This window comes from Antennarius striatus, chromosome 5 (assembly GCF_040054535.1).
Source record: "Antennarius striatus isolate MH-2024 chromosome 5, ASM4005453v1, whole genome shotgun sequence".
Lineage (NCBI taxonomy): Eukaryota > Metazoa > Chordata > Actinopteri > Lophiiformes > Antennariidae > Antennarius > Antennarius striatus.
In genome coordinates, this window is record NC_090780.1 from 10,684,678 (window position 1) to 11,261,393 (window position 576,716).

The 576,716-nt window shown below is 39.8% G+C and overlaps 24 protein-coding genes and 2 pseudogenes across 39 annotated transcripts; 12 read left to right on the forward strand and 14 right to left on the reverse strand.

Moving 5' to 3' along the window:
• Positions 1-483: 483 nt before the first annotated feature.
• Positions 484-3,538, forward strand: LOC137594986 (tumor necrosis factor receptor superfamily member 5-like). The gene is made up of 7 exons (XM_068314722.1): positions 484-610; positions 768-893; positions 1,029-1,157; positions 1,726-1,825; positions 1,902-1,972; positions 2,115-2,240; positions 2,505-3,538. Exons 1-7 carry the CDS (start codon positions 484-486, stop codon positions 2,660-2,662), a joined length of 837 nt encoding a protein of 278 aa, XP_068170823.1. The 3' UTR covers positions 2,663-3,538.
• Positions 3,539-5,204: 1,666 nt separating this feature from the next.
• Positions 5,205-11,796, forward strand: arl8ba (ADP-ribosylation factor-like 8Ba). Its single transcript, XM_068315251.1, has 7 exons — positions 5,205-5,427; positions 9,008-9,088; positions 9,178-9,251; positions 9,366-9,459; positions 9,561-9,628; positions 10,203-10,273; positions 10,910-11,796. Exons 1-7 carry the CDS (start codon positions 5,305-5,307, stop codon positions 10,957-10,959), a joined length of 561 nt encoding a protein of 186 aa, XP_068171352.1. The 5' UTR covers positions 5,205-5,304; the 3' UTR covers positions 10,960-11,796.
• A 327-nt stretch (positions 11,797-12,123) lies between these two features.
• On the forward strand, positions 12,124-21,263 carry edem1 (ER degradation enhancer, mannosidase alpha-like 1). Of its 2 annotated transcripts, XM_068314708.1 has the most exons (12): positions 12,124-12,708; positions 13,264-13,336; positions 14,579-14,682; positions 16,457-16,628; positions 16,736-16,919; positions 17,036-17,210; positions 17,491-17,611; positions 17,702-17,872; positions 17,965-18,038; positions 18,125-18,221; positions 18,933-19,115; positions 19,206-21,263. In XM_068314708.1, the coding sequence occupies exons 1-12, from the start codon at positions 12,233-12,235 to the stop codon at positions 19,293-19,295; spliced, it is 1,920 nt and encodes a 639-aa protein (XP_068170809.1). In that variant the 5' UTR covers positions 12,124-12,232; the 3' UTR covers positions 19,296-21,263. The 2 variants fall into 2 exon arrangements, 1 of the variants encoding a protein (XP_068170809.1); XR_011035368.1 differs by lacking the exon at positions 19,206-21,263 and having other exon boundaries at positions 17,946-18,038; positions 18,933-18,969.
• Positions 21,264-21,465: 202 nt separating this feature from the next.
• gnat1 (guanine nucleotide binding protein (G protein), alpha transducing activity polypeptide 1) lies at positions 21,466-25,147 on the reverse strand. Its single transcript, XM_068314709.1, has 8 exons — positions 24,886-25,147; positions 23,878-23,920; positions 23,649-23,790; positions 23,298-23,455; positions 23,088-23,216; positions 22,861-22,990; positions 22,629-22,782; positions 21,466-22,546 (listed from the first exon to the last, which is right to left on the reverse strand). The coding sequence occupies exons 1-8, from the start codon at positions 24,989-24,991 to the stop codon at positions 22,356-22,358; spliced, it is 1,053 nt and encodes a 350-aa protein (XP_068170810.1). The 5' UTR covers positions 24,992-25,147; the 3' UTR covers positions 21,466-22,355.
• Positions 25,148-26,250: 1,103 nt separating this feature from the next.
• Positions 26,251-73,277, reverse strand: sema3fa (sema domain, immunoglobulin domain (Ig), short basic domain, secreted, (semaphorin) 3Fa). 3 transcript variants are annotated; one of them, XM_068315577.1, is made up of 19 exons: positions 73,070-73,277; positions 71,435-71,585; positions 48,165-48,325; positions 48,010-48,072; positions 45,300-45,419; positions 43,894-43,980; positions 42,783-42,876; positions 41,324-41,443; positions 39,280-39,419; positions 37,767-37,881; positions 32,643-32,712; positions 31,752-31,896; positions 31,016-31,238; positions 30,730-30,818; positions 30,597-30,638; positions 29,949-30,106; positions 29,167-29,234; positions 28,877-29,010; positions 26,251-28,747 (listed from the first exon to the last, which is right to left on the reverse strand). In XM_068315577.1, exons 2-19 carry the CDS (start codon positions 71,544-71,546, stop codon positions 28,319-28,321), a joined length of 2,370 nt encoding a protein of 789 aa, XP_068171678.1. In that variant the 5' UTR covers positions 71,547-71,585; positions 73,070-73,277; the 3' UTR covers positions 26,251-28,318. The 3 variants fall into 3 exon arrangements, with proteins under 3 accessions (XP_068171678.1, XP_068171677.1, XP_068171679.1); XM_068315576.1 differs by having other exon boundaries at positions 72,987-73,277; XM_068315578.1 differs by lacking the exon at positions 43,894-43,980 and having other exon boundaries at positions 72,987-73,277.
• A 25,706-nt stretch (positions 73,278-98,983) lies between these two features.
• On the reverse strand, positions 98,984-288,148 carry gnai2b (guanine nucleotide binding protein (G protein), alpha inhibiting activity polypeptide 2b). Of its 3 annotated transcripts, none has more exons than XM_068315599.1 (9): positions 287,516-288,148; positions 263,923-263,965; positions 261,233-261,374; positions 257,420-257,580; positions 254,119-254,247; positions 251,386-251,515; positions 250,956-251,109; positions 250,654-250,846; positions 98,984-99,035 (listed from the first exon to the last, which is right to left on the reverse strand). In XM_068315599.1, exons 1-8 carry the CDS (start codon positions 287,631-287,633, stop codon positions 250,656-250,658), a joined length of 1,068 nt encoding a protein of 355 aa, XP_068171700.1. In that variant the 5' UTR covers positions 287,634-288,148; the 3' UTR covers positions 98,984-99,035; positions 250,654-250,655. The 3 variants fall into 3 exon arrangements, with proteins under 3 accessions (XP_068171700.1, XP_068171699.1, XP_068171698.1); XM_068315598.1 differs by lacking the exon at positions 98,984-99,035 and adding an exon at positions 244,885-245,346 and having other exon boundaries at positions 287,516-288,147; XM_068315597.1 differs by lacking the exon at positions 98,984-99,035 and adding an exon at positions 244,885-245,349 and having other exon boundaries at positions 287,516-288,147.
• rbm6 (RNA binding motif protein 6) lies at positions 134,809-150,631 on the reverse strand. The gene is made up of 23 exons (XM_068314943.1): positions 150,518-150,631; positions 149,833-149,900; positions 146,153-147,698; positions 145,982-146,071; positions 145,805-145,874; positions 144,851-144,924; positions 141,696-141,770; positions 140,949-141,240; positions 140,661-140,818; positions 140,471-140,571; positions 140,324-140,393; positions 140,162-140,234; positions 140,020-140,078; positions 139,827-139,941; positions 138,084-138,181; positions 136,615-136,959; positions 136,389-136,538; positions 136,212-136,277; positions 135,872-136,099; positions 135,712-135,786; positions 135,531-135,628; positions 135,406-135,457; positions 134,809-135,315 (listed from the first exon to the last, which is right to left on the reverse strand). Exons 2-23 carry the CDS (start codon positions 149,880-149,882, stop codon positions 135,223-135,225), a joined length of 3,978 nt encoding a protein of 1,325 aa, XP_068171044.1. The 5' UTR covers positions 149,883-149,900; positions 150,518-150,631; the 3' UTR covers positions 134,809-135,222.
• LOC137594990 (caM kinase-like vesicle-associated protein) lies at positions 153,751-156,969 on the reverse strand. The gene is made up of 10 exons (XM_068314734.1): positions 156,875-156,969; positions 156,654-156,785; positions 155,801-155,875; positions 155,517-155,655; positions 155,291-155,411; positions 155,111-155,186; positions 154,871-155,007; positions 154,574-154,652; positions 154,384-154,471; positions 153,751-154,077 (listed from the first exon to the last, which is right to left on the reverse strand). The coding sequence occupies exons 1-10, from the start codon at positions 156,967-156,969 to the stop codon at positions 153,751-153,753; spliced, it is 1,269 nt and encodes a 422-aa protein (XP_068170835.1).
• Positions 181,474-193,449, reverse strand: mst1ra (macrophage stimulating 1 receptor a). Its single transcript, XM_068316093.1, has 21 exons — positions 193,324-193,449; positions 191,304-192,572; positions 189,703-189,879; positions 188,944-189,063; positions 188,573-188,743; positions 188,301-188,467; positions 186,456-186,588; positions 186,212-186,348; positions 185,939-186,112; positions 185,725-185,824; positions 185,368-185,598; positions 185,068-185,214; positions 184,822-184,984; positions 184,573-184,662; positions 184,243-184,446; positions 184,083-184,163; positions 183,811-183,992; positions 183,573-183,682; positions 183,195-183,360; positions 182,972-183,108; positions 181,474-182,797 (listed from the first exon to the last, which is right to left on the reverse strand). Exons 2-21 carry the CDS (start codon positions 192,507-192,509, stop codon positions 182,566-182,568), a joined length of 4,128 nt encoding a protein of 1,375 aa, XP_068172194.1. The 5' UTR covers positions 192,510-192,572; positions 193,324-193,449; the 3' UTR covers positions 181,474-182,565.
• uba7 (ubiquitin-like modifier activating enzyme 7) lies at positions 203,547-239,237 on the forward strand. Its single transcript, XM_068315248.1, has 24 exons — positions 203,547-203,722; positions 203,798-203,966; positions 204,514-204,648; positions 204,848-204,954; positions 205,042-205,132; positions 205,370-205,502; positions 205,671-205,768; positions 205,858-206,007; positions 206,159-206,323; positions 206,701-206,805; positions 206,904-206,984; positions 207,433-207,588; positions 208,139-208,304; positions 208,417-208,613; positions 209,209-209,273; positions 210,671-210,881; positions 213,283-213,357; positions 214,031-214,232; positions 214,319-214,410; positions 216,007-216,099; positions 217,834-218,025; positions 235,727-235,828; positions 237,010-237,092; positions 238,277-239,237. The coding sequence occupies exons 1-24, from the start codon at positions 203,676-203,678 to the stop codon at positions 238,413-238,415; spliced, it is 3,054 nt and encodes a 1,017-aa protein (XP_068171349.1). The 5' UTR covers positions 203,547-203,675; the 3' UTR covers positions 238,416-239,237.
• inka1b (inka box actin regulator 1b) lies at positions 239,367-241,848 on the reverse strand. 2 transcript variants are annotated; one of them, XM_068315249.1, is made up of 3 exons: positions 241,752-241,842; positions 241,603-241,655; positions 239,367-240,466 (listed from the first exon to the last, which is right to left on the reverse strand). In XM_068315249.1, the coding sequence occupies exons 2-3, from the start codon at positions 241,603-241,605 to the stop codon at positions 239,549-239,551; spliced, it is 921 nt and encodes a 306-aa protein (XP_068171350.1). In that variant the 5' UTR covers positions 241,606-241,655; positions 241,752-241,842; the 3' UTR covers positions 239,367-239,548. The 2 variants fall into 2 exon arrangements, with proteins under 2 accessions (XP_068171350.1, XP_068171351.1); XM_068315250.1 differs by having other exon boundaries at positions 239,368-240,456; positions 241,752-241,848.
• A 1,760-nt stretch (positions 288,149-289,908) lies between the features above and the next one.
• slc38a3b (solute carrier family 38 member 3b) lies at positions 289,909-319,128 on the reverse strand. Of its 3 annotated transcripts, none has more exons than XM_068314356.1 (17): positions 318,524-319,128; positions 309,244-309,418; positions 308,505-308,525; positions 308,281-308,362; positions 308,082-308,197; positions 304,922-304,995; positions 304,598-304,690; positions 303,361-303,442; positions 296,536-296,618; positions 295,238-295,296; positions 294,786-294,959; positions 294,611-294,690; positions 294,422-294,522; positions 294,077-294,201; positions 293,842-293,986; positions 292,156-292,259; positions 289,909-291,827 (listed from the first exon to the last, which is right to left on the reverse strand). In XM_068314356.1, the coding sequence occupies exons 2-17, from the start codon at positions 309,348-309,350 to the stop codon at positions 291,723-291,725; spliced, it is 1,551 nt and encodes a 516-aa protein (XP_068170457.1). In that variant the 5' UTR covers positions 309,351-309,418; positions 318,524-319,128; the 3' UTR covers positions 289,909-291,722. The 3 variants fall into 3 exon arrangements, with proteins under 3 accessions (XP_068170457.1, XP_068170459.1, XP_068170460.1); XM_068314358.1 differs by having other exon boundaries at positions 318,659-318,704; XM_068314359.1 differs by lacking the exon at positions 308,505-308,525 and having other exon boundaries at positions 318,524-319,127.
• A 6,699-nt stretch (positions 319,129-325,827) lies between these two features.
• On the reverse strand, positions 325,828-335,344 carry rbm5 (RNA binding motif protein 5). Of its 4 annotated transcripts, none has more exons than XM_068314759.1 (25): positions 335,206-335,344; positions 334,950-334,990; positions 333,698-333,872; positions 333,449-333,604; positions 333,069-333,138; positions 332,594-332,667; positions 331,851-331,934; positions 331,539-331,599; positions 331,112-331,177; positions 330,837-330,997; positions 330,545-330,642; positions 330,363-330,450; positions 330,220-330,288; positions 329,598-329,664; positions 328,746-328,846; positions 328,510-328,660; positions 328,290-328,381; positions 328,018-328,191; positions 327,768-327,908; positions 327,239-327,322; positions 326,971-327,153; positions 326,779-326,853; positions 326,586-326,686; positions 326,364-326,493; positions 325,828-326,251 (listed from the first exon to the last, which is right to left on the reverse strand). In XM_068314759.1, exons 2-25 carry the CDS (start codon positions 334,979-334,981, stop codon positions 326,126-326,128), a joined length of 2,559 nt encoding a protein of 852 aa, XP_068170860.1. In that variant the 5' UTR covers positions 334,982-334,990; positions 335,206-335,344; the 3' UTR covers positions 325,828-326,125. The 4 variants fall into 4 exon arrangements, with proteins under 4 accessions (XP_068170860.1, XP_068170858.1, XP_068170859.1 ...); XM_068314757.1 differs by having other exon boundaries at positions 327,239-327,325; XM_068314758.1 differs by having other exon boundaries at positions 331,112-331,180.
• Positions 335,345-336,367: 1,023 nt separating this feature from the next.
• On the reverse strand, positions 336,368-337,756 carry brk1 (BRICK1 subunit of SCAR/WAVE actin nucleating complex). The gene is made up of 3 exons (XM_068314360.1): positions 337,552-337,756; positions 336,914-336,996; positions 336,368-336,823 (listed from the first exon to the last, which is right to left on the reverse strand). Exons 1-3 carry the CDS (start codon positions 337,739-337,741, stop codon positions 336,797-336,799), a joined length of 300 nt encoding a protein of 99 aa, XP_068170461.1. The 5' UTR covers positions 337,742-337,756; the 3' UTR covers positions 336,368-336,796.
• A 95-nt stretch (positions 337,757-337,851) lies between these two features.
• Positions 337,852-339,377, reverse strand: LOC137594816 (glutathione peroxidase 2-like; annotated as a pseudogene).
• A 277-nt stretch (positions 339,378-339,654) lies between these two features.
• Positions 339,655-376,592, forward strand: LOC137594991 (testis-expressed protein 264). Its single transcript, XM_068314736.1, is given in 6 exon segments — positions 339,655-339,667; positions 339,939-340,159; positions 345,709-345,856; positions 345,859-345,929; positions 373,203-373,321; positions 373,323-376,592. Coding segments are annotated over 6 exon segments (621 nt in total). The 3' UTR covers positions 373,372-376,592.
• Positions 376,593-390,257: 13,665 nt separating this feature from the next.
• Positions 390,258-419,402, forward strand: grm2b (glutamate receptor, metabotropic 2b). Of its 2 annotated transcripts, none has more exons than XM_068316382.1 (6): positions 390,258-390,688; positions 394,652-395,270; positions 412,338-413,175; positions 413,655-414,718; positions 417,157-417,349; positions 418,787-419,402. In XM_068316382.1, the coding sequence occupies exons 2-6, from the start codon at positions 394,761-394,763 to the stop codon at positions 418,858-418,860; spliced, it is 2,679 nt and encodes an 892-aa protein (XP_068172483.1). In that variant the 5' UTR covers positions 390,258-390,688; positions 394,652-394,760; the 3' UTR covers positions 418,861-419,402. The 2 variants fall into 2 exon arrangements, with proteins under 2 accessions (XP_068172483.1, XP_068172484.1); XM_068316383.1 differs by having other exon boundaries at positions 390,258-390,679.
• Positions 419,403-419,725: 323 nt separating this feature from the next.
• On the reverse strand, positions 419,726-425,921 carry rrp9 (ribosomal RNA processing 9, U3 small nucleolar RNA binding protein). Of its 2 annotated transcripts, none has more exons than XM_068315475.1 (15): positions 425,748-425,921; positions 425,503-425,597; positions 425,288-425,400; positions 425,134-425,201; positions 424,586-424,627; positions 424,376-424,502; positions 424,148-424,272; positions 423,946-424,038; positions 423,735-423,835; positions 423,506-423,640; positions 422,603-422,665; positions 422,327-422,484; positions 422,015-422,094; positions 421,805-421,878; positions 419,726-420,327 (listed from the first exon to the last, which is right to left on the reverse strand). In XM_068315475.1, the coding sequence occupies exons 1-15, from the start codon at positions 425,820-425,822 to the stop codon at positions 420,225-420,227; spliced, it is 1,452 nt and encodes a 483-aa protein (XP_068171576.1). In that variant the 5' UTR covers positions 425,823-425,921; the 3' UTR covers positions 419,726-420,224. The 2 variants fall into 2 exon arrangements, with proteins under 2 accessions (XP_068171576.1, XP_068171577.1); XM_068315476.1 differs by having other exon boundaries at positions 419,733-420,327; positions 422,339-422,484.
• Positions 425,922-426,089: 168 nt separating this feature from the next.
• On the forward strand, positions 426,090-434,729 carry LOC137595477 (uncharacterized). Its single transcript, XM_068315624.1, has 6 exons — positions 426,090-426,392; positions 426,679-426,847; positions 426,934-427,090; positions 431,987-432,162; positions 433,609-433,837; positions 433,923-434,729. Exons 2-6 carry the CDS (start codon positions 426,695-426,697, stop codon positions 434,123-434,125), a joined length of 918 nt encoding a protein of 305 aa, XP_068171725.1. The 5' UTR covers positions 426,090-426,392; positions 426,679-426,694; the 3' UTR covers positions 434,126-434,729.
• Positions 434,730-438,931: 4,202 nt separating this feature from the next.
• On the forward strand, positions 438,932-440,200 carry si:ch211-213o11.11 (probable G-protein coupled receptor). Its single transcript, XM_068316375.1, has one exon. The coding sequence runs from the start codon at positions 438,932-438,934 to the stop codon at positions 440,198-440,200; it is 1,269 nt and encodes a 422-aa protein (XP_068172476.1).
• Positions 440,201-451,496: 11,296 nt separating this feature from the next.
• cav4a (caveolin 4a) lies at positions 451,497-455,569 on the forward strand. The gene is made up of 3 exons (XM_068315946.1): positions 451,497-451,770; positions 452,166-452,353; positions 453,877-455,569. Exons 1-3 carry the CDS (start codon positions 451,552-451,554, stop codon positions 454,025-454,027), a joined length of 558 nt encoding a protein of 185 aa, XP_068172047.1. The 5' UTR covers positions 451,497-451,551; the 3' UTR covers positions 454,028-455,569.
• Positions 455,570-459,903: 4,334 nt separating this feature from the next.
• On the reverse strand, positions 459,904-464,485 carry oxtrb (oxytocin receptor b). Its single transcript, XM_068315306.1, has 2 exons — positions 463,514-464,485; positions 459,904-460,160 (listed from the first exon to the last, which is right to left on the reverse strand). The coding sequence occupies exons 1-2, from the start codon at positions 464,436-464,438 to the stop codon at positions 459,904-459,906; spliced, it is 1,182 nt and encodes a 393-aa protein (XP_068171407.1). The 5' UTR covers positions 464,439-464,485.
• A 33,397-nt stretch (positions 464,486-497,882) lies between these two features.
• Positions 497,883-532,249, reverse strand: LOC137594812 (SLIT-ROBO Rho GTPase-activating protein 3-like). Of its 2 annotated transcripts, none has more exons than XM_068314353.1 (22): positions 531,833-532,249; positions 524,621-524,816; positions 521,373-521,535; positions 518,120-518,182; positions 512,780-512,971; positions 512,359-512,487; positions 512,057-512,278; positions 511,849-511,950; positions 510,135-510,332; positions 509,965-510,049; positions 508,562-508,589; positions 506,913-506,943; positions 506,527-506,587; positions 505,723-505,800; positions 505,255-505,389; positions 505,062-505,167; positions 504,757-504,984; positions 504,220-504,293; positions 503,926-504,106; positions 501,652-501,804; positions 501,185-501,500; positions 497,883-500,205 (listed from the first exon to the last, which is right to left on the reverse strand). In XM_068314353.1, the coding sequence occupies exons 1-22, from the start codon at positions 531,897-531,899 to the stop codon at positions 499,732-499,734; spliced, it is 3,282 nt and encodes a 1,093-aa protein (XP_068170454.1). In that variant the 5' UTR covers positions 531,900-532,249; the 3' UTR covers positions 497,883-499,731. The 2 variants fall into 2 exon arrangements, with proteins under 2 accessions (XP_068170454.1, XP_068170453.1); XM_068314352.1 differs by lacking the exon at positions 506,913-506,943 and adding an exon at positions 507,642-507,744.
• Positions 532,250-534,327: 2,078 nt separating this feature from the next.
• Positions 534,328-542,426, forward strand: ptgis (prostaglandin I2 (prostacyclin) synthase). Of its 2 annotated transcripts, none has more exons than XM_068314354.1 (10): positions 534,328-535,849; positions 536,744-536,867; positions 537,491-537,660; positions 537,759-537,902; positions 538,011-538,123; positions 538,218-538,399; positions 540,022-540,184; positions 540,502-540,683; positions 540,910-541,061; positions 542,124-542,426. In XM_068314354.1, the coding sequence occupies exons 1-10, from the start codon at positions 535,779-535,781 to the stop codon at positions 542,281-542,283; spliced, it is 1,461 nt and encodes a 486-aa protein (XP_068170455.1). In that variant the 5' UTR covers positions 534,328-535,778; the 3' UTR covers positions 542,284-542,426. The 2 variants fall into 2 exon arrangements, with proteins under 2 accessions (XP_068170455.1, XP_068170456.1); XM_068314355.1 differs by having other exon boundaries at positions 534,332-535,849; positions 537,583-537,660.
• Positions 542,427-543,181: 755 nt separating this feature from the next.
• On the forward strand, positions 543,182-574,837 carry kcnb1 (potassium voltage-gated channel, Shab-related subfamily, member 1). Its single transcript, XM_068315783.1, has 3 exons — positions 543,182-543,478; positions 545,900-546,549; positions 572,910-574,837. Exons 2-3 carry the CDS (start codon positions 545,941-545,943, stop codon positions 574,815-574,817), a joined length of 2,517 nt encoding a protein of 838 aa, XP_068171884.1. The 5' UTR covers positions 543,182-543,478; positions 545,900-545,940; the 3' UTR covers positions 574,818-574,837.
• Positions 557,946-566,489, forward strand: LOC137594921 (HUWE1-associated protein modifying stress responses-like; annotated as a pseudogene).
• Positions 574,838-576,716: the final 1,879 nt, after the last annotated feature.

Consider the following 576,716-nt stretch of genomic DNA (forward strand, 5'->3'; position numbering starts at 1 on the left):
ACACAATATAAAATGTTGAATAAATTTATATGAAAAACTGTGGAAGACAGATCCATCATTCATTGTCATAATCTATACTGTTGCCCTCATTTAGCGCTAAAAAAAATCTGTGCCAACGCCACACATCCAGTATTGTCTGCTTTTGTTGAACAACATTAGGTGTTTGCTCCCATTTTTTACAATTTGAAGCAAAACATGACAGCCTTTGTCTCTTGTGTCCCTAAAAAATCTCATCTTTACTTCATCCTTAAAACAATTATTGGCTATAAAAGAAAAATAATCATGAAGTAAGTATGAAGGTTCACAAAGGCAAAAAAAATATTGTCCTTTCAAATTATTCTAAATGGTTTTTCACTTCCTGAACTATCATTTGCGCTTTGTCTGTCAAACATTGCCCCTAAGTTAACCACAAGCACAACTTATAATGACGTCAGTAAACAGACAAGATAAAAGCCCCGAAGTTCATGCAGAGCAGTGGTCATAATGATTGTTGTCAGCCCTTCTCTGGCAGCTCTATGTGTACTGAGCTTTTGGACTATAGGATATACGGCAGGCTGTCGTGATGGACAAGCTGAAGTAGATGGACGATGCTGTGACCCGTGTCCCCCAGGTAAAACACACAACTAATTTGCAATGAATGACCAATATGATTTATATTCGTCTCTCAGATTGTTTAATCCTTATATGATCTTTATCATAATAGAGGTAGCATATGCAACACTGATGGGCAATACCATTCATTGGAGTGACTGTTTCTCATTTTGAAGGTAAATATATGAAAGAATTTTGCTCAAAGAACCATCAAACGATTTGTGAGCCCTGTGAGGATGGCTACTACTCCAGCAACTATACCATGTTTGACAGATGTGAGAAATGTCATTCATGCCAACAAAGTAAGATTATAAGAGGTCATAATGACAAATGAAAATAATGATTCAAAAGTTTGATTTACATGACAGTGACAGTGGATGGAAGCCAAAATACTGGTTATACAATCCCCTTTGCTTTCAATTTTTACCTTGTTACAGAATATGAAGAAAAGTGTACATTGACCACAAACTCAAAATGTTCTTGCCATTCTGGTTTCTTGTGCTCCAACCACATCTGTTCAAAGTGTGAGGAGAACAAATGTGTCATAGGAGAGAAAGCGAGGACAGGTGAGAGTGGTTACATTATTTTGAAGTTGTAGCAGCTGTTTATTTTATAATTTGTTTCTGCTGGTACAATTTGGTTTGAACATTTTGCCTCACCATATCTGGCTCAGTTGGTTCATGCGCAGTACTTTGGGGTGGTAGTAGCTCAGCCTGGAGTTGGCTGGCTCAAGACCAGAGTGAACTTTAGAAATGTGAGTGTGAACTAGCAGTGGAGATGTGCCAATTCATCTCAGTACTTAATAACTCAATACTTTTAAAATCCCATACGAGCATCACACACAAAATACAGCTTAAGTTGATAAGTTTGTCGTTTTTCAGGAACTGATGATGGTGTGAGAGGAAAAGTGAAATGCTTTCAAAAATACATTTTTAATGTGTGTATTAAAACTCCTATTACTAAAATTGTATTTCTTGACACATTTTACTCAGAACCAAAGATGTGATTATTGGGTAGCCAAGAATCTGTACGTGACACATTTCACAGAAGAAGAGCAACATTTATCTTGCTGTTAATGCTTGTAAACCAACAACAGGCAACCAAAGACTATCTCTCTGTGCTGTATGTATGCAGTTGTATCCTCAGGTGTAGAGTATTCCTATCTGTGTGAGCCCTTATGTCCTGACAGCGAATATTTTGATGTGAAAGAAGAAATCTGCAAGCCACGAGCCCAGTAAGGTTTGAGATTACACTAATAATTTCTCACAGAAGACCACATTACAGTAACACCTACATCTTTTGGTCAACAGGTGCAGTTTACTCGGACTTGTTGAGCAGTTTCCAGGAAACAAAACCCGCAACTCAATTTGTGATGGAGGTGGTATGTGAACAAACACTAATGGGAACTATAGGCTGCTTGAAGGCAGATCATGGATGGGAAATGTTTTATATCTTACATAAAGGCCTCATGATGATGTAGCTGAAATTAATTAATATTTGACTTTGATTTGATGTATCACCAGAGAGACAAAATCATGATGGAGTCATCACACACATGATCCTCGTCATGTGTTTTGTTTTGCTTTGCATCACTCTCCTTGTGTTTCTATCTCGTGCCTGTAGAAAGAATATAAGGAAGCGTCAACCATGTAAGTATGCACCAATACTGATTTTTTTTAAAGTAGATAAGGAATTTTTTTGCCCACTTTGCCCTACTTTGATGTTTATGCAACATAGAAATTTCTCCCTCAGTTTTATTTACAAAACAGCTCAAAATGTGTCAGGAAGCAACGAGTCTGATAGTTAGCCACAAAAGATGCTATTAACCTGTAAAATATATGATAAAACTGCTCTGGGTATTATAATAGTGTTACATAATCACATTTAGTTTGTATGTTTTATCTTTGCTTCAGGTAATAATCCCATCAATGTTGCAGCAGTCTCCTCCAGTGCCCCAAACTTTCACCTGTCTAAGGAGGAGAGCGGGCTCCAGCTCATCATCCAGGTTGAATCCAAGTGCAGTGACAGTTTGGACGAACTGGATCTAGAAAAAGTCAAAACCTTCCAATAAAAATTCTGAAATAACAACAGTCTGTTCATACAAACACACCATAATTAATGGTGCAACAGTACAATTAATGCTGTTCGATATCAGCACACATTTAACAATAGTCAACTATTTGTGAGTAATTGGCCTAATTTTTACCAAAATCTCCAAGATGATGGAGGTTTTGATATGAAGATTTTGTAATTTTATTTTTGAAAGGTGTCCAAGTCGGTGGCATGTTGGTACAGTGGGTAACGCTGTTGCCTCACAGCAAGAAGGTTCCGGGTTTGATTCCTTTCTGTGCTCAGTTTGTATGTTCTCCTGGTGTCTGAGTGGGTTCTCTTTGGGTTTTCCAGCTTCCTCCCACATCCACAAACATGCAGCTTAGGAGAACTGGCACACCAAATTGTCTGTAGGTGTAAGTGTGAGTGTGAATGGTTGTTTGTCTTTTGAGTGGCCCTGTGATGAGCTGACTTCTGGTCATGGATCCCTGATGAAATCGACAAAGCAAAATTCAAAAAGCAAGCAGAGACCAAAAGGCACACAAAGAAAAACTCACAAGGAAAATGGAAAGAAGATCACTGAGAAGACATGGGGCAAGCACGTAGCAAAACCGACGACAAAAAGATTTCAAACCATCTGACAAACCAGATTAACTGACAGTGAGCACAAGGAATCAAAAAGAATGAACACATTGAGACAAACAAAATCCCAGGGTCATGACAGATTGACAGAAAAGAAGATAAATGCTGAAGAGGAGTTGTAACTCAAACAGACTTGGGTGACCACATATTTGTCAATCAAGATGCAGTAGATTAAATCTGATTCAAATGATTTCATTAATCTTCTTGTGACTGTCTCTTTAGCCACTTATCTGACATACGGGTTTCGAGTTATGCCAGTGCATTGCAGGGCCACACACATACCGACAACCACTCACACAGACACTCACATCTACAGACATTGTGGCGTGACCAGTTCACCTAATCGGAATTTTTTTGGTGTTAAGAGGAAGTTGGAGAACATATAGAAAACCCACACACCTACTTGGGGACTTCAACACTCATGTGGGCAATGACAGCGAGACCTGGAAAGGAGTGCTTGGAATGAACGACCTCCCAAAAATGAACAGGAGGGGCGTTCTGTTATTGGACTTCTATGCTAGTCACAGATTGTCCATAATGAACACCTTGTTTGAGCACAGGGATGTCCATAAGTGCACATGGCACCACGACAATGTAGGCCGGAGATCGATGATCAAATTTATTGCTGTATCATCACTGAAGGAACGAGATCCCAGACACAAGTGGTTGAAATGAGTCCTCCGTAGAGTGGGTGGGCACACCTTAAAAGATAGGGTGAGGAGCTCAGTCAGCAGGGAACTCCGAGTAGCCGCAGTCCTCCATATTGAGCGGAGCCAGATGTGGTGGATCGGGCATGTGTATCGGATGCCTCCTGGATGCCTTCCTGGGTCTCCTACCGGTAGGACGGTACCAGAGATGGAAATACTGTATTACATTTATGAATATCATGTCAAAAATTTCCTTCCTCCCCAAAATTGAAAAAAAAACCCCACACAACAACAACAACAACAACAACAACAACAACAACAACAACAACAACAACAACAACAACAACAAACCAGAATAACAAGAGTTAACATCCAGGGATACATTTTCAAATCTCAATCACTTTCCAGAGCTCATAAATTGTTATACCATTGCACTCTGGGGCATGCACACATTGTGATGTCACCATGATGATGTTGCTTGACTGAGATCTTCAAATTCAGTGATTTCCCCTTATTTCTTGAGTTTGAAAAGTTAATCTCAACATTTGGAATCTTTTATTGTTTATTATCACTATATTGAGAGTTGAACAATAAAAACAAGTTTTTCTTTGAGGGCAGATCTGGATCTATATTTGGTCAAGATATAAATTCATTCATTCATCTTCTAACCCCTTCTTCCACCGTAGCAGGTCGGGGTATGAATTCCAAACACAAAATCAAAAGACAGTGAATCTGTATTATCTCAGTTGCATATTGGGGGCAGTGCCATGTTTCTACGCCACACTCGTATTATCAAATATTTTTTTAATCTCTCAGATCTGGATTCAAATCCATTTGACCAAAGAAGTGGAACGTAACGGGTTGCCGATGCCTAAACATTTTCAGTTTGATTGATTCTTTTCTGTGCTGTATTTGCATGTTTATGTAGGTTCTCTCTGGGTTTTCCTCCTACCTCTAGAAAAATGGAGGTGGACACCAAGTTGTCCATAGGTGTGAGTGTGAATGGTAGTCGGTTTTTCATTTGATGAGCTGGCATCTCATTCGGGGTGTACCCCTGGTGTACCACAAGGCAAATAAGCGACTGTAGACAAGACGATTGCTATTGTCTAACAAGAAATTGTATGGATAAACAAACATGGTGCTGAATAGTTTTTTCACTTTCAACAGCTTGGTAACGATCAAGAGGCACCTCTGCTTTCCTTGCTTCAACCTGGGTGTAGTTCCTCCATGTGAGGGTGGGGGCGCTGTCGAGCGTGTTGAGCGCGCACTGATCATATGACAGCTACCGACTTCCCTTCCCCGCTGGAAAACGCCACATCTGACAGGGAGAGGGGGAAAAGCACCACCGCGGGGGAATTAGCACACCGACCTGAAGATGCTGGCGCTAATAAACCGGCTTTTGGACTGGTTCAGGTCTTTGTTTTGGAAAGAGGAGATGGAGCTGACGTTGGTCGGCCTCCAGTACTCTGGAAAAACAACATTTGTTAACGTGATCGCTGTAAGTCTTTAGCCGCTAACCTAGCCACCTCTCTCGGTTTTTGCTAATACTATTAGCCTAATAATGGACAGCAGTTGCCAGGCTTGTGCGGTGCTACACCATAATGTAACCGGGTTGAAAAAACGATGAAATAGCAGTTGTTCCAGTGTCAGCAGGTCACTTATGCTTAGAGTCCCACTGGTGGTCACTATCCGGTCATTATCTGCTCAGAACCACAACACCACGGACTGTCACTGCGGTGATGTGACATTACGTCTCTGGAAGCATGGGCTCATTTCTTGACTCTGAAAGTGTTTAGATTCTAACAATTTTAGCTCAAAATGTTTGACCATCACAACACTGCACGTTCCAACCAAAGCCAGTTGTCTGCAGGCCTACTGCAACAGGTTGAACTGACCTCCACTAGAAAACAAATCACACAGACATGAAACAGGCAGACAGTCGATAAACTTGCTGTTAATTTTTAAGCTGGTGCATCTTTTTTTTTTTTTTTTGTGGAACATATTCAAAGGGGGGATGAATTCACCTGCCATTTCTTCATGTGACTGCATTAACTGGTTAAAAGCATCATAAATTTGTAAATACCTGGATTGACCCCTGAGATAGAGCTTAAACTACACTGTCTGGTCCTAAAGGCTTAGCAGTGGAGCATTGTGTTTTTGCAGGACATTTCTGTTGTGCAATGTTTGCAGTGGTTTCTCAAAACTGTTTCTGTTCAATGTCACACTCAGATTTCCGTCATGACATTTTGCAAACACAGGTTATACTCCAATCATCGCTCCCTGATAACTATTTAAACACCACATTTTATTATATATCCTGTGGTATGCAGTGATGCGTAAACACACCGACACACACACTAGTGTTTTTGGTTTGTGTGATTGTATGGGTATGGTTTTATTGTCTTGACATCATTTTAGGAGGTTTAATTTATTAAAGAGCTAAACTATCAGCTCATTATTTTGTAAATGAACTAATTCAAAACAGGTCCTATCAGTTTCATATGTTTTTTCTGTGTTTATGCAATAGCAATCTGAACACTTTTTTACTGTGAAAATCTCTAATTTGGACATTTAATAGACCAACTGATTAATTAACCAGTGTAATTAATAGGAAGATGAATGATTTACTAAGTTCTGGAAAAGCACTGACGTTTGCGATTAACTTCCAAATAAATCTGTTTCCTGGCAGTATATTATTGCCTTTATTGTAAAGAGTACATTCTGGTCACCAGCCTTGGTATATGACATAACTACAGTATTCTGTCAGGTAGGCGGACTGCGAGGAAGTCGGGGTTTGGGGTTGGAACATAAGTCTTGTTCTTCCTATAACTGAAGATAAAAAAAATGCAGAGTGAACAGATGTAATGGAGTGTGGTATAGTAGTTCCTTCTTAGTCATAAGACTGCTGCTGCTCATATCCACTTAGCTTCATCAGCTGACTCTGTCATGTGTTGAAGTTGGTGCTCACCAGACAGCAGAAGTGTAAATGAAGGATGAAACACTGTAGTGAAAGAACAGCTTTTTGGCTCATTTGATTTTAAAATGATTTATTCTGTGGTTTCTTTTTGTTTTACCTTCACCTACTTTTATACATGACAGATTTTTATTGACATATATATTTTTATGATATAAGGTTTCCTTTTTCAGTCAACAGATTAGATAGAGGCATGCTGTATCCATATCTCCTCAGAAACAGCTGGACAGAGTTTAATGAAATTTTTGTCCATACTTGGTAGGGACCCTGAAAGTGTTCATCGTATTGTTGGTTTGTTAACTTTTGGTTTCATTCATCTTTTTAAAAAAATTAAATTAAGCACATTTGAACTTGAATCACGTTCATTTTTGCTGCTGTAATATTTTCAGCTGTGATAATGGAGATTATAATCTGTCCACAACAGCGCAAATTGAATTTTCATGGCAATCAATGTCTTTGGACACAAATTTTTATTAGGTTAAAAAATTGTTTTATTGATTGTAAAACAATGTTATACAAATATTGTATAAACTAGTGGGAACCCGTGGAAATTCCATGATAAAACAATATCAGACTTCATACCAAACATATGAAAACAAATGTGTTGGTATTATAAACCAAGTGCACCCAACGTAGTCCAAAATCAACGTGGTGACGTAACGACTTTGTATTGGCAAATCATGGATTGTGCTGGGTGGGCATTGCAAAGCTGTTGATGAATGTTAGCAGGTTAACTGGAGAAAGAAAGTTAACTAATCGTGACATTTAGAAAGGAGCTAACGTTAAAGGAAAAGCCACCTGTCAAAAGAGCAGGTGGAAAAGAAATTTTAGAGGAGTGATAGTTCTGTTAGCTGACTACATGAACAGAACTGTATGTAATTAGTTAAAGGGAGACTAAAGTTAATTTTAAGTGACATATGTTGTTCATCATCATGAAAAATAGAAGAAAAAATAAATTTTATGTGTAGCATCATCCCTTTGGTCATAAACACGATAATCTGGTCATGAAAACATTTATACATTATCTTCAGTTGCTCCAGACATTAATTAATTATCCACTAAACCTTTGGAATTCAGAATAAATACTATGGGTTGTCTGAAAACGATCTTACCTTCAAATCTCTTTGGAAATCCTCCGAGGTAAAGTGCCCATGACAGATCCTTGGTCATATTGACCCGGTTTATCCGTACTCTCCATCTCCTTCCTAGCTTCCCCTAGCTGCTGCGGCGAAGGCTTTAAGCATTTCAGACCAAAGGGATGATGCTACACATATAAAATTTATTTTTTCTTCTATTTCTTCATAATGATGAACAACATATATGTCACTTAAAATTAACTTTACTGTCCCTTTAAAGACCATTTTTGTCAGATGCCCGTTTACCATTTTTGGATCCTACTTAGATTGTCCCATCCCAAACTGAAACCATAGCTGGACAGACTGTTGGTGCTAGCCAGCTAGCTTCACTCAGAATTCGTTACTGTTTTCTGTGTTGTTCCTGCTGTTTGGACTCTGCTCAAAAACATGAAAATTGTTGGAACAGTTCTGACACTCTAAAATTATGTTAACTGGGAAGGTGTCAATCAACGTGAGGGAATAGTTTCCTAAGAAGTATAGTTATTCTCCTAACATAGCAGATGCCTTACGCCATATTGTTCATGTGATTCCTTCTGGCAGATGCGCCATGATTGGTTGGGCGCTTGATTGACAGGTAGTGGGTGGAGTTGGTGACAGCATGACAGCGTGAGACTTTTCAAGTGAGCTTATTCAGATATATACGTAGGTGGAGATAGCAGAAAGAGATTTGACTCCAAACTACTGCGGAAACCTTGTTAATACACTATAATTCCACTCAATGCCATTGCTACACTTTGCACTATTTCCTACTGTTGGGCTGTCTGATAAAATTACTTCATGCTACTTTATTTTATTGAAAAGCTGAAAGGAAAAGAAGATTTTAATGTGTATAATCAGTCAATTGTGTACATTTGTGCATGCCTCCATCCCACCCCACATATATTATCTTAAGCAAATTGCAGTGATCATATCAGACAAAATGGAAACAGTTTTATATAACACAACTTACATTTGTACCATTTTCACAGTCTGGGCATTTCAGTGAGGATATGATCCCCACGGTTGGGTTCAATATGAGGAAGGTCACAAAAGGAAATGTCACCATCAAGGTATTTGAAATTTAACAGTCATACAAAAATAAGTACATAGTCATTGCCATGCAGGATACTTATACAATGAATTGCCCTTAATTATGTAGATCTGGGATATAGGAGGGCAGCCAAGATTCAGGAGCATGTGGGAGCGCTACTGTCGAGGAGTTAATGCAATTGTGTGAGTATTGATGTTTTCAAGCATGTCTGTAAAACAAATGAGTCAAATTTTAATATGTACTTGGGTATAATGTAAATCTGACTAAAAAACTGAATTGTTTTTGCGGATATGTAGATACATGGTTGATGCAGCTGATCGAGACAAGGTGGAAGCATCCAGGAATGAACTTCATAATTTGTTAGAAAAACCTCAATTGCAAGGAATTCCTGTAAGTGTTCTTTTGAAAGCAATTTTAACATTTATGTGATTTGCAATTCTGTGAATGATTACTGGCAGAAGTTTAGGATGTTAATTGTAATGTGTTTTCAGGTTTTGGTTCTTGGTAACAAAAGGGACCTCCCTAGTGCTCTAGATGAAAAGCAGCTCATTGAAAAAATGTAAGTAAGACCAAAGATGGAAATGCCTCAGTGTATTTAGCTTAATCACCTCTTTTACTATTTTTTTTTAAATTTAAAACGGTGCGCTGCGTGTTCTTTGTGTTTCAAAAATGACTATTTTAGTTTTACAGGAGGAAATATTCGAGATGTGAAATTTGAAAATTGTCTTAAAATCTGGCTGTACTATATATTTCACATTCTGTTGATGTCACTTATGTTAAAGCAAATTAGAACTATTTTTGGCTTAAATGTGATGAAGCTGGGAAGTTATATTAACATGTCCGGAAAAAAATAAACCAAATAAATAAAATAAATGTTGTTTGAGCATAAATGTAGACATGATCAGTTGTTGTTAACTGTAATGAACTCCCTCTGCTGTCAAGTTAGAGACACATGCTGGAAATTGAATTCTCACTGGCTGCGGATAACTGAACTGATGACTGTGAACACACACACACACACACACACACACACACACACACACACACACACACACACACACACACACACACACACACACACACACACACACACACACACACACTTATTCATTCACCTTCTGTCCATTTTGTAGGAATCTTGCAGCTATTCAGGACAGAGAGATTTGCTGCTACTCAGTTTCCTGTAAAGAGAAAGACAACATTGGTGAGTTGGTGCTGAACAGATGCACTTTTACTATTTCCATAATTTCAGTTCAGTTTCAATAAAAATGAGCCTGTAAATGAGCAATCTAAATTGCATTGTTCTGTTGGTGCAGATTCTCATTCATTTAGGTCATGGTAATCCTTGAAGGTTTAATCTGAAGCAAATGGACTGTCAAATCAGTCCCCTTACTTCAGAGTGCACCTTCAAACTTTATTATGGGCTGGCAAAAGCAAGCTCAACAAACTACTTGAATGAACTACACAGCATTTGCCCATTAAAGTAATTTACTCACCTTTTGAATGCACCTGCAGTGTATGTGTTATAGTTTGGAAAAATCTTTCAAAAGTGACAAAGACAGCCCTGCTGATGTAAGGAAGTATATTTAAGTGTACAATGGGAATTCAAAGATTGGGATGGAGTAAACACGGGAAGGCAGTGAACATAAGTAATGTTTATTTTGTTTGACAGCTGCTTTTCTAAAACTCTGTGATTTTTACCATCCTAGAGGCAGAGTTTAATGTTCTTGTGTTAACTCGCAGTAAAGAAATTCTAAATAATATATATGATCATGTTTGATTTGGAAATGTTGGAATTATAAATCAACTTCCACACTAACTCAACATTTTTTGACTCCAGATATTACACTTCAGTGGCTCATCCAGCATTCGAAATCCAGGAGGAGCTGAAAATGCAGGAAATGTTCTCCTATGTTTTTGCCATATCGCTGTCATGCCACAACCCCATCATTCTGCGCTGATGTACAGTCTGCAACTCTGATGCTTTACTGTTGTGCACTACTGAAAATTGTGATTCTGAAAGCAGAACTAAGAAATGCAATTGGCATAATTTCTTTTTGTGTAAGTTAGAGTAAAAACACATTTTCTGTTTTACTATTCACTCATTAAACAAATGCTCGTACTCAATAGTTTATAACACTATTTTGGGGTATGCAACATCCTAGTTCTAGGACGGTTGATTCCGTTGTACAGGCCTCACAATATGAAAAGATGCTCTTCAAACAGTAGGTAATGATGTCAGTTGATGGATGATGTGAATATGCAGATTTTCAAATTTCTATTGAGATTTGCTCTGTGATTGTCTTTGATGGTTGTCACTTTTCACATGATCATGTCAATTGTTTTAGGAAAAAACGTGCATTGAGCAGGTCAATTAATGCAGATCTGTGCAAATATCAGGCTAGTATGATTTTTACTGAGACGTGTGTATATGAATATACAATTATATTTAAAGTCTGAATGTACTTAAAGCTATGGTGTACAGGATTGTGTGATTCATATTGGCCTCTGTAAGCAGCCTCAGTGAATTGATGTCCTTTGTGTTTCTTTGAGACTGAGATGGCAGATTTCAAAGTGCCTTGTGCAATGTGTCTCACCCCTTAAGAAAAGCAACAAAAAGAGGACGAAAACAAACCCACCACTGCATTAAAAAAATCAAGGAATAAAGAAGGCATGCTTTTTGTTTTGAAAGATTCTCCTGTTATTTGTACTAAAAATGGTTCAGTTGCTTCTTTGTGTTTTTTTCTTCTTAATCTCCATTTGCAAAGTAATTGACTATCCCTGATATTTAGTCAACAGCCGTTCAAACATTTAATCTATTGTAATTCAACCCAAAGCATGTCATGTCTCAGTTTAAAGACCAGTCAGCGCGACGTTTCACTCTCGAGGAGTCGGAGAAAGACACGTCAGATATGCATGGCGAAATTGACAGCTCCGTAGCCAATCACAGGATGAATCACGTCGCTATTCAGTGACGACACCGAGGCAGGTCCAATCAGATCTGAGGGGTTGGGCTAGGATAAATCTATTACAGGAAGTGTGTGACAGAATTAGAGAAACCTTTCTGCTTGCAATTTACCATCAGAAACCGGATTTCGGGTTTATTCATTCCTCACAGGTGTGTGGACTTAAATTATGCGTTTTAGACCGACCTGGATCAAAGATGCAATGGAGGTCAGTAGTTGTTGGTCTGGTCGTTTTGAGAATCTCCCTCGGCTGTGTATTGTGGTTAGCCTTCGGACTCGGACCTAATGTTAGCTGGGGGTTCAACTTCCCTCTCAGTTTCAGTTTGCACAAGCTAGACTTGTTATTCAGAGATGAAAATATATCCAACAAGGGGAGCAACTCGTGGTCTCAACGAATAAAATCAAACGGCCATAAATACGAAGCAATGCCGAGCACCTGTACGAGGGTCGGAGAGGAGTCCCTCAAGAGATCCTACCTGAGCCTCTTCGACGGCAACAAGGACGAGTACGTCCGGAGATACAGCTCATTCCCGGACACACTGAGGTCGAAAATGAAGGACATGGCCAAAGATATGTTTTATTTTGGATATGACAATTACATGAAATATGCCTTTCCCGAGGACGAGCTGAATCCCATTGACTGTCAAGGAAGGGGACCCGACGTGAAGAACCCGTGAGTGACTTTCCTACATCCACACCGTGTTTTCATCACTGGACTGATCAGTACAGTAGGCGCTCGATCCCATTTGATGGGATTGTTGACACATTAGAATTGATTTGTTCCATGACTTTTTTGGAACCATGTGGAATCTGTTGAGGCAGTGAATCACTTGAAGTGTAAGAAAGTTCCTCCTATCGTGACATCTTCACAGTTCTTGTTTGGAATGGCCAGAAGTACAGAATGAAAAAAACAAACAACCGATCTACTGTACATACTGCCTTTGTAATAGGAAGGAAATACAATTAAATATTCAAATTTGTCATGACATTGATATTTTAAAACTTTAAAAGAAGACTTTAAATACTGACTTGAAAAACGATGAAGCAATAACCACAGGTACAATAACAATACACTCATAAAACTAATAGTTATCTGCCTTATCATTCAGTTTCAAGCTCCGAAGACACCGGTCTGAATCAAACACTAAAGGATCACTGCTTTGTTATCTGTTAAGGATTTCTCCTTCTTTGTGTCACTACTGAGTTTATTTCATTGCTTGTATTTCAGGTCAAACATCAACATAAATGACGTCTTAGGAAACTATTCCCTTACGTTGATCGACACCTTAGACACCCTGCTGGTAAGTTCATTTTGGGTTCTCTGATACAGTTTATGATAAATTACGTACAACTATCCTTTCGTGTGTACATACAAATGTGGAAATGCTAAAACAAAATTTGAGAAGGATTTATGAATTTGCCTTTTCATTAGTATTGGCATTTGACAATTAATTGTAAAAATGCATTAAACATCATAATTTATTGCCAGAGGTAGAAAATGTCATTTTAAAAAAATGATCTCATCACTTTTGTCATTCACTTTGAAGCAGTAGTTATCCTTTCTTGTGTTAAATATTGTTTTTATTCCACAACCAATCTCAACACAGAGGTGTAGCCTAGAATCCCTCCAGATTGTTATGGTATTATTTTTAGTATGTGACCCCTAAAATTGATAGTCCTTTCCCCAGCTCAGCTCCAGATCCACAATCCAAAACACGCCCTAGAATAGTAATTTATTGCACAAAACTTATCTATGTTTTATTTAAGTTGAAAGTGTCTCTGAGCCTCTGCCTATTATTGTTATGAATGGGAAAATGCAATAGAAGCCAATTATGGGGCAGCAGTGGCTCGGTGGTAGAGCAGGTGGTAGAGTGGGTTGTCCAATGTTCTAATGTGGGCGGTTCGATTCCTGCTCCCGGCCAAAGATTCAGGTAACAATGATACTTTTGTCATTAATCGAGTCTAGAATTGTGCTGTTTCTTAATGCTGCTAAGCTAGGTTTGGCCCCAGTGACGTATGACGCCCATATGACCACTGAACGCGGAAGCTGCTGCGGCGCAGATTTTAAGCTTTTTTGACCAAAGGGATGATGCTACACACATAAAATTAATTTTATTCTTCTATTTTTCATAATGATGAATAACATGTATGTCACTTAAAATTAACTTTACTGTCCCTTTAAGTTTGAAGCCTGAAATGTGGCAAAATGTCAACGAGGTTTTGGGGGGCCAATACTTTCGCAAGGCACTGTATGTATGTATATATATGTATATATGTATGTATGTATGTATGTGTATATGTGTTTATGTATGTGTGTGTATGTATGTGTATGTATGTATGTATACTGTATATATGTATGTATATATATGTACTGTATGTGTATATATGTATTGTATGTATATGTGTATATATATGCATTGTATGTATACGTATGTATGTATACTGTATATGTGTATATATACTGTATATGTATGTATGTATGTGTATATATATATATATATATATATATAACTTGTTGTTATATAATATTTTCTCTCCTGCAGGTGCTTGGCAATGTCACAGAGTTCCACAAAGCTGTCAGACTGGTTATAGATACTGTTTCTTTTGACAAGGATTCAACAGTGCAAGTTTTTGAGGCAAACATCAGGTAGAGAAGTTGCTATTTTTAATGTTATGCCAATGAATATGTTGCCCGGTGTAGGTACAGCATCTTCTCAGTGTGAAGACAGAAATGTATTCACATGGTTTGAGTAAACTCCATTTCCTTTCTATTATTATTTCCTTTTGGATTTGACAGTGGCGGGCTGTGCATTTCACACCTAGTCCTTCAGTGACGTTCTACTTAGTCAAGCTTGCATAAATACATTCCATAATACCTTAAGCAGCTCCTGACACTGCCACCAATATAGCATTCGAGGACTGACATTGCTCAAATGGGACAAAAACCAAAATCCCTTCTGAAGAGGCGTCAGCCCTACTCCTTTTATTGTCACTCGCACAGAAGGATCCCACGGCCACACTTTTATAGACGTCACACAACTGCATCACAGAACAAACCGGTTGTGCTATTTACGCACATGACCATCATTTATGACACCACAGCTGGGGAAACAGAATACAGAAATACATGAACACACTACTAGATGCTGCATCACCTCAATTGTGAATAACTGCAATGCAATCACACAGCTGTGCAAGTGCACCACATTATTTACACACATTACAGAGGAGCAAGAATTTTTTTCATTTTTAGTATATTTGTCATTTTATGTCATTCTAATTGATGTGACATGAACAAAATAAAATTATTAGAACATTTAATATGAAAAATAAAATGTACTCACAAAAACAGGTGTTCAGGGCTTATTTAAACACAAAAATCCTTTCTGCTCAAGAACACTTAACTAGAACACTCTAGCTAGTTGAGGGATTGGAACCTTGTCTCACAAGAGCTAGCTTCTCTTCAAATATGCGTCTGCATAGTGCCGCCTTCTCAGAAGTGAATATCCAATCACAGGACACATACATGTCAGGTGAACGTGAGGCCAGCTAGAAGGCCTTGAGTCCCCAACTCGTGATCTAATTGGCTATTGCATCTGTCTATTAACTACACACGTGGACAAAATTGTTAATGAAAGAAAAACTCACAATGGTCACCAAACTCACTTGAAACTTACAAAGTAACAATAAATACCCTAAATAAGATAAATAGATCTCAATCTCGATCGCGGATTCCTTAATTGCGTGGGATTCCTGGAACCCATTAATCACAAAGAACGAGAGCACACTGTATATGCATATATATGTAATATACAGTGCGCCCTCGTTACTCACGGTTAATGCGTTCCAGGAACCACACGCGAATAATGAATTTATCTTATTACTTACAGTAATTAAATGTTTATGAACCGTCCCCATACCGATATTAAACCACGTTCTATCTGTATTACCTTTTCCCACACTCTTATCGACTGTTTGAAGCGCTTTTGTGGTTCAAGTAAGCACGAGACTCATGGAACATAGTGCACTTCCGGATGTCATCAGCCAATAGAAAGCGTGTACGCGCAAAATGCATTAAAATATAATTTTATCATAAATATTATCGTGATTTCTGGTTATGGTAGGCCAGCAGAGTAGGCCTTGCTGGCCCGGACTGTCCACGACTGGAATTTGATATACATTTCAGTCAACAAAATGTTCTATTCATTTCACAAAGATGCCAGGGTACACATCTTTTAATACTTATGAATACTCTGGTAATAAGATTCATAGGACTTGTGTTTTAATACAGCCTGAATTCTGTTAGTTCATATTATTAACTTGAAAACAACTCAGAGAATTCATACCCTCATCAATACATGTCATTTTAATGCTGTTTTATCATTGGACTTATGCTTAATGCTCTTTTTTTCTCTCCAAAGGATATTGGGAAGCCTTATATCATCTCACATCCTGCTGACGGACCCAAAACATCCCTTTGGTAAGGTGGACTTTGAAGACTACGATAATGAACTGCTTCACTTGGCTCATGACTTGGCTGTCCGCTTATTGCCGGCCTTTGAGAACACTATCACTGGCATCCCTTATCCGAGGGTGAGTGAAACTGGCCAAAGAATAAAGGAACTATCCAAAATGCTTGTACTGTACTCGAGAGCATGAAATTATACTCGGCATATTTTTGACTTCTATCTTGAATACAGGTGAATCTGAAGACGGGAGTTCCAGCTGATAGCATCAATGAGACTTGTACTGCTGGCGCTGGGTCCCTCCTGGTAGAATTTGGGATTTTGAGTCGCTTGATTGGCGATTCCACCTTTGAGTGGGTTGCAAGACGAGCTGTCAGAGCTCTGTGGAGCCTGAGGAACAATGAAACTGGTCTGTTAGGTAAATACAACTATTCGAATATAGCTTATTTTCAAGTGCAGTTAATTCTACGACATAAAAATGGCAGAGAATTATCATGATATATAAAGCGACTTTCTTTCTGTAATTGTTTTTAGGGAATGTAGTGAATATCCAAACAGGTCAGTGGGTTGGCAAACAGAGTGGTCTGGGAGCTGGTATGGACTCGTTTTATGAGTATTTGCTCAAATCATACATCCTTTTTGGAGAGAAAGAGGATTATGGAATGTTCCAAGCTGCGTATGAGAGCATTCAGAATCACATGAGAAGAGGGTGAGTCCCACACTTAAAACACTCCAGCTAGTTGAAAGTAACTAGTTGTGTTGGAGGCATGAGGGAGTGAGATGGGATTGAACCCGAGGAGTGAGACTATCACCTCCATCTAGATGAGTCTCTGTCGGGGGGGGACGTAATGAAAATGACAGTTTCTCGTGTTCTTTTTTCACATTCGCATTCTGCTACACAGTCACACTGACAATATCAAGGGACATAACCTTCACCATGTGACTGACTGGTGTGTATTGTGACACAAACTCTGCCTCTGTTTTTTCAGGAGAGAGTCGTGCAATGAAGGAGAGGGTGACCCACCTCTGTATGTTAATGTGAATATGTTCAGCGGCGAGGTAATGAACACCTGGATTGATTCCCTTCAGGCCTTCTTTCCAGGGCTGCAGGTGAGATTAGGAACTTTCAGCTTTTGACAGATGGTGTAAAATGTGGGGGGATTTCAGACTAAAGGTACATATTTCATTTTTGTGTACTAGGTGCTGAGCGGTGATATAGATAATGCAATTTGCTTGCACGCCTTCTACTATGCCATCTGGAAGCGATTTGGGGCTTTGCCAGAGAGATACAACTGGCAGCTCCAGGCTCCTGATGTGCTCTTCTACCCTTTAAGACCAGAGCTGGTGGAATCGACCTATCTGCTGTACCAGGTAATGGTTTGACCTGTCACGAGACCTCATGTTTATTCATTGTTTGTAGTATGTGGCATTTGTGGTCTTTCAGTCGTTTAATTGTCCTGCAGGCGACCAAAAATCCTTTTTATTTGCACGTTGGAATGGATATTCTTCAGAGCCTTGAGAAAAATGCCAAAGTCAGGTGTGGATAATTTAATTTGCATGTTTTTTAGGAATTTTTATCATGCTTGATATGCCTACTTTAATGTCCAGCTATGTCATTTACAGATGTGGTTATGCCACTCTCCACCATGTTGTGGACAAATCCAAAGAGGACCGCATGGAGAGCTTCTTCCTCAGTGAGACGTGCAAATACCTTTATCTGGTAAGTTGAACATGTCAGAGAGATAGAACTACACTGTAATGTTACAACAGTAAAGTCTGAGAGCCTATCATAATACTTAATGGGTTGTAGTTTTTCAAAAGTTTAGGATTTGATCATATAATAAGTCGGAACATTATATTTCCACACATTGAAATGTGCTTTTACCAAGATCGGCAAGATTTTTTAAAACAGAGTACAGTAGTGGAGAAAAATATTCACAATAATCTAATTTGATCAAATTCTAATATTTAAACTAGTACTACAATAAATATATTTGTATTTTAATACAAGAAGTCATAGATAATTTGAAAACTGTGTAAGAAATAGCAACATCATGTGTAGCGCTGTTGCCTCCCAGCAAGAACGTCCTTTGGTTTGATCCCACCAGAGGCCTTTCTGCGCGGTGTTTATATGTTCTTCTTGTGTTTCTGTGGATTCTTTCCATCTTCTCAGGCTTCCTCCTACCACTAAACACATGGAGCTTAGGTGAATTTGTCTCTTGAAATTGACTGTAGGTATCACTAAGACCATGAATGGGTGTTTCTCTGTTAATAGACTGGAAACAAGCTCTTTCTGTTTTTTTAAGTACTTGCATATAATTTTTAATTTTGTGGATGTCACCGAGCCATTATCAGAATAAAGCCAGATCCACTTTTAACTAGACTCTCTCCAGCCTGTCAAAAAAACAGAATTGTCTCTCTTGCATCACAGCTGTTTGATGAGGACAACCCGCTACATAAATCCGATAACAAGTACATCTTCACCACGGAAGGACACGTTGTGCCAACAGACAGGCGCTTCAGGGAGAAACAGTGGAAAGACTTGTTTCCATGTGAAGAGATGGTGACTAAAGAAGACCAAAATCACAGGCCACCACCTAACAACATCAGCAATGTGAGTCCCAGCCTAACTGCCTGTTCACCATTTTCCATGTCATGTGTAGCTGTACTATCTACTATGTACTGTTATTTATCATTCCTGCAGTGCAACCGGATCCCAGAGGAGCGACGGTACGCTCTGCCGTTAAAGAGCATGTACATGAGGCAGATCGATCACATGGTGGGTCTTTTCTGAGTAAGAAGGTGATGTAAGACACGGTGGCAACAACACGAAGAAAAGAGGCCTTAAGCTCAACACCCACTCAGGTGTATTTCCACTTTTCTGCTGCTCAGGATTCACCAAGAATCTTAATACTAAAGCAAACCTGAGAAAGTATCTCGATCACTGGCTGTATAGAAATGAAAGGTGAGCGTCATCTCACCTGGAGAACCAGGAATCACACAGATATTGTGTAAGTGACTTAAGAACTCCAGTTGAGCAGAAAGCCTTTGTTATGATGTTTCAGTTCAGGTATGACTGTGTATAAGGTGTGTGTGTGTGTGTATAAGGTGTGTGTGTGTGTGTGTGTGTGTGTGTGTGTGTGTGTGTGTGTGTGTGTGTGTGTGTGTGTGTGTGTGTGTATGAGTATGAGTATGAGTATGAGCATTAGCATCTGCATACCTGAAAGTACAATTGACAAGTGAGTGTGAATCATGGTGTTTATGGGAATAGTGCCATCAAGCTACACATACCTAAAATGCATAGCATATAAAACACTCAGAATATTTCTGTGAACATAATTAGTGCCTCTTTGCAGTTGATCTTCCACATTAGTGCTTTTAAAAAATTAAGGGCTGAACATTAACAGATTATGTGTAAAGTGCCTTCAGCTGTTCTTCGTCTGTCTGGATGCTGCACAGTACACATTCTTAGAACATAATGTTAAGTATTTTTTGAGGCCACTGTTGATTTTGCACAATAGATGTCATTCCATATGTAAATACATTTTTATGTATTATATGTAAAGTTGTTTTTTTTTAAATTGATGAAAGAAGCCATGACATGATTTCTTTTAAAGTGAATGACTGAAAATGTGTTTTGTTTCCATCATTTCCTACACATGAAATGACTGGAAGAGTCACTTGCTCTGTCTTTTAATTGCACATGCTCTCATTTACAAATTTTTATGTTTTGAGAACTCAGGGTTCAGAGGAAACAAAATTAAATCAAGTGATATTTTTAGAGAAAAAAAAACTTTCCTGAATTGTTGTGTTCTTAAAAGTTTTTATCAGTTATGTAAACACTTGCAACTTTTTTAATGTGATTTTTAAGGGTGACTGCACTGAAGTCTGTTACAATTGTGCTGTGAATATTCACAACTGTTCCACACAGACAGACAGGTTCACAATGTCACTTTAACTGTGATGTTTGAGAGGTTTTTTTGGACTGGTCCATGTTTTGGTGATCGTCCTGAACATCTAAATCTCAGCAGAGCCACAGGCAGCGGGGTTTGGTAACAACACAACGTTGGCATATTTGCCCTCATTAGGAGACGACAAAAGTTTTGTCCAAACCTATTTTTCTCACATTACCTTTTAGGTTTCACAGTGTTGAAAATGCAAATAATCATTTTGTGCTGAGGGTTACCTGAACAGTGTGATGTCACTTCATACCAGCCTTAAACCAAATCAACCAAAAGTGATGTGAGAGTGTGAAAAGCCCACAGGTCAAGTAGTCTGTTGCTCAGGAAATGCAGACAAAAGTAGAAATCCTGCAGGACTGTCACATTGTCATGCATAAATTTGACTTATGGTGTTTATTACAATCCAGTAGTAGTTCTAGTAGTAACAGTAAGAGCTGATCAAAACAAGAGTCGGTTGGATGGTATTTTAACGCATGTTATGTTTAGTATAAAGACAGGCAACGGGAAATTGGTTCATCACTATACTCATTAATGTTTATGAAAATAAGATATATTTTTAATTGGCTTTGTGAGTTATTGTAAGTAGATCTTTTATTTGGACAGTGTCAATCCAGCTGTGAAACCCTGCTACCAACGTTTTGCTAAACTACATCTCGAACTGGCTGCTGATGGCAGCTTGATGTTCACCAGACAGCGTGGAAGTGATATGTTTTTATCTAAAATGCAGCACGAAAGCAAAATGCGCATTCGTGGAATCATAGACTCTTCCTTTATATAGACTGAAAGGTCAAAGGTCATGTGTTTGTCCACAGCCAGAAGTTCTCCACCTAATGCCATAGATGAGTATAGAAATGATGAATATTCCTATTTGAAAATTTATCTTAAGTTGGCCATCTTAAGTTAAGACTTAAGTTATTGAAGTCTACTTAAGATATCTGGCTCCACATTTCTAGAGGAGCAACCAGAAATATTCTGTGAAATGAATAAATAACTGAACAATAAGTGCTGTGTCAGTTTTTATTTGTGAAAAATAGAAAGCTACTCACTTTCCTACAGAAGCTTTAATAAGTTACATGAAGGTTTATAATCATAGATTTCTGTTCAGGACTTATAAACCTGTAGATTCACTTTTAGACAAAGATTTCAACTAGACATATATCTAAAACTTTTATTAATCCACATGGTGTCTCCACGCTCCATGAACTATGAAAGATAGAAAACATTTTAAGTATATACACTGGCCCTTTTCTAATGCTTGCCCTTAAATTAAGTTTGTTAAAGGTTTGAATTATGTTTCTGTGCTTAAGCCATTTCTAATGAGAAACTTGTAACGCAAGTTGAGATGCATCTGTAGTTGGTTAGAGACCTATAGCTTTGAATCTTACCTCCATTCTAGCCATTTATCAAAGCATCCAGTTGATGCCTGACGTTCACATTAATGCTTGTCATTAGAAATGGCTTCATGCTGACAGAAACCTTCGGTATCTTAGCTACATATTGCATCTCTTCCAAGGCGGCTTCAATAGTGAGCTCCACTAAAATTCAACTGATTTGACATCTAAACAGGATTTTTTGACTGAAGAGTCTTCTGATTTCAGTTTACTCAAATTCTTTGGTTAAATTTTAAAAGTTTTCTTTTGAACAAAGATATTTTCATTTCTATATTTTTCACATTCGTCAGTTTGAGTACTAGTGTTGGAGGGAACAATTTAATCTTCATTTGGTCGTCAGTTTGAATTTGGGAGATGCTGTGGATTGTGACAGGGCTACATCACCCTGCGGGACAAAAAGTCACACTGATTAATATGTTGGTCCAAAACATTGAATTTTGAATCATGATTTCAACACTCTGTAAATGTCACGCGCCTTCTCTGGGTGTCTCAGCATGACTCTTAGAAGAGTCCACAATCCTTCAAGTTTTCTTTGATGATGATGTCGGTTACAGCATCAAACACAAATTTGACATTCTCTGTGTCTGTAGCACAGGTCATGTGAGAGTAGATTTCTTTGATGTCTCGGCGCATGTTCAGGTCCAAGAACTGGATCTTGATGTAGTTGCCAGCATCTTCGTAAGTATTGGGCCCTTAAAGAGATGAAATCAGGATGAAGGGGGTCATGTAATTTCCTTCATGTCTGCAACTAACAACAATTTGTGATTATCTCACCATCATAGTCGGGGAAACACATGCTGAGATGAGCTTTCTTGATCTTCTCAAGGAACACATCTTTCTTGTTGAGGAAGAGCACAATGGAAGTGGTGGCGAAGTATCGGTGGTTGCAGATACTATTGAACAAGTGCAGACTTTCGTGCATTCGATTCTGAAATGACAGTTTTATTTTTTACTAAGTTTAAGTTGATATTTAAAAAAGAATGTCTATCTTCAAGTGCTATCATACCACTTCATCATCCTCCACCAGCACCATGTCATAGGCGCTCAGAGCAGCAATGAAGATGATGCAGGTTACGCCTTCAAAACAATGGATCCACTTCTTCCTTTCCGACCTCTGGCCACCCACATCAAACATTCTGCATGGAATCATGTTTCCTTAATTATGAAGTAATCCAGAATAGTGGATGCTCTGGTGACGAGTTTGGGATACTATTTTAGAAATGAGCACATTACCTGAAATGAAGATCCTTGAAGGAAAACTGAGTCTCAATGATTCCGGTGGTCTTAACTCGAGATCGAAGCACATCCTGCTCCGTGGGCACGTAGCCTGGTAGGACAAGTCTCTCCAAGTCATTCAGGTAACTTGGGGGGAAAATAAAATGTACTAAATAACAAGATAAAAGTAAGGTATCATACTTAAAAGATTCTGCTTAGGTGTCTTACTATCCAGCAGAATCGTTGAGTTGGTACTCTGAGGCCCTGTCAAAGCATGCCTGAATGCCAGAGTCCTTCCACAGGCGCAAAATGATGTCTGACAGCTCTTTAGGCATGGTGCCTTCCTCAATGGTGTCTGCAAGGTGCATGAGCTTTCTAGCATCATCCTGTGATGGGGGGTGCACAGAGATGCGTGAGTTGCAGTCAGTAGTCTGTAGAAACCTGAACTAGACATCATTCAACTTTTTTTTTGTAGTGCGCTTGATCATGTCAGCAGACATTTCAAACCATTTTTAAAGAAAGAGAAACCCAACAGAAACACACACACACATGAAGCAGCTCTATCTCAGCTATACCTACCTGCTGATCAGCGTGACCGTAGTTGATGTTGAGTGTGTTCATGGCCTTCACAATGGCCATGATGGACTGCAGGGTGTTGCTGTAGATGATGGTGATGAACTCCAAACATTCTTCACGTGAGTAACCATCTTTGTGGATAATTCTGAGGAGCAAATGCAGTATTATTTTGTATTTTACAGCCAAGTAGAGAAGAAATGAGACACTATAGGGCAAAGTCAGATCATCTCACTTCATCTGTTTGACGATAGTGCTTTTTCCTGATTCTCCGGCACCTGAGTGAATAAAGAAAAGTATTTTTTATAGAATTTAGTGGTAATTCATTCTCAATGTCATGAATGACTTTCTTAATGATAGGTTGTGTTTCTATTTGCATTTCTATTTTGTTTCTTTAATGTTGGAGGAGACTGACTGGAATGATTAATCACGGGTGACTCAGAGGCACTCATCAGATGGAGGATCCCAACAGGTCCTAATACGTTTTAATTCAAGCCTAATCTTGTTGAAAGCTGATGTCAGGGGGAACTCTTCCTGCTCTGACCTACATAGTCATTAGGAGATGAAGAAGCTGGATATGATACATATTCTTTAAATGCACTATAACAGAAATGCAGAGAAAATGACTCTTGACTGTACTCTGCTTTTCAATCCAACATAGTTAAATGAGTTAAATACTCATTAAAAAAATGAATGATTTGTTGGTCCACAAAGAACCAAATAAAATGTAAATACCATAACAGATTTTCTTCTCTGATCATCTAACTTTATCATATTTTATTCTACCACCACAAATCCTGTTTGGGATACCCACAGGTGGATTAAGGCCTTTGCATTGCAGGACTTCTTGTTTCAGGATTAACAAGGGATTGGCTTGAGTGATTAATGATTAAGTGTCTGTCAATTCAATGACACAGGTTATCAGCCCTTTACTTGATGGAAACACTGATCATTTTATTAACGAGAAGGTTTTTTTTGTACAAATATTACATTATTTTTCAATCTTAGCAAATGTTGAAAGGTTATAGGACCCTGAGTTAGTCAACGAGAAGTGTTGTGTTGATATGTAATGTACCACAGAGTAAATCTAACTTTTTACCAGCTCCAATAATATCCCAGTGACAAATAGCTTCACTATTTTTCTTGTTGGCTTCAAAAATCGCTTTGCAAACATTGTGAAGCAATTTTTACCCTTGAACATGTACGACCATGATGAGAAGGTTTCCTCTCTCTGCATCTTTACCTAGCAGCAGCAGCTTGACAGTTCTTGCGTCCTTGTCAGCATCCTCCTTCAGCTTCTTCTCCAGCTCTCTGGAGTGTTTTTCCTCAGCGCTCGCTCCAGCCCCCATCCTACTTTTCCTGGCTTAGGGCCCCCTCTGCTTAAAAAGCCACTGGCAGGAAAAATGGAAGTAGGTCCTTTGTGATCGCTTACTTCCCAACCGATGATGGTAACTGTGCAGCTGATGTGTCAACTGCCTGCTGCAAACAGTGGACAATGTTTGAGTAGTTCCTCACTTAGGAGAGGATTTTGGGCAACCTCTGCCCACCTGACCATAGAAGACCAATCAAGTGCAAGGACAGGGATGTTTAAGGGTCGAGGAGAGGGGTGAGGAGGGGCAGACATACTATACATCAGTGTAGGAGTGAACAAACCTTCAGGGGGACTTTGCTGTCCTCAGCGGAAGATGAACATCGGCTCAAGTGCTTATCTCCCTACGCTGTTATTGGTTGCCATCAAAAGAGAGGCATGTGATGTGAAATAACTCCGTTCTGAATATCAATAGCTTGATATGAAGTTTGCCAACCTGTTGTCACATGAGGGCAGAAGTAGAAATGAAACCATGTATTTCAGTAAATATGGTCTCTAGTCTTCCAGTCCTTTTTACAGAGACAACACAACATAAAACCATCACACCAAATATAGCCTGTGAACTAAATAAGCAGACTCCCCCAAATAAATAAAGAAATAAAAATAGAAAGACAAACAACAGCAATATCAAAAACACATGGCAGAAGATATACTGACATTTCTTACAGGATACACGCAAACTAGATGTGCTCTGAAGTGCTTAAAGAGCTTTGTGGTCTCACCTGAGAGATCTTATTGACCTCAATCTGAAGATGGTTGAGGATCTTAATCTACTCACTTTCAATTATTTATACTGCATGCATGTTTACTTCATTATAGTGTTTGGTGTGTTTGTGTATATGTGAGAAAACATTGCACTGCATTTCCCCATAGTAACCTGCTGTTTTCCCTGTGTTGTGAACTTTTATTTTAAAAACGAGCTGAAAATAAAGTTGATTATTACCACTTACTGTCCTCTTTCAATGGAGCTTAAACTCCTGAGTAACTAAAGCCAATGGAAATATTGTAGTGTTGTTATTCTTGTGCCTTTTACTCCACAGCTGTAGTTCCTCATTACTTTACATATATATAGACATAAACTACTAAAATATGCTGAATTAAACATTAAGCAATTAAAAGAAAATTCTCTTGTAACTGAGTATTACACTCTTGTAGCGGTACACATTACTCAAAGAAAAAAAAAAGCTCATTAATGGCAAAGAGAACAGAACCTATATTATTATAAAATATAGAGCTTTATTTAATTAGTCAGCAACATGTATGAGGAAGAAAAAAGATAGTTTTGTCCAAGTCATTACAATAACATCAACTGTGCATTATATCATATATTACCTTAATCACCACCCAGCCAACCAGAGAAAATAAAATAGATGCACATGTTTGAATATATGCAATTTTGTTTTTAGAACAAGAGATAGAAATAATAGATACACACACATACACACACACATACACAAAGAGTGAGTGAGTGAGTGAGAGAGAGAGAGAGAGAGAGAGAGAGAGAGAGAGAGAGAGAGAGAGAGAGAGAGAGAGAGAGAGAGAGAGAGAGAGAGAGAGAGAGATATTTCAAATGACAATCTGATCTTTCTGTACTTTCATTTCCCTGCAGAAACAGTTTGAAGCACATCTTTCTTGCAACGAGAGGATTTCCATATTCCTACAACAAGGAAGACATTCACTGACAGCCACAGTAACATAACATTTGAGACAAATACCATTTACGTACACTGTACATGCCATGCACGATGAAGTCACCTTTTTAAAGATTTTGGTACATTTCTCTCCAGGTTTTGCCGTGATCAGCTTGTTAGTGGTTTCTCAGTTTATCTATTAAGTGGAAGTAGCTCAGTACCAACATTTTTAGCAATGTGTGAAGTCTGTGGCATGTATGATAGCGGGATGGCACTGCACCAGACTGATTAATGAAGCAGCCATCAAAGTCTGTCAAGCAGCTTGTAGATTAGTCGAGCACCACTCAAATGAGTCCTATCCTAATCACTGAAAGTCAGTGCATTTCACACTGTGATTCAAAAGAACTGCAATTTTTGTAAATGACTAATAACCACCTAATGAAACCAAAGTTAGCTGCTAACTGGTAGTTATGTAAATGTTTCCTGGAGCTGATGAAAACATTTGCGCATACGTGATGCACAAATGTTACATATGATGCGTCGTTGCTCTGCTCATAACGAATACTGTAGTGCTGATGCCACAGACAATGAATTATTTTCTGATTAGCACAATAACCATCTTGGCAACAGAAGGTGCTTTGTCTCTAATATTCCTCTAATATATATATATATTTTTTTTCTATCAAAAACTGTTACACATAGAGCACATTTAGCTGCCTGTTGGAATTTCTTCTCAATAGAGAAAAGAGAAGGCAATGTTTTATTTTCAGCTTTTGTGTCATCCAGAAACCCTTTCATTCCGAAAAACAGCTTATCACAAAGGTCACGATTGTTATGATACAACATTAGATGTCATATTCACATATGAACAAAAACAAACCCTCGGCACAGACTGATTTTGGAAGAATTTTCGGCAGGTGATGCAACGATGTTGCTTGAGGCCTGGATAGACCACAGCTTAGGAGGAGAAGTCTGAGCTGCCCGTAAGGGCCTCTTATTAACATGTGACTGCATGGGGATGACATTTAGCCACAGCTGCAGTCTGTGAGCATTTCTTTTTATCCCTGTTGAAAAAAATCCCGTCATCATTCTATCAACAGCTTCCAGTAAAAAAAAAAAAAGTCTGTTATGCATCACAGAGTTCTGGTGGACAAGTTGAGAAATTCACTGAACCAGCGACTTGACTTCCAGCTTAGACACTGAATACTGCCTGCAGTCAATGTGATCCAACGTGGCCGCCTTCAACAGTTTGTGAATAAATGTTCTTCGGCTTCAGTCCATGCATGGATCCTCTCAATGTCCTGGCTTGTTGTTTCTCAAAAACACCAAACATAAAGATATTTTCAACATAATAACACATCGTAATAAACAATAACACTAACAATAATATTATAATAACAACAATATTTGCACAGATTTAGCTATTCACAGAAAACATGTTATCTAGATAGGTACAAAGAATTACTTTTTACAACCTACAATAAATATTGTGTATTTTCCCCAACAGTTACATGGAAACTGTTTGATGCTGTTTCTCTTGCTTGTGGTTTCCCTCTTGTTCGTTATGATAATTTGATTTTTCCCAAAAGTGGAGGGTTGCAGTGTGTATGAGGTGGTGTGAAAAGGCAGACTCGGGAAGAGGGTGTTTGAGTATGACAGGACATAAATCCAGCTTCTCATGTCTGAGCTGGGGTCGTCAGTTCATCATGATGCCGACGATTGCGAGGCTTCTTCTGTTCTTTCAGCTCCTTCAGGCTCTTGGCTTTATTGTCCCCGATGCTGCCTTCTCCAAGCTGCCAGTAGTCCTGGCAGTACTGGTTGATCAGGCCCATCTCTGGTTGGCTCAGAATGGTCAGCAGGTCTTTATACTGGCCAGCGTTTGGTGTCCAGGTGCTGGACTGCAGCGGAGGGAGAGCCGGGCCACCAGTTTCCACCAACACATTGTTCACCGTGCGACTGGAGAGGACCACGAGTTGAAGTTTGACGAGCGTGTGCTTGAAGTTTTTCTCCGTGGATGTGCACTGGTAGATGCCGCCATCTGATGACTGCAAAGAGCGGATCAGAAGTCCATGTTCTGTTTTCAGAATGCGTCCCTCTGACCGAATCTGGAAAGAAGGATGGTGAAAAGTGAACTTTTGTTTCAACTAAAACAAAATTCAGTAGTTTGTCTTGTCTTGCTTCATTCTGAATCACACGTGAAGAAGATGTCGCTGTACAATGAGAGCTTTACTCACCTCTTTTCTCCTGTCGCTGTTCTCCCTCTGTAGGTGCCACTTGAGAGACACATGGGGAGACCTGGCCTGGCACTCCAGGAATGTAGTGCTGCCTTCCACCCCATACTGAACCGACTCCAGAGTGTTCTTATTGGCTATAAACAAAATGCTGGGTTATATTTAAAGGACAGATGAATAGAGCATAATCAAGAACCCTAGAAATGAATGGGAATAAATAAACATAATTTAGATAAACATCATTATTCCATTTTAAAGTGCATTTGTAGACTTAATCTTATCCCTATACTCACTGTTGGAGTTATAGCCTCTACACTGTCGGATTGGATTGCCGTACTTCACATCCTGCCGACGGCTCCGTCTGTAGTGGTGAGATCACCAAATCAAAAACAAAGAGCTTAACTTCAAAAATCGAAAATTTTACTTTCAGTTGTAAAAAGGAAAAAAAGTTCTTATTACACATTCACAGCCAAGTATTGTACATCATGAACATTGCCCCCCCCCCAGCTAACCATCTGCTCCTGACCATCCTGCAAAGACAGTTTACTCTTTGGACTTCTCTTCTTCGCCTGTATACACCAACCATGTATATCACATCAACACGTGTTCACGTGTTACTCATCACACTTCATCGACTCCCAAAGCTCTTTCTTCTCTTCTTCTCCCATGTGCCTATGCTTCCTTCCTTTTATTTTAGGCTATTCTTTTTCCTGTTGTTATAATTATGTAACAGCATGTATATAATGTTACTTATACTTTCTGTCATGTGTGTATTTATTGTATTTATTGTATCTCTTGCGAGCAGATGTCACCTGAATTTCCCTTGGGATCATTAAAGTATATATCTATCTATCTATCTATCTATCTATCTATCTATCTATCTATCTATCTATCTATCTTAATGTAAATTGTAAATACTTTTTTATTCCTTATTCCGTATTACTCCTTATTGCTTCTCTTCCACTTTGTAATGCACCGGCACCGCGTCAAGTTCCTCATATGGTAAACTTTACTGTACTTGGCAATAAAGCCTTTTCTGATTCTGATGACCTGCTCACACTAACTTCATCCCCACCTCTTCTGTGAGGATGAGTATCTGGAGCATGATTTTCCATCCCAAGCGCAGTACGGGTCTCTGGCCAGGCAGCAGTCAGCACAGGCTTCCCCATACACGTCACAGCGATGGAGAGCCAGGTGGGTCACCCCCAAGACTGACCCCACATACAGTTGTTGCTATTACAAAAACAGACATAAAGAAAAGAAATACATATTTTTAAGATAATTTTTTCATTGAAGACAATTTTCTTGTGACATTAAATGATGGAACAGCACAGTTTAAAAATAAAATACAGATATTCTGGTACTTGCATTAAGTTTATAAGCAAGAGGTTCTTTCCTGAAGTATATAAAAACAGCTTCACTTAAAAACATAACATATCTTGAAACATATTTACCTTATTACTGGAGGTTTGTTTTTCACCACTCCAATGTGTAAAATTCATCTCTTGAGTCTGTTAAGCCTGTCATTGTTGTACTGGCTCATTTTTAAAAAGATATTCAAAGACAAGATGTTTTGTATGGCAGTGTTTCTAAATTTCGTATCAAATCATGCAATTGTTTAAAAAAAATTTTTTTTCAAGAGTATACACACAGCTCAGAAGTCAAACTGCTGTGTTGCATTTATTGCTTGTTTATTTGACTATTAGTTCTCAAAGCAACCTACCCGTTTTGAAGAAATCTTCATGGTGGTAATCGGCGTGGGAATCTGCAAAGAGTTTACAGTAACAGAATTACGTGAGAAGACGATGAACAAAACTAGGAAAGATTCAGAAGAAGCACATGAAGGATGTTCAGACCTTAAAAACTTCTACTTCCTCCAAGACCAGCTCCTCTGTCTGCAAGTCATCTCTAGGCAGGACAATCACTTTCTGGACTGAACCCCGATCTGTAAAATATAAAAGAGAGGCAACTTTAATTGTAGTTCTGCAAATGCTTTGAGCTCTGACCTCCTCCTCAGGCTGATCTTCATCTCTTCAAGAGAGTTCCCTTTATTTAACCCATCTACACAGATTGATCAATAGTGTAACTGTCAGATCAGTGGGGAATAATAATGCAATGCACTTCAGGCCTTGGAGCACTGACCTGTACCCAGGAAGAGCACCTCATAGTTCCCGTCAGCAGCTGCCACTTGGTCCACAGCAATTGTTGTGAACTCATAGTCCACGTTGGTTCTGACCACTAGGGGGCGCTTGTGCACTGGGTATACAGTATTGTACATGGCAGGGTGGTTTCTCATGAAGTTGATAACCTCATCTGGGTAATCCTTTGTGGATTTCATGTTGGGGGTGAAAGTGCCCCCGGGACACTGTTAAAACAAACAAAAAAGAATACGAAAATCCCAAATGTGCCAAACCAGCAATTTTTTCATATTCCATTAACAGCACAAATATGATCTTGTATAAAATGAGGACACTTATATACAGCGTGCCCTCATTCTTTGTGGTTACTGCGTTCCAGGAACCACACGCGATTCATGTATTCCACGATAGAGCGACAAACCATTTATCTTATTATTTAATGTCATTTAAACGTTTATGACCCTCCTCATACTGATATTAAACCACCTTCTATCTGTAATACCTTTTCTCATACTGTAATCGACTGTTTAAAGCATTTTTGTGTCTCACAGAAGTCCTAGACTCACAGAACGTAGCGCACTTCCGGATGCCGCCAGCCAATAGAATGTGCGTACTGTATCACATGACTGCCTACCAAAAATCTGCGATGAGGTGAAGTGACGAGCTTTGATGCACGAATGCACAGGGGCACACTGTATATATACCTGTATATATTTTTATTGCTAGTATTTATAACTCACAGTGCCGGGTCGTGGGTAGGGGATCTTCCCAGTGTAAGCCACCCACTGGTAATTTGGCCCCTCCTTGTGTGCAAAAGGCCCATTGAAAACCATACGGATGTCAGCCATGGAGTAGACGCACACTGCTGAGCCTTTAAACACAGCTCTGGAGTATGGAGGGAGAAAGAAAAAGTTAGAACACAGCATGACTTGGTGAACAATGAGGAACTTTCTCCTTGAAATAATTGCTAAGGGTGTTTTCTGCTGCTCATAAAATCCACCTTCCTTCCCACATACTCAGCTGTCCTCTTACAGGAACACATTGAAACATTATGATGTACTAACAGGCCCTCAGAACCAACTCAAGCAGAGTCAAGTAGTCTGACACACTGACATACAAACACCCACATAATGCAGAGAATCGCCAGAGCTCGGGCTCGAGCCGCTGTGTGGTGGGTGGACTGTGTTTGTAAGTCCTGTCTAGAGGCTCTATCATTAGCACCACATATGTTTTTATCAGCTGGGTTTAATTGTGGCTGACGCTGAAGAAGAGGACTGAAACAATAACAGTGTTTGTTTCTCAAATGCATTAATCAAGACATGTTTTATTATGACTCAGTGTGCACTTCACCCTGCTTGTGTGCAGCCTTGTCTAGTTGGTAACTGTGAATTTTAATGCTGTGAAATGAATGACAACCTGAACTAAGGAACTATAGGCTCAGTCAGTCTGTCAGAGGAGTGTGACTCCCTATGGGCTTCAGATTTAAAACATTGTTTCAGTATAAATGTGGCAAGCATTTTAAAATCATAGTGTGCTGAAATCTCCAGGCTGTGTGAAAATGAACCCAAACTGCACAAAGAAACAAAAATACACCTTCCCACCAAACTACACGAAAGATGTCAGTCACTCACCCTGAAACTGAGAAGACTCCATAGATGACAGGATTCTTGGTGTCCTGAGTTGGCTGGATATACACATCTCCTAATAGATAAAGACAGAATTTATATGAATTATTCACAGTAATTAAATGCTGCGACTGAAAAAGCAGTCAGATCCTATGAATCAGCGATGATTTAAAAAGTACAACACTTCTAAATGCAGAATTTCAGTGTTAAAGCATGTTCATCAAACGTGCATTTCTTTAGGTATTTACTAATAGAGCAGAGACATGCATCTCTGGCTCATATAACCATATATGGCTTGTTTTTATTTTTCACACTAATACATCAGTGTTTCTGTGTATCCACTGATTTAAACTATAACTCTTTAGGTTATTACTATTTTGTCTGTTATTGTATGTAGTCTGTGGGCATTCTCATCATCTGGGTCATGATACAGTAGATCTACATGTCAAATAAAGTCAACTGGAATTATAGGAAACAGGATTCTTCAGTTATTGTATGTAAACTATAAATGTGACTCAATCAAGAACAATAACTGGTTTGGTTAAAACGCAGAAAAACGAAGAAAAACATGATGCACTGAGTAAATACTCATATCTGTTTATGAATAAAACCATCCTAAACATTTATAAGTTCCAAGGTTACACCATCAATCCAGAGTAAAAACCTCCATGAGGGTCGGGGGAGGATCTGACTGAGCTGGCTTGTTTGGCCAGCAGTGTTACCTCACAGCAACAAGGTTCTGGATCCAATTTTGTTTTGTGCAAAGTTTCTATGTTCTCCCCGTGTCTCTATGGGAACTCTCAGGGTTCTCATGCTTCCTCCCACCTCCAAAAACATGCACCTTAGGTGAATTGGTTGCACCAAATTGTCCAAAAGTGTGTGTATGAATGGTTGTCTGTCTATGTGTGGCCCCGCGATGTGCCGGCACTCATCCAGGGTGTACCCCGCCTTTCGTCCATAGCCAGTTGGGATTGCTCCAGCAGACTAGTAATACAAAAGGCAGATACACAACTGTAGACTGGATAATTATGATGGTCTCATCTTCAAGAGGATAGATTTATCTGCTATTAAAATAAAATAATTACTAATGGAAAACTTGTAATGTTCCATCATTGGGCATAACTGGATCCAGACTATTGTTACATCCTGCTTCAAAGCGGTGATGTATTGTAATTGTCAGTGTTTGTTTGTCCATCTGTACGTAAGTACGTTAGTTCACCAAATATCTTCGCATCTGTTGCAGATAGAAAGATGAAACAAAAAGCACATTGCTCGTGCGGCAAAGGGGATGAAAATGAGATGATGACCTTGACCTTGAAAAAACTAGGTCAAGGTCGAATTTTAACTTTTGTACACTCAGAAACTGGATAAGACAGAAAGACGAGGGAGAAGGCCAGTGTGAGTAAGACCATAGATCAAAGCGACTGATTTGATCTATGAAAGTAGGTCAGAGCACTCACTTTGATCTTTGACCTGTGCAAGTAGGTCAGGGTAAAATCTTGAATTCAGGGGTGTCGCGGGATGTTGCATTCTCTGAATGTTTCAGAGACAATGGTGTTGGTATGCACTCTACTATTGTTGGAATGTGTAGATCTCCTCTGTAGGAGTTTAAAGACGTGTTCTCATAAACTGTGGTTACTAGAGCCCCAATGAGATCCTGAATCCAAACCATTGCAAATCTAAAACTATACTTCCTTAGCTCTCAGCAGGGAGTATAAGCGAAGTAAAGATCTCTGGTGAAACATGAAACAAGCTTAATAGCAGCCATATGAATCCAGTGACCAACCCCGAGTATCCTCTGATGAGAAAAAGGTGCAAGGAAATATAATGAGGAAACTGAACGTGTAAGGGAATGATAACACACTGAGAACAGAGTGAAAAGGGATGAGGTGTCTTATATTAAATAGCATTAAAAATGCAAGGCCAACAATTGTCTTTTGTTGATAGTTATCTCTGAAGCTAAAAGCAAGCCACATAAATCTGTCTCTGTAATGGACTTGGATCTATCCTCACAGATGAATTTCTCAAATATCACCTTAATGAATGTGAGAAACAGCAGTAAAAGAACAAATGCTGATCCACCATTCTCCTCGTGTAATTGGGGAGACATGTAATGACATGTGATTTGATCATTGTGCCCTTGGATTTTTTTTTTTTTTTGGAGCAGAAGCTCACATTCATATGAATTGTTATGGAAACCATTCCGAATCTACAAAGATGCAAAATCAACTAACTGTCCTTTGATCATGAGTTTGAAATCACTTAAGAGAAAGACCTACTAACAATTCTAAGGTATGGAAATGACACGTAATGACTGCACACTAAAGCAAAAATTAACATTTGGCAAACAAAGGAGAGATTCATAATCCATCTGACGCCAGGTTGACAGGCCTCCTGGCTACAGAATGAACGCAGTGAAAGAAAATAAATGAATCAGCAGAGAACAAGTTGTGTCAGTGCCATGCTTGTTTCTGACGTGTCAGGTGGGTCTTTCAGCTGCTCTAGGCATTATATTAGCAGAGAAACTTCTCTGAATACTGTAAGCACAGAAAGAACAAATTAAGGGGACTTAAATATAAAACACATCAATTTTCTTGGAACAAAGAAAATTGGAAAACAAATAACAACAAACTTATCTTTGTCTTCATATATAATGAGACGTTTTAGGTCCACAGCGGAAAAAATAAGTCAATGAAAAAAACAATGTTGTACTTCATACCGGTAATTACATTTCAGAAAAGGCAATAAAAGTTTATGATCCACACATTTGTTCACATTTTTGTCTTTGAGGCATTTTAATCTCCCTTGTATTTGTACGTATCTCCCATCTCTTGGTATTGCTGCTCTCCCCTGATACAAAAGTTAATTTTTTCTTTCCTGTTCTCCTCTTCCTCACATCTGAATTTACTCCGATGTGCCCCTTGAGTCTTCATAGAACCACTCCGATGCCTCTGCTGAGCTCCACCACGACCAGTATGCCTGAACACAGAATTCATTTCTAACAGACTGTGGTTGTGGGGAGGACAACCACGGAGTTGTGGGATGTTACACTGCAGCTCAGAAGTCATAGTGACCTCACCACAAGTGCCCATCTGCACTAAAATGACAACTGACCCAGTGCGCTACGGATAAAATGCTAAAGACGGCAGCGATGCTGACAGAAAAGTGTTCTCCTGTCACTGACAGAGTGCTCTTACTGCACAACATACATTTGCAACTTGCAAAGCCTCATCACAGCAGGAATAGGAGATGCTGCTATATATTTAGAACACAGCTGAGCTAGATTTTCAGCGACTACGGTAAATTATTTAATTCAGCAACTTTAACACAATTTGGGCGAAAACAGGAATAAATGTGCATGTTAACACAACATAGCATATGTTCATTTATATTTATTTATTTGTTTATTTTAATTTAATTTATTATACTTTAGTAATTCCCAAATGGAAATTAAGAGCACACTCTAGTTTGAACAAACACATGCATACAGTATATATGATAGTATGTGTATATGTATGTATGTATGGTATGTATTTATGTTAGTATGTGTTCACAGAACGATTGCAATAGTTTTTGACAATTTCAATAGAAAATATATCTGCCTTGGGACATTTATCACAACAAACAGCATCAGGTAAATAAACAATTGTTTGTCTTAAATATATGAGAAATAACAGAATTATAGAAATCTCAAGGAAGAGCCATGCATTCTCTTTATTCAAATTTTTTTCCACTGTGTGACATAAATTCTGAAGTACAGCTAGTGATTGTTGCCCTCCATAAAATGTCACCCACGAAAATATGATTCTATTTGTTTAACTGCACCCTTCCTGTTGCCCACTTCCAAATCACACTCTTCACAAATTCACCAGCTTTATGAATTAAATTTACTATGGGATTTATCTTGCTGCCACCCAGGGCAGATGTTCTTCTGCCACAGTCTCCCTGATGTACTAGGATAGACAAAGTCACAAATCATTATTTATTAAATAATTGCGTTTACTAACACCTGTTTCTGTAATTTGAACACGTACTGTCACCTGGTCTCGGGAAAAGTGAGACAGCTCATGGTAAATGAATCGTAAGTGAGTTATTAAAATTTAAACAACAGAAAGTCTTTAAACTATGGAAGAATTTTGTTAGATTAATTTCCCGTTACATAACATCTGCATTCAAATTATGCCTTCAAAAACTGATGGAAAGCAGTGAAAGATTTGTTTCTCATACCATCAGTCATTATAATTTCAAGGATACTACAAATCCCTGCTTAATCCTGTCAGTCATAAGAATGACGGACAGGCCAGGATGATCCACAGGGGGTTGGACAAGCGTCCGCTACTCATTACTTTGATTGCTATGAATGTGTGTGTTTGCTTTTCTAACTCCACACATGTTGATGATGCTAGAAATGTACACACTCTTACTGTTACCTCCAAGGATGTTACCTTCAGCAGTCACACAGATCTTCAGAGGAAAAGACATGTCAAGCTTAACTTGTCATCCATATTTTAATCTAAACCTGCTGCTTCTCTGGGATTTTTCTAGCATTGCTCAACATAAGAGGACACACTGCTGCAAATGCCGTTCCGGTGTGTGTGTGTCCCTCCACCAGTACAGTAAGCTGTTGGCTCTCACACTGCAGCGAAATCTGAGTTAATGCTGAAGGCCTTAAAACTCACAGCATCATGGTGAAAGTATGCAAGGCAAATGGATGTCAACATGTGAGGAGAACATTGCAAATGAGGGAATTGTTGAGACTAAATGTGTCAACAAGGCATCCATTTGGAGAGCTGTGTTTTGAATTGGTTTTGCACGGTCTTGTAGGATTTCCATCTGCGAGCTTTTCTGTCAGGTCGTATATATAAATATATATTCCTTATGTGCTTCACATTGAGCACTCTAAGTAGATGTTTTAATTGAGCTCTAAGTTGTGGAATATGAGCTGTAAAAATGACACATTAAGTATTTTTCAATATTAGTTTTGAAGTTAACTTCTAGAAAACGAACTCAGAGCAGCAGAATGTAAATTATCAACAGGTTGCTGAGGAGAATGCAATATCAACACATAAAGAACTCATCACAGAAATGGAGGAAGAGTCTTTTATACAGGGAAATAATAATTCAACTCACTTAGTTCATCAAAGTGTGTCTCTATGCCGTCGGCCCCGGGTACTGAGCAGATGAGTCGGGCTTTCAGGAACGTGCTCCACTTGTTGACCAGGCAGCAGTGTCCACCATCATCATTCTGTGGGTAGAAGATGGACAGTGGTCATCCTTCCAGCTCTATGGGAGTGGACATTTAGAAATAAGGGTTAACAGTAATTGCATCGGGTCTTCAGGCGTTGGACCTGCATGAATAAAGGTTAGTTGTTTCAACTTGGGCCATCTGCACAGGAACGCTTGGCAGCTGCAACACAAGACTTCTGATGGAAACCAAAAGAGATGGAGTGTTTTTTTGGGTTTTGTTTAAAGGTTGACATTTTCATTCAGCAATGTTAGGGACACGCACATTTCTACAAGTGGTTATTCTGTCTGCTATTCTAGGCTGAACAAGTAAATGAAACAATAAAACAGATATTCATGATTCCCAGAGGATGGACCTGACAATAACGTAATGTTTCTTACACCAACAGGTTTACATGATGTTGTTCAGACCTAAATACGTTGACAGTCATTGAACTGAACACAATTATATCATAAGTTCAAATGTGTTCCTTGGAATATCAGTCTGAATCAGCAAACTGACAAATAATTCTTGATTGTCATACATCCTGTGAGGGATTCACTGATTTCATAAAACAAACTAACAAATATGATGGACTGATACAGAATTTGGTCAAGAGAGTTATAGTTTCCAGGGAATAAATTGTAAAAAAAAAAAATCTTTATTGTGAGCATCATTATGAAGTCACTTTATTTCATCCTTACTTTTTGACTACATAACTAAGTTAAGATAAACTAGTAACATCTGGTCCTCAGTCACCCTTTGTTACACTGAACTATCCTAGACTTTGCTTAATACCAGCAGTCAAAATGCAGCGAACCTGTTAAAATACCAATGCTAGCATTTAGCTCAAAGCACCACTGTACCTCCTTCCACCACACATGGCTGCAGACTCCTTGTCTGGCCTAATGTTTCTCCTACTTTGGGAATGAATCCAGCAAATGCAAGAATGTCTTGAGAGACATTTGTCTGAAGTCCATATGCAGATGGTTTAAAAGTTTTGGACTCTGAGTCATTATTTGTCCATCCTTGCTGAAAAACAACACTCCAGGCCACAGCACATCCCAGAGTAAACACAGCTCTGCGTTTGTGTGGATGTCTATGCATGTATACAGATGTGGCCCAAAGTAAAATCTGTCTCTCAAACATTTCATCTGGAGGAATTAAAATAAAAGAATAGTTTCCAAACTTGGAAACTGAGGCAAACAGCACAGAGTTACTTTTCTGGTAACTGACTGGTAATTCATGTGCATTACAGCTTAGTGCTAAGTAATTACTGACGATCATGGGGATCTTCCTCTCTGGGTCTACAAGACACTAAGAAACAGGCAGCAGACTGTAAGCAACCATTATGGGAACATATAAACCTTTCAGCTGTGATGATCAACATGAGGTTTGTTGACTTGTGTGATAACTCACCAGGCAGATCCGCCCTATCCTGGACTGGGTCATGGGACTCTGGCCCATCTCGGAGGCTTTCTCGCGGAAGAAGAAGTAGAGCTTGTCATCATTCTTTTCAGCGCTGTCTGGGATGAGGTGTGCGTGGACGAATGTGGGATCTGTGAAGGACAAAAAAGAGGTGAAGTCAGCATCAGCGGCTCTTAGGTTCATGTTGTTTGACACATAGGCTGCATAAAAATGTCCAGAATTTACGGCACTTAAAGGGAACACTGAGGCCTATCCAGGCTGACAAATCATTACATTAGCTCTGTGATGACCCCCAGTAATTTTCTTTAATGTCTAATCAGTCTTTGTCCTAATTTATTTAACCTTCGAAGGACCTGTTCATATCGAGCTTTCAAATATGTCTTTGATGAACACAATAAAATGCTCATTTGTACACCGAAACTAATTTTGTTAGCTGTAATCATTTCTTTTTGTCCAGCCCTTATTCAATTTGCTGACGTTAATCTAATGTAACAGTAATATGAGCAGTGGTCAAAGCTACACATGTAAAATGGATGTCTTCAAAAATATTCTACGTGTCTTCACAAGAGATTCATTGAGAATCTGAAGATAAATATTAATTTTCTAATATCCCTGATCGTTCATTTGTTGTGTACAGCTACATCTCAAGATTTTGTCTTATGACCAAGAGAAAATACATTTTGCAAAAAAAATATTGAATAATTGTACATCCTTTATGTATATGTGACTGTTGATTCAAGAGAACATGTATCATTGCAATTTATAACATATACACCAAATATGTTCCTTTGCATTTTATTTCCACAACTGTTTAACTGATTCAGGCAGAATTTGTAGCTGAATGCCTTTAACATTTAACCTTGACTTGATCACTGTGTTTGCTTCATACAATGGGCTCCTGGATGTCCGTTGTGTTATCATATCATATAACATGTCCATGCAAGCAATAAAATCATGCTGATCTTTTTGTCATCTATGGTGAGACCAAATCCATACATTGGAGTTTTCTGTAGAAATACTATTTTTCTTTCAGCTCATCTATTAAAAGTCGCCATCAACATTTCCTCGTTCTTGTTTTTTATTTTATTTATTTTAAATTCTAGATTTTTGGGGGATTTTTTGCCACCACAATATGAACCTTCTTTCTTGTTCTGCCAACTGTCCCTGAAAGCAGAGATCTCTGTGAACAAATACTGAGTTTGGTCTTGGAGAAATCTTAAATCCTGTTTGTGACTGGTGCAAATTCTACAGGTGGAAAGAAAAAGGAAAGTAAAATGTGGCAATTTGGATTCATAGTTGAAGAAAAACCAAACGTATATTGAGTATGATTACCACTGAAACACAATAATAACAGACTGGGACTAAGAAAAACATGTGACCCATTTTACTTGAAAATTCTCAATATGGCAACGCAACACGCTTCCACACGCTAAATACTGGCAAACCAAAACCATGAGGAGGGGTGACCAGGAATCACATAATGGGGAGGGAAAATATACACATGGCTGATTAGCAGGACTCAGGTGTCTCTTTTCAGTCTACCACTACCAGGGGACTGTTGTCAGGGCAACAGGGTCAGACGAAAATCTGGGAACCAGCAACAGTGAAGGGGGCCATGATTGATTTGGCACTGGATACACCCTGGATGCGCCCAACCAGCATTTGTACTGCTGTGACAATCATAGCTAATTAGACAGTAGAGGCTGCGATGAGTTGTTGATGTTAATAATGCTGCACAACTGACCTCACGGTCAGGCTCTGAGGGCAAACAGTCAACAATTGTTATAATGTTAAGCAGCGTGAGCCAAATAATCATATGTTGAAGTAAAGCAGGATGGAAAGACAAAGAATCTCTTTTGTGAATGCCATTGGTTCCAGGAATAGATGACACGTGTGACATAAGCAGCATTTGGGAGGGTAGGTGAAACATCACTGTAACTTCAGGAGCTGAAGAATAAATTAAACACCATCTGGAAGGGGATGAATGAATGAATGAATGCTGGCAATGGATCAAGCGCTGAGCACCGACATTTACCATTTAACCATCTGGAGTTGTACTGATCAGTCCTCATGGCGGTCTGCTTCCCCAGTGTACGGAAGATAGCAGAATCAGTCCCCATGAAGTCAATGTAGACCGCTGCATACAGCTCTCCATCTGTCAATCACGTAGAAAAAAAAAAGGAAGGTGAAGTCGCAGTTGGCAAAATATTTTCTGGCACAAGGCAAGAGCATGTTCCCTCATGCATGTGATTTAAACTTCATTAAAAGGTTGCTTTGTCCCTCCAGGTCTCAAAATCGGAGTGGCGGCATGTAAGCAGCTGTGCTCTTAAGTTTGTACTCTTCTAGAAGATTGTTTTCTTTGAAATATAAAAATTATACACTATTTTGCCAAAATATATCACTCTATAAACATCTGGTGAAGCAAAAGTCACATTTGGGTCAAAACTGTTGACTTCACTATTATATTGCAGTCATACTCGTATCACACTCATTCGGCCAATCGGTATCATTTCATTGGACAGCTGGATTTCTGGGTACATCCAGCCTGATTCTGTTTCCTGACAATACCGCCTTCCCATCAGATCTGTTCGTGCAGTGTTTTGTTTTTTTTAAGTGTTAATACTCCACATCATAACCAATACCAGACGGAAATTTTCCGAACAAAAAAAAAAAAAAAGTGAAACGGACTCTTTCCTGGAGATCTAATATAAAACATTTTAAGGAGGTAAATGAGAGATGACAGGAAGAAGTGAGTGTAAAAAAATAACTGCTGGCACCTAACTCTGGGAAAGTCCAGTTTCTTCTGCTGTCCTCAGTGTGGTACGTTTGTCTCTTGGATATTAGGTAAGACGAACAGGGTCTGATTTTTTTGTTGTTGTTGCACTTTTGTTCAAGCCAGTTGGAATTGAGCTGACATAGTGTGGCTGTCTCTTTCTATTTCTCTTTTTATGTGTCTTCATTTTCTCTCTCTCTGACACACACAAACATATGGATGCACAGCCAAAGAGCATTGGTGATGAAAAGCCTTATTCTGACCACCTGTAAGCTGCTGACAACAAAAGACCACCCACGACACGACAGCTCAGGCATTAGTCTCATCGAACAAGTGAATAGAAAAACAAACAAAAAAACAAACCAAATCTTTACTGTGCTCCAGCAGAAATCATCAACGGATAAATTGTCATGTTCCAGTTTTCATAGAGTGAGGATTTTCTCCTCATTGATGCAAAGACACTGTCTTTGGGTTTTCATACGAATTTCTTGTACAAAATCATTAATCAAGTCAATAAAGATCAAATGAAATGTGAATGAAAATCTATCAGTCAGTATCACGTTGTTTGTAAGACTCATTAAAACACAGGGTTTCACAGATGTGGTCACAAGCGATTCCTGTGATACTTCAAACCCTTAAACTGCAGATTTTGAAAACTGCTGTGATGGCAATATATTTAAAGCTGTCTATGTAAGAAACAGGGCAAGAAACAGGGACTTACTGATCAAAGCAGAGACGCTGTTCAGTTTGGGGTCATAAGGACATTTTCCTTTCCCAGAATCCACTTTACCGGGTTCAAGTCGGAAAACGTATTCCTATAATGGTCAAAAGACAAGAAAAACAGCAGTGATTATTTTCCATTTGGTAACAGATTTATTGTGTTCAAGGATGTGGGTGAAGGTAATTCCTGAAATGTATCAAATAAAAAGCACTTGATATTAAAAACAAGATCATCAGACTAATATCATCATCAGTTTATAGACACAGTAATATTGACAAAGTGCAAGTTTTGACCACAAAGGCACTGAAAGAGACTCTCACAGAATCTGCTGAGGAGAACAAAAAGCACACAAAGCCAGTTATCTGTGAGATGAAGAGGTGGAAGAAAACGCTGAGAGCAATCCAAAACTCATCCGCCATGCTTCTGATGTTAATGGCTCAAGCAGGAATTCATTATTCCACAGTGCAAGAGGACATCTTGAACATCTGTGTCAACACTGGGTACATGTCTACATGGAGTTCGGTCTTCAAACTGGCTGATGTCTGACAGGTAGGAAAGCATGATGATGTTGAATCTGTGTTCCGACCTGTTCTGGGATATTTTTACTGCAACACCATGATGTATGAGTTAAGAGTGGATTGAAAGTCTATCATTTGGAACATCCAATAAAAAGACCTTTTATGGTGAAAGGAACTTTAAGTAAACCCTCTACCTAAGAACCCCCACATCTCTATGTTTTTTATTCATGACCATTTTAATGGAGCTCTACAAGTGTTGCTGTTCTTGGAATGTTGCAGGCATACAGTGTGTGACCTTTTATCGACTAAGCTCCACCCACCTCAAACCAGTGAGAAACAAAAGCATAAATGCAAAAAGATTTAACAGTAAAGAAAAAAAGATTCAATTTAGGGTATGAAATTTGTGTTCATATCGGAGTTCATCACTTATTATGAGAATCTGACAGAAAATTTTCAACATTTGCAATAACATTTGTGTAATATTCTGAGATTTAATGTTTGTCTGCGGTTCCGCAAGCTGTTACTCTTAGATCTGTGAAAAAGCAGTTGAGGTGGGCAAAAAAATGAAGTCTACAAAACCCCCTTAAGCCCACCTTTGCCTCCAAAGGCTCTGATGTCGAGCTGTAGTCTGCTGCCCGACTTGATCTCCCTCCAGACTGAGCTGCCTGTAGGTAGGAACCCTAAAACAGAGACATGGCACAGTGGGCCATTTCATTTAGAATTCGACAGGCCAGAGCAAAGTCAATTTACCTGACGTTGACCATAACATTAACAGAAAGAAAAAAATAAAGACTGGGTTCAAAATAAGGTTCAAAGAAAAAACAAGCCAATTTAATGGACACACAACAATAATAATTTTAAAAAAAAAACAGAAAAGAAAAATGTCAAAGTGAAGGTCACAGTAGAGTGAGGAGAACTCAGCAGGCGACATCATCATTTCGGAACTATGTTGGATTAGACTCATTATCATGCAAGCACAGCTGCAAAATCCATGCACAAACCAAACATTGATAGGAAAAAAAAACAGAAGGAAAAGAAACAAAGTGAGACAGGCAGCAATGAGGAATCCGTTACATGCAGTAGCATCAAATAAAGCTAAGGAAGAACAACAAGAAAATACACAGATTAAATCCCCACCTAATTTTATCAAGCTTAATTTCTTTTAAAATATTTAATTTAGATGTTTTCCAAATATGCACAGAACATGCATAGATGAGAGATCTGAAAGTAGCCGAGGACTAAAAATGTGTGAAACCCTCTTTGTATCAAGCACAACCGATTCTGTTCACATCCGAGGAAAATCTTTACAGTGTAAAGTAACATTGCATCTGGGTCTTGGGGTGGAAGCTGGATGACAGGAGGCAGACTGACCTTTAAAGTGAAATCTGAACCCTCCATTTCAACAATGAAACAAAACAGGCTGGGTGGTGTAAGTGTGTGGACTGCAGCCTGGCCGGCAGCTGCGGTAGCTCTACGTGGCCGGTTGTGCTGGAGCGAGGGAGGGACGTGGAGGTGAGCTATAAGACTCGTGATGGATGAGAGGCAACATCAGTAATGATGACCTTTCAGTGGCTCTCAGCCATGAAGAAGAAGACAGTCCAAAGGCTCTGCTGTGTATCAGGAGGTGAAGGGGTGATGGTACTACAAGTTATATGCTATAGATTTACTGCTATTCCCAGAGCTAAGAGAAGATTGGTGTTTCATCCGTATCTGAGCGCTGGCAGTTAGCTGCTCCACCAACAACAATTTTGCAATAATAACAGCAATGCAGGAGACTGTCCATCAGCGTTTTTTGTATTCTTTGAGCCTCCCAGACCGTGAAATAGCACAAATCGTTGAAAAGGACGAGGCAAAAAAAATTGAAGAGAAACAGGAGATAAGAGGTGGGGAAAACGGAAATTGTCTGACCCTAAATAGATTGGCAGATTTGGTTGTGAAAGGAAGTTGAGAGTGAAGGTCACAATGTCTCCATGGCTGCCCGGCTGGATTCTTTGGTTACCTGTGACCTGCGTCCTCTGTCCACGTAGGTACAGATGGGGTTGTACGCGCCCGTTCCACACACATAAAGGTGAGTCCTGTTCCAGGGCTCAATCAGACGGATGAAGTTTCCACATTCCCCCTGAGAAACAGCAAAACAAAGTCCAAAAGTATTAAGAAAGCTGTCATGGAAAACGCACAATACACAATACCCCAGCGATGGTTACCAACCAAGTCCTGTCTGACTGAGTTAATTGTTTTTTCAGCCTGAAACTAATTGCTCTGGGCTCATTGTCTGAGAAAAACATGTATTTTTTTTACACACTGGGCTCCACTGGGCTTTAGGAGGGTACTGTGGGTCATTTCAATCCAAATGATAACTCTGGTCCTAAAAGATGATGAAAACAAGTAAACTTAAAAAGAAATAAAGAAATTAGCTGTGTACGTTTACTCCTCTGGCCTGAGACTGCTGTCAGTGATAGAAAGTGCTTTATGTTCCAAATGGCCTATTTTTCACCAAAAATAAAGAATTAGAATAAATAAAAAATAAGGGCAGAGCTAGTGGTAAATGTAAATTACTTGAAATTGATGTAGAACCACATCCACTGAGCATTTTTACACTGACTGTTACGGCTACATTGTCTCCATAAGTCTGCGGGTCTGTCAGACCAGAAACATGGCATCAGTAACCAAAACAGGATTAGAACATCTATCATTTCTGTTTGCTGATGGCAGTTCTGTTGCCTGATTCTGTCTGTCAGCCGGCCAGGGCTTCAGATCCGACCACACGAGAGGGAAACATGGTACCAAACACCATCTGTGTGGCAGTGCGCTGCATCGAACCCGTGAGGCGTGTTTGCTGTAGGGGCTGACCAAAACGTTTTCAATGCTTTGAAAACATTTTAGTCACAACACACAGAATTATCCAGTGGAAATTTTAGCTTTTGAGAAAAATTTTAAAATTCTATTAAGGTTTTTCTTTTAAATGAAGACTAACGCCTTTAAATGTGTTTTAAAAATCTCATCATCAATGTAGTTTGTTGGGAAGTGATTAAGTGGTCACAATTTTGAACATTTTTGGTCTCGAGCGCAGACAAAGAGATTCTGCTGGTGAAAACGATGCTTCATGTTTGAGGTCTGCTGCTTTTCAATGGTGATTATTTTCTGACCAGCTGCCACGTCTCAATCCACCCAAATTAAAAAAACAACAACCATAGAACAGAAATGGAAAGGATGATGTGGTCTGTTCAGATTTGTCTGTCAAGACGGCTGCTGGTGACAGCTGGAGGGACAGAAATGATGCAAAACGAGTAAAAAACAAAAAACAAACGGCAGGATGGAGGCTTTTGGCAGATTTTAGTAACATGACAGTTACACAAGTCAGAGGTTTGAGAGGATATGTTTTTGTGCTCATCTGAGTCTTTCTGTGTTACCCTGTGTGTAGTGTGTATTATGCAGTGCACAGTCGTGTTCCCCGTGGCGAGCACAGTGGGGATGATTGCCTTTGACCTCCTGCATGAACCAACATCCCCTCTGAATTGCTTTTGAATTGTCATCATCTGTCATTCCCTAAAGATTGGCCATGATTACATGTGTCCTGGTGGCCAATTTTATTTCTTATCTTAGTGATGAAATTTCGAAGTCACACACGCACGCACGCACGCACACACACACACACACACACACACACACACACACACACACACACACACATGCACCCAGCCAATATGATGTAGCTGGAGGCAGTGAGAGGTGCAGACAAACAAATAAATAGACAGACAGACAGACAGACAGACAGACAGACAGACAGACAGACAGACAGACAGACAGACAGACAGACAGACAGACAGACGGGTGAAACGAGGGAAACCAGAAAGCATGAACAAAATCAAAAGATCTTTATGTTAATTTTAATACCGAGATTCTTTGTGAGAACTCCGCTGGTGGCGGCTGTTTGAACGCTGAATTATCAACACTTCAGACGGCCCTTTACGTTCCAGTTAAAAACTAAATAAATATTGTGTGCGAAAACGAATATTACATTGTGTGAAAAAAAATCAAATAGATATATTTATGTGAGAGATACGCAGGAATAGGGATATGTGTTCCGGTGTGAAGACGGCCTCATGCTCCACGCCAACTTCCTGTTGGAGCCTAATTTGTGGCAGCTGTGTGCAATCAGAAATCAGGAAGACAGACGGTAAATAGGAGCGTCACGGAGTCACACATCGGAAGGAGCTCAAAAATGTCCTTCACTGACCACAGTGCAATCCTCCAAGCACGTGTGTCACCAGACAGACACAGAAAACACATGATTTTGCCACAAGAGTTTCATCAGAAAAAAAGGAGCAGGTCAAGAAGGACAATGGATCACAACTGAGCTCTCATCAGTGACTGATGGAGGTCTTGTTACTGCGGCAGCCTTCAGTGCTGATGGTTAAAGATTTGCTTGAAAGGTGTGCATGAAAATCTACAAAATACTGAAGGACTTTGAATGAAATCAGAACTGCTTATTGCTTTTACCATTGATCAACCTGTATCAAACACAGTCTCCAGCATTCTAGGACCCCATTTATCATCATTTTATTATAAAACAAAACGGTAAATCTTTATGAAGCAAGAAGTCATGAAAGTTGTTACCAATACATTTTCATACATTTTCATTTTCAGTTTAATAAATCAATGTAATTTGCATTCCTTTTAACTCCATATAACATAATTTAAATACTTACGTTGGTGTCTTTTCCTGATAGGACACACTCTGTCTTCCTCTGGGAGGCAACAGGCCAGTGGATCTGACAGGAAAAGGTCAACATGGTTGTTGTTACATCTTAGATGTGATGCATGACCTCTGCCAGGATTATCATCTGTGTGTTAGTTTTCTTACTATGAGTGGCTCCCTGTTGATGTCATGCAGATCCAGAGAGAGGATATAATCTTTGCTGCCCACATACATGCGGTCATGATCCTCATCCATGCGAAGGATCCGATAATCGGTTGAGTTCAGCAAAAAGGAGAAGTGATGAGCCGTGCCAGTAGACTTCAATTCTATTAGGAGGCAGAAAGAGAAGGGAATAAAATGTTTTTCTTCAAGCTGTATCTGTGGTAGAAAAACACTGTAAAATTGAGAAACACAAACCACAGACGTGGTCACAAAAGAGGCCGTACTGGCTGCTTGTTTTTGGCAGACAGATGCCCTTGGGTTTGCCAAAGTTCTTTCATTCTTTCTCTACTAGCGATGATCTCTCTATTTATTTTACAACTCTAAAACACACACACACACACACACACGCGCACGTGCGCGCAAACACGTGATTAATGTGTGTGTCAATAAATTCATTGTAAAACATTTAAGGAAGCTGCTTGTTTAATTTTTTTATAGTTAAGGCTACAATTCCATTCTCCCATTATGGGGTTCTGGAAAGGCTAAATCTGGTTATGACAGGTTTGACAAAAACAAGGAAACACAGATTACATCTCAGGAGTCAGGACGCAACAGCAATGCAGGAGCAGCAGGTCACTCACTGTTTTATAGCGACAGAAAATAAAATCATCAGGAAGGCTCAGAGTTTCTATTAGTTCTGGCCTAAGTTGTTTCCTGCTGAATTACTGCTGGTATCCGGAGCTACAGTCACATAACATGACTTTGACTATAAAACCCAAAAGATAATGTTCAGTATCTGGAGGCCTGACCCTGCTTTTCCTTCATGGATTTTGAATTCTAGTGAGCTGTATCAGAGATGATGGCCTACATACTATAATCTCCTCCCGAGACTTCTTCATCTCAAGTGAAGCAGAGGAGGTGCTGACAACTCCCAGGCTTACTGTCACATCATACCATGCATAAAATGGCCTTTTCTCCACATTGCTTACGCAACTCTTTTACTCTCAAATGGTTTGCATACTGCAGGTGTGTGAGTGCGAGTTTAAGTTACAGTCTGGGCGTGGTGGGAGATAAGTGGATATCTGGTATACAGAAAGCAGCTTTTCCTCCTGGTCCTCTCATTACCTCCCAAGCTGTTAGAGAATCTGGTAGGCGGTCTTTCCTCTTGCTCTCTTTCAAACTAAGCTTGGGAAAGTGGGGCTTGGGAAAGTTGAGCCTGCACTTGCACTGTTCTATTTTCAGGAAGCAGGTAGAGGGGCTATTCACATTCCACTTCAATAGGAGCAGACAAATACCCCTTCTGTTTTCCTCATCTGAGTCTGGGATTTATTGAAGATGAGCGAGAGCGCCCTAAAATGTGATGTTGTTTACAAGGTAGAAAAATGTCTTACTAGAGGTAAAAGACAGCATGATTTTCTCCACCTAGATGGAATATGTTGAAATACCAACGTGAATAGAAATCTGATCAGCTACTAGTTTGTTGAACTGGGAATCACACCGCAGCGGTTCAGAATACACCTGGGCAGAAAATGTAGCATATAAGAGTAGACAATGCTGCCACCCATTTATTTGTTGTAAGACATCTCCAGTCATGACTGTTTTATTATTAGTTTTCACTCTCATTGAGCTGGACACGTAACCCCAGTTTACTTTTATTAACTGGCACCTTTAACAAGAAGTGAGTTTATTTGGCTGCATCAGGAGCTTTTCCATTGTATTGTTGGAAACATACCCGCTGCAGTGTGTCTGTCGGTGGTGGAGAAGATTCCATTCATGAGTAAAGCAAAGTACTGGTAGAGTATGGATGTAGGTGGTGACAACAACACGATGATGAATCACAACCCCACTGGATCTCCTATGTGAAGCATCTTTTCTTGTTCTATAAAGTACACACACTCTCAAACACAAATAGAAAACATCCCAACACTCCACTCTTTCCCTGCACAAACACACCACCTTTTCTGTTTTTGTCTACTTGTCAGCCACACACTCAAACAGCTAGCTGCTCTGTCAGGACTAGCGGCTGAACGACACTTCAGGGACGCCAGACGTCACCAGCTGACATCTCACATTCATCACCCCCGCAACAAGATTCACACTTACGGGCAACTAAATGGTTGCGACTGGCTGTCACGAGTCGACTGTGGTTACAGGTCACCGAACAGTTCAATGAGAGCATACAGACAGAGTTATACTTGGTCGTCTTTCCCTGGCATTTGTTTTGTTATGCACATTTTGATGAAATTTATCTAAATGACAACACGTGAAGAAGAAATAAATGGTCCAAAATCACGTCTTTAAAGCTGGAGCTAGCACAACTTTCCTGGCAGATTATTAAATGGAAAACCCAGGTTGTGAATTAGATTAAAATAAACCGTGTGAAAGAATTTCGAACTAAAATAATGATCTTGTCTTAAATCTAAGGACTGTAAATGATATTCAGCAGTGGTTTGGACAGCTTCATTCAACAACCATATTAAAGCACTGTTCTTTCCCCATTTCTCCAAAGGTAACTGATATTGATATGTTTGGCTGTGTTTCTCTTCTCATGGATGTCAGCCTGATCAATTATTTGTATATTGATGATATAAGAATCAAGATTTGGAAAAAGTATAGAATAGTCAATGCATACAGACATGGTTGATTATGTTTTTGCTATACTTCAACTGAAATAGAACTGATCTTTTATAATTATACTGTCCGTTAACTTTATGCGGCTTGACATGTTAATCTGTGAAAATAAGGAGGAAATCTTGCTCTGAGGAGAGTTATAACGTCTTTTTGAGGTAAGAAATGCTAAAAAGATTTTCGTTGAAATAACATGTGCTGCTTGGTAAGATAAAGGGTTTGATGTAACAGTCCAACATAAAGTGCTCACAAAATGCACTGTCAGCACAACTTAATTTTCCCACAATTACTGTACCTCATTTTTAATTGTCCATTTCATGAAACAGGGCCTTGACGTTGGGTTAAACTGTTGACTTTATGACAAGTGGGCAAATTCAGGAATGAAAGGGTACAAGGATCTGTCTGTGAAGACCTCAGTATCTGGTGTTTATCACCAAGTTTCCGAGAATGGTCTTTGTAATCATTCCCAGACACACTGGCAAACAGAGCAAATTTTTTTTTCTTTTCAGCTTTTACATACTGAGTTTCCTGATATTGTTATGATAGATAATACTTTAGTTGTTTCTAAATCTGCTACAGAACATGAAGGACAGCTTGTAAGTTGAGCATGCCGCCCGTCCACCTGTTGATGAGCTTCCCTACATTGTGGTTAGTTCCAGTTTTGTTCAGAAACCTAAGGTATGTTGCCTTTCAGCGAAGTTTCATACCTTTGTCTGGTTTCCTTGGCCATCCTCACAGGGACATGAATGACCTCTGTTTTGTTAGGAGATGATGAAAGATGCAGCTCCTGGACAAAACTGCTACTTCTCCTGCCACTATCAGACATTCACATCTCCTCTTTTTCCCCAAGTAAGTGTGTGTTTCGGGTGAAGGAGGAGGGGGGTGGAGGAATCAGGCAGCAGAAATTCCCAAATACCTGCCCAAGCATCACTGGTATGTTGTCTGAATTCCCCAATCTACTCATGTTCACATTCTCATTAAGTAGAGGTGTTGCACCACCTTGCTGCAGCTTGTCTGCAGCCATGCATGGATGACTGGGTCCAAATGTAGATTATCTTTACCAATATGTGATCGAGGACTTCCACCTTCATACATAACCATGAGAGGATTATGGATCATGCAATGCATATCCGAAGTATATTCCCCGACAGGGTTGACAAAAAAAAAGAAAAGAAAAGGACAACGGTAAGCTTATATGGGCCATCTTGAAAGATACTGGCTAAGTTTGGATGTTTAGGTCTTTTGGATTCATATGTGTACAATAAAAAAGTCAAGTAAATTTGTGTTGAAGACAAATCCCAAATTCCTACTGCACATCTGAACCCATTTTATTGTTGGACCACATGATGGGCGGTCATTGCAAACATCGGAGGAGCTGAAAAGCAGTGGGAAGCCTTATCAGCCAAACCTGTCGCAGCACTGTGTTTGCTGCTGTTCAACACCTCATAATCAGCCTCTCACCACCCACTGGGGTCAGGACTATTGACTCAGAACACATGTCAGTGGAGCTGATTGCCGCTTACTTGTGCCTGTTAAGGACAAATAATTGGCACCAGATTATTTCTTATCTCGGAGCTACCGGATGCTGTCACTCAGATGCTTTTCACGCTTGTCTGCAGTGATACACTGTGTGTGTGTGTGTGTGTGTGTGTGTGTGTGTGTGTGTGTGTGTGTGTGTGTGTGTGTGTGTGTGTGTGTGTGTGTGTGTGTGTGTGTGTGTGCATATGTGTGCATATGTCTGCCTATAAATAGAAATAAAAGTAGAGCTATTTTATCTTCACATTAAATCAGGGACACCTGTCTCCCAATGCACAAATCAAGAGAAGTGAAAGATCCATTTCAGCAAAGATTCATTTCTCTGTGGAAATAAAATATTAGAACAAATCTGTTTCTACTGCTTCTATGACAGGTAAGATTATTAAATAATGAGAGAGTACCTCTGTCAAGAAAGTCAGTGTTTTTCCCCTAACTCTAGTTAGAGTCTGCAACCCAAACATGTATGTAGTCATGAAAAGATGATGCTGTGGAATGAGGGAAGTGTATGTGCAAGATGTTTGATTTTGTTTTGCTCCAATTCATCTAGTTATTATATAAAACGCTGCGTTTAATTATCATCTTTACTGTCCAGACAAACAGACCAGAACAAAGTGAAGAATTTACATTCTGTAAATATCCACTCCTGTAGTGTCTTGTGAATGTGACCAGTGTTTTTAGCTCAACACACCACCATAGATAGCTGCCCTTAACATTATGGCAGGACAGCAGGTGAAGGGTTAAAGGGCATAAGGGTCTGAGCTGAACACTCCTCCCTGACCTCTTTACACACTTCAGCACAATCAGGATTATCTTTTTGGGGGGAGAAAAAAGGGAGGGGCAGGCTGGTCATTGTGACACCAGGGTGGGATGGTTGAGAGTAAGGGGGGAAATGCACTGACTCTCCCTCTCGCCACAAGATTTTGGAAAACACGATAAACACTGGTTGAGTCCTTCCTTTGTTTATAGATCGCTCCATCCCGTGGTGCTGTGTGGGTCTGCAGCTGACCATCGTATGCCCAAATGTTTGTATGTGTGGGATTGGGGTTGTGCAGATGCTGGAACTGGTGTAATCATGATGAATCTGTGTTTGTTGTTGTAGCTTTGCTGCCGCTTGCAGCCAGCTGGTCAGGATGATGGTGGTGGTCAGTGGTGACAACACAGTTTAGAGGGATAATGAATAGGGCTGAATAATGAGACAGAGCTGGCATGACTGAGTGAAAATCCTCTCGCTGTCTGACCTCTAACCTGGTACTCTGAACAAATACTCTCCCTCTCTCTCAGCTGCACTAAAACACACCCAGATGCACAATGTCTTCTCATGAGGGTCTCTTCATTTTTATTCATGGGTCTCTCTGAATCCTTTATTCCATTTCCAAAGCCAAAATTTTTATAACCCAGTTCTCTTCACACTGATTTTAGCCAGAGCTGAACAAAGCTTTATTTTAAGTGTGCTCTCTTGCTTCTTCGTCTATCAAGGTCACGGCCAATGTGTTTCTAGCTGGGGGCAATAAGTGATGGGTAATTAGGAGGTAAATTTAGAGAGACCATTAGCAGTAAATGTTGACTCTCGGTTCACCGGGGACAGCAGCCACCTCTGCCCTCTTTGGGTGTTCACCTATTGAGTTGAGCACTAAAAATCTACCATATCCCCCACGGTCATTTTTCAGCCACAATGGCAAATGGTGTGGTAGATGAGTGAGAATGGAAGGAGGAGTCCTGTGGGGAGAAAAGCCTGACAGTGAGCCTAAGAACTTCAATTTATCAAAGCAGGCAGGAGGAGCAATGGAAACTCTGAGTCTAAGGCTGGGAGAGCTGCTTCATGCAGCCAACTCATAGAGATTGAGATCCTCTCCACTGCTGCTGGAGGGGTAAAAACCACAGCTCACAAAAGCACAAAGAGGTTCTCCAATGTGTCTTCTAATCATGAGGTGGATGGAGGAAAAAATGTGTGCCCAAATACACAAAAACTCTGCTGCCAGCTTGGATAGAGAGCAGTAGTGGAAATGGAGAAATTAGAAATCAGTCTTTGGTGGAGCTGACGTGGAAAGACGTGTTGAACATACACACCTGGATTCATGAGACTATTTGTACCTGTGTCAATAGATTGGTAATTGGTTGTCAGTTAAATGCTCATTCTGATCTAACTGATGACTCATGGGTGGGTGCAAGGGGTAAAACTTTCCCTCTCGAAGAGAAACATTCATAAATTTAGTCTATTCTTCTGCACCTCCCACAAATTCCAGGCTCTTACAGGGAAACTGGATGTAGTAAAGCATGCTTTTGTTATGACCACCATGAGATACGTCATGAAAAAAGTTTCAAGCAGGTTTCCTTGGTTTTGTCATGTTTAGAAGCACAGCGTGTGATTACTGCTGCTTAAATGTCTCAAAATATTTTCTGTAGGGACATAACTATATGCATGAAAACAATACAAATTTGACATTAATTGAAACACCCGTACATCAGTACGACACCTAACGGGGAATTCGCCAAGACAACTTGCACTGGAATCAGGTGACTAGAGTGGAACATCCATACAGGTCAAAACTAATCCCACTTGACTTTTACCCAGATATGGTTGAACTCCAAATGGTACTAAGATGCAACTGTAGTTAAACCCTAACCTCTCATGCATTACATAAAAACATGTACTTTCTTTTCAACATCTCATTCAAGCATTCATGTGGATTTTCAGTTTGGATGTAAGATGATGGCCAAAGTCAGATCAAATCAAAATGCTGCTTTCCCTTTCACAAACCAACCAGAATCTCTCAGTGATGAGTGACGAAGAAACAAACATCTCCGTATCATTAATCACTTTGCTGGCCTGCATCACCCTCCTTAGATTGCCTGAGCATTTCCGCCAGCTTTGAGATATTTCAGGGTTGTCACGCATACAGCTTCACCCAAAATTTACAGCATTCCCATCTATCTTAGATCTTCATCTCTATGCCTAGTTAGTGCTGTTTTATTTATCACCTAGCTTCCTCTCACACCTTCCCTTTTCATGTCTGATCCTGCATCCATTGCATCCACTAGCCCCTGTCTGCATACCAGCTCTTTGAGGTAACACAAGCGCCTTTCTTCAGCACCCAGCGTGCCGCAGGTGGAAGAGGCAATGTGATGACGGAAATGTGTGCACAATGACTGCAGTGCTGATGTATATAGCTATGACTGTCAGGCTTGTGCATTCATTAATCAAAAGTAACTCTAACATGGAGAGAACAAAGACTGTGACGAGACATGTCTAATGAGATTCAACAGTTTTGGTTCCATCCAAATGCTGTGCAAGTTCAGGGCAATTTGATTAAAATAAATTCCTGTGGGTTTTATACCTTGTCTCCTTGGTGCATAAACACCATGTAGTGTTGTTCATAGTTACCTGGAGACATGAAGGAAAGTAAAAAGGGAAACTCGCTAGACCTGAGCTGGGAATCATTTTTGTGTGTCTTCAACTTCAAAACCACCTGGAGAGTCTGGAAAAAGTTTTGAATCTTAAATCTTGACAATTATTGATGCTCATCATAACAATTAAAAATAGGCATTAATACAGTGGAGAAGACAAGTTCATAATGTAGTTGTTAAATGCACAGCATTGCTCAGAGCATATTCTGTATGTATTTTATCCTAAAATCGGGTATACGTGGAGGTTTCTGAAGTGAAGTAACACGCACTGCCAGCCAGGGGAGGTAGTTGAGGTCTGAGATTATCAACATCTGTAAAGCTGTCACGCTACAAACTAATGGGCAAATCCCAGCTCTGCCTCTGCAGGTCAATATAATACATACTACACCCTGCTGATGCACACACCCACTTGACCCCACATCATAGCTACGCTCTAAAAAGGATTCATGGATGTATTGTTTTGTTATTACCGAAAAGTCTCACAACTTTTTATCAGGTTCAGTTCTTTTTAGTGCCATGGGAGTTGTGTCATACATACTTCTCAGCAACCGTAAATCATTCCACACCCCCTCACTTTATGACAGTTACTCATATCAGTACATCTTCCCCCGTTTGTGTTTGGCTTGTTTCTGTGTTGTGTTGTGTTGTGTTGTGTTGTGTTGTGTTGTGTTGTGTTGTGTTGTGTTGTGTTGTATGGTCCTCAGATGGTGGTCTTCAGTCCAGGTCTGTTGTGCGGCTGTGTTCATTCACACAGGTTTAGGAGTCAATCAATGTCAAGCATCAGGTTTACTTTGCATAACCATTTAATATTAATGTCCAATTCAAGACAAATGAAAATGTCTTTCAAATGTTAAGTCCTTTAGTTTATATTTCCCACATTGTAATATCCCATTTTGAATGAGGGCACATGAAGTCACTTGGCACAAATCAGCATCTAATAAAGTTGTATTACTGCTGTTACAAAGAGCCGGTCGGTGTATTACCACCGTGGTCTGGCAAGATCAGAACTTTACAACCAGGTGCAGGAAAAAACAAGGGAAAAACATTTTAGAACAAAACAAATGAATCTCATTAAATGTGAAACAAGATCTCCAGAGGGTCCGAGACTGACTTGTCTCATTACCTGTGCTGCATCAGATAAAAGACGGATTAATCTGAACAGATTACAACATTCCTATCAGCCTCTACTTTTGGTCATTATTTAGAACATTGCTAACTGTTTCTCAAATGCTCTTCCAGTAATCAGGACCATTAGTGACAGAACATGTTCCAAATGAGCTGCTGACTTCATTTGATGACTCTGAATGTAATTACATATGACCAATAACCCCAGTTTGTTAATCTCTGCAACCACCTTTCTGAGAAGAATCCTAGCGTAGTGATGAATTTTGAGTATTCTCAAAACAACTATCTGATATCCTGTCAAGTCCTCATTTGATATAACTCAGGAGTGGTTGAAGAACAACAGCATGAGCACCATGAACATAAGCTGTTACATTGCTGGTGTTTCATTTTTTAAGTTTTGAACATGTGTGATTTAGTCTTTACCAGAACAAGCAGCACATATACTGTATTTGTAGGGCTTTGAGTTCATCATTTGCCTGCATGAAGTCCAGTTTCCCTGTGATTTTTTGAGCAAAGCAGCAAGTTTCATGGTCAAATGTGTTAAACTGATATTCTGATCAGACCGTAGCAAACAGCATGTCAGCACCTCTCCTTATCACAGACATCTTGTGAATATGTATCTCAACTGTCAGTTACTGTTTTAGCACATTTACACACAACATTTCATATAGCTCACACTCACAAAACGAGACACAGATTTGATCCAATCATTCAATGGGAGGGAAGGATGAACATTTGTTAAAAGCTGTAGAAAGAAAAGGTAATGGGGAGAACAGTCAGTGGGAATACAATGTGAGTGACAAATTATAAATATTAACCTCTCTATTATCCGTCTGCTTGTTTTCTGGGATAATCTGGTGCAGAGGAATAGTTAAAAAAGTAAGTGGAAAATTGTCATCAGTCAATGCCATTCATCACCTCTACATGGAAGGGTGATGATGAGGAGCTGATAGGAATGGAGGAAGTGCAATAATAGAGAGAAGGTGCTTGAAAAGATGGAAATTGATGGCAGAGAGGGACACAAATGAAGAAAATAATTTAAAAATGTTAACAAAATTGTAGTTGGGAACATATGCCATGCAGCTGCTGAAAGAAACAGGGTTTGAGCAGGTGAGATATCGAGGTCTCATCATGATTAGCAGGGGTCAAATCAGACCACCATTCTACCATCAGATTTAGATTTACGTTTCTGCATGAATTCTCCAAATAAAAGCATTAACTAAATAGGAATTTCATATAGATTTCATCTCTCCTAGGATAAAGGAAATTAATTACTCCAACGATGAGGGGACCCTCCTCAGAGATATAATTATACGTTAAAACGACCACTTACATTCCAATAGGTTAAATTTGTGCTTCCGGAGCAAAAAATGTCAGTCAAGATGAAACACGTTGGCAGCCATTATATCTATAATGGATAATGTGAATTGTCTGCTGACGGTGGGCCTCAGTCTCTCATCCCAGCCAGCAATTAAAGCAAATCTGCTCAAGGTCGGACTGAGTGACAGGCTGACAGACCTATAGATTACTGTCTGTCTGTGTAATCCATGGCCTTTTTTACTCCTTCCCTGACTGACGCATTCACCCCTCCCATTTAAAGAAAAACAGTGTCTGTTGATTTGGAGGCTTTCATGTTTGATGGACAGATGGGACATCCTACCCCGCGACCCTGTGACCTTCTTCCCACCCGTGACCATAAGGGTCATTGTGCAGAGTGTGGCTGTGGGGAGAGGATATTTAAATGGATGCACTGTGTGATATATTCATATTAATGAGGATAAGTTTTCCAAATGATCACCAGGTTGAACGGGATGTTTCTTTAAGAGAACAGACGTAGCTGAAGAAGAGTAAAAGGTTCATTACAATAAAAAATGCATTACAAGATGACATGTCTGCCCTGCACTACCCACAACCCCAGCCTCCGGTAATGAAATGTTCATATCAGTACCACACACTGGACATGAAATGGACAAGAAATAAGCTTGCTGCTCAGATTTCATGCAACTAAATATTAACTGCATATCAGAAAATGACTGATTCCCTAAGTTTGTTATTGATGGCTATTCTGTTCACTCAGATTTAGATTTAGATGAACAAAATAGATGGGTGGACGTAAGTACTCACTACGTAATGCATGAAGACCAACAAGAGCATTTCATAATTCTGTTTTATCCGTGACATTTTTTACAGTAGATTCCAGGGATCGGTTGGTATTTAACATGAGGTTCACTCCACTGTGAAAGCAACACATCTACTTAGAGATTGAGGAGGAAGATGCTCAGAAAGATCTGACAAAAGAAAGTATTACCTGGAAGTACCAGTTCTGATTAGAGAATGAGCAAGAGATATGAGGATATGAATACAAATAGAAAAAGAAAAATAGTGAGGAAGGCCAGAGCCTTATCAGTTTGGAAGCAGCATGCGTGACAGTGGGAAATCACAGTTCTCTCATCCATCCTCACATCGGGTGCTGGAGAAGGCTGGTGATTGCACAGACGCATGGAGGCTAAAAACCCTCTTATCTTCCACCGTCATACCTTCTCATAAATCAGTGACTGTCCATCCGCTGTGCACTGATAAGGCAACTAAACACAGACTGATCCACACCTGGAATGGAGAGGGCAAGAGAGAAACTTCTTTTTTTGAGTTGTCTCTCTCTCTTTCTAACTCTCCCTGTTTATTGCTCCCTCTCTTTCTGTCTCACACTCCCTAATCTCCGTTATCTGTTTCCCATTCATCAGATCTGAACAGAAGACAAGTTTTTTTTACTGCTTAAGTCATGTTTGCAGCTTGCCATATTTCTCTCTTGTAACTTTTCCAGAGATCTGGTAATGATCATCTGATGCAGTGGTGAATTATTTGCAACATTCAAACAAGAAAGAGTTGGGAGGGGTGAGAAATTATCTTTGGGTTATTGCAAAAATGTATGCATAATAAATGAAAGAATAAAAGTCCCACCAAGTCTGTTCATAAAGCTAAATGGGTTTTGATTGAAAAAGTGTGTGATGGAAATTGAAATACAACACCAGTTAAAAGTGTAGACACAAATCTGGGAAGCTTGTCCAAACATTTGACTGGTAAAGAAACCTCAAAACTGGATGTTGCATAAAGGATCAAACATGTGGGGAAAAAAATTGATAAATGCATCCTTTTAAAAAACTCTAAACCATTAGTTACACATGTATAGAAATTATAATACCATGACAAAACATTTGGGTTTTTGGAACATTTACGTGTCTGTAAAGTTGGCTAATTGTAGGCATGCCCTGAACATCCTGCTCAGTGATGTGCAGTGTAGTAATATTAATAATACAATAACAATGTGAGACAAATTTGCAAAACTTTGCATTTGAATGCGAACTCAAAACAATAAAGTGTTTGCACAAAAACCTATTGTAAATAGCACAGCATGGAGTGGAGTGTAGTTCCTGCAGTTTCATGGTTCGCTGGGCTCTTAATGCATTGGATTGTGAATAATTAATCATGCAGAGATGGTTTTGTAGGACAGTGTAATCGGGCCACGGTGGTGAAAAGGTAAATTTCACGCTGTGCAACAATCCTTTACGTGACTGACATTAGTATAATCCAGAGCCATAGACTAATGAATTCCAAGCATTTTATCTTTTCCAAATGTGATTAAGCCTGAACAAGGCATCATTTGGGTTGGAAATCTTCCCAGTATCAAAAGAGAGCTTTCTGTTTCCTCTTTGTGACTCTTAACTGATTCGACCACATTAAAACTAGATTTGTCAGCCAAGGAAAAAAGTTTTGTGTCTCTGTGTTTGTGCCAGGAGTTGCTGCTTCTCATAAGCTCCCTGAGGGGCTGTCTGTGGTCTTGCATCATTGTATCGTGGTAAAGCACATGGTCCAAAGGAGCATTTCAATTCATCTAACATGAAATCCTACAGAACATGAAAGCATGGGATCACGGCCAACATTCAACTGATGACTGAGCATCGGTGCCAAGAGGACGGAAAGTGAGAGACAAGAATGATGAGAGAGAATGAGAGAGAGGGATAAAGAGAGAGAAGAAGAGAGAGAAAGAGAGAGATTTTTTAAAATATTTTTAAAATCATGTTTATTCATAAAAGCCAAATTACTAGATAATCATGACAGAGGGAGAGATAAGGAAGGAAAGACAGAGAGAGAAAGAAAGACAAAAGTAAAAGGGCAGACAGAAATGCTTTAAGCAGTGACGCCATGCAACTGTTGTATGTCACTCCCCCTCCGCATCCCTGGGGACGTGAATGAAGTAAATGAATGATGGACCAGCCCACACAAACGCCCCTCTTGTATTGAGACCCAGCAGTCCATTCACTGCGATGAGTGAGGCGTCAACATCAACAACAACAATAACAACAGCAACATAGGAGGCCCTTGCTCCTATTTCTCATTCATATGTATGCAGTCAAACAGCTGCATACGTGTGGTACAGACACTATGGACAACTCTGCCAACATACCATTAGGAACACCTCGAGAAGGTTCCTGAGAACAGGGCTGAGTAACAAAGCATGGAGGCAAAGGGGCGTGACCGGAGCAGGCATGGAAAAAAAATCTTGGCATCACGTCAATGAAACAGCCACAATGATCAGGGATGAGAGGCCATCTCCTCCCCTCCACAATCAGCACATTATCAGGAAACCCATCAGTGCATGAACCCAGAAAACAAGGGCTGGAAACCTCATGCTCCACTACATTTGCTGCTTCCACCTTGGCTCAGTTCTCCTCCGTTCTTCCAGGATGACAGAAGTTCACAGTATTCTCGCCCACATGGATAATCTCACTTAGAGGTCTGACCTTCAAACTCAGGCATTACATGCCTGAAGCCACGGTAGCTAATGGAATGTGGGGAATACAAAGAGGAGATCAATCTGACAAGGAAGGCTGTACTATTTACCAAGCATTTACATGGCAAACCTTTACGGTTGGCTTTGTAATGATATTAGCATCTGACTAAGGCTTGGGTTTCACCAATTTGTGTCCTGCAGAAAGAACATATGCAGAATGTATGAAAGTGGGCGAGGGCTGAGGCTGAAATGCGAAATACAGTTCTGACAGGAGCAGGAAGAGAAGGAGGAATGTTCCACCTTTTATAATCCAATACTCAGACGCTGCTATTGCAAACTCCCACGTGGCCCTGGTCAGGCTCAGCCACAGGCCTAATTTCTCCCATAATCACAATGACAGGTACTTGGGCTTTGTCCAACATATAGTGTATACACGGAGGCTTGATGGACTGTTAGTCTGAATCTCTCACACCTGTATAATTTCACGAGGTTGTGAGTGTTTGATATTGACCAGCTTCTGCTTCAAAGCAACACTGAATCGCATTTTTGAAAGGAAGCACTCCCAAGAATCGTTTGCCAAACTGGCACAGCGCAAGACCCTGATCGCATCAACACTCAGCAAAAAAGAAATATTTGTACAATTTGTCTTCACACCACTTTATTTTGTTAATGAATAGAGTTATGGTTCAGAGTATATATGTTGTTCTCTGGTGTCAAATGACAGGATTACTTGTGCGATGTGTATGACATCATATAAATGTGTGCACTGATATTAAACCTTGCAGCAGTGCAAGGTTATAGCAGGGCCACTGGCACAGAGCTGAACTGACCAAACAGTCACTAGCTGAAGTAAACCATTACACACACACACACACACACACACACACACACACACACACACACACACACACACACACACACACACACACACACACACACACACACACACACACACACACACACACACACACACACACACACACACACACACACATTGGCACTCACAGTCCAGTCTGACTCTGTTCCCCTGATCCCTTCACATCTTCCACCACTCGCCTTATCTTACTGACAGCCCTTGCTTTGACTCCTGCACTCCTTATCTGGCTCACTCTGTCTTTCTGTCTCTTTGTCTCCATCTTTTCCTCCTTTTCTCATGGATGATGTCTGAGTTAGAACGAGACAAGTTCCTAAGGTTCAACGTGTTAGTCTCCATCCGTGGGGAGAGGAATGAGTCTGTCGACTCTCACGTCAAATTCAGATAACATTACTGTGATGAGAAGAGAAAATCCTGATAGACACAATAGAAACAATAGTTCCTCAGCTAACACTTCTACAGTCTGCCAACTATTATGTAATGTCATGTTCATTAGAAATGGCTGTTGTCTCCACTGATCAACCAAAGTCCCTTGGTCTGTGTGTCAGTCTCAAGCTAAAGATTATCATCATAAAATAACCTATTAAAATGTCAAATAAATAAAAGTGTTTTAAAAAGGTTTTAAATGCCTGACCTTTTATCAACAACCACATAGTATTAAACTGACAAAAAGGGTTTAAATAATGATCTAATTTCAAAAATATTGATGCACTAATCAAAATATAAAACATTGCTTTACTACTCGAAAACAAGCAAAAGTGACCTTACTGACTTAGAGTTCATCTCATTTAAACTTCCTTGTCTCATTTCAGAGCCAAACATGTCTTCAAATTTCCATCAAAGACATAAACACAGGATGAATCAGAATTTCTGTGACACGCTGGCGACACGCTCAGGGTGTACCCAGCATTACCCTTGACCCGTATCTTTGGATAAGAGGTTGAAAATGAGAGGATTACATTTGTCCTCAGATGACAGAATGAGTATATTGCATATAATGAACTGTATTTTATTTGTATATTCTTATGCTGTTATTATTTTGTATATTAAGCATAACAATTATTTTTATAATGATTTGTATCTTGCATGTAAATTTGCCCCAAAAGCTGCAACCAAATGTGATAAAACTGAAGAAGCTTCGCTTTATTGAGGGACCCCTGTGTGTTACAGTATAATATGCTTACAAAAAGCACACACACACACACACACGCACACACACACGCACACACACATACACAAACACGCACGCACACACGCACACACACATACACATACAGCACATGTACTGTAGCTGTATGACAGAGTGATTATACTGAGTAGGTTTCCCAACCCAAGAGTTCACAATGGCCACCATAAGAATAAGGTCAATGGCACCGCAGTAATAGGATCTCAACACTGACAGACAAACGATAATGAACGATAGCTGTCTGAGTAAACATGGCGAGGTGCCCTTGACCCCCTGTCTCCTTAATTTCAGTCTGACCCATAAACCCCCTCAGATTCACACATCTCGGCCACATCTGGTGAGCACATCCAGTTGGGTGGAGCCTCCACAACGACAAACCAAACCTCCATTTATTTGCTTACTAAACTCAAAACATTTTCAATAAAACCCCACCGCAGCCTCATCAGAGTCCTTTGTCTCAGTACATGTATTTTTATTAAGCCTTAGATCCTTAACGCCGCTTTGTTTGAGGATTTCCTGAGAACAGACGAGACAGCAGACATCAGGGGAAATAAGCACAACTATGTGATTACATCCCATCTCTCCTCTGCGTAGAGAATCATCTGAACCTGATTCAGTTTCCGAGGAGTGACAGGTAGATGCTGCTATGGCAACTAAACCAAAGAATGTCATATATAGCTCTTTAACGAAGCTCTGATGAGCGCGCGCGCGCGCGCGCGCGCACGCACACACACACACACACACAGTGAGAGAGAGAGAGAGAGAGAGAGAGAGAGAGAGAGAAAATACATAACCACGTGAACTAGACATGAATATTAAAAGACTCCCATTCCTCCCTGTCACTCTGAATCCTGAGAAAAAACACCATTACCATTTCACTCTCTAACTCCGTCTCGAACTGCAACAACTCTCCTCTTCACCTGCATGGCCTCCTGCTCTTCTTCTGCAGGTGGAGATGCTGACTATTTTATCAGGTTAATATTTTATCCTGCTTATTAAAATATTAACCTGATCATTATGTGGATTTTTTTATATGTTGAATTATTTATTTAGCATATTTTTTTAGACATGTCATTACAACATACTTTGCCACTTGCATCACATTTGCAACATCAGCAACTTTTAGATTTAGATTATTTAGAATTTCCAGCTTGTGAACTTTGTAGAGTGCTCAGAAGGCCAATAGAAAACAATCACAAAGATGACATGAAGCAAGAAGGTTCCACGAACCAATCAGGTTCTTCAAACATGAGAAAAAGAAATGACATCAATCTGATGTAACAGCGTGGCTTACACCTATTTTTATCTTGTCTGTCACATTTTGATTTCAAATAAAAAAATGTCTGCAGCTAAGACACAAACACAGCGTGGCTGATTTCCACCCCCTGCTGAGTGTTGCCCCCCTTTACACACCAGACAGAGGGCTGGTACAGAGACTGTGTACTGAACCTATAAATGGTACAGGTATGAGGTGCAACCTTCTTAAAAAGTCACAGACCAGAGTTTGTTTGCATAGACATAGTTTAAGTCATCTGTTCAATACATAAAAGTTGGCATGAAAATATCAGGTTGTTCAGTAAAGAGTCAACTCAGTGGCATGTGAGCAGAGAAGTCGACTGTTTCAGTTACAGGCATGCAATCACTTTGTTAATGATCTGGTGTTTGCACTAATAGAAACGAACAACTCCTATTTTGGTTTTATAGATAAAATATTCAGCGTTTTGTCTCACCTTACCTGAGGGTCTGTATGAATACTAAAATTAAATGGAATGAAATGAAAAACAGTATATTTAATAAATTACAGTACTGTACTTAGGTAGAATGCTAACTTCCAACATTTTATATTTTATATTTAATTCTGGACAGAATTTACTTGATCATGTGAAAGCCTATATTACCAAACATTTATTTGGCATCTGTGCCAACTGAGTGAGTAATACAATATGCACTGTAATATGTCTTATCAGGTCAGTTTAATCGGCAATCTGATAACATGATTTAAATACGATGATATAAATAATATGATTTAAATAACGTGATTTAACTAATCAGGAAAAATGTGGAATCAGGAGTGTGACTAAACCTCTACTGGGCTACGAGTACACCTGCTGTGCCTCTAACAACCAACACAATAGGCTACACAACTTAGCGTTTCACTGCCACTGCTTCCATGTGTCTTGCTGAGGGGCAGTTTAAGGTCATGTTTAAAGAAAGAAATGAGACAGTTATTTTATTTTGACTCGAGGTTTCGGCTCTTGCTTGGAACCAAACTGCTGCACTAATGTCAAACATCCTGCACCATATACCTACGGGTATTATGCTTCCTGTAAGACTGGACCTTCACCGTGTCTCACAACTTTATTCCAAGGTTGGATGATTAGACTAGCTCTTCCCCAGAACAAATAATTACATCTATGATTAAAATGCTTAATAGCTAAAGACTGGAATAATAAATAGCCAAGTGATTACGATTTCATTTAGATGTTGTGCATTTTTAGCACCACAGGGAGATTCCAGCATTAATGAGTATTTAGGCATCAGCTCTGCTCGGAGGAAATATTCAAATCATGGCAAACTGTTTTCAATCTGGAGCTTTTCACTGGGAGCAGTGATTTGCGCGTGCAGATCTCTCTGTGATATCATTAAACGATAGGAAGTGAGCAATTTGGCAAGGCAAAGTGACTACAAATGGTTACACAAAGGGGGCACATTATTTCCTTTCATTGCGATCTAAGCTAGCATTGCACTTATTGTATGTTAAATGTGCTAATGTATCAATCCTGCCTTTGCTCACATTTGTCCATACTTCCTTCACTCCATCATTGTTGTACCTTCACCTCAAGCTATAAGTCCAGTCACTCTGGAGAGCTCTATCTCCTCTATCTAGAGCCTAACAACAGACTGCATTGGGCATACTGGGTGCTCACCTCACAACATCAGTCTCATATCAACAAGCAAATACAGAGTGAGTATGGAGTAAAGGCAGAGGAGAAGGATGACAAGGCAGAGGAGGTGAGGGTGATAAAAACAGAAAGAAACAGATGAGAAGGACACTATATTTAGCGATGGAGCCGTCGCCTTCTGTTTTTCTCAAGTGAATAATCATAGTTTGACAGGATGCATCCTGCAGAGCAGAGGTTGCTGGGATGCACTGTCCCTCCCCCTCCTCAATAGCAACGTCTCCAAGGAGAAAGTAGCGAACTGTTGTAATAATTGCTGCAGGCTTGCGTGTGACAGTCAGCACCCATTACCATGTGGAAACACTTTTCAGCACCCTGACATTCTCTAATGGAGATAATGGAGAAGGAGGGGAGTCCAGGAATACAGACTTTGCCAACAGGTACAATGTGAGTGTGGGATGCATACCAACTGTACAGCATGAATGAATGAGCAGCAACAAGACCACAAAATGTATCCAAAGCAATGTTTCTGTTCATAAATTCTTTCACTTGGAATAAATAAGAGGGTTAGGGTTAGGCAAAAATGTTACCTTAATGTCTGCTGGGAGAGAAGTAAACAAACACAACTGGTAGATAGACGGTAAAGAGGACACAAATGAGATAATGTATCTCTATGTGAGTGGCTCAGCACACAGTGGACTTTAGCTGATGTAAAAAAAATGCTTTGCGGGATAAACAGCAAACCAGTGCTACTGGTGATTTTTGCTAGCTTTTCAAAATGAAACATGTCACTCAATAATAAGCTATAAGCTGCAACACCTATACTTTGCAGTACATTTACTTTGGATCTTTTAAGAAAAGACCTTTAACATCAATCCAAAAACAGTGACAATTCTATTTTTGGCCCTCACTGTTGAATCCAACTGACTGCTTCCATATGTTAAATAAATGTTCAATGAGCAAAGAAATTACATTAGTGCCTCACACCACATGATTTTCATTACTGAGTACCAGTAAAATGATGTATTTCTAAATGACGAATATACTTTGGCTGTCCTCCAAGCATGTTTCATGTAAGAGAATCTCATCATCACCCTAATCAATCTCATTTTTTCTAGCTTCTCTGGTGTCTATAGCATAATGCACGACAATGTGAAATGTGACCTAATGGTATTGTGGTCTAATTATATATTTTCTTCATCTGAAGAGATTAAATTTTTTAGGTTATTAGAGTGGTGAGACCAACGATGTTGTTTGGTCTAGAGACAGTGTCACTGGGGAAAAGACAGGAGACAGAGCTTGAGGTAGCAGACATGAAGATGCTGAGGTTCTCTTTGGGAGTGACCAGGAAGGATTGGATCAGGAAAAAGTCCCTCTGACAGCACATGTTAGAGCTTTTGGAGATAAAGTCAGAGAGGCCAGACTGACATGGTTTGGACATGTCCAGAGGAGAGATAGTGAATATATTGGTAGAAGGATGCTGAGTTTTGAACTGCCAGGCAGGAGGCCTAGAGGAAGACCAAAGAGGAGGTTTATTGATGTAGTGAAAGAGAACATGAAGGTAGTTGATGTGAGAGAAGAGGATGCAGAAGACAGGGTTAGATGGAGGCAACTGATTCGCTGTGGAGACCCCTGAAGGGAAAAGCCGAAAGGAAAAGAAAAATATTAGAGTGGTATTCTCACAGACTGAATGCATTTGTTATCTCCCCGATGATTAGTCAAATCTGTCCACCACATTTTTGATGGAAACAGGTTAAGACAGTTAAAGTGACACCATAAGAAACATATTTCAAAGGCTTGCAGTCACCTTCTTTTTTAATTTTATATTCATGGGACTGTAACAAGAGAGCATGTGTGCTAAAGTTGCTTTGGCTTCCTGACATTAACTTGAAAATAGACAGAAAGATGAAGTAACTCATTGCAAGACAAGAAATACTATAATACTTTAATGATGATAAATCTGTGGAGGATGAGGTCTATTGTTGAAGAGACAGACTGAAGGGATTTAGAGTTCAAACTCAGGAACAGCTCCTACTTATTCAAGGAATAAAGACACAGAAGACATCTCCTCACCTCTGATCTTAACTATGAAAACTCTGGAGAGATGAGCAGATAGAGAAGTCTTTGTTCATCTGTGACTATCATCGACCCATTACGTTGGACAAAAAGACTGTCGAGGAGTGAAGTGGGGGGCAGTGACAGGAGTAACCTTAAGATTGTCCATTAGGAATTAGTTCAATTATAGGACTGCCTGCTTTGTCTGGCTTTCTTCTTAGAGCTAACCTTGTACCCAGGTGTTCCACCGAGAACTAAAAAGGTTGCAGAAAAACAAAGTTAAACACTTTCAAATGTGCCTGAGGATTAGCGTAACAAGCTATTACTTGTTAATATGGTGCCATTCTCCCACAGTTTGAGGGCAGTTAACCTCGGGTGTAACTGGCTTCTGTTTGAAGGGTCACAACCTTATAGAGCCCCACCCACTAAAATAGCATGTGATTACAGACCGTGTTTAAAAGTAAATATAGGAGTTCACAGCAGCTGATCTAAGTTGGCCTTTTCCAGTCTTTTGTGATAACCCTACACAGATGGGATCTTTTGTGTGTCTAATGTCAGCAGTGCATCTATGAATTGATAAATGGGTTACATTTAGGGTTATGAAGTGACAAAAGGTGAGCATTGAAACCTGTGGTTTGTGTGTGTGTGTGTGTGTGTGTGTGTGTGTGTGTGTGTGTGTGTGTGTGTGTGTGTGTGTGTGTGTGTGTGTGTGTGTGTGTGTGTGTGTGTGTGTGCGCACATATGTGATTTTCAACTCTTTTGAAGTCTAGCTTGATGATCTATTCCTGTGAGCATTAAAGTGGACATTCCTTTGGTCTCAGCCTCTGTTTGCTCTCTTGGTGCTTATCACAGTTAATAACTCAGCCTGCACTAACACACTCAGTGGCTACTTTACTAACCCCAAGAGACAAGATTATCAGTTGGGGTTGGTCATGGTTCCTAAAAGTATAAACCTTCAGTTTTGGAAATCTCGTAGTGAAAAAGTGCTTCAGGATATACAGACACAATGCTGAATCAAAATCAACATATTACAAGTGCTTAGCACTTCTAAGTCCATTTCGTTTTTCAAAATAAAGTATTTTGTTGGACTCACTGGTAAAATATAAAATGATAAGTGATGTTACATCCGATCTCAGCATTTCGTGTGACAAGCATTCAGCTTTCAGGGATTTAGGAAAATTGGAACATAGTATAAACAGTGCTACAGGAAGGGTTTTTCAGTAGATTCCAAAAAAAATTCCAAAATAAAATGTAGCACAATTACTAATACCAATATATCATGTTTTCTTTTAAAAAAAAGTCTATTTATATCTTTAAGCTACACTACTTTTCTTTGATAGAGAGTAAATATTTGAAAACCAATGACAAAGGATCTTCTGGAGTCTTGGATTTCAGCCAGAAGAAAATCATATGTTCCAGCTTCCAGAATGAAAATAATCAATAGAAAATGAAAGCTTGTATAGAGAATTTAATGCTCTGGAAACAAAAGTTTATTACCAGCAGCAGCGGCTTGTAGCCTTAATCTGTTTCATCAGCAAAACTGAAAATGTTTATGAACAACTAGCTGCATCATGTCATCAGGAGACACTGATTCAACAGTCTTTATGTCTGTACTTTACAGTTTTCATGAAGCCTATAACAGGTTATGTGATCAAGTGAAGTGGTATGTCGAAAATAATAGTGAAAGTGTACTATAGAGCTATCCTAAGCCTTATAGTGCAATTCAATTCAATTATCGTCTGCACTGGTGAGGTACATGTCTCCAACTATAAGAGGTAGCTCTGAGAGACACAGAGTGACATCAAAAACTAATTAAAAACAAGCAGAAAGTCAGTTAAAAGAAGAAAAAAAAAGTCCAGCGAGTAAATGTGAGACCGCCAGAGTGTGAAATCCAACTCGATTAGAGACAGAGAGGAGGAGATGGAATCTGAGGGATGAAGAGAGAGAAAACAAACAGATAAACAGAGAATCTGAGGAAGAGGGAGAAACCGCAGAACCATCACTGACAAAAACACCACAACCAGGATTAACATCAAGCAAAGTAATTATCTCTGCTATTGTAGGTTTTACAAGATGTGTGGATAGGGTTAGAGTTAGGGTTAGTAAAAATTGTAACAGCCCATGGTTTGTCCAGAAAAACACTACTGTACTTTTCATATGATATGCAGAAAAACTTCCATTTCCCATTAAGTTAAAACTCCTGGTGACACAAATTTGTTGATGCTCAAAGTCAGTCTCAGATAAATTCCCAGGAGCCCAACATTTGACATGAACACTGTCCAATTGGTACAACGACAAACCCAAATTCACTTCACCACTGGGATCTATTTTAACATGACAGTTCAACGCACAGAGGGTCTCATGGGGCCCGAACAAACATTCATAACATGCTGAGTCTGCGCCTTGAGTGTGCAACCAGTCAAGTGTTAAATCTGACTTGATTTCAGAAGGAAGCTGAGGTCACACAAATGTCTCTGTGGGCAATAATGGCAGTCCAGCAATTAAAATAGAACATCTGGCCTTGACCAGTCAGGAAAATCAGCAGCACATCTTTTTTCTCATCCAGCAGTTCTCCCATCAACACACAGTCAAGCTCTCTGTGAGGCACTGAAGGATTAAGGCTTTCCCAGCAATGATTCCAGTCTAGTTTACTCATTCCATTTACTGACCAACAGGTGATCGATGTGATTATAACCGCAGAAATTCTCAGTAAGTACAGAAACACAAAACAAAACCAACTGGGACACAAACACAACAGTATGGTCAGTGCCTTACCTTTGAAGGACAAGAAGATCCTGGGAGCAGAGAGGGGCTCATTGAGGGGGGGTAGCCCCCCAGATGATAGGGCCAGCAGGGCCGATAGCCAACACAGTTTGTCCCACAACATTGTTCCTCTGTTTGTTAACAGAGGAGGAGAGTTGAGGAGCTGAGGGACAGAAGACGCATGAGCATCAGACAGCAAGCCTGCACTTACTCGTTCCAAAAGTGCAGCTGCAGGTTTTTATCACTGGGTTGCAATAACAAACCTACATTATTACAGTCACATTGTGGAGTTTTACAACTTTGTTCTACTGAAAATCATTAAAAAAAAACATCAAGGCCCCATCAGATCAACTTATTGGTGTGTAAGAAACACCCAGTAACTTAAACCATAAGAAACTCTGCTGGTTGAGATTTGATTTGTCACAATTTTAACTAAATCTCCACTTTGTGTCTTTCCATTCTGCCTACAGTTAGTCTTGATTGTCTGCTTCTGTGTAATATGGACCACAGATGGACGGCTTCTCCATAAAGGAGTTTCACCAACATGCTGATCCCTACAAAACATTCAACACGATTAAAAAAACTTGTTTTTCCTGTTGGAAAAAAAATTATCTGCTACCATCTACCACACAGCCAGACCTGGAAGTCCGCGTTAGCGGCTATATTGCGCGTTAAGGCTGGCGCGCTCTGGCATTGGTCAGATTAAATCACAAAGCGCATCAACATGCACTTATCCGTTACAAAGGGAGCTGGAGTTACTAAGATCACTATAAAACCATATGGTGACTTAAGCTCTCAGCACGGGGGTGAGCCTGGTCGTGATGGCGTCATGTATTTGGATACATTAAGTCAATTAAAGCGAGCGCGCTTTTGCGCATGCATAACATCCATCTACTCATAAATGCGCATCTGAGTCTGAGGTCAAGCTGCCAGTCAGGGTTTAGGATCGGGTTCCACGGTGAGCCCTTAAGGCTGAACTCAACGTGGATCTGTAACCAAAATAATACGTGACGGGACTTTTGAGCCACGGAGACATGGACGTGAACAAGGCGTGTTTCCGAAGACAGTACGGGGTTTTAGAATTGTAAAAAGGGGAACTGAGGACAATATAACTATTTCTGTTGGCGGTAATAAAACCTAGAAAACAGTGTCACACAGTAAAAACTTTCTCAGTACACCCCAAAACACACGCACGGACGCGCGCGCACACACACACACACACACACACACACACACACACACACACACACACGACTGTTACCCCTTGAAAGAAATCTGTCAATTTTCCAAACGAGCGACACATTTTTAACAACATCCCACGCGTAAAAGACGCACCAAAACATTTCAGCCACTAGAATCTGTTACCTGAATCTTGCTAATATATTGGACGATCAGTCCAAACTTATATAACAGAACTTTAACAATACCTTTCAGTTATTAGTTATTATCTTACACAAAGCGAAAGCTACACTCCTCCAAATGTGTTTCCTATTTAATTATGAGACACCTCCACACCAGCACTTAATGTGACTTTTATTACAGAGCTATTTCCGTTACGACCTACCTTCTAATTAAGTCCAACGAATGTTCTCAAAAGCCTGTTCAAGATGCAAAACCATTCACCGAAGTCCTTTGGGTTGTTCCTACCGTTCGAGCGCAGGATCGTGAGAATATCCGCCGCAGATCCTGCACGATTATCCCAGAGACAAAGCAAAGCTTGGATTTAAATTAACTTGACGCGGTCGCCTTAACTTCAACTGATCTGTAAATCACATTAACGGACTCTTTGTTCTCCACTAAGAGGGTTACGAGCAAATATTTGTTCCTTTAGATGAGCGACGGAACGGAGCTTCTGCCGTGCGTAACAGCATGGGAGTGTGCAGGACGCGAGCTGTTTCTGCAGGTGGATAGACGGAGGTCTCCCGGCCGTGGACACACCCATGGGGGAGGGAACCTTCCTTAGCATCCCCTGCGCTCCGTCCTGCCCCGAAATTTTCTCAAATCTGTTCTGAATTTTCCTACATTCAAGAAAGGCCACTGATGTAATCCAAAGCGGGAGAAAAAAAAATATTGAAGATTGTCTTTTCGAATAGCCTACAATGACTTTTTAAATCAATAGCGCATGCGTCAGGAGACGCACTTCACATTGACGAGTATATATCATGTCACATATCCCATATTCTCAGACGGGTAACGCGTTGGAAGGGTGCTACGTTTTGGCTTCTTTTGTGCTTGATTTAAAATGTTGAGTTATAGTGTGAAAATGAAATCTAAAGCCAGTGGTGGCTGAGAAGTTTGTGCTTTGTTCTCTTTTTTATTAGCATTCAAATTGTGGTGCCTCAAATTATACATTACATGTGACGAGATCGAGATTAACCTGAATACAACAAGCTGAACTTTACAGAGACAGTTTAGTAAAAACTCATCAAAATGCAAAGACTCTTTGTAATCCAGATCAGATGGGAACCTGTGAGATGTGATCTGTCTCAGAGATGTAAAAGCACAACCTTTTCATGTTTCTAAAGTGCAGTGAGACCTTAAACTCAGAACTCAGATGTTTTCGTTCAGTTTCAGAAGCAGAGCTGAAGCTCACATCATAATTAATCTGTGACTTCCAGCTGATGATTTCTATTTTCTGCCCACATGCAGCCAAGATCAAGTTGTGTTGAAAAACTTTCACATGTCAGTTTCCCAGCATCTACAGATTCCAGAGGACTCCTGGAACACGTTTGCCTTTTGAGCCATGAATCTGTTTTTATATTTTGACATGAAGGTGGAGAAGGAAAAGCTGACATATTAAAGATGAAAGGAACGCCTTCATTTGATGCAGCTGCTTCAGTCCTCTTCAACACTAGTGAAATGCGGTGACACACTCACATAAGACACTGCTGAAAAGTGGCCTGATGCAGATTTCCTCCGACACCTTGGTGACCTGACAGAGGATCAGTCACTCTCGCCTCAGAAATGCATCAGATATTCATGGGCAAATGGAGCCTTAAATCTTTTAATCTCACTCAATCCCTCCCCTAATCAACACTGCCTTGTTTCGCGTTTTATCCTCTCCATTCACAATGCAGCTGACGCACAGTGGGCACGTTTTATTCCATAAATGATAAATACTGTATCTCTCATGTCATTCAGTGTTAATAAGGACATTGCTACCAAAGAAATGCATAAACTCAGAGGAACTCTAGAGGATAGAATGACTTTCTCGTGAAATCAAGTCCGTTGGGTTGAACACTGTTTAAACTGTTTATTACTTCACAAGAAAGATCATATTTCTGTGACAAACCATCAAAACAGATCTTACTGTGTGGTAATTTTATTGAAACTCACGCTCCATTACCAGTAACTATAACGTTGATATGTGACTTTAATGCATGCACATTTTATCATTTTTCTTTGTCATCATCTCCCATCATTTATACTGAGGAGATTAAAAATATTGGCTTAGACTTGAGCCTTTTCTGTCCATTGGGAGATGTTTGTGGTAGGCATGTGCAGCATTATTCCATGAAAAGGAGGTTTTGCAGCATTAGTCAAGGGTCTGATGCTCACAGCAGAACAAGGAAGACAACTCAGCATTAGCATTTACCATTAAAAGTGTTAAATTTCCCTCGGTACCAGCAAAAAGCCGTGGGAAACAATTACCGCCACGCAGAGGAACTCACGCACAGCAGACTGAACATATTGATGTTTCAGTCCATCCAAATCTTGGATGATCTTGAAAAAGGATCAGAATCTTTTTTTTTTCTAAAGTCATGCAGAAACACAAAGAGACACTCATGTTCACATATGCAGGTGGGTGTTTGCTATGTTTGAAGGGTGGTCTGAGAACCAGAACATGCAAAGCAAAATAAATAACTTTCATAAACGCCCAGTCTCTCAGGGTAACTTAGAAAGCGAGCAAACACAACAATAAGATCATAAAAGCTCTATCCCCAAACGTCACATATCTGCAGATCAAACAGCTTCCAATACAAACGTGTTTGTTTGGACTAACCACGTTTAATGGCATCATCACTGATGCTATTTTGTTTCCGAGCTCCATCCATCCCCCGTGTTGTTTCTCTCTCATCTTTTTTTGTCCTCCCTCCTCTGTTTTGTTTCCAACAGCTGCATGTTGTTTCATATACTTGTTTTTAATCAACAATGTTATTCCCATGTTCAGGCCTCTGGTGGCCTCACCATCTGTCACTAGCGTGAGACGAGAGGAGTACAATTACTGAATCCTGGCTTTGAGGAGCGGCTGCCTTCATGAAAGTCCCTCTTGCTATCCAGTTTTAACCTCTAGCGTTGCTTTCTTAGCCGCCATCAGAAGAGTATGAAGAAAGACACTGTTGAAACCAAAGATCACCATCCTGGTCTCGGACCACAGAGGCAGCGAGAGATTCTGTGAGAACAGATATTTGGACTGTTCATTCCGTAGAGACAGTGTCATGTTAATTAAACTATATGAATCTTTATGGATGATTTTTTTTTTTTACATCTACTTTACTTATTGGGCGGCACAGTGGCGCAGTGGTTAGCGCTGCCGCCTCACAACACGGCCGACCCGGGTTCGAGTCCTGCTCTGTGCGGAGTTCGCATTCTCTCCTCGTGTCAGCGTGGGTTCTCTCCGGGTTCTCCAGCTTCCTCCCACCTCCAAAAGCATGCGCTTCAGGTTGATTGGCCGTTCCAAATTGCCCGTAGGAATGAGTGTGTGTGTGCATGGTTGTACGTCTTTGTTTGTGGCTCCACGGTGCACTGGCGTCGTGCCCGCATTGTCCCCCGCCTCACGCCCCATGCCGCCGGGATAGGCTCCGGCTCCCCGTGACCCGCTGCAGCGGATACAGCGGTGGTATTCTGAAGGTGACTGACTGACTTTACTTATTGTCTAATTTTGTTGTATACAGTACAATATATTGCATGATCATCCATTCTAACCTTCCAGGTTTAACAATAAGGATGTGTCCACAGCTTGAATTTATCTGTTGAAAAATGTTGGAATTGTTACCTGAGTTCTGTTATTGCAGAAGATGCCATTTTCACAGAAACAGGTGGCAGTGGGGATACAGATCCAGACATGATAGCAGCAAAGGTGATTTTCTCATATTTATTTCATCGCATTTCCATTTCCTCTAACCTTTCGCCACCAATGACTCCACCAGCCTCAGAACATAACTATGAACAGGCTGCAACAACTTACTTTCTGTCCAATGCCTCCACCACACTATGAGAACGGAATTAACAACTGTTCATTCCTGATGAGGTGGCAAAACCAGCACACCTTCACTCTGCATGTATACACACATCTAAATGACGTGAACAGATGCGAGTACGAAGACATCATCACGCCATTGACCATGAGCAGTACACACACAGAGATGATGATAATGTGGCACGCAGAATGGCCCCCAGCTTTCTCTAAGAGACACATTATTTGTGTGGAAATTAATGAGCAAACATGCACTCATCCCTCAATCTCACTGGGAAGGCTGTTACCTTTTGGTGTGATAACATATTAAAAATTCACACTGTTTCTGCAGTGTTTTGACATGTACCAGCACACTCATTAGCATTTAAATAGGAAAAAGATGGCACTGCACTTCACAGAGGAATACCTTCATCACAAAGCTGCCAGACAGGAAATAAAACTTACACCAGGCCCTGAAAACTTTGACTGTATATAGACACCTGAGATCAGAGGTGCTTTCATATCAATGCTAAGTGTTAAAATTCCACATCAATATTGTGTGAAAGTGACAGATATTTATTAGAAATTAAAGGCTATTAGCTTTGACTCTGACACTCTTCAATTGGAGAAGTTCAAGTACTTTGTCTTGTTACTGACATGTTACCAGTTCCACAAATACAGCAGTATTTGTCTATTATTCTCCAAGTGCACTGATGGCTGTGAAAGAGACATTCACGGAAACTCCCACTGAAAATACAGAATTTTTTTCTATTTTGGTTGGACAGGCATTATGTTGGCAACATCGACTTGAACAATAAAATTGTCAGCTGTGTAGTTCACTATAAAGTTCTTGGTCATGATAAAACATGGATGGAAAATATTATTTCTGGCTAATGAATCTGTAGCCAGCCACGTTCACGCTGTCACATAATATCTGTTTAGTTTCTACTTTTATTCACATGACACGCCTTTTGAGCTACACTTAAACAATCATGTCACGCTCATCTCCATGCAAATTATTCACATCCAGATCTGTCTGTGTTTGGCTGATTGTCATTTTTCTGCCGGTTTTGTTCCTCAGCCTTTTGTCACAGAGGCTGACTATGACTCAGCTGGAGCTTTGCGAAGCTAAAAATGGGACAGCTGCCTTTTTTAAATGACACGAGTTTGTCTCATTGTATGTGGCTCACATGTCTCCTGCCCGGGTACGGAGGGAAGGCGGGCAGCTGTGGTGGGATGATTTGGTATGAATTAAAGCTGTTTCCCAACAGGCTCCACGGGGTCTGATCCCTTTCCTTGCTTGTCTGGTGGATTTTCTCCCCCAGTATCAACCAGTATTACATTACATCAGTTCCTTTCCCCTCTTGTCTTTTTGTTCTTCACAGTATATTTTAGCAAAAACAAGAACAATGGTTTATACTTAGGCTGATTTTGCGGTTGAAGGTGCCTGAACTGTGCTACCTGCGGTTGGTTGAGGGGGTTTGCGTAATAGTGTTCCCATGCAAAGCTGTACAGCATGGGCCTCATGAGGCTCTGGCCTGTAAGCGTCATTCATCGGCATCCAGTTGCAGGTCTCAGGCCAGAGGGAGAGGCTGAAGACAGAAAGAGGAAATGAATATATGCTTTTTCTACACAGCATTCAAAAGTGGTCAGCTTTTTTGTTTGACATGGACATTTTTTTTCTAACATAGAGTAGTTCTTTAATCATTTAAAAAAAGTTAAGACCTACTGATTATGTATATTTTTGTTGTATTTCTTCCTTTTCCTCAGAGATTGTTTATTTTCAGCTGCTTAAAAGCTATGAAACGAAATGGCATAAAAAACATCAGTTTGTTGGTTTAGCAAACACACTGCACACACGCCACTGCAGACACGTTTCTTTCTTTATTTCGCCCATATCTGTTTTTCTTTTTATTTGCATGGCAAGAAATCAAAGTCAGAGCCACGAACAATTAAGAAGATTTGTGTAACAATGCAGATATAACCAGTGTAATCTTATTCCTTATTAGCCCACTGCTGCTTGGGTGATAATGTCTTTACATTAATCCAACCCTGTAGTTCAGACTGAAATATCTCAGAACGTTTCGGATGGATTGGCGAAAAAAATTTCACAAATGGGTTTATGGGTTCCTGAGAATGAATCCTAGAGACTTTGGTGACCTCTGGCTTTCTTCTGGCTTTGCTTGAGGGCCGTAATTCTGGACTGACATGTCTAACTAGCCATGGATTTGTTTAATGTGGACCACAACCCCTCAAAATGAATTTGAATTTCTTTGAGTATTTGCCCCTTCTCATCAGGTGTACTTTGTTGATTGTTACTGAAGAAATATTACACTGACACAAGAAATTGAGATGAATTCTGTAAGGAACAGTCTACATGTGCATCAGCATGTTAGCATTTTATCTTGAAAATTTTAGCATTTAGCTGTAAGCATCTGCTGTCATGAAATTTACCTCCACACATCCATACATGTGACACTAATTTTCGATACACAACCAACAAGGACAGGGATGTCCATAATATATTTGTAGAAGAAGAATTCTAGATTTTACCGTCCATCTGAAAATCTCTAGCTGGACTATGACATGTCCCTTGTCCTTCACCCCACCCCCCTCCCCATCTCCATCTCATCCTCCTGTCATCACTCGCTCTGAAGAGGCTGTGAAACAGGTGGTTTGAGAATTCAAAATGACATAGGAGAGATAGCAACCAAACACTTGTGTGTATGTGAAAGAGAAACAGAGAATATTTAGAGTGTGTGTTCAAGACAGAGGAGCACAGGAAGAGGCTCACCTAAAACAAGAATGGCATACAAATACAAATATTAATACTTTGTGGCTTTGTTTTTAAATCCATCATGCTTTAACGTTAGTCTCAGCTATTTCTATTTTCTGCATTGAGGGTTTCGTGCTGTACAGAGCTCCTTAGGTGACATGGAGGGACCTATTTTTTTTCTTCCATGTCACCTAAGGAGTTCCATAGTGCTGCTATGTGAACCAATTTAATTACTGTAATTTAAAGTAAATGAAATCAATCAGATTTAAACACTCAGCTCAAGTTACGTGTCACAGATTCAAATGTGCAAGCTGTAACAGACTGGATGGGGCTATACATGACTGTGATATTGCAATTTGCATTTGGAATAAATATATAGTTGCAGTGATATGAAGAAACAGCGTCTATGTCACAATGGCTAAAAAAAGAAAAGTTTCCTCATTGGAGAAGAAAATCAGAGAGAAAATGTGCCCTGGCATCTGCTCCATTATTCTACCACAGCAGTGTTGTTTTAAAGATCCTGTAGGAAGTTGTCTGGAGACAGGGCAGCACATTAAGCACATATTCTAAACTGTGACTGTCTCTGTGGCTAAATTTTGAATTTAATTAACTGTGAAAATGTTGGAAGGAAGTCGCAACTGTCAGTGGTTCCTCATTCAGTCCCACAAGAGAGTCCCTCAGTCTTATCACTGTCTGCTTTCCCAGCAACACTCCCCTCGCTGGAGTTGCCAATCAGTCTCACACGTTTCATAAAAGTCCTGTTTGCAGCATTGTTTAACTGTTGCTCAGTGAGGTTTCTAGTTCGGCCTTTGTTGTTATCTTAGCTGTGGTTCTTTTATATATGTCTGAAAGACAGAAAATTAACATTGTAAAAAAAAAATCTGGGGCTTAAAATTGGCCACAAATTGTTGATAAAGTAGTCAATTGTGTCAGTTTATTGTAAAACAGAACGAAACTAAAAACGTAAGAAATCTATGGCCAGTTGGTTTAGTAATATTGCACCCTGGTGTTACCACATGGCCAGTCATTGGGGAGACTGTAATGACTCAAATGGGCAAATCTGTTTCCAAACTCTGCAGAAGTAAAGCAATAAGTCAGAACTTGATTTTTGTTCTTGTTGAAATTAATGTAACATATTTATGATGACAATTTCAGATGCTGTGACTTCATATTAAATACTATTTTTTGCATGGATTCTAGTTTTCCATCTAAATAATGAAGTTTTATATGAATAAAAGCTTCAGAGAATTTCTGTTTTCATTTTTATTCATTGATGTTATGTCGCTGATGAATATTTATTAAAAGCTTGTGTTGTAGTTTGAAGAGGAACTTATGGCTTGAGTTTCAATAACAGTAATTTTGCTGGGCTCTGTGCTTTCTAATTTGTCTGTGCATTTTGCTGATCTGCTGGACGTGTTGTCTTTGATGGAAAAGCCGAGACTGCGATTGTGTGAAAGTTCCTTTGTTTAGTTGCATAAAATTCACACAGGAAGAGTAGGAAGATATTTTATTGTCTTAGACCACATGGATACCAGTTTTCAAGTTATCTACTTATTACTTAAAAATGGGCAATTCATGGAGGAGTCATATCCCATCTGTTTCTCATCTGTTGGCTTGTAAAGAAATGCATTAATTCACTGTTTTTTGCTTTTTTCTCCAAATCTGGGGATGTTTTGCACAACCTACCAATATTTCTTTCTAATAAAAACCAGCAGACCAAGTCATTTCAGCCAAAGCCGATACACTCCAGCAGTGTCCTTTGTGGATTTTGATGAATGTTGGGCAATATACAAAATATCACATTAGCACACACACTTAACAGATTCAGCTATTCAGCGAATACTCTCACAAATACACAGCATGACTTTACATAGTGCAAAATGTCCAGCATTTCTAGTCTGTGAAAATAGGTCTCGGATGTGAAAATATGTCAGACACAAAACTGACAAACTCATTTGTGAAGTGAAACGAGCAGCTACTGGAAACAATATTGAACTCAACCGATAGAAGCGTTTGACAGGCTGGTGTTGAGTTTGACATGTTGATTCAGTTTTTGGTGGAGGTTTCAACACGACTTCCTTAGACAGCTTACCCTCAAGACACACGTTGTACTCACACACACACACACACACGCACGCACGCACGCACGCACGCACACTCACACACACACACACACACACACACACACACACACACACACACACAGACACATATGCAAAGACACAGTCACACTCACTCTGTATGTTAAAGCAGCAACACATGTAGTCAGCAATCTGATTGGAACAGACGAGGCTATTAGACAGACAGCCCAGGGAGAGGTGGCGCCTGTCAGGTGGAATGGATCTCATTAAAAGTGTGCCCCAGGTCACACTTTGATGGACAAGGAGACGTCAGTCATCTGCCAACTAGATTAGCAGAGACCGAAGCCCCCGTCCTTCCTCTCTGCCCCTTGAGAGTCCGTAGCATACCAAGTGGGTCCAGGCAAACACGAATGTGTGCCCCGCAGCCTCCATCAAACCTCTCCCTTCTAGCTTACCAAACCGACTCACCCGCCTCAAATCCTCAGGAAAGCCCACCTGCTGTGTCTGAAGGCAGGTGGTAGCAGACCTTTCCTATCCTACATTCTCCCTTGTGAATGAGGTTGTATTACAGACTCAAAGGCTGAGCCCTATCGGCCCCATTCTGGTGTGTTTGAACGAAAAACAGTCTGAAAAAGTCAAATGCAAATTCTGACATTGCACTTGTGAAATTTAAAGCTGTCTTTCCCACAGGCTCAAAATTAAGCTAATTGTTGATAATCAACTCGCATACATTTTTGTGATGTTTTCTCTTTCAATCATTTTCAGAAAACAGGAAGTTTTGGAGAGAAAGCATTTTTGTAAACAAATCAAAATAGAACAAATAAAGAAATGCTTATCACCTGCAATTATATTGTTTTCACAGACAAGGATGTTAGAGTTAAAAAGGTTTTGTTGGGATTTAGTTGCTCAGCAAAAGTGATGATTCCATTATTTGAATGTGTCACAGTTAGTTTTTTACATTGGCAGGACTGAATGCCAGAATGTTCAAGACAGCGCTGATCTTGGCTAGAGGGTTGATGTGTTTAGCTTTGAAAAAAATTGTGAAAAATGAAAAATCATGCAAATATGTGCACTGCCATGTTTGTCATTTTCACCATTCCTTTTTCATCTTCATCATCCATTTTCTAATTTAGCTCAGGTAACTGCGCTGAATACTGCTTGTAACACATGTAGAATCAATTCCGTGATATTCATATACAATGTACTTCTGCTTTCTTCCCTTCTTTTGGTGTTGTTAGATGGAGAACATACTGTAATCATACGGTGACCTTCCATTTATCTCAACGTTAGCAAGAGTTTATGTCTCCGGCAATAGACCCGTGGCGTGATGCCCTGGAAAGGGGCAATGGATGGCTCAGCTTGGACAGGCATGCTACTTGGGGCAGTTCTAGCTACACTCAAAGCCAATCAGGATTCCCAGCGATCTCTGACACCCTGGCTGACGTAACACTGCATGTATTTGATTTATGTTAAAATCCTTGTATAATGAAACTATGAAATAGTCATGGCAAAAGATGGGAAAGATTCTAGCTAGTCACAGAGCTGAGGGTAGAGGTGTGTCAGCATTAGGAAATGCATCACATTTTATTAACCTTTGTATTTGTATCAAACATGTAGATATAGTGTATGTGATTTTATCAAAATACGGCCAACATCCAGCTCAACATGCTTGAAACATTGGTAGTAATGAGGCCAAAGATCATCGAGACTGATATGAGGCTGTGTTCTGGACAGCATCAATAGAAACCTTCATTTTATGGGTGAAAAAATGAATGAACAAATTTCTCATGGACCTCTGTCAAGTTCTCTCTTGGGTGGGCAGTGATCCATTCTCCTTCCAGCACAAAGCCACAAACTCGCCACAGTCGCACAACAGGACCTTGTGTCTTCAACTCTCCACACTGCTTATTACCAACGGCCAAAGATGAAAAAGGAAGCATTACTTAAACTATTTGGTTTGCGTCTGATACCGGTTCTACTGGCTCACAGTCATTACCTTCTCCCTTCTCCCCAAGCATAAAAACCTTCAGGTTCTCATTTCTTCTTGTCATGCTGCAAAATGCAAATTAGTTGATAGAGCTAGCTGTGTTTTGATGTGATAATAAAGCATTAATTGCTTGTTGTGTGGCCTACAAATACCAATAATAACAACAATATTCTAAAAGGTTACATTTAAATTAGTGCTGTCAGGCGATTAAAAAAAAAAATCGAGTTAATTACAGGATTTGTAATTACTTAATCTAATTAATTGCATTTTAATCTCATACCTGCTAAAGGCCCCCAACTAAAGAATTTGAATTCTAGGACATTACAAAATTGTAGTGCATGACTAATCAATAGAATACACCAAGAGAAGAAAAGATTTTTCACGCCCCGATGCATGTCCTGGCAGGAGCGGGACTCGACCCACCGATGGCTGGGCGATCTGTCAAGACTAGTGCTCTACCGCTGAGCCACTTCCGCCCCAATAGTCCCGTCTTTGTTCTTTTCGTTAATAAACCCTCCGCCCAAAGGTCCGAGTGGGCTCGCCTCGCTCTCCTGTGTCGCGTCCGTCTCTGTTGTCAGTCACCCTGCTTTTGACTAGTGACGCAGGTAGGAAGTGATGTCACTCGTAATTAATTAGTCTAATTAATGCGTTAAACTGACAGCCCTAATTTAAATATGAATTCTTTGCAACATAGCTTACATGACAAAGTGGCCTGACAGCGGACATTGTATTTAATCGTCTTTTCCTGCAGGATTTTGGCTTTTTGACATCTTTGCAATATGAGCTTCCCTTCAACACCGAAGTGGGACTGCCCTCCTGAGATCCCCAGGGTAGAGGGTCAGTGTATTCTGACATGACCTATAACCTCTCCAGTACTTACATACCTAAGTAATGTTATGTAAGATGATATGTATGGGAGATGTTAAAGCACATGAACACTTTGTTGTTTTTCTTTGAAGGATGTTAATATGTATTAAATACGGGAATCAATTAGTAGAGGATATTAGGATAATGTGCATTAAATTCAAATGAGAGTCATCAGGCACAGAGATGCCTGAGGAATGGGAACCTTGGTGCTTTTTGTGCAATGATGAGGAGGGGTTGAGCACAATACAGCAGTAATCACAATACATTTACTAATCCCTTCCTGAAAACAGCAGGGGAGAACCACACAATGCTCTCCCTCAGGCATCAAGCTGAATGTCTTTGGTCTCTTCTGGACTGTCATGCCACTAAATTGCCATTAAATTTTAAGGGGGAGTGGAAACCCCTTTTTATCCAAACAATGACTATTAGACTTGTAAAAAGTCAGGAAAAATCCCTTTGGCTAACTGAAGGAAAGAAAGAGCTTCTTTTTCTTCTTCTTATTTCTTCTTTTCCCTTTTGGCTTCTCATTCTTTCCCAGAGGTCCACATCAGTCCCCTGTTTGGAGAACTGGAGGGTCCTCTCCTCGGAGATGAACGACAGATCAGCCTGCACACGGCCAATAAAAAAATACTGTACAAACAATGTGTAAAAGTGATCAACAAGAAAAACCTGTGTAACAGAGCACCTACTACCTGGGCCAACAAGATGACGGGAAATGGACCTGACCCGCAGTGGAGACTTCTGTACAAACCTCCCCTCAAGAAAAAAACAGCCGACCTCCAGTGGAGGATTTTGCATGGTGCCGTCGGTTCCAATGCTTTTGTCTCTGTTTTTGCCCCTGCGGTGTCCAGCCAGTGTCCCTTCTGTCCTCTTCAGGAGACAGTCTTCCATACTTTCAGTGAGTGTGGGAGACTTGCAGTGCTCTTCACTCTTCTAACGAATGTTTTTAACTTGTTCAATGAAAACTTTAGTATCAGGAAATTCATCTACGGTGCTGGGTACAATAGATCGAATCAGAGAAAGTGGCAGCTTTTAAATTTTATTTCTGGGGAGGCAAAACTTGCAATTCATGTAACCAGGAAGAGGAAAATTGAAAACAATACCGCTCAAGAAGCAGCTACTGTTTTTTGCTGTAACATCAGATGTCGCTTAAAACTAGAATTTGGTTTCTATAAATTGACAAAAGACCTGAATAACTTTAGGAACATCTGGTGTTACAAAAATGTCCTATGCACTTTAGTTGATGACCACCTCACTTTTGCAAACTTCCTGTTATAATGCACTAATTCTTATATTGTATTTCCCTTTGTTTCTTGGTGTTTAATGTTTTTGAGTGTTTAGTGTTTTTGAAATTTCATCTGATGAAAATTTGTAAAATGTTCTAAATGTTCTAAATGTTCTAAATGTTCTAAATGTGATTGAAGTTTGTTTGGAAAAGATGTTCTGAGGCACTTAAATGCTTTCATCTGATGTAAAACTGCAAAATGTTTGAATGAGATTAAAGTGTTTTTGCAAAAATCAAAAAAAAAAAAATCACACACATCTACTCTGTCTTACTGCGGCTAACCTTCATTCCTCTCGTTTCCAGGACAAACCTCCACCTCTCTAGCTTCTCCTCCACCTGTTCCCTGCTCTCATTACAGATCATGATGTCAAACATCATAGTGTAAATGTCTACACAAGATGTAGTCTACCTGTGTGCTCCTACCTCCACACTTATAGTTCATCCTATGTTCATGCCTCTTCTGGAAGAAAGTATTCACTGTAGCCGTTTCCCCCCTTTATGTAAAGTTATTCCTCTCCTGGATACCAAACCTGCCCAACACCTCTGTTCCCTGCACCAACATGTCCATTGAAGTCTGCACCAATGACAACTCTCTCACTTCTAGGTATGCTCTGCATCACTTCATCAAAGTCCAGCCAGAATTTCTCCTTCTCCTCCAGCTCATATCCTACCTGTGGACCAAACCCACTAACAACATTGAACATCACACCTTCGATTTCTAGCTTCAGACTCATCACTCTATCTGACACTCTTTTTACCTCCAGGACATTCCTAACAAACTCCTCCTTCAAGATAACTCCTACTCCATTTCTCCTCCTATCTACACCATGATAGAACAACTTGAACCCTGCTCCTAAACTTCTAGCCTTGCTACCTTTCCACCTGGTCTCCTGGACACACAAGATAGATGGATGGATGTGTGGATGTGTGGATGTGTGGATGGATGGATTGACAGACAGACAGACAGACAGACAGACAGACAGACAGACAGACAGACAGACAGACAGACAGACAGACAGACAGACAGACAGACAGACAGACAGACAGACAGACAGACAGACAGACAGACAGACAGACAGACAGACAGACAGACAGACAGACAGACAGACAGACAGATAGATACTTTAACCCTGACCCGGAGTAAATTACACATATCCACTGCTCGGGCATTACATAATGAATAAATACTGGATAAACACCAGGACAAAAAGAAACACTGACCCCACAGGACATACAACAAGACATACACTACACCAACATCACAACATCTAATATCTATCTAATATCACAATGGTCAAAATATAAGGCGTCACTATCTAATATCACAACATCACAACACCTTGGCCCCACTACACTGCAGCACAGGCTGACGGTATGTCTACCTTCCTCCTCTGCATCATGCCAACCAACTCTCTACCTTTTCCCTGCATAGTTCCAACAATCAACGTCCTTACTCTCAGTGCTATACTCTTGGCGTTCCTCTTCTCTAACAGCACCGATGGCAGTCGTTGTTAACCCGGGCCTCGACTGATCCGGTATGGAAGTCATGGATTTGATTCGCATGTTTGATTTGGCAAAAGTTTTACGTCAGATGCCCTTCCTGACATGACCCTCTTTATTTATACGGGCTTGTGCCCTCTTGCGGCTACATTTGTAAGAAAGAAAAAACATCACAGGAATTTTTTTTAGCAAACCAACAAATTAGCTGTGCTTGATGTGTGTTTGGTTCAGAAGTGTGTGAAGTCACCCCTGCTGTCTGCACGTCTGTATGACACACACAGGAATTCTGGCATACATCTGTCTGAGGCAACTGTACGATTTAGTTGATATAGTTGTGTGCCTAGACCATATATGATGGTTTTATCCACACACCATGTGGAGGTGACACAATGGCATTACTATGTATTTGACTTACTACAGTCTTTAAGCACTGACTAAATGTGGACACAAACATGGTGGCGGAATAACAATTGCCTGATATCTAGAAAAAGCACTTTCTGATTTCACTGAGGTGTTTGATCCCGTTGGCTTTGCTGCATAGATTAAAAACACCATTTACGTGTAACAGTGAATTAACAGCATGATACTGTCAAATTCATTTAATACATTTTTTTCTGGGGCTAAGAGATACACAGCCAGGCAATTTACATCTGCATCTTTTTCTCATTAGGAATTTCCGGGGTGCCTACACGTCTTCACAGTAGCCACAAAGAGGGAGCGATCAAGCAATCAGGCTCCTGCTTTTCTGGGTTGTTGCCTTACTTGCGTTTCCCCCATTTGACTGTCACTCAGCAAGACACCATTTTCTGCCTCTTCCTTTAATCATCCTTCATCTTGGCTAATGCAAAGAGACTTCCAGCAATATGTGGGAAATCAGCCACATCTTTAGTGTCGCTTCTGGTTACCATAGAAAGTCAGGTAGTAGAGGAGGGCACTCGCTTCCTGGATATCCACAGGGATATGACCAGACCTCTGACATTTGACTTCTTTGCTTCAAATAAAGCTGCATTTAAAAGTTATGAGTTATGCATCTGGCATGGCATTATTTTAAATGAGCATGGTAAGATGGTGCCTTTGGCTGTTTTGTAATTGGATCAATTGTACAACACTTCATGAATCCAACACATAGATTGCTCCTTGCCATCCTCCAGCCCTTTTAAGATCTTTTCTTCTGTTCAAAAAGCTGGACAAATCTACACTCCATCCGCTCAGAGTTCTTGGGCACCACTGTCCTCATTTCCTGATGGTGGGTTGAATTTTTAACATTAATAAAGCTGGAGCTGATTCAAGCCTCACACTCACCTGCAGAGCAGTGTACTGCAGGAGACCTTGTTCAGCCCACCATGGAGAGAGCGCTGCTAACATGATGCATTAAGTCTCTCCTTCATGTTTGTCATACCAGCACCTGACAGTGAAGCATGTCAGAGGAACAGAGCTAACGTGGGCTGATGTGTATTCACCTGTGAGAGTACTTGAATCGTTTGTACAAGCCGTCCCTCTGTCCAACACTTATTGGTGACTCTTGAATCTCCAGACACAGAAGGACCACACACAGACTCTTGTTAACTTGTTCTTGTTGTTATATTGATGAAACTACTGCAGACAATAAAGCTAACTAACAGAAACAAGAATGGCTAAATTCTATCTTGGCTCATTGTCAGACTTTGTCATGTAATTTTGTCACATTGTCTTGTCTTGTTGGGAATCTGTGATGGTGCAGAACAGTTGTTAATGATGTATTGTTTTATCTGTTGTGACAAAAACATAGATGTCATCAACAATCCCCATTAGACACAGTCGAGAAGTATTCTTATAGAACTAAAAAAATTTGAAAAAAACATATGTAACCAATCAGCACGATGACATTACTTGTCTGTCCTTGTTGAAATCAGTGCAACTCATTTTTGAGAAATTAAGAGCTTGTGTCAGTTTGATTGTTAAGTTTGCTTATGGTACAAAGACAACTTGGTTTCTATTAGTGACAGAACATGGTTTTGATTTAAATAAATACTTCATTAAGGCAGGGATTTGACAAACATCATGGTTTCTATTAAATTACCATGTCTTAAGGCCTGGGGACGTTTGTCGCCATGGTTGTAATAATATCTCGTGGTCAAGATTAGGGTACAATCATGGTTGTGGGTTAAAGAAAACCACATCAACTGTCAACAGGAGGCAGAAAAGAAGCACCAGTCTGTGTCCTGTGTTGAGACCCTATTTAGTTCACGTATCCTATTAACATGTTCTTACTTCCTCTTTACTCCCACTGAGCAGGAGCCAAGATTCCAGCGGTAATTAGATGGTTTTACCAGGGATATTTTGTTTAGTTTAATTTTACACGATTTGTTGTCAAGTTTATGAGTGAACTGCAATAAATAAATAAATGAATGGATGAACGAACAAAGAAACGAAGGAATGAAGGAACGAACGATTAACAAAGTAAGTAAGTAAGTAAGTAAATAAATAAATAAATCTACTCAGATGGAGCTGTCCACAAGAATTTGTTTTACCCGTATTTCAAATGTAGCTTTTTGTTGTTAAAGTCTTTCTTTTTTCAGTCATTCATTTTTATTCATTTTTAAAAGCATGTTTATTCACCAAAAACAAATTACAAAATAATCACTTTCACGTGGAATTCACGTTCAAAAACATTTTATAGTAGGAAAATAAAATAAAAAAACTAAAGTAAATATAATTATAATCATACAGTGTGGTTTGTTTACTTTTGCTTTTGTGAAGTATGAATCAATTGAAAACTTCACCAGTCACCATCTTCCTCTAAACTTTATTGGAAGTGAGGATTTACCTTAACTAGCATGATGACCTTTAACCCCACACCTCCACATGATAGATGCCAGTGTGTTGTTCCTTTTTATTTCCCAGCCTTGAGCATGACATGAAGGTTGCCATACGTGTTAAACTGGTCATGCTCCAAATAGGGGTAGCCCTTTAGCCCCCTCCACAAGACCACCCTCTGGTTGTTTTTATGTGCAAAAACAACCCCTCCATGTTATGGCAACATGACTATTTACAAAGGAGCTGGCTGATCCACAGTAAACCCGTCCTTGCTGGTATGGCTTAAAGAAGCCTGCTGCCTGCTGTTTAATCAAAGTCAAGCATTTCTTATATCTGAGGATCTTCTTGACTGATTAAACTGCTTGACTTTCACTGGCATTAACTTCTGTCACCAGTCCTTCTCATGGGAGTGTGTGAGCATGCTGTTCATGACATCCTGACAATCCTGTTACAATTTGACCCGTTGACTTTTATTAACTGTAAAAATCATGGTTAACTTGGTTAAAATAGTCAGTTTATAAACAAAACGATTGAAAAATAAAGCAATATCTATATTTGTGTTTTGTTTTCTCATAAAATATGATGGACCTGTGACCCGCAAAAAAAAGAAAAAGTGGCTGAAGACGAGACAATAACAGTCGATTGGCTGGATTGTCATACTAATGCATTTGTTTTAATCTTATTTGCTTTACCTTAAATTGTCTTTCTGTAATAATAATAATAATAATAATAATAATAATAATAATAATAATAATAATAATAATAATAATAATAATAATAATTCAAACTTTATTGATCCCCAGAGGGGAAATTCTCTTTACACTCTCAGTGTTGTGAACAAGGCCCCTGAAACACAGCACACTAGGGGCATGTAATCATGCAGTTAGTCCAGGGGAGGAAGAGTGACGGGTCGTGGTCGGAGGTCGCGCCCCAATGAGCAGCTTGCGGTGGGGACTGCGCCTTGCTCAAGGGCACCTCGGCAGTGACTGGGAGGTGAGCTGACACCTCCCACTGTCAGCTCACACTCCAAGGCATGTCATGGCGGGAGCGGGAATCGATCCACCGATGGCCGATCCGTCTTCAAGACATCTGCTCTACTGCTGAGCCACTGCCGCCCGTAAAGCACTTAAGTTAACATTTTCTAATTAATTCACAATAAGGATTGTGAATGTGTATGTGTACATCATTTTATAAAAGTCATCCTATACTACACATTTGTCAGACTCCAGGCCTGTGTGCAAAATGTGGCCCACCACATCATTTTATGTGGCCCACAAGAGCATAAAAGGTCAGAGTGTTTAAAAATACATAAAGTAATCCCTCGCTTGTTCGCTTGTTGTTGTTGAGACTTCATAAACATTTGAATTACCGTAAGTAATAAAATAAATATAGTTTGTCGCTATATTGCAGAATTTTGTTTTTTACGGGTGGTCCTAGAACGCATTAACCGCGAAAAACGAGGGATTACTGTAGGTCAAAAGCGTGCTTTGACCAAAACTTCATTTCCCGCAATGTAGAAATTAAGCCCATTTTAACACTAACAAAACATTTTTTGAACAAAGCTAATGTCCTAACTTGTGTTTGACGTTATTATTCTTTATTCACTCGGATAGTTTGATCCTTGATTGATGGAGTTCTGTGGGTTTCATAACCTGACAAATTAAAAGGATTTATGTTATAACAGAGAAACAAGCAAACATATTTTTTCTGTGCAACTGTAATGTTTGTAACTTGAATAAGTCATAAATTCAGAGTTATTTAACATTAAGCAGTAGTAAGATTATTTTACATTATATTGAGTTACATTTATAAGTTACATCTGGCCCTTTGAGGACAGCCATTATGCTGATGTGGCCCTTGATGGAAATGAGTTTGACACCCCTCCTATCCTACTTCAAATAAAAATAAGTTCTGTCCATGGAATTACTTGATATACCCCTGGTAACATAAGTACTTTTTGTGTTTTGCATTACAGAAGTGTATTTTGTTAGATACAACTAAGACTGAGCAAATCCTAAATCTACCATTACAGCCAACACACGCACGCACGCACGCACGCACACACACACACACACACACACACACACACACACACACACACACACACACACACACACACACACACACAACACACACAGGATGGTAGCTCGTGAGTTCCCCAAACCTTCCCCCTTTAGAATACTATTACCTGCTTAGTGTTTTGATGGAAACAAGCACACTAATGAGAGTGGGTGTTTGTTTCTTTCTTTCTCTCGCTGTGCATGTGTGTGTGTGTGTGTGTGTGTGTGTGCGTGCATGCGTGCATGCGTGCGTGCGTGCGTGCGTGCGTGCGTGCATGCGTGCGTGTGTGTGTGTATACACAAGGGGGGTTGGGGGTGGGCAAGTGTCACAATAGAGGCAGTAGATGGGATCCAGCAACATTATGAGCTTGGCTTCATCTGCAGCAGAGAAGTTGAGAGTCTTAAAACTATTTTTAAAAAATGACAGTACAGTCCACCAAAATGTTAATGAATGATAATTGTACATATAAGTGAGCTAGCTGGAAAGTAAACTTTAAAGATAGCCTCTCATAAACACAAGAACACATTATATTTCTCACCTCTATTTGTGCCGTCGGACTGAGTGAATCATAATGCCATATGTCCACGGAGGCAGGATAAAGGAAAGTGTGCAAAACATGTCAACCTGCAGCCAATTAACAGCGGAGATGAGACAGATGGCTGGTTGGCTGCTAAAATAGGATTTTCATTGACATGACCTTGAGGACTTGCTGTCAACAAGCAAACGCCTCAAACTTTTGTTTGGTCACAAGGGGCATGTGTAAATTAGAATGCAAATTATTTCAAATGTCAAAACATAAACTGGAGGGATTAGTCAGCAGCAGTTTATTACAAATTATACCAGAATATTAACAGTGACAGAAATTATGCCAAGTGGATACACAATACCATTTTCATTACTTTGTGGTACAAATTTAAATCCCAGTGTCATATTTGAATCTATCCTCTGACAAGTCATGAGTTGGCCACCTATAGTGTGTTGACACAGACATGTGGGAGTGGATTAGTGGAGCGGATCAGAGGAATAAGGCACCATGTCAATCTAGCGTTCCAGAGTTTAAGGTTATGTTGAAATAGAAACATGTCTGAACACGTCACTGTTAATACAATCTGATTTTACAGAAATGCTCTTTGATGATAAAACAGACATTATTTATCAGCAGCCACCGGTCAATCAGTTTCATCTTCAGTGGGGGACATTTTTCAAACCCTTTCTCATTGTAGTCCACATGACAATAACGTGCTTTACGTCAATATAGATCACTCTCTAACTAGATTCAGGTTTGATTGATTTCTTGTTTTTTATACTGGTTGCACGCTGTCAGACCGACTGCTTTCCACATTCCACACTCTCCACAAACACTGAAACCAGGTCATGTAATCAAAAACCCTGCATGAAAAGATCATGGCCCACATCAGCCCTGCCATCTGTGAAATGGTTCAATACAGTGTGAGCGTGTCTGTATGTGTCTGAATGTGTCTGTATGCGTGGAATGAACTTCCCTTTTTTCAGTAAGTCAGACACCCATAGGATTTGTGGTCAATAAACTCTCTGCCCTTTGGACCTTAAAGGAAGTCCATCTGCTGCATCGAGTGTTGTGCAGCCTCCAGGCAGGCTGCTACATGGGTGCATGCTATAAGGTTCACCACTGATGGTTGCATGGAGATTTCCACTTCCTAAGTGGCATGTTTTTCCTTTCCAGATCCACTCAGCCTTTCTGACATGTTTAGTAATGCTGGTAATTAATGTTTGAGCTGCTGCCACAAGAAGCTTCAGGTGAAGGTCATAAGACCTCAAGAGGAATAAGCAAGACCTGAGGTAAATGACTGACCTCATCCACATCTGCAAGACTACTTGAAAGTCTATTTCTGTTTAAAGGTATGATTTTAAAGAAACCATAATTCCTATTTTTGTTTGAAATGTTCATCCATTATAATCGTTTTCTTTTCTACAGTTGAAAGTGTTTTATTATTTTTAACTCTCTCGGGTCTGATAAGGATCAATCAATCACTCATCAATCAACCATCAAACCAAATCATTGTACAACATCAAATTGGTTTGGTTTTTTCCATTTTCTTGCATTAAAATGATGAAATAAGAGGTAAAATCACACGGTTTGCCCTCAGTTATTATTTCAGATCCATATCTTAATCAAACAAATTGTTTCTGGACTATCCTGACATAGTAGAATAGACAGACCTGCTTCACAGCGACTGAGCTAAAAGGATACTTTCACAGGGGAAAGGTGAGGGGCTTAAATGCTCTCCAATCCCCTGCACATGTGTGGTAAAATATATCACTGCTGGGAGAGAACTGTCAACCTGTGTCAGAATTAATCAACCTTAGTGACACAGACCCCAGCGCCCACACACATAAATCTGCACATGCTTGAAATCCAAACAAATACCTTTTCACTCAGTGTTGATCAAGTTCCTTGTGGATGGTACCCATTTTTTTCTGTAATGTAGGACACTGGGGTTTAAACAAGGAAACTGCCCAGACATCAACATGCAGCTAGTGTGTGAAAGCAGCCCCAGCAGAGGGGAAGCTATGTTCACAGTGGTACTGAAGGAGAGGAATAGACTTCGGAAGCGTTTACAGCTTTACGAACTTCTCCTCTGCCTACGCACTGAGGCTCTCTAATTACAGAGTCCTTCGCATACTGTCCATGGTTACTCCTCACGCTTCAAGCATGATGCTCCATTTACAGTGTCTGAGAGCTGAAAGAATAGCAGCCACAGCTGTTGCAGTGTCATCACAGGCTTATCCAGAAACACAAGGTCAAAGGTCAAATTTGATTGAGTTCATGTCGACACGCCAAATATTAATTTCAAAGACAATAAAAAATAAAGTCACTGACAAAAATGTAATTAGGTTTAACGCGGGAACAATTTGTGTCAATTTTGCGCCAAAGATCATTGAAATAACAAATGAAGCTCCGCATACGTTCAGACAGACGTTTTATGTAATTTATTCATTTAATTTCCATATCTATCTCCCTCCCCCTCCCTCTTTCTCATCCTCTTTCTCTTTCTCACACACCCTCCTATCCCACATTTGTCACCTGACAAAGGCAGTTCATTCTATCAACCAGACAGATTGTGGTGTGATCTTTTGTGTCTGGTCATATCGCTGCTGTCAAACGTTAACCTCACTCTGCTGTAGTCGTATGACATTTCAGTGTGAATCTCTCCAACCCTCCTACACACCAGTCACCTCCAGCATCACCACCTTCAGCGCTCAGTTTTGACCTGACCACGATCCTAAACATTCATCTAACTCAATGAAGTATGCAAGGTCAAAAAAAAAATATTTGTTCATTCTAAATGAAGCCGCTTGTGGTTGAAATACTCCTGAACTGGAGTAAAATCTCTGTGACCAGATTCCAAACTATTGTAGAATGACTCTATTTAAGCAACAAGTTATGGTTTTGGAACAAAATATTGAGCAAATCACATGTGGGTTTGGTTATATATTTGTTTCCGTGTCCACATAGTGCAGGCCACAGAGTGTATATCCCATTATCCTTAGAATAACATGATGTCCCTGTGGACAAAATATGGAGCTTAAGCTGATATGCGCAACATGTCTGTGGCTCTCAAACTGATGTCCATGTGTGCCTTCCACAGACGTGAATCATTATTTTTATATTTCATTTTAAAAAGCTAAATAACTCAGACAACAGAAATTAGCACATTTCTAAGAACTATATTCAGTTTCAGATTTTTTATTTTTTTTTGCCAAGGTGCAGAGATGTCTCCCTGTTGTGCTTTTAGCAGTTGTCCAGAGATTCATCGTACTCCATAATTTAGAGGTTTGCTGAAACCAGAAGACATTTTTTGTACGGTACGCTGGTTTGATATGTGATTTAGGTGGAGTCGCAACCTCTTTCTGGGGAATCTCTGTCATGCATTCATGTTTTTCTTTTTCTTTTGTATCAGTTTTCAATCCTGACAGAAATTCAATGTAACAAAGTTTCTGTGAAGACCCAGGAGTATTCTCTCAAAATGAAAAGCATGTCTCTCTTGAACTTTGACTCTGTGTCGTGCTGCGCTGTGATTGTTCTGCCCTCGTTGGAGTATGATTACATAAGACTCTTGATTTTAACAGGCCTCCACTTTTTGTTCTGGAGCACCATTGGGGATGGAGAGATGAGGCGAGGTAATACTAAACCTTAGCAGAAAACCACTCTTGCAGTTCCCTTTTTAACTGTTGCACTTAGGTTTTAATAGGCGTGACATCAAAACAAGACGGTTTGCAAAGTCCACTGCAGTCTGCCCCAGTTTGTAATCTGACGGTGCATTATGACATTAGATTGTTTTTGCAGTGATTTACTAAATGCAAGTGAAGGGAAAATGCCTGTTGGACCTCTGACACACTGTCTCCTTTTAGAAAATAAAGTTAAGAGAATTAGATTAGAACAATCAAACCTATGTAATCACAGTGCACCCTTTTAACTATTCAATTATGCTGTCTTAAGAGGCTGCTTTGGGCCTATCTGCATGAAATTTCAGAGCATCAGGGTGTTGTCTCAGTTAAATAAATGTTCAAACATTTTAGCAAGTTGAAGCAAAGGTGAGGGGCTTCTGGATCATGTGAAAATTTAGCTATGAGAAATTGGTTTTTTCATGAACAAATACACTATTTTGGGAATACTCATCATTAACTTTCAAATAAGGTCAGATGAGAAATTTTGGACATTTGAGATGAAAATTTTATCTTACTAATCAGTGTGAAGATATAGACTAGAGATGTCAAACTCATTTTCACTGAGGGCCACATCAGCATAACGGCTGTCCTCAAAGGCCCAGATGTAACTAATAAATGTAACTAAATGTAACTCAATGTATGTAAAATATGTCGATATCTGTTGACAATATAATGGAATGTATAACTGTGGAAGTGTTTGTGAAAAAAGGTAAAAATATTGTTGTTAGTTGTGTCTACAGAGCACCTGATTCTAAAAAAAGAAGATTTTACTGAATGTGTGGGAAATTTAATCTTGAAAATCAATCACAAACATGTGTTTTTATGTGGTGATATCAACATTGATCTGCTAAACCCCAACAAAAATGCACAAACTAAAAGCTTCATTAAATACCATGCACACATTCGGTTTATAGCCATTAATCACTAGACCAAGTAGAATCACTACTCATAATGCCACTTTGATTATATTTTCACCAATGTTATGCTTAATGAGACTATGAGCGGTCTGCTGATCAATGACATAAGTGATCACCTACCAATATTTACCAACTATGACTGGAAACAAACTATGTGTCGGGAACAGGCCCAAACATTTTACAAGAGAGTCAAGACTGAAGAAAGAATGAATGCACTAAGAAATTATCTATTTGCTCAAAACTGTTCTGCTGTTTACACTGCTGATGATGTTAATACTGCATATGACTATCTCAATGATAAAATAGAAGAATTGTACAATTTGCATTGTCCAGTGAAGAAAATTTATCTACAAAAAAAAAGGAATTAAGAAACCATGGATGACTTAGTCATTGATCAATGCCTGTCGGAAAAAGAATACATTATATAAAAGGTTTATTAAGCATAGAACAGAACAAGCAGAAGCTAAATACAAAAAAATATAGAAATAAATTAAATGTTATAATAAGAACAAGTAAGATTGAATACTAAACTAATCTGCTTGCAGAAAATAAAAATTATACTAGAAAACTATGGGATATAGTTAAAAATGTTATAAAACAAAGCAAGGCTAAATCATCCTATCCAGAATATTTTAATATTAAAAATACAAAACTTGAGGACATGGATGAAGTAGCTAAGAAATTTAATGTGTGTGTCGGGCCTCAGCTGGCAGAAAACATTCCTGTCTCACACTTGCACTGGGATTATTTTGACAACATTGGAGGAAGGAACCTGAAATCAATGTTTCTGGCGCCAGTGAAGGACACAGAGATAAGACACCTGGTCAGCCAATGCATAGCAAAAACTTCTACTAATGTGAATGGATTTGATATGAAGCTTATCAACGACATACTGGATGGAATTCTGCAACCATTTACACACATATGTAATTTGTCCTTTCAAACTGGGGTGTTTCCTGACAAAATGAAGATTGCAAAAGTGGTTCGGATATATAAAAACGGGGATGCTTGTGAATTTACAAATTACAGACCTGTTTCAATACTACCACAGTTATCAAAAATCCTATAGAACCTGTTCAATAACAGACTGGATAAATTCATAACAAAACACAATCTCCTTGACTGTAGTCAGTACGGCTTCAGGAAGGATCATTCGACTGCATTAGCGCTGACAGAAACAATAGAACTCATTACTGATGCCATGGATCAAAAGATGTACTCTGTAGGAATCTTTATTGACCTCAAAAAAGCTTTTGACACAATTGATCATGAAATATTAATTGAAAAACTGGAATGATTGGGATTTAGGGGTACAGTACTAGACTGGATAAAGACTTATTTACATTAGAGGTCTCAATACGTCACTCTGGGCGGGAGGACATCAAAAACATTAGACATTGTGTGTGGGGTACATCAGGGGTCAGTGTTGGGTCCAAAATTATTTATACTTTACATATATGATTTATGTAAGGTTACAATTGTCCTTAAAATTATACTTTTTGCAGATGATACAGCCATCTTCATGTTGCAAACTTCATGTTGTCATGCCTGTGAAATAAATGTCACTGTAACCTTTGTGCAGTAACTGAGATGTTGAGCGATAGCTGCATTAATAGTCAGCACATGCAAGATGTTATGACTGCTACAAAATGTACATTAACAAAATTGGACTCTTCTCAAAACCTGACAAAGACGTGTGCAAAGATGCACGCCTATTGGACCGAATGGACGATTTAAAACAACAATGCACCGAAATAAAATAATTAATATTGAATTGTGACATGCAATGTATGAATTTGGTTGACAATGTGCTGCAATGAGAGAGATGTTGTTGATGATTTAGGGGACGGAAACCTTACAAGCCAATGGCTTCTACCCGTCAACCCTTTTTTTTTTTCCCGGATGTTGTTGCTGATGTTCCAACACTGATGAAAGTGAAATCTGTTGTAATAACATGTCTGGAAAGAAGAAAAATAAAATGAATAAATAAATAAATTAATTAATTAACTTGTTTTTGTCAATGTTAAAATGAGCATAAAACATAACATAAAACCACAATTCCTGTGTTGTTATGAATTTCTTTGGGAGAAGAAAGTCTGAAACAATACATTGCGCCCTTGCGCATTCGCACATCAATGCTCGCAGCTTCACCTCATCGCGGATTTTTGGTAGGCAGCCACGTGATATCGTACACGCATTCTATTGGCTGACATCATCCAGAAGTACGCCACATTCCGTGAGTCTCGGACTTATGCGAGACACAAAAGTTCTTCAAACAGTTGATAAGAGTGTAGGAAAAGGTAATACAGATAGAAGGTGGTTTAATATCAGTGTGGGGAGGGTCGTAAACGTTTAAATTACTGTAAAGGAAATTGTTAATCACCTGTGGTTCCTGGAACACATTAACCGCGAGGAACGAGGGCGCAATGTACTCACCAATGACCTTTATGTTTTATTCACTTGCTCAAATCATGGCGCTATCTCCATCTTCCAGACTAGAAGCTGATTATGTCTGTGTACTATCCTGTTCAAATGTCTGACCTTTGACCGCTGTGGTAAACACACTAATTGGGTTATGTCTGTTCTACCAGCAAGGAAAGTGGTCATGGAGTCTGAGGACGTCGCTGACAAGATGGCAAGGGGTCAGGAAGTAGATGACAGGTCAGTGGGCGGTTCTAACAGCAGGAGAGTGAAGGTTTTTCTTACTGAGAAAAATGCAGCACTGAACACACCAAAAAACTCTATTTTGGAGCTCTTTTAGAAGAGGCGTACCAACCAGTATGACAATTTGGCAGCTTCTCATTTCATTCAGACAGGAGCACATCAATCTACTTTAACACGTCTGCATCCTAAAGCTTTAAACTCAAATTTGTCCAGTGAATCACTAATGTCATACTGTTGGACATTATCATGAGTGTCTGAGTACTTACTCCTCTCATTGAAGAGCTTGTGAAAGGGCTTTGCCGCCCATAGAACTGGCTCATGCAGCTGTCATTAAACAAACAAATTCCACAGCAGAACGAATAAAGAAGCTTTTGTTTGCAGGAACATACTCAAACTTAGTTCATTAGCCTCAGAGAATTAACCAAGTTCATTCTTAGTTTGTATACAGCTGGCACAATTTTTATAATCAAAACAGAGGATTTGATCACATTTTGATTCCAATTACCGTGGTGCACTGGCGCCACGCCCGGAGTGTCCCCCGCCTTACGCCCTCAGTCAGCTGGGATAGGCTCTGTCTCCCAATGACCCACCATAGCAAACAAAGTAGTTAGAAAATGAATGAGTGAATGAATGAATGACTCCAAACATCGGAAGCATGGTGCTGGAGATCATATGCTGTCAATCAGACAGAACAAAGGTTTTATTGGTAGTAGAGTTGTTGAGTTGTGGTACAACATTTTGTCAAAAGGCCTCACAGAGCTACTCGGGTCCTCCCTTGCCATCCCCTTGAGCTTCCCTGCTAGCATCTAAGTTGGCATCCCCAGGGGAGCTTTCAGCCCATGTCTACACTAATTGCTCATTGATACAGATTGTGATTATCTTTGCTTACAGGGTAATTATGTAGTGTCAGAGTCACTAAATCAGGGTTGGAATGAGACTATCACACTGCTGGCTCTCAGGGGATTTGGGGGGGGGGGTTGTCTGGGCCTCTGCGTTATCTTGATTCCTCTCCTGTTCTTATCTCAAGAGCGTGAGCCAAGAGAGAAACAACAGCCGGGCCATAGCCAAAGCAGACAAATAGTTGGAGTGCCAGGCATGCAATGCTAAGACAAAAGGTAAGAGAATGACATGTGGCTCTTTTTGTTGGCTTTGTGTGTGCAAGTATGAACAAATGCCATTTCACACTGAAAGATCTTTCAATTTTATTGTCTGTCTTCTGTATGTCTCACTATGCTTTTGAATAAAACCCAGAATGTACAGTGTCCAACAAAAACTGGCAAAACTGCCACAGCCTATGTGGCTGCATAACAAGCCAAGATGGAGTGCCACAATTGTTTTAGCACCCGTATTTTTATGGGAATGAGAGACCACTGAGTAAAAATATAAAATGACCCATATATTTAAGGTAACCCAAAATGTGTATGCAGAATGAACAATATCTCCATTGCAATGTCTTCTTTCCGCCCCCTTGTCTGTGCATATGTTCCACGACTTCACTGACTGCAGGGATTTGTGTCTGTCAAAGCAAAGGTTAGTCAGCCAGACCACTAGAAGGAAGTCATATGTAATAATTATTTAGAGTGAAACAATATACCTCAAATTGAATGTTGCCTCCAGAAAGGCTTGAGATGGATTTAAAATATCAAAAAATGTTAATAGGACCCCAAGAACTGCAGAGCTTTAATTTAATTTCTTCATTTTATGACTAGAATTCAGTGTGAGCCATTTCTCACTAAATTATGGCAAACTACCACCACATGTTCATAATTTTTGAAGAGGAATTACCTCTGTGTGCGACAACTTATATTCTTGCATTCTTCATCTGAGAATGAAAAAAAAACAAAAACGTAGCACATTATGAGATCTTAATGAATTACAGTTGTAGTTTTCTCCTTCCCATTTCCAGTGGAAATGCATATGTTAAGAGCAATATAGAGTCCATCTGCTTTAAGGACACACAGTAGTACTTTAAGCTGCTCAACATACAATTTATTGGGATCAAGTCGTTTAAATAGACAAGATGCTGAATGCTGTTAGGATATTGTTGGGACCTACGTGTTTTAAAGTGTTTGTAATGAGGCATACTTCACATTCAATGAGCTGCTACAGAAAATGTCATAACATGGTCATATGACATAGGCTAAAAGAAAAAGAAAATACATAGTAATTGGGTTATATAGAAAAGAAAGAATAAAGTCATTATCTGCAGGGGTTCAGAAATTCTGTTGAAGTTTAAAAAAAACAACCCAAACAGGTTATAATGATTTCTCTTTCCACTAAGACCAGGATCTGTAGAGGCAGGGATTGATTTGTTTGGTCTGCAACCACATGGGGAAGATTGCTGTTCTTGTATTTCAGAAATGATTTTTTTTTTAAACTCTGGTTGAGGAAGCACCACATCAACTGTGTGGTGATTTTATACTTTATTTTCTAGATTGTACCGCCTTTGCACTGTTCATATTTTTGTTGGACATATGAGTAAAATACGAGATATCACTGCTAGTTGGTGGGTAGATTCAACATCAGCTGAGATTAAATCTCAGACGTAAGGTGTGTGTGCTCCTGACTTTTGTGTTTCTTTTCATCCTTTATTATTGTTTATGTAACTTCTACATAATTAATTATGTACAAGCAAAGTATGTGTGTTTATTGGTTCATAAAAAACATAGTTTTTACATAGTTTACAGGGGTTGGGGGCTTTTGTACAGGGCTGGAACAGATAAAAATTATTTTAGCTGTTTTAAATGAGGAAACTTTGTTTGAGCTAGGAGTTGTTTGACTTACAGCTCACTGACAGAATGGATTAAACTTGTATCTCAAGGTACTACTGTACATGTTTGTTTGTCCATTGACAAAAATGCAAAAGCAAACACTTTTCATGAAAACCTTTGAATGCCATAAAATGTTTGTTCATCTTCATTCTTTTGCTGGTGAACATGGGCACTGTTGAATTAATGAAAATATGGTATTATACTGTATATATACTGTATATACACACACACACACACACACACACACACACACACACACACACACACACACACACACACACACACACACACACACACACACACACACACACACACACACATATATATATACAGTACAGTACTGTATATATATAAATATCCCCACTTATATATTTGAATAAGCTCACATGAAAACCTCATGCTGCCATGCTTCCGGCGTGTATCTTGAAGTTTGGGCCGCTTTACATTTGTCCATGTCTCTCACTTGCGGAGCCGTTTTGGCTTCATCAAACATAGCGGTGTATATTCTTTGATTGTCATGTTGTTGTGTGGGGAACCCCGATGCTTTATTCACTAGGACCGAACTCACGAAGCCGGCATCTACCCGGATGGCCAGACCGTAACGCACCCCCCACTCCAAGTGTTTTGAGGTTAATTGGCTAGTCCAGACAAGTGTGTGTTTGTGTGTGTATATGTGTGCCGCCAGTCGGCTAGGATAGGCTCCAGCAACCCGCGACCCACGGCAGCAGATGAAGCAGGTTTAGAAGATGAATGATTGAATGAATAGCTGGCATTGGACGGAAAAAATAACAACACTAGCATGGTCTATGTTAGCGTTATCAGCATCACATATGATCGATATACTGTATATGTGTGTGTGTGTGTGTTTGTGTGTGTGTGTGTGTGTATGTGTGTGTGTGCGTGTGTGTGTGTGCGTGTGAGTGTGTGTGTGTGTGTATGTGTGTGTGCGTGTGCGTGTGCGTGTGCGTGTGCGTGTGTGTGTGTGTGTAGTATAAATATACAGAAAATCAATGGTATAAGTCAAGATCATGGTTATGAAAAATAATCTATGGTATAAATGGTGAATAAGCTTATAATTATTACAGTCACACATCCATATGCTTCCACCACCCCGCTGATAAATCTCATGGTCTACATTTTGGATCCATCAGTTCCTGCATGTGTGTTTAAATGTTGCACATATAAAGTAAGGTGTGGAATTGTCTGACCCATGCAATGAAAGCTTGAAACAAAGGGCTTCTCAAACATTTCTAAAACTGGAAGCATGCCAAAAAAGAGGTTAGCTCTATGCATCCCATCATGGCAAAAATTGTATGGACTCCATATGTCAGAAATTCTTTCAAATGAAGTCAGAATGTTTCTCTCATCAAAACACATAAATGGGGATTGTTTCAAGTGCTTGACTCTGAGAATATTTTTCTGTCATCCCTTGAAGATTTGTCTTTCTACATCTGCACAATGTTACATCTCCTGCTTGTCATGACGACTGTCAAGTTTCAAAGTGCCTGCTCTGATGACAGAAATTTCCCACGACCTTACGTATATACTTCAAATACTCAGTTCTTTCCACTGTCTGAGAACCTCCTTCCATTTTAGAGCATGTAAAGTCATTTTTTAAAAATTATTGCCTTTTCTTGTTTTGAAAACATTGCCTTTTCTTGGGAATGCTAAGAATTGGATAACATTGTGGAAACCTATAATGTCACTTGGAACACATCCAGTTGGCTCGGGACAGGGCATGTAAAAATATATCAAATGTTAAGGGGACTGTGCAGGAAGAATCTGTGCTTCAGTGTTGCATTTCTCTGAAACGACAGTCCCTTTACTGACATTTGTGGCATGATGCTGAAATTGTAAACAAGAACATGTCACTGTTGCCATGGTAATAACAAAATGCACAGCAGAAAGGAATCCATGTTTTATGGATTTAAAGCAAAGTTTGCAATGGATCTTTAAGTGACTAGTGCAAAATGTTGATCTTCTTTTCCTTTCGGCTTTTCCCTTCAGGGGTCGCCACAACAAATCAATTGCCTCCATCTAACCCTGTCTTCTGCATCCTCTTCTCTCACACCAACTACCTTCATGTCCTCTTTCACTGCATCCATACACCTTCTCGTTGGTCTTCCCCTAGGCCTCCTGCCTGACAGTTCAAAACTCAGCATCCTTCTACCAATATACTTTATTCAATTTCTCTCCTCTGGACATGTCCAAACCATCTCAGTCTGGCCTCTCTGACTTTATCTCCAAAACCTCTAACATGTGCTGTCCCTCTGATGTACTCATTCCTGATCCTATCCTTCCTGGTCACTCCCAAAGAGAACCTCAGCATCTTCATCTCTGTTACCTCCAGCTCTGTCTCCTGTCTTTATCTCAGTGACACTGTCTCTGGACCAAATAACATCGCTGGTCTCACCACAGTTTTGTACACCTTTCCTTTCATTTTAGCTGAAACTCTTCTATCACACATCACACCTGACACTTTTCTCCACCCGTTCCATCCTGCCTGTACACACTTCTGTACACCTCTTTTCCACACTCTCCATTGCTCTGGACTGTTGAGCCTAAGTACTTAAAATCCTCCACCTTCTTGATCTCTTCCCCCTGTGACTTCACTCTTCCACTTGGGCCCTTTTCATTCACACACGTTTACTCTGTCTTACTGTGGCTAACCTTCATTCCTCTCATTTCCAGGACAAACCTCCACCTCTTTAGCTTCTCCTCCACCTGTTCCCTGCTCTCACTGCAGATCACAATGTCATCTGCAAACATCATAGTCCATGGAGATTTCTGTCTAACCTCGTCTGTCAGCCTGTCCATCACCATAGCGAACAAGAAGGGGCTCAGAGCTGATCCCTGATGCAGTCCCACCTCCACCTTGAACTCCTCTGTCACACCTACAGCACACCTTACCACTTTCTTTCAGTCCTCATACATGTCCTGCACCGCTCTAACTTACTTCTCTGCCACTCCAGACTTCCTCATACAATACAACAGTTCCTCTCTGGGCACCCTGTCATAAGTTTTCTCCAGATCTACAAAAACACAATGCAGCTCCATTTGGCCTTCTCTGTACTTCTCTACCAACATCCTCAAAGCAAATACTGCATCTGTAGTACTCTTTTTTGGCATGAAACCATACTGCTGCTCACAAATGCTCACTTCTGCCCTTAGTCTAGCTTCCACTACTCTTTCCCATAACTTCAATATATGGCTCATCAGCTTTATTCCTCTGTAGTTGCCACAACTCTACACGTCTCCCTTTTTCTTAAAAATGGGCACCAGCACACTTCTCCTCCATTCCTCAGGCATCTTCTCACTATCTAAGATCCTGTTGAACAACCCAGTCAAAAACTCTACTGCCACCTCTCCTAGACACTTCCAAACCTCTACAGGTATATCATCAGAACCGAATGCCTTTCCACTCTTCATCCTCTTCAATGCGCTCCTCACTTCATCCTGACTAATCGTTGCTACTTCCTGGTCCACAGCAGTCACCTCTTCTAGTCTTTGTTCTCTCTCATTTTCCACATTCATCAACTCTTCAAAGTACTCTTTCCGTCTTCCCATCACACTACTGGCACCTGTCAATAGACTTCCATCCCTATCTTTAATCACCCTAACCTGCTGCACATCCTTCCCATCTCTATCTCTCTGTCTTGCCAACCTGTATAGATCAGTCTCTCTCTCCTTACTGTTCAACCTAGCATACAAGTTATCACAAGCCCCTTGTTTGGCCTTTGCTACCTCTACCTTCACCATACGCTGCATCTCCCTGTACTCCTGTCTACTCTCCTCAATCCTCTCAGTGTCCCACTTCTTCTGAGCTAACCTCTTTCTCTGTATACACTCCTGTACCTCCTCATTCCACCACAAAGCCTCCATATCTACTTTCCTTCCAGATGACACACAAAGTACTCTCCTACCTGTCTCCCTGATCACATTAGCTGTAGTTGTCCAGTCATCTGGAAGCACCTCCTAACCAGCCAGAGCCAGTCTTACCTCTGTCCTAAAAGTCATGCAACACTCTTCCTTTTTCAGCTTCCACCATTTCATCTCTGCTCTTCCTTTGCCCTCTTCATCCTCCTCACCACCAGAGTCATCCTACACACCACCATGCTATGCGGTTTGGCTACACTCTCGCCTACCATGTATGCTCTGCATTACTTCGTCAAAGTCCAACCAGAATTTCTCCTTCTCCTCCAGCTCACATCCTACCTGTGGAGCATACTCACTAACAACATTGAGCATCACACCTTCGATTTCTAGCTTTACACTTATCACTCTATCTGACACTCCTTTTACCTCCAGGACATTCCTAACAAACTCCCCCTTCAAGATAACTCCTACTTCATTTCTATTCCTATCTACACCATGATAGAACAACTTGAACCCTGCTCCTAAATTTCTAGCCTTGCTACCTTTCCACCTGGTCTCCTGGACACACAGTATGTCTACCTTCCTCCTCTGCATCATGTCAACCAACTCTACCTTTTCCTGTCATAGTTCCAAAATTCAACGTCCCTACTCTCAGTCCTATACTCTTGGCGCTCCTCTTCTCTCTCTTCCTACGATCACACTTTCCTCTTCTCTTTCTTCGACTAACAGTAGTCCAATTTCCACCGGCACCCTGTAGGTCAAAATGGGGCGGCAGTGGCTCAGTGGTAAAGCGGGCGGTAGAGCGGGTCATCCTATGATTTAAGATCGGCGGTTCGATTCCCGCTACCGCCCCCCCCAAAAAACCCAGCAAGGGTGCAAGGTGCCGTCCCCTTTACAAATTGCTCATTTGAGGCACACCAAGAAGGAGCTGCCAACCACTCTACCTCCCCTGCATGCCTACAGGCACCCTTGTGTGTGTGTGTGATACAGGGGCCTGTACTCACAAATATATATATATATATGTATGCATGCGTTTGAATCATTAGCTAGAGTGTGCGTTCTTAATTTCCCTTTGGGGATCAAACCAGTTTATAAAATAAAATTTTAAAAAATTAAAAACAGCACCGATGGCAGTCGTTAACCCGGGCCTCGACCGATCCGGTATGGAAGTCATAGGTTTGATTCGCATGTTTGATTTGGCAAAAGTTTTACGACGGATGCCCTTCCTGAAGCAACTCTCTGTATTTATCTGGGCTTGGGACCGGCACAATAAGACACTGGCTTGTGTCCTCTTGTGGCTACATGGACTGGTGCAAAATGCTGATATATATGCTTATTTGCTTTAGTGGTAAGAGTTGGCAAGAAGTGCATTGCTCTTACATTACATATGTACGATGCCAGAATCAGAGGAAACAGTCAGCCTGGCTCTGTTCAAATTGATAAACTTCAATCTAAAACTTAAACTCATTCATGAACACATTATATTTCATATATGCAGGGTTCAATTTGTCAAAAAACGGGGGGGGGGGGTGAAATCATGAAAAAAATAAGAAATCGACAAGGCTAATTCTTGTTTAGATTAATAGAAATAAAACAGAGTAATCAAACATAAAGTGGCATGTCATAGCATGATGCACATCATTCACATAAGTGCAGTGGAATACCTCAGTGTACACCTCCTGAGGATAAATTCATTCAGCAGAAGTAGAAATATAAAAACCAGAGGGAAGGATGATCCCCCCAGCAAATCGCACCTTGTGTCCTGGCGTATCGTTCTTATTTGATCATTAACTTGATTCTTAAGGAACTTTTAGATTTTAGTGAGTTTAGGTGAGTACAGGGAGCACTGACTTCTTCCCTACTGTTACAAATAAGATGTAAGGCATTAATTTGTGTCCTTTAGATGTGCTGGTGGATGAAAATGATTGAACTTCACTTAATCTTTCAGATTTACCGGTTTAGCAAGTTCCTCTCACAATCACCATGTTAAACCTTAATAAGAGAGACAGCTACAGAAAAAAAAACCCCTCAATTATTATATTGACAACACTAATAATCTGTCAGGGTTCAATTAGATTTTTTTCAATCTCCCAAATTCTTTCACAGCAATTGTAAACAAAGCATCAAGTATAGTTTTATGTTCCTTTCTGCTCTAAAGATAAATCTTAGATTATAAACACAGGTTTCATTTAATGTCAGCAATCAACCTGCATGCAGTCTGATGGCAGTGACATTGGTGTTTTGCCATTGCTTTGCCTGCTCTCTGCTTGGTGGGCACTGCTGGACTCTCATTCCTTTTCTTTCTGATCTGTCTTACTTATCAGCCACTTCAAACAAAAGTGCCCCCATCCCTACAACACTATCAACAACCACTGAATATGTTGACTCATAGCCCCCCTCCCCCCGTCCCTTTCACTGTCAATGCACGGAATACAGATTATCAGCGGAGCATCCCTTTGTTGTTGCATAGAAAGAATGGGGGTATTTGAGGTAGATCCACTTGATAACATTCGGAGCACCCAGATTTCATTTCACGCGAGGCTCTTTCTTTCTCAAAAAATAGTTGAAACTGGAATGTTATTATGGTTCTTAATGGTTTTAAGAACATTTTAAAGGGATCGTTAAACTTGCCTGCTTCAAATTGGTACTCATAAACAAACGATCACATATTTGGAAATATAGACCATCAGCGTTGATGGAGATTCCCATTCACCCTGGTCATGGTAACTCTTGTAGGCGAATGTTAAGAAAATTGACTTCTGTTCAGAAGTTTCTAATACTAATTCTAGAGTTTCTTCAATTCTGAGAACACAGTGATAGTTGTTAAGGCTACACTTTAATAGTTGAGTCAGCTCCCCACCAATCAGTTAGAACTAAAGAAACCTTTGGATCAATGGTGAAACATCTTCATACCCAAAACAAAAGTTAATTTGCTTCAGATTCAACCTTCAAGGACAAACATCAGTAGTACACGATGGACATGAAAGAAAGAACATTGACAACTCATAGATACTTCATTGCTACTTATCCCAATATGTTGCACTACCGTAAAGTAGCAAAGCAAATGTGCAACTGTAGTTCATGTTCTCTTTCAACAACAGCAGTCCGAATCTCGAGTCAGTTGTTGAGATCCTTGAAGGAGGATCTAGAAGAAACAGAAAACAGACCTGCAGACAGACAGATCAGTGTTGTTGCTTTTTATGGTATGATGGACTGGCCTTATCTGAGACCATTCTGCCAAAGCTGACAAAGTAAAGAGAGCAATCAGATCTGGGTTTTTGTTTTGATTTCCTCAGACATCTTATCTTCAAGTGAGTTGGGTGGAATCCAACTGCAGACGTAAAGTCCAGAGAGACGACACGCTATGGTCGCGGGTTATCATCTCGACTCAGTCATGCATGACCTAACCAGGCACCAACTCTCCTCTCCAGGCAGCCAGGATAGCAAAGCAAATGTGTTTACTACTCATATGCTCACCAAGCTGGAAAAACATACTGTGGAGGACATTTACAAGTATGTGTAATTGTTTCTTCAATCAACAGTAAATCAATCTGTTTGGAATGGAAAGACAAATTTGAGTTTCCTGGTTTCTTCAGTCGAACGACGCAGATGAATTTAAGGCAACCTGTGTCTTCCTCACTTAGTGTAAGCTAAGTCAAGTGGAAAGAGTTCTTTTTTTGAATGTAGTCCTGAATTGGTCACTCAGGTAACACATTTGAACATTAGCAGTGTGAACATAAGGTAAAAACATTGAGGATGTAACTTCAAGCAACAGAAAGAAATGCAGACAGAAGGGTAACACATCACTGGGATGGTGAATGTGAGCGTCTATTATTTCTGTATTCATTTCCAGCCCCTCACTGGACAAACCAATAACTCTCACCTCCATGTGTAAACCACTTTAAAGCAATATTTACATCCTCTGAACTATGTCTTCAAATCAGGATAATTTATTTTTGGATTTGTTTATGAGATTTCCTGTCATACACTTTTGTATGTGAGAGGGTTGTTTTTAAAGGCTAACAAAGCACTTCAGATCTATCCGTGAAAGCATTTTATCTTTTAATTACTATTAATAGTCCTCATTAATATATCATCCATATCATCTCAGTCATATAAGCATCATAGTGAGATGCCTTTGGGTGCCTGGTACAACTGATAACATAATGCACCCCGATAAAACAGGATGGCACTTGAAAGAAATGTTAGACTGCACTAAATCAAGTGTAGTTCAAGGAGCAACCATATCTTCTGTGTTCTCACTTTTGCCTCCAAGTGAATGGAGGTCATTCCTCAAAGTGGAAAAGACTTCATCCTCACACTTAAACCAGAGCTCATACATCTTCTGCTATCAGGAAATGCCTTGTTGAGTAGCAAAAACGAAACACATCAAAGTGTGTTCATATAATATGGAGTTTAGTATAATGGGGTCACTTCAGTCTACACAACACCACCGACTAAAAAGTGTGGCTCAAGTTGAGTGACTTACCAAACTTTAAAAGTTTTTCCCTATTCTTGTCACAAATGAGATTCCAATGAACTGCTTTTGAAATGTATTTACTTAATTTTGAATATACACTGAACTCAGCAAACTCTGTTTTATTTCGTATTCATCTTATTTTTATGCAGCCACAGTGAACATAGCAGTCCTGTTTGTTGACACCAGGTCACTCTTGGAGATGTGACTATTCAGGATACTTCTTTTGCCACAGCCAGATGGCAGCTATTCAGTTGACTTCACTGTGAGTTGTACTGTTCAAGTGAGGTTATCAATCTGGGTCAACATGAGCAACTGTGAGAGGGATCACTAATCAAGTGTGTCCTTTTTCATTCGCCTGCCATTTTCATCCACAATTACCAATATAAAATATTTTGCATTCCTCGCTGATCATTTTTTAGATTACTCTTACAAGTTCTTGCACACATGAAGGGACTGACATTCGTGGTGTCGTCCTCTTAGAAGCGGTGATGTCCTTTCTTTGGAGCATTCCACACACACCATGTCCAGGGAGCGGCTCACGTCAGATGATCCTCTTTCTTCTTCATACGATGCCGACAAGCCTGTCGTCAGAGGGCTTTACCCGCCATGCCTGTGAAACCTGAGAGTTAATGCTGGACAGGATTGCCACTGGTGGGCAAAAGGTGAGGTTGGGATGATGTAGTGAGGAAACAGGGGCTTGGAGCCTGCCTGAGTGTGAGGAAAGCCAACCCGCCACCTCAAAGAGGCTCGAATTTCCTCACAACTTGTTGCCCAATGCTATATAAACTCTGGCATGCGGTGCTGACACCTGATCTGGACTAAAAGTGCCGCTGGAGAGATTCTCTACCCCCACTGTGTCCCCTGCTCTTTCAAGTTCACTGCCCCATCCTCTTGGCCACGCCGACGCAATGGCATGGTCGCCCTCCACGGGGCCCCCAGTGGCCCTCCACCACACAGCTCTCACTCAGGCTCACTCATCACTGCTCTGCTAATGAGGGTCTCATGGGACAGTCTGCCACAACTAACAGGACACCGTGGAGCTACTGTAAGGAGGAGACTTCCCTCCTTGACTTCAGTGTGTACCTATATGTGACAGCTGTCCATCTCCCTGCCAGAATCATTTAAAGGTGATCAGGACAAAATCACAAAAAGAATGTGGCTCCTGCATTTCACCATTTTAAATATTTAATTTGGAATCAGTACAACTCCACCTCTGAATCTGGAGTTTAAAAGCTGACCCCTGCTTGTGTTGGAGGTGGTGTGTGACATGGTTTTGGTTTGTCTTTCTTTACTTGTGCACAAAAAGTTGTCAACATCTTTTCATCTTTTTTTTTTTAATTTATGAAAAAAATTACATTTTGTGTAGGGGAGGGTTTTGGCATCAAAATCCACAAATCATTGAATTTCATTGATTTTTTTAAAATTTCATTGCACTATTGCTATTTGATCTTTTTATTTGAACACTGGATTTTACAATTGACTAAGTGAATTTGAAAAAAGTGTTTTTATCAATAAAATTACACTTAGATACTATTTGTGCCACTGCTTTATCATCAGATTCATCCAATAATGTTTAATCATAAACACAGTGAATGATGGAGGAGCTTTATTTATCACCTTTTAGATGTGCAATATATATGTCATATAATGCAAACAAGAAGCTGGATTAACCCAAGCCATTAACACTGACCACCATTCCAACAATAAACAATTCCATGTTGGCAGTTCCTCTGGTCCTGAACAGAGTAATGAGTGCTGCAAGCATCAATTATTCAACTTTATTGAGTAGGAAATGAGTTTTCAACTCTTCCAACATCAGAAAACCTGATGAGCTGGTAACAGCAGAGAGGGGTTCGTTGTCTGCCATGAATTTATTGTATCACAGAAAATCTAGTGGTCGATACGTCCATGAAGATAAGCTAATGGATGAGTGTTTATGTGTCCATGTGGGAAGATGAATGGTGGACAAGAGGTGGGGGTGAAGTGAAAATAAACGTGTTAATCTGTTAGAAATAGAGATGTGCAACAAACCAATATCAGGTTGTCCACAAATAGAAAGTATTAATGTATGCAAATCACTTCACCTCAATTTAAAAAAAAAATCTAAAGTTTCTGAGGATCTAGGCTGAAATGAACTTGTGTGACGTGACACAACATTTCAAGTCTTACTCCTCCAATTGTGCATGAGCAGCTTTACTCCTGAGCCACATTGCTGCACACTACAAAGTTCTCTGGTTGTTGTGTTTGTGTCAGCCTGAACAATGCTGTGTGTGACCTTCAAGATGCCTTAAGCTCTTTGGAGAGTCACTTCAGATGAGGATTAGAACCGGGTGCAGGAGAAGAATTCAAAAGCAAGAGAATGCTCTTTTTTGTTTCTGCAAGCACAGAAACTGACCGCGGTCGCAAATTTCTGCAAAAGCTGTAAAGAATTGGAGCACGGGGAAAAAAGGGGGAGATTAAAACACCAGTGGGCCCCCCTTTCTTTACTCAGGATGTTGTTTATATTGTTGACAGGCCTTTTAACCTCTCTAAGCTCATTCTGTAAAGTCTCTTTGGGGGCTCACTTTAGGTTTGTAGCTTGTGGACCCTCCATTCAGCCTGTATCCAGTCCAGCACTTGCATTATTTATGAGTGCTTTGGCTGTTACTCTGACTCCCTTATTGAGATTGTTGATACCTCATCATGGAACACAAATAATGAGGAACAATAAATTTAAGTGCTGTCAACAGCCACTTGAGGGAACATGTCAGGTTTCTCTCCCACAGATTCCAGTGACATCAGACTCTTCTCTGAGTGTGATATGTTTCCCTTTTGGACAGGTCCGGTGAATTGGCCTCAAGGCCCATTTCACATTGGATTAGTTTCCATTTCAAGCTCCAACTCAACCCCCACCCCCTATACCAAAGACATGAACTCAGGTTAAATCCTCAGAAAATCTGTTTCATCTTTTGTTATGGTTCTTAAAGCAATGTGACAGAAGTTTGCTTTTAGAGGAATAAATTATGTCGCTTAAGGATAAAAAGACCCTAGTCCAATTGTTTGAAATGGATTAAAATGCTATTGTAGCTCACAGTGTTGAATAAACCACTAGAAGATGCAATCCCATGCTCAGCATTTCTTGTATTAAACTGGTGTCTATACCCATAAGACCACCAACTTGCAGTTCAGTACTTTTATCGTCTCTCCTTCATTGGTGTATTTTCTGCCATAAACAATGTATTGACACAGATAAATAAGCACACTCAAGCACAGATACACAAACGTGACTTAGATTTGAGAATGTAGACACAAGTGCATACCTGCCTACCAGAATAATGGTGTGCAGAGCATGTGTTGCAAGGAAAGATTTAGAATAGAACGCTGCACATGTATAACCTCCTCATCAGCGAGTGCAGCTCCAGATGTGAACATAAATCAGTCACTCAGTGGAGCCTTGTTCTCCATCCCCACGTGCATATACAGAACAAAATGGGTGTTCGTATGAGGGGAAATCATAACAGGGAAAGACGGAACGAAACAAGGATACTATTCCTGCAGAAAGAAAGTTCTCTGTATCTCAGACTCTTGAAAGACACCCCATTACCGTCGGTTCATACAATATCTATACATGACAGAAGATTGTTGCACCAAACCGGTCATCTGACAGCGTAAAAGCAGCAATATTGTTTCAACAATACTAAAAAAATAAATAAATTACAAAATAAATATATATATATATATATTCTAGCCTGTTAAAATGCATCAGAGTTATGGGTTGATTTAATATTAATTCCTTACTCTGTTATCAATAAGCACTTTGTCATGTTGCTGAATATGTATTAACTCTTGTCCTCCAACACCTCATCACAATAAACCTCCACTCACACTACATTAGCCGTAGCTAAATGAGGCCAGTTTTGGGAGTAAAAGCACGCCTGCTCTGACCCTGTGGCTCCAGCTCATGTATCCCTCATGCTCTGTCACTTCACACAATACAACAGACCCCAATGTGGTACAGAACGCTGACGGATGACAGAAGTCTTTTACATGTAAGATGTTGAGTTTAGGTGACAAAAAGATAACAGAAGTAGATTATTTTTTTAGATGGTTTGTATTTAAATTTCCTATGAAACTATAAATGTTTGCCAACATTTATTCATTTGTTTTCTCTGTCCATTTATTCTTCGCGAGGCCATGGAAGAGCTCGAGCCTAATCCCATATGACATAGGGCAAGAGGGGGAGCACACCCTGAACAGGCCGTAATTTCGTCGTTGGGTAGAGAGATAAACACACTAAAGCTCAGTATGGCCAATTTGGAGTCTCCAGTTTACCATATTCTGTCTGTGGACAGTGGGAGGAAGGAAACTATTGATGGTCTGAAACATACACAAGTCAAAACAGAAAGAGAAACTGCTAGTTAAGACATTTATTTGAACCCATTCACCATAAATATAAAAGTCACTATGCAAAACTGTTCTCCTTACGGTTTGATTAGAATCAGTCTCCAGGAAGTAATGACCAAGCAGGCTGATTTTCCATTAATAGAGTTTTTATTTTTTACGGTACTGCCCTTGGTGCTGCCTGCAAACTTGTGGTGACAAGCATGAAGACCCTGTTAGTTGAGCTCTCCTGCAGAGTGGCATGTGGATGACCGTGCCACAAAAACCCAAACAAGAAAGTTGGAACAAGACTTGTATCAAACATGATGTCAACAGGCTAAACAGGAACAGCTTGGACACTGCTAAGTGTCAGAAAAGAGCCCCCCTGGATAGACAGCGTTTCTAAACAGCACAGAGAAGTATCTTTTTGGGAAAAAAACAAAAACAAAAACGAAGCAGAACATTATATTTTATATTTTCTGTGATAATATGATACCAGGGAACTACCAGAATAAAGCATCCAGCTCACCAGTATGAGATGACTGCTATGAAGACATCTTTCTAAGGTAACACACAGCATTTTCTGATCGTGGTTTCATGAAGCAATTTTTGAATTAGTGGTCACTGGATCCGAAGACCATTTGCAATGTGGCATGTGGATGATATCACTACATGAAAGAAGAAAATAGCTGTCCAATATGTATTAGGTACACCCAGTAATCATGATGCCCTTCCTCCATCTTGTACTGGTTTACCTGCTTCTCGAGACCAGACTCTCACTGTGAAATACAGGAAGTATTAAATAACCTAAAACGAAAGTCAAAAAGACTTTGGAATTTGTCGAAATAGATATGTGCTGATGCCAAGTGATAGCGGCTGGTCTAATTCAGTTTTCTGTAGTCTAAGTTCATTAAAGAGGAAGAAAACCAGTGCTGAATTAAAGAAAACCCTATTTCAACACATGATGCTTTAATTTATATGATGATCCCTCAGCTTTTTTCACATGGCTTTCACTCCATGGCTGCCTTTTTCTTTGAGATGAGTCCGTGCTCATCTGGACAAGCTTAAACAGAAAATGAAGTGAAACCTAAGGTGACGCTGGCTCACCCAGGTGTCACACCTTTGTTTCCTTAATTTCCTCTGCAGAGGACCCTCGTGCTCCATGTGAGGCTGTTTCGCGCCTCCCCCCTCTGCTGGCTGGAGGCCTGATGATGTCCAGATGTGGTCCAGATGAGGCTCATGTTCTGACATCCAGCGCTGTAACACTGAGGTTCATGATGCATATTTTAAAAGGGCTTTTGATTGTACAACAGATAAGAATCACCAGTGTGCATTTTTATGATGGATGAAATTGGTTGTAAATGCGGTTGCTGATTGTACACATCAGACATCTTTACTGTTTTTAAACATTCTGTGACAACAGTGTATGATTAAAGCCCTCGACTGCTCCTTCAGGACTAAACCAAACCAATGTGGTTATTATTCAAACCATTTTCAAATATTTGTCAGCTGTCTTGTGACTGATTCAGAGTCGTGCTAATACCACTAAATAATTACTGAATGTAAACTGCTCATATAAATCCCCTTTTCTTCCTAATACGTCATTAATATTAATACTAATTTGGCACTTATCAATCACACTGATATATTTTGAACAAAAAACAGTTTAGATAATGTAAGAGCAGCAAGTATATCTGTGTGCATACTGATATGAAAGAAATATAATATACATGTGTGTGTGCATATGGAGTGTAAATTTACTGGATTTGATGTTAACATGTGTAAACTGTGCTATGGTGCAGTCAGTGCTCATTCCTAGAACAGAGGACTCCCCATAGCAACAGCTGCATGATGTGGACAGATGTGGTGATTTAGAGATTAATCCTGTACTCCTCAGAGGAATATAAAGCAGTACAGTTTAAAATTTTTGTTTCATTTTCTGTGGCTTAACAGGAAGGTAGAAGACACAAAAAGCAATTTAAATAAGCAACAATAAACAGGTGTAAGCTTCACATTATATATATATATTTAAAAGATTTGTTTTAACAGGAATTCCATTACTTGACATGTTTGGCCTTGTGGGAACATTTGTAAAAATTATTTTCAATCAGTAAAATTTTATTTGTTCCTGTTGCCCTTTTGTTTCTTAGGATTTGACACAAATCTGAAGTTTACATGTGTCACTTCTGATTAATGTTACTCTTACATAATGGTCGTGGTTCTCTGCATCGTTGATAAGCTCCACAGATACAAACAATCAAGCAGGATTGAAGAGAGATTGATTTTTAATCATTAATAATTCCAGTGTTGTGATTACACTGTATGGAACTCAGGTTATTGCTTGAGTGAAATTGATGCCATTATAAAAAACACATTTTTGCAGGCCTACTGATTATCCAGCCCAGGAAGAAATGCTGTCCAACTCCTGAATCTAATTGTGTTTCCTGTTTTAAATGTTTGCCTTCCACCTCAGACTGTCTTAGAAGGAGAATGTGTAAAACATGAAAGTCGAATCACAGTTACTTCCAGTAGTATCTATCTTCACACATTCTGTGAGTTTTATTTTGTTCAGGTTTGATATACTGTATCCCAACTTAACACTTCATGGAAAATATTTTCTATACTGAAGAAATAATCCCAGTGGAATTTATGTACTGTATATTCATTTTACTTCTGTCTCTGTCTTAGTGATAGCCAGCTTTTATTGGAGCTAAGCTATAATTAAAAAATAACAGTAAAATACTGGAAGTATGCAAGTAAATAAAAGAAAAATGTCAAGAAAGCATAAATCTAACACCTGTAGCCATGTGATACAGGCTTAGTGATTACAAGAAGAACACATCTAACATTATTAAAAGTGTTATGACTAAAACATCAAAAAGTAAAAGGAGATTATGAACATTGACAAAGATTTGCAAACAATCATTAATTACAAGCAGCCTTTTAAACAAATGACCAAATCCATATGTTTTCTATTGTATGCCATGCAATACAGTTTAACAATGTGTCTATGTGGATAGAGTGTTTTACACATTTTCATGATCTGCATCAACTTTGTCTGTGCGTGTAGGGACACTTTTTGGCCCCACAGTGTTGTGTTTGGCTCCCGATTCAAGTGAAAATTAATACTGTGTTATTCTTTCATTTGGCCTCAAAATTAGCTGTGTCCAATAGGGTTTTAAAGGAGGAAAATTGTGTGTACTGTTATATCAACACCTTGAAATGGCTCAGTTTTAGCTGTATAGCTACTTCTTACCACCACATATATGCGTATTATCCCATCTTTAATGTTTCCATTCTCTGAAAACACCTCACACCTATATGATAATGCATCCTGTCAAGGAGATCTCTCTTCAGTATCAAAGCTAACATTGTTATTGAATACTCAGAGGATTCAGGTAGAGTTCTAAGGCAGAGGAGGAGAGACAAAAAGTACTGATAATTAATGGCTGTCAGAGGATACGAGTGAATGCTGAACGATTACAGATGACATAAAAATTGCAGTGTAATTTCAGATGCCATGGGCATTTTCTGTTGGAGCAGGTCTCCACTTGTCCTGCCTGACAGATGATATTCAAATAGAAGTCAAGGCCAGAAGCACAACATGCCATTGTTGAACCACTTGATATGCTGAGGGCATATAATTGTCTGGACCACATGCAGAACAGAAGATCAAACACCTTCTAGGGTTTCAGGAGAACATTATGAAACACAAAACAAAATTTAAGAAAGGAATACAGGCCTGCAGGCATTAAACTATTGATGTTTCCAGTTAAAAGGGATGTAAATGAAAGAATTTATTTACATTGATGAAAGTAAACAGGGCTGTTGTCTGTTGACAGCATTGTTAACAATCTAGGACACATGGTGGAATCAACACAATCCAGTTTCAGGGCAATCGTGGTCAACGATTAGTCAAATATGACCACATGCTGACTGCACAGGGCCTAATCGAGTTTCCTTGTTTGATTGATGCCTAAACAGCTGCGCACCAGCCGGGCCTGACACAAATGCAAAATAAAGGTGGGTGCATTTTCTGGCTTGGTAATACATCTCTGTAACAATCTCGTGTCTCCGTCAGCCACATCAGAAACAGTCTGATGATTTATGGAGTCTATTAGGTTCATGGAGAAGGGAAGACATGTGAGGCAGTGGGAATCTAAGAGTGTAGGAGATGAGAGCACAAGCAGATGAACAGATTAACTCTGTGTTCCTGTGTCCACAAGCCCCATCAGCTGGCCAACAGCACACCATGACTATCATAACACTTTGATCAGTGGTCAGAGGAGCCCAGTGGTACAGCTGAATAGAGTCAAAAAATCCATGAAAGACGATGCCTCAGAGGGAGATCACATATGATGTGATCGTAATGTAGATCCAAATACAATTTTACAGGTCATGTGTGAAAAATATCAGGTCCCAGAGAGTCCAGATTTTGCAATACATGCAAGTATCTGTAGTCCGTGTTTGATCAAGTGGTAGTTTGCATTGTAACCAGAAAAAGATCAAACATTGTGTTGTACTATCTTCTACATTAGGAAGGAAGTAAACTTTCCAGGGAACTTGACCCCAGTATTATTTCCCACCTGTGTTTATATATTGGACTTTGTTTGGTAGTATACCTGTATTTGTTTTGTATTCTTCTTCTTGTCCTTTTGACTTTTCCCTTAAGGGATCACAACAGCAAATCAGTTGCTTCCATTTAACCCTGTCTTCTGCATCCTCTTCTCTCACACCAACTACCTTCATGTCCTCTTTCACTACATCCATAAACCTCCTCTTTGGTGTTCCTCTAGGCCTCCTGCCTGGCAGTTCAAAACCCAGCATTCTTCTACCAATATATTCACTGTCCTCTGGACATGTCCAAACCATCTCAGTCTGGCCTCTCTGACTGTATCTCCAAAACCTCTAACATGTGCTGTCCCTCTGATGTACTCATTCCTGATCCTATCCTTCCTGGTCACTCCCAGACAGAACCTCAGCATCTTCATCTCTGCTACCTCCAGCTCTGTCTCCTGTCTTTCCCTCAGTGACAATGTCTCTAGACTAAACAACATCGCTGGTCTCACCACAGTTTTTTTACACCTTTCCTTTCATTTTAGCTGAAACTCTTCTATCACACATCACACCTGACATTTTTCTCCACCCGTACCATCCTGCCTGTACACTCTTCTTCACCTCTTTTCCACACTCTCCATTGCTCTGGACTGTTGACCCTAAATACTTAAAATCCTCCACCTTCTTTATCTCTTCCCCCTGTAACGTCACTCTTCCACTTGGGTCCCTCTCATTCACACACATGTACTCTGTTTTACTGCGGCTAACCTTCATTCCTCTCCAATCCAGGACAAACTTCCACCTCTCTAGCTTCTCCTCCACCTGTTCCCTGCTCTCACTGCAGATCACAATGTCATCTGCAAACATCATAGTCCATGGAGATTCCTGCCTAACCTCGTCTGTCAGCCTGTCCATCACCATAGCGAACAAGAAGGGGCTCAGAGCTGATCCCTGATGCAGTCCCACCTCCACCTTGAACTCCTCTGTCACACCTACAGCACACCTCACCACTGTCTTACAGTCCTCATACATGTCCTGCACCGCTCTAACATACTTCTCTGCCACTCCAGACTTATTCATACAATACGACAGTTCCTCTCTGAGCACCCTGTCAGAAGCTTTCTCCACATCTACAAAAACCCAATGCAGCTCCCTCTGGCCTTCTCTATACTTTATCAACATCCTCAAAGCAAATACTGCATCTGTAGTACTCTTTTTTGGCATGAAACCATACTGCTGCTCACAAATGCTCACTTCTGCCCTTAGTCTAGCTTCCACTACTCTTTCCCATAACTCCAAATTAGCAGCTTGTAAGGAAGATGGCGCCTTGCTCAAGGGCGCCTCGCTCAAGGGCGCCTCGGCAGTGGCTGGGGGGTGAGGTGACACCTCCCACTGTCAGCTCACACTCTGAGGATGGCTTGGCGCCGGCGGGAGTGGGAATTGAACCACTGATCTCCAATCATGGGTCGACCACTACTGCTGAGCCACTGCTGCCCCAAGATGACGAGTAATCCCACATCTCAATCTAATCACAATGCATTAATACAGATTTGAATTTCATGCTTGTTATGACGGATGTAGCTTTGCGTTACCTACTGATTTAGATGTGTATTTTTTTCTATGAATTGATTTAAAGATGTTCACATCCAATCAGATAAGGATAAAAATAGACTGTGCCTCTACTCATGTAGATTTACATCTAAAAGTGCAAAAAAATTTATAACCTTGTTGTTATCCACATCCAACTGAGACGCTAGAATGGACATTAGATGTGGACACCTCAATAGCATCCCTCCCCTTCTTTGCAAGAAGGAATACAAGCAGAAATCCAATTTATGAGATATCCGTGAGATAATTCTCACCATCACTGGTTCATTTTCAAAGCTCAGGGTGGGGAGACTTGGCTGGCTGTTCTGTGCCGTAGTTCTTCTAAAATATAGTCTAATTAGCCTCGATTTAGAGAAGGACCTTCCAGTGCTGATGTCGGTCACAGGTACATTTATAAATAACGATAACAACTAATGAGACTTGTTTTATTGGTTTTGGTCTTTCGGTCGTTTTCCGCTCCAGCGGGAGTATCAGTATCTGTACTCTCTACTAGTCAGTCAGAACTGAAGAAACCTTTTGGATGAGAGTTGAAATGTATTCAACAAACCTAGAGCAAGTCCAGCTGATGCTTTTTTTGTACTCTTCTCAACTGTGGTGGAGGCTCTCAGTAAATAAATGCTAACACCTTGTAGAAAATGGGTAAATGATGGCTGTCTTGATCAGATAGGATTCTTGCTGATTCATACATTTAATCGGAGCAAAATTTGTTGTGGGTGCACAAATCCAAAGTCCAAAGTTTGCACCACCTCTTCCATGCCATTAAATCCTGCATACAGTGTTTAGAACTGCATCTAACACTCCACCTTGAGGTGTTCCTCTGCATTTTATATTCACTCAACTCATCTGACCATATTGGACAATTTTTTTAAATGTATATTTCATTGTTGGCTCTATACAATGTGTTACATGATTACAGTCTTAACTGGGATGATCAGTGTAGGTATGTTATGAGAGCAGAAACAGGAAACATGGTGAAATGTTGCCACATGAAGCCATCAATCACATTCTGACACTAATCAGTCACTCTCAGGTCTATCTGGGCTCTCTGGACATGTGAGGTGTTGCAGGGCCTGAAAGGACCACCCAGCGTGGACTCTGACTGACGGTGGCCTGTGTCACCATCACACATAGCTCCTGCTGTTTGCATTCAAGTTGGTGGTTCATTCTTCAACAAAGAATATGCTCTTTATTTTGTGAAATTACAAAATGAGAATTTCCACCAATGTAGCATCTTGAAGCTAGCCCAAGATAAAATGTATAGAGATAAGAAGCAAGAGACATTGTGTTCAAAAATGTCTGGGATTAAATGTAATGAGACATGAGCAACTTAAAAGGTGCTGTCAGCGCACTTTTTATGGAGATGATCTGGACAGTGAAGATCAATATTTACTAATTATCACTATAAACAATATGAACTGATTGTAGTGATTAAATTCCTGTTTTTAGAACCCATTTGAGAAATATAGCTAAGAAAACATCAAACAACTCTGATAAAAGCAGTAAGACAGCTGTCACATCTTTGCATAATGCTATGTATATGCTGTCAGATTACATAACATTATCCCAAACTCATCACTCCATTTGTTTTCCTTTGTCTAGGTTAGATAACAGATTGGCATATGGGAATGATCTAAAGCACACTCAAAGGCCCAGGGACAATACCACAGTCAAACTCAAGGCCCGGGGACCATTGTGGCCCGCCACATCATTTGATGTGGCCCGCGAGAGCATAAAAAGTGAGAGTGTTTATAAATAAATAGGTCAAAAGTGTGCTTTGACCAAAACTACATTTCCCACAATTTCAACACAGACAAAACCATTTTGAACAAAGTTCATGTCATAACTTGTGTTTGATGTTGTTCTTAGTTCACTTGAATAGTTTGATCCTTGATTGTAGTTTTGTGGGTTTAATAACATGACAAATTAGGATTTATGTTATCAGAGAAAACAAGCAAATATTTATTTTGTGTAACTTTAATGTTTGTAACTTGAATATGTAACATATTCAGCGTTATTTATCATTAAGGAGAAGTTACAATTACTTTACATTTTGTCACTTATGTCAGGTTATGGACCCAAATGCAGGACACCAAAGGCAAAACTGTCATCCATGATTTATTAACAAACTCAAAAATTCTCCAGACAGACAAGAAACTCAAAATCAGGAAAGACTACCAGGAACCAAACATGAGCAATGCACCAGCACCTAGCTCTCATTGAGCGAGGCTTAAAAAGCCTCAGGGTCATTAGCCCAAAACAAGTTCAGGAGTGACGATCAGTAACAAGTGTGGAGCTGTGGCTCCACCCACAAGCTTGGCCTCTCCCTGCCACACACCAGCACTGCCACACCCAACTGTGACACATTTATTTTACATTACATTGAGTTACATGTAGCTGACATGCCCAAACGATTTCAGCTGACTCCTTTCGACTACTCTGAGACCCTTGCGAATATCTTACCCTATCTCCAAGGGAGACACCAGCTATCCACCTGAGAAAGCCCATTTCCGCCACTTGTATCTGCGATCTTGTTCCTTCGGTCATGACCCATCGCTCATGACCATAGGTGAGGGTAGGAACGAAGATTGAACGGTGGAGAGCTTTGCCTCTCGGCTTAGCTCCCTCTTTGTGGCAACAGTGCTGTAAAACACTCCAATACCGCTCCTGCAACCCCAATTTTACATCCAATCTCAAGCTCCATTGTGCCCTCACTCATGAAGAGGACCCCAAGATACTTAAACTCTTTCACTTGTGGAAGGATATCATTCCCCACTCGGAGAAGACAGTCCATCGGCATCCCGGCCTCAGATTTGGAGGTGCTGATCGTCATCCCCGCCGCTTCACACTCGGCTGCAAACCAGACCAGTGAGCACTGCAGGTGACAGGGCGATGATGCAAACAGGACCACATCATCTGCAAAAAGCAGCGATGCAATCTTCAGCCCACCAAACTGTAAACCCTCCTCACTACGACTATCCATTGATATCCTGTCCATGAAAATCATGAAGAGAATTGGTGACAAAGCACAGCCATGGCGAAGGCCAACAGCCACTCGGAACAAGTTCCACGTACTGCCGAAAATCCGAATGCAGCTCTCAATTTGGGCGTACAGGGATTGGATGGCCCTGGGGAGAGGCCCCCTCACCCCATACTGCCACAGTACCTCCCAGAGTATACTGTATCCCTGGGGACCCGGTCGTAGGCCTTCTCCAAGTCCACATAACACATTTAGACTGGATGAGCATACTCCCAAGCCCCCTCTAGGATCCCTGCGAGAGTGAAGAGCTGGTCCGTTGTTTCACGACCAGGACGGAACCCACATTGTTCCATTTCAATCTGAGGTTTGACAATCGGCCGGACTCTCCTTTCCAGCACCTTGGTGTAAACTTTCCCAGGAAGGCTGAGGAGTGTGATGCTCCTGTAGTTGGTACACACCCTCTTGTCCCCACCACCACCACCACCCACCTGCCAGTCTTTCGGCACTGTCCCATACTTCCACACAGTGTTAAAGAGGTGTGTCATCCATGAAAGCCTGTCATGGATGACAAGGATGGGACAGCCTGTCCCATCCTTGCCGTGTACAGCTTGGATGGTCACCCGTTTTACTCCCTGCTGCTATTTGGTGCATACGCACAAACAACAGTCAGAGATTTCCCTCCCACAGCCTTAAGTGGTAAGGAGGTGACCCTCTCATCCACCGAGGTAAGCTCCAACACAGCAGCGCTCAGCCGGGGGCTTCTGAGTATCCCCACACCCGCCCTGCGCCTCACGCAACTCCAGAATCAAACAAGGTCCAACCCCTATCCAGGAGTTTGGATCCAGAACCAAGGCTATGTGTGGAGGTAAGCCCCACCAGATCCGACTTGTAACACTCCATCTCCAACACAAGCTCCAGCTCTTTCCCCGCCAGTGAGTTGACATTCCACATCCCCAAAGCCAGTTTCTGCCACCTGGGTCTGGTCCGTCATGACCCCCTGTCATCACTGCCACCAATATGGCAGCACACCCGACCCCATCGATCTGTTCTGGTGGTGGTGGGTCCACAGGGGTGGGAAAAATCCACGTTGCCTTTTCGGGCTGAGCCCGGCCAGACCCTGTGGCAGACCCGGCCACCAAGCGCTCGCTGATGGGCCCTCTGTCCAGGCCTGGCTCCAGACGTGGGCCCCCGGGCTTCATCTGGGCAGGGTCACTTGTTTCTCTTTTCATTCTTTCATGAGGTCTTCTTAACCAATCTTTGTCTGGCCCTTCACTTGAGAGCTGTTTACCTTGGGTGACCCTACCCGGAATACAAGACTCCCGACAACATAGCTCCCAGGATCCTTAGGGCACACAAACCTCTTGGAGAGAGGTTCCTTGCTTTCCACTGTAATACATGCATTACTGTGGAAAGCATTTTTTTGTTGAAAGCTTAAATGCTAAAATTATTTCTCTGCTGAATAAATTTTCCAGAACTTGTGTATTACTAGCTAACATACATGCAGATGCACTTGAGGTTCAATAGAATTCCATTAAACACACACATTATGGCATTCCTCTTTGCTCTTGCATCCATGCAGCATTCTGGGACCGCCTCTCCCCGAATGGCTGTGTTGTCATTAGTGATCTCTCCAGGGAGGTGCAGCTGTCCTGGCTGAAACCAGCTTCTTCAGCTACCAATGCATGTTCAAGATGCTTAGATGTGTCACATGGAGAGAGTGAATCAAAGATTGTTGGGTACATTCAGCCATTTAAAACAGAAAGATGTTACTCAGAAACTGTGCACATGGAGGGATTTAATCTGATGTTACATGGTGTTTTACTTTCTTGAAATAATACAGGTTTAGCATGCATGCTTTTTGCAGGTAGAATCAAAGCAGGAAGCGACAGCGGGAGACGATGTTTTTCTTCTTGAAAAGACATTAGACATGGCATCGCGCCCAGAGTTTGCCCGACCTCAGGCCCTATGACAGGCACCAGCTCCAAGTGACCCGTAAGCAGATGAAGTGGTCAGAAAACGAATGAATGAATAGTTGGCAAAGCGGTTTACATCAAGTAGATAGCCACAAATAGAAACTATCCTATTACAGGGAATCTAGAACAGTGAGTCAGAGTGTGAGCTCACACTGCAAACAACATTTGCATGTTTTACCAACCCCAACCATTGTCATTTGTTTTAGAGTGCAGTCAACATTACAGATTGCTATAATCCCTCAAAGCTGACACTCGTGATATGGCTGTTAATGTTGTCACTGTACTGCTTTGTGCCTCCAGGACAATGAATAATTTGTAGTTATTTTCGCGCCAGGAATTGGATTCGACACAGGTGATTGTCTTACGACAATACTGTCATATAAAAAATGAACTGAATGTTTCAAAGCCAAGAATGGGAATGAAAATATTATGAAGCCAGTTTTGAGCAGATCCAGTAGCGGCGTCGGGAGACAAGACTGTAACATCATGTCTTCATCTGTTTCACAACACCACGCTGATAGCCTTATCAGCTGAATGAAACTAATGTGATGTTCTCTGCTTCCTTCAATAAGAGGGAAGTTGAAGAGAGCTTTTGTTCTGGAGTACAGAACAAAAGCTCCTTTCAACCCCTTCTGATTCAGGATACATTTCTAGGGCCCCGTTACACAGGTATTTTCCTGCAGGAAGGTTAAAGAAAGCACAGCTATAATGCTGTTGTCATTTGACAGTAACAGGAATCTTTGTTCCAGCTGTTAAATTACATAATTCTCACATAAAACTTTTGTGATATTGTGAAAATACAAGCCCTGCAGCAGCAGGAGACGATCATTTTTCCCTGATGATGCCAGAGTATTTCGGGGAGGATATGTTTATGAATTTCATGGCAAGGAGAGATAGTAGAAAGAGGGTGTTGCCAACATGATACTTGGCAGTGACAGTAATGATGTACTGGATCTATCTAGGCTTGGATGAACTCTCCTATGTCTAATTTACAAGGAGTGTCATGAGTGCCAAGTAACTTTCAAATCTCAATACCAGAATAAGTCTGTTTAACTATTTAACATTAGAGGATTGGATCTATCTGGCAATTACATGATATGAATAATATTTTCTCTTATTAGAGGATACCGCAGGCACTGTGGTAGAGCGGGTCGTCCTTAGATCGGCGGTCCGATTCCCACTACCCCCCCAAAAAACAAAAAACAAAACACCCGGAGGTGAGCTGCCAGTGGGAGGTGTCAGCTCACCTCCGGAGCACTGCCGAGGTGCCTTTGAGCATGGCGCTATTCCCCTTCACAAGTCGCTCATTTGGGGTGCTGCATGCCCTCAGGCCCCCTTGTGTGTGTATGTGTGTGTGTGTGTGTGTGTGTGTGTGTGTGTGTGTGTGTGTGTGTGTGTGTGTGTGTGTGTGTGTGTGTGTGTGTGTGTGTGTGCTACAGGGACCTGTACAAACTAACATGTATGCATGCGTTTGAAGAATTACTAACTAGAGAGTGCTCTAAATTTCCCTTCGGAGATCAGACCAGTATATAAAATTTAAAAATTGAAATTAAAAAAATTTAAATAAAATGAAAAATTTCCTTCAGTTTCCTTCATTAGTTTTCCTAATGTGTGAATTTACCCACAACACAGAAAACAAGTTACAGGAAGTGTAATGCTAAAAATATTGAATCATTGCATCCTAATGCGGATGCATATGAAGCAAGAATATAAAGAGACATTTAAAGCTCTGAAAATGGCATCAAAATGGACAATCAGAGGTAACACAGTCATAAGTAACACAGTAATGCATGTACTGTTAATGGCTGATGTTGAGGAGGGCTATTTCCACTTAACTTATAACAAACTGAGATATGGAAATGACTTGAAATGATGCTTCATTCATGTTAACTGTGTTAAATACCACAACAAGAAAAGTACAGATGATAAAGGTTGTTTTTACTTTCCCTCCTGCTAATGTCAACTCAGTAGATGACTGTTTCCTTGGATGTATGGTCCCTTGATCCTCTGCTCACTTAGTCTTATTACATTAAAAATTAAATACACCATCAATCATGTAAAAGAATGAAAATCTAAATGTGAGTGCTGGATCTATGTGGCCACAAGAAGTCAGCAGGATAGAATCAGATTCAAGGAAAGGTTGCACACCACAGTAAATCAGATTGTTTGACAAGTTTAGCTTTGTGGGAAGTTTTCCCTTTACATCAAATGACTAACCGAGATGCTCAAATCTTCAATAAGCCTGTTGATATATGGAGTCCACAAGATCTTAGCGTGTAAAATGTGATTAAAGCATGAACATAGAGTCACTTTGTTAAATATTTGTGGTTGGGGGGGGGTTATGCTGCAGCCTGTGGCCAGATGTAGAGTGTCCTTATCAAGAAATTGGCTGGTCAGAGAAACTTAGTCTAAACCCCAGATTAGTGAACACAACAATGTGCATACAATTCTGAACTAAACAGCCCCCAAACTCCAGATGAACTCATAGATTTCCCCAATGAGTATGTAGCTTTATAATTTTTTTAATCTCACGCTGGAGAATTTTCTATGAGACCTGTAAGAATTGTTGACTTTATAATGAAGTTGGAGGCAAAAACATACTAGATCCTAAATGTAATGGATTATTGGTAGGAAAACTCCAATCCCTCCACATGTAATCCTTGAATGACTTTCCTTTTTATTCCACAGCTGAAGTAGATGGACGATGGACAGCCAGACAGACAGTTCTTGGTGGAGGTAATAAATATCTCACAAGTATATACAAGAACCAAGACAGTCACAGACTGCAACATCCAGCCTGAAAGTAGTACCTGATTAGTGCATAGCTTTGACCTTTCAGGGTAGGTCAAAGCTATGCACTAGCTTTGACCATAGATCAAAGCTAGCGTATAGGTAGATCAAAGCACTAGCTTTGATCTATGGTCTTACACTGGACTTCTCCCTTGTCTTTCTATGTTATCCGTTTCCTGAGTATACAAAAGTTGAAATATGACCTTGACCTAGTTTTCCCAAGGTCAAGGGCATCATCTCATTTTCACCCTCTTTGCCGCCTGAGTAATGTGCTTTTTGTTTCATCTTTCTATCTGCAATGGTTGCAAAGATATTTGGTGGACATACGTAGGAACGAACCGACGAACGAACACAGACAATTACAATACACCACTGCTTTGAAGCGGGATGTAAATATGTTTATGTTCGATGAAGCATAAATATGAGAGCTGCCATCTGGCCTTCTGTTATTAATGCCAGATGGTACACATTCATCACAACACTATTTTATCTTGAATCTATTAGTGAATTGCAGCGACATTTATTTTGATTATTTTCACATTAGTTAGCCTAATGTACAAGATGGAAGGTGAAGGTGTGGGAACACAGGAACACAGCTCTGTGCTGGAGTCAACTCACGGGTCTGAATTTTAAATTGAACCTAAGACTCATCTTTATTTATATGGGAACCTTTAGGCAGGCCTGCAGCCTCCGGTGCTTTGCAGAGCAAGAGCAGAACGGCACAGATGAAACAAATGGTACCAACTGCCATTGTCCAGGGTTACATTTAAATGTTTCCTATTATTTTCCTTGTGCTTTCTGGGTTTTTGTGTGCTTTTTTCTACTTTACTTGCATCATGGAGTTAAACTTTTCCCTCATGCCTCCTGTACCTGAATAGTTTTGTTGAAGTATTTTTGTTATCTTAATCTTTGTCTTGCCCTTGCTTTTGTGATTGGATCCTGTCTTTTTAAAAAAAAAACATTTAATCCTTGACAAACAAACAAAAACTGTAAAATTAAACTTTTTTCTCTGTTAAATTCTCAAATCTATTCAAAGTAAGGGTGCGCTTCATTTATGTGTCTATTCTATAGCACCAGAAAATGATGAAAGAATACTAAATCTAACACAACATTATCTCACATGTGGACACATCTGTCTGATGGGAATAGTAAAAATTCAATAAACACAATCCACATTGTGCCACAATATCTGAATTTTTCCCCCGAAAAATATCCAAACATAAACACTATAGATAAGATAAAATGTATTATAAGTACAGTTTCCAAAGTACCGTATTTTCTGCACTATAAGGCGCACCTAAAAGCCTAAACTTTTCTCATAAAGCCGTAGTGCGCCTTATAATCCGGTGCGTCTTATATATGGATTGATATTCATATTAATATTGGTTAAAAACATGATCGCTGAAAAAAAGCCGGCAGTCTGGCCGCCAGTCATGCCGCACTCCACCACCAGAGGAGCCCCCTCACCAGGCACTCGGGCCCACTCCCCCTAACAACGGTAGTCAAGGGGCGTCACCGAAGTCTCTGCTCTGACTGAGCTGCTCTCAGACGGTAGAGCAGACTGTAGGAGCACCGGTGATTATGTAGCAAAACATAAGGAACTCTCAACAATTCTATTAATAAAGTTTGACTGACTGACTGATCTCAGTATTTCCTAACTATTTGGCGTCAGAAATAACCCCCTTTAAACTTAATTGGTCTTAAAAATGCCATTGTGCTGTCATCTGGATTCTAGTGACGGTCCATTCTATTAGTCTGTGGAAACACACGGAGAAACTGGCATAAAGGTGAATGAAAGACCCTCAAAGCTGAACTTCCAGCCTTTTCTGAAATTTCAAGAGCAGAGTCACTGGTAGACAAAGGTGCCAACGGGTGTGCTGCATTGATTTACAAATGTAGTTGATAGGTCTTCGCGGGTGGCGGAGGGGCGCATTCAGGCTTGTGTATTCTGTCTGCAGCGACGCGCGGTGAGATTCATGGCGGTGAGACACACGGCGGTGAGACACCGACGTTAAAGTCAGTTCTAGGAGTAAAACAGCGTCATATTTGCCAGTAAATTAGCTGCCTGACATTAAAAACTAGTTTAAAAAATCGTTTAGGACACACAGCAGCAAATGGCTGCACCTCACCTCCGATTGTACTACCGATCGATCAAAACAATATTTAATTAATAAACGAAGACGAACGTCGGAGCTTAAATATCTGCTTCGAACTTCAGATCAGGAAATAATCCGCTCTGTTCGCACTGACTGCACTCGTAATGAATTTAACCAGTTTTTAATGTCAGGTTTTTTAATATGTTGACTTCTTTCCAAGATGGCAAAGTGATCAAGTGATCAGGTTTCCTTCATGAGGCTCAGAATGACTTATTGACATAACAACAGGGGCCATTCAAAGGTAGTCAGGAAGTCATGAATGCAGTCATGACTGCCTGAGCATCGCGGCTCTATCTAGTGGATGGAATGCGCAACTACAGTCGCTGCAGTTTATCAAATAAATTTTATTTATTTTTATTGTGTGCGCCTTATAATCCGGTGCGCCTTATATATGAAATAAATTATAAAACAAATTATTGAGGGTGCGCCTATAGTCCAGTGCACCTTATAGTGTGGAAAATACTGTAAATTTGAAGTTTTTCATTCTAAAGAGAGGGCTCCAGCTGTCTGCTCTCCGTACCACGTTACTGTAGTACTGTACTATCATTTCTCTGTCAGTGCTAGAGAGCAGAACCATGACATCATCCTCAATGTTTGAAAGTCCATAATGTTCTCAATGACAGCACCAAAAGGGGAATTGGTTCTGCTGTGAGCATAGGGCCAAATTTTCCCAACATGCAAGGTTTGCTCTGAATTCCATGTCTGCACGACAATCATAGGCACACTTTCAAAACAATTTTATAGATTAGAAATCAATAACAGACATTTTCAGCTTAAACTTGAAAGGGTAAGCCAGATGGTGAAATTGCTCAAAAATAGTCTGTGATGTCTTCTATTTGTATGCAGTGACCACAAACACATGCTATTTCTTAAAGGAGGCCTTGGGTTTTTGATCATTTGTCGTAACAGAGGAAGACTTCTGAGATACCCACACCACCATTCTACATGTGAACCTTATCAATCCTCAATATGTTTCATCTCTATGATGGACTTTATTCCAGATAGCAATCAGCTCTATGTGGGCCTAAAACAAAAGAAAAAAATGTCAAATAGAAAATCTAAATGTCGAATGAGCTGCTTGTCAGTTAGTGCTGATATGAATGGATGTTAAAAAATATAAAACTGTACTGTATAAGTTTTTTTTCTGTATTTGTACCATCTTCATCCCTCTGGGGTCAGACCTCCATTAAATGCAGTCAAACTACATTGAGTCTTCCTCCTCTTGATCGACAGGACCTCTCAGTGTCCAACAGTCCTGCTGACATCGCCCTTCTTCTTTCTCCCACTAACCTGCTGCTAAGAGGAATCCAGCTGGGATAATTGGGCCCCCTGTCCATCTTTTCCTTTTATTCACGTTGTCTGAAAGCTCTCCATCACATATGTAGGAGATGAAAAAAATGGCAGCTCTCTGTGCTATTCATCTCCTTTTTAGCAAACTATCTTTTTCAACAGCACATTCATTTTCATTTTATAGGCCATTAAAACTGGCTAGTGATGACATCTATCACCGGGAACTAGGAGTGTGTTTGGGGTCGGCTGACAGAATGGAGAAAAGAGAAATGAAAATTACTTTGCAAAAAATAAAAAGATGATCAAATACATTAATACAGATAGTAGGCAGAGATTCCCCACATCTGCCACATAAGGACAAGTCAGCTTGTCCCTAACCAAATAATTCTATTGGACATTTAAGATAAATGATTCTAAGAATAATATTGTTGGAACTGTGTTACCCAAGTTTTTTTTTTTTTATAGGATCTGGGCAGCACAGTAACATTTTCATAATCTAATGACAGATTGGACTTTTCCCTAGCAATTTGTCTCCATTTTATTATACATTTTAATCTGCATGATCAAGCAGTTTTTTCAGGTTTATAATCTAGGTCATGAAATACGTCAACAAAATACATAAGTCTTTGTGACTTGCGGCAATGAGTACTCCACTGAAATGCACAGATACAAATGACTTTGAATCTGCTGCTCTGTAAATGTGATATTAATGTCAATATTGACCGATATATACTGTAATAGCGTCAATATTTCAACCGCAGCCACAAGACCAAAGGGAAAAAGCAGAAGAATTCAAAAGATCGTACATCTGAATGTGTGACTTCTTTGGTCCAGCAGTTGTGCAATAAATTACTACAATTAGAGGGACAGCACATGTTAAGAGGTTTTGGAGATAAAGTCAGAGGCCAGATTGAGATGGTTTGGACATGTCCAGAGGAGAGATAGTGAATATATTGGTGGAAGGATGGGTTTTGAACTGCTGGGCAGGAGGCCTAGGAAGACACGGACGAACAAAAACAGTAAATACCAAAAAAGATTTTTTAAGCACAGGTTTTCTTCGTATTAGTTTCATATGATTATTGCTCAAATGAAAGAAGACATATTCAAACATGAAAGATTCAGTTGTAAAGCTTTTTTTTTTTTTTTAATTTCATGTAAACTGCAATCCGAAAAATAATATTTCCCACATTTCATAAAAATAATGTGGTGGAAATCTGGATCATTAAATAAAAAATCAGTTGTAATGGAGATAACATGATAGATGGAAAAAATATAAGTTGAAGAAATATGGAAGCTTATGATTAAAAGAACAAATGAAACAACAGTTTAAAATAACGTAATTCTGCTCCAGTGGATCTTTTTGTAAGCAGTGAAGAGTTGGCTGCTTCTTGCAAGACATATGTGAAACAAAAGAACTTTCTTAAAAAAACCATGGGTATCTAGAAATTTTACAGATCAGTGTTTGGGTTTCGTTGAAAAAAGGTTATAATCGTATGGTTTTAACGTGTGTCCTTAATTTGTTGCCGCATCACAAAACAAGGTTTGAAAATACACTTTTGTTGCTCTCCATCCTCAGACTCTATGTGTTGCTCTGAAAAATAATCACCTCTGTTGCGCTAGCTAAGAGGTAATGGCATGCATGAAAACAAAAATCAGGGTAACAATATGTGCAGGTTTGTTTGTACAGGCCTCAGCTCATTAGACTTCTTTCCGATGGCAAGCACAGCAGTGAGCATGATTCCTCTTGCTCAGATGAAAGGTTCTTGCCTGAGTGTGTCTGCTGTTTGTCATGGGCTGCAGGATCCTGTGTTCCCATAACTGCTCTCAGGAGCCAGTATGTCAGCACATTGACACAATCCCCTACATCCACTGAACCCCAGCAACAGGGAGGCTGAGGGCTGGTTCCTTCATAGAAAGGTCAGGTACATGGATTCTTGTTCAGACTCCCACAGTGCACAACAGGGGAGCATTAGAGCTGCATATCTAACCAAAATCATCAAAAAAAGGTACAGAATACATGGTGCACTGGTAACACCATGTATTTACTGCACATATCCTCTCAAATTTCTCCATTTTACTTTAATTAGGTAGTGATATTAGTGCTGTTGCTCTAAAAGTGTTCTTGATGGAAAGACTCTTGCTGCCCCCTAGTGGACTAAAGTAAGCATCTACAGAACTAAAGTGATCTGTGGCAATACACCTACATGAACAAACACTTCATTCAGAAAAGTCATTTGACAATTGTTTTACTTAAAATGTGCACATATCATTGCAATTTTGAAACATGAAAATGAAAATGTAAAAATTTCTAAAACAAAAAGTTAACCATGGCCCGTGCAACAGGATTTTTACAAATAAAATCTGGACACATTTCACATTTTCTACATGCAGGCCACACATTGTATGTCAAAATCTTAAAAAGCATGATAAACATTTTCTACACAACAGCCATTGTTGACCATGTCAGATTACTTTGACTTAAGCTGTAGCCTTGTGGTGTACTTCATGTCTCGTCATTTCAGTGTGAAAAATACCTTTACAGTTCCTTATGCCCAAGGCAGAGAAATAGACTTGAAGCAACTTTTTGTGCTAGTCAGGCATGTAAGTCATCAACGATTCACATATAAAAAAGGATGTATTGAGATCACTCCAGTTCTTTGAAACGTGCAAACATGGCTTTGCGCACTGCTTGCTTGTAGGTACTATGGTCCCAAACTACAGGCTCCTTCTTTTTCTTCTGTTAAAGACAAAGTGCAATAAAAGCTATAATTAATTATCCAGAACCGTTCAAATCAAGCTCAGCCATGAAATAGAGCAACAAACCTACCGCAACAGGTTCCGATCCCAATCCAGGTCTATCGCTAACTTTACTTGACTCCCTAAAAGTAAAGAGAAAAACAAACAAAAACATGTCCTCTTGAACGCTCTGTGAACAATGTCACCAACACCTACCTGGAGCTCCCAGCCCAGTTATTTTGATGCTGTGCCTGTTGGTGATGGTGTTTTCTTCTTTTCTGTTCAGGTGATCTGGAGGTTTCTTTAGCATTAAGCTGCGAAGAACACATCACATTTAGTAATCAATTAATAACATCATAGCCACCATAGTATTTTTTCAGAGAAGAATATTTCTCACTTCTTTTTCCTGATTCTCTAGGGCCTCCAGCTCTTTCTTTGACCTCCTGATCTTTAGGTGGATCTCCATATTTTGCTGTTAAGAAAACAGAGTATTACTTGCTATATTATCAAGCCAATTTTCTCTATTGCTTAGTCATGCAGAAGTTCAGAGGTAGTACTTTGTGCAGGTCAGAAAGCTGTTGGTGGCGAATCAAAGCGTCCTTGTTGGGGAACTGTCTCCTACAGAGCAGGCAGGCCATCTTTTTCCAGTCGGTCAGCTTGCTGTCCTTATCCTCAGACTGGCTGCTCGGACTGCTTTTAGCAGCCTCTTCCTTATCTTCTTCTACTTCTTCATCACTTCCAGCTCCGTAGTCTGACGCCAGCAGACCCAGAGAGCCCATCGGACGCTGGGGAAGGAAACCAGACATATGACACCTGTTACCATCGTTCAATCATCTAAAATTAAATCAATTTAAAATAGACACTTAGAAGAAAACAAATGATGCAGAGGGCTCCAACCTTTGACTTTTCATCCTTCTTTGGAGGAGCAAGGGGCTTCTTAAAAAGATCATCTGTCCCAGAGATCTAAGGACATAAACAAAGAACAAGGCAAAAACAATTTTTTTTTTGTAGCTTTAGTAATCATAAAAACAAATGCAGAGAACAGAAAACATGTCATTAGCATTGACCCCTAACCTTCCTCTCGAAGATGGCAAACCCAGCATCAGCTGACTTAGATTGCCTCTTATCGTCGTCCAATCCACCCTTCAACACTGGTGATGCAGCACGGACGCTTTCCTTTTGACGATTCTGCATCTTTGCCCAGCGCTCCATGTCTTTCATTATCTGTAACAGCACCACATTTCAACCCTTTTGTCTGTACTTCCCACTTTGTAGTAATTTATTGTTACTGAAGGACTACCTTGACAGCAGCCAGACTTTTTGGCTTGTCATCTTTATCCTTTTTCGTGGGGTCATCCTCGTCTTTCTTCTCAGGGGCCGCTGCAGAAGTCAGGCCAGGCTCCGAGGCGGGACTGGCAGCAGAAATGGGACCTAGTGCTGATGATTCTGTGTTGGGGGGAGCACCTGATTGAGGTTTCTTCATGTCCAGAGGAGCATCTGCTGCTGGGTTGGAAAGTATGGCCTGGTCTAAAGCAGTCATGATACCAGGCTGGGTCTCAGCCGAGGTCCCTCCTGGAACTGGGATGTAGGTCTTTGATGAGGCATCCCAGTAGAGATACTCTTGTGTTTGAGCGTTGTAGAAGTACTAAATTACAAATGAGTGACAAGAAAAAAATAATAATTTTAAGTTACATTTAACATGGTTGAAGCATCAATGCACTGTCATCAATCAGTGGCTACTTGGTCCAAAATTGTTCTTAGCTGTAAATCAGAGAATGCAAATGATTGTGATGCGTCACATTTGAAGGAGGTTGAAAAAGTTTTTTACATCCCACTTCAAAGCAGTGATGTATTGTAATTGTCAGTGTTCATCCATCCGTCCATCAAATATCTAAGCAACCGTTACAGATAGAAAGATGAAGCAAAAAGCAAGTTACTCGGGCAGCAATGGGGATGAAAATAAGATGGTTACCTTGACCTTGATAAAATAGGTCAGGGTCAAATTTTAACTTTTGTACACTCAGGAACAAGATAAAATAGAAAGACGAGGAAGAAGGCCAGTGTAAGGCCGTAGATCAAAACTAGTGCTTTGATCTATGAAAGTAGGTCAGAGCACTAGTTTGATCTTTGACCTATGAAAATAGATCAGGGTAAAATTTTGAATTCAGGGTTGTCGTGGAATGTTGCAGTCTGACTGCATTTGTTCTTGTTTCCTTTGCAGACAAAGGCAAGTTTTTAACAAGGCAATCAGACTGCAACATCCCGCGAGGTCAGGGTCAAAGCTATGCACTAGCTTTGACCATAGATCAAAGCTAGTGCATAGGTAGATCAAAGCACTAGCTTTGATCTATGGTCTTACACTGGCCTTCTACCTCGTCTTTCCATCTTATCCGGTTCCTGAGTGTACAAAAGTTGAAATTGGACCTTGACCTAGTTTTCTCAAGGTCAAGGTCATCATCTCATTTTCATATAACACATACACACAAAGGGCCTGTAGGCATGCAGTGGGGGTGGGGGTGGGGGGTGTAGAGTGGCGGGCAGCTCCTTCATGGTGCGCCCTGATGAGCAGTTTATAAAGGGGCCTCGCCAGTGCTCGGTTCTGAGTGTGAGCTGACACCTCCCACTTCCAGCTCACACTCCAAAGTGACTGGGCGGGAGCAGAAATCGAACCGCCAATCTTGTGATCATTAACCCAACCACCTCTACCGACTGAGTCGCTGCTGCCCCGGACAAAAAGCGCTGAATCACCGTGTTGTCTTTAGTTCTTACCCTTGAGCTGGGGTCATAGTATAATGTCGTCTCAGGATCATAGTAGAATCCTGATGTGGCATCGAACAAGTAGTTGGTCATGTCTGGAATCTCAGAGCCTGGAGGAAATCAGAAACATTTTCATTTATATTTCAGTGTCTGGCAGAACCTATGAAGCACAATCCAAGCCACGTCAGTTAAGGAGCAGTCTTGCTAAATACTAAACCTCCTGTACGTTCTCACCAAGATAAAACCTCTGAGACAAATTAAATACAGTATTTTCCGCACTGTAAGGCCAGGGCTCGAAATTGTGACCATTTTGGTCACATATGCGCCCAAATTTTTATCAGTGCGACTATTAAATATATTTGGAAGCATCGGTGTGACTAGGGAAAAAAAATCTGGTGCACCTTTTTTTTCCTCTCTCTCTCGCTATTTCTCTCTCTCCATAGAGCAGGGGTCACCAAATGGCGGACCGCGGTTCAGATCCGGACCGCTTGATGATTCTGTCCGGACCCGTGAACACTCCATGATAACTCACGAGAGTAGATTTCCTTATCGCATTTTTTTACCGGTAATTGCTCCACTCAGTTCAGCCAATCAGATCGTTTGTCTACCCTGCGCTGTCAGTGCACCAAGAAGTGAGACAGCTCGCTGCCGCTTTGAGGGACCTCTACAGCGGAGCACAGAGGGGAGACAGTGAGGACAGCATAGCTCCAAACGAAGGGAGGTTAACAAGGAGAACCGCTGGTTAACAATGAGTGGACAAATTTATGTTTATTCCTCCATCAGGCAGTTCAAAACCATTTTACCTCATACTGTCCGAATACGTAGCATGAATTAAAAGTGGTAACATGAAGCGCCACTATGAAACAAAGCACACATCTTTTGCACATCGTAAGTCCGAGCTGAGGGCAAAATGACCGAGAAAAATGCAAACGAATGTTCACTAAAGGCATGGTGGAGTTTGGGGCAACAAAAACATCTTTTAGTGATGTTTTAAAATACAAAACAATCCAATAATAACCAAAACGGTTCAGTCCAGGTACCGGGCTGGCATGACAGCCCGCCACAATGAGCTATTTAACTCACACCCAGGTAGTGCCTCGGTTTGGCCCCTGACCCGGAGGCGGACCAACGCAGCATCCTCAGGTGAGCATCTCTCATACCGTTTTGTGTGGATGTTGGGAAAATGCGTAGGCGCTGAGTGTGTACCCTCGAATGCACTACCGCGACAGTTTGTTTGATGTGGACACGTGAGTGTGGAGCAGCCGGAGAATGTGCGCGAAACAGTCTGAGCAGGACCGTGCTCCTGCCAGGAAACAGTGAGAGCGCAGCTGCTGGGCGAGGGAGAGAGGCGCGCGGAACGGAGATGGACGGAGCGTCTCTATCGCTCTGTCACTGCCTTGCTTTTGGGTAGGTGATCCAAAAGTCTTTGCTTGTGCTAGTAACTTCTAAATTTTGGAGCACCAGTGCTGCCAAGAAAAAAAAGTTAATTTCAAGCCCTGAAGGCGCACCCAAAAGACTTTCATTTTCTTAAAAACCGACAGAGCGCCTTATAATCCAGTGACCCTTATATATATGAAAAAGGTTTCAAATGGGCCATTCATTGTCGGTGTGCCTTATAGTGTGAAAAATACTGTACAGGTACATTAATCATGCAGGAAATGGTTGCTCCCAAGTTTCTGTAAAATCACTATGGGATATAGTAAAGTACACAGACAGTTGATAATGAACACTTTCCATTCATTGTTCATATCTTACCACAAATATAAGAACCATCTGCGCTGATGTTTCCCCCAACAGGTTCTGTGGACACTGGAAGTCCACCAGCCTGGTATGACGGATCTACAGGTGGAGCATCACAGTAACCAACTCCCTGCAGAGTGTAACAAATACATTGCTTACCACACAGCTCTGAACCAAGGGATGTACAGGATTTTGTCTGGTAACCTACCTGTCCGATGCTTGGGGTTGTTACCGGAGCAGATGTAGTGTTGCCACCTATTAAATCACCTGGTCAGAGACAAGAAGATACAACTTATTAAAGTCTAGTAACTAGTAGAATTGTGCCACATAATCAAGACACCAGTTCTCACTTGGCATTCCAGGAGACATTCCAGCAGGTGGTGGCAGAGGCAAGAACTGTGGAGGTTGTGGAAACTGCTGTGGCTGAAATGGTAAAAGTCACAATCATCTAAGAACTCTGATCAATCTCCACTTCATACTCAAAAACATTACAAAACAAGAATACAGCTTACTCCCATCATGCTGGCCTCAGGTGGATATCCAAGGACAGAACTGTTGGGTTTATCCAAGTCTCTCCTGAAACTGAAATAAAACCCATCAGTAACTGACAAGTTTAGATTCCTCAACGAGATGCTGCTCATAAATCACTAATGACTTACTTTTGGTTCTTGAGAGGTTTAGCAACCTCAGCATAAACTCTGACTCCATCAATATTTAAGAATCTGGGTTTGGTGAGGAGCTCAACAAGGCGCATTACTTGCTACAAAAGACCCAATGGTTAAATGATGGAAAAATCAAGCAAAATCAGTGACCAAAAGCAGTGAAGACATTCATGCTGAGCTCTGGTACCTCATGGGAGTCCATGTCTACGAAGCAGAAGCACCTGACTCCCGGTGGCTTGGCCTTCACAAGGCGAACGTTTCTTTCATCCAGATATGCAAAAGGATCCAAAGCTTTCAGGATGGTCTCTACTGTAGTCGTGGGCTTCACATTTTTTATTATCATTGCTGTACAGGAAAACAAAGGAAAGCACTGTTTGATTTGATTCCGAGTAAACGATACATTAAAAGATATGTTAATGAAATCACAGTGATTACAGATATAAACTGAAACTCTCCAGAACTGATGTCAACATACTTTTGCTATCTTTAAACACCGACTCAGGATTGTGTGCACCAGGATGAGGACGGTTGCGGTTGCCCCTGGACTCTGCCTGCTGCTCAGCATCTTGCTGTTGGAGCTGTTGGTCCACCTGCTGCTGCCAGGCCTCTGGAGTCAGGTCAGAGCTGCGCTGCCAGTGGCTTTGGGACGATGACTCCAGAGGGTCTTTGGGTTCAGTTGCATTCAGGTCGGTCTTCAGCTGCTCTAAAGGTTCATCTGGTTTAGGCAACCTGGGTTCCTTGAAATGAGGCATTTTGTGATCCGTTTCCTACATAAGAGACATCGAGACAATTTGGAATACTTTAACAAAAGTAAAAAATATGACAGGATGATAATCTCCATTGTCCCACTATCTTGGTAGTTTTCCATTGACGAAACGATTACTTCAATAAACTTATTGTCAAAATAAAGTCTCAGGAGGTAATTCAGTTGTTCTTTTAAGACACATGGACTATAGACCAAAGACCTATACAGATATATTATGGGACAATTATTGTGAAAGCAAAAAGCTTGACAGCTTTGATATCTGAATATAGTGAAACGCATCACTCCTGATGAGTGGATAGTGCAGTGGCGTGGCTACTGCCCGATCCAGAGACCAGAGTCCTCCTGAGGACAGCTGGGTAATTTAGATTTTTGTAAAGTAGTCTTGTTAAAGTAATGGCCTTTGTTTTGTTTGAGAATTTGCAGTTTATAATGAAAATTTTCAGTCACCGAACTCACCTGAACACCTCTTTCACATTTCTCTGGGTCGATATACTTCAAGGATGCTGTTCTAGAGCCAACCGTCAGGGACGCCTGAAAGAAGAACAGAAATGATTCATCAGGATTACATTACAAGGGTGAGTTGTATCACACTTAAGCACCAATGACATCCAACATGCACTGTGGCAAGTTTAACCTTCCTCTTCACTGCTGAGGATAAATGGAACAAACACTGATGGAGGCATGCCAAGACCTGGTCGTGGACTATGCTCCACACAGGCCACTCCCCTCCATACTACGCTGCATCAATGAAAGGGAACTACAACTTTAGGCTATGACTAACAACAATTGTCGCTATCAACTAATCCGCAGATTAAGCTGGGAAATTTCAAGATTAAAAGAAAAGAGCTCCTTATCATTTCATTGTCATATTTTCACGTTGCTTGTGAAGCAACTCGGAAGCTCGAAATCCAAAACATACGCTGTTTATCACTATGCTAAAAAGGACATGGCGAATCCCGACAACTAAAACACTGCAATGAGAGAATGTTGGGTACATAGACAGGAATCAAATCAATTCTTTACCGAAACAGCCACTGACATCCATGAGCAGCTCTATCCGAGGAGTAGCAGCTGGGTAGTATCAATTCATAACACCAATCTCAGTATAGGTGTGCAAACCCAGCTATGACATCATCAGTGACCTATTTCAAAGACTGAGTCATTCAAATAAGAAATAAGCTGAAATGAAATCTTGCAGGACATCTAGATATGCAACTAGTCCTCAAGATACCAACATCTGACTTACGAACATTCGTAGACACGAACAACCGCATGCTGCCATATCTGACTACTGTAGTTTTCATTTTGCTGCAACTCACGCCGAGCAACTTAACATTAATTCTCCATAGATTAAGATTTCACATTATGTCAAAATAACTCAGGAAATATACTGTAGTTAACTGAGGATCTCAATGGAAATAAACAAAGTTCCTGTCAGACTTTTGATTCCAAGGAAGTGCATCAGAAAATTAATCACCTGTGTAGTTGAATACTGTTCTTCAACGATTGAAATTTAATACATTTAATAAGTACCAACTTATGAACAACTCGGCTTAAAAACAGCCTCTTGGAACCAATTGTGCTCACAGGTTGTGAGTCACCTGTGTGGCTCAAATTCCATTGTTGTAAAGAGAGTTGAGCATTTTAAAGTGATTCAAGTCAAAAAGATCATTTAAACAAACTACTTTTTAGAAATGAACCAATAAAAGACTTCAGAGTTTGATCAAAGAACCAACACATACTCTTCCACACAAATTGTCAAAGTGACTGAATCCTGATGTCAAATCTGCTGAGCACCATATACATCTATCATTTCTCAATTCTACAAATGAAAAGTCATGAAAATAAAGCTGTATGCAACCCAATCCTTTCAAAAGTGGAAATTACAGAGGCAGACTATGAACTGCAACACACAAATCCACCAAGCCATAAGAACAGTAGAACAAGGTCTACTGAGTAGTTTCTCAGATATGAAGTAAATCTGTCAAAGTCCGTTTTGCCATTTCAAGATGTGAACAAACTGTTCAGAAAAAGTCCTAGGGAGCAGACACCAAGACGACAATTTCAAGACAATATCAGGAAGAAGAATACTGTTTGAGAAATTCAACAATGATGGAAGAGGGTTTTAAATGGTGGAAAAACAAAAAACTCCCAGGAGGATTGCCAAAGAACAGTAAAATAAATTCTACAATACTTAACTAGATAACTGGAGTTAAATTAATAAACAAAACTATTAAATACGTTATTCAGATCATTCAGCTGAGGTATTTAACAGTGAATCTCTGGATTGTTAATATTTTAATCTGCTCATGGCTCTAATCAATAGCAAAACAAAAACCAAAGTCATAAGTAGTATTTCCTGACCACTGTAGATACCTGTACCACAGTTCATGAGAAGTTGTATGATCATTGTTGAAGCAATGCACGAAGAAATAAAAAATGCAGACTTCCTCATAGTGCCAGAGGAAATGATGCTGAATTACCAAAACAATGAAAATCCATTCTCCAGATGATGAGAACTAGCCATATAATATTTTGAGGGAATATAACAGTCGAGGAGCCCTATCACCAATGCACCAAAGTGGCAGAATTATCAACCGATAGACCAACAGACGTCACCTGTCAGGTCACAGCAATGACACAGGCAAAAACACCCAGAAACAACATAGACCTATAACATTTTACAATGATCACCGCTGTGTGTCAACAGTTAAAATAAAACTGTGGTTCTCAGTAAAAAGGTCACATTCAGATTCTCTTTAACTGTGTGAGTTAATCTGGATTAGGCCACTTTAGCACAGACCAGTAAAAACATAGATCAAAACAAAATAAAGACATGATTCTCATTCAGCTGTTTCCAGGCCATTCAAATTACACCAGCAAGGTGCTGCAGTTACCAATCAAATGCCCACACATTCCTGGTAGATTTGTTTGCAATAATATTTCTACCTTTGAGCATCATGACCATTGTGAGTCAATGTGAGGGGTCACTACAATTTTCCAGGGTTGTACAATCTCTTGTGTGCTGAGCATTTTGGTGTCTCTTATGTCTTCAACCTGAATCCCTTATTTCTTTGTTCTTCTGACTAGAGTTCCATATCACCTGTACCTAAAACATGACTGCTACTTATATAGTTAAAATGTGAAGGCATAAGGAAGGCGAGTGTTCAAACTGCAGTTGCTTGACAACAAAAAAAGTCTCCACGAGTCATTGCAAGTACGGAAGAGGTCGAAAAATTGTCACGTATGAAGCAATCAAACTAACAAACTACAGCAAGTTAACAATCGGAGGCAACCTGAGGCAACATGACTGCACACACAGTGCTGAAACGTAATAAATAAGTTTCCAAAATATTGGAATTGTTGAACACCTAACTAATAACACTACCACTGTTTGCGTACTATAAAGATCAAACACTTCATAAATTTGTTGGTTTAAAATATTACCATGTGAGAGTGTCAACAAGTGAACTCTTCATTTCCTAAATCAAAATAAATGAATATAGAGCAACCCCTTGTCAGGTTGTTCCTCCCCCAGCTACTAATTGCCCTCTCAACCCCTCGTAATCCTCATAGCAGACGGCCTTCTTAGAGTGACGAGGATGGGCCACCTTGTTGGACTCCATGAAGTGGACTGCATCCTCGAGGTTTAAAAACTCCACATAGGCCGTATCGTAGCTGTAACCTGGGGACAGCATTTAAAATACAGATGAGTTTTTGTTAGTCATGACAGTCAGCCACTGAAACAAAGACAGCACTTTATGAATACATCGAGAGCAGTGTGAGTAAATTGATACACCTTTATTGACCCACATACCTTTACTGGAAAATGTCTATTGTTTATGCTATTTTTTCTAGTCAACCTTTTGATGACCTTCGTCTTATTGGACTTTGACAGGAAAGGCTTTGATAAAGTCAGGCCGTAACAGACAGATATTCCGGATCAGCGTCAAACCAGTGAATGATTGTATTGTGTGCACCACAGCGACAAAAAAACAAAATGTATTATCCAAGTTTTACCTAAATAATTACAAACGGCATCACATACTTCTTTCCCTGATAGACATTTTTGACCTTTATGCTAAAAGGCCATTGAGACATAACTCTCAAAAAGCCTTGAAATTATCTATAAACATTTCTACGACAATTCACTACAGAAAACTTTCTAAATTTCAGACCAGCAGAATGAACAAAGCAAGACCGTCTCCATTGCAGGTTTGTTGACTTTATTTTTCCATTACACTATATCACTGTAGTATACAATATGTGCCCTGTTGACACAGGTTTTTTGTGAAGGGAACTGAATATCACGCTCCAAAGCCCTCCAAATCCTTTTTTGAGAATGACCGTGCCTCCTCAGACATGAAAGCGAAGGGCCTAACAAGCCCCATCTGCCTCTGTTGATGAGTCCACAGACACCACAAACAAACTTGAGAAAAAAAAAACAATTTAAATGAAAGAAAGCGGAGTTTCGATATTGTAAAGCGAAATGTCGAGGGACATGAGAGCGATCGAGTGCCCCAAACAGTTAAAAAAAAAAAAAGAAGAAGGAAGGTATTGCTTACCTGGCACAACATTTTTGATTTTCATTCGCTGCACCGGCACACCATCGAGGTCAGTTAAGGCACCAAGAATCTGCAACGAACACATTAAATTATGCCAAGTCATTTTTTTCTACATACACTACTACCATAAGTCCAGAGATCATAAAAATCAATATAGTTTATCAGTTCTATAATTACCTGCTCCATTGTGGCAGTCTTAGGAATACCAATTATTGATATTGTATTGGAAACTTTGTCCTCCACTGATGAACTTCTGTAATCTTGATCCTTTGAAAGACATTTTCAATAAAGTTATTATGAATCATTACATTTTTTATAAATACTACTGAAAATAAAACAAACACCAACCTGGGAACCAGACTCGTTAAATCTCGATGGTGTAATGGGTTTAGACTCTTTGATGAGTTTGTCTGGTGTTTGCAATGCTTCATGTTTGTATTCAAAAGCCCTTCCCGATGCCGTTCTGTAATCAATGTCCCTGTAGTCTTGGTCCCTCACTTGTACAGTGCTGCTACTTTGGAAATCACCATCTTCCCCTATCTTACATCCAGCAGTTCCTTGATTGAGTGGGATATCCTTCAACCCCTTAAAACAATCAACTGGCGCCTGTATCTCATGAGCGGGCTGATTCTTCTCCTTATGGTAAGGGAGCATTTCATTATGATTTGATTTTTTCTGACCATGTTTCTGGTCCCTTTCTTGAAGCCAAGGTTTCTCCTTCTCATTTTCTCTTCCACGAGGACTAAGAAGAGGACTTACTTCTGGGAGTGTGTGGTCTTGTAGAGCTTTGCCGCCAATTGTTGGTGGATCCACAGAGGGAAAGTGGTCACTGCATGGAAACCCAACATCTTTTCCTGGGAATTCAACAGAAGGCCGATCCTGTTCCTGATAAGGTGGTGGATTTTTTAGTGTGGCGTCTCTGCCATAACCTATAGCGAAGTTGGCTTCGGACCCACTGCCCATACCTTTAGTTATGTTCATATAAGGGTTCTTGTCCTTTTGACGATTCTTCCATTCCTCTGCAAGAGTAAGCTCCTCACCACTTCGATAATCCATCAGGGGACTGTCACTTGAACCTGGATATTCTCCCTCCCTCAGTCTGGCTTCGGCACCCACAAAATCTGACCTGACCTGTGAGCTCCCAGCATCTGAAGGCATATCTGTCCTTGTCCTGTCCGATGAGATGTTGTTTCCAAATCTTAAGGGAGATCGATCTCTACCTCGAAATTCGGTGGATGGTCCAAGACGATTTCTGAAATCCATATCAGAATCAAATCCACCTCTTGGATTTGAAGGTGGCCCCCCTCTTCTATCAGTGTCCATCATTCTCCTCTCATGTGACGGGAAGTCCATGTTGTAGCGATCAGTGTCACCAAGGCCAATGGGGGGCCTATCAAACATGTTCCTAAATCCATCATTGCGTTCCATTCTATCACTGTGGAATCCTCCTCTTCTTCCATCAATATTGGGATTATTAAACTGTGGCATGTTATAATCAAAGCACCCTCTGTCTCTTGCATCTATAAATCGGTTGTTTTGTTCTCGTGGTGGCATACCCCTCCCTCCCATATCTATGGAGTTCCTGCCTGGTCCTGGGAAACCAGCATTCATCAGTTTCTCTCTAGCCGAATTTTCAAAGTGCTTTCTAAGGCTGAAGTCTGGCTCTTCCCCAGGTCTGAAAAAATCTCTGTTTGGCTCTCTACCTCGCATATCACGTGGGCCCATATCCCGACCTCTCATGGGTGGTCCATCCATCCTCCTCAAGTCCACTGGAGGTAGATCCAGAGGTCTTGGGCCCATATGACCCATGGGACCCATATTCATGCCATCTCTTGGTTTAAAATCAGGCATAGGACGATCTCTGCCACCAAACATTCCTCCATGATGGTCACCACTGGAATAAACATTTATGCATAATATTAATACTGATTTGTATGCAACACTAGTGGTTTTAAAAAACAACAACTTACAACCAAGCCATGCAAAGAGAGTGGCCAATTGGATTAAAGCAAATTTATGTTCTTATATAAATGGATAAGTTAATCGGTAAAGGGGTTATACTTCTGTCTGCCTCCCTCTGCACAAAAGAAACAGTAATGAAGAATATTTAATCACATTTTGTCATTAAACTAATTTTTTGTCCACGTATTTATTAATTTATAATTTCTAAAAGTATAAGTAGTTTCACAAACCACCGGCTACGTTCTGAATTTATATGCACAATTGTCAAATTTTGGATGCATGATGCTAATTCATGATGCCAATTCGTTTCCATCAGTTTGCCCCAAGACAGCTGGGGCTACATATGTAGTTTAAAATGAAGTATGAGGAGAGAATGAATAATGGAACCACTGTGATTTGAGTGTCCAGAAAAACGAGATATAATTCTAATCCATTACTATTATTATTTCAAGCACCAAACAACCATTTTAAAGCAGATTGATGTGTCTATGTTGTTGCAAAGATATTGATTTAATTTGACACTGATTTACACCATGTGCTAAAGTGTTTTTTTTACGTTTGCTGTGCATCCATCCTTGTAAAGAACTAGTTTGACATGGCCAACTTGCCATTATTCAGAGGTTTAAAAAAAAAAAGCAACTTAGTATGGTGGCTCCAGGCTTGAAATAACCATCAGACCTGTGAAACAAAAACTGCAGACCACTACAGAAGCTGAGATTTAACATGAGTGGCAATGAAACCTATTTATTATCTGATAAACAAAACAAAAATGAAAAAAACGTTATGAGTCACAATGGAAACAGTTGCTTAGAAATGGTTCAGATTTGGAATCAGGTTTCAATGCCAAACCCTGATACTGTCCTTATATTTTTCTTTAATATTGTTCAAACATTGTCTGGGAGTCTGTGACCCAAAAATTAATTTCCAGCAACAGCTATATGTGATTGACATGCGCAACAATAAAGTTTTGATTGAGTGAAACATACAACCAAATACCTATCAAATGAAGGCAGAAGACTTCCATAAAACTGAACGCAGGCAGCAACAACAGGTCAGCACGGGGTTGAATATGGATTTAATTTAATTTAATTTAAATTTAATTTTATACTGTTGTGTATATATATATATATAATTTATTTATTTTTTATACTGTTTTATATTTTAATTCAATTTTATACTGTTTAGATTTTATTTTATACTGTTTATATTTTAATACTGTAATATTTTTAAATTTTATACTGTTTATATTTTAGTTATAGTTTAGTATATAAGTCCTGTTAGTGCTGCATGTGTCTGTCTGTTAGTGTAATGTATGTCTTGTGGTATGTCCTGTGATGTCAATGTTTCCTTTTCTCCTGGTGTTTATCCAGTATTATTTGTTATTTAATGCCTGAGCAGTGGCTTTATGCAATTTCCTCCGGGATTAATAAAGTATCTATCTATCTATCTATCTATCTATCATATACGTTTAGAAGGGATGAAGGGGACAAGTCTTACTGTAATATTTGTCCAGAAATGAGCCTCATTTTGAGTTAAACAAAGATGCTAGCCCTACTAGATTACCCTGTATTACTGTCAACATACAGTTTAAATGATTTTAGAGCATTATGACAAAATTAATTCTAACTTATGATTCTATCCTCTCACTGAAAGCCTGCAGTGGACAATTTTCCGAATTTACCAAATTCATGTTAGATAACTTTAGCTTAAGTGTTGGTCTTCTATTTACTGTTGTACTAGTTTCTCTCCTTCTAATAGAGCCATCCGACTAAGTAAACATAACATAGCTAAAGTTGTAGATTTGTTTTTTTACCACAAGTAATTCTACACAGAAAAGGCATCTGTTGGTAGGCAGGTGATGGTAGGAAAAAGTGTTTGAAACTCAAAATCTGGGTAACAGTATACTGTACACATAGTATGTGGTGTGTATATTGGGTATGGTTTCCAAGGATTTTTAACTCCAATGCTTAGCCCTAGCACACAGCAGTATAAAAAACAGAAGTCTTTACATTATGTTTCTGTTACTAAAACGTAAAGTGTGTCATGACTGGATGATGCCCGTTTACCGAAAGGGTGGTGGTCCTCCCCGTGGTCCGTGCCCACGTCCATCCCACATCGTGCGTCTGTAGCTTGACTGCAAGTAAAGTTGAGGGTTAGCTGGTCAATCCTTTCATGGGGGTACATGAATGCACCACCTCTGTGTTGCTAGTGTGTCCAACTGATAAAAATTGAATTTGACAGAACAATCCGAAATCAAAGTGACGATATTTGAGCGCATGGTCCCGTAACAGTGATTACTCATGTCGACCACTCTAACCGAGATGATCTTCAAAGATGGCTGCATACGTCAACGATCGAGCTCGTAACACTAGCTGACATGATTGCTACTGCTGGCTCACTAAAAATAGCCATCACTAGGCCTTCAACATGTACGTCACGATATAAACACACGAGTAGCGTTAACATTTATTTATAACATAACTAACGTGAAGGAAAGAAAGTTAAATTTAAGAGCTGCTGTTATTGAAATAGAGGAGATTAAATTAGCGGGCTGTAACGCAACCATTGTTGGCCAATAGCAAAGGAGCTTTCAGGGTGATGCTATCAATGCTAACCTGGCTAACGCAGACATAAGAGAACCGATTCCATTGCGTTAGAAGCAAAGGAATTACACTCATTGAAATACAACACACTACAGTTCAAATTTAATTACACTATTTTACGTCGAAATATACTCTCTGAGGGACACACCTTGTACGCTTCTGTCTGGATTTCAGTGTCGAGAAGATTATCGCCTCAGTTTACTACGGAAATGTTCTTCTTCTGCAGCAGTAAAGCAGCCTCTGTGCGCCTTCTTTATTTTCTTCTTACTCGTTATTTAACCGACATAAAGTGAAACGACACGCTGCCGAGCGAGGTGCTTCCCCCCAATGGTTATTAAAAGTACTGCTGACACACTCCATCTGATCGGGTTTATGTTTTGCAGTTTTGATACTGATTGTGTATCAATATATTGCTGAAATATTGGAGAAGAATTTGTATCTTCTTCTTTTCCTTGCGGCTTTTCCTGTCAGGGGTCATCACAGCGAATCGATTGCCTCCATCTAACCCTGTCTTCTGCATCCTCTTCTCTCACACCAACTACCTCCTTGTCCTCTTTCACCACATCCATAAACCTCCTCTTTGGTCTTCTAATTAATCTTGGTCCACAACAGCCACCTCTTCTAGTCTTTCTTCTCTCCTCCTGGACTATAGTACAGGGACTGTGCCGGACAGCAAAGATCCTTTCCCTGAGGTCCACATCAGTCCCCTGTTTGGAGAACTAGAGGGTCCTCTCCTCAGAGATGAACGAGAAATCAACCTGCACACGGCCAACAAAAAAATACTGTTCAGAAAATGTGTAAAAGTAATCAACAAGAAAAACCTGTGTAACAGAGCACCCACTACCTGGGCCGACAGGATGACAGGAAATGGACCTGACCCACAGTGGAGACTTCTGTACAAACCTCCCCTCAAGAAAAAAACAGCCGACCTCCAGTGGAGGATTTTGCATGGTGCCGTCGGTTCCAATGCTTTTATCTCAGTTTTTAACCCTGCGGTGTCCAGCCAGTGTCCCTTCTGTCCCCTTTGTGAGACAGTCTTTCATGCTTTCATTGAGTGTGGGAGACTTGCAGTGCTCTTCACTCTTCTAACGAATGTTTTTAACTTGTTCAATGAAAACTTTAGTATCAGGAAATTCATCTACGGTGCTGGGTACAATAGATCGAATCAGAGAAAGTGGCAGCTTTTAAATTTTATCTCTGGAGAGGCAAAACTCGCAATTTATGTGACCAGGAAGAGGAGAATTGAAAACAATACTGTTCAAGAAGCAGCTACTGTTTTTTGCTGTAACATTGCTTAAAACTAGAATTTGGTTTCTATAAAAGGGCAAAAGACCTGAATAACTTTAGGAACATCTGGTGTCACAAAAATGTCCTATGCACTTTAGTTGATGATCAACTCACTTTTGCAAACTTCCTGATATAATGCACTAATTTTTAAATTGTATTTTCCTTTCAGTTATTGGTTTTTAGTGTTTTTGAAGCACTTTAGTTCTTTCATCTAATGAAAAATTGTAAAATGCTCTGAATGTGATTGAAGTTTTTTGGCAAAAAAACTTCTTCTGAAGCACTTTAGTGCTTTCATCTAATGTAAAATTGTAAAATGTTTGAATTTGATTAGTGTTTTGCAAAAATCAAAAAATCTATCTTTCTTTCTTAAAAATGTCCTATGCACTTTTGTTGATGACCACTTGACTTTTGCAAACTTCCTGATATAATGCACTAATTTTTAAATTGTATTTCCTTTTGTTTATTGGTGTTTAGTGTTTTTGAGTGTTTAGTGTTTTTGAAGTTTCATCTAATGAAAAATTGTAAAATGTTCTAAATGTTCTGAATGTGATTGAAGTTTTTTTGCAAAAATCAAAAAATCTTTCTTTCTTTCTTTCTTTCTTTCATTTGTTCATTTTGTTAAAACCACTTATCTTCTTCAAGGTCATGGTGACCTAGAATTTCATCCAACAATGGACGGCAGATGACGTACTTTCTGAACAACCCACCAGTTAATAATGGTCACATGAAAGACATTCTTGTCTGTATTTACCTATATTATGTTTTAGTGGTGGGAGGAAGCTGGAGAACCCACGCTGACACAGGAAAAACAAACAAGCTCTACGCAGAGAAGTCCCAGGTGAATTTGTGAGATAACTGCACTACCAATTGCACCACTGTGATGCCAATGAATATTTTCTTGTTTACTATATAAAAAATAAAATATATTCTAAAATGGTATTCATTGTTTAACCAAAATTACACTAGCTGAAGTGAAATTTTTATGTAAGTAAATGAGACAACAAATTTCAGTGTTTTAGCAATTTAAGTATTGCTCACTTTATTCACACACAAGCATTACAGCAACTCATTAGCTCTGCTAATGTTGCAAAAGACACACATGAATTTAAAAAAAAATCACACGCATACAATGCAAATATATATACGTAATCGTACAGTATAGACTCAGTTAACTAAAACCTTTCAAATACAAGTGACAACTTAACAACAACAGCTTAAACATCACTGCACATACATTGTTCTACATTTAGATTGTTCTGTTTTAATTGAAGTGTGAAGAGGACAGAACAAAAATATCAAAAAGTATTCAGCAGTGTAAAACAAAACAGAATGGCAAAAGAAAACTGCTAAGACAAATTACCCCAAAAATTAATTAGTACTGTAATTGTAATCAAAATGTTTATTCTGATACATTTCAGAAAATTACTGCAACAAATATTAAGGCACTTAAAATTAAAAATATGCTTTCTTGCTGACATAAAATTGTAAGTTGATGTAAATTTTGCTGTACTGAAGATAAAGCGGTAGAAAGTTGTGCAAAAGTTGATTGTAAGAATGCAATTGTTCCCTGATAAGTATTTTAAACAGGTCAGTGTTTCAAAAATATTTCAGCATATTTAAGTTTGAAGTTATCCTTGCACGTTTGTGTACTTTTAAAACTTGATATTATCAATTTAACAAATTGTTCAACTTATAATTTTAAGTCACAAGACATGAACTCAGGGTTTGAATTTTTGAAGCCAAAAACCAGCAAATTGATAAGACAAATATACTTATTTAAAACAAGCTACTGAATTTATTTCAGTTGTTTTTATTAAATTACACTAAATGTTTTTACAGTTTTCAAGAAAATGGAAACAACAGAATAGCTACTTTGATACTAGCTTTAAAGGGACTTGTACACAAACTAACACAGGAAAGTTGGAAACACCATTCAACAGACTAATTAGTACAGGAGGCAAAATTATGTAATGCATGATAGGCAATAATTCTGCAAAATGGTGGATGGTAAAACAGCAAAGACATAGAATCATCATGCCAAATACATTGGCTCTACTGCACATATGCTTGTTGGTTGACGGGCATCCTTCTGTTCTACTTGTTTGATGTCTGGTCTTCCTTTCTTTGTGGCAACATTTGAGGAACATCACCATTGCACCTTGATTGTGGATGCCCTTCCTGGCTAGCTGCAGTTGGTAGGGACAGTGCAGAGATGGTGGCAGTCTGTGTGTCAGGAGCCTTTTCACGAAGCACGGCCTTTATGCTGGCTGCTATATTACTGCTGCCATCAGCTGGAGGAACATCAGTGCTGCAGAGTGTGCTGGGGGCAGGTGCTGCCCCAGGAGCAAGACCCGAGGCCCCAGAATCTCCTTGCTCAGATGCTCGAAGTCTCTTCATGAGAGTGGTCACTCTAACAGCTTTCTGTGAATAATAGAAGGATATAGCTAAATTAAGTGAAACCATTCAAATTGGTCTGGACAGATCCTCTGAGGAAGGAATGATATGTGTGTACAAACACAGACTGAAGGCTCTGATGGTGGGCAATCCACCCACTACTCCAGCAACATCTATCTGTCTGTCTGTCTATCTGTCAGTCTGTCTGTCTGTCTATCTATACACACACACACACACACACACACACATACACACACACACTCGTGGGAACCCGTGTTATTTTATTTTTTTATTAATATTAGCACATATTTTTTTGTATATGAGAAAGAATACCTTCCACTTGGCCTTAGCAAAGTTCTTTTCTATTTGTGCACAAACACCATCTTTGATGTTCTTGTCTGAGGCAGCATTTCCAGAAATCCTGTAAGAAAAACAAGAAAACTATTTCAATTACTTGTTCATATTTTTTGAGGGACCTTTTTGAATACAGTTCATATGTTGTGACTATTTCTTTATCTTTTACCATTCATGGGCAATAGCTTCTTGTGCAGTCAAGCGCTGATCTTGATCCACTTCCATCAAAGATGCCACTAATGTTTTGGCTGTAACACAAACAAACAAACAAACAAACAATTATAATAATAGTAGTAGTAGTAGTAGAAGAAGTAGTAATAGTAGTAGTAGTAGTAGTAGAAGTAGTAGTAGTGGTAGTAGTAGTAATAAAAATAAGAATAATATAATTTATACTTTCAATACAAATTTCATTGCAATGTGCAAAGATTACACTGATATACACTTTCATAAAGTGATTATCACTTACCAGAATCTGAAATGTCATCCCAATATGGTGAATCAAATTCATAGTCCCCTGATAAAATCTTTAGGAATAGGTTCCTATCACGATTGTCAGGATCATCTTCATCAGTGTCATCATAGAAAGGAGGGTTTCCTGACAAACTATTGATAAAGTGTCATTGGGCAAAATTTGTTTTGATAAATTCACTGAAATATACTTCAAAAAACTGGTGTTGAATCTGTAAACAAAATACCGGGCACTTACAGAATATACATGATGACACCAATGGCCCAGCAGTCCACAGGTCGTCCATATCTCTGTCTGGCAACCACCTCAGGAGCTATAAGAACCAAAAAAACGAAAACAAAATTATTCAGAATAACACATTTTCATTTGTATGTGCAGATATAAATTCACATCTACCTTTAGTTTTATGTCACTCACCAAGATATTCTGGAGTTCCAGATGGATCCTTAAGAAGTCCATTTTCCAGTTTTGCCAACTGGAAGTCACTGATAACAATTTTGGAGTGCTTCAACCTATTAAAGTACACCAAGTTCTCCAGCTGTAGGAGTGCACAAATAATGGTTTCAAAATGGGGACCAATCATGTAGTGCAGTTATTCACACAATCCTATTGTTTCTCACAAGATGTCAGCAATGCAATATACCTTAAGATTCCTGTGGACAATTTTCAGAGAGTGCAGGTATGCTACAGCTTCCAAGACCTGCCTCATAACATTGCTGGTGTCCCTCTCAGAGTAGTATCCTTGATCTAAGATCCAGTCAAACACCTCTCTGCCTGTAGCACTGCAGAGATTGAACCTCTGAATTAAATGCATGTCAAAAAATTGCTGCATGTTGAATAAAACATCAGTTTTACACAAGCTGAAGAAGTACGGTACACGTCAGTCCCAGCCAGCATTTTTTCTCAAGTGCCTCCAATGATACTCACAGCTCCAGAAAAAGGAAGTACTCCTTCTTGGTTTCAAAAGCATCAACCAGCTGGAGGATGTTGTGATGTTTCACCCTTTGAAATGCAGGGAAAATAGGGAAGAGTAATAGGTGGGGTAGTGCAGAGAATTAATTAGAATCAAGGTCCAAGCTATAGAGCAATATAGTCTCATGACATTCAGTGCAGTTAAAGGTCAATTCAAAACCAATAATTATACACAGCACCATCCTTGTCTAATACCAATATTGACACTGAACTTCTTTTTCCAAAAAGATTTAAATAATAAGATTAGTAATATTCTAACATTTAAACAAAAAGTGTTAGCCTGTCACCCAATATGTCTTATGACTGTGGCATGCAGCCCCAAAAACCACTTGCAACTGACAGAAAAAGCAAAAAGCAAAAAGAAAATGTAAGCTGCTTTAAATTGAGAACAAATAAGGAACGGTTCATCTGAACAAAAGGGTAACAAATGTTTTTTTTAACAGAAATAAATGCTGTGATTATGAAGATCACCATTATGTATTGCAGTGGGAACATATTAGCCAATGCAATATTGTTGCGCACGGATGAGTTTGTCGTCACTCTGGACAACAATGGAGTTCTGTGACTCAGAGGAAGAGGTTCCTGTTTGTTGGATTTGTTGACAGAAATAAGTATGAAAATTCAACATATTACCAGAATTATCTTTTTTTTTATAGCATTTCTCTTTCATTGCACAGTTCAAAAACTTTGTGTCTTTGGTTATACCAGAAAAATATGCTGATCCTTAGCAATTACATCTCATTTTAGTTGCACAGATGACACCTCAGACATTTCAGCTCTATAATAAGCAGTTTAAACCTTTACTTACATCTTTAAGATCATTATCTCGTTCTTAGCAGCTTTTCTTACTTTTCTTCCATCATTTTTGTGGAACTTTTTACAGGTGTACATTTTCAAGGTGTTCCTATCCTTCGCCCGGAATATCTCACAAAACTCCTCCCTGTTACAAAGATGAAATTATACATTGTATGTTGAACATATGCGATGAAGGACTTTATGTACTTAGTGTTACAGCATAGTTGTACTCACGATTTAACAATTTGACCGAGGTCATACTTGTCGGTCACCTCTGATGGATTGCTGTAATCCTTCTTCTCCCCAAGTGACAGACAACTAAATGGCATGGCAGCTCGTGCTCCAGCCAGGGGATTATCTGCCTCAGTATAACCTGTTAACAACATGTAACAAGTTAGAGTTACCTGATCAGCGCAGACCTGCATGTCAAAAGCACAATATGGATCAAAAAACATACAAATATCTGAATCTGAGTATGCTCATTTTAATTTCACTAAAGAATAACGTAAAACAACATTACCATGGATGTGCTGCTGGAATAGGCTGATTCATTAAATATAATACTAGCAGCGCACGGAATTATTGGAAAGATTAGCTGAATAAATCATACATTTGAGAAAAGGTAAGTGTATGGAGGTCGTAGGAGGAAGTTACTTCAAAAAGCATAATCTTAGGGAATGCTTGTTTTATTCCACTCTGCAGTGAGTCAGCTCTGTATTGCAGCAGCAGCAACCGAAGCATGGTTCTCCTGTCTGCTGTCTACAGACAAAAATATTCAGATGCCTGAACTGAAGCTGTAGCTTCTGTCCTGTTAGCACTGTTGGAATGATTACGATGTTGCTAACCAAAAGGCTCTGGTGAAATAGGAGCAATGTTGTTTAACATTGAATTTCTGTCAAAGCAGAAAGAAGATATGTATTCAGTTACAACATACATGTTGCACTTTGGTATAGCCCTGACATTTTTGAATTGGAATTGAATTCCAAAGAAATAACCTTGATGTAAAAATCATCACAGGGCAGATATGCTCCGTAATTTGGAGCATTACCCACAGAAGACAATTCAAAACATATTGTGTCGGTAGAGACAGAGACCACAATATGAGAAGTAGTGTGTAAATTTTTTTTAAAGGTCTATAAATATATAAGATATTTGTGTAAATATGCTGTCATATTCCTGACAATGCTGATCACCTGCAGATGGAGGTAACACAGTGACCTGCTGCTGTATATCTAGTAACATAATATAAATGACATATCATATTAAATTTAACTGTAGATAAATAAAACTCCATTAAATGAAGTTCGTTCACATAAAGCAAGCAAATATGTCTTTGTATTAATTTCTCAGCTTAAATAAATGAACAATTTATGAAAGAATCTGTCTTTTTATTACCATGAAAACTGGGGAGGTATTGCTGACATGGGTGATTTGCTTTAACAGTCGATGCATCCTCAGCAACGTGCATCCTTGTGGTTCATTTATTTTTATTAAAAAATTTTATTTGACATTTTATAATGAGCTCTTTTCACAAAACACTGAAGAATTGTAACTTTTAGGTAAGATTTTGTTGCATATGTTGCCAATTTGAATCCATGCAACTACACAGTAGTGTGTTACATAGGTTCACCAGCAGGACACTAAACACCAACAAAATAGAATGTTTTCATGGAAAACAAACACCGTTTTTTGGCAGGCATTATACTAAAAAAGGCATCCAGAGGAGTGGGAGTTGAAAACTCTGACTGAAGTGGTGTCTAGAGCCTCAGTCAAGACCCTATCAGAGATTCTACCCAGCTTAAGCCTTCTGTAACATCTGTGGTGTAACAAAGAATGTCATTACTAATATGAAATACAATATAATGACACCTGTAGAGACTACTCTTTTAATGCACTTTAACAGTGTTACATGCCCACGGCAAACAATCTCATGCAGAAAAATTCTTGTTCCTTTTACATTGACCATTTAGTTGAAGACAGAGGGTAGCATTTAAAGTGCACTTATTCCTTATTACTGTGATCCAATCTCCGCTGTGGAGCTAATGAGGAAAGATTTACTTGGGTAAATTGCTTGGTAATGATGACTAGTTTATGAGTGTTTATTATGTTATTAAATTGTTATTCTATACAGGTATATTATATTATTGATTTATTGACTTTCTGATTAAATGGAGCATATGTGTCTTTGACATACAGTTGCAAAACAATTCCTGACATTTGAAGTACTATATGTACACTACAGTATGCAGTTTCAGTGGCTGTCTCTTTAACGTTCAATTAAATGCATTTAAAACTTCATTCCTGGGTTAATTTCTGACCACCAATATTACAGACAATATTACATCAGTACTGTATGTCAGTGCAGTGCATTTGGAGAAGCCAAAGCAACTGAGTCTTCTCTTTCCTGGCATTGCTTTTATTGTTTAAGCTCATCCAGACATTGTAACTCAGGGCTATATTATTTCATGCACAAATAAAGAAAATTTTTACCAGGGCTGGGTAAAAAGGGTCAGAGAAGGCTGCAAACTACTCAGATAAAGAGCCAATCTCTAACTGAGGCACTCCAGACCAAACAAAGATGTATTTCAGTTCAGCTTTTGCCAGGCTAACATACAGCCTAAAGTGGAGGGCTGGCAGAATAAGCATCGATGAACACTGGGAGATATGCACAGAATATGAGTATTACTTTTTTCCATAGTACATGCCTTCGTTCCAATTCAATCCCACATGTCAGGTAAATGAGAATTAACACATTAATTATTTCCATTTTGTTTATATACATGTATATATTCAATCAGCAAAAAATGAACACATTTTAATTTACTATTATTTACAAAACTAATCCTCTCCGTAGGCCCTTGTTTGTTACTCAAATTATCAATGCCACTAAAAGCCACACAAAGACAACCAATACGTATCAAGCAGAGTTAACGGGCAAAGTCAGTGTGAGAACATTTTATGCAATCGTTTAACCTCAAGAAACTCTTATTCACTTGTTCTTAGACATTTGAGTCACAATGCAACAGCACAGCAAACATTAACAGTAAGTAAGACAAGTCATGCAGAATTTTGAATGCACTTGTTTTTCCACCTTTAAAAGACATGAAAGACTTCTCCTTCAGAAGAAGAATTAAACTGTTGTGCTGAATCAGGTCTCTTTATCTTTCTTTTGAAAGACCATCCACCCATCCATCTACTATATACAGTATATACTGTATATATACTGTATATGTATATATATATAATTCAAAAATGTAATTTAGTAATTTATAACTTACTTCATTTATTAATGTATAGTTTACTTGAATTACTTATTGTAATTACAGGATCTGCTCTAATGTGGTTTAAATTCTACCTCAGTGATAGGACCTTCTCAGTTCAAGGGTCAAATATTGTTCCTCCTTTATATGCTGCCACTCAGGTCAAATTTTAGAAAATATAATATTTCCTTTCATTGTTTTACAGATAATGTACGGATCTATCTACTTTTCAAGCATAGCAGTAAAGATTCTGTTCGACCATTGCTACAATCTTGAAGGAGGTCAAGCATCATGAGAAATTTCCTATATCCTAATGAAAACCAAGATAATTTCTTTTTGGAACAGACATCCCCAGTGATGCTGCTGACTTTCTAGGCAACCTATCGCCTAACATTTGCTCCACTGACAAAATTTTTGGTGTAATTTCTGACAGGGTCTTTAAATTCAAAAGACAGGTTAGCTCAGTTGTAAAAAAAGCTTCTTCCAGATGAGGATCTTTGCAAAGGTTAAATACTATCCAGCCCCCTCTGATTTTAAACTAATATTTGATGATTTGATTTAATTTCATCTATGCTATAGCATTTCCTGTTACCTTGTTATTGATAAATTACTGTTAAGTTACCTACAGTTGTTACAAAATGCTGCAGCACGTGTTCTTACAGGTAAGATGTGTGAACATATCACTCCTGTTCTGGCATCACTCCATTGGCTACCTGTGTGTTTTTGAATGATTTATAGATTTTACTTTTGGTTTTTAAATCTCTAAATGGGGTGGTGCCTCAGTGTTTAACAGATCTGCTTCATATCCATGTACCAGTGTGAGCACTGAGGTTAGCCAATCAGCTTCTGATCGCTGTCCAAAGACAGAACCTGTCTAGTAATGATGAATATGATGAAAAAAAAAAGTGTTATTGTCAAATCCAGACAGAGATCTGGAGTGGAGGTTATAGGATTATTCTTCTTGAAAAACATTATATTCATGTTTCTATTTTGCAGAATGGCATTTTGTCTCTGTGTTGGGGCTTGGACCAGTCATACATACAGTACAATGAACTCTCAATAAGAAAACTGAACACTAGTCTGGTAAAATTTATGTTGTAATTAACTAACATCTTGTTCTGAACGTATTTGTGTTACTCTACTTTACTTTTACTAACACACTGAACAATGTTCGGTTTAAAGATTTGAACATTTTCTTGTAAATAATATTTACAGTTGATATTATATTTGATGATTAAAGGCTTTATATATTATTCATTATCCTTTAATTTACTGATTCAATATTATAATGAATGTTGACCTTGAGGGGTGGTGTCAAATGTCACACAGGACATGAATGTCACACCTTGTTGGACGTTCAATAACTATTTGGACTATTTGCTGCTCTTTGACATGAATCTGCCATCAATAAATCAATCTGTACCAACATGACATTTTACATACTGGTATTTGCTGTCCTTGGATCTGATCTGATTGCTGTCCATGCTGGGTGATATTGATCAATCAGATCTGCTATTTGCTGATAGAAATTATGGATACTATACATCAACTTCTATTCTGCAATACTTCGATCATATCTTAATGTGTTTTTAAAGACATTTTTGAGTAGCTGTACAAATTTCTCAAATTTTAAATTCATGTTTAAATTGACATCAACTTTCCAACATAACCCAGTCAGACTGCCTTCACACTTGACTGGGAACTGTTTGCTGCGTTGTGCTGACCAGCTGAGATGAAAACAGGGTGCTACATTCGGGTGGATGCTCCTTTTTATTGATATTGCTGTGTCTAAATGTCTCAAGTATTCTCTGAATACAGTTTGGATGCCCTGGGATGACCAGGAGTTGGATTATTTATATCAATTACAATTTTGTTTTAGGTAACTTAATGAAGAAGAATATTTGTGCATCACAATACTACTTTTTAATACATATAACCACATTTGAGTGATTTGTTGCCTGGTAATTAAATAAGCATTATGTTATGATTATTATTATTATTATGTTAGATTCATGCCAGACAGTGGCAGCAGGCCAGAGAGAGCTGTGGATTTGGCTCCAGCAGAGCTTCTTCAAAGAGAAAGGCTTGGTGACAGAGGCAGATGGTGCTAATGATGTTTGAGCCAAATTTTAGGGCCTGTAATGGCTCATTTATGATATAAATGTTGCTCTTGCTGGCTGTGAGCACAAAGAATGCAGTTATACTTTTAATTTTCTAGGACATTATATCAGCCATTAGCCTCCACTGGGATATATGGTTGTTTTTCTCACAGTCCAAATAGAGGGAGAAAATTCTGACAAATATGAGTCAGGTACTCTTTGTGTTCTGCTCTGAAATGCTTTTAGTCCACCATTCATTTCTTCTTAGGACTTCACTGGCTCATCTGATCAGTTTCCTCTGATGTTTTTTGCCATGGTCACCAAGTGCTATGGTATGTGCTGTGTTACTGTTTGTATAGAACAACTCTGTGTACTCCTCAATGAACTTATCTGCCATTAACATGTCAGACTTTACAGAGGGAAACACTCCAGGATGTCACAACAATAATAATTATCATCTTGCCGTTTGAACTTAATTAACTGTGGCTGAATTCTGAATGATGCAGATCATGGACCAGGTAACACAGTCAATCCACTGTAAAGCCTGTTACGTAAACAGAAGGCCACAGCTCTGTTTAAAAAACAACAAATCTATTCAATGATGACCCTTTTCTCTTACTCAGAACAAACCATCAAGACTATGGCAGGGAAGAAAAAAGACACCGGGGAAAAAAATAACATTGCATTGAAGAATTTCTGAATAGAAACGGTACCTGAGGCAACATGCTGCATGTCATTGGTCCTATCTCATGCAGTTTTTCTTTTATTCTCTTTATAAACTTCAGATTTTGCTTAAACCAGCCCTTCATAAATAATTCATTAAAATTTCCTGACATATCTCATTTCCACAAATACACAAAATATTATTTTCTTATAGTCGCAAGACCCCATCTTATGTTTTCAACATACAAGTCACTTATTTCGTGCTTTAAACCAGCTCTTTGTGAAGTAGTGCCACCACTTAACACCCCCCCCCCCCCATATTTACTGATCAGCAACTAATGTGATGCTCCAGGTGAAATCAAGTAATATTTAAAAACCTATAGGGCCCTTGGATGTTCTCTTGTTTGTCTCTTTTATTTAGGTGAGAGAATATGCAGTTCCACTGTCCTGGCATTTCACAGCACTTGCCTTCTGTGGTGTGGAAATGGGGACTTAACGTTGCCAAAGTAAGCGGACACTGCATTCCAGGCTCTTTGGGTGTGATATGATGACAAATAATGACAGGGTGGCAGGGACACTGAGGCTGTTGAGATGTGAAGATCTGAACTCAAAACGTGCTGCAGCCTCACTCCACAAGGAAAATCCATTTATACATGCATATCGAAAAATTCTGTGAATTCATTTGTGAATTAGGTCGCTGAAATAGCAGAATTAGTATAAAGTTTAAAAGAGAAATTAATTTAATCGATTACAGCAAAGGAATTTACACGCAACCTCTCAGCTTCAGCAGCACTGTAATCTTAAATGAAGTATTTGCGCATCATCCGTGATGCGGATGAACCTGAGAACTATCTTTCTACCAAAAATGTTTGATTACTGCAAAAGTTTTTCGAATGAACGTGTCAAATGAACGTGTCACCAGCGAAAGACGCTGAGGACGGCATCATTCCTCAGATCCTTTCTCAGCATCCTTAATTTATCGCGGTTATGGTTTGAAATCTTATTGTTGTAAAGCAAAGATTACGCAATTCCACTCACTTACCTTCAGTGAAGTAAACTGGTGATGGTCAGTAATCCAATCTTCGGGTCTAATGTTGTAACATTTACTCTGGCGCGGCTTCACTTTTCCCTTCCAATTATTTCACAGTCAATCTGCGATCAGACAGATTAAAGATCTTCGAGCATTTCCAACAAGTCAGCTTGTTCACGGGGTATTACGTGGACGCGTGATGGGAGCGCGTAATGATGCAGGGAGGAGGGGAGGTGGTGCGCGCCTGTGATGCAATGGATCGTTGTTGTAGTTGTGTGTGTGTGTGTTTGTGTGTGTGTCTGTGTGTGCGTGTGTGTGTGTGCGTGTGTGTGTGTGCGTGCACACGCAAGCATGGGTGCACGAACAGGTTTTCAAATGCATTTTAAGACTTTTAACGGTGAAAAAACTTGATGTTTTTCTCGAGGACCACGTCAAGCTGCTGTGGGGTTCAAGGGGTCCACGCAAAACAATGAATTATGGGATCCACGCAAAACAATGAATTAATTTTCACTATTATTCTATTCATATCTAACAAGATGACAGAATTTATTGCCATTTTAGTCCAATGTTTTCATACAAATTGTAGAGCAAATCGACTTAGGGTAAAATTGTAATTCCATGTGGGACCAGTATGGGCCAAGATTTTATCAAATGGCCTTACGCCGAATTAAAGCTACTTAATGGAAAAAAATTAACGGGAACCATAAAAGGACGGCAGAGCTGTAAAGATTTTTTTTCTTCCAAGTACCCAGAAATACTACCGCTTTTCACATTTCTCCTGAAGAACTACTGTATCTCTTTGCAGTTTCACAATCTCCATCTCTGACCTACTCCTATGGCAAACACAGACTCGTGTGGTTGTGGATTTACTTTATCGATGGTACCAAATATCAGTTGCAGTGAGTAATAGAAGTGAAACAATGCAGCAGATCTTCCACATTGATATTACATTTGTTCAAAGCGTATTTACTGAGAAAGATACAATTCCAAAGATTATATCTTGTGAATTTACCAGTTTGAACCTTCATGCAAAGACTCTAAATTCACATTGAGTATTTTGTAATGATAGAAAGGACTCCAGAATAGTTGGGCTGCTGTGTAATGCATTTTGTACAATTATGTACAGGTGTATATGCACTCTGAATACAGGAGGGATGTGGGGATTTCAGTTAGTAGGCAGACTTAAGGCTTATGTAACAAAAGTGTCTCTTGCCTAAAATGAGTAATGGCACTAAAAACTGTTGGGATAGCAGGAAAGAGAGTGATGGAGCATCTTTAACCTGCTCCCCACCTACCCAAAAATACACCTACACTCTTTTTTCTGATTCCCAGTATCACATATCTCTCCAAAGCTCAGGCTGTCTTACCAATAGAAGTTGTGCTGTATCTCAAATCTAAGGCCTGGAATCCCTTACATCACTGTCATGATTTTGGGGCAGGAGGTGTATAATCCTCTTCCAATCCTTCCCTGCATGAGGGAGTCAATCACTATTTCTGTTTCTTTAAAGTTCACATGCGCCTTTGAAATATCGACCCAGAAAATTTGATTCTGAATTTTAATGAGGAAAGATAGGTCTGTTAAAATGTAAAGTACATTTTGGAGTAAGACCATAATCCCAGTGCCACAGTAGCAAGCAACAAAAGCATTTATTTTCCAAAAGCAGTTGGGAGGTGGCTTTTGTAAAAAAAAAAAAGAAAAGAAAAAGTATATAGCTCATGCTTACTCAAGATTTTGATATTTTTCAGATAAAAGATAAAGTAGCACCAATTTAAGAGTAAGCCTTGAGCGCCAGAAATACAAATACATCTAGAAAAAATGTACATGACTCCAATGGGGAAATGATCAAGGTCATGGAGGAGATCTTCCAGAATACCATCCCCTTATTTCATCAGGAGCATGGCCAGATGTTGTTGTTAGTGTGTACAGGCATCAGGTGCCATATAAACATCTGAGTCACATTACACATTGGGTTGATCTATGCTTTCAATTTTATATTTGAATTTATCTAATAATTTTTATTTCCTAGCACCGGTGTTGTGCTTGGTGTTGTGCTTGGAGTGTCTCCCACCCCTCACCCACAATTTTTATGTCTTTTTATTCTCAACAAATTCCACAAAGTACATTAGTATAAATATTTTAACATGAATAATTTCTTCATCAAGATCATGTGGTTTAAATGTTCCCTTAATTTTTTGCTGTTCATTAAATTTCACATCAACAATCACAGAACTGACTTATTTATATGACTTTGGTTTTTGTTGGTTGTGAAACTGAGTCCCCCTGTCAGTCTCTGACCTTTGATTTAGACCAATCACTGTCTTTATTGTTACTTTATCTTGCCTTGATTGCAAGATATTTGGAAAAATTCTAATTATTTCTATCTGTTTTTCTTAAAGCAGTATCAAAAATCTATTTCATTTGTCACTGTCAGCTGATTTGTCGGTGTAATACAATCATTTAGAAACTGTTTACAGATGATGGACTGCAGATGTTTAAGAGAAGCAATGTGCCGGATCCCTGTACAGCAACATTTCTTTTAGGCGTCAGTAATTAAGTTATTTTTGGTTAAAACACCTCATATAAACACAAATCTTTCTCAGTACCTTGCAGAAAAAAACAGTGCCTTCATTATTCAGCGTGTTCCTCTAACATGATTTATGTCATTGGTAAGTATCCACAGGAAAGCTTTTTTTTGGTCTGCCATACAGTGGCATACACAAAGTGGAATCTGCGTCACAAAGCTTGCAGGCAGTACCTCACTGTACTTCTCTGAAAGTACTCAGTGCTCTTCTTGTCCTTATGTTACCATGGCTGCATCTAGTTAATCCAGCAGTTATAAGTCTGTGAATGGACCTGAGTGCTTCGCACTATTTTACCATAGCTGTCTCCTTACTTACCGGAATAATTTACAGTCCTTTATGTTGTCTTTATATCAGCAGAAATCTAAATGAACAGGAATTTATGTTGTGAGAAGCAGTCAGAAAAATGTTATTAACAAACGGGATCTGATGTAGCCTCAAAGCTCTTCCATATATGTTTGCCACATTTTTTTGGAAGTCTGTCATAAAAGATGGATACTTTACATGTGCTGCAAAGGATTGTGTAATATCTGTAAAAAAAGGATTAAAAAAAGGATAAGACATACAGTAAGATTTGAGATGTGAGTAAAAATACAGCAAAATAACCTGCCGTTTCATGTTCTGACACTACGTGAATGGATCATCCTGCAGCTTCCTTTTTTCCAGAATATTCTTTAAATGTGCGACTGTGCGACTGAAACAGTCATATGTTTCTATGTTTCAAGAAAAGATGATTTTTTAAATTTTCCCTTCTCTTATTTGCTCTCTTTGGTTCTCTGTTAATTATCTAGCCCAAATGCTTGTTTTTCTGCAATCCTGTACTCCAGCATGTGAGAGATGAGTCAACTTATAGTTCAACTTAGTTGTCATAGAAACCAAAACCAATAGTCATGGGGTCTGTGATAGAAACCTTTGAAGGGCTGAAGGCATGCTTCTACCAAGCATCAGTGGAGACCTTGACAGCCGCATTTAACAGTTTTTAAAGACATTCAAAATAAAACAGCATCTTTTCTTTAGTGTAATGTGTAAAAATGCATAAAATATTGCACAATACTACCTTTAATATGTGTAATATGTACTTAATAACAGTGACTAGAAATATTTCATATACATATTTCTTTATATGCATGTCAGTTGAATGCTGATTGTTGTTTGATTTTACTCCTTTAATGTAGATACAAAATGATATTCTACATTATGTGCGATGATGACAAAAGAAACACACAACATTGTATTCACAATTAAGAAAATAATTCAGTTACGTACGAAAAGACATTTAAAAGATAAGAAACCATTTTTCATCTGAGACGTCCCTCTGGGTTTTGTAATGACTGAAGTGATTATAAAATCTTTCAAAATGGAGTCAGGTGACTTTCATCAGGATGACAATAGTCATGTAACCTTCAATGTCATGGAAAGAACAAAAAGATGTTACCCATGTATGTTAAGTTATATAACATAGGATAAATTATTTAAGTAACAATATTATGACCATTTCCTAACATGGTATTCATTTCTCTTACAGTCTACTCTCACTAATGTTCATTAATATAAATACATAAGAGCAGGAGACCATTGAATGACGTTTAAAGAAAAATGAATGAGCATAGTCTTGTTACTCATACACCAGTTGGTGAGTTTAGATTTATAGAGGCAGAAAACTTTATAATTTGATATGCTCCATATTTACTCAAGTTTCAGTATCACGCAGCATTTCACACACACACACGTGTGTGTGTGTGTGTGTATGTGTGTGTGTGTGTGTTTGTATTTGCATACACACACAGACACACACAGACACACACACACACACACACACACACACACAACACACACACACACACACACACACACACACACACACACACACACACACACACACACACACACACACACACACACACACACACACACACACACACACAGGCATTCATAGATATAGATATCACAGATGATGCCCTCACACACAAGAACACTGAACATTTGGTGGTCTTTGAAGTTTCCATAGCAACCACAACACAGCCAGACCGGATGTCCAAAAATGTTGCTCAGCTCACTATTTCTTTGTGAAAGCATGCACTGTAAAAAATAAACAAAAAATAATCCATTTTATAGTGGGTATTATTCAAGACCCACTTTGCTAAACGATGCTAAATGCTTTTGAGTCTCCAGCTTTTAAATCTGTTCACACATTGACGAGAGTGCAGTTTCAACCAACGTAGTGTACTTTAAAAATGGTTAATGCTCTTTGGACAAAGCAGCAGCAGTAATAAATAAATTAGCATCCTGTAAAGGTATCATATCCTTGTAATTGCAGCAATTGTAGTCTTTTTGCCTATATGGAAAGGCAATGTATCTTGTGTTGTGCTAATTCAGAGTTTATGATGGCTGCCTTCAGGTCAGCACCGTCACTCAATCACCTTCAGAAACAGTGGCACTTTATTCTAATCGCTGCAGGCTACCCCTGATATAGCACCATTACATTTCATAAACATGTATTTAAAATAGCTTCAGCAAATTACATTTGTTCAAACACAGTAATGGATTTTCAAATATACATTGTTGTTCTCAGTGTTGTTATTTATATATTTGTTTTTGAATTAATATCCTGCTGCTGCAAGAACAAACCTTCTGTCCTGTGATTTTACTGACTCTACTGATGTGATTTAATGGTCACGACTACTATGTGTATATATGTACTTAATGACTCTCAGACTTATTTTTACATTCAGACTTCTCAGAAAATTCTAAATCAATTATTTGCAGAGATTGTGCTGTTTCTAGTTCTCACAAGAGAACTACAACAATTTGATCACTACTTGATCTCCAAGTAGTGATCAAATCTTTTTGAAAGAAAGTATGCACTCTATATATGTTCAGCTGATTCATATACAGATATACAGTGTACAATAATCCCTTACTTAATCATTGGAAGGAAAATGGCCAGTGTTTGATGGATAATATTTTTCTGCAGGGCATGCTTTGCTCTTATGAACTGATTTTATTTATCCCCTGACGAAAGCAGGCATACATGAGAATTATGAATAGATTATAAAACATGCATAAAGCAGTTTACTAATTTTCAACCATGTCTCTCTCCCTTCTTACATACCACTGGTATCCAATGGTGGTTGTCATGGCAACAGGCTCACAAACCACAACAGGGCTTTTGGAAGACATGTACAGATCAGCATAAGAGAAAAATGCTCTTACAAACCTGTCTGAGCCCCATAGCTAAGATTATTGATTTTTTTTTCCTCTTTGTCATTCTCAAGATGCTGTTACAAATATAATTATTAATAGAGATAACTTTTTTAGTACTAGATTACACACAAAAATAGCATGGGAAAATTTAGTTATGGCTTGCGTGGCGGATCATTGGTTGGCGAGACTAAAAGATGAGCCAGTGTTCAATCCCAGTGTGGAAAGGTGGGCTTTAGCCTGTTCTATCAGCATCTGCATGATATACAGGTAAATGATAAAAATCAGAGTATTGCCTTTTGCATTTCGAGGTGAAACCTCAAAAAGCTAATGACTATTGACACTGGTAAACTGTACTTATAGAATGCCTTTGTAGACTGTCTAATGACTCAAAACGCTTTGCAATGCTGGCCAGCATTCACCCTATCCCACAAACGTTCATACGGTGGTCAATTTGTACCATACGAAGCACCACTTGCTTATTGGGAGCAGAAACCGTTCATACCATCACGGTTCTGTTTGGAGTTTGAATGTTCCTGTCAGCCAACCTGCAGTAGAGGTGAACCATAAGCCATAAGCATGAATGTGAGTGTGGCTAATAGTTTATCTTTCTTTGAGTATCCCTGTGATAACATGGTGGCTTGTGTTTGGTGTTCACTGCATCCTGTCCAATGTCAGGTCACAGTTTATATAATTTTCATAATGACTTTATCAAACTTTAAAGAAAACTGATCTTGAGTTCTGTGGTATAGTCAATCCATCTGCAACAAGTGTGAACGTCTGTGTTCAGCGTGTCTGAAGCTAAAGGATTGACAGGAAAGCAGGATTTTCAAGTATGCTAAATAAAACCTACAGAAGACACTAAAGTCCATTCCACTGCTTCCAGGAGTCTCCAAAACTGGCACCCAGTTTGAAACAAAGCCATTAGGTCACATTTTTAATGTGCTTTTTTCATTCTTTGACAGTCAGTAAAATTCAGGAATGTTTGTTCCTACAAGCTTACAAGACACTCTATTTCCGATGATGGTGATCACAGAAAAAGGCTTTCAGGAGGTTACCAATTAAATTTATGTAATCTTGTGACACTATAAGCATAAAAATATGTATATGTTAAATATTTGTACCATTTCCTGTATTTGAATGTCCTGCCTTTTTATTTATTTTCCAAAATATTAAATTGATGTGGCATGTGAGAAAAATTATTTGTTAACTTATATGTATTTCTATTGAGATTTATTCATCCTTTTTATGCTATTATATTGTTACAGAAATACAGACTGGAACACACACATGCCTACAAAGGGCCTGGAGACAGGCAAAGAGAGTTTCTGGTGTTTGTTGTCTGATCAATGGAACCATGGCAGTGTCCAAGAGGTGGCACGAGCCACCACCTATATGAGGCCGCAGTACATACTGTGGTCCCCACTGCTCTTGAACCGACCACCTTCCATAAGCCTGTGGACAGAGCTTCTGCCACCTAACTGTTAAGTACAACGCCTGCTGTAAATATAACACAACATAAAAACTCGGAGACTATATTTTGTTGCAGGAATGGGGGTGAATCACTTGACTGAAGAAATCTGTTTGTCAAATAACACATGTGCACATCTTATGCAAATGCATGTCACTGTAAAAAGCAAAATGCTTAACTATAGGCAAACAGATCATCTCTTACACATTATACAGTTCGTCACATAATTCACATTAATGTCAGACATATGAAGGGATGTTTAGATTTTATGAATAAGAGCCTCTTCTTCACTGGTCTCACCTTCTAATCATGTCCTAAATATAAAAAATGAACCAACTTTAAAACACTGCTTGCTGGTCATGGTAACATGGCTAACCTATGTGCTGTAGTACGTGGCTAAACCAAGGAAGACATTGATAAATCAGAAGATATAAATAGCTTGCAGTTCAGGAAGTAGTCTAATGCCATCAAACAAAACAGAGAAGATCCAGGATGGTGCAAGCTTCAATATTAATGGTCGCTTTATCAAATGCACCTGAGTGTGTGGGTGTACGACCCTGATGAACAACAATAATAATGAATGCATGACAGCGCTGTCCTCCTAGCTTCAGAAATCAAGCTGCATCTGGTTGTTTAAGGGTCTGGATGGCAATCCTGCAGACAGTGAATACCAAATTTCACCTTATTTAACATTACCAACTTGATTTTCTGAAACTTGGCTACAAGGGCGAGCTGTCAATGTGCCTTGAGTATGAGTCACCAGGATTTTATTCTGTCACCCAAAAATAATGTGGCAGCAGGCCAATCCGTAAACAACCAAATGAAAAGGATGAGGAGTCACAGCCAGCACAGCAGTGTGCCAACACATGGTGAATGATGTGAGCAAAAGCATTCATCAGTACAGTTAGACTGCAGACCAACGACTGTGTAACACAAAAACATTGTCAAATTAATTATTATGCTTAAAAACTAGTCATGAAGTAGCAACTTTCTATTCTTGTAGACTTTGAATAATCAGTCTTGTCATTATTCATGTCTTGTCATTTTATATCCTGTCAAAAATAAGTTTGAATGCAAGAATATATTTTTAGACATTTTGGGTTTGTTTTGTGTTTTTCTATTGACATGTCTCAGTGCTTCTGTGGGTGTGTTTTTTCTTTCTTTTTTCAGTCGACTACGGTTGGTAATAAGTTGGTAGCTAAATCTGGTGTGAAGTATTTTTTTTCTCAAACACTAATGTATTTGTGTCTCATCGCTAATTCAAACAAATTTAATTTACTTAAATTTGTAATAATTGTAAACAGTCACATGGAACCCAAACTTTGATGTATGCGGGTTTATGGCAACAGAACCACATTTATCATCCTATTTTTTAAATTCTTCTTCTTAATTGGTAGCGAGTTGGTACAATAGAAAAGATATGTTTTTTAGGCACGTACAGAATATTCCAACAAAACCAAAAGCTTAGCAGATGACTCGTCGACAGACAAAATACTGAATGTATGAGTTCAAATCCATTCAACTCCCTGTCATACTGTTCCAGTCATCCTTGTCTTTTATTTTCACCATCCTCACAATCACATCATTAACACTGGATTCACAGGATAAAGTATATAGAATAAAAAGTAGTTGTAGTAGTAGTAGTAGTAGTAGTAGCAGCACTAATAGTAGTAGTAGTAGCAGTAAAAATAGTAATAGTAGTAATCGTAGTGCTAGTAGTAGTAGTAGTAGTATTGTTGTTGATATAACATTTTCATCATCATCCCAGTAAATATATAATATTAGATTTAAAACTTGTCGTATTTTGACAAGTATTACATTCCCACTGCCCACGGAACCCAAAGTTTCAAATACATATTCATTAACATTAATATCTATTGTCACAACTCAACAGGCGTCCTCTACTGGTGCCAAAATTAAGTACTTCTTCTTTTCCTTTCGGCTTTTCCCTTCAGGGGTCACCACAGCGACCTCCATCTAACCCTGTCCTTTGCATCCTCTTCTCTCACACTAACTACCTTCACGTCCTCCCTCATTACATCCATACACCTCCTCTTTGGTCTTCCTCTAGGGGGGTTTGGTCTAGGGCTCAGTGGCTCAGCGGTAGAGCAATTGTCTTGAAGACAGGAACGACATCTAACCCCCGCCATCGGGGGTTCGAATCCCACTCCTGCCAGAACATCCAACCGGGTGTGAGTCAACGGTTGGAGGGGTCGGCTCACCTCCTAGCCACTGCCGAGGCGCCCTTGAGCAAGGCGCCGTCCCCCCTACAAGCTGCTCAATTTGGGGCGCGTTACAGAAGCCGCTGCCCGTCACTCTGCCTCCTGATGTGTGTAGTTTGATGTGTACCTGTATGTACTAACTGCATGCTTACAGGCCCCCTTGTGTGTTGTGTTCAGGGGGCCTGTATACTATACTAACCTGAGTGACAATGTAATTTCCCTTGCGGGATAAATAAAGTATACTTCTTCTTCTCTAGGCCTCCTGTCTGGCAGTTCAAAACTCAGCATCCTTCTACCAATATATTCACTATCTCTCCTTTGGACATGTCCAAACCATCTCAGTCTGGCCTCTCTGACTGTATCTCCAAAACCTCTAACATGTGCTGTACCTCTGACGTACTCATTCCTGATCCTATCCTTCCTGGTCACTCCCAGAGAGAACCTCAGTATCTTCATCTCTGCTACCTCCAGCTCTAGCTCCTGTCTTTTCCTCAGTGACACTGTCTCTGGACCAAATAACATCGCTGGTCTCACCACAGTTTTGTACACCTTTCCTTCATTTTAGCTGAAACTCTTCTATCACACATCACACCTGACACTTTTCTCCACCCGTTCCATCCTGCCTGTACGCACTTCTTCAACTCTTTTCCACACTCTCCATTGCTCTGGACTGTTGACCCTAAGTACTTAAAATCCTCCACCTTCTTGATCTCTTCTCCCTGTAACCTCACTCTTCCACTTGGGTCCCTCTCATTCACACACATGTACTCTGTCTTACTGCGGCTAACCTTCATTCCTCTCCAAACCAGGACAAACCTCCACCTCTCTAGCTTCTCCTCCACCTCTTCCCTGCTCTCACTGCACATCACAATGTCATCTGCAAACATCATAGTCCATGGAGATTCCTGTCTAACCTTATTTGTCAGCCTGTCCATCACCATGGTGAACAAGAAGGGGCTCAGAGCTGATCCCTGATGCAGTCCCACCTCCACCTTGAACTCCTCTGTCACACCTACAGCACACCTCACCACTGTCTTACAGTCCTCATACACGTCCTGCACCGCTCTAACATACTTCTATGCCACTCCAGACTACAATACCACAGTTCCTCTCTGGGCACCCTGTCATAAGCTTTCTCCAGATCTACAAAAACACAATGCAGCTCCATTTGTCCTTCCCTGTACTTCTCTATCAACATCCTCAAAGCGAATATAATGCATCTGTAGTACTCTTTTTTGGCATGAAACCATACTGCTGCTCACAAATATTCACTTCTGCCCTTAGTCTAGCTTCCACTACTCTTTCCCATAACTTCATTGTATGGCTCATCAGCTTTATTCCTCTGAAGTTGCCACAACTCTGCACATCTCCCTTGTTCTTAAAAATGGGCACCAGCACACTTCTCCTCCATTCCTCAGGCATCTTCTCACTATCTAAGATCCTGTTGAACAACCCAGTCAGAAACTATACTGCCACCTCTCCTAGACACTTCCATACCTCTACAGGTATATCATCAGGACCGACTGCCTTTCCACTCTTCATCCTCTTCAGTGCCCTCCTCACTTAATCCTGACTAATCTTTGCTACATCCTGGTTCACAACAGTCACCTCTTCTCGTCTTTGTTCTCTCTCATTTTCCACGTTCAAAATGAAGTACATTATATGCAAATTAATAAAATGTGATGACGCAATCATTATCTAGGAGGAGTGGCAGATAAGTCTTGTCTTAGGGCCCAACCAAACCCAACATGCTGGAAAACATACACATCAATTTATAGCTAAACACACACACACACACCCACCCACACACACACACACACACACACACACACACACACACACACACACACACACACACACACACACACACACACACACACACACACACACACACACACACACACACACACACACACACACACACACACACACACACACACACACTGTTTTATGTCACCAGTGCTTGTCCTATGCTGTTTGTGAGGAATGTTACTTCTGTAATAGATATCTTCCTGTCATGACAGGCTGCTGTGAAAGAACATTTGTGTAGTCATTGTGGACAATGCATGTTTAGTACTATATATTTGTATGTACAATATACAGAATGTACAGTATACATACTGGTAATACAGAAAGCATTTTTTACAGCATGAGTGAGGAAGTAAAGGTACACGGAATATAGATAAAAATGATAGATGGCAAAAGAAACCCGTTTAACAAATACAGTAAGTTACATGTGCCTGGCATGGCCTTGAGCCTCTAAAGCGCTTTCTTTGCTCTGCAAATTTATGTTCGCCTTTATAAACCCATCTTTGGAGACATTCAATCAGAGAGCAGATACAGGAACAAACATCACATTTCTCACCATCTTTGACCTCCAAGTTCTTCACCCTCCCTCTGAATGCAGCGCAACAATGGAGAAGAGCAAGGCGAGGGAGAAAGATTGCCTTGCTATTCAGGTGTCTACTGATAGTACACAAGCTCAAGGATAGCAGATTTAATTCAGAGAACAAAAGTGTGACAAAGGCTCTCCACATGCAAGATGCTGTACACCTCAAGATAGGAAGGATTCATTTCATTGCTCTTCAAAAAAATTGTGATTAAGAAGAACAATTTAAAAGAAAACAAATTACACAGCATAGCAGGGTTTTTTAAAAATATACTTTTAATATAAACTAGCAATTCTTGATGTGTAATAAATATTCATATGCATTTATGTTTAGACCTTATTCAAAGTAACAGGGAATTTTTGAGCATTGTGGTAAGTACTGATTTTCAAAAACACAACTAGAGACACAAGACATCTGAACAAATGTGTATGTTTGTGACTAAGCAAATATGCATTCTCATATTTTCTTTGCCTGTTTTCATCTGCAGACTTTTTCTTACCAACATGGTGAAAAAACTCAGAGACCTTGAGCAATGTTGAAAAACTTCAGAGGATGAATACCAACACGACTGAGATCCAAACACCTGCAAGATTCACAGCAGTGATTCCTGCGAGTTTTTTCTCACGCCTCAAGTTATCATGGACTAAGTGCTGCAATGCAGAATATCTGATGCCAGATGCTGCCAAAACCACACTGTCCATCAAGAAATATTTCAAGCATCATGGATATTTATTTAGTAAATGTGTCTACAGACGAAGGAAGTTTTATTGGTCAGCCAGTTGAAAGGCTGACCAATATGACACATATTTTTGCTTTAATTCAGCTGCAGACGTACATCCATAATGCTTACACCCACCAAACAGGCACTTCCATCTTGTCAACATTACTAATAGTGCTAATTGGCTATCACAGTTTTTTGTCTTCTCCCATTACTTAACAGGAAGCAGCAACAGTTTCTTTCCCCTTATCCAGTTTGTCATGGATCACACGACAGCTGTTGTGTATCTGCAGTTTTCCAGATTTCAGCTGAACCCTCCTTCAGAATCAGGTCAGTGAAATAAAAGTGTAAATTATTTATAAATACACTCACATGAAGACTACTAAAGGAATATTAGACAAGGCTCTTTACACGGATGTGCTTTCAGCTTTGTCAAAGCAGTAAGTCCCCCCTCCTTGTGTTTCTGGGTTTGAATCTGCTCTTTATCTCTGTCTCTGTCTGTCTCTCTCTGTGTTTGTTTTAGTAATTCATCCTTATTTGTTCAATTATTCCTTAAATTAAATTATCTGTCCCAAAAGGAAGGATTAGACACATGAAGAGGATAAATCAATCAATCAAGTTTTATTTATATAGCAACAGACATTTCAAAGTGTAATTACAGACAGAAAAACCCAACTGAACCCTCCAGAGCAAGCATAAACGACAGCGGCTTGGAGAAACTCCTTCGTTGAGGAAGAAACTCAGTGCAGGACCCAGACTCCTTTGGGCAGCCATTCGCCTTGACCGGTTGGGTTGAAAAGAAATAAAAGGAAGATAAGGACAGAGTAAGAGAAAGAGAGACAGAGAGAGAGTGGCAGATAGAGTCAGTGTCTTTATGGTTATAGTTAGACGATTTGATGAATTGGGGACGAGAAAGTCAGGATGCGTTAACCGACTCCTGGGTTGTTGTCTTCAATACATGTCACCCATCATGTAGTTGGTAAATTCAAGGCAATATTACAGCTGCATGGATGACCATATGGTGGCACGGAGGAATTAAGGCAGAAGGACCCCAGCTGATGGTTAGGTGAGGGGTGATACTGGTGGGATGGGAGGATCAGGTCCACAGCGGATGGGCAAAGCTGAAGGAGCCAGAGAGACAGCCACCAGGGTGGTAGAGTCTCTACAGGAGAAGGACAAGGATGATGATGATATTGTGATAGATGAGAAATTATTAAAGATAGCTCTTTAAGGGAAAAACACTAACACAAGAATGAATAAAGTGAAGAAAATTGCTAAAAAAACCCACCTGAGACACCTCCTGATACAAGCAGCTCTGAGAATGAAAATGGCAACTGTCTGAAAGAGGCCGTAACAGAAAAATGTGATTTACAAAAGATTTTTAAAAAATCCTGCAAGACACAAAAGGTTCGAGGGCAAAAATTAAAATATTTTTTCCTGACCTCAACATGTTTCTGGATAGCGTCAGCTTTTATATGAAAAGTAAAAGAAGAAGTGGTGAACCAGGTTTTACAGATCAAGAGTTTTATAGATTGAAAAAACTAAGGAAAAAAGTAAAAGACATGATTGTACAAGAGATAATTGTGGAGAACGGATCATTCTTTTTTTCTTAATTGTGTCTGTTTTGCTTTAGTTTGATAAATGTTAAAAGGTTATTTGTTTGTTCAGAAAACACACGGTATTATTGAAAATCCTCTTTACGTGAATCTCTTTTGGATTTGTAGCAATGTGATTATTTTGTAATTTGACTTTTATGAATAAACGTGATGTTTAAAAAAAATCAAATCTCTCTCTCTCTTGGTGCATGCTGGGGAAGGATGTGAGAGGAAGTGTGAGGAGTGTGTGATGTGCTGAGTGATGAGTGCGTTTTTCATTCTGTTTTTTTGCTTATTTTTTCATGTTCATTCATATTTTTGATAATGTAGTTTAATCACAGTTACATTTGTGGGTGTTTTGAGGGGATTAGGGGGCAACCTGGCAGCCCACAGGGGCGTCTTCGGTGAGCTCCGGGTTTGAGTGGCTGATGCGTCGCCATGCCATTAAACTGACACCGGCAGTCAGCTGCTCGATGGAAGAGGTGAGTTAAGCCATTCTACCTCATGCATGCCTACAGGCCCCCTTGTGTGTGTGTGTGTGTGTGTGTGTGTGTGCACTACAGGGGCCTGTACTCACTAATACATATACTGTATGTATGCACGTGTTTGAACTAGTAACTAGAGTGTGCTTTCTTAATTTCCCTTTGGGGATCAAACCAGTATATAAAATTTAAAAAAAAGAAGTAAATACTGGAGTTGTTTTTTAATTTTGTCTGCCTTTTTAAACCTGTGTTTTAAGTACTTGTTTGTGTTTAGGTTCATTTTGCACATATGCAGTTTTAATATAGGCACCTTGAACATTATTGAAATGAGGGACAAAGAGAAAAGAGCCTCTGTTTTTAGTTTGATGAATGTAAAAAAAATTAGATGTTTTATTAGTCCAGGAAAAACACAGTACTGTGGAAAATGAAGTTAATTTGAAGTGAGAAGAGAACACGTCTCTCCGATTTTAATATTCCCAGTTTCATTGATGGTTTTAAAATATCTGCATGTGCTGACGATACTGTTGTTTCAATTAATAAATAATTAATAAAATCTGCCAGATGAAACTGGGCGAAGAGTGAAGCTCTTATGGTGGGAGGTGGGCTGGAAGAGATCAGACTCCCAGATACACTCCAATGGAAAAAAAAAAAGATTTTAAATACCTTGGATATAATCTGGGAGAGCAAAACATTGTACACACAAACTGAGAAAATGTTTTATAAAAAAGTGGAAGGGAAGCTAAATAACTGGAATTGGATTTTATCAAAACTGTTTGTTAGAGGTCATGTTTTAATAATAAACAACTCAGCAGAGGACAGAGGACCAGCCGTCCCTTCATGGGAGTCTTTCTATAAGTCACCGTTAACCAAAAAAGTTGGAGATCACCAGGGGAGAATTTACATGGTGCTGTGTCCGTCAAGAGTTTTATTTCGATTTAAAACCCAAATGTGTCCGAAAACTTTTCATTCTGTTCTCGCAGAGAAACTGTTTTCCACTGTTTCCTGGATAGTCAGAGGCTCAAAAACCTGTTCTTGTTTTTAGAGAAAGTCTTTCTTTCATTTGGTTTATTTTTTAACAAACAAGTATACATAATTGGTTTAAAACGCAGGAAAAGTCAAAAAAAGGAATGGCAGATTTTAAACTTCCTTCTGGGCTTAACAAAAATGTCAGTGTATTTAAGCAGGAAAAAAAGATTGAAGGCTCTTCAGACAGATGCAGAAGTAATATTAAAAAGAATGCTTCAAAGGCAGAGCGGCAGCGGCTCAGCCGTAGAAAAGACGTCTTGAAGACAGATCGCCTAGCCATCGGTGGTTCGAGTCCCATCCCCGCCAGGACATCCTCCAGAGTGTTAGCTGACGGTGGGGGTTGTCAGCTCACCTCCCAGCCACCTTGAGCAAGGCAACACCCCCCCCCAACAAGCTGCTCATTTGGGGCGAGATCCCCCATGCGCGATGTCACTCTGCCTCCCCCTACCTTTTGATGTTTGATGTTACTAATTGCATGCCTACAGGCCCCTAGTATGTTGTGTTCAGGGGCCTGTATCCAACTATGTATGTACTGTATGTATGACCTAACCCATATGTAACTGCATGCAACTTTAGTGTAGAGTGAGAATGACAATTTCCCCATTGAGGGATAATAAAGTGGACTTTCTTCTTTTTCTTCTTCAAACAAGAATCATGATTGATTTTAATTATTACAAAACCTGGTGGATCAAAGGTAGGTTTTGTTCTGTGTTCAGAGAGAAGCTTGTGTTTGGTCGTTGTTTGATTTAATTTATGTATATGGTATTCGTTTTGTTTGTTTGTTTATTTATTTATTTTGTATGTGAATTCCTTTTTGTATGAGTGTGATAAATGTCTTAATTTGTTTTCTGTGAATAAATGTGATTTTTAAAAATCTCTCTCTCTCTCTCCCTTTCTCTCTCTCTCTCTCTCTCTCTCTCTTTCTCTCTCTCTCTCTTTGTGTTTAAGTAATTCATCCTCATTTGTTCAGTCATTCCTGAGATTAAATTATCTGTCCCAAAAGGAAGAATTTGACACATGAAGAGGATAAAACATATTAAACCTTTACACAGCATGTAGGCTAACATAAAACTGTTGTAGGATGTGAAATCCATGTGTATAAAAGAAAGTCCTATTTTTATAATATCATTCTCATTTTTGTACCCATATCTTTCCAAGTCATTTTCATGCTTTTTTCCATAGCCAATGTCTTTGTTTCATTACATTAGGCTAACAACTTTATGCAATCCATAAAGATGCAGTAAAGAGGTTTAAAAAAAACAACCCCCAAACATTTACTGTACATTAAGTTGATGTTGAGTAAGAGGGAATGTCTAGTCTGATACTTAAACATTTTATGTCATAGCATCTAGGAGCCTTCAGTATCTACAACAGGCAAATTACAGAATCTGCATTGTTTGGGTTGCTTTTGAGTCTGAGCTACAGCTACAAAATGCTTCTTTTCATGTATAGCTCGGTTATGACGGTTTTTCATCCTCTTTCCCACTCCTCGTATCATCTTCATTACATGCAGCCTAATTTTTAACAGATCCAAGTTACATCAGTGGCTGCTAGATAATTTTTGTTACTTTGAAGTATTGATATTGAAGTTAAACCCCGAAACTATAAGCAATTTTAACACTTTACATTCTGCATTTCTGCCTGCATAATTTAAATTGGATGATTGGTCTCAAAAAATTCTATCAATTTTGTTTCCTGTTCCCTGATTTTCAAAGTTTGTAATGATTAATGCACCATTTTCTGAACCTGATGGGAAACAATTAAGAATTTTAAAAAAAAATCTTTGATGCATAAATTATTCATGGAAAGTTCTGTCAATGCTAGATAGTCAGATTAGGCAGAAACATGGATATTTAACTCTGGCTGACTCTGACTCTGACATAATTGGGACCTCTACTAGTGTGTTTTTTCATCCACCTGGCAGAAGGACTGTTCTACCTCAAATCTGTGTCTCTGGGTTTTGATGAGCCACTTCTATGAACTTCTACACCTCCTCTTGCTGCAGTGAGCTGAAGGATTTACGCCTCAGTATTAAATTAATTCAGAATAAGGATAGGTTCAAAAGAGTAGGGATTGAGACATTTCATTTCAGGAGACAAATATGTACAATCAATCGTTTGTCTGTATAAAAAAAACTCTTTATAGTGCAAACCTACAGCAAAGAAATGTTCAATTCAGTTCAATATCAAATGGAAAAAGAAAAAAATGTAGCATTACTGTAACAACAATCAAGTACACCAGCGCTAATCTATTACCCCTGGTAAAAAGCTTTGGACAATGGATTTTTAAACTGTCAGTCCGATAGTAAATGTGTGTGTGCATATTTCTAACATTCATTGGATTGTCTAATATCCTGTGCTATGTCCTAACTGGAAATCATCATATTGTGTAAATGAACAGAATTCTGTGATTTATTTGATGAAGCTGTTTGTGCAACAGCACCATAGTCTGTAGTGCAGAGTCACTGCTGCAGTGCAAAGCATCACTGCAGCAACAACTGAAGCATCCTTTAGGAGGAGGCATCTGTTGCCCTCTAGTGATGAGAAGTACTAGATGTGTTTCTACGCCTTCACTGAACAGCACAGACAACCCACTGTATAATTCAGTGTGTGAGCAGAGGCTCGACAACTGAGTGCGATGAACTCCTCTGCATCCTCTATAATGATTTAATGTGTGCACGGCCACTCAGATGATGGGACCATCGTCTTAAATCTTAAATTAAATCCCCACAGGGACAGAAACACATCAAAAATGTAAAATGTTGCCCCCCTGAGCAGAAGTCACCTTTTAAAATTTTTAAATTCATTCAATCTAAAGAATTTACTAAAACATCTATTAGTATATCAGCAGATCATCTCATGTAGAACACATCCTATAAACCTGAGAACACATTCGGTTAGGCTCTGTCACATCCGGCAAAACCCCCCCAAATATTTGCTTACATCTGCATGCCATATCAATTTTGCTACAAAAAATGCAGCAATATATAGAGACTCATGATTTGATGTCTGCGACCATAACGCTTTACGATACTGAGAGTCTTTTAACTCAAAAGGTAAATCACACAGGCTACAGTTTGTAGCCATGATCGAAAATTTGTATGACATACAAATGAATCCGGGATAAGTTGTCCCTTTTTTTTATGCTTTCCAGCTTTATTCCCATTACAGAATTTTGGCTTGGCACCCTCAGAATGCAGTATTACTGTCTGTGTCCATGTCTGAGGTCTCAGCTTCATCTGCAGATCCATTCAGGGAGGGGTAAGGTCTTGGCTGGTCCAGGTTGACATAGTTAACCTTCAGACTAATGTAGTGCTCTCCCTCCAAACAGGACAGGATGTGTTGTATTTCTGTAACCAGGTTACTGAAGTTGGGTCTGTACTCAGGCTCTGGGTCCCAACATGCCAGCATGATGGAATAGCTGAGGTATGAACAGTTGAGTAAACAGATTAGTAACCATGTAAATAGATGAAGGAACTACTGAATTGTGATCATTGTGAGTTTAAATATATCATATTAAAACAAGATAAAATTCTATTTTATCATTTCAAAACCATATAGGGTAGTTAAAGCATGTTTATTTTATTATTCTTACAGCCTATCAGGGCAGAATTGTGGCTGGGGAAGCCGGCGTCCCTTCAACAAGAAATGTGTGATGTCATAGGGGTCCACATCTGGATATGGGCTTGCACCTCTGGTTAACAGCTCCCACATTAAGACACCATACGACCACTGGAAACAGATAAGCCGTGTACTGTAGAATCATATGTCATATGTGCCAGGAGGTTATGCCAGCGGGCTGGATAGAGTCAACTCACCACATCAGACTTGATTGTGAACTTCTGTGTTTGAAGGCTTTCGATGGCCATCCACTTCACTGGCAGCTTCACTCGTTTGTGATCTTGAATGCTGTAATACTCTTTATCATAGATATCCCTTGCCATGCCAAAGTCAGCCACCTTTACTGTAAAGGTTTCATCTAGCCTGAAAAGAAATCAGTCAGTCACCCTGAGCTCCTATTCGGATAGCACAATCTCTAGCTTGTGCTATCCGAATAGTAGTGGTTACTTAACCTTAACTTAACTCGAAAGCATTAATACACATTATTCATTTGCATAACCTAAACTGAGATGCGGTATTGGGTTGTAACAAACTGACGTGCCATGGGCTAGTCATCACATGTGATTCACACTCACATGCAGTTACGTGCAGCTAGATCTCTGTGGACAAATTTCATCTGGGATAAATACTCCATCCCCTTGGAAACCTGAAGGCCAAAGCCAATCAAGTCTTTCACTGTTGGGTTCTGTGGAGGACAAAGAAGAGTCGAACAATGCATAAAAATTTGAAGCCGAATGAATTAATAAAATCTGAACTTTAGCAGAGTAAATATTGCAGGTCCTTCTGTTCTAGACAGTTTCACTGTGCATTTACCCTTTTCTCACAGCGTATGAAATGACGGACATCCCCGTGCTTCATATAGGGTAAGACCACCAGGGGGAGCCCTTCTTTAGGTAGCATTATACCCAGCAGAGACAGTATGTTTGGGTGGTGGAAGCCTTTCATGATGAGGCCCTCTCTGAGGAACTGGTCCACCTCTCTCAAATCTGTGATCCCTGTTAAAACACCTCACAGTTATACATGTTATTCCAAAGCCACAAGTTAATTTAATAGTAATTTCAATTATAAAATGGCTGTCTGCTTACTGTTCAATGATTTAACGGCACAGTGTGTCTCTTGCTTGTTGCTGTCTATCAGGTATCCATGATATACTGTCCCAAAGTGACCTAAAGTATATGGATTTGACGTAAATATTTTAGCTTGTAAATATCTTCCCAGTAGAACGGAACCAGACAAGTGATTTACCTTTGCCGATAATCTGGCTATCCTCAATTCGTAGCATCTCAGCTGGGATCAGTACATTTTTCACTTCCTCAAGAAGATCCGGACATAAACTCACTGTATTGTCCTGCGGCACTAAAGGAATGGACAGCTGATCATAGCTGGCAGTGTACAGTAAACCTTGAAAGGCCATTCCTCCTGAACCGGATGTTTGACCAGACAGATGAACTGCAAACACAAACCAAAAGGAACACATCTATTTTATTACCATTATCAAAAAGGTATTACTTTTAATTCAATGTATTTTTGGTTAAACACAAATTATTTATATTATAGCCTTTCAACCTGTCTGACCTCGTCTATAATCACCCGTTGGTGAGAAATCAGCACCGCTGCCCATGCGGTCCCGCGAAAGCATATGTGATAAACGATTCTCAATGCTGGCTGATGGGATCCATAAATAGATGGGATGAAAGTCAGTTTTAAGGTTAGATAAATGGTCACACATTAAGGACTTCTGTTTTACAAATGACTATTACATTTGCAAGTATTCTTATAGTTATAGTTTTAAGAGTGTGTCAACAATTGGCTGGGTGTTCTTACCTCTCTTCTTCTTCCTCAAATGTATCATCACTATTAACGCAAGACCAGCACCCACTGCCAGAGCAGCAATGATGCCCAGCACAATGCCCGCAATCACAGTGCTGTTGTTGCTGTCATCATTCATTACTGTGCCCACATCATAAACCTCCCCATTCACAGACACCTAGGGCCATGGAAGACGTCATTAGCATTAAATAAATTTAATCCAAAGTGATTTAATGATGGCTCACACAAAATTACCCTCACCTTGACAGGCAACCCCTCACTGGGAATGACCAGACCTTTAGGAATCCTGCAGGTTAGTTCATTTAACAGAATCTGGGCGTTGCATTTCACACCCCCAATGGTCATCGTGATTTTCATACATGTGGCCACGTTCTTCAATTCACTATGCTATCATGTGTGTAGAAACAGAGAGCTCGTAGTTTTACAAGTGGCAATCTTTAGGATTCACATTTTTTGATAACGGTGCTGTGCAATTATTATCATTCCGCTTTTAAAGAGCAAATTATTAGATGCAGTGTGTGAAAGAGCATTTAAACTTACATGTAGTGAAACTTCTGTCTCTCCCGGTTTTAGAAGCAACAGATTTTCATCATTTTCAAAGGGAAAGATCGTGACATTGGTGTGGTAGTCAAACCGTACGGTCCAGAGATTACTTTTTCCATCCATGTGAATAGTAATCTCTCCTGTGTCGGACCTTCCTTCTGGGAAGTCCTCCAAAAACCCAGGTGCCCTGCATTCCATATGAGTGGCATTTTTTGTGCCGTTGCATTCCTTAGTGAAAAAGTGTTTTCAACGGTAAAAATGGTTACAGTTTGTCATAATGTGAAAACAATTATCAGTGTAGATCGATAAGTGTCCCTTAATCATGCAGAGTGATAAAATGAAGAGTTTCCTTACATTCTGAAGAGGTCGCAGGCTGGGATTTTTCGATGTATATTGAATCACTGATTTGTGGGCAGAGTCTAGATTCTGGCCTTCAATCACCACCTTGGAGCCGCTGTACGATAGGAGAGAAGACAACATTTCCACATCTTACAGTGAAGCAGAAAAAGGTAATTGTTAGGGATGACTTCAGTACTAAGACGGAGCCAGACACGGGTTAGCATCATACCTTTGAAGACTGCAGTGAGGTTCTATGGCGGTTATTACAGGGTTGTTCTTGTAGAAAAACATCAGGCTGGTTGTCACTTGAAAATCATCGATGACAACTTTCACAGGTGCCTTGCCAACATGTGCTGCAGCTCCGGTGTGGCATACAATTGAAGACATATTTCCATTTCCCTCACTGAAAAGAGCAGAAATGTCAATTAGACTGAATGAATCCGAAAGAATTGAATACACCATAAACTTTTGATAGCAAAACAAGTAGCCACCTCTTGCTCACCTGTTAATATTGCACTTTGAGTCAGCAAAGAAGACATCTCTTTTTCTTCCACAGTTAAGATATCTGCCTGTCAGTGTCACTGATGTTCCACCAAACATGGGTCCAAAGTCAGGTCTGATCTGTGTTATGCTAGGTTCCTGATTAGAGTTATTGTTCATTTTACGTTAAATTATACATACCACTGATTCAAGAGAATTTATATAGAACTCACTTAGAAATGTTCCAATTGTATAAAAGTTCTCACCACAAAAGAGAAGCCTGATATCTGAGCCATGCCCTCAATTGAGTAGCGACCCTCCACGTCCCCCTCATGAACCTCCAGAGTGATGGTTAGGTTCTGGTTTGGTTTGGTATCTTTCTGAATCTTACAGATGAGCCTTTTTTGTGAACACAAGGAATTATGAGTCAGTGAATGGTGAGGATGAAGATATTCCAGAGAGCCAGCAGACAGAGATGTAGAACATCAGATGTTGAATTGTGATGTGTGACTGCGCAGAATATTTACGGCAATCATGAACTGTAACAACTGGACACAAAATTATTGCCTGTCTCATTGGTTCTCATGTCAGAATTTAAGTAAGAGATGCAGAAATTATGAGTCAATGCTCTCTGGCATTTTCCAGAGATGTTTAAGGATGATATCACATTGCGTATACCCGGACAGGGTAACCCAATACGCTACTTCTGCCAGTCCATAACAAATTAAATTGAATAAAATTCTACAGACCTTTCAAGTAAGTGAAAAATGCAACATTATACTGACAAGCTAGCCTCATCCCATGTCAAGCAACATTTTAGTAAATTCAAAAACATTGTTTATATCCACAATACAACAAATTATTCATGCAGATATATCAAAGCATCAGAGGAGTTGAGAGACAAGTAAAGAGAAGGCCAGAGGGAGCTGCATTGGGTTTTTGTACATCTGAAGAAAGCTTATTTACAAGGTCCCCAGAGAGGAACTGTGGTATTGTATGAGGAAGTCTGGAGTGGCAGAGAAGTATGTTAGAGTGGTGCAGGACATGTATGAGGACTGTAAGACAGTGGTGAGGTGTGCTGTAGGTGTGACAGAGGAGTTCAAGGTAGAGGTGGGACTGCATCAGGGATCAGCTCTGAGCCCCTTCTTGTTCGCAACAGTAATGGACAGGCTGACAGACGAGGCTAGACAGGAATCTCCATGGACTATGATGTTTGCAGATGACATTGTGATCGAGTAGTGAGAGCAGGGAACAGGTGGAGGAGAAGCTAGAGAGGTGGAAGTTTGTCCTGGAAAGGAGAGGAATGAAGGTTAGCTGCAGTATGACAGAGTACATGTGTGTGAATGAGAGGGACCCAAGTGGAAGAGTGAGGTTACAGGGAGAAGAGATCAAGAAGGTGGAGGATTTTAAGTACTTAGGGTCAACAGACCAGAGCAATGGAGAGTGTGGAAAAGAGGTGAAGAAGTGTGTACGGGCAGGATGGAACGGGTGGAGAAAAGTGTCAGGTGCGATGTGTGATAGAAGAGTTTCAGCTAAAATGAAAGGAAAGGTGTACAAAACTGTGGTGAGACCAGCGATGTTGTTTGGTCTAGAGACAGTGTCGCTGAGGAAAAGACAGGAGACAGAGCTGGAGGTAGCAGAGATGAAGATGCTGAGGTTCTCTCTGGGAGTGACCAGGAAGGATAGGATCAGGAATGAGTACATCAGAGGGACAGCACATGTTAGAGGTTGTGGAGATAAAGTCAGAGAGGCCAGACTGACATGGTTTGGACATGTCCAGAGGAGAGATAGTGAATATTGGTAGAAGGATGCTGAGTTTTGAACTGCCAGGCAGGAGGCCTAGAGGAAGACCAAAGAGGAGGTTTATGGACGTAATGAAAGAGGACATGAAGGTAGTCGGTGTGAGAGAAGAGGATGCAGAAGACAGGGTTAGATGGAGGCAACTGATTCACTGTGGCGACCCCTGAGGGGAAAAGCCGAAAGGAGAAGAAGAAAAAGAGGAGCCATTTGGACTCATCTTATTAAATTTAAACCACAAATACAACCGATCCTGGTAAAGTGAGCCAGTCGAGCTGAGGAAATGTGGTATTGTGTGCATTTTTCATACTCACACTTCAGAGCTGCTCTTTGCAGGCAGGACAGTACACAAGGTCCCGGAGCCCACTGTGATGATGTGGGTTTTGCCGCTGATGATGGCAGGTCGCAGAGGCGACTGAAACTCCCAACCACACAGTGTCACCACTGCCTCAGCGCCAGCTGGCTCGATTTTGGGGTAAAACTACAGAACAAAGTGTCATCATCGAGACAGACCAACAGCGTCTCATTATCAATCAGAATTACTTATGGTTTTTAAACAATCTGCATTAGCTACTCATTGATCTACCTCTGTGATGATTGGTGCACAGGAGTCTTTGTTCCACTGCGAAGTACACTCATGCTCTTTGGAGCAGATTCCTAAACACCACCCACAGTTCATGAAGCGTGGAGCCGTCAAACACATGGAGCATGTCATAAAATGTGCACACCCTGGTCCAACAGAGGGCACCCTGAACATCTAGTGCAGGGGGAGAGATAAAGAGGGGAGGATGAAAGATGTCCAAAACCAAAAGGGAAATGCTTGCTATTGTTTTATACATATTATGGCTCAAGAACATTGTTCAAGTTCTGCGGAGCAGAAGAAATCCCTGCCTTTTGGATTCCCATATAGTAAAGCCTTTTGGTTCAAATGGTAATCAAAATTTCTTCAAAACGCACCTTATTTCCGACTGTAAAGAGAAGTGAATCTTCTGGGTACACGGCTGCTGTCCTGGAGACTTCAGTGGTGTCCAGAGAATAGTTAGCAAATACTATTGGCCTGTACTGAGACAGAATCACCTAAAACACACACACACACAAAACCCACAGAGGTAATGCCATAAGGATTTTAATGTTTGTAATGACACACATCCTGTTATTCTGACAGTAATAACATTCAAATAGTGCGGTCACTACTTTTAAATAATATTAAATACAGTATGGGAAATGGATTAAAAAAAAACCCAGTGAATTCTACATTATATGATTCGTTCAAACATCAAAGGCAGAGACACTCCCAAGAAATCAGCCCTGCCTCAGTGATTAAATTATCAACTAATTGTACACTCATTAAATAACTTTATTGAATTATCTCTATACATACACGTGATCTCCACCATTTGTACTGGCCCCTGAATGTTCCTGTTGTGTTTACATGCCATTAAGTTATGTGTAGTTTTTCATTATTTACTGTATGTTTTGTTTCACATTCCATTTCCAGTGTTTGAATAGTAATACAATACTAATTCATTACTCTTTAACAGGGATTATTTTATTACAATGCTATAATAATTATCATTATAAATGACATAAAATAATAATTAAATACTTTATCACAACAACTTCTGAGACAGAATACAGCATCATTCCATAGAAGTATTTCCCATAACTGACCGACATGTAAGACTGCAAGATAGGTGTATTGTATTGTGAAGCTACCTGTAGAATCCGCCCGTCTGAGGTACCGAAGTGACCCAGCGTGTGATTCCCAATAATGGTGACCAGGACAGAAGTGAAAAGTACATCTGTCATCCGCCCGTTGAAGAGATCAAGTCTGTAGTGTGGAGTCGACACCAGAGTGGGTTTGGCACTGCATGTGACATTACCCTCGGAGCTCTGCACAAACAGGAAGTTCACATCCAGAACAAAGATCATAGTTTCTAATCAGCAGTGGGAATTCACAGTCAAATCTCAAGTACCTAGTCAGAATCAGTCTCCATCGACACACACAGACACACACATGCAAAAACACACACATATCTGCATTTTTTCATGTATATTTGCGAAGAAGGACAGTGGACAGGAAGAGAGAAACTTGTAATTCATTCATTAGGGGGGCAGACCTGCACTACTGCCTCAAGTCATAGTCAGAAGCTGTGAGAGCAACAGACCATAAAACAGCAGTTACTACGACTTCCTACGTTGACAAGGTGACTGCTCCTCAAATACCGAAACTGAACACATTTAAGACGGTATGTGTGCGAATGGTTAGCAAATCATGAGTCAAGCCGGCTAATCAAAAGTAATTACTAAAAGGAATATGTTACACTTATCTAAACATTCCACTGCGAAGCAGTTTCACAAACCTGTCTCAGCATGCCCCTGTTTACTCTTAACTATGACCAGAAACCATATAATTTGATCTTTTGTGGGGTTTTTTTTAATACTTCCGTTCAATTGAAGCTTGAATGCAGTGTTTTTCTTTTGATTGTTGTAGAAATGTGTGACTTGATCTCAGGACGTATTTAATATCTAATCTTTCAACAATAATTTCTTGCTAATTAAAAAGTCACACACTTCTTCTTTGATATCTTTACAATATCCATTTCTCAAATCACCACAGTAGACATCCGACACATTCCACTGCAGTCTCTCCCCTTAAAATTCCACCTTTTATCAGCTGATTTATGTCTTTGGCACACATTCCTGTAGGAGTACACACGTCTACAAGAGCTCAAAGGACACAGCTTGGATTCCAATAAAGGAAACAAACCACACCTTTATTATTTTCAATCGAAGTGCTGTAAGGGTGAATTTGTTATTGAACCTACCAAACTATCTTAACCTTCCAAAACCTTCCCTCCTTGTGTAGCCAAAGAAATGGTCAAGTCTAAGCATGGATCCTTTTATCACAAACCGCATGGATGTGATGTAAGAGTTTTTATATCAAACCTGTGTACCGTAACAGTTTCCAATCTTTCTCAAATTTAACAGAGCAGAGAATCGGTGTGTTCAAGTGCAGGCCAGGCTGACTCATCCACCCCTCCCAGTTTTCAACCAGCCCACTCTCTCACACACCTCCATTAGAGTTGCCACAGGAAAAACCATACTCCAATAATCAAGCTTTATTCATGCACTAATTGTTGTGTTGTTTACAGTACTCTAACACTTATTGCTCAAGCTAATATAAGTGATCGACATTGTTCCAATCTGTGGGTATTTAATTACACAATATTTATTCTGGATGGATCACTTCCTGCCTGGATGTCAGGAGACCTTTGTACCGTTGCAAACCGTCATTAAAATCAAGAGTTACTCACTTCATGAGGGCAACTCTCAAGAGGTTGGAAGTGAGAGAGGCCTCTGGACAGCTGTTCCGGGCCTGACATGCAACACGCGTCCACACCTTCATCGATAGCCTGGTTTACTTTAGTCAAGAGGAAGGCGCACAGGGCTGAGTTCTTCTGAGGCTCACCCTGCTCATTAAGCTCTGCAAACACCCCATACAGAATATCTTCTCCCTCCTTCACCCTCAGCTCTTCCGCCAGGTCCTTCCCAGCTCGCCCAAAATGTGCAGCCTGTAGCCCGTTATATAAGGTGGCCCTGAAAACATCTCTCCGTCTCCTCCTTCGCTTTGGATTATACCGGCATTCAAGGACCACCTCTCTATACATCCACACCTCTGGAATTAATATTGGTAGTCGTCCCAGACGAGTCTGAAAAGCTGATTTGCTCTTTAAAGGATTTTCTCTCTGCAGGGACAAGAAGTAGACGTACTCCTTCGTGGAAAAGCTGTAGATGTAATTAACTTTGTATGAGTCCCGTAGATTTGGGAGCACTGTTAAACCATTCATCACCATATGAAAGCCATCTTCAGTCGAAAGTGGCCTCATCACAGATATTGATCTCCTTGGATACCTCGCTGTCACCTTGTCATTGATGGATGCTGCTACAAAGAACAGCGATGTGGCACCCTGTTCAACGATGGCCACTTTGGTGCCAAGTGGGCTGGCCAAACAGTCTGGGCAATAGGACGGAGAGTTTTGCTCCTTTTTGTATAAACACTTTGGCTTAGGCTGTGGTGAATCAAGATTAACAAAGTAACATATCCCATGTTGAGTACTTCCACAAATATACAAGTAGGGCAAGAGAAATCCTGCAGGATCCAAAAGCAAAACCTCATTGTCAGTATCCACTGGATCGCTGTTATCTGTGTCTATGTCACACACCTGACAGGTGTCACAGTCAGGGCTGCCAACAGGTCCAGTTTTCACCTCCCATATTTGATCCATTCCAGAGGTGACTGCCTTTACTGCATTCTGGCAGGCAACAAACACCTCCATCTGTGGCGAATCCCAGTTCACAGCTATGTTCTGTATGGGTTTGTCTGTTTGGAAATGGGGGAAGGAGTAATTTACAGTGAAGTCCACCCGCCTGCGTTGTGTAGAAGCACATTTGTGCTGTCCTGAGGCAGTTTGTGCTTGAATCCATATGCATGCCGTCAACAAAGTAACCCAAGTGACCATCTCCTCTCACAGTCCACAGCGGTTGAGTGTTACCTATAAGATACTTGTCTCAAAGACAACATTCTGGCAATTTGAGGGGAAAAAGAGAAATAACGTTAAGATTTACCCAACATAGTGCAATAACACATTATTATTATATTCACCATAAATTCATGGTTTTGAAGTGGAAGTAATATAAACATTTAAGCTTGTTTACGCTAAGAAATACAGCATGTGATACTAAAAATAGAGGGAAAGGCATCAACAGCCTTTCTTTCCGAGCCTCATGATTAAATAGCTGGTGCTTTCACAGAAGCATCAACAATTTGATTTGATATACACATACATGGCTTAGCTCACCCAGTTCTACTGCTAGTGGAAAACCCATAATGTCATTGAGTCAAGGTAAAATCTGAAGTTGAAACGTGACTTGCTGAAACATGTGTATCAACAAATGTTCAAGACTCCAGACTAATATAATATATATTACAGATAGATAAATACTATAGAATAAACGTTGTTAACTAGCTCATTTATTTCTTTCTGACTGTCATAAATAAAAAAATATTATATTTCTAAGTAAGCAAAGTTGTTATTGCCTGTTATTATTAACCCTTTTCTCCAAAAGGTAAACAACATACTAAGTTTATTACTGGATAACATGAAGAACAACAGTAGTATAATTTTGATAATTTATAATAATTATGACACCCATATTAACATGTCACGTATCTGAAAATACAAACCATTATTAGTTACTTAAGTATATTATGCCACTCGGTAACGTAGACAAACACATCGTGCACCACTAAAAAAGATGTTGAAATCATTTTACCTGGCGTTGAAAAGAACAAAGATGAAGTCCACTCGAGACGAAAAGTACTGTTCCACATTGTGACCTCCAGCAGCCCACACCTGACGATGACGATCCCACACGCCCCGAGTGGAGCGGGACCCTCTTCGTCCTCAGCCTGAGCGTCAGTCCGTAGGGGAAACCGGAAGTTGAGCTCTTCTTCAAAATAAAAGCACTCAATGGGCTACGCTGTGACACTGAGCTGACATTGGGTGTACTGTACTGCATTGGAAGGCGCAGTACATTTCCTTTTAAAATAGGCTGTCCTAAACATGTGTGATAAAGACAAATCATACATTTTCCATGTAAACGTAGATAAAAAGAAAAATATGGAACTTACATGCAAAAGCTTTTAAAATTACATCCTTGATAATACAGTACTTGATTTGAGATCGTAATTTCAGCATTGTATGATTACTTATGGCCTGTTCTTTCATGTCCGTCCGTATATCCATGTCTTGGGCAGACATTAACAACCATTTACTCTTATACTGGTCACCAAGTCACCTGTACTGCAAATTTTTTTGTATGTGGCTGCAAACCGCAGGCAAACCCAGCACACAGGCAGTCACTTCATCTGCATCAAGGAAAACCAGAGTTGTGCTGTGTGCACAACATCAGAGGCCCGTTTACACGGGGTCGTACGGTAGTGGGAGTGACGGGCTTCATAGTACTTTTAAAACACATGTATTACCAGGTTGTCCTGTATTAACACACGTGTTGTTGCAAAGACAGGTATTAAATCTTATTTAAAAAATTGTTTTCAGACAACAACATTATTAAAGCTGGTGTCTAGTAACATCCCCTAATCTCTCTCTCTGTTCCCGGTCGGCAATGCCAGTCAGTTAAGTTAAGCCTTCCAGAGACAAGTTACGATGATCCCTATTGGACCAATGAAGAGCTGAATTTCACGCTCACATTTATGATTGATTACTAAAATTAAACTGTTTATTTCTCCAGTGAGGGCATGAAATGTTTCAAGTGTGGATGGGATGTGCATAACTGTCCAAAGGGAGAGGACGAGCGCCGGCCATCGGCTGCTGTAAGACGGGCCATTGCAGCCACGGGGGGGCCAGCAGCGGAGGCCGCTACGTAGCCGGCTGCTGTGGTTGCCGTGGAGCCGGTGGTTGCGTCCCAGGTTCCGAGGCCGGGGCCTTTTGGGTTTCCAGCTCCATTCCCTGCTGAGTCGCCAGCTACTGACCTGGAGCCATAGAATAACACGAAGGGTACAGGTGACAGACCAATCGCAGTACTGGTGGTTTCCAGTACTGCGGCCCTGATTTCACAATTGCAGCCTTGTGAATTTCCAACTCCACCCCCTGCGGAACCGCCGGCCATCAACCCAGAGGTCAAAAGATAAAAAAAATTCCTGCAAGACACAAAAGGTTCGAGGACCAAAGTAGAAAATTTCTTTTCTGACCATAACATGTTTCTGGTTAGCGTCAGCTTCTATTCAAAGAATCCAGAAGGAAGTGTTTTTACAAACCAAGAGGTTTATGGATTGAACAAACTAAAGACTAAAGTAAAAGGGATGATTGTGGAGAACGGATAGTTTTTCTTTTTTAATTTTGTCTTCTTTTTGTTTTTAAAAAAACCTGTATTCATTTTAGTTTGATAAATGTTAATAGGTTAAATGTGTTTGTTCAGGAAACGCACAGTACTATTGAAAATCCTCTGTGTGAATCTCTTCAGGAATCTCTTTATGATTATCTTGTAATCTGGCTATTATGAATAAATGTGGTTTTAAAATCCCAAATCTCTCTCTCTCTCTCTCTCTCTCTCTCTCTCTCTCTCTCTCTCTCTCTCTCTCTCTCTCTCTCTCTCTCTCTCTCCTTTCAATTTGCAGAATTTGGTTAATCGCCTTTTTTTCTACTCTGCCAACTGACCCGGCCATCTCTACCTTTTCTCCACCTCTCATCTATTCATCATGTGCCTGTTCACCGGACTTACCCTTAGTAGTTTGAAATTTTATATCTCTGCTATCTGTCAGTATCGGTCAGCAAATGTGTTTATCATGCCTGCCTGCCCTTTATTTGTTGTTGGTTGTGTCAAAGCTCAGATATTTCTGGTTTTGGGATTACCTTTGGCTTTTCCTTTGATTCTGTGCCAGATTGTTCTGTCATATGTGAGCTGAGGTTAGGACCCATATGCAGAACACCAGAGGAGAAGTTCAAGTTCTCACTCATAGTTTAATCAGACAAACACAATCCAGGATACACAAAAAGTCCACCAAACTTGAAGCATGGTGGACTCCAAGTGTTCTCTATGACAGGTTTTTCTAAACTTTCTATCAGGGCCGGTAAGGAAAAATTATGGAGGCCCAAGTGGAGTCAGGAGCAGAATGATACTTAGGATGTTTAATTCCAATTCAGTAACAAAGGCAGTTCAAACCAGGCACACAACACAGAAAATCTCAAAAAAGAAGATCCAAAAAATTACAGGCAGAGCACAAGCAAGCAAAGCAAAGAAGGCAAAAATTCAGAGTCAAAACATCAGGAAAACGGGTTCAGTTCACAGACAGGAAGAGTTGAGCTCAGCAGAGGTACAGTCAAGGTTGAGGCAAAAAATCCAGGAGTCAAATAACAGACAGAGATCAGTTTATAGGCAGGGAGAGAAAACACAGGGAGTAGCAAAACAGGCTTGGCAAAACTCCCGAGGTACAACAGACCTGGTTGGCAACTAATTTATTTACTCAGTAATACCAAATTGATAAATAACCAGAAGGATGTGATATAATGTCATTTCCATATGTATAAACACAATACAGTGCGCCCTCACACATTTGCGCATCAATGCTTACGTAGGCAGTCACGTGATACCGTACGCACATTCTATTGGCTGACGGCATCTGGAAGTGCACTCCGTTCCGTGAGTCTCGGATTTACATGAGACACAAAAGTGCTTTAAACAGTCACTAAGAGTGTGGGAAACGGTAATACAAATAGAATGTGGTTTAATATCAGTATGGGGAGGGTCATAATATCAGGGGAGGGTCATAAACGTTTAAATTACCATAAATAATAAGATAAATAGTTTGTTGCTCTATTGCAGAATTCGTTAATCGCGTGTGGTTCCTAGAACGCATTAACTGCGAGGAACGACAGCACAGCGTATACTGCATAGGCGTAATATTATGGGTTTATAATAGGGGACCCAATGAGATTTGGACTTATGACAGCCTGACTGCAATAATAACATGAATTACATGAACATAGACCAATTCTTCATTAGAAAGCTTGCCGTACAGATGCAGCAGTCAGGACTTGTGGGCTTCTTGCACTGGGTTTAGTGTCAGTTTTATGTGACAGGGTCAGACCAGAGGTGTTCCGGATTCTAGGGAAAATCTGAACAAAGAATGTACAGTAAGCTGCTGAACATAAAGGCTCCAGTATTTCCATATGAAAACATACAGGTGAAGCCTCAAAGGGCCAGCGTTCATGTGCACTAGAGGTTCATGCAGGACCTCATATGGCAGAGCAATGACGGTGTAGTGTACTTACTGCAGTGCTCCGTCCACCCCAAATGTCCGTCTGTTTCACAGAAAGCTTTGGACACCACTGGAGTCAAACAGTGACCAGCCTTCAAATTGACAATTGGTTTTTTGTTTGTTTGTTGGTTTTTTGCATGTCGTAAAAAAGATTTTGTAGTGCTTGTCGTTTGATTATTGTATTAACTACAGAAAAATTTTTCACTTTGTGTTAAAAATATTTTTTTATTATTTACTTAACATATTTGTCCTTTTACAAGTTGAAGAGAAGCTAAGGAAGTTTATTTACAATAAATTATTCTACAAACAATACATTTTCCTTCTGTTCCAGGCATATTTGGTGATCTTTCTAGTACTGTATTGTAAAAAAGAGAAGAAAATCCATTTCAAACTTGGGTGAACCTTTATTATTTTGTCTTTATTTGTGCAAACTGAGCAGAATAGTTTAATCTTCTGTTGAATTGTTGCAAATTTAGCATAATGAATCCATCCATATGTCAATTATCTTTACTGGCTTCTTCCAAAGTAGCGGGTTGCAGGGTGCTAGAGCCTATCCCAGCTGACTGGGGGTGTGAGGCAGGGTACACTCCGGGGGCGATACCAGCGCACTGCAGAGCCACATGTAGACAGACAACCACTCGCACACACTCACACCTACAGGCAAATAGAAACTGGCCAATTTGGTTGAAAGGCATGTTGATTTGGAGGTGGGAGGAATCCAGAGAACCCGAAGAGAACCCTCGCAGACATAGGGAAAACATGCAAACTGCACAGAATGGATCACGAACCAGGAACCACTGTGCTGTGCAGTGGCACGTGGCGCAGTGGGTAGCATAATGAGTTTGCTTGTTCTCTTCGTATCTGCGTGGGTTCTCTTCAGGTTCTCCAGCTGCCTCCCACCTCCAAAAACATGCGCTTCAGGTTAATTGGTCAGTCCAAATTGCAATGCACTGGCGTCATGCCTGAAGTTTTCCCCGCCTCACACCCCAATACCAGCTGGGATAGGCTCCAGCTCCCCATGACCCGCGCAAGCAAATGAAGCGGGTAAGAAAATTAAAGAATGAATATTTTAAAGAATTCAGCAGTAATTCAAAATAAAATCCATAACTTTAGTCGGGGTTACAGTTAGGGTTAGGGTTAAGTTTAGGGTTTGATTTAGGGTTAGGATAAGGGTTAGGTTTAGGGTTTGGGTTACAGTTAGGGTTAGGTTTAGGGCTACAGTTAGGGTTAGGGTTAGGTTTAGGTTAAAGTTTATGATTATGGTTAGGGTTAGGGTTACGGTTAGGGTAGAGTTGGAATTAGAGTTAGTTTTAGGATTAGGATTAGGATCAGGGCTTTTTTTTAACATTATTTGATAAATGACAATCTGGTAATATATGTTTTAATTGTCCTAGGTGTTGTTGGAGAGGTGGACATTGTCCACATTAAAGGTAATTTTGGGCAATGAGTCACCTGCTGTACAGCACGTTGATGGAGCGTAGGAGTTCAGTCAGTAATGGGATGAAATTTCCTAGATACACTACTGAATGCATTAAGAAATCTTTCCTGCCTGTGGCCATTACTGTACAATCCTCACTCTGACAGTGATGCAACTAAGAGGAGGTGGAATGGAAGTGGACACTAGAAACTGTACATGCCTTTATATATCCTACCTCTATATTACCCTTTTTTTATTCTCTATTCATTACTATTTCTTTTTAACTGTTTATTCCAATTTTTTTATTCCGAAATTTCCTCTGGTTCTTTCTGGAGCAGTACAAGTGCGATAAAAAGCTATTTCCCCCTCGGGGATCAATAAAGAACTGTAATCTGATTCTGATTCTGCAGCATGGTTCTCTCATTACCGTATGACCCAGAATAAAACGACAATCGATTTTTAAGTGCGACTCTGGTTTTATGAAATGCAGATGTTTTGTGTACTGCAGTATAAAAATAAGCCACAAAGCATCAGCATGGGTGAAATCCCTTCGGCAGATGTTTATATTGCTATACAAGATTATTTCATCCTTATAAATGATCAGAACTACTTAGGAAAAAATAACCATCCTGTAAGAATACTCGCTGTCGTGTGACAAGGAGCTCGTCCAGAGGGTTTTGGTTTTATTTTGAAAGTACAAAACCGGAAATGTAGCTGTCACTCTATCTCATTTATGGTGATGTTCCTCCGGAGGTGTTGCCCTTGAATACCGTGCGCTCAACAAGGAAGTATGAGAGAGTTGCGAAATCTGACCACTTCAGATATGTCCTCATCGTTTCCTTGAAGTGAAGTAATTTATCCATTTTTTCCAGTCAGGATTCAGTGTGTCAAATTCAGAAAAAAAAAAAAAAATCCTCTCACATTTGAAAAAGAAAAAGAAAACAAAACTTCTATCCACGCCTGTAGAATTATTGCCAAAAATGCATTCCCTGTGATGAGGAATGGAGCTTCTCAGACAGTCATGCAGTTCCAGCCAGGAAGCTATGAGAGGAATGTGTTCAGTGAAGCTGCAGACTGCCTCTTGTAATGTAAGCAACAAGTCTTAAAGCTCGTAAAATTACCTACTTGTAACAGAATGGATAATTACACTCACAATTCAGCAATAATATTTAAAAGGACACAATCAATCATGATACATTTCCAAATAGAAATTTTTATCATTAACATGAAGAATTATAGATCCAAAAGTTAAACATCTACCACTCAATCCAAAGTTCAGTAATCACACTGTTTGAAAGACCTCATTCCACAAAATTCAATGTGCTTTTGTATACTTTACCTGCTCCAGATATATTTATAAAAATCCACTTCTATTTATTTCAATAGAAGTGGATTTTTATAAAATCCACTTCTATTTAATCTACATCAGTGCCTGCAGCTCTAGGCACTGATGCAGATTAAATGACATGTAATAGTTGTTGTGGTTGGAACTCATCGAGGCCTTCTTCCCACCACTGAGATATCAAGAGCAAATCAAACAAACTGTTAAAACAACAGAGCTAGGACCATTACTGGACCATTTTATTTAGAGAGAATGTTTTTTGACGGTCTGAGAATGACGTGTTACCACACACACACACACAAACACACACACACACACACACACACACACACACACACACACACACACACACACACACACACACACACACACACACACACACACACATCAGACTTCATACCAAACTTAAGAAAACAAATGTATTGATATTATAAATCAAGCGCACCTATCAGAGTTCTCTCACCGGTCGCCTTCATGTCCGTAAAAATTGGTTGGCCATGTCCTTCTGGATTTTTTAAAATAAAAATGGATGCTATCCCGAGACATGTTGATGTAGAATAAGAAATTTTCTAGTTTGGTCGCCACAACTTTTGTGTCTTTTTTTAATCTTTTGCGTATTGTTTTTGTCTGAGAGAGAGAAAGAGAGAGAGAGAGAGAGAGAGAGAGAGAGAGAGATTTTGATTTTTTACATCACGTTTATTCATAAATGTCAAATTACAAAATAATCACATAGACACAAAATCCAAGAGAGGTTCAACGTAAAGAGGGTTTTTCAATAGTACTGTGCGTTTGCTGAACAAAGAAACATCTAACCTTTTAACATTTATCAAACTAAAAAAAAAGAGTTTCTTTAAAAATGATCCACAATCGTCTCTTCTACAATCATGCCTTTTACTTTTTTCCTTAGTTTTTTTAATCTATAAAACCTGGTTCACCACTTCTTGTTTTACTTTCATATAAAGGCTGACGCCATCCAGAAACATGTTGAGGTCAGGAAAAAAAAATTATACTTTTGCTCTTGAACCTCTTGTCTTGCAGGAATTTTTTAAAATCTTTTTTGAATCATATTTTTCTGTTACGGACTCTTTCAGACTGTTGTCATTTTCGTTCTCATAGTTACTTGCATCAGGAGGTGTCTCTTTAGCAATTTTCTTCACTTTATTCATTCTTGTGGTGGTGTTTCTCCTTTTAAGAGCTAACTCTAATAATTCCTCGTCTATCACAATATCCTCCTCCTCCTCAGAGACTTAACCACCCTCACAGCTGTCTCTCTGGCTCCTTCAGCCTCACCCAATCACTCTGTCCGTCCTTTGTGCTGTTATCAGTGTCCTGCGTGTTATTCTGTGGCTCTAGGTTGGCGTGCTGCCACTGTTTAACCTTTGCGTTGCCACCTGTGACCTCTGGGTTGGTGCCTGGTGATTCAGCGGGGGATGGAGTTGGAAACTTACAAGGCTGCCATTATGAAATCAGGACTGCAGTACTGGAAGACACCAGAGGGATTGCAGCCCCCCATTGTTTAACCTTTGCGCTGTCACCTGTATCCTTCGATTTATTCTGCGGTTCCGGGTTGGCAGTCGGCAACCCAGCGGGTAAAGGAGTCAGAAACCTCGGGCTACAGCTCCGGGGGCCGCCACAGCTGCATAAGTAGCTGCAAGTACTGGCTCAGCGGCTCCCGCCGCCGGTCTCCCTGCTGATGCAGCTGCCTTGCCCCACGACAGGCGCTCATCCTCTCCCTTCGCATAGTTACGCATGAGATGTTCCTCCCATCCACAATTGAAACATTTCATGCCCTCACTGGTGACATAAACTGTGTAGTCATAGTGATTAATTTTAAACGTGAGCGTGAAATTCAGCTCTTCATTGAACCGATTAGGGATCATTGTAACTTGTCTACGGAAAGCGTAACATGACTGAGTGGTATTGCTGACCGGGAACATATTGACAGGACTCAGGAGCAGGAGTGTTAACTTTATCCCATGCTGCTTTGTGAGTTTGACCAGTGAGGCTTTCTCCTCCGCAGTGGCCCATCTTGGGGCCACCATAGTGCCTCCTAATTGAGAGAGAGAGAGAGAGAGAGACAGAGAGAGAAAACTTTGTTTGAGTGCATTCTAGGGCCAAACAAACATAAGTGAACTAAAATGTGAAATTTAACAGAAACATGACAGCCTGCTCAGCCTGTTGATGCGGATGTTTACAGCTGCACTGATAAGCCAATCTCTACTGACAAACACAAGTGACCATATTCATTCTCCTACTGAGTAATATGGTAATAAATAAATATGTTGCGCATAAAACAGTGATTTTCAAAGCTGTTCACTATATTATATTAAGTGGTCTTCAGAATTATTGAATGAGATGATGTGTCAACAGTTTTGGTATGTTGTGTGTCAATCTTTCCAGCATTTGACAACCGACATTCATTCTGTCTTGAGTGGACAGCAAGAAAGCCTCCACCACGTAATGAATTGAAATGACACCATTATTTAAACAATGAACCAAGAAACTGTAAACTTTCTGCAGATACAGACAGATTTGATGAACAGCTTGTTGTGATAAACATAACATAGTCTGTTTAGTAGTGCGATACTGAATAATATCCCTGGTTTTTTTTTTTAGATGAATTGAAGTAGGGTTTTTTTGTTGCTCATCCAACCAGAATGAGTTCTCTGTTTGAAATGTAATGATGAGTCCTTTCTGGTTGCTGATAAGCATATTGAACTTTTACAGCACTTGGGTGTATCGTTGTTGTTGTTGCCATGGAGAAATGTCTCGCATCCAGGCATATTTTAATACAAAGTCACTGTGTTGCATAGTACTTTCTCTACAATTTATTTTGTCAGATCAAATAATCAATTTTAAAATGTCCTGAATTTACTTTTAACCTTCTTGTTTGAAAATTCTGGGATTACCTGTGATGTAAATTTTCAATGTTTGGCTTTTGAATTCAAAATCCAAAACCCTATCATTAGGGTGTTATGACTGAACAAGTGCAGCACTTCATTAAAATATCCATTAGAAAGTGATAAATTACAGGAGGGCGGGAGATTAAAGTGTAGTCGCTGATCAAACAAGGCTCTGGAGAAAATTATTGGATATGTAATGAAATTTATCTCACTATGAAAACCCAAAAAAGTTCCTGAAAAAATACCTGTAGAATTTGTCAGGATTAGTTAAAAATATCAAGGATATAATACGTATTTATCCCCAAACTGTAAAACGACATTGAATATGTAAATTAGAATTACTATTGATCCTCCACAAAGGGCCGGATGTAACTTATAAATGTAACTAAATGTAAGTCAATGTAATATACAATAAATGTAACTATCTATTAATATTAAATAACTGAATTTATTACTTATTCAAATTACAAACATTATATTTGCACAGAAAAAAAATGTTTGCTTGTTGCTCTGTTATATTTGTCAGGTTATGAAACCCACACAAATCCATCAATCAAGGATCAAAAGTATCCAAGTAAATAAAGAAAAATAACATCGAACACAAGTTAGGACATTAACTTTGTTCAAAACGTTTTTGTCAGTGTTAAAATGGACTTAGTTACTGCTGAACTTTCATGCTCCTGTGGGCCACATAAAATGATGTGGCAGGCCACATTTGGCCCCAGGGCCTTGAGTTTGACACATGCCCTTGGGGAAATTTATTTTTATTACAGTTGCTCCATCACAGATTATAAGGACGAGGTAAGAGTGAGAATAGATCTTTTAGAATTAAGAAGGAAAAAAAAAACAGAGTCGCCTTGAGAAAGTTCAAGGACTCAACAAGAATATGAGAAACACCCTTCAATCGGATCGGTTTGATTGACAACTAGATTCATCATCGATGCCAAATCCTAGAACAGTCACACATCGCCCCCTAGTGACCACAACAGAAATTAACCATTGCGCCCCCCCCCCCCCCCTTTCCCCTCCAATCCATCCTGAAACGAAAGTGAAATCCATTCTAGGAATTAAACCATTGCTGTGCTCCTGGTTCTTGTGGGTGTCGGTCAGTGTCACCTCAACTCATCGATCCGCTCCAATTGATCTTCTGACGTCACCAGATACTTTTACAGCTGTTGGAGCAACATGTCTCAAAGCGGTGAAATCGATGAGGGATTCTACTCCAGACAGCTGTGAGTGCGACACTTCCTGATCTGAGGTCAGTGTGATGGTGTTTTTGACCCCCCCTGTGCTTTGACCTGATCCAGGTACGTCCTGGGTCATGACGCCATGCGCCGGATGGCCACGTCCGACGTCCTGATCGCGGGCATGCGAGGGCTCGGTGTGGAAGTAGCCAAGAATGTGATCTTGTCCGGGGTGAAGTCCGTTACTGTCCAGGATGAAGGTCAGACAGCGTGGAGTGACCTGTCCTCCCAGGTAACCGAGGCGCTGATCTTTTTAAACGACTACATAAATAAATAAATCATACATTGGGATGAAAGCTCCAACGATTTGGATGAAAACAGCTTCCTGTTAGACCTGAACCTGTCAAACCGGACAAGGTCAGGAATGCATTTTGTCTAGCAGTAAACATGATCATCTACTAAAGTGATTACTGTATTGTTTAACTTTTTAAAAAAAATCTTTTAATGCAATTTTTAAATAAGTAATTCAAACATATAGTACTAGATTACATGCCATGACGTTTCATAGCTTTAATCAATATATGAGAATGCAGAAGTCAGTTTACTTTCACTTTAATTTCATTACATTTCTCCCACCCCATGAAAGAAATTATAAGCATACACTAGTCAAGTCCTTGATAACAATTTCACAAAGTTTTTTCTTTTAATGAACAAAATCATGACACATCTGCCATTTCATGACTACTAAACATATTTTTCTGATAAAGAATGTGCAAGTTAAAAGCTTCAGATGATATTTGAAAATGCTTTTTCAAGCTCTATTTTCATGTTTGCACTAGTTTTTCCTGAAGGAGTCCAATCTTGGACAGAACCGAGCCACATGTTCCCTACAGCAGCTGACCGACTTGAACCCACGCGTGCGAGTATCGGCCCACACTGGGCCACTGGATGACAACCTGCTTCTGCAGTTCCAGGTAGAACCTAATGATGAATGAAGACTTCATTTTCCACTCAGGCTGAGATTACAAATCCAAATTATAAGATTCCTGTCTAATTTTTGTCTGTTTTTTTTTTTTAGAAGAATACTTGATTTGATGAGATTATTTAAAATGAATAAAATAGAAACTCCTTCCTCACTCAACTATCCAAAATCTATGACATCATTTTTTCCAGGTGGTGGTTCTTACCAACTCCTCGCTGGATGATCAACTGCATTTTAGTGAGCTCTGCCACACGAATGGAATCAAATTCATCGTCGCCGACACCAGAGGACTTTGTGGGTGAGTGTGCAACACAAACTCAAAAGTCTGACAGGAGATTCTGAAGACATTGATGAAAGAAGTGAAAATCTTTTGCTTCTTTTGCAGCCAGCTGTTCTGTGACTTTGGGAAGTCCTTTGAGGTTGTGGATCAGAGCGAGAACCCGCCTGTGTCAGCGATGATAGAAAATATCATTAAGGTTACACCTCATATCTTAAAATTTGCTCATCCAGTTCAGCATTGCATTGTGAAATATTCCGACCTGTAGGTGTGAATTAACCTGTATGTTATTATATTGTGACAGCCATTCCATGCCAGACGAATAACTATCAATGCAAATATCGTTTCCACGTTTTCTGAATTTGTACAAAATAATAATATTGGACTATTTATACAATAATATGTAAATTTGGCTGCCAAACTGACTTCATTTTAGGAGAATCCAGGAGTGGTGATTTGTACAAATGACCGTCATCATGGATTTTCAGATGGATGCAAAGTTACCTTCTCAGAAGTTCAAGGCATGACAGAGCTCAACAGTATCCCCCCTGTTGAGATTCAATATCGTGGTTAGTCTTTGACATAATTACTTTGTTACTGAGCAGTAAAGTTCATCATCTGGTGAGACCAGAGACTAGATGGTCATGAGCTTCCTTCTTGCCTCCAGCAAACCACTTAAAATGTTGACCTTTTCATGGAGTATGAGTGGAATTTAATAATGTCACCTTGATCTCCAGGCCCATACTCCTTCAGCATTGGTGACACTTCAAGCTTTTCTGAATATAAAAAGGGTGGAATAGTGACTGAGGTTAAACTGCCCATCAAGCTAAATTTTGTAAGTATCAGAGTTGTTTTACTTAATTTGTCATTTTTTCTTTGCAAAATGTGCAGCCATTATTAATATGACTCTAACACACATTACAGAAACCACTGAATGAGGCTCTACTGGACCATCAACTCATAATAATGAATGATTATGGAAAAATTTCAAGGCACCACACGCTGCATTTGGCTTTTCAAGCCCTTCATGGGTTTGTGAAGGAAAAAAAACGTCTCCCTCTTTCTTGGGATCAGGTCAGTGAAACTACAGGATATTACGCTCAATATTTAATATTTTAGGTTTTAGAACAACATGCCACATATCTACAAGGATGGCTTACGGAAATTAATTAGGCTGTGAGATTTAAATATGATCAAATCACTTGTTGTCATGATTCATCTTCAGGCAGATGCAGATGCCCTGCTTGACAAGGTGAGAGAGCTGAATGCAGTGGTGCAGCTGGAAGAGCTGGATGATGCTGCGGTTCGAACCCTGTCCTACACAACCCGGGGGGACTTGGCTCCTGTCAACGCTTTCATTGGAGGTCTGGCTGCTCAGGAAGTTATTAAGGTATTAGTGACGCCTGCATTAGCGTTATCTGTCAGAGAATACGAGTGCTATTGTTACAATGGTTACAATCATAAACCAAGGATGCTCAGCTTAACTGTGAAAGTTTTCTCTCAGAAGTTTTTAAAAAAAAAATTGTTTCTTATTCATTTTTACAATGTTCCTTGGACCATTCCCCACCTCTCAAAATAAAAAAATAATCTAATGTTCAGTCTTAATATTTTGAGCAAGTTCATTAACAGGCAAACAAAGTAACATCAACAAAAACATAACCTCCATAGTGAAGGTGATTCTTCATTTCCCAGCACAATGTGTGGTGGTGGTGGTGGTGGTGGTGGTGTATGTAGCTGACTGACCTTTAATCTGTCACATTGCTGCAGGCATGTAGTGGGAAATTTAAGCCTCTCAAGCAGTGGCTGTATTTTGATGCCCTGGAGTGTCTCCCAGAAGAGGAGGACAGAGCGACAGAGTTTTCCCATTCAGCAGTATGCTGTGATAACTTGATCCATATAATACACATTTATACTATTTATACAAGAAGACTTTCAATGTGAATTCACCATTTTTTTTTTTTTTCTGGCAGAAAGGCTCCAGATATGATGGACAGATCGCTGTGTTTGGATCAGCATTCCAGGAGAAGCTTGCGAGGCAGAAGTATTTCCTGGTGAGGGCAGGTCTGGTATCTCTCCAGCAGAGAGCACACTCTGCACTGGAATGCAGGAGCTCCATCTGTGTTTTTGTTTGATCTTGTCTGGTGTTAATACAGGAAATGGCTGCGATTCAGGCGGCATTTCCTGCCGGTGTCGACCCCTCGGTGTGCAGGGACTGCACTAGTGCCAAACCCTTTCTCTGTTTCCTTTAAAAGTGTTATTTTTACTGTTGTTTACTGACTGTTCATGTGACTGAGAGTTCATACAAGCTTTTGTTTTAGGTGCGTACAATATGTCATCAATTTAAAGAGTTAACATGCACTGATAGATTAACAATGCAAGTATTCTGCTGTGTGGTGAAAGTGTTTATATGCTTTACTTCTACTTGAATTTTATTGCATTCATTTTAATAACATAAATGATCATGCATTTAGTGTGACACAGACTCCTTTTTCATTCAAGGTTGGAGCTGGTGCTATTGGCTGTGAGCTTCTTAAAAATTTTTCCCTGATTGGGCTCGGGGCTGGAGAAGAAGGACACATAACTGTGACAGACATGGACTTCATAGAGAAATCCAACCTGAATAGACAGTTCCTGTTCAGGTCTCAGGATATTGGGGTGAGAAAATGCACCAGAGGCCTACATTTGTCAACAGGGCGAAGAATCCCGCATGCCGTCGTAGCTCAGTGGTGCTTGTTTGACCTGGTTAAGTGGAAGGGTCAGAGGGCCTGACTAATGGGGCAGGTTGGGGTTGAGGGTGTAACGAGGGATGAAGGTATCCAGTACCAGATTACACATAGATGCCATTTTCATCAGTTGCAACTGATTTGTTTTGCAGTTTACTTGAGGAGTATGTGAGATAGTTGTTTACTCAGGTCTAGATAAACAATACCAGCGTAAACAGCTTACATAACAGAGAGGAGGGCAGATGGTGATCCTTAACTGTTCCAGACATGTGGAGAGAAAAGTGCTGATACCAGTGTTATATAATAAAGGAGCAATGGGATACTAGGAGTATGATGTCTAAACTGTTCAGTAAGCATACATTCAGTTATTAAAGGCAAAGGTGGGTCTTTAGGTGTTATGTTAATTCAGGAGAAATATCTAGATCTGCTTTATTTATGCATAAAATTACAATTCATTAAAATCTCCACTTGATTACTGGTAGAAATCAAAATCGGATGTTGCTGCCAAAGTGGTGCGAGAGATGAACCCACTGATGAACATCACTGCTCACCAGAATCGTCTCGGCCCCGACAGCGAAAGACTGTATGATTACAACTTCTTCACGGGACTCAGTGGAGTGACTGCAGCCCTCGATAATGTGGAATCCAGTGAGGGCTATGCAAACATATATTGTGCTCTCACTACAATTGGTATTAAATCAGAACATTTACTGTACATATTTGTTGACAAACATTTGTGTTCCTTCTCTCTGTTGTCCAGGGGTTTATCTGGATGGATGCTGTGTTCGATACAAGAAACCGATGTTGGAGGGAGGAACTCAAGGAAGCAAGGGTCATACTCTGGTGGTGGTGCCTCACCTCACCGAGCCTTACGGACCCGGGTCTTCAAAATCTGTTCAAGAGTTTCCGATATGCACTCTTAAGAACTTCCCCCACAACATTGAACATACTCTGCAGGTAACAAGTACTTACAATGAAGCCAAATTACATAGACCTGCAATTCTGAGATGATGTTACGAGGCACAGTGCTACTCATCAAGTTACTCTATTTTCTGAGGCTGTATTATTATGGACTGATATTTAGGTAGTTTTGCATGTTAGAATGCTAGACACAAATTATATTTAAATTATTCATACATTATACATTATACATACATATGCAATTAAAGCCAATATTTCCAGTTGTATTGACCAAATTTAAAAATGTGACAAAATATTGGCACCTCATGAAAAGGTCATCTCTCACCAAAATTTGATGAATCAATCCTTGGGCAGATGTGCATGTGGGCACCAAAGATAATCTCAACCCAACCAACAGTTGTTCAAAAAAGGGTAAAACCTCATGACTTAAAGGTCGCCAATACAGTTGGAGTCTTCCTGTAGAAACCATTTGGTAAAACCATCCCATAGTTGCTGAGATGTTTTGTTGCTAATATTATGGTTTTTCTATCTGTTCATTGGTTACTGATTTGTTGATTGTGTTGAATATTTTTAGAAATTTGTATTTTGATTGTGTTTTCCTTATACTTATTTGATTTCACTGTTCTCTTAGTGGGCCAGAGACCAGTTTGAAGGCCTGTTTAAGCAAACACCCGAGAATGTCAGTCTCTTCTTGAAGTAAGATATGCCATTAAATCTTTTCCACAGCAAGTGTTGCTTCCAACAAATGTGAGAATTTACTAACTGTCAATCTCCTCTGCTTGTTGATCTGTAGTTCTTCATTTGACAGGGTTCGCCCGATGTGTAACATAGCATTTCAGAAAAGCGTACAAAGCTTGATAGACTGTTTGAGATCAATACTTTCATTTATAAAAAGGAAAACAAAGTCAGATTTAAAAAGGAAACCCCTGAAATTGACATAAACAGTGTGTCTTTCTAAAGATGTAGTCTGCAGAGTATCATTCCAACAGAGTTAACTGATCACAGGCTTTCTGACTGAGAAACATTTATAAAGAAGAAGTGAATGAATACACAAAAAGAATGAAAAGTAATGAAAAAATATTAAAAAGTTTCAAGGGGACCATACATGTTAACATCTACAATAATGGCATATCTGTATTGGGTTTTTTTTTCTTTATACTGTATATCATCATAAACATTGTTGAGAGATTGATTGAACCTGCAGTGAAGCCCTGACATAATTCCAATGAGACAGCACATGAATGACCAGTGTGAGCCTCCAACCTGAGCGTTGTTTCGAGTTTTATTCCAGCTATGTTTTGATATCTGTCTTTGGGAGATTTAATATAATCTTCAATCATTGTGGAGGATGTTTATAACATTTTCCTGTCTTCAAACAGAAGAGACCATAGTAACTAACATAGAAATAGTACTTTTGCTACATGGGTGTTTAGATTTTTTTTTAGAAATGCCTTAATGATTAAGAATAACCTCTTTGTAGTGCAATCAAGAAAAAAAAATCTGTGTGTACAGTTCTGTTGTCGGGTCACTTACACATCATGGTCAGTGTAAAGGTCTCTGTTTGTGAGGTTATGGAGAAAAGCAGTCATATTTTGCTGTTTTATTCTTCAGCCCGTGCAGCTGTGACTCAAAATATTCCTGTTTGGACATGTTTAGATGTAGCGTCACACAGAGGAGGCAGATCCCTCAAGCTTTTACACTGTAAGGCTGCGGCATGTTGAACTTCACTGATCAGCACACTAGCTTACTAAAGACTTTCTTTGCTTGCTATTCATCAAGAGCAAGTGTTACAAGAATCCCAGTTGAATCACAAAGAGGACCACAGACTTTTTAGTCATGTTTGAGAGAATAAAATATTTTTCCAGGAGGACTTTCCGTGTTTTCATTTTTTCCGGGTCAAATATTCTTCCCACTTTTTAGCATTGAGCAAAAACAAAAATGAAATAAAACTCAAAAAATGTTTTGATATGCTGGGATAAACCTACTGTATATTTACAAAAAGACCTTCAGATAATGCTTTTCTTTTTTCATACAAAGTGATTAGCAGCACCTTCATGCTGCATGTTATTAAATTGATGAACTGTTTCCTGCAGCGATGAAAACTTTGTAGAGCGGACACTGGGTCATGGAGATGCCGAGGCCCTGGAGGTTCTTGGAGAGGTGTGGAGCAGTCTAACGGACATGAAGGATGGAGGACAGCGTCCACAGAGCTGGGAGGACTGTGTGACCTGGGCGCGTTGCAAGTGGGAGACTCTCTACAACAACTCCATCAGCCAACTTCTGCACTGCTTTCCTCTTGGACGGGTAGAGTCACACCATAAAGTCATGCCAGCCAGGGTCATTAAGCCCTGAATTATATTTGTGGACACAGAGGGGCACTGTTGCGTAATACTGTAGGATTTTGCTGTACTAAACACTGCAGTATAGCATCAGCACAACAGGAATATCAATCAGTGTTTCATGCTTTCACGCCTCCTCTTGAAGTAATTCAGTGTGTTTCCCTGGGCTGAGACACCATTATTACCCTTGTCTGAAACCTAAACCACTGAAAGCCATTGCTGATAAATATCTGAACACCTCTGAGGGTTTGTAATCTGGTGAAGCATGCAGACAGAGTGATGTCACATGTTGCTGTCACACCTGGAGGGGCACGGATCAGTATCAACCCAAACAGACTCTCATTAACCCCACGTCCCAGTCCAACAGCCCCCCATCACTATTCTCATGTATCCCTGCATGGTTGTAGAAGCCCCTTTGACAAAGAATCATTTTCTGTTCTCTAAATTTTGTGTACAAAGTAATTGATTCCATGACATAATGTGTACCTTATGCTGGTATAATGAGATGGGTTTCAGTTGTCATATAAATCCAACAACACACCACAGTTGCTCTCTGGCAGTTACAACGATAATTTTCCACTTCTCTTTTTCCTCCATGGCTCTCTTTGTCATGATTACCTTTGACTGTTTAGTTTACACTGTCCTTTTCGACAAGCACTTTTAACCACAAGCCTTCAGAGGAAGTATGATAAGGCAGCTAATGTCAGTGAACAATCACAATCCAAGCTGCCAGGTGCTGCTGCATGTCGTTACAGATAACCTCTCATTTAATTTAACGGCCTTCTTTGCTGCTTGTGGGTCTCTGCGTACAGTAGAAAGTTCAGCATGTCTGTTTTAACGCTGACACCTGGAGTGGTGTATGAATCTGAGTCATTGTTGAAGCATCTTTATCCATCACTCATCAGAGATTCAAAAATACAGCTTAAAATGTGAGGCTGGCTTGTGTATTGTTATGTCTTCATTTAATATTTCTGTTAAGCAGATGGTAATATATTCTTCAATTGAAACTCTACAACACAAGAAAATTCACACACACAATATTGGAAGTTTTAATCTGATCCTGTTATGAAAAACAAGGACCTTTGGAAATGCTTAAAAAAGAGAATCTAAATCCATGCCTTTTTAAACCCCATTTCATTTGCCTCCATTGTAGTGTTTGAACACAAAGATTAGTGTTAACAATAGATGCAACTAATGATAAAATGTTCTGTGTTCTGCTGCTTTTAAATTCAAGTTTTTCTACTACGGTCTCATTAACAAACAACAACTCCATGAGAAGTGAGAAACATGTCACCTGAATCTAACGCCGCATCAGAAGCCACATATAACACATGATAATTGCAAATAGAGAAAGCATCTATATAGAGCCTAGCTAGCCCATTCATTAATTACAGCGAGTGATATAGGACCTGAGGTTACTTCAGTTAAAAATCTGTCAGTTATCTTTAATACCTTGGTAAAAATTTCAGACAACTTTGTGGGGATTTTTATATAATGTATTAAATTATTAATTAAATATCAACTAGTATTCTTGAGAATTCAGGTTATTTATTACTCACTTTGTCAGCCCAAATTCCCAGATTACAAGTTTGCATTAATGGGCCTTATATCTGTGCAATATATTGTATATTTGGGAATAGGCAACAGCTTGTTATTAAGACCACAGTGACTGTATGATTTAATGCTTTTTGTATTTAAATGTTATTTAAATAATGACTAAATCGGTCAATTTGAAAGTACAGGGCATCAAATGTCCACATCCACAGTGTGTGGATCAATTTTCTATAGTCAATTCTCTATACAGTATAAAGAAGATTTTTTTTATACCGTTTTGATTTCACAGTGTGTCCACAAGTAAACCATCTCAGTCCTAATTGTAATAAGCAGACTGTCTGATGCTTTCTGGCTGCCACAGACGACCCCGTAAGGAAAACTGCCACCAGTGGGTCAGAGTGTCTTCAGTCTCAGCACATTGACCATTTGGGAACTTCAAAGCTCTCTACCTCTGTTCCTCAATCAGATGTACAAATTGTGTTGTCAGCACTGCACTGATAACAACATTAGTGTGTCTGAGCTACAGAAATATTGTAGACCCCCTGTTGTGTCAGAAAATTAAGGACAAGGTGATGTTTTATCAACTCTTACTTCTTACTTGTTTCATTTGATCTGAGGTCAATGTGTAACAACCCTTCCTACAATAGTAAAGTTATTGAATAGGGACTATGTTCATATACAGGTACTACATTACTACTTTATTTTGAAGATCTATGGTGATTTAACATAGACAATATGTTAATGATGTTCCTCCTGTGATGTTTACAGCTTCTGAGCAGGATGATAAGGGGCTTTTCTCTGCTTCTGTCTAGATGACTGATAGTGGTCTGCCATTTTGGTCTGGATCCAAGAGATGCCCTCACCCACTGACCTTTGACCCCAACAATGTGAGTGGTATTCCTTTTCCTTCTTCAGTAGTAACTCTACCAGGCACCATAAAACAGTAAACAATAGTGACTGAAAAATGGCAGTATTTGTTGTGATATTCTTTCTTTATCTGCGCTGGTCGAGGCGCTATGATAATTTAGTGCCTGTTTGTCTGATTGGTGAATGGCTCTTAGCATATATGTGGACAATAAATTATAATAATAATTGTACATGCTCACAACTCCCAGAGATGATTCCAACATGCTGTCATGTTAAGTACAGAGCTAATACTCTGATAATAAATGATACTGTGATTTGAAAGCTTGTCATCTTACTTTCCCCCTTTGATGATCAATGCTAAAAATAAAAATGCTGGACTGAGCCATTTTTCACTTCTCTAAGGAGGTAATCTGAAGGATGTAACACTGAGTGACGTAAGAGGTATATTCATTGCAAAATATTTTTTTAAAATATGTCTGCTTTTTTTGGGTGAAGAATTTATTATCTGTGTACTCGACTAATGTTAACATAGATCCCACAGTCTATATTTGTACCTCTTCAATTCCATGTTCTCATATGGGTTCGCTTATCCAGCAGTGTATAAGCGAACCCATATGGATTGTATTGCCCTGTAGACATCAGACATTTGAGTTTGGTTAATATTTTAACATCATATTTTTTTGCATGTTTTAGATGACCCATATCGAGTATGTAATGGCAGCAGCTAATCTGTATGGACAGATCTACGGGGTCAAGGGAACAAGAGACCTTGCCTCTATCAGAACGATTTTAGAGTCAGTCCGTGTCCCATCTTTCACCCCCAAATCTTCTGTAAAGATTCATGTCACTGACAAGGAGATGGAGGAGGATACAGCACAGGGAAGTGATGATGTCGGTGAGTTATTTAAACTGACTTGTTTTATGTAATTACTTCGCTTTCTCTTTTCAAGGTTTCTTGTGTTTACTGTCTCCTTGCACCAGAAAAAGCGCAACTTGAGGAGTTGAAAACAAAGTTGGCTTCATCATCTTTGAAAGACTCAGCCATGCAGATGTTCCCCATCGACTTTGAGAAGGTGGGACAAGAGTGCAGTGAGACGTTTTCCACCCATCCTGCAGATGCCACAGACATACTAACAGTTGTGTGTTAGCAGGGGGCTGTATGCTAATCTATAGGTGCTTTCAAAACGTTTCTTTTTTTCCCCTCTTCTTTGGGTCCTCAGTGACCTGTATCTTTGCTTCTCCACAGGGCAGAGCTTGTGTGTTTCATTTCAATCACTGTCGAAACACCATTGGCCAAGATTGGCATTTTTAGAAGTTTACATTCTATTTGTAAAAAATAGTGAAAAGAAAACGTCAATCAGCAGGTCACAAAGAACAGAATTATTTCCTTATTTAAGCACGTATTTTGTGAAATGTGATAGATCCAGCGTCTCCACACAGAACAGAACAAGATAAGATATAAGATAAGAAAAGATATTCCTTTATTAGTCCCACAGTGGGGTGATTTCCAACAGGATGAATAGGAGGAATGGTCCAGTATTTGTGCATTATACACTTTAGGGAACTGAACTACAACACAATCTTGTGGCAGTTACCTCATTGATCTGCAACCAGAACAGATTATGAAATGTTCCCTCTGAAAGAAACTGTTTAGACAACTAATTCTTCCATACCAATATGGACAAACTTGAGTTGAGCAGGGTCCATCCTATTATTGAACAGACAATTCATCTTTTGTTCAGAACTCCCTGTAGCTTGCAGCTCTGACCAAGTTCAAGGTTGTTTTGGAGCTTTTTGGGCTCCGTCAAGAAAACCATTCGTGAACACACAAGTCCTGTCAGGGCAACCTCAGTGCTGTATGAAAAACTGTCACCAAAGAAAGTGGATTAGAGGGTTTTTCTTCATTTTCAGCACAATATATAAAACATTACAACAACTCAAAAATGAACCCATTCCACCTGAAGATGCTGCACAATGAAAAGAAAAACAAGTATGAAAAAGAAAAGCAACAAAGGAATCACCCTGAATTGAAAACTTGTACAAATTCTGATTATAATAATTCCTCAATTTCCCTATGTATTATGCCCCAATGACATTTCAACAAACTGGACCATACTATAAAATAATTAAGCAAAATAAAGGACTCGGAATTCATTAACCGCGTGTGGTTCTTTGAATGCATTAACGTCAAAGAACAAGTACGTACTGTATATATCAAATGTCATCTTGACTACATTTGAGGTCCTGTGTCCCCCTTTCTGTTGATTTGAATCCAAAGTCTTGCTGTGGAGAAATGGAATGTGTGTAGGAGAGTTTCAGATGCATCAGGTTGCCAGTTTGGAGCTTCCTCACAACCCCTCAAGCCATTACTGAGTGACAATTCCCTGCCAAAGCTTTGAAGAGCCGTGGTAGCAGAGGTATGACCTCAGTGGCCACGACGATCACAACAGAAATCTAATTTATGCCGCATTCTGATGGGGTGACCGAATCATGTATTAGACTGATTAAAGGTGCTCTGCAACAAAAGCCTTCGAAGTTCAAAGCGGGTATTCTATCACTCATGATGTCACGTAGCACAGTTGTATTGATGTATATGAAGATGTTTTTTGTTCTTGTGTGTGAAGCTCTATATTGAATGACTGATTTACTGTACATTCCATTTAAAACAGGATGACGACAGTAACTTCCACATTGACTACATCGTTGCTGCTTCTAATCTGAGGGCAGAGAACTACGACATCCCTGCAGTCGACCGGCACCAGGTCAACATTTACACTAAGTGCATCATTTTCGGTCAAATCTTTGAAAAAATGTTGATGGCAAAACAGAGGAAGGTCAGTGAGATGAAGCTGAGGTGAGAGACGAAGGAGTTTAGAAAACCAAGAAAACACAGCCAGGCGCTCCCCTCCCTTTGGGCCATGTTTTTAGTCAGTGCTGCACACACTTGCCCTAAAGCCACAAAAACAGCCTTCTCACCTATTGTTCCTGGACCAGAACTAATCACAGCACTTTACCTGTCGCCTGGGAGGTGACACTTGAGCCGGGCCTTGTGTCAGCCACTGGTGCAGACAGTCAAGACAGATGGAGGACGGGGGGATGGGTGCTTGAGAGTAAGAGGGGACAAAAGAGGGTTACCCTTGTTCGATGAGGTTTCAACACTAAATTGTGCTGTGATGTTATTCTGTGAAATTATAATTTGGAACTAAAGTAACAAAATTAAGATGTTTTTTGTTTTCTTACAATTTGCAGATAAATAATAGCAGCAAAACAGCTCGATAGAAAAAGTAGAGAATATGTAAGAGAATGACCCAAGACGTGTTATATTATTACTGGATCCCACTAAGAAATTATGTTTGTAGGGTTATTCTCATATTGGGTTGAATCAAAGATCATTTTTTACGACAGTATAGCACAGATTCATTTTTAACAAAGAATAATGTTTTAGAAACATTCATTGTGTTGTACACATATACAATTGTGTAATTATAGCTCTGAAAACTAGCTGAGTAAATGGGTAATGTTAGATTGTGCACTCTAGTTTACAGTAATTCAGAGTGAAGTATTGTTAAAAATATTTCACAAATTAAAATGAATTCAACATAGTATTATTGGGTTGACATTTTATGAGCTCCACCTACAGTAACCACTACTTAATGATGCTAAATATATATATTTATGCATTATAACAATTTATGAATTAATAAAAATGAAATTATATGCAACATACAACTAGCGGGAACCCGTGGAAATTCCACGATAAAACAATAATATCAGACTTTGTTTATTTTCTTTTTTTTCTTCGCCGTCACAAGAAAACAAACCACTGTGCCCGACGAAGCTGTAACGGCTCTGTGTGTTTGGGTCGAACAAACGCGAAGACGAAGGCCGCTTCGGCGTTACAGTCCGGCCATCCGGGTAGATGCAGGCTTTGTGAGTTTGGTCCTGGTGAAAGCGTCGGGGTTCCCCACACGACAATGTGAGGTCCATCACAATCAAAGAGTATATATAAACCGCTATGTTTGACGAAGCCGAAACAGCTCTGTATGTGAGAGACATGAACAAATGTGAAGACCGGAGCTAACACGGCTAGCGGCCCAAACTTCCGGTAGACGCCAGAAGGTGACAGCGTGAGATTTTCAAGTGAGCTTATTCCAATATATAGGTGGGGATGACAGGGATACCTTTTATCTTTTTTCTGCCTAAATAGTACTTCAGTGTTTAGTAGTTTTGAGTGATGCTGGAATTTTACATTTTATATGACTATATGAACAAAATCAAAATACTCGAGTACAGCCCCCTTAAAACTGTACTTAAGTACAGAACAGTACTGAATATACAGATATGTTCTATCATGACTTACTTGGTAGAATCAACAACAAACAACACAATAAGCTCATGTTAATACAACAGACACACATCAATGATGCTGGATTTTTGTCCAGGTCTTCATCACCTACTCTGCATTGTAAACAAGGATTGTTCTCTGTGCTTGGCAGAGTAAGCTCATTTGTGGGAGGATCATCCCAGCCATAGCCACCACCACTGCTGCTGTGGCAGGACTGATGTGCCTGGAGCTTTATAAACTGGTGCAAGGTCACCAGAAGATCGACTCTTACCGGACATCTTATTTCGTCCTGGCTGTTCCATATTTTGTGTGGACCCTGCCTGGCCGGGCCAAGCCCTTCAAAGTGAGTAACAGCTTTATGCACCCACAACGATCAGTCACATCTAAGACCTGAGTAGGACTAGACCAACAGACTCTTACTGTATATAAATATATAGTTTAAACTCAGTGGGAGATAAATCTGTGTGGCCCTTTGTAGGTTTTCATCCTTTTCAATTCATTTGGAGCTTAAAGTCATGAATGAATGTTCTTAGGGTAAGACGCCACTATTAACTATCAATCTCCTGCATATAATCCATATAGTCAGTATAATCCTCAGAGTGTTTTGGTGAAGGTCATGCACAAACTCACCTGTGTCTGCTACAGCAACAATAATTCAAAGTGAAAGAACAGGAGCTTATTCTCTAAAGACAGAGTCCTTTCAGCATCAAATAAACATCAATGTTTTATATTATTATTTCAGATTTGTGAGGTCATTTGAGGCTCTTTATTCAGCTTTAAAACACAAACACAGAGGCTACCTGCCAGATTCAAAAGCCAAGCAGTTTTAGGGTCACTTTGTAGGTCGAATCTGAAAGGGTGTCCAGTTAAATAATATTACATCCCCTTGCAGGCCAAATTAATTTTCTCTCACTGTGTCGCCTTTGGAGAGACTTAGATATTTGACTGGCCCTCACCAGCATTTCAACCAGAGTATTGAACTCTTGAAACACAAGGGTCACAGGAGGTTGCTGAGCGGGTTAATGTGGGACACTGACTGGGAGACCTGAGACAGTGTAGGTTTGGTTTCAACTTTGGTGGCAGCTAAACATGCTACAGCTGCATTAACGGCTGCTGTGATGACAGAGATAGCGATGAAATTCAGCACCGGTTTGAAGTTCCATGCATAATCTTTTTCTTGCATACAAAGACCCAGATGTGCTCACAGTTGTCTGTAAAACTTGGTCAAAGTGTTTGCACATGGTTTTAGTCGGGTTTTTCTTCTGTCTTCTAAAAAATGCTGGCCCAACAACACATTGCTCAAGCAGCATGGAACGTTCTCAGTGAATTATTGCCGTCACACAGACTGTATCTGACATCATCCCTGCCAGAGGTGTAGATTCACATGTTAGATTTTCCAGACTCAAGCTCTCTGAGCAGGTCAAAGCTTGAACTTGGTTCTGTTCAGCAGAGGAGCCAAAGACAGGAGAGAACAAAAGAAAAAAATGCTTCTCAAAAATTTTTAATATCGCACTTTGAAGGTTATGAACAATCCCAGGGACTTAAATATTTGGTTGGCAACTAAGTACAGTAAGAATGGAGTATGCAAGGTTACACAGAGAGGGAAAGAGAGCGGGAGATGGTTGACTGCCAGATCTTCAGCCATCTGAGTGGGAGAGGCTCTAATATCTGCCAAAGAACATGTTAGTTTTCAGCTGTCGTCATTAGTCAACACGTTGTTATGATACTATCTTCAAAAATCAGTTCAGCTCTGTGATATGCGATAGTTCTGTATTTTCTGTTTATTATTGTAAATATCCCTATTATGTCTGTGTTGTGGATTTACTCTAAAAAATACAACTAAAGACTAACCGAGTGATAATATTTTCAAAATTTTCAATGATGACATAAATAACGATAATGATTATAGTAATGATTAGGGATGAGTGAGTACACCACTATCTGTATCTGTTCAGCCATCTAAATTATCTGTATCTGTACTCGGAATGGGCGGGACTTAAAGCGGAAGTGAGTGTGGTTTGACCGGAATGGGTGGGGCTTAAATCACTGAATTATTTTAAGTCTGAAACTGATATGGATTGATCAGAAGTTGCTATAAGGGTGCACCACGACGGAGCTGCCCGTCACTCTACCTCCCCTTCACTGCATGCCTACAGGCCCCTTGTGTGTGTGTGTGGTACAGGGCTTGTACAAACTATATATGCATGTGTGTGATGACTAACCGTGTGCTAGAGTGAGCTTCTAATTACCCTTCGGGGATTATTACAGTATAATAAATAAAAATAAATAACTAAATAAAATATAATTATTGTTTATTTTAAAACTATCTACTACTATCTACTACTATAAACTTCACAACATTTTTTTTTCTTTTGAATTTGTTTTTTAATTTTTGTGATCAAACTTTTTTTTCAATTATTTATTTACTTTACCACCTAATTTTATTTCCATTTTTTCTTCACACAAAGTTAAAGAATGTTGATTACGGTTTGTGTGTGTCTGTTTGAGCATGTGTGTGTGACTGAAATATCTTAAAATATCTACAGAGTACACAAATTATTAATTTGAACTGAAGTGAGAAAGTCAAATTAAGAGCAAGCAGGTAAAAAAAAAAAAAAACGACTGGAGTGGAGGCGGTGACCTATACGACACGAGTAGCTTTCAGCTCTGTCTGGTGAAATGCACCGCATACGTGCAACAAAACAAAACAAGTAACAAGTTCACCAAGTAACCTTAAATAAACCAAAATAGAGGCAAGCTGAAGAAAACCTAAAGATCGCAACATGAGCTACAGCGAAAACACGCCCAGGGAGATCAGTCAATGTCTGTGTGTGTGCGAGAGTGGGACAGCGACAAGCAGCTGTGCTCTGGCTGCAGTCTCTGTAGGGAGGGGCGGGCGCTATGTGTGACAGTTATGAGGATTTTATGAGCGCCAGTTTTGATGAGTTTTACTCATATTGTGCTCATACTCGTCAAAAATGCGTTATCTGTACCGAATACTCTGAAACGATTACCCGGCTCAACCCTGATAATGCTCATCCTCAGTATCCAGTATCCATCTAGTACTAAAGGTACTAGATCGATGTGGGACCATCATTTTTCTGTCTGGTACTAAAATGTGTCAATGTAAATTTATTATGTGAATATAACAGCTTTAAAACAAATCACGGTAATCACTGAAGAAACAAACGAGACGTACCTTATACGCTCTGATCTGCCTGGAGATTATAGAAGGTTTTATTATTCAGCCTTTGAACCAACTGCAGACATGCAGCTGTTAAATATCACTGATCAGACATGCAGTATCAACAGCTCAGTTTACTTTTGCAATGACTTTTGTCTGCTCCCCCTATGAGATCAGTCTTGGTTCATTAATATCAAATTACACTCACATATCACTGGTTAAACTGGTGTCCCACCCAGTGCCCATCCAAAATAGAGCATGCTGTAGCTACCACATCACAACGTTGCCAGATACAGTTGCTATAATACAATTTCCATGACAACTCTGAAAACTAAATTTTTTTCTAGTGATGTGATCTGTGCGATAGGTATCATTTGCAGATGACTATTCTGTGCATTCAGAACAGCATTAATCTGCTTAATAAATAAATAATTGCAAAATAAATGATTGCTCAGTCTCCCTCCCTCTCTTCTCAAGAGATTTTTGCTTTAATGCGGCTGTTTCCCAAAATAGGAAGTTCCCCTTGTCTTTCCCCCGCTTCTGTCCCCAGTATGGAGACAGAAATATGTAAACAAATGGGAGGCTGTACTTGCCTGCTCAACACTGTAATTCTTTACCATCTTTTTCGCCGTTGTGTTTATATTTTTCAGCTAGGGGCCAAGGTGCTGGCCATTGAAGGAGTAAACTCTGGCAGCATTTCTGATGAAAATCTGTAGAATGGTTCATAATGTTCCCACATTATCTGTACATAGAATGACGTGTCCGTGAAAAGCTTGTTTTTACGTAGGCACAGATGTTAATACCACAGAGTTAAGATAAAAAATTCCATCTTTTAAAGGACTTTCTGCTTTTACTGAAATCAGTCATGACCATCCACTGACATTCAATGTGAAAGATTCCACTAATTGGGAAGTTGTTGTTTGTAATGAAGTATTGTGAGAGATTTATGTTCATGCTTAGCAATTGGAAAACATTTTAGTGCCATTCAACTAATTGTTTCGACTTCATAACCCACAATTATATATTTACTCAAACCACTCCTCAACCAACCATAGCGGCCACAGCTGTTTTGGACAGAAAACTCCATCAATCCCTTTTGAAAAGCACCTATATGCCCCAAATATCATATACAGAGTGTTGGCACATAGTGGGTTAACACATTGTTACATTTAACAGCTATAAAGTCAAATAGTTCCCGTCAGGAGTTTCCAGAGATCAGCGCTGCTCCAAAAGTAGAAACCATGTTGGGCTTAGAGCAACTCTATGCATGTTCTGTGTGTGTTGCACACAGATTTTACACCTAGATCATACAAAATATCTCTTAGCTTGTTCCACTGGTTTCATAAACTGAAAAGAGCCATGAATGCAGAATTAACTGTGCCCCTTGTTAGTGCAAAAAGTTGTTGGTAAGTCTAAATTCACTTTAGACAAGGGCAGCCGATGCAACCATTATTTTTTGAGAAAACGAAACATCCTAGATATTAAAGGATATTTCAAGAACAACAAAGATTAATGAGTGCTTGGCTCTTGCAGCTGTAACTGAGCTGCACCCTCAGTAAAACAGAGGGAAACATCACCCAAGGCCAAGACACAGGGGTGCATGTCTCAGTGAGGTAATAAATACATCCATCCTAAGCCCCTCCTGCAGCTTGCCCAACTCTCCGTAGCAGCACACGCTGTTTTTACTTGTCTGCAAGGCTGCTTGCTGATTGTGTGCCAAGGAAATATTTCCTTTTCTATGTCTGCGGACAAATCCTCCACACCTTCGTCTTAACTTGGTGTCCTTTCACACTCCTTTGTTGTCTGTCTTTCCCAGCTTGATCTTTCAGTCTCTAATTGAGTCAGCAGTGTTGGAGGCAAAGGCTCAAGGATGTCACTCGATGTTCACAGTGGTTCTTTGTTAATTGCCTGCAGAAATGACGGAGAATTCCTGCCTTCACAGGAAGTTAACTATTGAAACCAGATTTCTCTGTAAACATTAGTTGATGTCCCAGGAGGAGGCACAGAGTTTGTATTAAGCTGCTCTGGCATCTGTTCCTAATGCAGTCTAATTCACAACTTGCTCAGTAAATAAGTCTACTTAATGTGAAATTAAAAATTGGGAAGACTGCACCCTTACACTAACAGTAGTCATTCACTTTAAGCTGTTGATATTTTACATGTAAAACTCTAAACCTGCAGCTATTTGATATGGGATGTAAGCAATTGCATGTATGTAATTAATGGCCACACATCTGTCTCACAAAAAAAAGCAGGCACCAGCTTAGAAAGAAAGACAGGGCAACAAAGGGGAAGATTTCCCTCACATGTGGTTGAATCTGTGTTGACCTCCTCAGATTGTGCCAGTAAAGAAAGAAGGGTGAACATGATCCACAAGCCTCTGTGCTCTGCTGGCCGCTCCAGCGTGGAACCGCATTGTGCTGTTTGTAACTCAAGCCACAGACATGAATAGCGCTCTTGGGATAATGAGTAATCTCTGATCAACGTATGGATGGCTTGTGCCTTCTGTTGTTTTCCAGGTTTTTTTTGTTGTTGGTTATACTGTGTGGTTGACCTTATGCTTTTAAGTCATTTGCTCATCGTTGTTCCATCAGTGCTGTTATGTAGTTCCCTGTATACATCCACCTTCCCTTCAACAGCAATTTTATGTTCTTATATATAGCAATAATTTGACATTAGGTAGGTTGGAGTAAGTAAGTGTGCAGACTAGTCCAAGGAGATCTTTAAAATAAAATCCCATCTATAGATTGCTATCCAGTTTATTAATATAGCAGAATGTGTAATACACACATAAACCATGCTTTCAATTTTAGCTGATTAAAGTAGGAGGTGTTTGAAGCTTAGAGGCTCAATCAAATGCCTTAAATATGTTTAAACCACTGACAGTGTGGGTTAGTGAGAAATATGAGTTGGAAGGTTTTTGGTCAGTGTCCTTGCAGAAGTACTTCTGTCCCTGACCTGTCATTGGCTTGCAGGAACCCATGTGAGGAATGGATCATAGTCTTTGTGGAAGTCTCTGCATGGTGACACACATGGCAGTGTGTATGTGCTTGTGAATTTTTTGCAGCAATTTGTGTACGTTCACAGACTAAGGCTACAGGAGGGTTATCAATTGATTCTAATGAGTTTGACATGAAATTATGCTAATTATATGTTGAAGAAGTGATTGGATGTTTTTTTCCACACATTTATTTTGAGTGAACAAGAAGGAACTTACATCGAGTCATCAGCAGTCTGATAGTTCGTTACTTGAGCCTCAGTCATCCTGAGGCCAACAGTGAAAAACAGTGTGTTCATTGCATTTCAGTGTTTACCACCCAAATATGTTCCACATTAGGCTTATGTTACTGCAGGTCCCCAGTCAGTGAGGGATCACCAGTCGTTACAGTTCACAGTCCTGAATAGGTTGATAAGTTTTATTACTCCTTCAGTGAGAACAGACTTTAATGAAAGTAATAAGTTGTCTCCTGTCAATTGTTTTATGGATACTGTATTTCATATTGTGCAAATGCGGTGGCGCAGTGGGTAGCACTTTCACCGCACAGCAAGGCATTTCCGGGTTCGACTCTTGCTCTGTGTGGAGTTTACATGATCTCCCCGTGTCTGTGTGGGTTCTCTCCGGGGTCTCCGGCTTCCCCCCACCTTCGAAAACATGTGCTTCAGGTCAACTGGTCATTCCAAATGTGCCTGTAGTGTGTGAGTGTGAGCGTGCATGGTTGTCTGTCTGTGTGGCTCCGCGGTGCACTGCCGTTGCGCCCGGAGTTTGCCCCGTCTCATGCCCTAAGACAGCTGGGATAGGCTCCAGCTCCCTGTGACCCGCTACGGGGGATAAAGTGGTTTGAAGTGGATGAATATTGTGCAAATGAGCCAGTTCCATTTGCATTATTAGTTCGTCACAGCTCACATGTGCTTGTTTGTGTTGTCGTGTCAACATTTTTTCTCCTTCTTTTCACCAAAAAAGAGCTTCATTACAATTTACTTTCACAAGTAGAAATTTAATGTTTGACCTGCTTAGGTTTTATTCGCCTTTATTTTTGTAATCCCAGTTTTATCTTTTAAGGACCGGAATCAGTCTGAAACTGTTTAACTTGTATATGATAATGATTAAAAATATAGAAATTAAAAAATAGAATTTTGTCGAAATTATTAAATGTCATCTGTATAGAGGCAGCTTGAATTTGTCTGATTATGTAATCAATGCCCTGCAGGATGTGTGTGTCTCACTCTAATTTGTTTGAAAAGCTTACAGCTTAATAACTGCTGACAACAATCCGGCACTATATTGACTCACAAATATCAATAAATTGCTCCATTGACCAATACACTCCATACTGCATTACAGAATGTAATTGAAGAGAGGTGAGCTTTGAACACTAAAGCATTTAATCAATGCTACGAGCTACAGCAGAACAGCAGAGGTTGAGAATGTTTCATTACATTAGAGAGTGGTCGTTTACAGGCACCTAAAGTTATTAACTGTCTGACTACATGGGAATGTAGTCAGACATTCAGTGTATTCAATGAATGGCAGAACCTACAGAAAAGGAAGTTTTCTCAGTAGCTTCAGTTTCAAGAGAAAATGACAAATCAGTTTAGTCCCTGGAGTTGTAAGAATATTATTTGTTAAACATCATGTGTGTCTTTGTCAGGGATTAATATCATGTATGAGACACCTGCAGACAATGAGTAAACTCTAGTTGGGTGTGTTTCCTCCTGAGGTTACACATTGCTCCTACAATTATTCTAAACTATGCATCATCTCCAAGGACAATTCCTTGTTAGTTTTTTTGCAAGATAATTTTATTTACGGATTGAGGCATGAGTTGGAAAGCATTAATACTTTCAGTTTTTTTTGTCTTTACTGGACCTTCATCAGGACAATGATTAGAAACAATGAGAAGAATTGTTAAATAGGGAGTGGTTCCTTCACCAATCACATTCCATTTTCCGGTTGGAATAAACTATATGATAAAAAAAACTGCAAGAAAAGTGAATGCACTACAAATATTTGAAAGAGCTTTGTCAATAAAGTAATTTGTAATGAAAGAACCTGCAGATTCATCACGTTTATACGAGTTGAGGCTTTGAAAGTGTTACTCTGTCAGTAAGTCATGCGCAGGCTTCGGCATGTCAGTGGCCCATTTGTAAGAGGAGCATTTTATTGACTCAATCCTTCTGTTCCAGGTCGTTTTCAGTGAGGTGGAGTGCTGTTATCTCCTCATTTGAAAGACAATCACATTGAGATTTTGTTTGCTTTTTTACACGTCAATGGAAACCTTTCAAAAGGAACTGACTGCTTTTATTCCGTGCTAAACTTGCCACTTTTCTGATAAGTACTACTGAGCCGCTCTTTTGGTTCAAGCCATAATCCCTAGAAGCATTTTTCATAACTTCCAGTTCATAGCTGTAAATATGAAACAGATGACGTTAAAGTAGTTTAAAATAGTTTATTTTATATTTTTTATAATTTTTTTATGTGAATTGAATGTTTCAAATGTGCAGTGTGAAAAGCTGCTGTCCTGTCAATTCTCTGGGGTGCAAAATCAGTCAGGGGTCCCTGCCATCTGTTTCTCTATTTCAGTCCAAAGATGGTGGTGATCAATAGTGATCAAGTAGCAGATAACACTCCTGATTAGCCAAAGGCCACATTTCCTATGACAGTCATCCTTCCTTAAAGGAAAGCACACATGGAACAGAGCAGCATTGACATGTAACAGCACAATGGTCTTTATTGCTCTAGTCTGTTAAATAATACTGTACCCCCCTTTTTTAAAAACCCTTTTTAGTACACTCCCAATAACAGTGATGATAAATCACATTGATATGTTAATAGTTTGTCCTTATCCTAAATCCTTACATACAATTCAACACAAGATGTCAGTTGAGTTCATGATGTGGGTCTATTGTGATGGGAAGAACGTGCAGCGGGTTAGGGTGATTAAGGATAGGGATGGAAGTGTATTGACTTGTGCCAATAATGTAATGTGAAGATGGAAAGAGTACTTTGAAGAGTTAATGAATGAGGAAGATGAAAAAGAACAAAGACTAGAAGAGGTGGCTGTTATGGACCAGGAAGTAGCAAAGATTAGTCAGGATGAAATGAAGAGATGATGAGTGATGAAGAGTGGAAAGGCACTCGGTTCTGATGATATACCTGTGGAGGTATGGAAGTGTCTAGGAGAGGTGGCAGTAGAGTTTCTGACTGGGTTGTTGAACAGGATCTTAGATAGTGAGAAGATGCCTGAGGAATGAAGGAGAAGTGTGCTGGTGCCCATTTTTAAGAACAAGGGAGATGTGCAGAGTTGTGGCAACCACAGAGGAATAAAGCTGATGAGCCATACAATGAAGTTATGGGAAAGAGTAGTTGAAGCTACTGTAGACTAAGGGCAGAAGTGAACATCTGTGAGTAGCAGTATGGTTTCATGCCAAAGAAGAGTACTACAGATGCAGTATTTGCTTTGAGGATGTTGATAGAGAAGTACAGAGAAGGCCAGAGGGAGCTGCATTGTGTTTTTGTAGATCTGGAGAAAGCTTATGACAGGGTGCCCAGAGAGGAACTGTGGTATTGTATGAGGAAGTCTGGAGTGGCAGAGAAGTATGATAGAGCGGTGCAGGACATGTATGAGGACTGTAAGACAGTGGTGAGGTGTGCTGTAGGTGTGACAGAGGAGTTCAAGGTGGAGGTGGGACTGCATCGGGGATCAGCTCTGAGCCCCTTCTTGTTCGCTATGGTGATGGACAGGTTGACAGACGAGGTTAGACAGGAATCTCCATAGACTATGATGTTTGCAGATGACATTGTGATCTGAAGTTAGAGCAGGGAACAGGTGGAGGAGAAGCTAGAGAAGTGGAGGTTTGTCCTGGAGAGGAGGGGAATGAAGGTTAGCCGCAGTAAGACAGAGTACATGTGTGTGAATGAGAGGGACCCAAGTGGAAGAGTGAGGTTACAGGGAGAAGAGATCAAGAAGGTGGAGGATTTTAAGTACTTAGAGTTAACAGTCCAGAGCAAAGGACAGTGTGGAATGAGGTGAAGAATCCTGTACCGGCAGGATGGAATGGGTGGAGAAAAGTGTCAGGTGTGATGTGTGATAGAAGAGTTTCAGCTAAAATGAAAGGAAAGGTATACAAAACTGTGGTGAGACCAGCGATGTTGTTTGGTCTAGAGACAGCGTCACTGAAGAAAAGACAGGAGACAGAGCTGGAGGTAGCAGAGATGAAGATGCTGAGGTTCTCTCTGGGAGTGACCAGGAAGGATAGGATCAGGAATGAGTACATCAGAGGGACAGCACATGTTAGAGGTTGTGGAGATAAAGTCAGAGAGGCCAGAGTGAGATGGTTTGGACATGGGGGCAGCAGTGGCTTAGTGGTAGAGCGAGCGGTAGAGCGGGTTGTCCTCTGATTCAAGATCGGCGGTTCGATTTCGACTCCCGTCCAAAAAAACCCGTAGTGTGACCTGACAGTGGGAGGTGTCAGCTCCCCTCCGGAGCACTGCCGAGGCACCCTTGTGCAAGGCCCCCCTTTCACAAATTGCTCATTTCGGGCGAACCATGAAAGAGCTGCCCGCCACTGTACCTCCCCTTGCATGCCTACAAGCCCCCTTGTATGTGTGTTTGTGTGCTACAGGGGCCTGTACTCACTAATATGTATGTATGCATGCATTTGATCCACTAACTAGAGTGTGCTTTCTTAATTTCCCTTCGGGGATCAAATCACTATATAAGAATAAAGTTAAAAAAAATTTAAAAAATGTCCAGAGGAGAGATAGTGAATATATTGGTAGAAGGATGCTGACTTTTGAACTGCCAGGCAGGAGGCCTAGAGGAAGACCAAAGAGGAGGTTTATGGATGTAATGAAAGAGGATTTGAAGGTAGTTGGTGTGAGAGAAGAGGATGCAGAAGACAGGGTTAGATGAAGGGAACTGATTCACTGTGGCGACTCCTGAAGGGAAAAGCCGAAAAGAGTAGAAGGAGAAGATGCAAGCACTAATAAATGTAGCTTCAATTAAAAAATCCCCAGCAGAGCTGACAGCTGTGGCTTGGGGGGAGGTGGAGTGGTCATCCACTTTATAAAGGGTTGGTGGTTCGATCTGCAAGTCCAGCATTCTACCTGTTGCAGTGTTACTGAGCAACACACTGCACAGGAAGAATGTGATATAATGATATAATTGAGGCACTGGATAATAAGAAATTTTGTGTTGCTCTTTTCATCTATCTTTCAAAGGCCTTCGACACTGTTGACCACCTCATCCTAAAGCAACAGCTGCTCAACATTGGGCTGTCCGAGCAGGTTGTTGGCTGGTTTGAAAATGACCTCTCTGAGAGAACTCAGTGTGCTAAATATGATAATATTCTCTCTAGTGAATTACATGTCACATCAGGGGTCCCCCAGGGTTCTGTCCTGGGTCCACTTTTTTACTGTTTATGTTAATAACCTGGGAGAAAACATTCCACATACACAGCTTCATTTTTATGCTGTCATTTACTGCAGTGGTGCTACCCTTGCTCAATCTCTCAAGTATTTGCAGGCTGCTTTTGATACTGTTCAACTACGCCTGCCTGGCTTAAAGCTTGTGTTGAATGCCTCAAAAACTAAAATGATGCTGTTCTCTTACGCCGGGATGAGAGCAGATTATCTTCCTACCATTAAAACCCTGCATAGCAGTCAGATTGACCTAGTGACACAATACAAGTACCTAGGTATTTTAATTGATGAACATTTAACTTTTAGACCACGTTTAGAAACTCTACTAAAGAAGCTTAAGCTTAAACTAGGCTTCTATTTTAGAATAAAATCCTGTTTTTCCTATGCTGCCAGGAAAAAATTGGTTGAGGCTACGTTCCTCCCTTTGCTTGATTATGGTGATCTGCTATATATGCATGCCCCTCCTCAATGCTCACATCGCCTGGACACTGTGTACCATGGCTCATTGAGGTTTGTCACAGGATACAAAGCTCTCACTCACCATCGCACCCTGTATGCCAAAGTTCAATGGCCCTCCCTGACCATGCGCAGACGTACACATTGGTACAATTTTATTTACAAGTCTATCCTTGGTCTGTGCCCCTCTTACCTTTGTGGGTATATTTTATTTAAAACCAGTAACTATTGTCTGCGCTCCAGTGACATCCCTTTATTGACTGTCCCTAAGGTTCGCACTGAACTTGGCTTTTATGTTTTCTGCTCCTGCAGCCTAGAATCATTTGCAGTCGGAACTACAGCTTCAAAAGCTGATCCCAATCAGGGATTTTAAAAATTTGGTGAAGGGTATGGAGGCAGATTCCATTGGGGTCTATAACTGCTTTCCTTCTTAGACTTTGATGATTTTTCCCTGTTATTGTATGTTTTATAATGTATCTGTTTAATTTAATTGCTGTATGTAACTGTAACTGGTGCAGCTGCCGTCTCGGCCAGGGCTCCCTTGCAAAAGAGATTTGTAATCTCAATGGGATTCACCTGGATAAATAAAGGTTAAATAAAAAAAAATAAAAATCCTCCTGTGAGATTAATAGAGCATCTCACTATGAAAAGTGAGAAACTAAAGTTAGGGTTAGGTCTATTTGTCCCAACCCCAGCCAAGACATCATTGTGGGTACTTTGATTCAGAATTCAAATGCTTAACTCTGATGCTTTAATGATATAGTTTTAAAGAACTTTATTTTCATAAACTTCAGGCAGGGATAGGTGTAATCCCTTTAAATGAGCACAAACAGTTACTTTCCAACACTGAAACCAAGTCAAATGATTTCTGATTTTAGTAAGAAAATTTGTGTGATCAGTTTGATTGTGGATAACTTAATGAAATATTAGCATATCCGCTTTGGAAATACATGAACTCAACATTCAGACAGATACACAATAATTTCCCAGTGGCACACTGGTGACCTTTACAGCTGTAACTTCCATTCACTGATGCATCATCATTGACTCTGTACTGTCAGTACATCAATTTATTTTAACACTTGATTGGGTGAGGAGGAAATTGATTGTCCAGAATTGTTTCCAAAAAATGCAAGGGCGTTTGGAATAGTAGTTTTTAAAAAATGGAGTTTCTCTTGTGAAAATTAGACTTTATGTAATGCTTTTGTGATGTTTTTTTTAAAAAAACTGCCTGTCACACATAATGAATAATTGAATGATTTTACATTTTAAGGAAGATAAAGTCATCCTGTAATTATGTGATTCTAGGCAAAGTCATTGAAGCTTTGATTTGTTTCAACCCAGCAGGCATAAAACCATCTGCTTGAAAAACGAACACAAAATATTTTATCCATGATTTTTCCCCAGTCTGACTTAAATAAACATGCTGCATACTTGCTTGAACAGCAACATGAATCACACTGAGTTTTCAACATCATTGCTCCTTTATGTTCAGCTGTACAGTCTCAGTAATAACCTAATCTAGGTCATGAGGTCTTCGTGAAAACTTTCCAGACTGTCAAACTAGGAGACATTAAGATGAAAATCTGATGTAAAAAAAATCCACATAGATCCTCCATTTACCCCCTTCTAAAGCTCACTTTAAAGCCCTTCTAAAGGAAAAACACTGCCTTTGAAGAAACAGACCTGTAGCTACAACGGGCTGTAAAGTTTCCATGGTTGGGTCTGTGGTCAGATAATGAAGCTGAGGCAGGAGTGTGCCTTCGCTGAGCCTGTTTCTTGTGGCAGATTGCAGGGAGGGTGACTTATCAACGTTTGCATACTGAACCCAGTTCCCTATCTCTAAAATCAGTCCTTTGTCTTAAAGAGCAAGACTGTAAATCCACATTAGGCTTATACTACTCATACAGTGGCCCGTGCACAATGACCAACTTGATTGTGTTGGGGGGGGGGGGGGGGATGCAATCAGACTTGGATTCATTCTACCGCCTTATCAGGTTTACTTGGCTGAACTTCCTCTGGCTCCAAAACATTCCCATGCCCTCACATTTGTCTGCAGTCGTCTATTTTTGGGTTCCTTCAGTCAGCAGCCCTCGTTGTCATTACAGACCATACTGATTGTCAGGTCGTGTGTTGATAAACTGCCTTAGATCCAGGCCACGGATGAAGTAATACAAAATTCTAACATTATAATTAGCGAAAAATACTCACTGGAAAAAGCACCAGAAAAAAACAACAACCTGATGAATTGATAAGAAGCTAACTGTAACATACTGTACACTTAATCTACAAAAGAATACTGAAATTATGCATCAATTTAAAAATCAAATACATTCTGTCTCCTTTATTTACATCTGGTCCGGCTTTACAATTTCAGGTAGTGAAGGCATGTTTGCAACATGATACATGTCTTATTCCATCTCGCTTCAAAGCGGTGATGTATTGCGATCGTCAGTGTTCATTCGTTCGTTCGTTCGTTCATTTGTTCGTTTGTTCGTTTGTCCACCAAATGTCTTTTCAGCCAATGCAGATAGAAAAATGAAACAAAAAGCACATTACTCATGTGGCAAAGGGGATGAAAGTGAGATGATGATCTTGACCTTGAGAAAAGCAGGTCACGGTGAAATTTCAATTTTTATACACTCAGGAGCCGGATAAGATAGAAAGACGAGGGAGAAGGCCAATGTGAGTAAGACCCTAGATCAAAGATACTGCTTTGACCTATATATACACTAGCTTTGATCTATGTTATTACTCACACTGGCCTTCTCCATAAGCACTAGTCAATCCACTAGTCAGGTACTACTGTCAGGGTACTCTGACCCCTGGGTCAAAGGTAAGTCCCGGGATGTTGCAGTCTCTGACAGCCTTGGTCCTAGTTTTATCATGTGATAATCTTTTTTTTCTAGGAGCTGTTATTTTCTATATCTGTATCTAGATTTTTCAGGGACCACAGGGGAACCCACCAGACCTACTGTCAGCGAGAGGAAGGAATAGTTTGAGCTGCTTGTTTTCAGATGTTAGAGAACTGCATGTCTAAACAAGCCTCACAGCAAATGAATTTACAGCATCCGTAATTTTTAATGATGCAGAATTCTCAGATGCTGATTGGAAATCTGGAAGAATTAAGTCATATTTAAAAACTACTGTCAAGGACAGTGGAGCAATCTTAATTTCACCTTTTACCTCAGGAGCAAAGGATGAGAAAGAGAAAAAGGAAGACAAAGTTTTTGACGGAAGTGGATGTAAAGATTTTGTTTTATTATTTTTTATTATGCGTTGCGTCAGAGAAACTGGAAATAAAAGTCACACGAGTAGTAATGAAATGAGAAGCTGGGAGAGAGCATGAAATGTCATTGTGGTCTTTTATTGTTGTGGAAAGAACAGCTGTGTCACATTCAGGGGGAAGTTCAAAGCTCCATGTTTAATACAGAATACAAAATGTGGGAAGCAGATGAGAGATCTGGCTGTCTTCCAAGAGCATGCAGCCAGGGTATAAACTTATACGTCCACCACTGTAGTTTTCTTCCACTCTTTTCCATGAAGTGGCAATTTATCTTTTACCGGTTTCTGAAGTAAAACTCAGGGCGTTCCACTCACCCAGAATCCTGACTCCAGCTCTGCTTTATGTCCAAACAGACGTCTTTATCCAGGAGACACACAGGTGCATGTGAACATTGCACACCTCTAGCCTCTATGAATAATCTGGCTTTTCAACTCGTCACTTCGGGGACCTTTTTATATCTCATGATTACTGTGTAACCATTTTTGATATGCATAGATTCACTGTACAGACTTTTACTGCTTTTTTGAGCCCACTACAGACATTTACCTCCTGGCAGAGGTTCAACAACACAATAAAGATGCTGTAGTTGTATTTGTAGGCAAAAAGTTGTAATTGTTTCCAGCAGCCAGTTTGGTACCAGAGTTCTTTCCTTATTTTTTCTTCTCTAATGCTGGGTCCCTGACGTCACACTACACTGAGGTTGATGTGATAGTTGATTAGCTTCAGGTTCAACAAATGAAGAGAGTGGGTGAAGGACAGCACGTGTGAATGCCTGCTTTGTATTGTGTTAAGTCAGCATCTTAACTCAAACATACCCATGAAAAGCCCTGGTGTGGAATAATGTCAATGAAAAATTGTATTTTTAAAATAATGTTCATTTACAGTAATATGTGCCTGTCAGGCATGAGATATTTTCCTCCAGGGTACAGTTTGAGGCTGTGCTGGTATTTCTTCCCACATGAACATTACAACTAGGGTCAGGATATACACCATGCAAATAAATAAAATATCTAAAAATGGTACAAAAGCTGTAGACACTGTTACGGTTGAGAAATAAACCTTGAGTTTGTCGCCACAACCCTAAACCTCATACGTGGTGGTAGTTGTGAGGCCTGGACCAAAAGTTCCCCTTGGCTGCTGGAGCAGAGTTAATTGGAGCCAGGTTTAGTCGGAGTGTTTGGTATTCACTTCTCGAGCCAAGTTTTGATCTTCCCAACCCTTTTCACCAGTCTGCACTCGAGAGCAGTGTCATCTGATGGCATGACAGATATTCTGCATAAAGAAAGCTGTTTCAGATACACTTATCGATGTTTATGTTAAACACAATTGGGATGAAAATTGATCTGTCCACAGTTTGTTTCCAAGGGATTTAATCGGTTTTGATCTATCTTGACTTTGTGTTTCTTTCTAGGCCAAAGACCAGTTAAATAGGGGCAATGACTTTAATTTTATGTTAGATGTTAGTTACTGTCAGGTTATCTGTTTTAAAATCTCCTGAAATATAAAGGGTTTGACAGTAGGACCTTAGGATAGAAATGTAGAAATAGATAGTGATATACATCATATTAAAAAATTAATATCTTTTTTTCTGTTTTAATGCAAAGAAATTCTTAAAGAATCTGATCGTTTTATCCAGAAGCAAAACGAACTTTAGCATTTGTTGGTATATTTTGCTTAAAATCTATATAATAAATATAGATAAATGTATTCCTAAAGATCTGGCTTGCTCTCAAAATGACATAAAACTCCAAAAGGTTTTCATACCAATGTTTATATGTTAGCTCCTAGTTAAGCATGTAAATGACTGCTTTGATCAGTGACAAGTAAACAATAGTAAACAAACATGACCCGCAATCAATGTAGGCTGTCTGGTACATGGATTTGGTTTCTGTAATACAACTACTCCCATTTGTTCAGTTCAGAAACACTGTTGAATTTGATAAAAACAATAAATCATCAAAACATTTTTTAGTTCATTTGCCTAATGATAATTAAATTTACAGATCTGTAAACAGAAGAAGACAGGACAAAGCTGCTGTAATAGACTATCATGCATCACTCTCTGTGCTGTTTAAATAGACATGTGTTTCTCCAACCATGAACAGAAGGCAGGAAATTCAGAATGAAAATGGTCCCTCAATGCTGGAACTACAGCAGCCTGAAGTTTGGCAACTTATCTGGCAACTTGTCTGGAAAAATTCCTATGTTGTTATTTCACTGCCAAAAGCACCACTAGAGTAGCATAAATGTGGATTATATTTGTGACATTCTTCAGCTTTTTCACAGGTAGCACTAATGTCTTCCTCTATCAAAGTGCACTGACATGACTGCATGTATCTTACAGTGAGAAATGACTGTAAAACTAAAATAAGGAAGCATGCCTGAAGATGTAAACCAGAAAAAGCAGTGATTCACCTATTTGTACACGCAGAAGCATTTTCTTGACCTCATCATGACTTGTTGGGGTCTTTGTGCAGCTGTCAGACGGTTGCAGATAGTTCTCAGCTGCTTTATAATAGGGTGATGAAAAATGCTTTCTGTCTGTCTGTGATTGTCCAAGACTCTTGTTGTGGGCCCAAACACTGTCCTCATATCACTCACAGACACCAGTACTCAATCTGTCAAGCTTGTGTGTGTGTGTGTGTGTGTGTGTGTGTGCGCGTGTGTGTTCCTGTGTGTAACTTGTCTATCGGCAGGTCGCAGGAAAGGAATACACCATGTGGGATGACTTCCTTGTTGAAGGCAGATGCGGCGGTCAACAGGAAATGACCTTGGGAAATCTCCTCCAGTATATCAAGGTACAGCCTCCGTATTCCTCTCGGAAAGGAAACATACTTTCTTCACACCCCGTGTTACTGAGTGAATATTTTAATCTTTTTATTCCCTTTAAACCTGTTCACCTTCCTCTTGAGATGAACAGGTTTAGAGCACCAATTGTTTCAAATTCATGGACAAATTGCGCCTACCATTCAGGACTGAAGAACTATATTTTACAGGAAAGGCATAGTGTTTTTTGAACCATCAGCTTGCTTTCAATGATAATATTTGCAAAAGTAACTGAAAAACTCTACTACCCATGCCAGATCAGTGCTTGTGAAGAAACAATGGTGGCATATTAAAAATAAAATTCAAAATACTTGAGTCATATTCATTGTCTAATTTAGCTCTATTGTCAAATAAAAATATCCTTCCTGGCTGCCTTAACATAAGCTTATTCTGGATTCTCTATTTTGTCACTGCAATTGCAAGACAGGAACAAGTAGCACTCAATATATCCCATAGTGTAAAAAGTGTAAAAAGAATTACAAGGAGTGTAAAAAGAATTTCCCCAAGAGGGATGATTAAAGTATAGACTATTATTATTATTATTATTATTATTATTATTATTATTATTATTATTATTATTATTATTATTATTATTATTATTATTATTATTAGTGTGACAGATGTGGATGCCACCAATACGTTAATATATTATTAATATTTGATAATCATCATAATACTTGTTTTTGTTCTCTCTTTCAAGTAGGTTTGCACAAGCATAATTTTTAAGATAATGTCAGATGAGGAACCCGTCTGACTTGTCTTTATGCATTGAGGACATTGTCTTAATAAAATAAACGGTTCAAGAGAGACAACATAAACTTTCTGAAACATCACTCCCTGTTCCCTCTTGACCAACAGAGATATTTGTTGGACTGCGTGCTGAGAATATAGGGTAAATAAATTTGTAAGTGATCTAATGGGCTCCATGTCTTGTTTAACCTTTGACTTACCTGGCTCCCTGTGGTTTGTTTGTGAAGACAATAAAGTGCTTTCTGACCAGCTGAAGTTGGTTCAGGTCACAGGTCATCAGCAGACTGTTGTCTTTTTAAGAATTGCTTCTGTACTAACACATGTAGCCAATATTCTCTCTGTATATCTATTTGTGTTCGTTGTACAGGTTTTGTACATTTAATTTTAATTTATGTCTGTGTAGGAAAAGTATGGTTTGAGCATCTCCTGTCTCTGCTATGGACCAGCTCTAATATATAATGGACAAGAGGAGCGACTGAAACAGAGGTATATTCTCTTAAGATCAAACATTTGTTCAGTGTTCCAGAAAAATACATGAAAAAAAAACAGTTGGCATGAAATCCTCGAAACAAACAATCTTAGTATGCAGACTCTCTCTGTTTGATTAGATGTTAATGGCAGGATGAAGTGTTTCCTTTGAGCCTGTGAGGACAGAGCTGCTGACACACTCAAATGCATCACTGGACACTTGATGATTGAGACAGCTCCTCTAGGTTTCCTTCTCTTAGCTGAGGACAGCACATAAACAGTTAAATTCGTCCACTCTCCTCACTGCATTTGAGAAGGAACATTGTTTAAGCCTGTCCAGCGCTGTAGCACATTAAAGCTGCATTTCTCAACCTCAAACTTGTTTGAAACAAATCATATTCTTTCCGCTATGGACCCTTCTCCTACTTTTAAGAACTGAGTTGCAATTAAATAGCGATCGTCAGGGGTCTTAAATCCAACAGAGAACCAGAATAAATCAGTTTAAACTTGGAAAGCCTTTCATTAATTGTTCCCTTCCTGGGTTAGTTGAAATGATTCATAAGATTTATTCTTTGTTTTAACATTTACTGTGAGGTCTTCACATTCAGCTTGAAATTCTGTGCTTTTCTGTTTTTGCCATTCAGTTATTTGGGGTACTGTCTGGTGTTGGTTTTAGCCACAGGGGCAGAGTGCTGGGCGTGTGGACAGCAGGCTGCACATGATAAATGTCCTGTCCAGTAGTCACTTCCTGTGCTGTCACCCTGCTGCAGGCTTCCTGTGCTGAGCAAGCAGAAGGGGAACGTAGAACATAAAATCTGAGATAACATGATAAGCGTTATTTAAATTACTTTGTCCCAAGTGCTGTCACTTCAGTAAACTATAGAAAAAAATAGTCACACAACTAGCATATTTCACATAAAAATGTAAAATAACTTTGTAGGCTCTGTCAGGCTCATAAATTTGTTTGTATATTTGTTTTTAAGATTATGCAACATTAGGAAACTTTATCAATGATATATGGTTACAATGACAAGCAGGGTGTTAAGTTGAATCTATTGTTTAGGTCTTTTTATGGGAGTAAGGAGTAAAAGCTTATTGTTTTCTAGCAAGACAAACATCACTTTGTCTCTTATTGACTATGAGCTTTCACCTGAATTACTTTTTCAGCTGCACTCTCTCAGAAATAACCTTTTTTTTGACAGTGTGTCTGACGTGGTAAAAATGGTGACTAGGAAAGATATCCCCCCTAACACAAAGCTGCTGGATTTAGTCCCCTCATTCGATGAAGATGAAGACGAAGACTCTGAGTTGGTGCCAACCATCAGATACCTGCTGCTGTGATGCCTTCAACATTAAGACCAGTAATCAGAGAAGCTTCAGCAACGATTCGTTCTTAACATTCCCGTGACATCATATCAGTTAAAAAGTTATGTCAACTGCTGTTAACAATGTTTAATGGGTGATTGTTCGTCTAACGTTTCATTTACCTGTAACACTAAATAACTGTATAATGCACATTTACTTTTTTTGCACTTTTTCTACTGCTAAACAATTATCTTTTTTTTCATTGTTAATCACACTTTGATATAGTAAGTGAATGGATAAGTGATTTTTTTTTGTCCTCTCACTCAGCTATGTGCCAAGAAATGCTAAGTAACCCAAATATCAAGGTACTGCTTACTAAAATTGTCTCTTCACAGTTCTGCCTAATTTTATGTTTACATTTATGTGTCATGTGGGTTAGATGAGCTGGTGCTGTTGGGCCAGATGGGTGCTTGCCTGGTTTCTAGGTTTACAGTTCATGTGATGGAGATGGCGCACAGAGTGAAGGGGTTCACATAGAACAAACTGTTCGCTCAGGAGATTCAGTGATTTGACGATTCATGGAGCTCATGCTATCTGGATGCAGTTATCCTCTGTTCAGGGGGTACATGTGGCAACCCCTTCCAGTAGAATGTCAAAGCTGGATGCTGGATCCATCCGAGAGCCTCATCACTGGTCGCCCTCGTGTTTACATCTTGGCAATGCTCTGCTTTCTCAGGTGTGAACTTAATCTCACGTTGTAGAATCATCTGACATGTCTGTGGGTGTGATGTGTTTATTGTTAAATTGGGGGATTGGCATTTACTGTTTTAATGCAATAAATGAGTCAATGAGGAACCTTTTTCAGTTTTCTTTACCTGCAAAATTCAGTTCTCTTGCTCTTTTTTTTTACATCATTGAAAAACATAGGTTACTATGGCAACCTCACTAAATTAACATTCTATTTAAGCCTGACTTTTACAAGCCATTATAGCAAACTATAATTACTTTCTTGAAAGAAAACAACTGAACGATAATGTCAACGATGGGCACTGAAGACATCAACTTCCAAACACCTTTATTCCAGATGCATCAAACTTTGTCAACAGAAACAGTCAGAAACATCTTATTGCAAGCTGTGAAAAAGGGTCCATCTGTAATTGCAGCCTCACTTAAATGTATCCAATAATGTCATTGCATATTATGGGTTGTCGGCTGCCTGTCTTCATGAGAGCAGTAAACTGATAGAAGTCTGTGTCGAGCTGATGGATACCTGTGTGAGACTGGTGAAAGAAAGGTTTGAGAGCCTGGAGGCCCACAGGACAGGACATCCGTTTGGGAGCCACTGCAGCTCTGTTGGACCTTGTGGGGTCTGCTGGTCTCGGGCAAACCTCGACGCCTTTAGACATCCCTGCAAGTCTGCGGCGCATGTTGACCAAAATGTCTTTGGCCAGGCGCCGGCCTGCAGTGGGCTTCAGTTCCACTGGTTCAGGACACTCTGGGAGGTCCATCCAGTTCTTTATGAGGTCAGCAAAGCTGTTGTCCCCCAGAACCAGGGGCTGTCTGTTTCTGCTGCGGCTCAGTAGCAATGTGGTCCAGTCTTCTGGGTCACTGGTCTCAAATGACGTCCAGTGTTCCAGGCAAGCGTCTGAGGTTGAATTAGGACGGATCCGTCCAGAAGGCCCTCTGTTTGTTCGGACACAGGCAGATGAAGAGACTCGCATGTTTCTGGTCCTTCTCAGAACTACACCTTCATCTTGCCAGGAAGCCTCAGAGTAACCAGAGTCCAAATCCAGACTCTTTTCACTGCTCGGGGAGCCCTGTGCCAATCGTTCCTGTTGATCATCCTCTTCCTCCAGGGGACTCGCTAAGCAGCAGGCAGAGTCATATGTGCTGCCCTCACTTGCATCAGAAATGCGTAGACAAGCAAGTTCTTGCTGTGCCCTCTGTTTGCAGACCCGTGTTACAGCAAAGGACACACATGGTTCACTCAATGGCCTTGGTCTCCTTATCTGTTTCAGGTCCTGCAAGGATTTCATCATGTGCTGCATTTGGTCCCGGAGGCAGTCTGCAGAATCTCCTAAACACAACTAAACAATGAGAAAGATACACACACTTAGTGGTGCAGGCAGAATGCAGAGTCAATGAAATTAAAAAACAAACAAAAAACCTCCTCTAACTAAAAAGTTATGACCAGATATTGTAGAAATGCACAGTTCTCATCCAAAACATCCCATCATTCCCCAGCCGTTCGACCTAAGGCACAGTTCCCCCTTTTCCTTTTAGAAGTGGGCCAATAAGATTTTTACCAGTTGAGATCACTCCACTCTACAACCATATAACAAGTGAAGCATTCCTGACAAACCTCAGAGCAACTTTACCGAGACCATCTCATGCAGTATGATCCCAGAACATGAAATCATTTTGGCTTTTGAAACAGGATGCAGATTTTACATTTGGGAAAACCCTCCCTGCCTCTTGAAGCTAGAAGGGAAGTTTTGAACAAAGTAGAGCTGAATCATGTCGGAGTGCAGAGGGAGATACCCTCCCTTGACCAACTCAGATGATGTTGATTGGTCTACATTATGAAGCAGGAAATGACTGCAACATTTAGGAATCAAACAATGGCCATACATTCATTAGGAATCACACCATCTTATGGAATGGAGAAAAACAGAAATCAGTACAATTTATTAGAAGTGATAGAAAGGTTCCATCTCAAAGCCAACATCTAAACATCAATGTAAGAGACCCGCCCCATACACACGCACACAATTTCTATTTTTAAACAAATCCAAAAATAAAAATAAAGTATTCTACCAAAAAAAAAAAAAAAAAAAAAAGGTCTTTCTTAAAGTTCCTAAAATATTACATTTATTTGAGTCTCCCTGGTTTTGGTGGGAGCGGTAACAACACGATGCCATGATGTTATCACAGCTGTGGGTGCTGAACCATTTGGGCCCTGGGGAAGCCTTATCTGTCATACAGACACCCTCCTGGGACTCCGTGGTCAGTCCACACCTCTAACAACACTTAAAAAGTTCTCCTCCGCTGCTTGAACACAACAGGAGGTGACTCACCCAGAAGCGTGCATGTGGAAAACGTCCAAGTAAACTGAAAGTGTTCCTTATTAAAGGTTTTGTTGAATGCTAGTTTTCCAAAAAATTACATTCCCAAAAACTCTTAAGACGCAAAACTGTTTGTCACGATGGGAAATAAAACTCACCATGGCTTGTGATAAAATCAATGCAGTGAAGTTCGGAAGTTTTTTAATTGCTCCTGCAACAACAACAAAAACAATGCACTGATAAATACTGGGCATTCCATTTGTCATGAATAACACATGCAGTAACAGCAGGTCTAGTCGCAGCTCACCTTCGCATCTGAGTGTAAGACTAATCCAAACACAGCCACCAGCTCCACACACTCCTGACTGCTCCACGGTCACCTCTGTCTTTATGTTCTGTCCTCTGAATCAGATGAAGATCTGTCCGAGGATTTTGGAGATGCTAAAATTTTCACTGCAGCCAATCAGCGCAGGGCTTCATGGAATCCACCAATAGGAAGTGGCCTGAAACAAAACCCCTCCCCGGGTAATTACTGCGGTCTCTGCAGCCGGGTTGGATTGTTCTCTGGTGGTAGGAGAACAACTCTTGGTTTTATTCTACCATATGTCGAGTACAATAAAATATAAAGATTTTATCATTAACAAAATAGCCATTTGGTTTATTAAAATGTCACACATCATTGCTATATGTTATTGCATTGATTACATTATCATTTTATTTTTTGGATCGACACTATTTTGTTTAAATTAATAGAGAGTATAAAATGCGTCTAGTGAAGGAGCCGTGCTCTGGCATGTCCGTGCTGGTTTACTGTAATCCACATGCTGCCACCTTGTGGAACTTGGTGAACAGGACCTTTTCTTCATTGTCTTCGCACATCAGACAGCATTTATTTATTTACAGCCAATTTATTCAATCATTCATTTTCCAAACCGCTTTATCCGCCCTAGCGGGTCACGGGGAGCAGGAGCGTATCCAGGCAGGGGACACTCCAGGTGCGACGCCAGTGCACCTCGGATCCACATAAAGACAGACGACGATGCACGCTCACACTCATTCTTATTGACAATTTGAAACGGCCAATTAACCTGAGAACTCGGAGAGAACCCACGCAGACGCGGGGAGAACATGCAATCTCCGCACAGAGCGGGACTCGAACCCGTAACCGCCTTGCTGTGCGGCGACAGCGACACCCACTGCGCCACTGTGCCGCCACGGCCAATTGAGGGTGTTTGAAATTTTCAAAATGCAAAAATATAATCGGAGTGTCGGTGACTGACTTCCTCGTTTCATTTGTTCATGTGCAAAGTATTCAAAACACAAAAGATAAAATCAATCTTCACCTGATTAATGAGAGTCTGTAAATCAGCAAACAGAAAATGTGATCCTTCTTTTCACTGATGTATTATCAGTGAAAAGAAGGTGTATATAAGGGGCCAAAAGAGCAGATAAATCTTTCCTATTATTATTATTATTATTATTATTATTATTATTATTTTCATCATCATCAGTATTATTATTATTACTTCAAGTAGCAGTAGTAGAAGTAGCAATACTAGCAGTAGTGGTAGTAGTAGTAGTAGTAGTAGTAGTAGTAGTAGTAGTAGTAGTAGTAGTAGTAGTAGTAGTAGTAGTAGTAGTAGCAGCAGCAGTAGTAGTATTAGTAGTGACAGTAGTAGTACTAGTGTAGTAATAGTAGCGGTAGTAGTAATTCTAGTAATAACGGTGGTAATAGTAGCAGTATTAATAGTATAGTAGCAGTAGTAGAAGTTCAGTGACATGCGGTCAGGGGAGGCACGGCCTCACCAGCCATCATAAAAGACAAAAATTGAAGAAATAAATTAAATGGTTATATTTATCCAGTGATGTGAATTATCTAGTTATTTTCCATTTAATGTCACCAATTTAGGGGTTATTTGTACTCAAAATCCCCCTACCATGAGGCACGCAGTTCTTGTGCCTCATGGTAGGGGGCGCTGGTGATCCCAGGGTTTCAGCCGAGGATTTGTCTTCCTCAGCTGTAGAAGAAGTGACAGCAAACTATGATTTATAGTCAGTGAGTCAATTACTGCCATTCATTTATTTTCCGCTCACCTTGCCTTACTATAAAAATGGAGGATTAAATATCTCAACCCAAATTTTTTTGATGCTTTCGTTAGACAAACTGCACATCGACTTCATTTCAAGATAAACATAACATATTAAAAAAAACATGCAGATAACAAGTTTTTTTAAATCAAATGTGCTTGTGTGTGTAAATAATTCTGCTACACTGTAGGTTTATACTCTATGTTCGTAAATATCTTCATCTGATTATGATGAAGTCTGTGTCTCACCAGCCATGAACCTCACCGCACGTCACTGTAGGAGTCGCAGTGGCAGGAGTAGAAATAGGAGCAGTAGTATTAGTATAGTAGCAGTAGTAGGAGTCACAGTAATAGTAGTAATAGTAGTAGTAGTAGTAGTTAATACATCATAGGAATCAGAAGAGGATTGCAGCAATTCTATAACAAAATCAATTTTTAATCTTTAATTTTGTAAATGACGCATTGGATGATTATTGTGTTAGTCAAAAATCTGCTAACACACAATCATAGCTACACAGCATTAGATCACCACTCTAAAGGCTGGGGAACCACTGTGATCTTTAGACAGACTCTCAAACTCACATTTCTACAAAATGTGTATCTGAACAGTAACTGGCTAATAAGAATCAAATACTACAGAGTGAATGCAGTACTTCAGTTAACTATGTGTATTGTTTTTCCACCGATGGTAAAGTACACCAAATGAGATTAACCTCTACTGTATTTTTGTTTAGGTTGCAGTTTTGGTCCAAAGCATATTGCTGTTTGTAAATTTTCCTTTGACAAATCACACTGCAGAAAAACAATGTGACCAAACTTTTATTCACATTTATCAGGTGAATGATTTATACCTTGATTTCAATGGACAGCTATACCCTCCATGTATCTCTGCATCATGGTGCATTCTAAATCATTTTACATGAATTGGAGTAGAAATAGCCCTAATTCACACTATGAAGTTAGCATGTCTCAGAAGAAAAAGTGTAAACAGATATCAAGGCACAAACATATGTAAAACACCTGGAATTAAACAAATAGTACAGAACAATCCATGTTAGGAATGACAAAAACACTTTAAATTGTGAAGATATCTTAAAAGTGACACATAATCATTTCTGTTTTGTTTCTTTAGGGAGTTACTTAAGGAATGTTATTCAGTTTATGTGGGATCAAAGCTAATCTATGGACGGTCATGCAGAACAATGTATAATAATACAACTGTGGACATTGATTCTGTGTAAACATTATACAAAAATCATTTCCCCTTCATCCATTTTCATTCTCCATGCTTGTTTGTTTTCTTCTAAAAATAAACTCTGTGCAGTCAAAAGGCTCATAAAACATAAATTAATGTGATTTTTATAAAAAGTTTTTTATTGTACTGTATTGTCTTATTAAATTTTGGAAACAAAAAGAGAAATTGAAATAAAAGATAAAAAGCACAAAAACAGGTACAAAAATGAGATTCTTTAAATGAGTAAAGGATGTCTCTTTTCTTTTCTTCTCCTTCTCCTCTGATTAATCATTCTTTATACAAATCTTTGTTAAACTGAACCTGTCTGATGAAGCATACTTTAATATTAAATGTACCATGATAAAATAATTGTTCATTAATGTGTTTACTCCCAATGATCACTTTCTATTTAAGCCATTCAAGTAATATAATTGATGATGTAAATTTATTTAAAAAACTGTTATAGATAAGGTTCTCCTCTAGGAATCAAGACTGTTATGGTTTTCATTATGAAAAGCAGTAATCATCATCACATGGCGGTTTGCAGTCCCTCATGCAGCCTGTGTGCATCGATCATTCTCCTGCTGGAACACAGACAAAAAATGGGGAAAAAAGCACCATTAAACAAAAGCAATAAAAACGTAGAAAGAAGTTTTCCCTGTAGTATAAATACAGAATAAGATGAGATTATTATAACTAAATGCTTCAGATTCTTCCGACTGCCTTAGAGGTTTTGAGTCTCACAGATGTGATTTTTTAGTCAATGAGTTTTAGCAATATCCTGATCCATTCCTGCAAGTCTAACAAAAATCTTTGTTTATTTGTGGTGCTCAGTGTAACAATGAGTGCACAAAATGGAATCATCTAAAAACTGCACTGAATGCTTTTGCCTTTTCCAGAGCTCGTCTGAGAGACACTAATGCCCCGTAGGTATAACAGTTGATGCACTTCATGACACACACATCCACAGAACCTCACCTCACTTGAAGACCTGACCTGACCGCAAAAGTACTGTCATAAAATTTCTGCTAGTTGATTCAGATACTCAGTTCATCAACAAAATGACCAAAACCTACATATGGATGTGTATAAAATACAAACACATTGCTCTATATTTAGTGTCAAACATGTTCTTACTGGAGAACATATTTTTTGGGTATCCAAAGCGTTTTGCACAAAACGCTTTGGATACCCTTTCAAGGCAAGGTCATCCAGGCAGATAGATAGATAGATAGATAGATAGATAGATAGATAGATAGATAGATAGATAGATAGATAGATAGATAGATAGATAGATAGATAGATAGACAGACAGACAGACAGACAGACAGACAGACAGACAGACAGACAGACAGACAGACAGACAGACAGACAGACAGACAGACAGATAGATAGATAGATAGATAGATAGATAGATAGATAGATAGATAGATAGATAGATAGATAGATAGATAGATAGATACTGTATTAATCGTATATATCCACTGCTCAGGCATTACATAACGAATAATAATGGATAAACACCAGGAGAAAAACAAACACTGACATCACAGGACATACTGCAAATCATACACTACACTAACAGACACATGCAGCACTATACTAAAGTCCTGGTACATTCCTCTATTATGTTTTCTGTAGTGTTTACTGAAGTCAGGCCCTCCTCCTCTCATCATCTCTTTGAAGTGCAGCAGGACTTTTCTGTTGCTGCACCAACAGGTGCTTTATTACAAAACTCATCCTCTATCTTTACAACCTTCACCTCAATATTTCATATAAGGATCTCATTGGCGAGGTTTCGTTTGAAGAAAATCAGTTGAACTCCAGAAACAATCTTCAGCCTTCCTGTATTTAAAAAACTGCTCAACCTGGAGGAGCTGCTGCTGTCCTCTCCTTGAGATGCTCACAGCGCTCCTTTTGCTTCCTGTATTTCTTGAAACAGCCTTCCACTAAAGTTTTTAATTTTGCGTTGGCATCCGCAGATCCACCTAAAACCTGGTAGGAAGCTGTCAGTTCAGTGTTATATAAGGAGGACAAAGATTCCACTTCTTGTGAGGCATATAGACCTGTTAGCTTATTGTGTATGATGTTAAAATATTGACCAGTATACTGGCACAGAGAATGAAAGGACTAATGACATCATTAATTAAACCGGATCAGACGGGTTTTATTTCAGGAAGACAGGGAGCTAATAATATCAGGAGGACCCTGAACATAATAACGTGCACTAAAAACAGTCCCAAATGCAACATGTTACTGAGTTTAGATGCACAAAAAGCTTTTGATCAAGTAAAATGGAATTTTTTGTATTACACAGAGTTAACAGCTGCTGAGTTAACAGCTGCTGTTCTGAATTCTTCTACCTTGAAAGACGAGTCAGACAAGGAGACTGTTTGAGTCCACTGTTATTCGCTCTGAGTATCGAACCTTTGGCCAAGTCAATCAGACAAAATAAAAACATAAAGGTAATATTAGATAATTGGGGTGTAGAACACAAAATATCACTATTCGCAGGTGATATATTAACATACATAAGTGAGCATTCTTCTTCCATACCAGCACTTTTAAATATCCTGGCGGGAAATGGAAAATTGTCAGGATATAAAACGAATGAATCTAAATCAGTAGCCATGATGTTATCAGATAAATACCCAACTGAACTAGAAGAGAAGACTAAGTTAACATGGACAAGCAAAGGATTTAAATATTTGGACATTATAATCACCTCTGTCACATCACAACTATTTGAAGCAAACTACGGGAAATTGATAGGCGATATGAAAAAGGACTTAAGTAGATGGGAGGTGTTATCTTTAAACCTACTGGGAAGAATAGAAACTGTGAAAATGAACACATTACCAAGATTGTTATTTTTATTTTAGTCATTGCCCATTGTAAGTTCTAATTCCATCCAAACAACTTTAGATAAAACAATATCACAATTTCTATGGCAAAATAAAAGGGTCAGAATCAAATATAAAACACTTTTGTGACCTAAAGACAAGGGAGGATTGAACCTACCTAATTTACAGCTTTATTACTGGGCTGCACGAATAGACCTTTAATTATCTGGATAAATAACGACACGGACACGGTTTGGGTGAAGATGGAACAAAGTTCCTGTAAAAACATATCTTTAGGGTCACTTCCTTTTGTGACTCGCGCAACGTGGAAGAAACGCAGAATAGAAAATGAATAGATTAAAGGAACAATGAAGATATGGTCAGTTGTAAGAAAAAAAATGGGTATATTCAAATCAACCACTAGAGCTACTAAGATAACTAAGAATCCAGACTTTTTGCTGTCTATACTTGATGCAGGGTATAAAAAATGGTCAAATAGGGGTCTAATTTAAATAGCACAACTGTTCATTGGGGAAACTCTGAAGTCATTTGATCAACTTAAAAGAGAAATTAATTTACCTGTATAGTACTTTTATAAATTTTTACAATTACGTCATTATCTTTTAAAACATAAGGAATGGCTTCTACCCGTCAACCCTTTTTTTTTCTTTTTGGATGTTGTTGCTGATGTTCCAACACTGATTAAATCTGTTGTAATAACATGTCTGGAAAGAAGAAAAATAAACGGAATAAATAAATAAAATAAAATAAATTACATCCAAAATATATAAGGCTCTACAACAGGATTCTAAGGACAGTGATTTAGGGGTTAAAGAGAAATGAGAACTGTAAGCTAATATTATAATAACAGATAAACAGTGGGAAGACACCTTTGAAGCAGGCCATAAATTAACTTGTAGTCCAACACTTAGGTAATTTGACTGGAAGATTAAAATGCGATATTATAATACTCCAGTGGTACTGTCAAAATATAGTCAGTCAGTCACCTTCAGATTACCACCGCTGTATCCGCCGTAGCAGGTCACGGGGAGCCGGAGCCTATCTCAGCGGCATAGCACATGCACACACACACACACACACACACACACTCATTCCTATGGGCAATTTGGAACAGTGAACCTCAATCAACCTGAAGCGTATGCGTTTGGAGGTGGGAGGAAGTCACAGAACCCGGAGAGAACCCACACAGACACGGGGAGAGCATGCGAACTCCGCACAGAGTGGGACTCGAACCCGGGTCCGCCGTGTTGTGAGGCGGCAGCGCTAACCACTGCGCCACCGTGCCACTCTCAAAATATAGTAATATATCTAATTTGTGCTGGACGGGATGTGGAAAGGTGGGAGACCTCACACATATATTTTGGGACTGTCCCAAACTTTCAACATTCTGGAATGATATTCAAGAGGGAACTAAACATGTTTTGGGCATAAATATTATTTTAAATCCAGCATTGGTCATTTTGGGGATACTCTCTACTAATATGATAGATAAAGATATGATTTATTTACTCAGAATGTTACTCCTGGTAGCAAAAAAATGTGTGACGGCTGCTTGGCTGGACCAACATCCCCCAGGGTAACAAAAGGGAGAGAGAATAAAAAATGTGTACTCTATGTAGAAAATCACTGTAAAATTACAACTGAAAACAGCGAAATTTCTGTCAACACCAGTTATGAAGGCTATACAACTCTATGTATGAATGTACATGAATATATATACAAACATAAGAAGGATAAGAAGGTATATGTATATATAAAAATACATTTTCATTTATTTATTCATTTGTTTGTTTTTTTTAAATGATTATTTTTATGGAATTTAAATGCATAACATTATGCAACTGCTTTTTCAATTTGTATTATCATTTATGTGTACAGCTCCCTGCCTTTGGTTTAATTGTTGAATAAAAACTCAGTAAAAAAAAAAAAAGAAACAGCCTTTCAATCATCGCTGGGTCAGACTGGGAAGCCTGTGAGCTCACACCGCACTGCAGCAGGGCTGCTGGTTTGCCACTCGGAGCTCTTTGATCTTACCTTAGTTACTGCAGTACTTCTAATGACTGTGAACATCTTCCAGCAGGATCATTAAATAGAGCCCTTTCTCTCCATGGCTGTCCATTTACAATGACATAGGTGTTGCTGCAGCTGGGAGTCTTCCAGCTGTGCATTGAGAGCATCATTAACCTCCATCAGGTCACATCTGGCTCTGCCCTCATTTCAGTCAAAAACTGGACATACCCTGGCTAAACCAGATCCCCGAACAGTCTCCATAAATCATGCCGTCAACCATAAATCGGCTCTCTGTTGTTTTATTCTCTTTGCTTTATCAAATCTGTTTTGTTTAATTCATGGCTGCAGAACAAAAAATTAAGACATTCATTCATTCATTTTCCAACCCGCTTAATCCGCTAACGCAGGTCGCGGGGTAGCCAGTGCCTATCCTGGCAGTCTCAGGGCGTGAGGCGGGGGACACTCCGGGCACGACGCCAGTGTACCGCGGAGCCACATAGATACAAACAAACAACCATTCACACACACACACTCCTATGGTCAATTTTGGGACCGGCCAATCAACCTGAAGCGCATGCTTTTGGAGGTGGGAGGAAGCCGGAGAACCTGGAGAGAACATTGAACTTTCCAATTCAATCAAGGCTCGTCAACATGTTTTAAACATCATTGATTGTGATATGACATATTGCTTACCATTTCACATGGATCGTCAAACATTTTATGGAGTCTATATATTAATGAGTCATACAGAATTATAAACAAATCTATTTGGGACTGTATATACATATATATAAATAACTCCATCATTAATATTTTGATATAAGCACGAATAGTTATGGTCATATTTAAATAATAAAATGGTCACTAATGTTTTTCTGCTGAAAAAATAATTTGTTTCTGTTAAATAAATTAAGTCTTCATCTTACATACAATTCCTTGTGAGTGTGCACAAACAATACAGTTAATTATCTGTCTGTACTTGTAATGTTTCCACAGTGTTCTCATACATCTTACCTTTAGAAAAGACCACAGTCTTTTAGGTTGTTCTTAATAATGACATCAGTGACAGCGTCAAAGACAAACTGTACGTTCTTGGTGTCAGTGGCACAGGTGAAGTGGGTGTAGATCTCCTTTGTGTCTTTTTTCTTGTTCAGATCCTCAAACTTGGTCTGAATGTAACTGGCTGCCTCATCAAACTTGTTTGCTCCTGCGAGAGATGATATTTTCTTATGTTGCGTAATTCATTAGCAACCTCTCTGTTGTTGTACTTTAATAACAAAAAGCAGCAGTACAGCCTCTAATATTCCATTGTGTACCTGTGTACTCTGGGAAGCAGATGGAGAGGGGGCTGTGGGTAATCTTCTCCTCAAAGAGGTCCTTCTTGTTCAGGAAGAGGATGATGGAGGTCTCAGTGAACCACTTGTTGTTGCAGATGGAGTCAAATAGTTTCATGCTCTCATGCATTCGGTTCTGAGGAGAAGCAAAACTGATCACAACTTATGGCCCAGCATCACACGACAGCTGGCACCAGGGGAAGATGTTGTTTAACATTTGAAATGTGTGTGTGTGTGTGTGTGTGTGTGTGTCTTCTAAGCATTTTGAAAAAAACAGCTTTTGTTACACACTGTGTCTAGTTAACTACAAATGGATGATTAAAACTCACATTTATTAATAAAGAAGAGAGTGGAGATGTTATATGACTGAATTCATGAAGTTCAAAAAATTGATGCAGATAAAAACACTTACCATCTCTTCATCCTCAGCCAGCACCAGGTCATAAGCACTCAGTGCAACACAGAATATAATGGCTGTAACTCCTTCAAAACAGTGGATCCACTTTTTTCTCTCTGAGCGCTGACCTCCCACATCAAACATTCTACAAAGGGAGTAGAGCAAAAGAGAATGCATGTGCTAATGGAGGAGTAACAATGCTCCACCTAACAATAAAAGAAAAACGATGCCCATAAGAATCATGGAACAGACAAGTACATCTTGATGGAAATGAGGATGAAGAACAAAGGATAAAGTGCGGGTGACTGATGATTCTGTCCCTGATTGTACATTAAATTTTCATGAGGCTACAGGAGCTTGTCTGTCAGATATGATCACGTCAGTATTTCTAGCATTGGATGGTGACTTGTATGAGGGTCTTGTAGTTTTGTCCAGTCAGTATTTGTCAATGCTCTGTCTTGTTTAGTTCCGGTCTCTGCATCACCTCATATTTTGCAGGTTTTCAGTAGATTGAGGCTTTTGTACCCACCCACGTCTGTGTTAGCCTCTTGTTAGCAGCTCAGTCCTTTCTGCTATCAGGAGATCAACGTGGACTGTTAGCTTCTTCGGCCTGCAGGTGTAGCGGTTGCTCTGCTTTGGTCTTACAGTAGGTCTGCTGTTAGTTATACTTGCCACTGCCCAAAGTGTTGTGTTGGGTGGTTCTGATCGTGTCCCTTTTGGCTGGGGGTGCACTCTGGATATGTCTTGTGCAAACAATCTATTTCTTCAATCCACCTCTTTTTACTCCGTGCCCTGCTCAGCCAAGGCACAGAGAGCTGTGAGTCTTTGTCTGGAACTCTACAGGGCCTCACCTTCGGACATCTGTTTCACTTCTGTCTTCCTCTCTGCACTTCTGTTAGATGACTGATTTTTCTCCAAGGGCCACTCTCTGTTGGCTCATACCAACCATCATCAGGATTACTGGAGGGAGTAGGAGGGGTGATCGCTCTCTGTTTGCTCGTATTACTTGTTGCTCATTTGTCATCACTACTGTCCCATAGCTTCTAACCTTGTGGGACCTTGTTGGAACAGTACCCAGACTGGACATTACCAACCAAGATGCTGCGTCAAGAGCACCAACATTAGCGGCTACTCCAATGAACTGTACACATTTTCCTTTGTCACAGATTACGAACAACAAACAGCAATTGTGTTGTCTTTCTATGACACTGTAAAAAAATCAGCAACAGCATGCTTGACTCATGATTCAGGATGCAGCCAGTTTGACATCATGAGAAGCATCAGCAGCACAAATGCATCCTTAATCATTCTTCTTCATCTTCTTCTTACATTCATTGACAGATCACAGGCTTTATAGGTGCGTCCTGACACTTCCTGTATCAGTGTACTGATATTGTTGTCCATGAAAGCAATTTTTACTTTGCATTATTGGTTCAATCCAAGTGTTACAATTTCAAAGCAGACCTTAATAAATTATCAATTGATGGACTGATAATTGGTCATTTTATTATTGATAAACATTGTATATCCCTATGGTTTAGATAATCATACAAAAAGATGTGTGACAAACATGGGTCACGGGTCTGCTGGAGCTTATCCTAGCTGGCTACGAGTAGAGGCGGGGTATACCAGAGAGGCGTCCCAGCGCATAATTGCGTCACACAAAAAACAAGCACCCACTCACGCTCATACTCACACCTACAGTCAATTTGTGGGAACAGTTCCCCTAAGCAGCATGTTTGTGGAGGTGGGAGGAAGCTGGAGAACCCATACAGACACAGAGGGAACATACACGCTCCTCACAGAAAGTAATCAAACCCGGAACCTTCTTGCTGTGAGGCGACAGTGTTACACACTGAACCACATGTATAAGTTTGATCAATCAAAACTAAGGCAATGTGAAAAAATGACAATATCTAAGTCCTTCCTTTTTCTGCTTATCATGGCAAACAGGACAAAATAGCAAAATACTGACTTTATTCCTATTTATTCTTTCTGTGTTTTATTCAGGCCTTATTTTGAGGTTACATTTTACTTTATTATTATAATTGTTAATTGTATTCACTTATAATATACAGTATATACAGTAAATGCTAACAGTCAGGATAGTCCGGTTTTCAAATGTTTAAAACCTGACTGAATGTCCTTCTCATCTTTTCTGAATAGATCTACATGTACAGTACATCCATTACTGTCCCACATGAGGCCTCAGGCTAGGTCAGAGCACATTTTATTTTAGACCAACCCTAATGTACGGTACCACAGAGGCCAAACTCAGATGTTAGTAACATATAAACTTCTGGTTTTATTGAATGAGCACAAATTATTTATTCAGCTTTCATTCCTGATAAATTAAGGTTTTGATTGCTGGTGTAATTTCCTGCATCAATGAATCATGCCCCACCAATGCTATTAATGTTGAGGCCAACTCTAGCAATTTCTTTAGAGCAGGTGTGGAGATGATTGGTACAGTGATGTCACTGCTTACGTAGATGGGGTCTAATTAAATGGAAAATTTAAAAAAAGGCACATGGCATAAGTACATTTATCCTGTTATTTTAAAATCCAAGCTAAGGATTCGCCTAGTAGTGCTACAAAATTAAACTCAAAGCTCTTACTTCGATAAAAATGGAGACAGGATGAGAGGGGAAATGACAGCATGTTTTCTTTTAACATGTATTTATTACTTTTTGGCTTTCAAAATGTTCAGAGTCATTTAACATTGATTAAAGGAACACATGGTCTTACTTGAAGTGCAGTTCCTTGAAAGTGAAGTGAGTCTCAACAATTCCGGTGGTCTTGACTCGTGTTCGCAGGACATCCTGTTGGGTGGGGATGTAATCTGCTTTAGCTATTCTCTCCAAGTCATTCAAGTAACTAAGACAGAGAGAGAAGAAGAGTGAAAAAGAGATACCGCTGAACGTTAACAGCGACTGAAACATGTGACTGACATTAAACAAGCCAACAAACAATTATCTGATTGCTTTTCATTAGACTAAGTGTGTTTTTGGGGCTGTTAATGTAAAAATTAAATTACAAGGAACAAATTCCTCTGCTGCCTAATACACTGGCTTTAGCAGCCTGTCAGTCAAATATTTCCCCAAACCTAAAACATGTCCTGTTTAATTAATAAAGATTGGTCTGTATTGAGAAAGGTAGTCTAGTAATTAATTTGCACTGAAAAAAACTATGGAATTGCCCTCTCGTGGCAATTCCAAAAATCCAGATTTAAGACACTTCTGCATTAGCCTCCATACTGTTTTGTATCATCAGTGTATCATCTGATTTATCCACCCTAGGCAACATTCTCACAGCTGGTATTGGCTACATGATGACACCTTCACTGCTACTAGTGTAGCTCAAGAACAATTTGTAGATCATGTTTTTTATTCAAAATCTCCTTCCACAGTTGTTTGTTATATCAGTTTTTTCTCAGTAATCTAGAAAGTCACAACTTCACATGAAAAGACCACATCAGTGTAGAATTCCATACTTGTGATACTTGTGCTTGTTTTGGTTGATGTCGTTCTGTGTGTGAAATGTGATTTGATGTTATTTATAGTAATAATCTCACAATGCAGTTTCTTTTCTTGTTGGTTGGCATGTGAATCATAATGCTTTCATGGTGTTGATTTACATCATGGTCAAATATTTATGTCTGAGTCCCATAAAAATGTCCCCTCGCATGGTTTTACAGCATATTTCACCAGTGGTTGCTGCTGTCGGGTTTCCCCGTGGTTCAGTGCAGAGTCTCTCTACTTCTCTATGTTAGACAGTAATATTATCTCTGATGACATAAATATGATATACAACATAATTTGTTGTCACACATTCAGCCTATGAACATTATTTCTATCCTCTTGACATGGCCTACTCCAGAACTTACTTAACTCTAACTTGAGGCTCATTAATGACCACATTTACTGCTGGTTGTCTGTATCCTGAATTTCATTCTTGCCTACTGTTTGTAGTGTTTTCTTATACATATCTTAACTCCTTAGATATTACATAATAATATAATACCAATAAAGTTCTATGCAATATTGTGCTATGATGATTCCTGGTTCCGTGTGGCTTCAGGGTCTTACTTTCTTATTTTCATTCTAATCTCAGAAGTGATTTGATTGATTAATGCTTAGAGAGCGTGAAATTACATTGGAATGTTGATGTCAAATATCATCTCTAATAATGTAAGGGTTCAACAATTATGTGAGAGTTGTGTTCAAAGAATGTGGAGAAGAGTAATTAAATCTCATACAAACAAACATGCAGTAGGCTGTGTCTTTCGAGATGGCTGTTTTTGTTTTTGTTTTTTCGCTTTTCACTGTCCTTTCTTTCTGGATCCACAAGTCTTTTCCTTCCTTAATACCCTCTATCCATTTTTGGCAGCCTGTTGTCAGTAGGGGAGTGTGTCATCATTCTCACCATGTTTGATACAATCTGCCTCTTGTGCACAAGCTTTGAATCATCTTCCAAGGCCAGCTGGGAGCTTTATTGGCTTATAAGCTATGCTTCTCAAATGGAAAGATAAAGATGTGTGTGTGTGTGTGTGTGTGTGTGTGTGTGTGTGTGTGTGTGTGTGTGTGTGTGTGTGTGTGTGTGTGTGTGTGTGTGTGTGTGTGTCTTTCGCTCTCAGTCTCTCTCTCTCTCACTATTTATGTGTGTGTGTATATGCATATACACAGCATATACACAGTATAGAGTACGTATATATTTGACATTTGCACAGATCTCACAATATTCACAATTAATGAGCGAATAAAACCAATGATTAAAAATAATTGTTTTGCCCCATCCTGGCAGTCATTATAAAATCTTTAAATGTTTCCACATGGAATAAAAGTAGTATTTTAGGAAATAACACTTGCACACAAAATAATGAACTTTTCTTTTAATGTTTCACTTGTGGCTTTCATATTCATAGCAATCTATTGTCATTGTTTACTTGGAAAATAATGCTCCTTGGAGTAAAGAATAGCTCTCATTTTTTCATCCCCGAAGAAAAATTATTCTGTGTTCTGCTCATCATGTCATGCTATGAAAGGATCAAATCTGGAGAGGGTCATATCATTGCTACATGGATGTTATTAGACTTTCCTTTCATGAGAGAGTATGAAAGGATCCATCACAGTAAAACAATAGCTCTGCCAATGACAGGAATATAGAATCAAATCAAATCAAACAGTACTACATTTTGTGTGCATGGACATGCAATAGAGAAAAGCAGCATTGAAATGAGACCATGAAAGAGAAACATGACGGGCTGGATGGGAGGATGAAGAATAAAGTCTCTAGAGGTGAGGCTCCACAGACTATCAGGCAAAGACTCTGAAAGATAGCATGAAATACAGAGGCAAATTGTCTTTTTGCCAAAGATCCTTCCAGTGTGCATTCCCAGCTTGAAGGGAACCACAGCATGAGTAGACCCACCTGAGACACAGCAACACTGGACAGCCATATGGGAGAACGCGGCATAAAACAGTCGATGCTAACTGATCGTGGGTGGACATGAGAACAGACAACAGGAACTAGTTAACATCGCCAGAGCAGACATCCTACAATGACTCTCAGACATGAAGAGCAGGACAGCACCAGGACATGACATGATTGATACCTAAAGACTGAAGAAGTTATCAGCCCTCCACGACTGCCCTTTCAGCAGAAATGACCAAGCTGCTAATACCTAGACTGGCTATCAGGGCAATCTGTAGCATGAAGGATCTACACAATAGAACACCTTTCAACTACCAGTTGATAACCAGCCTCTCAACAACATGGATGTCTTCATCAAATGTGGAATACGTATATCAAAGAGATACGCTATCTTCACTGCTGCTCTCATGAGTCAGTCCATGAACCAAACACACACAACACCAGAGGGTCAAAGCACCAGCTACTAGCCGACAGAGTAATCACTGTTAGACTAATAGATCAACCTGACTGACAACAAGAAAGCTTATAACTCAATGCCCACTCACATGATGGAAGCGACTAACTTTACTGAGTTACATCAAAACAACACAAACAAAAAAAATCCATTTATACTCACTATGCTGCAGAGTCATTGAGCTGGTACTCTCGTGACCGTGCAAAGCAGCTCTGTATTCCAATGTCGCCCCACAATCGCCTGATCACATTGGCCAGGTCATCGGGAAGGATGCCCTGTTCCTCAGCAGCGGCAGACAGGGCAAAGAGCTGCTGGGCATCATCCTGCAGGGGGCAGTACAAACATAAGACACAGTGAAACCATCATTGACAAAACATAAATGCATACAAGAAAACCTTTGACTTTTTTACATATTGCAATATTACATATTACAAAATTACATATTTTGCAACCACTTTTTGGTTTGTGCATAAACTATAAATGCAGTCATGCATTTGTAAAAGTTAGATACACATCTATTCAGTTCTATCTTACATTTACATACAGAGTGTATGGAACCACTTCAATTTGTTTTCTACAGACTGATAACGCTGATATCATGTTCAGACTGGCTGAACATGATATAGGTTCAGCCAATCTGAACATATATCATGTAATACTGTATATGTGAGAAGTGTTGATTTGGCTCAGGGAAGAAGCATGTGTCTTTTTTAATTATGTTGCCATCCTCATTCTCTCAGCTATTCATAGCAATAAATGATAAAATACAAAAAAATCAGTAATTATGACCCAGTTGACTTGAACTTTTGCATAGCAATGGGTTTAGGAAATAACTCTTTCTAAGTCTGTTTGTCAGAATATGGAGTAGTTGTCAAAATAACAGAATAAATATAGTAACTACAGTTCACTGGAAATGGACTGGAAACAGTTTTACTGTATATGCAAATTTTGATGGAAAATGAGTTTCTGTAGCCACCTGCTTCCCTGCCGGCAGCTACAATGCCTCTGCATTGGTGATGGGTTGTCATGTTTATTTTATTGGGTCATTTATTCTGGGAACATACCACCTTCTACTGAGAGTTTCTGTCTGCATTCCAAAGTTGGAAACAGTCAAATCATCTAATGCATTTATTCATTTTTTGAAAAACAAGACAATCATAATTGTTTCGTTATCAGCCCGTTCTCTGAAGAGAGGTCACAGTTGTTGCCGGAGCCCCAGCTGGCTAGAGGCAAGAGGCATGGTACGCTCTGGACGTGCTCCCAAGGCATTCCAGAGCAAAATGTTCAGTTAAACAAATTATAAAACACTGGACAATAAAAACAATTGGACATTACGATGGCACAGTTGGTAGAGCTGCTGCCTCACAGCAAGCAGCTTCTGGGTTCAATACCCTTCTGTGCGGTGTTTGCATGTTCTCTGCGTGGGTTCTCTCTGGGAACCTGAGATGTGGCCTCTCACCCCGCCACCTGCCCCTAGCCACTTGGGATGGGTTCCAGCGACACCCGTGACCCATTCCTCTGATAATGGGCTGAAGATGAGAACATCTTGCCGAACATCTTGTCTACACTACCGGTTGATAACCTGCTTCTCAACAATATTTTGCTATGAATTTTGAGGCACTGTAACTGCTGGAGTTCGCACGCTCATCCCGTGTCTGCATGGGTTCTCTCCAGGTTCTCCGACTTCCTCCCACCTCCAAAAGCATGCGCTTCAGGTTGATTGGCTGGTCCCAAATTACCCGTAGGAGTAAGTGTGTGTGTGCATGGTTGTCTGTCTTTGTGTGTGGCTCCGCGGTGCCTGGAGTGTCCCCCGCCTCACGCCCTGTGCCAGCTGAGCTAGGCTCCAACTTCCCGTGACCCGCTGCGGCTGATGAAGCAGCAAAAAATTAATGAATGAATGTAACTGCTGAGTTTACGTACTAACATCTATCATCATGCTATTGCATTCACTTACAATTAAACAACAATTAATCTCTGGAAACAAATTCAAATCAAAAATGTTTTGGATAATAAACGAGTGTGCACAGTAGAAATGAGTAATTCCGTATATTTACATGCACAGCCAGTGAGTATGGTATGTAGGCACAAGCCGGCTAACACACTAGTTGGTAGTATTGGAGTGAGAGTAACTTCAAATACGTCAATTTGGTCGATCTGCTGTAGGAAGAAAAGAGCATCTATTCTCTTTTCATGACCACACCAGAGTCCTCTGTTGCATCACCCTTACACAGGCCACACTGAGAATCACACACTGCTCTCCAAAAATATAGTTCAGTCACTGGCTGCAGCTCAATGAGAGCTTCTTCAGAGATGATGAGAGGTCACAGGATGCAGCAGATTGGAATATTGCCAGGGACTGCGACTTGTGTCGTAATAGCTTGAGTAAAATAACACCATTCTTGAATCCAGGCTATCTTCCAGATAATCCTCAAATGTAATCACCTGTTCCTTTCGCCTACCCTTCCACAAAATGTAATTGAAATTCTTTAATACAAGCTATCCTGCTGACAACAACACTAAAGCAAACAAAACATGGTAGACATCACTACAGCTGGCTACAAGTGAGACACAGGGTACACTCTGGATGTACAGCTCATCTCAGTGCCACGTGACAGATGAACATCCGTTCGCACTCACACTTACAGTTATGGACATTTTGGAGTGACAAATTCATCTAATCTGCATGTTGGGGGAACTGGAGAACCCACAGAGAACGTATGCAGACACGGGTAGAACATCCACACTATGTACAGAAAGGAACTGAACCCAGAACAGCACTGACCACCGAGCCATTGTTCTGACCCACTAACAGTAGTCACAGTAGTAGTAGTAGTAGTAGTAGTAGTAATAGGAGTAGTAGTTGTCGCAATAATAGTAGCAGGTTCAGTTACCGAGTATTTTAAAGAGAGCATCCTGTATTTCCAGGACAAGAATTGTGTTTCTGCTCTTGTCAAATGAAAAGAGATTATTAATGAAAATTATAGTTTTGCACATTATGTCAACGTTAGTTTTACGAGGTGCTGGAAACACTCTCAGGTAAGTTTTATATATTTTTCAGTGGGCAAAATCTACACAAGAATACTGTGAAAAAAATTACACAAGGTAAAGACAAATTTAAGATGTAATGTAATGTAGCACAACCCCCTTCAGCTGCTTAGTTCTTTTTCTACGCTCTGTTCAAAATATTTTCTTTTCTGATTTTTGTGCTGCAGGAGTTAAAGGCTGTCTAGATGATCAAAGATGGTCGAGGTGAAGTCAAGGACCATTTCCCTGCAGGTTACACAGATAGATCAGCACAAAATTATACTGTGCTCTACTTTATGGAACTAGCAGTAATTTTACACTGAAAACAGCCTGCTGTTGGGTGAGCATTGGGAATCATATGATTCCATTTGTACCGGTACAGATGATGAATACGGAAGGCTTGTTCTCAGGAAAAAAAACTGTTTTCCCAGAAGCATCACGGCCTTCAAATGTTTTATGTTGACTGATTAGTACTGGAACACAGTTATGTGGGGGATTAAAATGTGTAGTTTGAGATAATGGGCAGTGCAGCAATCTGAGTCTTTTTCGGTTTTTATTTTCTATTTATCATTATTTTACTTAACAAAAAAATTAAAACAAAAATTTAAATTAGGAGACACATTGGCCAATATGAACAGAGGCACCTCATACGACCTTAGCTCTGAAATCTGTGCCAAATATTCAAACAAAAGTTATTGTTGATGAGGCAGGTACGTGTCATTCTATCTGTCAATAGCTAATGACAACATCTGAATAGTGCCTTCTTGCACAATGATGGTGAATTTTTCATCTGCTCAGTTTTCCGTTCTCAGGCTATGAAGGCCCCCAACAACAAGAACATATTTTCAGGTTTTGTTACCTGTGGTTATGGATACAAATAACAACTGTGGACATAATCATACACAGTAATGTCCTGTTATAGCTATTAAATAGTATGTTTGTGCATCTTACCATTCTCGAGGGACTGCTGTAGTCTATCTTGAGACTGGCCATGGCTTTAACAATGGCCATAATGGACTGGATGGTATTACTATAAACCACAGCCCGGTACTGCTTACACTCATCTTCTGAGTAGCCATCTTCATGAATGATCCTGAGAATGTCAAAGACATGCAATATTTATTTAAGTAGAGGTTAAGGTTTTTCAAACGACAAATTTCAAACCTTGTAATCATGGTTTACATGTTTCCAAGAAGATGTCTGACAGGGGACAGAAAAAAAGGACTGAAAAGGTCAGGGGTAAAGATACAACAGAGGCTATTCTTTATGAAGAGACAACATAGAAGGCACATGTCAGCTGTGGTGCACAAAACTGGATGGATTGTGGGTGAAAATAGCCCAGAGAGCTTTATTTCCAGGGCTGCACAAATGGCTTCACAAGAACAATGTTAGCATCAGCCAGGACCACACACACTCGGGCCTCATTCTGACACAAAGTGGAGGAACAGATCCTTCCTCGGAGCTACAGCCTCCATTAACTCCACTGTCCTATCCCAGGATGCCAGGAACTGATGCAGTGTCCTGAACTTACCTTTTGTTATATTATTTCCCATTCAAACTGGCAGTGAGCAACTAACCATCTGCATATGAACAGGTGTGCATCCCTTCATCAGATGCAATCATCCAGACTTGATCCTGCTGTCAAGGGAGAGCACGCTGAGACGACCTCAAATTAACTCCCAAGTTAAACCGCCTGATACTTTTAACATGGACCAATGGCATTTTAGAAAACACACAGTTGCCATTTCATGAAGTTATTTGTTTTTCATAACCTTCTTTACTGTACTGCATGTGAACACACATGCAAAATTACATCAAATAATAGGCCACAGATTTAACCTGTGTGCCCATAACCTAGCTTCAAAAAGTTACAAGATGTTCCTACTCCAAAATCATAAACAATGGATTCAATGTCTGGTTTGCCCAGAGGAACGTGAATAATTAAGTTATTTAGGTTCCTGTTTATGTAAATGATCTAAATTGTGCAAAGCATATTACAATATCCTGTTTGCTTCCTCTTGTGTAGTAAACAGTAAAAGGCAATAATAAATAAGCAGAAACCGCAGTCTGGATTATAACAGTTAATTTCGATACCAACATCTTTCTCCCCAAATGCTGCAGATAGGACTGCTGATATGGCAACTTATAGGTCCCATATTATAACCTTTTAAATCAATTTCACATAGCTGTCAGACATCAAAATGCACTGTTTTTGAAATGTATTGCCCCAAATTGATCCATGGTCTTCAAAATCATGGTCAGTGTAGTGGGGCCAAGGAGTTGTGATGTTGTGACATTGGATAGTGACATGCCTTACAATGTAAGAAGGGTGTACCTTACCCACCATGTAGGCCTCCTGCTATTTTCACTTTCACCTTTAATTTTTATTTTACGTTATTTTATTTTATTTCATACTGTTTATATTTTAGTTTTAGTTTAGTATATGTCCTGTTAGTGCTGTGGTATGTCCTGTGGTGTCAGTGTTTCTTTTTCTCCTGGTGTTTATCCAGTATTTATTCATTATGTTATGCCTGAGCATCCATCCATCCATCCATCCATCCATCCATCCATCCATCCATCCATCCATCCATCTAAAAGTTGCTCAAATGAGCTCTACTGAGAACAGACTGTTTCTGTGCCTCCTCCTTTAAATGCTGATGAGTGCCATCTGTTAAGGCCTACCTTCACTGTTACATGCGCCCCTCACAGAGAGGATACGTTTTTAACGTGGCATTCAAACTCAAACTGAATTTCACCTCGGGGATGAACCCCCAGATACATACTATACATACAATATGTAGAGACCAGAAAAAGTGTTACTCATAATATGGGACCTTTAAAAAATGAGCAGAGAATCATAGTGTAAGTCTGGCAGTGCTTGTTCCTGTTGGTGACCCTGCTGATTATCTTGCTTCCAAAAACAGATCAGGTTTTAAATTGTTCACATTAACTATAGCTGAAATATTTACTTCAAATCCTACATGAGAAAAAGAAATCAGAAACACAGAAACATAAACTCACTGTTATATTTTTGCCCTTTGTTTCGATTTCAGTGAAATACAGCATTCCCTCGCGCATTCGCGCATCAACACGTGCGACTTCACCTTATTGTGGATTTTCGGTAGGCAGTCACATGATACCGTACATGCATTCTATTGGTTGACGGCATCCGGAAGTGTGCTACGTTCCATGAGTCGGAATGCACATACTTCCGTGAGAGACAAAAGTGCTTTAAACAGGCTATAAGAATGTGGGAAAAGGTAATACAGATAGAAGGTGATTTAATATCAGTATTGGGAGGGTTCATTAATATTTATATTACCGTAAATAATAAGATAAATAGTTTGTTGCTATATCGCTGAATTTGTTATTCACGTGTGGTCCCTGGAACACATTAACCGCAAGTAACGAGGGAGCAAAGTATTTATTGTGAGTAGTTCTTCTGGAGGCCGTACTGAAATAATTTGTTTTAGTGTTATGCAAGCCTATGGCTAGATTTGGTCTGCTCCGACTGTGTATGATTCACTCTACACCCCGGCACAGTGAAAATATTAAATCTAGGTAAACAGAACATCATTAGGTGTAATAGAATAAGATAAAAATTAAGATAAAAATAAAAAAATGTTGCTTCTGTAACTTACTTCATCTGCTTTACAATGGTGCTCTTTCCAGACTCGCCAGCACCTGCAGAAACATGAAAAGATTGGTATTACAAAAGAGAATCCAAACTGCTTTCTTTGTGTGTGTCTTTGTTTGTGTTCATGAGTGTAGTGACAACGACACACTTTTAACGTCAAATTTTGTCCTCAGAGTTGTCTGGTTTATATTTAAATCTGTTAAATCACATTTTGGAATTTATAAAATCAGAAAACTGGCTGGGAGATATTTAGTACTGAGAGTTGTTACACTGAAAACAGTAGAATGGGTTGTGAACTAGAAAGACACTCTGAGGTCTAAAGGGCAAGGACACTCCTGGACATGTTGACTAAAAGTACAGAGATCCATTACAGTTTAAAAATTAAGCGCATTAGTGCTGAGACAGTTTAGCGTAAGATATCTGCTTCATGCACCAAAGACATTATCACGCACAAAACTGAAACCATCACGCAACCATTGTTATTGAAATACGTATGCCTGAGTGTTGTTATTACACACACCACCCACAATGTCCCTTCACACCACCTGACCCATTCCTGCCAAAAACATTTGCTGTATTGAGGAAGATGGAGCAAGTGGGACCAGCAGGGCTGCCCCTCATGTTGTCAACATCATACTCACACACATCCAACACACTCTAACTTACTGAGAGAGAGAGAGAGAGAGAGAGAGAGAGAGAGAGAGAGAGAGAGAGAGAGAGAGAGACAGAGAGAGAGAGAGAGAGAGAGACAGACAGAGAGAGACAGAGAGAGAGAGAGACAGAGAGAGAGAGAGAGAGAGACAGTGAGAGACAGAGAGAGACAGAGACAGAGACAGAGACAGAGACAGAGACAGAGACAGAGACAGAGACAGAGACAGAGACAGAGACAGAGACAGAGAAAGAGGGGGGGGGTAGTAGAGCAAAGAGAAGGGTGTAAAAGCAATGTGCGGGGTTAGTTTGTTCTCCTGTGAGCTGTGTTTCATTGACAGCTTTGAAGGCAGGGAGGTGGCTGAATGGGTCCCACAGCAACACAAGACACAAAACAAATTTAAATTATTCCACATGAATGAATGAATGTATCAATGATTGAATGAATGAATGACTGAGTAGCTTTTTATATCCCCAAATTCTACTTTAGTCAATCCTGAAGTAGAAACTTAAATCTTAATTACAGTTAAATAAGGAGAGATTATATACCTCAGCAGCCTCTTCCAATCAGTTAACATCCCAGGCTTAAGAATAGAATGTTTTATCAACACATCGTGTCAGGTGTTTTGTGTCGATGTGTCGATGTGTTAGCCTACCTGTGCTACAGGGGATTTGTGCACAGTAGTCGATTTATGCCTGTCATGATGGTATGTCATCTGATTGCTTTCGTAATATTTTAATTCATAGTAACTACGTTGAGAAAAAAAGAAAGTGGTCGGACGAATACTTGCAACGTGAATTTACATGTACTGTATAAGGCAACCGGATGGGAGTCAGCGTTCTTCATGATTTGCAATGTCAAGTTGAGAAAGTCTAGTCTGGCGCTGGCAAAAATAAAGGAACACTTAAGCTGCATGGAAAACAACAGAAACAGACTTTGCTGTGAAAAAGACATAAGAGTAGCACTTGCCAAGGTGAAGCCATACATATCTGAACTGATCTCTCAATAACAGCAGCAGAAGTCACACTGATTTGCAGACAGGTCATTTCATGTGAGTTCATGCACTGTCTTGTTTTTGTTCTTTGAAAAAGGTGAGATCAATGCACAGTTCATCAAATACACCAGTAAAACATTATGTCTTGAATTATGTCTTAAAGAAGGGTTTGGTGAGTGAGCATATGAAATCGGCAGGGTTCGGTACCTCCAACAAGGTTAAGAACCACTGTATTAAAGTAAAAGATGGTGATGGGAAAAGGAGTATAGGTATTTCTGCAGAAATCATGGAGGTCACCTTCCTGGATCCAGAATGAAGCTCACCATTAATATTTCAGACTTCCCAAAGAGGGTGAACACTTGTTGGCAGCAGCGAGAAAGAAGAGCATGTCCTTATTTTTAGGAAAGGCAAGACATGTAGTGCTGGCTCAGGGAAAACTTTTGAGACGACTTTCAATATTTAACAATCTCCTGTCATCTTATCGCAGAAGCCAGATGGGAGTAAACAGAGTTACATAAAGTTTGATGTTTTATTTATCTTTAAGGATTTATTATGAATAATGATTAAATGAACAAGATAAGTTGTTACTTTTTCTCTGTAAGGATTAAAAATATGAAAATATGTAGTAAAAACTTACTTTTGGAGATACTGACACTCACCAGTTTTATTGGCCAGCGTTATCACATTACATAAACACATTATATACAAATTTTGACAAAGGTTAGCATTGTGATTAAGATTTGTACTACAGTTCAATACTAATTATTTCTGTTATTATTATGCTATAATGCTTATAGCATAATAATATATAATGCTTGTTGGTTAGGGTAATGTCAGTGATCACCATCATCTACTAAGTAACACAAACTTAAAGCTGTGACTCGTTTCGTTATTTTGCAAACACTGATCATAAAACAAAATTATGCACAAATACAGATGCTAACTTGATGATGCAGTGAGTAAAAAAAATGGGATTGGCAAAATTATAAAAGCTCAACCTATAAGTGAACTTTCTATAACCAACTTTTATCGTAAGCCTGGACATTATGTGGTCTATAGCGTATAATCCGGTTGCCATGGCTATGCAATATATTAACAATATAAAATCATGTGGTAATTTAAACAACTTGTGTGCCAAGTTAAGAGAGAAAGCAGAAATATAATAGGCTTTCAATTGGGAACACATAACTTACAGAGTTCCGCTATTGACTACAGTGAATAACGAGGGGAATATAATGGATGTGCACAGTCTGTTTTTTTTTTCAAATTATGAGACAACAGTCTCAAAATCTGGGGCAGCACGGTAGCGCAGTGGGTAGCACTACCGCCTCACAACACGGTGGACCCGGGTTCGAGTCCCGCTCTGTGCGGAGTTCGCATGCTCTCCCCGTGTCTGCGTGGGTTCTCTCCGGGTTCTCCGGCTTCCTCCCACCTCCAAAAGCATGCGCTTCAGGTTGATTGGCTGGTCCAAAATTGCCCGTAGGAGTGAGTGTGTGTGTGAGTGTATGTATGTCTCTGTGTGTGGCTCCGCGGTGCACTGGCGTCGTGCCCGGAGTGTCCCCTGCCTCACGCCCTATGCTCCAGGCTCCAGCTCCTGTGACCCACTGCGGCGGATATAGCGGTGGTCATATGAAAATGAATGAGTCTCAAAATCTGTAAACAATGTTGCTCCTGTTGCATTACAGTCATAATGCAGAATGTCAGTTTATCCTGATGTTTCAAGAGGTAAGCTAGTCACCAAAATAATCAACAAAAGATTAATCATTAACTACTAAGCAGAATATTACTCCACCTCCACCCCCACCTAGCAAAGAACATTAAACAGTACTGCTGCATAAAATCTGTAAGACATTCTAAATGTACAAATAAAAACGTAAAAACGTGCACAAGGCCCTTTCTGTCACAGAGTTGGAACAGAAATGACAATTACACCAATCCCTGTGTGTGCTGTGCTGGCAGAGGGACAAGCTTTCTGTATTTATTATCATTACAAAAAACCCTCAATCCCTTTTTGGCATTAAGAAGATGGTTGTACCATCTTTCCGTCTCTTCAACCCTGACTGGAGTGTCATACCAGTCAATAAAGAGAAAATAATGTGCAGTGCAGAAATAACAGGTGCCCAGACATTAAGACAATCCAACACCCTAACACACCCTATCAATGACAGATTAATCAACATCTCTAATGTTTACCATTGATGATGCAAAAACCTCATTCATAGACTGAGAACATATCCCAATCTTAGCAAACACAAAGACATTTACCCATAATCTGACAGCAAATAAGATTGATCACCCATCACTTCAATTTATGACTGTAAAGGAGCATTGCCACTGGTAGTTTCTCTGTTGCAGACAGTGCAGACACAATTAGTTGATGATTCAATTCAATTCAATTCAAAAAACTTGATTTGAAGGCAGATAAAGCAGGATTGGTGCACAAAAAAGAAAAGCAGAATGAAAAGAGCAAAAACCAGACTTAATACACAAGAATCCAACACTAACACTAAAATACACAATGAACAGATATGTACAATTTAGAAGGTATGTGCAATGGTATCATAAATAAAGTGTAATAAATAAAATGTTTGGACCAACTATAACTTAATATCTACCTAGCTTGTTATCTAATGGGATCTGGGACCTATTGAGTAATTTCTCAATAGGTAGTGTTGTGTATGACTGCATGTGTGCTTAGCAGAGGTGGATAATTTCCCTTTGGGATTATTAAAGTATTCCACATTAATTCGTCAGTCATTAACATATGCAATTTCTTCCTAAATTTTATTCTTTTCCTTTCGGCTTTTCCCTTCAAGGTTTGGCACAGCGAATCAATTGCCTCCATTGAACACTGTCTTCTGCGTCATCTTCTCTCACATCAACTACCTTCATGTCCTCTTTCCCTACATCGATAAACTTCCTCTTTGGTCTTCCTCTAGGCATCCTAGATGGATGGATGGATGGATGGATGGATGGGTGGATGGATGGATGGATGGATGGATGGATGGATGGATGGATACTTTGAAAACTTCACGTATTCTGAAAGTCACATCTCAAACACCGGAGACGCAGAAAAAGATGTACAGACTACAATTGGAAAAGCCACAGGAGTCTTCCAACGCCTCCAGAACATTTGGTTATCAAAATCTATCAGTACGTTTACAAAGCTGTGCCTCTATATGTCAGTGGTCATCCCTACAGTGACCTAGACCTGCAAGACATGAATAAAGGCAGCCAGCATCACCAACAAGCTGGATGTCTTCCACAGACGGTACCTCAGATTCATCCTGAGGATCTCTTGGAGAGACCAAATCACCAATGAAGAGTTGATGAGAAAGGCAGGGGTTGCACCTCTGTCTGACATAGTCTCGGACAGGAGAAGGAGAATGGCTGGACACGTACTCCGACTGCCAAGAGAAAGACCAGCAAGTGTGGCAATGGACTGGGTGCCAGAAGGGGGGAGGAGGAAGAGAAGAAGGCCAAAGAAGAAGTGGAGACATACAGCCAAGGAAGACCTGAACAAATGGAGTGACCGGAACAAATGGAGGGGACTTGTTGCCCAATGTTCCAGGAGGAAGGGGAACTAAAAAAATAAAACAAAAAACAATTAAATCAATTTTTTTAAGTCTAACTAAGTAAGTACTGCGGTATTATGTGTTTTTAACAGCTTTCTAGTGATTTTATTACTCCAAAATGTATGGCAGACAGTAAAATTATGTCAACTTAATTTTTTTGATAAATTTTGTTTCATTATTATTGTTTTTAGCAGCTTTCAATCACTGGATAGATGGATGGATGGATGGATGGATGGATGGATGGATGGATGGATGGATGGATGGATGGATGGATGGAAGGATGGATCGACACCCACAGAAAGATGTGTCGGATCAATGGGATAGAATGAGCATCTACACATGTTGCCAGCCTGTAATGACAGGAGAGGAGCCCCTATACCCCATGACTTTCAGAGGAGACCATATAATTGAGTGTTAGCAGTGATCAGGGCTAAAGAGTAAACAAGTAGCGGGCCTGGATGAAATGTGAAAAATACAGAAAACTAAACAATTATGCATTCAAAAAGCACCACTGACACCTGGCTTCTTGTTTGTATTTGATCTACGAGCTTTGATTATGAGCTGGAGGGCAGGATAAGTCACATTGGTGAGAATAATTGCTTGAACAGGGAAAGAGCACAGATCCCCTTCTGGAAAAGACTAAACAGAACCACATTAAAAGTGTAAATGTGCAGACTTCTGTGATGCCTCTCTGGGATAAGCTCCAGCAGTCCAGCAACACCAGCAAACACAGAAAAAATGGATGGATGCATAGATGGATGGATGGTTGCATGGATAGATGGATGGATGGATGCATGGATGGTTTGCAGTTATTGAGTAGAGGCACCCATTCAGCATACATTAAAAAATAGTCATAATTTATCTCAATTTAAAATAAAATGAAATTGAAAGAAAAAAATTCAGGAAGATAAATGCTGCTGTTAAGAAGAGGAGGAATTGAGACTCAAGGTGAACAACAGAGGGAGAAATGATCAGCAGGGGAGGGATGATGAGGATGCAGAGATGCTGGGAGTGTGTGAGACAATGGGGCATGGGTTCGTGAGGAATCAGTAGGATAGGTACCTTGTAGATTCGTGAATATTCAGAACAGGTTATTTGCCAGTTTACAGATAAACTTTTGCAATCAGAATGGAAATGACATTGAAAAGCAAGACTTACTATTTAGAATGTATGTGTTTTAATGAGTAGCATTCAAGTGCAAGCTGCAACGCATTCAGCAGCAGTAGCAGGCAATAAATAGTTTTACTATAGTGCAATATGATCCAGTGTCATTTAACAAGAAACTGCACATATGAGCACAGAAGAGCAAGCTAAAAGTCTTTCATAAGAAAAACGGTCTTACCAGTTGGAGCCAACGGTAAGAGAGCGATTGTAGAGTGATTGTAAGCACTTTCTGACAAATTACCATTGCCACAACACAAAGGTTTTACTACAATAAAAAGGATTCTGCAGAATGGAAGTCATAGGAAGCTCTTCTTTATTTAAAAAAAAGAGATTTTATCCGTTTACAGTCAACATTTATTCCAGGTGAATTATCATCACAGCAATACCATGTGTTGGGATGCTTCCATCAGTGTTTTAATAATCAATACTGTGCTGCATTGCATATTGCAATAGATATGAGTGCATGACAAAGCTTAGGATACATAATGTAAAAGTAATTTTCACCAGGATACAACAGCATAAATCTAGTGTCACAACATCCATGGGGTAACTGTTATCGCAAATATTGCACAGCTCACCACAATAACATTTTTGGGATATGCCAGGTTCAGGTGCTGTCATACGCCATTGTGTGTTGGGGTGGTGGGGCCAGGAAAAGAGATATGGACCGTCTGAACAGACTCATCCGCAGAGCGGGCTCAGTGGTCGGGCTGAGCCTGGACTCTGTGGAGACAGTTCTGGGGAGCAGGACCATGTCTAAATTCAGGGTCATCATCAACAACACCAGCCACCCCCTACACACCACCTTCTCCCAGCAGAGGAGCACCTTCAGTGGCAGACTGCTGTCACACAGCGCCTCCACAGAGAGGCAGAGGTGCTCCTTCGTGCTCCTAGTATATGTACTGTTAATGCTACATGTGTCTGTTAGTGTAGTGTATGTCTAGTGGTATGTCCTGTTTTGTTTTTTCCTGGTGTTTGGCTGAGCAGTGGATATGTGCAATTTCCTCCAGGATTATTAAAGTATCTAATCTAATCAATCAATCAATCAATCAATCAATCAATCAATCAATCTATCTATCTATCTATCTATCTATCTATCTATCTATCTATCTATCTATCTATCTATCTATCTATCTATCTATCTATCTATCTATCTATCAATCATATGGCATCTATTAAGAGCCAAGGGACGACTCATGAATCATGAGTCCAGCTGTGACGTAATTCCTCCCTCGCTCTCATTGCACTGACACCAACGGGTGGGGCAGCTGTCCCCAGTCAAGTCACGACTGCTCACATTTAACTAGCTCTTAAAGGTTAACCTCCTTTAGGCATTGTTGACACCAAGTGGAATATACCACAATGATGCTGCTTCTATTTAAGCCCAGAAACAGTTGAGGGAGGTCCTTGAGCAAAAACAGCAACAATATCATCATGAATGAACAAATTTACAAAATAAAACACAGTTTTATTCATGACTCAGTGAAGTTAATTTGAAACCCATTTTATCTGATGCATGCAAACTATCTTAATGAAAAAAAAGTAATTGGTATGGGATTCAAGTGCCTTTCATTAAAAATGAATCCATTACCGAATGCAATTCCTTTGTTAATTTTTGACAGTAAAAAAACAAAACAAACCAAAGACAATGACTATTAGATTAACAAATAATGAGTATCAAATTATGAGCATGTAATTCCCCTTCAATACAACTTGAATGAACCTTTATGTATTGAATCCCCCAAATCTGTCCTTCATTCTGATCACCTATCAATATTGGATCAGTGTAAAAGCCTAGAATGGCAGTTTTTTGTATTCCTACAAAAAAATCACAACTCAGAATATGAAAAACAACAAAAGCTTCATTTGTCAACTGTCCATGGCCTAAACCAGCAAAGTCAGGCTGAATCATTTGAAATGATTCTTATGACAAGAATTAACCAACGCTGCCACTAAACACACGGTAAAAAACTTGAGTGGATGTCATTTGTTATGTAAATATGTATGTGTTTTCCTTCAGCATGTGATTTGGTAGGCAACTATGAATATCCTCCAGATAAGATTGTGCTAGAACACCAGAATAATTTTATAAGCACATGGAGAAAGATACAAAACATTTTTTTGGTTACCATTATTGAATAAGTTCCTGAAATGAAGATTTTTTATTTTTTTAAAAAGCACAAATTTCTACTGTGAATGTGATGAACAAAGCATATTTCTGGTGAAAGCTTAAGAGTTAAAGTGATGGAGCACGTTCATTCGGTGCAGTTCATGAAATCCTGACAAGGCTTCCAGTGTAGAGCCTAATTTTGCAGGCCTTGCAGCAACTTAATGCTCATTCTACACCTGCAAGCAAAATTGTCAAATGGAAGATACATTTATTCGAAGAGAGAGCAAGTTAATCCAAGGCACTGAATTATAAATGCAGCTTTGACAAACAACCCACTTGGTTTTAGTGCATTGCCCTCCACTGGCAGCAACTGCCTGAAGCCTACTCTTATTTACCCATAGATCTGAATTATATGCAGCTGGATTAGTTTACTGTTCCGCTACATGCAGGTGTTTCAGAAAGCCAGCTCACACTCCCCCTCAAACCTTTTCACATGAGGAGTGGAAAGCGATGGAGGAATTTTACATGGCTGGATGCAGTACAATGTGTTATCACCTAGAGTGGAAAAGTAGGTCATCAGCCTCAGAGGGAGCAGTGGAGCTTCACTGTGCTGCTGAAGAGATCGCTGCTTACTGCGCTCTACATATGCAACCAGTACATGATAACATGATAGCTTTGAATCATGTGCTGTGTGTCCGCACAGGCAGAATCTACACATTTATGTCATCTAGGTTTTAATATGTTCTACTTTTGAAATTGCCAATGAACATCTCAAAGCTTCTGCAGCATTTAAAAAAAAAATTCAGTGCAACACACCGAGCTGAAGACTGTACAGCAGTTAGTGAAGTCACAAATAGAGCAGCTGCAGTTAAAGACAGCGAAAGCAAACACTGTGGCGCTTGAATAATCTGATTCACCTCTGCAGCTACAGCATCTAGTAATGAAAGAAAAACAATGAGGGGAAACAGGTTTCACAGGCTCATTTCTTACAGTCTCTGGAGAACAAGGGGATCATGAAGAACCAACAGGAAAAAGGTGGAAGCTCAATGTTATGCATGGAAATTGACAGCAGCCTGCTGACAACACCATGGGTAACTCATCCTCTTCATCTGCAAACCCCCCCCCCCCATGCTGTGTCTCAAGGAGTCTTTCGTTTGTCTCTACATGCTCCCCCTGGCAGAATACAACACAATATGAATTCGTTCATTGTGGCAGTAATGGCTTTTACTGCCACAATGTAATGTTTCTGCAGACAATCATCAATCCATTCTTTTTGCTATTTAGGAACTTCTAGTTGTTTCATCTCCATGGTTACAAGCTGAATTTTGGCTCATTCTGTGAGTGAGATTTGGGTTTCACAGATTTGGGTTTCTTAGACATAACCCAAAAATTGTTCAATATTTTTCCCCAAAACCATTTGTAGAAGCAAGGATTTACTTCCTGTGTTTTCACTTGGGGTAGTGGGGTGTGGCATGTCTGTGTGGGTGTGTTTATGCATGAGACTGACTGATAGATTGCCTGATGAATATGACCTGTGCTTAGCTGTGATTCTGTTTGCTTGGTACAGAGAGAGTGTGAGGTGCGGTGTCGATATTTCTGTTGACCGCAAAGAGTAAACTATTATCAATTATCTATCTAACTATTATCTAAGTCTAGTCCAGTCGTCTGCAATTTCACTGTTCTTCACTAAATGCAAATTAAATGTACACAACTGCAATGGTGCCTCGTGTTTTCTCCGTGGACTTGGCGTGTCAGACAGAGCCCCACTCTTTCTCCTCTCAGTGACTACATTTGGTTTTTGATAGTCACAACACCATTATATACACATGTATTATCACATAGTTGGGAAATATTTGATTATTTGAATTAGATTTTGTACAAACTGGTAAATAATTTTTAAAAAATGTACCGGTAATTGCAGTTCTTTATTATCTCTTGAGAGAGAGTCATGTTTTTACTTGACATAAATTATTTACATAGGTCTGGCTATTTGTGAGACTTAATGAATTGGAGACCTGGTTCTGCAATATAGAGTCAAACCCAGTTTGACTAGGTTTTCGTCAATAACCAACACAACTGCTGAGGATTGTCAAGTCCATCCTCAGAAACGTGAAGTTAGCAACTATAATGGCCATATTGGGATGTCTCTCCAGGGCCAGAGTTCATGACGTAGAGTCAAACTTGGAGGTGCTGGCGAAAGCAGCTCTCATTTCCAGGTATGAGGCTGAGTTTGTTTGAGCAGCGAAAATTCTGACTATCCAGAGGCAGCGATGTAGTCCTAAACACTTCCCTGCAATTCCTGTAAATCACTCATTGAATCAAGCAGAAGAGACTCAACTTGGACAAATAGTGACAGTTTAGAATACCACCGAAGAATTGCACCTAAATAAGAACATTACATGTGGATTATTAAATATTTGTTCACTGGGATCTAAAGAATTTTTAATAAATGATCTTATATTAGCTCACCATATAGATATTTTTGTCTGACTGAAACCTGGCAGTGTCCTGAAGATTACTGTATTTCACCATGAGCAAAGCCACTCGTCCCAGTCATGTAAACTCTCACTGGGCGAAGAGGTGGAGCCCTTTTCAACTCAGAGCCTCATTTGAAAGTCTTATTTTGAGACTGTGGCTCTCAACTTTAAATTCAATCCAGCCAGTCCTGATTATTATAGTATACCTGAGTGCATTCTCTGATTTTCTATCTAAATTTCCAGATTTTTACTTCTGAAAACAAAGCAGACACTTCGTATTGTGGGAGATTTTAACTTTCATGTTGATGATAATAATGACTGCCTTAGTACTGCATTCACCTCATTATTAGACAATTAGCTTCTCCCAGAAAGCAAAGAAACTCACTCATAACTTTAATTACTATTTGGATCTTCTTCTCACATATGTGTCGCGCTCCAATGAGGCGTACACTGTCTTTCACCTGTAGCCAGCTGAGATAGGCTTTAGCAGACCCATAACTCACAAGGCAGATAAGCAGCTCTAGACCATTGTGATTGTCTCATCTACAAGAATATGAATGGATGGATGGATGGATGGATGGATGGATGGATGGACTTCAAAACCATTATTCACACATTCATATTCTAAATCGCTTTCCACTTTTTACGGGTCACGGTGTTGTTGGGGCCTCTCCCAGCAAACTTATGGGGAAGAGGTGGGGGACACTCCGGGTGTGAAGCCAGCACACCAACATTACAGACAAACAACCATGCCCTCACACATTCACACCTACGGACAATTTAAAACCAACCAGTTAAGCTGAAGTGCACGTTTCATGGAGCTGGGAGGAAGCCAAAGAACCTGGAAAGAACCAACAAAAACACATGCAAACTCCCCGCACAGAGCAGGACTCAAACCTGGAACCATCTTGCTGCGGGGCAATAGTGCTACCCACTGGACCACCGTGCCGCCCGGACTACAAGCCATCAGGCAAAACTGTATGTACTAGAGGTCTGCCTGATGGCACTGTGGCTACATTGAGGGAAGTGATTCCATTAGCACTACACTCATTATTGAGCGTTATTATTACCGAGGAGTCGTGTGGTACCGTTAGTCCCTCCCAAATAGTTCATCTTGAAGGTGGTGCTGGGGACTTGATGCACACAAAGCTTTGCTCGATTGCTCCCATAATAATTAAAAAAATTAAGCTAAAGAGGAGAGCTCCATGTTTTAATTCCCAAATTAGATCATTAAAGCAAACAACCCGAAGCCTGGAAAGAATATGGTGCTCAACTAAATGTCAGACCGCCTAAAAACAAATAGGAAGGCCCTCTGCAAGACCAGAACAACCTATTACTGATCTCAGTTTCATTAGTTTCTTCATTAACAAAATCAACTCAATTAGGGATGAGATTCATCAGATTCTGCCATCATGTAAAACTGACTTATCCCTGAGCAAAGGAATTGGACATGTTATTATTGTTATTTGGATAGCTTCTCCCTCATCAACCTACAACAAACAACCACCTAACTATTGCCTCATCTAAACCATACAGTTGTCTCTTAGACCCAGTCCCAACTAAACTACTTAAAGAAGTCTTTCCCTCAATTACTATCCCATTGCTAAATATAATTAGTCTTTCCTTATCGACAGGTAATGTACTTCCATCCAACTATCTTTAATCACCATATTACCCGCTGTGGCGGGTCACGCGGAGCTGGAGCCTATCCCAACTGGCTTGGGCCTGAGGCGGGGCAAACTATGGGTACGACGCCAGTGCGCCGCACAGAGACACACGACCATGCACACTCACACTCACACACTATTGGCAATTTGGAATGGCCAATAACCTGAAGCGCATGGTTTTGGATGTGGGAGGACTCCAGAGAACTCGGAGAGAACCCACACTGACAAAGGGAGAACATGTAAACTCTGCACAAAGCGGGACTCGAAACCCGTAACCGCCTTGCTGTGCGGCGACAGCGCTACCCACTGCACCACCATGCCTCCCCGGTTACGTACCTCAGTCATTTGAAACAGCTGTTATTAAACCTCTTCTCTAAAAAAAACAAAAAACAGATTCTCAATTCATCAAAGCACATAGAGAGCAGTAGTGAAAGGCACAAATTACCTTTTAATAGCATCTGATAACAGACTTATGTTTGTGATTAATCTTATTGGATCTCAATACTGACTGACACAACTGATTATCAGATTCTATGACAGATACTGGAATATTCAGTTAACTTCAGAGGATCTCCACTGAACTGTTTAGATCATGATTATCTGGAAGATTATCAGGTGTTCTTGATAATTCTTCCACGTACAGAGAAGTTAAATAGGGTATTTTGCAGCGTTAATTGATCCGACCTATTTTTATTCATGCTTTATATGAATCCCCTGGGCAATATTATCAGGAAAAATTACAGCATTTTCTGTACTATAAGGCACACTGGATTATAAGGCGCACCTTTAATGAATTGTTTATTTTACAATTTATTTCATATATAAGGCGCACCGGATTATAAGGCACATACAGTATAATAAAAAATATTAAAATAGATTTAAAAAACTAGCAGCTGTAATTGCGCTATCCATCCACTAGCTAGAGCATTCATGACTCTGATAATATGATGTTAATATGTTTCCAATATGTGAATATGTAAATTTCATATGTTGCAGATGTTAATATGTATGTATATTATTTAACTATTTATGTTTGACCCCCCCCCCCCGCTGCCACGGCGGTCACTTCGGCCCCCCCCTTTGACTACCGTTGTTAGGGGGCGTAGTATGGCCTGAATACTGTCTGAGGGTGCCCCTGGTGACATAGTGCAGCATGACTGCTGGGTTTTTTTTTTCAGCGATCTTGTTTTTAACCAATACTAATATTAATATTAATATATAATATATTAATATACAAGGCGCATCGGGTTATAAGGCGCACTACGGGATTATGAGAAAATTATAGGCTTTTAGGTGCGCCTTATAGTGCGGAAAATACTGTATATAAATGTCCACTGCGATGCAGATGACATGCAGCTATACCTGTCAGTTCAGCCAAACATGACCTCACTTTGCTAGACTTCAAGCACGTTAAGGATGTTAAATCCGGGATCACTGAGAACCTCCTGCTATTAAATCTAAATAAAACTCATATAACTGTTCCTTGCCACAACATTTCAGAAATGTTTTTTTTTTTTCTAATGACACAGCCAAACTAGATGTCCTACAATTCCCACAAAGAACAAACTTCCAGTCTTCTTTCACTTTAACCATGTTGCAAAGTCAGACATACCTGTATATTAACCCAACAAAATGCAGGAAAGGTTGTCCATGCCTTTGTAACATTCAGGCTGGGTTACTGCAATTCATTATTGTCAGGTTGCCCCATAAAGTATATGTTCAATCCAGAACACAGCACCTCATGTTCTAACAGAGATGGATGGATGGATGGATGGATGGATGGATGGATAGATTAGTTAATATATGTATTGTAGTCTGCACAGTCACATACACATTTGTTTTATTTTGATTTTTAATATGAAAATTCTGGCAGATATAAAGCTTCCCACATTCCGATGTTCTGTTCCTCATCACTGCTTCATGACTCTCTGCTAATCAATCTAAACTGCCATCAAACACCAGCCATAACAGCTGGTGTTTGCCTGAGAGTCATACTGCTTACTCTCACATCAGATACTGTCCTATCGGCTCACATGCTATGCAATCACACACATCAGAAAACGGATTCAACCTGTGAAATGCTGAGTAGAGGGATTAAAAGAACATACTGAAAGCCTACACATAAAAAGAATACAAAGGAAAGAAAATTCATTCATTCACCTCAAATCCCATGTGCTAAAATGCTTAGTCAGGTATGTGTTTTGGTGAGAGAAAAAGTTGTTTTTATGATTGCACAGACGGCTTTATATACAAGATTTTAACTGCACTGTACTTAAGTACATAAACCAAGGAGACCTGTCAAACTCTGAGGTGTAATGCAGGGATCCCCTGAATACCAGGTTTGCTGCGGGGCTGTTCTGTGTAATCAATAAATCTCACCACCACATTAAAGTGCAATATATGAAATTCTGTGTTGTATAACAACGGTAATAGTGTTGTGTAAACTAAGTTTGCCTCGACCTGCAAAACATGTCTCAATAAATGTTGGAATATAAAGCTCGAGCAGGGTAAGTGCAATGAGGCTAGCCTAGCATGTACAGGATTAATTGGTACGTATTACAAAAGCACCACATTGCTTCACCAAAACCAACACATGTACACGTTTTGTAGGCAAACAGAAAAAGATCTCAAGGAAACAAATGAATATATACAGTGAGAATAAACTAAATAAATCACATTTTTGGTTGTGTTTGATTTGAAATTTTAATTTGAGATATTAAATGAAAACCAATCAACAAGGTTTAGGCTTTCAAAATGACTATTAATGTCTATCATACTTATAAGTACATTTCATGGATTCTTTGTGCTCCATCCCTCTTGTTTACAGTGCAGCACTAAAAGTCACCATCGTCATCGTCTATCCAACAGACACACTTATTTTTACACCCAGCAGTCACAGTGTTCAAAAAAAAGCACATGCATTTGCACCCATTTGTGGGCTTGATGGTGTGTTGGATTACGGTTAAAATGAGCTCTAGTCAGATGCATTGTTGGCACATTGGTATTTTGAGGTCAATAAAGACATGGTCTTACATTAATACCATCGTGTCTTGCTACTTAAAGGTAATGCACCTGAATAACCTGCTTCACAGCTAATCCAACTGCCACCATTACTTTTATGGATTTAGACTCACAACCAAATGGGCATTTCTCTGCACATCTATTACTATCCAGAGAAAGACTGTTTTACTCCAAACACTAAGCAACTGGACGGTGACTGAAATTTTGGATGTGTACATTTTACATTTGATGACATGCATGTGATAGAGAATTTACAAATGGCAGGGCAGTGGGTTCACATATCTCAGAGACAGAAGGGGAGTTACAAATAGCAAAGGCACTCGCTGAAACTACCTTTGACAAGAAACAGGAGACAATGCTTTAATTAGAAAAATTGGAACACAGGCATATTTGATTTCCTGGCAGGGACTGCAATCGGCGGGAAACATGAAGCCTAGCTATGATGATTAGAAAACACCGAAACGACACCTCTCAAGATCATTAGTTGAACCGTAAAAATGAGGCTATTTGATATGAGCAAAATCAAGTGAAAAAAATGTTTTTTTTAATTAAAATGACATTGTGTGTGTATGGTGTATGTACTGTACTGTGTCTGTGTGTGTGTGTGTGTGTGTGTGTGTGTGTGTGCGTGCGTGCGTGCGTGCATGCATGTGTGTGTGTGTGTCTTTGAGTACATTTGTATAGACTTTCAAGAGCGTCAATAACTATTTAAAGATGACACAAATGCCATTGCCCTCATGCAAATGCATTTTTTATGTACACTTGCACAACATATGATGTCACATCACAATGAAACAAGAGCTGACCTTTTTTTTACGCTGTGAAAAATGAAAGAAGCCATAACATTAAAGGTGCCAGTAATCAAAACAGTAAATCCGTCTAAATTCTCCAGGGATACATTCAAGCAGCATGTGTGCAGTAGCCTACTTCCTAATTCAGTTTGTCTAAAACATTTACCATATCCATTAATCTGGGGAGCATGGTCTTTGTGTGTATTAAATCTCATGTGAATTGTATCTGGCAATATTAAAGATCAATAAACTATTAACTAGATCCTGAACTGTTTCAATGGGAGAATGAATGGGTACAGTCAACAGTTCATGAATTGTCTCCAGTCTCAGTCAGAGGGGTAGTTCAGGCTTTTTTGCACCTTAGGTACCATTACCTCCAGCAAATTGTGTTTGTCTGACCCCAGTTTGGAAAGGCAAACAAGTTTCCTAGCAAGTAAGAAAGATACTGCTGTGAAAACATCAGAGGCAAAAAGTACCTGAGTCATCTTGAATTAGGAGAAGCATATTCATTAATCTTCTTCGAGATGATTTTGATCATCTCACCTTCAGCAGCTTGTCCAACACACAGGTCTAAGGGCTGCTGGAGCCAATCCCAGCAGGCTACAGGCGAGAGGTGGGGTACTGAACGAGATGGCAGCTCATTGCAGGGCTCCATATACAGTAGATAATCATACTTATGGACTAATACGTAAGTGTGACCAATTCACCAATTCAATTAAAATTTTTCTAGTAGTGGGAGGAAGCTGGAGAACCAAGAGACAACCCACACAGATATGAGGAGAACCTTCAAACTGAGAAAAGAAAAGCCCCAGGTGGAATTGAACCTGGAACATGCTGCAGGAGAAACAAAGATAGGAATAAATGTCTGGCACTGATTCACATCTTGTTCACCAAAGGTATCTAAGTCTAGTGCTCTTACTGTGCAAGATCAAATATGACTGAAAACAGCACATTCATATTTGACTTTCAATGACATGTGACCCACTGTAAGGTTGTATTTATATGTTTACAGGTCTTCTTAGATTGTGATCAAGAGTTTTACAAAGCTATTTTTCAAACTCACTAAGACATTCAGATAGATAGATCTGAATGTTCCTGAGTGTTCCCCGCCTCCCGCTCTATGCCACCACCTCCCCGTGACTCGCTGCGGCGGATAAAGCGGAGAAAAATGAATGAATGAATGAATGAATTATTATTATTATTATTATTTGTATTATTATTATTAATAATATAATTACTATTATATTAATTTATTATATGAATCTTATCAATATCATCATTATTATTGTCTCTAATTATCATCCCTATCCCAGTCTTCATCTCCACTCTCCATCCAGTTCTTACCAAACAAATTAGAGGTCATTGTCACACCAAGTTCCATGCAACTCCTCCTTCATTAGAACGCACTGACGTGAATGTTCCTTGCACTCTCACACTCTTTACATACTGAGTGAAAAGAGTTGAATATGAGGAGACGAAACAGGAAAAGGGTAAAAGAAGTGTTATTATTAATTTAACTGACTTTGGAAGTGTAATAGGAAAATGAAAGATGAGGGAAATCAGCTTTGTCATCTGTGCCATACAGAAGACGAGGGCTGAGTGCGAAAGTTGAAATCAATTATTACATCCTGCTTCAAAGCAGTGATGTATTGCGATTGTTCATCCGTTCGTTTGTTTTTTTGTTTGTTGTTCGTTTGTCCACCAAATATCTTCGCAACCGTTGCAGATAAAAAGATGAAGCAAAAAGCACATTACTCGGGCGGCAAAGGGGATGAAACTGAGATGATGACTTTGACTTTGAGAAAAGTAGGTCGCAGTCAATTTTCAACTTTTGTACACTCACGAAATGGGTAAGATAGAAAGAAGAGGGAGGTCAGTGTGAGGAAGACCCTAGATCAAAGCTAGTGCTTTGATCAAAGCTAGAACTTTGATCTACCTATGCTCTAGCTTTGATCTAGGGTCTTACTCACACTGGCCTTTTCCATATACACTAGTCTATACACAAGTCAGGTACTACATTCAGGGTACCCTGACCTACCCTGAAAGTAGGTCAGGGTAAGTCGCGCGATGTTGCAGTCTCTGACTGCCTTGGTTTTTTTTATGTATTTGTGAGATTTGATAAATATGTCAGCAAAATTCCAATTACAAGTTCAAAGACTGCAGAGAAACACTAATTATCAAAAGACACATATTCACTACTGTGGTAAGTGTACACTAATCTGTGGGTTGTATAATGCATCAACACTCTTACAGGATGTCATAAACCACCATCTTGCATCAGGGAATACTCAGACTCACTTCCCACAACATCAAGCATGGATAAAGTCGATGGTACGTAGACACATTTCATGTCAAATGGAAAATCACACAGATACACCCCGCCAGAGAGATGTGTTGTGTCTCTGCTCATTAGTCTTCTGTTACCCACAAACTGTCTCGTTTGGAAAAATCCTTGTAACTCCATATTCAGGAAGTAGAAAATTGAAATCGAAACCCAAGTATGACTTTAGTGAGGATGCATTTCTTGTTCATTCAGCACATAAAACACACCAGGCTTTTACAGACAAAATATTCAGCAGAGACATTATTAACAGAACAAATGTGTAGTCTTTTGGTTCGTGGGTAGTTGTGAAGTTGTTATATCTGGGTGGACAGTTCCTCCCTGAACCCGTTCTCCTGTCATGAGAAGTGAGTCACGTCTGTGTTGCACTATTATTATCATCTGCCTGGGGTGAGAATTACAGATCGGCTACAGTGAAGACTGATTAAAGAGGAGTTCAAAGGAATTAAGTTTGGATGGATGGATGGATGGATGGATGGATGGATGGATGGATGGATGGATGGATGGATGGATGGATGGATGGATGGATGGATGGATGGATGGATGGATGGATGGATGGATGGATGGATGGATGGATGGATGGATGGATGGATGGATGGATGGATGGATGGATGGATGGATGGATGGATGGATGGAAGAAAGTGTGTTTGCACTTGGGTAAATTTGTGTGACTAGGAAGTAAAAACTGTCCTTCAGGGTAATAGCTATAAGGTCAAATTCCCCTTTCATTACCTGAAACACTGTGATGGTGATTTCATTTCACCAGTGTGACAGATGATAGCTTTGATGCTGAATGATCTACAAATAAAATTATTCATGACAATGAGAAGCATTAATGTAAAGAGCCATCTCACATTGGAGCCACTTTTTAGTTTTATTTCGATTTGATCACATTGCCTCTTTATAATTCAACGGTATTTTTACTGGGACATTTCTTCATTGAATTCTCAGTCAGACCATTACTGTCCAGTTCTTTGACAGCTTAATGTTCTGACTGCATCATAATATTGCCACCAGGATGCAGCCATGACCGGTAAATAAAAACTTTCCTCCTCAGAATTCTGATGCCAGTTTAGCAGATGGAGCCCATGTCACGGTTCGGCGTGGCAGTACTGGTGTGTGGCAGGGAGATGGGCCAGGCTTGTGGGTGGAGCCACGGCTCCACGCCTGATACTCATCCACACACCAGTAACTGATTTCACACCTGAACATTGTTGGTGTTATCATGATCAGGCTTTTTAAGCCAGGTGGGAGTAGAGATAGGTGCTGGTTCGCTTTTCTCAAGTTTGATTCCTGGTAGTCTGTTCTGATTTTGAGATTCTTGTTTGTCTGGGGTATTTTTGATTTTTGTTAATAAATCATGGATGAATTATTTGCTTTTGGTGTCCTGCCTTTGGGTCCATATCCCGCCATACGTGACAGCCCATTGCTTTAACTTGCTGTTACTGATCCCAGTCTGAGTGGTGAGGTGGTAGAACAGTGTTGCTGCCAAAAGCGGGTGTTTGTCCACGTTTCAGATGAGACTACATGTTACCAAGGTTTGCCAGCAGGATCTCTATTACTAATTATGATAGACGTGTATTGCAATTACCACTTAAAGCAAATGTAGAACAATCTGCACAGTGATGATACAGCTACAATATTTATTATTATAAAATATTTACTGCTCATCAATGAAAATATCAAGACAGGGAAAAGTGCAATTCACAGAGTATTTCAAGTATCATCAAGCATGAAATATAGAGTTCATCAATTCCTTTATGAGTGTGTATGTGCATTAACAGTGTACCAGGATTCTGCAACTACTAGAACTACCATAGGCAGTCGTTTTCACTGCTCGGACATTATTTGCATATAATTTGGATTATCGTTAAAATATCCAAGAATAAATTGGTGGAATATGTAAAAACACATCGTAACAGCAGTGTCTCCAGCTGGTTGACAGTTGTCACAGCATTACTGAATGTTCATAATAGGCAGTAATTGTAATTGCTAAGGTCTAATGCTGACACCAACCTATTTTGAAGCAGGATACATTTGTTTTTGTTTTTTTCACAGAAATACATTTGTTTTTATTTCAAAGTTCAAATTTGGATGTGTAATTGCAGAGAAGCTATGTTGTGTCAATTAAATAAATAAAACACTCAATCATTATAGTTTTAATTTAGTGTCCTGATGTGTTTTTACCTATTCCATGAATTTATTCTTAAATATTTTTAATGATAATCCAAATAATATATAAGAATAATCTCCGAGCAGTCAAAATGACTGCCTATGGTAGTTCTAGGTAGTAATACTCTGATCTCCTTTGTGTTTTGAAATTTTAATGATCAAACAATGTTAAAATACACACACATTTGGAAGTCAGGGTCCTATTTGTACATAGGTTTTTTTTTTAAGACATTTCAAATTTTGAAAGCAGTCAAAATGACTGCCTTGGGAGTTCTGGTGTTAATAACAATAATGTCAAGCATTGATGACTTCATTTTTACCCATTTCCAGCTCTGATAAAGTAGCATTAACCATATATTTATTTGGTTACACAATAATCTCTGTTACAACATGAGGCAAACAAAAATGTTACAACACAAACAATCTTAAAACAATGTAAGAAATGGGGGTTGGGGGATATCCTATTTGTTTTCTTCTAAGCCCTGAGCTAAATACATGACTTAAAGTAAAAATCTTGGAGGTTCAGTGAACTCAGCAAAATGTTCATCAACTTTGTTCTCTACATAATATGCAAGTGATTATCAAACCATTGTCTTGTGTCATGCAACTCATGAGATTTACATAAATCACAATTAGTGGAGGAATCTGACTGATTTTGCATTTTGTATCCTGTACATCGCTGCGCATGAAAGCCAACAGCTTTTTAGTTCTCTTAAGAACTCATTATAAAATGTTTAAGCCCATTAACCAGAGTTTTGCACCCCTTAATCATCAAAAGACTTGTCTTTTCCAGGACAAGTCAGTATCTTTTTGTTCACAAATGGGGCAAATAAAACAATTATTTCATCTAGATTATTCCTTCAGCTCAAACTACAAGAATGGGACAAGGGATCAATTCCTGCATGTTCTTCTGCTCCGAGTTGATAGCTACTTGGAAGTAGGCACATGATACTGTCTTCATTTGGTTTTATCAATTTCAAAGCTGAGTGCTGAAAATGAAGTGAGGCAAAATCTGGCATGGCACAGCTGGTATGAGAAACTTCTCTCATACCAGAAAATACTGCTTGGTGTCCAAGACATACAACTGTCCAAATAACACCAAAGAAGCAAATGCGATGATTCGATTTCATTTTGATATTGGTTCTTCTTCATTGAGTCCATTTCTGTTAAATTTGAAGTTACAATTGCTACCATAACATAGTATAAAGTTTTAATCAGTATAAAAGAAAGTGCCTAGGTTTGGGTCCCTAGGTTACAAAATTCAAAACTCCTGAAGCTCACAAATCAATGCATTACCTCGGGGTATTCCCTTGAAAATGGGTAGAAAAGAGGACTGGATATTTAATACGTAAACCCACTGTTACCTTTCAAAGAGATGATTCTGAAACCATAAACAGATGCTATTATCAAAACCGGAAGACGAACAAAAGTTATCAGATGTGTAAAAAGTTTCAGGGAAAAGGGGATTTTTCTAATTTTGGTATTTAGAGCTGAGAAAATGTTCATATCTATGTTTTGGCATGTGGCTTACTTTGAGCTAATTTACCATCTATGTGACACTAAGCATGGACAAAAGCAACTGAGGAAAAACCCAATAAAACATGTTTTTGCATAAATCCTGTTGCTCAGATCATCATCAAATATTGCTGTGAGCAATTTCATGTAGGAACTACACCTTATCACCTTCCAGCAGGAAACATGCATCACAGAGAACAGGCGGCAAGGGGGCGCGATGTAAACAGCTCTGATACGCGGCCTTTTTAACTTAGTTGGCCTTATTCATAAGTAGATGCACAAATCCTTCTGCAGGTTGATAAGTGAAGAAAGTAGTAGCGAGTGGGAGGGATTCAGTCAGTTGTGAGTGTATTTGTGTGTAGACACATACAAGAAAAGGAAGAAAGAGTGTGTTTCCACCTCCGGAATATGTTTAATAAAACCTGCTTTTTCACCCTTGTAAGCAACCAGAAAGGAACTGTTTTAACCATGTTTCTTTGTGAGGGCAGACCGGTGTGTGTGTGTGTGTGTGTGTGTGTGTGTGTGTGTGTGTGTGTGTGTGTGTGTGTGTGTGTGTGTGTGTGTGTGTGTGTGTGTGTGTGTGTGTGTGTGTGTGTGTGTGTGTGTGTGTGTGTGTGTGTGTGTGTGTGTTGAGTTGAAGTACAAGTCTGTTAATATTTAGTCGTAGTCCAAAGATTTGATATATCTAATTAAGCTTCTGGGCAATAGGCCAGCTCAAAGCTCTGGGAAGCTGTTCTGGTTGTTGACACTATGATATCTGATTTATCTCCAAGCAGACACATGTCCTGGCTAATTAATAACACAGTTACAGACTGTGCATTTGGAAACACACAGCGCTGAAATGGTCTCTTCTCCGTGCAGGGCAAAATGATGCATAGGCCTGGATGAGGTCTCAGTCGTTGGATGGAGATGCATTTTCTTTTCTTTTCTTTTTTTTTTTTTTGTATTACCAACAATTTCTCAATTGGTTGCCCAAGCTTAATAAGGTGTTTAACCGTTTTATTTTTCATGTGCATTTACTGATTTTTTTTTTTTTCCCAAAACATTTTTTTGCAGCAACTAACAATCTACAATCTCAATAATTCACATGAGGACCGAGACATCATGAGATGGAAGCCTACCTAATAAAAGCAGTTTCACTTCTCTGGCCGCCTTCTCTCCGTCCTCTCGGAGGTTTTTGTCAATCATCTTGGACCTCTCCGCAGCAGCCTTATCCTCGGCGCTCACCGTACAGCCCATGGCTCCAAACGCAGGGGCGCACCAACCACTTGCGCAAAAAAAAAAGAAGGCTTCAATACTGATGGTCTAAGAGGGGCCAGCTGCCGCCACGGACACGGGTGGAGCAGCACCGAGTCAAGCGCTGCCTTCCAGATCACAAACCGTCAGCTCCAGAGTTTCTCTTCACGCGAAAAAAAAACCAAAAAACTGCAGCTCAACTCAGAGCTCGGAAATCAAGCAGATCTACCAAAAACATTTGCTGGATAATGCCAGGGTGTTACCGCTACTCTGTGTCGATGCGCTCACAGCCGTCCGTCCTGCGTCCATCCACAGGCTTCAGCCGCAGATCGCTTTGGTGAGCGGCGCGTCCCGCAGTGCTTGGTGCTCACTGGTGCTCTTCACAAATTCGCCAACGTGACTACGACAGGCAGAGATGACATCGTAGTCACTTGGACAACTTGGCGCAAAAGTCCAATTAAAATAGGTGAGCACTCCACAGCAGCTTGTGTGGAACCAATTAAAGTGACAGAGGGAGAAGCAGGATTTTTTTAAGTGTGGCGTGCAGACTGCAGTGGGCGCTGTGCCAGCATCATCCCGCTGCATTATCTCATGGATGCAGGTTCTCAGACGACAAACACAACGTTATACAATAGTCTGAACCATCACTGGAGACAGGCGGGACTATGCAGAAGCAGAGTTGTTATTATAAGCATGCAGGGCGGGATGTTAAAATGGTTGATGGATCACTTCTAAGAAAAATCTCTTCATATGATCAAGGTGAAAAAAACCCCCAAAAAAACCAAAGTTGGTTAACAGCGACCCCACATGGACACAAGAAGACATTTTCTTTTGAATATATAGTGGTTACTGGGAGGTGTTTTATGTGGTCATGCATCATCATAATCATCATAATCATCATCGTCATCATCATCGTCATTATTATTATTATTATTATTATTATTATTGTTATTGCTGAGGTGTTATGGAAGCCCAAATTGCTTTGAAAGCAGCCTTCAGCTCATCTGCATTGCGGGATATGTTTGCTTTTCCTTTTCAAACCACACAGTCATATATTTATGTAAATGCTTGCATACAGCACTCGATAAACAACCAACCAGCCTTTTTTTTTTTTAGCAATGATCATCAGTGACTTAACCTTCTTCTGAAAATGACAGAAAGATTTATGAGACTTAATTAGTCTTCCCACAGGGAAATTCTTTTTCACATTCTATAGATTACACACACATGCAGGCCAGAGAGCCAGAGCACACACATGTGCGCCCGCACACACACACACACCTCTCCAGGTACAGTTCTTTGGTCCACCGGCCACCCTCCAGTCCCCAAGCCAAGTTCTTGTGAACTGAACCACTGCCCTAAATCTGTATCCAACATAGGGCGCATTCATCATATTGCATAGAATCTTACATAAACTTTATGTTAAATATTTTAGTATTTTACCATACATTGTTAAAACGTTTATGGATATTTAATCATCAAAACAACAAAAAAAATGCAGGAAATTTTTTTATTTGACATGTTATGAGTTTAGCATACACAAATTTTTCACTTTTCAAAGTAACCTTTTCATTGTTTTTTTGGGATGCATCCATATAAACTAAATTGACTTATTTGTGTTTATTAACATGACTATGTGACTAACTATGTAACTAATTATGTAACTACGCATCAGTCAAAAGGAAATGATGACAACAGAGACAATGTAAAAACATTTACAATTATTTTATTGTCAAACTAAAACTGCCCCTGCTATTTACACTTTACAAGCTACTGTAAATATGCATCACAAATATAAAAGGTTTATATACATTATTTATATAAAGCCATGACTTATTCAACAAAATCCAATCACCTCTTAATTATTTTATAATTGTGTCATTGTCTCATGTCTCGAGCACCAACTACTGTAAAATTTTACATAATTTTGTACGATACATGAAAAATACATACTTGATAGACTTTGTCTCATTAAAACTGTGGTTGAACATGCTGTTTAAAAGCTAAAGGCAGTTTAAAGCAGTAGATGGTCAGTCTTTTTGTCAAGATCCCTTAAAATAAATAGAAAATATGACAAAATAAACTTCCATTTACAACAACTGGTGATACATTTGGAAAAACAACAGACAGTGGTGAATATTTGTATTAAATATTTTCTGTACTGTTGTTCATGATTCATCTGTGAAAATAAGGAATCAAACTTGAAACACAAAACAGGATAAAATATAAATAAAATGACGGAGGTGATCATTTGTGCAGGATTTTTTCTGAAGACTGAGATTCATGAAAACCATCTTTGGGTAGCAAGTATTTAAGTATTGTTTGCTGTTTCAAAGTTGTTGTTTTTTGTTATCTATTTTTGCATGAGATTGAATTATACTGTACAGTATTACAATAACACATTTGCAGGAAATCACTCTATACCAACTGCAGGACAGACTGGACAAAAGAACATGCAAAAAAATTATCTTCATATCTAAAGAGGATCAAACGACTAGAAACGAATACAGCAGAGACAACATGACAGGATAAATAAAGCATAGTACATTCTAGAGAGTATTAACTATTTACTTGTTGAACTCTGCCAGACCCACCAGAGGTTCATCTTTATTGATGTGTTTTGGCAGGGATTATTAAAATCCAGACTTTTCCTTGTCATTAGTGAGGTTGTTGAGGTGTTGTTAGGTTTTTTAATGTTGGACAGACAGTCTGGTCAGCTATGATTCAATTCTTCATCCCAACCATTCCCATTTCAAATATAACGGTAGTGTCAAGCGTCTCATCTAAACCTCAGCAAGAAAGGGAGTAATGGTTATTTTCCAATCCACTGAATCAAGACCCCAAAAAATTGTTATATGAATAAGAGCATAATGGGCTAGAAATATAACTCAATGTGGGCATCAGAAAAGGTCAATGAATAAAGTTAATAAATGTACACATGGCTATATGCTGTAATTTGTGATGTTTTACAGCGTGAAAAAGTGATTTTTGAAAATTAAAATAGGCTATTATGAATTTAAGTGATCAATGAGCTCAACTCCAAGGGGAATTGTAAGGCTAAACCTAAGCTCTACATTATGTCAAGATCGCAATCAGGCTCATGAGGAACATAACCAAGGAAGAAACCGATTCCAGAGTTAGGTCAGTCTTTGTCTTAATTCTTGTCAAGCATTTACAAAGCTTTCAGTCGTTACACCTTTCATCACATACACTGTATGTTCTAATCTAAAACCAAACATGACATCATATATAATGTATTTGGACCATTAACTTATAGTAATCTTGTAATCACACACTGTAGTTAAATATAGTTCATTTGAAATAAAAAAACAAACAGATACAGCAGCGAAATAAATAGACACTCTTGTCTGTATGTTTATGTGCTTTTCAAAATGATAAAAGGCACCTCGGTTTGTGAGGAAAGTTGGTTGATGTGGAACATGAGCTTTAACTTTACGATACCAAATATAATAAAACCTGGCACAACGTGCACTCTCAAGTGTAAAATTACTTTAATGACTCTGCACGCACTATGATGAACAGTTCAGAATGCTGCTGGTTCAGGATGACATCATCTGACTGTCCTCTTTTATACATCCAGAGTAGAAACCTTCATATATGAGTACAAGTACCTCATAAGCTATTTTGCTATTTCTCGTTTATATATTGACTCGTTCCTGATTTCAGCCTAACAGACAGTCATGCCATCTTTTCTGTACAGTACCAGCTACAGGTGTTTTGTGTGTAAATGAAGAGGAAATAACAAAAAAAACTAACATTTCACCATTATAGATGGATTCATGTGCACAAATGGATTTTTTTTTTTTAAACTCTGCACTGCCCTGACTATTCTTACAAAAGCATTGCCATTGCACTGTTAGAATTATAAAATGTGTTCAAGAATGCTGATCAAACACTTTTAAGTTACAATCAAAAAGTTAATTTAACATGATTAATAACGGTGACATTCCAGTAAACCTGCTACACTGTATATTTTGTACTATTAAAAAGCCCCAGCGCTGTGCTGGGGTCCCTTCACAGACGGCAGCTGTTTACCCCACTTTTCAAAATCCACAGTAACTGTAGCAGCATCTAGTGGCCTCCTGCAGAATGGCCACCTCCAGTTGTCCAGTCAATGATAATGAAACTCAGGCTCATCACCATGAAGGAGATGCCCAAAGCAGCAAAGCAGGCAGCCTAAGAATGAAGAGCAGTACACAATTCAGTTTTTTTACATTAATATACGGTCCCAAATTGACCGTAGGTGTGAGTGTGTGTATGCATGGTTCTGTGTCTGTGTGGCCCAGTGGTACACTGGCGTCGCCCCCAGAGTTTAGCCCGCCTCCCGCCCTAAACCAGATGGGATAGGCTCCAGCTCCCCGTGACCCGCAACAGCAGATAAAGCGGTAACAGAAAATGGATGGATGGATATATAATAATAATGTGTAATAATAATAATATATCCCATGAGAAATATCTACATCACACAAGACATTCAATAAATTAGAAGAATAAATGTTCTCACCAGTATCTTAGGAGTGGAGTTCATCGGTTCTCTGTCTTTAGGAACAATACGGATGTAAAATACAGCAGGGAAGATGAAAATGAGACAGGGAGCTGATGTGGCACCTGTAGGGCGAAAGAGAAAGAAATAGTTCATAAAGATTTATCATTACTATTATAACAGCTTATATGTAAGTCAAATCATTATTCATTCATTCATTCATTTTCCAACCCGCTTAATCCGCCAACGCAGGTCGCGGGGTAGCCAGTGCCTATCCTGGCAGTCTCAGGGCGTGAGGCGGGGGACACTCCGGGCACGACGCCAGTGTACCGCGGAGCCACACAGACACAAACAATCATTCACACACACACTCACTCCTATGGTGAATTTGGGACCGCCAATCAACCTGAAGCGCATGCTTTTGGAGGTGGGAGGAAGCCGGAGAACCCGGAGAGAACCCACGCAGACACGGGGAGAGCATGCGAACTCCGCACAGAGCGGGACTCGAACCCGGGTCCGCCGTGTTGTGAGGCGGCAGCGCTAACCACTGCGCCACCGTGCCGCTCTTCAAATCATTATAATTTTTAAAATTGTTTATGACAACCAAATGTATGTATCTATTTACTTTAAATGTCTTTTCAACACTTATGTCACCACAGGACCACGTCATATACTGAATTAACTTGCTACAGAAACCACATGACAATGATAAACATTAACCAAAATAAAAGGTTAAAAACAAATGTGTATGGTTAAAATACTTATGACATCATCTGGCAAACATCAGTCATGTATACATCAAATTCCAGGTCAGCCTCAGACCACTGACCGCTGGCTGGAGATGATGAAGTAATAGATGTGGAGATCATGATATAGCAATTTCAAAATAATTGTGTGAACATTTGCCTTGACAGAGCACATTCAAAGGACAGATGTATCTGAAGTTACTGTTAATTGTTATTTTGATATCTTATTATAATTACGATAATAAAGTCTAGAGTATCTAGAGTCTAGAGTATCTTAAATATTGAAGGTGTCAAGAGGCTATGTCATGTTAAACAGGAAACAATGGCAACAAGTCGTCATCACAGGATTGATGGATGTCATTAGGGTTATAAAATGCAATGTTATTATTTTCTGACACTAAAACACATTTTCATACAGATGTTTCAGCTCGATATCGACACAGATACAACCTTTGACACCTCCAAAAAATCCAAAGCTTGTGTTCAGGTCATTCAGCTGACCTCTGAATTGAAATGTATGTATGTTTGTCAAAGCAGCATCCATTCCTTTGAAGTTGCCCTGTTGGATTCTGGGTTGTATGTTGTACACTGTCAACTCTAACCTGCTCGATATGAATGTCAACCCATGAGCAAACGCGCACTGATGACCTTTTGCAGTTTTGCTTTGAATTTTTGAAACCGAGTCAAACACAAATTCAGCTTGTGAAATCAGACAACAGAATCAGTAAACAACGATCATATATAAATATAAATAATAGTGTACAGTCAAATATATTCAGAAAAATGTATAAGTACACCTGAAGAAAACATTAAATTTGGGTTTCAGTAGTTTTTCTAATGTGATCCATGTGTTATATTCGACTGGCCTCTTGTCATAATGTTTTTCAGTAGTCCACGTTAAAAATGCATATTGCTCTGTCTAAATTCACAGGAAGAGCTGATGACATGCTGCCTTACTAACCGATGATGCCGAAGATGCCCAGAATGTTAGGAGCAAATATCACCAGTATATTGATGAAACTGAGCAGAATGACTGCAATAGCAATGTGACGCAACCAGTTAAAGGACTTGGTGGGGAACAACATCTGCTGGATGGCTCTGCGTACCTATGGGAAGACATGGATAAAAAAATTCAACATGGAGGTAATTGCAAAATCTCGTATTTACTGATCAACACAAACTAAGTGCGAACTTACAGGAAACAACACAATGGGGACAGTCAGTGTTACAGCTGTGAGGACAGCCACTCGCACACACAGGATCAGAGTGTCATAGGGGTCGATCCGGCTGTATGTATGAAGCAGTTCAGCCTCCACGCTGTCTGTAGAAATATAAATAAATGCCTGATGAAAATACAAACAGATAACACTTTTGCTTGAGCACGCAATGACAGAACAGAACACTGACTTTTACAATCCTTTGACATGTACAGCTGCAGTGACATAGCAATGTTTTAGCATAAACATATGTATGCTTGTCCCGTGAATGTAAACTCACACACTCAAAACACACAAAACAGGTCCAGGCATGGGTGAGCTCACCTTTAAAGGTCAGGTAACCAAACAGAGCCGCCAGAAAGTACATGCTGTACATGACAAAGATGGAGATGTTGGACACCCTCTGCATCCTCTTCTTCGATGGACTAAAATAAAAGAGTTGAAAGTTATATGAGTGTCACATTGTGTTCTGGCATGTTATCAAATAATACAGGTGACAGAGAGGTGACTCACTTGCGGAGCTCCGTGTAAATGGGGAGGACCTCGGGGTGACACACAAAGGCAAATGCCAGGATGGGGATGGTGTATGCAGTCTGTGAGGAACACACAAACAGGAGAATCTCTCAAAATAATTGTGGGGACTTGAGAGTACACCTGCAGGATTTAATATTTCAACTCAGCTGTCTACCTGCGAGTTGATGGTGAACATGTGTGTGGAGCAGTGTGAGTCATCGTCCTCGTGAACCAGACCATTGCTGTACTGGTGGCCATGACTCGAAACATTCAGGCTGTGGTGAACAGCAGTGCTGTTTGCTGAGAACTCTTCGAATGGGCAGGAGATCTGAAACTTCTTGTAGATAACCTGCAGTTGCAAAAGAAATGGCAAAGGAGTGCGATGAAAGAAAAGACATAAAATGAGGGTGTGTCAGTAAACAACAAAACCTGCCAAAATCAAAATAGCAATTTCTCATCAAATTAATGTGACTCAACAGCTGTAATAAACTTTTTAATAAACAAAGCGCACACTCAGACGGTGGTCACAAAGATGAATTTGGTAAAGTGAGCAAAGTGTAAGGTAATGTGTAGCATGACATGTCAGAACAATGTTAAGAGTCACTGAGATAAGATGGACAAACTTACAGCAGTGAGAAAAAACACCATGCAGCTGAGGGAGAATCCACTGGTATAGCCAAGATAACCTAAAATAAAACAGAAGAGACCCTCAACATTACAACTCCTAAAAAATCTCGAAAGCAAGTCCTCAGTGTTTAAAATCAAAATATTTCCCACTGGTCTTTGTCAAATAACATCATTAAATGTCTCTATCAGTGAATCCTTATGGTACTATGTGACCAGAAAGGGCATGTTTATTTCATGCAGTAATTAAAAGCTTAGGATGGAATAGAGGGTGTAATCCTCCCAGGCAAACAGCATCTGACTGGACACCTGCTGTTTCCACTGTCACTGCTTGGAGAAAGACACAAAATCATTTATTTGACATAAAGGTAAAGCCTGTCTCTAGTAAGATGTTATCTAAGAGGCTTCATGTCAAAAGAAGGAATAAATGAAAACAACTGAGTGAGAAAAAAAAAACAGTTTATAGTAGAAGTGCATCTCAAGTCATGGAGTCCAATTTTCACTGTTAAAATACAAAAATAACTCCGTTTCCATACAAGTTGTCCTTGACCCTTCTTTACCTTTGCCATTTTCATAACCTTTGACATATTTGATGCTGCTTTACTGTGAATTTTGTAGATTAACTCTCATGAACTAGGTGATGTCATGTTGCTCATTTTATTTGATGGGACTCCCAGTCTGAGGCAATGTTGGAATGTCAAATAATTTTGTCACTTTGTGAACTTTAAACCTCTGTCAATGCTAAATAAATAAGAAATGTAGTAATCTCAATATAGGCAAATGCTTTTCCAGGAGGCTTTTAGTGTGTTTGTAGAAGTTAAACCTGATAAATTAGGCCTTAGACTGTTGCTCACTAACACTAAACCTAATCTCAGCTTTAGCACTCACTTGGCATCAGACAGATGGACGGATTGATAGATGATGATAGATTGATTATTTTTTTAAATGTTTCCTTTTGTTTAAAGGTGTGTGTGTGTGTGTGTGTGTGTGTGTGTGTGTGTGTGTGTGTGTGTGTGTGTGTGTGTGTGTGTGTGTGCGCGTGTGTGTGTGTGTGTGTGTGTGTGTGTGTTTCACTGCTGTTTTCATAAACCTGATTGACATGCACCCTAATCTTAAGCACTTTTTAAATAGAGGTCTTACAATTGCGTATTCAGCGAAGTTGACATTTGTACTGTACCTGAACAAATTATGCATTTCCTGTTATGAGCTGCAAATTCAAGTCAGATACTGTACACTGATGACGACCACATATGTTCAGAATACTTCATTAAAACAGGTCAACCAGTGTCAGCTCTACTCACCCAACTGTTTCATTAAAGCCAGGGGCAAAATGACTATAGCGGAGACCAAGATGACCAGGTAGTTTCCATTTAAGTACCAGAGACTGTTTGGAGAAAAATACAGTTCACATTACTCAACTTGATACTTAAAAACACTGACACAGAGACAAAAATAGACTACACAGTGTTAACATGGATAAGGTAAGGCAGGGTGTAGTACAGGGAGCCATCCCCGTTTCTGGGTTAGTAATCATGAGAAAACATATTAAGGATGTAACTGAGCAGCGTTCCCTGAATAGGCAGAACAGGCTGTTCTGTGATCTAATCATAAGGTTGTAAGTTAAATTCCCATCATGTTAAAATGTCCTCGAGCATGAATGGTGTTCCATCTGCTGTTTAAAGTTTTAAAAAAAAGAGGTAATTTCTGACAGGAAGCACTAAATCACTGTTAACAAATGTCTGACAAACATTGTTAAGGACAATGGAAAAGGTTTCAAATTTGACTGTGATTCATCAACAACATTATTGTAACATTATTACACATTAATCCAAGTCAGTTGAAGATACACGGTGTGGTCATATCTTTAGCATAATTGAATGTATGAGTCAACAGGGCCAGACATGTTGAGGTAGGGGTGCCTCCCTGAATTTGAAGAGTACTTACTTGGAATTAGTATGAATAAGACAAATGTGTGGGGTACATTTAATCAAGAGGTAGTTCACTGAATTTAGATTTGTTTTTCACCAAAATAATCCCCTTCAGTGATTGCCAGAGGAAAAAAAAAAAAAGATCCCAAATTTAGCAATTATAGAATGAACTTAGTCTGCCCAGGGTGACACGTAACAATGGTTTTTTTCTAGTCCATGCCTGTGATTTCAGGGTGTTCTACTTTGTGTTTGTGTTAATTAATCAGCCCTAAGCCTCTGTAATAACTAGGTATATGTTATATAGAATTACTTTATTTGAAATCACTGTATCAGTCAGCTATCTCTTATTTTCTCACTGGGTTCCATCTTAAAGGCACTGCTTAAACAGCTTTGAAACAACTAAAAAGAAAAAAAAAGTGAGGTTAGTATGATGTCTTTAATCTTAGCCCAGATTCTGCAATATATATTGAGAATCATGCAGCCGCATTATCTTTTGCTATCTGTGCATAGCACACATGTCCACCCACTAAGCAAGCATCCTGTGTTTGCCCTTCATAAAGCACACAATATGTTAATGTTGATGCTGAGATGCAGTCAGAGGTTAGTTGCCCCTACTGAGTGTCTTAGTGGGTCTGCATCAGCGTGAACAGACCTGTTTTTCAGAGAACAAAATGTCAGTTGCCTAATTCCATCCCTGAAGGTCTTCTTCTTCTTCTTTTCCTTTCGGCTTTTCCCTTCAGGGGTCGCCACAGCGAATCAATTTCCTCCATCTAGCCCTGTCCTTTGACTCCTCTTCACTCACACCAACTATCTTCATGTCTTCCCTCATTACATCCATAAACCTCCTCTTTGGTCTTCCTCTAGGCCTCCTGCCTGGCAGTTCAAAACTCAGCATCCTTCTACCAATATATTCACTATCTCTCCTCTGGACATGTCCAAACCATCTCAGTCTGGCCTCTCTGACTTTATCTCCAAAACCTCTAACATGAGCTGTCCCTCTGATGTACTCATTCCTGAAGGTAGAGTCTACATTAATGTTACCCCTTAGGTTTATTACAGGAGCTCAGTGTAACTACGCGTGTCTGTGAGGTGCATTATATGTTCTTATAAATGTTGCGATACAAAATCAGCTGATATTATGTACTATTAAAAAAAATATTTGGCAGAATTATACCAGGCGACCCCTGAATAGAAAAACCGAAAGGAAAAGAAAAAGTACTCTCAGGAACCAGATAAGATGAGGGAGAAGGCCAGTGTGAGTAAGACCATAGTTCAAAGCTAGAGCTTTGATCTATGAAAGTAGGTCAGAGCACGAGCTTTGATCTTTGGCCTATGCAAGTAGGTCAGGGTCTTCTGCTTTCGGCTGTTCCCTTAAGGGGTCGCCACAGCAAATCAGTTGCCTCCATCTAACCCTGTCTTCGACATCCTCTTCTCTCACACCAACCACGTTCATGTCATCTTTCACTACATCCATAAACCTCCTCTTTGGTCTTCCTCTAGGCCTCCTGCCTGGCAGTTCAAAACTCAGCATCCTTCTACCAATATGTTCACTATCTCTCCTCTGGTCTTTTCCTCAGTGACACTGTCTCTAGACAAAATAACATCACTGGTCTCACCAGTTTTGTACATCTTTCCTTTCATTTTAGCTGAAACTCTTCTATCACACATCACACCTGACACTGTTCTCCACCCGTTCCATCCTGCCTGTACACGCTTCTTCACCTCTTTTCCACACTCTCCATTGCTCTGGACTGTTGACCCTATGTTCTTAAAATCCTCCACCTTCTTGATGTTTTCTTCGTGTAACCTCACTCTTCCACTTGGGTCCCTCTCATTCACACACATGTGCTCTGTCTTACTGCGGCTAACCTTCATTCCTCTCCTTTCCAGGACAAAGCTCCACCTCTCTAGCTTCTCCTCCACCTCTTCTCCTCCATCATAGAGATTCCTGTCTAACCTCATCTGTCTATCACCATAGCGAACAAAGATGGGGCTCAGAGCTGATCCCCGATGCAGTCCCACCTCCAACTTGAACTCCTCTGTCACACCTACAGCCCACCTCACCACTGTCTTACAGTCCTCATAAATGTCCTGCACCCCTATAACATACAGCACTCTGTCACTCCAGACTTCCTCATATAATACCGCAGTTCCTCTCTGGGCACCATGTTATAAGCTTTTTCCAGATCTACAAAAACACAATGCAGCTCCCTCTGGCCTTCTCTGTACTTCTCTATCAACATCCTCAAAGCAAATACTGCATCTGTAGTACTCTTTTTGGGTATGAAACCATACTGCTGCTCACAAATGCTCACTTCTGCCCTTAGTCTACAGTAGCTTCAACTACTCTTTCCCATAACTTCATTGTATGGCTCATCAGCTTTATTCCTCTGTAGTTGCCACAATTCTGCACATCTCCCTTGTTCTTAAAAATCTAATGCAGGGATTATAAACAGTATATAAAATAAAATTTTAAAAAATGCAACATTCTTCCTTTTTCAGCTTCCACCATTTTGTCTTCTGCTCTGCCTATGCCCTCTTCATCTTCCTCACCACCAGAGTCATCCTACACACCACCATCCTATGCTGTTTGGCTACACTCTCACCTACCACTACTTTGCAGTCACTGACCTCCTTCAGATTACACCATCCTACCTCCCACTCTTATAGGTCACCCTATGTTCCTGCCGTAGCCATTTCCATCCTTATTGCAAAGTCAACCACCATCTTGTCATCCTGCATTCCTCTCCTGGATACCAAACCTGCCCATCACTTCCTCATCACCTCTGTTACCTGCACCAACACGTCCACTGAAGTCTGCACCAATGACAACTCTCTCACTTCAAGGTATGCTCTGCATCACTTCATCAAAGTCCAACCACAGTTTCTCCTTCTCCTCCAGCTCACATCCTACCTGTGGAACATACTTACTTGCTACAGACTCATCACTCCACCTGACACTCTTTTTACCTCCAGGACATTCCTATCAAACTCCTTCAAGATAACTCCTGCTCCATTTCTCTTCCTATCTACACCATGATAGAACAACTTGAACCCTGCTCCTTAACTTCTAACCTTGCTACCTTTCCACTTGGTCTCCTGGCCACACAGTATGTCTACCTTCCTCCTCTGCATCATGTCAACCAACTTTCTAACTTTCCTATCATAGTCCCAACATTCAGCGTCCCTACCCTCAGTCGTTCCTCTTCTCTCTCTTCCTACGAACATACTTTCCTTCTCTCCTTCTTTGACCAACAGTAGTCCAATTTCCACCAGCACCCTGTGGGTGAACAGCACCGATGGCAGTCGTTGCTAGCCCGATCTCGACCGATCCGGTACGGAAGTCATAGATTTCATTCGCATGTTTGATTTGGCAAAAGTTTTACGTCAGATGCCCTTTCTGACACAATCCTCTGTATTTATCTGTGCTTGGGACCGGCACAATAAGACACTGGCTTGTGCCCTCTTGCAGCTATGCAAGTAGGTCAGGGTAAAATATTGAATTCAGGGATTTTGCGGGTTGTTGCTGTCTGTGACTGTGTTAGTTTTTAGTTAAGTACTGCATTAACTTCCTAAATTGCTGACTTGATGAAATGCATATTACCATTTGCAATTTTAAGTTAACAATGCTGAAATCTGGCAAATTCATTTTCCTTTCTTTTGTGAAATATTGAAAGGGTATTTCCTTTTACTAATATTTTAATAATCATAACTTACAGAATAAATTACAAGGATAACCTGTTGTAACTGAGATGCAGTTATCGATTTCTGGGCTGTCATATGTCTCCAAGGAGAACAGTGACTGCTTATTTTGAATGTAACACATGTCTTTTGTTCACCTCACAGCAGCAAACAAACTTAACAGATGTAGTGACTGTAGAATCCCTCTGGTGTCCAGGAAGGAAATGTTATTATTAAATCAAACATACTTATCTCCATTTACAGGGATACTTGAGCGCCTTTGAAATAATGACTTTTACTTACAGGTAAACTGGGAGGCTATGTTGAACTACTGGCTATGGCCTTGAACCACTGATAAATGATTTCCTGAGATGAACGTATTAAAAATAACTGTGTGTCAATGTAACAATGATCACCTATTTGTTATTTGTTTTGTATATATTACTGTAAATATGAAAGAAAATGACACAGTGACTGTGGTGCCTTGTGAAAGCCACCTCTGTTGGAACACTTATTGATTATTGCTTAAGGTTAACAAATATTACCTGTCTACATAGTACAAGACATGACGACAAACATATTTTTTTTATGGTCCCACTGCAATATCATCTGTTTCAATCTTTGCAACATCCAGTCTATTTAAAAGATTTGGTAAGACAAACTGTCTTTTCACATCTTGCTCAAGAAAACAAATATAATCCAGGAGAAGTAAGGGCGATTGATACTATGAGAAATATCAGTGGCTGTAGACCAGACAGGTGCACCGGCAAGAGGATTGTGTGTGTGTGTGTGTGTGTGTGTGTGTGTGTGGGCCTGGATACACTGTACATGCATGTACCCACTAACCTGTGTGTACAGTACATTCTTAATTTCCCTTTGGGGATTAAAACAGTTCATAAAAAATAAATAAAGAAAAATAATAAAAAACCCGTAGGAAATGTGTGTGTGTGTGTGTGTGTGTGTGTGTGTGTGTGTGTGTGTGTGTGTGTGTGTGTGTGTGTGTGTGTGTGTGTGTGTGTGTGTGTGTGTGTGTGTGTGTGTGTGTGTGCATGGTTGTATGTCTTTGTGTGTGGCTCCACGGTGCACTGGTGTCGTACCCGGAGTGTCCCCCGCCTCACGCCCTATGCCGCTGAGATAGGCTCCAGCTCCCTGTGACCCGCTGTAGCGGATATAGCGGTGGTAATCTGAAGATGACTGACTAGTCCTTACAAATAGGTTACGTGCAATTATCTTTTAAAGTGGCTGTGATCAAGCCCATCCTTCAATAAACCAAACCTAGATGTAATGATGTAATGATGTCAGGAATTTGGGAGTTACTTTTGCTCAGTCCTTTTACTCCTAAATTAAGTCTCGTACAGCCATCTCTTGTTTACGAAACATTGCTAAAATTAGAAATTTCTTATTCTTTAATCAACAAAACATCACCAAGAAATATCAGACCACATTAAAATCTCTTATGGTCCTATTTACTTTTGTATTTAAACAATAGCATTTTGCAGTCATCATATTTAATTTAATATTTAAAAAACAAAAAAAGACAAAAGTTAGGAGATTCATTTGTATTACATTTTTATATTTTTAAACATTTTGATCACAGTAGAAGCTATTGGGATTGGATCTTTGTTAAAAGTAAAACCCTATAACAGTTGTGTGAAAGTCCTTTGTGACTGTCGATTTGAAGTTGAGTCCCTGGTCCAAATATCTTTCACATATCTGCCATGTCCCTTATGCAACCATGTGAAAACCTCCATCCCCGCCCACCCACACACCCACTACTCATTCCACTCTGTCCCTCTGACGCCATGGATCTGAACAGTAAGATCTGATCCTGAGCTGACCTGTCCTTCTGCTCAGCCTCGGAATTTGGTACCCATGTTTCACCACCTGCTGCTGTCAACTGTGTGTGTGTGTGTGTGTGTGTGTGTGTGTGTGTGCGTGCGTGCGTGCGTGCGTGTCTCTGTGTGTGTAAGAGAGAGACACTGACATAGAGTGAGTGAGAGAGTGTTAACACGTCATACATCAGTTATGATGGTAGCTAGGCTCCCTGACCCTGGCATAACTAGCCAGAAACACTCACTCACACACCAAAGCAGACGACTAAGCATGTGGGCCTTTTCCAACAGGTGGGGCATAAAAAAACACAGGGGTGATGACTTGTTTCTTTTTCACCTCTTGGACTTAAGTAGAAGATGTTGTAATAGGATTAACAGCAGTGGCTGAGACCCCTTCAGGGTAAATATTTATTTTTAGATCTGAAGTTGAGAGAAGTGAGGGTTTATGTTGTGTGTATGTACATAACTGACAACCACTACCCAACTATAGGCCCCTATTCATCCGCCAATTACAGCCCAGCATTCTCATCACACCCCCACACAGTGAGAATCAATACATACGAACATATTCACTGCCCAGTCTTCCAGATAGCTTGAACCCTGCACACAGTGTCTGAGCTCTGGGCCAACAGCAGGCAGGAATCACATGACTTTTAGTAACACCACAATGCACAATAATACTCACTCGGAGTTAGGATCTGTCTTCAGAAAAGCTTGGATGACAAGTGGTAATTCAGATTTAACAATGTACAGGTAGCTGGACATGGCTGTAGCAGGAGAGACAGAGAAAAGGTGGTATTGGTATTGGTAATTTTTGTCAAACATGTTCAGAGAAATGCAGATTAAACCGATGGTAGATAGATGCATATGTGATTTAGATAGATATGTACTTTATTAATCTCGGAGGAAATTGTGGTAAGTAAACGAGACAAAAAGGAAACTCCCAACATCTCATTATATTGCCCTTGATGTGTGCTCCTTGCAAGAGATATTGGAAAAATAAACCTATTTTGATGGTGTGTTTGGCAAAGCAGGAGTGACATGCTCATGCTTGGTAATAACAGGGTGCCTGCTTTCTACAATTAAAAAAAAATCTAGTCATGGATTAAATAAATGTAACTATTGTTAGACCAACAAAAGTTTTAAAATAAGGAAAAACATTTACCAATTATAATTTGATTTTAAGACAGTTAGAAATATCCATTGATTAATGAACAAAACATAATAAAACATACCTAATTCCAGCTAATCTACTGTGTGGCTTTTGCACTTTTTGTCTTTTTTATTACATTTTATTACTTGTCAGTGGATTAACTTTGGTTTTGGACTACACATCTGACAGAGCAATGTAACTGCACCCTCGTGGCTTTAGAGAGTTCTGATGTCTTGTTTCAGTATTATTTGACATTTCATCAGCAGAACAACTTCACTGAAAAAATTAGAATTTAGAACTCAAATGTAATGAATCCAAATTGTTTAAAGATTTTCTTTTGCATGGAGGTGGGAAAAGAGCTTGACAGCAGTGTTTCTAAATCCTGTCTATGGCACAAGTGAGTAAGTGGCCCTAATGATCCAAGCATAAAACCAGCGTTTATTACAGACTGAAACCTGTGCACTCATTGCACCTTCTTGGAAATGAAAAGGAATAATTTTCCATTAATTCTTTGAACTTAACAAATATTGTTCACAATTCACTGCTGAATTGACTTAATTACAGTCTTAAAAGTATCCACAAAGCCTTGTTTAGGATCCTATAAACAATAAAGGTAAAGGTTAATCCTAACACTAATGCTATTAGTGAATACACCTGGGTATGGTAGATCTAAACTCTAAGCTATGTGAGTCTGTATAATTAATGTTTTGTGCCACAGGGAGTTTGAAAGTCAAAATGTGTGTGAACATATTAACCACTGGCTCCTTACCACCAATATTCTGCAGGGTGATTGCAATGCCGGCAGCCATTTTTCCAGGAGTACCAAAAGCTCGGTACCCCAGCTGCTCATATGCTCGAATTCCTGTAGAAGAATTAAAAACAGCAATGTTTTGATATACAGTATTTATAGCAATAAAGAAGCTGAGTTGCTTCCATGAGAAAAGCTATAGAATAGAATAAAAGAATAAACTATTTATAAATTATTTCTAATTTTAGCTAACTGGTCGTTAACCAGTTTAACAGTTTCACATGTCCTGTTTGTTTTGCTTAATTTAACTGTGCCAGGAAAGTGGGGACCCGATATGGAGCTTACCCACAATGCCAGAGGACTTAAGCAGCAGATGAATGGAGTATGATGACAAGAGCGCGACTGCAGTCAGTAGAAACCTGTGACACATACAAAGAGGAAATGTGTCATCATATCATAGATCATACTCGTTGTGTGTGTGTGTGTGTGTGTGTGTGTGTATATATGTATATATATATATATATATATATATATATATATATATATATATATATATATATATATGAATATATATGAATGTTAGCAGGCTAAATGGAGAAAGAAAGTTAACTAATCTTGAGATTGAGAAAGGAGCTAACGTTAAAGGAAAAGGCACCTGTCAAAAGAGCAAGTGGAAAAGAAATTTTTCAGAAGTGACAGTTCTGTTCATGACTACATGAACAGAACTGTATGTAGTTACTTAAAGAGCGATTTTGTCAGATGCCCGAGGAGCATTTTGGATACATCGATTGTCCTGTTCCAAATGGAAACCATGACTTGACAGACTGTTGGTGCTATCCAGCTAGCTTCACTCAGAATTCGTTGCCGTTTTCTGTGTCGTTCCTGCTGTTTGGACTTTCTGCTCAAAAACATGAAAATTGTTGGATCAGTTATGATACTCTAAAATAATGTTAACTGGGAAGTCCATGTATAGTTATTTCTTCTTCTAACATAGCAGATGCCTTACGCCATATTGTTCACGTGAATCCTTCTGGCAGATGTGCCATGATTGGTTGGATGCCGTGATTGGTTGGGCGCTTGATTGACAGGTAGTGGGTGGAGTTGGTGACAGCGTGAGACTTTTCAAGTGAGCTTATTCAAATATATAGGTGGGATATATATATATTTATTTTTTCCAAGTTATGCTGGGTTATGCTGGAGCCTATCTCAGCTGACTACAAGCGAGAGGTGGGGTACAAAAAGCCAGTTCGTTGCAATAATGTTCAAACTGGTGAACTATTAATCTTGTTGTAAATATATGCATATTCTCAATCTGATAATTGCACCATGTTTAAAACAATGGTCAATAGGCATTTGGGAAGTTTTGAAAGTGGAATTCTATCCCATTATTTCTTCATATACGACTTCAGCAGCTCATTCTGCTCTGAGGTCTCCATTTAAATACGGTGATACCTCTACTTACGAATGTCTCTACTTACGAAAGTTTCAACTTACGAAATTTCTCAGCAGGAAAATATTACCTCTACTTACGAAAGAAATTTCGACTTACGTAATGTAGAAACACAGTATCGGCTGATTCTCAAACCTCAAACAGGTTCCTGAACGAAACATTCAGATAGCTGCTCTGCCATTGGCTATTACCTATTACGTGCTGTATCTTCCTGGCATCCCATTGGCTAAGAGGGATGCCACTCCACCTCTGTGTGGAGCTAGAACGGTGCTTATGGAGTGTCTCGGCATTCGGGACTCGACCCGTGAGGTAGTCTGATAGTTTTGCACAAATATAATAACTTTTTCAGTACGTATTCGCTATGGTCCCCAAGGAAGTGATGGAGAAAAGAGGAAAAGAAAAGAGTTTTTTTGTCTACACAAACAAAGAAGGAGATCATAGAAAAGCATGAGAAAGGGATGCGTTTGATTGATCTCGCCAAAGAATATGGCCCAAAATCTACAATCGACACGTTATTAAAACAAAAGGAAGTTTAAGGAGTTTAAGGTGTCGCATGGGTGGTGGGAGAAGTTCAAAAGGAGGACTGGAATTCACTCTGTTGTTTGGCATCGTGAGATAGGAGCGCATGAACCAAAGTGGGCAAAAAACAATGAGGACAGCTGTTAAAAGGTAAATGACCATCATTATTATTCTTTACTCTATTCTTTGTTTTTTATGTTATGCACAACTCTCATTTACTGTGTAATAATCTAATCGTAACATGTATTTGTTACATGTTTTGATGCATTTTTATGCTTTATAAAACATTTATGTCAGAATTTTTGTAGGCTTGGAACGGATTAGGGCATTTGCATGGAAAACGCATCTCTACTTACGTAATTCTCTACTTACGTAATTTCTTCCGGAACCAATTAATTTTGTAAGTAGAGGTACCACTGTACTGTTATTCCAAAACCTGTATGTACCTTGGACCACAGGGCCAACGGAAAGTTACCATGTCTAAGTAAGCATTCTCCAGGACCGGAATAGATGGTGCAATAAACCAAGAATCGATGACTGACAGAGGTCATGAAGACAATGGATGTGAGTAGCAAATGAGAGTCAATCTGGACCAATAGTTAAAGCTCACACTGTATAACCTCCTTGTAGCAAGACGTAATCCTGTGATCAAGACTGAACTTACTGTATTACAGGAGGAAGACATGGAGGGAAGTTTTGAGAACAAGAAAAAGAAGAATCTGAGTTTTCTTTGGAAAGCACAAATGGAAGTTGGAAGGCTGTCAGCTACCAGGTAAAAACTGTCTGCAGAAGCATGACTTGAAACTTAAGGAAACAATTCCAGAAGGCTCTTGGCCTAAAAAAAAAGTCCAAGAGCGTTTGGCTCAGAAGGAGAGTGCCAAAATGGGACATGAGTATTTCAAGCACTTGCTGAACAAGTGCTATGGAGATGTACAAAACTTCTGCATGTATATTTCACAATTTTCTATAATAACATTTTAATTCCACACAAATTTCAGAAATTTCTTAGGTGAAACAACCAACTGGAAGGAGCTGGGAGATGGGTATGAAATATGGGAGAAACACATAGCATCTTGGTAGACATGATCCTGGTCCGACAGCAGTATTCTGCATACAGCAGATGAGAGTGAATGAGCAATCCAGATGCTTCTCTCCAAGTCTGGAGATGCAGTTATTCTGGGTTATAGCCTTTCTGGGGTGTGTACTTGTCAACGACGGCGGGAAGGAGAGCTTGAGGAAAAGTGTTTGGTAAAAGTGGCCATGTTATGTAACATAATATATGTTACAAGATGGCATGACAGCCACTAAATCTCCAACTAGTGCATGTGTAAGCAACTCCACTCTGGCCCTTACTCACACAATAACCTTTTAAAAAGTGGTGAAGCTTAAAGTGCTGATCCATAAAAGTGTGTTAAGCCTGACAATAATTCAACACTTCAACCACGAACATAAAGAACTTGAGCTGTGTTCTACAACAGGCTGGATTCTACCTATACAGTTCTTTAAAAAAAACAATTGATGAATTTATTTACTCACCAGAAGAGGATTATACCAGTGTTGGCCATGGCATATGCCAATCCTAAAATTCCACTGCCCATAATAGCATTTCCCAAATTGAAGACAGACATACCAAAAGAGGTCTTTCCTTCAAACTGAAAAGAAATCAGAAAATCTTCAATAAAAATGCATGTTGCTGTTTCCTTTGTTTTATGCCTGTATACTTTCTAATACTTACATCTGTGAAGCGTACAGGCTTCTTTCCAACTGCTGTGGGCAAAAATTCCTCATTTTCCAGTCCTTCATTGGAATCATCAAATCTGCAGTACAAAATAATGACTATATTAATTGATGGGCTCATCCAAAACCTTTGGGAATACCACATGTATACCATAAGTCAAATGCTTTTTTTTTTTAATTATGTGTATGTCAAAACATGCATTTGAGTCTCCTCAGACATACCTGATTGTTTGAGTGCCATTCCTATAAAGATCCACCCGATGAGGTGAGGGCGAAACAAGGCAAACATGCATTTAAACAACAGGTAATCTTAAACAGGATATCATGCTGTAAGGTGCTCACTGAGACTGTCATTCATTCATTGATTCATCTTCCAACCCGCTTAATCCGCTAACGCAGGTCACGGGGTAGCCAGTGCCTATCCTGGCAGTCTCAGGGCGTGAGGCAGGGGACACTCCGGGCACGACGCCAGTGTACCGCGGAGCCACATAGAAACAAACAATCATTCATACACACACTCACTCACTCCTATGGTCAATTTGGGACCAGCCAATCAACCTGAAGCGCATGCTTTTGGGGGTGGGAGGAAGCCGGAGAACCCGGAGAGAACCCACGCAGACACCTGGAGAGCACGCGAACTCTGCACAGAGCGGGACTCGAACCCGGGCCCGCCGTGTTGTGTGGCAGCAGCGCTAACCACTGCGCCACCGTGCCGCCTGAGACTGTCATGCTGCTCATTATTAATGCAAAACATTCATTAGAGGGGCAAAGGCACATGCAGGTCAATCAAACTGACCAGAAGGCTGTATTACTTTTGAGGTCAGTTCATTTGGAGTCAATCCAGGAAAAGGACTCCATATGAAAAGCGCTTGACACATGCTGTTTTAAAGTGTTGTTAATCATCATGTACAAGACAAAGGGTAGACAGTCATTCCATTACTAAAAAACTGAGAACACTCACTGATCCTCATCCAGTATTGTCTTCATTGGCACACCGACATCTTCTCCAAGATCATGACTTTTCCCATTGGACAAGATGTTTGTCTCTGACTGAGCAGATTCCATCATGTAAGCTATAATTATTATTGGCTTGTATGTGAAGATGAATCCTTTTAGTCTCTCAATATCTTGAATATCTGAGGCAGAACAAATAAAGACAAAAATTATACTCATTATTTACAAATTTTAAAAAGTATTCATCTGTAGATCAACCAGTTTTCTTTGTTGCTATTCATATACTGTAGTAAATTCTGTCTTTATTTTGTTTTATCTCTTCTCACTGGCTTGAGGTTGGTGGAACCAGGGGCCTGTACCATAAAGCTGGATTACGGCTTAGCGAGATAACTTCAGATTTAACCCTGGCTTTTCGGTACCATAAAGGTGGCTGACTTTCTTTCTGGCTACGTTGTCGCGGTAACCTATGCTGAACACCTAACCTGCTCCGGAGCAGGATAAATTCAGGATAAGAGCTCAGCAGGTATAACAGCCCCACCTACTGACCAATCAGAGCTCAGCAGGTATAACAGCCCCACCTACTGACCAATCAGTTCTCTTGGAAAATGGGCCGTCCGTTTTATGAGAACCCGGTGGATCTTGGTGCTCAGCTTGTGCGAAGAGCGCTCAGGCGCGAGAGAATATTTAGAGATCACTGTAATCCGTTCGAATTGCCTGAACAATCACTGTACGAAAGGTAGAGGTTTTGGGGAGAGGGGTTACATTACATCTGTCAGCTGCTGGAGCCTTACATCAGTCATGTAACGCACTGCAACCACGCGCTGACAGTCCCGCAGACAGTGTGCATTGCACTGAGGTTTTTTTGCCACAGTTAATATATTTCTTAGTGATGTTTGTAATTATTATGATGTCCTTAAATCCCTCGTTGGATGGGTTACAAGCAAGCCACAGATAAAATGCCATTAATCAATTATTTGTTTAAGTAAATCATGGATTGATTCATTCATTCATAGGTACTTTTATGTATTCTGTTGGCAATGCCGAAAACTTCGGGAAGAACACAGTATGTAGAGCTGTTCATAAAGTCGCGGGGGCTACAATCACATGCCATAACAAAAAATGTCGTACACACATACATTTATGGAACACACAAATGTTACTGTAGTCAGTGCAGTCATAGTGGGGAAGTAATATTATAATGGAACTAATTTCCGCATTGACACAGTCTGCGGTTTTTTGCCAGCGATCCTTGCGCTGTTTGGCAGCTGCAACTGTGTTGCTTTTTGCCTGGATTATTGATTTGTATTGCTCGTATTTATTAATTACTATTGTTTGCTCCTCCGTTGTAAAATATGCGGCTCGGGCCGGTTTGTTGCATTTTTGCGATTGGTCACATGCAGCACACTCCACCCTTTTTATGTGAGTGTGCACAGATCTAGACTGGACAGGCCTGGATTGAATTAGTGAGTTGATAGCCGGCTTTATGGTACCAAAAATCCGGAGGGCGGATGTCTCGGTAAGTGAAGCCAGATAAGTAAGAGGAAGCCCAGCCAGGTTAACCAAGCTTTATGGTACAGGCCTCAGTTTGGGCAATGATAATTAAAGCTTTTCTGTGAAACAGTCAGGATCTGTCATAGGGGATTTCTTGTTTGTAATAAATTAAGTCTTGAATAGTGAAATCTGAGTAAATAATAAAAAAATAAATACTTTCTTAAAATAATTTTTCAGGTGTTTTAAACTCTTAATTCAAAATACCTGATGACAAACTTTACCATTATCATGACAATAGAAAAGTGTTGGTTTTTAAACAAAGAATACTGTAAAAAGAGACATGAACACTAATTTATAAGAGCGAATTGCTTTATCGTGATTTTCTTTATTTTTTTATTGTCATTGGTTATAATTCTTCTCAAAGGGTTTGATGTTCCTATGGCTTAAGAAGAAATTGTTTTTTGTGTTAATGTAGTGAAATTAAAGAGTGTAACAAGTATAATAAATCATTACATTCATTATTTAATTTTACACCTGTGTCAGGATGACTCATTTCTACTGTTACAACACAACTATCCTAACTTTAGAACTGATACGAAAAAGCATGGTATTGTTCATAAATATAAATAATCACACGCTGAAATACTTTTTTTTTTATTTATTTATATACTTGAGTAATCCCCGAAGGGAAATTAGTGGCACACTCTAGTTAGTCCAGGTCAAATCACATGCATGTTAGTTAGTGTGTACAATCCGCACACAGACACACACACACAGGGGGCCTGTACTCATGCAAAGGAGGTAGAGTGGCGGGCAGCTCCTGCTTGGTGCGCCCCAAATGAGCAACTTGTAAGGGGGATGACTCAAGGGCGCCTCGGCAGTGCTCCAGAGGTGAGCTGACACCTCCCACTGTCAGCTCACCTCTGGGTGTTTTGGGCAGGAGCGGCAATCAAACCGCCGGTCTCAGATCATTGGACGACCCGCTCTATCACACGCTCTACCACTGAGCCACTGCCGCCCAAGGGAAATTGGGCGAAATGCTGGGAAACATCCATTTTTCCACAATCCAAACTTCAGTACTTAACAAAATTTGAAGAATTTGAGCGGTCTTTGTCTCCAGATAGTTTGCTGCTGAGCCGACCCCACACAGGACTACAGTAGTCTTAATGAAAAATATAAACACAGTCATCCACGGAATGTTGAAATCTATCACAACAGGCCTCAAATAGGTGGGAAAACAATGTGCGCAGCAGTAACTACAACCAAGGCAGTCAGAGACTGCAACATCCCGCGACTAGTCTATGCACTAGTCAGGTACTACTTTCAGAGTACCCTGACCTACCCTGAAGTAGGTCAGGGTACTCTGAAAGTAGTACCTGACTAGTGCATAGACTAGTGCATATGTAGAAGGCCAGTGTGAGTAAGACCATAGATCAAAGCTACAGCATAGGTAGATCAAAGCACTAGCTTTGGTGTATGGTCTCACTCACACTGGCCTTCTCCCTCGTCTTCCTATCTTATCCGGTTCCTGAGTGTACAAAAGTTTAAATTTAAAAGTGACCTACTTTTCTCAAAGTCAAGGTCATCATTTTACTTTCATGCCCTTTGCCACCAAAGTATTATGTTTTTTGTTTCATCTTTCTATCTGCAACGGTTGCAAAGATATTTGCTAGACAAACAAACAAACAAACAAACATACGAACAGACAATCGCAATACATCACCGCTTTGAAGCGAGATGTAATTATCTCAGTGAGGTGGTCTTTTACCAGCAAGCTATCAAGATTAGAAATTCATATTATCGTTACTTTAGAAGCATTATAACCTGTCATCAACTCCCCCATGACCATGGTGACACAAACAAATCCTCTTCTCTACTTAATACAATGAGGTGTTGTTAGTGGTTTCCACCATACAGCCCCTTGATTGTTTTCACAGTATCCTCTCAGATCACAGCTATTCATGCATTACAATTAGAAGGCCATTAACATCACAGTATTGCACCCCCCAAAAAAAAATAAAAACAGTGAGTAACAAAACAATCAAACTCAGTTGTCATGTAGAAAAGGCATATACATTTTAAATTAACTAAACAAATTTTAGAAAATCAAATTGAAATCGAAGTTTAAAAATGAGTCAAATTCAGTGTGATCACTGGTTCTCTCATGTGGTTACTTGTTTATTTGGTCAAAGTTCACATTTTCAAAATGTGCTGTACCAGTCCTTACAGTGTCCTTCAACACCAGGCTTTGATAAAGGTTATTTGTAGGTAGTCAGAGAGATGAAAAATGAGACACAATTTTCTTTGAAATCAAGGTCATTACACTACTTGCGTTGTCATATGGTGACTTCATAAATTAGAAAAAAGTTGCATGAATCACAAAAACACATCATTCTATTTAAGAAGTGGTACTAGAAGGTCAAATTAAACACAAAACTAACCAAGTGCCACTTCATTTACAGTAAACACTGTGGGAGGCTCATAATGTCAGGTCTGATGTTTGTGTTTTTCACCTGCAACTTAGTAGTACAGTACATGTGTAGTACATGATACATTACTAGAATAAAATTTTATTGTTATTTGGCACATTTTTTATCTTCTTTTTTATGTTCACCTTCTTCTCATTTATTCACTGAGAAAAAAACATGAATATTTCTAGAACAAAAAAATGTCTTAACTGATGACAACAAAACAACAACACATAAAACAAACAAGTGACCAGTCTTACATTTTCTGCACTTACAAGATGCTTTCTAGTAAGAAATGCTCAACCAAATATTTTAGTCATCAAATACAAATATAGTGTCCAATAATAAAAAAATATTAAATATATTTTATTTGAATTGCAGATATTTTCAGTTTCTTTATAATTGATGCCAAATAACAGTTCCTTCTATTAATCTGGAAACTGGAAAGTCTCATTTATTAAATATATTACAGATATAAAATACGATGTGATCTTGTGGCTTTTAATAGCAACAATCCATATCTTTTAGGCAGTCTTTTGGACTTTTGAGTAAAAGCAATGCATTTAAAGACAAAGTATTTTACTCGAAATCACATGTTATCCCACACAGATAGTCTGAGATCACTTTCTGAATGAGACAACACCGGCACAGCTTCATACGTTTCCTGCAGACTGCTCATGTGACCTCTTCTGATCAACCTCTCTTCCCATGTGGTTGTATTTCCGGCTGTCTTTCCTGGCGATTTCTCAAAATTAGGGAGAGAACAAAAGATTCACGTCCACGAAAGCTCACATGTTAAAACTGAAATTCTGTAGGCTCCAAAAACTGCTTAACTATTTACTCATGACTATTGATCTCTGTTCCACTGAGTGTCCTCTGAGCATATCCTCTTCTGCCGGACACCAGTTGGGTCACGTTACACTTTTCTGCGTTCATAATGTACTCTGTTACACAACTAGTTAGCCCTCAAGGATCATGAGACTGAAAGGTCCTCCTGAGGAACAGGACTGTTGCGATATCTGAGTTCACTGTGTCTGTTAACGTGAAGAGAAGGCTATTTATAAAACATTTTGCTCCTATAATAAAGCCTGAGCAACAATCTCCACTATTGCTTCCTATCTCTTGTTGTGTCAGTTTGACATGGAGCAGGGCAGGCCCAGGACAAGCAGGAGAGTAACTGGAGAGGACATGTAGATGAGGTGGTGTTTCAGAAACAGGCACGAGGTTCAAACAGCGCCTGGCAGCACCAGCTGCTCTCAGCCATGTGCCTGTTGGGGACAGAGGCCACGTGCTCACGTCCCGCAGTATCAACCAACACCTAAACCCATACTGTACTGCTTTGTGGAAAGGCAGCCTTGAGGACTGCTTTGATTGCATTTCTTGTGAGCTACAACCCTTTAAAAAGCTCTAAATAATTTTATAGATGAAATTTGCTGAATGTTGCATATATAGACACACAAATTATAAACTTCCGTTTAAAAGAAGTAAAGATATTCATTAAACTACTGTCATGTGTCAAGTCTAGAATAATCATCATCCATTTTCCACCAGTGCATCACCAGAGAGGCTGGTGAGCATTTTAAGTGATCTGGAGATCACTTTTACTTCACTCTCTCAGAGTATTTACAGGATCATGATTGACCTTTAACAAGCACGACTTGTGTCTCTGCAGGTAGGAGGTGGGGGTCGTGTTAAGAGATGTGTCTGGTAGCTGTGGTAAATCTGCAGACCATCTTGACCATCTTGGAAATGACGTGCAAAGAACTTTTTATAATATGGCTCAAAATAATTGATTGTTGTAGATTACATTATGATCATTAAAAATATGTCATCATTATCTCTTTGCTGCTGTGTAGAGTTAGAATGTTAACATCTGCTAAGGATGGATAAACCAGTCTACACGTTATACACATAATGGCTAGAATAAAATGTTTTTTAAAATCTTGGTTTTAATGTATTGTCGTGAGGTTGAGCCAGCTTTACATCCTCTGAACATCAATTTGCATTTACTGTCAGCCACTGAAACTGTGAATACGTTCATGAGGGAAAGATTAAAGGGCACACTGCCAACAAGTCATTATAAACTAAATATTTTGTAAATTGTAAACTCCAAAAGGATTCCATTTAAATGTATAGCCTGTCTTTCTAAATGGTAAAAGAAGCTTGTAAAGTGATGTGTATCATGTCAGTTTACAAGCTGTCAACTGTGTTTACACAATGATTGTGGCTGAGAAAAAGAAACTCAGCTGTTATTTCAGCAATGATTTACAGAGCAAAAACATCCTGACATCCTATGTAATTATTGATCAGAGTATAATTGATACATGGAGCTTGTCATTCATGAACCAACAAGATAAGCACACAAAATTAAAAAAAGATTATAAATTGACTTCATTGAGCTGAACATGAAAATGTCTTAAAATACAGCACAGCTGGCTTCAGCCATAGGAAGAGGTCTTAACCTTTGTGCATTCATTGGTTTAAACATTAGGAGTCAAGCTTAACGTTTTAATAGTGATAGCTCCCACCTCATATAATGATTGGTTACTAATTTTTCATACTGTATATGTGTTAGGAAAACACAGACATTTGTTTTTAGGCTAATAATAATATTATACTATTATAATAATATTATAATTTGTTTGGCATTCCAATGCTCGGGATCTGAAGGATGTGTAAATGGACAATTTCAGTTGCTCAAAAATGGTTGAAAGATTAGTCCTCACAGGTTCCTTTTAATTGTTTTTTAATTTGGTATCGTTCAATGACTAAAAAAAGTCAAAACTTGATACTGTCATACTGAAAGACCAGGAGAATCACATCACTGCCTATAAATACATGAAGGGTTATTTTTGCTGTGACATATCCAAAGTGAAGACAAGCCCTAAAGAGAATTCAAACTGTTTATCATCTCAGGTATTTGCATCTTGCTCAGAACATAGCGATTTTTTTTCTGGTGGTCTTAAAATAAAATGACTTATGCCTTCCTGTGGATTTTTTTAGAGCAACATAGATTAACTTGAGTGCATACAGTATATTCTCGGCCCGAATAGTCCAGTGGGACAACATGTAGTCATGGAAGTGCCGGTGCATTTTAAACCCACTAATATACAAAAAAAGCACTAAAAACAAATGAACAACTTGAGAAATGAACTCATTGAGTGTGAGGAGCTAGAAAAAAATGTAGACTGAATGTCCTAATGAGACGGTGAAAAAAAAGTACTTGAGGCAATTTCCATCATGATTGATCTGTGGAGAATTATACCAGAAAAATTACACTCTGGACTTAGATACAAATAATGTAAAATTTTGAATAAACTATATCAATGATGGAGGGCAATGATGTGTCAATGACTTAATAAGAAAAAGACAACAGCACATTTTGTGATCCCATGTCGGTTCAACCCTGCAGACTATAAGGGCGATAGTAATAACTCCTGAAGTGACACTAAATGCTGGGGCTGACTCGGACACCGGTGCTTGCAGGTCTCTGACAGAGGAGTACAGCTGGCTGCTTCTCACATGAATAGAATATCGTCCTCCACCTGTACAGCTCTGCTTGATACTCACAACCACTTTGATCGCTGCCCGCCCTGGGGTCACTGACCACAGACAGGCTTATCTACTCACTGCGATGAACCCAGCATGGAAACCCATATAGGGATTAGTGCTCTGATAGGGGGCCAAAGTCAAGCACCCAACCCCTCACCCATACTGCCTTAAATACATAAACTGAAGTTCTCTGGACTTTATATCTACAGTGTTTCTAATCTTAATATTTGATATTTTCCATGATCATCTCTGAAGACCTGCACTCATCTGCACACATGTTCTCCTTCTAATGTTTGAAATTGTTGCCAAGATGAGTTTGAACCTTTTACTGACTTTCCAGTGGGTGAATCATTCATGCCACGAACCTGTGACACATTTACAAGCTCACTTGTGATCGTTCCTAAAGTCAAACATGACAACTTTTAACTTTAAATATTATCAATATGATCAGAATAGTGTAAACCTGGAGCATGTGACAAATATTTTTCATTACAGAAAGAGCAAACTTTAGGTTTAGGTTTGTTAAGTCTGGACTAACACCAGGATTTAAGATGTATTGGTGAATTAAATAACTAATGAGATGCAACTATTTCAGTTTTTATTTATTAATCTTTGATAATTTTCTCTTAAATAATTTAATATTGACGTGAACGCAGCCAGGGCATCATCCTCAGATGTTTAGTGTGTCACATCCAAAGTCCAAAATCAGCAACTAAAAAACAGGCCAAAAAAAACAAAAAAAACCAAAACAGAATTATGGTACATTTTTTAATGTCAAAATCAACTCAACTACCAAAATTGATCAATAGGATGTAGGATGAAAACGAATCATTTGTGATACCCAAACCTGTGAGATATTTATAAGGCGGTTAGACTGACTGGTGCGCAGCAGCTCCGTCCCACACAGGGCTCCCCCCCCTTGGGTATAACTGTATTTATCCGATATTAGACAAAGACAAACTGCTTTAGGTCTTAAAGTTATGCTACTGATTGTTTTACTCTCGTCTTGACGCACACTGTATGGATGATACGCAGAGGAGCGGGGAAGAAAATGCGGTTTTGGTCAGAAACTGGACAAAAAAGGAAACAGTCTTGATGCCATGTGGCTCTGGACTCCAAAGCAGCAACAAGGAGAAGGTAGAGTAAACATTTTTAAAAAAAAATCAAATCACACCGAGGCTAGAAGTTAATAAATAAGTAAAAACCTGTCGGTAAATAAAGTTTTTATATATCCCAAACACTGCTTGATAGAACCTATCGAAGGCGCCATCTAAGAGTAGAACTTGAATATTTGCGCTTTCACCAAACTTCAGACACATCCTCCGGAGACTCCCTGGTTGTTCAGCTGCATTAACGTCAGTTGATTCAAATGAAACTTCAGAACAATTTAAAATAAGAGTTTTTGAGGGGACGCAGCCTTAGTCGGGCAGACAATGGACACACGTCTGTCAGCGGCTCCGTGGGGCTGCGCGAATGTGACATCTGGAGTTGGCGCGTTCTGCTGGAGAACCGAACCTACTCGTCTTTCCTTATTGATTAATGACCAGACGCACCAGCATGTTGTCAATTGATCACACACCTTATTACTAATATCCTGTTTTATTAGTTTTCAACATTTCCAATTGGATTTCAATACCCACGCGTGAATAAAACCCACACTACATCAGAGGCTCATGTTAGTACTCCTTCCCCAGCTTCAGTCTGCAGTAGAACACGAACAGCGCGTCAAACACAACTGTCTTCTGCTCATCGTGGGTGAGACTGGTTCATTCTTACCAAAGGCTCCTGTCACCAGGCTCTCGTGTAAATCCCTCTGATGAGTGGGGGTAACCTGGGTGGCCCCTGGCTCTCCTCCCGTGTTCTTTTTCTCTCACTGAGTGTAGATGTATGTTTTCGTGGGTCTTTACTCACGTTCGGACTCTGGAGGTCAGCTGCAGCAGAATGCCTTCTAAAACATGATCAGCATTGTAAAAGCCTCCTGAGCTCAACGGTGGGGGTCGCATTAGATCCGCCTCCCATGCACCCCCTACCTCACCCCCCCTCCCGTGGTCGTGTAGGTTTCGCGCGGGGGGTGGTTCACTGCTGCTCCATGAGGGAAATATGGAATCACAGGACGCGGGAGTTCACAGTTGTGTATGGAGTCGTAAATACTAAATGTGCTGAGAATATGAGTGCAAAACGGACAGCTGGATAAAGTGGGTGTGGGTCAACCATTATTATCTCCTGATTGGTTTTGAGGATTGTAAACACACACTCATTTAAAGAAGAGAAAGAGCAAAATGCACCACAGCTGGAACAAAGGCGTTCCCTGTCTCGTTGATGACACCTTACCCTATAGGCAACAGTCCACAGAGATGATGTAGTGGACTATATCTGCCTGTGGTTGATCACATACATATTCTTTCCTGTCTGTGTCTGATCCATCTACTGTCAGCCTCCCGCACCCTGACTTCTGGCACCTGTCAAGAATCAGGAGTTTGGAATGTGGAGCGCTTTACTCGGGAGGAAACCATGGCTGGGCCCTGAAAGGTGATGTTTGGGTCTGACACACAAACACTGTGGAATACAATCATTTATTGACTGGAAAAAATATGTGACTTCACTCTGATGTTTTAGGCATGGTTTTTTTGAGTTCACCAGCTTGTGGATTTTGATGAAATATCAATATATCAATCATGAATATATAAATCAATCAATCCATGAGACAGAAGGTGCAACTCCCATGAGATGAAAGTTAAAAAGTGAATATGGATTTGAAAACTACAGTAAAACAACAATTAAAGATGAACATAGATAAAGCAAGCAAACAGTAAGACGTAATAATAAAAGCATGACTTCCTTTGTGAATAATTACTTTACTACAGTATAAAATAATTTACCGCCCAGTTTTGTGTGAAATAGTTTTTTTATCATACACAAAGTGACTTGAGAACATGTAACACAGTATCAGAAAAATCAACCAAAAAATGAATAAAACACCATTGAAAATGTAATGAATAACCGTTTTTTACATCATCAATAGAATAGTTATGAATAACTATTAAAATAAATTTAAAAACAAATTTTCATGTTTTTTCATAGAAAGTGGACGTATTCTAATCTGATGGATGTAGTTAACAGATCAATAATTCACACTGATATCAGAGAACTGGTTTATTAAAGCTAACAGACAGACAATTGTTTCCATGTTTCAAAACAAATTAAAAAGATCTTATATATAGAGATAATCAAGAGTTCAATACTTTGAAAGTTTCATTTTTCCATACTTATTTTATTTTCTCTTAATCTATATTCATATACTGTATATGGCGTTTTGCAGCATGCAGTCTACAAAGAACTGAATATGAATACAAGACAAAAACATGTAATTAAACTACATGATGATACTTTCCCGGTGCTGTCTAACTGTTGTTCCAGCAAATAGATGACCTCCTGACCCCTGCATGCACACACCTCAGCCAAAATCTGCTTAAGCCACAACTTGGCGAGTTATTTATCGGTCTACAGTTTATTATTCATTTTCTCCGTAGAGAGAGATGAGACTCATCTTTCTCAAGTTGCAGTTGTTGTTTCTTGTGATGTTGGTCAGAAAGAGGAATGGGAATCAACAGCTCTTTCAACTTCTGATCACAGGAGCTGGATGTAGATTAGTAATCTACATCCAACTCTAATACCCCAGACACTGTTGCTATTTGTTTCATGTCTTCTTGATATTTATAGTTTAGCCAAATAAAAACTTGTGATTTTTGTTATAAGACAGGGTACATTTCAGAGCTTGAATGCAAGAATTGCATCCACAGCTCAGTAATAGAATCTGTATTATATACTATACAGACATTTCCTAGAGGGTGAATACACCCTTGCTGAGTTGACAATTGAATGTGCAACTATGGTTGGGTCTTTGAGGCTGATGTGTGACAATGTCCAAACACTGTTTCCTTACCACTTGTGTTCCACCTGTTGTTCCAAAAAAATCTTTAATATTTTGCATATGCAGATGGATAGTCGGCAGATAAAACAGTTCTACACACATCACCATCAATACATTGTTTTTAAATCAGCAATACTAATGTGCAATGACATGATGGAAACGCACATTGTAGATTTGGATGTAAACTAAGTGTCACAGAAGACATGCAAAGATTTGTTTCTGCATCTTGTGGATTGACAACACAAAAGTAATTAATCTAAATAAACCGGTCAGTAGTATGAATGTGCAGCACTGGCTTACTATGGTTTGTCATTGGGAAGCGAAATAATGCATGTGTGGGTCACATTTCAAATCAGAGGAAACACATTTTCAAGTTTGGCAGCGAATAACCAGATTGTCCAGAAAACGGGAAGACAGGAAGCAGGTCAACCTGACATGAGGTGGTTACCTAGGTTTGGACAGTTGCTGGGAACAATTGGATTCCTGTTTTCTCATGAATAGGACACGTACAAAGCTCAACCACACACAAATGGAGGACTGTGACTATAAAAGTGTCAGGAGACATGCGTCCAGGAGCTGTTCCCGATTGATCTGTACTGATGATCTGCGTATCAATAAAAGAATTCCCGTTTTGGCTGTAACATCATCCTTGTTGTACTTTGGTTTTATTTTGGTAGTTTGCTGGACAGAACACTCTCACCACAAGGTCAGCTTTTTAAAAACAGCTCTCTAACTGGTTTCATTATGTAAAACAAAATGTTTGTGACCAACATCAAAGGCAGCTGTTTATTTAAACTTGTTAAGTCCATTTAGCTATTATGACCAGTGAATGGAATCCTGCTCAGAAAAATATTTGTCTCCTTCACAAGGTTAGAGTTCAGGGTCTAACCCTGTGAACTGCTGGGGTGGGAAATGCATCGTACTGAAGTCATCTGAGCATGAAATAGCAGATGGTTGGGACCGTTCAGTTGTCATCAATTTGTGTCACTTTTTACTTCATGAATTCTTTATTTATGGCTTGCACGAGAATTCGTAACTTGTACAACCAATTTTTTCCACATCTCCCCACCTATAAACTGTATTTGAATAAGCTCACTTGAAAAAGTCTCACGCTGTCAAGCTGTCACCAACTCCACCTGCTATCTGTCAACCAAGCGCTCAACCAATCACGGTGCATCTGCCAGAAGGAATCACATGAACAATATGGCGTAAGGCATCGGGCAGCGAGGCTTTTTGTTGCAGTTATGCCTTTCGTTCACACGACAACGCACATATCTGGGACAAAAACACTGGCCAAAGTGAAGCTTTTTGAAAACTCTGGGTCTGTGTTGTCGTGTGGATGCTGTAACCAAAACTTTTTCTATCCTTTTTCTCCCTGCGACGAAAACCGCTGTGACTTTAAGTGTGTGTGACCAGTCTGCATGTACACACAGAATGGACAGAGTTAAAACCAGGTATTTTCTGACGTACAACAGCTCCATCTCAAAGATGCGTTGATAAACATGCTTGACAGTTGGAGATTAGTCTGTTTGAGTCATAAAGTCCCTTCCTTGAGTGGTCACCTTATCGTGGTGGAGGGGTTTGTGTGTCCCAATGATCCTAGGAGCTAAGTTGTCTGGGGCTTTCTGCCCCTGGTAGGGTCACCCATGGCAAACAGGTCCTAGGTGAGGGACCAGACAAAGTACTGCTCAAAGACCCCATATGATGACAAAAAACACTGACACACGTTTTCCCTTGCCCGGATGCGGGTCACCGGGGCCCCCCTCTGGAGCCAGGCCTGGAGGTGGGGCTCGAAGGCGAGCGCCTGGTGGCCGGGCCTGCACCCATGGGGCCCGGTCGGGCGCAGCCCGAAAGGACAACGTGGGTCCCTCTTCCCATGGGCTCACCACCTGTGGGAGGGGCCATAGGGGTCGGGTGCATTGTGAGCTGGGCGGTGGCCGAAGGCAGGGACCTTGGCGATCCGATCCCCGGCTACAGAAGCTGGCTCTTGGGACGTGGAATGTCACCTCTCTGGCAGGGAAGGAGCCTGAGCTGGTGTGTGAGGTTGAGAAGTTCCGACTAGATATAGTCGGGCTCACCTCCACACACAGCTTGGGCTCTGGTACCAGTCCTCTCCAGAGGGGTTGGACTCTCTTCCACTCTGGAGTTGCCCATGGTGAGAGACGCCGAGCAGGTGTGGGTATACTTATAGCCCCCCGGCTTGGTGCCTATACGTTGGGGTTCACCCCGGTGGACGAGAGGGTAGCCTCCCTCCGCCTTCGGGTGGGGGGCCGGGTCCTGACTGTTGTTTGTGCGTATGCACCAAACAGCAGTTCAGAGTATCCACCCTTTTTGGAGTCCTTGGAGGGGGTGCTGGAGAGCGCTCCCACTGGGGACTCCATCGTTCTGCTGGGGGACTTCAATGCTCACGTGGGCAATGACAGTGAGACCTGGAAGGGTGTGATTGGGAGGAACGGCCCCCCCGATCAGAACCCGAGCGGTGTTCAGTTGTTGGACTTCTGTGCTTGTCACGGACTGTCCATAACGAACACCATGTTCAGACATAAGGGTGTCCATATGTGCACTTGGCACCAGGACACCCTAGGCCGCAGTTCGATGATCGACTTTGTGGTCGTGTCATCGGACTTGCGGCCGCATGTCTTGGACACTCGGGTGAAGAGAGGGGCGGAGCTGTCAACCGATCACCACCTGGTGGTGTGTTGGCTCCGATGGTGGGGGAAGATGCCGGTCCGACCTGGCAGACCCAAACGTATTGTGAGGGTCTGCTGGGAACGCCTGGCGGAATCCCCTGTCAGAAGGAGTTTCAACTCCCACCTCCGGCAGAACTTCACTCACGTTCCGGGGGAGGCGGGGGACATTGAGTCTGAGTGGACCATGTTCCGCGCCTCCATTGTCGAGGCGGCCGACCGCAGCTGCGGCCGTAAGGTGGTCGGTGCCTGTCGTGGCGGCAACCCCAGAACCCGTTGGTGGACATCAGCGGTAAGGGATGCCGTCAAGCTGAAGAAGGAGTCCTATCGGGCCTTTTTGGCCTGTGGGACTCCTGAAGCAGCTGATAGGTACCGGCAGGCCAAGCGGAATGTGGCTTTGGTGGTTGCTGAGGCAAAAACCCGGGCGTGGGAGGAGTTCGGTGAGGCCTTGGAGGACGACTTCAAGACGGCTTCGAAGAGATTCTGGTCCACCATCAGGCGTCTCGGGAGGGGGAAGCAGTGCAGCATCCACACTGTATATAGTGGGGATGGGGAGCTGCTGACCTCAACTCGGGACGTTGTGACTCGGTGGGGAGAATACTTCGAAGACCTCCTCAATCCCGCAGACACGCCTTCCCATGAGGAAGCAGAGTCTGGGTTCTCTGAGGCGGGCTCTCCTATCTCTGGGGTTGAGGTCGCCGAGGTAGTTAAAAAGCTCCTCGGCGGCAGGGCCCCGGGGGTGGATGAGATCCGCCCGGAGTTCCTAAAGGCTCTGGATGTTGTGGGGCTGTCCTGGTTGACACGCCTCTGCAACATCGCGTGGACTTCGGGGACAGTGCCTCTGGATTGGCAGACTGGGGTGGTGGTCCCCCTTTTTAAGAAGGGGGACAGGAGGGTGTGCTCCAACTACAGGGGCATCACACTCCTCAGCCTCCCTGGTAAGGTCTATTCAGGGGTTCTGGAGAGGAGGGTCCGTCGGGAAGTCGAATCTCGGATTCAGGAGGAGCAGTGTGGTTTTCGTCCTGGCCGTGGAACAGTGGACCAGCTCTACACCCTCCGCAGGGTCCTTGAGGGGGCATGGGAGTTCGCCCAACCAGTCTACATGTGTTTTGTGGACTTGGAGAAGGCGTTCGACCGTGTTCCTCGGGGGGTTCTGTGGGGGGTGCTTCGGGAGTATGGGGTACCGGACCCCTTGATAAGGGCTGTTCGGTCCCTGTACGACCAATGTCAGAGTTTGGTCCGCGTTGCCGGCAGTAAGTCGGATTCGTTTCCAGTGAGGGTTGGACTCCGCCAAGGCTGCCCTTTGTCACCGATTCTGTTCATAACTTTTATGGACAGAATTTCTAGGCGCAGCCAAGGCGTTGAGGGTGTCCGGTTTGGTGGCCTCAGTATCGCGTCTCTGCTTTTTGCAGACGACGTGGTGCTGTTGGCTTCATCAAGCCGTGATCTCCAACTCTCACTGGAACGGTTCGCAGCCGAGTGTGAAGCGGTTGGGATGAGAATCAGCACCTCCAAATCTGAGACCATGGTCCTCAGTCGGAAAAGGGTGGAGTGCCCTCTCCAGGTTGGGGATGAGATCCTGCCCCAAGTGGAGGAGTTCAAGTATCTTGGGGTCTCGTTCACGAGTGAGGGTACAATGGAACGGGAGATCGACAGGCGGATCGGTGCAGCGTCTGCAGTGATGCGGACTCTGTATCGGTCTGTCGTGGTGAAGAAGGAGCTGAGCCGAAAGGCAAAGCTCTCGATTTACCGGACGATCTACGTTCCTACCCTCACCTATGGTCACGAGCTATGGGTCGTGACCGAAAGAACGAGATCCCGGATACAAGCGGCCGAAATGAGTTTCCTCCGTAGGGTGTCCGGACTCTCCCTTAGAGATAGGGTGAGGAGTTCGGCCATCCGGGAGGGACTCAGAGTCGAGCCGCTGCTCCTCCGCATCGAGAGGAGCCAGATGAGGTGGCTCGGGCATCTGGTTAGGATGCCTCCTGGACGCCTCCCTGGTGAGGTGTTCCGGGCACGTCCTACCGGGAGGAGGCCCCGGGGACGACCCAGGACACGCTGGAGAGACTATGTCTCCCGGCTGGCCTGGGAACGCCTTGGGATTCTCCCGGAGGAGCTGGATGAAGTGGCTAGGGAGAGGGAAGTCTGGGCTTCCCTGCTTAAGCTGCTGCCCCCGCGACCCGACCCCGGATAAGCGGAAGAGAATGGATGGATGGATGGATGGAGTCATAAAGTTTATATATTCATTCACATTTCTTGCCAAAGACGCCAACGCCAGTTCTGGGTCAGACCGGGATGCGCTGCCTGCTGGTGGGACAACTCTGATGGGTGCACTTGGTTTATAATACGTATACATTTGTTTTCATGTTTAGTATGAAGTGTGATATTATTACTTTATCGTTTTAACAGGTTCCTGCTAGTAAAGTATAACATTTATATTATGGGAAATAAAATTCAAACCATCATTAATCACATATTTATTTTTTTTTACAAACAAAAAAATGTATAAACTGTACAATCTTCTTAACATGCTGAGACAAAAATGGCAACACAGAAAAATTAAACAAGCCAAGAGAATTTATGGTGTCTATGTACAACTTATAAATACTATTCACCTTCTCAATACACCTTGGACAATCATTTAGCCTACACGGACTTAAGTCAGACTTCCTTTTTTTCTTGCTAAATCACTTAATATTGATGGAGATGAAATTATCTGCAAATTATGACAATGAATTATTTGAATCTGGAATTAACAGCTCATTCTAATTCAGTGAAGCGAGCAAACATGGCTTTACGGACAGCATCTTTATACGTGTCTGAGGCAGACAGGGTGTAGTTGGTGCCTTTAGTGCCAAGTCCAGCTCCCTTTGTTCTCAACTGTGCCTGGGGAAGAAAACCACATAACTAGCATCACTATCTTTATTAGATATAATGTAATTGTTGCTGACGTGTGCTGGATGTACCCAGACACCATCAGGTTAATTATAGAGGATACCTCAATCGGTGTAGTGATGCCTTGCTGATTGCGACCAAGACCTTTACCCTCCTTCCAGCCCATGGCCTGCAGCATTTTGTTCCCAATATTGTCACTATTAAGACCATCTTTGGTGGGCTGTTCATAGTTACTGCACAGAAACAAAGGTTATGTTAATCCAGAGGTACAAAATAAAAACTGTAGCCATAGAAGACAGTATTTACATGTTTTTGAGTTACTTACACAACTGGTGCAGGTTGGTTAAACTTTTTCTTTTTGGGAGCTGGGGGCTCAGGAATACCGTATTTTTCTCTCCTTTCAGCAGCTCGGTCTCTATATTTCAACTAGTTATGAAAAGAAAAAAACAGAATGCAGTCATGTCCACTGGGCAAACAACAGGACTCACTGGCAGCTGGTAATTCTGTATTGAACGAACCTCAGTCTCTTTTCTCTCCAACTCTTCCAGTTCTGCTTCGCTCATTTTGGATCTGCGAAGAACCTCCAGGTTTTTCTAAGAGACAGCAGAAACAAGATGATCACCTGAATGCATGAAAGATTTTGGGTTTGTCTGGACTGATTCTTCAAGCTTGCTTTATTTCGGACAAACAATATGTGCAATGTGAGATACCTTGTGGAGGTCTGAGAGTTGCTGATGTCGAACTAAACCCTCTTTGTTGGGAAACTGTCTCCTGCACAGCAAACAGGCCATCTTGGTCCAGTCTGTCAGTTTACCCTGGGCTCCATCACCATCGGGTTCTGCTCCCCCCTCCTCCGGGTCACTGTCTCCGCTGTAGGCTGCCACAAGGCCAATCTGACCACATACAGAGTGCCGTTAAAATTGCTATACTGTAACAAATGCCCAGACTCCCTAAATCAGTAGTGTTTGAAACGCTCACCTTAGAAGCGTTGAATGAGCTGGTTGGCGGTTCTTCTTCAGGACTCCAGGGCATCTCTGGCATGAGTCTTTCCAAAGTTCCTGTCTGCTAAATAAAGAATGAGAAGAAATCAATTATCTAAAATGCAGACATTCAGATTTTCCAACTGGCAGCAGAGATCACCTTCTAGATAAAAATGAAATGTGGGACTGGGAGGCCAATTGCTACCATTACTTTTAATTGGAAATGTTCTTCCAAACATTTAGATCTGAACATTTGCTGTAATAAAGGAATTTAGTACGTCTGTACCAACTGTTCAATGATTATCATGTTTATCTCTTTGGTACAGGAGAGATTCACACACCAATTTGAAGAGTCAAGTCTTCTATTTTAATTTTTTCTCTCTTTGATAAGGCTTATGGATCAAAAAACCTTTTACACACACATTAGTTTGGAGGAGTAACCTAGTTGGACAGGGCATGCAATTCAACACACCCTCTCAGATTTAAATGTTTGACGAACTGGAAGATCATTGATCATATTGAATTACCTTCTTTTCAAAGAGTACATATCCAGCATCTGCAGCTGCTGCCTCTTTCCTCTCTTCTTGACTAATGGGCTGAAAGCTGCTCTTGAAGTTCTCTTTCTGTTTGTTGAGGGTTTTAGCCCACCGTTCCATGTCTTTAGCAATCTGAAGGAACAAAACATTTGTACATGAATCTAAAAAATAAAATAAAATCACAAAGGTTTTCCAGAGGCTGAAAAACATGTGCACTGATGAAACATTTAAATCCGAGTACCTGCTGGGCAGTCTTGCTTTTGGGCTTCTCCTTTTTCTCCTTGGCTTCTTTAGGTTCTTTGCTGGTTGCTGGAGTATCATTTTGTCCTGTATTAGTGTCCTTTGAGGCAGGCACATATGTCTGCTTCTCATTGTCCCAGTATAGATACTGTTGCGTCTGAGCATTGTAGTAATACTGAGAAGACAGATCCAACATATGCATAAAACCTCTAAACTCTTACGACTCATCAAAGTTCCACAAAGACCTAACAAGTGAAGATGTTCACTACTTACATGACTGTTTGGGTCATAGTAGAGGCCAGTTTGAGGATCATAATAGTAGCCAGAAGACTCGTCGTACTGATAGGTGGATGTATCGGGAACACCTGAATTACAAAACACATTATGAAAAACTACTATACAAAAAAAACCATGACAATAACCTGTATAGAATCATTCTTGTGGACATCACACTTCAGTAGGACAGGTTTTAAGGGATACTGTGTACACATACCATGGCTGGTGTCAGCTTTCTGTCCCGAGGTTACAGTGGAAGCAGTGGCAGCGGACACTGGGGGCACAGACACAGATGAAGGCGCAGCTTCAAGGCCTGACAGATGCCCCGTCTGGGGCTTTGCTTCCAACTGTTGGGCAAGTGGTACAGCCTGCAAGTAAAATAACGATTTATTGAAAAGTTTAGTCAGTCAAATTTACAGTACTATATTGAACAGTTTTACAAAGAGTTTTTACCTGAAGGGCCGGCTGCACTATTATATGGGGCTGGTAGACTTGTGCTGTCTGAGAGATTACAACCCCAGCTGCAGTCGGGACAATCTTTACTCCAGGAGCAGCTAAAATAGAGAAGCACAAATCAGTTTTCCAACATTCAAAAACTCAGACAATAAACGATTAGTGCGCCCTCATTACTCGCAGTTAATAAGTTCCAGGAACCACATGTGAATAACGAATTCTGCGATAGAGCGACGATTTATATTATTATTTACGGTAATTTAAACGTTTATGACCCTCCCCATACTGATATTAAACCACTTTCTATCTTACCTTTTCCCACACGCTTATCGGCTGTTTAAAAACACTTTTTTGTCCCACAGAAGTCTGAGGATCACAAAACGTAGCGCAATGCTGGATGTGTCAGCCAATAGAATGCGTGTACGGTACCACGTGACCGCCTACCAAAAATCTATAATGAGGTGAAGTTGCGAGTTTTCATCCGTGAATGCGCTTTGCACATTTATATGTCCAGTAGTTATGTTTAATAATAATATATGCCAACTCCTCCAAACATTATTTACTTTTCAATGTAAAGAAGGCTTTGATTCTTTTATTTGCAGAGCAAAAAGAAAAAACATTTTTGAAGGGGAAATCCTCAGCATTTCCATTCATCATAAAAAAACAAGCCAGAAAAGCCATGAAATAAATTATTTCTCTGACAATAATAAAAAAAAACATTGCAAAGCTTGATGTGCAATGACATCCCGAGTTCAGACACGAAGAATTACTATAGACATAGAATCCACCTCCACCTTCCCAGCATTATTATGTTACACAATAAATAGGAACTGCAATGACAGCACCACATACCTCCTAGAATGCCATTTCCCTGAGAGGTGCTAGCTCCTGTTCCAGGTGCGTAGAATGTCTGGAACTCCTATTTTAGGGAAATAAATTGATATCTTGTTTTTAAGATTCAGGAAGTGGTTTAAAACAGCTTCAACTTAAGTCAGCTTATGTCAGCGGGTTCAAACCCCATCATTTCCAATGTGGCCTTTCTGTGAAGAGTTTGCATGTTGTCTCCGTGTCTGAATGGGTTTTCTCCGGGTTCTCCGGTTTCCCCCCATTATCAGGAAAAACATGCATCTAAGGAATATTGGGTCACATTGACCCGTAGTAGCGGCGCACCCAGGGTGCAGCGGCTCTAGACCAACTTTCCACCTGGCCTTTCAATTTCATTGTACCATCCCCGTGTATAATGACAAATAAAGCTCTTTGTCTTTGTTCTAATGGTGAAACAGATATTCAGCATTTAAATGTGACAGCCATTCTCATGTCTTTTCTGAAGTGATTCAAGCAGCAATACTGAGGTAATAGTAAATCAAATCAGTATGTAAAATAGAATTTACATTTATCTTTCTGTTGGCACAGCATGCCAAAAACTCAGTTTTTCCTAAATGTATAAAAAAGAAACAACTAAATTTATTCCAACCTGTGACATTGGATGATATCCTTCTTGCAGGTAGCTGTACTCTGACATTCCGTCTGCGCTCTGTTGTGGCTGAAAAGGTAAAGAATTATTCCGAGTCTGTTCCACTGGTGATGACCAACAGCATATTAGCAGAAAATACTGACCTGACTTGAGGACCACTGGGCTGCAGCAATGGCCGTGCTGGCTACAGAAAAGGCACTGACACGATTTCCATCAGGAAGTAAAAGGTCCCTAAAACAAAGATTTGCCATGAGAATCAAATGGTTAATATACAGTGAATTATCATCCCTCCCTAAAGTCATGCATTATACACAACTGCACTCACTTTCTAGCGCTTTTAGCATAATCAACCCCAATGGTTTTTCCATCCAGTTTTAGGGGAGGCTGTAGTCCCTGTAAGATGGTCAGCAGCTGAGAGGCCTCCTGCGTAAAATGACAACGGAAGGTTTTAAGAGCTATGCAGTTTAAGACTGAACCAGTCCATTGAGGACAAAAAATGTAAATATTTATAGAGAAATATTAGTCAACTGAGGCCCACAAATAAGGGAGCAGTTGTAAATTCTGATTTGATGCTAACAGTGCAATAATTTTCATGCTTATGTGACAGAAGTCTTTACCAGAGGAGACGACAGCTGAACAAAGGCAAAACCTCTGTTCTGGCCTGTCTGCTTGTCCTTGATGAGGCGAATGTTGTTTGATGCAAGATTAGCATATGGTGCCAAGGCTGTCATGATGGCTTCTACGGTCGTCAGAGGAGCAATATTTCTCAAGATGATTGCTGTAAAGAAGAAAGTCCATGTGTAAATCCAACCTGATTATTCAGATCTATTTTTTGTTCTGCATTAAGTCAGACATGGCATCAAAAAAACAAAAAAAAACAAAAACAACTTACTGTCACCACAAAAATCTCCGGTAGGTTGAGTTTCTGAAACTCCGGGATTATTGCCAGCTTCACCCTCTGCTAAGAAAATGACATAAAGGTGAACAGCATTAAAATAACATCAGAACTTGTTCTACCAATAAGAGTTGGAAATGAGGTATATTGTATGATGTTCAACTGTGGTGCTGAGAAAAAACCCGCATTTTACTTCCTCTGATATGGATGTTGAGTATTTTACAGTTTTTCAAAAACTCAATCAAGAATTTTGGCATGTCCCTGTGTTTTGTAATGTAGCAAGGACAAAAATGCTTCATATCTGTGGACCTGGTATGCATCTGACAAGGAGACAACAACACAAACTGTGTTGCCTCTGAGCACTGTTGACCCAGGTTGCCTGGATGTCTGTAGACACTGTCCTCTCGTTGCTTCAACTACTTACCAGCTTTGGCTGCTCCACACCTGAAGCACTTCAGCCTCCTCCGGAAATTGTACAGGCCACACTGCAAGTAACCGTTCACATCATTTTTATTATACACCTACTAACTCCTCAACAGTGCTGCCTCAGATAACAGGCCATCTACATTGGTGCAGCAGACCATACTCACCTGGGACACAAATGAACCTTTACCATTATTCCAATTTTGAGCGTACCATAAAACAAGTTACTATTATCTTATAGGACTGCATGTGTGAGGTGTTCTCTCTGGTGGTGTTTGGATAATGTAGTCATAAAAACAAGACATTAACTTACAGTGTTGCAGAGCCAGTCTTCATACTTGTTTCTGCTGTGACTGTAGTGCATGTCCACACTTTTGCCTTGGATGGTCAGACGTTTCTGAAAGAGGACAACAAAAATAAGTCAAGTGTTCTTGGCAATAATCTCATCAACAGAGCTAGCAGTGTTGGAAGGGAGAGAAGGGGAAGAGGGACCCCCATCAGATAGCCTTTGTATTAAAGACAAGACAAGCAAATGATGTATATGTGAGCATGATGTATGGAAGATTATTGAGGTGTTTGGGACCCGAGTGCCCAGGCTGAGCTGGAGCAAAGTGTACAATGTACCCTGACAGAGATCTCTGGCTGGTGTAAAAACAAGGGGGAGAGGGGATTTTTAAAAAAAAATCACATAAACTGAGTAGCTTCAATATAAAGTCTGAATTTACGTTCAAGCCTGAAATACCACTGACAATTTCTCATTTAACAGGGTAAAGTTAGTGTGCTCTCTATCGTGAATACAGAATACTCGGAGATGATCTCACTAATTTCTACTGCCACTGAAATTAACTAAAACTTTAATATAAACAACACAATACTCATTTCTACTGATACATGAATTTTTTTTGCTCTGAAGCATAGTCCTTGAGGTTTTTCTTCCCAAAAAAAAAAAAAGGTCCTAACAGTTTCCACACAACTTATTGTGCACTTTGGTTGCCATTTGGAATATTTTTTCCAGATCCCCAAGATTAAAACTAGACTTGGCGATTGTGAAGCAACCTGATTGGTCTCCATCCATCGTGTAGCATCTTGCAAGTGATAAAAGTCCACGAAGGCGAAACCACGGCTTACACCTAGAGACAGCATTCAAATATAGACGGGAGGCGCGTTAGTTTAGAGTCCATGGGCATATTATTCAAACTCTTCCACAAACTGCTTCACGACCCAGGCCCTGTTTGGTACACAATAGGCCACTCCTTAGGAGTTTTACCATAGCAAGACATCCAGGTGAACAGCACTGTTAAAACCACACCTAAAAGAAGTGTGTCTGCCAATTGACTTTCTAGAGTTGTTATTGTTGTTCTTACTTACCTCAGGACAGATCCTTAATTAACTGGAATAATAAGCAGTGAATTAAGATTTTATATACTAACAATACTCTCAGAGTTGCTATGGGAAAATGGGTCTTGGAAGCAGATTGGCCTTATGGTCAAAGTCTGGAGGGAAGTCGAGGTCCATCACATCAGATTCTCACCTGTTTTCTTCTTCATCAGCCGAACATCAACTGGCTGCGGTCCCTCCAGATGGTCAATGGCAAAACGGATCTGAGTAAACAATGCAGATGGCTTTTAGGGACTGTGATTCAAAGGCATCAACACCACATGTTCTGAGTATTACTACACTGAAACTGTGATAGCAGTGTGTAAATTATGCTGTGTTGTCAGTTTTGAAAGGAATCGTACTGTGCCGGTTCAAAAGTTAGCATTTCCAGCCCTCTAAAATGCCACTGTTGCAAAAAGGTGTTATTCCTTAATATATTCATTATAATGGAACTAAAACAATTCTTTACATAGTTAGTGGTAGTCACACGTAAAACCAACTAAACAATAAAGCAAATGCAAAATGAACACTTACATCTTCCTCTGTGACATGAGGAGACAGACCCCAGAGCAGGATGGTCTTGCTCTTCTTCTCCTCCCCAAACTCCCTTCTGTAATCCTGATCTGGGTAGTCCCCATCTGATTGGTAACCATCTTCTGATCTATCGCCGGTACGCTTCCTTTCCCTTTGCTTTATATTTGTAGATATAAAAAGTTATTTGATTATGAGTGAATATACTACATATGTAGAAGGTGGTAAGTTACTGAATATAATTTTAATGACCTCTGGACTGTCTCTTGATCCTCTACGATCTTCAAAACGATCGCTTCTTCTTTCATCATTCCAGCGCCGCATATTATGGTCACGCTCTTGGTCTCTCTCTCGCCTCTCACGCCATTCAGATTCATCTCGGGGCTGGTCTGAGCCATACCTACCGCTACGTTCTGTGCGACTAATCCTATTCAGGATGAAATTGAAAAGCAATATAAGAATTGGTAATAATAATCTGCAGTTATATTTATGAAGGTCAATATACACACAATTTTAGTCTGATCTTCTCTTGTGGTCTTTTACGGTTGGTGACTCAAAGTTTTACAACTTTACAACTAGAACCAAGGCAGTCAGACTGCAACATCATCATGACAAAATGGCTAAGGGGACAAAACATTAAGATTTTGGGCCCTTGGCCAGGAAACTCCCCAGATCCTAATCCCATTGAGAACTTGTGGTCAATCCTCAAGAGGCGGGCGGACAATCAAAAAACCCACAAATTCTGAAAACCTCCCAGCACTGATTATGCAAGAATGGACTGCAATCAGTCAGGATTTGGTCCAGAAGTTGATTAACAGCATGCCAGTGAGGATTGCAGAGGTCTTGAAAAAGAAGGGTCAACACTGCAAATATTGACTTATTACATGAATTCTGTGCAATTCCCAATAAAAGCTTTTGGAAGTGATGAAATACATTTCATTATAACATAGAAATATCTGAAAAAACACAGTAAAACTCTGAAGCAGCAGATTTTGTGAAAATGTATTATTTGTGTCATTCTCAAAACTTTTGGCCATGCTGTTAATGTGAAAAACATAAGCTGAACAAGTATGCAAAGAAGTGACAAGTTGGTTCGTGGTCACTCTCATTTCACACACACTAGAAGGGAAAACCTTCGGCTCTACCAAATAAGCTAAAACAGTTGTTGTCATTTAACTATGGTGCTGTTTTTTTACACAACATTTTCATGAAGTCTTGCTATTCAACATTTTAAAATTTGCATCACATTCCATTCTCTGGAATGTCACTAGCAGAATGCAAAAGGTCGTGAGGGAGCATAGACGTGGTAAAACAATCGAGGTTGCGCCTTGGTTTGAACTATGGCAATGGTATGACTAATATATTTCAGTTACTGGGAGAATTTAAAAGAAGGTAATTTTAACACGACAGCGTCTCCCCTCCTGAGCAGAGAACACGCTTAAAGTTAGACCACAAATGATCCACGGCCGCCACAGAGACTGGGCCTCATCTTAACGTTGCTCACCTTTTATCAGCTCCCATGACTGAGTTCTGCATTCAAAGGCTCTAATAAACGAAAAACAAGAACACGTACTTTCAAATTCACAATACGGTGTTTGTCTTTAGTTTATGGCGGTTAAAAATATTTTAATTGGCAGACTCAAACACGGCAAAATGAAGGACGATAGATTTTAACATGGAGTCAGACCGTTAAAACTCAGATGCGCGAACACTTCGCATCAGATTGCTTCAAATTCAAACCGCGATGTACAATAACTTACCTAGGTACTTGTTCAATATATAACTTCTCGCTAGTAATGCGTCAAATTGATGGAAACAGTGTGGGGAACAAGATTCATCTCACAATTGTTCACTAACGGCAGACACAATTCTACGACACCTTCTTTGTCCCAAAATGCATTGCGATTTCACGCAATGTATCATGGGAAAATCTTTTTTTTCCCTGAAGTTATCTTACAGGAAGAAATTGGCCCTTTGTCTTGTCTTTACATATTCTGACTTATCTGTTTTTATTGAAGTTAGATACGTTTAAATATGGGTTACAGCTGTGGCTTAGTTCACCGAAGGAAGCATTCAAAGTGAACACAGTGTTTTGATTTATTGCGTTTGCAGTAATACCTGAAAGCTTCTACTAAGGGCGAATTTTACCTCAAAGTATCCGCCATTTTACAGCCTGCACCATTTAGTTTATTTCATCAGCAGTTCGATGTTAGTTCTTATTGAGCTGTTATTATTGATTTGAACATTTTTTTGAATTGGCATTAGTTTTCAGTACATTAAAAATCACAAAATGACACAAAATTGTATGATTTCCATTTCTGTCAAGGTTTATTATGAGCAGATCCGCTTACAGCAAACTCAATTCCTGTACTCAGCCTAATTCCAAAACTATACCAATTCTGAAGAAACATTTTAGTTTCTGTAACCGGGTGTTCAAAACTGTCATCACTGTTGTGCAAACTCACCATTTGGAATAGTGAATAGTGGAATAATGATCCACGTGTCAAACAGTACATCGATGTGGTGTTCCCTTATAATTCACAAGACCCTCCTTTGCAAAATGAGAGGCAAATTTGTAGAATAAATTGCTATGTGTAAGCCAAGTCACAATATTGCTCATTTTTTCATCCCAATACTATGGGTTTATGTATACTGTATGTGTAATCAGCTTCTTTGCTGTCCAGCTAATTGCTACAGCACATTTTTGTGCTTATTGTTCACTATATTACTAACTTCCTATAAACATTACACTTACTGCTGCTTCCCAGGACACACTTTTGGAAGAGATTCTGAATCTCCTTGAGAATTCTGTTCCCCAAAAAAAAGAAAAAAGGATTCTTAAAAATGACAGTAATTGAAACTAAAATTGCTTGTGTCTATCAAGCTTAATTTGACCAAGATAAATTAAACATGGCACAGATATATCATCTAATGTTTATTATAGTATTTAAATCCAGAAACATTACCAAACAGTTACTTGTGAAAACAGATCTTCGACTACATAATCACTTTCTCAACTTGGCACAAAGTTCCATATTTCAGATGTGGCAATGACAATGTATCCACTCAGAACAAGGTGTTCTGATACCAGATCCATGATTGAGCTGCACACTATTTTAAAACCAATACTTATGAGGTTGATTTTTATTTGCAAAAATTGATCATACTTGAGTCAGCATCCCGTAAAACAGACCCATTTACAAATGTAACATGAGAAGAAACAAAAAAAGTCTGTCACAAAATATAAAATTGGTCCACATGGCCCCAAAAAAATGGAGGGTGGAATCCATCACGCTTCTTTCCAAATATATAGGGTGAGAGGGGCGATAATGTACATATCTAGATCAGGATCTAGGTCAAAGTCTCTCCTTTTGTCACCTGCAATGAAAAAAACAACATTTATATAAATGTAACTATTTGAATAAGCAACAACGCTGGACGAATTATATTTCAACGCATTATACTCACTCTCGCTTCTATATATTCAATTCTCCTCTCCAAAGCTGTCAGCTTCTCGTTGAGAGTAGCCAGCCGGGATCGACAGGACATATCTGTTAATGAAAAGAATATAACTTGTAACCGTCCGCAGTGTTGACACATCATGACACGGGACATATCTTAAAGTCATTCCTAACGACGTCCTGTCGCAATGTCAACAATAAATATGTTACAGGATGACGGCTGTCGACATAGCATCACTGAGCAAAAACAACGAGTTCACTGCGGATGGAGGGGCCTGACGGTCTGTAGCTGTACCAACATGTAAATTCTCTACTCTCTAAAGCAATGGTTTACACTTTGGCTGTTAACAAAGTGAGTAAGGTACAACATGATCACACGAAAGTGACAAGGATGCCGAGGTGTAAATCAAAACTGTCAAGTAGCATAAATGCTAACTAGGAGTGGCCATTGAAAACATCAACATCAGTGCTAGCGGCCGCAGCAGAGCTAGCTAGCTAGCTAGCAGAGTTAGCTAGCTAGCTAGCAGAGTTAGCTAGCTAGCTAGCAGAGTTAGCTAGCTAGCTAGCGGAGCTAGCTGTGCGGTGTCTATGCAAGATAACCCTTAATGCTAGTCTTTTACGCAAAATTATTTGTTGGAAGCTTACCAAACGAGTTTAGAAAGTCCGCGATTTTTTTAATGCTGCTGGTAATTACTTCTATGTACTCTCGGTTCGCCCAGTCCTGGTGAATCTCTCTTTGCACTGGATCTTCCTGACCAGCCATGTTGGAACAGTTCGGTGTCTCTGCCCGTTTCAAACCAGGAAGCTCATCACCGCTGGCTGTGTGGCCACCCATACCAATGATTCCTAAAGTCACTTGTTATTAAACTAAATCGTAATCCAACAACTGATTCGGTTACAGTTGCATAAAAATCAACAGGTTGAAGGGCTGGGGTAATAGTGTTTTAATGCAGAAATAAACAGAAGGTGAGGTCATGCATTCACTTTTCAGTTCTTATGATCAAAATAGAGACTTTACAGAATGTCCTACTGCACAACAGTAATGCTGTCAATTGTTGCTGCATCAGTCTGTAAACACCAATCGAACGTAGCAGCTGATTTAAACACAATGGGGACGTTTGCATTGTAAACTTTATCATAATACATACATTTTAGTTATCATTCAAATACATAAATTAAGTGCATAGTCAGACACTGGAGTAAACGGCAACGTGCCTCTGGAAAGTACAATGTAGCTTTACTGCTTCCTTTTCACCACTGAATGAAAGCAACAGGAAGAATCTCTGATCACAGCTTTGATTGATATTTGTCACAAAGTATTTTACAAAACAAACTATTATGTCAGTCAAGACTGACAGATTAACAATTAAACACAGCAAATATATTCCAAAACTGTGTGTGTGGATTTGTGTTTAAATGCATTGTTCACAAATGACAACATGATATTTGTTTCTTCCTTTATTTGCATTCGGTGTTATACACAAAGACCAAGTCAGTCTTTACATTTTTATCAGAATCTCTTCTCACAAAAGGTTTCAAAGAGTATCTTCATTGAGTAAAGAGACTGAAAAACCTTTTGCGTACAGCACCGTACTACATTACAAACATAATCCTTTCAAAACCATGCAGTTTTGTCATAATTAATTTCATTAACAGCCAGCCCTAGTATGTTATGATTCTCTTTTGACCCTCTTAAGTAGCTCTTTGATATCTGCCTGTATGTCAATGGTGGGGAAATGTCTGCTGTAACGTTTGTAAGGCTCGCCATCAGGACTGACCAGGAACTTCTCAAAGTTCCAGGAGACATCATTCCTTCTGACAGGACTCCATATGATAGATTTTGGATCAGTCATGAGAGAGATGGCGTCATCACTGGGGTATGGAAGCTTTTCCTTCAGATAAGTAAACAATGGGTGGGCATTATCTCCATTCACCTCCACTTTTTCAAGGAGCTTGAACTCCGGCGCATAGCCATTTCCTGGACGAACATATTTCAGAGATTTCAAGATTTCATCATTCTTGCTGTTCTCCTGGAATGTGAAGCAGCAACAGTTAACACTCTGGTTGTGTACATATATATAACAAATGATGATGTGATGATGAAAAATCACATTTAAGATGGTTTAGATTCCCAATAATCACATTTTGATTAGAAAGTGACTTTTGAATCCACATTATGGCTCACCTGATGTCCAAACTGATTACAGGGAACACCCAGAATGACGAGGCCTTCAGGGGAGAAACGACCGTGGAGCTCGTTCATCTGAGTGAAGTCCCTGGTGGTCGTTCCTCAAAGAGACGCCACATTCTCTACCAGAACAACTTTCCCCTTCAGGCTCGAGAAATCGAAGATCTCTCCAGACAGCAGCCTGGCTGTCAGGTTGTAAAACCTCTTCACGTTCCGAACCATTGTCAGGAAGTCGAGACTGCGTCAGAAAAAGTCCGGCCAACCTCCAATTTATCGGTAATCTTCAGGTCCAACCCTCAAGGGGTGACCGGACCAGCCTCGCCCTCCCTGCCCCTCCTCTCTCTCTCTCTCCCCCATCCCTCTTTCTCTCTGTCTCTCTCTTGCTTTCTTGATTCCATCAAGAAAGCAAGAGATTACATTACCTTGATTCCATCAAGGTAATGTAATCATACAGTGTTGGACTGTTAGATATGAATCAGTAACCAAACAGTCCATGGTTCTTAACGGTCTACTGCCCTCTCTCCCCCCTTCCCCATTGCCTTAACCCTTGATATCTCCGAATGGTTAAATGTAGTACAGATAAATTACAATAATAAAATTTTATAGAGAAATATCTCCATTGCCTTTTTTTAAAAATTTATTTCTTTTACAAGTTTACTTGGTATACCCTCCTCACCCCTTCCCCATTAATGGTACTTTCCAGGAAGTCCTGAACAATCTACATTGATTACGGTTATATTAAATATCTGTGGGTGTGATACGGTATATCTATACTTTAAGGACAACGACATCGATCAATGACGCTTAACTTGACTTTTTATCATACACACCAAACGCGGTAAAGTGCTCAGAGGAATTTTTAAACTTAAGGTTCCAGCTCCTGTCAGCTATCACGCCAGACCGGCTCAGTGTTGGTGTGGCCCCCGGCCTGATGATCGCGGTCTTAACTTCGCCTACAAGTTCAGACAGGGGCCATACAAACACTGCAGACAACTTTTTGAGGAGTTTCACAACATTGGATCACAGTTTCCATGTATTGGTTTATTTTATGATGACCCTAAAAAGGTAAACTCTTCACATGCCTCCTCTTAATAGATGTTTCAGAAGTTTCAATCAATATTTTAGTTTTAACGTCAGGGCGGCCGGAGTGATGCTGAAGGGAAGTCACATCAGGACATCAGACAAGATGCGTGGGTTACCTCCCCACTCCTGTCCTGAGACTTACAACACGTGTGAAATGTAGACTCTACATGTAGACCCCCGTAGAAAGTGAAAGTCAGCGAATCGTTGCTGTCCGTGACAGACTTGTCACGAACTGTCCTGAGTTTTCCACGTCATTTGCCCGATCTTCATTCCTCCGGGAAATAGAATGGAAGGATTACTTTACTGCTTCTACAGTAGGTTTGTAGGACGTAGTTGACCGCTAGGTGGCGATAGTGTCATTCTCTTCAAATCCGCGAACATGCAGTTATATATTTTACTCTATCAAATAATTCCCCCTTCTCCACATTGTATTTTTTCTATTTTTTATGCATATATAATTTGTTATGTGAGACTTTTGGATACGAACTGATTTTTTTTTTTAAAGTTCTCCCTTAGGTAATGTTATAGCACATCTGGCCAGGAAGTAGTGTGTACTGTTGATTCAGATGTTAGGATGGCAGTGAGCATTTGAGGTCCATATGCATTGTCCCAAACCGCTGCTTAAATTAGTGTCATCATAAGAAATATGTAACATCACTGAATAAAGAATGAGATTTCAATTAATGCAACATGTCTTTAAAGAAAGTGAAAAACATTGGACAACTACTAACAGTTCTGTTTACAATAAGTTTGTTTTGCTGTCTAATTTATATGAGTTCACAGTTGTGAGGAGATGTGTCTTGCAGCCAGACAGAAAGCTCTTACTATAGTATCCTGGTATGGCAATCAGCAGACAACAGCGACACAGTCAGATTGCTGATGTTCTATATGCCAGTGTGATTGATGGAGTCTGGTGATGTGCTGAAATTTGGACAGCTACAGAGCAAATTAGTCTGTCCAGTAGGAAGTGTAATTACACATGTGGTGTGTTTTTGCTTATTCTTAATTATCAATCACATTCCATCAGTCAGTTAATCAGGCAGGTTTCCCAGTGGTTTAAGTTTGATTCACCCTCTGACAGTCAGATTGCTGGCTTGTCTAATTAGTTTTTGTTTTTTTTTGTTTTTTTTATCAGCAGCTGGGTGTGTAAATCAGAATTATGTTGGTTGTGTTGTTCCAGCTGAGAGGATCAGAGCTGTGACAGTATAATAGACTATGTTGCTGGAAATTAAAATCAGGTGTAGTTCAAGTTAAATGCCAGTACAGTACATGTCTTTTGAACATAGTTTTGAAGGAATGTGTGCTGTTGCATTATTCATTTATAGCAAAGGTCAGAATTTCATGAAGATTAAAAGTGAAAATGAGGGAGTTTCTTCGAGTAACATTAATGTAATGAAGGTTCTTGTTCTCTTCTCTCTGCCATGTCTGTGCTGCTCAACTCAAAATGAATAAGTTGGATGTCTGTGAGTTATTTTCCCACATTCACAACCATTCCCTGTGAATTCATCCGGCCCAAAAATCTCAGCTGCGGGAATTAATATCTTCTCCGCCTGTTTTCCTGAAACCTAAACCTGCACACTCTCTGGGGTCTCCAAAAGCATGTGGTGTGGTTCCCACATTTTAAATTAAGCTCAGCATGAGCTGTTTTTTCAGTAGGCTCTAACAGAACAGTAGAATGAGAGTAGCAATGAAATGTGGAGTTGTACTCTGAAAATGGCATAGTGCAAGTTGGATATTCGGGTGAAAATGGTTGAAAAAGGCCTAATATTACATCTTTTCATTAATGTGCATTAAATAACTCTTTAACTCTTTACATAGTTGGTTGTCAAAGCCGTATCAAACTGGTAACTTGTGTAGCTATGTCCACACTTTGATGTTATACAGGACTGAAATGTAAACCTGGGACATATATAAAATCAATATCATATGATATGTAATATATTGCAAAGTACTAAATTGATCAATTGTGTTTTCAATGTTATTGCAATTGAAATAGAGTATTCAAAATAAACATTTTGCAAAATGACTTGAACCAAGGACAATGAGAAGATCTCTTTTCCAGTGCTTTGCATTCAGCATGTCAAAAGTGTCCGACAGATGGTAACAGGGGCCATACATTAGCACCATTTGACTCATCAGATGAAATCCTTGAAAACTGTTGAGTACCCTCTGGTTAAAAGTTGTCAGTTTGGTGGTGACTGCAAGGTAAACAACCACAATGGCTTATATAGGCCCCTATGAGCTTTTTAATATATATATTTTTGCATTAGAAGCCATATTGTATTTGTATTGCCGAACAACATTAATGGTCCCACATATCACATTAGCCTCAATGGCTTGATGCAAAACAACCTGATGGAATGTAACCAGTTTTCAGTGGTGGAATCATCCCTGCTCCACTTCAAACTCCTTTTGTTATGCTCATCCTCTTTTTTTTCCCAAGCCAGCAATTAGGCTAGCAATGGGTACTAGTTCCTCTGTTCAGTCACAGCCAAGTCCTGATCTAAGTTAAAGTAATTGGTGTAATGATCTCAGCTCATTAGTGAAGACCCTCAGGATGCCATTCTGTCCTCAGGAGCACCAGAGGGAACTCTTTGATGGGAAGACTGTTATTTGACATCTAAACACCAAGACGTTGTCCATGGATATTTGCCATGAGAAAGGTTTTCAAAAGTGCCCCTGACAGAGACAGCTGTCAGCAATGCTTGTTTGTCCCCCTGTACTCAATTTTCTCAGTTTTACCTCCTTTAATCACTTCCTCTGGAGAAACAAAGCACCTCAGTAAGGGTATAAGATGGTCCAGTGATGGTTGCCATGGATACAGGGCTGGAGCAGCTTTGTGTGCTCCCTCAAATGGCTAACACATTGCATGTCACACTAGTTTTGCTCTTCCCCTCCACCAGCCTCTTTACAGTTTCAAAGCCAGGAGGTTTCTGACCCAGTGTTCCGACATACCCCGCAGCTCTACACTCTCTCTCCATCCCCCTTCTATGTCCAACTTTGACAAAGGCCAGAGGGATGTGACAGTGGTGGATCATGTAGTTCTCTGTCAAACTCAATATTCAGCGTAAGCGGTCAGGGTCATGGTGTGCAGTCCTTGTTGTTGTAGACTGGGTAAATAAAAAGCTGGATGACAAGTGGAATGCTGATGAGATGACATGCCTCCCTCCATTTTGAGGGACCTATTGTTGGGCCACAATATGATGAAATGGCAGCTATGGGATAGTTGGCCTGGAATTATGCATCCACACTTGCCCTGTTAAAAAGTTGGAGTAAAACATTAAAATTATAAGGCTTGAATTTGAGTGGAAAATAATTTGTACTTTGATTTTTGTATCCTGTTACCTTGCCATCTTCATATCAGCTGTATAGCTGAGACACGGAGACGACTGCTTCTGCACATTTTTGGAAACTTCAAATGAACTGTCAGTAGACTGAAGAAACATCTGAAGATGGCTAGTTCGTGTCTTGATGAGTGTAGAGAGGCCAAACAAAAGTTGGGAAAAGATGCATCTGTTTTTTCATTGTTTCTTACTTCTCGTCTCCCTACATGAAGCCCCGTGTCTTGACTCAGAAATCCTACTGTGAGTAGGATTAAAAGTCTTAAAAAACACGATCAGTCTAGCCATTTACCAGACATTCTAGATATATGCAATTTCCTCCGGGATTAATAAAGTATCTATCTATCTATCTATCTATCTAATAGGATTTGCATACCAGAGCCTTAAACATGCTGTCTTTTTCTTTGATTTGTTCACTATAAACTTGATTTGTGATTAATTTGAATTGGTGAGCAGGTACTCATTTAGGGATTGTGGAGGTTTGATGGTGATCACCTTGTCTTTGTTAGAATCTAAAGTCCACCATGCTTTTAAAGCATTACATTAGCATATGCACTCCAAAACAATTTGTTGTGGTTCAACGGAAATAATTTAAGTTATATATTTTTTATGTGTGGCTTGGTCCCTATTGAACCACTGACCAGTACCAGTCCGTGGCCCAGGGTTTGGGGACTACTGCTTTCCAACAATGTCATAACTTAACCTAGAGGTGTCATCATAGAGCTGCCTCCCTTAATGCATACAAATTGATGAGGACATGGCGCGAAAAAGAAGTCAGAATGAAAGCATGATTTGTTTTTCCACAACATGGCTTAAACTGAAACCTCACCCTGGATACAGATCTGGAAACTAAATGTAAAGAAACTAAGAGCTCAAATTATGCGTGTAATTATTCAATGATATTAATAATTCATTTCATTGAGAGCTATTTGATTAATCAATACATTGTTTGGTCTGTGAAATGTGGTAAGAAGTACCCATCACTTTTTACAAGACATTAAATTGATGTAAAACAAAAAGAAACAGGAAATCCTTATATTTGAATAGTCACTGCGGAGGATTTTTTTGCTTAAACATACACAAATTAAAAATTTAATAAAAATTAAAACGTTTTTTCGTTGAAGATTTGGGGAATTGATTAATTTTGCCATTTCCCCCCTGTGATGAACTGGGACACATGGTCTGGTAAAACAGTTGATTGGACTGAAGAAACAGATTGTCGTTTTATGTTCACTATTTTACAGTCAGTCGTCTTCAGATTTAAGTTGACTGTACTATATTCACAATGATGCTCCAAACAGGATAATATTAGGTCAGATGTGTATGCCTCTCACTTCTAGCAGGATTTATTTTTGAAAATCATTATTGCGTGGGTTGTGTGAAAAGTTTACAGAGTCTGCATTGCAGTGAACAAACCACACCATGTACATTGCATTTTCAGACACACTGGCTGCACTTGAAGGGCAGCACTGATACGTTTGTGAACAAATTGGGCCGATCCAGTTTATTTATTACATGAGCCTTCAGTTGTGCTCAGCTCAGCACAGCTGGGAGGAAGTCTTGGATGTCCCAGCAGTATTCATTTGTAAAGTGTCTCCTTTTCTTATTTTTTTTTAATGGGCAGCAGGGTGTTAAGGACGAAGGAGAGGGTAATAATTGTGTTTCTGCCAAATGCTCCAATTAGAGCTCAGACTGGCGAGCACATTTCCTCTTTAAATTTGGCACCTGGTTTATTTGAGTGTTTTTTGTCATGTAGTGTAGTGTTTCTGTAGTTTGAACAAAACAGTGGCCCCCAGGAGTTGTTCTGAAATAGATAGATAATTATTTTTGCTATGGCGTGTGAAATAACAGGGAATGGCCAAATGTCGTAGGATTACCTATTGTCAGTAATTTTCTGCATAATCTGTCAATTTATCTACCGTATATAATCTTGCTCAATTACACGTCAGTCTGTCTTCTTTGTGTTTTCTTTTATGTGTGGAACTGTTCATATTTGAGCCGGCACTGGTATCCAAAACCAATGCTTTCAACAAAAACTTTATGGATATTTCAAAAATTAGAACCTCACTTGTATGTTTTTTTCTGTAAGTGGTACGCCGGAGAACCAACGCCATTCTGTCGGTACCGTCATAAGTCCTGTTCTGTGTGACTAATCTGTACTCTACCTGTCCCTTTGATTCTTGTTTCTAGGTGCCTGGACATCAGTACCGATATGCTGTTGGCAGTATTTTGCATGAGGGGGAGACCAAGGCCAATGAGCAGATTTTAAAGAGCTATGAGACTCTGGGCTTTAATATCTTCTCCTTTCCTGAAGTCTCACATGCAGTCACCACTTCGTTCCCCACAGGACATTTCTTTCAGTCCCTCTGGCAGTGAGAAGAGTTTGGCCACACCTAGACCGCTATATTAAGGTATTGTGTTTTATACTCATAGGTAATGAATGGACGGACGGACGGACAGACAGACAGACAGAAAGACAAGTAGATATTTCCTGTGTGTGTTTGACAAATTGAGTCATTACTAGCTAGAAGGTGGGCCTCACACTTACGTCATCAGAATCTATCAACACATGTTAGTCATATTTTATTTTTAGGAAAGGCACATTTAAACGGGATAAAATAATCACACTTTACCTGGCCAACTTCAAATCAAGGGGCTTGGTCTATTTAAGCATTTTCTTTTTCATACTTCTACATTTTTCTTTCAATTTTGCCACTGGGGGCAGCACAGTGGAGAATGCTGTTACCTCAGAACAAGAAGGTCCTGAGTTCAAATCCACTTTGGCTTTTGGATGTGGAGTTCACATATTCTTCCTGCATCTTCATGGCAATATTTGTGGCTCTAAATAACCCGTAGGCATGAATGTGAGTGTGGCTCTTTGTGTTTCATGTGGCCTGTGACAATTCGTTGACTTTTCTTGATCATACTGCATACTGTAGTGAGAGCAGGGAAAAGGTGGAGGAGAAGCTAGAGAGGTGGAGGTTTGTCCTGAAAAGGAGAGGAATGAAGGTTAGCCGCAGTAAGACAGAATACATGTGTGTGAATGAGAGGGACCCAAGTGGAAGAGTGAAGTTACAGGGGGAAGAAATCAAGAAGGGGGAGGATTTTAAGTAATTAGGGTCAACAGTCTAGAGCAATGGAGAGTGTGGAAAAGAGGTGAAGATGCATGCACAGGCAGGATGGTACAGGTGGAGGAAAGTGTCAGGTGTGATGTGTGATAGAAGAGTTTCAGCTAAAATGAAAGGAAAGGTGTACAAAACTGTGGTGAGACCAGCGATGTTGTTTGGTCTAGAGACAGTGTCACTGAGGAAAAGACAGGAGACAGAGCTGGAGGTAGCAGAGATGAAGATGCTGAGGTTCTCTCTGGGAGTGACCAGGATGGATAGGATCAGGAATGAGTACATCAGAGGGACAGCACATGTTAGAGGTTTTGGAGATAAAGTCAGAGAGGCCAGACTGGTTTGGACACGTCCAGAGGAGAGATAGTGAATATATTGGTAGAAGGATGCTGAGTTTTGAACTGCCAGGCAGGAGGCCTAGAGGAAGACCAAAGAGGAGGTTTATGGATGTAGTGAAAGAGGACATGAAGGTAGTTGGTGTGAGAGAAAAGGATGCAGAAGACAGGGTTAAATGGAGGCAATTGATTTGCTGTGGTGACCCCTGAAGGGAGAAGCCGAAAGGGAAAGAAGAAGACTGCACATCCTGCACAATGTCAACTGGGATAGGCTTTAACGCCCCTGCAAACCTGAACAGGATAAGCAGTTTGTGAAAATTAGTTAATCAATATTGACATTTTGCTTTATAATTATTTTATGTGATTTTTTTTGTTTGGTGCTCATTTCTATGTCAAATTGTTGAAATTATAATAAAAATGGAATCATTAGATCATTATGTAACACACTGCATCTGTGCAGCTTTAGAGCTCTGATGAAAGAGGGCCTGATAACAGCATCAACTGTTCTGTGTCTTGATTTTTCTTTCTAAACAATGTATTAGTGCTGTCAGGCGATTAAAAAAATTAATCTAATTAATTACAGGATTTGTAATTAATCTAGTTAATTACAGGATTTGTAATTAATCTAATTAATCACATTTTAATCTCATACCTGCTAAAGGTCCCCAAATAAAGAATTCGAATTATTGAACATTACAAAATTGTAGTGCATGACTAATCAATAGAATACACCAAGAAGAGAAGATTTGAAATCCACATTTTTATTGGTTAAGTGTGCTTTATAAATGAAATTCAAAAGAAAAAAGGCCAAGCACATCAGCAAACCAATTAGGCCAGGTTCATTTCTCAAAAATGCAATAAGAATATAGTTAAATAAAATAAAATAAAATTCAGAAATAAAATAAGGCTGAGTCTCAAATAGGCACATAAGCAGACTCTCAATCAAAATGAATACTAAAGCTGACTCAATACAGTAATTTAAAATGAACAATATAACATGTCTCTAAATAAGACATCAATAGCAAAATGCCACAGGCTTTTCCTTGAAAAGGGTAAGCTAACGTTCAACTCTGTGTCCTTAACATGTTTTGCATTTAAATGATACGTTAGGTTGGAGCTGCTTTGGTGATATGAAAATTCTCTTTTACAAAAGGTACAAATAATAATGATAATAATAAAAATAATAATAATAATAATAATAACAACAACAACAACAACAACAACAACAACAACAACCACAACAACAACAACAATAATAATAATAATAATAATAATAATAATAATAACAATAACAATAATAATGGATTAGATTTACATAGCACTTTTCTGGACACTCAAAGACGCTTTACATCGGATCCATCATTCATTCACTCCTCATTCATACTTGGTGATGGCAGACTGACGCAGGCGTCTACGGCGCAGATTGGCAGCGCAGAATCACCGCGTTTTTGTTGATAGTCCCATCTTTGTTCTTTTTATAAATAAACTTTCCGCCCAAAGGTCCGAGTGGGGTTGCCTCGCTCTCCTGTGTCGCGTCCATCTCTGTTGTCAGTCACCCTGCTTGTGACGAATGGCGCAGGTAGGAAGTGACGTCACTGCAGCCTACGGGTCACTCAGTGGGCCAAATTTAAAATGCTTGCGCATTGACTTGCCACTCGCGATTAATTGCGTACATTTTGTATAGCGCGTTCAATTGCAGCGTAATTAATCTAATTAACGCGTTAAAGTGACAGCCCTACAATTTATTCATTTTTTAAATTTTATACACTATTCTGATCCCCGAAGAGAAATTAAGAGCACACTCTAGTTAGTGAAACACTTCAATCGCATGCATACATGTTAGTGTGTACAGGCCCCTGTGGCACACACACACACACACACACACACACACACACACACACACACACACACACACACACACACACACACACACACACACACACACACACACACACACACACACACACACACACACACACACACACACACACACATGGGAGCCTGCAGGCATGCAGGGGAGCAGGCAACTCTTTTATGGTGCGCCCCAAATGAGCAACTTGTAAAGGAGGACGGTGCCTTGCTCAAGGGTGCCTCGGCAGTGCTCCAAAGGTGAGCTGACACCTCCCACTGTCAGCTCACCTCCAGGTGTTTTTTTATTTTTTTTTGGGGGGGGGGAGTGGGAATCGAACCGATCTTAGGAACATTGGACAACCCGCTCTACCTCCCGCTTTACCATTGAGCCACTGCCACCCCCCTCATAAATTTATGAAAATTTATGAAAAGTTTTTTTTTCTAGTTTTTGAAAAGTAGTATTAATATTTCCAGATATTATTCAATAACATGGTAACAAGTTCACTTCTAACCCTTTTCCCTGGATCCAAAGAGTACCTGCCTATTGATATCTACAGACTACCACTTGTTTGGCTATATCCTGGCATATTTTCTCTCTGTTCATGCTAGGTGTAGAATATGGACAGGGTTCAATTAGGGATGCGGACACTAAGGATAGATTCTGGCCAGAGAATCCTTTTATCAGCTTTATTCTGATCAACAGGTAAATGTGTGTGTGTGTGTGTGTGTGTGTGTGTGTGTGTGTGTGGTCTAAACGGAAACAGAAAGAGAAAAAGAGATAATACAATGAGTATAACAGTCATATAAACTAACAGTAACATCTGTAACAAAGATGTAAAACAATGCAGTAAAAACCCAATGAACAGTAAATGCACAACGTGCATGCACAGTTACACATAAATACAAAGAGATACATCTGTAACTGTAGCAATGAACTTACTCAGTGTCCATAAAACGCACACAAAACTAAGAACGAGAGTTCTCCGTGTCTGCTTTCATCATCTCTGAGCATGAACACACTAGCGGCGCGTTGCATCCGCTGTTCACGTGATGGGGCGTTCAAGCGCATCTCGTAAATACCAGCGCTGAGCGAATAGGCTTTCAGACAAGGCCGCCCCCCAACTGTTCACATGACAGTTGGAAGAGTAGGAGAAAGTCTATTTGGTGGCGTCTTTCTCATCTGTGTCCTCAAGAGCTGGGAGCAGGATAAGTCGGGCGACTGGACGAACGTAGGTGTGGTTTTTCACTTGAATGCTAGCAGTTCGGACACGTCCATCAAATCCTGGATGAGTCTTGGTAATCCGTCCTACGGGCCACGACGCTCGAGGGAGTTGAGGATCTACTATTAAGACAACATCACCGATGGAGAGTGCCTTACCATCCTTTTTCCACTTACTGCGCTCTTGCAGCCCTGGCAGGTAGTGACGGATGAAAGATGACCAGAAGCGATCAGCAATGACTTGACTGTGCCTCCAACGCCTTCTCCCAAGGTTACTGTGAGCGTAAATTGCTTGAGGAAGTGACGAATCATGACGGCCCATAAGGAGGAGGTTAGGCGTGACTGGGTCTGGATCAGAGGCATCCGAAGACAAGTAGCCTAGGGGCTTAGCATTCATTATGCCTTCAACCTCCACCAGAGTTGTTAGCAGCACAGGTTCAGGAACAGTCTGGTCTTTGAGAACGACACGTAGTGCAGCCTTGATAGATTTCACTTCCCTCTCCCAGGTGCCACCAAAGTGTGGCGCACTTGGAGGATTGAATCGGAAGGATATCTGGTGTTCAGCAAGTTGCTCTCTCAACTGAGGTGCCATTACAGCGAAAGATTCACGTAACTCTCGCTCTCCACCGACAAAGTTGGTACCATTGTCCATGAGGAGTTCGAACGGTTTGCCACGTCGGGAGATGAACCTCCTCAATGCCAGCAGAAAAGCGTCTGTATCAAGGCTCTCTAATAGCTCCAGATGCACCGAGCGAGTTGTCATGCATTTGTAGATGATGCCCCATTTCTTTTCAGTGCGGCGACCAATCCTTACTTGAAAGGGTCCGAAGCAATCAACTCCAGTTGAATAAAACGGTGGCTTATGGAGTCGTAGTCGAGCAGGTGGGTAATCGGCCATCTTTGGAACATCGGGTTTCGCTCTCCATCGGCGACACTCCAGACACGAATGCTGATGCTTCCGAATGGCTTCTCTGGCTCGGATGATCCAAAACCTGCGTCTGAGCTCAGCAAGAACTCGTTCTGGCCCAGGGTGCAGTAGTGATTCATCCGTGTCCTTAATGATAAGCTTTGTCACAGGGTGGCTTGGATCCAAGATAACAGGATGGAGTATATCCAGATCCAGTCCTTCTGCATGCCGCAACCTGCCACCAACTCTGAGTAGACCTGTGGCTTCTTCGTACTCTGGTGACAGAGATGTGAGTCGACTGTCTGAAGGCAGAGTACGTCGAGCTTTGAGAGCTCTTATCTCCTCAGCAAAGCAGTCTTCCTGAGCGCTTTGTAACATCAGTTTCTCTGCTTGCAGAAAATTGGCAGCTGAACAGGTTGAGGTATGATTCGCATCAGCCGCCCCGTGAAGGGAGCTAGCTGTTTCCTGGAGAAGCTCTTTCCAGGTGGAGAACTTACTGGGGTCAGGATATTGTGTGGGCAAGGTACTGGTGACAGTTCCCACAAAGGCAGACTTCCTGAACTCAGTGTTGTCCGGTTCCATCTCAGATGAAGGCATGATGGGCCACTCTGTCTCAGGCAGGTAGAGGAAATGTGGACCTTTGTTCCAGCGATGATCCTGTACCATCTCTTGCAAAGTGAGTCCGCGGGTTATGTCATCTGCTGGATTACACAGAGTGTTAACGTACCTCCATTGAGCGGGGTTTGTTAGGTTCTGGATCTCTGCGATGCGTGTCCCCACAAAGACTTTGTACCTGCAGGATTCTGACTTAATCCAGTACAGTACGGTTGTGGAATCCGACCAAAGAGTAATGTGCTCAGGTGGTACCACAAGCTCGGTCTCAATCACTCTGGCTAGCTGTGCACCTGTAAGTGCGGCACTAAGCTCAAGACGCGGGATGGATAACTGCTTTCGGGGTGCGACCCTTGATCTGGCAAACACAAAGGACACATGGCCCTTTTGCCTGTCATCTGTTGTCAACATGTAAGCTACTGACCCATAGGCGCGTTCCGAGGCATCGCAGAAGATGTGGATGCGACGGGTGGCCGTGGAAGTATCAGCTGTGGCCGGTGCATAGGGACGAGGCAGCTTGAGATGTTGCAGAGTGGGAATCTCTTGCACCCAACTCAACCATTTGTCTAGGAGCCCAGCAGGTTGGATCATGTCATCCCATCCAATGTTGGACTTCCACAAGTCCTGGATAAGCACTTTACATCTTGTGGTGAATGGTACAATGTAGCCCAAAGGGTCGTAAAGCTTGGCAAGGACACTGTAGATGGTTCGAAGAGTGGCAACTGAGGACTCAGCATGACGATGCTTGTAACTCAAGGTGTCATTCAAACAATCCCAGCATAGTCCAAGCGTGGGCTCGTTGAGATTGGCACTGGCCTTGGATAACCATAGCTCGCTGCTAGCCGACTGTGCTTCTGGGGGTAGATGTGCAACTACTTCAGGCATGTTACTAGCCCACTGTCGGATCTCAAGACCACCCTTGCTCAGAAGTGCTCTCAGATTGTCGATCAGAGCCTTGGCATCTTCAACTGTACTGACACTGTGAAGGCAATTGTCCACATAGAATGATTGCTCGACAACTTGCATGAGACGGGAATCTGGTAGTTCGTGATCCCTGACGTGCTGCTGCAAAGCATAGACTGCGCAACAGGGGCTGCACGTTGTCCCGAATGGTAAGACCTCCCATTGGAATATACGTGGTGCAGATGTCCTCTGCATGTTCCGCCACAGGAATCGTAGAAGTGGTTTATCACAGGGCAGCAAACGGATCTGGTGGAACATCGACTTAATATCTCCACTGATGGCCACAGCATGACATCGGAACCGCATCAGGACTCCAATCATGGTCGGACCTAGGGTCGGTCCAGGCAGGAGTTGGTCATTCAGAGACATGCCATTGAAGGAAAAGGAACAGTTGAAGACTACTCTGTCCTTTCCATTGTGATGCACCATATGATGAGGTACATACCACGACTCTGCGGACTTTGCTGCCTCCTCTGTAGAGATCTCTGTGACATATCCGGACTGAGCAAGTTTATCCATCTCTTTGCAGTATGAGGCTGCTCTAGCAGTGTCTTTGGCCAACCTGCGTTCAGTGCTGCGTAGGTTGGGCATCACGGCATCTGAAGATGTACAGAGTGAGATGGCTGGTTGCCGTCGTAACAGTGGCGTAGCATAGCGCTGGGTACCGTCAACACACACGCGTTCAGAGGTTGTCTGTAGGAGTGTGAGTGCCTGCTGGTCTTGCTTAGACCGTGATGCGGTCTTCTCACTGACGTATGGGAGTGTGTCGATGTGCCAAAGACGTTCCACATTCCTGAGAAGTTCAGTGTAGGCGGACTCAATGGCAATGTGCAGACAAAAAGGCTGGTGAGAAGATACTGGCATTACCTTTGAAGGACCTTGCAGGGACCAGCCTAGCCTCGTGCAGATGGCTATGGGACTGCCAGATGGGCCTGTTCTGACTGGCTGTGTCGGAGTGAGTAGCCGAGGCATGTCTGAGCCGATGAGGAGTAGCGGTTGGGCTCTGTGGATTGGCGGCAGGGGAAGTCCTCTGAGATGCTCATATCGCTTCTGTAGATCTGCTACTGGATACGTGTGCTCAGATAGGCTAAGATTGTCTGCAGTGAAGGCATGTTCAATCCAATACTTCTTGTTTGGCTTGAGGATGGAGGATACATGAAAGCTTACTGAAGAACCGTTCAGCTCTTTAACCTCTTGCTGTACAGTTCGCAGATTAAGTGTTTCAGGTTGCTGAGCAAGTTGAAGCTGCTCTACAGCTGGTGGGAGGATAATCGTTCTCTCAGAACCATCATCGAGCACAGCAAATGTCTCCAGAGTACGATCTCCATGATGCAAGAGCACTTTGACAACTTTAAGCAAAACTCTCTGTGAGCTTCGGGACTGCCCAATGTAGACAGTGGGGTTTTGATTACCAACCATCAGCACTTTCTGGGAAGACTCTTGGATGGCATCGTGCAGAACAGTAAGGTGTTTCTCTTTGCATGTCTTACATGGGCGTTTAAGCGTACAGACTGTAGCTTTGTGGCAGCGGCCGCACTTCCAGCATCTATCCCCTTCCTGGATCCACTTCTTAATCTCTGCAGTAGTCAGCTTCTTGAAGTCTGTGCATGAGTTAAGATAATGCTCCTTATTGTTGCAGAACGGGCAATAAGGATTGGGTTTGAATGCTTGAGTCTTCAGCTGAGTGGTCTCCTTATTGGTGACTGTCTCCCCAGAGCTCCCAGAGCCTCCAGAACAGAGGAAGACTGATGCTGCCTTATCTTTGGGCTTCGTACTACGTTGTTCTCTCTTTGGAGGGAGAGGCCCAGTGGAGTTATAGAGGAGAGCAGCTCGGCTGGCAAAGCGCTTAGCTTGAGCCTTCATCTGGAGCCACGCAGCAAGGTCGGGCAGGGTGTAGGTGAGCTCAGTACCTGGCTGTAGAATGCCGCGAGCAAGACAATATTCTACAAATCCATCTCTGTGGGCAGGAGACATTTCGCTTAAGAGACGGTCAACATGGGAACCACACCTGAGCTCATATCCAACAGGTCCCTCTAAAGTCTGCAGCATACCAACTAGCGACTGAACTGAGAGTGCAAAGGAATCGAATGCCTCTGCGTCTCCCGACTTGATGGCTGGTGAATTGAGTATTGCCCCTAGTTCACTCTGAACCAATTGCCTTGGCTGGCCGTATTTGTCCTGGAGAGCACCCAGCGCAGCTGTGTAGGGTGCGGGATCATACATGTATGATTTGGCCAACTGCTGAGCGCTCGGGAGCTTGAGCTGACTCAGGAGAACTTGATATTTATAGTGCTCACTGAGATGAGGGTGGCTGTTCATCAAGCTGTCGAGCGCCATCTTAAGAAGAGTGAAGTCGCTTTCCTTGCCACTCTCAAAGATGGGTAGGGATGGTTTGGGGATGCCATAGGATGTAGCAATCAGGGTCTCCATGCCTGGGTAGGTCCAGGGTGGTGCCGCCAGGACTTGGTTTGCAGCTGGTGAAGCAGGTAGAGTGTACTGCGACATGGGAGGTGGCATAGCCGCTGTAACTGCTTGTGGTGGCGTAGTGATTCCCGTGTTCATAACCGGAACCCCTGTGTATTGGGACTGGAGACTAGTGGTGACGGCAGACCTCATTGTCTGTGGCACTCCTGCTGCCTGAGCAGTTGTTGTAGGGTAACTAGATGAGGCGAGGAGAGGCACACATTGACCCTCGGGTGAGATAGGTGCAGGCTGAAGAGCAGAGATTGGTGCTGCAGTGACAGGAACACCTATCTGGACACTTCTGACTGGATTAACAATGGGTGTCTGTACTGTAGAAACAGTGGGGGGGGGGAGTACTTGGACTGGTGCTGGATTCTGCTGTTGTATGGGTGGTGGTAGCTTGGATAAAGAGGCGGGAGACAACTTTGTTGACAAGACATCATCCTCTGCCTCCGATAAGTAGGACTTGACAAGACTAGCAATGTGTACCTCCTTCTCTAGCTTCTTCAATCGCCGACGTCGTCCCATCTCTCTTGCCATTCTCTCTTTAGCCAAATGAGCTTCCTCTTGCAGCCGTTGTCCCTCTCTGGCTTGTGCATCCAATGCTGCGGTCTCCAAGTCAGCTTTCCTTTCCTCCTCGATCTCCTGTTGTAGGTCTGCAAGCTCCAATCCTTTGATCTGCTCCTCCAGCGCAGCTGCTTGAACATCAGGCGTACTTTGAAGCAGATGGAGTCCGTATGATGATCGAGAAGACCGTCGTGAGTGTGCAGATGACAGGGAACCTCTCGAACTCCTTGCTCTGGTTGACAGATCCTGGCCTGGTTGTCCTACGAGATCTGAGGAGGCTTGGGCATCAGGCTTCTGAGAGGGCAGGAGAGTGACGTCATATTGGGCCAAATGCAGGGGTGGACGATGGTCTCTCTGGGGTCGGACAGATGACTCCGGCTGCTGATCGTCAAGTGCTGACTCCATAGTGTCGGTGGAACCCTAATCCGGCTCGAAGGACCAATGTAGAATATGGACAGGGTTCAATTAGGGATGCGGACACTAAGGATAGATTCTGGCCAGAGAATCCTTTTATCAGCTTTATTCTGATCAACAGGTAAATGTGTGTGTGTGTGTGTGTGTGTGTGTGTGTGTGTGTGTGGTCTAAACGGAAACAGAAAGAGAAAAAGAGATAATACAATGAGTATAACAGTCATATAAACTAACAGTAACATCTGTAACAAAGATGTAAAACAATGCAGTAAAAACCCAATGAACAGTAAATGCACAACGTGCATGCACAGTTACACATAAATACAAAGAGATACATCTGTAACTGTAGCAATGAACTTACTCAGTGTCCATAAAACGCACACAAAACTAAGAACGAGAGTTCTCCGTGTCTGCTTTCATCATCTCTGAGCATGAACACACTAGCGGCGCGTTGCATCCGCTGTTCACGTGATGGGGCGTTCAAGCGCATCTCGTAAATACCAGCGCTGAGCGAATAGGCTTTCAGACACTAGGTATTTTCTTTATACTGCCTTCTATACTGTATCTCTCAGAGGGTTGGGAGGCATAACAGGAACAGATTTATGGTATATCATAAGATATGGACACCTGAAATGAACATAGAAGTCAAAGGCAGAGTAAGAGAGTAATTTGAGGTCCTGGTATTACTTTATGATGAATGATCTCACTGAGTGCTGCTTGAGGGATGTTGTGAAAGTGAGTCACTGTGATGAGGTGAGAGTTTTGTGGATGTGGTTTAATTATGCAGCGTGCTAAAACAGGTGGCAACACCACAGGTTATCTCAATCACACTGCTTTGCTCGAAGAATCTGTTAGTTCGTCCTGTCTGGCTTCTTCAACCATCTGTTTTGACACACATTAAATCTGCTTCTGCTCCAGGTGCACTTGCCCTATCTGGAAGGTCAACTGGCATGGTCTTCAGTTACTGCACCTTCACCAGCAATAGTAAATCTGCTCATCACTGATACACGTGATTTTCTGTTTACACTAGACCAGTTTGACTTACATATCTTGATGTAATTAATGATTCTCAAACACTCATAGCTTCCACAACTTAATCATCTTTGACAAACTAGCGATTGTTTCCAGTTCTGATTCATAAACTGAATTTAATTGTCCAGCTTTTCTCTATATATCCTACCTGTTTATTAAAAAGATAATTTTATTTAGTTTTCAGTGAATCATTTAATGTTGACTCCACTGACATCAAATTGTTAATTGCATTGGTCAAAGTTGCCTCTGTCTGAAATGTGTCAGGTAGTTGCTGTTTTTTCTCATAAATTTTTGCCCTTTCAACAATTATTGATTTGCAACAACAGAAAACATCCAAATGTCCATATTGCTCTGTTCTCAAAGAAGACAGCCTCAGATTATAGAAGAGAGAGAAAGAGATATACATATGTCACACGTCTTTCTGTTTTCAGTACAAAGTCAGTGAACAGAAAAAGACAACATATGAAGAGGTACTGCAGTCAAGTTTGACAGCTGTTTTTTTTAGGTCCTGTGTGACTTCCTGAACATTCATTGCCTATAGTGCATTGTACTGTACAACCAGTGTTAAGCTTAATATGGAAGACTTGTAATTTTGAGAGGCAGTATTTCGCATGTATTGGTGATATTAACGTTCATTAATGCACAGGGTAAGGTGTTATAATCCATCCATCCATCCGTCTGTCCGCCCATCCATCTGTCCATACATCTGTTTGTCCGCCAATCAATCTGTCCATCCACCCATCTTCAACCGCTTATCCAGAGCCAGGTCGTGGAGGCAACAAATGGATGCCCATACTTCCCTTTCCCCAGACACCTCATGTAGTTCTTCCAGGGGGATTCCGAGGCATTCCCAGGTCAAGTGAGAGACACAGTCTCTCCAGCATGTTGTAGGTCCACAGTACCCCTCCTAGGCCTTCTGAGGTGATTTTTTTTTCTTTTTCTCCTGGTGTTTATCCAGTATTATTTGTTATGTAATGCCTGAGCAGTGGATATATACAATTTCCTCCGGGATTAATAAAGTATCTATCTATCTATCTATCTATCTATCTATCCTCCTCCCACTCATGTCGCACTCAGATGCAAACTGCCCCACTGCATGCTGAAGGTCCAGGCTTGATGAGATCAACAGAACAACATCTTCCGCAAAAAGCAGAGATGAAAATCTTTTGTCCTCAAACTGGACACCTCCACCCCCCGGCTGTGCCTAGAAATTCCATCCATAAAAATTATGAACACAACCGGTGATAAAGGACAGCCCTGCCAAAGTCCAACATGCAACTGGCACAGATCTGACTTACTGCGCCGATGCAAACCGAGCTCTGTCTTTGGTCATATGGGATCGGACAACCCTTGGCAAAAGGTCTTGAACTCCATACTTTCAGAGCAATCCTCAAAAGAAACTATGAAGGACCCTGTTGGATGCTTTCTCCAGATCCACAAAGCACACGTGCACTAGTTGGGAAAATGCCCAAAAACTCGAGCACTCGATGGAGAGTGTAGAGTTGGTCCAGTGTTCTGTGACTGGGATGAAAACCATATTGTTCTTCCTGAGTCCAAGGTTTGACTATCGATCTAATCCTCCTCTGCAGTACCCTGGAATAGACTTTCTCTGGGAGGGTGAGGAGTGTGATCCCCTTGGATTTGGAATGCAACCTCCGGTTCCCTGTGAGCGGGGACCTTACAGCTGCCTCTGGATTCCCAGGTGGTGATCGGTTGCCAGGTCAGCCTCTTTCTTCACCCAAGTGTCCAAGACACACAGTTGAAGGTCTGATGATACAACAAAGTCGATCATTTACCTTCGGCCTAAGGCGTTGTGGTACCAGGTGTGCTTTTGGAAATCCCAGTGCTCGACCATGATGTCCGTTATATGCAAACTGTGACCAGCACAGAAGTTCAATGATAGAACACCACCTGTGTTCAGACCAGGTAGGCAGTTCATCCCAATCAGGTCTCACAGTTATGTTGAAGTCTCCAAGAAAAACAATAGAGTGCCTAGTTAGAGCACTATTGAGTATCCCTCCAAGGGGCTCCCAGACGGCTGCCTATTCCGCACTGCCATTCGGCCCATAGACCGAGTTAACAGTTAGGCACTTGTCCCCAATTCTTGAGTACTGCTTTGTACTCAAGTACAAAGTTGAACAATATCAACTTATTTCAATGGAGGTAATTACTTACTTAATCCTTTTTCTACTATTTTCTACTGCACTATTTAATAATGTAAGTTACTTATTGTTTTATTATTTATACTAATCAGGGAAAACATATTCCACCTAACATAGACAATGACTACATGCAGTTACAGATAAACCTACAGATGCAGTATCTGCTTCGAGGATGTTGATAGAGAAGTACAGAGAAGGCCAGACGGACCTGCATTGTGTTTTTGTATATCTGGAGAAAGCTTATGACAGGGTGCCCAGAGAGGAACTGCGGTATTGTATGAGGAAGTCTGGAGTGGCAGACAAGTGTGTTAGAGCGGTGCAGGACATGTATGAGGACTGTAAGACAGTGGTGAGGTGTGCTGTAGGTGTGACAGAGGAGTTTAATGGGGACTGCATCAGGATTAGCTCTGAGCCCCTTCTTGTTTGCTATGTGATGGAAGGCTGACAGACGAGGTTAGACAGGAATCTCCATTGACTATGATGTTTGCAGATGACGTTGTGATCTTTAGTTCAAGCAGGGAACAGTTGGAAGAGAAGCTAGAGAGGTGGAGGTTTGACCTGGAAAGGAGAGGAATGAAGGTTAGCTGCAGTAAGACAGAGTACATGTGTGTGAATGAGAGGGACCCAAGTGGAAGAGTGAGGTTACAGGGAGAAGAGATAAAAAAAAGGTAGAGGATTTTAAGTACTGTAATTAGGGCCAACAGTCCAGAGCAATGGAGAGTGTGGAAAAGAGGTGAAGAAGCGTGTACAGGCAGGATAGTACAGGTGGAGAAACGTGTCAGTTGTGATGTGTGAGTTTCAGCTAAAATGAAAGGAAAGGTGTACAAAACTGTGGTGAGACCAGTGATGTTGTTTGGTCTAGAGACAGTGTCACTGAGGAAAAGACAGGAGGCAGAGCTGGAGGTAGCAGAGATGAAGATGCTGAGGTTCTCTCTGGGAGTGACCAGGAAGGATAGGATCAGGAATGAGTACATCAGAGGGACAGCACATGTTAGAGGTTTTGGAGATAAAGTCAGAGAGACCACACTGAGATGGTTTGGACATGTCCAGAGGAGAGATAGTGAATATATTGGTAGAAGGATGCTGAGTTTTGAACTGCCAGGCAGGAGGCCTAGAGGAAGACCAAAGAGGAGGTTTATGGATGTAGTGAAAGAGGACATGAAGGTAGTTGATGTGAGAGAAGAGGATGCAGAAGACAGGGTTAAATGGAGGCAATTAATTTGCTGTGGTGACCCTTGAGGGGAGAAGCCGAAAGGGAAAGAAGAAGACTGCACATCCTGCACAATGTCAGCTGAGATAGGCTTTAACGCCCCTGCAAACCTGAACAGGATGAGCAGTTTGGAAAATTAGTTAATCAATATCCCGCGGTACACTGGCGTCATGCCCGGAGTGTCCCCTGCCTCACGCCCTGAGACTGCCGGGATAGGCACCGGCTCCCCCACGACCTGCGTTAGCGGATTAAGCGGGTTAGAAAATGACTGACTGACTGACTGACTTAATCAATATCAATAATCAATTATTAATAAAGCCGAAAGGAAAAGAAGAAGTGAGTAGGGCTGGTGTAGTGGGTAGCGCTGTTGTCTCAAAGCAAGAAGGTTCCGGGCTCAATTCCTTTCTGTGTGGAGTTTGTTCACAAGGTAGATGGATAGATATTTTATCTATTGTGTTGTCTATCTGGGTTCTCTGTAGTTTCTCTGGCTTCCTCCCACCTTCAAAAGCATACAGTTCAGGTGAATTGGTCACACCAATTCACCCAAAATTGTCTGTAGATATGAGTGTTTGTCTATCTTTCATGTGGCCCTGCAATATACTGGTGTTTTATCTGGGATGTACCCTGCCTTTTGCTTTTTGCTAGCTGAGGTAGGCTCCAGCAGACCCATTACCCACAAGGTGGATAGACGAGACAGTCCTATCTACAAGGAAATAGATGGATATTTAAAGCAACATGATTTACAGCTAACAGAAGCAACCTAAAAACACAAGCAGCTCCAAAAGTTTGGGGGTTTTTTTGCCAGTGAACAGAGGGCTGTTGATGGCTGCCTATTTAAATATCCCAGTTGGTGAGACCTTTTCAAACAAGCTCATCAGTATTTAGCCTTGCCGGCTTGTCATGGCAGAATGATTTCTGTGTGTCACTTTGAGTTGCTGCCCCATGGTCAGGTCTGATATTTGCCTTGTTAGACTATCGATTGAATACAGTCTTTTTTTCCTGCCTTGGCTTTTTGGTGGTGGGTAACATCACAGACACCTTGGAATCCTGAGATTTAATTTGAGCGTGATGGCCACGTCTTCAGCATGGAAGAAGACTGGGGTGGGGGGAATATCTTCCCTGACATTCAAAGACATCTAAAGGTTTGTGAAAAGCAGACCATTGAACAGTTGTTTGCTTGAGGGCAATATGTGTATTGCCAGCAGAGAGAGGCTGGTATGAATATAAAACATGTTTTCTTTTTTTTCTGAGAAATGTCATTATTTAGCAGCTGACACAAGATAATGTCATAAAATCTTCCTCAGCACAAAAGACTTGAGAAATGTTTTGTGGATCACAGGATGAGAGCCCAGTTCTGGTGTTGTCCACTTGAGAGTGATGCAAATCAGTACACAGATGCTTGTCTGCAGGGCCTGTCAAACATGCAGCCATTTATCTTATGATGACATACATTCAGAAAGGTCAGAAAAGGTTGTGATGGTTGTCATGGACAGAATAATGGAGGCAGTTTCACAAGATGCCTGATCGTGATTCTGGGGATTTACAATTGTCCAAATAGTTTTTATCAAGGATAAAGAGGACCTGCACATTGACAAATAATTTATTCTCATTTGCAGGGTTAGAGTTCCTGTAGAGGACAGAATCCCTCCAGATTTGTCTCACTGTTATATTCAAGTACTAAAAAGATATAATATGCTCCGGTGTCAGTTCCATTTAAATTTCTGCACAAAATTTCAGTTTTCTCCACTCAAAACTGTCATACAGGAACTTTTAGGGAGGAAGTGTCCAAGCTGTCTCATTTATATTCCATCAAACCTTTTTTTTTGCTGCTACTTTCTGTGGCTTCTTCCTGTCACTTATTTATTTCAACTGACTGGAAGTCATATTTGCAATAAATTAGAAACTGATATAAATTAAATATGCACATAGAAGGAACAAAGTGACTTTTATCACACATCAGCTTCAGTTTTCAAATATGAAAATCTCAAGATGAGGAAATGATTGATTCATTTGAATAATGCATAGAAGATAATTAAGATGTGATTCTTACATAGAAATGTTGTATCACACCATGACTAGAATTTGCTAAATTTATTGATTTTTTGGTTCCGATTGGTGAAGGTGGATTTATATGCTGTACAAGAGGTTCCTCTAACAAATACTGTAGTTGGTGTATTATACATGGTTATCATGTCCTTGTTTTCTTTTTTGGGTCCGTCAAATATACAATCTATCCTTCACAGTCCCTTTCTTGTAACTGTTGTCTTCATGAAGTTAAACATCATTGAAACAAAGTAAGGAGTTTTAAAATGATTTTAACCGTGAAATTAACTTTAAATTGATAGAATTGGATTGGATACTTGCATTTTTAATACATTTGTAATACCTAAGATCTCAAATAATCTATCAGAATTTGGGGACATATTCTTTGATCATGGGAAACTGTACTGGACTTTTGATGAAATGTGAGAGTCATATATGATCTTGATGTGTTATTTTTATTTTTCACCAACTTACCAAATTAATACACAAAGTTAGTTGTTTTTTTTATCGAGTATGTTGTGAGATACATTTTCCCCACAGGAGGCTCTTTAGAGTCTTCCTGTCAAATGTTACATTCAAACATAACTTTCATCCTCCAGCATCAGGGAGCCTACTGTTGGTGATAAATGTCACATCTACATAAGATTGATCTGATTTAAACTTTATCTTCTGTTGCACTACTGTTCTGAATTCAGATCAGATAGTAGAGTATGATCACAATTTAAGTTATTTTTAGATATGAGAGACATTGTTTTGTACCAGTGACCATCTTATCAATTACTTTTGTGTGGATCAAGTAAACATTTAAACCATTTATGCTGTGGGACAGTGTATTCATAGATGCACCCATATCCTTCCTTGCTTTGCTAATACAGTGAAAATGACTTAAGTAGTTCTGTACATAACTATTATGGTGGAAGAGTCTTGACTGAAAAGTGTTACTGTCAGACACCTGCCATACTAGCTGCTGGCTGGAGTAGGTCTTACAGCCTGTTGTGATTCCATCAAATCAAATCAAATTTCCATCCATCAAAAGTCTGGATGAAGTCAGACAAGATGTGTTTCTTTTATTCGAAAAATAAAACCCTAGAAACACTCTGAAATCACACCATTTATTAGAAATAAATTTTGCATTCCTAAACTTCGGACGGCTCTTCAGTTTTTATACTTGGGATGTGGCTCTGCTGAAAGAAAAACACCATCTACGCACACACTCACACACACACACGCACGCACGCACGCACGCACACACACACACACACACACACACACACACAAACACACACTCTGTGATGAACATGTAAATTAAATGAATTTGGTCCAGTGTTCTCTTGAGGGACTTTCTGAAAAGCAATCCACGAAGCAATTTTGAACCATTCAAGTATGAGTTAAACAACAGGGCAGCTTACCAAGGTGCAGAGGTTTGGGACCTCAGTGAACCAACTAAAGTTAATGTGAAAGATAGAAAAAGTGGCTTAGGATTTAACTGCTTTATTCAGCTCAGTGATTTTCAAACAGTCTGTGTTCATTTGTCAGGGCTGAATAGGTTTGTGTAAGGAGCGTTGCTGCATGAGTGACACCTGGATTGTTCCTAATGCTGTCGCTCATTATGCCTTCAACCCAGCTGAATCGTCTCTCTCCCCAATGGGCTTTGAAATGGAAAAGTAGACCAGAAAGGGGCTGCAGATGATTTTTTTGTCCTGTTATTCTGTCCCCTACTTGAAGTAATATGACTCTTAAAAATGCCAGAGAAGACTGTAGTTCTGGGGAAAACACACTACAGTACTGTATTATTACTTTACCTTATTACCTCTTTTGATTGAACAAACTAACAACAGCATAACATGCCTCCTGTGTGTGATCATAGATAGCATGTCCTTGTATAACATACAGTATTTAACATGCAGCACAGCAGCTGAAGGGACTAGTGTGATGTTTAACGCACTTCATATTACTGTATACTAAATAACATGATAAGGACGTTGTTTCCTGCTCTTGTTCTGCTCTGAGAGTTACAAACTCCCAGATCTCATGCTTACCCAATTTGAAAACACTTTCATTTGCTTTTCATCTGTGTTGAGTACACCAACAGTTACAAGTAGCAGCTTTTTAAATATGTGTACATAATACAATGTTTAATAACACATCCATATTCTGGCCTTCCACTTTGCCTGTTACACATATAGTGTTTGGCACTGTCACTGCCTCAGCTGCTAACTCAGAGTTGGAACAACATAACTTCCCTCATAACACCAGACCCCTCTTGAACAGACAATGGTAATTCCATTCCAGATGTCACTGCTTCAGTTTTTATGGCTCAGTTGATTATGCACATCTTTTTTTTTTCTGCACAATTTTATGTGTCGGGGTGAACTAATGATTATGTGAGTTTTCCTTGAAAGCCTTTTGTGGCTTCAGAAGGAGCTGCATGAGATGTGTTAAACCATCTCAAAGGTGTCAGTGTTGGTTATATATGAAGACAAAAGAAGAGGAAATGAAGCTGGGGCTGTGAGGTTGAGAGGAAGGCCCAGTAGTCCACTCCTTTTCCCTGCTTAAAGCTAACGTTCAGAATAATTGACTGAGCTATGGATAGTCAAGTCTTGTTTGTAATGTATCTTTAGTACCATGTTAAGGCCCATCATCAATCCTGTGTTATTCATTTCTAGAAAGTTATCCTTTTTAATCAAAGCAGTAGTGAGATTTTAGCATATATGGGATGAAAGCATGCTAAATGAATGCTAAAACTTAGGGTGATGAAAATGCATGTACTGTATAATGAAACACAAGTAATTTAAATTAATTACATCATATTTGATGAAAGTGAAAACAGAATCATCTTTTTATCATTTTCACTTGTTGCAAATGATAATATGAAATAAAAGATGAGCATTATTATTAATTCACATCCATTTTCACCTCCAGTTTTATATCTATTTTGTTATTTTGACACTTGATGTTTCATCTTTTAAATGATAAATGGTCATTCTGTGGTATGAATAACAAATAATGAATGTAAGATGTAGGAAATGAAAATGAGATTATGGTTCTGCTTTAAGCAAATCCTGTGATAAGTTATCACTTCATTTAGCATTTCTTATCCACACTCACCACTCCAAAATTCATTACCTTTTTATCACTTAATTTCCACTTCAACCCTCATTTTAGCAAAGATTTAGTTCCCATTTTCTATTTCTGTTTCTGTTCATAAAAACTGTCATGTCTTTAGGGTAATGGTATAAGGTGTAGTCTTATGGTCATTTTGTCTGTAAGAGAGAGACTGCCCTACAGCTATAGAAAGACTGCTGCCGTTATCTACCATCGAGCACATATTACTTTTGAAATACTGTAACTTACTGCAAATTTAGTCAAACAGTATTCTTGCTGCATTCAGCCACATTGTTGAGTTCTGAAAAGCCTCACTGAAGGCTTGCTCTTTGATGCATGTTATTCATCTGTTATATTTGCTACATTTCTTCCTCTGTTTTAGTCATCATTCAGGAGAAATATGTTATGGCTTCATATTCAGTGAAGCATTTGGGCTGTAAGCTAAACTCAAGGACACTTTAACATGGCCGGAATGACCCTGAAATAAAAATCGGACTGAAAACAGAGTGAATTCTACATTTTGCTTTATTCAGATGTTTATTCAGATCTTTACTCGCACATAAATATAGGAATATTTTATTTCCCCTATACCATGATAGCTTTTAAACTTTAAAATGATTTACTTACAGTTATGAATTTGCACATCTTTGAGACCTCAATGACATTGAAATGAGAAAAAAGCCTTGACCCATTAGAGTCAGCATATAGAATTTAACATCAGCTGTGACAGCATCTCCTTCTTTATCATTTGTTGTCCGCGGAGTAAAGACATAGCTCGTGTGTACTTGTGACTGTTGCATTTCTTTTCATACTTTATCATTGTTTCTTTAATTTATATGTAATTAATTATGCACAGGAAGAGCAAGCATATCTTTTGGTTATGTACACAAATCTTTTTCATAATTTTTAGTGTTTGGGGCTTTCTTTACAAGACTGGAACAGACTAAAATTATCTTAGTTATTTTAAATGGTGAAAATTTGTTTGAGTTAAAAGTAGTTCAACTTATGAGCTCAGTCACGCAAGAGCCAATGCGCATTACGGGGCGTAGATGCCGTCGCCGCTCCGACCTCATTACTATGACAACCTGTCAGATCGGCCAATAATGTGGCCCAGTCTGAACAGGGCAGGATCCCATTTGGACATTTGGGATATGAAACTGAATCTGATTGGAATGATATTAGCCTGCAGTTTGAATGCAGCCTGAGACCTTCTCTTGCTTCCCCCTAGTCAGATCAAATGCCAGATGTTCTGGTGTTGTAGGTTAGTGCATTAAAATTCCCTGTTTAAAAATTCACATTAAAATGGGTACATGTGAACAGTGTAGTCTTCATAGTCTATGAGGCAGCTGATGAGTTATTCTGATCTAAGGCAAGTCTTATTCTCAGGATATCAAAAACTTTTTTGACATCAAAAACTTTTGTGATGCCCCTCGACCTCTCACCCAGACACAGAAGACATCGTTTAGATTTGGACTTTCTTCAACTTTTCCTTCTGTGAAAGAATAAGAACCAATAAAACCCACAGCTTTTATCCATTGGTAATAAATATTGATTGGATAGTGTTTCAGGGCTGAATCATTATTAGTGTTTTGTTGTTGTTGTTGTTTTTTAGTTGTTGCATTTCATTTGACTCTTGTTTTGCTGTTCTTCCGATGGCTGACAAGAAAGAACTTGTGTGTTTGGTTTGGAAAAGATATTTCCATATGCTTTCTCACCTTGATATCAAATTATGGTTACTATATACAACAAGAACCAATGCAGTCAGAGACTGCAACATTCCACAACACCCCTGAATTCAAAATTTTACCCTGACCTACTTGCATAGGTCAAAGATGAGAGCTAATGCTCTGACCTACTTTCATAGATCAAAGCAGTAGCTTTGATCTACAGTCTTACTCACACTGGCCTTCTCCCTCATCTTTCTATTCCAGTTCTTGAGTGTACAAATGTTAAAATTTGACCTTGACCTAGTTTTCACAAGGTCATCATCTCATTTTCATCCCCTTTGCTGCCAGTGTAATGTGCTTTTTGTTTCATCTTTCTATCTGCGATGGTTCCGAAGATATTTGGTGGACTAACGGACGGACTAACGGACGAACACACAAACGCTGACAATTACAATACATCACTGCTTTGAAGCGGGATGTAAAAATGCGACTGATTGCAGTCAATCAGTGAATTGTTTGGGAACACTTATCTGCCATGTTTCCATCAACTGTGCTCTACAGAGCTGATAGTGTGTTCAATGTATTTTGCCTTTCTCCTCAAGAAACAAGAGGCAGAGAGAGTTGAGTACTGTTGTTTGTGTCCATCTCAGAATTCAGACTAATCATCTTTTAACTGTTTTTCTCTTAGAAAATACAGTTTTTTTCCCTGCATCTCCCTGTGGGCAGATCTTCACTTTCCTCCATCATTTGTTTTGTTTATAGACTGACTATCTATAGGAGGTGTAAGTTCCCCTGGGTTATTATATCACAGTAAACTCTCCTTCTTTTAGACACAATGAAGTGCTAAAACGTCTTCATGGTTTTGATTTATTCCCTCTACAGTCTATGTCACATATGATCGTCACCACTTACAGGAGCTACATGGCAGGTCCTTAACATTGGTCTCAAGTTGAATCCGCTTGAGAATTATAATATTTATTATAGTTTTTGCTAAATTTATGGTTTTGAGTACATTCTTACCATGGATTTGGCACAGGCACCATATTTCCAAGTCATCCAAAGGCTGTTGAGTCGATCCACTTCTTCTTCAGTTCTTCAGAACTGAAGAAGTCTCTTGGATGAGAGACGAAACGTATTCAAGAACTTTCTTAACGTCCAGTGGATCAACTCAACAGCTTTTGGATAACAATGACCTGGATGAATGAGAATCTACACAGACACATATTTCAAAGTCATTACATCTTGATATTATCTCAACTAAAATTCAAAAAAATTAAGCCAAATAGAGCGGCACAATGGTGCAGTGGGTAGCACTGTCACCACACAGCAAGGCTGTTTTGGGTTCGAGTTCCCCTCCGTGCAGAGTTTGCATGTTCTCCCCGTGTCTGTGTAGGTTCTCTTCGGGCTCTCCGGGTTCCTCCCACCTCCAAAAAAACCAGACACTTCAGGTGAATTGGCCAGTTTTAAAATTTACCGTAGTGTGTGAGTGTTTGTGTGCGTGTTTGTCTGCGTCTCTGTGTGGCTCTGCGGTTCACTGTCATCACACCTGGAGTTTCCCTAGCCTCACGCCCTCAGTCAGCTGGGATAGGCTCCAGCTCCCCGCGAACTGTGACAGTGGATGAAGCGGTTGTGAAAATGAATGAATGCATGAATGAATGAATGAATGAATGAATAAGCCATATAGAACTTTTTATTTCTCCCTGTCATCTATATCTAAAACCATGCTACCACAGCAACAACACCTTTTCCACAAACTTTGCATAAATGTGAACGATAACATGTAGTGGTGCATTTTGCATCGTAGGGATTTCAATTAATTTTATTTTTACATTTCTATGCTTACAAGGTTGTCTCGTTTAAAGATTTTATGGAGTATAACTCTTAGCTTTTTTCGTCACATAGCTTTATAAACTCATTTTCCATATATACTGGAGAGGTAATTTCTAATATTTGAAGAAAGCTCTTCAAATTTATTTTATACAGTGCGCCCCAGTTCTTTGTGGTTAATGTGTTTCAGGAACCACACACGATTAAGGAATCCATGATCAAGATCGCAATCTATTTATTGTATTTTTTATGGTAATTTAAACGTTTATGAACCCTCCCCATACTGATATTAAACCACCTTCTATCTGTATTACCTTTTCCCACACTCTTATCGACTGTTTTAAGCACTTTTGTGTCCCAAGAAAGTTTACACTGATGGAACAGAGCGCACTTCCGGATGCCGTCAGCCAATAGAATGCCTGTACGGTATCACGTGACTGCCTACTAAAATTCCACGATGAGGTGGAGCCTCGAGCGTTAATGCGTGAATGTGGGCGCACTGTACATCCATGGTGGATATTCTATGGAGTTATTGTTTGTTTGCCTTCATAATTTTATCAGACCTAAGTTATTTTCAGTTATTCCATTTGAACATCTTAAATGCACTCTTTTTAAAAAAAATAAAAAATTAACCAGCATAAATAACTTTATTTCTTAATTAGATAAATCGATGTGGTAAAACACACGTTTTATTTCTGAAAATGGGTTTTCATGCCTCTTCATAGTGGCTACAAATGGACCATGTGAGACCATACTTATGATGTGATTAAAGTATCTTTCAGTGTTTTATAATAAAATCTGACACACAAATAATTTCACTCTGGTTTTGTTGTTGATGTTAATTTACACAAAGTTCCAGTAACAAAGCTCTAAAATAGTAAGTACTGTTAATCTGCGACACATGAAATAGCTCAGCAATTAAGCTTTCTAGAACACATTAATTGAGTTTCCATGGTAGTGTTGAATGGCTTCATGTGAAGCAACTGTGACACAGGCTGATGTGTGCTTGGAATGACTGAGAAAGAGCATCGAGATTCTTCTGAGAGCAGATGGGGATAGGCTACAGTGCTTGTCTTCTATTTGGATTTAATCTGAAAGACTTTGGTGGTGAGGACCATCAAACCCTCAAAGCCAGCATACATGAGTATAAGCTGAATTTCTCATTTCAGTTCAGATTTTCTTTTGAACCTGATTTGTTTGTTCAAAATGGTCATCTGTTCCCTTCATAAACCAACATTCATTTTCATTCATTTATGGTCAATGCTTTTTTCATTGTCTCTGGTCGCGCCTGGAGCCTATTCCAGCAGGCTGGGGTGTGAAGGATGGTACTGTGCTGTGCACTGTGCAATGCCAGTGCAGAGTGGAGCCACATATAGACAGATGTCTGTGGAGAGGAGAGAGGAAGCCAGAAAACCCAGAGAGAACCCGCACAGATACAGGGAGAGCATGCAAACTCCGCACAGAGCGGGATACGAACTTTCGGCAACAGCGCTACCCACTGCGCCACTGTGCCGCACCATAAATCAACAATGTAATGATATGTTTAACAAGAAAGAAATAAAATGGCTGATGTCTTCCAGACATCTTGAAACCTGTATCGAGAATGTGAGTGCAACCAAATCAATAAATTCACTGTTTGGAACCTCCTGCACAATTACAGAATCCTACCGTGCAGTTTGTCTTACTGTTTCCACCAGTAGTTTACTCCTTAGCTTGACCGGTGCTCAAAGTGTTCTACCATGGTAAAAATTACCTCTCACAGTAACACTCACTGTTTTATATTGCTTTACTCACATGCCAATAACTATGTAATAAATAACAACAAACAAAATACATATACTATAGGATGGTGAGAGACTCAGAGTGAGGATTGCTTACTCTGAGTGACAACAAGCATTGACTGACTTTGGTCTGTTAACTGTTAAAGGGGCTTGTCAAACCCTTTGACCCGAGCAGGACCGAATATTACGTTCAATAATAGAAGAGAATAGGAATGTTAACATTAGCTGCAGGAACTGTTTGACCACAGCTGCAACAAATAGTGTTCTCTGACACACCTTGGTATTGGGTTAGCTGTTGTCAAACCAGTCTCAGTTTGTCTTGGTTACTGTAAGGGGTCTCCATCTGGCAGTTTGTACAGGTGTCTGACCTAGTGCATCTACCAGTGGGACTGGGTCTTTTTTTAGTGTCTGAAATGCAAAATCTGCATAACATGATACAATACATTGCAGATGATCGCTGAACTTGATGAGCAAACCCAGGAGAGATTCACAGATGTTTCTGTGGGAGAGGCGCACCAATACTTTACGTAGCTGAAATCACAGAAACCCACATTGTTCATGCATATAGTAGTGTAAGAAAAACAATACTGCTGTCTATAATATGCTCACAGACAGAGGGTGCGAGACTTTAAAATATGGAGTTTGGAAGGGTGTCAGCTATTTTTTGTAAAGATTCCATCTCAACCCAAGAGCCTGATTATCAGGTTCTTTTGTACCACTGAACAGTTACCCTGTCTGTCACCATTTTCACTGTACCTAAAGTTGGAATGTCAGCAAGTCAGGGATTCCTCTCTCTCAGGATCTGTCAAGAAACCATACTAATCTGAACAATTTCAACTCCTTTAAATATTTCATAAACTTGGCTTACTGTGAGAAATGATATACTGACTGAAGTACCATAGTACTTTAGTTCACATCAATATTGGAACATAGGGTTTGAAATTGAAGGAGTTAAGACTGTAAAGTATGAATACAAAGGTCTTCACAATATTAACTTATATTCAATTCAAATCCTTAATTTAACCATGGCCTGGCCAAGGTAGCAACCATATAAGTCAAAATTGACATGAAACAGACATGTGATACAAAATTGAACTATAACACAGAAAAAAGTGGATAGGAAGATGAATGAATGAATGAATGAATGAATGAATGAATGAATGAATGAATGAATGAATGAATGAACATTGAGCATATTGGGATACTGATACTGGCATTACAGTTTCAATGAGTTTGTTAATGGTTGACATTTAGAATGTGCCATAAGGGTGAATGTAACAGACGCTTGCATGAGCAGAATTAAAAACATGATATTCGAAAGGTTAATGAACCCACAGAAGTGGAATGCCTCTTCATTTGTGTATTCCACTTCAAGGACTAAGATAAGTGGCAGCAGAAAAGCAGCACTTATCAGCAATGTGAAGTGTGGAGGTACAAAAGTCTGCAGAGGTCTGAGATGAGTTAGAAAAGTAAAAGAGATTTGTGCTCATTCTGAGGTGGAATGAAGTTCTCACATCTTGTTTTCACTTATCATTGACTGATAAAGACTACAGACTGTTTGCATATTTACAAACTGTGGTCTCTTCTCTTTCCCTTGTATGTACAAATACAAACAAGACATACACCGCCCAGCCAAAAAAAAGTCACCATTTGGGTTTCAATAAGCAAATTGCAGGGTTATGATCAGGGGTTGCTTCGGTTGGTCAAGTCTAGGCTCAGCAATATTATTCATTGAGTCAGCTGAGTATATGAATGTACTGAACAACCAGACAATCCCATAAATGGATTTTTTCTTCCGGATGGCACGATCATATTCCAGGACAACAATGCCAAAATTTATCAGACTCTAATTGTGAAAGAGTGGTCCAGGGAGCGTGAGGAATCATTTTGACACATCAATTGGCCCCCACAGTCCTGAGCTTAACCCAACTCAAAGTCTATGGGATGTGCTGAAGAAGACCTTGCAGAGTGGTTTGACTCCTATCGTCAATACAAGAACTCGGCCAGAAATTGATGCAATTCTGGACAGAAATAAATGCTGTGACGTTGTACGAGGTTGTCGAAACAATGCCATGACAAATGCACACCTCAATTAAAGCTACAGGCAGTCCCACAAAATATTAGAGTGTGTGACCTTTTTTTGGCCGGGCAGTGTAGTATTATGATTCATATTAAAATTAGCAGTGGTGACTTTACACCTTCAGATTTAATTTAGAAAAGGCATTTTCAACACAGTCAGACATACTTTTTAAGCAGGGACATTTATTTTTAATTGACTGAACTGTTGACTCAAACTACTGCTGATTACTTTCTAAGTATACGTACTTGTGTTATTCCTGTGTATACTATTTATCATGAATCATATCTTTAGTTTCTTCTTTTCTAATTCAATTTCAAATAATCTTTACAGGAAAGGAGGCTGTGTGCACATCCATTCGTGGAGATCTATAGCAAAGGTCAAATCCACTTTATGGCACCCTTGGCTCGGCAGGAAGAATTCTATGTGCCTGAAGCCCAGCAGGTTGATGGAGACAAAACAAGATGAATGGCACAGCGCCACGGATGTCTCAGGAATGTGACATTCAGCAGATTTTTAGCAACATTGTTTTTGATTTTTCCCCATAAGTAACCTTGTGTACACGAGATTAAAAATTGATTCATGCTGCATTCAAGCATTTATACATCTTAAAAACAAGAACAATTAAAGGATTAGATTTTACTCAGTTCAATACTGTCAGCTATTTTTAACCCTTTTGAAAGCTGCATGTAAGAACACCCATGTGTTTCACTTTCAGCGTTCAGCTGAGGGAATTGTCGCCTGGGCCTGATGGACTTTGTTTTTACTGTTGTTTTGTTTATGAGAAGCCCCAGTGAAGCAAACTGTGATTGACACTTATGTAGGCGTTAATGAAAAGCTTGAGCGCCACAGACTGTGGTGGAAGTGTGCTGCCACTTAGCAAGGGCGGTCCACAGTTAAATGGACACCATATGGAAAACTAGCTTTCAATGTAAAACACAAATTTCCACTCAACAGTGATTTCTTCCTACAAGTCATACAACAAATTTCAAGAGTGAATACTGACTGAAGTGAAATTAAATGTCCGTCAATCACAGTATACCATGCAATTTGAGAATTTGACTGGTCACAACTCTTTACTGCTTCACCATAACAGCTTCTGACAGAGGCCACATTGTTCAATTGAGTTCAGTTCAGTACAAGCAGACATTATTATGTATTTCAGATGTACAGAGTGTCAGATGCAGCTCATGGCTCTTGTGGCTCAGCAGGCAGATTATTGCATTCCTTAAGATGCAGAATTCAGTAAGAACAAATTTACAGTGACTCAAATCCATCAAGTCGAGCCTGACTAAAACTTAAAATATACAACTGAAAAGATAATTACAAATACTGAAACAGAACAACATTAGATGTTACCTTATTTATATTAATTTAGGTACAAACATGTAGGATTTCAAAAGAACAAAAGCAATATTCACGTTGGATGATATGAAATACTTTTAATAATCAACATTTTTAAATTATTGATCAAGAAAAAATGTCATTTTGTGCAGTGAAATGAATACCATTTTTTAAAAATAATGTATGATTGATAAAATGATATTTAATTTGAAATCTATACTTGGTATAACTTGTCTTTTTTCACATAGTCACATTTAATTTTAGAGCTACAGTTTAATTACTTTGAATCAGCAATGACACACAGTCGATGTCCACATATCTAAAATAACTGAATGTTAACATCTGTGGTGTTGTCAGAATGCTATCAGTTTATTCAGGAGCGTTCATGTTCATATTCATGTTAGATTAAGGGATGTAAACCTTCCAAATGATTTAAATAGTTATAATGTGCATATTCTCCTTTGGGATGATGGGGAAAGCGTGGTGCCACATATCAGATTCATTTACAGTGAAGGAACTGTCCAGTCAGACATTTGCTTATTCCACACTCTCCTTACAATTTATTGCTGTTCTCATAATGTAATGACTGTATATTCTTCAGAAGACTGATTTATTATTATTTTTTAGATTATGCTGCTCAAAAAATTAATAAAAATGAGTGAAAAAGAAAAGTGAGACAACTGTCCATGGAATTTCTTTGCTTTTTCCAAAAATATTTGACATTGATTAATAATTATTAATAAAAAGTAATCTCTTTTGACACTATATAGTAGATGGCATATTATCTCAATAAGTATAACAAATGTTAGTTACTTGACAGTCTTAATTGTATTTGGTTAATTTTGTTCAGGCCCCTCACAGCCACATCTCTCTTCATATTCAGTCCACAGGCTCAAACTTTATAACGACACCCCAGAGAACCACTCATCAGCAGTCCATCTGGATGGCCTCTCTTTGCTACAAAACACAGTGAAACTGAGCAGTGTTGACAAATCCAATGGTTTTCATGTGTCCCGGGTGCAGAGTAGGAATGACAATTGGATGCATGACTGTGAATGATAATATGACAGGCAGCCTTGCTTCTGTCACACTGCAAATAACACAGCCAGGCAGGACACTGGGAGTTTCTTGGTCCACCAACCTCAAACCCACCATCCACAACCCCTTACTGCCCCATCCCAGTGACCGAATCAACCCTCAGCTGCCTCACACATGGCTCCAATCACTCTGTCATACAGCAGCATAAAAAACATTCTGTCATAGTTTTGAAAGGTTTTTTATGTGGAGTTGGTGGCTTTGTCACCAAGGTTGTTGTAAAGGTCTTGGTTTGGACACCATCAAACTTGTCAAAGCAAACCTTTAGTAAGATCTATTGATCAAGGACGAATAAAGCAATTCCAAGTCTGTCAGGTCTCTGAGTTTAGACCATTGAAATGGTGCAGCATTTAAAAATTTTCTGTCAAGGGATTGTTTTGGAAATTTAATGATCCAGATGAGGAATGAAACAACGAGAAGTAAATTGATGAGAAGAGTCCATCTGTCTTTGTGTTTTTTTTTCCATTTATCATGCTGCAAACAAGTAAAAATCACAATTCAGGGTACTGGTTCAGTAAGAGTTAAGTTCAAAGAACAAAGAAAGCAGGGCATATTTATGGTGAAAATTGCCTCTAGGACTCTCCACAGTGTCATGTCCTGCCCAGAGACAAGATTAATATTCCATACTGTAACATTTCAGACAACTAAACATCATACAATACTGTATGTCCAAGGTCATTAGAGAGCAGAACAGGCACTGACGGGGTTAACAGTTGAGCACCGAGTAATGAATCATTCGACTAAAATGTGGAACAGTTAGCATAAAAGTGAAAATATTCATTCTTCTTTAAAGGATGTCTGTGTAGGTTCCCAATCATGAGGAAATGAAGAAAATTAAGAAGAGCAGAAAATGAATCAACTGAACTTGCAGAAGTTTTGATGAAACGAACATGTGGTTGAAACAAAAGTTTCAACCACATTTTTTTTACTCTTCTCCTTTACACAGTGTTTCAACATTTGTGGTTATGACCTCATTCGCTTTTTGCAGATGACTAAGGATTATTAACAATATCATTCTTTACATTGAATGTAAAACCAGCAGCAATTTAGATAAGAACAAAAATAGATTGCTGAAAACAGTTAGTTTACATTTTAGAAAAGCTCTCTTTGTCTGGTGTGTAAAAGTTGTCTTATGTTCTGTGTTAAATGAGGAACTCATGTTCAGTAACTATTTGGTTTAATTCAAGTATATTTTGTCCACATTTCATATGACAGTTTTTTAAAGTGTGTGTTCATGTTTGAGTGAATCTCTCTTAGATGTTGTTAACGTAACTATCTTGTAATACCGACCTCATGAATAAATGTGTTTTTAAAAATCAAATCTCTGTCTCTCTCTCTCTCTCTCTCTCTCTCTCTCTCTCTCTCTCTCTCTCTCTCTCTCTCTCTCTCTCTCTCTCTCTCTCTCTCTCAAACTTTCAAAAATATCTCTTTTTTGCATTCTCTTCTTCTTTTTTCACAAACTCAAGAAGTCTGTTGAACCCCTTGAAGTATGCAGATCTTTCACCATTTTATTTCAGTAGTATCACACAGACACAAATTAATTTCTGAAAGTGCAACAAAGCGCCTTTACTCATAGTTGAATGTTTCTTATCATATTTATATCCTTCAATCTATTGAAATTTGTTGGAGTTTTTTTAATGTCACAATATGAGGTCTGTAGTAAATGACAGGCTATGTAAGCAGATATTGATTTGAAAAGAGTGTTATTTGGAAAGCCAAGCAGCCTCGCAAAAACAAAAGGTCAGCAGTCTGGTACCTTCAGGTACAAAATTGATCCTATTAGAAAGAAAGGGGAAAAAAACAGGAGTCAAGTGTTTGGGTTGCATATATGAACCTGTGTAATTAAAGAGCCAAAGATCTTTAGACTAAAGGCTAAAGAAGTTTCTGTTTTGTGTGTTTTGAGCCCCTGTTGAGAGAAGACATCACATTGCAGTACAAAAGATGCTGACCCTCATTCCACAGGTCATTAGAAACTAAAATATGTGAGACATGACGTATCAAACTTAGGTATGTAATTTAAAAAACAAGAAATAAAAAAGCAGAATTATATCTTCACAACTTCCACATATTCACAGTTGAACTCAACATAAATATTTGGCTCAATAATTGTGCTTAAACCAAGGTTCAGATTCAACAGTGTGTTTTCTTTGTTTATTGTATGAAATTTTGACACTGACATACATCAGTGGGTGCAAACTGGAGTAGAGATAATAAGTACAGGTAATGCTATCGCAGAGCAAAAGTCTCTATATCAGAATCCAGGTTGGTGACCTGTCCGGGCTATACTATATGTATCTTACCCAATATTAGCTGGGATAGCTCCAGCCTTCCCAGGATAATGGATAAGCAGTTAAAGAAAATAAAGTCAGGATACTCTGTCTTCCGCATGAATAGTAATAACCTTTCTTGTGCCATTATCAGGCCATAATATGAATTTATTCAGTACATTAAAAAATTTAAAATTCAGCCTCAGTTTCAGACATAATAAACCAATGAATATTAGATAATATTTTAATTAAACTTGAGACTAGTCATCTTAATGCCCAATAAAAAATGTAAAATAGTAACATTTCATTTGTATATTGTAAATTATATCTTGTCATTTTGTAAGAAATATTCAGTCAAAATTTAAGGTGTGAATCTTCTAATTACATATTGACTTTGGTATAAAGTTGAATGCAGTCCATTAATGAGACAATACTTAATGTGGACTGCAGTCATTGCTCATCTTGAATACCAACTGTATTTTTGGCTGAATCCCTGTGCTGGAGTTTTGGGCAGCCTAGGTTTTCTAATGTGATGTTTGTTTGTTGAAGTCCACTCACTATCTGTACATTTGTTTTGTCACTGCTTTGTATTGACTCAGTCACCAAATACGTACAGCTCCTGGAGTGGGATTCTCTTGTCGGACATCAAACACAATTCACTCTCCAACAACTCTGCGCTGATCCAGGCTCAAATAATAGAGACAATGGAGGCAGAAGCTCAGGGGAAAACTATCCTAAAGGGCTGGACTGGGAGCAGTCTGGTGGACTGCAGGTAAAGACGAAATATAATCTCCATGCAGATAGATCATAAAACCCTAAATGCTTCTAATCTAAAGTGCTAGGCTGCTGTCAGAGAAGAGGAGAAAATGTTAAGTGAGACACGTTTTTTAATGATGTGGGAATAAAGGGTTTTGATTCATCAGAATCCCACATTATAACTTCCTGTCCAAATGAGGGAAAAAAGGATATTGTTCTATATTTTTTTACTGAGAACAAATTTGAAGAAAAGGCTCACAATTTCTCCATGATTTTAAGACTACTGCGAGTCCAATCTTTCCTTTTCTTATTTCCTGTGGCTGATGATATCAGTATGGAGTACTTGCCACACACTGCAACCCAAAATCAACTTAATGTCTTCCTGATTTCTCCAGGAACGTTTGTGTTACCACACTGTAAAAGCAGAAGTCAAAACACAGCAGCTGCAGATTAAATATGCTGCTGAGACAGAAGTTACCAAAAAACAAGGAATGACAAAATCAAATCAAAGCCAGGGCCAAACAAAACTAAAAATTCATTTTTTACAAGTCAAGCCCGTCACTGAAACATATTTAACTTCACACTTGAAAGTTTTAGGGAGGAAAATCCACAAGAAATTGTTGAGAAGAAGACGCTCAGCTACTCTGTTCCCTGAAGCCATTTGAAACCTGTCTGTACAGTTGCCTAATTTATTCAAAACAGTAAAACAGTTAGGCATTGTAGTTCATATATTTTTCAAATATGTAAAAGAGGTGCATTTTTTGATGGCTACCTTTAACTGTGGCTTATTGGGCACACAATCAGCTCTGAATAAATGTGAGTGACCATGTTCATCTCAGCAAAAGAGCATGCCTCTCCATTTTTTTGGTCTCTTCGTTGAATTTGCTCATGATAAAAGAAATCTAAGCCATAATCAAAATGTTTTATTCTTTTAATCTCAGTGTTGAATTGAAAGCCTTTGAATCTGCTCAATTTTGCAAGCAAAAAAGTGTAGTTGAAATCTGAAGAGCATTTTCCAGAAACTATGGCTACCTGAGTCATCAGAAGCAATGACTCATCTTTAAATGACACAAGTAGACAGCTGAGGATTTTTAACTTCAAATTTTACCTGAACTTTTATTTTTTATTATAACCAAAAAACTGCAGCTATTTTCAAAGCAATGTTTGAGTTGTTTGACAATTGTCTTAATTTTGTTGTATTGAAATTAATCACATACTTTCTAATATTTCTAATCAAAAGTTGTTTTCTTTTTTATTGACTCATAGATACTATAAAGTGAATTCTATGTACTGTATTCATAATTTCCTTAATGACTGCTTATAATAATAAGACAAGGCACTGAAATGATGCATGTTTTAATGAGAAATAAAATAGACTTTCCTTTCAAAGAGAAATTGTGACTGATCAGTCATTAATTGATATGTTAATAATGTCATCATAACATCATTGTACAGGGACTGTTAGAACACCCACAAAATCAGCTTCTTGTTCTGATCATACATAACACTGACAAAACTTTCTGTTCCTTCAAAGAATGCCATGGACCATGATCTGGGTCACATCAGAGCTGCTAAAGGTCACTACACAACTTATCTCACTAAAGGAACTGATGAAGAAACGGAATAGACATACGTCTATTGGGACTGAATGGATGGTTTGAAATAACAATGTGCCACAATGAATGTCAAAGTTTATTGTATTTATTGTATGAATTGGTTGAAAACATATTGTAATGAGAGAGGTGTTTCGTTGATTCTGGGGATGCGAACTACACAAGCCAAAAGGCTTCTAACATCAGCCCTTTTTCGGATGTTGTTGATGTTGCAAATGAGATGAAAGTGGTTACTTCTGTTATAATGATGTCTGAAAAAAATAAGCTAAATAAATAAATTAAGAATGATGATATGAAGTGGGCTGAAATTATTTCAATCATTTCAGTAAGACTGGAATCACAGCTTACTTCTCTGCATTGTGCCAGTGTCAACACATTTTCCTCATGCAGTTATTCCCAGCTTCCTTTAATCTTAATGCTTGTAACCTGCATAGGGTCACATGGGGCCTAGAGCCTATCCCAGCTGCCCAAACATTTACTAAATGATAGATGTATGTATTTGTACCACAGTATCATTAGGAAAATGATTGATTGTATTGCAGAATACAGCTTGCTACTACAGTATAGCTGTTTTCCATAGAAGTCTGTGGGAGCCGGGAGGATATGATATTTTTTGAAGACTCGTTTCTTCTTTTGTTAAATCTCGCTTCTAACCGGTGATGTACTACGTCACGCTTCAAAGCAGTGATGTATTGTAATTGTCAGTGTTTGTGTGTTTGTCCGTCCGTCCGTCCGTTAGTCCACCAAATATCTTCGCAACCATTGCAGATAGAAAGATGAAACAAAAAAAGCACATTACTCGGACGGCAGGGGATGAAAATAAGACGATGACCTTGACTTTGAGAAAACTATGTCAAGGTCAAATTTCAACTTTTGTACACTCAGGAACTGGATACGATAGAAAGACGAGGGAGAAGGCCAGTGTAAGACCATAGATCAAAGCTAGTTGAGCACTAGCTTTGATGTTTGACCTATACAAGTAGGTCAGGGTATTTTGACCTATGCAAGTAGGTCAGAGTAAAATTTTGAATTCAGGGGTGTTGCGGGATTTTGCAGTCTCTGACTGCATTGGTTCTTGTTTTCTGCTCTTCTGATAAAATGCGGCAGCCTCAGTCAACTAAACCACCTGATGACCCACAGCCTGCAATGAATCTCCAGTCATATCCATATCTTATATCTTCTAACAAACAAGAGATCACACTGCTTCTCTCAGCATTGCCAGCGCCTCACTTGGTGGGCGACAAAACCTCAAATGGATGTGTGTGTGCCTGTTATGAGAGACGAAAGCCATATATGACAGCTTCAAGCAAATGGCCTATTCTGAGCTAAAAATGTGACGATTCATCGTGTTTCACTTTTCTTCTTGACAGAAATGAGCAATTCCTGCAGACAAAGACTGTCTATCTTATTATGTGGTTGGCAGTAAGGCTTTCTTTGAGTGTAATTGTGGCATTATGTTGTCACACTCTATCGATTTGTCATACTAATGTGTATATATTATTGTATCGGACAGAACTGACACCAGTAAACATTTACTTGTTATTGACATTTGAAATCTCAGTGATATCTGAGAGCTTCATAAAAACTGAGATTCTTGTATAATACTGCCAGCAAATAGTGTGAATGCTAAATTGGAATGAAACAGAGATTTGTACATTTAAAAAGAAGTATTGAGTACTTCAAGAAAAATGAAAACCAAACATTCCTTTTGTTGACCATGGTTGTATATTGATATATAAACTACATTTTGAAGCGTGAATAAAATGTTTTAATACAATTTCCATCTATTTTAGGTATCAAAAAAAGTTGCAGAGTTGGTGTGTCCTGAAATAATAGTGACAATTGAAACTTAGTGGTAGAGCACATGGTTTGCATGTATTCTGTCCCTGGTTTAATCCCCAGCATTTGCAGCCCTATTGGGGCACAAGCCAATGTTAACTGTAGGCTTGTCTCAAGATAAATGTAGAGGGTTGCGGCAGGAAGGCCATCCGGCGTAAAAAACAAATGTGAGCGTTCACCTAAAATGGAAAAAGGATGACATACTCTGGTGACCCCTAATGGGACAAGCCGAAAGGTAATTTCTCATTGAATGAAGGCAGTTTCAACAAATAAGAGGAGAGTTAAAACAATTTCAATGCAGCCTTGCTTGGAAAACATGTGGACCTCTTCTTACAACCATTATAAATATATAATCACAATACATGAATAAATAATACAACATCAAGACATTCATCCAGTACCACATCTGCTCATCCTCAGTGGAACTCTGGAGTGCCTCTTCCATCAGGGACAAGACAAAGAGTGTTTACAGAAATGTGTAGACTGCTGGATGAAACCTGGAGCACTGGCCAATTGAGAGTTTTACACTCCAAGTTTATTCAGATAAAAACAGATTAACCTTCTACTTATTTGATTAACATTTTTGTCTAAATTGCTTTACTGAGACATTATTGGTCAGCATGGTCTCAAACAAAAGGATATCGTATTTATGGAGTTCCTCAGCTGTCTCACAGTCCACTATTATTTACATGTGTAATTTTTTTTACATTACAGGAACATGAAAATGTGAAAAAAGGGACAAACCAGGTCTGTTTCAGAATTGCTCTTTCATTAATTCACTGCGAATTGGAATTTCTTCAAAGAATAACTGCAGAATGCTGAGCTTTTACTAAACAAATGAGATGATCTATAGTTGTTGTTAACAAATTCTAATCTAAATGCTGATCACTCTAATGTTTCATTTAGAGTGTCAGAGGGTAACGTAACACAAGATGGATGAGCTTTGAGAATAAGAGCAAAGCCTGGAGAGGCGGTGTGTGTATGTGTGGAATTATCGCGCAAACCAGTTATCTGTTACAATTTTAAGTACGGCAAACTTTGCTCCCTTTTCATTTTGACTTTGCTTTTCATTTCTATATTGTGACAACTAATGTAGCTGAAAGAGGGCACAAGCCAGTATCTTATTGTGCCTGTCCCAAGCCCGGATAAATACAGAGGGTTGTGTCAGGAAGGGCATCCGACTTAAAACTTTTGCCAAATCAGACATGTGAATCAAACCTATGACTTCCATACCCGATCGGTCGAGGCCCGGGATAACAATGACCGCCATCGATGATGCTCACCTACAGGGTGCTAGTGGAAATTGAATTACTTTTGGTCGAAAAAGGAGAGGAGAAAAGTGTGTTCGTAGGAAGAGAGAGAAGAGGAATGCCAAGAGTATAGGACTGAGAGTAGGGACACTGAATGTTGGAACTATGACAAGAAAAGGTTGAGAGTTGGATGACATGATGCAGAGGAGGAGGATAGGCATACTGTGTGTCCAGGAGACAAGGTGGAAATGTAGCAAGGTTAGAAGTTTAGGAGAAGGTTTCAAGTTGTTCTATCATGGTGTAGATAGGAAGAGAAATGGAGTAGGAGTTATCTTGAGGGAGGAGTTTGTTAGAAATGTCCTGGAGGTAAAAAGAGTGTCAGATGGAGTGATGAGTCTGAAGCTAGAATTCGAAGGTGTGATGTTCAATGTTGTTAGTGGGTATGCTCCACAGGTAGGATGTGAGCTGGACGAGAAGGAGAAATTCTGGTTGGACTTTGATGAAGTGATGCAGAGCATACCTAGAAGTAAGAGAGTTGTCATTGGTGAAGACTTCAATGGACATGTTGGTGCCTGGATACCAAGGCAGGTTTGGTATCCAGGAGAGGAATGCAGAAGGACAGATGGTGCTGGATTTAGCAAAAAGGATGGAAATGGCTATAGTGAATACTTTCTTTCAGAAGAGGCAGGAACATAGGGTGACATATAAGAGTGGAGTAGGAGCACACATGTAGACTACATCTTGTGTAGGTCAGTGAAGGAGGTCAGTGACTGTAAAGTAGTGGTAGGCGAGAGTGTAGCCAAACAGCATAGGATGGTGGTGTGCAGGATGACTCTGGTGGTGAGGAAGATGAAGAGGGCAAAGGCAGAGCAGAGGATGAAATGGTGGAAGCTGAAAAAGGAAAGTCTTGCAAGTCTTCCATTTTTAGGAAGGAGTTAAGACAGGCTCTGGGTGGTCAGGAGGTGCTTCCAGATGACTGAAAAACTACAGCTAAGGTGATCAGGCAGACAGGTAGGAGGGTACTTGGTGTGTCATCTGGGAGGAAAGTAAATAAGGAGACTAGGTGGTGGAATGAGGTGGTACAGGAGTTTATACAGAGAAAGAGGTTAGCTAAGAGGAAGTGGGACACTGAGAGGACTGAAGAGAGTAGACAGGAGTGCAGGGAGATGCAGCGTAAAGTGAAAGTAGAGGTAGCAAAGGCCAAACAAGGGACTTGTGGTGACTTGTATGCTAGGTTGGACAGTAAGGAGGGAGAGACTGATCTATACATGTTGGCAAGACAGAGAGACAGAGATGGGAAGGACGTGCGGCAGGTTAGGGTGATTAAGGATAGGGATGGAAGTCTATTGACAGGTGCCAGTAGTGTGATGGTAAGATGGAAGAGTACTTTGAAGAGTTGATGAACGAGGAAAATTAGAGAGAACAAATACTAGAAAAGGTGACTGTTGAGGACCAGGAAGTAGCAAAAATTAGTCAGGATGAAGTGAGGAGGGCACTGAAGAGGATGAAGAGTGGAAAGGCTGTGGGTCCTGATGATATACCTGTAGAGGTTTGGAAGTGTCTAGGAGAGGTGGCAGTAGAGTTTCTGACTGGGTTGTTCAACAAGATCTTAGATAGTGAAAAGATGCCTGAGGAATGGAGGAGAAGTGTGCTGGTACCCACTTTTAAGAACAAGGGAGATGTGCAGAGTTGTGGCAACTACAGAGGAGTAAAGCTGATGAGCCATACAATGAAGTTATGGGAAAGAGTAGTGGAAGCTAGACTACGGGAAGAAGTAAGCATTTGTGAGCAGCAGTATTGTTTCTTGCCAAAAAAGAGTACTACAGATGCAGCATTTGCTTTGAGGATGTTGATAGAGAAGTACATAGAAGGCCAGACGGAGCTGCATTGTGTTTTTGTAGATCTGGAGAAAGCTTATGACAGGGTACCCAGGGTACCCAGGTGCAGGACATGTATTAGGACTGTAAGATAGTGGTGAGATGTGCTGTAGGTGTGACAGAGGAGTTCAAGGTGGAGGTGGGATTGCATCAGGGATCCGCTCTGAGCCCATTCTTGTTTGCTATGGTGATGGACAGGTTGAGGGACAAGGTTAGACAGGAATCTCCATGGACTATGATGTTTGCAGTTGACATTGTGATCTGTAGTGAGAGCAGGGAACAGGTGGAGGAGAAGCTAGAGAGGTGGAGGTTTGTCCTGGAAAGGAGAGGACTGAAGGTTAGCGACAGCAAGACAGAGAACATGTGTGTAAATGAGAGGGATCCAAGTGGAAGAGTGAGGTTACAGGGAGAAGAGATCAAGAAAGTGTAGAATTTTAAGTACTTAGGGTCAACAGTCCAGAGCAATGGAGAGTGTGGAAAAGAGGTGAAGAAGCGCGTACAGACAGGACAGAACGGGTGGAGAAAAGTGTCAGGTGTGATGTGTGATAGAAGAGTTTCAGCTAAAATGAAAGGAAAGGTGTACAAAACTATGGTGAGACCAGAGATGTTGTTTGGTCTAGAGCAGTGGTTCTTAACCTGGGTTTGATCGAACCCTAGGGGTTTGGTGAGTCGGTCTCAGGAGTTCGGCGGAAATGGAGGTCAAGACAAACGTGTCGGGTGTTTTTGCTGAACATACACGAATCACTGTGGACATTTGACACATTGTGTCAATTCGTGATGACACGCTCCCCTTGGCCATCACTGGCTGCAGGTGATCACGCTACACTGACTAGCCTACCTGTGCTACATGGGATTTTGCGCACTCAGTAGACGATTTATGTCTGTCATGATGGTACATCATCTGATTGCTTTCTTAATATTTTAATTCATAGTAACTATGTTGAGCAAAAAAAAAAAGTGGTCGGACGAATATGTGCAACGTGAATTTACATGTACCATATAACGGCACATGATGTGAGTCAGCGTTCTGCATGATTTGCAATGTCAAGTTGAGCAACTCTAGTCTCACACTGGCAAAAATAAAGGAACACTTCCTTAAGCTGCATGGAAAACAAAAGAAACAGACTTTTCTGTGAAAATGACATAAGAGTAGCCCTTGCCACGGTAAAGTCATGCATATCTGAACTGGTCTCTCAGTAACAACAGAAGAAGCCACACTGATTTGCAGGTTGGTCATTTCATGTGAGTTCATGCACCGTCTTGATTTTGTTCTTTGAAAAAGGTGACATTAATGCACAATTCATGAAATACACCAGTAAAGCATATACTTCTGTCTTGATTGTGAAAAAAAATTTTTTTTTTTACTCAAGATGGGTTCGGTGAGTGAGCAAATGAAACTGGCAGGGTTCAGTACGTCTAACAAGGTTAAGAACCACTGGTCTAGAGACAGTGTCACTGAGGAAAAGACAGGACACAGAGCTGGAGGTAGCAGAGATGAAGATGCTGAGGTTCACTTTGGGGGTGACCAGGAAGGATAGGATCAGGAATGAGTACATCAGAGGGACAGCACATGTTAGAGATGTTGGAGATAAAGTCAGAGAGACCAGACTGAGACGGTTTGGACATGTCCGGAGGAGAGATAGTGAATATATTGGTAGAACGATGCTGAGTTTTGAACTGCCAGGCAGGAGGCCTAGAGGAAGGCCAAAGAGGAGGTTTATGGATGTAATGAAAGAGGACATGAAGGTAGTATGTGTGAGAGAAGAGGATGCAGAAGACAGGGTTAGATAGAGGCAACTGATTCAAAGTCCTCATGATCACATATAAAGCTCTCCACTGTAAGGCTCCGTCTTACATTGAAGATCTTATTGAAGTGTATCACCTACCCAGGGCCCTTAGATCTGATGATGCAGGATTTCTGGTGACCCGTTGGGTTTTTAAGAATAGAACTGGAGGCAGAAGCTTTAGCTATCTGGCTCCTTTACTCTGAAACATTCTCCCAGCCTTGGTACGGGGGGCAGACACTCTCAGCTTATTAAGAGTTGACTAAAAACCCTCCTCTTTGATAGAGCCTACAACTAAAATAACACACACTCCACTAGATATGCTGCTATAGGCCTATGCTGCTGAGGGTATTTTTCTACGCGTCTCCCGTTAAAGGGAGTTACTCTGGAACTTCTGTCACTTCTTTCTTTATCTTTTTATGCTCCCAAATTTTATTAATACTGTCAAATCACACTCTGTCTGCACGACACTGCCGCTGTCTTTGTGCCTCTGTTCCACAGGTGGAGAACGCGGATGGAAGACAGGATAACCAAAGGCCTGGAAATCCCGTCCCCAATTCAGCGACAAAGCACTATACACATTAAACTCAAACTGGCCTATCTGTCACTCTCTCTCTCTCTCTCTCTCTCCCTCTGTCTCTTTTACTTGACCTATTTCTCTCCCCAGTGTATTTCACTTTTCTAACCAACAGGTCAAGGTGGATGACCGCCCTCCAGAGCCTGGGTCCTGCCCGGAGTTTCTTCCTCAATGAGGGAGTTTTTCCATGCCGCCGTCGCTTATGCTTTCTCTGGAGGGCATTCTTGGCTTTATATCTGTAAAGCGCTTTGAAATGTCTTCAGATGTGATTAAGTGCTGTATAAATTAAACGTTGATTGATGGTTGATTGATTCACTGTTTCGACCCCTGAAGAAAAAAGCCGAAAGGGGAAGTAAAAGATTGTGACAACTCTTTTTCCCGGTTCTGGTTAGGTTTGTGGCAAAAAAAATACTTTGTCATAAGGACAGCTATAGAATGGGTGATTTCTGTGAATGATATCCAATTTTAGGAGCTGAAACAGGAAGCAGCTGATAGTTATCTGACTATCATTAAGGTCAGAGGTTTGCTGAGTAGATTTACCAGAACACATTTTAAAAAAATACTTTTAAAATTTTCTCTGATATACCATGTCATTAGTCATTCACATTTTTTTCCAGTAAACAGAGAAGTTTCAATGATCTCATGAAACTCTTGCTTAACTGATTTTTGAAATCATCTGGATGCTCATCTGTCTTGCCACATACCAAAGATTTTTGCTGTAATAATTTTTAATTCACTGCTATCAGTTTTGTAAGGGCACTGTCACTAGAAAATATTATAAGAAAAAATTAAACAGAAATTGAGTCCTTTCAAGGCTCATCCATTATGAAAACTAAAAACAAGACTTGTATCAATCAAACTTAGTGCTGATCAAACTACAAGAAATAACAGTATCAAAATGCTGTTTCATAAATAACACAGTCGAGGATCGTTAAAAACAAACTATTTTGTTGAAGTTCTTAGGGCTCCATAGTGCACTGGTGTCGTGCCAGGATTGTACTCTGCCTCACCCCCAGTTAGCTGGGATAGGCTCCAGCACTACGCGACCCGCGACGGAGGAAGAAGCGGGTCTGGACAATGGATGGATGGGTGAAGCTCTTTGGTTCCAAAACTTTTCACTGTGAGGTTTGTGAATTTTCTCACTATGAGGCGCACTGGACTATAAGGCACACCTTCAATGAATAGTCTATTATAAAACTTTATTCATATACAGTATAAGGCACACTGGATTATAAAGTACACTTGATTATAAGGCGCACTGTCAATTTTTGAGAAAATGAAAAACTTAAGGTGCACGTAATAGTGTGGAAAATACTGCACTGTTTTCAAGCTTTTAACTTTAAGTGTCACAAAAAAAACAAAAAAAAAATTTAAAAATGAAACAGGTTTAATATATCGGTAACATCAGAAGTAGAGTCAATTTGTTTTTGAGGATTTGGGCCTACCATCTCTTTCTAATTTACTGTGTTTGTAGCTGCAGTTATTTTTTTCTTTTTTAATCTTAAAACAAGACCCCCGATGTTTCCCTAAATGTGAATATCATCAATCATAGATTAGAGAAACAACTTTTTAAATTTTACATGTGTTTATTTAAATTTCATTATCATTAAATCATCAGCCTATCAGCCAGACCCGCAGCATATTGACCAATGTACTGACCACTTGTAAAAACTCTTTGTTTTTCTCCTGTATAATCTTACTTGACAGTAATTGCCGTGTTCCTATCGTGGCTCTGCATTCCACCCACATGCTTTAAACTATTGTAATGTAAACTACCATTCTATTTCAGGAGAAAATTGGTCCCTTTGTGTTTGCTGAAGTAATTATGCAATGCCCAGGACCCCGACTGTCGTTTTAATTGCCACTGCACACAAAATAAGTTTGCCTCCTCCCAAACCCTCAGTGCAAAGCAACCACTACTAAACTGGAAATGAAGCTTAGTGGCACTGCTTAAACATTTGAAGGTGACAAAAATGTTTCGACAGTGAATTCATTCTGAATGAAATGGATGCTGCTTCCTGAATTTTTCCACATACAGTATTATTTGAATCTTTTTTATACAAAATGATATAGAGTTGGTCTCACAAACCAAATGGGGGCAGCTGACCTTTTCTCTGTTACTCAGTAATTATGCAGCATAAATGATGATGTAATAGTTTTGAATGACAAAAAAAGAGTGTGTAGTTTGTTGCATGAAATCGAGTCAGTGAAGAATAGCAGTTTAATGACTGTACACAGCCTTGAAACACTTAGGATGAATCAAAACAGGAAGTGTCACTTGCTTTAGCAGAGAAATATAAATATTACTTTATACGCATTAAAGTTATTTGTAACTATAAAGGATTCATAGTGACTTGTGTGAATCTGATTCAACCGTTAGCGTTGTGCATTGCGCATTTTGTTCTGTGCACACATTTTGTATGTGTGTGTGTGTGTGCGTGCGTGCGTGTGTGTGTGTAGGTGTGTGTTGTCACCTCCTCAGTGAACATATAATTGCCTCTATATTCTGCTAAGTGCGATGCTGCTTATGTGGAGTGTGATTCAGTTTTAATGAGATGCAGCTGAATTAGGAGCTCGCCAGCCGTCAGAGGGAAACAAAAAAAAACAGGTGATGCTCATTCTTATTTTGTCATCTTTCTAAATGTTACTGCTGACTTACGTATAAGCATTATGTACAGGGTATTTGGACATTTTTGCAGGGGATCATTCCAAGTTAGACTGATATGCGTGAAGCTCAGTTTCACTGCGATGCAGTTTCCTTAAAAATAAGTTCTAAACAGGGTTTTATAATCTGATTAATGCACTTTTGTCATTGTTTTAACTCTTCATTCCTGTGCACTAAACAGCACATAATAGTCTTTGAATCAGGTCTATTTTTGACTCGCTGGAACTCTCTTCTCTGCCACGCAAACAAAGGCTTCATGAAGCAGGTTTGTGAAGGAGCGCGTCGACACGCTGCGCTCATTATCACCGCGGAGCTGCTCGGAGGAGATGCACGCGTGTGACGCCACGGTGCGACAGGAGGGTTTCACGAAGGCTCCTCTTCAGAAGTTCCTCTGACCCATTCGACACGGCTATAAATAGGAAATGCAATACAACACCCCCACCCAAAAAAAGTGTATTTGAGGTTGAATTTAGTTTCGCTTTCTCCTCAGTCACGCCTGCAGTAACATTTTGGGAGACTGGATGCAGGTGGACATAACCGTGCGTTATAGCGCTCCTGTCCGTTGGCTGGCGCACATGGCGGGAGATCACCGGGAGGAGTCCCGAAGTGCTGCTCGACCAACATGCTCCAAGTGAACCACATCTGGATCCAGCTCGGCTCATGAAAATCTTCACGTAAAAAAAAAAAGCAGGGGCTTGTGGAAATAAGACACACCAAGAGAACGCATCTTGTGCTACAGCCAGGTAAGAAAGGTAAGCAGGTCATAGATATTATTTACACGCTGTCTATTTTTTTCTCTCTATGAATCGCACGTTTGGATATTTAATTGTTTTGAGCCTTTACAATTTGACCACAACACCATATTTTACCGGGATTGAATCAATTATTATGATTACCGAATAAAATAGGATTTTACCGATTTTTTTGGTTCTCACAATGCACAAGTGTCATCTCTGTTGTCCGACCTTGATCGATACTTGATCGATGTGACATATTAGTGTGTGACATATTAGAACGACCCATTTACTGGATTTGTAAAATTGTTCGCAAAATAATTTGTGGGATTCATTTCTCACTTTTTTCCTTTTCAATCATAGCGTTTGTTTTCAGACAGCGCTCTCAACAATCTAACAGCATCCCGCTGTGAATATAATTGAGTTCAGTTTGCAATATTCATTAAAGTATCTGCTGGATACAAAACACTCAACAGAATTAATCCTCGCTGCAAAAATATATGATTGCATGTCGGTGGATTTAGTAGTAACACTGTGGACTCTGGGGTCCCATAAACTTAGCTGCCCAATGGATCAAAAGTCGCTTGGAACTGGGTACAATGCAGCGCGTTCATGGGAACTTTTCATGAGCATTTGCAAAATGTTCAAATATGAGTTGGAATTTGTAGCCCAATCCACATTTCTTTTTTTCTTTTGGAGAGCAAATACATTTAACCATTGTTGGCACACCCCTGAGAGGAATTTAAAAAAAAGTAGCAGTAGGATTTCTATGAAATGTAAGATGGTGACAGAGATCTATATGTTACTACCGCCACAATGAATATTATTATTATCATGTTATTTGAATGGTATCACCACGGTGATAAGGTTAATGCACAGCTGTTTGTGGCCACTCTTAGTCTCATAACCTCATGTTGTCTCTGCATCCCTGAGATTTCTTCAGGATTTTTAGTTGAGATAACATTTGCCTTTGAAAATAGTTATTTTTAACATGTGAGCAGGCACACAACCAGATTTCCCTGTGCCATCCTGATGAAATGATGTCCTTGATCTATGTTCAAATTCACACTCATCTGGCTGTCGGCCGTAGCAGAGGCAATATAATTCCTTCAGCTGACAAAGTCCAGGTGGGGGGATAAAGTGTGTCTTCACTGAATGAAGAAGTGGGAATCATTAGCTGAGTTGTGGTAGCTGCAGATTTTTTCTTCTTTTTCTTTCATTAGCTGTAATCCAAGGTACAGCCGGTGGCCCTTAAGAAAATGATGAAAGAGAAACTGGTTCCACTGATTTATCTTGTAAAACACTCATAATTCTTCAAGGAAAATGTGAATTATGTTTTTCTGTAATTTAATATAACTTGAATAAAAAAAATACCTGGGGTTCATTTTTGGTCATTCACCCATGGGATAAATGCTGTGTTTAAATTTTTATTTAACTAGTTTGATGATTCATGTGCATTGGATCAGACATTAAGTAAATGTCATGTCATGTGTGTTCTTGTGTTTTCCAAAAGATCTAGTTACCAAAAAACAAAAAACACCAAAGTGCAATGCTAGTCGTGATTTCATTGGAGTGATTATTGGCATCACTGTTGTCTACAAGTACACTGCAGAATTATATTACACACTACATTCGTTGAGTAATTTTTCAAGGTTTTAATTTTTTTTTTGGGACAAAGACATCTGTGTGTCTCTCTGTAGCCAAACCATCTCCCTGTTCATTTTGTGCATGAGTAGGATTGTACTCCCTCACCAGTCCATACATTTTGTGGGATTATAAATGGCAATCACCATCTTTGCTGAAGGCAACTCTTCTGTGAGTCATACATTACACATTAGCTAAAAGTCAACCATAAGAAATGGTTTTTATAAGCATCTTAATGGTAAATGGCAAAACCTTGTCTGTCTTAGGTGAGTTAATGTATAAAAATAATGACAAAAATTCAAGCAAGCACACTACCTTTTACTTTTCAATGTAAGTGAGATAGCCAGGTTTACATCAAGGTGGCCTTTATGATATGATTGAGACCTGATGGGAGCTACTTTGCAACTCGTAAGAGGATGAAATTTAGTCCTTATGCAAGATGATGATATGACTCTGTTCAGTGTTTTTGAAATAGCTGTAGGAAATGTTTTTTTTTATAGCTATATTCCATGTCTATTTCAGAATCTCCAGCATTTATTTGCATTTCCTTTAGTCTCCCAGAGGCTTTTCTGGACCTCCAGCTTCACTTCATCCTAGTTTGCATAGGTCTGCCTAATTGGCTACTCCTTTTATGCACCATCCATTCATACTGTGACCTAGTGGTTCCATCCCGAAATCCCCCATCTGCTCCATGAGACAGCACAGAAAATCCATTGGATTCTGGTTGTTTTTAATTCTACAAGTTACTTTCACACCTTGATTCTACTAATAGAGAAATGTGACAAAATAGAAACACCTTCCCCCACCTTTCTCTTACGATACCAAATGTCTGTTCCTCTGGGTAGAGGGTGGTTAATTCATCAGTGTAGGATGATTTTCCACCCACGGCCTCATTTAATTATTATATGGATGAAAATCCAGCATTCATCACACTTTTCAAACCTTTCATTTTCTCCTTTGTTTGTTCCTCCAGGAATCTCACAGAAAATCATTTTAATGTACCTGGAAAAGTACGCTTTCACACACACGAACATACGAAGACACACACACACACACACACACACACACACACACACACACACACACACACACACACACACACACACACACACACACACACACAATGTATTTCTCAGTATGTGGGTGTAATTGCATGGGCTGGTGTTTTGTAACATCACGCGGCATTTCAGTGTGGAGATATTCTGACAGTAAGCTCAGAAAAAAAGGACACACAGATGAAATAAAATGACCGTTAGGAGATCTGCTAATAATAGAATTGATTATGCATTTCAGTCTGCAAATGGCACATTTTTATGCACTATTACAGTGTCAGTATCAACACTGCAAGGCAGAATATGAAAAGTCACAGATAAACTTTTCAGTTCTTATTATTTTGGGTGATCCTCACCTAACGTTACAAACTACAACCAAGCTCTGTGAGTTTTTCAGCATGACTCATCTGAACTTGAACTTAAAAAAAAAAAAAAAACCCACAGCAGACCCACTGACAATTTCCTTTGATTGGGTCCCTCATGCTTTCAAATCATGTGACTAATACTAAAATATTTTCTGATAAAGATTTAATAATGGCAGTCCTGAAAGTCATTAAATATTCAATTGGAGAAATGCTTCAAATCAATCGTTATTTTTGAATTTGTGCATGTGTAAGATGTCTTTATGTGCCTTGATTGAACACAGCCCATCCCCTAATCAGATATAATGAAAAATAAAAAAAAAACAAATTGGTGTGACCAAAACCTGCAGCATAATAGGAATTTATATTATCATACATGTCTGACTGCCCACATTCCTGCAGTTCAAGCCTTATCTTTTAACTATCATGTTTCCATGGCAACCTCAGTCACTGACTACAACCACATTCTATGTGATATCTTGGAAAATACACTTCACTTGAAAGGTGACTTAAATACCCATAAATGTTTGATGCGGTCACTCAGCAGATGCGACTCTATGTTTGTCTTTCAAATAAAACGGCACATGGGATGTAATTCCTAGAATGTTTCACTCCAGAAAATAACACACTACAGTAAAGACAGGTGTGTGTAGACTGGACAATAAAACCATTTTTCTTTTGATCACATGAGGTTAATATTAAAAGATTAAAACAACAATGCACTAAACGTGTGTGTGTGTGTGTGTGTGAGAGAGAGAAAGAAAGAGACAGAAAAGGAGGGATAGATTAGTAGATAATAGATAGACGTACAGACAGACAGGCAGGCAGACTGACTGACTGATTGACTGACTAATTGATTGATTGATTGATTGATCGATTGACCAATTGACTGATTGCTTCATTTGTCTCTTCTTTGAACTCAGGAATTATTCAACATGCTGTTCCCACCAGATGAAGGGATCTTCCTGCAGACGCTGTGAACCTCTGCTCAGCTTTACTCCACCCAGCTGAACTCTTCTCCTTGACGCTACCATGCTGAGCTTAATACCCTGCCCCAGGGCACTGGCCAGTCCTGCCCATTACTGGCCTCTCCACATGCTCCTGCTGGAGCTGCTGGTACGAGGAGTCCTGCCAAACACCCACGGCTTGTCAAGTGCAACCAAAGACGAGATCATTTTGAATGGGGACTTGATGATTGGAGGCCTGTTCCCAGTGCACCAGAAAGGTGATGGGACAGAGGACTGTGGAAAGATCAATGAAGAGAGAGGAATTCAGAGATTGGAAGCCATGTTACTAGCTCTTGATGAGATTAATTCCAGTGACCGCATCCTTCCTGGAGTCCGACTGGGGGCTCACATCCTAGACACCTGTTCAAAGGACACGTATGCCCTGGAGCAGTCTCTGGATTTTGTAAGAGCCTCGTTGACCAAGGTGCACGATCCAGGTTTCATCTGTCCTGATGGCTCAAGGCCAGTGTCAAAAGAGGCTCCATTGGCCATCTCTGGGGTCGTCGGAGGATCCTACAGTGACGTTTCTATCCAGGTAAATGTGCAAATTCATTCATTTACCCCACATTGAATGCTGTTTTGGTTGTGTGTTTATGCCTTTTCAGAAAACAGCAACACATTCAGCACACAGCGTACAACTACTGTAATCCTAAAATCAAACATCCGTAATCCAGTGTTCATGTATATGATGCTATATTGAGAGTATAGGGAAATATACAGTCTGCTCACACAAGAGTTCAAGAGCTAAAAGCAGCCTATATGAAAGGATTTTCTCATTTTGTATCTCTTAGATTTGGGAATCATAGCTCACACTTTCAAAAATTAGCGACTGACAGACCAACCAACCCAAACAACCAACGAACAATCCAAACCTGTGAAACAGAATGCCCCTGATGAAGTAAATCATACAACAGTGTAAACGCGGATGCTTGGTGTCTCAGATTTTACTGAACTGGAGGACTGGGTCTTCAGAGATTTTGCTGTGGCTCGTTTAGTATTCGCCTCTCATGATTGTGTTTGAAGCATCGGTGTTCATAAAGGCATCCAACACTTTGTCAGCAACTTAATTTCAACCTCACGATGTACTGTAGTACACATGTATGAAAGGCTGCCAGAGGCATTGCCTCTGAGCATAATTAATTAATTCTGAATGCCTCCACATGGAATAATTACCACAATTCATTGGATGTTAGTGAGTGTGTCAGTGTAATTTGTTTATATTTTCCATTCAATTCATAAAACATTAATCAAGATTATGTGCAATAAGAGTGAAAATTAATCCCTGAATTTACAGCAACATGTAGGAACAGTGAACTATTCTATAAAGATGGGTATTACTAACAGTGTAACGCATAGCCATATCTAATACCTTGATTATCAACACAACTGATAAGGATTTGACATTCTTCCGCACCTGTATAGATAGGTTGAGAAGGTATTTACTTTCATGTCTATGGATATTAACTCTTTAAATATCAAAATTTGAGTCATTTGATATCAACTTTAAGTCATGACTGAAAAGTCATAAGTTATGGGTGTGCTTCTTGGATGAATGTGTGTCATTAAGCTTTAATGTTTAGTGAAATATGACATAGTTTTCCTAGTTTTCTTTCTGATAAAAATCTAACTGTCATACATTTGCATGCTTCTTGAGTAGTTGAGCAGGACAGGTTTAGGTTTAGTTAATTTGAAAGGGGACAATACAATTTCATAAAACATGTGATTACACATGGTTAAAAAAAACGATGTTAAAAAAAGCAGTAAAATACAGTGTTACAACAAGTTGTGATATGATGGCTGTTACGTTCTGAACTGGGGAATCTGTCTCCCGGTATTAGCTAGTTCATATTGACAAATGTAAAAGCAAACCAACAAAATAACAAACAAGCAAACAAGCCCATTCAGTTGTTTGTCTACATACATTTTACTTCCTTGCTGAAACCACCTTAAGCCAATCTGTTTTTGGGAAAGCTGGACATGTACTTGTTTTACAGAACCTTTCCATGCAGTGCGGGTAATGTAGGAAACACTCATTATTTGAAGAAGTTTTCCGTCATTCCCTCATTATTGTCTGCAGAATACCGTCCAACCTTAGAAATGGTTGCCAGCAGTGATGAATGCTTCAGGTCAGCATGAATAGAGAGAAAACATCCAGACACTGGACTGAGGATGTCAGCTATGATGTCACAACCAATACAACCCCAATTAAATACATGGGTCTCCTTTGCTATGGAAGAAGTGGTTCTTCACCTTCAATGTTGATGATGCTTCAGTGTGTCTCTTCCTTTTAATGAGTTGTCAATGCCCACACAGCCCCAAAGACAAAAAAGAAACTACTTTTGAATTTTTTTGAATACATACCTCTAGTATCACTGCTCAACAGCTTCTTTGTTCACTTCCTGGAAGCGGTAATGAATCAAACTGTGAGAGTGGCAAGAAACCCATGGTGGGATTATTTTGAGAGGTCACTGATTTACACAGACCCTCTTTATCCCTATGAGGACTTTGTGGTGATGAAGAGTGTTAAAAAATTGAGAAGGACAAGTGCCAATGTTGCTTTCGTGGAATTTAGTGAAGTGCTGCTTTTCTCATCTCTGGGATGTGAATCTATTGGCTGGCAGAGACTGACTACCTATAATATACAGTATATTGTTGAAAAGATGGGATATTCTGTGTGCATCACTAAAGAAAAAATCTGCCATTATCAGCTTTGCAGTATTTAATAGGCTCTCATCATTTTCTAGATTTGTGTTGTTGCTATCTGGGATGTTGTAGCTTCAAACAGGAATGAATGATGACTCAGTCCGACCATCCTACACATATTTTACAATTACAAATTTCAACTAGCATCTGAGGCAAAAAAGGAATAATGAGACCATTCTGAAGCATTCCCACACACAAAAATAATAAATTACATAATAGATGTATGTTCTCCTAATTGGCAAGCTGCTGCACTCACAAAATAAAAAGGGATCTGCCTATAGGAAACTTGTTTTCAGCATGAATTTTGTGTAAAAACATCTGAAACTGTTGATTTCTTGAAATAACTTCACACACATGCAGACAAACATGCAGGATAATCAAGTCTTTCTGTTGACTAAAGAGCCATGATATCCTCACAGTCCAGTTCTTTTCTTTTGTATTAAACATCCGATAAAACACAACACTATAGGATGTAATCCTGTCAGGCAATGCTTAATGAGAATACTGGCTTAAAAATTAAAAATCATTGTATTATATTTTAATACGTTTGACTGATTCCTGCGCATTGTAAAAATCCTGTTGTGTCACGACTGAAGCTGCTGGAAAGATCCAGTTCAGTTTCACATCTTTCTAGCCAAATATTGATGTTTAATATTTTTTGGTTTGCTGGGGTTTATTAAGTCTGTTATGGAGCTGTGCACAGATATTGAGAGGGTTCAATCTTTTTTTTTTTTTTGTATTGTGTTTCTGTCTTCCTACAAAGAACAATTCCTCTATAAAATGGTGTTGTTCATAATATTATATAACAGCACAATCTTCTTCTTTGTAGATTATTGTTTTTTCATGTAAGTTTTAGCACATTGGGGAACAAACAGCCCAGCTCCCTGAAATCAGAATTCCAGTCAGAATGAAGAGAAATGTTGCGTTTCCTTGAAGGTTGATCACGACCCAAGCGATCAGTAAGGTTACTGACATTGAGTTTCCTAGATGTGCTTCCCTTCATATTGTCTTCCTTACAGATGATATTTTATTCACACAGTGTCACAGGAATAATTTGTTGGTCTAACCTGTGGCGGTTATTTAAAGCTGTGCTTAAGACAGGAGTACTAAGCTACAGTGCCAGTGCTGGAATAAAACATCACTGGACATATCAAGTTCATTTCACAAGAGGCTAGAAGTGATAACTCAAATCTTTAAGCTAAGCGCATGACAAAGAGCAATATTTCTCTTGCGTATATCCTTGCATTTAAAAGTGGTTTGAAAGGTCACTCTTGTGTTGAGGTTTATTATACTGGTGGGAAAACAATAAGGGATGCAAACATATTAACACATATTTCTTTCTGCTGTCTTAATATTAAATCAGTGGTCTGATCCCCGATACTAATACATCCAGCTTGGCATTGTGCAGGTTGTGAATATGAATCTGTATGTGCAGAACCATGAGCAAAATATTTTGGTGATGAAACAAATTAAATTCATTTTACTTTTTACTTTTGTGACATACCATGTTGTTGCTGGATAAGAACATTGTTGTATCTGGTCCTTTTTTCTGAAGTGTCTCATAATAACACACCTTCAAGGTGCACAGACAACAGACAACTTATAAGCGATGGTTAGTTCAGAACTATGTAAAGCATAGTCACAAGTTATCCAACGTGTAGCAGTCAGTAGTGTAAAGTAGTCCTCAAGATGCAAAAATTCGATTTATGAACATTCAGAGATACGAACAACCATCTGTTGCCATATCCGACTACTGCAAGTCTCCTTTCTGCCGCATCCCTCACCGAGCAGCACCGCCGCGTTCGTGCATCTCCAACACTCATCTCCCCCGTCTTGTTGTTGTCTTGTCTCTGAGCATCTCAGTGCACAAGGGTGTGCTTCCTTGGATACTTTGCCGTTTATCATGGCCGATAAAGCAAAAGCTAGTGAAGATAACGGTATTGGTGATGATGTCTGATGGCACTTCTGCCTCTCATTGACAATAGCTCCTTCCTCCTCCTCGTCCTTCGCTCTTAAGATAAATTTCATTTCGGTGCTACTTTACTCTATAGTGGATTGCCAAAATCAGCAGCAGACTCTGGCTGTTGCTGTTAGACACCCTTGAAAAACTGGTCAAGAGTTCTTTGAAGTGTTTTCTTCTTCTTCTTCTCCTCAAGGATTAAATTATTAGGAGCAAAATTTTACCATAAACTACTGTAATCTAATGTCAAAGTAATTGCGTGAATCTTGAGTGATGCTTAACGGTAGATATTGGAACTATACATATGTATTTTAACGTGATTCTATGTTTTTATTCTTATTTGTTGTACGCCACCATGATACTGTGATAACCTGGGTAAATGCAGACTGTTGCCCTGAGCAGTAGTCTGTCTTTGTGTTGGGCTGTGGAGAGGTTCATGAGACTTGGGAAAAGGGAACAAGAGTGAGTGAGTTAGATTTGAGCGTGAGTTGTGTCTCTGTTCCTGTGTAAAGAGATAAATCAAGCCCGATAAAGCCTGTGTCTGCAACCTCCATCTCTACTGCAGTTACAGTTGATGGGTATTAGTTGGGTATTAAATTATGTATTTTTAATGTTTTTCTAGTGATTTTAGGATTAAAATATCCACAGCTTGTTCTCACTGCTGCCCTCTGGGAAGAGGTACAGGTCCATCAAGGCACAGACCTCTAGACTGACCAACACGTTCTACTCAAGTGCGATCAGAGTACTGAACACTGTACTCCCTAAGTGAAGGTTTACATGTTGGAAGTCCTTCCCAGTTCGGAATCCTGTGCAATGCCCTCATTGCAACTGCTGCTACTGAGCCCTCTGGTTTACAGTACATCATACAATGTTGACGGCTCATTGTAAATATATTTTCATAATTGGTTGCTTCTTGTCTTCGTCTGTTCTTGCTTTGTATTTATAGTTACACTTTATACCCGAACCTGAGTCCTTTTTCACAGAGAGTTGTCAAAGAATTTCGTTTACATTAAAGGCATTCTATTCTATTCTATTCTATTCTATTCTATTCTATTCTATTCTATTCTATTCTATTCTATTCTATTCTATTCTATTCTATTCCATTCTATTCTATTCTAGTCTAGTCTAGTCTAGTCTAGTCTAGTCTAGTCTATTCTATTCTACTAGCGCGATCTCGTGGAACTGCCACGATAAAACAATAATATCAGACTTCATACCAAATATATGAAAACAAATGTATTGGTAATATAAACCAAGCGCACCCATCATAGAGTTCTTCCACCAGCAGGCAGCACATCCCAGTCTGACCCAGAACCGGCGTCAGCGTTTTTGGTGAGGAACATGAATGAATGAATGAACAGATATACATTTTATGACTCATAAAGAAGGAAACAGATGAACAAATATCCAACTGTCAGGCATGTTTATCAACGCGTCTTCGACGTAGAGCTGCTACACGTCAGAAAATAGCTGGTTTTAACTCCGTCCATCCTGTGTTTATATGTAGACATGGGTCACACACACTAACGTCACGTTTTCATCTCAGGGATAGAAAAACTTTCGGTCCACATGACGACGCAGACCGAGCGTTTTCAAAAAACTTCACTTTGGCCAGCGTATTCGTCCCGGATATCTGCGTTGTCGTGTGGATGAAAGGTGTAACCACAACATAAAGCCTCGCTGCCTGATGCCTTACGTCTTATTATTCACGTGATTCCTTCTGGCAGATGCGCCGTGATTGGTTGTGCGGTAGTGGGTGGAGTTAAAACGTGACACCGTGAGGTTTTCAAGTGAACTTATTCAAAATAAATAGGTGGGGAGATTCTATTCTATTCTGCTCTCTTCTCTATATATGTGTGGCTGACAGGCATAAAGTCGAGTCAAATGACGTAAACTTGAATTTTTTGTGTGTGTATTTTTTATGAAACCCTTAACTCGAAATTATTTTTATCTGTATATTTTTATTTTATTATGTGTTGTTTTTACATCCGGTAGTTGTTTCTGGTAACCACTTACCGACAGTTCAGCTTACAAACAACCTCTCGGAACAGATTGTATTTGTAGGCTGTCATTGCTAACAGTTTTCACATGATTGATGGCAGGTATGAGCATAATGCACTCATAGAGCAGAATTCTTTGTTACGACTTCCAAAGGAACCAGGAACCACTGTTACTATGAGTTAGTAGAGGCTAAAGTATTGACACGAAACAAATGTCTTCCCATAACTGTTACCTCTATTCTAATTTTAATCGAAGGGTGGAATCAGCAAACTTGTTTTGAAACATAACTAACTCTTGCCTGCAGAACAGATGAGGAGTGGATCTAGCAGGTATGAGATGAAACACAAGCTGTTGAACAGTGAAGACCGCCACAGCTGTAATGTTGTTGCTGCACTGAGAAGTTGTTCATTCAATTTGTAGAAATCAGTTACAGAAGAGAGGGACAAGAAGAGAGGAGATTGCCTGAGAACAAACTGTATGTTTGATGTTGTTCAGGCAAACATGATGTAGCGTCAAACCTGACAATGTTGCATGCATTAAAAATGTTTTTCTGTCATTTGTTTGACTGTCATCATATTTTATCTGCTGTGTCAGTCATCATCAATTTTCACACAACTTAAGCCATGGAATAAAAGAACTTTATATGAACTAATGCCACTCCATAAAAACCCCCTTTTTAAAAAAATTATCATGGATAATTATTTCTGTCAAGATCAATTATTATTTCTGTCTTTGTTGGGAGTCATTTTTCCTCAACAGAAATATCTCGCCTTCAGAAGTGTAACTAGATCATACCCAAGCTAATACAAGTTTATTTTTCTGATTGGAATCAAATACCATTTTGGAAATAAACAGATCATTTAATTAGTTACACTCTGTATTTTGCTTCATAAAGTTTCAACCTGTGTTTTTAATATTGTCTAATTAATATCAATGAAGGTCACAGGAAGGTGTGGGTGTTCTGACGCTTGTAGACAGTGATTAGTGTTGAAGGTATATATTTCATTTTTCAGGTGGATTACAGAGATCATGGCCTTCAGTGTCAGGTTCATTTTGTTTCCAAACGTCACATAATCAATAAACAGATCCGCACGGTGTGAACAGTGTTGTACCAATACTGACTGAATGAAATACTCCTCACAAGTAACACTCTGAGCAGTATTTTAGAATAAAAAACAATCCTGAACTGAAAGATGTAGAGGCTTTATTTTAACAGTGTTAGCTGCTTCTGAAAAGATTGAAAAATACCCCTCAGAGATTCCAATGTTAATAGAATATTATGCGTAATTGATACAAATGGAGAACATTGTAGATTATTATTAAGTGTGGGTATAGTCTGCAGGGCATTTCAGACGTGTTGATCATTATTGCAGTTAAACAGATTGTTAAATAATATTTTTGCTTGTACATTTTCAATTGTGCACAGCGTAGGATGCAATCGGAAGAATACCTTTATGATTCATGATGGAATTTTTTTTTTTATGCTCTCACCAAAGGTAGAGAAAATGGTTACCCTTTTCCATTTATCCATCATCAACCTGTGCTCAAAACTACTGGACTGAATTCAAGGAAATTTCATGTGCGCTTTGCAATGACCAAAAAAGTCATCATGGTCCTTTTATGACCTGTCCTCAGCAGACAAATGTTTTTCATGTTGAGAAATAACTGTTTCCTGGAAGGCAATTTTTCTACTGAGTGAAATAGTCAAATTTTACTGAAGTTATTCAAATGTTAGTGCATTACATCCATTATACATAACATGTATTTCTGAACCCTTGCTAAGTGGTTGTTTCACTCTGCATGTCATCTACTGTATCTACTGTAGGGCTCAGCTTGACAGGAACCTCGGGGACATGTAGATGGACTTTCCATGTTGAAAAAAATCATGACAGACACATGAGTAAGAGACTGTCCATGCTCCAGCTGTCTCTTACCTTCCTTCAATTACTTCACTCTTTTGAAGGAAGAGTGGCCTAGAAATCCACAATGCTGCTTAGGTTTTATATTACCCAGATCCCAACAACAAATAGTAATGGAAATATTTGATATATGAGCTTTTAATAATGTATGGTGCTCTCAGTTTTCTTTATATTTCTTTATATTGTCAAATCACAACAAAAGTTACATCATTTAACACCATGATCTTTGGACCCATTATTCCCCCATGAGCAAGAACTTGATTACAGACAGCCCTTAAGAGCAGACCCGGGTTCTGTTTTTCCTTGAAATATGAGAGATCACTGCAGTCCAGCTTCATTTTTAGTTAGACTAATAGCTTTTTCATACGCCGGATGCCCTTCCTGACGCAACCCTCTGTATTTATGCCGGTCCCAAGCCCGGATAAATACAGAGGGTTGCATCAGGAAGGGCATCCGGCGTAAAACTTTGCCAAATCAAAGATGCAAATCAAACCTATGACTTCCATACCGGATCGGTCGAGGCCCGGGTTAACAACGACCGCCATCGGCGCTGTTGACCTACAGGGCGCCGGTGGAAATTGGATTACTGTTGGTCGAAGAAGGAGAGGAGGAAAGTGCGTTCGCTCGAAGAAAGAGAAGAGGAACACCAAGAGTATAGGACTAAGAGTATGGACACTGAATGTTGGAACTATGACAGGAAAAGGTAGAGAGTTGGTTGACATGATGCAGAGGAGGAAGGTAGACATACTGTGTGTACAGGAGACCAGGTGGAAAGGTAGCAAGGCTAGAAGTTTAGAAGCAGGGTTCAAGTTGTTCTATCATGGTATAGATGGGAAGAGTTTGTTAGGAATGTGCTGGAGGTAAAAAGAGTGTCAGATAGAGTGATGAGTCTGAAGCTAGAAATAGAAGGTGTGATGTTCAATTTTGTTAGCGGGTATGCTCCACAGGTAGGATGTGAGCTAGAGGAGAAGGAGAAATTCTGGTCGGACCTTGATGAAGTGACGCAGAGCATGCCTAGAAGTGAGAGAGTTTTCATTGGAGCAGACTTCAATGGACATGTCGGTGCAGGAAACAGAGGTGATGAGGAAGTGATGGGCAGGTTTGGTATCCAGGAGAGGAACGCAGAAGGACAGATGGTAGTTGACTTTGCAAAAAGGATGGAAATGGCCGTAGTGAATACTTTCTTCCAGAAGAGGCAGGAACATAGGGTGACCTATAAGAGTGGCGGTAGGAGCCCACAGGTAGACTGCATCTTGTGTAGACGGTGTAACCTGAAAGAGATCAGTGACTGCAAAGTATTGGTAGGTGAGAGTGTAGCCAAACAGCATAGGATGGTGGTGTGTAGGATGACTCTGGTGGTGAGGAAGATGAAGAGGGCAAAGACAGAGCAGAAGACGAAATGGTGAAAGCTGAAAAAGGAAGAGTGTTGCATGACTTTTAGGAAGGAGTTAAGACAGGCTCTGGGTGGTCAGGAGGTGCTTCCAGATGACTGAAAAACTACAGCTAATGTGATCAGGGAGACAGGTAGGAGAGTACTTGGTGTGTCATCTGGAAGGAAAGTAGATAAGGAGACTTGGTGGTGGAATGAGGAGGTACAGGAGTGTAGACAGAGAAAGAGGTTAGCTAAGAAGAAGTGGGACACTGAGAGGACTGAGGAGAGTAGACAGGAGTACAGGGAGATGCAGCGTAAGGTGAAGGTAGAGGTAGCAAAGGCCAAACAAGAAGCTTATGATGACTTGTATGCTAGGTTGGACAGTAAGGAGGGAGAGACTGATCTATACCGGTTGGCAAGACAGAGAGATAGAGATGGGAAGGACGTGCAGCAAGTTAGGGTGATTAAGGATAGGGATGGAAGTCTATTGACAGGTGCCAGTAGTGTGATGGGAAGATGGAAAGAGTACTTTGAAGAGTTGATGAACGTGGAAAATGAGAGAGAACAAAGACTAGAAGAGGTGACTGTTGTGGACCAGCATGTAGCAAATATTAGTCAGGATGAAGTGAGGAGGGCATTGAAGAGGATGAAGAGTGGAAAGGCAGTCGGTCCTGATGATATACCTGTAGAGGTATGGAAGTGTCTAGGAGAGGTGGCAGTAGAGTTTCTGACTGGGTTGTTCAACAGGATCTTAGATAGTGAGAAGATGCCTGAGGAATGGAGGAGAACAGTGCTGGTGCCCATTTTTAAGAACAAGGGAAATGTGCAGAGTTGTGGCAACTACAGAGGAATAAAGCTGATGAGCCATACAATGAAGTTATGGGAGAGAGTAGTAAAAGCTAGACTAAGGGCAGAAGTGGACATTTGTGAGCATCAGTATGGTTTCATGCCAAAAAAGAGTGCTACAGATGCAGTATTTGCTTTGAGGATGTTGATAGAGAAGTACAGAGAAGGCCAGAGGGAGCTGCATTGTGTTTTTGTAGATCTGGAGAAAGCTTATGACAGGGTGCCCAGAGAAGAACTGTGGTATTGTATGAGGAAGTCTGGAGTGGCAGAGAAGTATGTTAGAGCGGTGCAGGACATGTATGAGGACTGTAAGACAGTGGTGAGGTGTGCTGTAGGTGTGACAGAGGAGTTCAAGGTGGAGGTGGGACTGCATCAGGAATCAGCTCTGAGCCCCTTCTTGTTCGCTATGGTGATGGACAGGCTGACAGACGAGGTTAGACAGGAATCTCCATGGACTATGATGTTTGCAGATGACATTGTGATCTGTAGTGAGAGCAGGGAACAGGTGGAGGAGAAGCTAGAGAGGTGGAGGTTTGTTCTGGAAAGGAGAGGAATGAAGGTTAGCCGCAGTAAGACAGAGTACATGTGTGTGAATGAGAGGGACCCAAGTGGAAGAGTGAGGTTACAGGGAGAAGAGATCAAGAAGGTGGAGGATTTTAAGTACTAAGGCTCAACAGTCCAGAGCAATGGAGAGTGTGGAAAAGAGGTGAAGAAGCGTGTCCAGGCAGGATGGAACGGGTGGAGGAAAGTGTCAGGTGTGATGTGTGATAGAAGAGTTTCAGCTAAAATGAAAGGAAAGGTGTACAAAACTGTGGTGAGACCAGCGATGTTGTTTGGTCTAGAGACAGTGTCACTGAAGAAAAGACAGGAGACAGAGCTGGAGGTAGCAGAGATGAAGATGCTGAGGTTCAGCGAACTTTCCTGAAGGGGAAAGCCGAAAGGAAAAGAAGAAGAATAGCTTTTTCATAACTATTGCTGCAACTTACATCATGTTACAGCACAGAGTGAGGTGACCACAGGAGCATAGCGCTGACAATAAACATAGTATGTCTACTAATCAGAATAAACTGTTTTCATGAAACTTGATATGTATATCTGGAGCATTTATTTGATATGATGAAGTGATAACTTGTCCAGGGTGGCACGGTGGTGCAGTGGATAGCGTTGTCGCTGCACAGCACGGCGGTTCCTGGTTCGAGTCCCGCTCTGTGTGGAGTTTGCACGTTCTCCCCGTGTTTGCGTGGTTTCCCTCCGGGTTCTCCGGCTTCCTCCCACCTCCAAAAGCATGCGCTTCAGGTTAATTGGCCGGTTTCAAATTGCCTGTAGGAGTGAGTGTGTGTGTGTGTGGTTGTCTGTCTTTGTGTGTGGCTCTGTGGTGCACTGGTGTCGTGCCCGGAGTTTCTCCCGCCTTACGCCCTATGCCGCCGAGATAGGCTCCAGCTCCCCGTGACCCGCTGTGGCAGACACAGCGGTAAAAAATGGATGGATGGATGAATGGATAACTTGTCCATAGTGTATCATGCCTCTCGTCCACATGCCTCCTGCAACCTGTAAAGATAAAATTTTTAAAGACAGGAAATAGTTGATTACTAGTCTGAAAAACCTTGTTTTCACGCAAATACACTCAGTCCAGTTTTGCGGTCCAGAGGATATACCATATCTGGTGGCTGTCCTTGAAGAAAAATCTGATACATCTCCATTTCAATGTTTAACAGCGAGACACAAGGTTTCCCTTCGCCGTCCCTTCTTACTATATTTAGTAATAAACGTCACCAGGACTGACTTCTGGGTCATTCTCACAAAATCTGGGTTTCAAAGTTTAAGAGTGGAATTTTTAAAAATATCTGCATCAACAAATTTTTTTAAAGGCATCAATAACAAAGTCTTAAGTATTTATGATTGTTAATCAAAAAATATTTTCTAACAATTTAAGACCTTTTTGAACATATTTTCTCAATCATGTCCTTAAAAATCTCATTACCGCAACACACTGAAAACATTAATACAATAAAAAAAGCCAATTATTTTAAAAAATTTTAAAAGTAGATTTTTAACAGTCATGCACAACTACTTGAAATTATGCTATAATAAAAAAATTTAAATGATATTTTTATGTACGATTTTGAACTTTTTCTCTCATTACCGCAACACCTTTTACAGACTACAACCTAATAGTTTTCATATTTCATTGAAAAGTGACATATTTTCAAAATGATTTGGATAACTTTAAAGAAGTTAACATGTATATCGTGCAAGTGTTTAAAAACAACCTACTTTTTTTATTCATTAAAATAATGCTAAATGCACACCTGTTGCTGTAATGATACATGCATTGTAATAGCTAAACTTCTCATTACCGAAACAGAATTCCCTCCACCGCAACTGGCCTTCAAGTGCTGAGGTAGGAGAGAAATGTGTTGCGGAGGATGAGGAAAATTAGCATTTTTAGCTTGCAACAGAGAAGCCATGATGACTAAGTAAATTCTTACTTCATGCACAGAAATAGGCATTAATATCATTTATTTTCACCTATTTTTTAATAAAAATGTTTTTTTAAATAAAGAAAAAATGCTGTTTCGGTAATGATAAGCACAACTGTCGTGTAAGCAGTCTGGCAGGAGAAAATCTAACTTTTAACTTGAGAGTAAAAAAGATCTTTTCACCTGGTAGCCATCTTGAAAGCACTGCCCTATGTGTTGCTTTATACAAAATATAATTTTATTTAACTTTCTTTTGACATGTGTAAACAGTCCTTCAAATATGTTGTGGAGGATGAGAATTTGGATCACGGATACTTAATTTCTCCTCTATGTCTTCAACATTATTAAATATGAATATTTAATAATTTGTTTTTCAGTCACTTGAAATCATCCATGAATTTTTTTTGGCTTCTTTGTATTTTAAATTGTGAAAATAACAACATAAAGTACATTCAAACAGACCCAGACGCATTGTGGTAATGAGAATTTTGGCAGAAAACACAATTAAATATAAATATAATTAATTTTTATCATGAAATCAGTTGTTGTTCCAGGTAGAGGTCATTATCAGCTTTATTATTATATTTTGTTCAGTGACTAACTTGCATGTTTTATAACTGAAATTGTGGCCGCCAAGGTGATTCACTAATGTCATGTGAATGACCCTTCTAATCCTTGAATCTCACAAATTCTACTTTTATTCGCACTGCTAAAGCTGAAAAATCTCCCCACTCAACCGGTGACTATAAAAATAGACAACATCATTCTGGACTATGAAGGTCAAATATACAAGTGAAGGAAGTATAAGAAACACAATTGAATGGAATGGGCATTACATCAAGGCAAGATTGCCCATGTACAATAATATTGATCAACTTTAAGGGAATTTAACTGACATAAATGTCATCAATAAGAAATGAAGAAATTTAAAGAATATAGATAGGTTTTATAAGTATAAGTCTAAATTTGAGGGTGACCATCTAAAATGGGACAAGACACATGACACAGGAAAGTCCAGTCAAATTACAGTACTGTGGAATACGATAATAAATAAATTGAATAAAAATCCAACAGAATCTCATTTACAAAAGCAACTATTTAATTTTTGTCCACCGTGAAACTGACTTTTGTCCCTCGTGTTCATGACAGTGTGAAATATGAAATACATGACCCAACCTGCAATTTAATAAGTAAATGACATAATTTTAATATTCAATGTCAAATAATTTGCAATTGAAAGTCAAAACATAATTCTGCTAAACTTGTCATCTAATCCTTGATAGGGACATGATTCAATGATCCATCCATCAAGTTTTCTCTCTACTCTGGCAGAGAATTCTATGACTGCAATTTTATTGTACATATTTGTAGAAAAGCATTTGTGTATAAATGAAATAGAAAGGATCGGTTTCACCCTGTATATAATATAGCACATTCTCCACTACTGTCTGCTGTACTGCAAAGAGACTACCCAAATAGTAACACTGAGAAGAAGGAGCCACGCATAGAAGGAAGCATTATTGATCAATGTTTCATGAATGAACCAACTGAATAATACAACCAAAGCAACACTTTAACTTCATAATGCACTGCAATGCTAATGGGATCATTGATTTTATGTATGTAATTATTTGGAATTCATTATTCTTTTTCTCCTTCAACACTACCAGATGTTCTCTACATCTGAAAAGCACAGTGATCTGCAATGACTACAGTTAATATGAATATATATGCAAGAGGGTGCCTTCATATCTAATTGGACTACCTCATATGTGGAGGCTGTGTTGTGAATATGCCTCTCTCATGTATAATTTTGAGCTTTGGTTCAGGCTATGGGTCATTTTGGGACCACATCTAGATTATAAACCAGTGGACTGTGAAGACTGTCTTCCTGGGGCCAGTTATCGCTGTAGTTGTGATTCAAAGAGGCTTTGTTTGATTATATCCCTGCTTTGGATCTGGTTAGGACACAGGTAAGAGTTTTATGTGTTATAAATGTTTGTTAGGGTTAAAGATGTAATTTACTACTGTAGCAAGGATTAAATGTGATGTCCGCAGAGCCTCAAGCTATGAGGGCCAATTTACAATGTGATGCACACAAGCCAGCGTTGCAGCTGTGCTCTTATTCTGACTAGTTGTTGGAGAGAGGAAAAGGGAAGTACTGCGTGAGTGCAAACAGACGGCTTCTGTCACACACTCCAGTGCTATGCTGAAAGGTGTGCTGTCAAGCTTCTCCAAGAATCTATTGGCGGAGACCAACAGCCTGCCTGAAAACCCTAGAAGAAACAACCTTATTACTATCAAAGTGTGACTGACTCAATCTGTGTGGCTGCTCATGTGTTATTCTTCTCCATATAAAACACTTTATTTATTCCAGGCACTACAAACAAGTCCACATGTGCAGTATTCCAATCAGCTTTCCCCATACATGAACAATGAGAATCTTAGTGGGGGATTTGATGAGACCTTTGCCCTATATTCCCCTGGAAATAGGAATATTGCGAGGCCCTGCATGCTTGTCTAAATACATCATATTTACTCCATTCATCCCCTCAAGAGCTTTAACTATGCTCACATTTTCTGCTGGCTCTTTGGGCTGTATATTTAAAGAGGCTAAGCATATGGCCACACAGAGCTCAATGTTTCTGTATGTAATTCAGACACATGAAATATTGTGTTGGCATCCCATATGCAAAATTATCTCTTATAATCAACGTAACTCAGGGCTTCATCTTAAATTAAGGCTGGCAATGTCATTGAAAATGTATTTGTGCGTAGAGGAAATAGAGTGATGCAGTAAAATCCTTGAAGTACAAGGAAGAAGAAAAGAGTTTGTGACTTTACCATTAAAAAATAGATCTAAAGCATGCTTTGTTTTTATCAATTAGAATATTTTTTTAATTCTTTTCCAATTTGAATTATTATGTCAATCAATATATTTTCCCTCTTACAATAAGTTTGACACTTACATTCTGCATGTTGAACTTCTTAAAAGTTGTTTGATGGTTTTCAAAACAGCAGCATATTACTCAAAAACAAACAGATGCTTTCAAGAGTCATTTGTGTGGCTGTTAGCAATGCTAGATGAAAGGTCAGAGGATATTTTTACCATTCACAGTTCACATGGACATACAGTATGTAGGACCCACTGAATAGGTTGGTGATCTGGAATCACTCAGGACCAAATTGATGGACCAAATGTTGGCCAAACCAACGTAGTCGCAACTACAGCTAGCATCACCCTAAAACGTCAAATTACATGTTCAGTGCATAGACCTCATGCAGAACATTTTGATACTAGTGTACATACAGTATGTAACACTGCAGGTTTATAACACAGAGGGACTGGTAGCTCTGTAAGCTCATGGGTTGGACTGACTGACCTGGAGCTGTACTTCTAATAGAGCCTCATGTGTTGTTGCAATTAAATCCATGGGGATGCTACTGTTGAGCAAGAGTCCAGGCGTATGATGATACCTGAGGGGGAGGTAGTGATAAATTAAATTAATTAGTATACATTTATCACCACAATATTTCTAGAGGAATTCAGCAAAGCAACTTTTCACCAGCTCTGTAATGATGGGTGCATTGGAAATAATTGCAGTGATTTGATGACTCTGACAGTTGTTTCAGCGAACTACTAGTCTCTCGATCATGATCATCCACCCATGCTGAACTCACCAAGGGCTATTTTCCTATATAATTAAATACATTTGTCTGATTAATGTGATTGACAATGTCAGATAGAATCTGTCATGAGACTTAAATGATTTAGATTTTAGCTTGAGAAAAATAAACACATCATTTTGTTATCTCTGCATTGTTGTTGTTGTTATGTTACCTGTCACACACGCTGCTATTGATATGGATTCCTGATGTAAAATGGTCTGAGATAGAGGCTGAAGCACATGACACACATCAGCAGCTCTACCATTGAATAGCTCCACTTCAACTAAAGACCAGATTGATATCTACAAGATGAATCAAGAAGACCTCAAAAGGCCTGAGAAATGTAGCCTTGTGGCATTTTTTTAACTCAGAATTGTCAGCTAGGCCATCACAGGAGGAGATTGTTGTACCATTGAGCCAGCTAAAACGTTATTGCATCATTGTAGATATGGTGAAGTGGATATAAAATCCGAAATACATAACCTAATCTACAACTGCAACTTGCATGTGGGAGAAATTTGCTGTTATGACTTTTTGGTAAAAACACCAGTAAAACACAGGAATATCACCTGTGCCTCAACTGAACTCAGAGATACAAAATTAAAAAAATTAACGATGAACACTTTGAGATATTTTCTGTTTCTTTCACCAGGTGGCCAATCTCCTGCGATTGTTCCAGATCCCTCAGATCAGCTATGCCTCCACCAGTTCAAAACTCAGTGATAAGACCCGCTATGACTATTTTGCACGTACTGTGCCCCCTGATTTCGACCAGGCCAAGGCCATAGCTGAAATTCTTCGTTACTTTAACTGGACCTACGTATCAACTGTAGCATCAGAGGGTGACTATGGTGAGACAGGCATTGAAGCTTTCCTGCAGGAGGCGCGAACACGCCAAATCTGCATTGCCACTGCAGCCAAGGTCAGCCGTTCCACCAATCGCCACGGCTTTGAGGATGTGATCCGCTCTCTGCAGCAGAAGTCCAATGCTAAGGTGGTCATCTTGTTCACTCACAGTGAAGATGCCCGTGACCTTCTGGCAGCTGCTACTCGTATGAATGTCACCTTTACCTGGGTGGCAAGCGATGGATGGGGGGCACAGGAGAGTGTGGTGAGGGACAGCAAGACCGCAGCAGACGGAGCATTCACCATTGAGCTGGCCTCCTACCCAATTAGAGAGTTCGGAGACTACTTCACAAAGCTGAACCCATACACCAACAAAAGGAACCCGTGGTTCAAAGAGTTCTGGGAGCACAGGTTCGGCTGCAGTCTTCAGAACCCTGACTGCAGTAAGCACAGCTTACGAGATGGAACTTTTGAGCAGGAATCCAAGATCATGTTTGTGGTGAATGCAGTCTATGCTATGGCGCATGCTCTGCATAACATGAGGCAAGCTGTCTGCTCCAATACATCCAGGATCTGTGATGCCATGAAACCAGGTAATGGAAAAAGGTTCTACAAGGAATTCATCTTGAAGACAAAGTTTGAAGGTAAAGGATATTACATGTGTGCAATATGTATGTGGTCAGTTTTCACGTGAAAGCATTTCTAAATAGGTCAGAGAGCATAAAGTATAAATGTTCTAAATGCTCTAACTTTAAATTAAATTAAATTTTAATTTAAAACACACAGGACTTGGAAACGGACTAGATAAAGACTTGAAATTATCAATGGGGAAATAATCTATAACATGTTATTCTTAGAATACTGGATATTGGTTGAATATACTTAAATCCTAGGTAACTACTACAGTATGCATAATAAGTGATTTAGTAATTTTATTTTATTTTTTTTATTTATATAGTGTATACACATTTCTACTTTGTACTTTTGTGATAGTGGATAAGAGACAATTCATCTCATGAGGTTTATGCTCCAAACAAATAAGGGGTTGACCTATTCAAACTTCATTTATTTGTTTTTCACTTGCATTAACATTTGTAATTTTTGAACCCTTGCTTCCTACCAGCACCATTCAGACCTGCAGACACAGAGAACATGGTGCGTTTTGACTCGTCTGGAGACAGTATCAGCCGCTACAACATCTTCCACTACCACAAAGAAGATGGAAAGTTCATCTACAAGAAAGTTGGCTACTGGGATCAGAGCCTGACCCTGAACACAACCTTGGTACCCTGGCGAGGGATGGTTCCACCCACTTCCCAGTGCAGTGACCCCTGTAAGAAGAATGAGGTGAAGAGTATGCAGCCTGGAGACATGTGCTGCTGGATCTGCATCCCCTGCCAGAACTACCAGTACCTGCAGGATGAGTTCACCTGTGCTGACTGTGGTGTCGGTCAGTGGCCCCTGGCTAACTTGACTGGCTGCTATGATCTGCCTGAAGAATACATCCGGTGGGAGGATGCCTGGGCCATTGGGCCGGTCACCATTTCTTGCTTTGGTATACTGTGCACATTGTCAGTCATTGGCTTGTTCTTCAAGCACAATGACACTCCTGTGGTTAAAGCAAGTGGGCGTGAACTCTCTTACATCCTCTTGTTGGGAGTGTTGATGTGCTATCTCATGACGTTCATCTACATCACCAAACCATCCACTGCTGTTTGCACTCTTCGCCGACTTGGCCTTGGCACGTCATTTTCAGTTTGTTACTCGGCTCTTCTAACCAAAACCAACCGTATCGCTCGCATCTTCAGCGGGGTGAAGGATGGAGCCCAGCGACCACGCTTTATCAGTCCCGCCTCCCAGGTAGTGATCTGTGGCGCTCTTATCTCCTGCCAGCTGCTTGTGGCTCTAATCTGGCTGATGGTGGAGGTTCCTGGGGTTCGGAAGGACATGAGCCCGGAGAGGAGAAACGTGGTTACCCTCAAGTGCAACAGCAGGGACACCAGCATGCTTATGTCACTGACGTACAACTGCATCCTCATCATCCTCTGTACCATCTACGCCTTTAAGACACGAAAGTGCCCTGAAAACTTCAATGAGGCAAAGTTCATCGGGTTCACCATGTACACCACTTGCATCATCTGGCTTGCATTCCAGCCCATCTTCTATGTTACTGCCAGTGATTACAGGGTAAGAACCTACAATTGATTGTATGTAATTCATATTTCTGGAAAAATTTTAAGCCCACTGAAATGGAATAATGTAAAGATCATCTATAAGTTACTATCCCAAGTGTGATAAACACACCAAAGGAGAAGATGTCTCTTTCAGATTCCATTTAATCACCTTTCCCAAGACCCTATAAAACAGTGAGCATTCTTTTCATGTGGATTGAAGGAACTTTCAAGACGTGTACAAAGACTCTGGAGGCAGACCAGACAGGAAAACATAGACACAAATAATTCAACCTGATTTATTGAATCATTATTTTTAAATGTCTAATTACACATCAGGTGCAGATGTGATATATTACACGATATATTACAGTTTTTCAGAATATATTTAAAACTTAATAAACTAGTTCTACGTAGTGAACCGTCTCAGCAATTTTTGAAAAGGGACATTTAGTGGTAGTTGTAGGAAATATGATTGGTTGATTGCTGAGTTGTCTCAAGGAGATATATTTTTGTCGCCATATACATCTAATACAAAATTATTATTATTGTTACTACTATTATTATTATTATTATTATTATTATCATTATCATTATTAATATTATTATACAAATGGTTATAAGCTGCATTTACTTTGAGCCACACAATGGCTACAAGCATAATTATTACTGGACTTGACTGAAGTGCTGTATCAGGCCAAATATTTAAAAAAAAGGTTTTTTTTGTTGTTGTTTTTTCATCAGGTTTGTATCATCATGAGGTACCTCAGGCCTTTTGAGTTTGTAGCCATCAGCCTTCCTGGCATCCAAACCTTGAACTGAAATCATCTACTGCTCCTGATTCCCACTGGGACACAAGAGGAGCACTGCATAAAATGAGATTGCATTAATACAGAATAATATAGTAATTGAGAATGAGGTTTGGCACTACAGCAGAGATATTTGGTCTGCAACAGAGACCTTGATTGTTTGGTTTTGTGTGACACCAATAATAATGGCCTTGGATTCAGTTGCCACATTTTAATTAGGGATGGATAAGACAGAAATATTCTCATGAGAGACTAGCATTGTTGATGACCTTATGGTTTTACAGGTTGTTTTATATTCAGAAACCCGCACATAGAAAATGCTACAAATTATGTTCTCACATTTTAATTTAATAAAAGAATCGCCATTACTATAGAAATAATGCCCAAATTATGTGCTACATACTGAATAATTATACATACAGTTATATGACACCCTATACTTTAAAGATGTCTGTTTAATGGATGTAAACATAAACATATCAAAGAATATATAAAAAGGCACCACCATTAAATTAAGTCAAAAATATAACATCATTCTTTCTGCTGTCGGTTTAAAAATAACATGGCAGGCTTCACACAGTAATGCTTGGAGTTTTATAATTTTTTTAATAATGAACTAGTGGATAGAAGAAGGTGCTAAAAAGACTTCTCGATGGTTGAAAGAGCTAGAGCACTGGAAAACAGAAATGGAGTATTATCTCTAGTCTTTTTGCTGTTTTCACCACTTAGTGTTTCTGTGCATTATTTTTGTGAGGGATTTCTCTTGCAGTGGTTCTGCAAATAGAAGTTCCTGGACTGCAGGGGCAACCAGTGGGGTGGGAAGAGATGGCGCTCAGGAAGATGACCCCAGCAGTCAACTCACATTAGTAGTTGGAATGTGACTAACAAGGCTCTGACTTTCCAGGACAACAAGCTGTGCTTATTTCACATTCTCCTACTTGTCATCACATCCATACACATGCAGGCAAACAGTTAGAATTTCATTGTTCATAATTGAAAAATTCAATGACACATGCATTATGTGAAATATAGCTAATGATACTGTCAGAATAAATTCATGAAATATGAAAATGATCAATGACAAACTGATTTACTGATTTGTTTCATTGCTATGTAAGATTTTTGAAAATATATTTTGTTCATTTGAAAACAATGAACCAATCTAATTTCCACTTAAGTCAAACCCCCCAACTCTCAAGTAAGGGGAGAACAATGCTGAAATACAGATTATCATTTATTTTTTAACAAAGGTTAGTTGCTGCATCTATTTTGACTGCATGGCCGGGATGTGATAGCAAAAGGAAATCCATCCATCTTCATGTAGATGAGACAAACATAATCGTCTTGTTTTCAGCTACTTATCCGCCTCACCTGTCACGGTTTTTGCTGGGGGCTATTCCAGCTGAATATGGGCGAGAATCGGGGTACACCCTGGATGACACACCAGGTCATTGCCATGCCACAAACGACCATTCATGCATTTTTGGTGATAATTTGCCCACTCCGTGTTTAGAAGACTGGATTGAAAAGAGGAAAGTGATGATGAAATGATAAATGTGGGTGTGTGGTACATATTTGACAAGTCAATTAACAGACAAATGTAAGACAAAAGCACATGGTGAAATGTTTATGTCTCACCTCATAGGTGCAGACCACGACTATGTGTATCTCCGTCAGTCTGAGTGGTTCGGTGGTCCTGGGCTGCCTCTTTGCACCCAAGGTTCACATCATCCTGTTTCAGCCCCAGAAAAATGTGGCATCTCTGAGAGTCACAGCCAACCGCTTCAGAGCCACAGAGTGCTGCTCTGCCTCCGCCCCCAGCTCCAGCTACTCTAAAGGTACAAGCCTCCATAATACCTGACTACACTGTTCTCAGCTTCATCCAGTACTCTGCATAGTAAAGAAATCATTCATTCATCTTCTTTGCTGCTTCTTCTGCTATTGCGGGTCATAGGGGTTGCTGGAACCTATCCCAGCAGATTTATGGGCAAGAATTCAGCAGCAGTGTAAACAACACTTTAGGTTTCCAAAGGAACAAGATAAGATGCTGTTGCACTTTCTTATTAGTGACTAACCCATACAACCCCTTCAATGAGGAAAACAAACAGGTCCTGCATCGACTGCATAGTTGACAAATGCCGGAAACGCTCCTGAAACACACTGATCAGATTCAGCTCCTTTCATTACGTAACAAAAGGGTTGAATGCCATAGCCCGGCCTCGTCTGTGTGAGAACTTTCCCCTCTCTCCAGATAACGGGGCGTTCATCCCCAAGGTGAAGTTCGGCATACTCAGCTGTAAGGTAGCAGTGTGTCACAGTGTAATCCCTCAGAGCTAGATATGCAAGTTGCTCAGTTGTTGGTTGTACAAATCAACATAACTGCTTATATTATATGCCAAAGAAGAACAAAAGAAGACCATGATTGTACTTAATTTTTAATGACAACATGTCGGTTATGTTGCTTGTAAACATTAGGCCATGCTGCCATTAACCATATCCTCTCTGTCAGGAGTGTAATAAGCAAGACAGGCATTGACAGACGGACCTCATTAGCATCTAACAGTGGAGGCACAGAAACAGTTTGATCTCAGTAGAGCTCATTTTGGCGACTTGTAGACAGCTGAAGTTCAGAACCACAGATAAGTTTGTGCCAATACATTTCAAATACTCTACAGTGTAGCTGCACATCTGACAGCTGTGTGAAATTCAATGAAAAGAATATAATATGGGATTTTAATAGGTAGAGCCATTTTAATTTAAACATTTTATATTTATATATACTGTATTTTACTTTCTGAGTGCTGCGACAGATTTTAGTCTGCTGCATGAGGGTTTAATGCTCCTTTAACTGCTTCAGAGATGGTCTAGCTATCTATAATTAATGTGTGGTTTTACAACTGAGATTTAGATGAAGAAATCAGAGAATTCACTCAAAGCAGAAATACAATAATGTAAATAAAAACCCTGATTTGCATTTAAAATTTATATTGATAAATTTTAGTGTTGCCTCATGTCACTTGTACTGTACCTGTAAATCACTTTTTTCAGTAGTTTCTTAGGAGCTGATCCACTGTTTTATCTGTGTAGTCTTCATCAGCAGATATCAAACACAGTAAATGATTGGCAAGATGCAGCGCATTCAAAAAGAAAACTGGTTCTACACAGCAAAGAATTGCTGAGCCAAACACTCCACAGTCCCGCTTGCAATTTTCACATCTAATTCAGTTTACCTTTCTTGTAGTGCCTGGTTAAAATTGCTGTTTCTGTCAACACAGGATCAGCCTCCAACTATGTGCCATCAGTTTGCAACGGCCGCGAGGTTGTGGACTCTACAACATCCTCTTTGTGAAACAGGTGCCCCTTGAAGCAAAGACCAGGCCGCAATGAATCATCCCTCCATCCCACAAGGCTGCATATGAAAGACCTCCATATGCCATTCAACTTACTGCAGAGAAGGTTCTGGGTAGACTGACTGTGGAAAGGGCAACTGTATGAAGGCAGAATGATGTTCCAGCAGTAAGCATCAATTGTAAAACATTTTTGTACAGATTTAATATGCTGTGATCTGGGGTTTCAATAGTTGTGATTTGATGAACTGTGCCTTGTACTAAAGTCTTGTCAGTTGGGTGCTTGTGAAGCGGTAGCGATATACAAAGATGGCTGCTCTTATTTATCCTTATAGTGCTGTGAATATATACACGTTGTAGAAAAAAATGCTGTGAAACAAATTTAACCCTTTGGTGACTAATTATAGTTAATGTGATGAAACATATGCATTCACACAATAGACATGTCAATGTAGACGGATACAACAGTGTGTGCTTTTCTGTAATTTATGTAAATAAAATGTTTTTAATACCACAGTATTAAATTCTATTATGTTTGAATATACAGTTCATATTTAAATAAATGCAGCTACCCAGAGACGAAGAACTCCCATACTTTTTTTCTCTACTAAATAACTTTAAAAAGTTTGTTCAACTTGAATTAACTGAGGTTTTTCCTTTCTGATTTTACTAGTTAAAAAATATTCCAGTGATGCAGCATGAATTTGAATTCCTCTCCAATGTCAGTACTTGTTTAGCACAATTCCTGACATATCCTGATATAATAAGAAGTAAAAAATTATCCCATTTTATTGTCCAACTCATTGCACAATTAAACAAAATAATGGTTATCAGAATTAATTTGTTTAAACTGAATTGTTAATGTGTTCTCCAGCATTACATTAGCAAATCACTGTTCTGAAAGGGGTGAAATGACTTCACCACTTATGTAAATTTTATAGACAGCTTCATTCAAGTCATTTAAAATGATTGACTGGTATCTGAATGGACTTGCTTCAGTCAAGTTGCGTTTTCTTTGATTGCAGGTCAAACAGTTCAACAAGGTTTTCTATGAACAAAGAAATTACTTTCTTGTAGTTACAATTGTCTGACGTTGACAGGCTGACATTAACCTGAGCAGAGCCGGTTACCATGACAATGCAGACCCGAGCTGACAGTAATCATCAAAAAACAAACAAACAAATAAACAAACATTTTCAACAGGATTCACTTAAGAAAATAAGCAAGACATAACTGCTAAAATCACAGACTGAGCAATAAAATGTACATATACGCCAAATTACTTCTCATAAGGAGGATAAATAAAACATGACACATAATTTTTTTAAGCATTTAATTTCCAAAATGAAAAACATTAAGCAGCCCACTATTCAGTCGTCTTTGGTTCTTCTGGTTTTGGAGGTTTCCTCTTGAGTGGAATAATATAAATTCCATTCTTGGCATCTTTTATTCTCCACCATCGGCCCAACCTGAAGAATGAAAAACATCACCATTATAATCAATTTTATGGAACAGAAGATAGTGGGAGATTGTTTTACGAGCTCTTCCTCTTACTTCAGATAAGATACTATGTTCTTGCAGTTTGCAGGTGGGTCCTTTATTTTCCCCAACATATTTCAAGTTTTTAAGTGGAATCATATAATTTCAAACAAAAGTTTGTCTACCGCCCCCCATCTGGCCTGATAGCACTGCATTTGGGGAGTCTTTTTATAGACATTCCTAAAAAGAAATAGATCCCTTTTCAGGCTTCAAGTGATGTTCAGGTGGTCGACTCCGTTAGCGGTCAGAGCCCACAACAACAACCCCTGGTGAGTAATTATGATTTAAACCACACTTAATGAGATATTTTAAATTTGGGACCAACTGATATTGATTTAACAGTAATCAATACCAATACAGACCAATACTGATATCTGGAACAGACTATATAAATGTATATTTTTATTTGCATTATAAATTAAAATAATTACAATATACCACCATAGTAAATTCCTATGCTGTATTACACTACCCCATTTTCTACTTCTGCTTATCACTTTGGATGCCAATTTTGTGCTTATAGCTTGTTAGTTTACAGATTCAGATTAAGACCCTTATAAACAACTATTTCTAACTTGATTTACTTTTTCAGCAGTCTCACTGAAAGCTGGATTTAGCATTCGATGTTACTCTGTCTTTCAGGTTACCACCATGTACAGTACATCAACACTAATGCAGAATTAAGAGGAAAGCAGGAAATATGGTTTCATAAAGAATAGCTGTCTGATGAGACAGGAGAGTTCTCCTCACCTTCACTCAATGATGGCAGTAAGAGAACATATCTAAGTGGAATGCGCCACCCTCTAATCTGAATCTGGAATGTCTTATTTATACAAGAGTCCATGTTTGTTTGAGTCATGTTTGTAAGCAATAAAAAAAAAAGTTACATTTAGTAATTTTGCATATGCAATTTCCTCCGGGATTAATAAAGTATCTATCTATCTATCTATCTAATTCCTGCAATTTTTGTAGTTTGGCATTTTTTTAACTTCAATTACCTTTTAAAATGATCCAAGGAGATCAATGGTCAAATTAAACAACTGCTGTTATTATAACTGATTTAGCTGCAGGTTTATAACTATGCTCTGCACAATATAAACAATAAATGCTGATCATTACAAGTTATTTCATGACACTTATAAAAAAAAAAAATCCCACTGTAAACCATAAAACTAGTATTCCAGCTTCTTTCTATGCACTGATCTCATCAAGATTGCATCACCTCTGAATAAAACTGGGACCAACCGATGCGCCACTGCAGATATTTGTGACAGCAGAAGAGTGATGGATTAACACTGGCATCTAGTGGATGTTTCTTTCACTGAACATGAATCTGTGCTGACATTAGGTAGTTAATAGGAACCCCACTGACAGTTTCCATGGAAACACAATCATTAGCAGAGTTACCTGTGCTCCTGTCCAACTCCTGCCACCAAGAACTGACCAGAGCTCGAAAACTTGAGACTGTTGACAAATCCGGACTGAAGGAGAAGAGAAGGAAGAGATCGAATATTTCGTGACTGCTATTGCAGTGGCTGCAAATTATGTGTATAACTGGCTTAGAAACACATTGTGTTAATGGAATTGTTTCTGATGGAAGAGGGAATGAGAGCTTACCACAGGCACGCTGTATAATGGCTGCAGCCCACGGTAATTCTGTTCACACTTCCACAGCTGCACCTGTGAGTTGTGTGAGCCTGTACAGAACAACCATTGTAACTTTAAGCACTACAGACATCTTAAATGTAACTTACATACAGCTATCTGCAGCTACAGGTCTACTAAAGGACATGTAATCAAATTTGTTTAATATAATAACTTTGTATTTGTACAAGACAGCTGTGAAAGGCTTCATTTAAATTTAATGCATCTTGCCCATTGTGAAGTGTCAGTACGTGTTCATAACAGGCTCATGAAAAAGATTCTCACAGCCAGATGCACCTGAGGCGACAGTATCCGAGTTCTGAAGTGCGGCGACTGAAACCACCCAATGAGACTGCTCCAGTCCTACATCACCATGGCAACCATGCGCCTGCTTAACTGTGCAGAGAGGCTTCTTCTTGTTGACGCTCCAAAGACACACAGAGCTGGGGTCATATGGAAAATTGGAAGGATGCACAAAAAAAGAGACAAACACGACTGGATATATTAACGTGAAACAAATTTGGGGGGAAAAAACCTGCAAGAGCTTGAAAACTGTCTCACCCATCATCAGCTCCTGTTATCATATGTTCTTCATTTATAAGCTGCACACAGTCAATGGAACTCCTGTTAGACAGAATTACAAGAACAGACTTAAATAACAGGAACTGAGTGATATCCAGACACTGTACACGTGTCAATCTAATCAGAGTTCATTAGCTTTGGCCCTGTTTGTTAATCTACTTTATGTATGACTTCATGGATTAGATTTCTAGCAGACAAGCTAGATGCTATATCAGCTCCCCACATCTAATTGTGTTACCAAACTAAAATTTAAGGTATCTGTAGCATTTAATTCCATAATATTTGAGTCACTACAACAATATATTTCAAGTTTATGTGAAGTATAATATCTGTCAGGGAAAAATATTTAGTGACCTTTTAATAAGGCCTTTATTCAATGCCTCCAAAATAAATCAACATTCTTACTTTTTTCAACGGTCACTGAGTTTCACAGCAATGATTAATTGTGTGATAGTGTACATTTTTTAACTGACACTGATTTCCTGAGATGGCTAGCATTACTTGAAAACCATCTTGACGTCACATTTTTAGTCCATTTATTTATTCTATTTTATTTCACTTTAATTTGAAAATGCTTTTTGTTAAAAGAAATAAACTCAGCCACGTAAACCTCATTACCTTGCCTTTATTTTTATGCAATTACAATGTTAAGCAGGAAAACATATCGGCAATAAAACTTACCAAAGGCAAAAATCTTTCAGATTAAAGCTGCTCACAACTTATATTGTTGTGATGTAACTCAAAGAAAAAATTACATTTCTCATCTTAAACAGATACAATTTCCTAGTGTTTCTTAATAATGTGTGCCTTAACTCTGCTTTCATGGGGCTTTGTCAAGAAATCAACAAATCTGAACTCAGTGTAAAACAGCGAGAAACTCACTCGTGGCCATGAAACACCAGCTGAGATTCCTCTGCAATTTTCCACACCCTCACTGAGCGGTCCCTTCCTCCTGCAGTCACACAACACTCCCGGCTCAGGGCATCCAATCCTGTGATGGCATCCTGATGTCCAAAACTACAAGGAATGACAAAGGAAGATTAAGTTCAACATGAAACATAAATACAAGTGTTTTGTGGTGAGATACCTTATTTTCCAATTAGTTACTCACAGAGTTTCGACATACGCGTTCTCGGCTACGTTCCATACTTTTACTGAGCGATCATGTGAGGCACTGTAAAGATCATGAGTTCCTTTCCTAAATGAAAGACCCTGAGATGGAAAGGACATTTGTCACCAGACCTTAGAGATACAGCAGATTCTCTGAAGATAAAAAAAAAAGGAAAGTCTTAAAGCTGAGAAAGAATGGAGGGAGCCCTTACCGACACTGGACCTTTGTGTCCGGTGAATTTGTATAAATGTTTACATGTCTCTGCCTCCCAGATCATGATCAGTTTGTTCATGTCTCCAGTGGCCTAAAAAGATGTTTGAAAGTCTTCATTTGCAGCATAAATATATATTTTGGTAAAGCAGAACAAATTTTCAAACAAAAGGAAATAAACATGCTGAAGAAAAACGACTCACCAAATATTTTCCATCTGATGAAATAGCCATGCATAGGATATGGACAGTATGTCCAACATGTTGATCTTCTGTGCCTTTTCTTCCACCAGGTATTGTGTGCAGTTTCTTCCCACTCTCAAAATCCCCTGAAAATATAAGAAAATGAATAAACTGACAACACCAATTATTATCCTCAGGAACAGAACAATTTTCGGATTTAGGATAGAAGTGGTTTTCATATATACACACATTTGATGATGGAGCAGTCCTTGGATGCAGAAAAAATGTACTTATCATCAGAAGTGATGACTAGACAGGTAATGGCAAGTTTGTGCCCTCTTAACACTCTGATCTCCGAAGCATCTGGTGGCAAAAACTAACAAAGGAAAAAGTCAAATTTTAATGAACAGCTTTGTCACTAAGAACAACAGAAAGAAGAGGAAAAATTCCCATACTTACATCCTTGGCAATAAATCGTTGAAGCTTTCCTTTTTGTTCAAGCTGAGTGAGAAATCACAATCAAAACCAGATCGATAACACATGGACTTTAACAAATATATGATGTGATCAGTAACATAGGTTTTACTTCTGAAATCTGGTTGGACACAATGAAGTCAATAGCATAAATATACAATTATTTCATGACAGGTTTAGTATTATTATCTTCACTACAACTGCCTAATTTATTGCAAAATAACAGTGAATAATTGTAAAGGCATTTTAGGAAAAGAAACTTTCCGGAGTTTGTTTTTTGTTTGTTTTGCTGGCTTGTGTTTATCAATTTAGCAGTAATGTATTCTGTGTCATTGGCCAGAGTGGCAAACATCTTGCATCAAGTGAGTCAAAGACAGATGTGACAGAGTGAAGCTGGTAATTTATTCATCACACAGTAACTGAAATGAAAAGGTATAGGTACGAAGTAATCAGGAGTATAATAATAATAATGTGAGTCTCATGACAGTGTCTGTAGAGGCAATCACATTTGTTAATACAGAAGAAAATCTTACCACGTCTTCCTGAAGACGTCCTGCAATCAGATCAGTTTCGAACAACTCTTCTTCTGCTTTATTTTCCTCTGATGAGAGAAGATCAATCAATAAATATAAAATGGTATAATCAATGACATTATACCTCCAAACTCTATGGGTGAATCAAGCTTACCTTCCTCTCTTAACTGATCAAGGTAAAGTTTAGCTAATCTAAGCTTCTTCTCCTGTGGTGTTTCTTCGTAATCAATGTCTTCATTTGACTGTCTTTTCTTGGTCCCTACATAACTGTGAAAAACAAAAAACATTAAAACTAATATACATCTGTTATGTTTATACTAAAAGCACAATTATAAATCTGTTATAGAATAGCGCATATCACCAACTAACCTCTCTGTTTCAGAGTCGCTGGATATCTCTTCATTATGCTTAGATTTTGGTTTCTTCGTTCGTATTTTGGTCTTTCCAGCCGAGTCCCCTTCACCCTTTAGTAACAAAACCAGAGGGCATGACATGAATTACAACATACAACTACACATCAGGGCTTTACATATAAAAACGAAGCATGGCTGAACCTAATGATAAGTTAGCATTAGAGTGAATTAGCTTGTGTGCTAATAGCCCATATTCCTTACCTTTCGTTTTGGTAACTCTACAACTTTCCCCTTTTTGGGATTTTGTTTTGTCTTTATAAAGAAAGATGAAGACATTATCAAACGCGTTTCAGAATAGACGATATCAATAGATATCGTTAACTGCTCCACCTGATACAAATCTAGTTTGAACCCACATGGGCGCAGTGCAACCTATCTTAGATCCTGAAATCACATGGGGTACTCGTCACTGATTGGACAAATAAAAATTTTTTACACTATGGTCCCGCCTTCAATACAATTCTGACTACCCATTGGTTACTTTGCTTGTTTTCGATCAGCAGGAAACTGTACTAGGGGCAAACACTTCCCTCGGGGAATGTGTTTTCGCACCTTTGTTCCGCGTATTATTGTGAAATTATAAATTTCGTCATGCAATGATGCTATACCGATGTACACCATACATAGTAGAAGATACAATTAGCTTTCGTATTTCAAACCTATTTTACTAGAAACGTTTTGAGCTGTTATTAAAAATGAGCGCTAATTGTACCAGGATCCATAAACTGTATTACTGCAGTAGTACTACTACTTCCTCTACTACGCAGTATTTCCATGTACTGCGCTGTCTCGGTCATCACTGGGTGTGTTAACAGTGAACAGAGCTAAGTCAAGCTAAACGGCCAGGTGAGCTTCCTCTGAACTATCTAACATCAAATATCGTCCTTTTTGATATGAACATTGTTGACAGTCTGTGCCACTTCGTGGCCCCAGTTGGAGGCAATCTGGGGACGAGTAGGAGGGGTTGTGGAGACGGGGAGGGGAGTCCGAGGGGAACTTTTCGTTGTTTCTCTTGTAATGAACTACGGTCGTTCAGCGGCGGTGGAAAGTTTGACTAAAGTTTCATTCAGTCTTGTGTGAATAAGCAATACTCCAAATGTTGTATGCACTAACATAGTGTTACCCTCCCCAGGTTCATACTTTACCCCATGCCACCTAAGAGAGAAGCAGGGACTAATCCCACACAACCAGCAGTCAAGATGATAAAAATTGGCACCCATCACGAATTTGGCTGTGATTCAGTGGACGATAAGTACACGCTGGCCGAAGAATCAAACTTTTCAACATTTCCCAACAATGAGGTCAGATGTCTTCATTTAACCGTGCATGCAAAGCTACTGTTTATCAGATTACTATTCATGCATTTTTTCCCCCCCTCATTTGATAGCATGAAACTATTGAATTTGATGAAGAAAACGTTTCAAGTCCAGGCATCAGAACAGACACCATCAGCCTCCTCATGAAGATAGAACAGCTGCAGGCACAACTCAAATATGAGCGCAGATGCAGGATATTGGCAGAAAACGAGTTGAGAGAGCTGAAAGGTGGGTGGAAAAAAGAGGGTTAACAATAAGTAATATGCTAAAAATGTCAGCTCCAAAACCATCTAAGTTTTATGCAGTATGTGACTCAATACAATCATAGCCAGCATAGGGATGTAGGACAGGCCCTCTGCAAAAATATTCCTAAATTGTGGAGTATTCAATCATGCAAATAGGATTGTTAGCTTACTATTAAGATACAGTGCTATTAAACAAATGTTATATATGTTATATGTTGTAGCTATTACTATTAAGCCTATGTTATATATGTTCGGTGGACTCTGATTTTGTTTTAGACCAAAACAGCCTAGTTTTTTCTCCTCCTCCTCCTCCTCCTCGTCCTCCTCGTCATCCTCCTCCTCCTCCTCCTCCTCCTCCTCCTTCTTCTTCTTCCAGCTTTTCCCTTCAGGGGTCGCCACAGCGAATCAGTTGCCTCTATCTAACCCTGTCTTCTGCATCCTCTTCTCTCACACCAACTACCTTCATGTCCTCTTTCACTACATCCATAAACCTCCTCTTTGGTCTTCCTCTAGGCCTCCTGCCTGGCAGTTCAAAACTCCGCATCCTTCTACCAATATATTCACTATCTCTCCACTGGACATGTCCAAAAAATCTCAGTTTAGCCTCTCTCACTTCATCTTCAAAACCTCTAACATGTGCTGTCCCTCTGATGTACTCATTCCTGATCCTATCCATCCTGGTCAGTTCCAAAGATAACCTTCATCTCTGCTACCTCCAGCTCTGTCTCCTGTCTTTTCCTCAGTTACACTGTCTCTAGACCAAACAACATTGCTGATCTCAGCACAGTTTTGTACACCTTTCCTTTCATTTAAGCTGTAACTCTTCTATCACACATCACACCTGACACTTTTCTCTATCCGTTCCGTCCTGCCTGTACACACATCTTCACACTCTCGATTACTCTGGACTGTTGACCCTAAGTTCTTAAAATCCTCCACCGTCCTGATCTCTTCTCACTGTAACATCACTCTTCCACATGGGTCCCTCTCATTCACACACATGATAGATAGATAGATTGATTGATTGACTGATTGATACTTTGTTAATCCCGGAGGAAATTGCACATATCCACTGCTCAGGCATACATAATGAATAAATACTGGATAAACACTAGGAGAAAAAGAAACACTGACACCACAAGACATACACTACTCCTCTCAGTGATCTTGGGCAATGTCAACTCACTGCCGAACAAGATCGATGAGCTGGCTGCTCGAGAGAGTCAGCGGATCTACCGTGAGTGCAGCATGCTCATGCTAACAGAGACATGGCTAACAGATGCTATACCGGATGCTAACGTGGAACTGCGAGATTTCACTGCGATGACAGCGGACAGAGACACAAAGGCATGTGGAAAAAGCAAAAAGGTGGGGGACTCTACACCAACAGCTGCTGGTGTAACCCCGGCCATGTTTCAGTGAAGGCGGTTGTATGTTGCCTTAATCTGGAGCTGCTAGCCGTTAGCATACGGCCATACTATTTACCCCAGGAGTTCAGTAACGTGATCTCCCTCTGTTTACATCCCTCCATTGGCTAACGCAGCCGCTGCATGTAAGAAGATCATCAGTGTTGTTGCACAGCTGCAGACCAAACATCCTGAAGCCTTCATGATTATTTCCGGAGAGTTTAATCATGTCACCCTGGACACTGGCCTGGCTACTTTCCACCAGGTTGTTAACTACCACACAAGGAAGAACAGGACCATTGACCTACTGTACATCAATGTTAAAGAGGCGTACAGTCACCGCCCAGCCTCCACTGGGGAAGTCAGACCACAACCTGGTGTATGTTCAGACCCAGTACACCCCCCTGGTCCAAAGGCAGGCAGTCTCTACACGTACCATCAGGAGATGGACTCCTGAAGCAGAGGAGGCTCTCAGAGACTGCTACAACATCACGGACTGCGACGTACTGCTGGGCGGACATGGCGAGGACATCGATAGGATGACCCACTGTCTCATGGACTATTTAAACTTCTGTGTAGATGTGGTCGCCCCCACCAAGACAGTTCGGTGTTATCCAAATAGCAAGCCATGGCTAACACAGGACATCAAGGATGTCCTCAACAGGAAAAAGAAGGCCTTCAGGACAAAGGATAAGGAGGAGATGAAAAAAACACAGAGAGAGGTTAGACGCTGCATAAAGGAGGCCAAGGACGAATACAGGAGGAAGGTGGAGCAGCTGTTGAGCACCAACAGCATGAGGGACATCTGGGAAGGTGTGAGAAACAGCACTGGACACAAAGGCAGGACCAGAACAGAGGAGGGAGGGGTGCAGAGGGCCAACATCCTGATCGACTTTTTCAATAGGTTCAACCAGGCTCCCCCGCCCCACCCCCTGCCACCCTCAACCCTCACAACCTCAGCAGCAGCTCACCAGCCTCACCCCTATCCCATGGCCTTCTTCCCCCTTCCACAGCAGCAAAGTGGTTTTGCTGCTGTGTAATTTGTATATTCTTTTTATTTGGTGGGTTATTTATTATTCTCTCTATCTGGTGTGTTATTTATTACTCTTTCTATTTGGTGTTGGCATTAACTTCTGTGTGTCTTCTCTTTCTGTGTACTGACTGTGCTGTGTGTAATGTGATGGAGAAATTAATTTCCCTGATGGAACCTCCTGAAAGGAGTCCTACTCTCTCTCTACTCTACACTAACAGACACACACAGCACTGACAGGACATATACTAAACTAAAATATAAACAGTATAAAATACAATAAATAATTTAATAAATAATGACCTCGCCGCCGTTCCCCAGCTCCTCCTGAGAGAGTCATTGTACCCTCTGATGGCACGGGGTACAAAAGAGGACCTCAGCCTGTCTGTGCAGGCGCTGTGTGACAGCAATCTGCCGCTGAAGGTGCTTCTCTGCTGGGAGAAGGTGGGGTGCAGGGGGTTGCTGGTGTTATCCATGATAGCCCTGATTTTAGACATGGTCCCGCTCTCCAGAAGCGTCTCCAGAGTCCAGGCTCTGCCCGACCACTGAGCCTGCTCTGTGGATGAGTCTGTCAAGACGGTCAATGTCTCTTTTCCTGGCCCCAACACCCCAACACACTATGGCGTATGACAGCACACTGGAAATGACAGACTGATAGAATATGAGAAGGAGCTCAGGACAGATGTTGAACGAAGCCAGCCTCCTCAGGAAGTACATCCTGCCCTGCCCCATGTACTGTCTTACGGCGGCTAACCTTCATTGCTGTCCTTTCCACGACAAACCTCCACTTCTCTAGCTTATCCTCCACCTGTTCCCTGCTCTCACTTCTGATCACAATGTCATCTGCAAACATCATAGTCCATGGATATATATCTAACCTCGTCTGTCAGCTTGTCCATCACCATAGCGAACAAGAAGGGGCTCAGAGCTGATCCCTGATGCTGTCCAACCTCCACCTTGAACTCCTCTGTCACACCTACAGCACACCTCACCACTGTCTTACAGTCCTCATACATGTCCTGCACCCCTCTAACATACTTCTCTGTCACTCCTGATTTCCTCATACAATACTGCAGTTCCTCTCTGGGCACTGTCATAAGCTTTCTCCAGATCTACTAAAACACAATGCAGCTCTGTTTGGCCTTCTCTGTACTTCTCTATCAACATCCTCAAAGCAAATACTGCATCTGTAGTACTCTTTTTTGGCATGAAACCATACTGCTGCTCACAAATGCTCACTTCTGCCCTTAGTCTACCTTCCACTACTCTTTCCCATAACTTCATTGTATGGGTCATCGGCTTTATTCCTCTGTAGTTGCCACAACTCTGCACATCTCCCTTGTTCTTAAAAATGGGAACCAGCACACTTCTCCTCCATTCTTCAGGCATCTTCTCACTATCTAAGATCCTGTTGAACAACCCAGTCAGAAACTCTACTGCCACCTCTCCTAGACACTTCCAAACCTCCCTCCCTCCCTCCCTCCCTCCCTCCCTCCCTCCCTCCCTCCCTCCCTCCCTCCCTTCACCTGTTTCCTGCATCAACATGTCCATTGAAGTCTTCACCAATGACAACTCTCTTACTTCTAGGTATGCTCTGCATTACTTCATCAAAGTCCAACCAGAATTTCTCCTCCTCCAGCTTATATCCTACCTGTGGAGCATACACACTGACAATATTGAACATCAGACCTTCGATTTCTAGCTTCATGCTATCTGACACTTTTTTTTTTACCTCCAGGACATTCCTAACAAACCCCTCCTTCAAGATAAATCCTACTCCATTTCTCTTCCCACCTACACCATGATAGAACAGCTTGAACCTTGCTCTTAAACTTCTAACCTTGCTACCTGTCCACCTCGTCTCCTGGACACACATTATGTCTACCTTCCTTCTCTGCATCATGCCAACCAACACTCTACCTTTTTCTGTCATAGTTCCAACATTCACGTCCCTACTCAGTCCTATACTCTTGGCGTTCCTCTTCTCTCTCCTCCTATGAACACACTTTCCTCCTCTCCTTCTTCGACCAACAAAACAACTTAGTGTCTATAGCTTGGTATATTGTATTTCTATATAAATAAAATAATTTGCAGTAAATTTAATTGTTCCAGTTACACAATTGTTTCAATTTTATTGTTCCAGTTAGGTCAGAAAACAAAATTCATAATATTTTTTTAAAATTTACAAATTCACTGAAATAGAATAGAATGATTAGATATATAGAATGATTTTGAAAGACTTTAGCGGACTAAATAACAATAGTTGTTGAAAATCCTCAAAATAAAACTCAGACCAAAATACAAGGTGATCAAAATATTGAACGGTTAAATGAAAAGCTAGATTAAAAATGGAGTGAACCTACTTTTATGCAATGATTTATATACTTAATTAAGAAATGTGCTGTATTCCTACCTGCCTAAAATGATGTAACACTTTTCACAGAGATGAACACACTGATGATGCAGATGAGGCACACAGCACATGAACTGAGAGTCACTCTGGATCATGTGCTCCAAGGGGGTGAGGGACCAGTTGCACCAGAAAATTCTCAGCATGAAGCCATTTCTTGCTTAAATGACATTGAGGCAGCCGTAGAACAAGTTAATAATCTTCAAGAGGTAAGAACTACGGAACAGTTTTGGAAATATAACCCAGCACATCTTTTTAGAGTAACAGGGCTGGTTTTATGTAATTTATATTCCGTTCTGACATTTTGATCAGATTCAAGTTGAGATTATCCAATAGCTGCAGTGTTCTCGTCTGCGTGCGTCCTTGCGTCTTTTACGCACAACTTTTGATGGTGATGCACGATTGTCAGACAGCGTGCGTCCCAGGGATGCAAGCTTTAAATGATTACAATTTAAAACAAATCGATGCTTCCTTTTTCCTTTATATAATATTGGGAAAAAATGCACTTCCAAAAAGTATTCACAATTTATCCATTTCTTCACTTAAATTTGAACCCGGAAATCACCATTATGTCTCGCGCAAGACTCACCTGCGGGATTCAGCCCAATTAAAATCGACTTGCATCGAGAATAACGGCATAACGACGTCTGCTCATTTTGCACGCAGCACTGAGGTAGCGTCAGATTATTCTTATATTATCACCATGCTTCAGAAAAAAACCCCAAATGACAATCAGTGCTTTTTTGGATAAAAATTCATCAGAAATTTATGAAAACAGACAAGACACAGATATTTCTGTGGATAGTAAGAATGAAGAGGCAGAAGAAGACAAACAAAAACCGGCAAAATCTGAGCATTTATACACCACTGGACGAAATTGTTTCCATGGGTGAGGCACGTTGATCGCTATGGAAAATGCTACAGGTATTGCGAGGTATGCGCACAACACAATTCAGTCAATGTTATGCACATAACATTTTAAAAGTTGAGAATTGGATGGCTGCTGAAGATATACCCTTCAACAAGTTTAAAACTTTCATTGAACTTATGCATGACATTGGTGTACCTGATGTGGATCTCCTTAAACAACAAAACATGCATTATGACTCGTACGTCACAGAAAGCCAACTTTTGGATAGTTTGGCCGAAGTCGCAGAGAGAGTTAATTGAAAAAATTCAGGCGTCTCTGGTATAAAGCATCCTTAGAGACGAGTCAACAGACGTAACAAATGTAAAGAGGTTAGTTCTCTATGCTCAAATAATTTACTCTGATACAATATTTCTAAAACTTCTTTTTTTAAAGAATAACTACCAGACTTTAACATTTTGATAAAAAATAATATAATTTATAATTTTTTTCTTTTTACTTAAACAGTTAAGACATTATTAATAATATCATTAAAATTAACAGATTGTTTAGTTTTTATATTGTACTATTTGCTAAACTAAATCCTTGCATACGGCTTTTACCATATATTTTGTTAATACCGTACTTTTGGGATGCATAGGCATCATGCTGGGATGCACAAATTTTTGTTGCAGCGCATCCCAGGGATGCAATACTTTCTTGCGGTAAAATGAACTCTGTAGCTGTCATTTGGTGTTTATGCATATCAGTGTTTGTCTTTATTGTGTTTTTTACTTTTTGCCATCAGGAGGATCACAGCTTCTTGTACCTCTCTGAGAATCTTCGAGTACCAAAAAATCTTTATGAGCGAATTGCAGAAATCGCAGACTACAAGAAGTACACGTCAGCACTGCTGATGATACTGTTTGACAGAGAAACATTGGCCACACATTCTCTTCAGGGTCGAAGGAACACCTTTACAGGAGAAGATTGTCCCAAACCTCAACTCCCTCCTGATATCTTGAGAAGTATTATTGGTAAGATAGTATAACTTGATTTTAAGGACAAAATATTCTTAAAAAGTGGAGAATTAAAGTTTTATCTTTTTATTTTCTTCTCCAGATCATGTAGCAGTCAAGTTCGGCGTTGATAGCAGTCAAATTAAAACTGCCATCCGTACAAAGCTGAACAATGAAGACAAGCTATTAAAGAAAAGACTGGGTTTGGTTAAAACTGAGAACAAATCTGTCATTGATCAAGGCTTTTCCCAAGATGCTTCACTTCTGCCTGAAAATGGAGGATTGAGAAATGATTCCCAATTGTAGCCTTTTTAAATCTGTTTTAGTCTGTTGGTCACTAGTATTGTGTATCATAGAAATATGTGAGAGATTGCCTTTTTTACTCAACAGCTACGTAATTCCTGCTTGAAGTTCTTTTTTTAGCATTCATTAGAAATCTTATTTTTACATCACAACTGTCTCTCGTGATCAAAAAGTGTGAAAGCTAAAACGGTGACTGATCTTAGGCCACATGCAGGAAATACTGGTGAAATAATAACCCTGTGTTCTAATTTAATTATAGGTAGAGAGTGACTGTGTCTAAAAAACTGGTTTGTGAAGTCAGTCTTTATTACATATTTATTGTGACTTCAATCAGCACACATTTATGTGTCTGAAAGTAGGATGTGCGAACATATGTAAGTCTTAGAGATGTTATTTGTACCATGTTGTGCATTACACCGAGTGATAAATTACTTTCCTGCATTGCCAAATATAAGTGATAATTAATCTTCCTGTTTGACAATATTCCATCACATCGGTTTGTTTGCTCTTAATCTTGTAAAGGGGCCAATAATATTTTGAAACTGTTATTTTAGTTTGAGCCTGTTCTTGAATCAGCATAATAAAAGTACACAGTGCTTTTATGGAATTGGATTCTAATTTTTCCAGCTACCAAGAGATGTCAGCACTGAGCCCTAGTTCATGCTCATCTGCATGTAATAACTTTTCAAGAGTACAGAACTGTAAAATAAGGTTTATGTTACTTAAAAAGTTCAAAATACATTGAAACCCAGTGAAGAGCAAAAATTCTATTCAAAAACTTTTTTTTTAAAAATCAAGTGAGACAAGCCAAGACTTCAGTGTCTGACTAATCACTGGGGTGCATGTCATAGATGCGGGCATGACATTCACTGCCATATACTTACATGACATGGTTAAAGCCGGTGGGAGATTGTTAGAGTAAGTCATCTTATTTTGAAAGATGTGACAGGAAACAGTGATTTCTGGCTCCTCCCCCACCTTTCACACAAATCACTTGTGCTGATTCTGGAGAGCCACAGCACATCACCTGCCTCTGGTGGAGCAGACCTCCCTGGGGACCCTGCCTTCAGGCTTTATCAAAGTTTTCACATCGGTCTCAGGGTATCTGTGAGGTGGACCGGCACACTGTCAACTGAAAATGATGCCTGAGTCTGAAGTTTTGAAAGGACTTAGGTAAGAGTTATTGCCATGATGTGAACATAGTCAACTTTATCAAATTTTCTGGAGGAGCTGCTTTGTTTTGTCATGGTAAGTAGTCCAGATGATAATGATTGGCTTTTTTTCAGCGAGTATAAAATAATGGTAATACTGCCAATGTACTACTGTAGTTAATTTTTTTTTAAGTGTAGCTCATAAGCTTTTCTAATTGATTGACTGATAAGGCTCTTAGTAAAATGTTAGTCTGAAATTAAAAGAGACAACACCAAGAATTTGCATTTGTATTATTGTATGATTTATATTATACCGAGTATGGGAATGAGTCAGATAGGTGATTAGAGTTGAAAAAAATATCAGGTTAATGTTTCTATCATAATTCAGTGCAAAACATCCTGAATGTAGCAGATGATTCTACAATCCAATAGTTTTGTATAATTTCAATCACAAATTCATAACATTCATTGACAAGAGCTTCAAGACCTTTAAGTACACTTCCAGAGAGCTGGTGACATTGATAACCAGCATTTTCCGACAAATAATAAATACAGTTCTTGATTCTTAACAAGCAGACAATATGATTACGACCAGACAAAACCAAAGTGTGATGTAATGACACAAAGACTCGCGGTTTCTCATGTTAACATTTTTGGTTGACGTTTAAGATGGAATGTGATAAACCTCCCAATCCTGGGTTTCAACAATATCAGTATACTAATTCCATTAAAATGTTGTTTTAGCAATGATGGAGATGAACTGAAATTCTACCAAAATGTTTAACTGTTTACCACATTTTCAGCATCCAGTAAAATCTCCTAAATCTAAGATAAAAGCATATCTACGTAATTTCATTCAATTGGTTATTAACATAATTTATGAAAGTCATCAAAGAGTAGGACTATGGGGTTCCCCTCTGCAGGATAAAATTCTCTGGAATTAAATGACCTGCATAATTCCTCCATTTTCATGATAATACAGATAAATAATTTTCTAATGGTAATGTCTTTTTTATTTTTAAGTAGAAAAATTATTACAGAAGTGAAATTCCCTGAATGTTTCTGTTGAATTATGATTGCAAAATGTTCCAGAGAACTAATTACACTATAAAAAAATTAGCTGAAAAAGATCATCCTCCTAAAATGTAAAATGTGGACTTAAAGATGCTACATATGCTGTGCAGCAAATGCAACATGATAGAAAATTAGGACACCCTCAAATAATATGCACTACAATCTACATGTACTCATCCTTCCTGGGAATGAATGTGGCTTGCCAATAGCTGTCCTCCAGAGATGATTACAGCAGGGGAGCTTCAGCACATCACTGAAAATAAGCAAACACTTGTATTTAGGGCACAGCAGTCGCTGTAGCCATGCATTTAAAACCTGACTGTGATTACCAGCACAGAATAGTAGAGGGGTGTATGGGCACAACAATTCAAGAGTATACAGAAAGAAGAAAAAGAAGGTTTTTAGTTTATCTAACGCTCAGTTACAATCACAATATCCAGTATACTCAGCCAGTGCTTTCTGGTGGTTTTAAATAAGAAATTATGCATGGATCAGGGGTCAAACCTGTCCTCATGAGAGGTTTTCTCTTTGAAGATGCGGTGTGGGAAGGTGTTCAGTGCATCCAGGTTCCTGCTGCTTGGTTAAAATGAGCAAACTGATTATAGTTCATTTCAAAAGGATGCACGGATGAAGTGGGTGTTCAGCATGAATTATTCCTACTGATCATGTATCTCCCTGAGAGAGAGAAAGAGAGAGAGAGAGAGAGAGAGAGAGAGAGAGAGAGAGAGAGATTTGATTTTAACATTTAAAAGAACATTTATTCATATGAGCCAAAATACAAGATAACCACATTGACACAAAATCCAAGAGATTCATGTAAAAAGGAATTCCCATCTCAAAAACAAACAATGGTAGAATTTTTAACAGTACAGTATTGTGTGTTTCCTGAACAAAGAAAACATCTAACATTTTAACTTTTATCAAACTAAAAACAGACGGTCTTGTCTCCAAGCAGACAATATTCAAAAAACAACTAATTGTTCTCCAATGTTCTCTTGTTCTCTTTTTTTAAAACTTTTCTCATTAGTTCCTCTTTGTTCGTAAGAATGAGAGAGAGAGAGAGAGAGAGAGAGAGAGAGAGAGAGAGGGAGAGAGAGAGAGAGAGAGAGAGAGAGGGAGGGAGGGAGAGAGAGAGAGAGAGAGAGAGAGGGAGGGAGAGAGAGAGAGAGAGAGAGAGGGAGGGAGGGAGGGAGGGAGGGAGAGAGAGAGAGAGAGAGAGAGAGAGAGAGAGAGAGAGAGAGAGAGAGAGAGAGAGAGAGAGAGAGAGAGAGAGAGAGAGAGAGACAGAGAGATCCGCGGCTGGGTCACGGGGGCAACACTGTCAGTAAGGATGCTCATACGTCCCCCTCCCCAGACACCTCCTCCAGCTCCTCCGGGAGGAGCCCAAGGCATTGCCAGGCCAGCCAAGAGACAAAGTCCCTGTAGTGTTTCCTAGGTCTTCCTTGAGGTCTCCTCCCGGTAGGACATGCCCAGAACACCTCCCCAATAATCACATTGACACAAAATCCAAAGAGATTCGCATAAAGAAGATTTTCAATAATACTGGGTGTTTTCTGAATAAAGAAACATCTAACCTTTTAACATTTATCAAACTAAAAAAAACACAAAAAATTTAAAAAACAACAACTACCCGTTCTCCATAATCATCTCTTCTACAATCATGTATTTTACTTTTTTCCTTAGTTTTTTCAATCTATAAAACTCTTGGTCTGTAAAAACTGGTTCACCACTTGTTTTAGTTTTCATATAAAAGCTGACGCTATCCAGGAACATGTTGATGTCAGGAATTTTTTTTTAAACTTTTGCCCTCGAACCTTTTGTGTCTTGCAGGAATTTTTTGATCTTTTGCAAATCATATTTTGCTGTTACAGCCTCTTTCTGACTGTTGAGAGGGGGGGGGGCAGAGAGAGAGAGAGAGAGAGAGAGAGAGATTTAAATACTCCCACAAATGTGATTAGACATAGATTAACTTTACAACATGTGTGTTCTTTTTGGGACAACAAGGCTCCATTGAGGACAACTGTTCTTTTATCCGTTCAATATCAGACTTTCAGAGGAGAGTTAGACTTCAAATAAAAAAACATTTTGTCAACAAAAGGTGATGTCACATTGGTGTGACACAGGTTTCCCCAGCCTATATTTATATGTAAAAGATAAATAGTTTGAAAAAGATATTTTGGTTTATTGGAAATCAATAGTATTGAAGCATAGTGCTAAAATGTTTAAATCCTACTTTTTTAATGGAACTTAAAGTGTTGTACATTCAGCAGATGGACACAAATATGACTGCTAATGAATGCCAGTGTTGCTCTGTACCTGTTGCTAGTGTAATGAATGTTTGCTAACATGTTCACCATTAAAAAGGTCTTAATGGGTTTGCTTATTTTTGCAGTTTGTTGCCTCTGTGCCCAAGAGGCTTCAGAATTCCTAGGACGGCGTTTCCCACAAATTAAATGTCATCTTTTAATGACCTTTCCTGTCTCCATCACAGGAGTCCTTGATTGGATGCTGAAGGATCACTCAGCCTGATTATTGAACAATGGGGGAGTTGGCAGTCTGTATTTTGACACAAGTACTATGAATCATGGAGGATAACAGCTCATTGTTGACCCATGAGTACAATGAGAGCTTCACCATTTGGACCCCAACATCCCGACCTCCCAGCAGGCAGCTGGGGGTCCTTTCCAACCCACAAACACGCTTTAAGGACTTGATAGGAATATTTCTTATGGTCACGCTCAATATTTTGGCCCTTCTGGCCAACACTGCCGTTCTGGTTGTTGTCATAAAAGCCCCTCATCTCAGGAAATTTGCCTTTGTATTCCACCTGTGTGCAGTGGATCTGCTGTGTGCCATCTTGCTGATGCCTCTGGGGATTGTGTCCAGCTCCCCATACTTTTCTGGAGTGGCGTTCACCGTGCTGGAGTGCCAAGTGTATGTCTTCCTCAACGTGATCCTCATAGCTGCCACCATCTTCACCATTACAGCCATTAGCGTGGAGCGTTACTACTACATCGTCCACCCTATGCACTATGAGGTCAAGATGACGCTGAAGCTGACCTCAACAGTCATCGTGATGGTGTGGGTGGCTTCTGCCATGCTGGGACTACCCACTGTGTTTGGTTGGTCATCCTATGGCAGCCTGAGCTCCATCAGTGCTGCACGCTGCTCTCTGCATTGGAGCAACAGCGATCACAGGCAGGTCTTCTCCGTGCTCTACAGCGTCACCTGTTTCTGCCTGCCTGCCATTGTGATTTTTGCTGTGTACTGCAATGTGTACAAGGTTGCCCGTGTGGCTGCCCGCCAGCATGGACCTCTGCCGTTGTGGACAAACAGCCAACTGAAGCAGCGCTCTGATTCAATAAACAGCCAGACAACCATCATCACAACCCGCAATGCCCCACGTAGGATTATGCGTGACCGTTATTTCAGTGGAGGTAAAGCCGCTGTCACTCTCGTGGTTATTGTTGGACAGTTTCTCATCTGCTGGCTGCCTTACTTTGCCTTCCACCTTCATCTGACTCTAGACACAACCGCAAATATACCTGATGTTCTGGAGGACACGGTCACTTGGCTGGCTTATTCTTCCTTTGCTATCAACCCCTTTTTTTATGGAGTCCTTAATCGGCAGATCAGGGAGGAACTTTGTAAGCTGAGGCGCTGCTATTCATCCCAGCCAGTGGAGCTGGGACACTCAAGCCATGAGGGCTCAGGCCATGAGAACTTTATGCAGTTTCTCCATAGGACAAGTTGTACAATAGAAACACGTGCAAGCTTTGCTACATCCAGTGTCAGAAGTACTTTGGATCAAACTGGTTTCAGGATACCAGGACAGATCCCAGAAGATTATTAGGGCTATTACAGCTTTGAGAGTAAAAAGTGACGCAGTTGTTACTGTTGCTGTGCATCTGTGAACTATATTTATATACAATAAAACCTAAGATAGAGCTTCAAGAAATGAATATATATATATATAAAAATATACATTTATGCCCATTTCCATTTATGTTAAGACTATGCAGTATTTTCTGCACCATAAGGCACGCTGGACTATAAGGCACACATTCAAGGAATGACCCATTTTAAAACTGTTTTCACCACATTTTTAAAACTGTTTTCACCACATTTTAAGGCGCATAGAATAGAAACTACAGTCAAACGTCGGTTTTCGAACGCTTCTGTTCTTGACCACATCGGTTTTCGACCAGAAAATCAGAGAATTTTACGTCTCTGAACTCAACCAAAATTCGGCTCTCGACCAAGAAGCCGAGCGTACTTGAACGTGACTCACTCGGGAGCCGATCGAACTCGAATGCCCAGGATGCTTCCTCCGTAGCGCATTCGCATTCGTGTTCAAAGTTCGATAGGATATCTTTTATTAAAATGAAACAGTGTCTATTTCTACCCCTTTTTATTTATGGTAAACAGTATACAGTGCAGTTTATGGTGAAAAATAGTAAAAAACAACTAAGAAAAAGTTGTTTTTTAGACTTGGAACGGATTAAAATTATTTACATTAATTATAATGGGAAAAATAGTTTCAGATTTCGAACAACTCGCTTTTCGAACAGCCTTCTGAAACGGACTATGTTCGGAAACCGAGGGTTGACTGTACTGTAGTGGCTGTGGTTGGATTTGGCATTCACTAGATTGAGCTGCGCTAAAGGGACTGCATTCACGACTGCGGCCTTTTCTCAAATTTCAAGAGCCAAATCACTGTTAGCCAAAGGTGCCTGGTATGCTACAATTGATTTGCAAATGTGATTGACACCTGAAACAGCAGGTAACTGGGGGGGGGGGGGGGTTAGACTTGTTTATTCTGTCCGGGCTTCTGATCAGATAGGCAACAGCAAGGGGGTTGAGGTTACAGCTGAGAGTTGAGAACTCATCTGAGAACTCATTTCAATGAATGGCCTACTTTAAAACTTTTTTCATATATAAGGCACACTAGATTATAGGGCACACTGTCGGTTTTTGAGTAAATTAAAGGCTTTTAGGTGCGCCTTATAGTCTTGAAAATACTATAATTGAAATATACTGGAATGGAAAACCAGTATTAAATCTGGTATTACATTTGCTGGTATTTAATCTCTACAAAAGAAAACACATCTGAATGTACAGATGAAATGATCATTGGCACAACTGCAGTCAGATGCTCAGAAGTTAAACAATGTTGTGAAGATCCAGGATTTGTATTATACTTCAATATAGCAGCAATGTTCTTTATATAAGTCATCTGATGTTGACATATTATATGTATGCTAAAATAATTTATGTGAACATTATTTATTGTACTGGAAGAAACCCATGACTTTTTGTTGAAAATGTTTAATTTGGTGTGGCTATAAATGTCAACGCGGTTACTTTAATCCTTTTTGTAGATTATTTTAAGTAAGCATGTGTGGCAAGGCGAGCGGCTTGAAGCCGTTGCCGACAACGCCACCTGGGGGCTTTCACCCCAGGATATGAACAAGACTTACGGATATGCAGGTTTTGAATTGATCCAAGGCACACGGTTCAAGAATACTCCACAGGACCAGAGTGTGATTTCCAATTATAAAAAAAAAGACTTTATTAAACATTTATTTTAAAATGAGGACAGACGAAAAGAATACTACAAATATGATTATAAAGAGTATGAGGGATTACCAAAAACAGGGCTGGGGCTTACCACGACAGCGGTAACAAAAAGGGGAGAGATCCAAAAAAACTGCACTGCACCCGTGACACAGCAAACCAAAAACGTGAATAAGGAACCACCACCAGGGGAACCGCTGCCGCTCTGGGCCCGCAGCACCTGTCAACGAAAAGAACACAATTAGAAACAAAAAAAACAAGGCAACCCTCACACACTATAACCAAATAGCAATAAACCCAAAATAAACTGTTTAACACACAAATTATCCAAAAGAGGAAAAAAAGATTACTACACAATAAATCAAATATAACCCACCAAACTGATCAATAATAACTCAACGGGAGAAATAACAGATGAATAAACTAAAAAAAATGGGGAGAGTCTGCCCCTCCAATTAAAACCACCCTCCAGGGGTAGTGGCTCAGCGTCAATTAGAGGGTCGGGATGCCCTCTCTTGGCTCGCGTTGAGGACGCCGTATGATACGGCCTTGACCACCGGTAATGGTGTCTGGCCCGATATAGGCCGAATCAGCGCCGGCTTATGGTGGTGGAGGCCTCCAGCTGAGCCAGACCCCGGAGCAGACACCCAGATGCAGGGGGGGGAAAAAATACAACGAACAGAGAACGAGGAACCAAGAACCTGAATCAACGGTTCAGTACAAACACTATAAACATTTTTTTCTTTTTAAAAATGGAAATCACATCTCTGTCCTTTTTAATTGTGGATCCTGCCGACACATGTAATATGTACTTTCCAGCTCTGGGCAAAAGACTTCAATAAGCACATAACTGATCAGTAACAATGTTGCTGTATCTTATAGCAGAAAAAAATTTGTGCTTTACAGTTTATTAATAACCTTTAATCCTGTATTAGTGAGGAGATCGCATGAAAGCTGTTGAGATAAACAGGCTGTATCCTCACTGAAAGTCTGTCACATAGCAATTCCTGAGCTTGCACTCTTTAAGTCACTTTGAAGAAGTGTGCCAGATAAAAGATTTTCAAAAGTAAAAGTCAAATTCTCTCTGATCTCCAAAATTGTTTCTGCTTGTCCTCTTTTCTCTGTGCGTTTGACAAGCTTTGGCTCACTGGGTCCTGACCTCGATGTTGTTCATGTGCTTAATGTAACTAAAACTGAACCCAGTCAACACACGATTATATAAAGAGAAAATGCCGTTTCATAACAGTCAAAGTGGTTATCTCTAATATCCTCTTAATATTTGTGCCCTGGCAGATTAAAAACAAAGAGTTGTCATATACTGACCACAGAAAATATGTTTTCATCATATTAAAGTTAAAAATAGTATCTGTCAACGATGAAGACAGGTGACAAATGCTGATGGAACTGTAGGGAATATTTTGATGGAGTATGCAGCTCCGTACTCCATTAGTCCCACAAAGATTAGACTTTAGGGATAGACATTGGATAGAAAAGCTTCAAAAGGGTGAAAAATCACGAGTGCCTGTTGAGCAAAATTTTCACCCGTCTGTAAACAAACTCAGATATAAAACACAAATGATTAGCAGATATAACTAGTATATAATACATATCATAGTACAGTATACAGTATGTATATACAGTACATATACATATAATAGCGTATATAATGTGAGGGTCCTTAGGCAAGAGCCCAGTGAGGGTCCTTAGGCAAGACCCCTAATGCTATGCCAGCGTACCTCAGTCATGAGTGAACACAATAAAGACAGAGTCATACCGGCCCGGACGTCACCCGGGTTAACAAGGTCCGCGTCAGTTGCAAGGGAACCAGGGCAATCTGATGAGAAATGGGTTACTGGAACAAGACACACATGGACAAGGGCGGAGAATACGGAGTTGTTGGAATGCTACTACACGAATAATCCCAGAGAGAGGGCATATATGGGGCGGATATGGGACCAATGGATGCTTCGAAACCCACAATCAAGGCTAACAAAGAAACTGAAGTTAGCCCAGTGTTCCAACATCCATAACCAAAAACTGCTATCACAACTAGAGATCGATGAAATACTACAACAATGCTACGGCAAGGGGGAGCAAGGACACCAGGTCAGAGGGGGTACCAAGTCCCAAGAGACATATACAGCCTCATTACAAGAGCTGCTGACCTGAGAAGGAAGATCGTGACCCAAATGGAAACCTGGAGCCTCCGACAAATACCGACGCTAAGTTGTCAAGTACCTTCAGAAGATCTGCTAGATTTATTAAATCTGGCAGATCTAGACCTGCTTCTCTCTGCAAAGACAGTGAAGGAAAGAAGATACAACATCACCAATCAGCAAATCTAGGACATTAATTCAACTCCTGCATTATCAATTAAACGTGAGGAGTCATGTGATGTGATCGCTAGTGAACAGACAGGCTGTTGTGCAGGTATGTAAACATGGAAAATAATGCATGCATGGAAAATAATGAATCTCATTATGCATTAACTATGACTAGTTAATCAATTTGATAGTAGGCTAATGTAGCTAATATAGACACTTAGAGCTTGTGTTGCCTTAATATAAAACGTATAATTTTTTGCGGCTCCCGACAGGTTTGATTTTAGTTTTTTTGGTTCAATTTGGCTCTTTGAACCTTTAAGGTTGCCGACCCCTGTGCTAGAAGATGTGAATGCTGCGATAAGAACCATCCCCACAAGGAACATAACTGAGACCAACAAGCTGATTCACAGTAGAGCAACAGCAATCTTTGAGATGCTGGGATATAAGATCAACACATAACAAACAATACCCTCCATGGAAGAGACAATTAGAGGCCAAGATAAAGACGACACGGAGAGAAGTCAGCCAGCTAGCTGAGCTGCAGAAGGGGAACATGGTGAATAAAGGGGTACCCAGGAAATACAGCAAGCTCTCCATACCAGAAGCACTCAAAACTGCCAAACAGAGACTAACAGCTCTGGCTACCTGACTGAAGAGATACACCAAGGAGATAGAGGCCAGGAGAATAAGCAACACCTTCTCCACTCAACCAGCAAATGTGTACTCTCAGTGGCAGGGAAATAATGGCAGCCGGTCAGACCCACCAAGAGCTGAGGCGGAGAAATACTGGAAGGGCATATGGGAAAGAGAAGCATCACACAACACCGATGCCCAGTGGCTAGTGGACCTGAGGACTGACCACAGCTGCCTCCCAGAACAAGAACCAGTAACCATCTCAATGGCAGACATCCAAGAAAGAGTGTCAAAGATGAAGAGTTGGTCAGCACCGGACCCTGATATGATCCATACATACTGGCTTAAGAAGCTGACAGCACCCCATGAGCGTCTAGCAGCACAGATGAACCAGCTGCTAAGGGATGGGACGCACCCAGAATTGTTGACTGAAGGCAGGACAGTCCTGATCATGAAAGAACCGCAGAAGGGTTCCACCCCATCCAACTACCGGCCAATAACTTGTCTCTGTACAACATGGAAGCTCCTGTCTGGCATCATGGCGGCTAAGATGAGTAGGCACATGGATCAATATATGAGCGGGGCTCAGAAAGGAGTTGGTAGTAACACCAGGGGAGCCAAGCACCAGCTACTGGTGGACTGAGCAGTACACAGAGACTATAAGAACAGGTAGACCAACTTGTGCACCACCTGGATAGACTACCAGAAAGCCTACGATTCACTGCCACACATGTGGATACTGGAATGTCTGGAACTGTATAAGATCAACAGGACACTAAGACCCTTCATCAAGAACTCAATGGTAATGTGGAAGACAACCCTAGAGACTAACTCCAAGCCAATTGCCCAAGTTAACATTAAGTGCGGCATATACCAAGGGAATGCATCATCACCACTGCTGTTCTGCATAGGCCTGAACCCCCTCAGTCACATCATCCACAAAGAGTGGCTACGGATACCGATTCCGAAGCGGGACAAAAATCAGCCATCTCCTCTACATGGATGACATCAAACTGTATGCCAGGAATGAGCAAGAAATTGACTCACTAATCCACACCACCAGGATCTACAGTGACGACATAGGGATGTCATTCGGATTAGACCAATGTAGCCGGATGGTATCCAGAAGAAGGAAGATGATCAGAACTGAAGGGGTTGACCTACCAGGGGGCAGGATAGAAGACATCAAAGACAGCTACAAATACCTTGGAATACCACAGGCTAATTCCTCCAGAGAGTAAGGCAAGTCCTCAGAAGTCAGCTGAATGGCAAGAACAAGGTCCGAGCCATCAACATGAATGCACTGTCAGTCATACGATACCCTGCTGGGATCATAAGCTGGCCAAAGGAGGAGATAGAAGCCACAGATATTAAGACTAGAAAGCTCCTCACCATGCATGGAGGGTTTCACCCCAAGTCCAGCACCCTGAGGCTGTACACTAAGCAGAAAGAGGGAGGCCGAGGACTAGTGAGCATCAGGGCCACTGTACAGGATGAAACATCGAAAATCCAAGAGTACATCAGGAAAATGGCCCCAATGGCTGGATAAAGCTGGACTGACAGACAACACAGAGGCACTGATCATGGCAGCACAAGAACAGGCCCTAAGTACAAGAGCAATAGAGGCCAATATCTATCACAGTAGGTCTGACCCAAGGTGCAGGCTATGTAAAGAAGCCCCAGAGGCAGTCCAATATTTGGTAGCTGGGTGCAAGATGCTCGCCAGCTCAGCATACATGGAGAGGCATAACCAAGTAGCTGTGATAGTGGACAGGAACATCTGTACCCAGTATGGACTAGAAGTACCCAAATCCAAATGGGACATACCACCAAAGGTGGTTGAGAACAACAAGGCTAAGATCCTGGGGGACTTCAGCTTCCAGGCGACAAACAGCTGCTGGCTAAGCAACCGGACATAGTGGTGATGGACAAAGAGAAGAAGAGAGCAGTGGTGATAGATGTGATGATTCCAGCTGATGCCAACATCAGGAAGAAGGAACACAAAAAGATTGAGAAGTATCAAGGGTTGAAAGAACAGCTGGAACATATATGGAAGATCAAGGTTAATGTGGTCCCTGTGGTAGTAAGAGCACTTGAGACAGTGACTCCCAAACTGGAAGAGTGGCTCCAGCAGATTCCTGGAACAACATCTGAAGCCTCAGTCCAGAAGAGCGTAGTCCTAGGAACAGCTAAGATACTGCGCAGAACCCTCAGACTCCCAGGCCTCTGGTAGAGGACCCTAGCTTGAGGGTGACACACAGACACCACCAGGAAAGGGTGAGAGGGACATTTATATATATATATATATATATATATATATATATATATATATATATATATATATATATATATATATATATATATATATATATATATATATATATATATATATATATATATATATATACTGTATGACTACACACACACACACACACACACACACACACACACACGCGCACACACTAAAACACAGACACATGAGATTGAGATAAGTAGTTCATATAAATCTTCATATGCTAAAAAGAAGATAATTTTTTCCCAAATAAGAGTTTTTATCACTGCCAACATACTAAAGCACAGGTGACCAAGCTCACTGAGTGAAAATATAATAATAAAAACTCTGAGAATGATAAATATGATGACATCACTGTGTCATTACACATAATAAAGACATGTCATTGGATTGTTTTAGTCTGCATAATGCAAAATGAATTTTACAACAAAAACCTTATATGAAATATATTGTAGATGTCTGAGGAAGTTTTGCAACATTTCGTGCAATATAAGTTAACCATAAGCTCTCAAAAAAGCTAGAAATACTCAATTACAATATTTTAGTTTTCATAGAAAGTTCAGAAAAAATTAAAATGATATGATGAGAACAGAGATGTTCTCCCCGTGTCTGTGTGAGTTCTCTGGATTGCTCTAACCTCCAAAACATGCAGCTTAGGTGAATTGGTCATACAAAATTGGCTGTAGGTGTGAGTGTATGCTGGCGTCTTGTCCTGGGTGTACCCCGCCTCTCACCTGTAGCTAGGTGTGATAGGCTTCAGCAGACCTGTGATCCGTAGGGTGGATAAGTGGCTGTAGACGAGACGGTTGCGATTGTCTTGTCTGAAAGAAAATGGATTGATGATTGGATGAATGAATCAAGATGAGTACAATGCAGTTCATAGAGTTGTCTGCCTGTTCCAAACCCACGCAGTTAAATGAATATTCAGACCTGAGCAGTCCTCTCAAGTTACTAATTAAAATGAAGGACCTTCCAGCAGTGGCAGCTTTTATTAAATTAAGACGAGCTCATTAACAATCCATCTCTTGCACATCATCTTCATTGTATAGCAAACACAAGCAAGCACAACATGAAACGGGAACAAAATGGTGTTTCTTCTGTAGCTGTGTGTACAAATCTGTGATCTGTTCCTTTTTATTTGATCAAATCTTCCCTAAAATTGTTCAACCTCGTGTCTGGTGCTCTCACATCCCCACAAGCTTTCAAAGGTCCAATTTTCTGGCTCTACTGGCTAAAAGTGATTATAATATACAGTACATTCATTCATTTTCCCACCCGCTTCATCTGCTTTCGCGGGTCACGGGGAGCTGGAGCCTATCCCAGCTGGCGTAGGACGTTAGGCGGGGCATATTCCGAGTGCGACACCACTGCACCGCGGAGCTACATAGAAGACTCACTCCTATGGGCAATTTGGAGAGGCAAATCAACCTGAAGCACATGCTTTTGTAGGTGGGAGGAAGCCGGAGATCCCGGGGAGAACCCACGCAGGCACGGGGAAAACAAGCAAACTCCGCACAGAGCAGGACTCCAACCCAGACCTGCCTTGTTATACGGCGACACTGCTACACACTGCTCCACCATGCCACCAGTAGAATATACATTATATCATAATTATTCTTTCAATAATGGACAATCACTGTGCTTTTGATAACTTAAAATTGGCCATTTGTATTTGAAGTAAATACATTATGTTGTGTTGCACCATCCTATTTTTACTGTTGCCCAGAATAGACCAATAAAACAGACCAAAGGGATGGCCTCCGTTTTTGTGTTACCACAGTACTGTGTGTCCTTCTTGCAAGGACTGTTAATGGCTCACAGCCAGGAGAAGAAATTGTTGTATTACCAACCCACTGAAAAAACTTTTTAAATATTATTTGACTCTTGAGAGTAAATGAGTACATCTACAGCACTCCAGTGTTTTTCTTTGTTGAATTAAAGGTTCATCCAGCTAGCATAAAAAATACAAATGGGAAAAACAGCTTCTAAGGTAAAAAAAAATTCAACCAGCATCCACTTACTGATATACAGTATTTCACTTGTGTCATACAAAGAAAACCCAAAGGTTAGACGTGATAAAAGTTACCTTACAGTCAAAAATATGGGCATACCTCATTCAATGGTTTTTCTTTATTTCTATTTGTTTTTAAATTGTAGATACAAACTGAAGATGTCAAAAAATATTAATCAGACTGGAACAGCAATGACTCATTGTATTATACTATGACTGTAATTGGACTGAATGAAGGCTTTTTCGAGGTCTTTAACAAATAATTCATTAAATTAATGACAAAAATGTGATGGCAATGAAATTTTTTTATTGATATTACAATGAAAAATTGTTTTACATAAAAACAAATGTTTCACAAAAAAATTATGTCCTTGTGCTTTAATGTTCATATTTTCTAATGACGTTGAGAGGCTGTAACAGAATTTCACAACAGAAAAACAAGTACTGCAGAAAAATCAATTATTTCCCTCTGTGTTTAACACACACACACACACACACACACACACACACACACACACACACACACACACACACACACACACACACACACACGCACACACACACACACACACACACACACACACACACACACACACACATGCACATACACGCACAACCACACTTATGCTGACCTTACCTTTGCAACCATGAACACAAACAAATCCCATCTGGCAAGGTATGTTCCATTAGCATACCGCTGTCTCCAGCACACACACAGGAAACTCTGTCATCAACACACCTTGTTCTCTCTTGCTATCTTCACCCAACAACCAGAAACTGTCCTTATGTGCTGTGCTTATCATAGTGGAGCTCCCTTATGCTGAACCAACAGATGTAAAGTCTTATAAGTAGTCGAAGTAGTTTGTTTGTTGTAGGAGTTGTTGAACACTTTCTTTTTTTCTTTTTAGAAAACTTTTCTGTTTCATTTGCTGATCTAATTTCCCTGTCCTGCATTTGTCAAACTGCATGACTGACTTCTAAAACAAATATTTTATTCACCGTTAATTACATGAATATTAATTTTACATGAGTTTTTCAAATTGTTAAAATGAGTAGGATGAGGTGAGGATGTTTCCACTTTGTATGTTTCTATAGTATAATATTGCCAGCTTCTCTAATAGCTATTATTTAATTAAATATATTACATGTCTGTGTGATGAAGGCTGTGTAGATGAGAATCTGTGGATCTATAGCTGACTTATTAATAGCAACGCGGATGTCTAGTTAATGGGTCCTAAGGTCAACAGGCTCGAAAGTGTTTTTCTTAAAAGCATGTTGCGAAATGTTTTTTTACACCCGAGTTCAGAGACCCAAGAAAAACCGTCATGCTGTCCCTTACTAGAAGCGGACAATGAGACAATGATCAAAACATGTCCCATTGCTTCTTGGAACCGATGCTGCTGGTGAACTGGAGAATGTTAAAAAACAGAAGAAAAACACATTTTTGCTGTCATGATTTTACATTACATGTGGGATATATATATATATATATATATATATATATATATATATATATATATATATATATATATATATATATATATATATATATATAAGGTATAAAGGACTTCAGGTGATGGATCTTGGTTCAGTCATACAATGACTGATACATTTTGTCAACAAAAGGTGTAACTTTGTCATGTTTAGTTTCCCCTCCTATTGTTTGATTTGTGACGGTCATGATTTTTATTATTCCATTAAGTAGATCAAAACAACCTGTGTGCTTTTAGCTATTTGTGTAGAAATCAGGTGAAACAATCTAGGGAGATTATATTTGCATGTTAGTCATGATATCTGATGCCTTTAAAATAATCTTACTTTGTATATGAGCAAGTTTTAGATCAGTGTAATGCAGAACAACATGGAATCATTGAGATTGGCTACTTTTATGAAAACTCCATTACAGACCAGAGAGAGGTGGTGTTGTCTTGAAAGTCAACTTCCTCTGACTGAAGAAGGCTTTCATTCATTTAAAATAGGACTTTAAATCCTAGAACCATTACGTATCATTTTTTAAATTCAGCTGCGGGTACATTACACTCTCATTATTTGTTTGCTATAATGTTTGGTGTGTCATTCTGGCTCAGTGCTTGTGTAATTACACCCCATTTGGATAGATTGTAGTATACAGACCCATTTCCCATTGCCCAAAACTATTTATATCCTCACCAGATCCATCCCAACACAGCATAGGAAAATGATCTTCACTTGAAAGGCCATCTGCAAATACCATCCAGGGCACTGTAACATTCCAAATATATCCTCAGGGTGCAGCCAGCATAGGGGTCCGGCCAGTAGTCTCAGTGTGTAGGGGAAGGGACCCACACTCACCCTAAACTGGGCAATTGTGTTGTCCTCACGTTTGTATGGACACCATGATGAAAGGAGAAGAATCAGAGGAAGTAGAGATCGACTTGGAGGACTCTGATGAATTTGATAATGAAGAAGAATCACATATGTTGTGGAAGGCTCCTTTTCCGCTGGAGGAAGAGGAAAACATTCACACATCAACAATGGTGGAAATCAGTGACACCAAACCTCTGATTAACGTCAGAGATCCCCGTGGTATCAACGATTGCCTCAAGGTATGTAATTCTTACACAGTGTGTCTGCTGAACTTAGATCATTTATGCATGTTACACATGCACTTGAATAAGCAAATAAAACCCTCTAAATTAGTGGCATGCAAAACTATGAAGCTGAGGGTTGATTGTCTATGTAGGTTCTCAGTTATCCAGGTCATTGTTATCCAAAGCTGTTAAAATCAATCCACTGGACTTTTAAGAACGTTTATTGAAGTTGTTTCACCTCTCATCCAAGAGGCTTATTCAGTTCAGAACTGACTAACTTCCAGTGGATTGATTCAAACAGCTTCGGACTGAGGGTTGATTGTACTGCCCTCCAGTGGATATGATTCAATCTGACAGAGATATGATTGTTACTCTGCTGCATCAGCATCATTCTGTCTTTGTGTCTCCAGGTGACATTTGAGGATGTGATTGCTGAGCCAGTGTCAGTGCGTAGTGGGGACAGGGTGTGGATCTGGAGTAATGCCCTGTTTGAGGTGTCAAGGATCTGGATCTACAGGATATTTGCAGTGCTCCTGGCTATACCTTTGTCAATATTCTCTGGCATCCTGTTTGCCATCCTGAGCTGCCTCCACATTTGGTAGGTTTAAAACATGACTTTCTGCACAATAATAGGGGTCAGTGTGTAAAAATATTCTCTTTATTGGTGTGAAATTTGTTTAATTAAAACAGGAGCGTGAGTTTGTTTGGAGCAATCATGTCCCAAAATAAGATGTATTCTTATCAGTGGCCCCGTGAGCCTGTGGTCTTAGTTCTTAATGCTAATACTAACATACAATTTTGTCCACCATAACAATGCTAAAATTATGAAGATAAGCAGGTATAAATATCTCAGCATTTTAGCATACCAACAGTTGTTCAACAATGAAGTTTAAAGAAAATTGAATATCATTGTTTTGCAGATATTTCAGATTAGAAAGCATATAATTGTACAAATCGAATTCTGGAACTTGTGATAAGCACAGGATCAACACAACATTTTGCATTATCATCATGTGAATCATCTGGAACATATTTTCTGCTAGCATGCCTAGACATTCATTCATCGTTGTCTGCTTGGTCTTCTAATGGCGAGTCGTGGGCAATCAGCAACAGCCACAAAAAATAAAAGACATACCTCTGCTAAAGTTCCACAATCACTTTACTGGAGGTAAAAAGAAGAACATTTTTCCAAACAGTGGGCAAAAATTGTGTGAATTGACCCATGATCCAGGTGGCGGCCCCTGGGCATGACCAGATGGAAAATGATCATAAGGCTCCAGAACAGTTCTGTGTTCCCTGACAAAATGAAGAGCGTTTGCATGCAACCTTTAGATCAACATTTACACATCACAGTCAATGAATTTTAATGAATGAATGAATCTAAAGAAAAATTATGTCCATTATCAACAAGACCTAATACATTAGGAACAACGCCCAAACGGATTAGACCACTCTCTGCTGCACTGATTTTGACCACTGTCTTTGTTTGACTCTATTGACGCTCCTTTACCCGACTCATTTAAGCCATTTTAGAACTATGACTCATAGAACTATAATGCTAAACACAGATTTTTACCAACGAAGGTTCCACACCTTTCAAGATTAGACAGATTAGGTTCCAGTTACTTTAAATTTTAGCTCTCTGGTATCAATGCATATAATTATTATATGCATTGACTTATTACTATACTTAATATAGTAAGTATAGTTATTACTATACTTACTATAGTAAGTATAGTAATAAGTCCATTGTCTGTAAGATGACGGTTTTTGATACAAAAAGAACAGCCATTAAAAAAAAAGTGTGTTTAAATTTCACATTTTACTACAGTGACACATATTAAAATGAATGTCTATGCAGAGGAAACACAGGAAGAGTGAAATTACTGGGAAAAACCAAGAAGCTGTTATATTTTGATATGACTAAAAAATTACAATCTATAAATTTTAATTTTAATTCATTGAAATATTAAAAACAACTTATAAATCATCTAGGTTTAAGGGAAGCTTAAGACATCCTGTGAGACCACAAACAGAATGATCAAAAATGGTCTACAAGGCTTAGTACCAGTTTGACTGGGGTGATGTCTTTAATTCATTTTGCGTTCCTTTCCATTGCAGGATGGTTGGACCGTTCATCCAGTGTATTTCTACTGGCACACGCTGGTTGCAGAGTTTGTGGAAAGTTGTGCTTGGTGTCATTTTGCGTCCCTTCTTCTTGAGTGCTGGGAGATGCTGTGCAGGCTTCAGCATTCACCTCGTCAAAGAATGACATTCACATATCCAGATTTAGTTTATTAAATCTATGAGTACATCAGTGGGCAGCTGGACCAAGTCCAAGGGGTTTTTTGCACCTTTTTAGTGCTGATACATGTCCTTTCAAAATCATGACTTTGACATGATGAATACATACAAAAAGAACATAATTCAATGCTCAACTTCTTCCTCAGCCAGTGAATTAATATTTATGAGACCAAAAAGAGGCGCCTGAGATCAGTGTAAGAAAATGATGCTGATTTGTCAAACAGCAGAAGTGGCTTTATTACAAAGTATAGTAAGACAGTGCATTTCTTCATAGATAGTCGGATTATGAATATGCATGAAAGTTTTTAAGAATATTTGATATACTTCAGTAGGAGTTTTTATGCTGATTTAATGTATCATCTTTGTATTCAAGTTGGTTTATTTCGGATTGGTTTGGTTTGGTTTGGTTGGACTCATTTTCTGCAAATGTTTGACAGAGTTTCAGCTCAAAAACAAAAGTGGATGTGGGATCTAGTTTCAAAGTTTTAAGACTGTTTTTACTGAATAATATTTAATGTTCTTGAAAAAGAGAGAACCATTTAATCTACAGTAGATCAGTGGTTCTTAACCTTGTTGGAGGTACCGAACCCTGCTGGTTTCATATGCTCACTCACCGAACCCTTCTTTAGTAAAAAAAATATATATATTTTTTTTCAAATTTAAGACATAATGTCACCTTTTTCAAAGAACAAAACCAAGACAGAGCATGAACTCATGTGACATTACATACCTGCAAATCAGTGTGACTTCTGTTGTTGTAATTGAGAGACCAGTTCAGATATACTGTACGTCTATTCACCTTGGCAAGTGTTACTCTTATATCATTTTCACAGCAAAGTCTGTTTCTGTTGTTTTCCACGCAGCTTAAGAATGTGTTCCTTTTTTTTTTGCCAGTGCGAGACTAGAGTTGCTCAACTTGACATTGCAAATCATGCAGAATGCTGACTCCCATCAAGTTCCGTTACACGGTACATGTAAATTCATGTTGGACATATTCTACCGACCACTTCCTTTTTTTGCTCAATATAGTTACTATGAATTAAAATATTAAGAAAGCAATCAGATGACGTACCATCAGGACAGGCATAAATCGACTACTGAGTGTGCAAAATCCCATGTAGCACAGGTAGGCTAATTGATGTAGCGTGATCACCTGCAGCCAGTGATGGCTAAGGGGGCCTGTCATCACGAATTGACACGATGTGTCAAACGTACAGACAGTGATTCGTGTATGTTTGGCAAAAATACCAAGGAAACTCTCATGTGGCTTAAAGAAAGAAAATAAAACAGCAAAAACAGCCTAGCCAGTTACCTGACCTGTATCCAATACAAAATATATGGAAAGAACTAAATATCAAAGTTCATAGAAGATGCCCACAGAACAATCACAATTTGAAGACTGTAGCGTAGAAGAATGGGCCAAAATTAGACATGAGCAGTGCATGCAACTATTTTTTCCAGGAGACATCTTGAAGCTGTTGTTACCAACAAAGTACTGAAATGAAATTAAATGTGTTCAATACTTTTCCCTGTGTCATTCCACTTTATTACACACAATTTATGGAGATCTAAAGGTTGATTTCTTTGCAGCTGTGGGTTGCATGGGTTGTTACCAACATTCTAAATCTAATCCTATCCCTCCCTTTACATTTTTCTCTCTAAGGGACAGGTGAGTATGAGATCCTTTGCAGTTGGACCCTCCACTGAGTCAAAATCTTCTAAGCAACTGAATTATCCAGCATATGACCACAGCAGGAGAAGAACAGCTGTGCATTCCTGTTTATGAAGACACAGCTGGAGAAAGGAGCCTTTCCTCCATATGTGCCATTCAAGCATGACATATGCCCTTTCACTTCAGTGATAATTTATTCATACATGTAATTAGAACAGACAGCATTTGCTATTTATTGTTCAGGGTTCTGCCGAGGTCACACACATAAATCTTGAGGCATCAATAGAGATACAGGGAATAGTCCATGTGGATTTGAGTTGGATTAAGTATTTCCTTGGGTGGTTGATGGAATAGGCTTAAACCTGCCAGCAGTTACAGTTTGGACTGTCAGTGGACCCTGCTGCTAGTGCCTCGTCCTCCATTGTCAGTGCTTTAGGCCTTACTGTTTGCTTGTCTATTGTTGTAGCACATCTGGACTATTGTGTCCTGTAATAAGAGCGGTATAATTGAGTACTGGCACCCTCTTAGTTGGTCTATCAGACCTTTATTTAACTCCTTGCCTAGACAATGAGCAACAATGCACAACATTGATGAGGCTAATGTGTAAGGATTCTAAATTGCTGCACAACAGGCATTGAGACATACTAGGCAAACTGTGTGACATACAGTGTGTCCAGGAGACCAGGTGGAAAGGTATCAACGTTAGAAGTTTAGGAGCAGAGTTCAAGTTGTTCTATCATGGTGTAGATTGGAAGAGAAGTTCTCTGCCAATCTAGGAGTTATCTTGAAAGAGGAGTTTGTTTGGAATGTCCTGTAGGTAAAAAGAGTGTCAGATAGAGTGATGAGTCTGAAGCTAGAAATCGAAGGTGTGATGTTCAATGTTGTTAGTGGGTATGCTCCACAGGTAGGATGTGAGCTGGAGGAGAAGCAAAAATTCTGGTTGGACTTTGATGAAGTGATGCAGAGCATACCTAGAAGTGAGAGAGTTATCATTGGTGCAGACTTCAATGAACATGTCGATGCAGGAAACAGAGGTGATGAGGAGGTGATGGGCAGGTTTGGTATCCAGGAGAGGAATGCAGAAGGACAGATGGTAGTTCCCTTTGCAAAAAGGATAGAAATGGCTATAGTGAATACTTGATTTCAGACGGGTGACCTATAAGACTATAGGTACGTGCACACAGGTAGACTACATTTTGTGTAGACGGTGTAATCTGAAGGAGTGACTTCAAGTAGTGGCAGGAGAGAGTATAGCCAGACAGCATAGGATGGTGGCGTGTAGGATGACTGGTGTTGAGGAAGATGAAGAGGGCAAAGGCAGAGCAGAGTGAATATATTGGTAGAAGGATGCTGAGTTTTGAACTGCCAGGCTGGAGGCCTAGAGGAAGACCAAAGAGGAGGTTTATGGATGTAGTGAAAGAGGACATGAAGGTAGTTGGTGTGAGAGGAGAGGATGCAGAAGACAGGGTTAGATGGAGACAACTAATTCGCTGTGGCGACCCCTCAAGGGAAAAGCCGAAAGGAAAACAAGAAGAGTAGGCATTTAGACACATTTTAGAATACTAGATTATTTATAAAACATCCAATTCAAAAAAGTTCTGTGATGAATATTTATCACATTTATTGTCGGTTTCTGTACAAAGCTGATGCTGTCTTCTTTCACGATGAAAACACAAACATGAAAACTGGTAAATAATGATTTTTCAATGTTTATTCTATGATGAAATCAGCTGCACAACAAACACTAAAATATATATTTTTAGAATGACACAAATGGGTTCATTGCGTTGAAACAGGAGAACTCAGAACTACTGCCTGTGGTTGTTGCTCCAAACCACTCTGTTTTGCTTGTCAACCTGACAGGAAATATAAATATAGAGAACTCTTAAAACACATTTAATAAGAACAGAGTGCATTTTGCCTGAACAGGATTTTAAAATTCCCCCCATTTGTCATAAACATTACTTTGAATGGTTGAAAGAAAAGAAGCGGAGTTAAGTGTAGCAGTGTACTGTATTAGTAATCAGTGAAGCCACAAGGGGGTAGCATTGATACAGATTGATCTAAACTACATTAAATGTTGATGTAACCAGAAAAGTTCACAAACTGATTACTACAACCGTCAAACTAAAAAAGAAAAGATAGAACAGACTAAAAAGAGTTTACACTTACAATGTGAATTTCATCATGGATGATAAAAGACCCAAACTTTGTTTCATCTACACAACATAAAATTCTGCTAAAACATAGATACCAGCCTCCTTTTTTTGAGAAGTTTTCCTCATAAATTTATTTCCCTGTCTTGCTGTGAACTCAACAGAATGTCAAGGGGTCCTATTATGAAAAACACATTTTTTCATCCTCTACATTTACATAGTGGTCCTCCCTAACCCGACCAAATCCTAGAATCTGGAAAATGAACACTTCCTGCATCAATAGATATTTGGAAAATTTAATTAAAGCAGCTTTAGCTCTTCTAAGTGATCGGAGCACTGCGTGTATTCACACACACAAACACACACAAGAATATTAGAGAAAAACTTACCGGTGAAATCCCTTGTTTCATTAGTTTCATTAGCTAAGCTTCCGTGTTATCCACAATCTCTCACTGTCTATGACGATTGTTGGAAAACACAACTTTAATTATCTCACCAGCCGGTCTCATGTTTACACGAGCAACGAGTCTAGCACCAAAAAATAAACCGTTATATCATGAAAAACAAGAGTGCAAAACACAAGATGAATTAGAGCGAAATACGTAGCAGTGAAGTTGCCGAAAGTTAAAAAAATTCCAGACTATGGCGATTTATCATCTGTAATGCAGGCGCACGTAAACGAAATGCACGTGAATGCGAGGGGTAGGGAGGTGTTGATAGAGGCAGCTCAGACAGGGGAGGGAAAGTGGTGACAGGGCGCTCGCAGGCACGCCCATTAACACCGAGCATACCAGAACGTAAGTGATTTTAACCATATTCAAACAAAGATATTGAGGACCACGGATGACTTTGGGGCAAGACATTTCAAATACAGTGTAGGTGGGCATCTGGCAGCTGAATGACATGAATTAAAAAAAAAAACACACAATATGGGACCTTTAAATCCCACCTTTTTGGTCAAAAGTTTTTCTTTTAAAAGTGATTGTACATGTTGGGCAGGTTTCAAGATCACAGACTAATCACCATTACAGCAGCAAAGACCACCAGCATATGTAATTGACTTTTACAGACAGATGGGATGTCGCCATCGTTTGACCAGTTTCTGGAAGACAGTATCATTACAGTTCTGGACTGGCCAAATTAAACCCCAGAGAGAACATGTGAGGACTCAGCAGTAACTCCATATGCACTGACTGGAGAGTGAGCCGCCATCCCTCAGGACGACATCCTGATGCTGTGTCAGTCCATCAGGAGGAGGATTACTGCTGAGGGTACATCACTAATCCCTGATGACGTAAAATATTGTTTCTTCCAGTTGTGCTTATGTTTGTAGTGTTCTACGTTCTGTCTCATTGTTTTAACTCAGTAACTTAAGAAAGAAAAGTAATGTAGTGATAAACAAGATACAAATTATTTTCATACAACCCAAACTACACAAGCAAACTTGCTGATAAAATGTGTGCATCTTCAAATCTCTTAAGTGCATTTTGTTATGATGTTATAAAAGTAAAATTTGCCTTAAACTCGAGTGGATATAAACACAATAACACAAATACCATTCAAGCATATAAAAACTATGTTTTAACCACCCATGTAATACTATAGCATTGAAATGCTTCTACACAAAATAATGCATAATTTAAATGAGTGAACAGTCATTAACCTGTTTGAACTAAACCAATCCATACAGAAGTAAATGTGTGAATTTTCGTACCGTTAAATATCTGAATTACTGCATTTCTTAAACCATAATTAAAATGATGGGATAAGAAAACACTGATGGAGAGAGGCTTAAAACAACATTAAAATTATAGTTGCTTCTACATAAAAATGGAAAAGCACCAAGCTCAAAAGGAAAGCAAAGACATTTTTGTGATAGTTTGATATTTTCTGCACATGACATTAATACTGTCTCCTCAGCTCGGTGTAATCCATGTTGCCCTGGTCACTGCAGTAGCTCACTTAAATGCCTGTTTACTCGAGTACTGGAAGCCTGGATAGCGTTCAGCTGGCTCTTCACTGTCCTGCTCCTCCTGTGCTGGATGTGTTGGTGAGGCTCTTCTGGCTGCCGGTGTTCTTGCAAGTAGCAGAGCTGCTTTTATGCCTGCACTGTTCATCATAGCTGCTGGAGGACGCTGTTAGGTACTGTCTGCAGCAACAGAATATGTTCTGCATCAGATCCTGGAACAGGTGACCGGCAAAAAACATGTAGATCCAGGGGTTGCAGCAGCTGTTGAGACTGGCCAGCAGCATGGCAATGATGAAGGCCATGTCTATGGAGACATGCAGAGAGAAATGCACATTTTTGGGGAATAACTGCATAATTACAAAGTACTGTATTACAAAGACTATGTCCTATTCTGCATTTAGAGATAAAAACATGTAAATGAAGAAATTGGTGTTTTTTTCACACTTTTACTGTCATGAATTAAGATCAAAACTTTGTCTTCAGTACTGATCAATAGAGTTGGGACAGTGTGACACAGGTAAGATGGAGGAAACATGTAAGGGAAAATATATAGTCTAAAACCCATTACAATTAGTCTTTTCACTGTTTCATTGAAAAACACACATAAGCTATATATAATATCACGAGCTTTCTCATTTAAAAAAAAATCATATCCTGTCTGTGATACCTTGTCTCTTATCCATGCATACTAGAATAAGTTTCAAGTCAATCTAGTTAAGTCACTAGCATGGCCTGATAACTATTGCATGTATTGTGATTCTTGTTGGAACACACACACACACACACACACACACACACACACACACACACACACACACACACACACACACACACACACACACACACACACACACACACACACACACACACACACACACACACACACACACACACACACACACACAATAAATGGCTTCAGGTAGAAGGGGCTGGGTGACACAGTGCCCTCGTGGGTGGTAGGAAGGCCACCCACGAGGGCACTGTGTCGCCCACAGTTCAAGAACAGGCAATTAGGTGAACTTGTGAGTTGAATCCACCCATCCATCTCTTAGGTGTGAGTGTGAATGGTTATTTGTGTTTCTATGAGGGTCTGTGATGAACTGGTCACTAGTCCATAGCCCAGGGCATACCATAACTCCACCCCCACCCCCCCACCCCATGACCCTACACAAGATAAGCAGTCACAGAAAATGAATGGGATGTCCTGCATGCAGAAAACTTATTTATTTATTTACTTATTTATGTTATTTACTCATTCATTCAAATGATTCCATTTGCAATGGTAACACAGAGGGAACATCTTTTGAGGAGGGAAGTGAATGAATGAATGTTTTTTTAAAAGTCTTTTTTAATGTGGAGAACAAAAAATTGGAGCACACTGTTTCCTATTCTTTTCCCCAAGAGAAAAGTATTTCCCTTAAAAGCGTTCTGACACTTCATAGTGCTTTGTTTCACTGTGAGAGGTGAGAAGTTTGCAGTGTCTACCAAACGGCCCATCAAAATTTAATATACAGCATAAGTCAAACATCAATTCGGAGTTCCCTTGAGGTAGAAATACCGCAAAATGACTTAATACAAATGTCTCCCCACTTTCTTTGGCTGCCTGCTATAAAACAAAATGTGGAAATATTGGCTGCTTCTCTGTAATATCATGATGTAGAAACAGAATGGAAAAAGTCAAAGAAGGAATGCAATGATAAGTACAATCACTCTATTAAAGATAAATCTGAGCATAAAAAGTTAAACAAACATCGTGCAAGTTCACGAACAGTACAAATGTCTTGTTCACTCTCAGGGGATTGTTGTAGCTTGTTAAATTTAGTGATAAGAGTGCAGAGCATATATTTGAAAAATATTAATAGAATGGCTCTCAGTGACAGGATTTGATCTGTAGATGAAACATAAACCTCTCTTTAACGCAAAGGTGAGAATGAAATGAAATGAAATTTGAAATGAACATGAATTTGATCCATATCATTCATTCATTCATTCATTCATTCATTCATTCATGCATTCATTCATTCATTCATTCACTCACTCACTCACTTATTAATTAATTAATTAATTAATTAATTAAATCATATCATCTTCAGCTGCTTATTTGAAGTAAGGATCACAGGTCTGCTGGAACCCATTCCAGTTGGCATCACGAGGTGCCCTTGAGCAAAGCCCCCTCTACAAGTTGCTCATTTGGGGCACACCATGAAGGAGCTGCCCGCCACTCTACCTCCCCCTGCATGCCTACAGGCCCCCTTGTGGTTGTGTGTGAGTATGTGTGTGTGCTACAGGGGCCTGTACAAAAAACTAACATGTATGCATGCAATTGAAGTATTGCTAACTAGAGTGTGCTCTTAATTTCCATTCGGGAATTAGATTAGTATATTAAAAAAAATCAACCAGGCGAGAGCAATTTGGCATGACCATTAAATCTGAGCTGCGTGTTTCTAGAAGTGGGGGTGGGGGTGGGGTTGGAGAACCTACAAATTCCACACAAGAAGTCCTAGGAGGAATCAAACCTGGGAACATTTGTGCTATGAGACAACAATGCTGTGCTGCCCTGCTTGCTTCTGATAACAAAAGATATTGTTACAGACTTGTAACTGAGATCAAACTGTTTTTGACAGTATGTCAATTCATCCAGGTGTCGAGAATGTCTTATCTTTACTACTTATTCAGCAAAAGTCAAAGGAACGACACAGTTGTTCAGTTAAATGTTGTCTTCAATGAAAAAGTATCAAATTAGTCATGACATGAACCTGCTTCTATGTTCCAGGGGTTGGTTTTCATCATTGAGAAGTCATATTATACATACTTTGTTATAGTTCCAGTTGCATAATGATGCTTTCGGGGTAGGTTTGCACTCTCTTTGTATTTTCTAGTTTTAATTAAAATTATTAACAACTTCATTACAGCAACACTGCTATGAATGTCCAAATTTTCTGAATATATATTTTTGTTGGTTGAGAATATTCTGCTTAATTAGAAATTTAAGTGAGCTTATACCATGGTTTAGTATTTTAATTTCTTATAGTAATCAATCATTTATTACAAACTATGTTCAGAGGACAATGTTAATACTACACATGAAAACTTAATCATGCATTTCACTAAATAACAAATTGAAAAATAACTGAAGTTGCACAAAGCTGCTTAATCATGATCGACTTGGTTTGTCATTTGCTCAGCATTTTTCAAGACATCCTAAAATGTTATGAAGGTTAAATATGGAAACAAGTTTTTAACCCCCCCCCCCCCAACAACAGCCAAATGAAAATTACATGCTGTAATACTGGGGGAAAACATGTTTACAACTTCTGAACTAATAATTACTGTAAAATGAGTCTCTCATTTATTTGTGTGTACGTGGGAAGTTAATGACCTTGGTGCTGACTTCAGGTTAGAAGGATTGCTCATGCAGAGATATTCTATGAAATGGAAAATTATAATTGCAATATTTTTTTTGAAGAAAGAAAAGAAATAACAGGATTTATGGTCAATAAATTGACTATAAGTCAAAGATAAACTCCAGCTGTGGTGTCAGTTGGACACCACAGCTAGTTATCAATAAACTAGTAAAACAAAGTTGATTCTGGTAATGCAAGGTATTTATATCACAAATATTATTCAAATTTCATTGCTTATAAAACTCCTTTTTACCTTCTCTTGGTGCAGCAGGATCCCACGCAGACCACATCTGGACAAAGAAGAAGGGTGTCCAGCAGACAACGTAGGCAAGAACCACAACAAATGTCATTTTCACTGTGCGGATCTTTGCTTTAGAAATGAGCCTCACACTGCTCACACCAGAGAGGGGGTGAGCGCTTTTAGAGGGCCTCGTATTTGGGGTCAGCAAGTGATGCCTTTTGGTTTTAATGTTGAAATTTTGCCATATTTTAAAACATATCAAGCCATAGCAAATGCTTAAAATTGTTACTGGGAAAATATAAATGCTGAGACTCATCCATGTGATGTATGCTTTGACTCCCCACGGCTGCATAAAGTCCCCCCAGCAGTCATACACTCCGTCCCCGACCTCCTTCAAAGAGAATATGTACGCTTGAGGGCTGCTGAATATCAAGCTCAACATCCAGGATGCGATCACGAAGAAGCGGTCCTTTCTCTTCTGCACTGAGCGAAGGGGATGGCAAATTGCCAGGCACCTGTCGATGGACATCAAGACAAGCATGTAGGTAGACGCAAACATACCCACAACCTGGAGATATTTGACTAGTCTGCACAGCAAATCCGGCCCATAGAAGCGAAATGTGATGTCCCAAACGAGTTGGGGTAAAACCTGGAAGATTGCAACGACAAGGTCTGCGATACTCAGGTGCTTCATGAAATAATACATCCGAGACTGGTTGTGTTTGGCGGCGTGAATAGCCCACAGGACGCACAGGTTGCCGGTTAAAGCGAGCAGAAGGACCAGGACCAGGACGGTAACTTCCACTTTGGCCACATCTTCGTTTCGTTTCAGCGGATTAACTGTGGTGTTTGCTAAATGACTGTCGTTTCCACAGCTCGAGTTGCACAAAGAAACATTGTGCGTCCAACTGCTTTGTTGGCGCAAAGGGTCCTCCATCGTGCGTAAAAACGCTACTTTCGTGCAACCATTGGTGGCATCACGAAACAGTTCAAGATCGTTATCTACTATGTGGAGGTTTGTCAGTTTTGACCGAATTATTGTCCGCTCCTTATATTAAAACAAGTTTTTTGTGCATCCATAAGATTACTTATATTAAAAAAAAATAAAACAAAAAAAGTATCTGTAAACAAAATGCAGGTCTTAACTTTTACTGAAGCTTAGTTATTTTTGGAACTCGAAGCACTGCAGTCCTCTTCACACGCTGCTGCGCTGATGTCTGAGCGCTGTGGGCTATCTCAACCATCTCAGCAACCTCCTCCCCACATCTTATTTTCATCAGAGAGAAGTTGTCTCTTTTGGGGTATGACCATACTGCATGCATGATATAACAGCTTTTGACCTTATAAACTGTAAGATAGCGTGTCAAGTCAAGTTTTGTCTTTTGGGTGATCCACAGCATACTGATAAATTTAGCATCTGTATTATTGGAATTAATCCACTGTTCAATTCAAAAAGAAGACATTTCCACTCTGATCCGGATGATAACAGCTGGACCCATTATCTTATGTAAGTAATGAAGAGCTGTCCACAATAACTGACCCCTGCAGCACAAAACGAGTTAGAGGGAGTTTTGAAGGAAGGAGATTTTCGTTAGAATGAATGCAAGCACAAACACTTGTCAGTTGAAATAAGAGATAATTGGGATTATTAAAAAATACATCATCCATAAAATTAGTTGTTACACAGTATTTAAAGAGGATGTGGTCAAGTAAGATATCTTGTTTTGAATTTGAAACTTTGATTTATTCATTTTGTTTTTTTATTTTTTTGTTCATTCCCACAGTAAATATATTCTGGACAGAAATTATACAAAATGCATTAATAAAAAGTTATATAAACACATAATAAGGATAGTGTGTGATCATGTAAAATAAACTACAGGTAAGGGTTTTTGTGTATCGGTAGCCATAATCAACGGGTTGTCAGTCGCCTAAATACAAACCTAAGTCTGTGAACATATGTAGGTTTGGTTTTCATCACAGACATAATAACCAGAAAATGACAGAATATGACTAATTAAGATTAATTAAGAGTTTATTCATTGCATTTCCATATGGTCCCGTCTTGTGTAATCGGTCATTTCCATTTTAACTTTTCAGTGATACTAGAGACTTTATGATGGACAAATCTAAATTGTTTTATTTCCTTTCTGCAGCACCTATTCCCAAGTGATAACTTGGATTACCTGATAAAATGTGTTTGCCTATATGAATAAAAAATATATACACCAATCTAGGTAATTCTAGCACCAAAAACTGATAATCTGATCATTAAGTCGAGACAGTTTGTGCAACAGTGAAAAAGTCTTCCAGATGAACCTCAGGTGAGGAGTTTATGGTACAAACTTTGGACAAATTGGCCAAAATACTGATCCACACAATAAAAAAGCCTTAAAAGTAAAACAGTAGAAACAGAATTTAATAGATGGTGGAGCATATTCCAGGACATATACCAGGTGTGTGAGACACTTCATTTCTTTCAATCAGAGGGTGTAAGCTGTTAGACTTTTGTTTGTAAGTCTAAAATGCATGTAAAATGAATAAGGTGATAAACCTATTTTTATATAATAAATTTTACATAATAATACATAACACTCATAAAGTTCAAATTTGATTATATTCTTTGCTCACTAAGAGTAAAAAAAAAACCAAGTCTGTGGTGTTTGATCACATATGATTGATACTGTAGCAACACACTTCCCACTGCTTTTCAGTTCAAGTAGTGCAATATATTGATTGATGTGTCAATAACTATTTACTGACTGAGCTAAGACTAAAACACAAACCACAACTGCAAGGCCTGGGACCAGCTCTGGCACTGATTCTGGTCCTAACCTCGACACTGTGAATGACACCAACTCCACAGAGCACTGACACTAGCTTTGCACTGGCACCTCCTCCAGCACCAGCACTGGGACCTGCACTGGCATTGACCTACACTTCTGGACCAGAAAAAGCTTTGTCCTGTCACTGTTTCCTCACAGCAAGTGGGAGCTCTGGAGCGGTTCATATTAAGAAACTTGCAGATGCCCTGCCAAGCACGTCGGGGTTTGCCTAATTGAGGTGTCCCTCAACCTTTTTGGCGTAAGATGCCTTCGCCCGCTTGATCCCCTTCTTCGAGTTTGATCTGGCTGAGCTGTAAAGCTCCATGTCTCTAGACCTGAAGGCAGTGTCGTGCCCTTAACAGCTGTTCCACCTCACTGGTCATCCACTGTTTCCAATTTTGATATTGCCTAACCATTTTCTCTTCACAGACATTATCCATGCACGAAAACAAAGCAGTGGATGTATAGTTGTCCAGGTCCTTTTGTGCAGTGCTCCCTGCCTTGTCCAGGTGACAGTAGACATGTTTCAGAAGGTATACGATCGCATACTCTACTCCAACGCAGGCCTAGTAGGCACATTGCAGAGGTTCCAAGAGTGGCTGTACCACTCTTGGGTCGGTATGCTCTAGATCAAGTCTTTCAAGGGTCATCCTAATAACTGTCGGGAGACATGGCTTATATTCTCTCCTCTCCATCCTCATCTGTAGTCTCCTCCTGGTTTCTCTCCTCCTGGGTCTCTCCTCCGCTGATTTCATTTTCCCCTGTAACCATGGTGAGTTTTTCCTCCACAGCTCCAAGCCTTGTAGGCTTTGAAACAATGTTCGTTGCCTTCTGTTCAATCAGCTGACAATGTTGACACAGAGTTGTTGCACTTGGCTGACTAAGAGCAAAACAAAGAACTTCTAGGCAAAAAAATAAAAAATAAAATCCAAAAATCTGAAAACCTGCGTAATTATTCTAAGGAACAGTTATATAATTAAAATAAGATAGAAATACAGTAATCCCTCGTTTATTCGCGCTTCAAGATGCACGGCTTCACGACATCGTGGATTTTTAGTAGGCAGTACCATACGCGCATGGTATTGGCTGACAACATCCGTGTGTGTGCTGCGTTCCACAACTCACGGAAAGCAGCGCACTTCCGTGTATTAAAGAAACACTTTTCTTTAATACAAAAGTGCCTTAAATAGTCTATAAAAGTGTAGGAAAGGTTAATACAGATACAAGGTGGTGTAATATCCTAAACGTTTAAATTACTGTAAATAATAAAATAAAAGTTGGTCGCTATATGGTGGTCCTGGAACCCATTAACTGTGAGCAACAAGGGATTACTGTAAGTGAGAAATAAGTAGTAATAGAGTTAGAAAAAATGTAAAAACACACTGCAACAAAAACATTTACTTGAATTGATAGTCCATAGGTGTGAGTGGTTATTCTTTTGTGTAGCCCTGTAACGTGCTGGTGATGCCTCCAGGGTGTACCCTGCCTGTCATACATAGTCAGCTGGAATAGGCTCAAGCAACACTTGTGACCCATAAGGCAGAAAAGTGGCTGAAGAGAAGACAATTACAGTCACCTGATCTCCAAAAAGATGGATGTATGGATAGAGATCATCTATTTTGGTTAAAATTCATTACAATATAAAACCTTCAAATATGGTATGTTTTTCATTTGCCATGAAGTGGCCACTCATTCACATGAGTTTACTTCAGTGAACACACATAGAGTGATAACGAGAAATGTCAAAGAGAGAAGGTACACTGGAGTTTTATTCATCTATAAAGGACATATTGCAGCATTAACAACTTTGCTGCAGCAGCATATCAGTGACAGCAGATAAAAAGAGTAGATAATGTACCGAAAAATTTCCCAAAGCAGTGCTTAATAATTTGCTTGAATGTAATTTATTTAAAACAGAAATACATGATTAAATAATGATACTGGGGGGAATATTCCCCAAGTGATATCAAGAGTAGACACAACTAACAAATAAGGACAAATTTTGGAAAAATCACTTTTTTATAGTATGTTATATGATTTTCTTTGGCCATCTGCTCTGGATCTGGGAGATGCTGACTGAAATTATTAAATTTGCTGAACGTTGGGAGCTGATAACATAATTTGTATTTTTTCTGTATATTTGTATTTTTTCTGTCTATTTTTTTCTAGGTTTTCTATGTCTCAGCGATGCAGAAAAGATAGAAATAAAAATAGAAATAAATAGAAATTCTTTCAATTCCATTCAGAGTGACCATATATATTTTCATTTTCGGAAATGTTTATGTCTAACCAGAAACTAGCAATACAGTCCTTGTGTCAAAACAGTGTTTGTCTGTTTGTTGTGTTAGAAGAGAAGACTTTGGAGATTGTCAGGTATCAAATGATGTTCTGCCTTGTCCTATATGTTGCTGATAAAATCTCCACTGTGTGAATATTGCAGGCATAACTATTTAAATGAAAACTTGTCTTGTAGGTTTAATGAAGGTTTGGATTAATTATAAACATTTTCCAAAAAAATTTGCTTGCAAGTGCAACTTGAAGGTACTTTAAAAGTTTGTGGAAGTTTAGCGACTCCTGATTGGATGAGAGCTTTGTTAATAGGCTGTGAGAGTGTTCACTCTGTAATGTAATGTTGAACAAAGAGCAGGCGAAGGGATGTTGAACATCTCCTTAGTCCAGCAAAGGAGTCACAGACAACAAGGACATAAATCAGCATCCAGCTCTCTAAAAATGAGAACTGAGACTCAGATCCCAGATAAGGTTTCCTCAAATGTGATCGAGGCTGACGTGACAAACAACCCCCAGGTAGTGATTTTTCCCAAGCAATTGAAAAGAGAGATGGCCGCTTAAAGCAGAACTTGTTTCCCATCTGAATGTTTAGTTGAAAACACCACTAAACTTTGTGGGCATAATCTTGTGCAGAGGTCATAATGTTCCCACAAAGAACTTGTCTTTAACAATTCATTGGGGATTAGAGGGGATGTTTATTGTTTTATAGCATACATTACATACATTACAATGCTCCGTTGCATTCTTCGCCTGTCTTATTTGCAGTGCAGAAGACATGCCCACCCAAATGACACTGGCAAATTTGTATACAGCTACATGGCTAAATCCTAATGTTTTTAAGATTCTGATCAGAAAGCGTAAGTCCACATCCAAAATCAATAGAAATGTAAGGGTTGCATTGTAAAATGTGTAGAAGCTCATCTCAATCTGTACATCACTTAATTTCACTGGTATTCGTAGTCCACATTTACTATTCACCTCGCTCTTTTTGTCAACCCATTTTTGTCCACACAACTGTAGTATAACCTCACTGTAGCTGGTTGCCACCCCACAAACAAACAATTACATAATGTCCAATGGAAAGCACGGGCACCGTGCCAACAAACAAAGAAACATCCTACCTCCTACATTGATCATAAATGTGTGGTTTTCAACTCTGCCAGAACAAACTGCTATACTGTGCACAGTACAGTAGGTTACGAGACTATTTATAAATGTAGTGGCTATTTTGATTTTACTTGTCCTGTCTGTCAGTGATAACGAACGTTAGGGAAGATTTTCACTTGAAGAAGAAGTAGAGGAGGAGAGTGTGTTCGGAGGAAGAGAGAGAAGAGAAACAGAGTAGGGACGTTGAATGTAGGAACTATGACAGGAAAAAGTGGAGAGTTGGTTGACATGATGCAGAGGAGGAAGGTAGACATACTATGTGTCCAGGAGACCAGGTGGAAAGCTAGCAAGGCTAGAAGTTTAGGAGCAGGGTTCAAGTTGTTCTATAATGGTGTAGATTGGAAGAGAAATGAAGTAGGAGTTATCTTGAAGGAGGAGTTTGTTAGGAATGTCCTTGAGGTAAAAAGAGTGTCAGATAGAGTGATGAGTCTGAAGCTAGAAATCGAAGGTGTGATGTTCAATGTTGTTAGTGGGTATGCTCCACAGGTAGGATGTGAGCTGGAGGAGAAGGAGAAATTCTGATTGGAATTTGATGAAGTGATGCAGAGCATACCTAGAAGTGAGAGAGTTGTCATTGGTGCAGACTTCAATGGACATGTTGGTGCAGGAAACAGAGGTGATGAGGAGGTGATGGGTAGGTTTGGTATCCAGGAGAGGAACACAGAAGGACAGATGGTAGTTGCCTTTGCAAAAAGGATGGAAATGGCTATAGTGAATACTTTCTTCCAGAAGAGTCAGGAACATAGGGTGACCTATAAGAGTGGTGGTAGGAGCAAACAGGTAGACTACATCTTGTGTAGATGGTGTAACCTGAAGGAGATCAGTGACTGCAAAGTAGTGGTAGGCGAGAGTGTAGCGAAACAGCATAGGATGGTGGTGTGCAGGATGACTCTGGTGGTGAGGAAGATGAAGAGGGCAAAGGCAGAGCAAAAGACGAAATGGTGGAAGCTAAAAAAGGAAGAGTGTTGCATGACTTTTAGGAATGAGTAAAGACAGGCTCTGGGTGGTCAGGAGGTGCTTCCAGATGACTGGACAACTGCAGCTAGTGTCATCAGGGAGACAGGTAGGAGAGTACTTGGTGTGTCATCTGGAAGGAAAGTAGATAAGGAGACTTGGTGGTGGAATGAGGAGGTACAGGAGTGTATACAGAGAAAGAGGTTAGCTAAGAAGAAGTGGGACACTGAGAGGACTGAGGAGGATAGACAAGAGTACAGGGAGATGCATCGTAAGGTGAAGGTAGAGGTAGCAAAGGCCAAACAAGTAATTGATGATGACTTGTATGCTAGGTTGGACAGTAAGGAGGGAGAGACTGATCTCTACCGGTTGGCAAGACAAAGAGACAGAGATGGGAAGGATGTGCAGCAGGTTAGGGTGATTAAGGATAGGGACATAAGTCTATTAACAGGTGCCAGTAGTGTGATGGGAAGATGGAAAGAGTACTTTGAAGAGTTGATGAATGTAGAAAATGAGAGAGAACAAAAACTAGAAGAGGTGACTGTTGTGGACCAGGAAGTAGCAAAGATTAGTCAGGATGAAGTGAGGAGGGCACTGAAGAGGATGAAGAGTGGAAAGGCATTTGGTCTTGATGATATACCAGCAGAGGTTTGGAAGTGTCTAGGAGAGGTGGCAGTAGAGTTTTTGACTGGGTTGTTCAACAGGATCTTAGATAGTGAGAAGATTCCTGAGGAATAGAGAAGTGTGCTGGTGCCCATTTTAAGAACAAGGGAGATGTACAGAGTTGTAGCAACTACAAAGGAATAAAGCTGATGAGCCATACAATGAAGTTATGGGAAAGAGTAGTGGAAGCTAGACTAAGGGCAGAAGTGGGCATTTGTGAGCAGCAGTATGGTTTCATGCCAAAAAAACACTACTACAGATGCAGTATTTGCTTTGAGGATGTTGATAGAGAAGTACAGAGAAGGCCAAACGGAGCTGCATTGTGTTTTTGTAGATCTGGAGAAAGCTTATGACAGGGTGCCCAGAGAGGAACTGTGGTATTGTATGAGGAAGTCTGGAGTGGCAGAGAAGTATGTGAGAGCGGTGCAGGACATGTATGAGGACTCTAAGACAGTGGTGAGGTGTGCTGTACGTGTGACAGAGGAGTTCAAGGTGGAGGTGGGACTGCATCAGGGATCAGCTCTGAGCCCTTTCTTGTTTGCTATGGTGATGGACAGGCTGACAGACGAGGTTAGACAGGAATCTCCATGGACTATGATGTTTGCAGATGACATTGTGATCTGCAGGTGGAGTTGTATCCTGGAAAGGAGAGGAATGAAGGTTAGCCGCAGTAAGACAGAATACACGTGTGTGAATGAGAGGGATCCAAGTGGAAGACTAAGGTTACAGGGAGAAGAGATCAAGAAGGTGGAGGATTTTAAGTACTTAGGCTCAACAGTCCAGAGCAATGGAGAGTGTGGAAAAGAGGTGTACAGAAGTGTGTACAGTCAGGATGGTATGGGTGGAGGAAAGTGTCAGGTGTCATGTGTGATAGAAGAGTTTCAGCTAAAATGAAAGGAAAGGTATACAAAACTGTGGTGAGACCAGTGATGTTGTTTAGTCTAGAGACAGTGTCACTGAGGAAAAGACAGGAGACAGAGCTGGAGGTAACAGAGATGAAGATGCTGAGGTTCTCTCTGGGAGTGACCAGGAAGGATAGGATCAGGAATGAGTACATCAGAGGGACAGCACATGTTAGAGGTTTTGGAGATAAAGTCAGAGAGGCCAGACTGAGATGGTTTGGACATGTCCAGAGGAGAGATAGTGAATATATTGGTAGAAGGATGCTGAGTTTTGAACTGCCAGGCAGGAGGCCTAGAGGAAGACCAAAGAGGAGGTTTATGGATGTAATGAGGGAGGATATGAAGGTAGTTGGTGTGAGAGAAGAGGATGCAGAAGACAGGGTTAGATGGAGGCAATTGATTTGCTGTGGCGACCCCTGAAAGGAAAAGCCGAAAGGAAAAGCCGAAAGGAAAAGAAGAAGAGGGATGATTTCCACTGACCAATCAGTAGTTGGCATTGCCTCCATAATTGCCTCAAGTACTAGGTTTTCCAATGTAAATGGAAAACCTAGAACCTAGCACCCCCCACCCCCGTCTCCACCACACATATAGATACAATGCGATACTGTTGTTTTAAAAGTGACATAGTTGGTTTGCTAACTTTATCAAAGGAAAAATAATGCTCACATGACTGAGTTATGATGACAGGTGCTCTTGGACCAAGCAAGTTGGAGGGAGTAATATTGAAATATTAGCCTCAATGGAATTTGGTGTATCTTCATAAATAGGACAGTTATTTCCTGCTGTGACCTTGGAATTAGAGAATAAGTTAAAAATATTGTGCTTGACTAAAATACTTAGAAACAGATGGGTCTCGCAATGAAGAGTGTTCAACATGGAAACTGGTATAGACAGATACGGTGATGCAATAATGACCATACAAATGAAAATACAAAAGACCATCCTGACAATGATTCCCATTTGACATCGATATGTATAAATAGTACATCAGTGATTTTAAATTCAAGTTGCTGTGTTGTGACAGTGATTGTGATGTAAGTATGGAGGCATCCTGTTATGGGTTTGCCCAGGCAGCTGAGGGTCACTGCAGTAAGAAAAACAAACCAGTGTGTTGGTACAGCTGCCCTGTGGTTTCCTTGCACACATATAGATATAAACCAGCAGTCACTCTCTTGTTCCTAACCTGAAGCATGTGTGTGGCGGAGGAAGGTTCTGAAATCACATGAAGAGCTAAATCGTGTTAGCGTGACTAACACAAGGTTTGTGTGAATGCTGCCAACTAAACCAAACTCTGAAAGTCTTTCTTCACTTAAATGTTCCTGTTCTATAGGACAGTTTTCAAGATTGTATTACAATCGCTAACCTTTTCTCTCTTGGACATGTTTTTCACATTTTACAATAAGCCTGTGAATGATTAAAAAAAAATAGAATGTTTTGTTCGGAAGATTTGCTTGAAGTTTCTGGTCACTTACATTTAAACTCAAAACATAAGTGGTACACAATACAAATAAACTCAAATTTATAATTCTGAGTTCATTTTGATTTGGCAGTGGTGTGGTTACTGGTGGTTATGGAAAGCGTGTTTGAACAAAGAATGCTGGCGCTCATTTGAAAAGATTGCTCAGCAACAGAACTACTGACTGACATGTCTGCACTCCTCCTGGTAGGCTCTATTATTCAAATATTGCTCTTGTTCATTACAAAATATTTTCATAGTAACACTTATAGTTACAGGATACAGTGGCAGTAATTTCCGTTGCCGAGTAGACGTCTGCTCAGGTTGATGTATGGGGTAATTGTGTGAGCTCATTAGTTTACTATGTGCCAATAAGATTTGAAAGGTAGGAGATGTCAAGACGAGATGGAACGGCCATTTGATATGTCAGTCAAGTAGAAACAAAAAGTGTGAATGGCCATATTAACACATCATGAGTGTGTAAAGCAAGATACCTCATAACAGCCTGTAATGTGGACTGATGTAGAAATTCTAGGGGTTGCTTATTGCATGTTAGTCCTATTAGAATATACATGAACCAGCATTAAAGAGATACATACATTATACATCTAAGTATGTTTCTTAATTAAAAGCTATATATCTTCAAAAGTGTGAAACAACATTTTTGACAAGAAATAAATTCAGTAGTTCCTTTACTTTAAAGGCAGCAGCTTCAGTAACTGCTCCAGCATATGGACATAGTTAAAGGTACTGTTACAGGGACAAAAGCCAAAACCACAGAGAATCCATAAGACATGTTTGCCTCTGGTCTCTGGCACTTAGTAGAGAGCAGCATACTACTGTAACATCTGCAGCTGAATCCGTTAATAGAAAATGATTGACACTCATCCAAACAGTATGTCTGCACACTAACTTTAGGGGATATGCCATCTGACTGTGCACTTGATTCTCTGTGTTTTAATGAGATGCTTGATGATTAATATATGTTAAAATTCAGTGAAAAAGAGCCTTGACGGTGTCAGAGCCTGAAGATTGTCCTCAAATTCCTTAAAAATCACAATGCGTGTCCTGGGCCAACTCTAGTTTTAGCTGTTAGGACTAATTCTCATCATTTGCTTATCCTGGGTCAATTTACTTGACGTGGGATGAAGCACTCACGTCAGTTCCCAGTTCTCAGGTCATTTCTTGTCAAACTGAGTTTGAATCACTGCTTGATTTCATCACCTCATGTAAGGCAAATAGTCAACTTGAATGGAATAAATACGTGGATTTTTAAATTTTGTTTACGTCCGCGAAGCGGTGATGTATTGTAATTGTTAGTGTTTGTGTGTTCGTCCGTCAGTCCGTTCGTCCGTCCACCAAATATATTCACAACCTTTGCAGATAGAAAGATGAAAGAAAAAGCACATTACTCAGGTGGCAAAGGGGATTAAAATGTCATGATGACCTTGACCTTGAGAAAACTAGGTCAAGGTTACATTTCAACTTTTACACTCATCGCGGATTTTTGGAAGGCAGTCACGTACGCACATTCTATTGGCTGATGGCATTCAGAAGTGCGCTTCGTTCTGTGCGTGTCGGACTTCACAAAACAAAAAGCAAATTTTCAGGAAGCCAGAGGCACAAGAATTTGTAGGTCAGGGTAAAATGTTGAATTCAGGGATGTTGCGGGATGTTGAAGTCTCTGACTGCCTTGTGTTAATGTGTGTTTACCTTACAACAATGTAATGTGAGCACAAGCTCCAGTTCTAGGTCACATATTGGATGACTTACGTCAGGCATGGACATGTGCTCCTCCTGTTTAATAGAATGAGGCCATTCTAACAGCCCATTGGTGGTATATAATACATATTAAATAACCTGTCAGTCAGCCTAACTCATTTCAACACATATCTGTATGAGTATGTTGCATGTCATGGAAACTTTAACATTGAAATTGCTTCCCTTACAGTGTAGAGAACGGAAAAAGAAAACTGCACTTTACGTTTTGATTTTAACAGTTACTTTCAGAGTCACCTTTATTCAATAAATTAACAGTGGCACCAACAACTCTCTATTTTAGACAGGTATCATGTACAGTATTAGTTTGACTTGACATAAGGTTATAAAAAATTTTCTCCTTGTGTCTGCGTGGGTTCTCCTCAGGTTCTCTGGTTTCCATCCAAACATGGATGTAGTTGAATTGGATATTCTAAATTGTCCGTAGGTGTGAATGTGAACGTTTTTTCATCTATGTATGGCCCTTCAATGAGCAGGTGACTTTTCCAGGGTGAACCCCGTCCCTCGCCTGTAGCCACCTGTGATAGGCTTGAGCAGAACCCGTGACCCGTATATCAGAGACACGACTGAAAACGAGACTTACAGTTGTCTCATCTTCAAGAAAATGAATGAATGAACAACAACGACAACATTAAGTGGGACCTAGGCAGTCACAGACTGCAAAATCTCACGACAGCCCTGAATTCAAAATTTTCCCTTACCTACTTGCATAGGTCAAAGATCAGAGCTAGTGCTCTGACCTACTTTCATAGATCAAAGCACTAGCTTTGATCTATGGTCTTACTCACAGTGGCCTTCTCTCTCGTCTTTCTATCTTATCTGGTTCTTAAGTGTACAAAAGTTGAAATTTGACCTTGACCTGGTTTTATCAAGGTCAAGGTCATCATCTCACTCTCATCCCCTTTGCCACCCAAGTAGTGTGTTTTTTGTTTCATCTTTCTATCTGCAACGGTTGTGAAGATATTTGGTGGACAAACTAATGAACGGATGGACGAACACTGACAATTACAATACATCACTGCTTTAAAGCGGAATGTAAAAACCTCACGGCATATAAATATTTGCACACCCACCAAACAGTCAAAGCTGAAGAAGCCTCTTTGAGGAGAGATGAAATGTCTTTTCTTTATTCTACAATCTTGGGTTCAGTATCTGTCCTGTAATAGAGACTAAACACAATGGTATTCTTAACTGTTCCACTGGCCCAGTTTGAGGTATTTGGAGACCAGCACTAAAAATATTGTTTCTTTTTTTGGTGCTTATCATAGCTTATTGGGCAATTATCCTATCTTTACCTTGTCATATGATACTCTGAGAGGTTTTCATCAGAGTCAAAATATGGAGAGAATGAGTGTAGCTTGATCCAGACCATGAAAACATGTCTGTGGGGTATATAAATCAATGCTGTCCGTCAGAAATGTGATGTAACAGATGTACAGTATTGTGGCAGATTCCTCAAAGCTTTGAACTGTTTGACCCTTGATTGTTTTCTCTAAAGTTTACATATGTATGTATAATATATACTATACACAATATAAACTTAATGACATATGTTTTTCTTCATTTAAAGTGAACTGTTTACTTACACTTGATTTAAATTTATACCCTAGCTTACTTTAAAATGAAAAACTTATACATATTTGTGAAATGTTTTGATGTTTCTGCAAAACAAGAATTTGAATTTAAATGAATAAATATATTGCATACACCAAGGAAGAATTTAAAATATGACTGGAGTGTTAATAGAAAGTTGAATCGTATGAAAGCACAATATTCTGTGATCAGAGAAGAGCATATGATCAGTATTTTTCAATAACAGATCTGCTGTAGTTTGAATGAAGGAAAGAAGTTTATGACAACATCATCTGTGATTTTTTTTTTTCTTCAGAATGCAAGTTAAAACATGCTTCCTGAGGGAGCTGTGGAATCTTCTTTGATGTTGTGGGTTGATTAAATCTTAACATGAAAATTAAATTTAAAGCTCTCTCTCTTTTGGAGTAAATTGTTACTGTAATCTCCAGTGAAATCTCAAGGCCCGTCACATATGGTGTGCATTTACTTTCCCCTGTTTACTCTTGCTTCACTGAGATGTTTCACATGTTAGGCTGTATCAAAGCAAATACAGCCCCCCCATTTGCAGGGTCACAGGGGGCTGGAGCCAGTTGCAACTTACCTCAGTAAACATGTAGGGCAACATACAAATGAACAACATTCAAACTCACACCAATGGCCCATTTAGAGTTCAACATGGCTTATTGTTGTTGTTGTTGTTGCTGCTGCTGCTGCTGCTGCTGCTGCTGCTGCTGATGATGATGATGATAATGACAATGATGATAATGACGATGATTACTATGATGTTTTTCAACTTTTTGAGTGGGAGAAAGCTGGAGAAATTGGTAGGAACAGAATGAACACATGCAACCCCAAAGTTTTATTGAACGGGAAAAGAACTTTGTGGTATTAAAAAATAAATGAACAAAATCATTTTTTTGGTTGTTTCAGAATTAGTCATATTAAGGCATTTAATTTTAGGTACTTTCACCAGAATGATCGCTGGGAGTCTTCTGATGTTACAATATGATATTTGTGGTAAGATAGGTTTCAGATATGAATTTAAGAACTGATGGAAACAATAAAACCAAGTGTTTCTACAAAATACAATTTGCAGTAATATTTCTTTGCATTACTTTGTATGAATTTCTCCTAAATATATTTTTGTATCTTTTTAAAATCAGAATTTTAAATTCATTGTAGAACTACAAATATTAAATAGGAAAGTAAACTCAGTGAACATGAACATTGAATAAGGGCTACCATGTCATTTTACTGTAATCTTGTGACAAGGTTATGTGCAAGTGTGATTTAGATAAATTTACATTTTTGTCAACAAAGTGCAATCCATACAATTGCCAGCATCTCCACAAAATTTCCAATAACTACCTAAAATAAATACTTTCTAAACACTTTCATGATCATGGTGCTAAAAAGCGTAACACTAGCTCCGGGTTTCAGACCATTATCATAATTTTATTCAACTGGATGATGAAATGAAATTATACTTATTTTAAGTACTACTGACACATGAATTTAATTTACTAAATTGCAGATGTTCTCTGGACTGGTCTGAATCTGATATTTAGTTTTCCTCTACCTGTCAAATCCAACTTTAATGCTTGTTGCTATTTATATCCACTATACCATTGTGCCGCTTAAGATAAAACTATAGTAGTTTGAACATACCTCCTTGATTCCTCTAAGGAATAGTTTAACATTTTGTGAAATATGCTTCTCTGTTCTGCTGCAGGAGTTACATGTCGATATATACTCATTTCTGTACATTAAGATATGACAGAAGTCAGTATGTAATAAAAATTACAACTATGAGTGCACGCAGCCTATATATCTCAGTACAGACAGCCTCTTCTTGGATTATCTATGTCTATAATTCTAGTAAGTAGATTGAATTACAGTCTAGATTGATTCATAGTCTATGAATCCTATACTGCATCAGCTGAATTGATCTCTAATCTAGTCAACATATATGAACTCTAGAAATAAAAATACATAATAATAAAAAAACAGATGGGATGCAGTTCATTTCAAATTACTTAACAGATTATAACATTATCAATACCATAGTCCACTAAACTGAGGGAAAGTTTAAAATGCTTGTTTCTATTTTGTTTTTCCACAACACTGGTGGAGGAAAAGTGAACAAACATCGCTGTGATTTGATTTAGGTTTTCCACATCGCTTCTTGTTTTGGTTTTCTGCCTGTAACTTATCACTACATCACTTGAGGAAATGAGAGTTAGTCACAGGCTGTTGTTATGTTTATAGATTGGAATAAGATAGGAGAACATAGAGGAAACTATAGTTTACATATTGACCGTGAAGGTTTCAGTTTATTTGAATCACATCCAGAGTGGCCTGCTGCGCTCACTAAGATTCATGTTTCTATAAACATTTTACGTATGTAGATTCATGGATGAGTTTACTTCCTTATTCCACAAGTGTTCGGGTTGGTTGAACAACAATATACTGATGCCAAGAGACAAATGAGAAGGATTTGTACCTTACAAGGTGTTTGAATAGTTCAGATGAAAATAATCAGCTGTACTTTTTAAAACACAGTACACTATTTATTTATGTATTTATTTATCTTCAAATTTTTATTTTCCAGCTAAAAACAATGAATCTCTGTCTGTATGTCCTTCACAGCTGATGAGTGCCGTCCTTGGGGACGTTGAGACGTGCACTATTCAGGGTTAGGATTGCAGGGCTGAACTCTGTGTGAGATACACAAACAGAGACAAGGGATATACTGCATAATAAAAAAAAGACTTAATTATAGAAAAGTATTTTCTCACTGCACGCTCTAAAAATAGAGAAACAGACAAAACTTCTTACATCAAATGGCAGCCATACTGTATGCACCCAGTTCATGCCTGAGTAGCAGCTGGAAAATCCATTCATTAGATAGCATGATCAATTTACCAATTTAAAAGAAAGCCACTATAAAAAAAAAACCCCAAACACATCAGTCTGTATTAGCTGAAACATCCCTAAAGACACTTGGGAATAGTTTTCTAAATGTTTTCATCACTACTGTGGTATCAATACTGCAATTCCTACACCACTGGTGTTCATGGAAACCTAACATTACACTGTTATCTCAACTATTTTCATCTTTTGTTTACTTTCATAGCAATGTTTGAGAGAAAATAAGCTAATTGGGCAATGAAGCAAAATAATTTCAATTCTTCTTCTTCTCTCAAACTGACACAAAGATACATTTTCTAGTGATTATATTAAGTGCATAGTATTCCAGTGGTAAAATATTTCCGTATTACACTTTAAATGTTTTTTTTTACTGTAAATACTCATTCTCAGGATGCAGGAAAGGCTTCTTATAGACAGTGATTAAATGTCTCTACATGACTTTGTACTCCACTGCTTTCCTGTGCAGAAAAGAAAGAACGTATATTGTTAATTGATACTGCACTAATAATAAAAAAAGAAGAAAGCAGGAAATCCAAAGCATTACTGGGCCGTCATACATGTCAGCACATATGCTAAGATAAACAACTAATCCACTTACAGTAATCGCCTGATTGTGATGAAAGGTGACTGACAGCTAATCTGTATTTTATTTTTCTTGAAAACAAATGTCAGATGTCTGCTTTAGATAAACTATGATTGACCATAATTGGACAATGATATTGAGATGAATTGGTTCTGAAAATATTTGCCAAAGTGAAGAAAGAATTGTATAGAGGGGTCAAACAAAGCATGACTTACTTAAGGATCATATAACTGTAAACATATGGGATGACGATAAGATAAAAACAGAGGAAGTGTAGTTTTGCATAAGGAAGTCAAGGGTGGTTTAGATATATGCCAGAGTGGTACAGGATATTTACAGTATGAGAAAAGTCTAAAGTAGTAAGGTGTGCTGCAGGTGTGACGTAAATTTTCAAAGTGGATGTTGGAATCCAACAAGAATCAAATCTGAGCACTGAACTTTGCAGTGGTGATAGACGAATACAGGGTCAAGATACAAGAGTCTCCATGACTAGGATGTTTGCAGATGTCAGTGATCTGTAGTGAGAGTAGGAAGCAGTTCAGGGGGAACCTGAAGAAGTGGAGGTTTGCATTAGAGAGGAAAGGAATAAAAGTGAGCAGGAATAAAATGAATACAGTTTGTGCAAATGTAATGAGTGGAGATAGCAAAGAGATGGACTGGGTGGAGAAGAGTGACAGGTTGACAGGATGGTAGTGAGACTAGTTTAGTGACACTAAAGAAGCAACAGGAGGTGGCAGAGGTGATGTTTGGATTGGGAGTGCCCAGAATAGAGAGAATTAAGAATTAGTGTATTAGAGAGCCGATTCATGTTGGACGTTCGGTGGGAAAGAGATTGAGATGGTTTGGACATAACTTTGTGGGGAACAAGACACTGAGGATGGAGATGGCAGACAGAGAATACTAGAAGGAGATGATTTTCTATGGCAACCCATAACGGGAAAGTGTTGAGAGATGAAGATAGGATTCTGTCTTGAAAAGGAGATTCAAATTAGTTTTCAACTCCTGCTTTGACTGAGGTGAAGCATTAAATGATAATACTGGTACTGTATATCATATTACTGCACAATTTCTACATATTATTTGTTGTCTAATTGACTGAAAAGTTGTAAATGTTTTGGAATTGGTTCAGCCAGCAGAACAGCAGCAAAATTTATTGGTAGCTGTAAACCACAAGTCTTTCTCCTGAGGGTTTTGTTTTTGCTACAGCTCAGGTAAGAGCTACCAAACTCAAGAACCTTGCAGATAAACAAGATTTAATCCTAACTCTAACCCAAGCTTTAATGCTAATCAGACCAACTTTTCTTAACAGCAGTTTCAGACACTCTATTGCTAAAGCCCTATTTAACTTGCATAAGGTCCGCTCTCAAGCAATGTTCCCTCTAATTTTTAATGTATTTGGGCAAACACACAAGCTTCCTGAGCGCACTGAGGATCACTGTGATCAACATCAGATGTGCACGCTGTGGCTACACACCAGTATCACACTTGTTCAAAACCTTGGATCATTGCAAGTTACATGGCTTATTAAAAGAATCAAACTACAGAAGCAATTTTCATTATTTTACTTTTAATATAAGTCATTTGGGCGGCACGGTGGCGCAGTGGTTAGCGCTGCCGCCTCACAACACGGCGGACCCGGGTTCGAGTCCCGCTCTGTGCGGAGTTCGCATGCTCTCCCCGTGTCTGCGTGGGTTCTCTCCGGGTTCTCCGGCTTCCTCCCACCTCCAAAAGCATGCGCTTCAGGTTGATTGGCCGGTCCCGAATTGACCATAGGAGTGAGTGTGTGTGTGAATGATTGTTTGTTTCTGTGTGGCTCCGTGGTACACTGGCGTCGTGCCCGGAGTGTCCCCCGCCTCACGCCCTGAGACTGCCAGGATAGGCACTGGCTACCCCGCGACCTGCGTTGGCGGATTAAGCGGGTTGGGAAATGAATGAATGAATGAATAAGTCATTTGGCCCACTTGAAATGAAAAGGACAAAAATCATGTTCTTCAAGAGATGTCTAGCATGTCATAAGTGAGGGTCCTGCTTCGGCCATGGGAAAAGAGCTACTTTGGTCGGTGAGGTTCAGTTGTTCCCTGGCTTAGGGTCCTGTTCTGGAAGAAATGACACATTCGTATACATGTGGAAACCTACACTGGCACGCTGACGACACAGCTGCATCACATTCATGTAGCATTCATGTAGCGGCCAGGTCACATGTTGTCTTGGCTCCAATTAGGATGTGATAAATGTTTGACTGTTGGATTAGACTCGCCTTGGGTTTTCTGTTCACTGGTTGTGTGAGCTGGGCTTCCTTTCCTACAGGATAGTTATTTCTTGGAGGACACAGACGTCAGCAATGGAATCTGACAATGATTTACCATATTGAGACCTGAGCTACCAGGTTGCATGGCGATGGAACATGAACCACGACTCTTCCTGTCCAAAGATGTGGTGGGACAGCTGAGCAGACCAAAAAGGAGACTCACACCTTTTAGTTGTGTTCAGAGTTGTTTGTTTTAAATTGTTTAATGAGGCTGGCATCTAACATGGTTGTTTTTTCTTAAAGGGACCAGGCCAGTCACTGTTTCATAGGAAGAATTTGCTTCTTTTTTTTTTTGCCCCCCCTTGAATTTTTATTTTTTTTATAAGGGGTGCTGTCAATGCTGGTTGTTTTCCTCCCTAATTGTGTCTGCTATACAGGATATCCATTGTACAAGGCCGGACCCATGCTGATGCTTGCACATTGTAGGGGGATTGCCCTGGTGAGACACAACATTGATGTGCACTTTTAACACAGTGTGATATTTTAGTTTTTATTAAATTTTAATAGTATCGAGTTTTTTTATTGCATGCTTTGTGTTGGTGTTGGGTCTATGTCTCTACCTTTGTCTCACCAGGGGCCTCCGTAGCAGGGGTCTCGCATCTGCAGAATCGGCCTTCCTAGACCAAGGAGAATCCACCAGCCATTCATAACGATATTTTAAGGGGATTTGTTTTAAATGGTTTTATGCTATGTCTGGGGGGTTACAGTGATAAATTTGGAATACAGATATATACCTGCCTCTTTTCCACATGCCTGACAGGAGCTTCCATGTTGTACAGAGACAGCTTATTGGCCGGTAGTTGGATGGGGTAGATCCCTTCTGTGGGTCTTTCATGATCCTGCCTTCAGTCAACCATTCTGGGTGCGTCCCATCCCTTAGCAGCTGGTTCATCTGTGCTGCTAGATGCTGATGGAGTGCTGTTATCTTCTCCACCTCAGCTCTTGGTGGGTCTGACCCTGCCAAAGAGAGTACAGCTTTGATGGTTGAGTGGAGAAGGTCGTCTTTATTCTCCTGGCCTCTATCTCCTTTGTGTATCTCTTCAGTCGGGTAGCCAGAGCCGTTACTCTGTGTTTGACAGTTTTGAGTGATTCAGGTATGGAGAGCTTGTAGTATTTCCTGGGTACCCCTTTATTCATCATGTTCCCCTTCGGCATCTCAGCTAGCTGGCTGACTTCTCTCCGTGTCGTCTTTATCTTGGCCTTTAACCGTCTCTTCCATGGAGGGTATTGTTTGTTATGCCCTGTGTTGATCTTATATCCCAGCATCTCGAGGATTACTGTTGCTGTACTGTGGATCAGCTTGTTAGTCTCAGTTATGTTCCCTGTGGGGATGGTTCTTATTGCAGCATTCACATCTTCTAGCAGTTCTTCTGAAGGCACTTGACTTCGGTATTTGTCGGAGGCTCCAGGTATCCATTTGGGTCACGATCTTCCTTGTGGGGGGGATGGTGAAATCCCCCCGCTGACCTGGCGTCCTGGCTCCCCCTTGCTGTAGCATTGTTGTACTATTTCATCGATCTGTAGTTGTGATAGCAGTTTTCGGTTACGGATGTTGGAACACTGGGCTACCAGCTGTTTCTTTGTTAGCCTTGATTGTGGGTTTCGAAGAATCCATTGGTCCCACATCCGCCCCATATATCCCCTCTCTCTGGGATTACTCGTGTAGTAGCATTCCAACAACTCCATATTCACCCTTGTCCATGTGTGTCTTGTTCCAGTAACCCATTTCTCATCAGATTGCCCTGGTTCCCTTGCAACTGACGCAGACCTTGTTAACCCGGGTGACATCCGAGCCAGTATGACTCTGTCTTTATTGTGTTCACTCATGACTGAGGTAGGCTGGTATAGCATTAAGGGTCTTGCCTATATATATATATATATATATATATATATATATATATATATATATATAATCAACAAAAATATAAACGCAACACTTTTGTTTTTGCTCCCATTTTTCATGAGATGGACTTAAAGATCTATAATTCATTCTAGATACACAATATTACCATTTCTCTCAAACATTGTTCACAAAATGTGTGATAGTGAGCACTTCTGCTTTGCTGAGATAATCCATCTCATGGAAAATGGGAGCAAAAACAGAAGTGTTGCGTTTATATTTTTGTTGAGTGTGTGTATATATATATATATAAGAAGATCTAAGAAAATATTTGTAGATCTACTGTACAAGTTTATTAATGTAATTCAGAGTGTCACAAAACAATATACTCAAATATTTAATCAACTATGTGAACAACAAAATCATATACAGTAGTTGATCCACTGTAGGTAGTTCATTTTCCATAGTGAATCTGGATTGTGTTTGTAGCCATGTATTTTTTTCTTCTGCTGAAGAAGTCGTTGTTGGAAGCAATTGGAAAATAGTTCTGGTAACATATGCTGAATATTTATAACTTGAGTTTGACCAACTGGTTGCGAGGATCACTGTTATGTGGATATTTAGCTGTAATTTGTTGCTTCAGATTCTTATTATTTTTCATCCCCAAAGTGAGAAGTTCAGCAAGCCTAGCATGCTGTGAAGCTGTGCATTGCCAGCATACTAACACGCTTTCAAAGACAAAGACAAAATGCTCATCTTAACATGTCATCATTTTAACATAGCTTTTTCGCAAACTATAATTGACAGGTGTTTCTTTGAAGTCCAAATCTATGCTGTCAGTTTTGGACACATTGAAACTGAATTCTAATACACCAAAGGCTTTGTTCTGTATTTTCTTTACATTACAAAAAGGTTAAAAAAAAACAACAGAAAGACGGACAGACAAAGAGACTCGCAGGCAGGCAAGCAGGCAGGTAGGCAGGCAGGCAGGCAGATAAATACAATTATGGTGGCATGATGGATAATGGGAAAATCCAAACAACTCTAATTTGAGAATTTAGAATGATTGGAAGAACACTGACCAGTATGCATATGTGGTGTGTTTTTACACTGACTCTACCCCACACGTTGCCAAGCAACTATGATATAGACACACAGTCCAATTATGTTGGTATGTTTTATTGACAAAAACAAATATACAAATTGGACTTTGCATGTAGAACATTTTATGAGGTACATGTACAAGTTAATTAATCACACTGTGCTAACAAATCTAGGCATGTGTTCTTAATGAGATTCTGGCTGCACCCTTGCCTCCAACTTCAGAACACATATGCATGTGTGCTAAAGCTAAAGGATAAGGAACAGATAAATGCAGAGAGCCATGAGGATTTAGCTCCATTTAGTTCCATCCACACGCTGTTTTACGTTTGGAAAATATTCTTAGATGTACTGTACTGAATATATGATACAGCATAAACTGGAGAGAGAGTGATGAGAGTTGTAATGTATAAAAATGCCGAGTTTATTAATGTAATTCAGAGTGTTATCAAAACAATATACTCTAATTTCTAAACACTGTGAATAATTCCATTATACGCTGTGGATGTGGACTTTATGGAAAATGTTACTTAAAAGGAATATTGTAAATCTCTTATCATTTCTGTAAAGCCAAATCTTTGAACTAGATCCGTGGGGCAATTTAAAGTCTCCTGTGGTTTCACATTTGGATATATGCCCGTCTGCTTATAATAATGCATAGCTGCTGAAATATCCAATAAATTGCATTTACTCTATTATTATCATCCCATAATATATTACAGTGCATTAGTGATCAATCATATACCACATTGTCACTGTAGACAGGCCTTTGTGGTGCAATGAAACCAGAGTGTTCAGGAATCTCAGCCAAGGCTCAAAATTCCGTGCAAAAATTTCTTTCTCACTGTTCCTGTTTATAAGGATGACCTACAATTCACCATAAAATTATAAACCTAGAACTTGGATACATTCAAGTTTTACAATACAGTGGAAATTTACTGTTCTGCAAGATGGATTCGTACCACAAAGTAATAATGTATTCCCACCACCAATACCTGTACCTAAGATTGTTTGAAGTTTAAAACAAATCTGTAAGCAACTTTCTGAGTTCGAGACAAGTGTCTTGCAGCGTTAAAGAAAGTGTTAAATGAATTTATTAATAGACAAACAAAAAACTAAATAAGTTCATTTTGAAATCTACTGGTTCTATCTCTTTTGTTCAATTTTATGGTAAACTGTCAAGTAACGTGAGTGCAACTAATGAAAAAAAAAATCAAAATATGGAAGAAAAATCCTGAATGACAAATCCACTCCAAAATGTATAGGGTTTAATTTTGATTAACCTTTATACAAAGTTTTATCAGAATCAATCTGGCAGAAGTAATAATGGACAGAAATTGTGAAAAGTATAGAAAGTGTAAGGAAAAACTAGAATCTTCCTACTTGTGTGCAGCTAAAAAGTCATTGGTTCTCAGGAAGTTATATTTGACTAAAATTCAGATGTACAAACAAACTACAATAATCCATTAACCTCCTTGATAGAGGTAATTATGCTTATCCACTCTGTCATGCACGACAGCACGTAAGGAAACTATGTGTGCTTCAGTAGAGCAGCACGACACAGTAAAATATTTGACATGTTTCATGAAGGTCTGGGCACAAAAAAGCATCCTGCTGCAACAAAGCACAGGCAAAAGTTAGACACTAACATCCAGCACTGAGAAGCAACCAAATCACTTAACATCAGTCACCCCAAGGGTGTGATTTGTTGGGTGGGATGAATTTTATCCTTGGGGGTGTAGAGGTTAAGCTATGTTTTAAGCCACTGAGGTATACACACGCCACTTTATGCTAGATTACTGTTTTATTTCTAGTTTCTCAGTTAACACAACCAATAGTTAACATCAACTGGCAAAACATTCAGTGTTCAGTGGTAAAAAAAAAAAATTAATGCTTCCTTGCAGAAAAACTAACCCAGGCCACATTGGTTCCTATTTATACCTGAGCACCAATTATCCCCAGGAGACCCAATACATCATTTGGCTCCTACAGGAAATAATGGGCAGACTATTAAAGAGTTTTCTCGCTTATCCTCTACTCTGCTGGCACTAACTTTCAACCTGATCTGAATTGTCAGCAGTTTCAATGTTCACGAGCGTTCCTATGCACAAAAATACATTGTGTGTTTGTTTGCTGCTCAGAAGTCCCCAAAGATGTCGATAAAAGAAGTACAAAATGCTGAAAACAGCATGATACACCAACAGGAAGGAAGAAAAGGCCACATGAAGTCCAACATCAAAGAAAACTGTTCACTTAATTTTTGTTATTTTGACATGACATGTGAAATTTTACTCTATGGGATTTTAATACTATATTTTTCAGACCGTTCATGTGATTTAGAATTTAGGCTCATGGGGCCTACTATTAACTTAAAAAAGAATTATTTGTGCTGATTGCTTATTTTTTTCATGATTAAAAAAAACCACAAAAGCAAAAACACAATTGAATCAAGTAAAATTCCTGAGCTACAGAGATAGCAGATGTTGCATTTATGGATTTATTCATTTGGGTCTTATGTGAAGTCATAGCTGAAGAATATGTGTCTGCAGCTGCTGGTGTCAAGTTACTCTGTTTTAGTACAGTATCTTTACACAAAGTCAGAAATGCAATACAGCCCTACACATTGGTAGCATGTGTGGACATCAAACCTCTAGAGGTTTGGGTTTTTAAAATATCTCTCTTGTGTATCTTGGTGCCACTGCCCACTGTGGCTGGTCATTTCTTGTCCACAGGAAGAGCAAAGGCTAAGCAAACAGACAAAACTCTGCTGGGGTGTTTCATAACACAGTGGAATCACAAATGTGGGAAAGAGATCGCACATCTGTGTCCCATTTTAAAAACAGATGATATGCATGAAATCAATTTGGGGGAGCTCTCAGCAGTTAAGTGTCGTAATAGAGCTTCAAGCTTTTCATGACATTCACAAAGATATATAATCAAATCTCAATCTATGCTGCTCCTGGCTATTCACATGATAAAACCCACTGGACCTTTTAGTTAAGGGACAGACATTCCATTTATATGTTAAACAGATGGAAGTGAGTGCACAAATTCTCATGCAATCAGATAATCTCAGTTTAAAAATGTGTCAAATCACGGTATGGACATGTCTGCATGCCGCTGAAATGGAGAACCTCCTAACTACCACATGGCGGATTCTAAGGCAATAGTGTGTCCCTGAGAAATTATCACCTTAGGAGACACTTGACCTCACATTCACACAATGGTGGAAAAAATACACAAACCTACAGTGGTTAAAGTAAAATAATTCATTATTAAAAATAAGAAAATCCATTATCAGAATGTTTAAAAAAAACGTCAAGCATCTACTAAGTCTACCATTTGTAATATTCAATATAATGTGGTTTTTTGTTGTTTTTTTTTCCATGGAGGACCTCAGGAGTCCGTCAAGGTGAGGGTGACAGTGAAGCGAAGGGAGAGCGGAGGCGGAAACATCTGCCAGGCAACATTTTGAAGAAGACAGCAGACGAGTTTGTGAACTGAACTGCCACATAGTGTTCTGTGACTAAACAACCAAGCAGAGCTGATCATCGCTAACAGTGTGAGAGAAGGAAAAACGTAATGGCTCGAAAGTCTTGCGTCAATCTCAACAAAATTGTACTTATTTCAATTTATATTCACATTATTTAAGATACTACAACATCATAGAATCAATCTGAACTGACATCAAGCATATCTTGCTGTCAGCATCTCGTTCAGTATGTCAACCACAAAGGTGAATAACCAGACTATTGTAATGGGGTTTTGTTTTTCTTAGGACAGGACACAGTGTATAAGTACAAGATATTTATTTATTAATTCAAATCATGCATAGGTTGAGTAGAAGTCCAATAATATCATCAATGATATGGACAGACAAGTTCAACAAATACTTATCTTATTATAATGAGATCTCTGGAGACGATGAACAGTCCTTCGAAAGCTTTATTACAGAATATTCTGGGTACAGGAAACTAACAGACAGGCGCTGCAGTGGTGTTCACGTACAAAGATATGAAAGGATCACACATCATTTATACTCAAAAAGGCATGGCAAGGGGGGGTATTAACCTCGACACATCTGCTCTCAACCAGTTCTTTACCGGTTTCAGTTAGTAGATCATGACCTCTTGATGTTAACAAAAATGTCAAGTCGATAGTTTTACAAAACTATTTGATGACACAACATAATCAGTCACGCGAACCCTGAGAGAACACATCTATTGCAGACAAAATTATTCAGAGATACCGTCAGTCATGCAAGCATTTCCAAATATGGTCAAACAGTAGATTATATCCATGCAGAGCCTTCATGACCTCAGACAGCCTGGTGCCACCTTCACCAGCGCCGAATAATTTGACACAAACACACACACACACACACACACACACACACACACACACACACACACACACATAGATATATTGATGCAATACAGATCAAATCAGAACACCAGTACAACAATTCCAGATCTTTGGTTCTATGAAATGATATTATTTTATTGTATTTTATTGTATTATTTTATTGTATTTAAAACATTCCACCACACTATCAACAATTTGCAACTATTTAACACAATGGGACATTTTATTTTCACATGTTTATGGGTTAATTTTTATTTATTTTTTTGCTCTGCAGATATGAGACTCGTAATAACTTCTACTGTAATCTCATAATGTATACATCCTGAAGTACTATGAATTCAGAGAGAGTTGCTACTGTTTGTCATTATGTACTTGTGAATATCAGTCAGTGACTCTGTAAGACCAAAGAGTTTGTACTGTAAAACTTGCTGCTTCATGTAAATTCTGTGTCTGTTCTGTGGCTATTTCTGTTTGTATTGTTCACCAAACTATTCCATCAGATGTTTGACTTTTTACTTATTATTGTGATTTTACTCTCGGATAATGATAACTGACAATGTTTACACTACTGGGTCATCAACTGGGAATTTTGACATAACTCAACTTGATATCCACCTGAATGACATGTCACATTTCATGCTCCTTCATTTCTCCTCCATCTTGAAATATGTGCAAACAGCCATGTCTCTTTTTCAACTTTGATGCATGACTACCTCAATACCTCAGAGTACAAATAGAAAATTTCCACTGAAATTATCTTCAGTGCTTTGGCATGGACTCTGAAATGATGTTTTCAACCACAGCACAATGTTAAGTAAGAAACTGCTTGAAAAGTTTTGACGGAGAAGATAACTTTTGCTTCATATCTGAACCCTCTCACCTGCAGGATACAGATAACATGCATTTTTCTATAAGACTATTAGTTCCACTGTTGATGGGTCCAATGGGGTTTGGGTTATCTGAATGAGATATTTATCACTGCGACCTGCCAGGGGTAGTTTACCCTTTGACACCTGCCTGTGGTTGTCAGTTATTATCTGGCTTTATCTTTCCATCTTCCTGTTCGAACCAAAATTCCATTTGACTGAGATTTTTATGATTAGACTCCTAAATCTAATGACAGTTACCTCATCATCTTCCAGTTGTTGCTGTTATATCTGGCAGAATGGGTGTGAGGTGAGTCCCCCCTCGAGATTCTTCTGATAGGAAACAGATTTGTGGATGTTTACACTTCTTATACTGCAGGGGAAAAGGAGCCAGAGGCAGCATCATACTATGAAACTCATTTCATTCACATTTAATGAATGACTTACACTCACAGACATGGTACAGAAACCCTGAGGTTCCATGTCACAACTTTTAAGATTTGTTTTGTCTTTGTTTAGGACATTGATTTTGTCTGTTAGTCCTTATGGACTTCTTCAACCCCAGCTCATCGTCAATCAGACGGGGAGAAATAAATATGATCTTATTCTCAATTTAGTGCTTCTGTTGAGATGTTTGCATCTATCTGCAATGTCTCCTCTCAAACTAGAGATAAATCATCTTGTCATCTAAATCTCAGAAAAGGAGCAACATTTCTTTGCATTACGTAATATTTCAGACATTTATATTATCGCCACAGTGAATACTTGTCTTACTTTTTCTAATTCATAGCTTTTTAAATATATAAAAAATAAGTAACGGTACATGCTAACTTTCCTGACTGAATAAAAGTCAGACAGACACATATAGCTACAGACTTATAGTTTACCAACAGCTGTTTTCTGTTAAGGCTGACTGTCAGAAAAATGTAGATGAAAAGAAACATACTTTAGCATGGACCTGCAGGGAGAACACCTGCAGAGCACAAAGTCAAGGCAGCAAGATGAATGTTGCTGCTTGTTATTCTGTCATTTTGTGTTGGTGATATAGTATAAAGTATATATTTACCAAAGGAATGTAACAAGACACACTTTATGAAGCTGCTTTTGAATTTAAGTTCACACTAATACTCAGGGGCGGCACGGTGGCGCAGTGGTTAGTGCTGCCGCCTCACAACACGGCGAACCCGGGTTCGAGTCCCGCTCTGTGTGGAGTTCTTATGCTCTCCCTGTGTCTGCGTGGGTTCTCTCAGGATTCTCCAGCTTCCTCCCACCCCCAAAAGCATGCTCTTCAGGTTGATTGGCCGTTCCAAATTGCCCGTAGGAATGAGTGTCTGTGCATGGTTGTATGTCTTTGTGTGTGGCTCCGCGGTGCACTGGCGTCGTGCCCGCAGTGTCCCCCACCTCACACCCCATGCTGCCGAGATAGGCTCCGGCTCCCCGCTATATCCGGATATAGCGGTGCTAATCTGAATAGTCTAGACTAATAGTCAGAATGAATATGAGGGGACTTTATTGTAGCTTATAAATAGAGGTTTTATGTTATTTTAAGTAAACAAAAATGACAAAACTATTCAAACTGAAGAGTTCCAAGTTTGAATGTGCTAAATATTAGTTAGGGCTCTTTTTACATTTGATGATTGATCTAAAGGTCTGAAGGAGTTTCATCAGTTACAGTTGAGCATATTCAATATAACTAAAATTTAAGGAGAAGTAATGGTGTGGAGGATAGGAGGTAGGGAAATAGAGTTTGTTCCATTGTCATGCTTTGTTCAAGAGCTCTTATTACTTTTTTAAACACAACTTTAATGAAATGTGGCGCTAATTTCAAAACTACTATAAAATAAAAACAGAAGTTTCTCAGTTTTGCTGGGACAGCCTTCAATCTAATGTTGTGAATAACTTTAAACCTGTCCGTATGGACCTGTTTCAAATGCACTGATCAAAAAGTAAGGAGTTAATCACATTTATGACACTGTGATGACTCTGGGGTATTTGCACTAACTTAGTGAGTGCACTAATGCACTTTAATAACATGGATTGGCCAATAGCCATTCATAGAGATTAAATGCAACACAAAATAACTTTAGCGGCAGATTCTTTAAGTCCTGTGAGATGCAAGGTTGGGCATCCATGGATTGGAATTGTTTGTCCAACGCATCCCACAGATGCTCAATTGGCTTGATATCTGGCAAATCTGGAGGCCAAACAAACACCGAAGAGTCATTGTTGTGTTCCTCAAACCATTCCTAACCTTTTTTTCTTTGTGGCAGGGTGCATTATCTTCCTGAAAGAGGCCACTGCCATATACACGCCTTTCTTGTTTCCAAGAAAGGCGTGTATATGGGCTGCAAGAGTGACTAGGTATGTTAGGTGTGACTAGGAAACATACACACTGGCAGGACCCAAGGCATCTCAGCAAACATTGCCTCAGGCATTTCACTGCCTCCGTCTGCCTCATTGAGTGCTGGCCGCTGTGACCTCGTCACAGGTTAAATGCTTTTTCTTCCTTGGAAAACTTTTGATAGGTACGGAGCACCTGGGAACATCCCAGAAGAGCTGCAGATGTTCTGACCCAGTAGTCAAACCATCACAATTTGGCTCTTGTCTTACCCAACCTTTTTGCGTTGCCCATTTTTCCTGTTTCTAATGCATCAACTGCAAGGACAGCCACAGCATACAAAATGAACAAAATGTTCATTTGCTGCATAATACATCCCACCTGTTAACAGGCGACATGATCAAGAGATCTTCAGCGTTATTCACATCACTATTAAGAGATCATAATGTTATGGCTGTTATCTATAATGCTGTACTTTAAAACACTTACTACCCCTGAAAAGCAATTGAAAGGTTTAAGTTTAGATTAGACCAGAGGATTTCCTCAGCTCAGTGGAATGTCATGGTCACTAGCAATAGATCTCAGTTGGGGATGCCTGACACATTCCCTTTAGAGTCTTGTGACACATGTAGCTGGAAATGACAGACATAAGGAACAGTTTAGCATAGTTGTTCTTTTGGTGCTTAAGAATAATCAAAAGCATTTGTGGGAATTAATTCTCTTGACATGTCCACATAAGTTTGGAGTGGTTGTGTTAACTTCCTGTCTTTTGAAAAGTGCATTTCTTTACAAGTTCATTTTCAAGTTGCCTCAGTTTTTATAGGTGGTGGTTATCAATATTTATGAACATTAAATGGATTAAATTCTAGGTCTTGAGTGATGTGAAATAGGTAAATCCTTGTGAAGACATTATAGTTAATCCATCTCTGCAGTCTTCCTTGGAGACAGAGCATTTAAATCATATTTTATTTTGTCATATTTGTCAATGTGTTAGTTTAACTGATTTAAAAATTACTAAAACAATAACTTGAAAATCTTTCATATTCTACCAGCCCAGCATGACACAACACAAAAAATGAGCAAACTGCTGATGATGGTATCAGAGTTTTTTTTTTCACATGGACAAAATAATTTGGTGGATGTGTCCAGAAGGTTGTTGGACAAAAGCAATTATCAAATTGATTTGAGAACTTTTTTGCCTTGTCTAATACAAAGTCAGGATAAAAAGTCTGAGTCTGCTTTAGAAGATGAACATTATTGAATTACTGTGGTTACACAATATTATGGGCACACTACAATATTATTGCAATATATTATTCTCACAGCAGAATAGATGTATGTTATTTGCAATTATGTGAGAAGTATGTAGATTGGTGCTGGCATTGCCATCATTTAAAATGAGCTGCAAAACATTAGCACAATATCATGTATACCTATGCAGAGTCACAGAAGTCAAAATCAATCAGTATTTAAAGGATGTTTAAATTGCATTATGTTGAAAAGTATTCATAAACTTTCAAACCTTATTTAAGTAATTTTGTACACTCAGAGGAGGTATTGCTTAAACACCCATTTAGTGTGGTAATGTTATTTTAGCAAGCTTCTGAAGTAATAATAGTACTATGCCTGAAGCATGAATCAATAAGGAAAATATAAAACACAGTTGGAACATTTGTTTTGGCAGGAGGGCCTTTGTTCCATATATAGCATATATAGAAGTATAACAGCGAGACATGTTTTTATAAACCCAGGAGGTTATATTTTCACCCTTATCTCCTTGTTCATCACTTGTTTGTCTATTAACAGGATGATATAACTTGTCTACTGATATCTACTGGAGATGCAGCCTCCACTTTGAGAAAAGTCGGACATGGTTACAAAAAAACACTCATTCACTTTTGCTGGACAGTGGATGGATCCAGGAATTTTTCTCTGGCTCTGCTCAACGCAGCAAATTAGGTTACAAAACTTTCATACAGTGAAGAATTACTCCATAATTCCTAGTAAAGTAAAAAAAACAACACAAACATGTTTTTGCATATCAATATCTTCTTGCAGTTGTGAATGAGAAGATCAGAAAATCTTGACAAACAGGTAGAAACATTCACCCTTGGCAATGACAAGCATGCTGTACTGAGTTCTATTATTATTATTATTATTATTATTATTATTATTATTATTATTATTATTATTATTATTATTATTATTATTATTATTATTATTAATATTATTATTATTATTATTATTATTATTATTTTGTCTTTATTATTTTTTAATTTCTAAGAGCATTTATGCCTATGATTAACATGATCTAATTGTTACTCTAATAGCCATGGTATTGTAATACCCAGCATTGTGTTAACTGAATCTCTGGTGACTTTATCAATTACATCACTGAATGAATGAATGAATGAATGAATGAATGAATGAATGAATGAATGAATGAATAGAACTTTTGAACTAGGAGAACAACCTGAAGAGGTGGATGTTCGTGGGTGGCCTGTTCCCTCTTGGAAACCATTCATGCCTGGAACCAGGCATCTCAATAACCTCAATAAACACACCTAAACGAATTAAACCTGGCTGACTCTGAGTGCCAGAGACTGAAATTACATAGCCAACCAGAATGAAAATGATCAGGACATGGGAAACAAAACAAGGAACTGATGATCATATAAGTCTGTTTTATAAAGGCGTTCATCTGTTTCGTCCGTGTTTCTATTTTCCTTTTTATCTGAAGCATGTAATTTAGATAATCAATGACTATTCAACCATTTCTTTCAGCTCAGGTTTTCTCTTCGACACTTACTGTCGTATCAGCAGGTAATCAAATTAGGCAGTGAAATGAAATTATCAAACTATGTATGACAGGGCTTGAGGTTGGGGGGCTCTGCTTGTGTGCCCACAAGCAAAAATATGGGATCAAGCAGCTTTTATAGTCGAGTTAAAATGTCAATGTAATATTGGGCAGAATATTGTAATCTAATAGTCTCTAGACAACACTGAGAACTGCTGTCATCATATGTCTGAAGCATATCAAATATATTAAAGCTATAATCTGTTTAGTAAGTGAGGCAGTGGCAAGAGAGTATATTTAGCACCATGCAGTTTCATTGTTCTTTATTTGAATATGATTATTTTATACTACTTTGAGAGTTGTTGTTTTATCTCATTTGTTTGAGAGCTATATATGTTAATCTTATTAAAGACTGAATGTTTTTTCCAACATAAGTGCTTCTTAAAGACAAAATATCTTCCACAATACAAGGTGTCATCGAGTCAACCTTGCAAATTTAATGGTGAAAAGAAAAGGGCCATTTCCAACCAGCGCTTGGTTTACCCTGTGTGTCTTTGTCTTTATATTCTACTGTGACAATGGCTCCATCCACAGGGGACCAAGGGTAACTTGACATTTTCAGGAGTATGTAAGAAATGTAAGCTGTTCCTATATGGCAATCAAAGTTATATTTATATAAAATATATTAATATATAACAGAATTGAAATGAAAATATATCAATATCCTTTAATATTTGGCCTGCACATGACAGCCATTCTGTTAAGGAATGGCTGATTCACTGGTTCTGGATTCATGGCTCACTGCAATCCAACACTCATCCCCCAATTTGCCTGAGTCTAAAAACTATATCAAGTGAATATCTGACGGTTTTGACAGCCAAATGCAGATCTGGCCAATGTGATAGGAGAGACAACCTACCAACAACTAATACTGTACTCAGTTATGGTGGGAGACAGCAAAATAATTCAAAGAATGGTACAAAAAAACACATGTAATGGGCTTGTTTGCATGGTCTCTACCAATTATATTAGTAAAAGGTGGGGGAATTTTGTCTTCTCTGTATGATACCTTTTTTAACATTTAATTCCATAGATCCCAAATTACTTTAGAATACATTGCAAACGGCCCAGAGACACCTTGAGGTACGTCAGAGGAATAAGTCTGGGTGCATTAAAAGAATCAAAAAACAACCACAAAAAGTATATGGGTTAGTTACAACAGCTTCAAATTTTGGATAGGGAGGAAGCGATTGATCCAGGATTATTTTTCACTTTCACATCTTATAAATTAGATTAGGATTTATTTTAATTGAAAGGTATTGATGGCCATTGGCAGATGCATGTGATCTATTAAACACTTATCTAGGTCTGTAAAAGGTCAGTAGGAGGCACTTAAAAGCTGCTCTAGTCATGTATAAATGAACTGAACGGTTTCTGGAGATGCTCTACCTGATCTCCCTCATTTTCATCACCACAAAATAACAATGTGGTTTGAATAACTCATTATTATTTATAGAGACATTATGTTGCATGCATTTCCAATAACTAAATAAATGGTGGACTATCATCAGCACCATTCCTTTTCAGTTTTCACCAGTTTCCAAACAGCTGAACATTACAAGACAATAAGAAGAAACATTTGTGGGATTTCACTGATTTATTGTTTTGTTAACATTTGTGCAAGGATAAGAGTTACAAAAATCTACAGACTGGACATGATAATATATCCTGTTCCTACCATCCTATTTATACAGGCATCCTCTAACATTATGTATGATTTCAGCTCAACATACCTATTACACTTTAACGATGAAGTGAAGTGATTATCCTTATTAGACAAGAAACACCACCAACAGTAAACAAGTTCATCTTAACACCCACACAGTCTGAACTGAGCATGTGTGATCTAAATGTTATGTAAGCTTCAATGATGCTGATGATGCTGATGAGCTACATCCTGTTCCTAACATGCCGGCAAAATGAAACCACAGAACCTCGTACAGCAGCGGTTCGCTATCGTGTTCGTCAGTGTATTAGTCACTTGGATTGGAGAACATTTTGTTTATTGAGGTAACAGCTCGTCTTTTTGATTTAGAGATGACTATAGAACTATTATGAGAACATTACTGATCTTGAACGTCTTTGTGTTTGTTGCATTTCATTTTCTTGATTGAGAAGTATGTACATTTTGGAACAGCCAGTTTTGACGTGCAACAAGCGGTCGTGATCCATGGGTTAGGAAACGCATGAGTTTCAGGTTGCTGTTCATTGAGTGGCTGTGCTTCTACCAGTCAGCTTTGCCAAACCCAGGTTATAGGACAGATTATTGGGCAGTAGTAATGACGCTGTTGCGCAGCAGTGCCACACGTGACAAAGCCTGACTGTTGCTGATCAATCTCAGCCTCAGAGAATCTTGTCAGACCTGTCATCTGGAGCTTTCATTTGAAAAATATTTCCATTCAGTTTAAACCCATTATATGAAGAACTATTGTTTGTAGGTTTGTTTGTAGAAAACAATTGTCAATGTAGAGATATGGAATTGCTTTATCTAGTAGCAACTATAAGAACTTTAAAATAATGTAATTCTAGCCTGGTGTTCCCATACAGCAATGGGCTACGTCTGAAATGACTCAAATGGCATGATGGCACATAGTTTACCCTTTAGGGAGCAATCAGCCCCGATATTTAACTTTTGTAAGAGCATTTCTTTACAACCTCTCTCACAAGTGTAGCATCATACATCTGTAATTTCCTAATTTATCAAATGTTACATATTGCATTGTGGGATTGCAGGCACTCAAGATTTTTACATATTTACCAGGCACATTCCAAATTGTAATGCTGAGGCGTTTCAGAACACTACACAGATTCCACAGTCAGAATTCAGACACTGAAATAACACAGCAGACAATGCCAATTTAATAGAGGCCTTTCAGATGCTTTCAAGGAGTCTTGTCTGTAGCAGGAAACTTTACAGTTTGATGGTTTAAAGATGATGGGAAAGACTCTCAAAGGAAACATTTTTGTCAATATCAATGGTTTCCAAGGAGTTCAAGTTTGCATTGACGACCGTACATATAGAGAGACTGAGTGTCTATATGATTAGTGGTGAAATATTCCTTGAAGTGTGGCCTCATAATGGAACATTAAACAAGGTACAGAGCTCACATCATTTCTGGAACCGAATAATGTGATATGAGATTGTCATTGTCAGACATCAGTAAACAGAAGTATCATCCAGTGCACTTTACACAACATGGGTATTCATAAAACTCTATAGACCTTTTTCTCTCAGGTTAAATCCTATTTCTGTGTAATATTGTTATACAGTATATTTATTTTTACATTAAGTCAGTCAGAAACCAGCAGTAGCCCTCCTGCACTTCAAAGATTAGTGGTTTATATTTATCATACAGTCCTGATGGTGTGATGTCATTCACAATCACTGCGTATCGCTAATGTTCTTCAACCACTTGAGTTTTGCCTGACTGGAGCTACATGTTACCTTGCTTGTCTGAGGATGATGATGAGGTGGACGGTGATGGGGACGGAGGTTTAGGAAAGACCCTGTCAGTGGGTGTGATGCTGGGACTGCCGAGACCAGAAGAACTAGAGCTGCTGGAGCGGTGCGGCCCCCCCTGGCTCTGTCCAGTCAGAGGTGCAGGAGCAGGTCGGATTGGTCTGGCAGGTGGGGGCCTTAGCGGTGCACTCGGCCTTCGTGCCGACAGCGCAGGTTTAAACGTGGTCATGGTCTCAGAAGAGGAGCTGCTGCTTGTGCGTCGCATGGCTGCATCCGGATCCCTAATCACCATAGTGTGCAGAGGGCTGCTGGGCAGCTCCTGGGATCCGTCAGGGTGTTTGAGGGGCTCCAATGTGTCCAAAACAACATCAGGGGCATGTTTGGCCACATTCTGTCTCTCCAGCTCTCGCAACTCATGGAGAGCTGTATTCATGGTTTTCTCTATATCCTGAGAAACATGAGATAAAAATTTTAACACTTGGAAATTTAAACATTCAGGCAAACAGAAACTAAAACCAACGGTCAACTTTTTTTCTCTTCTAATTTAAAACCTGGTATTTTTTTCTTCCTGTGTGATGTGGGTATTACAAACAGCTAATAAATATTACGTCCATTCATTCATTCATTCATTCATTTCTTAAAGACAAAACAATTGTTATCGTCTCGTCTTCAGCCGCTTTCCCGGTGTTATAGGTCACAGGATCTGCTGGAGCTTATCTCAGCTGACAGCGGGTGGGAGGCTGGGAACACCTCAGATGAGAAAACAGTTCATCGCAGGACCACATGGAAGAGAGACAACAATTCACACACACGATGTCTGTGTAGGTTCTCAGTTATCCAGGTCATGGTTATCCAAAGCTGTTTAAATCAATCCACTGGACTTTAAGAAAGTTTCTTGTAAACAATTCGCCCCTCATCCAACAGGCTTCGTCAGTTTGTTTAGAACTCCTACAGAACTGACAAAGCCTCTTGGATGGGAGGTGAAGTGTTTCTTTAAGTCCAGTGGATTGATTTAAACAGCTTTGAAAAATTCACACACACATTCACACCTACAGACAATTTGGAGTGATCAATTCAACTAAGCTACATGTTTTTGGATGTGGAAGGAATCGGGAGAACCCAGAGAGAACCCCCGCAGACACAGAGAGAAAATACCATCAAAGAAAATCCCCAGGCAACGGTGCTATCCACTGCACCACCATGCTGACCATAAATACTTTAATTTTCCACAAAATTTAGGATAGGAGTTGAATGAGATTGCTTTGAATTACATCTACATCTACTCTATACAATAATGACCTGTCAGAATATTAAGACCACATATCAGATTGCAATTAATTGGAAAGAAATACACGGAATAATGCACATTTATATGGTTTTTGGTGAGGAGCTTTTGTATATTTCAAGGCCTAAGTATCAACACTCACCTCAGCGAGTGCTTCAGCTTCGAGGGCTTTGTGATCTCCTAAACTTGCATGTCGAGTGGTGCTGGGTGAAGACCGCTGAACGTGGCTGTTGACAAAGGCCTTTCTGTCTGGGTGGTTGACACAGCCAGCACCGGCAAAAGTGGTGAGACGTCGTTTCTCTGGACTGTCTGATGGCCCCTTGCAAAGGGCCACTTTGCGTGGGCTGCAGGGCCGAGGCATAACCCTGGGGGGCTGTTCTGAAGCTCTGTTGGGGCTGTGACTATCGGCGCCATTCCTGCGGCGTGGAATGGCAGCTCCATCAGACCGCACCCTCAACCTAAAACAGATCAGTGTCACTTTTATTAGTCTCAGAATAATGCTTAATAATGACTTACCATTACAAGCCAGTATACTACATATACTACATGTACTGTTGATATGCTCTCACTGCTTATAACATGTGTCCCATGAAGGTTAAATGACCCCACCTCCCAAAGGCTGCTCCGAAGCGACGCTCAGGCTCAGGTGTGTGTTCAGAAGGAGATTGGTGGTCGTTTCTCAATGAGGCTCTTTCATCGTGGTGTGGCCCACTGCTGGCAGCACCATCAGTCCTCTGGACGCTGTCCGAGAAGGCATCATCCCTAATACAAACAGACAGAAGGCAAAGGATCTATGTTAATGGTATCTGTCCTCACGGAATGTCAATACTAGTTTTTAGTTTGACAGATCAATATTTATAAAACTTAAAACTCTTGAAATGGACACAAGAATCCTCACCGATTAAATTCTTGCTACGAAAAAAACCTCAACAAAAAACAGACTGTCTCATTACTTTTCGAGACAACATTAATGACTTCAGTCACATTAGACCCTGAATTGCATTTAATTTTGTTATCTGGCCTCTAATGCAGGAGTGTTTATCAGACTGAAGCAGAAAATAAAGGCTGTTTATTCATTTGTTTATTCATCAGCGGTAATCGTCTTCTCTTTAGTCGCTTTTCTAAAGTTATGGGTCACGGATTCTGCTGGAGGCAATCTCAATTGACTACAGGCAATAGGCAGGATACACCGCATACGAGATGCCAGCTCATTGCAGGGCCACAAGATTTACAGACAACCATTCACGCTCACGCTCACACTTATGGACAATGTGGAGTGATCCATACACTGTTTTTGGTGTTGGGAGGAAGCTGGAGAACCTGGACAGAAATTAATTTGCAAGGTATTTTCTGCAAACAATAAAATCAAATAACTTCAGCTCATTAGTTAACGGTTTGGAAATTGTATAACTATAAAACGATTGAGACCAGGCTCTACGGTGCACTGGCATCGCTCTCGGGGTGTACCCTGTCTCACACCCTCTAGGATGGGCTCGACGAGCCCTGCGACCCGTGTTAGCGGGAGAAGCGAGTATTGAAGATGAATGAATGAATGATTTAGAATGCTTTTAGCGTTTCACTAATTCACATTGTTGCTGCCCCCCTCATGTGAGCAGTTAGTGTGAACGCTTGCAGCGGTTTCTGGAGATGGAAGTCAGTGCTGCGTTGTAAGTGGCTAATAGATGGTGTCTTAATCCTCCTCCTCTGTTCAGAGATAGTTTCTCCAGTTTGAAAAAAAAAAAGGCTTCTTTACCTCCTCTCCCCAACCCCCTGTCTTCACTGGCTATATGCCCAGAAACCACAGCAACTGTTCACACCTGGGTGCAGCTCACCATCACAGTTCACAGGAGGGTGGGCGGGAAAACGACTCCCTTATGAATGGTTACGACTCTTAATGAGACATACCATTCATAACAGGAGTATCTGGACTCTACCAGTCAGTTAGACTGGTAGATCCAAGAATCCTCTTGGATGCAAGGTAAAATGTCTTCAGCCAAACTAAAGCAAGTCCAGTTTTGTTACATCCCGATTCAGAGCGATGGTGTATTGTACTTGTGTTTGTGTGTTCTGTCCGTCTGTTAATCCACCAAGTATCTTTGCAACCGTTGATGATAGAAAGATGAAATAAAAAGCAGATTACTCGGGAAGCAAAGGGGATGAAAGTGAGATGATGACATTGACCTTGAGAAAACTAGGTCAGGGTCAATTTTAAACTTTTGTACACTTAGGAACCGGATAAGATAGACGAGGGAGAAGGCCAGTATAAGACCATAGATTAAAGCTAGTGATTTGATCTATGAAAGTAGGTCAGAGCACTAGCTTTGATCTTTGACCAATGAAAGTAGGTCAGGGTAAAATTTTGAATTCAAGGGTGTCGCGGGATGTCTGTGACTCCCTTGGTTCTAGTTTTGTTTTTGTGTTTTTGGCCCCTCTGAATATATTGAATGTACATTTTAAAGTATTTTTCATTAAATATATTGACTTATTTTTAAGTCTGTATTTTTTTTTTTCTTATTAATCATTTCACTCTGAATTGATTACAAATGTCATTTTCGGGTCTCAGCTTCATATGGGATCCCCCCCATCATTGTTTCAACATTAGTAGTTCAGCTGAAAAACTATTTTCCTGTTGCCATCCCTGCACTGAAGACTTCTTTTGTTTTTAATCACAGCCGGATTTGTCAAGAAAACAAAAAAAAGCACAATGAACTAGCATTCATTTATAATGAAAGTTTTATAGTGGCCAAGTTTTTAAAAACACACAACAATTTGTGACGGTGGAAAGAAAATAATTCATTTCATTAAATACAAAAGATACATAAGGATGTTGTTTTAAACAACTCTTTGATACAAGTGAGATGCTTTTTTAAGACTCTTACTCACATGTCCTGCACCACAATGTACTGATGTGGAATCAATCCATCCACACCATTGTGTCGGCCCTCCCACCAGTCCTCAGAGGCTCGCAGGTAGAGCAGCAGCGATGCTCCCTTCTTGAAGGAAAGTTCCCTCGGAGTACGACCCATGTAATCAAACTTTGCAATAGCTTCAATCTGCTCCAACTCTACAAAACAATCAATCAAAAGTACAAAACAAAGAATGGTGACAAAAGGCAACGTGAGACTTCTAACTGCATCAGCTTAAAAGAACAGCTACAGATTCTGTTTGGTGGCACACCTTCATCACTAGTGTTGGGTCCGGTACCGTTGTCTACCTCATCGAGAGCACCTGGCTCGCTGTGTGGGCTTTCACTGCATGAAGGAAAAAAAATGTCACAAAAAAACAGACAGACATTTATTTTCCAAACCAGGAACTGACTGCCATTGATTCTAGTTTTCTCAATTTCTCAATTAAAGAAAACGTAATCTTAAAATTAAAACCCAAATAAAACATGAGACTCAGAATTTTTTTGAACCAAAGCATTAAATAAAGAATTAATGTAGAAAATGGATTTCACAATTTGTTAATATGTTAGTTCTATTGTTAAGTGCAGTGACCATCAATCAAACCGGAGCTGGTTTTACTGATTTCAGTTTTTTTGACATTAAGAGATGTGTCAGTATTTGAAGAAGAAAGTCATGTCTAGTGTTTGATCTCAAGGTTTACAGGTTTTTTTGTCTTTTTAAAAATTATTTTAAGCCCAACGTCTGGTAAAAGGCTGCAACAGATGAAGCTCACATTAAACAAGTGTTGTACACCTCGCCTTGCACTTACCAGTACTCTTCTGCTCCAGCCATGCATTTTTCATACACAGGTCCCTCCAGCTCATGCTGTGTCGGGAAGATGGTCTCATGGTGGATGATAATGGTCTTAATGACCTCATTAACATGCGCCTGGCAGGACACGGGGTCCTGGTCATCTGGTATTGGCATCAGAGTGGGACCAAAACAAATAGCCAAGTTGTAGGGGTCCATCATGTTCTCATCACTGTACTGAGAAAGGCTGGAGAGACAGAAGCAACAGAAGGTTTCGTCTCACCTCACAAGAGACAAAATGACATTTGCTCTCACAGGACTTACTGGTTCAGAAAGGCAAACAGGTATCTCATGACAATGATCACAGGATGCTGAAGGGACACGGTTATCTGCTGAAGGTGATGAGCTCTTTCTGCTTCTGAGTCAAGCTCTGAAATAAAAAAATACAAAGAGAGGAAGGAAATTATGGACTGAGAAAAACCTCTTCCTCGACATTTGTTTCCAGGAATTGACTTACTAGTTGTCGAAATCAGGTCAATAAAAAACTCCTTGGGGAAAAGTGGATTTTCCAGCCCTCTGAAGTAAAGCTTAAGAACTCCTGCAACCGAGTTGATGTCATGATTGGCCTGATCATCCACCAGTGGATCCTCTCCTATAAACAGACATAACAGCACATTTAATCCACTCATTAATTATTCAGTGCTATCAGTGCTCGTGCTACTTGCTACTTGCTGCTTGAAATTATATTTCAAGTAATACAAACATTAAGAGTGCAGGTATATTTGTTCATTTATTATTACCATACGATGCTGATCTTATGTATTATGCATGTAAAATGGTTTACATGGCCATTATGGGTATGTATGTTACACACAGGCTCTTTATTTTCACTTTAGAGGGCTGTGGGAGAGACTATGGCTTTTGTGGTGGTAATACGCAATTTAAAATCAATCAGGAAAAGACTGCCAAGTGCACCAGGACTAACCTCTTTCAAATGCATTCTTAATGTCGTTGACTTCGACCTGGGAGCCTGGAACTCGAAATATACCCTGCTGCTGAAGACCTGTGTGCACATAGAGTCATGAGTGTAAAATATAATAGGTATGGAAAAAGTATGATTTAACTGAATTTTCATGCTAATGAAGGATATAGCAATAGCAACACAGTGTACATATTCAGCATTTAAAGCCAAAAGCTAGGCATATACCCATACAAAGTAACAGGAAAAAAATCCAACTTTAATGTTGATTTAGGCAACATTGTGAATATGAGTTGATCAAATAATTCAAAATGGTGAGAAAGCAGACATGACACACCAGAGCAGAATGGGGCAGTAAGAAGGCCCTGTTACAGGAGTTCTAGAACTAAATACATTTTTGTACATCAATAAAATATCTGCTGACTCTCAAAAAGTCTGTCCAGATTGAAATGAAGCTTATCATAACTTCAATCAGTTAAACTATCTTCATGCTATTGCGGCCACTCATTTTCTTGTCTTCATCTCATCAGCTGATTTGATGCTTTTCCTCTTTTGTCATGAGCTCTATCAGCAAATCCTATCATTTCTTTGTTCCTTGTGTTGCTAATAGCTTTCCAACAAAGTACAATAAAGTCATCTGAAAAGTTTCATTATCACAATCTCTTTTGCAAACAGGATCCTAAGGGGGGGGGGGGGGGGGGGCAAATTCATAGTGGTCTATGCAAACTATTTTAATATATACAAAACATGTGTAGATATGGTATGAGAAAGCACAGGTTATCATGTGAAGTAAACTCAACAGGAACATACCGTACAGATTGATGTATCGGATGCAGCTCTCAACCACCACAGGTATAGGCTGCCCTGAGTCCTAGCAACAGATTCAAATGATCATTATTGAAGTACATAAGTACAGAATACTGAAATGTACGTATTCATGCCGGGTAGGTGTTAACAGCAAAAGTTCATAATGGCCAATCAATGAATTTGATAGAGTTGAGGAAGCAATGTTAGTCATTAAATATTTTAATTAACTGATGTGAGATTTACACATAAAAAAAAAAGCAGAACAAAATTATGATGCCGTCTCAGCAAACGTGTTACAGTTACTATGGTATTTTCACAAGGATGCCAAAAGGAGACAGGCAAAGAAAAAGCGGTTAGCACACTCAATACCCTGCTAGAAAAAGGAGTACCTGACTTCTGGCACGGACATTCCGTCTTCCCCTGGACAGAGAGCAGCAAACAGAGGAAGAGAGGCAACAACAACCAAACAGGTTAGTGGGAGAGACAGATTGTATGGAGAGAAAATGAAGCAGTCTGGTCTGAGAGAATAGCCAAAGCATCAGTTCCTTGTTGGAGGTGAGGCATGAAGACATGATTTGGAGAATGGAGGATTTTGGAGGAAAATGAGGCTTAATTAGTTAAGTATTTATTCAGTTTGACGGAAAACTAGAGGCTAAATTCTAGGGTTGCAATAAAGCAATTTCTATTATTCATGAACTTTTAAAGCATTTCTGGATTAAATGATTTGCTCTGTTAAAGTTGTTTGTAAAGTTCTTGTGAAGTTGTTTGTCGTCATTATGGTGACAAAATCCTATAACAACTTCCTGATGCCCAAAGTATGTGTCTGCATTGTCCCACACTGCTGGTGCATGGCAGGAATGTCTGAGGGCTGGGGCTCAGAGGGTAAAGCACCATTGAATTTACACAATCAAGCCACCTCCACAACTTGTTTGATTAGTTTTCACCTCACTCTGTCTCACCTGGAATACAAGACTGTCAAGACAAGGCAATCAGCAAGAGAGTCAGTGCACAAATGAGCCAACACTGGGTAAATGACTGGGCCAAGGCAAGTGAACCTCCAAGAACTGCTAGCGAGACAGCTGAGCTCACAGACAGGAAGAGCACAGACAGGCTGATACCTGAATGAAGGCCTCCATATCGCCGTTAAACAGCTTACGGTTAAAAATGGAGCGAGGTCTAGACTTCCGTATTCTCTGGGGTTTAGGGGGAAGAGTGGGGGGCCTGGGGAGATGGTGAGGGGGGGGGGGTGAGTGGTTGATACATTAATGATATAAATAATAATGTAACTCGTATTACTATAGCTCATAAAAGTATTTGTTTTGTTTTTTTTGTAACATTTTCTCCTAAAATAATCTCTTAACCTGCAATATCATAATTTCTAAAAATATAACAGTTTGAAAGATATGCTCATTTGCTTTCTTACACTTACACTAATAGGTGTATGGCAAATATGAAGCTACAGCCAGCAAAACACTAAGATAAGTAATTACTAACAGAAATCAAGTGCTGTTCTTACTCATCACTGCAAACTGGGCATAGCAGTTAAATATGTAACAAAAATACAAAGAAAAGTGTATGATCCTCTAACGTAAAAAAAATTACATGTGGGTTAATGAGATATGTCAGGCTAGTTGTGTTTCAGTCTTCATGGTAAGTTAAGCTAACAGGCTTCATATTTAAAATATAATCATGAGGACAGTGATCTTGTGATGAAACTCTGGCCAAGAAAACAAAAAAGTGGGATTGTCAATCTATTTGGTCAAATTTCATTTACAGAACTGAAATGTTACTGAGATTACTACAGAGACTGATAACAAAAACAATTTAACAAACATTCAGTGCATAAACATATAAAAGTCAAATAAGTGCAGTCAATTTACAGCATTAAATATCTCAATAGATATTGAATTAGGGTTAAACCCTTTGTTTGACCATAATAAAAAACTTAGAATGTGATCTCAACCTCTCAAGTTCATGGACATGGGAAGCTTATTACACATTAATGTCTACTCAACTCTGTGGTCACTGGACATCATACCTTGTAGTTCCATATTCAGCCCTCTCCCCTAAAAGTGAGAATTGCAGAGAAACAGACAAAATTAGTCCATGTTGGTTATTCAATTACAGACATTAGCTGCACGGTTGAGTGGTGGCCAACTATACAAGGCCGGCAGATGGAGGCAGAAAGGGCCGTTATGAGAAAACGGGCATCTATTCAACCAGGCTCAATGAGTAAGTAGCAGGAATGTATTTGGCTGGAAACCAGGCAGCGGTTGTTCAGTGGTCGCCCTAGAAACGGTGCAAGAGCCCCAGGAGGGGATAGCCCGAAAACACGTTCCCTAAAGTAGAAAACCTCTCTCTCTCCATTTCTCTCTCTCGATCTATATATATATATATATATATATGTACACACACACACACACACACACACACACACACACACACACACACACACACACACACACACACACACACACACACACACACACACACACACATACACACACACACAGACACACACACACACACACAGCAAATTAAGGCCTCACTTTGATCAGTCAATCACAAATGTGTGCTGGAGGATCATGTCATGCATGAAGCTGCTTTCAGCACAATCATACATTATGTCAAATTACTCCAATCCTGAAGCAGACATTTGTAGTCTGAAGACCAAACACCATGACAGGAAGTGCAATTAATTCAGTGTTAAGGTTAAGGTAAATGCATTCTAAATATGAGAAATTTATCCAAAAAATGACAATTATGGACAAAAATAGTACAGGAGTTATTATTATTTCATTATATGTTTGAAGTTCGACAGTAAACATTTTTTGTACTTGAGCTTCAAAAGTATATTTTCATGTTTACTGCCCAAAATCGAAGCTTTTTTTTATTTTTATGAAAGCAATTAAATTCCACCAAACGCTCTTATATAAACACTTGAGTTGTATCATCAACTGTGAGCTATATCCACAAGAGCCTGGAAAATGTTATGACAAAAAGACAGCTGTGTAACCACAAGCAGATGTCTGCAAGATGTTGAAGCAGCAACACATGGACAAGGGAAAATATACAACGCTATTAACACTTTTGGCTTAGGTTAGCATGCACTAAATATATAAACATTCTTTCGTGTGGTAGTCTTGAAGGAAAGTGCTTTTAATCATGAAAGGTGTATTTTTTTTAGGTTGATTTTGAACCAAAATTTGTTAAGTTGTCAAGTAAATTGCAAAACCTAGTATGTATTGAATTTCCAAAAACAGATGGTGGAATTCATGATCCTGTTGAACTGAATATATCTGGTCTTTTAACCCATCATGTATAATTTATATTTGTTGAAGAACCTATAATTGGTCGTTGACCCACTAAGTACTACAGTAATGTCAAATACCAACTATGACTGCCACTTCCAACTCCACTCATGTGTAACACAAGCCTTACCTTCTCCCAGCGTCTGCTTCAAGAGGTCATGCTTGGCCTGCAGTTTGACGATGAGATTGCTTCCATTCAAGTACTCTTTGTATTTCTGCACATGAAACAGACAGGTGACAGGATTATTTCTCATTATAAAGTGCCTTTGCATATTTACTCTCATCCGTCTGAGAACTCACAGTAAAGTAGAAGCCCTCGGTCTCCTGCTGATTGGATCGTCTTTTACTGATGCTGGCTTTGCTCATGTAGGAGTCTGAGGAGGCTGATTTGACTGACTCTGTCGATTGGCTGTGCTGAAAGGCGTCAGACACATCAAAGTCCTCCACAGTCAGCATGTCCTGAAGGGTCTGCATTGTGGCATCAAGAGTCTTCCTCACCTGACAGATACAGCAGACCAAAGCAACTGAGACTATATGTGAAATATACAACACCTAAAATTACAATATACTTTCAAACATTTTATGAAAAACAGTGAAGTGTGCAGCTACACAATAGCAGTTGCAAATGAATGACAGATGCATTTACAGTACATTTCTCTGTGTGTAAGAGTGGCCTTTGACTCTCTACATCCTGTGGAGTCCCCTAATGGAGAGACCCCACAGGTCAGCATCATTGCAAGGACGAAGTTACATATAGGGTAGTCCAGACAAATAGATATTTTTGTCGTGTGTTACAGAAGTCGGGAGGGATGGCTGCCAAATCCCAGTTTTAAACGTTAACAAGTAAGAGTGACTAGTGAACTAGACAAGGCATATTGATTCCAATTAGAGGACCTTACACATAAATCTATAAGATTCCCAACATCAGTTCTGTCCCACATAGTCGATAGACCTTACATTGTGATGACGTTAAAGTTGTTTTTAAGTGCATTTTCACAGTTGATTGATTAATTTGTTTGTTTCTTTGGTGGTTTGTCAAGAGGTAATGGTGATTAATGAGGTAAAGTACGTTTTTACAATGAGGGGGGGTATAGGTTTTTCTTGCAAGAGCACAAGTAGCCACCGGGCAAATTTTGAAACGAAATTGAGTCTTGCTATCATATCCACATTTAAATAATAAATAAATGTATCAACAATAAGGCCTTTCAAACGCCCATCTTTCTTCCAGGAATTGTTAATTGTTTTGGGATATGAGACGATTCTTTTTCTACTGAGAAAGGAACACACACAATATTCTGACAAATTTACACTGATATGAAGCTATTGCCAGCAATTAGTTTGCATTGCATAACTACTGGAAATGTCTAGTCACAAGCAAAATATAATAAAACTCCCTATTTAACCATATACATTACATTATTGCCCACAAACAATATGCATTTTTACACCACCAGGGTCTGTAAGATTTAAGAGGCTCAAATAAAAGTTCAGTATAACTTCAGGGGTTCTGTTGAGGTATTCTGATACATTTTGAAATACATTTTGTTGGATTGAAATCTGTAAAAATCTTAACACGTCTTTTGGTTTCACGTCTAAATGGTATGCTACATCCTGTTAGAAACTGCCTGCAGCAGCAAAGACACTTCTTTAAGACATCAACCTCTTCTGCTACAAATGTTGGCAATTGATCATTTCAATAAAAATACAATAAATGTCTGTTCCACTATTTTGCCATGTTCTCTGCAGAGTGTAGTAGTCACTCAACAAGTGACACACACTAATTATGCGTACATTGCATTAGTCAACAACATTAAAGGCCACTGTGGTGTGAATGACTATCCACAAAGAAATGATTCAATGACTCATTCGTATCTTTCTAAGAATAAGTATACAATCATACAGTGTCTTCTTTCGAGTAATCAGGAACTAATATTCTTTCATTTTGAGATAAAATGCTGGCATTCTCTGCCGTCAACCCTCTTGTGTTTCTTGTAACACTTGTGAGCACTCTCACCTCTTCATTTTCTATCTTCAGTGTGGCCAGGCGAGACTGCAGCTGGTGATGGCGCATCAGGAGCTCTGTCTGGACAGGCTGCTGTGCACTCACCTGACACACCTAGATTCAAGACAATTTCACAAAGAGGACTTTACACATAGCAGGAGAACTGAAATGAACAAGAAGACTGAATACCCACTTACAGCCCTGTTCTCTTGAGACTCACCTCGTCCCCCATGTGGGGTTGATAGTCAAAGCATGTTGGAGGACAGAAGATCTGGCTGTGCATATCCATAAATCTGTGCTTGTCTCCTCTGATATCCATGGAGTCTACTGCTCCCTCAAGCAAGTCCAGACCCTCATGGCGAGAAGTCTCCAGACTGTACTCTGCAGACAGGTAGGTTCTTAAGGTGCGTGCCAGGCTTGCGTGGTAACCCAAATCACAGCACTGGGGACAAGAAGTAAAACAGTATTAATGACCAAATGAAGGCCACACACATTTTAAAGGAGGCACTGAGAATAACTTACATCTATCATGTCTGAGACATCATGGATATAGTATTTGGCTACCAAGGCATTGGTAGCAGCCAGATTGAGAAGATAGTCATTGCGGGCCTTTGTGCACTTCAGTTTGTTTTCAGAGTACTTTGCTTGTCTCTAGGGATAAAGAGGAGATTTGTTACATGCTCATAGAATGCATTACTGGATCATGCAGCTGTAACTGGTCTGTCAATATATGTGATACTTTGCACAATGTAGAGATGGCCTTATTGTAGCTTTAACTACATTCTACTGAGTCATTATTGGTAATGGTAGCTTACAAGACCAATTCAAGAAAACCATTGCAAATGATTATTAGCACTTCAGTGAGGATAAAATGCTTATAATATACTTTTAAATGACTAATGCGTCATATAATATTGTATAGTCCAGTTAACCTCTAACAGACCTTCTCCTTCATTTTCTCCATCTTCTTGACAGAGCTCCGTCGATGTGGACGTTCATCATGTCCGTACCGCAGAAGACCAGAGCTAACGTCATTGGCTTTGCCAATGTGCTTCTCTTCCTGTTTCTCTGCTTCCTTTAACTTGTTCTCAGCACTGAGACTCTCAGTATGGTACATGTGGTACGTCTTCATCACCTGGAAAGACACATACCTTATGTAAAATGCTACTCAGTGGTAAGACAGTCATGTTCAAATTAGTAAATACAATAAAGGGATGGAAATATGAGGAAAATGTGTGTAAAATTACATGCGGTAATATGACCATAATATTAGACACATTTTCCTTTAACAGTTGTGGGACATGAAACAAAACTTCTAGAGCCAGAAAGGTCTAATAGCCAAAAGCCAATCCACAGATTGTGCGTATGTATCATCTTTATGCACAGTTTTAACCGAGTTGTAAAACAGCTCTATATTTCTTTTTTCAGCTTAATTTATATATAGGCAATTACCAAATTCAAGATAGAATGAGCTTAAAGCATCGCAATCAGGTATGTTTAGACTCCTTCATAAATTAATTTGTGCTACTCCAAACATTTTAAAGTCAAGGTTGATGACATGTAATCTGTTTGTTGTGAAACGATTTTCACAACCCGACACAAAGCCTGGAAGAGAGAAGGGGGCCGAACACATTAAGTAAGTAAAACATAATTAAAATATGTTTTTTAGATCACAAAGAAAACTTCATGCAACGGCAAAAAAAAAGAATCAATGCAATCAACAATCTGAAATAAAACAAGTGCTTATGAAAGAAGCTGGTATTTTGGCCAGAGTTCATAAATATTTTAATGTACAAACTGACACTTTCTAAATAGTTCACGTTTCATAAAAGCTGTTTCTAACAGGAGTGCCAGCCAGTCAGAAGACTAAATGAATATAATTATCTGCGGTGTGTAGATTTAGTATTGTGAGTTATTTGTAACTTAATGATATGGGTACTATATTAATAAATATCCATTTGACTTGATTATAACCTAATTTGAAGTGCTGCTTAACCACATTAGAAAGAAATGTCAGCTTGATACGTATTTTTATTTATTTATTTATTCATTTTATTATTGTAGTTAATGTATTGACATTAAATGCCATGGTGGCAGGGTTGGAAGGTTGGCAGGGTTTTCCTTCATTCATTCATTCATCTACTAAACCTGCTTCTTACCCTGTGGCGGGCTACGGGGTGCTGGAACCTATCCCAGCCGACTAGGGGCTTGAGACAGGGGACACTCCGATTGTGATGCCAGTGCACCGTGGAGCCACACACATACACAGGCAAACACGCACACACACTCATACCTACGGTCAATTTGAAGAAGGCCAATTAGCCTGAAGCACATGTTTTTGGAGGTGGTAGGAAGACGCAGAACCCGGAGAGAACCCACGCAGTCTGAGAACATGCAAGCTCCGTATAGAGCGGAACTCAACCCCAGACAGCGCTCTCACTGCGCCACCATGCCGCTCGTTGGCAGGGTTTTTCTTGTCGAAACAACCAACCAAGCAAGCAACCAAATTCCAGATTAGTAGTGTTACATAACTCACGACATAACACTACAAATAACATGAAACTCTTGTTTTTTACCTCCCAAATTTGGATTGCATCAGTGAGAAGTCTATAAATGTGAATGGATGCCAAATCACCAAATGCCAACATACCATTGAACAAAGTCTCATTGTCACAAGCCAAAGAACTGACCAAGGCAGATTGAATTACAGAAATCTAGACTTCATTTTATCAAAATAATTAATTTGATTAATTAATTAATTAAGTTTTTTTCCGAAATTGACTCAAAGCTGGACAAAAAGAGGGGAAACACATTTTGGCTGTATGCTTATGTTACGTAACTGAAAGCAATCCAAATGAAACAAAACCATACAGGGAGACACAGACTGGCTGACTGCCAACAGCGGAATAGTCTTGACAGGAGACCAGGTGAGATGAATCATCTGAGCAACGCTCCTCCACCAATCAGGCTCTTGAAGGGAGGGTATTACACATTATTCTCCAAGCTACCAAAAAGAAGTTCCATTTACTCGCCTGCTACGTAGTTGTGAAGGTTAATAAAGAGTCTTAAAAAAAACCTTAGCCCATGAACGCCTGTCATTATCAAGTATGCGTTTCATAGGAACTCATGTAACCCTGGAATTTAAAAAAAACAATTTTTGTTACCCTCATAGAGATGCAGGAATGTACCGGTTGTTTCACCTGTACCGCTGGAGGTGCACTGGGTGTGTCTATCTCTAACCCTAACCCTACTCACCACAGCATTCTGATGGGTAATAATACCCTAACAATACGTGTCACAACAGGTCTGTTCACTGACTTTTATTGTAACCACATTTCATCAGCTTAAGTATTGGCCTTGAGGGAATTTGAACAGATTTGTGTACATGGTGCTGTAGAGATCACATGTAAATTTTTAACAAGTGACTGAATCAACAGTGCAATTAAACAACATCTGCTCCTCCATCACTCACTCTCAAGTTCTGGTCTCCTAGCAACCCTGACTGAAAGCAATATGCAACAGAAAGTGAGATCGATCAGAAGGAGAGGAAGGAGGATACAGTGTGACAGTGAGAAACCTTCCCGGCTCTCTGCGAAACACGAAACTACTTGGTTTCCACAAAATGGCAGCATAAAATCGATGGCAAAGAGCAACAGGCTTAGAAAGACATATTTAAGTCATACTGAAGTCATAGATGATCCCTGAAACTAATTATGTCGATGTAAGCATACGACTTTCATTTATGCAAGACAATTTACATTTACATTTTCTTGTTATACAGTATGTGGAAACTGAAATAGGCATTTAATAATGTATGATAACAGACCGGAAAAAATCAATATCAGTAGAGTGGTATCTACTTTTACATGTGACAACTGCTCTCATGCAGATTATATTGTGTAAGACGATGCCACCTTTTCCCTAACATCCTTTTAAGAGGAGTCTGAGTAGTATTCAGTGTTCACTGAAATTGCACTGCAGATTAAACATAAATATTACAGATTTGCTTGTACAGTAGCTCAAGTCTACACCATATCACAGCAGCAATGACAGGCTGTCCACTCACTTCCTGCTCTTTTTATAATGACACCAAATTAGAATACCAGATAATTTTCTTCATAGTCCATCCATCCATCCATCCATCCATCCATCCATCCATCCATCTTCCACTGCTTATCTGGAGTTGGGTCGCGGGAGCAGCAGCTTCAACAGGGAGCCCCAAACTCCCCTTTCTCCGGCCACATCCACCAGCTCTGACTGGGGGATCGCAAGGCGTTCCCAGGCCAGTGTTGAGATATAATCCCTCTACTTGGTCGTGGGTCTCCCCTGAGGTCTCCTCCCAGCTGGACGTGCCAGAAACACCTCCCTAGGGAGGCGTCCCGGAGGTATCCGTACCAGATGCCCAAAGCACCTCATCTGACTCCTTTCGACACAAAGGAGCAGTGACTCTACTCTGAGCCCCTCGTAAATAGCAGCGTTTCTCACCCTATCTCTAAGGGAGACACCATTTCCGCCGCTTGTATCTGCGTATAATATTGTGTATTGTATAACAATGTACTGGAGGGAACCTGTGGAAATTCCATGATAAAACAATAATATCAGTCTTTGTTTGTTTTCTTTTTTTCTTTGCCTTCAAAAGAAAACAAATCGCTGTGTCCGACGAAGCAGTAACGGCTCCGTGTGTGAGACAGACAAATGTGAAGACAAAGGCCGCTTCGGCGTTATGGTCTGGCCATCCGGGAAGACGCCAGCTTCATGAGTTCGGTCCTGGTGAATAAAGCATCGGGGTTCCCCACAAGACAATGTGAGGTCTCTATCACAATCAAAGAATATAAACCACTAAATTTAACGAATCCAAAACGGCTCCGTAAGTGAGAGACATGGACAAATGTGAAGACCGGAGCTAACTCGGCTAGCAGCCTGAACTTCCGTGTAGACGCCGGAAGGTGATAGCGTGAGATTTTTAAATGAGTTTATTCAAATATATAGGTGGGGATAATTTTGAATCATACTCAGTTTTACAGCACCATGTGTGTAGAAGATATTTGACTACCTCTGATTGCTCACTTGCAGACAAAATTCAGAATTCCTGCTGATGATTGTGTGTAGGAAGTGTATAGGAAGTAGCCAAAGGTGGGGGTCCACACATCAATATAAGTATTTTATTAAGAAAATGGGACACTACACAGTAGAATATCTTATCTCTGTTTGAGATATGCATCATCTTTTTTACCTTCAAGGACTTAAAATGATAAACTATGTGATTTAACTAATCAGAACAGACTGATCAATAGATATGAAACCACAAGATTATCTAGGTGTGGTTCTGATTATTTGTGAAATATTTAAGATGTGTGTGTCTCTCTGCAATGAGCTGGCTACTCATCCAGGGTGTACCCAGCCTCTTGCCTGTAGCTAACTGGGCTAGGCTCCAGCATAACCTGCGACCTAGATTTTGGATAAGCATCCGAAGATAATACAATCATAATCATCAGTTCTGTTTGCCTAATAATGCTTCATAGTATTTTGGTCACACCTAGTAGGGTCTCTATTAAGCCACTTCAAAACAGGTCACTCTTTGTTTACTTTATGTTGAAGTTTACTTGCTCCATTGTAAATCATAATTGTTTCTTTTAGCATGTTAGCCGCTGAACAATAGCAGAGCAACAACACCAAAAGGAAGCCCTCTGGTGTGTTTTCTGCTGCAAACAGCAGATGATATTACAGCATGGTCATCAGCCAAATGACCAGGCATCAGCACTGAACACAGCTGCTTCATTATTCTGTATGTTTCCTCTTGTCATGTCCACATCTGCTCCCATATGGGTGTCCCAGTGATCTGTATGTACAGTACAACATACAGCAACAGACTGAGTCATAACTGTGTGCATACATATAAATATAAAATATTACAGCAGCCCATGTTTGCTGTGAGTCAGTGCACCACAGCAGCACAGACTGCTGAGTCTGCTTGTAGCAAAGCCAGGGGCAAGAACACTCTCCCCTTCAAACTTATGCTGATATTCCCAGTGCATGGGAGAATGCAAATCATCTCCTTTCACAACCTAAAGAAAAGTAACCGGTTAGAGGGTGTATTGCTGATAAGGCATATCTGCCATGTGTAATGTCAGGCCAGCTGCTGCACAGATCACAGGTTCAGGTCTCATATTACAAAATGATAGGACAGGGGCAACTAACAGAGGTAGAAAGGCAAAAACTGGCAGGGTAATACAGACAGAAAAACCGGACAATGATATGTGTAGTTAAGGGTCACAACACTCACCGTGTAGAGCTCATTGGTGACTTTCACCAACTCCTCATGCATCTGCACTCCAATGTCTTTGCTCTGTAAAGGAGACAAACAGTTGATTACACCAGCGACTCATTGAACAAGACAAAAGCAGGCAAGTATCAAAACATGTCAGTCTAAAAACTAGGTTGATTTTGTTTGTGAGGTGTTGAAACGATGTCACTACTCTGCACCAAAGAAGATATAAACAATGCTCTAGGTGCACATACAAACTAAATAGGCCAAGGTAATAAGTGCAGATTATTTCCCCAAGAGTTGTGTGACTGTTCCAACTCAGTTATGAGACTCAGAGCTTGTATTTGTCTCATGAGTGTTGGAGGAGGAAAGTAACCACTGAAGAGTGACGGGAAATCCTGTTGAGGGAATATCTGGAGACACAAAGCCCAATAAATCCTGTTTTTTAGTCATCTTTCAGGGCTCACTTGTCACCGCGGCAACCATTGCATTTTGCATGACACAAATCAAATTGTAGCACTTTCAGTAAATTTAACTTTGACTCAACAAGCAACTAGAGTTAGCTTACTTATCTGCATGTGTAATTCATTAGCTGTAACACTGCACTGCAGCTGAACAGGATGCCACAGCATAAGAGGATTATTGTGTTGCAGGATTTTACGACAATTTCAGCCATTTCTTGCAGAGGGAGTGTTTCTGGGGTCATTATTATCCTTGTGGTGACCGCAAGCTGCCCCATTCTCATTAAGTCTCCAATCACGATAGATCAGAGTCACTTCGAGGACATAAATTACAACCGAGTCCAGCCATTGTCAGACGTTACAGGTTTAAGATCCCGAGGGCAAATTGTTCATCACAGGTTCAAAAACACTAATAATCTCAGACGCCATCCATCATGCACATGCCTTCAGAGATGCGGGCATCCCTCCATCCATCTTCAACCGCTTATCCGGGGGCTGGTCATGGGGGCAACAGTCTCAAGAGGGATGCCCATACTTCCCTCACCCCGGACACCTCCTGCAGCTCCCCCGGGGGGATCCCAAGGTGTTTCCAGGCAAGTCAAAAGACATAGTCCCTCCATCCCTCCAGCTTGTCCTAGCTCTTCCCTGAGGTCTCTTTCAGTAGGCATCCGGAACAAATGCCCGAGCCACCTCAGCTGGCTCCGCTCGAGGCGGAGGAGCAGCGGATCTACTCCTGTGGGATCATCGACCTCTGGCCTAGGGTGTCCTGGTGCCATGTACACGTAGACATCCCTGTGTTTGAACAAGGTGTTTGTTATGGACAAACTGTGACTAGCACAGAAGTCCAATAACAGAACACCACTTGTGTTCAGATCAGAGAGGTTGTTCATCCCAATCACCCCTTTCCAGGTCTCACTGTCATTGCCCACGTGAGCATTGAAATCCCCAAGGAAAACAATGGAGTCCTCAGTCAGCACTATTCAGTACCCCTCCCAGGGACTCCAAGAAGGCTGGGTATTCTACAGTGCTGTTTGGTGCGAAAGGCCAAAACAATAGTGAGACACTTGTCCCCAACCAGAAGGCGCTGTGACGCGACGCTCTCATTCACCAGGGTGAACTTCAACATATGAGGGCTGAGCTGTGGGACTATAAGCAAGCCCACACCAGCCCGCCGCCTCTGACATTGGACAACAACAGAAAAGTGGAGAGTCCAGCCCCTCTCAAGGGTTTGGGTTCCAGAGCCCAATCTGTGGGTGGAGGTGAGTCCGACTACATCTGGTCGGTACCTCTCAACCTACCTCACAAGCTCTGGCTCCTTTCCCCCCAGCCAGGTGACAATCCATGTCCCTAGAGCTAGACTCTTTGTCTGGGGATTGAGTCGTCGAGCCCCATGCTGACGACTCAATCCACACTGCACCCGTCCTTGGCGGGTGGTGAATCCACCGAAGGTTGGGCCCACGTTGTCCTTTCGGGTTGAGCCCGGCCGGGCCCTGTGGGCTGAGGCCCGGCCATCATGCGCTCGCATACGAGCCCCAACCCTGGGTCTGGCTCCCTGACAACATAGCTCCTGGTATCATTTTGGCACTCAAACTCCCCCACCAAGCTCTTGGGGAGAGATGCGGGCATGTGAAGAGGAAAAAGAATGTCACACAAACATGTTCTATGATGTTTGATTTGGAATAAAAGAAACAGCAAGAACCCAGTCAGATGATGCTTGTTCTAGTGTGCATACATTTGCAAAAATAAATGACAAATGACAATGATACTTACTATACAAACAGTCCGAAATATTAGTTCAGAATCAATAGTATATAAGAGACAGACATGTTCATATCTTTAACAATTTTGTCAAAACCTTTTCAGCCTGAAGGCTAACAGACACAATCTTCACACACATAAACACACTGTGTCCACTCTGTGGTGTGATAGAGCAACATGTTATTACCCATTGTATTACAGTAAAAATACTGTAATGTTCGTCACAGAGGGTTAAATGTTTAAATAGTATCCTTTAGGTGCTGAGGTAGTTCTGACACATGTCAAGTTCACTGGGTCAAATACTTTGGAGTTCATTTAAGTAAATCACATGTAAATTGTGAGAAATCTACAATAAATTCAAAACATTCAACTTCCTGCTGGGTTTAGGTTGTGGCACCAAGAGGCTTATTGCAGATCTTTTTCTAACTTCTTTCTACTTCATAAATCAAGCTACATGTGCAAATTTCTAATCAAAGGCCATTACAAATAATTTTTCTGCACTTATTTTTTAAAAGTAAATCTATCAGAGCATTAGAGTAGTATTAAAAAGTTCCATAAAAAAACCAACAACATTCTGATATTCTACATTTACTTCATGGTGCAGACTATCATCTAACTGTCTCTAACTTAATGAGAGTCCTGTTTCCCAAAATGTGAAATGAGTGACTGTCAAAAATAAGATCAGTGATCTGAAAAAGGGTAAGGACTGAACACGAGATTTACCCTGACCTCAACCCTAAATCAATTTTAATTTTACTGTACAGATTTACATGTCATGTTCTACTGTCAACCTTGAACCTAACCTTGGGATCACTGGACTGTTACTAGTGCAGATCACTGGTCAATGACATTCTGAATCTGAACATATGATCTACTCCTGAATAACATCCTTACACTCAGTGTTCTGATACATAAAATTTCCACATACAGATTTCTACTGGTGTGGCATTATGCCTCCAGCTGTGGGAATCAGTCATGCCATTTGATCAGGTCTGTGTATGTTAGTAATTCTCAGGATTGTATGCTCTCATCCATTCAATTCCAATGCTGACCTTTTTGAAAAGTCTGATGACATCCTCGCCCACGTGTGCCAGACGGACAATGACGTTGTTGTTGTAGATGTCACTGAGAGTGGCGTGATCTCTGCTCTCCCGCCTGGTCTGCTCCAAGACCAAATACCAGCAGTTCACGGTGGACACGAGATTCTGGTCCTTTCTGAATCAGATAAGGAAAGACAGGGTTCACCAACACAACACTGCAGACCAATTGTTGCACGATTACTTCAACTCTTAACAACAACAAAAATTGATTGGCCTCTTGTCAGTGTGATCAAACATAGACCAATGGATCCTTGAATGACAATATTTTTTGGACTAATAAGCTTTTCATGAAGTCATACAATGACTGATAAAGGATGTAAATGACCAGTCTGTCCTCTGCAGTACAGACAGTCGGTTTAATAATTCAGCTTCATCGTAACATTATTAAAAAATCAATGCCAGAGTTTTTAGCATATTTATATCAGACAACGAAACAAGAATAAAGTAAATGAACATATTCAATTGCTATTTCAGGTGCCTCAGGATTACATTGTGGGTCCTCCATAGCAACATGGTGACTGTATAAATATATGGTATTGACATTACTCCTGGTAGTATCTATAGATATCAATAGGTTACAGCATTTTTAATTTTGAAAGTAGTTCAAATTGAGTTCAAATTGCAAGCGCTATTTTTTCTCTCAAACATCAGTTTTGAAGATCACATTTTAAAAAAGAAGCAGTCTCGTCTTGTTTCCTGTCAACTGCCTCAAAGAGTTAATCATTCTTTTCCCGGAAGATATTTTTTCATCCATTCGTTTACTTTTTGAAGTGATGCTCATTCTGACCTGCAGCTGATGCCAACTTCTGTGTTCTAATAAAGAAAGGAGATCAAAAAAGCCCCAATATAGATCAAGAATCCAAAACAATGTTGAAATTAACTGGCCACCGTTGAGTTGGATCTGAAACGTTTGAAGACATCGACTAGATCTGCTCATAGATACATTTTTTAGTTATGTTCAGGGTCTGAATGACACACAATGAAATTTAAGTAATATTATGTTGTATATTCCTCATGCATCACAATGCTTAGTACTGACTATGGCTGTCAATCTCTTGTAATTAAATAATGTTCAAAAACTTGGACAAACTTAGTAGATAGAACAGAACAGCAGTCTGGAAAGTTGTGTGTCGGCATGTACTATAGTTGTACTTGTGATCTAAAGGTAATCCAGTGTGGGTGCATCAGCATCTTTCATCCTTTAACACTTTGATATTAAGATCAAGCTTTCCCTATTGGCTCTCCTTCTAAGCAGAGCTTGTGTTTGATCCGTAACACGGAATGCCAGAGACCTGCCTGTAAATCTTTGGCTGTTGCTGCTCTTGAATAAGGATGAGAAGCATTCAGTGCACAAAAAACTTGATGTATGAGCATTCAGGGACTAACACAGGAGCTTTTCCACCAGATAGTATTTCACGACAAAGTCTCTTAATCAAGAAGTAAATTACACCACACAGCTGAAGGAGCGTGATCTGACAATACAAAGACATAATATGTCTTTTACAGATTGTGAAACATTCTGGATATAAATTGCCTTCTCAAAAGAAGAACATAATCATGGTATTTTATGATCAGTTTCACCTCACCCAGTCTGTCACAGAAAGTTGTGAAAATGTCTGTTGACTGTCTACTGATACCCTTTGTTAAATCTGACATCAGAAATGGATGTCTGAGGGGATAATGGATGAGTAAGAAAGGAACTGGTCACTGATTGTATGTTAGAAAAGACTGAATTGAACTAGATCGAGCTGAGTCAACTCTGAAACGTCATTGGAAGACTGTGTGGGATTATTAATGATACAAACTCAGTCCTTCCATTGTAGTCTGTGAATCTAGGCTTTCAAAGAGACAAGATGATGATCATTCAATGTGACGGGAGAGAATCTGGGACAGCAGGGTGTAGAGGGAAGTCATGCAATGTGAGTCTATTGCAGAGGTCTCCCTCTGAGGGAACGCTCCATTTGTCAATGTCCCGGTGACGGGAGCTCTCCGCCGCGATTAAGCTTCATGTCCAGTTGGCTGGAGACTGAAAGAGAGATGGAAAGACCACTCTTGAATAAACCAGAGAGACTGTTACACATGACTGACTCAGCAAGGTCACATGAACGGGTGTGCAGCTACTTCTGAATCAATTGAACCATCTGCACCATAAATTACAATTATATTTCCTGCACTGCTAAAGCTGCAAAACTAAAGGATTAGGTTTGCCATTTTAGTCAACATTTAATAAGTCTGATACCAAATTGATTAAAAAAATTCTATTACATACAAATTTCTGAGAATTATTTTCATAACTGATTCAAATCATAGTAGACCCAGATTCCATATGCAGCGAGAAAAAGACCCAGAAGTCACAATAAGCCCAGGCCTCAACATGCTGCAGGCTATGTTTGTTTCATGACCACAGATCTCCCTTACACAAACATTTTAAACATTCATTCATCACTCATTCATTTTCTCAACCCGCTTCATCAGCTTGCGCAGGTCGCAAGGAGCTGGAGCCTATCCCAGGTTGTCTTAGGGTGTGAGGCAGGGAAACTCCGGCCGCGACGCCAGTGCACCGCGGAGCTACACACAGACAAAAACACACACACACACACACACACACTCATTCCTATGATCAATCTGGGACCGGCCAATTAACCTGAACCACATGTTTTTGAATGTGGGAGGAACACGGAGAACCTGGAGAGAACCGGGTAGAAACAGGGAGAACATGCAAATTCCGCACAGAGCGGGACTCAAACCCAGAACCGCCTTGCTGTAAGGCAACAGCGCCCACCACTGCGCCACCGTGCGCCACATTTTAAACAGTTTCAGTCAATTTCCTCAGACTCTTACACGCTTATGAGTATTTACATGGCAGTCTAGCGTGAAGTTTTTGGAGAATGGAAATTAAATGACAGCCACACAGAAAAACAAGGGAGGTGGTGGGGGTTGGATTGAGTCTGACCTAGTTGGGAGAAACACAGCAGCCTGAGGCCACAAGCTTCCTTAGTCTTGGCTTAATTTCAGGTCATTTCTTCTGCTTTAATCTCTCCTTTCCTCTCTGTTGCTGATCCCGCCTCTGTCTTCCTCTCCCTCTTTTTCCATATTTCTGCACTATGCTATCAGAACAAATATCTAACTGTTATTTATCAGTCAAGAAAATGTAGTACAGATGTTATCGTGCTTAGCATACAGATGGTGGGGAGACTCACTTTAAGTGTTGGTGCTCTCTGGAGGTGCGGATTTTGGAAGAGTAGCGCTCAGCCAGTTTGTCCAGGCCTCTGGAGTACTCGAGCTGGAGCTCGGCCTTTCGACGGAAGAATTCCTGCAGGTCCTGTAGCAGCTGGAGTCGAGACTCAGACTGCTGCTCCAGACATCTGAACTGCTCCACCAGTTGGTTACGTATCTCTACAAGGGAAAAGAAGGAAGAGTACCTTAGTGTTATTTGTGCCTCAATGTAATAATGTAGTGAACCTACAATCGACAGCAGGAGACACTGGGCAACACAAATATGTGAGGTCAAGAGTAAATTAACACAAAAATATTAACAAGGTTGCCGTAATTGGATAAAACTGGATGCCGGAGTGCTTCTGCCTGCTGTGTACATGTGTGTGTAACGCAGGGATATCTAAATGCTGGGGTAGCACACGTGAGTATGAGCATGCATGTAGCTCGGAAAAATATAAAATAGGTCAGCTTCTCAAAGTGCAAAGTGCTGAGCAAGCCTTCAGAGAAGTTCAGTCTAGAAGAAAAAAATTACGGACATTCTTTTAATTATAGGATGGTCTTCTGCCAATGTGGTTTGGAAGTACACTGCTCTTGCTCATGTTGCACAATGAGATCATAAGCATGCTAGGAAATGTAGAACCTCAGTTTTGGAACTATGTTTGATAAATATTGATACCATGAACAGGTATTTTTTATTTTTCACATGAATTAATTCCTTATGTTTCAAATTTCCAGAAAATATATCGGGAAAATGTGGCATTTCCTATTTGCAGCAGGAAAAGCACACTATGAGCTAGTCAACAAACATTCCTGCATTGTCTTGAAAGAGTTATGTTTACTGCTCAAGATTGTACTCTAAATTTTTTTCTTATATTTTATTCATCCGAGTTTTTCAAAATGACCACAAGTAAATTGCCAGTCTGCCTCTTAGCAGTCGGCTATACCAAAACACTGCTGCAATTTAAAGTGATAAAAATGTCCAATGGAGCAATAACGTGACTTTTACAGTCTTACATAATGGTAAACATTAATACAAATAACACTTCTATTCTGTACTGTTAGCATGACATTGCCATAAATTATCCAGTAGATGCTGAAAGTGTGACTGTAGACATGTGTAAATAGAAGAATGACATACAGCATAATATAAATCATGACGGCCTATGAAGCTGAACATGACATGTCCATGAGGGTACAATGATAAAATGTTCATAACAATCTGAAACAATAAAACTGAAGGTGAAAGCAATATCCTGACCTCTTACCACTCACTACACAACATCATATAAATTTGTATAAAACAACCATTCTTTATAATTGAAAAGTTTACAATTATAGTTTGTTCTGCAATTTGAAGCTCGGATGACAAATCTAATAAAGCAACAACACGATATCACTCATGTCAGCTAACAGGGGCTTTACATTTTACATGTCCTGCTAATCAAAGACACCCCCCCCCCCACTCAGCCAACACACACAGGGAAAAAAACAAGGTATCTATGGAGGGAACAGTAACATGAGTAACATTCATCCAACAGGCTGTCTCAACCATGAGAAATAAAATTTATGAATGGTAACAAAAAGAAGTCCTTTTGTTCACCACTGAATGCTGTTTCTGTAGCTGTGTCTGAAAATCTGAATGAAACAACAAAAACAAGGACGACAGAGTGAATATGTTGTCCCTCGCTGTTTGGATATTTTCCCTTCATGGTCCCCATAGTTGCCTAGTCGCCTGGTTACAAGTTTCTTAATGCATCTCAATGAGAGCAGGCCACTTCTGTGTTCCAAAAGCCACAACAGTCAGTCTGTTGGGCACAGTCAGCAAGGACAACTTTCTCGGTAAAAAAAATACTCAATAAACAGCCAGCGCTGATTAATGGGGCCATAATCAAGCTCAGTCAATGTGATGAACTCCAGTGCTGAAAAGACCTCTAAACACATTTTGTTAGCCCGTGTAACTTTCACAGCTTGTAATCATTCATTGACAGTGTAAATGAAGGTTTCAGCAATATAGTGAGGATAGTTGAATTGATTTAATATGATTTAACTACATATTTTACCAGTGAGACAGTAAAAAGTCTCATAATATTTGCTTGTGCTCTCCTGGAGGTGTTATTTTTAGAACCTAAACTGTTACTAGGGAGTGAGCAATGCAGCACTGCATTCAATGAATGATTCAGGCCTTTGCAGAGTAATGCATGATTACAAGCAGGCTAGAAAAGAGGTCTGAGTGAATAACGCACCAGGATGTAAGTCCTAAAAGCAAAATGCAGACCCTTCTCCACATTTTTATTGATGACACAATAAAAAAGTTTAATCTTTATGTCTTTGGATTAACTGCAGAACCAAGTGACTCAACATCTTATTTGTGTACAAACGGTGTGTGGCCTGAATTAATGAAGTACATTATTCCAAAGTAGGAAAATTTTCATTATCAGGATGGCACCCAGTACTTAAGATATTTTTTCCTGTGATGATCATTCTGGTTTGTTTTTGAATGAGCGTAGGTTTGAGAATAAAGTTGTTGCTTCCAATGGCTTTAACATTAAAAGAGAACAAAACTAGGAATATATCTGAAGTTGTGAATTTATGATGAAGTATATATTTTACTGACGCACAAAAACGTTACAGACAGGGCTGGTGATTTGACGTCATATCAATATCAGGAATGTTTTATACTTTTAAGTCAAGCACAAATAACAAACTGATTTGTATAATTTAAAAAAACTATGTATTTTATTTAAGTTCTGTGCTTTGTGGGGGGTTGAATCTATGATTATTTTCAGGTCATCCATTGCCCTTCTTATACAAATTTTAACTGAATATGATGTATAGTTGCTTTGGATAGGGCAGACTCGCAGGACCGAACATGTATGGTAAGCTGAAATCATGTTCTTTCCAGTTACAAATACACACCAACTGATCAAGAAGTTAATTTTGACTTGTTATAATATTAATTTTAGGTATCTAGAACTATATTTATGTCTTTAACGTGGGGACAGTTGATCTCTACAATAGACTATATTGGCTTGGATTTGTACCTAGTAAAAAAAATAATAAAAATTGATATCTACAATTCCTAATCCTGCTATTGATTAAATATGAAAATGGCTTAAAATGATAATACTATCCTTTTTTTTTGGAAACTAATCAAATTATTCAACATGAACAATTGTGAAAAGTTCTGAATGTCAGTTTGCATAATTTGTCAGGTTAACTGACCTTGCCTGGACACATACTGTACTGAAATACAAAAAACAACAATCACTGACACATCAATTGAGTCACACTCATCCTTTAGATACGAGTGATTACTATCTGAAAGAAAATATCTGTGTGAGGTGAACACTATTAGGTGACTCTCCAGAGGCCACGAGGCTTAATGTCTAACAAACGGGAGGAAATAGTTCTGCCTTGCAGAAGTAAAGTGCAGTATCTACTGCAGTTGCTCAGTAGTCTTTTTTACCTAAAAATGTTGAAATGTTTTCCGTCTTGTAAGACTTGTTTCGTGGAAACCTTTCCAGAGATATTAGCTGTTGTTTTTTTAAATACTTTTGGTGAATATTATTTTGTTTTTTTCATGTTTTTGCAGATACAGTATTGCAGTCTGGCTCTGTAGGGCAGCATTGTTCAGTGTTGCTTTGCAAAGCCTCCAGCATGGCTTTTAATCTGCCGCAACAAAGAAGATGAAATATCCAGTGAAGAGTCTTTATTGCTGAAATAGCCTCCAAAAATGGCCTAGCATAGCTATTGTAATGGCCAGAAGCCATCTCCAGGCTGTCTGCAGTTAGCCATGCGTGGCTAGTCACATGTGGCCTAACCCAGACTGACACGTTGACATAATCTGATGCAAATCAAGGCTGTGTTCTGTGAACACTTGTCTTCTGAATGCAGTAATGGCTGTGGTATGCCTTTACAGTCTACTTGCTCTAGTTCCCATTTTATTCCCCTCCAGCTCTCCATACAAATATCTCTGACAAGTAAAGCCATCGCTATTTATGCAACCCCAGGATGGGAAAAGCCAGAACATAGGGGGCAAGATTCCAAGGAGATTTCTTTTTTATATCATTATCTATTTAGTATGTCAACAAAGCGCAAACAACATTTCATTTTCGTCACACAACATTGACATTTCAAGACAGTTTCCTTTTAAGCATTCTTTATGGTGAATCCACATGGACGGGTGAGTCTGTGTGTTCCTGAAGGTGACAGTGGTGAGTGTCAAGAGCATAACCCAATTTTTAGACAGTGGTTTTCAAAAGGTGCGCACACACAAAAAAACCCTCTCAGCACATAAAATGTTAAAATATTACACTATGTTTATTATATATATCCTATTTTTAGTCATTTTATTTATCCAAAGATTTGTAAATTCAATATTGCGCAAATTTGGTATTGCCATTGCTCTTAATGACAGCAAACCTTTCAAGGAGCAGTTTATAATGTACTGAATGAACAACCTGTGTGTGCGACTAAAGTAGCTCGGATCCACAAAGATCAAATGACATAAAAACATGGCTTTAAGCTAGAAATAGAGTATAATGCATTACAAAAGGCATTCCTTCATTTTCATGTATTTTGCTTTTGGGCTGAGTCAGAAGGTTTAAAATACATCAAGGTGATTAACAACACAAAATAATAGTTTCAGCCAAGCCCTGCACACAGAAACCTGTATCAGTTACATATCAGGTAGACATATCATGCATTAGTCACAAAACAAAAAAAATGAGTTCAGCTGCTCAACTGATGACTCATATAGTGCAGCAGGGCACTCAGTCATTAATACATTAGTGATGACTTGTGACACAACATTCATGGACCTGTGACACTTTGAACTCACAATCCACAGCAAAACACCAACATTTGTTCAAAGATGTGGAGGCCTCGCTGCTGGCTGAAATGCAGTATGTTGAAAGCTCCCTCCAAACGCATTAGGTTTGTTTCTGATTGAGCTGCTGTGCAGTCAGCAACTCAGCATTATTAGAGGCCAGTGTCAGTGTGAGAGTAAAGCCCCCACAGCTCTGAACTGATCTAAGCCCAGTTTGCAAATGAGCTTAAGACGTCAGCTTAAAAGCTTTTCCTGAAACTGAGACGAGAGACAGTCTGATGGCTCTCTCACAGCCACAAAGCTGATGGAAACACCAGAGAGACATAGAGTGAGAGAGAGTGTATGTGAGAGAGGGGGGAAGCAAGCAAGAGAGAGGGAGAGTGAAGGAGTCAAACAACTAAACTGACCCGATGAAGAGACTGAAGAGAATGGTAGACAGAAAATCAAACGCCTCTCGATCTGTTAGATGTGTGACCATTCTCCTCGATCCTGACACACGTTGATAAGCTGTGGTCATTTCTACTCTGTGGGACCAAAGCAGCAGTGTTTGGGTTTCATCCATATGAAAACTTGACTTTGGTGAAATTTTATGACACACACACAATGTGTATATAAACATTTCTGCAAATACAATTCAGCAACACAACAGTTAATAATTCCTTCTACGCAGATATATCCATTGGGCATCAGTGCACTTAAATTGACTTTGCATACAGCACATTTGAAGTTATTTTTAGTGTCATTTAAAATATTTATTATTTATTTTAAAAAAGTATATCACTGTGTAATGTGTATTTTGCTAGTAGTATCAAAGAAAACCTTTATTTAGTTACGGTTAAATCTGCATGAGGTTCAATAAAATTTCATGCTAATAAAATATTAATGAACCATTTAATAACTAATTGATAATGACATAAAATGAAAATGATTTTCCTGAGGCTGTATATAGTATATAAACCTCCCTCAGCGGCCAATAACAAGCAAGTAGCTTGGCTTTGCTTGAGTCTGAAGAAAAAATAGATAACTCACTAACTTATTACATTCTGTCTTTATTATTAGGTCCGTAGGGTGAAAAAAAAAAAATTGTCACTGGGATTCTAATTCATGTTCTTAGGAAGACACACCACCGAGACATTTTGTGGCTGTTTTAAGTCTAAACTAAAAACACGACTTCATTCCAGAGTTGAGATGAACTTCAACTTCACACTTTTGATTCATGTATTTTATAAGTTATGTGTGAAGCTCTTCAAAGTGATTGAGTGCACTGATGTATTTAGATGAATTTGCCAACTTTATGCAAACAAGCCTAAAATATTTTGTTATTGCTTTGGCATAAATGAGTTGGCCTAATTTAATTTTAGCCATATTGCAGTGGTCTTACAGCCGCTCATATTAGAGGAAACGTGCTTCATCTGTCTCTGTGAATAAACTCTAATAACAAACATGCTGCATAAAATCACAGCTTTGTGTGTTAGGTGTTAGGAGCCTCCTCCGATTATTGGCCGGCCATTGGTTTGAACCCCTGTCCCTCCAGCCTACATTCGGATGCATCCTTGTGAGAGATATGTAACTGCTACTCGCTCCCTGAGGCCCATCAGGGCTTTCCACTGCTCCTCCTGAGGGAATGGTCAAACGCAAAAATCATATTTCACACTTTACATAACCGTTTGTGAAATGAAGTTTCTTCTTGGAGAAGGTGATGGATAGACGTGAAGAGAATCGACCTGCTTCATAAAACGCCTTCACTGCCAGCACCTACACCCTGTTAGAGTCCTGCAATCGCTCTGGGCTCTTCATCCAGTCACATATTGAGACAATAAAATCCTTTCATGGTTCATAATTCATACTGACAGCATACATTTTTTATGAACTTTCTGAACAGTTTGCTGTGTGATCTTGTGGAGCACCCCCCCCTCCCACAAAACTTCACTTTGTCCTGGGGTGTGAAGAAATCCTCTCCATTGGATGCATCCTGTTTGAGCAGGCCTAAGTGTCTCATGCCTGTTTGAAAGTTGAATTAGTACATTCCCTTTTTGGGTGTGCAGCAGTATGACAGACTCATCATGCATTCCCATCATGCAAGCTGTAGTATGTACGTCGACATGTGTTAAATACAAGATGTCATCTTCAGTATCAAAAATCAGTGCTGAGAAACCGGTCCAACCAAGTTGGATCTCCATTGTTGAACCACTGGATTCAGTAATAACCTAATGCAAAATGCTCATTGTTGATGGTTTGAGGTCAGTGTTGTGTGAAAGACATAAAGCGATGCCTATCATACCCCACAGCACTGCAGAGTAAACGCCGTGGAAAGCTGTGTGGTCAAATTACGCAATGGGGAAGAACAACAGGCCTGCACGTTACCCACCTTTTACTTGGGTCTCATATTCGGCAATAATCTCTTTGTCCTTCTTGACTTTGGCTTGAGATGACATTTTGGGGAGGTTGTGCAATCCCCCTGGCTGGGTTCGGCGTCTCCGTTGGAACGATGCAGTCTTCGCCCTGTCCGCAGTCCTCTCCGGGTAGTTGAGCAACAATCAGATGCGGATCATCTCCCGCTTGACTCAACTTGGGATATTAGACGCGAATGAGGTTTCTGCGTTCAACGTGGCGTCGATCTAAAAGTGCATAATGATCCCAGTCCCTGATCGCTCCTCTCGATCGATACTCCTCAAGGAATCGGGAAACGACTCACGTTTTGAGATACATGTCACCGAGAGAAACAGCTATGGCAACCTCTGCAATTATAGCTCCGTCTGCACAACGAGCAGACCAGCTTGGCTCTTCTCTCCTCCTCATTCCTTCTCTCCCTCCCTCTCTCCCTCCCTCTCTCTCTCTCTCTCTCTCTCTCTCTCTCTCTCTCTGCAAGTTCAGTGTTCCTGCAGAAAAGGCTGAATGGATGTGAAAGTCAGTGCCAGACTCCTCCCCCACCTCCTCCCTCTTCACCACTTTTTTTTCTCATAGATGATTTCAGATGAACTGATTTGGAAATCAGAACTGCACAGCAGAAGAGACAGAGTGTAAACCTGGTTAGTTTGGATTCATGTATTCACATCTGTGTCCAAGACATGATCGGTGAGGATGAGACTCCTGACATCCACAGGAAAAGGATTGCAATCCATTAGGGCAGATATTTATTTTATTCAAATTCATATGTTCAGTGAGTTTATTGAGAACTTCACTTCACTGGCATCACTGTAATGTAGTGCAAAATCTCAACATTTTTTGTTTTTAGTGTTTTCTATGAAACATAATAGAAAATATTAGTGGAAAAAATAAATTTTCCACAACTGAGTATGGAGACCCCTGATGTCTTGTTTTGTCTCACCAACTGTTTACCCCCCCGCTCCGACCACCACCCACCCCAAAAAAATCCAGTTTACTCATTTGTGATAAAGGATAGCATGACATTATTCATGAGGGGGGAAAAAAATCACAAATACATCATAAGTCCATAATTATCTATATTGAATTGTTGGGGAACAGCCCACATACAACAGCAGTAACTGAAGTGAGTGGAAGAAGCTGAGGTGTTACGAATGAGTTGCATTGCACAGTTTGACAATAATGGTGCAGTATCACCCCAGAGGAAGTCAGAGGATGTGAATGAGTCCCTGTCTTGCTCCTTAAACCTAAGAACTCCTCGATTCAATAAAGTTTTATTGTAAAAACAGTCAAACAACCTCTAGTGATTTGTCAAGTGAATTGACAACTACATTCACAACGCAACTTCAGAGGATATTAAAAACTGATGCATGAGACAGGAATAATGAAACCCTTCCTTTTTTAAACATTACCATTTGAATGATGTCAAGATACCCAAGTTCCCTGACTTTGACATGTAATTTTCAGTAAATCTGTGGGCTACTGTCAGCTTGTCACACGATTGTTAAATTTAAGTTGGAGCCCAGCAGAACTCAGCAATCTTTTCTCACCACATAGTCTCCAGTTCAAATTCCCATAGCAAATATTACTATAAAATGCTTTGGCTGCAGAATGAATCTGATCAGATTTGAGGGTTTAATAACGTAAAAATGCTTTTTCTAACTGGGCTCCGGAAACTTGAACACTGCATTCCAACACACAGTACCTATTGTATGTTTTATGAAACAAGCTGGGGTCATTAACATACAGCACAACACTGTTAACCCTGGGATCCTCAACTGGCTGGAAGTGTTGGTGCAACGTTGTCTTCCTCTGGAAAACATAAAAAGTATTTGTCGTATGTCTGATTCAGGCATACAGCCTAATAGGACCCCTTTAAATAGAAAGCATTAAACATTAAATCTGACTTTACTTTGTGTTTAATGTCGCACTGGGAGATGTTTTTTACCCCCAAATGTAACAAAGACAGCATGTAAAGCCCAATCATTTTGTACGTGGAAAAAGAATATTTAACATTGATTATTTTTTTAACCCAGAAGATTCTTTGCCCAACACTAGAAATGAGCGTGAATCATATTACATCAGCCACTCAAAGCTGCAACAGTTTCGTAAATCTTTGTTAGGTAAGTCATAAATCATGTCCTATAGTTCCTGTAGCAAAATTGTAATACAGCTTTGACATTGGGAGCTTATTTGCAATGTGGTTACTGCTCCCAGTAAGCACATCGTTTAAATTCATGACATTTATTTTTAGTAGTTTTGACTGATCAAACTTCACAAAGCATGAAATACAATTGACTGATTTCTTGTACAGATAGGTTACATTTATTTATAAAACTTCATAATTACATTAACATTTTTATCATAAAAAATAAAGCCAACATCAATTTGTTAGAAAACTTTTCTAGGCTTAGTTTGATTACTTCTACTAAGGAGGTTAAGCCAATGTTTCCACCAATGTCCTTTTTTTAAAAAATCCGTTTAGGTTTTCAGCAGGATTATGCAAAACCTACCAAACAGTTTTCTATTAAATTAAACATGATGACAGGTTTGGTTGGTGTGGATCCGGGTAAGGAGTGGAGCCAGGATATGCATGTTATTACACATTTAATTTAACTTATCTGTGAATCATGTATGGATCTGGAAGGAAATATCTATGACTATGTGAAAATCTGGAGCAGATCCAAATAAATACTTTAAATGATTGTTATGGGCTACAGGTTCGGTTTAGAATAAGGTTTGTTTGTTTGATTGATTGATTGATTGATTGATTGATTGATTGATTGATAAATGTACAACGATATGCTGCAGGAATATTTGTGTATTAATCCATTTAAATTCCCCGGTGGAAGATGAAGCTGCATCCTGCAGTAGAAATGTTTGTTGCATAGGAACTAAGTTTCAGGCTATCGTTGCTACTCGGGACAGTTAGTTGAGAACACACAGAACTTTAGCACTTGCCAACTATTAGCTCTGCGTGCTACTGTTTCGACGAAACTTCACCTCGCTCATTTGATGTTCCCGAGCTGTTCCGGCTGTTAGTTTTAATGACGTCTCGCTCATCTACCGGCAAAACATGGTCGTTCATGTTGTGTAGATTCAGAACCAGTTCGTTTTTGTGTGCTGACGGTAATTTTATGAACGCCAGCACACAAATGGCTCCTCCGGCTCAGCCGCTTCAACATGATCTGTCATGGTCGGGTGGAAAGCTGGGGTCTCTTGTAGCTGAATGATTTTTGTATTTGGACCTCATTATTGTTGAAATGTGAGGCTACCATCTGACTACCATCTGATGGTAGTTTGTTAACTGTCGAGACGATTCTTTTTTTTTTTCTTTTTTTTTGTCTGCTTTCAAAATTATAAATGTCAAAACATGAACGCAACTCACGCAGCATATCTTCGGGATTTGGTCACTTAGTCATTGGTTTCAGAGTTGAAGACTCACCGATTCGTGTGACTGTATGGAAGTCATTGTCAGGAATGTGAAAGGAAACATTTCACAAACCGAGTGTTGCCATAGAAACAGTCCCATCCACCCACGTCTGAAAACACAACACTTGAAGAGTGAAGGTTGTGACGTCACGCGTGTTTATCTTCGTGACGTCACTGATGTGAAATGTGCCAGCAGGTGGCTTCCCCCGTACAAGTATGAAAGAAAATTTGTTCCGCATGATATTTTCTGGTATTCTGAATTGTGATCTGTTGTGTGAGCACGGTTTCAGATATAGTAGTATGGTGTATAGTATTATCAGTGAAGTTTTGATTCAGTTTCAGTTTGTGACAGTCAGGGAGTCGTGGTTTTTGTGGTGTTTCACTGGAGACTGTTGTGTAACTGCTGTTGTCCAGGCCACACCTTTCCACGCCTCCCTACAAGTGGTTACAGCTGAACAGAGCTGAGATGTGAATGTGGAGCCAGCAGTGACAGAAACATGTTAGGGGCAACACTCGTACTACTTAGTGGACTGTTTATTATCATCTTTCTCTACTCTACTCGCACAAGGTAAAAAAAAAATTGATATTTGCTTGATTGTTCTTCAGTTGTTGATCATTGCTATAAATTCTTGTGTATTTGCATTATCTACTCCAACCACTTACTTATCTCTGCTCACATGTCCTTAAATAACCCATAGTTAGCCAATTTAAGTATTTTTTTTGGATTTGAACTGGAAGAAGAAGAAAAAAAGTTTAAAAAACTGAATTCACGTACTTAATATCAAATTATTAATCTTTAAACTTTAGTCAGTCATCTTCAGATTACCACCGCTATATCCACCGCAGCGGGTCATGGGGAGCCTATCTGCACCACCGTGCCGCCCTCTTCAAACTTTAATGTTAGTTTATTTGAAAAGGGACCATACAAGTTCATTAAAAAAAAAAAACCTAATTACAAATGGTTAAAAAAGCCAGAATTAACCAGAAAGCTAGTTTTCAGCTGTAGTCCCCTGGTCATGATGTGAAAAAGCAATAAAATACATCTACAAGAGAAAAACATGGTTAGATGTTTGATAAGGGCACAGAGCACACAATACCTATCCTATATAATGCAAGATACATACACTTACTATACAATTAAGAGACAACACTTCACAGCATATCACAACATATATATAACTTGATCACAACATTAAAACATAACAACATGTATTAACAAATGTGCTTTAAATGTAAAGATCTTTAAGGCACTGCTAAATAGATATTCTCTTCATCTTATAATGTAATTAAGACATTTTTCTGTTAAGTGAAGTAGAGGTGACCATCATCAGAAAATGAAGAACCAAATAAGTCCATTGACTTAAATCATGGTTCACATCTTTTCACGCTCTTCATGCTAACTCCAGACATGTTGATGTAGTTGTTTTTGTAATTTTAATTAGCTTTATTTTTACTTAAACAGGCAAAAAAAGGAGCCACCTCTAGACAAAGGCCTTCTTCCATGGCTGGGGCACGCGCTTGCTTTTAGTAAAGATGCTGCAAATTTTTTAAGGCAGATGAAGGAAAAGCATGGGGATATTTTCACAGTAAGTTCTAATAAAGTTTTATTTCTAAAAACATTGATATTTAAGGATATTGAGTAATTTTTAGATGATGGAATTGTGTATGAAATTTTAAAAAATGATCATGTAACAGTTTGGTAAGAGAAAGCGGACCGATGTTTTTGCACAGTGCAAAGAAATATTTCAACTCATCTGTTACGTAATTAATTTTTATTGCAAGAAATTCATCAATAAATGTATGCAATAGCAGAAAGTTGTCTGGTTCCTGATGATGCTTTCTTTATGAGTATGTCTGTGCTGCAAAGATTTTTTTAGTGTAGAGCAGTAATTCAGTTCACACTGGACTTGGCTTGGGAGCCGGAGGGTGGCCGGCTCAAGTCTAGTGTGAACTGATAGCTGGAGAGGTGCCAGTTCACCACTGGGGTACCAAACCCATGACTTCACCCATCACTCCAGCATCTCTATTTGTACTTGTATGTCTCTCTGTGTGTATTTCTTCATTTGTGTGGACTTGACTCATTTAAAAACAGTGTTTCACTAAATAAACAGTGTGATGTAAAAAATGGCCATAACTTCTGATTAATTGACAAAAAGTTTTTGAAATGTAATCCCTGAATATCAGAAAAACAAACAGTACTTCTTTACAGGTGCGTGTCGCTGGTCAATATGTGACTGTGCTTTTGGACCCAAACTCTTTTGACACTGTGCTCACTGACACCCTCCGCTTCAACCACAACAGAAGTCAGCTTCTCCAGAGGGTCTTCAGTCTGCAGTTGCCAAACATCGAACCTTCAACGGAGAGGAAATGGATGGAACAGTAAAGAATACATGTTTTAACCAGAATTGAGGAATATGATAAAATCTGCATTTAAATTTTGTTGTAAATCTGAATATTCTTTATTCTAATTTGCCCAGGCATTTTCAAGGTCTCAGTCTCTCCAAGCTCTGCAGTTCCATGAACAGACACCTTGAGGACATGCTGATTGACCAGAGAAACTCCAGTCCTCCAGAGTGGAGACAGGATGGCCTCTTCAGTTTCTGCTACAGTCTCCTCTTCAGGTATTACACAACATCTTAAGATGTGAAATACTGGAACTTGTGTAACTCAGTTGACATCTGTGTTTATAATGACAGAAAGAAAAACGTTAACTTTACTGCTTTACTCAGGGCTGGATATCTTGCTTTATTTGAGAGGAGAGATAATGCTTCATTAATCTACGAAGAGTTCCGCAAATTTGACAGCCTCCTCACCAAATTGGCCCGATGCTCACTCAAGCAAGGTAAGTTGTGCAAATATGAATCAAAATGTAGCTATTTCACCTTCAGTGGACACAGCAGAAACTTTTGAATGAATTACTGTCGGATCTCTAACAGCGGAAAGAAAAACAGTCATATCAACCCAAGAACAACTTTGGGAGCTTCTGTCACCAAAGTGGACCAGCAGAGAGTCAGAGTCGAGCTCGTGGCAGCTGAGTTATCATCATTTCCTGCAGGAGGAGGGAGTCGATGCAGAAATGCAGAAAAGAGCTTTACTCTTACAGCTGTGGACCACACAGGTGAGGGTTGGTTTATTATCTACTTCCCCACTCATACAGAGACACACACCGAAACAAACACACACCCACACAAAGTATTGCAAGAAGACAGCCTTCCCACACCCACGCTGAATTCCTTGCCAATACATTCACCCTGTCAACAATAAATACCTAAGAGGTACTCGATTCCACTCTGTCACGCTGCCACTCTGCTGATAACTACATGCCTCGACTTGTATCTCAGTGCAGTTGTACAATATGCGATCATGTGAAACAGTTTCCAGGAGACGTTGTATCATTTGAGGTAAAATCTTTCTCAAATTCATGAGACCTGTACTCGTCAGCCAAAGTTACTTCCTTGTTCTTGTGTTCTGTGGTTCCTGGCATATATTTGTGGGAATTGTGCTGTTAATCCAATTTTCACTGGAAAAATCCACTGGAGATAAGTAAAAACAATTAATATTCCTTTGAAATAAATTGTATTAATGTATCTCCAAATATCGACATAGGTGTGAAAACAGATTTATTCCTTGACTGCACAGATTCAAAGTTAACATGTTCATGATGTCATTGCCCTGTGTTACCAGGTGGGGGAGATAACAGTCTAATGTTTGAATGTGGATCCCACATGCAGCACTGAATCTGCTCCACCACAGACCAGTCACTGAATATTTTAGAAAACTGAAGCCTTTTCCAGGCTTCCCACCAGGCTCCCATGTTTGGGTGTTTGTTGGTTTTGGAAAGGGCACTCTACCCCCACATCGCTTTAGCATGTCTGCTGGGGTACTAATGCGCATTGGGGCATCACTGCAGAGCCTAGAGGAATTAAATGGATGAGTGAACAGTGACTGTCGCATGTGCTGTATGGGTGCTTCAACCAGACTGAGGCATTTTCTGATCAAACTGGTGGTGGTTCTTTCCACTTGAAAACAAATGTTATAGCCTGGAGAATATCAACTTATCTTTGAAAATATTGTCTTCTAAGCTTTTCCCAGTATGCAACTTTTTTTTGAATAATTTCCGCTAAAAAGGATTTTGCATTTGCTTTTGCCAGAGATGTTTTGAATTGTATAAGAAAATTGAAACAGCAGTCAGTGTTTTCTTAATGACCATGAATGTAGGAAATAGCTAGTGTAGCTCTACGAAATGGTAAGAAAGTGGATACCCAACTTGCCAATTAACAGGTTGTATCTTCTAAAACGTTTGTCTTGAAAATGGAGTCCAGAAACTAAATCCTCAAAGGTAGTGTGGTAATCTCAAAATCTAAGAAGGCAGAAAATACATGCCAAAGCACCTTTAGTCACTTCTGGGAATGACCTGCCTGTCAGTGAAGAGCTGACCAGACATGTGCAGTGATAAGAACACCATAACGCTTAGCAATTATTGTCTGACAGGTTCAGGTGTCTCTCCCTGACAGGCTGACAGCAGTCTGTATAGAGTTTTGACTGATTCAGCCCCTCTCCACATATCAGTCATGTTCAGGCACCTGCTAGGGGGAACTATCAGTTCACAATTTCATCTTATCTCTGCATTATCTTTTCCTACATGTCTTCATGCAAAATATGCACTGACTAAAGTTCAGATTTTTATTCTAGAAGTTTATACTTTGTAGTTTGTGTTCAGCTGAATCTTTTTCCACTCAGTGTAATGCTGGACCTGCTGCCTTTTGGCTCCTTGGCTTTTTGCTCACTCACCCTGAGGCCATGGAGGCTCTTAAATCGGAGATCAGTGGCCTTAGTCACCGGGACGCTTCCCTAGAGCATCCCCTCATCAACCCGCTGGAAGCATCCTGCACGCCTGTGTTTGGTACGTAACAGCTGCTCTCATCCTTTTCACTGATTCACTTTAGCTCTTCCACCTTGAGGTTAAGTCTCTCAGGTGAGATGGAAACAAAACCTCATTCGACCTATTGGAAATAACAACTTAAGTACAGCATGCTGAAACTATGACTAGAAATAAACATTTGATCTTTGTGTTTATTAAATAGTAAATGCCTTTATTCATATAATCATATACCTGCAAGTGTTTGTACCTGTCCAAAGTACACCTGAGGCCTGTGTTGATTTAACTCATGTTGACACCCCTCTGACATCATCCAATCTGCTGTCCTTTTCATTTTACAGATAGTGTTCTGAGTGAAGCCTTAAGGCTCACCGCTGCGGTAATGATCAATAGAGAGGTGGTGCAGGACAAGGTCTCGATTAAAGCCAGTGGACAAGACTATCACCTCAGACGAGGAGACAAAGTGTGTCTGTTCCCATTCCTAAGTCCACAAATGGACCCAAAGATACACGAAGAACCGCAGGTACTGTTGGGCACACCCAAAGCATAAATACACAGCCTGGGATCAAAGCAAATGTGAAAATAAGATAATATACTGAATAAAGCTGACTAACAGGAGCAAGATCAAATTCCACCATCCATTAATTTCATTATGTTTAATTTGTCCTCAGTGGTCAGAGGGGATGATTGTACTTTGGATTGCTTACAATTTATGTCTCCAACTTATGTTCATGTTTCTTCCTTCAAAGGTTTTTAAGTATGATCGCTTCTTAAATGATGACATGACAGCGAAAGATGAATTCTACAAGGATGGAAAAAAACTGAAGTATTACAACATGCCCTGGGGTGCAGGAAGAAACATATGCACTGGCAAAGAGTTTGCTGTCAGAGCCATTAAACAGTGAGTGTTTAAATCTAGTTTTAGATTCATATCTTTACATGATATAAATGTCAAAATGATATCTTGATGATCAAAGCAATTCCTACAATATCATCCCGATAACCACACCAGACCCATACAATCCATCTCCACATGTTATGACCCCCATTTCCCTTCTTCATGCTTTTTTGTCTATCATCAACAGCAACAAGCAGTAATAATTGCTAGCAAATTGCTTCTACTCCACAATGAAATGTACACTGGAAATCCTGTCTTTGCTGATATTGCATCAGTTACAAAGGTCAATGTTCAGCCTGGTCTTTAACACACAGTAAAAGGAGAGCAGGTCTGCTCGCTTTTTTCAGTCTGAACAGTTTCAAAGGAATTTGTGAATGCACCTGTCAAAACTCTTTCCAGAGACATTGCTGCAACTCTATTGTCCACATGAGGAAGTCACTGACTTATGCATTCCTGCTTCAGTGCTAATCAAAAATGTTGACACTGGTTCCCTCACCTGGGAAGACAACATTTAAAAAGGTTCTCATTGATAACGTTTTTTATTACCCAAGAATCTTACTTTATTTTACTGCAATTTTAACATGAGTAGTGTTGCTGAGGTTCAAGTCTGTAGGATAAATGCATTCATATGTAAGAAATCCATCAGTAGAAAAAGGTTTTGTGTTTGTGTGTTGCATGTGATGGCTGAAATGGAGAAAGAATGTTTAAAAGTGAAGAATGTTGTAATTTTATGGAGAATTGATTAATTACTTTTTATCAGGAAGTGAAATGCAAAGTCTAAAATGAAAATAATTGTTGAGGAATTTGAACTTACTGTTTTGAAAAATTTGATGTTCTTATAAGAATTAAGGAAAAAATTTATCATTATTGTGGACATGAAAGACAACAAATCCTGTTTTTATCCATTTAGCAGTTACGTCCAGGTTGGTTTACTTGGTTGATGTGATTTTTTTTAACTATCACTGCATGTATCAAGCCTACATTTCTTTATGTTGTAAATAAGTCCTGTTTATCAGTGAGTGATTTGCCACATTTTTTAAGCCGTTATTTATCTTGCTTCTGCAGATTTGTGGTCTTGTTCCTGACACATTTCGATCTGGAGATGTGTGATCCAGAAGCTAAACTACCACCAGTTAATCCCAGTCGCTATGGTTTTGGGATTCTCCAACCCGATGGTGATCTGCTGGTCCAATACAGACCAAAGAGGATGCAGAACAAATTGTGATTTTATAATGTATTTGAATGTAAATATTATTTATTGAATCCTTTGGTATATATTCACCGTATCACAGTTTATTGTTATGTGTACCCTTTGTATATACGTACATCATTAAATACATGTTCATTATGATTAATTTAAATAAAAAGACAATCAGTTAATGTCTATAGTTTCAGTTTGAATTTTGTAGCCTTTTGTTTTAGTTTGCTTTTTGAAGAAGTTTCAAAAATGCATGTGTGTGTTTTTGTGCTTAATTTTATAAATCTAAAATGGGAAAATGTGTAAAATTATCCAAACTCTTGCAAGAGAAAACAGATTTAGTGTCAAGTCCAAAAGTATCAATACTGTTGCAGGGCATTTGTTGCGACCCCCATGAACTGTGATGCCCCAACAGATGCTCCTCATGCCTTAATGCATCACAATGTCAGATAATGTAGGTTAATGTAAGAATTCTTTGGGATTCTTTCCAGCAAAGATACTTTTACTACTGATGCTGAAGGCCGTTCCCAATAACCTACCCTTGTGTGCTACTTTCTCGTGTTTTAATTTTGTCTGTTTATTTGGTTCTTGTTTTGGATATATTATAGCTGCAATGGGGTTTTATACTTGCTTGTCGACCTAAAATGAGGCTCATCCGTCACTCAGCTTTAAACTGACACAAGGACCATGTCACAAGTTTGCTGAAGTTACCTGTTTTTGCTTGTGTCATTGGTTCTGTGCCCTGGGATCACACAACCTGGGATCAGAGTGTTCCTCCATGTAAACAAAGCAGCGCTCTGGTGATGTGGCCAGGCGTCAACAGCGGCGATGAAGGAGTTAATGGGATGTGGAAGGGAGCGCGGAGCCGCCGCGGATCCTCCGTCAGAGAGATGCGGCACCTCCTCTCACAGCTGACTGGGAAACACAGGTAGTCCGTCCGAATGGGCTCCGGGCGTACTTGTTGATCTCCGGGCGAAACGCTGCTGTGATATGAGGAGCAGGAAAGCGGCGGGGAGGAAGTAGATCGCGTCGAGTCTCTCTGCCATGTCGGAGGCAGAGGAGGGGGACATGGATTGGGTTAGACCCTGACAGGAGTAAACCAGGAACGGCACCTCCTTTTCTTTCCAAATGCTGCTGCTTCATCTCCGCCTGTTCCAACCAGAGGATTGATTGTTCACAGGGCGGAACGCGCAGCTTTGATTCGAGAAGACAACTCACCACGGTATTTTTTTTTTTTAATGCTTATTTCCAATATTAGGCACGGGATCAAATGTAAAGTCTAGACTGTAATGGAGTATCAGTGTGGTGGAGGTCTACTCTGCGTTAAAACTGCACCAATATGGAGCCCTCGGAACGGGAAATGCTTAAATTAACGGTGGATGATTTACAGTCAGAACATTGCAGGTCATTAAAATCACAATAACATTGTTCTCCTTCTCAGTGAAGTTGCGCATGACAGTAGAGTGAAGGCCTGCACAGAAAGACACACTAATTTGCTGGTGATTTCATAATTTAATCCAAGCCTTGAATTAAATAAACATGTATCTGAAATGCGGGCCTGAATGGATGTCCAACAGTTGACAGGAAGATCCTCTCCTCCTGGGTTCGGTGTTCTTCTTGGTGTTTGTGCCGAACGTGTCTGTAGCCTGTTGACATGACGCGGAGGCCTAATTGTGTTTGGGGAAGTGTCTGAAACTTTGTGTGACAGTGATCAATGATAACATCCAGCAGACATGACGGATCGGATGACTTTCCAGACAGAAATCAAATGGGTCGTGACGCCGTGTACCGTCCAAAAAGGATCCCAATCATTAAGTGAAGAAAACATGAAGGCTGTAGGTTTTGTGGCTTCGATGCGGATCGCCGTCATTCCAGGGAGTGTGCGTCGCTTCCCGGGCTTTCAGCACCATTAGGGTGGACAGCGTTCTTTCTGGTCCACACCCACGGCTCTGCATGGGCGCCACGTGTGTGGGAGCGACGATCGACCAAGCAAAACCGATCGAAAACATTCAAACAGACAAACAAATCACGTCAGCCGATCACAGCCATTGGCGTAATTTCTTTGACTTGTCTACATCTATGTGAGACATTCAACTTTTTAAAAGTTTCCTATGGTCATAAATGCAAACAATATTAATTCTCATTCACCCCTCAGGTTATGTATAGAATCACAGCAAAATTACAAATTTAAGCCCAAAGGCATGAAGTATAGCTCCATTTAAAGTAAAGGAACACACTGTAATAGATATGAAAATATTTGATGATGTGGTAATTAGATGTACAGAAATAATCTAATTAATTAATGCATAATATGTACAGGTAAGACCAGTATTTTACACAGGCAGTGTCTCCTGTAAACAGATGTAAACAAGTAATAACATGTAAAAAAAAAAAAAAAAGAACAATGAAGATAAAGTGACATCTTCATCAGTCAGGTATGATAATTACATATAGATTAGATGATGGATTGCCATGAAACCCTCCATTTGATAAGAAAACTATATAATCTATAGCTATTACTTATGATTACAACGTGTTTTTCTTGCCAACCTTGTAGAGAAATGTCTGATTCTGCTGCCTATAATTAGCTGTGAGTCATCTCAGAGAGCATAGCTGAGCTTATGTTTGAAGTCGATTCAGGATATCATTTGCAAAGAATTACAAGAAGAGACTACAATAGATGACAGTATTGATGATGGCAACTGATAGGTGCAAATTTAGAGGTAACTAAATTTATCCTCATATTTCTGCTCAGGAGGTGTTCAAGCCTGTGATGTTCAATTCTGCAGAGTCCTTCTGTTTAATGCTGGGTTTCTATTCGATGTTTTTTAAATGAGATGTTAAAGGTTTTCTATACTAGGTTTATCTCAGTGTCTTGTTGAGATCATAGGAAATCAATATTACACCAGGTTTTTGATTGCCCCCTTCCCCCTCTACCCACCTCCACTCTTTGAATGATTGATTCTCAAAAACCCTAATCTAAGGGTATTTATTTCTGATTCACAAAAGAATTTAAAACATAATACAAAACAGATATTTTCAACATGTTCTTCAGTGTTTATCTACTCTGTTTCTGAGCTATATACAGAAAGTTTCATTCATTAAACTTTATTTTTCTAATTTGAGGCCAGCTATAGCTCAGGGGGGTTGTCCACCTACCTACATGTTGCAGTTTCCCTGAATAAGATATTGAACCCCAATTTATTCACAGCATGCTTTAAGGGTTGCCATTGCCCCTGTTATACATATTCAAACAAAGCTGTTATCAGTTGGGGACTGAGAGGAACAATTTTTGCTATGGTGTGTTTTGTTTTTTGTCAACTACTGGCTTATTCAATCCCCATTAAAATCAGTGATAAATTATCCTGATAGCTCTGAAATGATCCAGATATTGGTAGTTAGATGTGGTCTTCTTCCTCCTCATGAGCTGTTAGAATTTCAACCAATGACAATGAGGATTTGTAAGAAACCAGGAATAAACCACAGGGCAAAATGTGAAGTCCCCCACGCCCCACGCCCCACGCCCCTAGCGCACACAAATTTCTCCTTCTAAAAATGTCTTGCAATTCCTCAGATTTAGCTTTGTACCAGAACTCATTTTCTGATCCTAGAATGCTGATTGTTTCCTATTTTCCTCTTTTAGATAAAATAATGAAAGAAAACTGGACCAACACCTAGCTCTGGATGTTCTCTTCCTTCCTCAAACCTAAAGCCATCATGGAGAAATCCTTGACAGAATTAAATAAAGCTGGCTGCCACTCAACATCATCACTGCCACCTGAACCAGTGGACATCATTCGCAACAAGTCATGTTTCCGCAGAGTGAGGCTGAATGTTGGTGGTCTCCCACATGAAGTGTTGTGGCGAACGTTAGATAGGCTACCACGAACACGCCTGGGAAAGTTAAGAGATTGCAACACTCATGAATCTCTGATGGAAGTCTGTGATGATTTCAACCTGGAGGAGAATGAATATTTTTTTGATCGACATCCAGGAGCATTTACATCAATTCTGAACTTCTATCGCACGGGTAAGCTGCATATGATGGAAGAGATGTGCGCTTTGTCGTTCAGTCAAGAACTCGACTACTGGGGTATTGATGAGATCTACCTGGAGTCGTGTTGTCAAGCAAGGTACCACCAGAAAAAAGAGCAGATGAACGAGGAGCTAAAAAGGGAGGCTGACAATTTGAAAGACAGAGAGGGGGATGAATTTGACAACACCTGCTGTACCGAAAAACGAAAGAAGCTTTGGGACCTCCTAGAAAAGCCCAGCTCTTCTGTTGCAGCAAAGGTAACTGTAATTGGGTGTTACATGTAGGAGATGAGTGCGTGATTGGTTGAAATGATCTCAACAACTCCTTGATGGATTGTCATGAATTCTTGTACAGAAATAAATGGTTAGGGCTGCTGCTTTACATTAAGAATTCTGGGTTTTATTCAGAACCTGGGACCATTCTGTGTGGAGTGAGTTGTCCCCATGGAAATGCAAACTCCATCCAGTTCCCCTGTGAGCGCGCCAGCTTCCTCCCACAATCCAAAGATGTGCCTTATATGAATGGATGGATGGATGAATGGATGGGTGGTTGGATGGATGGTTGGATGGATGGTTGGATGGATGGATGGATGGAAAGAGCCTGTCTCAGTAATTAAATGTGTTTGTTTCAAGTGGAAGCATCACTCCGGATGCATTGTTTTTATACATTTTTAAGACATCCATATCCTTTATAATGCCCTTATTGCCAAATGAGTAACTGAAGACTGCCGCTATATCATTAACTTGCTTTTGAAAACATGATTATGTTTACATGAACACTGCAGAAGTGTCAAACACTCACACTGAAACACACTCAACCTTCAAATGCACAGATGTACAAATGCAAACCAGACTGCTTTGCACACACACCTTTACTGTCTGACCTTAAGCACTGGTCATAAATCAATGACTCATCTGAATGTCACTTACAGGAGATATTCTCACTTTAAACATGGAAATACATTTTTAAATATTTTCCATGTATATTGATGATTGACATTTATGTTTGTAGTATGTCTGTGACAACCTCACACTGCATCATCCTGAGCTCACTGAATTTGAGATATTCTCAATCAAGGCAGGGATATTGAATCATTTCTCTGTTCATATAAATTAATAGGAAATTATTTAGGATTGTTTGGATCATTTGGTCTATCCGTGTTCAAGAGGACCTGTGTTTGATCAACAAAAGAATATTCTGACATACAGGCATGCATATATTTTATTTAACATATAGAGCAAGACAGAGATATTAAACAGCCATAAAACACATAATAATGATAGAAGTTAACTCATTTATTAAGTTCAGACAACTATTAAATTTATTTACAAGTGTTTTAAAAGAACGTTGAGCATTGAACAACAGTCATGGGAATGAAAATTAGTATTAAGTGTATTTTTTGTTTGTAGTGACTGCTGAATTACTAATGATTAAAGAATGAGCTTTTCCCCCAACTGCACAATATTTCCTGACTGACTAGACTTCTCTGAGCTGCACTCGGAGCCACACCTGCAGCACCAGCAGCCTGGGAACCCATAGCAGTGTTAAAACATGAACAGCTTTTGATCACAAATTCACAGATTGGACTGGAGGCACCACAGAAAATACTGTCTGTTTAAATGGGAGTAAAGTAACTTGTTTGGGAAACATTTAGGAAAAGTAACTGTAAATATTAGCAGTCTTTGTTGGGTGCTGCTTTGCAGTGAGAAGTGTCAGTGCCACCCCAAGAACAGACTTAGATGAGTGCTGTGAGTGTATCAATGAAATATCTTCTTCCAAGGAATCAAAGAGATGTAAAATCAATGTTTATTATGTTAGAGCTAAGGAAGTGTTGTAGTCTACAAAAAGGAGATCACCACTCTGAGTCTAGCGTCCATTGCTGTGTCCATTACTGCACAGTAATATCTGTAATTCTTGGGAACATCACTGGAGAACAGTTTCAAAGTGCTCAGCTCAGATGAGTACTCTTCTCTTTGAATAATGATACAGCAGATCACTTAAGCATATTGTTTTGTACTAATCTGTAGCTCTTAATAATGACTAAGCGATGAGTGGTGGCAGCACCTACAATTTAAAGAAGTATTCATCATGTCTTTGTTTGGCCTCATTATAAGCCTGTGATGATGCACCGGGTAATGCAAGAAAACCCCTAACACAGCAAAGACATTGAGTTATCAATACACAGTTAGCTTAAAATAGCAGCATAAAACCACAGATCAAACTACAGCTACTACTAACAGCATTGGTATGGGTAGATGTGTTGTCTTTTTCATTTTTTTATATAAACCAGAACATTTTTTTGGCTTAAAAGGCAGTACTTTGTCAACCACAGACCTCCATTGCCAGCCCATCAGCTATCAGAGGTGGAAATATATGGATGGCACCCTGTAGACACATGGTGAATGGCAGAGATAAGCACAAAACAATATTTGACAAGATGTCAAGGGGAAACCAAAGCGTTGCTGCCTGTATTTTCTCTGCCTTGTTGTCCTTCCTGTCTATCGTTTCCATCAATGACTCATAGTCTGCTTCCTTCCTCCAATTCTTCAGGCTCCACCACTATACCTCTGACTAAATGTCAGGGAAATGTCACATTAATTATTCTCCGGGAGACTCCGGACCCAATTCAAATCTTCCTTTTCTCTGTCTGCATTCTTTGTAAGTCAAATTATTGTCTATCTCTTACTCAAAATCAGATTTGGGTCACCATAAAATAAGATCGTCTCTGTCCGCTGGCAAAAAAGCACCAAGAAAAGCCTGTATTCACCTGCTGTAACATTTATGTAATGTCATGGTAAGTGGATTTAAGAGCTTTCTGTCGTCAATAATGCCAGATAATACCAAAACTATTAGATGTAACCAAATTAGAATGCTGAAAATATCGCTTAGCAACTAGATCATGTTTTTTGCACTTTGATTTGCAGAGCATCTGTCTTTAAACTAGCATTATTGTGTTACGCAATGTTAATAATCCCTAGAGATTTCCAACAAGTAGCTTGGAATACATTATTTAATTTCAGCAGCATTATTCTTAACTCTTTAGCCACAGATTCATTACTGAAGCACTCAAATACAACATGCTGAACTGGAAATAATCAATTTGAGATCATTTTCATTTTTGTCCTACACACATCTTAAAATTGGGGAATTACCATTTCCTACACCATAAGTGTCTATTGTGCATCACATGACAGGCAAAAAATGTAATTATGTCCCTCTTATGTCACACTTAAGATACTATAGAAATCTTGTTTGGCTATACTGCTGCTCAGAAATCAGTCTGCAACTGAATCCAGATTAGAATTTATCACTATTTCTGACAGATGGAGAATCACAGCTCAGTCAAATAGATGAAGGTGTATAAAACCAAGGCTGGGATGTTACGCCCCAATTCAGCAGCTCAATCTGCCACTGTCTATTTTTATGGACTGAGTAGATCATGAAAGATCAACTGTTTCCGTGCTGTCTAATTCTCTTGATCAGTAACATTGACAGTCACTATTTAATCCATTATTTTAATATACCGCTGGACTTTCAGCTCTAATCTGAATGAATGTAGCAAAGGTAAAGACATACATGTAATTAATGTGGCCTTTGTCTGGTTCCTCCAAATACTGTAGAAATGGATGCACACAGGTATAAATCTGACAGCCTTGAAGTCCCGCATGTTAGAAACACAATATCGGAAGAGATGCAGTGAATATCAAATAACTCATGTAACTGGCAGGAAGCAGAGTGACCATGCAATACTGAGGTCACAAATCTATACTTGATAGGGGATTAGGGGAAAATAACTTATCAGACTTCCCCAGGTTGTGTGTCCACAGCGTCTGGCTTTGTGAGGTGCAGAGATATAAGCTGGGATCATGTGTTCTCTGGAGACTGAATGCCTCTACAGTTTCTCTCTCTGTCTGTCATTGAGTCTCCTCATCAACAGCAGGGCCCCGGGAGGTTTTAGATCAGATTTCAATTTAGTTATATTAACTTCACCTCAGGTACAAAGTTTAACACTGAAATAATTTTAACAATAAACAAATATTATCTGGTCCATCTTTAAGTCTTAGCCATACTCTGCATGACGTATAGATTCATTAGTAGGATGGCGTGAAGGTCATTGATTGACTAATTGTTTTTTATTTATCTTGTTCTTAGTGAGAATCTCTTTTTATACACACTGACACTCAAATACATACACATACTGTATCTCCAGAGTTTCAACTGAATGCTTATGATAACATTAAATCCTGGTTAAAAAAATAAAATCTCTTCAGTTAATCCTCTTACTCTTACTCTATTCATAGATCACATTAGAGTCATCAACATACGGTTGTTTTTGACAACTAGTTTTTGACAAGCTAGTTTTTGACAACGTGACCCACAGAACTGGTCCTATTTGGACAGAGGTGATGATACATTAAGTATCATCACCTCATGAGATTGACACAGTTGTCTCTTACATCCAGTAGATAGAAAGGAACATTTGCATTCAGTTGGAATCTGATCAGCTTCTAATGTACGTCAATTATTGACAATCCTTTTAGCTGGTCTCCACAAACTGTCATCCACTTCTCAGTGTTTACTAGATGGTCTGTGATTATCTCTGCTGTTTGGTGCCGGACAGAAAAGCCAAAACAATCCTTGCAGATGCAAAATTGCTAAGAACTTAATGTCCTGAAACAATTGTGTAATCATCTGTGGATCCATCACCACGACTGGCTCCTTTCATAGTTTAGACTCCTTAAATTCTTGTGTAACATCACGTAATGTCCCTATATATTTATTTATATTATCATGTTTATATACATGCATTAACATAAATCTGGTTGAAACCCCAGCAATGTGCACCGGTGAGCTTCTTTCACTTAAAAGAAGCTCAAAAGTTCCTCTTTTTAATTACCCTCGAGAAAGAACTGCAAAACACTCAGTTCGGTTAAGATGTCCACTGAGGTTGGATAATCCCCCTTTAACTGCTGATGTCAACAGTCTTGTGGGTATACTACACAAGCAGCAGACAATTGGCCTGATGTTAACAGTAAAGGAAAGTGATTTTAACTTTCAGTGTGTTTTCTGGTGACAGCATTATGCAGGACAAACATTTTGCTTCAGGCCAGGAGACAGACCTGTTCCAAAGTTGCCCACTTGGGCTGATAGCAGCAATACTGGAAATTTCATTTGGGTCTCCAAAATTTATGTTGCGCCTCTGAGGAGACTGAATGTTCATGGCAAATCTCATAATGATCCAGAGAAGATTACATAACCACATTTGTGGTGGTGCTGTCATTTAATGTGTTAGAGATATAATATGCAGTTGAATATGGGGGCACACATGTTCAAGAATAGAAAAGACCAAGCCACAGTGAAGAAGATCAACATTATGATGAGAATAATAGTCTTTTCACTGATTATTTTATTGCTACTGCTCTTTGACTGGGTGGATAAAGGTTCAGGGAAGAGCTCGAGATTGTCTGAACGTTTTGCTTTGTATTTTCTTTCACTGTTAATGTGCAGAGGTCTCATTCTCTAGTGGTTGAGTCATGCTTGAAAGTATTTTACAAGTCATGTCATGCATTTTGTAGAGGATATTTCGGGGACTGCTTTTCACTCTTACACTGAGGACACCGCTTTGGTATTTTATGCTGCTGCAGAAAAGGTTTAGCACAGATTGTTTGTTTTGCCTGGTATATTATCACAATTAAATTTCTGTTATACCATTTGAAATTGTTATAATTGTACTAAATTTCAACACTCTGCTCATCATAGACAAAAAACCCTGTTTGTGCTTACAAATTTGTGGAAAAGAACTGTTGAACAAAAACAGAAATTTAAGAACTATGGTGAAAATGATTTGGTCTTTTTTTTTTTATCACACACTAAATTGATTTTGAGATTGTTTTGTGTTTTGCGGTCAGAACTGTGAATCGACACTCCAAAGCTAGACAGCCATCTTGCTCATTCAGTGTGGAATTGTTATGTGAGCACTGCACTGAGTGAAAGACATTAAGAGGAGAGAGCTTGAGCAACAAAGAATTTTTTTTGTGTGTGTGTGGGGGGGGGGGGGGGGCAGGCAGGCAAATAGAGCAAGAGGTTTGGAGTCAACAGAAAAGTGAAAGAAAAATGACTGAAAGTTGAGAAATATAAAATGAAGATGTAGGGTTATGACTAAGAGGAAAATATCTCCGCAGATGATCATAGAAAAGATTTGATATTATCTCTTCCCAGAACAACACAAAGTCAGGTCTGTCATCATTTGATGATGCAGTGTTCAAATTCCTGTTTCGCACATGCAGGAATTATTTGAATCACACACTTGTGTATGTATTGTTTGACATTTCAGCAACAGAAAATTCTTTCATATTTTCACTGTTCATTACCCAGATTCACATTATTTTGTTTATACCTTTGTTGTGCGCAGAAATATTGTTGGTTTCATATTTCAAGCTGGCATCATATTCCATTGGCGAAACATTCAGAATTACATTCATACATTTTGCTTTGTTAAAAGTGTTATTTTAATTGTTTTTTATAGACTGCGTCATACTAGTCCGTGTGAAAATCTAAGCAAGTTTATTTAAAAGTCCAAACATGGATGTGTGTAAATAATTATCACCTCACATCGTGATTGATTCAGTCTGTCTTTGACGAAGCTGTACAATTCAAAACGCATTACAGTCAGTTGAACCTGAATAAAAATATGTGATAATCATTGTTATGGGAAGCAATGCATTCAGATGAGATTAAACAGACTCAGTGGTGGGACATTCACCCACATTCCTGGAGGCCAAAAGAACAAAAGCATCTGGTAAGTATTTTGTTTCTGCTATGAGAGCAAAAAAAAACAGAAGTTCAGCTTGTAAGACCCAGAGCTTCTGAATTAATTCACAACAAAGTTGTTCTAAGATGCAGATGCCCCCCTGTTCATAGGAGAAAACACATGTATAATTAAAATAATCAGAAATTATTCACTATTTTAAAAATGAAAAGACACAAGCAAGTGGATTTTACATAATACTATTCAATGCTTAGCCTAAACTTTCTGTGCAGCCAAATGTTTCATTCGAAAAAAACAACACTGTTGAAATGGTTTCCCCTCAACATGGAATCATGACCTGTGTTTGAGATGTTTCTTCACGTATAGTAGAATATTTTATTATTAGGACATTACCATTAAGACTTAATAGCTTTGGTACTCCAAGCATCACATGCAGTCTTGCTCATAGACTTACAAGCATGTTATGTTAATGAGTGACCTATACAGAAACTTCAGAAGTGATATCATTGTCTAGTGAACCACATGCTAGGGTGTGACACACAACACCGTCTAAACGCTAACGTTGTCAGAGCAACAATGGAAAGTCTGATGACTTAGTTCATTCCTTCTTCTTCTTTTCCTTTCGGCTTTTCCCTTCAGGGGTCGCCACAACGAATCAATTGCCTCCATCTAACCCTTTCCTTTGCATCCTCTTCTCTCACACCAACTACCTTCATGTCCTCCCTCATTACATCCATAAACCTCCTCTTTGGTCTTCCTCTAGGCCTTCTGCTTGGCAGTTCAAAACTCAGCATCCTTCTACTAATACATTCACTATCTCTCCTCTGGACATGTCCAAACCATCTCAGTCTGGTCTCTCTGACTTTATCTCCAAAACCTCTAACATGTGCTGTCCCTCTGACGTACTCATTCCTGATCCTATCCTTCCTGGTCACTCCCAGAGAGAACCTCAGCATCTTCATCTCTGCTACCTCCAGCTCTGTCTCCTGTCTTTTCCTCAGTGACACTGTCTCTAGACCAAACATTGCTGGTCTCACCACAGTTTTGTACACCTTTCATTTTAGCTGAAACTCTTCTATCACACATCACACCTGACACTTTTCTCCACCCGTTCCATCCTGCCTGTACACACTTCTTCGCCTCTTTTCCATACTCTCCATTGCTCTGGACTGTTGACCCTAAGTATTTAAAATCCTCCACCTTCTTGATCTCTGCTCCCTGTAACCTCACTCTTCCACTTGGGTCCCTCTCATTCACATACATGTACTCTGTCTTACTGCGGCTAACCTTCATTCCTCTTCTTTCCAGGACAAACCTCCACCTCTCTAGCTTCTCCTCCACCTGTTCCCTGCTCTCACTACAGATCACAATGTCATCTGCAAACATCATAGTCCATGGAGATTCCTGTCTAACCTCATCCGTCAGCCTGTCCATCACCATAGCAAACAAGAAGAGGCTCAGAGGTGATCCCTGATGCAGTCCCACCTCCACCTTGAACTCCTCTGTCACACCTACAGCACACCTCACCACTGTCTTACTGTCCTCATACATGTCCTGCAACATTCTAACATACTTCTCTGCCAATCCAGACTTCCTCATACAATACCACAGTTCCTCTCTGGGTACCCTGTCATAAGCTTTCTCCAGATCTACAAAAACACAATGCAGCTCCGTTTGGCCTTCTCTGTACTTCTCTATCAACATCCTCAAAGCAAATACGGCATCTGTAGTACACGTTTTGGTATGAAACCATACTGCTGCTCACAAATGCTTACTTCTTCCTGTAGTCTATCTTCCACTACTCTCTCCCATAACTTCATTGTATGGCTCATCAGCTTTATTCCTCTGTAGTTGCCACAACTCTGCACATCTCCCTTGTTCTTAAAAATTGGTCACCAGCACACTTCTCCTCCATTCCTCAGGCATATTCTCACTATCTAAGATCGTGTTGAACAACCCGGTCAGAAACTGTACTGCCACCTCTCCTAGACACTTCCAAACCTCTACAGGTATATCATCAGGACCGACTGCCTTCCGCTCTTAATCCTATTCAATGCCCTCCTCACTTCATCCTGACTAATCTTTGCTACTTCCTGGTCCACAGCAGTCACCTCTTCTAGTCTTTGTTCTCTCTCATTTTCTACGTTCATCAACTCTTCAAAGTACTCTTTCCATCTTCCCATCACACTACTGGCACCTGTCAATAGACTTCCGTCCCTATCCTTAATCACCCTAACCTGCTGCATGTCCTTCCCATCTCTGTCTCTCTGCCTTGCCAACCAGTGTAGATCAGTCTCTCTCTCCTTACTGTCCAACCTAGCATACAAGTCATCATAAGCCCCTTGTTTGGCCTTTGCTACCTGTACTTTCACCATACCATCTTCTTGTACTCCCATCTACTCTCCTCAGTCCTCTCAGTGCCCCACTTCTTCTTAGCAAACCTCTTTCTCTTTATACACTCCTGTACCTCCTCATTCCACCACCAAGTCTCCTTATCTACTTTCCTTCCAGATGACACACCAAGTTCTCTCCTACCTGTCTCCCTGATCACATTAGCTGTAGTTGTCCAGTCATCTGGAAGCACCTCCTGGCCACCCAGAGCTTGTCTTAACTCCTTCCTAAAAGTCATGCAACACTCTTCCCTTTTCAGCTTCCAGCAGTTCATCTTCTGCTCTGCCTTTGCCCTCTTCATCTTCCTCACCACCAGAGTCATCCTGCACACCACCATCCTATACTGTTTGGCTACACTCTCGCCTACCACTACTTTGCAGTCAATGATATCCTTCAGGTTACACCGTCTACACAAGATGTAGTCTACCTGTGTGCTCCTACCACCACCACTCTTATAGGTCATCCTTTTTGCAAAGTCAACTACCATCTGTCCATCTGCGTTCCTCTCCTGGATACCAAACCTGCCCATCACCTCCTTATCACCTCTGTTTCCTGCACCAACATGTCCATTGAAGTCTGCACCAATGACAACTCTCTCACTTCTAGGTATGCTCTGCATCACTTCATCAATGTCCAGCTAGAATTTCTCCTTCTCCTCCAGCTCCTCTCAGCTTCAGACTCATCACTCTATCTGACACTCTTTTTACCTCCAGGACATTCCTAACAAACTCCTCCTTCAAAATAACTCCTACTCCATTTCTCTTCCCATCTACACCATAGTAGAACAACTTGAACCCTGCTCCTAAACCTTGGTAGCCTTGGAAAGGTAGCCTCGCTACCTTTCCACCTGGTCTCCTGGACACACAGTATGTCTACCTTCCTCCTCTGCATCATGTCATCCAACTCTCTACCTTTTCCTGTCATAGTTCCAACATTCAATGTCCCTACTCTCAGTCCTATACTCTTGGCGCTCCTCTTCTCTCTCTTCGTGCGAACACACTTTCCTCCTGTCCTTCTTCGACCAACAGTAGTCCAATTTCCACCGGCGCCCTGTAGGTCAACAGCGCTGATGGTGGTCGTTGTTAACCCGGGCCTCAATCGATCCGGTATGGGAGTCATAGGTTTGGTTCGCATCTTTGATTTGGCAAAAGTTTTACACCGGATGCCCTTCCTGACGCAACCCTCTGTATTTATCCGGGCTTGGGACCAGCACAATAAGACACTGGCTTGTATCCTCTTGTGGCTACATTAATGACTTAGTTCATTCCTATTTCTTATAATTAGTACGAAATGGAGAAAATTTTTCATTACACAATTTTGGAAGATAAAGTTGTTTTTCTTGTCTCAGAAGTGTTTTTTAGTTTAAAATTTTGAAAACAAATTGTTTTTACACAGAATAAACAAATAAAAGCCTCATGCCACCTTGGTGTGTGATTATGAATCGCAAGCACGCATTTTGCAAACAAATCTTACACATAACAATATTACATAGCAAAGTATTGACTGCCTTTCCTATTGTACAGTGAGGAAGTCATTTTCTGATTGAAAGGTTAGGAGCTTGTTCTGTCTCCTTAATTTATTATCATTTTCATACTGACATTGATTCATTGCTGTTGCATTCTTGCATCAACACTCACCTCATTTTCACCTCATCGCAGATTTTTGGTAGGCAGTCACATGACACCGTACGCGCATTCTGTTGGCTGACGGCATCCAGAAATGTGTTCTGTTCTGTGAATCTTGGACTTACGTGAGACACAAAAATGCTTTAAACAGGCAATAAGAGTGTGGGAAAAGGTAATACAGATAGAAGGTTGTTTAATATCAGCATGGAGAGGGTTCATAAACGTTTAAAGTACCATAAATAATAAAATAAATAGTTTGTTGCTTCATTGCAGACAATTCGTTAATCATGTGTGGTTCCTGGAACGCATTAACCACGAGGAAGGAAGGCGCACTTTATGTGGATATAGTACTTGTGCTCAGAGTCATATTTAGGTTTTCTGTTCAGATCGATCCCCAGGATCAAAAGCCTAAACCAAACCAAACTCAGCACAACAGAATTTGGGGAGACCGAATGGTTAACTCTTGTCCATCGGACCTTCAGGTGAAAATTAAGGTTATGTAGACTAATGAAGTGGGTGGGAAAAAGTATTTAGTCAGCTTCCAACCATGCAAGCTCTCCCACTTAAAAAGAGGAGAGAGACCTGTAATTGTCATCATAGGTATACCTCAACTATGAGAGACAGAATGAGAAAAAACATCCAGAAAATCACATTGTTTGATTTTTAAAGAATTTATTTGCAAATTATGGTGGAAAATAAGTATTTGGTCACCTAAAAACAGGAAAGATTTCTGGCACTCACAAAGCTGTAACTTATTTAAGAGGCTCCTCTGTCCTCCACTGCTTTTTTAATGGCACCTTTTTGAAACCATTAGCAGTATAAAATACATCTGTCCACAACCTCAAACAGTCACACTCCAAACTCCACTATGTCCAAGACCAAAGAGCTGTCAAAGGATGCCAGAAACAAAATTGTAGACCTGCACCAGGCTGGGAAGACTGACTCTTCAATAGGCAAGCAGCTTGGTGTGAAGAAACCAACTATGGGAGCAATTATTAGAAAATGGAAGACATACAAGACTACTGAAAGTCTCCCTCGATCTGTGGCCCCATGCAAGATCTCACCTTGTGAGGTCAAAATGATCACAAGAACGATGAGCAAAAATCCCAGAACCACACAGGGGGACCTAGTGAATGACCTACAGAGAGCTGGGACATACGTAACAAAGGCTACTATCAGTAACACACTACGCCGCCAGGGACTCACATCCTGCAGTGCCAGATGTGTCCCCCTGTTTAAGGCAATAATGTCCAAGCCCGTTTGCTAGAGAGCACTTGGATGATCCAGAAGAGGACGTCCAGAAGAGAATGTCCTATGGTCAGATGAAACCAAAATAGAACTTTTTGGTAGAAACACAACTTCTCATGTTTGGAGGGGAAAGAATACTGAATTGCATCCAAAGAACACCATACCTACTGTGGGGGTGGAAACATCATGCTTTGGGGCTGTTTTTCTGCAAAGGGACCATGACAACTGATCTGATCTGTGTGAAGGAAAGAATGAATGGGGCCATGTATCGTGAGATTTTGAGTAAAAATATCCTTCCATGAGCAAGGGCATTGAAGATCAAACGTGCTATGTCTTTCAGCATGACAATGATCCCAAACATACTGCCCGGCCAACAAAGGATTGGCTTCGTAAGAAGCATTTCAAGGTCCTGGAGTGGCCTAGCCAGTCTCCATATCTCAACCCCATAGAAAATCTTTAGAGGGAGTTGAAAGTCCTTGTTGCCCAATGACAGTCCCAAAACATCACTGCTTTAGAAGAGATCTGCATGGAGGAATAGGCTAAAAATACCAGCAAAAGTGTGAAAACCTTGTGAAGACTTACAGAAAATGTTTGACCTCTGTCATTGCCAACAAAGGGAATATAACAAAGTATTGAGATGAACTTTTGTTCCTGACCAAATACTTATTTTCCGCCATAATTTGCAAATAAATTCTTCAAAAATTAGACAATGTACGGAAGCGTAGAGCTGCCACACCAAGAAAATAAAAACCGGGACGTATCACGTTATTTCGTGATACGTATCTCGGAATTTCGTGATAGTATCTCGGAATTTCGTGATAGTATCTCGGAATTTCGTGATAGTATCTCGGAATTTCGTGATAGTATCTCGGAATTTCGTGATACGTATCTCGGAATTTCGTGATAAAATGTTATGTTGACCCGCGACCTGCGTTTGCGGATTAAGCGGTTTAGAAGATGGATGAATGAATGAATGAATGAATGAATGAATGAATGAATGAATGAATGAATGAATGAATGTTATGTTGACATGATGGAGCTTGTATCCATGCAGCCGGCTGTGTCCCTCCAGCTCATCAATGAGGAACGACCCTCAAGAGGGTCCGACTCGTTTTTCCTCCGGTATAGCCCCATCTTTTTCAAGTGTCGTCTTAGGGTACGCATGCTTATATAAATGTCATCCACGGAGCCCAATAACTAAAATCTCACCATGTCTCAAGCCAAGCATGAAATATAATTCAATGGCATCATGTAAAGGAGCCATGATTTACTGATGGCCAGCAGACAGTAAATGAAACCACTTTAAAAAATCCTATCACGTTATTTCGTGATACGTATCACAAAATAACGAGATACGTATCACAAAATTACGTGATACGTATCACAAAATTACGTGATACTATCACGAAATTCCGAGATACGTATCACGAAATAACGTGATACGTCCCGGTTTTTATTTTCTTTGTGTGGCAGCTCTACGCTGCCGTAACAATGTGATTTTCAGATTTTTTTTTTCTCATTCTATCTCTTGTAGTTGAGGTATACTTATGATGACAATTACAGGTCTCTCTTATCTTTTTAAGTGGGAGAACTTGCACAATCGGTGGCTGACTAAATACTTTTCCCCCCACTGTATGACCAGTAACTACAGGAGAAAGCGCTTTGATCAGTGTTACAGCAAAGTGTAGGTGAGCTGAACAGCAGAAAGAGAAGAGTAGCTTCATTGATTGTGACACACAGAATGTTTGTGTGTGTTGCTACAACTCAAGTGGTCCGTCTGAAAATCACAGTCTGTACTCCATTGAGAAGTATTTCCTCAGATTTTTATACAAGGTTCTTGCTGATGACTAGAACAAGTGTAAACACTGAGAAGTCTATGATTATATTTTATCTCATTACCACATATATTGAACACAACACAGCAGGGAGGCCTGTCTCTTGCTTGTGGCCCTGTAGAGGGGACCCATCACTGTGACTGTACTCATCCACATGGTCTATTTCTGATCCATATGCACATAAAACAGGGTCGCTGTGCTCAGGTGCAGAAGATGCTCCACTTGTAACCATCACATCTCTCGTCTGTGGGGTGTTTCACTTCACTGAGCAGGTTGTGTGGAAGGAGGAGTGAATGACTTTGAGGAAAGCGTGAAGGCCAGAGGCAAAAAATAGAATCTACTGATGTGAAGGAGAAACCTTCATTAAGCCATGTGATGGTAGCCTGCATTTTATATCTGGTAGGGGACGACTGTCATGTTTCAATGTACAAATGTATGTGTGGCACACAAAATCCTTCCCATCATTCTGCGCATTAAGACAGGCACACAAGCGCATGCACACACTCATACACACATACACACACACAAGCACGTATGCATGTAAACATGCACACACACTCATGAAAATAACAGTTACACATGCTGTTTATACTGTATCATCACAAAAAACAGATCCTTCTTTATTCAAATGGACCATTCTTTAAAAAAATAAAAATGAATAAAGATTACACTTGGTGGTAGGATGTTAGACTAGCTGGTAGGCCAACATAACCGTCTTGCCGTATGCTCACTGATCACTGGAGAGTACAGTGTCAGCAGACTGTATCTCTGTATTTATTCTCTTCACCACCGCTTCAAATAAACTTTGTAAATAACATAAACTCCCCCTTCATTCTGTAATCCCATTCCCTTACATCCATTCTTAGTAAACTCATCTTCTTTGATAGAGGTTATTATCATCATAGTTGGGTGTGTGTGACCTAGGAAACATGCATGGCAAAAGTGTAATTGCACAGCCACTACAGTAGGTGGCAGTGGTGCTTTCACAGCTACATGTAGTATGCTATTAATGCTAATTATTAAAATGTGCATAGGGAGTATAAGCTCCTCCGCTTATACTCCCTATACACACACACACACACACATACACACACACACACACACACACACACACACACACACACACACACACACACACACACACACACACACACACACACACATACACACACACACACACACACACACACACACACACACACATACACACACACACACACACACACACACACACACACAGTGACTTGCAGTCAAACAGCACTGGCTTAATACCTCAGAATATCAAATTGGATCACGTGAGGCAGAAATATTAACTGGGTTATTAATTTGGAATTAATCCAGTGTGCCAGTGATCTGTGCAGTAAGTCCACACACTATCCTTAAAACAATGACTGAATGATGTCTAACTTGAACATTCATCTTGCTACAATCCTGGAACATGAATAAATCATGGCCAGTATATAGGCCTACTGTCTGAGAATGTAGTAAGGAGTAGGTCTGTAGGCTATGAGACAGTTAGCAGTGTGTTTGCCTGTTGACATACAGTAACCTAGCTAGCATATACAGCTTACCAGAACTATATTTGTGTTATTCCTAAGGCTAAGGACGTTTTCATTATTTCTTGAGGTTTGACGTTGTTGGTCCCCCCCCCCCCCCACCCCAGCTCACAATAGTACATCCACTGCAAAGAACTCTCCCACTGTGTAGAGTCACATTGCGTGAATTGCTTTCCCCTGCTTTGGGGGATTGTTCACACCATCCCCAGCTTTATTTGTGTTATTTCAGAAATAAAACAAGTATAAAACTTGTTAAAATGGACAATTCACTTTTTTGCATTTATGTCCTCTGAATGAATCTTCAACTTTTGCTCTTTGCTCCAATCATGCAGCTCTGCACTCAGGCTTTTGATCACTCTTATACGTGTTGGTAATCACTCGTCATCAGCTTTAATCTCATATACAATTTGCAAGATTATCTTTGTAAAACATTTTGGCTGCGATTCTTGGGAACCTTCACCAGACAGTTGGAAATGGTGTTCTTGACCAGCTCAGAGAACATTAACTTAGTTAGCTTAGTTAACTTAGTTACCAGATGATAAAATCTACCAGAGCCAGCAGCATGTTATGTTGATGTTCTTTGAAAGAAAGACTGACTTTTTTCCGTATCTCTCTGAAATTACCGTCAAGACGGATCCCATTTTGTTTTAAATTACTGTCAGGTCAACCGTCAAATCCGTCAGTGTTGTCATTATACGTGAGGCTTTATGCGGATATCAGCAGCGCCAAAGGGGGGCAGGGCTTACTTATCATTTAATTATCGTCTTCCACATTTATTTCCATCAGTACAGCACCTCCTATACATGTTGCGGTAATTGAATTATACATTTTGAATGCATTGTTGCTCATCATCTACACATTGTGTTTTCTTACACTTGAAAGGTATTCAAGCCACAGCCAGGATGTCTGCTCAAGTAGCTCTCATCCAACACAACAGAGGCTGATTTAAATGCAAACACAATTTAACTTATATAGCTGTCCAATTTCATTCATTGTACATGTTAATAGGTATATTTCTAAAGAGGATTAACAGTGCGGACACTGAATGGCTACTGATCTGTTCTCACAAACCGTGAAATATGGACTCAAATGAAGCTGTTAGTAAGTAGAATATCTGCAGTAAGCACATGTTTGAGGTCAGGATTAAGAGTAATCTTACTTCCTATTGAACCTGCTTTTGCTCTGAGAACAAAGTGTACGACATTCACAGCATTCAGTCCGGACAATTCTAGTCTTGCCTTTGCTTTCTTGACATTTTGTGTTGTTTCCATGTCTCTCCTTTTTTTCTCTTTCACATTACATCATAAATATGTTGAAAACCAGTGTTTCTATCGCCATGGCAACTGTCATTTCAGTGATTCTTAGTCTTGTAGCTGCCTTCTATTCAAGCATAATTTTTGATTGACTGTGTGCTAGTGTGTGTATGTGTGTGTGCATTTCCCTTTGTTTTATAAATCAATACATCTGTCATATTTACATTTTCTTTGCTGTCTGCATGTGACTCTCACTTATTTCACAGATTAATAAACTTTGGTGTAAAAACTGCTCCACACATTCATTATTTGGCTTTATATGAATACATGGAGACCCCAGTCTCCATGTATTCAGTGCTTTAGTGTTACAATTTTTGTTATGATTCTTCATTGTCTTGTCTTTTTTTGCGGACGTGTGCCTGTTTATGAAAATGATGGCATGAAGTGGGTGGACAACTTCTCAATTAATGTGTTTTTTATTTTAAACATTTAAAGGACAGAAAAAACCCGTTCCTCTATAAGTGCTATACCTTTACCACATTTCTTCAATGCAGAAATGCCTTGACACACGACTCTCCTAGCTGTTTCTTTGTCTCCTTCCAAACCTTCGAAATTCCCAATGAAAAGAGCCGTCTTTGGTGTACCAAACCAGACTATACACTGTGTCTATTTATATAGTCACCATGGACAAGCAAGAGTTTAAATATAGATGCTGAGTCTGGACTCTCTTCCTCATCTAAAATGCATGAATAATTGAGAGAGAGCGGAGATGAGGTGGGTTTCAGGAGATGGATGGTCCAGGCATAGATTTCCTACATTAGCTGTTTGCTACTGTACGTTACACATGCAGGCATTGCATGAGTTTGGGTCAAAGTTTGGTCAAAGATTACTTTATGTCTGGGTTGTCAAAGAATAAAATTAGAAATAACATCATGTTGAAGCTTACAGATATCAATGTATATTGGAGTGACCGTATCCAGGCTCATCAACATCAAACAGAATCAAAGATATAATAATAATATATAGAATATAGACAAAATTTGTATAAATATAAAAAAAGGATTATCAAAAAGACTCTAAAGTAACTTAACTGAATTACATATGTATGTCATTTTTAGACTGTACTTTTATAATAAATGCACAATATGTTAAAACCGGTGACTCCTATCTGTGATATAATATTCATACAAACTGAGTATTTTGAACAAGTTTTTTGACAAGAACAAACCTATTAGTTTTCACTGGCCACTAGTTTGACTGAAGAGCTGGACAGTAGCTTTTTCTAAGAGTAATAAGACATAATGTATCCTTTTTGGTGCGCTGGAGAAGATAAATGAGGTTCGGCTGTTCAGTGTTACAAGTAAATGTGAAGTAGGGTGGAGAGAATACAGCTAAGCACTGCAAGTGACTGTGTGTGTGTGTGTGTGTGTGTGTGTGTGTGTGTGTGTGTGTGTGTGTGTGTGTGTGTGTGTGTGTGTGTGTGTGTGTGTGTGTGTGTGTGTCTCCTCCCATCTCCATGGAAACCTCATCTCTTTCACAGGTTGAGAGACAGAGTGCGTTTACATTCAGAATCAGGGGCGTGAAGTATTCCACATTATTTTACACTTATATTGTTATCTGCTACCTACCAACACGCTAACAACCACTTTATGGATAAAGAGAAATATCATAGTTTGGTATTGCAGTCCCTGTTAATCAAATCAGTCATCTGTTTATCCTTTATTTAAGATAGTCCAGTTGAAGTATGGAATTTGGTAAACAAAATCTGTCATAAAACTAGTACTGTAAGTTTGAATGTATATAATACATTGAAGACAGTGTGAAAAATGCAAGTGACTTCATAAAGGACCACACTATTAAAATCACATTCCAATTCAAGTGAAGGATCACGTTGCTTCCTTTACAGCCAAACAGATGATGAACCAAAGCAAACCCTAGACACAGAGCAGGGATGCAGATGTTTCAGACCTGAGTGAGCTTTAATTTAGGTACAAATCAGATGTGGAATGGAGGCGAGAAGCAGGGAGGAAAACAGGGGAGAATCTGTGAGGTTTGCTTTTCACAAGCAGGTCCATGTAGCCACCTCCTGTCGAGCTTCAAGGGGGTTGTCATGGCGACAGTTGGGTTTGGGAGAGTGTTGCAAGGTTCACCTGTGGCTTCACACATAGCTCAGGGGATGATGGGAGGGCAAGTCAAGAGTCAGGGGATTTATTTGCCCTTTTACACAGACACCGTCCAAGCTCTTTTTGTGCTTACATGTGTGTTTACATTAGCAAACCTAGTACCTGGTATAAATTTTGTTATCACTTTTGTCAAGTGTCCAAGTGAGCCGAGGTGGTACCAGAAGGAATTGTGGAGAAATGTCATCTACTGACTGGTTGCAGGGCATCTCTTAGTTACAGTGGAAATCATCTCATGATATGTTTGTGGGGCATCACTATGACACCCAGCTACACTGAGGGCATACTACAGCTGTATTGTTAAAGAAACTACACAAACAGAAAAAAAAACCCCAAATAGACAAGAAGTGAGGCAAGCCAGTACCATGAGTGCAAAAAGTCCGTTAGTGAATGAGGGAGAGCTACATACTCATTTTAAATCCCTATTCAGCTTTCAGTTCATGGACAAGTTCAGGAAAATCACTTGACATCATTAGGTGTGTGTGGCAGACTCTCGGCAGACTGGACAAAAAAAAAAAGCAGACTCTCAAGAACAGAAGCTATGCTACTACCATGCAGAGATTCCTCTGTTGCTTCTGGTGATGGATATATCTGGGAGAAAAAATGTAAGAACAGTAACTTGAGCTGCATAATAAATAAAAACATTAAGTAGCGGTGACATCAAACCAAGAATATATATGTACATATATACACTGTGTATATATAGTATGTCATCAGCAGTGTTTGTCCCTGTAGGTGCCATTTCAGAACTTTGCTACAGCAGTTATGTACCTATACAAAGAGAGTGTGGAGGCCCACCAGAGAAGCTTCGATTGGGGCATTCAGATAGGCCACCAGCGCCGTAACAAGGATGTGTTGGCCCGGGTGAAAAAGCGCCAATGAGCAATCCGTAGAGAAGACCTTATAAGCTTTCTTTGTGGCAAAGCCCCACCGCACAGGAGTAGCAGGGCTAGCACCCGACTAGCCATGGGGCCCCAAGCCGGGCGAATTCCCCAACTGAGACTGGGTCATCGGTGGAAACAGACCTCCAGCCCTTCATGGACGCTATAGCACTTCATGGTCTGAGCAGGGCCATGGCCAGTATCAGTTTGGTGCTTCAGGGTCTCCCATACACGTGAGTGGGAGCGGCAGTAACGGGGCAGGTGCTGGTGGAGGTGGCTCTAGCTCAGATGCGGTATGCCACAGCAGGCGAAACGGACTTCAAGATGTTGACCAGAACACAAGCACTGCATCTGGACTCCACAGGTTCTCCCACAGCTGGAGAGGGAGGAACCAGGAAACGAAACTCCACTCATTGTGGTGATGCCATCACAGACTACCCTACACACAAACACAAATAATGCATGGTTTCAGGTCCGTCCATAGCTCAATGACTGAATGGGTCTAAACCTGACAAGTCAAAGTTGCAAAAAAAAGTGAATTTTGGAGAGCTGCAACTGTTTTTTACAGTAGCTATAGTGATAGTCTCTGTGCAGTGACTGCCATATCTGAAGACAAATTTTCAGGGTATTGTTCAAACCTGGATGTGTGCCCCAGATTGCTTTTCAAAGAGGCTAATGGGGGCTGGTGTCACCTTGCCCTGGAAGACTGTAGTCTGTGCAGGCTATGATGTCTACTGAACTGCCTGACAACGTGCCATGGGAGACACAAACCAGTGTGATTTGACTTTGTTTAGACTCACATTGGTATTTCCTGTCAATCTGCCCCTTCTCACTCTTTCTCAATCTCTTGCACACATATTATCTTTTTTTGTCTGGGTCTAAATTTATCCCTCTCTACTTCTTTTCCTCCCTTTAGTAGGCCACTAAGGTGCAGTCGCTCTCAGGTGTTTGCCCATAATTTGCTTGTGGTAATGGAAAATTCATTGTACTGAATTTGCATGACATAAAGGACCCAATTTGAAGTGGTGGCATTATTAACAAGCTTTTTCTTTTTTGTACTTGCTTCTGGGTCAAATTAGAGTCTATAAATAGTTTGTAATTATGCTGATGCTTGTCATGGCTCAGTGGTGACTCCTGGTTTTCCTCTGTGTGTGTGTGTGTGTGTGTGTGTGTGTGTGTGTGTGTGTGTGTGTGTGTGTGTGTGTGTGTGTGTGTGTGTGTGTGTGTGTGTGTGTGTGTGTGTGTGTGTGTGTGTGTGTGTGTGTGTGTGTGTGTGTGTGTGTGTGTGTGTGTGTGTGTGTGTGTGTGTGTGTGTGTGTGTGTGTGTGTGTGTGTGTGTCTCATGCACAACTGACATCTGGCCTATCTCCACACCTGACTGTCATTAACTATTCAACATGCAGACCACAAGCCCTTCAAACAATCCCTTTGAAATCATAAAGTATCCTCCATGGTAACTACGGCAGCTTTTTTTGGTGTGACTCCTTGTGGCGAGTAATTCCTTGTTGCTTTTCCAACAACTCTACTTGCAAGCCTGTGATTTCCCCGTGCTCAGGAACCTAGCGTTAGCTGTCAACAGCAGTCTGAGTGACACCTGGCTCTCTGTCAATGTGATTCACAGCCGGACCTATTAAGGAGCTCCTGTACAGGCCATCAACCATTACTAATCATCACCCTGTGCCAAAGATAAACTGTCTTTTAAACCCCAGTATGGTCTGTGAGTCTGCTTTTATTTTTAAAATTATAGAACACAGATTCAACAGATGCTATCACAATCAAGTCTGGAGCTCAATTCAGCCACCCTGTTCCTGGACATCTGTTTGTTCTTGATTGCTTTTATGTTGACTGGAAGGTTTATCTCAGAGTTGCAGTGCAATAAATTGATAAAATTAGCACCCGTGACATTTAGCAGCCAAAGACAGAAAGAGATAAAGACAAGCGAGGCGGTGGGAGAGTGTACACAATATGTAAAGACAACAGTGACACAGGCCAGTGGGACATTTGCAGATTTCCCAGTGGAACTTGACCACAACCATAATGATACAGAACACCTTCATTAGTGACCTTTATATAGCTTCTGAATCTAATTTTCTAAATCCAGTTATCATTGCCTTTTTTTTTTTTTTGCACTCCTTTTCTGAAGTCACAATCCACCATCAGGATTTCAGATTTTGTTAGCAACATGCCTCCAAGCTTCATTAAGTTTCTTCTATGTCTTATTTTGAAATAATGTTAGGTGGTTGGTATTACTATGATATGTATGTCTGCAACCTGTCCATAAATACAACCTGCTTTCATCAGACAATGTTCTGTCATAAGCTCATAGTTTTCCATTCCTGACAGCTCCGCACCATCACTGCTCCGTGTCACATTTGTCATCTCCACCTTCATTCTCTGGTTCCAGCACCTCTCTGCTCCTCAAGTGTTTGATTCAAATAGATTTCCTCCAGGGCATGAGAGAAGAGCACAGAGGGAAGAAAATAAACAGATAAGGTCATTATTCATGTCTGCTTTGATGCTATGGCAACAGTCTGGTCCTGCTCTGATTGGCCGTAGATAACATTGCCTCTTTAACCACCACTTTTACTCCAGGGAGTGGACTCCTCGAATTGTTAGGTCATTGTCGAGGCCTCTGCTGTCAATCACCTACTAAAAACCATTGTTATTTCTGCAGCTGCGCTTTCATTTCCTCTGAAAAATACACAGCAAAACCTTATATCTTGTGCCTACTCTGGCCTTTTGGTCTGTAAGAAGTGTCCGTGTATTTAACTGGTATATCTAATTTGTGTGCAAATTTAAAAAGAGAAAGAGAATAGTTTTTTATTCAATTTTTTTTTCATCTTCTCAAGGATTAAGTCTTCCCCCTATTTTTCATTGTGGTCCAAACCACATAATTTATAAGAAAAAAACTGAACAATTTGCTAATACATTTCTAATTATTAAATATTATGATCTTAGATGAGCAGGTGATTGCAACAGTCCAAAGTGTGAAGCCACCCACAAATGTACATTCACCAATGATTATGAAGACAGGGTTAAATTAGAAGTTGCCTCGTCAGTAGAAAAACATGCAATGCTTTGTTGTTAAAAACAAGTATAGAACCATTCCAATGCTTTCACAGCAGCATTAGAGAGTATTTATATTGCTGGGTTTTATTTCTCTGTGAATCATAATCCCTGTGTGTTGCGCAGTCGTGAGTATGTGTGATACAACTGAGCAAGTAGTTCCTTCATGACTTTGTATCACACACACACACACACACACACACACACACACACACACACACACACACACACACACACACACACACACACACACACACACACACACACACACACACACACACACACACACACACACACACACAGACACACACAGGTTACATGCAAAGGGATATTTACTTTATAAAAATATAAATGGCAAAGCAACTGACAAAACATCAAGCCTAAAAATCATTTTTAGCTGTGAGACTGCTCTCTCTCTCACATGTAGACAAGAGCCTCTGTTTTTAATTTAATAAATGTTAAAAAGTTAAATGTTTTCTTTGTCCAGGCAACACACAGTACTGTTGAAAATCTTATCATTGTTTGTTTTTGAAATGCAAATTCCGTTTTGCGTGAATCTGTTTTGGGCTTTGTGTCAATTTGATTATCTTGTAATTTTGCTTTCTATCAAAATCACATCTCTCTCTCTCTCTCTCTCTCTCTCTCTCTCTCTCTCTCTCTCTCTCTCTCTCTCTCTCTCTCTCTCTCTCTCTCTCTCTAATGTTCTTACATAATGATTGTATGTATTCAAGGTACAGAAAAGTAACTACATAATGATTTAGCATTCATTAGGTAAACTAGTGATGCGTGATGCTCCTGGTTTGACACAACAATACCACTTCATCACAAAATACAACCAGTGAAGATAATACTGCATGTTGCTCTGATTAATATTTTTTATCTGAGCTGTACATTACACTGATTAGATATTGGACTAGAAGCAGTGCAACATTTCCTGTGCATTTCTCATTGTGACACATTCTGCTGGTGCTGTCACTTATTCAGATTACACAGGTTTGAAATACAAGAATAATGTTCTTTGAAGTGAAGACCATGATTTATTGTTTACACTATGGATGTGGGTTAAGAACAGAGCTTTCCTACAGTGTTAAAAGATGTGTAAGCTATCACCGCACTTGTTTGTTAGCATTATTTGTGGAATGTGTTTACATGTGTCAGGATGCTGTCTGCTGTAATGTGAGTCATATGTAAAGCGGTGCATTCTGGGGACATTTTGTCGCGTGACTACTGCAAATCCATGTTCATGTTCAGCAGTGAAAGTAACGAGTAGGGACCTGTCTGTCATTTGTGTATAAAATAGAATAGTGGTTTATAACTCTAATGTAACTCATAGAGCCTGTGAGTATTTTCACCTCACTTTGTTGACTAGTGGTCACTGATGCAGTGGATACTGATGAGCATCAACACTATGATAAGTGTTGGGCTTATCTGATGATTTGTACCATTTCATCAGTGGCCAGCACCTAATTTAGCGACTATCTATCATTGTGCATTTCATGACTTGTTTTTTGTTTTCTTTTACCACCAAGTTTCTGTTTTGATCATTCTCGCTTTTGCTCTATCCAAGCTGGAGACAAGGCTTTGTGAAGGCTGCTGATCTGATCACTGAGCCAAATTTTTTTACCAAACATCTCAAAAACCCTTTGATGGGTTTTTAGATTGTAGGATTTTTTTGGTGATGATTTTGTGATATCCTTTGTTTTGCTCTAATAACACCAAAACACACACTTGGGTTTTCTTAGAATCTTCCTCTCAGAGACAATTCCTACATCCTAAAAATTAATAGAACTTACCTCAGAGTTCAAAAAATTGTTTACTGTAGAGTGTTCAGAGTTGAATACAGAATACAAGATCAATCATGAAGCAGGACCCCCAGACAATAGATAAGGCTGCTTATATAGTTTTTGCCAAGTGGAATAGTGTTTTTTCTATTAGAAATTCTCATTTTACTCTGTATTTGGTATTTCCTACTCTAACTAACTATATGATTGGCTACGTAAATGTGTCACACGATACTTGTAAAGACAAAAGGAGGTTATTTGTAAAAGATGAAAGGTTGGTACTTCCCCCTGGAATTTAAGGCTCATCGCAAAGGGGCGGCAGAATGCATTTCCATCCTTTGTTTTAGTGCTGCAACCATGCATACAGTCTACCAATCCTGAATTTTTTTTTTACTACTGAATTTTATTTTTACTATTATTTATGTATGAGCACACATACCCTTCAATTTTCAATTGGTATCAACATTCATGCCTCTGATACTAATTGTGCAATTGATACATTCAGATTTTTTATGCTGCTTAATGTTCCATCCACTCTCAACGCTATTTTTTTGCATGAAAAAAGCATATTACTATACTATTATATATTGTTAATCTATTATCCCCACCTATATATTTGAATAAGCTCACTTGAAAGTCTCACGCTGTCACACTGTCACCGACTCAACCCACTACCCGTCAATCAAGCATCCAACCAATCACGGCACATCTGCCAGAAGGAATCACATGAACAATATGGCGTAAGGCATCTGCTATGTTAGGAGAAGAAATAACTATACATGGACTTCCCAGTTAACATAATTTTTGAGTGTCAGAACTGTTCCAACAATTTTCATGTTTTTGAGCAGAAAGTCCAAACAGCAGGAACGTCACAGAAAATGGCAATGATTTCTGAGTGAAACTAGCTGGCTAGCACCAACAGTCTGCCCAGCTATGGTTTCTGTGGGGAACAGGACAATCGATGTAGTATCCAAAATGCTCTTCGGGCATCTGACAATAATGGTCTTTAAGTAACTACATACTTTTCTGTTCATGTAGACATGAACAGAACTATCACTTCTGTAAAATTTGTTTTCCACCTGCTCTTTTGACAGGTGGCTTTTCCTTTAACGTTAGCTCCTTTCTAAATCTCACGATTAGTTAACTTTCTTTCTCCATTTAGCCTGCTAACATTCATCTACGGCTTCGTAATGCCCGCCCAGCGCAATCCATGATTTGCCAACACAAAGTTGTTTTGTCACCAAGTTGATTTTTGACTATGTTGGGTGTGCTTGGTTTATAATACCAATACATTTGTTTTCATATGTTTGGTATGAAGTCTGATATAACTGTTTTATCGTGGAATTTCCACAATAAAAGTATTATTATGTACTATTATTATAAATATTATTATTATTATTATTATTATTATTATTATTACTCTATAATAATTTATTTAACATTTGAACACATTTCAAACAAACCTAATTTACTGTATTCTATCATGCTTTTGTCCCCACGATGCACTTATAATACATCCAGGGTGTACCCTGCACCTCACGTAGAGTAAGCTGGGATATGCAACACCCGTGACCCACAAGGCAGATAAGCAACTATAGACGATGATATGATTATGGAAAAGTAAAATTAAAGGATGTGATGCTTTTGTTTTTCTTTCCTTCCCTCAAGAAAACTTGTTGTGTGGATAGTTTGATAAGTGAGTCATGAATAAATAAGCAATTCAAATCAATTCGATCCATTAGCTCTCAACCAATCAAACAGTTAGTCAAACATTTATAAATGTGGATGAAAGTCGCTTACCGTCAGCCCTGTCAGACTGTAATTAAAACTCTATACATGCAGTGTATTGGATGTGCATTTATTTTGTATTGAATATTTAATATTAAATTTTAGACAATGATTAGACAATTCTCTGTTTAAACAATTATGTAATTATCTAAACAGAAAAATTAATTTTAATCTTATGTAATATATGTAAATCAGAGAAGGAATCCTGCATTTGTCACTCACCTCTAACCTTTGTGTCTTTCAGGTTCTGGCCATTATCTCCATCCTCTTCATTGTGTTATCCACTATTGCCTTGTCTTTGAACACCCTTCCAGAGTTGCAGGACACAGATGAATTTGGCCAGTCCTCAGACAATCCACAACTGGCCCATGTTGAAGCTATATGTATCGCCTGGTTTACCATGGAGTACCTGCTTCGCTTCCTCTCCTCGCCAAACAAGTGGAAGTTCTTTAAGGGTCCTCTGAATGTCATTGACCTGTTGGCCATTCTACCCTACTATGTCACCATATTTTTGACAGAATCCAACAAGAGCGTGTTACAATTTCAGAATGTCCGTCGTGTGGTTCAGATATTTCGCATAATGCGCATCCTGCGTATTCTGAAACTGGCTCGTCACTCCACAGGACTACAGTCTCTGGGTTTCACTCTCAGGAGGAGTTACAATGAGTTGGGCCTGCTCATCCTTTTCCTGGCCATGGGTATCATGATCTTCTCCAGTCTGGTGTTCTTTGCTGAGAAGGATGAAGAGGATACAAAGTTTAAAAGCATTCCAGCTTCTTTCTGGTGGGCTACAATTACTATGACGACTGTGGGATATGGAGATATCTACCCAAAAACTCTGTTAGGAAAAATTGTTGGGGGTTTATGTTGCATAGCTGGAGTATTAGTAATTGCCCTACCTATTCCTATTATTGTGAATAACTTCTCTGAATTCTACAAGGAGCAGAAGAGACAGGAAAAAGCACTTAAACGAAGGGAAGCTTTAGACAGGGCAAAGAGAAATGGTAGCATTGTCTCCATGAATTTGAAAGAGGCATTTGCTCGTAGTGCAGAACTAATGGACGTGGTGGTTGAGAAAAATGAGAGGCCTCATGACAACCACCTCTCGCCAAGCCGTTGGAAATGGACCCCAAAGAGGGCTCCTTCAGAGGCAAGTTCAAACCGTTCTTTCAATGTACAGGAGTTAGGCTCTTCTAATAATGCCAGGGCCACAAGTCCCCAGGGGCTAAATGTTCAAAAGTTGGAGGAGATATACAACCAGATGGCAAAGACACAGTCCCAGCCAAACCTCAATGCAAAAGACAGGGGCTACAGAGTTTGCAAACAGCGGGATGAAATAGAGCTGGGAACAATCCCGGATCATCGGCCAGTGTTAGGCACTAGAGAAGGAGTGGGGGACATGAAGAGTTTGTCCAGCATTGACAGCTACATCAGTTGTGCTACTGACTTTCAAGAGAATCCACGGTTACCTTGTAGTCCTGCAATTGATCTTGGTCTTCAGGAAAGTAATCGCTTCTGCCATAGTCCAGCAACAACTATGTCCCAACACAATAGTGCAAAAACAGCCCAGCAATCACCTGTGGAGCTTGTACCCATGTTGACTCCTGTGTCTATAACTAAGCCGTCATACTCAGAGACTGCACGTAAATTCTTCTTTTCTGGCAACTCCTCAAAAAGCCTTATCCCCAAAGGAGCCTGTCACAGTGAGGTGGAGTCAGGCCTGTCCCCACTCTCAGACAGCTCTGTCACATCAGACCACTCCCTACTAAGCCCTGAAGTTTCTGTCTACACCACCGCCAGCAGCAGAACCCCACCAAAGTCCCCAGAGAACCCTTCCCTGGCCCCAACTGTCTTCACCTTCCATGACTCATCAATTAGCAAATACATTGATGCTGACACAGATGATGATGAGCACATCCGTGACATCTCTGATGCCAGTCCCTCAGACCATCTTTTGGCTGGTTCAAGCCCAAAATGCAGCATCACCATTAATTACCAGAAAGGAACCAACCATTTAGAAGCAGCCCAAAAAATGCTGGGCCAGACCTGTCTGTTCCCGCTTGAAGGAATTCGTGGAGTAGCTCATGAAAATCATGTAGGACCAGAGTTGGGACGAAGACCAAAGGTTGAGAGAGGCCGTCAAAATACTTGAGATCTCTGATGCACAAGAAAGCAGACATGAACAGGAAGTTTGGACCAAAGTGCTTGTGACGAAGACAGACTAATAAAACCACTATGAGCCAGAGATAAAGGAAAGGGGAAGAAATAGACATTTTAAACTACCTGAGCATGTAATAAGGCAGTAAGCTTGGGCTGAAAATGTGTGGCAAATACTCTGGGAGAGAAACGATTTTAATTCAAATGTCACTGGCCCTCTTTCAACTCATTCCTATTAGCGGTATTATACACCCACAAAGAAACACAGCATTCCCCAAGAAGACAACTGGTGTGTTAAGAGATCCTTGATATAATTATAACTGGTGTAACCCAACTGAATGATGGTTTTAGCAGCAGGGGGCTATCACTACATTCTCTTGGAAAAGAATTCAGACTCTCCAGCGTCCCATTACTGAGTCCTAGTTCATCATGTAGTCTTGGAGATACAGGATCTAGAAGCCTATAAGCTACTTACTTGTGCCCTCTATTCCCAAAACAGGCCTTAGTCATTAACATTTGTAGGGGTGACCATGTCTGTACAAAGAGCATGAATGTTGATGGGTGATTTTGAGATTATTTTTCTTGATTTATTTTTATACAGTTGGAAAGAAAATTCCATAGAGAAAACTGTGGTTTACTAGTCTGCTGTTTCATATTTATGTGTGAAGACTAATCATATATAAGGTTCAATGTTTTGGCACAGAAACTGCAGCTAGCAGTCTATCATACATAACAAGCACTCTTTATTGAACAGTATTTTACTGTCTCTGTCATGGTGAGAATGGACAATACCTTATGATCTCAACCAATGAGTCTTGTCTTAACACCTCTGTATTATTTTCTAAAGATGGTAGTGGACCAAGATTTTTCATATGAGTTAGTAGAACAGCCACAATAATAAACGTACTGCATAAAGCACACTCTTATGAAGCATGCATGTACCCAACACTTCAACATACAAAACTATGGATCACTTCTACATGAATAAATGTAGGAAATACTTTTTATTTTTTATGTTTACAGTTTTTGAAAAAATATACAAGGTTTTGATTTTACACAGGTATTTAGTGTTAATTCACCTTCCTCTGTTAGAAATAAAAGCAGCCTCTAGCAGCACACCCTCAAATTTTGGAACATGTGTATATTTAATACTGATAGCACTAAATCTGCACAGCCAGATACCCTTTACCATAGCTCAGCTGTAAATGTACAACCTCATAAAACTCATGCATAAACATACACACACCCACTTAAGAGACACCCTGCAGGTATACAAGACAGTGTTCAGGTTAGATGCCTTGGTTTCCATGGTCACAGCAGCTGTCTTTAAAGGCTAGCAGCAGCTCAGCAAGGGTTTGTTGATTGGAGCAGGAATGACTAGTTGGCTTTAACATATATTTGGTTAAATGCTCCAAAATGTGCCCACAAAGGGACACTTAAGTTTGCAGAGCCTCATTATGCATATTGATGAGAATTCTGTAAAAGCAAAATTATGATTTCATAGTAGTACTGCAGGGTTTTGATGTCTAAACTCTCACAGCATCCCACAAAAAACATTTTGTTATTTTAACAACATACAACAGAGAAAACATTCTTATATATGCTTCATTTTTTACATAACATATCACAGGAATGAACATACACTTAACACAGAATACAGAAGAACACATGATATGATGTGACTCTGACTCTTGACTCAAGAACCTATTATTCATTGTTTCTCCCCCCCCCCCTGAACCCTTTGAAATATTACTCAAAAGATAAAATATTTTTCTAATGCCAGTGATGGTAACTAAAAAACCTCACTGATGACTGAAAAACATCTCACAGCTTTAAAAGCCTGGCATGAAAATAATGGTAAAAACATGTAAATAAAACTGGCCATTATTAAATG

Bases quoted from the DNA above. Each gene is read 5' to 3' on its own strand.
- oxtrb (XM_068315306.1), bottom strand. From the start codon at position 464,438: ATGGAGGACCCTTTGCGCCAACAAAGCAGTTGGACGCACAATGTTTCT. The intron at 460,161-463,513 runs GTAAAAAGGAGT...ATGTCTCCATAG, and splicing joins TCCTGCTGCACCAAGAGAAG to ACATGGCCTTCATCATTGCC.
- cav4a (XM_068315946.1), top strand. From the start codon at position 451,552: ATGGACACCATGATGAAAGGAGAAGAATCAGAGGAAGTAGAGATCGAC. The intron at 451,771-452,165 runs GTATGTAATTCT...TTGTGTCTCCAG, and splicing joins GTATCAACGATTGCCTCAAG to GTGACATTTGAGGATGTGAT. The intron at 452,354-453,876 runs GTAGGTTTAAAA...TTTCCATTGCAG, and splicing joins CTGAGCTGCCTCCACATTTG to GATGGTTGGACCGTTCATCC.
- rbm6 (XM_068314943.1), bottom strand. From the start codon at position 149,882: ATGTGGGATGGACGTGGGCACGGACCACGGGGAGGACCACCACCCTTT. The intron at 147,699-149,832 runs GTAAACGGGCAT...TGTTTATTCCAG, and splicing joins GGAGGACCACCACCCTTTCG to TGGTGACCATCATGGAGGAA. The intron at 141,771-144,850 runs GTGGCCCATCCT...TTCTTCTTTCAG, and splicing joins ACTTCATGGAGTCCAACAAG to GCGTCCCTGACGGTTGGCTC.
- rrp9 (XM_068315475.1), bottom strand. From the start codon at position 425,822: ATGTCTTCATCTTTCTTTATAAAGACAAAACAAAATCCCAAAAAGGGG. The intron at 424,273-424,375 runs GTGTGTATATAT...TTATATTTTCAG, and splicing joins GGACTGCTCCATCATCAAAT to GGGATTTTGAGAGTGGGAAG. The intron at 423,836-423,945 runs GTAAGGGCTCCC...TTTCCATCTCAG, and splicing joins GACACAAAGGTCCAGTGTCG to GGTCTTTCATTTAGGAAAGG.
- LOC137594990 (XM_068314734.1), bottom strand. From the start codon at position 156,969: ATGCCATTTAGTTGTCTGTCACTTGGGGAGAAGAAGGATTACAGCAAT. The intron at 156,786-156,874 runs GTGAGTACAACT...TCTTTGTAACAG, and splicing joins CTCGGTCAAATTGTTAAATC to GGAGGAGTTTTGTGAGATAT. The intron at 155,412-155,516 runs GTATATTGCATT...GCACTCCTACAG, and splicing joins TTGTCCACAGGAATCTTAAG to CTGGAGAACTTGGTGTACTT.
- mst1ra (XM_068316093.1), bottom strand. From the start codon at position 192,509: ATGGTCACTTGGGTTACTTTGTTGACGGCATGCATATGGATTCAAGCA. The intron at 189,064-189,702 runs GTAGCTTCACAA...TGTGTGTTTTAG, and splicing joins CAGACGGGCGGATTCTACAG to GTGATTCTGTCTCAGTACAG. The intron at 183,683-183,810 runs GTAAATGCACAG...TGTCCTCCACAG, and splicing joins TCATACGCTGTGAGAAAAGG to AACCCAACAGTGAAAGACTT.
- gnai2b (XM_068315599.1), bottom strand. From the start codon at position 287,633: ATGGGCTGTACGGTGAGCGCCGAGGATAAGGCTGCTGCGGAGAGGTCC. The intron at 261,375-263,922 runs GTAAGTTACAGA...TGACATTCTCAG, and splicing joins ACCATTGTAAAGCAGATGAA to GATCATTCATGAAGATGGCT. The intron at 251,516-254,118 runs GTAAGACCATGT...CTCCCTTTGTAG, and splicing joins TTCAAGGAACTGCACTTCAA to AATGTTTGATGTGGGAGGTC.
- LOC137594812 (XM_068314352.1), bottom strand. From the start codon at position 531,899: ATGTCATCTCAAGCCAAAGTCAAGAAGGACAAAGAGATTATTGCCGAA. The intron at 512,972-518,119 runs GTGAGTGTTGTG...GTGTCTTTCCAG, and splicing joins TCACCAATGAGCTCTACACG to GTGATGAAGACGTACCACAT. The intron at 500,206-501,184 runs GTGAGTGTTGAT...CATGTTTCTCAG, and splicing joins AAGCTGAAGCACTCGCTGAG to GATATAGAGAAAACCATGAA.
- ptgis (XM_068314354.1), top strand. From the start codon at position 535,779: ATGTTAGGGGCAACACTCGTACTACTTAGTGGACTGTTTATTATCATC. The intron at 537,903-538,010 runs GTATTACACAAC...TGCTTTACTCAG, and splicing joins TGCTACAGTCTCCTCTTCAG to GGCTGGATATCTTGCTTTAT. The intron at 540,185-540,501 runs GTACGTAACAGC...TTCATTTTACAG, and splicing joins ATCCTGCACGCCTGTGTTTG to ATAGTGTTCTGAGTGAAGCC.
- gnat1 (XM_068314709.1), bottom strand. From the start codon at position 24,991: ATGGGGGCTGGAGCGAGCGCTGAGGAAAAACACTCCAGAGAGCTGGAG. The intron at 23,456-23,648 runs GTAGGTATAGCT...CCCCCATCACAG, and splicing joins ACGGTCACGCTGATCAGCAG to GATGATGCTAGAAAGCTCAT. The intron at 22,547-22,628 runs GTGAGATAATCA...CATCTCTTTAAG, and splicing joins GTGTTTCCCCGACTATGATG to GGCCCAATACTTACGAAGAT.
- LOC137595477 (XM_068315624.1), top strand. From the start codon at position 426,695: ATGCCACCTAAGAGAGAAGCAGGGACTAATCCCACACAACCAGCAGTC. The intron at 432,163-433,608 runs GTAAGAACTACG...TTTTGCCATCAG, and splicing joins AAGTTAATAATCTTCAAGAG to GAGGATCACAGCTTCTTGTA. The intron at 433,838-433,922 runs GTAAGATAGTAT...TTTCTTCTCCAG, and splicing joins TATCTTGAGAAGTATTATTG to ATCATGTAGCAGTCAAGTTC.
- grm2b (XM_068316382.1), top strand. From the start codon at position 394,761: ATGCTGAGCTTAATACCCTGCCCCAGGGCACTGGCCAGTCCTGCCCAT. The intron at 395,271-412,337 runs GTAAATGTGCAA...TTCTTTCACCAG, and splicing joins ACAGTGACGTTTCTATCCAG to GTGGCCAATCTCCTGCGATT. The intron at 413,176-413,654 runs GTAAAGGATATT...GCTTCCTACCAG, and splicing joins CTTGAAGACAAAGTTTGAAG to CACCATTCAGACCTGCAGAC.
- edem1 (XM_068314708.1), top strand. From the start codon at position 12,233: ATGCAATGGAGGTCAGTAGTTGTTGGTCTGGTCGTTTTGAGAATCTCC. The intron at 14,683-16,456 runs GTAGAGAAGTTG...TTCTCTCCAAAG, and splicing joins GTTTTTGAGGCAAACATCAG to GATATTGGGAAGCCTTATAT. The intron at 19,116-19,205 runs GTGAGTCCCAGC...TCATTCCTGCAG, and splicing joins CACCTAACAACATCAGCAAT to TGCAACCGGATCCCAGAGGA.
- uba7 (XM_068315248.1), top strand. From the start codon at position 203,676: ATGTCTCAAAGCGGTGAAATCGATGAGGGATTCTACTCCAGACAGCT. The intron at 210,882-213,282 runs GTAGAGTCACAC...GCTTCTGTCTAG, and splicing joins ACTGCTTTCCTCTTGGACGG to ATGACTGATAGTGGTCTGCC. The intron at 237,093-238,276 runs GTATATTCTCTT...TTTTTTTGACAG, and splicing joins GAGGAGCGACTGAAACAGAG to TGTGTCTGACGTGGTAAAAA.
- LOC137594986 (XM_068314722.1), top strand. From the start codon at position 484: ATGATTGTTGTCAGCCCTTCTCTGGCAGCTCTATGTGTACTGAGCTTT. The intron at 894-1,028 runs GTAAGATTATAA...ACCTTGTTACAG, and splicing joins ATGTCATTCATGCCAACAAA to AATATGAAGAAAAGTGTACA. The intron at 2,241-2,504 runs GTAAGTATGCAC...TCTTTGCTTCAG, and splicing joins TATAAGGAAGCGTCAACCAT to GTAATAATCCCATCAATGTT.
- kcnb1 (XM_068315783.1), top strand. From the start codon at position 545,941: ATGTTCTCTTCCTTCCTCAAACCTAAAGCCATCATGGAGAAATCCTTG. The intron at 546,550-572,909 runs GTAACTGTAATT...TGTGTCTTTCAG, and splicing joins GCTCTTCTGTTGCAGCAAAG to GTTCTGGCCATTATCTCCAT.
- si:ch211-213o11.11 (XM_068316375.1), top strand. From the start codon at position 438,932: ATGGAGGATAACAGCTCATTGTTGACCCATGAGTACAATGAGAGCTTC.
- arl8ba (XM_068315251.1), top strand. From the start codon at position 5,305: ATGCTGGCGCTAATAAACCGGCTTTTGGACTGGTTCAGGTCTTTGTTT. The intron at 9,629-10,202 runs GTAAGTAAGACC...TCCATTTTGTAG, and splicing joins AAGCAGCTCATTGAAAAAAT to GAATCTTGCAGCTATTCAGG. The intron at 10,274-10,909 runs GTGAGTTGGTGC...TTTTGACTCCAG, and splicing joins TAAAGAGAAAGACAACATTG to ATATTACACTTCAGTGGCTC.
- brk1 (XM_068314360.1), bottom strand. From the start codon at position 337,741: ATGGGTGGCCACACAGCCAGCGGTGATGAGCTTCCTGGTTTGAAACGG. The intron at 336,997-337,551 runs GTAAGCTTCCAA...TTTCATTAACAG, and splicing joins GGACTTTCTAAACTCGTTTG to ATATGTCCTGTCGATCCCGG. The intron at 336,824-336,913 runs GTGAGTATAATG...TTTTCATTGCAG, and splicing joins TTGAATATATAGAAGCGAGA to GTGACAAAAGGAGAGACTTT.
- slc38a3b (XM_068314356.1), bottom strand. From the start codon at position 309,350: ATGATGGAATCTGCTCAGTCAGAGACAAACATCTTGTCCAATGGGAAA. The intron at 304,691-304,921 runs GTAAGCTCCATA...ATTCTTCTACAG, and splicing joins TAAGTCCTCTGGCATTGTGG to GAATTCGAGCATATGAGCAG. The intron at 303,443-304,597 runs GTAAGGAGCCAG...CTCCTGCTACAG, and splicing joins CACCCTGCAGAATATTGGTG to CCATGTCCAGCTACCTGTAC.
- rbm5 (XM_068314756.1), bottom strand. From the start codon at position 334,981: ATGCAGAACTCAGTCATGGGAGCTGATAAAAG. The intron at 328,847-329,597 runs GTATGTGGTGCT...TCTCTATTTTAG, and splicing joins GGGAAATGGCATTCTAGGAG to CTGCTCCTGGAGTAAAGATT. The intron at 326,854-326,970 runs GTATCTCACATT...GCTGTCTCTTAG, and splicing joins AACTCTCAGACCTCCACAAG to AAAAACCTGGAGGTTCTTCG.
- sema3fa (XM_068315577.1), bottom strand. From the start codon at position 71,546: ATGTTGTGGGACAAACTGTGTTGGCTATCGGCCCTGCTGGCCCTATCA. The intron at 42,877-43,893 runs GTGGGCTTAAGG...TGACCATTATAG, and splicing joins CAGAGCCTTTGGAGGCAAAG to GAATACGTTTTCCGACTTGA. The intron at 39,420-41,323 runs GTAAATGTCGGT...TGTCCTTCACAG, and splicing joins CAACTCCAGATGGTTAAATG to ATCCCACATTCGTCCACGCA.